Source organism: Ovis aries, chromosome 2 (genome assembly GCF_016772045.2).
Source record: "Ovis aries strain OAR_USU_Benz2616 breed Rambouillet chromosome 2, ARS-UI_Ramb_v3.0, whole genome shotgun sequence".
Lineage (NCBI taxonomy): Eukaryota > Metazoa > Chordata > Mammalia > Artiodactyla > Bovidae > Ovis > Ovis aries.
This window is the reverse complement of record NC_056055.1, coordinates 36115139-36675452: the sequence shown is the minus strand read 5'-3', so window position 1 is coordinate 36675452 and position 560314 is coordinate 36115139. Positions and strand designations below refer to the sequence as shown.

Here is a 560314-nt window from a genome sequence, read left to right as displayed (position 1 = left end):
TCTTTTTTTTTTTTTTTAAAAAAACATTTATTTTTGACTGCACTGGGTCTTCGTTGCTGTGCGCTGGCTTTCTATACTTGCCAGGAGATGGGGGTTTCTCATTGCCCTGGCTTCTCTTCTTGCGGAGAACGGGCTCTAGGATGGGGGCTTAGTTGCCCTGGGCATGTGGGATCTTCCTGGACCAGGCATGGAACCCGTGTCCCCTGCCTTGGCAGGCGGATTCTCAACCACGGGGCCACCAGGGAAGTCTCATGGCCTTTCTTTAATGCATGTCGGTCCGACGTCGAGGTACAACTAATTAATGCACATTAGGAATCAAATAGATCTTCCAGATCCTCAAATCCAAGTAATTTTTCTCAGTCGTTGTCTCCTCAACCTGAGAGAAAATTAATAACCAAAATCTTTCAGGCAGCAATATTTAAACAAGGACTGAGGTATTAATAGCTTTTTTTTTTCTTTAAACAAATCTTATGGAAATTAGGCAGTTGTATGTTATCCTTTGATCTTAAACATTTATTGCAGCAGTGCCATTGTGGCATATTGGCTGCTTCCTGGGTATCAGATCTTTAAAATTCATCTATTTTTATCCTTTAAAAAAAATCTTGTCTTATTTCTGAGAGACCCTCACTTTGTCATATGACTTATGTGTATGTGTCTTTTGGTGATTCTCACAGCCTGTGAAAATGCATGTGGATTATTTTTACTTTATTCATATAAAGTCCCTCCACTCTTAAGACTTTCTTTTATTTACTTTCACTTCTTTTAGTTATGATTCTGTATTTCATTTATTTTCATTCTCAGTTCAGTTCAGTCACTCAGTCATGTCCAACTCTGCGACCCCATGGACTGCAGCATGCCAGGCTTCCCTGTCCATCACCAATTCCTGGAGTTTACTCAAACTCATGTCCATTGAGTCAGTGATGCCATAGCCATCTCATCCTCTGTCGTCCCGTTTTCCTCCTGCCTTCAATTTTTCCCATCATCAGGGAAAGACTCTTTTCCAATGAGTCAGCTCTTCAAATCAGGTGGCCAAAATATTGGAGTTTCAGCTTCAGCATCAGTCCTTCCAATGAATATTCAGGACTGATTTCCTTTAGGATGGACTGGTTGGATCTCCTTGAAGTTCAAGGGACTCTCAAGAGTCTTCTCCAACACCACAGTTCAAAATCATCAATTCTTTGGCGCTCAGCCTTCTTTATAGTCCAACTCTTACATCCATACGTGGATGTGAGAGCTACTGGAAAAACCATAGCTTTGACTGGACAGAACTTTGTTGGCAAAGTAACGTCTCTGCTTTTTAGTATGCTATCTAGGTTGGCCATAACTTTTCTTCCAAGGAGTAAGCGTCTTTTAATTTCATGGCTGCAATCACCAAATGCAGTGATTTTGGAGCCCAGGAAAATAAAGTCCGACACTGTTTCCACTGTTTCCCCATCTATTTGCCATGAAGTGATGGGACCGGATGCCATGATCTTCGTTTTCTGAATGTTGAGCTTTAGGACAACTTTTTCCTCTCCTCTTTCACTTTCATCAAGAGGCTCTTTAGTTCTTCACTTTCTGCCATAAGAGTGGTGTTATCTGCATATCTGAGGTTATTGATATTTCTCCAGGCAATCTTAATTCCAGTTTGTGCTTCATCCAGCCCAGCATTTCTCATGATGTACTCTGCATATAAGTTAAATAAGCAGGGTGACAGTATACAGCCTTGATGTACTCCTTTCCTGATTTGGAACCAGTGTTGTTCCATGTCCAGTTTTAACTGTTGCTTCTTGACCTGCATACAGATTTCTCAGGAGGCAGGTCAGGTGGTCTGGTATTCCCATCTTTTGAAGAATTTTCCACAGTTTGTTGTGATCCACACAGTCAAAGGTTTGGCTTAGTCAATAAAGCAGAAGTAGATGTTTTTCTGGATTCTCTTGCTTTTTCGATGATCTAGTAGATGCTGGCAATTTGATCTCTGGTTCCTCTTCCTTTTCATTTTCTTTTCTTTTCATTCTGGATTCTCTTTACTCTTATTACTTTGATTGTTTTCAATATAATAAAAATAGAGGATTGGACTGACACACTTCCTCAAGCAGATGTTCTTAAACAGAAAGCCAAGTGCTAAACATCTGAGGAACTGTTTCTTCTTGAATAGTACAATAGATAAAGTCAACTTACAACATCTGTCAAGCTGTATTACCATTGATAATTGCCATCTGTAAATTTAACTGGTAGATTACGTGTGCATGCGTTGCTTCAGTCATGTCCAACTCTTTGCGACCCCATGGACTGTAGCCTGCCAGGCTCCTCTGTCCATGGGATTCTCCAGGCAAGAATACTGGAGTGGGTGGCCATGCCCTCCTCCAGGGGATCTTTCTAACCCAGGGATTGAACCTGCATCTCTTAAGTCTCCTGCATTGGTAGGCAGATTCTTAACCACTAGTACCACCTGAGAGGCATTCCATTAGAAGCCCTGGCCTTAGCAATCTAATCACTAAGTGAATGTAGTTCTATATAAGTAGATGGTAGTACACTGAAATGAGTTTTATTATTAGTTCAATATAGATTGTTAGTGATTTTGAGTTTATGTGCTTTCTTGCTTATTCTAAAGGTTGATATTTTTTTCCCTATTAAGAAATGGCTAGCTTGGTAATGCCTTTAATAAAGCTTTATAAATATACCTAAGTTGAGTGTTTGAATATTATCATTATTCTGTTAACAATTAATAAATATCTGTATTTTTTAAAATAGATAAGTTACTGATCTTTTTTACTGCTTAGGCAGAAGTTTTTTATAAAGACTGCTCATGCAATTTCCTTCCTTAACTCACTCTGATCTTTGCACTCAGTTCTGAATTCTTGTATTCCTTGTCCTGCTCTGTCTTTCCAGTGAAGCCCTTCGTTGAAAAGTCACCAAGAAACATGGATTATTACAAATGTCTGTGTACATCATCTCATTTCCACTGATTCAAATCTATTCCAGACCTACCTATTCCAGTTATCTCTCACTACATGACAGCACAACAAACATCCAGTGATTTAAAATATCAGCCAGTTTATTTGTTCATGATTTCATTGCCCTCAACTTGAGCAGGGTCCAGTGTAGGTGGTTCTTCTGCTGGCCTGCCTAGAATCGTGTCGTCATGGTAGGTTTATCATGGCTGCATGGTCTTAGAGTGCCTCATTCATATGTCTGAAGTTGGTGCTGGCTGTTAGCTGGACATATGTCTTCAGGAGGCTGGCACCACCAGCTTTGTCACATGGTGGCAGTGTCTCAAGAGGAAGTACCAATGCACAAATATTTTTCAAGCCTCAGCTTGTATCATGTTTGTTGATATTCCATTGATCAAAACTAGTCACATGGCCAAGCCCTAAGTCAGTAGAGGAGGAAATTATACAAAGTCATGGGTACAGGGAGATATACTTTATTGGGGGCCCTTGCTATAACAGTATACCATGCCCAGCCTCTGGTACATTCTCTCAGGCTCCTGTCCTGCTGGTCTCTCTCTTCATTCTATTGGGTTGACTGAAAGGTTTGTTCAGGTTTTTGTAAGATATTATGGAAAAATCTAAATGACCTTTTGGGCCAACCCAATACAAACACAGCTGGACAGTCCTTCTAAAATGCCAGTTATTCTGTCATTCTGGAGCTCAGTGGTTCTGAATTAGTGATAATTTTGTTCTCCAGGAAACATTTGGCAATATTTGGAGATATTTTTGGTTGTCACAATTCAAAAAGTGGGAGATCCTGCTAGTATCTAGTAGGTAGGGGCCAGGGATGCTGCTAAACATCCTAGGATGTACAGGCTCAGCCACCCATAATAAAAAAATCATCTGGTCAAAAATATCGGTAGTCCTGAGGTTAAGAAAGCCTGCACCCTAACTCATCAACCCCTAGAGGGGGTTCTCCCAATAAAAAGAGAATCCAAGGTAATCTCTTCATCTGGGCATCCCAAATCCTCTACAGTCTGGCCCCTTACATATCCAAACATCTTTCCCTTTAATCTCCATCAGGGCTCCTACTGTCCCCTAGATATGCCACACTTGATCATATGATTAACTTGATAGCTTCTCATTGTCATGACAAAATGAAAATATCAAACATCTTTTAGTCTTTTTTTCTGTTCTGCCAGATCAAACCATATCTCAGCCTCAGGGGAAGGGTTGGATCCTGCTTTTCCTACCAGAGTTTCTACAATTTCATTGTGACCTGTCACTTATAAGGACACTGCTGAGCATGTATTACGTCAGCTCAGGCCACAGAAATGCTCTTTCCTTTTCTTTTTTAGTCTTTTTCACAGTTTTATTTTTCATATTAAAACTGATTCATCTGGAATTTGTGTCAGGTGCGAATTGTAGGTTCAACTTTATTGTTTTCTGACTTTCTACCTAGTTTATTTCTACACTGTTTATTTAACAGTCTCTTACTCATGGATTTAAATACCACCTTTAGCATATACTACATTCCTGTACATATTGGAGTTTATTTCTAGGCTTTCTAGTCTGTTTGTTGAGAAATCATTCACATCTTGAGCTTATAAAAAGATTACTAAAGGAGCCCTATTGAGTTGCCTTTTGTATTTTCAAGTATTTAAAGTACCTCACAAGGTACTTAGGAATGCTTTTGAATATTTCTAGCAATATACTCAGGGGAAGGCAAAGGTTATATAATCTGTCTCTAATTTTTTTTTGTGTGTGTGAAGAATTAGGGGAAAGAGAGGAGAAGAAAGAAATAGGAGGCATTTCTTTTCAGTTTTAGTGTCCAGAAACAGCTAGTGAGGAATTGGAGATAACAGAGCAGCCTTTGAGAGCCAGTGAATTGGTAGGTAAGGAGAGCTTGCTTGTAGCTATCAGCACGACTTTTTAGAAAGATCAGCTTGCTTTGTGGCTGCTCAAGGATTTTAAAAATCAGAGATAATCTTGTTAGAGCATGTTTCTCAAAAGAGTGAAAGATACTATTGTGATGAAATACGTTTCTAAAATACAGATACATTTGGAAAAGAATCCTGCCATATCCCTTCTAAGATAAAGAATGCCTGGATATTTCCTAAATGTATTTGACTATGGAAGGTTTTAGGTTTGGGTTTTTTTTTTCAATCTCTGTGGGCTATCCACAGAATTAGTGCTCTTGGGAACATACTTTGGGAAATCTTGTGATAGATAATGACAAGCATAATGAGTCATGAGAAATTATCCTTTGCCACTACATCCTAAATAGACCCAACTTCCTATAACAGGGAATGAGCACTACCCCTTAACCTCTTTTTCATCCAGTAAATGGGAGAGGCTTTTGTTGGAAGCCTGTTGTAATCCACCCGCAAGGACTCCTTGCAGGTACAAGACCCTTCCTCAGAGCTTGACTTAACTCTGAAGTTACTCTGCCCCAGAAAGATCTGATAAGCCTATTAAGATGGAACTAGATATCCAAGTAATTGCATACCACTGAGGGACCAATTAGTAGGTTTAGGAACTCTCCTAAACAAACACAGCCCTGCAAGAACTTCTGAGTTTTCACATGAGTATCTACTCAAGGCTTCCTATTCCTAAGGAAGTCATAAGGAGAATTTGAAAAGTTTACAAAGAAGACTGTGTCAGCAAGTTTACATCACAGTGAGTTACTCAGATTTACTCAAAGTGTAAAGAGTAAGTGTGTACTCATATCCCACTTGGGTCTTAATTTGCATTTCCCTGATGGCTACTGATATACACTTTTCATATGCCTAGCCTATTCTTGTATCTTCTTGAAGGGATTGTCTGTTCTAATTATGTGCCTATTTTTTATTGAGCTGCCATCCTAATAAGTTGTAAGCATTCCTCATATATTCTAGAAACAGGTCTTCTGTCATCTATATACTTTGAAATTTTTCTCCCATTCTATGCTTTGCCTTTTCCTTTTCTTAATGGTGTCTTTTGAAGAGCCCATGGTTTTAGTTTTGATGAAATCCAACTTAATGTTTTATTTTATGGTTTATATTTTTGTGACCCACCTAGGAGGTCTCTGTCTACCCAGAGTTGCAAAGATATTCCTTCTGTTTTTTTTTTTTTTCTAGAAATAAAGATTTGTCATTTGCTACGACACCATGCTTATGGCAGAAAGTGAAGAAGAACTAAAGAGGCTGCTGATGAAAGTGAAAGAGGAGAGTGAAATAGTTGACTTAAAGCTCAACATTCAGAAAACTAAGATCATGGCATCTGGTCCCATCACTTCATGGCAAATAGATGGGGAAACAGTGTCAGACCTTATTTTTCTGGGCTCCAAAATCACTGCATTTGGTGACTGCAGCCATGAAATTAAAAGATGCTTACTCTTTGGAAGAAAAGTTATGATCAACCTAGATAGTATATTAAAAAGCAGAGACATTACTTTGCCAACAAAGGTCCATCTAGTCCAGGCTATGGTTTTTCCAGTAGTCATGTATGGATGTGAGAGTTGGACTATAAAGAAAGCTGAGCGCCAAAGAATTGATGCTTTTGAACTGTGGTTTTGGAGAAGACTCTTGAGAGTCCCTTGGACTTCAAGGAGATCCAACCAGTCCATCCTAAAGGAGATCAGTCCTGGGTGTTCATTGGAAGGACTGATGTTGAAGCTGAAACTCCAAAACTTTGGCTAGCTGATGCGAAGAGCTGACTCATTTGAAAAGACGGTGATGCTGGGAAAGATTGAAGGCAGGGGGAGAAGGGGACGACAGAGGATAAGATGGTTGGATGGCATCACCGGCTCAATGGACATGAATTTGGGTAAACTTTGGGAGTTGGTGATGGACAAGGAAGCCTGGCGTGCTGTGGTTCATGGGGTTGCAAAGAGTTGGACAGAACTGAGCAACTGAACTGAACTGAACTGAATCTGCCCCTCATTCCCGATAGTCTATTAGTGAATGAGTAGACATGATTCTGTTTTTGTATAACTGTTCTTATTCATTTCTGGGCCTAACCTAGAAGTTAACTTAAAAACCTCGTTACTGGCCCAGAGAGTGCAGACAGATTTCTGCTGAGTGTTTTCATGAGCACAAGACTGGTGCTTCTAGGAAAACAAATTTGCTAATGTGAGAAATGCAATGAAAGGACAGGTTTTATACTGTTGTAACACTTCTCTCACATTATTTAATGGCCACTGGAAGTTCCCATCACTTTTAGAACAAAACATTCTTTTTTCTCATCATTGAGTAAATCCTGATAAAATTAGCCAGGCTCTGCTCAAGAGTTATCATGGCTCCAAGAGTTGTAGTAAAACAATGAGGCACTGATGTTCCTGAGTGCCTGACATACATTTATCTACTCAGTCACCGCTCTGTAAATTAAACTACTGCAGTACTGGCCTGGGTGCAATAAGCAATACAGTGTACTTGTTTTGAATGAACATTTGAATTAACAGGATGTTTTAAGACATAGGAGTAAAATATTGGGTTGGCCAGAAAGTTCGTTTGGATTTTTCCATTGCATCTGACAGAAAAACCTGAATGAACTTTCTGTCCAAGCCAATATAAATGCAAGATAACATGGAGGCCTGAAACACTTTGAGAGAGTTCCTGGAAAGCCAACAAAAATGGGGATGTTGCCATAGTTTCCAGGAAACACACACTGCCTAAAATCTCAGTGTCAGAAGGAAACTGAAAATGCAGCATAATAAGCTCTTAAGTCAGGGGTTATTCTCTCCTCTGTGCTTTAATTAGTGTGATCTTGGCCTTTGGAGACAAGACACAATGAAAAAAAAAGTATCTTCAATTCTGCCTATTGGCAATGTTCTATCCTTATGAAGCTCTCTTTGGAGCTTCTGCTGTGTAATGAGAGACACAACCTCCATCTAAAATGAAGATGATCTCCTAATTAGGGAATTGACCTGACCTTCAAAGCTCAGCACTGTCCGTAACCCAGGAAACTGTGGTTCTAGCCGAATCACCCTTTTGTTAGTTCTCCATCACCCAAGGAAGCTACTTTATCCCAGAGACAAGATCAGTAGTAAAAATCTAACAGTGGTTTATTGTTAGCCCCAGCATACCCCATAGTCACTTTTTTCTTCATTATATGTTACTAAGATAGTTATAAGTGAAATTCAAGAATGTATAACAAGTTCATCAAAGGGATCATAACTGCAATCTTTATCCAGATATTCACAGATGAAAGACAAAAAGAAATGCAGAGAGAGAATTTCCATCTGTAATAGGGCTTAAACATAAATAACAAGTTGGGCCTAAATTAAAATGAGGCTTCAGAGCTATAACTGTGCACATGCATGCTCAGTCACTTCAGTCATGTCCAACTCTTTGCGACCCTATGGACTAAAGCCCACCAGGCTCCTCTGTCCATGGGATTCTCCAAGCAAGAATACTGGAGCAAGTTGCCATGCTGTCCTCCAGGGGATCTTCCCGACCCAGGAATTGAACCCACATCTTCTGCATCTTCTGCACTGCAGATGGATTCTTTACCCACAGAACCACAGTAAATTTATTATATCTTTCTTTCTATTTACTTTGATTTTTCTCATATAAGAGTTTGCAGAACTCAGAAGTTTACTCCATCTACCACCTGCTACATAGATGATGGAGACCATGGATCGAAGTATAACTAGAAAGAAGGGCTTCCCTGGTGGCTCAGAGAGTAAAGAATCTGCCTGCAGTGCAGGAGACTGGGGTTCAATCCCTGGTTCAGAAAGATCCCCTGGAGAAGGGAATGGCTACCCACTCCAGTATTCTTGCCTGGAGAATTCCATGGACAGAGGAGCCTGGCGGGCTACAGTCCATGAAGTCTCAAAGGGTTGGACACGACTGAGTGACTAACACTAGCATGAGCACTGTAAGCAGCAGGGGCAGCGTACCAATTTTGTAAACCCAACAGGGTATTGTGAGCATACTAATGTGCAGGCACAGTGCTACACATGTGCAGTAAACACATCTATGGTAAATGAGTGACAAATACCTGAGTAGTTTGATTTCATGCTCTCCAATATGGCTCAATTTTTTTCCCCATTCAGATCCATTCCTGGACCCTATATCTAATTAAACACACAGTTCCACAGGAAGAAACTAAGTACAATCATTTTCTTTCTTCTGGAATATCAGTGGGTCACAACTTAAATGCTACCTTAGAGCAGGTGAGTTCTGTAAGAGCTTTGTCTGTGACTCTTGAATTGATAAATGATTATCTCACATATTATCTTTAATTAGAGATTTTCAAGTTTAAGAGCTTTATGTTTTTATCAGTTTGACATATCTAAAAGCATGTATACTTTATATATCCTCATATATTCTACCTTAAAATATACTCAATATATAAAGAAAACCCAAGAGAATTAACTGGAAAACTTCATAAATGATATACTTGGACAAATACCTATAAAATATTTTAAAGACCAAGCATTAATACCCTAACATTAAAAAAATTTTTATTGAAGTACAGTTGACTTACAGTGTGTTAATCTCTAGTGTATAGCAAAGTGACTCATTCTTTTTCATATTCTTTTCCATAAATAGTTTATCACAGGATATTGAATCTAGTTCCCTGTGCTATTCAGTAGCACCTTATTGTTTGTCCATTCTATTATATATACTAGTTTGCCTAACATTTTTTGAAAAATACAAATCTATGAAATAGATGTAAGTTTGAATAGTTAAAGGGGCCAAAAAATCCATACATATACACACACAAAATAAAAACAAATCAAGAAATACAGAGGGCCAGTAACAGTATTAAAAAATTAATGTCAAGAATCATCAGCAAAACAAATAAAAGTAAGACACTCTTGACATAATGTTGGCTAAATATTTGAGAGCACTGAAGTTCAAAGGTGTGGCAAACAGTACTTTCATACATCACTATTAGAAGAATAAAATGTATAGCCTTTCTGAGGGCAACATAGTAATATTCACTTGAAATCCTTTAAGCTGTTCATTTTGTAACTTTTGAACTGGAAAATTTGTTTCTAGGGCTTTATACCAATTAAATAATAAAATTTAAACATGCAAGGGTATTTTTTACTACTATATTTTTCATGAGTGAATCAGAAGCAATCTGTATGTTCTCTATGTTCAACAATAGGATAATATTGAAATAAATAATATCAAATTTCTATAATGGAATACTGCTGCTAAGTCGCTTCAGTCGTGTCCGACTCTGTGCGACCCCATAGATGGCAGCCCACCAGGCTCTGCCGTCCCTGGGATTCTCCAGGCAAGAACACTGGAGTGGGTTGCCATTTCCTTCTCCAGTGCATGAAAGTGAAAAGTGAAAGTGAAGTCGCTCAGTTGTGTCCGACTCTTAGCGACCCCACAGACTGCAGCCCACCAGGCTCCTCTGTCCAATAGCAAGCATCAAAACAATGTTTTTTGAAAAAATAATGAATAAGAACATGGTACAAGTTCAGATGGAAAGAGAGAGATACAAAACTGTATTTACAGCATGACACATACTTAAGTATATTGTAATAATTCCATATCTTAATTTCATTACAATAACCTAAAAATGTTTTATTTGATTATGAAAATCCTAAATCAGTGGTTGACACACTTTCTTAAAAGGCCACATTGTAAATAGTTTAGGCTTTGTGAGATTTAATTTGTATTTGATCACAGGCTAAGAGGAAAAATAGCAAAGATATAATAGAGGTTTTTATACTTTTATACAACCATTTAAATTATAACCATTTAAAGTAGTAAAAACCATTTTTAGTTTGTAGGCCATGTAAAATAACAGGCAGCTGACTACAATTTTCCATTCCTATCCCCGCATTAGTAACTAACTTGGTAAGCTCTCAAGTTGCTTTCTGGTTTAAAATGTCCTATTCAGTAGGTGGGAATATTAATACCTGCCCGATGCACTTCACAGGACTGTGCCAAGAATCTGTTGTGTAGGGAAGCTTTTGGCAAATGTAAACTCTAATACACTCACACACACTTTTATGTGTGTGTATATATATTTCACAGTGTAGAAGAATCTTCTCTCTTCTGGAGTTTCTTTTCCTTTTTTCTGCCTACCTAAATCCTACCAGTCCTTCAAGGTTAAACCCTTTACCCAAAAGCCACCTCCACTCCTAAAGCTCTAACAATCTCTTTTTTTCTTCAAAGGATGTGCATGCCATTTAGATTTCTGTATGTGTGTGTGATTTTTTTTTTCTCTCAAGTTAATTGACAAGTACCTTGAGGGAAGGACTTGTCTTGGATATTGTTTTCTGTCCCTCACTACAAATAGCTCATCGTAATTATTTTGAATTTATTATATATTTAAAACATATCAGTTAAATGAAATGACAGGAATTGTACTATTGCATCTGTTTCAGCATACTCAGCTTTGTGATTCCACAAAGAAGATAACAACAATGCAGTCTTTTATTTGAAATTTAAAAAATTGTAACAACAAATAGGTATAAGAACATCGTTTAACTTTCCAGGAGAGCAAAGTTGCCTCCAGTAACTCACAGCTACCACCATGCCCTCCTACTTCACTGAAAACTAAAAAGTAGTAATGGTGATAATACCTGGAATCCAGGGAGTCCATGGACTTTTTTTAATTGTAGGGAGTTGATTGTCTATATTTAGCTATTCTAAACTAGTATCATTTACAGATATAAAATCTCCATTTTCACAAGATGAAATCACTGAAGCACCATTAAAAAGAAGCTGCAAAACTTCAAACAGTAATTAATAATGTACATGAGATGCTTCACACTGCACACATTCCAAACGGACACCTCTTCTATGTTTCTTATTTCATTACTAGATATTATCAGACAGACTTCTGCTTCACTGACTGTGCTAAAGCCTTTGATTGTGTGGATCACAACAAACTGTGGAAAATTCTTATAGAGATGGGAATACCAGACCACCTTACCTGCCTCCTGTAAAAATTGTATGTGGTCAAGAAGCAACAGTTAGAACCAGACATGGAACAATGAACTGGTACAAACTTGGGAAAGGATTATGTCAAGCCTGTATATTGTCACCCTGCTTACTTAATTTATATGCAGAGTACATCATGTGAAATGCTGGGCTGGATGAAGCATAAGTTGGAATCAAGATTGCCAGGAGAAATATTAATAACCTCAGATATGCAGATGACACCACACTTATGGCAGAAAGTGAAGAGGAACTAAAGAGCCTCTTGATGAAAGTGAAAGAGGAGAGTGAAAAAGCTGGCTTAAAACTCAGCATTCAAAAAACTAAGATCTTGGCATCTGGTCCTATCACTTCATGGCAAATAGATGAGGAAACAATGGAAACAGTGACAGACTTTTCATGGGCTCCAAAATCACTATAGATGGTGACTACAGCCGTGAAATTAAAAGATGCTTGCTCCTTGGAAGAAAAGTTATGACCAACCTAAACAGCATATTAAAAAGACCTTTAGAGGCCACCATCACCCTAATACCAAAACCTGACAAAGATACTACAAAAAAAGAAAACTACAGGCCAATATCACTGATGAACATAGATGCAAAAACCCTCAACAAAATTCTAGCAATCAGAATCCAACAACACATTAAAAAGATCATGCACCATGACCAAGTGGGCTTTATCCCAGGGATGCAAGGATTCTTCAATATCCACAAATCAATCAATGTAATTCACCACATTAACAAATTGAAAAATAAAAGCCATATGATTATCTCAATAGATGCAGAGAAGGCCTTTGACAAAATTCAACATCCATTTATGATAAAAACTCTCCAGAAAGCAGGAATAGAAGGAACATACCTCAACATAATAAAAGCTATATATGACAAACCCACAGCAAACATTATCCTCAATGGTGAAAAATTGAAAGCATTTCCCCTAAAGTCAGGAACAAGACAAGGGTGCCCACTTTCACCACTACTATTCAACATAGTTTTGGCCACAGCAATCAGAGCAGAAAAAGAAATAAAAGGAATCCAAATTGGAAAAGAAGAAGTAAAACTTTCACTGTTTGCAGATGACATGATCCTCTACATAGAAAACCCTAAAGACTCCACCAGAAAATTGCTAGAGCTAATCAATGAATATAGTAAAGTTTCAGGATATAAAATCAACACACAGAAATCCCTTGCATTCCTATACACTAATAATGAGAAAGTAGAAAAAGAAATTAAGGAAACAATTCCATTCACCATTGCAACGAAAAGAATAAAATACTTAGGAATATATCTACCTAAAGAAACTAAAGACCTATACTTAGAAAACTATAAAACACTGATGAAAGAAATCAAAGAGGACACTAATAGATGGAGAAATATACCATGTTCATGGATTGGAAGAATCAATATAGTGAAAATGAGTATACTACCCAAAGCAATTTACAAATTCAATGCAATCCCTATCAAGCTACCAGCCATATTTTTCACAGAACTAGAACAAATAATTTCAAGATTTGTATGGAAATACAAAAAACCTCGAATAGCCAAAGCAATCTTGAGAAAGAAGACTGGAACTGGAGGAATCAACTTGCCTGACTTCAGGCTCTACTACAAAGCCACAGTCATCAAGACAGTATGGTACTGGCACAAAGACAGAAATATAGATCAGTGGAACAAAATAGAAAGCCCAGAGATAAATCCACACACATATGGACACCTTATCTTTGACAAAGGAGGCAAGAATATACAATGGAGTAAAGACAATCTCTTTAACAAGTGGTGCTGGGAAAACTGGTCAACCACTTGTAAAAGAATGAAACTAGATCACTTTCTAACACCGCACACAAAAATAAACTCAAAATGGATTAAAGATCTAAATGTAAGACCAGAAACTATAAAACTCCTAGAGGAGAACATAGGCAAAACACTCTCTGACATAAATCACAGCAGGATCCTCTATGATCCACCTCCCAGAATACTGGAAATAAAAGCAAAAATAAACAAATGGGATCTAATTAAAGTTAAAAGCTTCTGCACAACAAAGGAAAATATAAGCAAGGTGAAAAGACAGCCTTCTGAATGGGAGAAAATAATAGCAAATGAGGCAACTGACAAACAACTAATCTCAAAAATATACAAGCAACTTATGCAGCTCAATTCCAGAAAAATAAACGGCCCAATCAAAAAATGGGCCAAAGAACTAAATAGACATTTCTCCAAAGAAGACATACGGATGGCTAACAAACACATGAAAAGATGCTCAACATCACTCATTATCAGAGAAATGCAGATCAAAACCACAATGAGGTACCATCTCACGCCGACCAGAATGACTGCTATCCAAAAGTCTACAAACAATAAATGCTGGAGAGGGTGTGGAGAAAAGGGAACCCTCTTATGCTGTTGGTGGGAATGCAAACTAGTACAGCCACTATGGAGAACAGTGTGGAGATTCCTTAAAAAATTGCAAATAGAACTACCTTATGGCCCAGCAATCCCACTGCTGGGCATAGACACCGAGGAAACCAGAATCGAAAGAGACACATGTACCCCAATGTTCATCGCAGCACTGTTTATAATAGCCAGGACATGGAAACAACCTAGATGTCCATCAGCAGATGAATGGATAAGAAAGCTGTGGTACATATACACAATGGAGTATTACTCAGCCGTTAGAAAGAATACATTTGAATCAGTTCTGATGAGATGGATGAAACTGGAGCCGATTATACAGAGTGAAGTAAGCCAGAAAGAAAAACACCAATACAGTATACTAACACATATATATGGAATTTAGAAAGATGGCAATGACGACCCTGTATGCAAGACAGGAAAAAAGACACAGATGTGTATAACGGACTTTTTGGACTCAGAGGGAGAGGGAGAGGGTGGGATGATTTGGGAGAATGGCATTCTAACATGTATACTATCATGTAAGAATCGAATCGCCAGTCTATGTCTGACGCAGGATACAGCATGCTTGGGGCTGGTGCATGGTGATGACCCACAGAGATGTTATGGGGAGAGAGGTGGGAGGGGAGTTCATGTTTGGGAACGCATGTACACACGTGGTGGATTCATGTCAATGTATGGCAAAACCAATATAGTATTGTAAAGTAAAATAAAGTAAAAATAAAAATTAAAAAAAAAAACCAAAACACTGCTGGGTAAAATTTTAAAAAATAAATAAATAAATATTTGTCCAATAAATTTAATTGAATTTAAAATACTTTATAATATGTGAAAAAAATTTAAAAGCAGATATATGAGCAATAAAATTAGAGTAATCTCAAAAAAAAAAAAAAAAGACCTTTACCGGCAAAGGTCCGTCTAATCAAAGCTATGGTTTTTCCAGTAGTCATATATGGATGTGATAGTTGGACTATAAAGAAAGCTGAGCACTGAAGAGTTGATGCTTTTGAACTCTGGTGTTGGAGAAGACTCTTGAGAGTCCCTTGGACTGCAAGGAGATCCAACCAGTCCATTCTAAAGGAGGTCAACCCTGGGTGTTCATTGGAAGGACTGATGTTGAAGCTGAATACTTTGGCCACCTCATGCGAAGAGTTGACTCATTGGAAAAGACTCTGATTCTGGGAGGGATTGGGGGCAGGAGGAGAAGGGGATGACAGAGGATGAGATGGCTGGATGGCTTCACTGACTCGATGGACATGCGTTTGAGTGAACTCCGGGAGTTGGTGATGGACAGGGAGGCCTGGCATACTGTGATTCATGGGGTTGCAAAGAGTCGGATACGACTGAGTGACTGAACTGACTGATGAAGAACATCTGAGATGGAAAAAAATATTTATGAGGCAGGGTAGCCAAGTTTTGAGAGACATATCACCAAGCCCTCCATTTCTGAGGAGATGGTTTTAGTGTGGTGACTAAGATTTTATCTAAGCCCCCAGCTTTCAAATGTTGAAAATCTAGTACCTGATGTTTTGGGAGTCACCTCCAGCTAGGGGATACTGTTCTCAAGCTAGCTCTCTTGAGTAAATTACTGCTTTTCAATCCAACAATGTCCTTCCATTTTCTCTAACAATGCATTTCATAATCTTCCTCCCCACTCTGTTTGTAAAATTCAACTGATTTTCTCTGTGCTATTGGTATTGATGCAATTCCGTACACAATATTTCAAATATTTAAGTATCAATACTTTTCCACTCCTAACAATGCTATGTCATAGTTTGGGTTGCCCCATAAGTAGATCCTGGGACAAGAATTTAAGGGTTAGGAGGTTCAGGAAACACCAGTAGCTTATTGGTATGTCTCTCTAAAACACCAGTTGCTTATTGGTATTTTTCTCAAAGACATTCAGTTTGTTAAAGACCCGCTTTACTTGCAGAATATTTTCCAGGGCCATTATGGATTATAGTAGATCACTTGTGAACCTACTGCAGTCTAGAATCTAAGTGCCAAGAGATTCCATACAACCTGATTCAGTCACTGGCCTCAGTGAAGAAGGTTAGAGTATTAACCTTTTCTGAGTCATGAAATCTAAATACCTAAGTGGGTACATCCATATAGGATTTTAAATAATGGTACCGTTTAGTACAGTCATGCCAAGTAATTCTTTTTTGACTTGCATATTTGGGTATCTCCAGAATTTGTGAAGACAGATGTTTCTGACCAGTCAATCTGTCTTTCTACTTCTACTTCCACAGAAGCAGCTCTGGTGACAACTGCTTAAAGCAAATTCACAAAGTATGTTTCATGGAACCAACACTGAATAGATACCATAGGAAAAACAGGGTTCTGTATTTTCCAAATATAGTAGCAATAGTATCTCCTGTCTACAGGTTCTTATGGAACTTTGCCACTTTCTCAGAAAGATGTGGAATTGAATTCCCCTGTTCTTGTGGTCTTATAACTCATCTGTAATTAGCAGAAAACAGTGAAAGTAATGCTGCATAATTTCTAAGATTATATTCAAGGTTATATCACTGTGGCTTTCACCTTGTGAGCTGAAATACTCTTTTGGAACTCTGAGCTTCCATGGAACAGTCCTACTGCCCTGAGGGAGCCATGCTGTTGGGAAGCCCAGTGGAGACTGAATTGAGAGACCACAAGGAGAAACCCTGATGAGAGATAAAGAGAGATTCCCATATGCTCCTACCAGCTGTTCTAGCACCAGTCACCACCTGTCTGGACTACATGAAAGATTCTAAGCCACAACCACCCCGGTGAGTCCTTCTAAAATTCCTGACTCATAGAAACTATGAAAAATAAGGAAATGATTATGGTTTTGAGACTAAGTTTGGGGGCATTTGTTTCACAAAAAAGTTTCTATAACAAAAATTGGGCAAAATTGGCTTAAACAAAATGCTATAGATTTTTGTTTCCCCTTGGAGGATTTCTCAGAGCCTTCCTATGCTAATGAGGATGTACATTTCCAAGACTGGCACTTAGTATGCAGTATTTTCCAATTCTTTTCCCCAAGAAACCATTTTTATAACTACCCTCAAGGGATAATTTTGGAAAATGCTGGGCTAAAATGATGCTCTCTTCTCATGGATCTGTTTCTTTCTTCCCCAGTGATCTGAACTACAAAAAATAAAGATTGTATTTCATTGTGATAATAAACTGAAGAACAAATAGTTAATGGTCAGCCCAGAAAGAGTCACCACTTGGTAACTCCCGTGTGTGACGTAAACTCATTCCAGCAGTATCAGAGAGCAAACAGCATAAACTCTGAATGTCACTCATTATTTGCTGTGCCAATAATAGCTCCAGGATGTGTTGTTTGTTCTTCCAATAGGTTTGACAAACATTTCGATGCACTAAATTTCCATAACCCTCTGGTCCTTCTATCTTACTTTTAAACTGAAAAGCTCTTAAAAGTAGACTAAAAAGAAAGATTCAGAGATTTTGGTCCCTAATCTCTCTGAGAGGAATGAAGGAATTATGCAGAAAAAGATCCAAATTCCACTCTAGGGTAGTATTAATTTCCTTCTTGGTTTTAAAACAGAGTGCTTCTCCTGTACAGGAAATTCTGAAAGGTCAGGAATGAGGATTAAATTATCATTGATTGGGAAATTTGTACTGATTTTGTGAGTATTAAAAAATTGGAGAGGCAATATTGAAAAAGTTAGAAATATTTCATTTTTCTAATTGAACATGTGAAATTGGAATTGAGGTGAAGGGATCAGACTTCAGTAAATATATAACAAGGGAGTATCACCTATGATTTGCTACAAGACTAGGAGTGAGGAGAAATTCTTCTGATCCCCAGTTAGGTCACTGTATGACTATAGCAAATAATCTAATCTATGTCTTGGTTTCTCCATGAATAAATTGCCACTCAGTTTTCTAGTTCCTTTACCTAAGGAACTCTAAATAGAGTCAGTGTCAGAGCTGAGACGAAGCTGAAGCCAATGAGGCACTCCCTTTGGGCACACAATTTAAGAGAATACCAAAAATCTCAGTTATCAAGATACATAATATTTAGTGCAATATTTTTAAAAATCAAAGTTAATGCAAACAAAATCCATGATGAACAAAACATCAAAACCTTCAACAAAGTCAGGATCAATATTACCGATTTTTCTTTTTACCCTCAGGCTCCAGTATAGCACACAACTGTTACTGAGCTCTGAAAGTTACATAAATTGAGCTCCACCAGTTTATCACACATGATGATTGTGACAGACAAGAAATTGATGCTTACATTGGTTTAGGTTCACCCATGTTATTCAGAAACATACTTTTACATATAGGTTATATATAGTATTTATTTAAGCAAATCACTTCCGGACTTTGAATGAGTCAAATTCTGATAGCCAACTTCAACAGATATACTTACAGACATAAACACGGGCATACAGACAGACGTATATAGATAGATGGTTGTATAGACAAAGCAATCTATCCCAAATGTACTGAAATGGATTTTTCCCACTCACAGTTATTCCCATCTCTCTTCTCCCCTTCCCTATCCTTAGTTTTCTGATCAGCAGAGGTGGTTTTAGTGTACTTTCACAGGTAGGTGTAACAGAGAACACTTAGGATAGGACCTTAACAACTCACACAGAGAAATCCTGTGAAGAACATTTAGCTCACACCTCTTTGCAACAGGTCTGTAATTTTGGATAAATTGATTGGGTGCAGATTCTTTTCTCCAACAAAGAATCTGTTTCCTTTTGATCACAATAACTTCTACATACAGCATAAGTGGGTCTTTGCTCAGTTTAAAGACAAAACTGGTACCCAAATGGATTAAAAGCCCATTGCAACAGGCCTGGGACCTACAGATTAGGATTTACAAATTTTTAAAAATCCCTCTTGTTTCCTAATTATTAAAGTAATATATGCCCACTATAGAAGAATAACCAAATGAAAGAAGAAAGGAAAGGCCAACTGCAATGAGACAGAAAAATGATGTAGCTCCTTTGGAAAAGAGTCTAGCAGTTTCTCAGAAACATCAAATATAGAGTTCTCATATGATTCAGCAATTAGACAACTAGGTACCTAGCCAAGAGAACTAAAATCAAACATACATCCACACACAAATTCATAAGTAAATGCTCATAGCAACATTGTTCATAGTGGACAAAAAGTGGGAACAATACAAATGTCCATCAACAGATGAATGGATAAACAAAATGTGGTATCTATCATCAATTCACAAAGGAGTTACTTATCCATAAAAAAGAATGAAATACTGATCCATGCTACAATGTGTATAATATCATACAAGAAATGAATCGCCAGTCTAGGTTCGATGCAGGATACAGGATACTTGGGGCTGGTGCACTGGGATGACCCAGAGAGATGGTATGGGGAGGGTGGTGGGAGGGGGGTTCAGGACTGGGAATGAACACGTGTACACCCGTGGAGGATTCATGTTGATGTATGGCAAAACCAATACAGTATTGTAAAGTAAAATAAAGTAAAAAAAAAAAAAAAGAAATGAACAAAGAAAAAAAACATGATGCTAAGTGAAAGAAGCCAAATCCACTTTTTAGGCATTTCCATACAACTTGTATGGAATTCTCAGCCTTGTAATTCTCAGCCACAACATAACCCATAAACTGGGCTTTGGGATTGAAATGCACACTCTGCTATATTTAAAACAGATAACCAAAAAGACCTACTGGTAAAATATATATATATATATAACCCATACACTGAAACTGTCAGTCATGAAGAAGATTCTCTAAAGAAAATACTAGAATAAGGAAGTAATTGTGCTGGAGGAGAGGTCTAGCAAATAGTGGATGACAAGTAGGCAGGGGGATCAAAGCAGTCTTACTCTGAAGATTAACTCTGACTTAAGTCTGACACCATCAGTTCAGTTCAGCTGCTCAGTCGAGTCTGACTCTTTGCAACCCCATGAATTGCAGCACGCCAGGCCTCCCTGTCCATCACCAACTCCCGGAGTTCACACAGACTCACGTCCATCGAGTCGGTGGTGCTATCCAGCCATCTCATCCTCTGTCGTCCCCTTCTCCTCCTGTCCCCAATCCCTCCCAGCATCAGAGTCTTTTCCAATGAGTCAACTCTTCGCATGAGGTGGCCTAAGTACTGGAGTTTCAGCTTTAGCATCATTCCTTCCAAAGAACACACAGGACTGATCTCCTTTAGAATGGACTGGTTGGATCTCCTTGCAGTCCAAGGGACTCTCAAGAGTCTTATTCAACACCACAGTTCAAAAGCATCAATTCTTCAACTCTCAGCCTTCTTCACAGTCCAACTCTCACATCCATACATGACCACTGGAAAAACCATAGCCTTGACTAGATAGACCTTTGGCAAACAGAACACTACAATGGAATCTATTTTGAGGGGACTTCTATAACATATCATCCAAATTGACAAGGGCATTTATTTTTATTGACTGTTAAATCTTCCAGATCAAAAGGGTATTTACTTTTATGGAATGTTAAAACAGCCACAACTCAGCTCTTCTAGAGCTAAGCCAACTTTCTAAACCATAGCTCCAGACACAACCTTGGCTATTTTCCTAGGAAGATTACATTCTTTTCAGAAATCCTTTTGTGAAGCTACCTAATCTCTTGCTCCTCAAAGGCCAGTCTGAATTTTTATAACATCACTTGCTACACAACAAACTCAAACTCTTAGACATTTTAAATAAATAACATGATTTGTGTCATGGAAATGATAAGTCTAATCTGTGGCTGTCACCTCCTTCCTCTAACAATCTCCTCCCAGGTTAAAAAAAAAAAGTCCATGAGTATTTGAATGTGAAATGGCACACATTATTGACAGAGTAATCACTTGGTGACAGTCTCTGCTTTGGGGGGAGAGGTCATAGAACACGAGGTTATAGAACACTGGGCCCTCAGTGAGTCTGGAAATGGAGATATTTCAGGATTTTCCCTGTTTGTATCTTCCTGAGTGGTAACCCAAACTAGGCTGGCTCCAAATCAGGCCAGCCCTCCCAGCACCTTACTGCTCTTAACAGCAGTATCTGCATCACCAGGGAGCTTGTGAGAATTGCAGAGTCTGCATTTTTTATTTGTATTTTTTATTTATTTTTTACTTTACAATACTGTATTTGTTTTGCCATACATCAACATGAATCCACCACAGGTGTACATAAGCTCCCACTCCTGAACCCCCCTCCCACCTCCCTCCCCATACCATCCCTCTGGGTTATCCCAGTGCACCAGCCCCAAGCATCCTGTAACCTGCATCAAACCTGGACTGGCGATTCGTTTCTTATATGATATTATACATGTTTCAGTGCCATTCTCCCAAATCATCCCGCCCTCTCCCTCTCCCACAGAGTCCAAAAGTCTGTTCTGTACATCTGTGTCTCTTTTGCTGTCTCGCATATAGGGTTATCGTTACCATCTTTCTAAATTCCATATATATGTGTTAGTATACTGTATTGGTGTTTTTCTTTCTGGCTTACTTCACTCTGTATAATCGGCTCCAGTTTCATCCACCTCATTAGAACTGATTCAAATGTATTCTTTTTGATGGCTGAGTAATACTCCATTGTGTATATGTACCACAGCTTTCTTATCCATTCATCTTAACAGCATCCCCAGGGGATCTGTGCACCCAAAGTTTTAGATGGCTTGTATATTAAAATTGGAGATTTGCTGCTCTAGTACACACTCCTCCAAGATACTTCTTTGTATACAAAGTAGAGCAGAAAATGCAAATTTTTAAGGAACTTAAACTAAAAATATTAAGGATCATAGAAAAAAATCTCCCCTGAATAAGAAAACATTTCATTAGTTTAGCCAGTATTTGGAAACTTTTATTACATGGTAACAGGTTGCTAAGTTTCCACTTCAACTTTAAGATAGTAATGTGGTAAGAAAATAAAATAGCAGCAGAAACTAAATCAATGATATCAAGGATGTTTTTAAATCACCAAGAGGAATTAGTTCTAACTGTAATGTAGATGAGTCATACTGAGAAATGATGGCTGGTGAGCTCATATATAAAGGTTTCTGAAAGATAGCAACACAGACATAAAAAATAACCATTGTATTAGAGACCTTGTTCCTGAGGAGAATCTTCCTCCCTAAAAGAATTCTTCCTGGAGGATTCTTCAGTGTTTCATTCCTAGGGAAACTTACAAGAACTAGTATTTGAACTTGGCCATGAGCTCAAGGGCCCATCAAAATTATACTCTGTCGGGTTAAGACCTGAGTAGGTGGGGGCAGAAAGAGGAAGGAATCCACTTGGGAGACTGGATGTTCTACTTCCAACAAAGCATGAGCTATATGCTGATTCAAAGTTTTCGATAATACATACACTATAGTTAGAAAACCAGGTAATGGGAATAAAAATAGTCACACCCCAATAAAGTAATATTGAACAGGATAAATGTCTTCTAGACATTAAAAACTTAAATGCTAGGGATGTGTGCATCTGGTTGGCCTCTAGCATATTTCCCAAAAGGGAATTCTGATGGTGCATTGGTAGATGACAAGAGAATCCAAATAGAATATGGGTCCTCTCAGCAGGCAAATATCAGACTGGAACCTATTCTTCTTTGTTTAAATTGAGTACTTTGCAAAATTATATAACATGGGGCATTTGCAAACCAAAGAATATTCTTGCTGTAAAAATACAGAGAAAAATTATTAATATTATAAAATCAAGTAGAAATTTTAAAAGCATATCTATTTTCAAAAACACAGAAGAAAGTAACTTCACAAAATTATGAAAAAAAAACAATAAAAACAGAACTGAGATACCAGGCTGATAGAAAAAAGTAGACAGCAAGGAAATGACATAAATGTAAATAAATCTAGTGTTGGAATAGCTAACTACACCCCATCTTGAAGGTGGTGCAGAGCAAAGGAAACAGATGAAGATGGTAACATAAAAAGAGACAGCAATAGATTACAAAGTTCCAATCAGCTGGCCATTGATATCATCCAGAAAAACAATATAGAAGGGAGCCTTCTGGCTGAAGGCTGAGTGAGGAGGTCAAAAAACCCTTTTCCCCCAACAGCATTAAACAATAATCTGTGAAACATTTGTGCTTAGAAAAAGAGCTGACCTTTAAGTAGGAACAGTGGGAGTCTGAAGCATTCTTGCCTGGAGCCCATCCAGTTTAGTAGGCAAGGGGCAGGCTCTGCTCTGGGGGAAGGGAGTTCGCTCCATTTGGAGTGATGGCAACACCCTTGTCCAGTAGCATTGGTGGTGGAAGTGATGAGGTCAGGACTGGTGCGAGTATGTTCCTAGCTCAGGCTTTGCTAGGACTTGGTGGGTGGGAGGGAGAAGGGATTAACTGCAAGTGAGGACAAAGGGAATTTTGGGGATGATGAAAATGTTCTGAAGCCAAAAATCACTGAACTCTTTACCACTAAGCATGTGTAAATTTTATATGAAATTGATACACTAATAAAGTTTTTAAAAATCATATATAAAAAGGAAAACTTCCTATGGTGAAAAAAAAAAGCTTGAATTTATAACTCTAATGAGCTCACCATGCCCCTGGCAGAAATTATTGTTGCTCAGACTCCAGCTTGTCTTGCCAACCATTTTATTCTCATGCCAAAAACTGTATAAGAACTATGACCTTATCCATGAAGGAAAAGAAAGCCACACAAACAGATTACTACACAGGAAGAACAATCACACTAAACTCAAGCTTCCCCTGTGCAAAAGTAAGTAATAAAAGGGAAAAAAATTATAGAATTTTAATAGGACAAATTGAGCTCTCAGAATTGTCTGCCAAACTGAGCTGTAGCTCTTGTCAAGGTAACAGAAATGCAATCAAGTGAGCTCATTTGAGGGTTCAATCCCTGGGTCAGGGTGATCCCTTGGAGAAGGAAATGGCAACCCACTCCAGGATTCTTGCCTGGAGAATCCCATGTACAGAGGAGCCTGGCAGCTACAGTCCATGAGGTCATAAAGAATTAGACACCAATGAAGTGATTTAGCAGCAGCAGCAGCAGCAGTGCTCATCTGATGAAGAGTTAGTTTACAGTTACAATTGATTCCTCTAAATAGCAGAGTATATGCATTTCAGAAAGAGTTTAATTTGTGAACAATATCCCCCCTTCCCCAATACTTCATAGAAACCCATCTACTGCAAATCTCTGGAGCCTCAAGTTCAATAGCCTTCAGTGAATAGTCAAATAACATGAAGGAAGAAGCCAGGTGTATTTCTATGGTGCCAGAGTCAGTATTTAGGGGGTTTGGTACTGCTCTTGATAGTTTACTTCTGCATCAGGGAGTGGTGAGGACTGTGGCAGGGGTTCCAAGAAGACTGACACTTTTTAAGAATGAGAAACTGAAACCATGTTGCTGGGACTTTTAATTTTTCAAAAGAAATCAGACTACCTAGATTTTATGTTAAAAACTCTCATTTATTCATCAGAAAATAGTTTGTCCAGAATAAGTGGCTTTCATGTTGTTCCATGTTTACAGAAACCTTCCTTCAAATTAAATTCTCCATAGAACACAAAATATGAGCTACAACTAGATTATCTTTCAAATACCTATGATTTTGCTTGTGCTCACTAAGTTGTGTCCAGCTCCGTGAACCCCATGGACTGTAGCCCACTGGGCTCCACTATCCATGGGCTTTCTCAGGCAAGAATACTGGAGCAGGTTGCCATTTCCTTCTCTAGGTATCTTCCTGACCCAGGGATTAAACTCATATCTCCTGCAGACGATTCTTTACCACTGAGCCACCAGGAAAGCCCCCCGTGATTCTATGAGATCCTAAATAAAAGTTGGCTGAGTAATGAATGGTCTGTTATCTAGCTGGTCATCATATTTAACTTATGCCAATCTAACTCACTAGGTTAGCTCAATTTAATATGTATTAAGTGATTATTATAGACCGGACATTGTGCCTTTATGGATGCATGAGCACACCACTGACAGTCAAACATACTTATTTCAAGGCAGGGAAACCAGAACACACAGAGGATGTAGAAAATCCTTCTTGAAGAGGAGGAGGTGGAAGATGTCAGTCAAGGAGACTTCCACTGTGCCTTCAAGGATGGGTTATGTTTTTCCAAGCAGAAACAGGACAGGGAGTGTCCAACAGCCTGAAGAAACACAATAGGTATGAAAGTGCACAGTACCTCCAGGGAAAATAAGACAGCTGGCACACAAGAGGAAACAGCACCTAGAAATTAAGCATCAACCTGTAAACTGGTGAGTAATTGAGTTACACTAATTATTTTCTTACAGTGATTTGTAAGGAGGCAGAGAAAAAAGAGGCCTCAGAGTCTTGAGGATATAAATCCTAGCTTATGTTAATAAAAACGTGTATTCAGTTATACATTTTCAGTTAGAATCATAAGATCATCTGTTAAAGTTTTAATAAATCAAATCCTCTTAAACTTTATAATAGCACAAATACCTACCGATTTTTTACACAAAATATGGGCTTGATTCTCATCAACATTTTAGTCTTAACTTCTAAGATGAAAATCTATTAACTCATAAAGAAAACAATTTAAACCATCACAAACTACTTTTCCAATCAACTTTTGGGGCTGCTTCTTCAGTTTTCTAAAAATCCCTAACAACTGGAATGATTAGCTGAAATGAAGACTGAAATCTTGTTCAAAAAACAGGTGAGACAGAGCCCTGTTTATATCTTTAACAAGGACTATAAAACTTACAGAAGAGATACTGAAACATTCCACATTTCTGGGGTTGGGTCATCCCACAATATAATTTTCAGGTCAGACTTAAGCCTATAACTGCCATTCAAGGCTGCTAAACCACTTGAGGGAATCCTGGGTTACGTTCACTCTTAATGGATTACAGATGACCTTTGAAGCAGGTTTTAACTGTATGGGCCCACTTACATGAGGATTTTCTTTTCAGTAAATATTGCACCTGTATTTTCATTTTACAGATCTTTAACTAACTGGCTGTGGTGAGGGGGAAGTCTATGTTTGATTAGAGATCACAATATGTGGAATCAAAAGAACTACGGTTTGAGTCCTGATTCTACAAACTATCCAGCTTCCTGCTCCATCCCCACACTCTCACACTGTTCAGCAGTCAACTATGTATTTGTAAGGTATACCATATTTTAAAATACGTGTTTAATACAATAATTATTTTCCCATTTAGCACCTCTTGGAAGTTGAAAGAACCCTCTATTCTTTTTATGTTCTTTCTGCCTATTGTTGTTGTTGTTCTTCTGTTACCCAGTTGTGTCCAATTCTTTGTGACCCCACCTATTAAGTTCAGTCGCTCAGTCATGTCCAACTCTTTGCAGACACACAGATTAGGGCTCCCGATTTTTTTCCCAGTACTAAAAAGGCAGTGTAATTGGATTCTCCATCTTTTAAGTTTGTCTCACCACAAATTCTACAATCAGTTTCTCACATACTTTGATGTGCAATAAATAGTTGAAGATGCTTGTTAAGTATAATATTGAAAAGGATCTCATACAGCTTCAAAATATCCATAGTTCAATAAGATAAAAACAAGAAGGGAGAAAATAAGAATAAACAGGAAAAGAAGGCAGAAAAAACTGAGGACAAAGTTTTAGGGTAGTTTACAAAATATAAGTCATAACATGCTCTGTCTTATTAAGATGTTTGATTTCACTTTCAGGGTCTAAGAACTACCATATACACAAAATAAATACTTATTTTTACATTAAAAAACCATGTTTAATTTCACAAATCTGAGTCTGGATTTCCTTACAGCAAAGTTGAAGAAGAAAGCATAATCATACTTTCCATAAAGTAAACACAAACAAGTTGTCAGAAGAATGACAAATATTCCTCAGTCTGAGTTTCTTGAGAAATTTATTTCATAGACCCTTATAAAGAGGACAATCTGTAACATAGCCATAAAGAATATTTTGCCTTGAAAGTTTAATAATCCATGAAATTTGAAGAGGGCAAATAAAGTGCTAAAAAAGCAAAAAGGAAAGCATTCTTGACAGTGCTACTCCTTGGGGAGCCACACAGTGACTCACAAGTTGAATCCTTAAAGACATCGGTACAAAACTGCAAGATGACTGCTTTTTATAAGATCCCTCAAAACAGGTCAAGTATTTGAGCAATCACCAGCAACTCAGTCACTCTCTTAGGGCCTCAGGATCATCATTTACAAAAAGGGGGGAGCTCATAAGGAGATGGAATAACCTAGATAATCTCTAAGAGATGTCTTTCTAGCTCTGAAAAAAATGCTTGTAATTCTTGACTAAATTCTTACTGATCTCCTACTATGTGTCCTATGTGCTGTTTCCTGGATAAAAAGAATTCTAAACACACACACACACAAACACATACAAAGACACACAGGCCCTCTGAGTGAGTATTTTATAATTTTGCTATTCTGAAGAGTAGACTTGCTGTTGTTTGCCTATTATATTGCCACCCTGCTTATTGAACTTCTATGCAAAGTACATCATGAGAAATGCTGGGCTGGAGGAAGCACAAGCTGGAATTAAAATTGCCGGGAGAAATATCAATAACCTCAGATATGCAGATGAAACCACCCTTATGGCAGAAAGTGAAGAGGAACTAAAAAGCCTCTTGATGAAAGTGAAAGAGGAAAGTGAAAAAATTGGTTTAAAGCTCAACATTCAGAAAACTAAGATCATGACATCTGGTCCCATCACTTCATGGCAAATAGATGGGGAAACAGTGGAAACAATGGTTGACTTTATTTTTCTGGGCTCCAAAAATCACTGCAGATGGTGATTGCAGCCATGAAATTAAAAGACGCTTACTCCTTGGAAGGAAAGTTATGACCAACCTAAATAGCATATTAAAAAGAAGAGACATTTCTTTGTCAGCAAAGGTCCATCTAGTCAAGGCTATGGTTTTTCCAGTGGTCATGTATGGATGTGAGAGTTGAACTACAAAGAAAGCTGAGCACTGAAGAATTGATGCTTTTGAACTGTGGTGTTGGAGACGACTCTTGAGAGTCCCTTGGACTGCAAGGAGATCCAACCAGTTCATCCTAAAGGAGATCAGTCCTGGGTGTTCATTGGAAGGACTGATGTTGAAGCTGAAACTCCAATTTTTTGGCCACCTGATGCGAAGAGCTGACTCATTGGGAAAGACTCTGATGCTGGGAAAGATTGAGGGCAGGAGGAGAAGGGGACGACAGAGGATGAGATTGTTGGATGGCATCACCGACTCGATGGACATGGGTTTGGGTGAACTCCGGGAGTTGGTGATGGACAGGGAGGCCTGGTGTGCTGAGGTTCATGGGGTCGCAAAGAGTCAGATGGCATGACTGAGCGACTGAACTGAACTGAACTGAACTGAATAGCCAGAAAGAGTCCAGTGTTTGCACATCCAATGATCCATGAAAGTCAACAGAGAGCAGACACCCTCTGTCTTTCTAAACTGTTTATCTCTGAACTTAGATGAAGCCTGGAAACTCTTATTGAATATTCAAAACTCTTTGTTGACAGCTTCTGTCAGACAAGTTTTCAAACTAATTTGTGCTAAACAAGGCACTTAAGAACCCATTGTTTTAAATGGACATTATGTTCAAACTCCCAGGCATATTTTCCAATATTAAAAACACTTAACTGAAGACATAACTAAAATGTGTTGGGCTGTTGAAAACTTGGGGCAATATTGTGCAGAAAAGGCATAGCCCCCAGTAATTGGATGAGAATAAGTGAAGGGAGAATAGCAAAAAATTAATAATCTAAAAAGGAATTTTAAATGGTAATAGTAGAATCTTCAAGTCATTTTACAATGTTATTATGCTCAGCACCTCCCAGATAACATAAATATATATCTTTATATACATATCATACATATACCATATATATATGTGTATATATATATATGTATGGGTGTATATATTATAGGGTAACAAAATTTGCCACCTAAAATTTCTCTTTGACTTGCAGATTATTTTGAGTTGAAAATGATCAAGGCCTAAAAAACTCAGGAAGAAACTTTGACCTTCCACCTAACTGCCTGAAGAATTTAGAAAGAGGCTGTGATCTCTTACAGGAATAGAGCTGTCACCAGAGACATCTGCAATGAATATGGGCTGAGTGTGGTGGGGGGACTCTTAGAGATCTGAGTCCACTCTGTGTCCCACTGTGACTCATGGCCCAGCAAACATCTGTTTATGAACATCTGCTTTTCCATCTTTATGGAATTTACCTTCCTCCCCTTTGAAGTCCTAAACCACTACCCTCAACATCCTGTTTTATCTTTAGTTGAAGATGGTATTTAAGGTGAGGGTTTTAGTCATTTTGGTGAGTTACTCAATCTTTCTGGGTCTTTCCCATGTATACATGTTATTATAATTTTGTGTGATTGTCTTCCTGTTACTCTATCCAATGCCAATTTAATTCTTAGAGCAGCCAGAAGAATTTAGAAAGGTAGAGGAAGATTTCTTCATCCCCAACAATATACCTATACACGTGTGTCTTTCCCATAATGTTTTGGGAGGAAATACCTATAAGGCTTCCATGATAGCTCAGTTGGTAAAGAATCTTCCTGCAGTGCAGGAGACCCCAGTTCAATTCCTGGGTCAGGAAGACGTGCACATAGGTAGAATGCCATGTGAAGATGAAGACAGAGATTGGGGTGATGCTTTACAAGCCAAGGAACGCCAAAGATTATCAACCAACCACCAGAACCAAGAAGAGAGGCCTGGAATGTATTCTCCCTGACAGCCTCAGAAGGAACCATCTGAGACATCTGAGACATCTTGATCTCAGACTTTCAGCCTCCAGAACCATAAGATAATAAATTTCTGTGACTGAAGCCACTCAGATTACAGAACTTTGCTAAGACAGCTCTAAGCAAATTAATGGTCTTCTGGGGTGGCACTAGTGGTAAAGAACCCCTGGGTTGGGAAGATCCCCTGGAGGAGGGCATGGCAACCCCCTCCAGTATTCTTGCCTGGAGAATCGCATAGACAGAGGAGCCTGGCTGGCTACAGTCCATGGGATCACAAAGAGCTGGACATGACTGAAGCGACTTAGCACAGCACACACAGCACAAGCAAGTTAATACAATGTGAATGAGAGTGACACTTCTCAAAGGATGCCTTTTCATGCTATGTTCATTTTTTAAACCGAGTGAATGTAGTGTCACCTTCACTGTATTATATTTTTATATAATTCCATGAAAAAGGGATACTGTTTTATGGGGAGGGAGTGGGAAAGTGGGTAGAAAGTCATTAGAATCCAATCCATGCAATTCCCTGCAGGGCAAAAACTGTTCTACAAGGGGGCCCGTGGTGATACCTGAAGAATACCCCTGAAGTGCTGGAAAAGTCGCTTCAGGCCCTGGTCTGTCATAGCCTGGCCAGCATGGCAGCAGCAGTGCAGAGTGAGAGAGCTGGGCTGGCGGCAAACCAGAGCTACCAGCCAATGATCCTCCAGGACACAGCAGTCTTCAGTCTGGGCCTGCTTCCCTGGGATGGTGAGGGGGGGTTAAAGAACAATAAAAAATAAACCTTAAAGCCCTCCCTTCAACAACACCACAGAAAAGGGCTACTCGTGCCGCAAAGGTTCCCAAGTGCCGACATGTGTCAGGAAACATGTAACCACACAGAAATGGTGCCGGCCCTCACGCCACTCAGAGGCTAGTGGGGAGGCTGGCCTTCATCAGGTGGTCACACGCAAAACTGAATTAGCAACCCTGATAAATGCTAAAGTATAAGATGCTGAGCGATTATATTAGAAGTGTCAGGGTTCTGAACCCAATTACTGTGTGTTTGGGAGAGTTCCCAAATCACCAAGCAATTCCCCAACTCCAACTGGGTGTCCTACAATTCAACTCAGTCCCAACACTATCTGGAGCAGTGTCAGATCCCACAGGCTAAGGGCTCAGTCGCACAAGACTGCCCCTGACATCAGATGATAACTTCAAGGCCAGGGGCTACCTTTGCTTCTAATCAGCTGGCTATAAATCAGAGGTTCCCATGAACCCCTCCTTGGGCTCAATTGTTTCTAGATTGGCTCACAGAACTCAGGAAACCTTTTTACTCACTAGATTACCAGTTTATTACAAAGAACATCAAAGGATACAAATCAACAGCCAGATGAAGCGATACACATGACAAAGTCTTGAACAAAGGAGCTCTGTCCTCAGGCAGTTTGAGGCCCAATAGGTAGTATTTGGAAGAGTTCCAGTTCCCCAACTTGGAAACTCTCTGAAAAAAACCTTTGGGATTTTTTATGGAGGCTTCATTACAAGGGCATGATTGGTTAGATCACTGGCCATTGGTGTCTGGTTCAGAGTCCCTCCCTTCTTCCCTTTCCAGAGGTCACGAGTTGGAAGTTCCAAGTTCTATGGTTAGTTTCTCTGCACCCAGCCCCTATCCATACATGTCTCCAAAAGTCACTCATTAACTAAACCAGTTGTGATGGAAAAGTTATGAATAACAAGATACCTGTTCCACCTTTATGGCTCTGAAGCATTTTCAGGAACTGAAGACAAGAGACCAAATATAATAACAAAATATACTCCCATTGCTCTTATTGCCCAGGAAATTCCAAGGAATTGGGGAGCTGTGAGCCAGGAACATGGACAAAGACAAAAATATATAAAAAACATATTTTTGCTCATCCGAATGACCAAATATACATTTCTTACAAATCACAATATCACAAGGTGACATTGGAAAGTTAGAGAAGCTTTCCCTAGGAAGAGATACTTAACACTGAGAGGAGGGGTGGAGAGAAATTTATACTGAGTGGAGGAGGATGAGAATTCACATGTCAAAGGGGGAGGGTGGCAGGCGAGAGAGGCTCTGAGGCCAGAGGGCTTGGCACAGAGAAAATAATAAAGGCTGGCATGACTAGAATTTAGACAGTGATGAGGAGTGACCCAGGACAAGGCTGTAAGTTAGGTCAGGTCACACTATGTGTGCTTTGCAGGGCACGATGAAGGCTGAACTCAATGGGATTAAGCAAGGATCAGATTTGAATTTAAGAAAATATCACTCTGCCTACCTCATGGAGGTTTTATAAATCATTTTTAACAACCTCTCCTCCTCTATAGGGCAAAATTATTTTCTATAATAATTATTATTTTCTGGACTGGTTTAGCTTTAGGGCTGTGCTGTGTGCTGTGCTTAGTCACTCAGTCATGTCCAAATCTCTGCTGCCTCATGGACTATATCCTGTCAGGCTCCTCTGTCCATGGGATTCTCCAGGCAAGGATACTGGAGTGGGTTGCCATTTCCTCCTCCAGGGGATCTCCCTGACCCAGGGATCAAACCTGCATCTCTTAAGTCTCCTGCATAACCTGTGTCTCTTATGTCTCCTGCATTGGCAGGTGGGTTCTTACCACTAGCGCCACCTGGGAAGCCCCAATAGCTTTAAAAATGTATTTTCCATTTTAAAGACATTTTTGAAATGTAGTAAATCACTTCATGTATGAACAAAAAAGTACATGCACCAAAGTTTTGCTGTTTTAAATGTTAAAATTATGAAATCTCTAAAAGGTCACAGAATAATAGAACTGAAGTAACTCAAGTTCTGTTTCCTTATCTTTATAATCCCTATGCTATTGTTTAGTTTGGATCTACTGGTTAAATGCTTGAATGTGTAGTCACATAAGGACTAGAGACATGAACTAGAAATAATCCACAATTTCTGATTCTGATTCGTCATGAACTCAACTTTCAAATCAATGCAGATTGGTCTGAAGTATCCGCTATGTTCAGGAGACTACTATGTAACTAGGACATTTCTTGAGTAATTTCCATGTATCAATAGAATGGAATGTTTATTAGAGGATAAGTATTAAAATGGCTAACTAAAGCTTATATAATCGTTATTAAAATTCAGCAGCTACCACAGCAATTGAACTTACATCTTAAAAAGATTTTTTTCAGGGGTTAGTACTTCATTGCCAAAATTATTTAGAATTTCCTGTGCATGCTGGTAATAAACAACAGGCTGACTTTTAATACATATAATTATTGCTTTTCAACCCTTTACAGTCAGATCATCCAGCAACTGACTGCACCTTGGCAGATCTTCCCTTCCCCCGGTGCTCGGGACACTACTGGTGTGAAAGATGCATTGAAGGAGAGCCAGGGATGTGGAGGAGGCCGCCAGGAAAGAAGCCCATGGAGAGAAAAGAGAGACTTAACTGGGATGGTGAATTTGAGAGAGATGTAGGTGCTGGGTGTTAGGGCTTGGTGACTATGTGGATATGTAGGTAGGGCAGGAAGAAGAGCATTCTAGCCCCTAGTGTTTTGGAGGGGATACCCAGTGGGATGGCTATCTCACTGGTATGTAGAGGGGGACTGAAGCCATAAGAATGGATGCAATTGCCTGGGGAGAGGCATTTGTTCTCAATCCTGTAATAGTTCTCAATCATGATGACTCTAATATTTAGAAGAGGATCCATTGCCAAATATTATTTCCAGTTTGCAACTGGAAAACCAAAGTGGTTCCATCACTTTCCCACAGCAAGTTAAAAAACCCAGGGTTAATTTTTGGCTCATCACATGCACCCAGTAACTCAGCCAAATTGCATTTCAGGAATATCCTTTGGAGATGCTGAAAAGAAACATACGGCTTGTCACTCTGCCACACCAGGAAACAACTGCCTACAGATGTCACGGTCTCTGGGACAGCTGGAATTTAGACTTAAAGAGCAGGTGGTATGAAGGCAGCAAGGCCGATTTCTTTTCTCTAGAAACAGAGTTTTTAAAAAATGTAAGCATGGTTTCAGGAAGTCCAGGAAGGCTGCCGGAAGATGTAGAAGAAAACCAGGAGAGCACGGTATCACGATAACCAAGGCAAGACAGAGGCCACCTGTAATGTGTCAATGGCTCCCTCTTGAGGCAGATGTATTTTCTCCCCAGTTAGAGCAGGATCTCCTTGAGAACAGGACTGGATTTTCTAATATCCCCAGTGCCTAGACACAGGGTCTCACACATGGTTGCTGCTGCCGCTAGGTGCCCAATAATTGCAAAATGATGGGAAATCAGATGGACTAGAAGGAACACTGGGCTAGGAATCAATTACCTGAACCTAGATCCAGCTCTAGGAAAAATCAAACATGCAGCCTCCATCAAATAATTTAACTCATCTGAGATTGTCCCGAACAGTATCTTTTAGCTCTAAAATTCTACAGAAAGGATAAACAGTTCCAGGATAAGTAGCATTTTGCTCTCCATTCATCAGAATGAATCACAGATTCAAAATTCGGAACTTGAAGGGGCCTTACACACCATCGCTTTACTTTACTCCCCTTGTTCTATGGAAGCCCAGGGTGAAAATGAGCCTTTATTTCAGAAAAGATGTCAGGATTTGAATCCACATCTTCTCCTTCCGAGGCCACTATTCATCTTATAAGTTCACCATCTTTCTTCATGTATAGAACTAAAATGAAACTGTTTTAATAGGGCTTCCCTTGCCAATAGTTTCTCTTTAAATTGTCATTGTGAGCAGGGAGCTCAAACCTGTGCTCTGTGACAACCTAGAGAGGTGGGATGGGGTGGGAGGTGGAAGGGATGTTCAAGAGGGAGGGGACATATATACACCTATGGCTGATTCATTTTGATGTATGGCAGAAATCATCACAATACAGTAAGGCAATCATCCTCCAATTAAAAATAAAATTTTAAAAGTGTCATTATGGTTCATTCCTGGGAATTCCACATTCATGTTATAACAAACTAAAAATTATCAGTGAAGGCCACTAGATTCTCTGAATATGTATGTACATACATACACAATGGAAACTGTAACTGAAGCATCACTCAGAAACTCTGCTTATTTACTTCCCATCAATCTTTCTGATCCCTTGCACAGTATTAAAAGTGTCAGCTGTGACAAAGAGATAAGAAAACTTCAGCACTGTTAACAAGACTAAACCTTGCTAGCCACATACACTCCTTCCACTGCAGTTAGTGATGCTTCACTCAGAACAAAATAAAACAGACCATTGGAGAATGGAATAGACCAATGTTTTCTACTCTGGCCTAATCAAAAGACTCTGTGCTGCTTAATCTTGCCACACACACACACGCACACACACACACAAAACCAGCTTCAGAAAACTTGTTTTGCAATATAAAATACAGTGGAAATGAAAAACAAGTTTGAGCAATTCTAACTCAACTGCTGTAAATTCAGTCAATTTTCTCTCCTACGGTGAGATATTGGGCTTCCCTGGTGGCTCAGATGGTAAAGAATCCATCTGCAAAGTGGGAGACCTGGGCTCGATCCCTATGTTGGGAAGATGACCCTGGAGAAGGGAAAGGCTACCCACTCCAGTATTCCTGCCTGGAGAATTTCATGGACAGAGGAGCTTGGCAGGTTACAGTCCATGGAGTTGCAAAGAGTTGGACATGACTGACTCACTCACTCACTCACTTACTCACAGTGAGATATTATTGTGAACATCATCACTTCCCCTGACATATCCTAGACAACCCCTTACCACCTCCCATCCCCCTTTTCTCTATTTCAGACCTACTGCTCTCCCCATGACATTTATTAAGTGATCTTGACCCCAATAAAGACATTTCCTGTTTGACTATGTTATTGCTTATAAGAAACTTACTGTTCCCTGTGCATTCAAGGGAATCCACTATTTACTTTAAAATTTCCAAGGCACTATGAAATTGTCCCCATCTCTATGCTGTCAAAATCTCAGAGGAGATCTGTACCCACTGCAAGTTACCAGGGCCCCTTTTGCTTCATTTCTTCATCATGGGGACCCTGAGCTGCCTTCCATACTGCCCTGGCATGACAGAGGCCTTTCTCCTCCAATCCAGCAATTCAGCTGTTTGTCTAAAACTCTTGAATTCCACCTCCACACCACTGTGTTCTCATACCAGACAGATTGCATGAGGCTGTTTGATTTACCTTCTTTTGATATTCTCTTCTAGTCCTTAGTAGCAGAGTCCTTAAGATGGGACATAAAACAATACAACTTCAAAAGCAGCACCGAACCATGTGGTGAAGGCCATGCGGCATGTTTCCAGGCAGGGATAGCAGGCCCAGGTGTATCACCCACTGTCATGGAATGCCGTCTCACTAAGGCTGGGATGAGAGTACATGCTGAGTGCCAAGATGTTGTCAGATAACCTTTCTACTGCCTCTTAGTGAACCTGAGTGATAGTGGAAAGTGCATGGGATACAGAGTCTGAATGCCTACATGAAAGTCCTGGCTCCGCTATTTATTGTTCTGTGACCTTTTAAAAGTTACTTAACTTCTCTAAGCTTCAACAAATATGGACCTCAGATGGCTTGGTATGTAAAGAGTAGACTAAGATAGCAGACCCATGTTCTTGTCTTCATTCTGCCATTTACCAGCTCTCAGTCAATATGGTCTCAGCAGCCTTAGTTGTAAAATAAGAACAATTATATCTGCCCTGTTTGCATAGTGTTGCTACTACAAGGAAAGAAGTGATGGGATGTAGAAAGTCCCATGAGCTATAGTCTTCTGCAAACTGATTTGAGTGACAGCCTCCTTGCCTTATCCATTTGCCTATAAGACTCTGTTTTGTGAAATCTAAAATTTGACAGAAATGAACTTATCTATGAAACAGAAACAAACTCACAGACAAAAAGAACAGACTTGTGGTTGCCAAGGGTAGGGGAAGGATGGAATGGGAGTTTGGGATTATACAGGATGGATAAACAACAAGGTCCTACTGTATAGCACAGGGAACTATATTCAATATACTGTGATAAACATAATGGAAAAGAATATGAAAAAGAATGTGTCACTTTGCTGTACAGCAGAAATTAACACAATATTGTAAATCAACTGTGCTTCAATTAAAAAAAAAAAGACAAAAAAATCTTATTTAAAAGTTCAAACCTATCTAGAACCCTTCCCCACAGCACTGAAATTACCATCCATAGTCACATTTTCAGTCCTGTTATTTCAGAAGGACTGAGAATCCGAGAACATTGGCTCCCTCTCTGCTTTAGAGTCACAGTGAGAAATCTCACAGCTGGGCAGTCAGCAAGCCAATCTCCTCCCTTCCCCTGCCCTGACATTGTGTTCTTACTCCTTGGGTACACATGGTTGCCTTCCAAACACTAAAAATTGAAGAACTTTTAAAGCGTAGAAAGTTTGGAGTTAACTCTCTGTCAACTCTGTGTGGGTTTTTGATCTAAAGCTGGCCATCTTTCTCTCTTCCCTTGCTCACAAATCTCTCTCCACACCAGCATACTCCTTTTCCCTCCTTGCTCTTAAAATAAGAATCCTTATGCTCACAGAGTTAATCAAGTGTTCTTCTTTAGACAAATCACAAACCACCTAGGGAAATAATGGGGAAAGTGTTTTTATCGTTATTTTAGAATTAAAAAATATAGGGGCCAGAAAGACTGGGTGACTTGCCTAAAGGCCATATTGATGGTATGTGGCCAAGCCTGGTCCCACATACCAGCCTGCTGACTCCAAGTCAACATGCTAACCACTCCCCTAGTGGGTTCCATAGGGAAAACATGAGGCATAGCCAACATGAACACTCGGGTCTTCTATTATAGATAGACAGCCAGAATCCAGAGGTAAGCTGGAATCCAGAGATAAAGCAGAAAGGAAATTTAAAAAGGTCATTGGCTCCAAGAACAATGGGCAGTATTTTGGGGTCATTCAGTCCTTCAGAGTCATCTTAAGATAGTCATTAGTACTCTGTATGGCCCTTAAGATTCCTGGATGCTTTTGCAATCCTTTTCTTACATCTGTGGCCCTACGTTCTATACCTTTTCTTCAGACTTCAAAAATATGGGACTTCTAGTGAAAAATATATTAAAAAAAAGTGTCTCCATTTTCTATTACTTGGATGGGGTAGGAGTGGAAATACTTAAAAGCTATCAATGAAAATATTCTGGAACAAATAAAACAGAATTTTCTCCACTTTTGCATTCATCTCAACAGACATATAGATGGAGCCAACTCGATGCTTCAATTTATCAGTCAATTTCTAGCAAAGTTTGGTTTGCAGAAATTCCAGGATAGCAGTTTAGTGCAGTGAAAAGAATGCCAACTTTGCAGTCCACTGACTTGAGTTTCCAACCCTGGATCTGGCAGTTAATAGTTATGTGGCCCTGGGATGCATTTACCCTGCGTGGAAACATGGGAATACCTTTATGAAAAGTTTTCACATGTAGCAGGTATCACAAATTTAGGGCCTGTGGGCCATATCTGGTCCACAGACTACTTCCTTGATTCTCAAGATTGTGAAAAGTAAAAGTGTTTTATACATTCCTTTAGAAGAAGTCTGCTTTTACCCGTCTGGCACATTCACATTCCTCCCTCTGCTCTAATACTGACCTGCAATGGGGTTTGTGTTCTTTGCCCAGGCCTGTAGGGTATAGCTGAGTTCAGCTTCTTCTCCAGCAACCCTGTAAGGATAGCAAAGCTCCAAGCAGAGAGCAAACACTCAGGGAATACTCTGGCTCTCTGAAATTCAGGCACTCTCTGAAATCTGATAAGTGACGTTCTACAGTTGTTTCAGTCTCTGTTGCTGGTTCCTCATCCTTATCTCCTTTCCCATGATGGAGTCTACTCAGCTTGTAGTCTTGGGCCTCTCTTCTTCCCTGATTACACTTATTCCCATAGGTGACCCCATCAAATCTACAGCTTTAAATATGATCTACATACTGATGATTCCCAAACACACAGATTCCCAAATGTGTTCTAGAACAGATGCCTCCCAGGAACGTCAGGCTTCTTTATCTAATTGCCTACATGACTATCTAATAGTGTTGTAATCATACATCCTTTTCTCTAGTGCCTTCTTGGTTTGCTTAGGACAATCCTGGATTGTGGCTATAGCCCCAGCAGCATCACATCTGATTGGGAAGGAAGAAATTACACGATCTGTGTTTGCAGATGATATGATTGTGTATGTAGAAAGGCTGAAAGAACTGACAAAAACCCCTCCTGGAACTAACAAGTGATTATAGTAAGGTTTTAGATACAGCTTACTATATAGATACAGGTTACTATAAAAGTCAATTGCTTTTGTATATAGAACCAATGAAAAGTAGAATTGGAAATTAAAACATAATATCCTGGTGGCTCAGTGGTAAAGAATCCTCCTGCAATGCAGGAGACATAAGAGTCATGGGTTCGATCCCTGAGTCAGGAAGATCCCCTGGAGAAGGAAATGGCAACCCACTCCAGTATTCTTGCCTGCAGAATCCCATGGACAGAGGAGCCTGGCAGACTACAGTCCATGCGGTTGCAAAGAGTCAGACATGATTGAGCATACACACACACACACACACACACACACACACACACACACACACACACACACACACACAGAGTTTATACTAGCACCTTCCCAAAATGAAATACTTGGGTATAAATATAATAAAATATATACAAGATCTGTATGAGGAAAACTACAAAACTTTGATGGACAAAATCAAAGAACAATTAAACAAATGAAGAGATACGTCATGTACATGAATATGAACACTCAATATTGTCAAGATGTCAGTTCTTCCCAACTTGATCTATAGATTCAATGCAGTCCAAATCAAAATCCCAGCAAGCTAGTTCATGATATTGATGAATTGATTCTAAAGTTTATATGGAGAGAAAAAAAGACCCAGAATAGAATATACAATGTTGAAGAAGAACAAAGTTAGATGACTCTTACTACCCAACTTCAAGTCTCGTTATGAACCTACACTAATCAAAACAGTGTGTTTTTGGTGAAAGAACAGACAAAGTGATCAATGGAACAGATCAGAGAGTACAGAAATAGACTTCCCTAAATATAGTCAACTAATCTTTTTTAAAAAAGGGACAAAGGCAGGGACTTCCCTGGCAGTCCAGTGGTTTAGACTTTGCCTTCTAATGCAGGGGATATAGGTTGATCTCTGGTCTGGGAGCTAAGATCCCACATCTCTCACAGCCAGAAAACCAATATATAAAACAGACGTGATGCTGTAACAAATTCAATAAAGACTTTAAAAATGATACACATGGAAAAAATGGTGGGAGAGTATATAAAGGCAATACAATGGAGATAAGACAGTTTGTTTAACACATGGTTCTGAAACAACTGGACATCCATATACAAAGAGATGAAATCTAGACACAATCTTACATAATTCTTTAAAATGGACATAGAATGGATCTGACTGAAATTTAAAATGCCAAACTATAAAATTCCTAGAAGTCATCTTAAATCTCTGTTTCTCTCTCACACACCCTACACTAAATTCATAGGCAAATCCTTTTGAGTCTACCTGTAAAATATATCCAGAATGCAATCACTTCCCACCTACACACTGCCAGTACCATAAGCTAAGACACCGTCACTTCTCATTTCTCCTCCATCTGTCCTTGTTTCTCCCAAGCTACTCTCAACTCAGAGTGAAATCCTTTTTTGAAAAAGATAAGTTTAATAGAATTTAAATATTACCATTTTGCAACACCTAATGGACTTACAAATCTAAGCAATGAATATCAACAGCTACAAACATCACACATACAAAAGAAACATTAGACATTATATATTTCCTGCTGGAATAATGCAACCATTTAAAAAACAATCTGAAAAAAATTGAACCTGAATCTGATAGACCTCTAGGTCTAATTAACAATTGATAGGAAATACAGGGGGCAAAAGAGATATGTGCACCAAAAGATACAATCACAAGTCCAGGATGTGGAATCTACACATCCAGCAACAGCAGTCTGGATTTTTTCCACAAATAAACTAAAAGCTTAAGAATATAAAAAGAGTATGAGAGAGAGACAGATACAGAGAGAAAGAAACCCACAGATTCAAAAGGATTAATAGACATATCAACCAACTGCAAGGTGTGTCTCTTATTTGGATACTGATTTTAAAAAAAAACTTCAAAGTATGACATAGGATCATTAGAAGTATGAATATTGGTAGGGTGTGTGATGAAATTAATGGCTTACTATTAATTTATTAAAATTTATTAATTATTAATAACTATTAATACTTATCTGTGGGGTATGATTATGGGATTGTAAGCATGTTTTTTATTTGTCTGCTCAATAATCTCCAATGTCTTCTTATCTCCTTCCACATTAAAAGCTACAACTCTTATAATGGTGTCATAAAACCTTTACAAACTGGCTCAATTTACCTGTCACTTTATCTCTTATCACTCTTCCTCTTAGCTAACTAAGAGCTAAACGGAAGGCAGAGAACAGTTCAGAGGGTGGTGGAAGCTGCAGTCAATAGAAACAAGGACGAACTAGAACTAGTATAAAACTAAATGGTCCCTTCATTCTACCAACATTTCTAAGCTACTCTTCAACTTTCAGCACAGAAGCACTTATAAACGTCTTATTCTTAAAACCACAGCTCAAATTTAAGTTGTTTTCAAAATTAAATAAAGAATAAAAAGAGGACATCAAGGAGATGATATGTTCAGGTATATTAAAGGGAAAGGGCTTCCCAGGTAGCTCAGCTGGTAAAGAATCTGCCTGCAATGTAGGAGACTCCAGTTCGATTCCCGGGTCAGGAAGTTCCCCTGGAGAAGGAATAGGCTATCCACTCCAGTATTCTCGGGCTTCCCTGGTAGCTCAGATGGTAAAGAACCTGCCTGTAATATGGGAGACCTGGGTTTGATCCCTGGGTTGGGAAGATCCCCTAGAGGAGGGCATGGCAACCCAATCTAGTATTCTTGTCTGGAGAATACCCATGGACAGAGGAGCCTGGCAGGTTACAGTCCATGGGGCCACAAAGAGTTGGACATGACTGAACGACTAAGCACACAAACTCCAGAAACACCAGATTATACAGAAACAAAGTCTTGTCTCTAAAAGGATGCTCTTAAAGGCACAATATTAATCCTCATGGAGGCTACACACTGTCCCCTGAATAATGAAGAGCACCGTCCTGGATTTAATCACCACCTGAACAGCAAGTATGACAGCTTCTAGAGCAGGTGAGTGCAGCTCTACTCTCCCAAGTTGGTGCCAGGAGACTGCCCATTCCTTCATGCCAAGCCTGGAGCTGCACGTTTAACTGTTTGTGTGCCCCATCATATCATGAAAGAGGCAAACTGGCCCTTGTCCCCAAGGCAAACACAAGAGTGGCTAAGCCTCCCCGCTGACAGTCAGGTGCAGCCTGTGTGACCTGGTAAGAATTCATAATTACATTTGACACAAAGAGTTGCTAATAGAGATGAAGGTCACAGGAAAAACACTATTATACCCGTAAGCCTTTTCTAAACAACCAACAAGAAAGACAAGTCCAGGAACTAGCTGTGGGCTGCCCATTGACGCAGGATCCTGGGAGCCAGAGTGTAAAATAATATGCAAGTCTGTGGCCGTGTCAGCAGTTAGACGCTGTAAGGACTGTATAACTGCCATCACAAGAAGTGCGTGTGTGTGTGTTTACACATGCAGGCACACACATACGTGAAGTGAAGGAGATTTGAGTCTCATAGCTGTTGTCCAGGCTTCTTCTTCAGTGGTGGTATGTTTCTAGGTGGGATTTTCTCAAGACTGAGTACACACTTATCAACTCTGCCGGCTCCTCCTCTCCCTTGCCCTTCCCACCCCCAATGCAGCTGGATCACCTGACAGATGAAGGATTTGCTTAGTTGCAAAGCAAACACTGCTCCAGGCTTTGGGCCTGGAAATTATTAATTCTGTGATCCCGCCCGCCTTTGACTCTAGTGTTGGTGAAGCCAGTGCCACAAGCACCCTCAAGTAAGGTTACCAGGGTCAGAGCTCTGTACACCTGCACAGAGAGAGTGGCTGTCTTCATCTCTTTCTACAACTGAGGTTTAGATCCAAGATACACCATCAAGGAAGAGCAGGTCTCTGCAGAGTGTAGAGGTTTGAGAGCAATACAGCCTGGAGCCAGACTCCCTGGGTTCAGATCCTAGTTTCACCACTGACCAGCTGTGTGACCTGGAATAGTTCATCTCTGTGCATCCATTTCCTAATCTGCAAGTCGGGTCAAGGTAGCACCTTCTTCAGAGGATTGTTGGAAGAATTTAATTATACTTGGCTCTCTGTATCCATGGGTTCTGCATCCATAGAGTCAACCAACCATGGACCAAGAATATTCAGGAAAAAATTTCTAGAATTTTCCAAAAAGCAAACCTTGAATTTGCTGTGCACTGTCAACTATTTGGGCTTCCCAAGTAGCTGGCTCAGTGGTAAAATATCTGCCTGCCAATGCAGGAGACACAGGAGGCATGGGTTTGATCCCTGGGAAGCAAAGATCCCCTGAAGTAGGTCTGGGAGGTTACAGTCCATGGGGTCACAAAGAGTCTGATAGACTGACTGAGTGCTCTATCATGCCAACTATTGACATAGCATTTACATTGTATTTACAACTATCTACATATCATTTACATTGTATTACAGTATTATAAGCAAGTTAGAGATATAGGAGGATGTGTGAAGTTGATATGCAAATATTATACCCTTTTATACAAGGGGCATGAAAGTCCATAGATTTTGGTATACTTGGGGTTCTGAAACCATTCTCCTATGGATACCTGAAGACAACTGTGGTTAACATACCTGAAGGACTTAGAAAGTACATGGTACAAAGTCAGACTAATTTATGATTCCCTAAATAAGGTAATTAAGTAAGGTAATTAAATAAGGTAACTAAAATCATGGCATCCGGTCCCATCACTTCATGGCAAATAGATGCGGAAACAGTGGAAACAGTGTCAGACTTTATTTTTCTGGGCTCCAAAATCACTGCAGATGGTGATTGCAGCCATGAAATTAAAAGACACTTACTCCTTGGAAGGAAAGTTATGACCAACCTAGACAGCATATTAAAAAGCAGAGACATTACTTTGTCAGCAAAGGTCCATCTAGCCAAGGCTATGGTTTTTCCAGTGGTCATGTATGGATGTGAGAGTTGGACTATAAAGAAAACTGAGCGCTAAAGAATTGATGCTTTTGAACTGTGGTGTTGGAGAAGACTCTTGAGAGTCCCTTGAACTATAAGGAGATCCAACCAGTCCATCCTAAAGGAGATCAGTCCTGGGTGTTCATTGCTGGGACTGATGTTGAAGCTGCAACTCCAATACTTTGGCCACCTGATGCGAAGAGCTGACTCATTGAGAAGACCCTGATGCTAGGAAAGATTGAGGGCTGGAGGAGTTGGTGATGGACAGGGAGGCCTGGTGTGCTGTGGTTCATGGGGTCACAAAGAGTTAGATACGACTGAGTGACTGAACTGAACTGAAATAAGGTAACTGAGGCAAAGTAAATGTGTGAGCAGATAACCCCAGGGAGAAACTAGCACAGTGGAAGTAACACTGGACTTGGCTTTAGGGATGAGGGCTGGTGTTTCCTGGCTTCCCCATAAACCAGCCAATATCTTAGGTAAATCACTGAAAGTCTTTAGGCCTTATTTTTTGCAACTTGGTTACTTTGGCAATAATCAGTCTCTTTCTAAGATGGTTGATGAAAGCTCATGAGATGCTAGACACAGCAACATTTTGTAAAAAAAGTGTTCTACAAATGTTGGGGATACATTACCTATATTCTTTTCTCTATTGATATAATTCTCATACAACTCACTCATGTAACATGTACAATTCAGAGGCTGTTATTAATTTTGTAGAGTTGTACACACTCATCACCAAAACCAATTTTAGAATGCTTTTAACATCCCCAAATAGAAAACCAGTATTCTTTAGCAGTCACTCCCCATTCTCACACCTCCCTCAGAGCTAGGCAGCCACTAATCTACTTTCTGTCTTTAAATTAAACTATTCTGGAAATGTCATGCAAATGGGATCATACAATGCATGGTCTTTTGTGAGAGGGTTCTTTTGGTTTTTATTTTTTAGCTGCACTGTGGCTTGCTGGATCTCAGTTACCTAACCAGGGATTGAACCCAAGCCTTGGCAGTTAAAGTGCAGAGTCCTAATCTTGGGACCACCAGGGAATTCCCTGTGATGGGGTTCTTCGATGGAGGATAATGTTTGCAAGGTTCATTCATGTTGGATCAGTACTTTATATTGGAGTCCTTTATATTACTGAATATTTTATTCAGTGGTATAGTTACACTACATTTTATTACTCACTCCTCAGTTGATGAGCACTTGGGTTGTTTCTACTTTTGGCTGTTATGAATAATGCTGCTATGAACATTCATGTACACGTTTTTGTGTGGGTGTATGTTTTCAGTTCTCTTGAATATATATGTAGAAGTGGGCTCACTGAATCGTAAGATTAATACTATTTTTAACCTTTTGAGGAACTGCCGAAGTATTTTTCAAAGAGCCTGTACCAACATTGCCACCAGCAGTGAAGTGTGTTAGTTGCTCAGTCTTGTCTGACTCTTTGTGACCCCATGGAATGTAGCCCACCAGCCTCCTCTGTCCATGGGATTCTCCAGGCAAGAATACTAGAGCAAGTTTCCATTCCCTTCTCCAGGGGACCTTCCTGACTGAGGGATTGAACCCAGGTCTCCCATATTGTAGGCATATTCTTTACCATCTGAGCCACCAGGGAAGCCAGCAATGAAAAGAGTTTCAATTTCTCACATCTTGTCAGCACTTGTTATTTTTTTATTATTGTTATAGCCATTCTAATGGGTGTGAAATGTTATCTCACTCTAGTTTCGATCTGTAGTACCCCAATGGCTAATTGAGCATTGGCTATTTACATAGGCAAATCCCTTGGCTATTTTTAATTGAGTAATTTGTTTTTATATCTTTGTGATTGGAGTTCTTTAAGTATTCTAGACACAAATCCTGTATTAGATACATGACTTGAAAAGATTTTTTTTTAATTGATAGTCTGTCTTTGCACTTTCTTGATGGTACTCTTTGAAGCATAACAATTTTTAATTTTTATGAAATCAAGTTAATCTATTTTTTCTTTCTTGTTTGTGCTTTTGGTGACATAGCTAAGAAACCACTGCCTAGTCTAAGATCATGAAGATTTGCCCCCATGTTTTCTTCTAAGTTACAGTTCTTAGGTAACATCTTTGAGCTATTCTGAGTTAATTTTTGTGTATGGTGTGAAGGAGTCCAACTACATTCTTTCGCATATGGATATTCAGCTGTCACAGTACCATTGATTGAAAAGGCAATTCTTTCTCCATTGAATTGTTTTGACACCCTTGTCAAATATAAGTTGAGATAAATGTAACAGCTTATTTCTGGTCTCTCAAATCGATTCCATTGATCTGTAAGTCGATCCTCATGTCATTATCACACCATCTTGTTTTTCAATCAGACACCTGTTTTTAAATCAGGACTTGTGAGTCCTCCAACTTTGTTCCTTTTCAAGAGGGTTTGGGCTATTGTGTTCCTTGATTTTCCACATGAATTTTAAAATCAGTTTCTTAATTTCTGCAAAAGGAAGCTAGCTGGGATTTTAACAAGGATTACATTGAATCTCTAGATCAATTTGGAGATTACAGCTATTTTAACAATGTTAAGTCTTCTGGTACATAAATATGGGATTTCTTTCCACTGACTCAGATCCTCTTCAATTTCTTTCAACAATGTCTTATAATTGTAATATTCTAAGTTTTGCATTCCTTTTGTTCAATTTATCTCCAAGTGTTTTATTATTTTGATGCTTTTGCAAATGGAATTGGTTTCTTAATTTCACTTTCAGATTACTCAATGCAGGATTATAGAAATAAAACAAAATTTTGTATATTAATCTTGTATCCTATCATATTAGTAAAGTCATTTAGTAGTTCTACTAATAGAATTAACTAGTTTTTAAGTGAATTTTTTGAGATTTTCCAGGTTCAAAAGCATGTCACCTGTGAATAGTTTTTTTGTTTTCCTTTCCAATCTGGATGCCTATTTTTTCTTTTTATTTCCTCATTGCTCTGGTTGTTAGAATAGAAGTGATGAGAACAGATATCTTTGGCTTGTTCCTTATCATAGAGAAAACCATTCAGTTTTCCATCACTAAGTATTATGTTAACTGTGGATTTTTCATAGACACACTTTTTTCAAATTGAGCAAGTTCTATTCCTAGTTTTAGTGTTTTTTTTCTTTTTTTTATCATGAGGGGTACTGGATTTTGTCAGTCACTTTTCCGCACCTATTGAAATGAACATTGACTATTGTCTTTATTCTATTGATACAGTATATAGTATTAACTGATTTTTCTTTCCTATGTTAACCAACTTTGCATTTCTGGTAAATCCTACTTCAGTTCAGTTCAGTTCAGTCACTCAGTCGTGTCCGACTCTTTGCGACCCCATGAATCGCAGCACGCCAGGCCTCCCTGTCCATCACCAATTCCCGGAGTTCACTCAGACTCACGTCCATCGAGTCAGTGATGCCATCCAGCCATCTCATCCTGGGTCGTCCCCTTCTCCTCCTGCCCCCAATCCCTCCCAGCATCAGAGTCTTTTCCAGTGAGTCAACTCTTCGCATGAAGTGGCCAAAGTACTGGAGTTTCAGCTTTAGCATCATTCCTTCCAAATCCTACTTGGTCATGGTATAAAATCCTTGTTAGATGTTATTGGACTTGGTTTTCTAGTACTTTGTTGCAACCTTTGTGTCTATATTCACTTAGTTTCAGTGTGGTTAAAGAATATGCTTTGTACTATTTCAGTTCTTTTAAATTTACTCAGGCTTGGTTATTGGCCTAATATCTGATATATTCTGGAAAATTTTATATGTGCACTTGAGAAGAATGTGTATTCAGCTCTTGTTGAGTAGACTGCTGTATAGAAATCTAGTTTGTGTAAGTGAAGTCGCAGGACTATAGCCCACCAGGCTCCTCCGTCCATGGGATTTTCCAGGCAAGAATACTGGAGTGGGTTGCCATTTCCTTCTCCAGGGGATCTTCCCAACCCAGGGATGGAACCTGGGTCTCCCGCATTGCAGGCAGACGCTTTAACCTCTGAATTCCCAGGGAAGACTTATAGTTTGTATAAGTGTTGTTCAATTCTTCTATTTATGTGTTGATATTTTTCCTAGTAATTCTACTATTGAAAGTGGAATTTTAAGTCTCCAGCTTTTACTGCTAAATTGTCTATTTCTCACTTTGATTATGCTGGGTTTTGGTTTATTTATTTGTGGCTCTGTTGTGGTTTGTGTTTATAACTGTTATATCTTCTTGATGGGTTAATCTTTTTACTGTTATAAAACATCCCTTTCATCTCTAGTAATTTTTTAGCTTCAATATCTTTTTGCATAATATGAGTAAGGCCACTTCTGCTTTCTTCTGACTGTGGTTTGCATGATACATCTTTTCCATCCCTTTATGCCATGTCTTTGAATTTATAGTATGTCGAATAGATAGCATACAGTTGGATCTATTTATTTTATCCACTCTGACACACCTTTCTGCCTTTGTATTAGATTGTTTAATCCATTCACATTTTTTACTATATATCTTATATCAATATCTCATTTATGTATTTTGTTTTCTGTATATCATGCCTCAGTTGCTCCCGCTGAACCCCAGCACCATGAATCCAACTGCCTACTGGACATTACTTTTATGACTCACAGACACCTCAATGAAAATAATAAACACACCTAAGACTGAACTTCTCTTTTTCTCCAAAGTCTGTTGGTCTCTATTTATCTACTCCGTATTCTGGTTAGCTATATCCAAGGGTCTATTCACCCAAGCCAGGAATCTGGGAATTTTCCTCAGGTCCTCCTCCCTTTTCAATTCACATTAAATTGTCCTGAGAGCTGGCCTTTTTTCAAATAATGTCTTTGCCTTAATTCAAGATTTTATTGTTGGCCAATCTTCCATCTTTCTTCACTGCCAATCTGTTCTTCACATGGCAACCAAAGTGATCTTTCTAAACCACAAAATGTTTATTTAATCCCTTACCAAAACCTTGTCATTAGTACCACTATCACCTTCAGCCATGTTCTCCAACTTCAGTCATTTGAGAACTACCTTTGTGATTTCACCATAATAACCACCACCATCATCATCACCATCAGTATCATTATTTGCCTATCCAGATTTATTTCAAAAGGCAATGTGATAACTGAAGGTCTTTATCTTTGTGTCTCTTAGTATGAAGCAATAGTGTGCACAAAGAGGCACTTATTAAATAATTGATTAATATATACATGTTAGAAACAGTGTCTGTGAAATTGACTGATGGATGTATTCATCATATATAAGATAAAACGTGTTTATAAAACACAAAACCTAGACAGCATCAGAAAAAGGAACATAGACAGTAACATCACTGCCCTAAAAACAAACAGACAAACGAACACTGCAGAAGTGTCTCCCAAACAAACAGTATACGCCTATGAAAAGCTGTTTCTCTGAGTAACTGGTTTGTTTTTCTTTTCTGAGCAATGAGAATTTTATGAAACGGCACATTCACCTCTTTTCTCTCAGCCCAGTAAAATTCAGAGTCCGTTGTGCAGTGACGTTACAATTATGAAAGGATAAAAAGAGTGTACATTTCTCTGTATTTATTCCCCCTTGACTTTTTCTATCTGACCCTTATTGTTCTTTTGCTTTGATATTACTATCTTGCAAAATGAAACATATTTCCTACATTTTTATAAATCTCTCAAATCATTTTAGGAAAAAAGTAGGGAATAAGTAAATAATGTATTAAAATGCTTCTAAGTACTTATAAAACTATCTTCTTATATAATTTAGTAAACAAAAATGAAAATTCATGATAATATTGTACAAACTCCTTTCTATATATTTATCCACTCCTGCAAACAGGGAAATATAACCAGTTCAGGATATCCCAAAATGAATTATACTCTTATTCATGGCAGGTGAAATTCTATTTCAGATGAAGGAGATTCTAACGTAGCTCAAAGATGACCACGCAGTCCCCTTGGGTGCTCTAAGCATGAAACTGCTCAAAGCATTTAGGTTCATTTTCAGGACCTTAGCCCAGGAGTCCTGCTCACTGTTAACAACAATGTTCCTGATGCTTAAAACATGAATGCACTGTGTCTGAGCCACAAGAATCTGCTGCTTCCAGTCATTCTGTCTTGTTAACACAGCCAGTTAATTATTAGCTTTGAATTTCACTGTGAGAACATCACAGAAACCAGACTCTTTGACTAGTAGCAGGTGAAATTCCAACTTGTCATTGGACATTGGCACCATCTCAACATGTTTTGTTTACAGCTTAAAGCTTCCTTTGGCTGGATCATGAAAACTGGGAGTTTCCTACACATACCATCACCAACTGTCACTGGACAATCAAAACTACACTATAAATCAAAGAGAATCTGTGATGTACTTTTTAAGTATAATTTCATAGAAACACTTTGAATAAGGCTATTTAATTAAAAACAATTGTCTAACAAAGAATGATATCATTGGATTAGTGTTAACACTTAGACAAATGCATCCAGATTTTGGTTTCAATTAATCAATTACATTATCATTAGAAGAATCGTCAGACAGATTGATGGAATAGAATACAAAAACACATAAAAAAAATGCATACAAGTATTTGGGTGATTTACTATTTGGAAAAAAAGTTATTATATAGTTCATAACTTGTCAAATGCCAGGTGGATTAAATATTTAAATGTAGAAAAGGAATTCATAAGAGTAGCAGAAGAAAAATAGGTAAATATTTAAATAATGTCAGAAGTACAAAATGTGTGTGTGTGTTTTAAAAACAGAACAGAGTCAGAAACCATACAAAATTTCATTACATTAAAATTTAACATTGCTACATCAAAACAACACCATAGAAAAATTAAAAGGCTAATGATGAACTGGGAAAACATTTGTAAAATACATAATAGAATGTTGAAATATTTCACCTTTAGCAACCAAGGCAATATGCGCCAATCACCCAGACTCTAAATGTTTATTAAGGGGAGTTTCTGAAAACCAGTTTTGCAGCCTTTAGCCACTCATCTATCTACTTTGAGAGGATCAAAGGGCTGGAGTTGAAGAGGCTGGAAGTTGGAGTTGAGAGAATTTCTTTGGAAAGAGTTGTTGATGTACTGTGGGTAACAACCATGTACTTAGTTCTCCTCTCAAGCCTAGAGAGGAGTAATTTAAGATTTCTCAAGGAGCTTGGATGCGCATCCTGGAGTGTGTAGAACAGGATGGATTTGTATTGACTCAACTCAACCCCAAATAAAAAGATGCCCACAAGGGAGAGACAGGCTGAAGAAAACTGGATAATTATGTTTGGGAAATGACTCGTTTCCTCCAAAGAACAGGTCGAAGCACATGACCTAGGGAACAGACACAGAATCCACAGTGTGAGTGTCACCTGGGGGCATTTTCAAAGGGGTCAGGGAGGCAACATCAGGGCATCTATTTTGGGTAATTTAAACCACATCTCCCACTGAAGACAATTGAAAAAGCTAATTTAAACCATTTTTAAAAAGTCACCCAAAGTGCTAAAAAGCTAACTAAATGGTGAGAAACTACCTGCTGAAATCCTGGAAAAGCTGTAACCCAGTGTGCTGAGTCTAGCATTTGAAACTGCTTCTTCCTTGAGGCATCCAACAAAGGCAGCTTAGAGGCCAAGCAGTGATTTTCTCAGTTTCTTGGGATAGAGAGAATCACAAGAAAGCACCCGGCCCTGAAAGGATCAGGACAGGGCAAATTCCCAAGACAGCCACTCATGGGTTGAATCTAAATTTTAGGGTAAGTCTAGGACTTGGACTTTTCTAGGTGGCCAAGAAAATCTCAAGCACTGAAGTTGGATAAAGTTGATACTGTGTTAGTAGTGAGCTCAGGGGTCAAGCAGAATCAGATAAGAGTACCTGGCTTCAAATTTTCCCACAGATAACTTTTCAGAAACAATATTTCATGAATGATCAAAGAAAACAAAGCTTATAAGGAGACAACAAGAACAAAACCTTGTAAAAAAAATCAGAAAATAAAATCTCAGAATGAATCTGGAAACTTTAAAGATGATATAGCAGATTTGATAAGGAAACAAATTCCAGAACTGAAAGATAAGAAAAAATATTAAGACTCAATGGACAGGGTGAGGGGAGTGGGTGAAATAGGTGGAGGGGATTAAGGAGTAAAAATCTCCAGTTAAAAAATAAATAAGCCACAGGGACGGGAAATACAGCATAAGGAATGTGATCAATAATCTTGTAATAACTTTATATAGGGACAGATGGTTACTAGAGTTATCATGGTGATCAGTTCATAATCTATGCAAATCACTATGCAGTGCATCTGAAACTAACGTAGCTTTTTAGGTCAATTATATCTAAATTAAAAACAAACTCAATGGATAGGATTATGTACCATGATGTGCTTACATTTAATATTCAAATGAAGAATTGGTTTAGTACTCTAAAATCCTTGTAATTTTTCATATTAACAGCATAAAGGAGAAAACTGTATCATTTCACTAGATACATAAAAAGCCTTTGATAAAATGCAATATTAATTTATGATAAAACCCTTAGTGAACTAGGAATGGAAGAATTCCTCAAGCTGATAAATGTCATCTACTAAAAACCAACAATCAACATCAATGATAAAATATTATGCTATTTCCCGCTAAGACTGGGAAAAAGGCAAGAATGAACGTTCTCACCATTTCTAGTCAATATTGTCCTGAAGGTCCTACCCAATGCACTAAAGATAAAAGGCAAAAATATTGGAAAGGAAGATGTAAAACTGTCCCTATATTCGGGTGACATCATTATTTATATTCTCAGAAATTTAAAAACAAGTATTATATACATATATAAAAGTGAACTTAAAAAGTAGTAAGACACAATGTCACATTTAAAAATCAATTGTATGCTTTTTTTTACTAACAACAAATGTCAGGAAAATAAAATTTACAAAGCCAAGTTCATTTACAGTAGCATCAAAAATGATAACATATTTCATAATAAATTTAACAAAAGATATGCAAATCTCTGGAGACACGGGTTTGAATCTGTGTTGGGAAGATCTCCCAGAGGAGGAAATAGCAACCTACTCCAGTCTTCTTGCCTGGGGAATCTCATGGACAGAGGAGGCTGGTGGACTACAGGCCATGGGGTTGCAAAAGAGTTGGACACAACTTAGCAACTAAATAACAACAAATGCAAACCTCTACAATAAAATGTCGAGAATATAGCTGAGAAATACTATTTTAAAAAGTGAAATAAATGGAGAAATAGACCATGTTCATGAGTTGGAAGATAGTACAGAATTAGCATAAGAACAAACATATAGATTAATGAAACAGAATAGAATATAGAAATAGATGTACACTTCTGTGGTTAGTTGACTTTTGATAAAGATAAAGGGGCTACTGGGGAGGGGCAGGGGAAAAGGACTGTCTTTTCAACAAATGGATATCATTATGGAAATAAAATGAACATCACTCAAAAATTAACTAAAAATGAATAGATAACCTAAATGTAAAAGTTAAAACTATAAAAATTTTATCTAAAAAATAGACAGTTTTGTGACCTAGTGGTAGGCAATAATTTTTTAGATAGGATATAAAAAACACATATTAGAGAAAAAAATTAAGATGAACTTTATCAAAATGAAAAAGTTTTGCTGTTTGAAAGGCATGATTAAGAAAATAAAAAGACAAGACACTAAGTGGGAGAAACTACTTGTAATATATGTATCTCATTAGAGGACTTATATCCAGAATATAAAGAACTCTTACAATTTAATGAAAAAAAAAACTCAAAGAAAAAAAGGGGGTAAGCTATTTGAATAGTTTACAAAAGATAGACAAAAGGCCAATAAGCATGTAAAAAACTGTTCAATATTACTAGTCATCAGGGAAATGCACATTAAATACACAATGAGATACTGCTACACACATCAGAGTGACCAAAAATAAGAAAGATTGATGACACTAAATGCAAAACAACTGAAGTCTTACATATGATGGTAGAAACTTAAAATTATATAACTCTTTTGAAATCTGGCAGTTTCTAAAAAAAAAAAGTTAACATTTTTACGTGTAGCATATGACCTACCATTCACCAGGGATTTACTCAAAATAAATAAAAACACACAAGGGCTTGTACATGAATGTTTGTTGAGGCATTATTTTCCATAGCTAAAAAAGTAAAAATGTCCACCAGTAAGTAAATGGATCAACAAAACATGGTACCTCTATACCGCGGAGGAGAAGGCAATGGAACCTCACTCCAGTACTCTTGCCTGGAAAATCCCATGGATGGAGGAGCCTGGTAGGCTGCAGTCCATGGGGTTGCTAAGAGTCAGACACGACTGAGCAACTTCACTTTCACTTTTCACTTTCATGCATTGGAGAAGGAAATGGCAACCCACTCCAGTGTTCTTGCCTGGAGAATCCCAGGGATGGGGGAGCCTGGTGGGCTGCCGTCTATGGAGTTGCACACGACTGAAGCGACTTAGCAGCAGCTATACTGTGGAATATGACTCAGCAATGAAAAATAATGAGTAACTACTACAAGCAACAATATGGATGAGTGGCAAAATTATCATGCTAAGTTCAAGAAGCTGGAAACAAAAGAGTGCAAACTGTATGGGTCTATTTTTATAGAATGTTAATTTATCCATAGAAACAACATGTTCCCTGAGACCAGGGGTACAGGGTGGGGCAGAATGCAAGAGCACGAAAAGAAATTTTGGAAGGTAACAGAAGTGTTCTACATCTTGATTGTGATGGTGGTTTCAGGAGTACAACCATTAAAGCTCACTGAATTATGTATCGGGTTGGCTAAAAAGTTCATTTGAGTTTTTCCATAAGATGTTACAGAAAAACCTGAACAAACGTTTTGGCTAACCCAACATATATGTACAAATCTGTGTAGAAAAAGCATTCTTACCTATTCTATCTGGGTGGTCAAGCAGTTACCATTTCACTGGACAATAAGCAATACACTGCAAATCATTGAACAATGCAGTGTTTTAGACTGAATTTCTCATTATTTTTTCAAATCTTCCCATGAGAAAGTACACAAATACTAGACAAAAATTAAGGCATTAGAGAATTTTAGATACGGAAATAATTTACTTTAAATGAACATGGTTTTTAAAAAATGAATTTAATTGGCAGGATTTTTCTTTCTACTGTTAGCTAACTTGACTTCTATCAAATCATTGTTATTATCTAATTTGTTATAGCACTCCAGAGCATTCATTATCTATGGTTGAATTATAATCATTTAAAAAAGTGGTCATTTGTACTACATGATAAAGTCAATGAAATGTTAAACTTACAAAGAGAACAGCTTCATTTTGTTTTTAAAGCAAACTGTTGAGGAAATCAAAACTGTTCATCTTCTAACAAACGCAAAATCTCAACTCTTCAAATAGACTGTTAATAATGAGCGAACAGGGATTTCACCCAGGGGGAGGCAGCCCTCTGTGGCAGATTCAGGGGCCACTTGCCAACAATTAGCTTTCCTCCATTTGTCAGAATCGCCCGAAGGTCTACGAAGCCTCAGATTGCTGGGCTCCAACCCAGAGTTTCCCATTCATGTCTAGGTGGATGGGGTATGCAGAGTATGTGCATTTCCAGCAAGTTCTCAGATATGGCTGATTGATATTACTGGTTTCTGGACCACACTTTGAGAACTGGAGTTGTCGCAGGTAAAGAGCTGAGAAAACTGCAATTTACAGATGATGAGTACAATTTGAATGGGCTTCCCAGGTGGTGCTAGTGGTAAAGAACCTGCCTGCCAATGAAGGAGACAAAAGAGACATGGGTTTGATCCCTGGGTGGGGAGGATCCCCTGGAGGAGGGCACAGCAACCCACTCTGTTCTTGTCTGGAGAATCCCATGGACACAGAAGCCTGGCAGGTTAGAGCCCACAGAATTGCAAAGAGTTGGACACAACTGAAACGACTTAGCACACACGCAGAACAACTCGGACACAGGTAAGTGGGGGAAGGAATGATATCCTTGTCAATGTAAGCTATTTACTAGCCACTCATGGAGGGTTTAGGGAGGAACCAGAGTGTTTTCATAAAGTCCTTGGGAGCATCTGAGCTGTGCCGTGTAGGGATGGTAGAAAAAGGAAAAAAAGTGTAGGTCAGGTGAAGGAGCCCAGGAAAGGGACAAAGGATGAGAAAAGGCCTTCCAAAGTAGAGAAAGTTGTCAGGGAACAGTGAGGAGTCTGACCAAATGGAAAGCAGCAGTGGATGACATTGGAGGGTAGTTCCAACTTGGGGGAATGCTCTTCTCTGTGGCCAAGAAGGGCATCTTGCTCTCGATGCCCTTCGAACAGGTTCTAACTCTGTTCAGTGAGATGCAGCAGGTCATGGCTTTATGGTTTGTTTGTTTTTTTCCCCAGTACTAGCCCTTCACCCTGGAGAGGGCAATGGCACCCCACTCCAGCACTCTTGCCTGGAAAATCCCATGGATGGAGGAGCCTGGTAGGCTGCAGTCCATGGGGTCACTAAGAGTCAGACACAACTGAGCAACTTCATTTTCACTTTTCACTTACCTGCACTGGAGAAGGAAATGGCGACCCACTCCAGTGTTCTTGACTGAAGAATCCCAGGGACTGGGGAGCCTGGTGGGCTGCCATCTACGGGGTCGCACAGAGTTGGACATGACTGAAGCAACGCAGCAGCAGCAGCAGCAGCAGCAGCAGCAGCAGCAGCAGCAGCCCTTTACCCACACTTTCACAGAAGTGTGAATCTTCTAACCACAAGGCCCTTCCTCACCATCCTTTATTTCACCATTCAAACCCCATCCTTACTTTAAAGACTAGCTCAAGCTCTATGTCATCCTGTGTTCCTTCTTAAAGACTCATATTCACATTGAATTGCTCTCGCCCTGATCAACAATTGGCTAGACATTGTCCGTCTTTCCCATTTATATGTATTTCTCATCTGTGCAGCCAATGAGAAAATTTCCTCAAGACAAGCGCCATTACCCCACAATACCTAGTTCAACACTTGGTACATGTTCAGTCACTAAGTCATGTCCAACTCTTTGAGACGCCACGGACTGCAGCACTCCAGGCTCCTCTGTCCTCCACTATCTCCTAGGGTGATAGGAGAAATTCCTGTTCATTGAGTCAGTGATGCGATCTAACCATCTCATCCTCTGTCACCCCCTTCTCCTTTTGCTTTTTCTCAGGATCAGGGTCTCTTCCAATGAGTCGACTCTTGAACTCATGCTGAAGCTGAAGCTCCAATACTTTGGCCACTTGATGTGAAGAGTTATTGCTAATACAATAATCAAAAACTGTTTTTGATAGTGATACTCAGGGCTTCCCAGGTAGCTCAGGTGTAAAGAATCCATCTGCTAATGCAGGAGATGTGAGTTCAGTTCCTGGGTCAGGAAGATCCCTTGAAGAAGGAAATGGAACCCACTCCAGTATTCTTGCCTGAGAAATCCCTCCTGGACAGAGGAGCCTGGTGGGCTATAGTAGTAGGTGGGCTATAGTGGGTCACGAAGAATCAGATATGACTTAGTGACTGAAAAGCAACAACAACAACAGCTCAAAGTGTAGTTCCTGGACCAGCAGGATCAGCGTTTGGAAATGTGCTAGAAATGCCCAGTCTCAGGCCCTACCCAGACCTATGGAATCACAAACTGTGGGGGAGGGCAGGCATCTGTGTTTTGACAAGGTTTCCAGGTGAGTCACACGGAATGAATCACAAACTGAAATCAAGATTGCCCAGAGGACTTCCCTGGTGGTCTAGTGGTTAAGACTCCACACTCTGCCACAGGAGGTGTCGGCTTGATTCCTGGTCAGGGAACTAAGATCCAGCATGCCATATGGCCAAAAAAAAAAAAAAAAAAAAAAAAAGATTGCCAGGAGAAATATTAACTCAGATATGCAGGTGATATCACTCTAATGGCAGAAAGCAAAGAAGAACTAAAAAGCCTCTTGATGAGGGTGAAAGAGAAGAGTGAAAAAGCTGACTTAAAACTCAACATTCCAAAAACAAAGATCATGGCGTCTAGCCTCATCACTTCATGGCAAATAGATGCGGAAAAAGTAGAAACAGTGACAGATCTTATTTTCTTGGGCTCCAAAATCACTGTGGACAGTGACTGCAGCCGTGAAATTAAAAGACGCTTGCTCCTTTGAAGAAAAGCTATGACCAACCTATACAGCATATTAAAAAGCAGAGACATCACTTTACCAACAAAGGTCCATATAGTCAAAGCTATGGTTTTTCCAGTAGTCATCTATGGATGTGAGAGCTGGACCATAAAGATGGCTGAGTGCTAAAGAATCGATGCTTTCAAATTGTGTTGGAGAAGACTCTTGAGAGTCCCTTAGACTGCAATGAGATCAAACCAGTCAATTCTAAAGGAAATCAACCCTGAATATTTAATAGAAGGACTGAAGCTGAAGCTCCAACACTTTGTCCACCTGATATGAAATATTGACTCATTGGAAAAGACCCTGATGCTGGGAAAGACCGAGGGCAAGAGAAGGGGGCCACAGAGGATGAGATGGTTGGATGACATCACCGACTCAATGGACATGAGTTTGAGCAATCTCTGGGAGATAGTGAAGAATAGGGAAGCCAAGTGTGCTGCAGCCTGTGGGATTGCAAAGAGTCAGACACAACTTAGTGACTGAACAACAACCAGGTAAGTCCAACCCATGATCAAGTTTAAGACCACTGCTTTTTACGAAGCTCAAGTCCCAAACAAATTCAGGCAGCTTATAAGGGCTTGTAAACATTATAGGGTATAATTATTTTAAATTGTACAAAGTATTTTATATACAAACAAAAAATGATGTAAAGAGAAAACAAGGATAGGAAAACTTACCAGAGCCAGCAATATACTTGGTCAACAAAATAATGCGAGCAATCAACAAACAGAAGCCTCAATTAAATAGGATAAAGAGATCAGAAGGGGGAGCTCTCACACCTTGCCAGAAGAGCAGAGCCCATCCAGTAGAAAAAAGATTTCTTTTCTGGCAAGGACTCAGCCAGTGAAAAGCCACAGACTCTTTGTTTACTACAGCTCTCCCAGTCTCTTTTTCCCTCTATAAAAGCAGTCTCCTCCCCTTGCTGTGTAGGGACTTGCACATGGCTTACTGTGGTTGCAGACCTTGGACTGCAACTCTCTGCTAATTCCAAATAAATTCATCTTTGCTGAGAAATACCTGGTAGTCTGCGTATTGGTTTGGTGGTGGTTGCGGCGCTGCTAAGTCATGTCTAGCTCTTGCGATCGCATGGACTATAGCCCACTAGGTTCCTCTGTCTATGGGATTTCTCAGGCAAGAATACTGCAGTGGGTTGCCATTTCCTTCTCCAGGGGATCATCCCTACCCAGGGATCAAACCCGCATCTCCTGCATTTCAGGTGGTCTGCTGCATTGCAGGCAGATTCTTTACTGCTAAGCCACATTTGGGGTCAACAACAAATACCACCAAATCCTTTATACATGTTAGAGAGCCAAAGTGGCACAATTATAGAAGTCAGTGTCATGAGACAAAATAAAAGAGTCAGGAGAAGCACAACTATTTCAGGTAGTAAGACCTGCCCATGGGAGACACAGAAAGAGTCTGTATAAAGTAAAGTGTGATGTTCTCAACAACAAGCTTCCAGAAAGCACGAGTCTCCTAGGGCTGTTTCTCAATTGAAATCAATAACCGCCAGAGGCCAGATGAGATTCCACTGAGCTGACAATGCAAAGCAGGAAGACTCAGCTCTTGAATGCCTGAACGTAAATCAGGGAGAGACTGAGGGTGCCTAGAAGAACAGGTGAACTGGAGGCCTCAGCCACTTTCTCTCAATGGGACTCCTGACAGGCTCTGGACTGTGGCAGCCACACAGGGCTGCTCAGGTGCAGCCATGTGGCTCCAAAGCTCAGGGGATCCTTATTTATTCTGGACTTTCCCCCTTCTCAGTTTAGTGAATATGAAGCTACCCTGGAAATTAGAGGGGCTGCTTTAGCAACTATTTGCAGAGTGAAGGTCTCTTGAAAGAGTTCTCTTACTCCACAAAAGAGTTACTCTGTTTGTTTTCATCCTTCTACAAACATTTCTACAAAAGCCAGTGTTGGAAAGTCTGACACCTAAAATCATAACCTTACAATGACCTTTAATTAAAGTGAGCCACAAATAATTAAGAAGGTATTTGCTTCACCAGAGGAAAATTTAAATTTGAGGACTCAGAATATACACTTGAAATGGTAATAACAATATGTATTAAATGTGAAACATAAAAAAGCCCTTTCATGAGCTTGCCATTAATTTCTAATATGTTTCTACAGCCACATAATTTACATAAACACCTGGGAGAATAAGCAAATAAAACAAATTTATTTTTGTTTTATTTGATACTATTTAGTTTTTTGTTTTTCAAGAAAGTTTAAGCATTATTTTTTAAAAATACTAATTAAGCCCCTAATCTCACACTTAGAAGCAAAAGGATCCACAGTGTTCTCCCTCCATAGAAATTACTCTGGAAGTGGAGGAATCAGGTAGTCTAATGTTTCAGAAAGAAGTCAACAAACTTCCTGTGAAAGTTTTAATGAAACTTTAAACAGTAAATGCAATAGGTTTTGTGGGTCATATATATGGTCTTTGTCAAATGTCTTAACTTTGCCACTGTAACAAGAAAGCCAACACAGGCATGTCAACAAATGGGCATGGCTATATTCCAAAATTTTTTTGTTTGTAAAAACTGCTGCTTTCCAATTTGGCCCCTTGGGCCAAAGTTTACAGCCCCTGGTTTTGGAATCCTTTTAATCTTTCTGCTGCGTAGGGAAAAGCTTACCACAATCATCAAGGACTAAGTTATCTAAAAAAGCCAAGTGACCCAAATTAGCAACCTCCTTCACTAATCCCCTGGTCCCTTATTAAAAACTCAGCTCTGCCAAAGAATAGCAAGGAGAGATAAGAAAGCCTTCCTCAGTGATCAATGCAAAGAAAAAGAGGAAAACAATAGAATGGGAAAGACTAGAGATTTCTTCAAGAAAATTAGAGATACCAAGGGAACATTTTATGCAAAGATGGGCTCAATAAAGGAAAGAAATGGTATGGACCTAACAGAAGCAGAAGATATTAAGAAGAGGTGGCAAGAATACACAGAAGAAATGTACAAAAAATACTCAGATAATCACGATGGTGTGATCACTCACATTCACCTAGAGCCAGACATCCTGGAATGTGAAGTCAAGTGGGCCTTAGAAAGCATCACTACGAACAAAGCTAGTGGAGGTGATGGAATTTCAGTTGAGCTCTTTCAAATCCTGAAAGATGATGCTGTGAAAGTGCTGCACTCAATATGTCAGCAAAGTTGGAAAACTCAGCAGTGGCCACAGGACTGGAAAAGGTCAGTTTTCATTCCAATCCCAAAGAAAGGCAATGCCAAAGAATGCTCAAACTACCACACAGTTGCATTCATCTCACACACTAATAAAGTAATGCTCAGAATTCTCCAAGCTAGGCTTCAGCAATACATGAACCGTGAATTCCCAGATGTTCAAGCTGGATTTAGAAAAGGCAGAGGAACCAGAGATCAAATTGCCAACATCTGCTGGATCATCGAAAAAGCAAGAGAGTTCCAGAAAAACATCTATTTCTGCTTTATTGACTATGCCAAAACCTTTGACTGTGTGGATCACAATCAACTGTGGAAAATTCTTCAAGAGATGGGAATACCAGACCACTTGACCTGCCTCTTGAGAAACCTATATGCAGGTCAGGAAGCAACAGTTAGAACTGGACATGGAACAACAGACTGGTTCCAAATAGGAAAAGGAGTACGTCAAGGCTGTATATTGTCACCCTGCTTATTTAACTTCTATGCAGAGTACATCATGAGAAACGCTGGGCTGGAGGAAGCACAAGCTAGAATCAAGATTGCCGGGAGAAATATCAATAACCTCAGATATGCAGATGACACCACCTTATGGCGGAAAGTGAAGAAGAACTAAAGAGCCTCTTGATGAAAGTGAAAGTGGAGAGTGAAAAAGTTGGCTTAAAGCTCAACATTCAGAAAACGAAGATCATGGCATCTGGTCCCATCACTTTATGGCAAATAGATGGAGAAACAGTGGAAACAGTGTCAGACTTTATATTTTTGGGCTCCAAAATCACTGCAGATGATGATTGCAGCCATGAAATTAAAAGACACTTACTCCTTGGAAAGTTATGACCAACGTAGACAGTGTATTAAAAAGCAGAGACATTACTTTGCCAACAAAAGTCTGTCTAGTCAAGGCTATGGTTTTTCCAGTAGTCATGTATGGATGTGAGAGTTGGACTATAAAGAAAGCTGAGCGCCAAAGAATTGATGCTTTTGAACTGTGGTGTTGGAGAAGACCCTTGGACTGCAAGGGGATCCAACCAGTCCATACTAAAGAAGATCAGTCCTGGGTGTTCATTGGAAGGACTGATGTTGAAGCTGAAACTCCAATATTTTGGCCAGCTGATGTGTAGAGGACTCATTTGAAAAGATCTTGATGCTGGGAAAGATTGAGGGCAGGAGGAGAAGGGAACGACAGAGGATGAGAAGGTTGGATGGCATCACTGACTCAAAGGACATGGGTTTGGGTGGACTCTGGGAGTTGGTGATGGACAGGGAGACATGGCATGCTGCGGTTCATGGGGTAGCAAAGAGTCAGACACGACTGAGCGACTGAACTGAACTGAACTGCCTTTGAAATAACAAGGCTATACTGCTGGGAGTTGTTCTCAATTTATTATTGAGCATTGTTTCTCTAATGATGGAATGAAGCCACAATAAGACAATGAGGGAAGCCACTGCATTCTTCTGGTCTGTCAAGCCAGAAACCTCAGTTGCTCTGGACACCAATCCCCACCAATCACCAGCTACCTGATCCTGTTGATTCTAGTAGAGAGGGTCTTGGGCAGGCATCCTCTCCTCTCTGTGCCCACTATTGGCATCCTGACAACTTCTTCTACCTGAGATACATTCCAGACTTCAATATATTGGGTTTTCTTCCTACCTATAGGGTTTTCTCTGCTTAATGCAGTTTCACATTGATTCCAGATTGTTCTTTCTGAAACTGTCACTCCCTGCTCAAAGCCTTCAAATTTCCTGTTATCTAGAGGATAAAATACAAACTCAGTATATAGCATTAAAGGACTCCTTCCATAGCTTGACCCCAGTCTCCTCCTCCACAATATTCTCAACTCTACTTTCCACAAGCTGAGTGCTCACTCTTCTTGTCTTTAGCAAGTACAGCCAATTACCTCTCCATTATCCATGTTCCTCATCTTCCTAAAAGAAACCCTGTAACACTGGGGAAGATGATGTAACCATGTAAAAAACCGGAATTTCCTTCTCTCCCTAATAAAAAGAGGTGACTAATGAGATATAAAATATCACTGAAGAAGTTTTAGGAAAAGAAATTTTTAAATGAGGTTTATGTAGATGACAGTTACTTTTCTACCCTTTCCTATTATTTTTTTCTTTCTGGAACTCTGATGCAATGGTTGGAGCTCCAGCAGCTATATTGTGGGCATCAAGTGAACTGGAAGATAGAAACCATGACCTCTGGATGCTGCTGCTGCTGTTGCTAAGTTGCTTCAGTCGTGTCTGACTCTGTGCGACCCCAGAGATGGCAGCCCACCAGGCTCCCCCGTCCCTGGGATTCTCCAGGCATAGTAGAACAAAAATAGAGAAGGAATCTGGCTCAGTGATATCACTGAGCTATTAAATCAGTCCTGGGCAACTTACCTATAGATTTCATGTTATGTGAGAAAAAACCAAAACCCCTTCTAGGTTAAGCAGCTGTTAGTTCATGTCTCTGAAACCAGTAACCTAAAGTAACCCCTAACTGATGTAACCTGTGTTTGCTTCAATATTATTCACCCTCTTCAGAATGACCTTCTGTCCTCTATAATTTTCCCACCTTTTAAAATACTACTCATTCTTTGATATTTGGAACAAATGCTATTTCCTCCTGAATTATTCCTTAATTCCACAGCTATCCAATACTTTTCTTTTCATCTGCAGTACTAGAGTTCAACAATTGGCTCTGCCATCTACTAGCCAAGATAATGTAGGCACATTATTAAACCTCTTCAAGACTGACTTTCTTCATCTGCAAGATGGGGATGGAGAAAATTCTGAGTCACATTATTGTTGGAGAAAATCAATGAGATCAAGTGCATGAAACAGCATAATGCCTGACACATAGACAGTACTCAACAAATGATTGTAATTATCATTATTATTGCCATTATTGTTGTGTCTCAGTTAATTGGCTAATAGATATGTCACTTTTAGCACAAAAGGACTCTTAGGGTGGAGCTAATGTTTCAATCTCCTCTTCATCACCACAGCACCAATTTTATAGACTGGATAAATGGATAAATAAATTAATAACTAAAAATATTGTACAGACCAGCCAACATGACAATGGCCAGGAAAGTGGGCTTTCCGAAAGATTTCCCTTACACAGTGGAAAAATTAGAAAGCAAACCTGATAAAGCCAAATGGACATTGTCCTCCCCATTATGGCCCATTCATTTGAAATGTGTCTGCTTACAGAGGATTTTATCACTTGCAAGTTGGTGGAAGTGGTGACACACTTGGGCAACCGGAGCAAGCTCCTGGTGCGACAGAAGGGAAAATATACAAATCCATGTTTCCTCAGGCAGTAGTAGCCACTGTAAGGAATCAGCATCTCTTTTGTGCTCCTGGAATGGCTAACAGGAGACAATGGGTAACTAAAAGGTTAGCACAGAGGAAGGGTCACACATCTTCAAAATAAAAGAAATTAAATGCATGGTATTTGCATACAGTATATACACTGCATGGAGACAAGTGTCTCTCCTCTTTTCTTTCCTTCTACCCACCTCAGCCTAGGTCATCAAAGTACAACACAGAGCCCAGACCTCAAAGTTTGGAAAGCATAGTAAAGAAACCCAACAGAAGACAAAAAACCCCATTTTTTTTGGCTGTGCCACACGCAGGATCTTAGTTCCCGCATGAGGGATTGAGCCCACGCCTCCCTGAAGTGGAAGCACAGTCTTTATCACTGGACCACCAAGAAGTTCCAAGACTTTTTAACTCCTCTAGGTTCCCTACCATGCAGGGTCTCATCAGTATTGGTTAATTACAGTGCAGTGTCTTCTAACTGATCTCTGGCATGGAGTTGCTCACAAATATCACTGGTGGCAGGCAGAGAGAAGACCCGGCCGCAGTTCTGTGGTTCCCTGTTTGACTGCAATCCCATGGCCACATGTGGCTTCAGCCGTAGGTGTGGGAAAGGGGCCTTAAACTGATCAAAGTGTCTCTGGCACCAGCCTTCCATCCTCTTCCATGGATGACTCCAGTTTCTTGAGAAAGTGGGTTACTACTGAGACTGGATAAAAATCTAACTTTCAGATTATATTTTATTAGGAAATGTTTCAGATTTCCTCATCTTGGAGATCTCTCATAACATCCCACAAAACTGGGTCTCCATATGGAACATCTATTCCCAAACCATGTAGTTTCTGGAAAGTTGTAATCTCAATTTCAACTCCATTCCCTTCTGGCTTTCAGCCTAACTCTAAGAATGATGATATTTCATGTCTTATTGTTGCTACTTTATAATCTAATATGTTCCATAGATAAGACAGACATGATAAATTTGTACTCTTGTCTCAGTTTTGGAATAAATCTGAGACACTTACCTCCAAGTTAAAATCCTATATGTCATTGTGGCAAAAATGTAACTTGTCTAGAGCCTCTCTGTGTGTCTCGTTCAAATAAACATCAATTTAGCCATCAAAAAATTTGTGTTTTTTTTCCCCTGCAATTCAAATATTTACTGGAATCTTTCTAAAAATATCAAAGGAGACTCAATTCCCATCAAATGTCTTAACCTCATGCTTCCCTGTTTTTCTTTCAAACTTCTTCACAACATGGAGTTCCCCGCCCAAGACTATACTTCTTTCTCTAAACTCCCCCAAAACTGCCTCATCCAGTGGACTCCCATCCTCCTCCCTTTATGAATTCATTATCTCCTCCTTTCCCTGGTTTTATTCCTTTCTGGTACAAAATCTCAGGGGCCTATTTGGCTTTCTGCATCACTTTTCCCACAATATTCTAATCATCAACACTAACTTCTATGAAGAAGTTGGCTTTCCAAGAAGCCAGAGAGACTGTAAATAGTCCTATACTTATAATCTGTTGTCCCTGCTACATGAAGTATTTGCATGTGAACTATATGAATAACACAAGCCCTATGGGAAACACACCCTTTATTTTTAAATTTTTTTAATTTTTATTTTATTTTATTATTATTTTTTTACAATACTGTATTGGTTTTGCCATATATTGACATGAATCCACCACGGGTGTACATGCATTCCCAAACATGAACCCCCTCCCACCTCCCTCCCCATAACATCTATCTGGGTCATCACCTTGCACCAGCCCCAAGCATGCTGTATCCTGCATCGGACATGGACTGGTGATTCGATTCTTACATGATAGTATACATGTTACAATGTCATTCTCCCAAATCATCCCACCCTCTCCCTCTCCCTCTGAGTCCAAAAGTCCGTTATACACAGCTGTGTCTTTTTTGCTGTCTTGCATACAGGGTCGTCATTGCCATCTTTCTAAATTCCATATATATGTGTTAGTATACTGTATTGGTGTTTTTCTTTCTGGCTTACTTCACTCTGTATAATCGGCTCCAGTTTCATCCATCTCATCAGAACTGATTCAAATGTATTCTTTTTAATGGCTGAGTAATACTCCATTGTGTATACGTACCACAGCTTTCTTATCCATTCATCTGCTGATGGACATCTAGGTTGTTTCCATGTCCTGGCTATTATAAACAGTGCTGCGATGAACATTGGGGTACATGTGTCTCTTTCAATTCTGGTTTCCTCGGTGGAAACACGCCCTTTAAAAGAATGTGAAAAATACACTGTATTATTACCCTCTCAGACTTTCACCTTACTTATGATTATGGATTTCACAACACTCAATAGTTTTATTCTGTGAAGCTATACTTTTTATCTTGTTATTTAATGACAACTGCATATTAGAAAAAAATGTGCCAAAATAAGAATAGAACACCTGGAGAAGCTGTGGCTATTTGTTCCCACCTGCATTAAATCGTTTGCTAATATACATAATTACCCATGTGCTAAGTGCTGAGTCACTTCAGTTGCCTCTGATGCGCCTTGTGATCGCATGGATGGTAGCCTGCCAGGCTCCTATCCATGGGGACTCTCCAGGCAAAAATACTGGAATGGGTTGCCATTTCCTCCTCCAGATAATTACACATCATTCCTTTTAAAGGCATTTTCACTCCAATTGCCACAACTCTGCTAAAGCAATGATTATTGGGAAAAACTCTTGAGAGTCTCACTTGGCTTTAGGAAAAAACCATAATTCAGCGACTCACCAAATTCCATACCCATCTAATCACCAAAAGATGGTCTTACTCAAGCAAGGTTTTTCCTGTTTGGAATTCTTCAAAATTTAAGAAACGCTGAGACTAGTAGGTTGATTATTCATACAGTGCATGGCCTGGGTACCTCATTTTCTCTCTCCACATCTTGAAGCACATTCTTACAAAAGGCTTTTTCAATGGATTCTAGAAGAAGTAAAAAATACAGCACATGAGATCCATCAGAGGAAACCAAACAGCAATATATTCCTCTAGTGTAATGAACAAATACCCCCACAGCCTCAAGGAGTTTGCAAGTAACTGCATTTAATTCAGAGAAAGGAAAGCCTCAGCTGTAAGCTGTGACAAATCCATGGGTTTTGAACTTTGAATCACCAGGAAAACCACATCGCAAACAAAGGCTCCAGAAAAGATGATGGCCCTTCTGCACACAGAGGGCGTCTTAGTTCGATTATATTGTCCTATTACCAAGTGATGAACCAGCAGGCACCAATTACAATCCCCTGCAGAAACAGCCCCTTCCACCTCATAGCTTCCCTTTATTACTTCCTGACAGACTAAAAATAAAAGAATACCAGGTGATGCAAACAGCAAAGCTACCGGTGCATACACTCATTTCATCTGAACAATTGTAAGACACAGCTTGGTCACAATTTTTAGTCATCATTTTCCTTTTTATTTTAAATTTTTATTGGACTATAGTTGCTTTACAATGTTGTATTAGCTTCTACCATACAGAAAAGTACACAAAGATCACTGTGCTCTCTTTGAGACTTTTAGTAAATCTAAAATTACTCCAAATTTTAAAAAGTTAAAAAACCAGTTAGATAAAAAAAATAATGATAAAGACTTCATCAGGAGCAAGTAAAGCAAATTGCTCTTGGTTAACTGAAGCAATGAAGAGTGCAGTTTAACCACAGAGAAAGAAACGGAAGCATCATGGTGAAATGCAAACTGTTTTCTTCCTGTTTCTCATAAGGATGATTTTACCATGGAAAAACATAAGAATGTGCATTGGACAATGTGCCCAGGAATCCTGCGAGGAACAAATAATAAGCTCCAGAAGTTAAATAAATGCATCCAACCATATGCTAGACCTTTCTGAAGTTCCAGGTACAGAAGAAGGAACATGTTTGCTGGGCAGAGCTGCTGGTATTCTCTGCTTCTGTGGTCCAAGTGCAGTGGGAGTAATAGCCAACACCAGAAAGTGGGACAGAAAAGAATCATCAAAACCATGCACTGTGCTCCCCCACTCCTAGGGGACAGCTCTGGCCCCAGACCCCTGCCCAGACTGCCTGCCTCTATGAGTCAACCAGCATCACACTCCACAGCCAGACTTGCCAGAAGGCAATACAGAAACCATCCCTGTTTTGAAAGACGACAGAGAACAAGGAGGGATTTACTCTCCTGTCTAAGGTATAACTACCTATAGTTATGTGAGATCAGAGATAAGGAAACTGAAGAACTGGGGACACGCACCTAGAGAACATCTTTTCTCCACCCTCACTGGTATGAACAGGATTTCTGTTGGTTACTACGAGTGAAATGACACAGAACATACAAGACATACAGGATGCACACAAGAGACATACACTCTGGCCAGAGGGAAAAGAACTGGGCAAACTAATTGCCGTTTATTATTATAAAGCCCTCCTTAGGCAGAATTCCAGACTGTAAGAATAAGCCTTTTCAGTACAGTGCAGGTGCATACATGTTATCGTACAGCAAAGGGGAGTGAAATCTCTGTCTACTGCAGAGTCTGCACAAAGCCCTCGGCTCCTTCTTATCTCAAGAAGGGAATGCTCCCTTGTTTGCAAGGGACCATTAAACTCAAGGCTGTGTCCAGACTCTTTGGCAGAACGCCTCGAATGCAAGGATGCTCAGCCTGAGCAGAGAGACCCGTTTGCAGGCACATCTCTGCTACCCTATTAACCCTTCAATTTCAAACACAAGATTAGTATGCCAGTAATTCTAAGCATTTCAATGTGCTCTAGAGAGAGAATCCATTCCTGAGGTGGGTGCAATTCAAACTCACTGCGTTATTTGCATTGAATGAAACTAAACCAAATTCAGTACTTAGCACACAGGAGGTACCCAATAAATGATTGCTTCCTCCATCTAAATGGCCTCATGCGTATGGAGTTACGTGTTAAAAATCTAAATAACTGTTTCTTTATGGTAGTGAATGTGATGACTGAGACAAGCAGAATCATATGTCTAAAAAAATAAAGATGGAGAGAGTAAATTAGGCAGTAAACGGCTGAAGACCAATCAGCAAGGTTGAAGGGCTACAGTTTTTGCATAAACAGATGTGTGCTTAGTCGTTCAGTTGTGTCTGACTCTTTGTGACCCTATGGACTGTAGCCTGCCAGGCTCCTCTGTCAGTGGGGATTCTCCAGGCAAGAATATTGGAGTGGGTTGCCATGTCTTTCTCCAGGGGATCTTCCCAACCCAGGGATCAAACTCAGGTCTCCCGCACTGTAGGTGGATTCTTTACCATCTGAGCCACCAGGGAAGCCAAAGTATCCTGAAGCCTGATGCCCTCAAAGACCTTTTATATTTAAGGTCTCTTCAGTCACATCCCCAATAAAGATCCTCCAAGAATCAAGGAGGGTCAATTACTGAAGCTCCTGGCTGCATGGGCTCAGGGGGGCCGTAAGTGGAAGTATTCACTAAGTCGGCATCACTTTTGAAAATAAATCTTTTACTCTGGAATAGTTTCAGATATACAGAGAAGCTGCAGAGGTAATACAGACAGTTCCTGTGTACCCCCCACTCCATTGTGCCTGTTACATCTTACCTTACCATGGTATATTTGTCCCTTCTTTTTTTTGGTTGTGCTGGGTCTTCCTTGTGGCACATGGGCTTCTCTTGTTATGGAGTGTGGGGTCTAGAGGATGTAGGCTCAGTAGCTGTAGTGCACAGGCTCTCTAGTTGTGCCTTGTGAGCTCAGTTGCCCTTTGGCAGATGGGATCGCAGTTCCCCAATCAGGGATCAGATCCACATCCTCTGCTTTGGAAGGCAGATTCTTAACAACCAGACCACCAGGGAAGCCCCAGCATGCTATATTTATCACTTCTAAAATACCAACATGGACAAAACCAACACAATATTGTAAAGCAATTATCCTTCAATTAAAAATACATGTAAAAACCCCATAAAAATCAACATGGGCAAATTACTATTAAACAAAGTCCACAGTTTACTCAGAGTTTAATAACATTTTTTCCCACTAACATCTTTCTTCTCTCCCAGGATCCCATCCAGGTTACCTCATTACATTTAGTCATCATGTTTTCTTAGACCCCTCTTGTTTCTTATGACCTTCATGGTTTTGAGGAGTACTGGTCAGGTATTTTGTAGAATGTTCTGTGATTTGGGATCGTATCATGTTTTTTTTTTTCACGGTGAGACTAGGTTTATGGGTTTTGGGGAAGAAGACTACAGAGGCATAGTGCCTTTATGGGTCACAAGCTATCAACATGATTTGCCACTGATGATGTTGACCTTGACCAAGATAGTGCTGCTAGGTTTCTCCACTGTAAGGTTACATTTTCCCCTTTCCATACTCTAATAAGTCACTAAGTATGGCACGTACTCTAACTGGGGGGAACGGGGGTAAGCTTAAGCTCCACCTTCTTATTATATAAATTAATAATAAATAAATTATTTCAAATTCTTCTATAAGGAAGATTGATCTCTTCTCCTCTACTTATTCATTCATTCTCTTATACATTAGCAAGGACTCATGGATATTTTATACTTTCAGTTAAAATCCAATACTACCTTACTTATTTCATTGCTTAAATTATTCCAGCTTTGATCAACTCTTCCAGGATGGCTCCTGCATCCCTTCAGCATGGCCCATTCCTTTTTCTTTCTGAGCAATTCCTTAATTTCTGGTATGTACTGTAAGATAGTCCCAGTTCATCTTCTATACCCCCTGTCCCAGCCCTGGAATCAGCCATTTCTCCAAGAAGACTGGCTTCCTTTTATGAGTGGATGGTCCTAGAAAGCAAGATCTGTGCACTGGGGGTTTGCCGTAGGTTTTTGCACTTCGAGATAACATTGCAACTGATAGGCTTGGCCCTCTGGCATCTTCTTACTGAATTATGGTTGTCAGGTGTCTGGGGTTTTGTGCTTTTCTGTGGTGGGACTTCACTTTGAGCAATTATCCTGCCTTCTCTCCCACCCACTCCTTGCCCTAGGCAAGGTATGGTGTATTGTCTGCTTGGTGGTTCTGAAAGTGAGAACTAAGTCAGCTCAACCCTAGGGAGCTCTCTCTCTCCACTGTGCCAACAGGAGAGTAGGGGCAGCGGTTGCCATTGGCCCCTGTGAGGAGGGCCTGGGGTTGTCTAGGAAGCAGACGACTGGGTGGAGTCATCCTCACATGGGGTGCAGGATAAGGAGGCCTCCTGTGGCCGTGCTGATAAGTCGTGTCAGTCAGTCAACCATTCATGTATCTTTTTGGTTCCTTAATTAACTAACACTCATTTACCTCCTACACGTGCCAGGCTCTGTTCTAGGCACTGGTGATACAGTAGTGGAAAAACAGACAAACCAAAAACAGAGTTTCTGCCCTCACAGAGCAAACATACTTATAGGAGAATAAAGACAACAAGCAAAAATTCGTATGTGAAGGTCAGGAAGCTGTCAGTGCTCTGAAGAGGCAGGGCTGGTGGCTAGAGATGAAGATGGGAGGGAACAAGCACAGGAGTGGAGGACAGGGACTGAGCGAGAGGAGAGGTCAGTCGATGGCTCTGAGCCGAGGAAGAAGGTTTTTCTTTTCCTCTCCTTTTTGAGAGCTCACTCTGACTGCCGTGTTTAAAATCATCCGTTGATCATGGGCTGTGGGAAGGCAAAGGGCCAAAGCAGGAGGACCAGCTGGGAGTCTCTCTTGATCACCCAGGCTGGGGATGACAGTGGCCAGGGCCAGGAGGTAGCAGAAGGTGTGGCACTTGGAAGAGAAAAGGTGCTTGTCTGCACAACTGGCTGGTGGCATTGGACTTGACTAAGATGAAAAAGCTGTCAGAAGGACAGGTAGGGTAGAGAGGATCAGGCGTTGACTCGAGACATGTTAAATTCATGACGATAAGCAAAGTGTTGACCTCAGGCCCACAGATGGTTCCCTTGGAACCACCTTAGAAAAGAGCAGAGTGAAGATAAATGGGGAGTGCCTTTCCCACTCCATCACATGTACCAGGGTAGGGGGAGCTGTGCGTTGGCACATAGGCATTGGGCCTGCATGTCTAGAATCATAAAAGACGTTAATGGGGAAGATGAGTTATGGCTTCTATGTGTCCAAGTAAGCCACATGCCTTGGTCCTCATTCATGCCCACAGCAGACTTGCACACCTCATATGGGAGACAGTGCAAAAGGAGCTGTCCCTTGGCTTGTTGCCGAGACCCTGGATAACATGAAGATGCTGTGCCTACTGCATGTCATGCTTTGTATCTTTCTATAAACAATAGAATCGGAAAGACTAGAGATCTCTTCAAGAAAATTAGAGATACCAAGGGAATATTTCATGCAAAGATGGGCTCAATAAAGGAAAGAAATGGTATGGACCTAACAGAAGCAGAAGATATTAAGAAGAAGTGGCAACAATACACAGAAAACTGTACAAAAAGATCTTCATGACCCAGATAATCACGATGGTGTGATCACTCACCTAGAGCCAGACATCCTGGAATGTGAAGTCAAGTGGGCCTTAGAAAGCATCACTACGAACAAAGCTAGTGGAGGTGATGGAATTCCAGCTGAGCTCTTTCAAATCCTGAAAGATGATGCTGTGAAAGTGCTACACTCAATATGTCAGCAAAGTTGGAAAACTCAGCAGTGGCCACAGGACTGGAAAAGGTCAGTTTTCATTCCAATCCCAAAGAAAGGCAATGCCAAAGAATGTTCAAACTACTGCACAACTGCACTCATCTCACATGCTAGTAAAGTAATGCTCAGAATTCTCCAAGCTAGGTTTCAGCAATATGTGAACTGTGAACTCCCTGATGTTCAAGCTGATTTTAGAAAAGGCAGAGGAACCAGAGATCAAATTGCCAACATCATGGAAAAAGCAAGAGAGTTCCAGAAAAACATCTATTTCTGCTTTATTGACTATGCCAAAGCCTTTGACTATGTGGATCACAATCAACTGTGGAAAATTCTTCAAGAGATGGGAATACAGACCACCTGACCTGCCTCTTGAGAAATTTGTATGCAGGTCAGGAAGCAACAGTTAGAACTGGACATGGAACAAGAGACTGGTTCCAAATAGGAAAAGGAGTACGTCAAGGCTGTATATTGTCACCCTGCTTATTTAACTTCTATGCAGAGTACATCATGAGAAACGCTGGACTGGAAGAAGCACAAGCTAGAATCAAGATTGCTGGGAGAAATATCAATAACCTCAGATATGCAGATGACACCACCCTTATGGCAGAAAGTGAAGAGGAACTAAAAAGCCTCTTGATGAAAGTGAAAGAGGTGAGTGAAAATGTTGGCTTAAAGCTCAGCATTCAGAAAACAAAGATCATGGCATCTGGTCCCATCACTTCATGGCAAATTGATGGGGAAACAGGGCAAACAGTGTCAGACTTTATTTTGGGGGCTCCAAAATCACTGCAAGTAATTGGTCTTCCCTAGTGGCTCAGGGGTTAAAGCGTCTGCCCCCAATGTGGGAGACCTGGGTTTGATTCCTGGGTTGGGAAGATCCCCTGGAGAAGGAAATGGTAACCCACTCCAGTATTCTTGCTTGGAGAATCCCATGGATGGAGAAGCCTGGTAGGCTACAGTCCACCGGGTCACAAAGAGTCGGACACGACTGAGCGACTTCACCTTCCTTCACCTTCCAAAATCACTGCAGATGGTGATTGCAGCCATGAAATTAAAAGACGCTTACTCCTTGGAAGGAAAGTTATGATCAACCTAGATAGCATAGTCAAAAGCAGAGACATTACTTTGCCAACAAAGGTCTGTCTAGTCAAGGCTATGGTTTTTCCAGTGGTCATGTGAGAGTTGGTCTGTGAAAAAAGCTGAGCACCGAAGAATTGTTGCTTTTGAACTGTGGTGTTGGAGAAGACTCTTGATAGTCTCTTGGACTGCAAGGAGATCCAACCAATCCATCCTAAAGGAGATCAGTCCTGGGTGTTCTTTGAAAGGCCTGATGCTGAAGCTGAAACTCCAATACTTTGGCTACCTCATGCAAAGTGTTTACTCATTGGAAAAGACCGTGATGCTGGGAGGGATTGGGTGCGGGAGGAGAAGGGGATGACAGAGGATGAGATGGCTGAATGGCATCACCGACTCGATGGACATGAATTTGGGTAAACTCCGGGAGTTGGTGATGGAGAGGGAAGCCTGGCGTGCTGCGATTCACGGGGTTGCAAAGAGTCAGACACGACTGAGCGACTGAACTGGACTGAGCCGAACTGAAGTCTTACACAGCTCTACAGTACAGTTTGGTCAGCTCTTAGACTGAAGAAAATTCTCTAGCGCTGCTTCTTTAATGGGACTTCCCAGGTGGCGCTGTTGTAGCCAGACACCCCGGGAAACAAACTCACTCAGAAGGACAGTGCAGATAATGAAGCACAGTTTATTCAGTGTAATAAATGGGTCCAAGCCAGGTACCCTGACTGTTTTTTGTGTCAGCCTTTTATACCTAGTGTGTACATGCCCAAGCCCACATTCCCAATTTTCTCAAGTCTGCTCTGGAAAATGTTAGAAGGAGATACAATTAAGTTAGTCATGTTTCACATTCTGAAGGTCAACTAGCCATGCAGTGCAGCCCACATTACTAGGCACCATTAAGATTACAGAAGGTATTCAATAACACAGTGAGTTATCGTACTTTTCTTCTCCAGGGAGTCTGGGTATGAGGTCAGCCTGGTCTGGTGTTTATCCTTCTGGGGGGCCTGCTCCATCATTGGTATGTTATCTCCATGGTCACCAGATATGTAGTCCAGAGTTCATTAAAAGTGCAAGATGGAGTTAGTTCAGTCTGGGTGATCTGCTTCTTCCCTTCTTCAGCGCTAGTAGTAAAGAACTCTCCTGCCAATGCAGGAGATGTAAGAGACGCAGGTTCGACCTCTGGATTGGGAAGATCCCTGAAGGAGAGCACGGTAACCTGCTCCAGTATTCTTGCCTGGAGAATCCCATGGACAGAGGAGCCTGGCGGGGCTACAGTCCATAGGGCTGCGAAGAGTTGGACGTGACTGAAGCAACTTAGCACGCACACTCACTTCTTTAATGAAGAATGGATGGTTCCCTACACAGAGACTGTGAGATGGTCTTCTGTGATGTCTGGCTCTGAAAACTCTGAACAAAATGGATCCACTCCATCTCTGAAAGTATCTAGTTAATTTTTCAGAAGATTGCCAAACGCTTACACTTAGCTATTGAAAATGCTACTGTGTGACAAAACAAGAGTAGTCAAACCTTGTCTTCACATCTCCGTGTTTATGAGATGACCATGCAGTACTAGACACTTCCCAGTATCCTCCACAGCTGGTCATTCTGAAGGTCATTTATTCCACATATCAACAGGATTTCAGAGGTGCCTAGATTTTCACTCAGCCTCCAGCCATCTTGAACTGCTAAACGCCCCAAGGAAGCACCATGACTCAGCAGTCCTCATGGATGACCAAAAAGAAAAGCTGACCGGACCTGGGGTGTTGGATCATGCTCCTTTTGAAAGTATACCCAGATGTGGCCTTCTCCTAAAGGAAGTTGATTAGAGTATGCCTGGGCTCCTTGATTAGAATAACGAGGAACTTCTGAGGGCCTAGCTCAGCCCAGATGCTTCTGAGAATACAGTCTCCGCATTCGCTCCCGGGGCCCTTAAGAACCTGACCTCCTCCATCGGGTTCAGCAGAGGCAGCAGTCCTTGGCAAGAAGGGCAGATTGGAGAGTACAGAAGGAACAGGAAGCCCACGGTCTGGGAATCACCTCGGTGTTTCCCGAGGTTGCTAGACAAAAACCACACACCTAGGTGTTCTGGTACCACGGGAGGGCTGTGCAAAGAAAGGTAAGTCTCTAAGGCAAGTCGAAATTATTAATTCCTTCAGCTGGGGCGGGGGACAGTCTATCCCAAGAGTTTGAATCTGAATTTGAGATGTTACATAGTACTAAGAAGACAGGTCGCACGAATTCCGCGACCCCCCACCCTGGCAAAAACAAAACTCTTACATCTTATTTTAAATAAAAAATGGGCACAAGAAATACTCAATAATAGTAACAAAGTTACTTTTTAGCTTGACTATCCTGGACTAGAATTTCCCTTCTCGGTCGGGGAGGTGGGCGCTGGGTCAGAAAAGATGCCACCTCACACCGCGCGAGGGAAGCGGCACCCGGCGCAGCCCGGGTCGCCATGGAAACCACGTTGGCTGGGCTGACCCGGGGCAGACCCGGGCTGGTGGGTGGGGTTCCGCAGTGGCTGGTGGGGAGACGCTAAAGCGGCGGCTGGGGGCTGCGAGAAAGGTCACAAGAAGGACTGCGGATTCGGGGTTCCCAGGACCCACAGCTCGGGACCCGGGAAGGGTAACAGAAAGTCGCTTCCCAGCCCACAATCTCCAAATCTGCCAGATGATCCGAACCACGTGGTTAGACACCAGAACTCCAGGTGCTCACTCCTGCTGGCTCGCTAAATCAAAGTGTCCGCGGTGAGGACCCAGAATCTGCATTTAACGAGGTGCTTTATAGGGTCGGGGGGTTGGGAGACGATGGGTTCGCCTGTTCTCTCAGCGCGCCGCGGTGATAGTAAAAGGATCCACACCTCAGTTTCCTCCCTAGCGGTTCTCAAGGAGGGGCATTTCTGCTAGCTGAGAATGGAAACCCGGTTCAGTTTCTGGAACTAAAGTGTAACTGATTGGAAGCGTCGCTGCAATTTGCGGGTTTCCCACTTGAGGGCAGCCCAGTCCTTCGTTCCTATTCATTTGGCAAAGCGTGGCCGTCGGTGTCTAGTCCAGTTACTTCCAGCTGCAGTCTCCTTAATATAAGGTCTTTTTAGAAAGCGAATCTTGGGTGCAGAGAGTCGTCTCCTTAGGAGGAGTGGGACAGTAGCTGAACCTAGAGCTCTAAATGTAAAGCCTCTCTAAGCTCCAATTCCTGGTTCACACTTAGGGTTCAGAACAATGCATCTGTGTTTGTGAAGAAATAATGTTTTTGTTGAGAGTAACGTATGTGCACCAGAAAACAGATTTCTCAGCTCTCTGGGCCTTATCTTTTATTGGACGATGGGATGGGACCTGCATCTTGATTTGGACAGCCTTGGCCCTGGCTGGGCTTCAGAGTTAGGTCTGGACCTTGGGGAACCATGAGCCTCATTTGCCCACTTTGAGGAGGCAACATGGTGGTGAAATGGGAGAGGGACACAGCAGCTACACTTGTGGGAAATTCCCATAGTGTAGTCCTCCATGACAGTAAAAATGGAACCTACCAAATTTGCGCAGTCTTTCTTAGAGATCTAGATAGGCTGAGCTCAATAGAATGGGTCAACCTATGGGTCTCTACTGACTTATGCATTTATATACCATACTTTCTTAGGATAACTTATATTTATAGGTTTGATTTCTGTGCTATTGCATATGTACCATGTGCTCCTCTTATGCCATGCTCAGTCACTTCAGTCGTGTCCCACTCTTTGCAACCCCATGGGCTATAGAGGACCCTGCCAGGCTCCTCTGTCCATGAGATTTCCTAGGCAAGAATACTGGAGTGGGTTGCTATTTCTTCCTCCAGGGGATCTTCCCCACCCAGGGACTGAACCTGAGACTGCTGTGTCTCCTGCATTGGCAGTGGATTGTTTACCACTGAGCCACCTGGGAATGTTGTTATTGCATGCATGGCATATAACATCACATCCAGGCTCACATAGGCTGGAAGTGATAGGGCTGAAACTAAGCAGGATCCTGCAGGGCCTTCCCAGGAACAGATGCCCTGTGTCCCTGCAACATTTTTGTAGAAGAGCTTTAGCCATTTAGACCTTCCCTGAATTCCAAAGAGCAATTTAATCAGGGAAGTGAGAAAATGCAAAAACAAACAGTCGAGCAAGACAGAATAATAATAGTTCAGCCATAAAACAAAGGACCTTTAGTTCCTCCCCAAGCGCTATAGTTAATATCCTGTGCCATATCATTAAGTTATTTTGCAGATACTTAAAACCGCCACCAGGTGGAAGAAGTCAACCGCATGCTGATCACTAGCACAGAAACCCCAGACTGATTGGAACCAGCAGGCTGATGATTATGATTCCTGAAATCACCCTGTTAACTTCCCCATCAACCAGTCAGAGAATTGTGCACCAGCTGATGAAAGACCCTGTGATCCTCTCCCTCACATCGTTTTTAAAAAATCTACCCTGAAAGGCATCAGGGGGTTTGGGTCTTTTGAGCATGAGCTGCCTGTTCTTGATTGGCCCCATCTTGGGTGCCTTGCTGCTGCTGCTAAGTCGCTTCAGTCGTGTCCAACTCTGTGTGACCCCATAGACGGCAGCCCACCAGGCTCCCCCATCACTGGGATTCTCCAGGCAAGAACACTGAAGTGTGCCTTGCAGTCAACACTATACTTTCCTTCCCCACAGCCCAGTTGTTGCATGTCATTATATGTTGTTGTATATATGTTGTATGTTGGCATTGTTGTATGTTGGGTGAATGGACCCAAGTTTGGTTTGGTAAAGGAGCCAGATCTTGCTTAGCACAAGATAGAACCCAGGCCCAGTGCCAGGGCAGATGGCAGGGATTGGGGAGAACAACTGGTTTCATTTTCTTGGTCACCTGAGTAATTAGTGTTTTCAAAGTGGGAATAGAGGGCAGTCAGCTTTCAAACCGTGAGAAGGAAGTCCCCACTGTTTCCTTTTAAGTGTGAGCAGCAGGTAATCTTTCTTCAGAAGATATATGGCCAGGACAAATTTGGAAGTTCATTAAAATGGGGTCAAAGCAAATGACTCATTGACTGACAGAATTTGCATAGAGCCAGAGAAGAGAGCCAAGTTTGATTTTGAATTTCCTAGTTTCCTTGAGTGGGAGAAAGTAATGCTATTAGTAAGGCCTGGCAATACCAGGGTTTCTTATTTCTTATTAATTTTTTAAAATTAAAAATTAAAAAAATTTTGTGTTTTGGTGGAGAGATAATAAGAGTCTTGGATAGAACCTGAAGGACCTGTGGGATACTTAAGTGAACCAAAAACAGGTGTGTTGGGGCTGTATTCTGGATGATATAAATTTGTATTATAGGTGCTACTTAACACATTATTGGGGACTTCCCTGGTGGCTCAGACGGTCAAGATTCCATTTGCAATGCTCGAGACCTGGGTTTGATCCCTGGGTTGGGAAGATCCCCTGGAGAAGGGAATGGCTACCCACTCCAGTATTCTTGCCAGGGAAATCCCATGGACAGAGGAGCCTGGAGGACTACAGTCCATGGGGTCACAAAAAGTCAGACACAACTGAGCAACTAACACGTAACATGTTATTGACTGGAGGACTTTTGCAGAAACTAATGTCTGTGGCTGGTGATTTGTTATGTAAGTGAGTATTGAAACACCCTGCTCAGTAATGTTAGGGTAACAAGAGACGTATTCATACATCTCCAGTCAGTAAGTTGTTAAAATCATTAACATAGATAGGGTCAGCTGCTGCAGAGAAAACATTTTTGTGACTAGAGAGGATAGACATTTTAGGATACCCAAGGACAAAAAGATTTTGAAGGTGACAGAGATGGTTCTTTGAAATCTGAGTTTCCTTTTCGCTGTGCTCCACACAGACACAAAGTAATAGCTATTTTATCTGAAAAATAGAGAATGGAGATGGCAGAACACAGAGGGATTTCTTCATGCTAAGACTCAATTTCCCAAAAGCGTTATGATTTTTTGGACGCCCAAGAAACTTCTCTCTCATGTTTTAAGTCTCCATCAAAGACAGGCTGAATCTCTAGAGTGGATGAATCAAAACTTAAAAATGATAATAGAAAAGTCTGTGGGTTAAGCCTGCTCTTAAATGTTAGTACATTTAATTATGTGTGCCCCTGTCGGGAGCACATGGAAGGCTCATTTAAGCACAACAAAGATGCTGTCTTGAGCTTAGGAGGCTGTGAGGTCAGGTGGTGTGGGGTTCCTGCTGGAGCGCTTCTCCTCCTGTTGACAGGCACACCCAGAGTGTCTTCAGTCTGCAGAGCTGGCCCAGAGTTAGACTCAAAGCACAGATGTCCTGAGAGAGGCAGAGAGAGTTTCCCAGCAGCTTGTGTCACTGTGTGAAACCAAGGAAGAAGTACAGGCGAAATGTGAGCATCAAAGATGCGAAGCTGAGCAAGTCTCACATACTCAGCTGCTGAAAGAAAAGGGCCTGGGGCCCGTTGCTTTCATGCATGGTCACAGTAATTAAACAGCAGGTGTCAGAAAATATCTGACATCTCTTAGGCTTGAAAAAGTGTTTGATAACAAGCAGTAGACAGTCTTCAAAAAAGTTCATTCCCAAAGTTGTGTGTATGTCTGTGAAGATGTTTTCATTCTCAGAACACGTCCTCCAAACCTGTTTACCCCTGTAGATGTTTGTTTATTTTGTGGTCACCAACAGATATTTAGTAAGCACCTCCTGTATGCCCACAGATTGTGAAACATAGAGCAGTGAAGAAGCAGACAGAAATTCTAGCTACATGGCTTAGATTCTAGTGGGAGGAAACAGACCATAAATACAAAGTAAGCAATAAGAGAAGCTTATGTTTTAGACAGGGATAAATGCAAAAGTAACAGGGTTGGGGGAAAGGAGTACAGGCATGCAGTTAGGATAGACCTCACTAAAAAGGGGATATTCAAGCAAAGACTTCAAGAGGTGCAGAAGTTAACTGTGCCGGTGTTGGAGGCTTGAATCCAGGGTTGTGGGGAAACTGAGAGCAAAGGCCCTGAGGTGGAAGCATGATGGTATGTTTGAAGAACAGAAAGGAGGCAGTGTGACTGGTGGGGGCTGCTGGATGGGAGAGTGATGGGAGCTGAGGTCAGAAAAGCAGTGGTCAGAGCAGTGGCTCTGGGGAGTCTTGTGTTCCTTTGACTTTTTCTCTGAGACATGAACTTGTTGGAGCATTTTGAGAAGAATGGTGTGGTCTGACTTTTTAAAATATTGAGATACAATTCATTTACTATTCAGTTCAGTTCAGTCACTCAGTTGTGTCTGACCTGCGATCCCATGAACCACAGTCCAAGGGACTATCAAGAGTTTTCTCCAACACAACAGTTCAAAAGCATCAATTCTTCTGTGCTCAGCTTTCTTAAATTCACCCATTTGCACTATGCAGTACAATGCTTTTTAATCTATTCAGAGTTGTGCAGCTATCAGCATCATATAATTCCAGAACATTCTCATTATCCCCAGTCAAACTCTGTACCCATTAGCAGTCTTTCCCCACCATTCTCCCATCCCCCACGTCCCCGGAAATGACTAGCCTACTTTCTGTCTCTTTGAAAGTTTGGGGGCATTGCATGAAATGGAGTCATACAACATGATAGCCTTTTGTATGTGGTTTTTCTTTCATGTTGTAGCACACATCGGTGTAACAGAGCTGGTTCTTAGACTCTTTAAATCGATGGAAATTGATAAGAGGCCAGAGAAGAAATTTAGATAAGGCTTTATTGGGACTCATGCTGCAGCAGGAGGGAACAAAACAAGTAACAGGTTCCTTTGTTCACTCCTTGAGTGGAGGTGAGTTGTTACCTTATATGGGGTGAGGGTAGGGGCAGGTCCAGGATCAGGCAGGATGGGGTGACTTAGGCCCCTTCTCTGGTGGTATTGTGCGCAGGGGACATAGAAGTTGGGTTTTTGGTTTTGTTCATAATTTTCCCCAACTCTGCATGAATGCAGTTATTTTTAGTCCTTATTTGGATCTTTGATCCATTTTGACTTAATTTTTAAAATTTGGTGTGAGGAATAGGTTCAACATCATTATTTTCTGTTTGGCTATGCAGTTATCCTTTTGTTGAAAAGGCTTTTCTTTCTGCGTTGGATTGTCTTGGTACCCTTATCAAAAATCAGTTGCCCTAAATGTATGGGTTTATCTCTGGAGTCTCAGTTATATTTTTGGATCAACCTATCTATCTTTGTATTCTGTTTCTCCAGGAGACATTTGTTGTCCAGGTACAAGCACTTGTAGCAAAGGGTCCCAGGTCCCACATGTCTCATCAGTACCTCATTTTTTCCCGTAGCTGAATAATATTGCATTCTGTGGATATACCACAGTTCATTTATCCATTAATTCATTGATGGACATTTGGGGGGAGTTTTCACTTTTTGTGCTATTATGGCTAATGTCACAAACATTCATGTTTAATTTTTTTCATATGAACATATGTTTTCAATTTTCTTTGGTTATATACCTAGGAGTGGAATTGCTGGGTTGTATGGTAATTCAGTGTTTAACTTTTTAAGGAACTCCCAAACTGTTTTTCACAGCAGCTATACTTCAGCAATTCATGAGAGTTTCAATTTCTCCATATCCTTACCATCTTTTTAATTTTTTTAGCCATCCTAGCAGGTATGAAATGGTCTCTCATTGAGCTTTTTGATTTGCATTTTCCTAAAGACTAATGATGTGAAGCATCTTTTCATGTGCTTAGTAGACATTTGTATGTCTTCTTTGGAGAAATATCTATTCATATCTGTTACTCATAAAAATTTATTTTGTTTGTTTTTACTGAATTGTAAATTCTTTATATAGTTTAGATACTAGACTCTTGACAGATGCATGATTTAAAAATATTTTCTCTCATTCTCTTTTTCACTTTCTTTATAGAGTCCTTTGAAGCACAAAAGTGTTTAATTTTGATGAGTTCCAATTTATCCATTTTTTAATTCTATTGATAGTGCTTTGTGTCATATTTTAAAACCATTGCCTAATTTAAAATCACCAAATTTTATGCATATGTTTTCTTTTAAGAGTTTTATAGTTTCGGTTCTTACATTTAGGTCTTTGATCCATTTTGAATTAAATTTTTAATTTGGTATGAGGAATAGGTACAATGTCATTATTTTCTGTGTGGATGTCCTGTTGCCCTTTTGTTGAAAAAGCTATTTCTGCTTTGAATTGTCTTGTATCCTTGTCAAACCTAGGTTTTCCATAAACATATGGGTTTATTTCTGGAATCTCAATTTTATATCATGGATTAACCTGTCTATCCTTATGCCAGTACTATAGTGCCTTGATTAGTGTAGCTCTGTATTAATTTTTGAAGTCTAGAGGTGTGAGTCCTTTAAATTTGTTCCTTTTTGAGATTGTTTTGGCTATTCTGGGTGCCTTGCATTTTCGTATGAAATTTTAGAACCTACTTTCCAATTTCTGCAAAACAAGCAGCTAGGATTTTGATGAAGATTGCCTTGAATCTGGATATCAATTTGGGGAGTATTGCCATCTTACTAATACTGAATCTTCTCATTGGTGAACATGGGATGTATTTCCATTTATTTAGGTCTTCTTTAATTTCTTTCAATGATATTTTGTTGTTATAGTGTTCAGATTTGCACTTATTTTGTTTTATTTTTAATTAATTTATTTTAATTGGAGGCTAATTACTTTACAATATTGTAGTGGTTTTTGCCATACACTGACATGAATAAGCCATGGGTATACATGTGTTCCCCATCCTGAACCCCCCTCCCACTTCCCTCCCTATCCCATCCCTTAGGCTCATCCCAGTGCACCAGTCCCAAGCATCCTATACCATGCATTGAACCTGGACTGGCAATTTGTTTCACATATGATATTATACATGTTTCAATGCCATTCTCCCAAATCATCCCACCCTTGCCCTCTCCCACAGAGTCCAAAAGACTGTTCTATACATCTGTGTCTCTTTGCTGTCTCGCATACAGGGTTATCGTTACCATCTTTCTAAATTCCATATATATGCATTAGGATACTGTATTGGTGTTTTTCTTTCTAGCTTACTTCACTCTGTATAATAGATGATTTTTAATATTAATATTATAATAATGTATTATAATAGATAAAACAGGGTTATCATTACCATCTTTCTAAATTCCATGTATATGTGCTAATACTGGTGTTTTGTATTATTGGTAATTTTGATAATATTGGTGTTAATATTTGGTGTTACTATTGCTGTTTTTCCTTCTGACCAACTTCACTCTGTTTCAGTTTCATCCACCTCATGAGAATGGATTAAAATGTGTTCTTTTTAATGGCTGAGTAATATTCCAAGGTGTTACCACAGTTTTCTTATCCATTCGTCTGCCAGTGGCCATCTAGGTTGCTTCCATATCCTGGCTATTGTTAACAGTGCTGTGATGAACATTGGGGTACATGTGTCTCTTTCAATTCTGGTTTCCTTGGTGTGTATGCCCAGCAGTGGGATTGCTGGGTCGTATAGCAGTTCTCTTTCCAGTATTTTAAGGAATCTCTGCACTGTTCTCCATAGTGGCTGTACTAGTTTGCATTTCCACCAACAGTGTAAGAGGTTCCCTTTTCTCCACACCCTCTCCAGCATTTATTGTTTGTAGACTTTTTGATAGCAGCCATCCTGACTGGCATAAGATGGTTCCTCATTGTGGTTTTGATTTGCATTTCTCTGATAATGAGTGATGTTGAACATCTTTTCATCTTTGTTAGCCATCTGTATGTCTTCTTTGGAGAAATGCCTGTTTAGTTCTTTGGCCCATTTTTTAATTGGGTCATTTATTTTTCCGGACTTGAGCTGCCTGAGCTGCTTGTATATTTTGAGATTAATTCTTTGTCAGTCGCTTCATTTGCTATTATTTTCTCCTATTCTGAAGGCTGTCTTTTCACTTTGCTTATAGTTTCCTTTGTTGTGCAAAAGTTTTTAAGTTTAGTTAGGTCCCATTTGTTTATTTTTGCTTTTATTTCATTTACTCTGGGAGGTGGGTCATAGAGGATCCTGCTGTGATTTATGTCAGAGAATGTTTTGTCTATGTTTCCCTCTAGGAGTTTTATAGTTTCTGGTCTTACGTTTAGATCTTTAATTCATTTTGAGTTTATTTTTGTGTATGGTGTTAGAAAGTGTTCTAGTTTCATTCTTTTACAAGTGGTTGACCAGTTTTGCCAGCACCACTTGTTAAAGAGATTGCCTTTTTTCCATTGTATATTCTTGCCTCCTTTGTCAAAGATAAGGCATCCATAGGTGCATGGATTTATCTCTGGGCTTTCTATTTTGTTCCATTGATCTATATTTCTGTCTTTGTGCCAGTACCATACTGTCTTGATGACTGTAGCTTTGTAGTATAGCCTGAAGTCAGGGAGGTTGATTCCTCCAGTTCTAGTCTTCTTTCTCAAGATTGCTTTGGCTATTCGAGGTTTTTTGTATTTCCATACAAATTGTGAAATTATTTGTTCTAGTTCTGTGAAAAATACCATTGGTAGCTTGATAGGGATTGCATTGAATCTATAGACTGCTTTGGGTAGTATACTTATTTTCACTATATTGATTCTTCTGATCCATGAACATGGGATATTTCTTCGTCTATTTGTGTCCTCTTTGATTTCTTTCATCATTGTTTTATAGTTTTCATATGTAGGTCTTTTGTTTCTTTAGGTAGATTTATTCCTAAGTATTTTATTCTTTTTGTTGCAATGGTGAATGGAATTATTTCCTTTATTTCTCTTTCTGTTTTCTCATTGTTAGTGTATAGGAATGTAAGAGATTTCTGTGTGTTAATTTTATATCCTGCAACTTTACTATATTCATTGATTAACTCTAGTAATTTTCTGGTGGTGCCTTTAGGGTTTTCTATGTAAACGATCATGTCACCTGCAAACAGTGAGTTTTACTTCTTTTCCAATCCAGATTCCTTTTATTTCTTTTTCTTCTCTGATTGCTGTGGCCAAAACTTCCAAAACTATGTTGAATAGTAGTGGTGAGAGTGGGGCCCTTGTCTTGTTCCTGACTTTAGGGGAAATGCTTTCATTTTTTCACCATTGAGGAATGTTTGCTGTGGGTTTATCACATATGGCTTTTACTGTCTTGAGCTATGTTCCTTCTATGCCTGCTTTCTGGAGTTGTTTTATTTTTTTTTTAATCATAAATGGGTGTTGAATTTTGTCAAAGGCTTTTTCTGCATCTATTGAGATAATCATATTCATTGTTTTTGGGTGAAATGTCCTATAGATATCAATTATGTCTAACTGGTCCATTGTATCATTTAAAGTTCGTGTTTCCTTGCTAATTTTCTGTTTAGTTGATCTATCCATAGGTGTGAGTGGAGTATTAAAGTGTCCCACTATTATTGTGCTACTGTTAATTTCCCCTTTCAACTTGTTAGCATTTGCCTTACATATTGCAGTGCTCCTATGTTGCATGCATATATATTTATAGTTGTTATATCTTCTTCTTGGATCGATCCTTTGATCATTATGTAGTGTCCTTCTTTGTCTCTTTTCACAGTCTTTATTTCAAAGTCTATTTTATCTGATATGAGTATTGCTACTCCTGCTTTCTTTTGATCTCCATTTGCATGAAATGTCTTTTTCCATCCCTTCACTTTCAGTTTGTATGTGTCCTTTGTTTTGAGGTGGGTCTCTTGTAGACAGCATATATAGGAGCCTTGTTTTTGTATCCATTCACCAGCCTTTGTCTTTTGGTTGGGACATTCAACCCATTTACATTCAAGGTAATTATTGATAAGTATGATCCCATTGCCATTTACTTTTTTTTTTTTTTGAGTTTATAAACCTTTTTTGTGTCTCTTATCTAGAGACGATCCTCTAGCATTTGTTGAAGAGCTGGTTTGGTGGTGCTGAATTCTCTCAGCTTTTGCTTGTCTATAAGTCTGTTGATTTCTCTTTCATAGCTGAATGAGATCCTTGCTGGGTACAGTAACCTGGGTTGTAGGTTTTTCTCTTTCATCACTTTAAGTATGTCCTGGCATTCCCTTCTGGCCTGAAGAGTTTCTATTGAAAGATCAGTTCTTATCCTTATGGGAATCCCCTTGTGTGTTATTTGTTGTTTTTCCCTTGCTGCTTTTAATATTTGTTCTTTGCGTTTGATCTTCGTTAATTTGATTAATATGTGTCTTGGGGTGTTTTGCCTTGTGTTTATCCTGTTTGGGACTCTCTAGGTTTCTTGGACTTGGGTGGCTATCTCCTTCCCCATTTTAGGGAAGTTTTTGACTATTATCTCAAGTATTTTCTCATGGCCTTTCTTTTTGTCGTCTTCTTCTGGGACTCCTATGATTTGGATGTTGGGACATTTAACATTGTCCCAGAGGTCTCTGAGGTTGTCCTCATTTCTTTTAATTCTTTTTTCCTCTCTGCTTTACTTATTTCCACCATTGTACCTTCCACCTCACTTATCCTATCTTCTGCCTCAGTTATTCTGAGGTTATACTGTTGGTTCCCTCCTGAGTGCTTCTGATCTCAGTTGTTGCATTGTTCATTATTGACTGAGCCTTTTTTATTTCTTCTAGGTCCTTGTTAAACATTTCTTGCATCTTCTCAATCCTGTCTGCAGACTATTTATCTGTAAATCCATTTTGTTTTCAAGATTTTGGGTCATTTTTACTATCATTTTTCTGAATTCTTTTCCAGGTAGACTCCCTATTTCCTCTTCTTTGGTTTGGTTTGGTGGGCATTTATCATGTTCCTTTACCTGCTGAATATTTCTCTGCCTTTTCATTTTGTTTAGATTGCTGTGTTTTGGGTGACCTTTCTGTATGCTGGAAGTTTGTGGTTCCTCTTTATTGTGGAGGTTCCTCCCTGTAGGTGGGATTAGATAAGTGACTTGTCAAGTTTTCCTGGTTAGGGAAGCTTGCATTGGTGTTCTGGTGGGTGGAGCTGGATCTCTTCTCTCTGGAGTGCAATGAAGGGTCCAGTAGTGAGCTTTGAGGTGTCTGTGGGTTTGGTGTGACTTTTGGTTGCCTGTATTTTAATGCTCAGGGTTATGTTTCTGCATTTTTGGAGAATTAGCTTGTATGTCTTGCTCTGAAACTTATTGGATTTTGGGTAGAGCTTGGTTTCAGTGTAGGTATGGAGGCTTTTGGATGAGCTCTTGTCGATTAATGTTCCCTAGAATCAGGAGTTTTCTGGTGTTCTCAAGTTTTGTATTTAAGCCTCCTGCCTCTGGCTTTCAGTCTTATTCTTACAGTAGCCTCAAGACTTCTCTATCCATACAGCACCGATGATAAAACGTCTAAGTTAATGGTGAAATGTCCCTCTCCACAATGAGGGACACCCAGAGAGGTTCACAGAGTTACATGGATAAGAGAAGAGGGAGGAAGGAGATAGAGGTGACCAGGAGGAGAAGAGGGGGAATCAAAAGAGGAGAGAAAAATCTAGCCAGTAATCAATTCCTTATGTACTCTCCACAGTTTGGAACACTCAGAGAGGTTCACAGAGTTACATAAGAGAAGAGGGAGGAAGGAGATAGAAGTGACTAGGAGGAGAAAAGAGGGAGTCAAAAGGAGAGAGACAGATCTAGCCAGTAATTAGTTCACTAAGTGTTCTACACAGCCCAGAACACCCAAAGAGATTCACAGAGTTAGGTAGAGAAGAGAAGGGAGAGGGAGGGGGTAAAGGTGACCTAGGGGAGAAAAAGGAGAGTCAAAAGGGAGAGAGCAATCAAGCCAGTAATCACACTTTGAAGATTGGATTCTTAAAGGTACAAAATTGATAAATACCAAAAAGCAAAGATTAAAAATCTAGAGTAGAGTTTAGATCTCAAAAACAATCAAAAGTATTATAAAAACAAAACATCTCAAAAATTATTAAAAAATATATAAATGAAATTGTTTTAAAAATAGGATCTTATTTTTCTTGCAAGGTAATAGGTTATAAAAGTGAAAAAGGATTAATAAATTTAAAATTTTTTTAATTAAAAAATGATAATAGTAAAATATGTCTAAGAATTTCTCTGGAGCTGTTGAGGGTAGGGTCGGGTCAGTTCAGTTTCAGATAGTTCCTTGTTCCGGCTTATACTTCTTCTCAAGGTCTATAGGCCCCTTCCAATGTAGTCAATGCTAGCTACAGGGTTTTAATCTGTGGCACCTGTCACTTCCAAAGCGGTTGCCTCTTCTTTGTTTATTTTGGCTTCCTCTGTTTGCAGGTATCTTCAGTGTCTAATTTCCGTTCTGACACAAGGGGGCGAAGGTGGTCACTTACTTAGGCTCACTTGTTCAGTTGTGCTGTGGGGAGGGAGGAACGCTGCAAACAAATATCACTAGCGTGTGTGGGGAGTGCTCACAGTGCCTGGGCCACACTGGGTATGCCCCCCTATGGCCTCTGTGCTTTCCCAGTCTACTCAGGCTCCAGGTTGCTCTGCAGGGGAACTATCTAAAGTGGGTCCTGGGTTGCATGCACTTGCCAGGTATAGGCTGTTCAGGTTCTCAGGTACTCCACAAAGGCACAGACTCGGCTAGGCGTACGTTCTGTGCCCTTCCCAGGTCTGAATGGCTCAGGTGACCAGGTGCACTCTCCCAGGTGGGCGGTGCATCTTACCACCTCCCCCTTCCCAGCCCCTTGGTTTCCTGGGTGCGCAGGGAGAGCGCTCTCAGGTGTGGCGTGTGTCTCCTCTGGGGAGCTGATCTCTGACTGCAACCCTCCTGGCGGTGTCAACCGTCCAGGATCCCAGGAAGACTTGGTTAGCAACTGGGAGCCTGCTCACAGTTTCGTGGCGGATGCCGTCTCTGGGGCCCTGATTGCCCCTTGCCTTCCCGCTCTGGCTGTCGCCTGCCTGCCTCTCTGCCTCTGGCGGGGAATGGGCTGGTCTGCAGCTGGCTAGCTCTCCTCTGGTATTTGCTCAGTCCTTTGTTCCATGAGCGGACCAGGCTCTGCCTTAGAGCTTTTCATGGGAAAGTTCTCTCTCTCTCTCTGTTTTTCCCTCTCTCTCTGGCTATCCCACAGTTTGGGTTGCTCTCTCACGTTAGCTCCCTCAGGTTGTCCTCAGGGTATTCAGGCCCCATCCTTACCCTAAGCATGCAACCCACACCTCCCTGTTCAGCCCCCGCTCGCTGCTGGCAGACGTGAGCATCTGGGCTACTTCTCTGCTGGGAGTTGAGGCACGTAATCTGTGGGCTTTTTGTTTGTTTGTTTTTTTCTCCCTCCCAGTTATGTTGCCCTCTGAGATTCCAAAACTCCCCACAAACCCGCCGGTGAGAGGGTTTCCTGGTGTGTGGAAACTTCTCCTTCATGACTCTCTCCCTGGGATGGGTCTCCGTTCCTAACTCTTTTGTCTCTTTTTATCTTTTATATTTTGTCCTACGTCCTTTTGAAGAGAATGGGTTGCCTTTCTGGGTGCCTGGTGTCTTCCAGCAAGGTTCAGAAGTTGTTTTGTGGAATTTGCTCAGCGTTCAAATGATCTTTTGATGAATTTGTGGGGGAGAGTGGTCTCCTCATCCTATTCCTCCGCCATCTTCTTATTTTGTTAAATCACTGAGTATTTTATTGTTTGTGATGCTATTGTAAATAGAATTTTCTCAATTTCATTTTTTAAATTGATTAAAAAAATTATTTGTTTTCAGTTCTGCTGGGTCTTGGTTGCTGCATGGGCTTTTCTCTCGTTGCAGCGAGTGGGGGCTACTCTTAATTGAAGCGCGCAGACTTATTGCAGTGGCCTCTCTTGTGGAGCATGGGCTCTAGGGCACGGGCTTCAGTATTTGTAGCTCGTGGACTCAGTAGTTGTGGTTCCTGGGCTCTAGAGCACAGGCTCAAAAGTTGTGGCAAATGGGCATAGTTGCTCTGCAGCATGTGGGATCCTTCCAGATCATGGATTGAACTTGTGTCTCCTGCGTTGGCAGGCAGATTCTTTACCACTGAGCCACCAGGAAAGCCCTTATTTTCCTTTTTGATTGCTCATTGCTAGATTAAAGAAATAGTTGATTTTGTATCCTACAACTTGGTTGGACTCACTTGTTAGCTCTAATAGTTTGTGTGTTCTGTAGATTTTATAGACGAGAATACAGATGGTTTTGATTCTTCCTTTCCAATTTATATATGCTTATTATTTTATTTCTCTGCTTAATTGCTCAGGGTAGAACCTCCAATGCAGTGTTGAATAGAAATGGTAAGATATTTTCCTGATTTTTGGGGGCAAAGTTTTCATTTGTTGCTCATTAGGCATGATAACTGTAGGTTTTTCTTGTTAATATGCTATTGACAAGGCTGAAGAAGTTTATTTTCCTAGTTTGCTGAGTGTTTCTGTCAGGAAAAGATGTTGGATTTTGTCAAAAAGAGGCATACTTCAGAGATATTAGAGGTTCAGTTCCAGGCCACTGCAATAAAGAATATTGCAATAGTCATGAATTATTTTGGTTTCACAGAGCATAGAGAAGTTAAGTTTACACTATACTGTAGTTTATTAAGTGTGATAGCATTATGTCTAAAAAATGTACATACCTTAATTTAAAAATGCTTTATTGCTAAAAATGCTAACCATTATCTGAGCTCTCAGCTAGTTGTAATCTTTTTGCTGGTGGAGGGTCTTGCCTCAATGTCAATGGCTTCTGACTGATCAGGGTGGTGATTGCTGAAGCCTAGGGGTGGCTGTGGCAGTTTCTTAAAATGACAACGATGAAGTTTGCCATATCAATTGACTCTTCTTTTCACAATTTCTCTGTAGCATGTAATGCTATTTGATAGCATTTTACCCACTTCTTTCAAAATTGGAGTGAATCTTCTCAAAATCTTCTGCTACTTTATCAACTAACTTTATGTAATATTCTAAATGCTATATTGTCATTTCAACAATCCTCATAGCATCTTCACCAGGGGTAGATTTCATCTCAAGAAGCCACTTTCTTTGCTTGTCCATAAGAAGCACCAACCTCATGATGAAATTTTATCATGACATTGCAGCAATTCAGGCACATCTTCAGTCTCCCCTTCTAATTCTAATCTCTTGATATTTCTACCACATCTGTAGTTACTTTCTCCATGAAATCTTGAACCCCTCAAAGTCATCCATGAGGGTTGAAGTCACTTTTCCAAACCTCTGTCGATACTTTGACCTCTTCCTATGAATCGTGAACATTTTTGATGGCATCTATAATGGGGAATCATTTTCAGAGGGTTTTCAATTTACTTTGGCCAGATCCATCAGAGGAATCACTACCAATGGCAGCTATAGCTTTATGAAGTGTATTTCTCAAGACTTGAAAATTCTTGAACCATGGGCTGCAGAATGGATATGTGTGTTAGCAGGCATGAAAACATTAATCTCGTTGTACATCTCTGTCAGAGTTCTTGGGTGACCAGGTGAGTCAGTGAGCAGTAAAATTTTGAAAGGACTCTCTTTTGTGATCTCAATAGTGGGTTGAAAATATTTAGCAAACCATGTTGTAAGCAAATGTGCTGTCATAGAGGCTTTATTGTTTAATTGATAGGGTGTAAGCAGAGGAGATTGAACATAATTTTTAAAGGCACTAAGATTTTTGGAATGGTAAATAAACACTGACTTCAACTTAAAGTTACTAGTTGCATTAGCCCCTAATGAGAGAGTCAGCCTGTCCTTTGAAGCTTCATAACCAGACACTGACTTCTCTTTAGCTATGAAAATCCTTGATGGCACCTTCCAATAGAAGGCTGTTTTGTCTACACTGAAAATTTACTTTTTAGGCACTTTCATATATTAACTTAGCTAGATCTTCTGCGCAACTTACTGCAGCTTCTACTTTAGCATTGCTACTGGACCTTGCACTATGTTATGGAGATGGCTTCTCCCCTTAAATCTCATGAACAAACCTCTGCTAGCTTCAGACATTTCTTCTGCAGCTTCCTTACCTCTCTCAGCCTTCATAGAATTGAAAAGAGTTAGGGCCTTGTTCTGGATTAGGCTTTGGCTCAAGAGAATGTTGTGGCTGGTTGGATCTTCTATGCAGACCACTGAAACTTTCACCACATCAGCAATAAGGCTGTTAAACCTTCATACCATTTGTGTAGTCACTCTAGAAGCCCTTTTAATTTCCTTTGAGAACTTTTCCTTTGCATTCATAACTCGGCTAACTGTTTGGGGGCAAGAGGCCTAGCTTGTGGCCTCTTTCAGCTCTAGACATACCTTTCTCACTGAACTGAATCATTTCTAGTTTTTTATTTAAAGTGAGAGATATGTAGAGGCCAATTATAGGGTTGTTAATTTGCTTAATTTCGATATTGTTGCCTCAAGAAATAGGGAAGCCCAAAGAGAGGGAGAGAGATGGGAAACATCTGGTCAGTGGAGCAGTCAGAACACACATCTGGTAAGTTCTCCATTTCGTATGGGTGTGGTTTGTGGTACCCCAAAACAATTACAATAGTAACATCACTGATAATGGATCACCATAACTAATACTATAATGTTGAAAAAGTTTGAAATATTGCAAGAATTGCCAGAATGTGCCAGAGATATGAAGTGAGCAAATGCTGTTGGAAAAGTGGTGCTGATAGACTTGCTCAACAGGGGGTTGTCACAAACCCTCAGCTTGTGAAAAATAAAACAACAACAGTATCTTGAAGTGTGGCAAAGTGAAGCATGATAAAATGAGGTATGCCTATACTTTCTCTGCCGGGATCCAGCCCCAGTGGATCCAGGGTGATTCGAAGGGGAGATGGATAGGTGAGGAAAAACTTATTTATTTAGCGATGTAAGATTAGATTAGGAAGAAATAGTATAGTAGGAAATTTAGGTGGAGAAAAGAGGCTGAATAACTTGGTTTATGGGGAAAACCAATAAAACTTCGAGACACCATCTACGTTAGGCCTCCGGCGCCCACTTGAATATCGAAGGGTGCCCCACCTTAGGCTCCCTTTTGCGTGGATCTTAGAAGCCAGGGCAAGTAAGTAGACGTGGTGAGCCTCCCTGCTCCAGATGGGAATTCAGCTGGAAAAGGGGAGAAAAGAATGACATGGGGGAGCCCAGCATCGGTGAAAGACTCAAGACTTTATTTTAAAAATCAGCTTATATACCCCAAGTTGTACATAAAGAAATAATGGAATATGCAGAGTTATGCAGGGGCAGCAGTCCTGACCCTCATTGAGACCAGGCTTTCTTTTGCATACCTTCCCATATACAAAAGGTCTCAGGTGGTTTACATTATCTTCTGGCCAAGAGGCCTGTTAACATTTTTATGGCTCTCTCCCTAGATAAATGTCTATCAACCAGTAAAACTCTTTTTCCCTAGAAGTGTTTTTTTCTTTACTCTGCATCACCCTCAAACTACTAAATAAAGTTACATTCCTGTAGAACAAAGGTGTAGTGGGTTATAACAAAGAAAGTACTTAACTCAAAGATCTAATGTTGCTAGTACCAGGTCTACTATCTGTTTTTCTATATACCAACTATATCTACAAATAAAAGATATGAAAACTTGGCAGCAAGTATTGGCTCAACAAATGAAACCTTTAATCAGTCCTAGTCTAATGATTTTGACTCCTCGGAAGCCCCTACATTCCTAGGATATTTTAAGCTTCCTGTGCCTCTCGTGGAGGCTGCAAACAATCACATGTGCAGCTGTAAGAGTCCAGCAGGCAGGCTAGAAAGCCATCAGAGGGGTTTTTGGATTGAAACACTCTTATTATGCCCAGGAGATTTATTATCTAAAAGCTCTAAATTAACCTTTTCCAGAAAAAGGTGGTGGGGGGACAGCCCCCCTGTTAATGTCAGAAGAGTAGGTGGAAAGCATAACACAGTAAAGCAGGCAGACTCTGGTTTTTGGGGCTGGATGCTCAGGAAATTCCAGGGGGAACCCCTGGAGCCTGATCACACCCTTGAGTTTTGTCAGGCTTCCTTCCTCATGACCTTTGCCACTGGCGGGATTCCTCACGCTGGCTCCCGGCATTTCTTCATATCTATTGAAATAATTATAATTTTTGTTCTTTATTAATATGGTATATTATATTGATTTCTTTTCTTATATTGAATTAACATTGCATTCCTAGAATAAATCCCACTTAGTCATAGTGTATTACCCTTTTTATATGTTGCTGGAGTCTCTCTGCCTATATTTTGTTGAGGAGCTTTGCATATATTCATAAGTGATATTTGTCTGTAGTTTTCTCATGATTTCTTTGTTTTGGTACCAGGTAATGATTTGGGAGCATTCTTTACTCATTTATTTTTATTTTTTAACAAAACTTTCTTAAATATTAGTACGAACTCTTCTTAAGATGTTTGGTAGAATGAACCAGTGAAGCCTGGTCTTTCTTTGTGGGAAGTCTTTGATTATCAATTCAATCTCTTTATTTGCTATCAGTTCAGTTCAGTTGCTCAGTCGTGTCTGACTCTTTGCAACCCCATGAATTGCAGCACGCCAGGCCTCCCTGTCCATCACCAACTCCCGGAGTTCACTCAGACTCACATTCATCGAGTCCGTGATGCCATCCAGCCATCTCATCCTCTGCCGGCCCTTTCTCCTCCTGCCCCCAATCCCTCGCAGCATCAAAGTCTTTTTCCAATGAGTCAACTCTTCGCATGAGGTGGCCAAAGTACTGGAGCTTCAGCTTTAGCAACATTCCTTCCAAAGAACACCCAGGGCTGATCTCCTTCAGAATGGCCTGGTTGGATCTCCTTGCAGTCCAAGGGACTCTCAAGAGTCTTCTCCAACACCACAGTTCAAAAGCATCAATTCTTCGGCACTCTGCCTTCTTCACAGTCCAACTCTCACATCCATACATGACTACTGGAAAAACCATAGCCTTGACTAGATGGACCTTTGTTGGCAAAGTAATGTCTCTGCTTTTGAATATGCTATCCAGGTTGGTCATAACTTTTCTTCCAAGGAGTAAGCGTCTTTTAATTTCATGGCTGCAGTCACCATCTGCAGTGATTTTGGAGCCCCCCAAAATAAAGTCTGACACTGTTTCCACTGTTTCCCCATCTATTTGCCATGAAGTGATGGGACCAGATAGGCCTATTCATATATTCTGTTCCTTTTTGATTCAGTTTTGGTAGTTTCTATCTTTCTAGAAATTTATCCATTGTGACCACATTATCTAATCCGTTGGCATACAATTGTTCATAGTATTTCCCTTCAATTGTTTCTGTTTTTAAGGTCAGAAATAGTATCTTTCATTCCTGATTTTAGTAATTTGAGTACCTCTTTTCTTGTCACTCTAGCTAAGAAAATTGTCAGTCTTACTTACCTTGTCAAAGAACTAACTTTTGTTTTTATTAATTTTCTCTATCATTTATCTATTCTCTATTCCTGCTCTAATATTTATTATCTCCTCAATTCTACTGCTTGGATTTACTTTGCTCTATTTTCTTCTCGTTATGAAGGTGGAAAGTTATGTTATTTATTTGAAACCTCTTCTTTTTTTAACATAAAAGTGAAAGTGAAGTAGCTCAGTCATGTCCAACTCTTTGTGACCCCGTGGACTGTAGCCTACCAGGTTCCTCCCTCCATGGGATTCTCCAGGCAAGAATACTGGATTGGGTTGCCATTTCCTTCTCCATTTTTTAACATAGGCATTTACAACTATAAATTTCTCTCTGAGCACTGTTTTTATTGCACTCCATGAGTTTTGATATGCTGAGTTTTTGTTTTCATTCATCCCAATGTATTTTCTAATTTCCCTTGTGATTTCTTCTTTGCTCTACTGGTTGTTTAAAAGTATGTTTAATTTTCACATGTTGGTGAATATCATATTTCCTTTAGTTACGGATATCTAATTGTGGTACCCTGTTTACAGCGTATAGTTAGGTAGTTCTGTCAATTTCTATCTCTTAATTGGAGTGTTTGGTCCACTAACACTTAATATAATTACTGAAAATATTTGCATCTGACATGTTTCTGTTTGCATTCTGTGTGTCTTTTGTTTCTCTCTTCTTCCATTACTGCCATCTCTTTGTACTAAATATTTATTTTCCAGTGTACTATTTTAATTCCCTATCATTTATTTTCCATATCACTTTGAGTCATTTTCTTGGTGGTTTCCCATGGGGATTACAATTAATATCATCTGCCTCTTTTTCTCTCTCCTTTCCTTCTGGGAATTCCATTATTTTCATGTTAGTATACTTGATGGTGTCTCACAGATGTCTTGGGTTTTGTTCGTATTAATATTTACTGTTTTTATTTCTCTTTCTTAGACTGGCTAATCTCAATCAACGTCTTTTCAAATTTACTCATTCTTTCTGCTAGTTCAGATCTGCTCTTGAGCCCCTCTAGTGATTTTTTCATTTCAGTTATTGTATTTTTTCAAATCCAAAATTTCTGTTTAGTTCATTTTATAATTTATATCTCTACTGATAATATTTACTTGGAAAGACGTTAATCTCATACTTTTATTTAGTTCTTTAGGCATGATTCAGACATGTTTGAGATAGCTGATTTAAAATCTCTGTCTGTTAAGTCAAACATCTGACCTCCTTCAGGGTCAGTTTTTATTTGTGCCTTTTATCCCCTTGTTTATGGGCCATGTTTTCATCACTGTTTGTGTTTCTAATTTTTTGTTGAAAAATGTACATTTTAAATAATATATTGTGGAAGTTTTGGGATTCAGAGATCCCTATCCTCATAGTCTGTTGTTATTGCTGTTTGTTGTTTATTTAGTGACTCTACTGAACTTATTATGTTAAATCTGTATTCTTTGTCAGCTACTGAAATCTCTACTTGCTCAGGTTAGTTCCAGCTAATAATTGGACAGAGATTTCTCTAAATGTTGGGAACCAATCTCCCAGGTGTTTTTTTTTTTTTTTTTTTTTTTTTTTTGCTGAGGGACAATGTGTGTGTTTGTGTATGAATGATTGTATGAATGTGTGTCTTTAACACTCATCCAGACAGTTGACAGCTCTGCCTTAACATTCACTTCTTGCTTGCCAAAAGCCTTAGGTGAGAATTTAGAACTTTCTCAAATCTCTCTAGGACATGTTCACAGCCCTGTGTATGTTGCAAGCTCATGGTTTTCTAGATTCCTAGTAATATATCAGAGCTTTTCAAAGGCTCAATGGGCATCTCATTCCCCAGAGTTTCATTTTTTTTTTCTTTTCAGGTTTTTAATAAGCCTGTTGTTTACCACAATTATTCACTGCCTCAGGCAGCCTTTAAACAATTGACTCTAAATGTATTGTACAAGTGTCCTTGGGGAAAAAAGCTTTTCTCACTCAGGGCAAGCTCTGAGCCAGGTCACATCAAGACAGCATTGCAATGGGAGTCGTTCAGGGAAGCACTAGGTAGGTCAAATAATGACAGTTCTCTGATAATGAGACTTGGAAGGAGCTCCACCTTATTTTTGCTGCCTTGTGGCTTTCACACTGCTAGTTTTCATCATCAGTATTATGAAAAGAATCCAAACCCATGGAAGAAAGCTTAAAAAAGAATGTTACAAGAACAGAATAAAAATTACTCACACAATCCTGCTATACAAGAATAATCAATGTTAATTCTGGATTTTTTTAAAAATTGAAAAATGCGAAATCCTCCAATGTGGGGCAGAGGTACTGGGCAGAAGGTTTCTCAGAGTGTTCTGCTTTATGGCTTCTCACAATAAAAATATCACCATTGAGCATCATCTGAAGTTTTCTGCCTTCATGATCTGACCACCCCTAACCTTCTTCCTGGCAGCACTGAGCTCTCATTTTGGGGACATCCTACATTCCCTGGCTGCATGACTTCTCTCCCTTTTACTATTTCATGCCTCTGTGTTGCCTCCAAGCATCCAGTTATTCTGATACACAGCCTCTTAGTTCTGTCCCTGACCAGCTGCTGCCCATCCCAGAGGCCACTTGGCATGGTCCATTGCCCCAGCCTGACAACATTAAAAGTCGGTCCTCTTTTCAACTGTGTTGGTTTTTGGCTTCTCTAAATAGCATGGCTATCAGATCTCTGGCCTCCATGTCACAGATCCTGCCAGAGGATTAAGTTTCCAAAAGTTTGGCTTGTAATATCCAGATCAAATTTAAATTGGGTGCAGACTGCTCCATTCACTGGAATCCTCATGGTCTGCCCCTGCTCCTCCTCCTCAAAGGAGATCTCTAACCTTGGAAAATCCAATTGCAGACACGCCAGTTCTTGCTTGAAGGAAAGAGTCTGTGTTCTTCAGGGGAGAATTCCATAAATAGTGCCATCATCTGCTCCAAGGACAAGAGGAAGGCATGTCCTGTATTCTCTCAGACATTTCTTTCTACATGAGCAGGACTGAGCTTCCTTTGATCTCTGCCTCTTTGCTTGACTAAGGTTTTCCTTTATTTGCAACTGAGCTTCCAGCAAAATGAATTTCTCAGTTTTACCTGACCCATATATCTTTTGAAGAAAATTACCTCCTGTCCACCATCAAAAGCCAACACTAGAGGCCTTCTTCTTCTACTATTTGAGAGCTGACTGCCTTCTACTCAGACTTCTCATTATTAATTGCTCAGGTGACCTTGAAAATGAAACCAGTTATTCTCCCCAACCCCTGCTGCTAAGTTCTGCTATGTACTAAGGAAGGTCTGGCTCCAAATATTAGCCCTATCACTTCCTGCCTATGTGAGCTTGGATGGGGCATTTGAGAAATTCGGGAGTGTCAGTTTCTTTGTTTGTAACACAAACCAGAAAAACAAAGAGCATGGCATAAAGAAATAAATCAGATCTGCAGAGTCCAAAGGATGCATCAGAGTAATGGTCAACACAACACATGGGCATGGGCAAGTTTATTTCATAACTGGAGAAGAACCACCAAAGAGATGAGAAGAAATAGTATCTGGCACTCACATGAGGCAGACAATAGTGCCTGTTCCCATAAGTAAGACCGAAAAACTCATAACTCATGGGGCTTTTAGTAAAATATACAGACTGGGATAAAATATTTCTAAGTGTATATGTGATACAGTAATGTCCACAATATATAAAGAACTCTCAAAACTCAATAATTAGGAAACAAGAAACCTCGTTAAAAAAAATTGGTGAAAGATTTGAATTCATGCTAAACCAAGGAAGATATATGAATGGCAATATTCTTAACAAAATTAGCCATTAGGAAAATGAACGGTGAAACTATAGTTAGATACCACTCTACACTGTTAGAATGACTAAAATTAAAAGGACTAACTGTAACCAGGTATTATCAGGGATGCAGGGGGATTGGAACTTTTATACACTGCTAATGGAAATATAAAATGACACTAGCTTTTTTGAAAAAAATTCAACAGTTTCTTAAAAAGTTAAACACATGTGTAGTATGTGACCTAGACATACCATTGTTTTAGAGTAAAGCTTTCTTTGTTGTATCACATTTTTGTTGTTGTTTATTTTATATAGGAGTGTAGTTGATTTACAAAGTTGTGTTAGTTTCAGGTGTACAGCAGATTGATTCAGTTATACATATACATATATCTATTTTTTAAGATTCTTTCCCTATATACATTATTAGAGAATATTGAAGTGTTCTTGTGCTATACAGTTGATGGCTATTTTATATACAGTAGTATATAATCTGTTAATCCCAACTTCCTAATTTATACTCCCCCTTTTCCCTTTGGTAACCATAAGTTTGCTTATTCCATAGCAGTATTTTTATTGATTTTATTTTTTTAAAGAATAGTGTATGGTCTGTTAAGATCTTTGACCCATTTTTTAAACAGGTTGTTTATTATTGCTGAGATTTAAGAGTTCTTTGTATGTTTTGGATAATAGTTCCTTATCAGATGTATATAAAAATCTTTTCAGTTTGTGGCCTTTTATTCTCTTTACAATGTTTTTCTCAGCAGAAGTTTTAAATTTTAATGAAATAGCTTATCATTTTTTTCCCTGGATTGTGCCTTTGGTGATATATCCAAAGTCATCACCATATTACCCAGTTTCATTTAGGTTTTCTCCTGTGTTGTCTTCTAGTGTTTTATATTGGTTTGTGGTCCATTTTGAGTTAATTTTTTAAAACTTATTTTGTTGAAATAGAGCTGATTTATATTTTGAGTTAATTTTTGCAAAGAGTGTATATTCTCTGCCTAGGTTTTTTTTTTGCAAGTGGATGTCCTGTTGTTCCCACACTATTTATTGAAAAGATTGTCTTTGCTCTACTGTTTTGCCTTAGCTTTGTCAAAGAGAAGTTTAACTAAATTTATTTGATTCTATTTTGGGTCTCTCTGTTCTATTCCATTAATCTCCTTGTCTATTCTTTCACCAGTACCAAATAGTCTTAATTACCATAGCTTTATAGTAAAGAGCTGAACTCAGGTAGTATCAGCAAGCCAAGTTTGTTCTTTAGATTCAATAGTGTATTGTCTATTCTGGGTCTTTTCCCCCTCTCCATATAATCTTCATAATAAGTTTGTCAATATCATGAAATAACTTGCTGGGATTTTGACTGAATCTATAAATCAAGTTGGGGAGAATTTATACATTGACAAAATTGAATGTTCCTACCCATAAACATGGAATATCTCCCCATTTATTTAATTATTTCCTTGATTCCATTAATCAGAGTTTGTTAGTTTTCCTCACATATCATCTATGTGGTAAAGAATCTGCCTACCAATGCAGGAAATACAAGAGATGCAGGTTTGATCCCTGGGTTGGGAAGATCCTCTGGAGTAGGCAACCTCTGAAATGGCAGCCCACTCCAGTATTCTTGCCTTGAAAATTCCATAGATAGAGGAGCCTGGTGGTCTACAGTCCATGGGGTCTCAAAGAGTCAGACATGACTGAGCCACTGAGCACAGCACAATGTAAATGGTATTGTATTTTAAATTTCAAATTCAATTTGTCCACTGCTGGTATATAGGAAAGCAATCAACTTGTATATTAATCTGTATCCTGCTTTCTTGCTATAATTGTCTATTACTTCCAGGAGGGATTTTGGCTATTCTTTATTATTATTATTATTATTATTTTTACATAGACTATCATGTCACCTGAGAACAAAGACAGTTTTATGTCTTCCTTCCAAATCTGTATACTTTTTATTTCTTTTCCGTGTCTTAAACTGCATTGGCTGGAACTGTCAGTATGATGTTGAAAAGGAGTGCTGAGAGGGGATAATCTTGCCTAGCACCTGATCTCAGTGGGAGAGCTTCAAGTTTTTCACCATTAAGTATGATGTTAGTTATAGATTCTTTACATCTATTCTTTGTCAAATTGAGGTTCCCCTCTAGTTTTCTGAGAGTTTTTATCATCAATGAGTGTTGAATTTTGTTACAAATTTTTTTCTGCATCTATTAATACGACTGTGATTTTTTTTTCCTATTGATGTGATAGATTATATTAATTTATTTTGGATGTTGAGCCAGCTTACCATAATAAGGATAAATCTCCCTTGTATAAAGTTCTTTTTATACATTGTTACATTAAGTTTGGTAATATTTTGTTGATGGTTTTTATATCTGTGCTTATAAGAGAGATAGGTGAGTAATTTTTTTTTTTTTTTAACAAGACCTTTGGTTTTGGTATCAGAGTGATTCTGACCACATAAAATGATTTAGGACATATTCCTTTTGCTTCTAAACTCTGAGAGAGATTGTAGAGAATTGATATAATTTCTTCATTAAACTTTTGGTAGAATTCACCAATGGACCTATCTGGACCAGCCGCTTTTGCTTTTGGAAAGTTATTAGTTAATTATTTGATTTCTTTAATAAATGTACTCCTCAGATTATTTCTTCTTTTGTGATTTTTAGCAGGTTGTGTGTTTCAAGAAATGTGTCTATTTCATCTACTTTAATTTGTGGGCATGGTGGTGTTCATAGTATTTTGTTATCTTTTCAATGTCCATGAAATCTGTGATGATGTCCTCTTTCCATTTCTGATATTAGTAATTTGCATATTCTCTCTTCCTCTCTATTTTAGTTAGCATGTCTAGAAGCATACTGATTTTATTCTTTTCAGAGAATCAGTTTTTGCTTTCATCAATTCAGCTAGCTATTATTTAAATTTTATTTAAAACAAAGAATTAGTAATGACCTGACCTGCAGAAGGATTTGTCACACTGTAATTAGGATTTACTTTCTCAATTATACAGAAAAGGCTTTATTAAATCCTAGATACTGATTTTAACTTCTACACATTCTCCTTCACTTAGAGCCACCGTATTTAACCCAATCTAGTCACCAAAGTTTGAGAAAATAAAAATATTAGCAAAAAGATATCTCCCTCCCTTCTTTATAAAGAAAGAGAAGATCTTATCTGTAAGACAGACTCTTTATCATTAGATGGTTTTAAATTCTTCAAAGAAAAGGAAGAATTAGCCCATGTGCCTTTGATTTTCACACTTACAATCTAGACTTCAGTTCTAGTCATTAAAGGATTATCTTCCAACATTTCCTCCCTCCATTGTTTTAACACAGTCAAGGCCAGTGACATATTTGTCAATATGTCAATTCAGTGAGCCCACATTTGCTGGACTCAGTGTAAAATGATAATGTGGAGCCCCTTGTTCAAAACACAGGGGTAAAGTGTAGAGTCACAAAATATAAAAGTTTTTCTTTTAAAAGTATTTTATTAGAAAACAAGTGACAGATATGTAACAACATTTATGTATTTCAACAAGTAATATTACAAATTGTGGAAAATAATAGTTTAGTGCCATGATTTTGTATAATAAAATAACAGTGCCCTTCATATATCAATATAAATATATCTTGATTGCAACATAATTTTTAAGCTTCACTTTTCTGCAAATTCATTTATTAAACCATTAAAACTTATTTTAGCAACTTCATTTTCAATTGCTATAATTGAAAATAACATCAGAGCTTTTAACAAATGCAAGATCACAAGTAATTTTTGATAACTTTAATTTTGAAAAGGATCTCTGTTGATGCAACTGTTATTGGTACTTTTATGGGGAGGGATGTAGGAGGGGGGTTCATGTTTGGGAACGCATGTACACCCGTGGTGGATTCATGTCAATGTATGGCAAAACCAATACAGTATTGTGAAGTAAAATAAAGTAAAAATAAAAATTAAAAAAAGAGTATTTCATAGGCTTTAACAACTTTACAATAGTTCTGATCAGTTATTTTGAAATATAAATTCAAATATATCTTAGAGCTGGTGGTTCTTCTATAAAATTTTTTCTAAAATGTTTTAATGCTTCCCACAAATCAGTTTTTTGTAAGTTTGATTTTAGGTTTAAATGTTAATTATATATAATGGCATTTTCCTGTTTTTTCTGACCTTTTCTATAACTTGCAGACATTGTATGAGAAGCTAAAAGTGGTTTCATGGTTTGTATGAAATTTAAAATGCCTGTTTATGCGTTCTAATATTATATCTTCAGTCACAAGAAAAAATAATGGTACACTTGTCCATTAGTAGTCAGTCCATGCAAGTTTTTTTATTTTTATTTTTTTATGAAAATAGTGTCCTTTTCTGTGAAATGTGAGGATCTTAAAATTTAATTTCTATTTCCAAGCCTTTGGATATTTATTTTGCAATGTTCAGTGATTTTCAAGACCAATGATTGTAAATTCTTTGAAAACTTCTAATTAGTCTCTGATCTAGTTTATTGCAATATCCATGTATACACTTTTATGTTATAATTAATGACAAAGTAAACGACCTAAGTGGTGGCAGGTCTTTTGTCCCATCACTCAGACCAGAGAGTTAATATCTGGGCCAATCCAAGAAAAAAAATTATGTATGGTGACAGAATCAACTAGAATTATTGTGGTGATCATTTTGTAGTATGTACACATGTCAAATCATTATTTTGTACCCCTGAAACTAACATAATGTTGTATGTGAACTATACTTCAGTTTAAAAAGTTAATTAAAAAGAGTAATAATAGTTCCTACTTAATAGGATTATTGTGAGGGTTAATTAACTGTAAAGTACTTAAAAAAAAATCTGTGCTGATGCTTCAGAGATGGGCTCCAGGGACCAACGGGCAAGCTGGCCTCCCACCACAGGCTGTAGTGCTCTCCCTCTGCAAGACCTCCTTTCTCCCGGGGCCAGCTTCCACTGCAGCTGCCTGCACTGCCAGGATCTGGGCTTAGGTTCTGGTGCACAGAGACCCCTCAGGGACACCTGGGGTTTCAGTCTGCCGTGTGTGTGTGTGTGTGTGTGTGTGCGTGTGCGTGCCTGGCACTCAGATCAAATGCTCAGTATGCATGGTGCCCACTGTTGCCTGACTGATCTCTTGCACGTTTTGTTATCTTATTGGAGTACACTGACATAACAGTAGTTCCAGGATACTATTAAGAATTTCATGATGTGCAAGCAGAGCATTAAACCAAACTTTTGAGAGCAGGGCCCTGTTCAAGTTCACAGATCACATGTGTGCCTGTGAAACCACTCCTGAATCCAATAGTTCTCAGTCAGGTGTCATCTTGCTCCTCAGGGTGGGCTACCTTGGGTTCTAACTATGTGAGATTCCAATTGAGCCCCTGAAAGCAAGAGTGACAAGATATATTAGCATCAAAAGTAGGCCCTAATCCTTCTTTTTGTACTCTGAGGCACAGGGAATTATCCAGTGGAATCTTCTGGGTCGTTCCTGTCCTGGGCAGCTCCTCCTCTACCTGCTGTCAGCTATACTCCCGTCCTCAGGCAAGCTAGACAACTTAAGTGATGGGAGAAGGGGTGGTAACAACAGTGGCCTTGGAAATTGCCAGTTAAGACTTTGTTGCCCAAGTAACAGTCTAAGATGGGTCTGGTTTAGGGTGAGGCATAGGGTGCTCTGGGCTTCGCAGGTGGCACTAGTGGTAAAGAACCTGCCTGCCAGTGCAGGAGACGTGAGACTAGTGTTCAATCCCTGGATCAGGAAGATCCCCTGGAAGAGGTCAGGGCAACCCGCTCCAGCATTCTTGCCTGGAGAATTCCATGGACAGAGGAGCCTGGTGGGCTACAGTCCGTAGGGTCGCACAGAGTCAGACATGACTGAAGCGACTTAGCATGTACGCATGCATGCACGTAGGGTGATCTGCTCCACGGTCATTCAAGGATCTAGGTTGCTGGCAGGTATTGACATCCAGTGGCTTGTAAAGGCTCACATTTAGTCCAGTGCTTAGAAGTGATACAGATCACTTCCCATTCAAATTCCAACGGCCAGAACTTGGGAATACAGCCATACCCATGTACACGAGCGCTGGGAAATGTAGTCTAATTCTGTGCACAGCATAAAGAAGAAATGGTTTTGGAGATCCCTTGCCAGCCTCCGCCACAAGAAATTTGCAAAAATGGGAGATTTTGAGTAAGATGTGTATAATCCCCAGCCCTCCTGAGATAGGCATGTCTGTTGGGCAGACTTCCCCAAGAAGCAGCTTTCTAGCTGTGACTCCTTGGACTTAATAGTGTTTGGTTCACATTACAGCTTATGATTTAGGAAGGTCATGCATGGAGTATCTAGCATCAAACAAGTGTCAGGATGACTGACACCTCTTGTTGTAAATGAGCAAGTTGGTTTTGGCGTAACTGTCTTGAGTGTACTTGGTGTGACTCAGTTGCTCACAGTTAAGCTGACCATCATCACTTGTACATGCTGATTGGAAGTGTCAAATTCGTGACTACACAGGTAAAAGCAACCCTGAGATTGTTTTAACTCTTTACTTGTTTCACATTAAATAAGAAATTCATCATTACAAATGGTAAACAAATTGAATGTGTAGCACTAAATATCCAATGCCAGAAACCTCTTTTAAAATAATCTTCTGTGTCATTTATAGTCCCACCCCAAAACCCATGATTTTTAATCTGATGCTTGATACAAGTAGGAGATCTATGACTACAGGGCAATAATCCTTCCCTGTTTCACGTTATCCATATTTAAGAGGAAACAAGCTGGAGGAATTGTTGAAAGAGGGCATTCTAGCTTACGAGGTAAAACCCTAAGACAGAGCATTGGAAAAGTGAAGTCGCTCAGTCATGTCCGACTCTTTGCGACCCCATGGACTGTAGCCCGCTTGGCTCCTCCATCCATGGGATTCTCCAGGCAAGAGTACTGGAGTGGGTTGCCATTTCCTTCTCCAGGGGATCTTCCCGACCCAGGGATCAAACCCGGGTCTCCTGCATTGTAGGCAGATGCTTTACCACCTGAGCCACCAGGGAAATCAAATGGTAAAAGCCCTAGTTAACATACCCATTGCTGTGACATATTCTTTAAAAACACCCCCTTTCACTCTCAAAAGAGTCTTGGTTTGGACAATAAATAGAAACCCTTAGAACCAGGGAGCAGTACCTCTCTGTGGCCACCACTGTTCAGGGTCTGGTTTGCAACTCTGCAGAGCCAGCAGCCCAGGGTTTTCAGGACACTGAGGCTGACTGAGCATGGAAGGGAGTTGATTCACACCATGGAAGCGACGGGAGACTGACCCCTAAACCAGGATGCTGTGTTTTTAACTTACTACGAAAACTATAACTGCCTAGCAAAGTGGAAACCAATGTTAGTTTGTTAGTATGTTCTCTCCCTTAAAGTGTAGTCTCTTTAGAAAGCTCAAAACCCTTAGGATGATCAAAATCATCATTCTTGTGGATGAAGAGATCAAGATGAGCCATGTTAGCTGGAGGAGCTGCTGTAATTTGCAAGACAGGTTTTAATACTTGGTATCCATACAAAGCATATGCTGTATCCTATTTAAAATACTAAGAGTTTTCCTTTGCAATCAGGAAAAATGGATTTGGTTCTCGTTCCAGAGATTTTTGAGGTCAGCATCAGCTACAGATAAAGAAGAGGGATGTGTGGTTCCAAGAAAACTCCTGTTCTTTACTAATACAGGAAGTCCACCGCATACAGTAAGTCCCCTTCAAGTTGCGAACTTTCAAAAATGCGAATGCACATTTGCATATCCAGTCATGTAAGTTCATGTGTCTTGCGTACATTGTCATATGCACGCATCCTCTAAAGTGGTTGTATTTTTGTGTGCTTTACAGAGTACAGTATCTTTATATAAAGTCCAGGATGTTCGGAAGCAAGCATAAAAGCAGTGGTGATATAGCTGGTACTGGCAAGAGACACCAGGAATTGGAGGCCCAGAGAAAGGATGAAGAGAGACAAGAGGAAGAAATAACTGAAGAACTGAAGAGGTTCATGATGCAGGAAATGGCAAGGGGATTTTATTTGAGGAGGCATTGTTAGTTTTTAAGGTACGGGACCTGGACTTAGAACGGTACACGAAGGCTGCAGCAGCCATCCAGAATGCAGTCCAGCACTACTGTGTCATCTATGATGAGTAAAACAGAGCTACTAGCCAGCCATCACTGGATTGTTTCTTCAAGACGACAGGCAGAATTGAATCCAGCAAGGAACCAGAATCTGTCCCATCAACGTCAGATGTGAGTGAAATTGCAGCTTGCCCTCCTATTGCTAATGGTCCTTCAGCTCTGCCATCTCTCACCTCCTCTCCCTGCTCCTGTCAGTAACCCTTCTTGCCTCTTCCCTTGATGCTAGCCCCTGTGTGCCAGCTGTTGTGCTGTACTACTGTACTCTTCAAGGTACTGGACTGTTAGATTAAAAATATCTGCTTAATTTTTTTAATGTATTATTTGTGTGAAAAGTATTATAAGTCTCTTACAGTACAGTACTATATAGCTGATTATGTTAGTTGGGTACGTAGGCTAACTTTGTGAACTATGAACAAATTGGACTTACAAATGGGCTCTTGGAATGGAGCCTGTCGGGGACATCCTGTCTTATATCCCAAGTTTCCTCAACCAACTTTAAGGGCTGACAGGGCCCATATCCTGGCAGACATCGTCTGATGTTTGAGGTTCAGCCAGGAGCAGCCTCCTCTGCTCCTGCCTTGCTTGCAACACTGGAGGTGACAGAGACCCCGAACCACTCCCCAGCGCCCACCCCACTTCTCCATAGACAATATACATAATGGCCAGAAGAGGATTAAAATCAGCTTTATTGACGAGTTGAAGAACACAGCTGGGATTTGAGGCCCAAGTGAGGTTTTTTCATCTTCTCTGAAGTGATGACAGCTGAGCCCACTGGGTGGGGCTAACCAAACTTACCCACCCCGCTGCAGACCGAGGCTGGAACGTGGAGAGCTGAGTCCTGGGTGGGCTCACCACGGGCAGGTCCCACTGGGTTTGTTTACTGCAGGTAGACTGGAAGCCCCAAAGCAGGTCCAAGAGAAACAGAAAGAGAGAGAAGAAGCAGGAGGACAAGTAAGCAGGGTCCTTTAGCACATTATCTCCACCTAGTAGAGAAAGGTGGTCCCAAGAGTCTCAAGTTCATCAACCACAACCATCCCAACTGAGGTAACCCCGGTAGAAGCTTCTCCCCAGTACTCTCCTTCCATGCTGTACTGTAGTTAGGAGATCTTTGCCTTGATTGGCTGAGCAAGGAATGTACGAATAAGGAAAAAGGTTTCTCCCAAGAGGTAAGGGTGGCTTAGGAGCCTGGACTGCTCAGTGAACAAGTGGCCAGGGGCTATTTTGTATGAGCCTCCCAGTCGGCAGCCACAGTGCAAACACAGGTGCTGGCTAGAGCTGGTGGATTCGGGACTGACTCCTGACATCTCATGCCTGAACACTGACCACCAGATTCCTTTTCTTTCCTGTGCTCTGGTGCTCGGACCCCTGAGGACTGCTGAGGAAAGACTTCACCCATCCCCAACCCCTGGATAGCTGAAATGGATGAAGGGGGTCAAAAGGTACAAAATTCTAGTTATAAGATAAATAAGTCCTGGGAATGTAATGTACAGCTTGGTGATTCTAGTTATGATTCTGTATTGTATACCTGCAAGTTACTAAGAGAGTTGGCAATCTTAAACGTTCCTATCACAAGGGAAAACAAATTAACTTTGTGAGGTGATGGACAGTGACTAAACTTATGGTGGTAATCAGTTTGCAATATATACACATATCAATTCATTACCTACCTAAAATAATATACTGGTATAAGTCAATTGTATCTTGATAAAACTGGAAAAAAACACCCACTAGGCCACACAGCTAGGGTATAATTCAGCTGGACACCTATGGTGTTCCTGTAGTAAAGAGAGTCCCTTTGACTCCATTCAGAGTAACTGACACCTTCTGATTTAACTGTCAGGTGTGAAATCAGTAGCTTTGTGCCAAACCAAAGCAAGAGGGCCTTTTAGACCACACATGCAGGGAAGACAGGAGTAGGATAGGAAAATTCTTCCAGGGCCTGTGAACCGATAGACGTCTAATGGCACGTCTTGCAGAGTCGAGTCTGACGTAGCTCTCTTTGGCACAGGAAGTAAGGACCTACTGCTAGCACTCTGAAGTCCTCCCACCTACCTGTCACAGAAAAAAACCCTTTTCTGTTTTTTTTTCCTGTGCTTTTCTATCTTGATGCCACTAACTATACTGTCTTCTATATTTGGATGCATTTCCAGTGCATTCAATATTTTGCCTTTTAGCATGGGTGACTTCTGCAAAGTGTTAATCCCATCCATTAGCCATTCTTTTCATAGTATCACCATACAAGGGTGACCTCATTTCATGGCACCAGATGGTACCTCTCTGTGTTTTCCAACAGGCTATTTATACAACTTTACTTTGAATAAAACTGAATGATTGCAGAAACATTTTTTCCCCAGAGTATTTTTATTAGGGATTCCTGCCACCATATTAACATATAAAACAATCTGGATGTTGACATAGAAATGCAAATTTCACTGTACAAAGATAAGGCTCCAACCATAGGTAACGTGGCCCCCAGATCTCTAGTTTTTCAGTGAAATCAATCATTTTGACTTCTTCCCAGAGTTGTCTTTATATTAGACAAACCACAAAATATGTTCCAGATACATAACAGTTTACAATATGTTCCAAGCACAGACAGAAATACACAATACTTCACCTACATTTTTTTCATATCCAACTTGCATTAGCACTAAAGATTGTGTGTGTATATGTATTTGCCATATGTGTGTGTATATAAAACCACAAATGTACACACAGTAGTTTTCATGGAAAATTAAAACCTTTGAGACTGTGGGTTTTATCCACTATGTTATCAGAGAGGGAAAATGAATAATACCATGTCACAAATTCCTCAATTGGGGATAAATAAAAACATCTGTGTATGAAGGGCATATAGCAGTTGTGTGTATACAAACACACATATATACACATATTCATATATAAACACGTATATACCAATAATATGGAATATACATATACTCACACACTTGCTTTCAATTCTGTATCTTACTATATTATATATCTTCTACCTTTGGAAGCAGTCTTCTCCTCTTTGATTCAGGCAACTGGTGACTGTGTTCTAAGAAAAGCGAGTATTTCTAAAAGACTGATCTGTCCTGACAAAATGGCATTTCAGGACCTGAGTTTTACTTTTGGTAGCCGTTGTTTAAATTCAGCAGACCTTATCCTGTCAGGTCCTTCACTTAAAACTATTTCTATTCAACAGTGAAGTTTTTGCCTAAGAGATGTTAGCTGGAAATGTTAAAATTATATAGTCATTACTCCTTAGTATAAATCCACTTGGCTAGACTATGTGTGATGTTTATCCTGTCAGCATTTTTCAATGTTTTATGATGCATAATATATTAATTCTATAAATTTAAAATGTCATTTAATATTAATGTAAAAGGGCAAGGGCTGGATGATTTGTTATGGTTAGAACTTCAAAGAAAACGAGATTAAGCATGATTAGAAGAGGGAACTAATTTTCTGCAGACTCTACTGGCACATCCTTATGTCAGAAGATATGACTTTAAGTCATAAACAAGGGGGGGAACCACTTCAATTTCAAAGCTGATCATTTGCAAACTTTGCAAATAACCTACAGAAAATATATTTCTATATTGGTATCAAATTTCAGGTATCAAATAATCTTTATTTAAAAGAAAAATCAGAAAAAAATAAAAAATCAGTCACTCAATGCACATGAGAAAGACCACCCTGTAAACTGAATAGCAAATTATAATATAGTTTGCTCAACTGAAGTCTTCATGAGCTGACTTTAAAAAATTTATTTACAAAATTAAATGTCTAATAAAGCACTCAGGGCTCCATGAATGAGTAGGACTGGAATGGCCATTTTGGAAATTAAACTAATAGTAGAGCTGAAGTTAGGAGAGATTATAGGTAGCCCATCCCATGAAAACATTCCATGTCTTCATTTACATTTTATGGAAAAATCACTATGCTCTGTGCCCTAAGCTCTGTACTGTACTCTCTTCTTTCATAGTGTTGGTATGTACTCTGCGTGGAAGGCTTCAGAGCCTTTCTTTCTGTCATGGATTCAGTGGCATGAAGGAAGGTTACGAGAGCATTTGTCCCACTTACTATCTAGTTATGGGGTCATTTCACTACTTCATCCAAGCTGAAATGGTAAAAAGCCAAGATCATTCTCCTCACATTCCTTCTGACTCTCTTGCTCTCTCCTTCACACACGTATAGAATTCTTTTAAAGTTTCTTCCACAGAATCTCAATGAATGGCATGAGGGATAAAAAAATGTGCCTTCAAGTTTCTCCACTTTTATTTAGATCCACTTAGACATATTCATGTCCACTTGGACAGAGAGTTTACTGTTCTTTACAGCATCCAGTACCTTGCATCACCATCACTTTCATAAATCATTTGTCTGCCACCACTTGCCTATCAGTCTCATCAGAACTCATTGGCTACTTGCCATTTTTCCAGTTCCCATTTGCTTCCACTCTTGGGTTAATGTACAATAATACACAATTAACTAGCATCTCCTTTAACTATTTTCCTTTAAAAATTTTACTTTCTTTTAAAAACATTCCATTGCCTCAGCTAACATATCTGGACAGAATGCAAATGAAAGTAACAAGTCATCTTGTCCAAATATTTTGAAAAATGGACCACCCTGTGTCCTCTTGGTGCTCTCCATTTCTACTTCCTCCAGTTCCATCATCCGTTTCAGGAGCTTATTTTCTACAGTGTTTTTCTACCTATTTTTCTATCTCATATGCGGATAATAACAATTATGTGATTGTTCAGCCAAAAATATTTTAAAAAACAAACCAGTGCCAAGACATTAAAAATTCCTGACATATCCTTTGTGCATTAGTCTTACAATCTGTACACTTAAATAACTCCAGGAAGCTCCTTTTTTTTTTTTTTTGCTAAAAATTTACCAAAATATTTTGAACACATAAAAATATTTTTAAAAAAACAAAAACAAAAGCCCAGCATAAATTTAGTTGTATAGGCATTGGTTAGAGGACATTGTTCTAAGGATTATATTCAAAAAACTTTCCCTTGGGTTTTTACTAAAATTCTGATTCTGAACCTTATAGCCTGTAATGGTGCTATTAAAAAAAAAAGAGTCTAATTCAGCTCAATGTATTATAATAGATAAAGAGTATGTCTATAATAAAAAATAAACATGTTTTTGGTTATTTAGAGGTCATCTTCCTGACCTATAACTAAAATAACTGTATTTGATTTAAACTTACTTGCAGTGAATTATGGAAAGCTAACTTAAAGCTGTGAATAATCAGTTATGAGTAAGAATACCTATTGATGGTCCCATGACCATTCAGAACCAGGCATTTGCTGGAAAAAAAAAAAAAAACCAAATCACTAGTATTGAATATAGCCCTTAGTCATATGAGAAATGAGCTTTATGAGCAACCCAACATGTAAAGTATGAGGTTGACTTTGCCAGCCACCCACTCCTTGAGAGGACAGTAGTATTCATAGTGAAACTGCTCAAACTCTGGCGTCTGGCGGATTTCACATAAGAAGGAGAGATCAATACCTGACTCCAAAAGGAGGAGGAGCAGGGGAAATACAAAGAGCAGCAGGCCCAGGCCCACCACAAGGAGCCGGGAAAAACTCTTGACCAGTGGGTTCACCCGAATAGTGCCACTCAGAATGTCATAGCTCCATGACAAAGCTTGGCGAGCCTCCTTCATCTCCTCTTCTTCTGCCATTAAAAAGGCATTTTCATCTGCTTCCAGTTCCTCGAATGAATCTGTGTCTTCTCTTTCCAACTCCAGCCTAGATGGACAGTCAAAGAGCATGTCAATCTCATCATCATCAACCGGGGTAGGGAGTAGGCTGGCACTTGGGTTGTATGCCAGTTCAGAGATTGTCAAGGGTTCTTCTTTTATTTTATCTTCCTCTTCACTTGATGGCTCTTCATATTCGTGGGATTCCTTCACTGGTGAGCTGGAGATCAAGGGGGCAGAAATATCTTCTTTGGGCAATGGAACACCTGTAAAGAGACATTTTTCTTAATTTTAAATTTCAGGTTTTCTTTTTGCACAAAGATATGTAATGGAAACAAACCCAAACTAATTACTGAATGAGAGGGAATCCAGAAATTGTTCTGTAGAATCCTGACTTTTAACAAAGTCATTTTAGGAATAGATTCTATACTATAAATTCTTAAGGTCAACATGTTAAACCAAAAAAACCTAAAATGCCTCAAATGGTTGGCAATATTTATAACATTTATATGTGCAATTATAGTCTGAAAAGCCTCCAATTTTGGTCACGTTTGCAAGAACAAAATGACAAGAAATCACTATTATAATTTTGAATATTGTCTTTTGGAAGTCAATACTGTCATTCAGTACAGTACTGTAGTAAAATTAGAGAGTCTACTATCGAATAGCATCTTTTATTATGTTATGTATTTTTTGTCTTCATTTTTGGCACAATTTTGTGGTTTCTCATTTCATGTAATTGCAATCATATTTGTATGAACAAATTTACATCTTGCTCCTTTAGACATTTCCTATGTTGACATAAACTCCTACTGGTATTTGTAATGGTTGCCAAATATTCTATTTAGTTAATACAATAATAGTTGCCTAATATGATTAATCAGTAACCTCAGATATGCAGATGACACCACCCTTATGGCAGAAAGTGAAGAGGAACTAAAAAGCCTCTTGATGAAAGTGAAAGAGGAGAGTGAAAAAGTTGGCTTAAAGCTCAACATTCAGAAAACGGAAGATCACGGCATCTGGTCCCATCACTTCATGGCAAATAGATGGGGAAACAGTGGAAACAGTGTCAGACTTTATTTTTGGGGGCTCCAAAATCACTGCAGATGGTGATTTCAGCCATGAAATTAAAAGACGCTTACTCCTTGGAAGGAAAGTTATGACCAACCTAGATAGCATATTGAAAAGCAGAGACATTACTTTGCCAACAAAGGTCCATCTAGTCAAGGCTATGGTTTTTCCAGTAGTCATGTATGGATGTGAGCGTTGGACTGTGAAGAAAGCTGAGTGCCGAAGAATTGTTGATTTTGAACTGTGGTGTTGGAGAAGACTCTTGAGAGTCCCTTGGACTGCAAGGAGATCCAACCAGTCCATTCTAAAGGATATCAGTCCTGGGTGTTCTTTGGAAGGAATGATGCTAAAGCTGAAACTCCAGTACTTTGGCCTCCTCATGCGAAGAGTTGACTCATTGGAAAAGACTCTGATGTTGGGAGGGATTGGGGGCAGGAGGAGAAGGGGACGACAGAGGATGAGATGGCTGGATGGCATCATCAACTCGATGGATGTGAGTTTGAGTGAACTCCAGGAGTTGGTGATGGACAGGGAGGCCTGGCGTGCTGCAAATTCATGGGGTTGCAAAGAATCAGACACGACTGAGTGACTGAACTGAACTGAATTTGATTAATTAATATTGTTAACTATTAATAGTTAATATGAACTGTTAATATTAATAGTTGCCCAATAATAGTTACAATCAAGATTGCCAGGAGAAATATCAATAACCTCAGATATGCAGATGATACCACCCTTATGGCAGAAAGTGAAGAGAAACTAAAGAGCCTCTTGATGAAGGTGAAAGAGGAGAGTGAAAAACCTGGCTTAAAACTCAACATTCAGAAAACAAAGATCATGGCATCCAGTCCCATCACTTCATGACAAATAGATAGGGCAACAGTGGAAACAGTGGCTGACTTTATTTTTTTGGGCTCCCAAATCACTGCAGATGGTGATTGCAGCCATGAAATTAAAAGATGCTTGTTCTTGGAAGAAAAGCTATGACAAACCTAGACAGCATATTAAAAAGCTTTGCCAACAAATGTCCATCAAGCCAAAGCTATGCTTTTTCCAGTAGTCATGTATGGGTGTGAGATCTGGGCCGTAAAGAAAGCTGACTGCTGAAGAATTGATGCTTTTGAAATGTGGTGATGGAGAAGACTCTTGAGAGTCCCTTGGTATGCAAGGAGCTCAAACCAGTCCTTCCTAAAGGAAATCAATCCTGAATATTCATTGGAAGGACTGATGCTGAAGCTGAAGCTCCAGTACTCTGGCTACCTGATGTGAAGAGCTGGCTCATTGGAAAAGACCCTGATGCTGGGAAAAATTGAAGGCAGGAAGAAAAGGGGATGATAGAGGATGAGATGGTTGGATGGCATTGCCAACTGAGTGGACATGAGTTTGAGCAAGCTCCAGGACATGGTGAAGGACAGGGAAGCCTGGCGTGCTGCAGTCCATGGGGTTGCAAAGAGTTGGACACGACTGAACAACAAAACATTTAGACTGCTTTGCAGTAGTGAAAAAAAATTCCGTGAGCTATCATTACATATACAGCCTCTTATTTACATTTCTCCTGTTTTGTTTCAGTTCATTTGATGGATGTCTGCAAGGAAAATTACTTGGTCAAAAGGAATGAATGTTATTTCTTAAAATTTATTGGGGAAGAGGTATTTCTCAACCTTTTGTTTTATCAATGGGAAATCCTGTTACCTACTATCAGGCCTAAGGCCAGCTCTTCTGATTTTGAGTACTGGGTTCTTAGTGGGGAAGGAACAATCAAAGAAATGTTCCCAAGATGGATCTACAGTATAATACCAAGTTGGGAGCCAAGTACATTAGGTAACTGTAAGCCTGCTTTTGGGCTTCCCAGGTGGTGCAGTGGTAAAAAAATCTGCTTGCCAGTGCAGGAGATAACATGAGGTGTGGGTTCAGTCCTAGGTTGGGAAGATTCCCTGGAGGAGGAAATGGCAACCCACTACAGTATTTTTGCCTGGAAAATTGCATGGACAGAGGAGCCTGGCAGGCAGGTTCCATGGGGTTAACAACTGAGCTATTGACCATGGACATATGCAAGCCTGCTTTTAATGGGTACATTTCAGGATTTCCCTCTCTCCAAGATGTGCAGGAAATTACATCACCAAGATGCCAACACTGGTTGTTCCTAACTTCACTCCTGAACTGAACTTCACTCCACCTCACAAGAACAGCAACTAAAAACCATTCATGAATGAGACACCAATGGAGAAAATCTTAAAACATGGAAGTGAGGCTGAAGTACCCTCCTGCACCAGAGACCAAGATAGCCTGCATTCGAAGGGTAAGAGGAATAGCTGTGTTGACCACATTGCCTCTTCCCGAAGCAGGCACATCATTCCAACTGAGAGATCGCCTCAGTGGGACAAGAGAGCTTGGGGTTACATCCAGCTACTTCCCCGGCATTGTGGGTCCCTTTATAGGAGCCCTTATTGTGGATTTAATCCCCTAGTATCACTGGGGACTCAGTAGGGCTCAACCACTAGGAATCTATGAGGGAGAAGGGGGCAGGAAGGGACTTCCAACAGTTAGCACTCAGATCTTGGCCGACCAAATTCATACCTGCAGAGCCAAGTACTAGTCCCAACCAGTGGCTTTGCTCATCTGCAGAACCAAGTTGGTGATGCATCTGACCAGGGAACTCAGTAGGGTGCAGGACTGCCTGATTTCAGTCCTCAGAGGAGAGTTAGGAGAGCCCTGGAGTCTGGTCTATTCACATCCAGGCAAAAGAACTGAGTCATAGCTCCACCCACTGTGGATTCTAGATCCCAACCTCTTCCAAGGAGAAAGCCTGTTTGGGGAAATTTGGAAGTTACCTAAAATGGGCCCTCCCAGTCCAGCCCAGGGAGGAGCTGAGTTATTAGCTCCATCTGACAGGAAGGCTGGTAAGAATACCTGGAAACTACATTACCCAGCAACAATGGAGCTGAGAAATAGGTAGGCAAATCTCATTACTTTTAGAGCAAAGCAAGTTTGCTGTAGAACTTAGGGCCTGGGTCAGCTTGACTGATGATGACAGCCTTGGTGGCCTTGGAGCTACTTTTACCACTATGCCTAAATTAGCTTAGTCAGGGAAACGAATTCTTAACCCATTCATTGCTGAATATAGCCTTTAGTCCATCTGACAAGGGAGCCTTACCAGGGCACAGAAACCTATGTAACCTATCTAGCAGCCCTGCTTGCAACATTCCCCAAACAATGAGTCATATAGGCCCTGGGTCCCATTCTGCTGCCCTACCAGGATAGGGGAGTTAATCCATAGCCCATTTACTACTGTATTTAGTCCCTAGTCCTGATCAGAGAATCCAGACAACAGAACCAATAGTACAGCCTCACTTGGGCATGCAACCAAGCCAGCAATTCTGTCCAACTGTTACCAGCCAGTGGCAATCCCCACCTGCCGTCCCCTGCCCCCACCATAGACAGCCTCAGAGCTTTAACAGTTGCCTAGTGCCATAATAGAGTCTAATAGCAGGTCTCATTTGCCCAAGGATGTTACCAGAAGATACCAGAAACCCAAACTGAGCTGACTAATGAATCCAAAGTGAATCTGTAAAGTCTAGGAGAAGAGGTCACTTACTCAGATGCACATATATCAATGTAAGGAATCAAGGATCATGAAAAATCAAGTAAATATGACAACACTAAAGGAAACTAAAAAGGCACTAATAGCCCTAAAGAAATGGAGATCTTTGAACAAATAATTCAGAATAATGCTCTTAAAGAAGTTTTGTGAATTACAGGAATACACAACACTTAAACAAAATTGGGAAAGCAATGAATGAACAAAATGAGAAGTTCAACAAAGAAATAGAAAACATTAAAAAAACCAGAGATCCTACAGCTGAAAAATAACTGAAATCAATAGAGATTTTCAAAAGAAGAATCAGTGACCCAGAAGATAGGCCATTTGAAATTATTCTATCAGAGAAGCAACTAGAAAAAAGAATGAAAGTGAAGCCAGCCTATAGGACTTACAGGACACAATGAAAAGAAACAGTATTCATATTACAGGAATTCCAGAAACGGAAGAGGAAAAGGACAGAAAATATATTTAAACCACTAATGGTTGAAGACTTCCCAAACATGGGAAGAGAAGGAGACCTCAAGATACAAGAGAACAAAGGAATCCTAGAAAGGTTGAACTGAAAAGTAGTATACTGACACATATTACAATTAAATTGTCAAGAGTCAAAGAAAAAGAACTTTAAAACCAACAAGACAAAAACAATAATACAAGGGAGCTCCCAAAGATGCAGATTTTTCAACAAACTTTTCAGGCCAGAAGAGAATGGGTTGACATATTCAAAATATTGAAAGAAAGAAACTGAACCAAAAATACTACTGGTGAAGCTGTTCTTCAGAAGCTTTCCGAAACAAAAATTGAGGGAATTCATCACCATTAGATATGCTTTACAAGAAATGTTAAAGGGAGTCTGTTGAGTGGAGGGAACAGGATGCTAATTACCATCATAAAAAATAAGATGGCAGTGTAAAACTCACTGGTAATGGTAGAAACATAGTCCAAGTTAGATTGTGTAATATGATAATGCTGGTACATAATTCACTTACAAATCTAGTTTACAACTTAAACAAATGTAGCAAAAATAACCATAACTATAATAATTTTATTAGTTATACAATATAAAAATAAGCAAACTGTAAAGCCAGTAAGCTAAAATGTGAGGAAGAGGAGAAGTAAAAGTGTGAAGCTTGGGAACTATATTGAAGTTTTTAGCTTAAACTAGAGTGTTACAATTTTAAGATATTTTTATGTAAGCTTCACAGTAACCACACAGGGGAAAACCTGCAGTAATTACAAAGGGAACATGATAAAGAAGTCAAAGCATACTGATATCACAAAACATCAAGATAAGAAAAAGATAGCAGGGTAAGAAATAAGGAACAATGAATTTACAAAACAGCCAGGCAATAAGTTAACAAAATGGCAATAGTAAGTCTCCCATTTTCACAATCAGTTCAGTTCAGTCACTCATCGTGTCCGACTCTTTGTGACCCCATGAATCGCAGCATGCCAGGCCTCCCTGTCCATCACCAACTCCCAGAATTCACTCAGATTCATGTCCATCGAGTCAGTGATGCCATTCAGCTATCTCATCCTCTGTCATCCCCTTCTCCTCCTGCCCTCAATCCCTCCCAACATCAGAGTCTTTTCCAATGAGTCAACTCTTCACATGAGGAGGCCAAAGTACTGGAGTTTCAGCTTTAGCATCATTCCTTCCAAAGAACACCCAGGACTGATCTTCAGAATGGACTGGTTGGATCTCCTTGCAGTCCAAGGGACTCTCAAGAGTCTTCTCCAACACCACAGTTCAAAAGCATCAATTCTTCGGTGCTCAGCCTTCTTCACAGTCCAACTCTCATATCCATACATGACTACTGGAAAACCATAGCCTTGACTAGACGGACCTTAGTTGGCAAAGTAATGTCTCTGCTTTTGAATATGCTATCTAGGTTGATCATAACTTTTCTTCCAAGGAGTAAGCATCTTTTAATTTCATGGCTGCAGTCACCATCTGCAGTGATTTTGGAGCCCCCCAAAATAAAGTCTGACACTGTTTCCACTGTTTCCCCATCTATTTGCCATAAAGTGATGGGACCAGATGCCATGATCTTTGTTTTCTGAATGTTGAGCTTTAAGCCAACTTTTTCAGTCACCTCTTTCACTTTCATCAAGAGGCATTTTAGCTCCTCTTCACTTTCTGCCATAAGGGTGGTGTCATCTGCATATCTGAGGTTATTGAGATTTCTCCAGCAATCTTGATTCCACCTTGTGTTTCTTCCAGTCCAGTGTTTCTCATGATGGACTCTGCATATAGGTTAAATAAGCAGGGTGACAATATACAGCCTTGATGTACTCCTTTTCCTATTTGGAACCAGTCTGTTCCATGTCCAGTTCTACCTGTTGCTTCCTGACCTGCATACAGATTTCTCAAGAGGCAGGTCAGCTGGTCTGGTATTCCCATCTCTTTCAGAATTTTCCACAGTTAATTGTGATCTACACAGTCAAAGGCTTTGGCATAGTCAATAAAGAAGAAATAGATGTTTTTCTGGAACTCTCTTGCTTTTTCCATGATCCAGCGGATGTTGGCAATTTGATCTCTGGTTCCTCTGCCTTTTCTAAATCCAGCTTGAACATCAGGGAGTTCACGGTTCACGTATTGCTGAAGCCTGGCTTGGAGAATTTTGAGCATTACTTTACTAGCATGTGAGATGAGTGCAATTGTGCGGTAGTTTGAGCATTCTTTGGCATTGCCTTTCTTTGGGATTGGAATGAAAACTGACCTTTTCCAGTCCTGTGGCCACTGCTGAGTTTTCCAAATTTGCTGGCATATTGAGTGTAGCACTTTCACAGCATCATCTTTCAGGATTTGAAATAGCTCAACTGGAATGCCATCACCTCCACTAGCTTTGTTCATAATGATGCTTTCTAAGGCCCACTTGACTTCACATTCCAGGATGTCTGGCTCTAGATGAGTGATCACACCATCGTGATTATCCGGGTCATGAAGATCTTTTTAGTACAGATAAGTGGATTGCATTATCCAATCGAAAGATCTACAATGGTGAATTAAAAAATAAGACCCAATGATATACTGTTTACAAGAGACTCACTTTCCCATAAAGACACATAGACTGAGAGAAAAGGGATGGAAAAAGATATTTCAAGGAAATGGCAACCAAAAAAAGCAGGAGTAGCAATACTTATATCAGACAAAGTAGACTGTAACCTAAAAATGGTAGGGATAGACCAAGAAGGTAATGATAAAGTAGTCAATATATTAAGAAGATACAATAGTTGTAAATATTTATGTGCCCACCACTGGTACACCCAGTTACATAAATCAAAACCTAACAGGAACCTGACCAACAAGATGGAAGAATAGAAGGACGGAGCTCACCTCTTAACAGAAACACCCAAATCACAACTAACGTCTGAACAACCATGGAGAAAACACAAAAAATGTTGGAGCATACCAAAAAATATACCCTACATCTGAAGACAGAGGCAATGAGACACTAGGAGAAGTGCAGTCACAGTATAATCAAATTCCATACCTGCCACATGAGTGGCCCACAAACTGGAAAATAATTTGACTACAGAAATACTCCCACAAGAGTGAAAGTCCTGAGCCTCATGTCAAGCTTCCCAGCCTGGGGTTCCCGCAGCAGCAGGAGAATGCCTTTAGAGAATCTGGATTTGAAGACCAATGGGGATGTCAAAGGACTGAGGCAAACAAAAACTTCATTCTTGGAGGGCTTACAAAAGTCCCGTGTACACAGGTACCCAGGAAAAATAGCAGAGACCTCATAAGAGACTGAGCCAGACTCAACTACTAGTACTAGGGGGTCTCCTGCAGAGGTGGGGAGTGCCTGTGGCTCACTGTGGGGACAAAGATAGTGGCACGTCTGGGGAATACTCGTTGGTTGTGAGCCTTCCTAAAGGCCACCATTTCCACCCCGAGACCCAGCCCCATTCAACAGCTTGGAGGATCCAGTGCTAGGATGCCTCAGGCCAAACAACAACAGGATGGAAACACAGCCCCACGAATCAGCAGGCTGCTGAAAATCATCCTGAGCATGGCCCTGCCCACCAGAGAGACAAGACACAGCTCCACCCAATAGTGGAAAGGAGTCCACACATCATAAAGCCTGCAAAAAACTCTTAGTCTCATCCACCAGAGTGCAAAAAGCAGAAGCAAGAGCTACAGTTCTGCAGCCTGCATGATGGAAATTTCAATCACATAAAGTTAGACAAAATAAGACTGCAGAAGAATATGTCCCAGTTGAAGGAACAAGACAAAACCCCAGAACAGCAACTAAGTGAAGTGGAGATAGGCAATCCACCTGAAAAAGAATTCAGAATAATGATAGCAAAGATGATCTAAGATTACAAAAAAGAATGGAGGTACAGATCAAGGAGATGAAAGAAATGTTTAACAAAGACCTAGAAGAGCTAAAAAACAAAGAGATAAACAGTAAAATAACTGAAATGAAAAATACACTGGAAGGAATCAATAGCAGAACAACTGAGGCAGAAGAACAGGTAAGTGAGCTGGAAGACAGGATGGTGGAAATCACTGTGGCAGGACAAAGGATAAAGAAAAAAAAAAAAGAAATGAAGACAGTCTGAGAGACTTCTGAGACAACACTAAATATAGGAATAGATAAGAGCTGAAAACTTCCCTAACAATGGAAAGGAAATAGTCACCCAAGTCCAGGAAGCACAGAGAGTCCCAGGTAGGATAAATGCAAGGAAGGACATGCTAAGATACACAGTAATCAATCTGACAAAAATTAAAGAAAAATATATTGAAACAACAAGGGAAAAGTAACATAACCTACAGGGGAATTCCCATAAGGTTATCAGATGATTTCTTTGCAGAAGCTCTGCAGGTAGTGAGAGTGGCATGATATATTTACAGTGAAGAAAGGGAAGAACCTACAACCAAGAATACTCTACCCAGCAAGGCTCTCATTCAGATTCAGCAGAGAAATCCAAAGCTAGCAAAAACAAAAAGAATTCAACACCACTAGACCAGTTGTGCAGCAAATGCTAAAGGAACTTCTCTAAGTGAAAAGGAAAGGCCACTATGAGAAACAAGAAAATTACTAATGGAAAAGCTCACCAGTGAAACTCATGTTTATGAGTGGAGGCAAGAAATCATCTGCACAAAAATGTGATATCCAAACTGGCAATTATGAGAAGAGAGTACAAATGCAGGATATAGAAATTCATATAAAATTAAGACCAACAACTTAATATTGTTTATATAGAAAATGCTATATCAAAACCTCATGGTAACCACAAACCAAAAATCCATGATAGTTACAAACACACAAAAAAGAAAAAGGAACCCAACACAACACTAAAGTTAGAAATCAAATCACAAGACAACAAGAGTGGAAGGCAAGAAAAAGACCTAAACAAAACAAATCCAAAACAATTAAGAAAATGGCAATAAGAATATATATATTGCTAATTACCTTAAATGTAAATAGATTAAATGCCCCAATCAAAAGACACAGGCTGACTGAAGGGACACAAAAATAAGACCCATATTTATGTTGTCTATAAGAGATGCACTTGAGATCTGGGGACACACAAAGACTGAGGGGATAGAAAAAGGTGTATCCCATGCAAATGGAAATCAAAAGAAAGCTGGAGTAGCAATACTCATATCAGAAAAAATAGACTTTAAAGATTGTTACAAGAGACAAAGAAGGACACTATATAGTCATCAAGGGATGAATCTAAGAAGAATATACAACAATTATAAATATATATGCACCCAGCATAGGAGCACCTGAATATAAGGCAAATACTGACAACTATAAAAGGAGAAATTGACAGTAACACAGTAAGAGTGAGGGACTTTTTGAAACAATTATTTTAATTAGAGGCTAATTACTTTACAATATTGTACTGGTTTTTGCCATACACTGACATGAATCAGCCATGGGTGTACATGTGTCCCTCATCCTGAACCCCCCCCCCCCCCACCTCCCTCCCCATCCATCTCTCAGGGTTGTCCCTGTGCACCAGCTTTAAGTGCCCTGTTTCATGCATTGAACTTGGACTGGTGATCTATTCCACATATGGTAATATGCATGTTTCAATGCTGTTCTCTCAAATCATCCCACCCTTGCCTTCTCCCACAGAGTTCAAAAGTCTATTGTTTACATCTGTGTCTCTTTTGCTGTCTTGAATATAGGGTCATCATTACCATCTTTCTAAATTCCATATATATGCATCAGTATACTGTATTGGTGTTTTTCTTTCTGGCTTACTTCACTCTGTATAATAGGCTCCAGTTTCATCCACCTCATTAGAACTGATTCAAATGCATTTTTTAAATAGCTGAGTAACATTCCATTGTGTATATCTACCACAGCTTTCTTATCCATTCGTCTGCTGATGGACATCTAGGTTGCTTCCTTGTCCTAGCTATTGTAAACAGTGCTGTGATGAACATTGGGGTACATGTGTCTCTTTCAATTCTGGTTTCCTCAGTGTCTATGCCCAGCAGTGGGATTGTTGGGTCATATGGCAGTTCTATTTCCAGTTTTTAAAGGAATCTCCACACTGTTCTCCATAGTGGCTGTACTAGTTTGCATTCCCACCAACAGCATAAGAGGGTTCCCTTTTCTCCACACCCTCTCCAGCATTGTTTGTTTGTAGACTTTTGGATAGCAGTCATTCTGGTCGGCCTGAGATGGTACCTCATTGTGGTTTTGATTTGCATTTCTCTGATAATGAATGATGTTGAGCATCTTTTCATGTGTTTGTTAGCCATCTATATGTCTTCTTTGGAGAAATGCCTGTTTAGTTCTTTGGCCTATTTTTTGATTGGGTTGTTTATTTTTCTGTAATTGAGCTGCCTGAGCTGCTTGTATATTTTTGAGATTAATTCTTTGTCAGTTGCTTCGTTTGCTATTATTTTCTCCCATTCAGAAGGGTGTCTTTTCACCTTGCTTATAGTTTCCTTTGTTGTGCAAAAGCTTTTAAGTTTAATTAGGTCCCATTTGTTTATTTTTGCTTTTATTTCCATTACTCTGGGAGGTGGGTCATAGAGGATCTTGCTGTAATTTATGTCAAAGAGTGTTCTGCCTATGTTTTCCTCTAGGAGTTTTATAGTTTCTGGTCTTATATTTAGATCTTTAATCCATTTTGAGTTTTTTTATGTATGGTGTTAGAAAGTGTTCTAGTTTCATTCTTTTACAGGTGGTTAACTTTTTACACCCCATTCTCATCAATGGACAAATCATCCAGAAAATCAATAAGGAAACACAGGCCTTAAACGACACATTAGAACAGATTATCTTAATTGATATTTATAGAGCACTCCATTCAAAAGTAGCAGAAATCACATTCTTCTCAAGTGCACGTGGAATATTATCCAGGATTGACTACATGCTGGGCCACAAGGTAAGCCTTGGTAAATTTTAAAAAACTCAAATCATATCAAGCATCTTTTCTGAGCAAAATGCAATGAAACTAGAAGTCACCTACAAGTAAAAAAACTGTGAAACATATAAACATGTGGAGGCTAAACAATATGCTCTTAAAGAAGCAGTGGATCACTGAAGAAATCAAAGAGAAATAAATAAATACCTAGAGGCAAATGAAAACAAAAGCACCATGATCGAAAACCTTTGGGGAGCAACAAAATTAGTTATAAGAGGGAAGTTTATAATAACAATCTTACTTCAGGAGACAAGAAACATGTCAAAAAGCAACCTAATCTTATACCCAAAGCAACTAGGGAAAGAAACAAAACTACAAATTAGCAGAAGGGAAGAAATCATAAATATCACAGCAAAAATAGAGACAAAATAATAGAAAAAGATCAATGGAACTAAAAGCTGGTTTTTTTTAAATTGATAAATCTTTAGCCAGATTCATCAAGAGAAAGGGAGAGGGCTCAAATCAATAAAATAAAAAAGGACACTACAGAAATACAAAGGATCAGGAGACTACTACAAGCAAGACTACTACAAGCAACTATATGCCAATAAAACGGACAACTTGGAAGAATGGATCAGATCTTAGAAAGTTACAATCTTCCCAAGACTGAATCAAGAAAAAATAGAAAATATAAACAGACCAACTATAAGTACTAAAATTGAAACTGTGATTTTAAAACTCCCACAAGTCCAGAACCATTTGGTTTCACAGGTGAATTCTGTTGAACACTTGAAGAGTTAACACCCGTCTTTCTGAAACATTCCAAAAACATTTTAGAGGAAGGCCTCTATCTCTAAGGCCACTATACCCTGACACCCAAATCAAAGAGAATATGCAGAGAAAATTGCAAAGGTCAATATGATTGATGAACATGGACACAAAAGTCTTTGACAAAATGCCAGCAAACTGAATCTATCAATACATTAAAAGGATCATACACATGGTCAAGTGAGATTTATCCCAGGGATGCAAAGATTTTTCAGTATCTACAAGTCAATTAGTGTGATATAAATATGTCAACAAACTGAAGAATAAAAACCATATGGTCTTCTCAATAGATGCAGAAAAACTTTTAATAAAATTCAACACCGATTTATGATTAAAAAAAAACAAACCTCTCCAGAAAGTAGGCATAGAGGGAACATCAGGTCACTCACTCAGTTGTGTCCAACTCTTTGTGACCCCATGGACTGCAGCACACCAGGCTTCTTTGTCATCACCAACTACTGGAGCCTGCTCAAACTCATGTCCCTAGAGTCAGTGATGCCATCCAACCATCTCATCCTCTGTTGTCCCCTTCTCCTCTCGCCTTCAATCCTTCCCAGCATCAGGGTCTTTTCCAGTGAGTCAGTTCTTCACATCAGGTGGCCAAAGTATTGGAGTTTCAGCATCAGCATCAGTCCTTCCAATGAATATTCAGGACTGATTTCCTTTAGGATGGACTGGTTGGATCTCTTTGCAGTCCAAGGGACTCTCAAGAGTCTTCTCCAATACACAGTTCAAAAGCATCAATTCTTTAGTGCTCAGCTTTCTTTATAGTTCAACCCTCACATTCACACATGACTACAGGAAAAACCATAGCTTTGACTAGACAGAGCTTTGTTGGTAAAGTAATGTCTCTGCTTTTTAATATGCTGTTTGGGTAGGTCATAACTTTTCTTTCAAGGAGAAAGCAGTCTTTTAATTTCATGGCTGCAGCCACCATCTGCAGTGATTTTGGAGCCCCCAAAATAAAGTCACTGTTTCCATTGTTTCCACATCTATTTGCCATGAAGTAATGGGACCAGATGCCATGATCTTAGTTTCATGAATGTTGAGCTTTAAGCCAACTTTTTCACTCTCCTCTTTCACTTTCATCAAGAGGCTCTTTAGTTCTTCTTTGCTTTCTGCCAAAAGTGTGGTATCATCTGCATATCTGAGGTTATTGATAATTCTCTAGGCAGTCTTGATTCCAGCTTGTGCTTCATCCAGCCCAGCATTTTGCATGATGTACTCTGCATACAAGTTAAATAAGCAGGGTGACAATAACAATACAGCCTTGACATACTCCTTTCCTGATTTGGAACCAGTCTGTTGTTCCATGTCCAGTTCTCACTGTTGCTTCTTGACCTGCATACAGATTTCTCAGGAGGCAGGTCAGGTGGTCTGGTAGTCCCATCTTCTGAAGAATTTTCCAGTGTGTTGTGATCCACACAGTCAAAGGCTTTGGTATAGTCAATAAAGCAGAAGTACATGATTTTCTGGAACTCTCTTGCTTTTTCCATGATCCAAAAGATGTTGGCAATTTGATCTCTGGTTCCTCTGCCTTTTCTAAAACCAGCTTGAACATCTGGAAGTTCACGGTTCATGTACTGTTGAAGCCTGGCTTAGAGAATTTTGAGCATTACTTTGCTAGCGTGTGAGATCAGTGCAGTTGTGCAGTAGTTTGAGCATTCTTTGGCATTGCCTATCTTTGGGATTGGAATGAAAACTGACCTTTTTCAGTCCTGTGGCTACTGTTGAGTTTTCAAAACATGCTGGCATATTGAGTGCAGCACTTTCACAGCATCATCTTGTAGGATTTGAAAGAGCTCAGCTGGAATTCTATCACCTCCACTAGCCTTGTTCATAGTGATGCTTTCTAAGGCTCACTTGACTTCACATTCCAGGACGTCTGGCTCTAGGTGAGTGATCACACCATCATGGTTATCTGAGTCATGAAGATCTTTTTTGTATAGTTCTTCTGTGAAGTGTTGCCACCTCTTCTTAATATCTTCTGCTTCTGTTAGGTCCATAACATTTCTGTCCTTTATTGTGCCCATCTTTGCATGAAATATTCCCTTGGTATCTCTAATTTTCTTGGAGAGATCTCTAGTCTTTCCCATTCTATTGTTTTCCTCTATTTTTTTGCACTGATCACTGAGGAAGGCTTTCTTATCTCTCCTTGCTAGTCTTTGGAACTCTGCATTGAAATGGGTATATCTTTCCTTTTCTCCTTTGCCTTTCACTTCTCTTCTTTTCTCAGCTATTTGTAAGGCTTCCTCAGACAACCATTTTGCCTTTTACACTTCTTTTTCTTGGGGATGGTCTTGATCCCTGCCTCCTGTATAATATCACGAACCTCTGTCCATAGGTCTTCAGGCACTCTGTCTATCAGATCTAACCCCTTGAATCTGTTTGTCTCTTCCATTGTATAATAATCATAAGGGATTTGATTTAAATCATACCTGAATGGTCTAGTGGTTTTCCCTACTTTCTTCAATTTAAGTCTGAATTTGGCAATACAGAGTTCGTGATCTGAGCCACAGTCAGCTCCCAGTCTTGTTTCTGCTGACGCTATAGAACTTCTCCACTTTTGGCTGCAAAGAATATAATCAATCTGATTTTGGTATTGATCATCTGATGATGTCCATATATAGAGTCTTCTCTTGTGTTGTTGGAAGAGGGTGTTTACTATGACCAGTGGGGAAAAAGATGTCCTTTTCATTATAGGGGACTGGAATGCAAAAGTAGGAAGTCCAGAGATACGTGGAATAACAGGCAAATTTGGCCTTGGAGTACAAAAATGAAGCAGGGCAAAGACTAACAGAGGGAACATAACTCAACATAATAAAGATCATATATGACAAACCTATAGCCAACATCACACTCAACAATGAAAAGTAATCATTTCCCCTAAGATCAAGATCAAGATAAGGATTATGTGCCTGCCTGGATGGGGGCGGGGCTTGGGGGAAAATGGATACATGTTTTGGTATGGCTATGTTCCTTCGCTGTTCTCCTGAAACTGTCATAACATTGTTATTCAGTTATACTCCAGTACAAATGCTTTGGTGTTAAAACATACAACTAAAATTAAGAAAAATATCTTTTAAAAAAAGACAAGGATGTCTACTCTAGCCACTTTTATTCAACATAGTTTTGGAATTCCTAGCCATGGCAATCAGAAGAGGAAAAATGAAAGGAATCCAAATTAGAAAAGAAGAAGTAATACTGATTTTAAAAAACCTAACTCTGTGGGTTAAGGAACTAGGAAAAGGTGGTCAAACTGAGCACAATATTAATAGTAGAAAGTAAAAACTAACGATTAGAGCAGAAATAAAATAGAGCACAGGAAAATAGGAAAAATTAACCAAGTTAAGAGTTAGTTCTTTGAAAAGATGAACAGAATCGACAAAAATTTTGCTGGATAACCAAGGGAAAAAAGATAGAGGACCCAAATTAACAAAATTATAAATGAAAAAAAGAAACACTGAAACTGATACCACATAAATAAAAAGAATCATAAAAGGCTACTATGAAGAAATATTGATATATGTCAACAAACTGGACAACCTAGAAAAATGGAAAAATTCTCAGAAACATGCAAAATACCAAGACTGAAACAAGAAATAGGAAGTCTGACTAGATTAATTACTAGTAAGGAGATTGACTATGCCAAAGCCTTTGACTGTGTGGATCACAATCAACTGTGGAAAATTCTGAAAGAGATGGGAATACCAGACCACCTAACCTGCCTCTTGAGAAATCTGTATGCAGGTCAGGAAGCAACAGTTAGAACTGGACATGGAACAACAGACTGGTTCCAAATAGGAAAAGGAGTGCATCAAGGCTGTATATTGTCACCCTGCTTATTTAACTTATATGCAGAGTCCATCATGAGAAACGCTGGACTGGAAGAAACACAAGCTGGAATCAAGATTGCCGGGAGAAATCTCAATAACCTCAGATATGCAGATGATACCACCCTTATGGCAGAAAGTGAAGAGGAACTAAAAAGCCTCTTGATGAAAGTGAAAGAGGAGAGTGAAAAAGTTGGCTTAAAGCTCAACATTCAGAAAATGAAGATCACGGCATCTGGTCCCATCACTTCATGGGAAATAGATGGGAAACAGTGTCAGACTTTATTTTGGGGGGCTCCAAAATCACTGCAGATGGTGACTGCAGCCATGAAATTAAAAGGCGCTTACTCCTTGGAAGAAAAGTTATGACCAACCTAGATAGCATATTCAAAAGCAGAGACATTACTTTGCCAACTAAGGTCCGTCTAGTCAAGGCTATGGTTTTTCCTGTGGTCATGTATGGATGTGAGAGTTGGACTGTGAAGAAGGCTGAGTGCCAAAGAATTGATGCTTTTGAACTGTGGTGTTGGAGAAGACTCTTGAGAGTCCCTTGGACTGCAAGGAGAGCCAACTAGTCCATTCTGAAGGAGATCAACCCTGGGATTTCTTTGGAAGGAATGATGCTAAAGCTGAAGCTCCAGTACTTTGGACACCTCATGTGAAGAGTTGACTCATTGGAAAAGACTCTGATGCTGGGAGGGATTGGGGGCAGGAGGAGAAGGGGACAACCCAGGATGAGATGGCTGGATGGCATCACGGACTCGATGGATGTGAGTCTGAGTGAACTCCGGGAGATGGTGATGGATAGGGAGGCCTGGTGTGCTGCGATTCATGGGGTTGCAAAGAGTCGGACACTACTGAGCAACTGAACTGAACTGAACTGAACTGAAGGAGATTGAACTGGTACTCAAAAGTCTCCCAATAAAGAAAAGCCAAGGCCCAGATCACTTCACCTGCAAATCTTAAAGAAGAATTAACACCAACCCTTTCCCAGTCTTATTTTATGAGGCCCTTATTACCCTGATACCAAAGCCAAAAAGGACACTATCAGAAAACTATAGACCAATATCCCTCATGAATATTGATGCAAAAATTCTTTATACTAGGAAACTGAATCCAGTAACACATTAAAGGAATCATGTCCTGTGATCAAATGGGATTTATACTTGGCATAGCAAGGATGGTTCAACATATGCAAATCAGTGTGATACATCAAATTAACAAAATGAAAGAAAAAATCATATGATCATCTCAATAGATAGAGAAAAAGCATTTGACAAAATTCAACATCTCTTTATAGGATATAAACTCAACAGATTAGGTTTAGAAAGAATGTACCTCAACATAATGAAGGCCATATATGATAAGCCCATGGCTAACATACTTAATGGTGAAGGATTGAAAGCTTTTCCTCCAAGATCATGAAGAAGGCAAGGGTGCCCATTCTTACTATTCCTATTCAGCACAATACTGGAAGTCCTTGCTAGAGCTGTCAGGCAAGAAAAATAAATAAAAGGCATCAAAATTGGAAAGGAAGAAGTAAAATTATCTCTATTTGCAGGTGACGTGTTTTTATACACAGAAAATCCTAAAGACTCCACCAAAGGCTATTAGAATTAATCAATGAATTCAGTGAAGTTGCACCATACAAATTTAGCATACAAAAATTAGTAGTGATTCTACATACTAACAGCAAATTATCCGGACAAAATAATCCTGTTTACAACAGCATGAAAAACAGTAAGATATTTAGGAATAACCTTAGCCAGAAGGTGAAAGATCTCTATTCTGAAAACTATAAGACACTGATTATGGAAACTGAAGAAGACAAAGTAAATGGAAAGGTATCCCTTGTTCATGGATTGAAACAATTAATATTGTTAAAATGTCAATACTACCAAAGCCATTTTTGGATTCAGTGCAGTCCTTATCATAATTCCAATGCACTTTTTTATAGAAGTAGAAAAAAACACTCTGCCAGGCTCCTCTGTTCATGGGATTCTCCAGGCAAGAATACTGGAGTGGATTGCCATTCTCTTCTCCAGGGGATCTTCCCAACCCAGAGATCGAACATGAGTCTCCCGCACTGCAGGCAGATTCTTAACCATCTGAGCCACCAAGGAAGCCCCAATATGGAACCACAGAAGACCAAAGCAATCCTGAGAAAGGAGAACAAAGCAGGAGCAACACACTTTATGATTTCAAGCTGTTCTATATATAAAACTACAATAATCAAAATGGTATAGTACTGGTATAAAGACAGACAAATCAGTGGGATAGAATCTTGAGCCCAGAAATACACCCAAGCATATTACTCAAATAATGTTTGACATGTGAGGTAAGAATACTCAGTGAAGAAAGGACTTTTCAATAATGGTGCTGGGAAAATTGGCTATTCACATGTGGAAGAAAGGACCTACACCCAGAACTTTCACTAAGACGTTGTAAAACCTGAAGCCATGAAACTCCCAGAAGAAAACGTGGTGGTGATGAGGGGAGGGTAAAGCTCCTTGACATAAGTCTTGGCAATGATTTTCTATATATGACACCTAAAGCACAAGCAACCGAATCAAAAACAAGTGGGACTACACCAAACAGAAAAGCTCCCGGAAACAAGAAGCAAACAACGGTGTGAAAAAACAACCTACGGAATGGGAAGAAAAATATTTCCAACCTCTATCTGATTTAGGAGTTAATATCCAAAACATATGAGGAACTCATACAACTCAATAGTAAAAGAACAAATAATTCGATTTGAAAATGGGCAAAAGGTCTCAAAAGACATTTTTTTCTAAAGGGGATACATAAAAGACCAACAGTTTCGTGAAACTATGTTCAACATCACTAATAATTAGGGAAATGCAAATCCAAACCACAATGATACATTGTGTCATGCCTTTTAGAATGGTCATCATCAAAATGACAAGTAGTGACAAATGCTGGTGAGGATGCAGAGGAAAGGGAACCTTGGTGCACTGATGGTGGGATTGTAAACTGGTTCAGGCACTATAGAAAATAATAGGGAGATTCCTCAAAAAGTTAAAAACTGAACTACCACACAATCTAACAATTCCACTTCTGAGAATATATCAAAAAGAAACAAAAACACTAACTTGAAAAGACATCTGCACCCCTGTGTGTGAAGCAGGATAATTTACAATAGTCAAGACATGGAAACAACCTAAGTGTCCATTTATCTGTGAATACATATACAAAAAGCAGTTACACACACACACACACTCAAACACTAGATTATTCAGTCACCAAAAAAATGAGACAATCTTCCCATTTGTGACAACATGGATGAATCTGGAACGCATTATGCTAAATGATACAAGTTCAGGTAGAGGAAAACAAACAGTATATGATCTCATGTATATATAGAATCTAATTTTAAAAAACTCATTGAAAAAGGAATCAGATTTGTGACTATCAGAGACAGGGAGTAGTGAGAGGGAGAAGCAGAGGAAGAGTTAAAAGATACACATTTCTGGTTATAAGGGGTAACTACAGTTAATACTGCTATATGATATATATGAAAGTTGTTAGAGTAGGTCCTAAGATCCTTATCACAAGGAAAAATTTTGTGTGTGTGTGTCTATATGAGATGATGGATGCCAACTAAAGGTAGTGCAGTAATCATTTCACAACATTTGTAAGTCAAGCCATTATGATGTATCAGTCAGTCAGTTCAGTCGCTCAGTCGTGTCCAGCTCTTTGTGACTCCAGGGACTGCAGCGTGCCAGGCCTCCCTGTCCATTACCAACTCCTGGAGTTTATTCAAATTCATATGCTGTATACCCTAAGCTTATATAATGATGTATGTCAATTATATCTCAGTAAAACTGGGAGAAAATGATGTGCAAGACTGAATTATTGGTTTTATCTTTGAAATATCAGTAGCTATTTCCTGATAGCTCTGGTATGACAGTACTGAGCATCTTAGATGAAAGATACCGTAAAACATGCAAGCAAAATAAAAAGGGCCAACAAGCACATAAAAATATGTTCAATGTCATTAATCGTTACCACAATAAGATAGCACTTCGCATCCAGTAGAATGGCTATTATTTTTTAAAATCTGAAGATAACCAGTCTTGGTTAAGGGCAGGGAGGAACTGGAACACTTGAACATTGCTGATGGGATTTTAAAATGGTTTAGCTGCCATAGAAAACAGTTTGACAGTTCCTTAAGTCAGACGATTACCATACAATCCAGCAGTTCTATTCCCAGGTATATATAACTCCAAAGAATTGAAAACAAGTATCCAAATACTTGTACAGAAATGTTCAAAGCAGCATTAATTCAAGTTAAAAGTCAAAACAACCCAAATGTCCATAAATGGATGAATAGATAAAATGTGGCTTATTCATATGATGGACTATTATTCAATTGTTGTAGATGTATGACAACGTAGATGAATGTCAAAAATATGCTGAGTGAAAGTAGATAGTCACAGAACCTCACATAACATATGATTTTATTTATCTCCCTAAGAAATATCCAGAACAGGTAAATCCATAGAGACAGGGATCGTACTGATGGTTGCCAGGGGCTGAGGGAAGGGATGAATGAGGAGTGTCTGCTTAATGGGTATCAGGTTTCCTTTTGGTGTGATGAAAATGTTTTGGAACTAGATGAGATGTAAGTTGCAAAGCTCTGTGAATGTATTAAATGGTACTGAATTTTTCATGTTAAAATGGTTGGTTTTATGTTGTGACCTTCACTTCAATAAAAATTAAAAAAATAAACGCAAGCCATAATTTTCCTACCACCAGATAATATCCTATGAAACCTGAAGGGAGATAATGTTTACAGTGTAGATAGGAGTTAGGACTTTCTGGAATACTGCTTCTTTACCTATCTGGTATTCCATATCCCAAGAAGAAGGGTCATTTTACTCTCCTACTTGGGAAAGCAGTGAAACATATTGTATACGAGTGGTAGTACCGCTTTAGGAAGACCACTCCTATTCTCCTTTGGCTATTTTCACCATCCTATGGTCGCACAGATCTTCCATGTCTTACCTAAGGCATTTTCTCATATAAATGGTTTTTCCTCCATAAGTCTCCTTTTCCTTATAAATCCTGTTCTCCCTATGCCTTCTGCTTTCCATATCTTTCTCCTAAAACAAGAGGGAAAGAGAAACCTCAAGTTTCCAGACTTCATTATTTTGTTGATGGCAACTCTGGTCTACCACTTGCTCAGACCAAAAAATTTTGACTTCCTCTATTCACTCTCACAATGGACCTGTTAGCAACTTCTATGTCTCTTCATTCAAAACATACCCAGAATTGGACCACACTTCATACAATGTCCACTGCCACCAACCTGGTCCAAGCCACCATCTTTCTCATTTAGATTATGGCAGTAGCATCTCATCTGATCCCCCTGCTTCAACCCCTGCCTGTGTAAGGGTCGCTGTCAACTTGGCAGTGGGAGTCATCCTCTGAAAGCAGTGTGGATTCGATCATGTCACTCAACTGCTCAGGGTCCTCTCATGGTTTATTATCTTCCTCAGATTATAAGCCAAGTCCTTGCAGGGGTGTCTAGGGCCCTATTCAGTGAGCCCTCTTCTCCTCTCCTAACCACTGAGGTGACCTTGTTATCCTGGGACCCTTCCCCTTGTTCGCTTGACTCCAGCCACAGGAGACTGGCTGTCCCTCACATATGCTCTTCCTTGCTGTTCCTTCTGCTTGGAGTACTCTCCCTTCAGCCAGGTTCACACACTCTCTCTTTTTTGGTAGGTTGTTAAATGTCACCTTCTCAGTGACACTATGTAAAATTTCAGTCTGTCTCCCCATCACTCTAGGGTGTCAGCCCTAGACACCACTGCAAGGACTTGGCTTATAATCTGAGGAAGATAATAAACCATGAGAGGACCCTGAGAAGTTGAGTGACATGATCGAATCCACACTGCTTTCCTTATTTATTTTTCTTCTGAGAAATCTAGGATCTAAGGACGAAAAACAGAGCACTGGCAAAATGAAGTATTGGTTTCTGGGGGAGACATAATCATGGTCATTAATCCAGAGTCACAAAAGTCAAACCTGTACAGAGCAGGCAGGTACTTAACATGAATGAGTAAGGGCCAGGTATGGGACAGTAGGAAGTAGTGGTGATTGGGGGAAAATGGACCATATTGAGCTCTGTCTGAAAGCTTTATTATTCAAATTTTAAAAAACATCTGTGCAGTCTACACAAAATGTGAGTATTTTTAGGCCTATAAAAGTCAAAGTCAACAAAAGAGCCTGAAATGCTGTAGTACTTGAGTACAATCTCAAAGATGACAGAATGATCTTGTCCATTTCCAGAGCAAACCATTCAACAACACAGTTATCCAAGTCTATGCCCTAAGCACTAATGCTGAAGAAGCTGCAATTTAATATTTCTATGAAGACCTACAAGACCTAGGATTAACACCAAAAAAAGATGTCCTTTTCATCATAGGGGACTGGAACACAAAAGTAGAAAGTCAAGAGATACCTGGAGTAACAGGCCAGTTTGGCCTTGGAGTACAAAATGAAGCACAGCAAAGATTAACAGAGTTTTCCAAGAGAAAGCACTATAGTAAACACCCTCTTCCAACAAACAACACAAGAGATGAGTCTACACGTGGACATTACCAAATGGTCAATACTGAAATCAGACTGATTATATTCTTTGCAGCCGAAGATGGAGAAGCTCTATACAGTCAGCAAAACAAGACCCGGGGCTGACTGTGGCTCAGATCATGAGCTCCTTATTGAAAAATTAAGGCACAAATTAAAGAAAGTAGGGAAAACTACTAGATCATTCAGGTATGACTCAAATCCCTTACGATTATACAGTGGAGGTGACCAATGGATTTAAGGGATTAGATCTGGTAGGCAGAGTGCGTGAAGAACTATGGATGGAAGTCTGTAACATTGTACAGGAGATGGTGACCAAAACCATCTCCAAGAAAAAGAAATGCAAGAAGGCAAAGTGGTTGTCTGAGGAGGCCTTACAAATAGTTGAGAAAAGAAGAGAAGTGAAAGGCAAAGATACACCCAACTGAACGCAGGGTTCCAGAAAATAGCAAGGAGAGATAAGAAAGCCTTCTTAAGTGAACTATGCAAAGAAATAGAGGAAAATAATAGAATGGGAAAGACTAGAGATCTCAAGAAAATGGGAGATAACAGGTACTTATATTTGATGCAAAGATGGGCACAATAAAGGACAGAAATGGCAAGGACAGAACAAAAGCAGAAGAGATTAAGAAGAGATGGCAAGAATACACTATGCAAAAAAAGGCTTAATGATCTGATAACCGTGATGGTGTGGTCACTCACCTAGAGCCAAACAACCTGGAGTATGCCAGTCAAGTGGGCCTTAGGAAGCATTACTATGAACAAAGCTAGTGAAGGTGATAGAATTCCAGCTGAGCTATTTCAAATCCTAAAAGATACTGCTGTTAAAATTCGGCACTCAATATACCAGCAAATTTGGAAAACTCAGCTGTGGCCACAGGACTGGAAAAACTGTTAGTTTTTATTCCAATCCCAAAGAAAGGCAATGTCAAAGAATGTTCAGACTACCATACAGTTGCACACATTTCACATGCTAGCAAGGTAATGCTCAAAATCCTTCAAGCTAGGCTTCATCAGTATGTGAAACTAGAACTTGCAGATGTTCAAGCTGGATTTAGAAAAGGCAGAGGAACCAGAGATCAAATTGCCAACATCCGCTGGATCATAGAAAAAGCAAAGGAATTCTAAACAAATCTGCTTCATTGACTACACTAAAACTTTTGATTGTGTGGATCACAACAAACTGTAAAATTCTGAAAGAGGTGAGAATACCAGACCTCCCTACCTGTCTCCTGAGAAGCCTGTATGCAGGACAAGAAGCAACAATCAGACATGGAACAATAGAGTGATTCAATCTATTGAACCAATAGAGAAAAGAGTATGTCAAGGCTGTATATTGTCACTCTGCTTATTTATTTTATTTGCAGAGTACATCATGGGAAATTCTGGGCTGGATGAATCATAAGCTGGAATCAAGATTGTTGGGAGAAATATCAACAAACTCAGATATGCAGATGATACCACTTTAATGGAAGAAAGTGAAAAGGAACTAAAGAGCTTCCTGATGAGGGTGAAAGAGGAGAGAAAAAGCTGGCTTAAAACTCAACATTCAAAAAATGAAGATCATGGCATCCAGTCCCATTACTTCATGGCAAACAGTTGGGGGGAAAAGTGGGAACAGTGACAGATTTTATTTTCTTGGGCTCCAAAATCACTATGGACAATGACTGCAGTCACAAAATTAAAAGACACTTGCCCCTTGGAAAAATATCTATGACAAACCTAGACAGCATCTTAGAAAGGAGAGACAGCACTTTGCCAACAAAGGTCCATATACTCAAAGCTGTGGTTTTTATCAGGTAGTCATGTATGGATGTGAGAGTTGGACATAAAGAAGACTGAGTGCTGAAGAATTGATGCTTTTGAACTGTGGAGCTGGAGAATAGTCTTGACAGTCCCTTGGACAGCAAAGAGAGCAAAACAGTCAATCTGAAAGGAAATCAACCCTGAATATTCATTGGAAGGATTGATGCTAAAACTCCAATACTTTGCCCACCTGATGCGATGAGCCGACTCACTGGAAAAGACTCTGACGCTGGGAAAGATTGAGGGCAGGATGAGAAGGGGGTGACAGAGAATGACACAGTTGAATGGCATCACTGACTTAATTGACATGAGTTTGAATAAACTGCAAGATAGTGAAGGACAGGGAAGCCTGGTATGCTACAGTTCGTGGGGTTGCAAAGAGTCGGACACAACTTCGTGACGGAAGGACAACAAGGCTTCTGATCTATAAATGCTTCTAGATAAATGCAGTGATAGAATCAGCTATATTCCTGATGTTTCAGTCACCTAAGTGCTCCAGTACTTTGATCTCAACAACAAAAGTATTCACTTATTTTTGTAGAAAGGAGGAGGTAGGCATGGAAATAAATGCTTTCTTTCCTGTCATAGTATTTCTGACCACTAGCATTAGATGTGCCGGAGTTTCATAATACTTTCCCCCTCATCTCTGTGCTCACATTTTAAGGTAGTGGGATGCAGTGGAAAGTAGACCAAAGGTTGGAAAGCCAAGCTCTGCCACTTACAAGACTTTAGTTCTTAAGTAACTTCCATTGACAGATGAATGGATAAACAAAATATAGTACATATGTACAATGGAATTTAACTCATAAAATGAAATAATGCCATTTGGATGGGCATGGATGGACCTGGAGATTATCATACTAGGTGAAGTAAGTCATAAAGAGAAAGACAAATAAATATCATATGATATCACTTATACATGGAATAAAAAATGATACAAATGAACTTATTTACAAAACAGAAACAGGCTCACAGACTGAAAACAAACTTGTGGTTACCAAAGGGGAAAGGTCAATGGAGGGGTGGGGGATAAATTAGGAAGTTGGGATTAGCAGATACAAACTACTATATTTATAATAGATATAGCAAGGATCTGCACTATAGCAAAACGAACTCTACTCAGTATTCTATAATAACCTATATGGGAAAAGACTGAAAAAAGAATAGATACAAGTATGTGTATGTGTGTAACAATTACTTTGTTGTATACCTGAAATTAACACAATACTGTAAATCAACTATACTCCAATATAAAAAAATGTTTAAAAAGTTCACGGAGCTCAGTTTGCTTAACCACAAAACAAGGGTAACTCCTACCTCATAAGGCTGGGTGAGGGCTAGACAAAATTATGGATGCATAAGTGCTATCTGTATCAAGAATTAAATGTTTCAGGAATTAGATGTTACTATCTTACCAAAGAACATTAGGTTACATTGATCTATACCAAGAAATATGTACATTTGGTCTATTATGAAGCAGTATCATTTTATAAACATGTAGATTAGTTTTCTTGCAAATCCACTAATACGGAGTACAAGGAAAATTGCATTATAGTTAGTTATCCAATTTTCTTAATTTTCTTTATATGATAGATGCTTAAATTTTCTTTCCTAAATGCCCTTTCCTGATAAATTCTAACAATGTCCAAAGAAGCAGAAGTGTTAAATTAGTAAGACGACCCACATTGTTTCATTAAATTTCTTTTACTTCATCTATATATGAGAAGCCTCCTGGATGTATCCACAAAGCTTAATGGCTGAAAACTTTTTTTACAAGTGATAAACCAATGATTAAGGAAAAGGAAATAGCTTTCAAATTTATATAATTATGTAGCCCAGTTAGAAGTTCTGACACATCAGTTCAGTCGCTCAGTCGCGTCCGACTCTTTGCGACCCCATGAATCGCAGCACCTGCCATCACCAACTCCCGGAGTTCACCCAAACTCATGTCCATCAAGTCGGGGATGCCATCCAGCCATCTCATCCTCTGTCGTCCCCTTCTCCTCCTGCCCGCAAGCCCTCCCAGCATCAGGGTCTTTTCAAATGAGTCAGCTCTTCACATCAGGTGGCCTAAGTATTGGAGTTTCAGCTTCAGCATCAGTCCTTCCAAAGAACACCCAGGACTGACCTCCTTTAGAAGGGACTGGTTGGATCTCCTTGCAGTCTAAGGGACTCTCAGGAGTCTTCTCCAACAACACAGTTCAAAAGCATCAATTCTTCAGCGCTCAGCTTTCTTCACAGTTCAACTTTCACATCCATACATGACCACTGGAAAACCATAACCTTGACTAGACGGACCTTTGTTGGCAAAGTAATGTCTCTGCTTTTTAATATGCTATCTAGGTTAGTCATAACTTTCCTTCCAAGGAGTAAACGTCTTTTAATCTCATGGCTGCAGTCACCATCTGCAATGATTTTGGAGCCCCCCAAAATAAAGTGTGACACTGTTTCCACTGTTTCCCCATCTATTTGCCATGAAGTGATGGGACCAGATGCCATGATCTTCGTTTTCTGAATGTTGAGCTTTAAACCAACTTTTTCACTCTCCTCTTTCACTTTCATCAAGAGGCTTTTTAGTTCCTCTTCACTTTCTGCCATAAGGGAGGTGTCATCTGCATATCTGAGGTTATTGATATTTCTCCTGGCAATCTTGATTCTAGCTTGTACTTCCTCCAGCCCAGCGTTTCTCGTGATGTACTCTGCATATACGTTAAATAAGCAGGGTGACAATATACAGCCTTGATGTACTCCTTTTCCTATTTGGAACCAGTCTGTTGTTCCATGTCCAGTCCTAACTGTTGCTTCCTGACCTGCATACAAATTTCTCAAGAGGCAGGTCAGGTGGTCTGGTATTCCCATCTCTTTCAGAATTTTCCACAGTTTATTGTGATCTACACAGTCAAAGGCTTCGGCATAGTCAATAAAGCAGAAATAGATGTTTTTCTGGAGCTCTCTTCCTTTTTCCATGATCAAGCAGATGTTGGCAATTTGATCTCTGGTTCCTCTGCCTTTCCTAAAACCAGCTTGAACATCTGGAAGTTCACAGTTCATGTATTGCTGAAGCCTGGCTTGGAGAATTTTGAGCATTACTTTACTAGCATGTGAGATGAGTGCAATTGTGCAGTAGTTTGAGCATTCTTTGGCATTGCCTTTCTTTGGGATTGGAATGAAAACTGACCTTTTCCAGTCCTGTGGCCAGGAAACAATAAATGTTGACTATTATAATTATATTTTAGTATAGTAACTTTTTATATCATTACCATCATTATTCAACTTGAAGAAATACTTTATGAAGTGAAATAGCAGGAATCAAAAGATGCAGAAGGAGAAGACGGGCCATCAGTGATGGACAGGCCGTGTGCCTATTGTGTATGGTCAAGCAGGTCGCACACTGCTCATTCCAGTCAACACCTTTCACATGATCCCAATGTGATGGCACTTCCTAAAGACTCACCATGTACCACAACACAGCCTACTCAGCTGGCTGCTGACAGATGCTGTTGCTGAAAATACTATTCTTTTCTTATTGCAAAGGCAAAACATAAAGACTTTTTTTAGTACAGCAGGAAAATTAGTAGCAGGTAAAAATGGAATAAGCATTGCTCACATTTACATTCAGAAATCAGCTCTCTATTAACACTGAGCATATTTGTGACAGAGTCCAAAGACCACAGCTGCAATTACCAGCAACTTGTATGGTACAAAACAGCTAAAGACAGTGGCTAATGGTCGTTATCTAGTTTGCCTGTGTGTGATGATCTTTATGAATGAAATAGTGCAGTATTGGGTGTCACCAGAGCAGATGTCTTAAAATGAAGATAACAGGAACCCCTATCTATCTCATGAGTTTGTGGAAAGGCTCAAAAGTATGTAGAAATGTGAGAAAGCCCTTGGCAATATCAATATCAGAATATTGTTATTTGCATTTATCCACACTAACTTCCTTAGCCAAGATTTTGGATTACCTGGGGTAACTTTACACCCCCTTGGCAATGCCTTTCCTATCTGGAACCTACTGCTGACATTTGGCTGAAACCAAAGTGGCTTACTTTGCAGGAGACAGTCTTTCAGCGCTGTTGCTTGCTCCCCCTGCCATGACCGCACAGTCCTCACCCTGGGAACACTGGGCCTTTCTCTATGATGAAGGCTTTGGCAAATGGCATCTTTGGGACCCACCACTCTGGTTCCCTCTGTGGCACTCCAAGTCACTCTATGCTGATACTCAACTATGGAATGCCCCCTAAACCTGCAGGACAGGGACACAAAGAAAGCAGTACCACCACCTGGCAGAGAGGGGGGGTTATTTTGGAAAACTGTAGAGGATTTTTTGGAGGTCGCAAAGATTGGCAGGGTCAGCATCATTTAGTGGGTGGGTGTCAAGGATACCGGACATCCAAAAATGCATAGGATGACCCCACAAGGAATTATCGTGCATCCTACATGACTTTTAGGTGTCCCATTAAATATTATATATGTAGGTTAGAAACCTATTTAGAATGATCTGAATCTAGAATCTACCTGTATTTTACATTTAAACCTAAAGCATTTGGATAAGATTTTAACATACTTTGAACTTTTCATGCAACCACACTGGGCAAATTGAAGGAAGTATCTTGCCAAGAGTTATTTATCTGTTCAGAACATCACACCATGCTGTCCAGAATGACCAAGGTGTCCAAGAGGCCTACACAGTAGCACACATTTCTGTATCTGTTCAGTGGCACCCATGTCCCCGCATTACATTCACCAAAGAGCTAGCGTTCCTCTCCTTAATTCTGCCTCTTGATGAATCATGCTTAAGAAAAACTTTTGTGACTTCCCTGGTGATCCAGTGGTTAAGAATTTGCCTGCCAATATAGGAGACAAGGGTTCAAGCCTTGGTCCTTGAAGATTCCACATGCTACAGGGCAACTAAGCCCAGGTACCACAACTAGTGAGCCTGAGCTCTGGGGTCTGTGAGCTGCAACTGCTGGAACCCACATGTCCTAGAGCGTGCTTCACAGCAAGAGAAGGCACTACAGTGAAAAGCCTGCACATCACAACTAGAGCCCATGCGTGGCAACAAAGACCCACTACAGCCAAAGATAGATAAGTAGAAAAACATTTGGAAAGACTTGATTGGTTTATTGTAAATTACTTATAATTTCCCATGACATTATAGTTAGAACATTATTTTGACTTTTAAAGTTATGTGTAAGTAGACTGTGTTTTCTGAGTTTCATTTCAGGATGGTAGAGAGGATATTAAGATCTTTGTTATTACGTGGAGACACTGAATCTGAAAGGACGACAATCACTGCTTAAGAACTCACAAAACTGTCAGGTCTCTACAAAGGTCACGTATTTGTTGCCTATTAACTGGAACCATCCTTGCTGTGGTGAGCTACCTTCTGATTGACCTACTTAGGTTGATCAGTGTAGTCATCCTGGCTCTGGGAAGTGTGCTGTACTCTTGAATTGAGGGTAGGGAGAGAGGAGTGAAGGAAGAGTGTGAGGGAAGGAAAGAGGTCATCACTCCACTTCTAGGAAATAGGATGAAGTGGAGGGAGCTAAAACCTGCAATTCTGGGGACCTAGATTCCATTCCACCCAACTTTCTTTGCGTCCTTGGATATGTCTATGAATCTTGGACTTTTTAACCTAAAAATTGACCAGACCTTTCCCAGTTCCAGCATTCTGTGACTTGGTCTTAGTCTAGCTCTCGATAAAATGTCCCACTTAAAACTATACCTGCGCTTTCCCTGAAAGCACCAATCACCTGCATATAACAAGAGCTATTTCTGCTGTATCTATAGAAGAACATTGCAGAAGAGGGAAAAAGACAAAGGCACTAAGATTTTTAATTTTTACAGGGCTAGACATTTTAGGCCTGTGATCATGTGATATTCATAAAAGGAGATGAGGAAACTGAGGCTCAGAGAGGTTAAGTAACTTGCACAAGGTCATGACTCCAGGAAACAACACAGCAGGAGTTTGTGCCCAAGCCTGCCTGACTCCAAAGCTTTGGAGTAACCACCATGGTCTTATTTACATTCCTGAAGAGAAGGCAGTCTGGGAGGCCCAGGGGGACCCTCACTTCTCAATAAAAGAGGAAGAATCTTCCATGTTATTGGCCAATTTCATTTGCTGAAATCACGGTATTATTATATGTAAGGTGAGCACTTGTCTCTATTTGCCGGGTATAGTTCCTATTGCCTGCTGTCCTAGCAGCATTAAAATACCTATTTTACCCTCAAAAGGTTTGCCTAGTAGATTGTATAGTCATCTAATTATGTTTCTATGTCACAGCTCCTGTGATTGCATCATGGCCAGGAGAGAAGCAAAATAAATAAATAAAACCACTTACTGTTGTGGGGATTAGTGGTTTAGATTAGAAATAAACCTTCAAGTTTATTTTATTCTGCATGTGCTCTCAGTCCATAAAATGTTTTGTATCCACATTAAGTAGCATGCAGACTTCCAACTGTAGTAACATAGTATGTCATAAACCTATGTGACTTTTTTATCTTCCCTTTGTTGGGGATAAAGTCTAATCCTTCAAGTGAAGCTTGTGTCACATAGGTTTAAAAGAAAATATCCTGAGAATGACTTGTACATTCTCAGAGGAGAGTTTTCACTTTCAGGCATGGGCACTGCAAAATACCTCACACTAGAAATGTACCTGATGCCTCTGAATAAACTTGGGAGGCTGCCTGTTCATTCTATTTAAAACCCGTTAGAGTCATCCCAGTGACTCAGGAAAGTATAGACGAATGGAAACTTAGACACACAGACACACACTTCACAGGAAATCCTAATGTTCCTTCCAGCCATGAGCACCAAATCTCACTTCCCTTTGTTATCACCCACCAATGTCTTGCTCATGCCTCTAATAAGAGTAGCTGAACATTTTGAAACCTTTTACGATGATTTTGATTTCAATATCTAGAATTCAAGAGAATCAATCCTTGTCCTTACATTGCAACAGTCAACTGCCCCTTCCAGACCACTAAGTGTCTCTGAGGTATCCAGTCATTAGTATGTTGCTGAAGACAACGTGCATTCTTGCTTGTCCTTCTCCTGGCCGCTGTGCCTCTGACTCCACACTCTCCTGGTTTCCGTCTCATGATTCTGAGCTACTTCTGTCTTTCCCACAGTCTTTTCCTGTCTACCTGTAGTAGCCTCAGCTCTCTGCTCTTGTCACACTGGAGCCTGCCGCTTGGAATCTCAGCTGTGTGCATGGCTCCACCATGCTCCTGCAGCATTCCTCTGTACAGCTCTGCAAGTCACTAGTCTCCTTGCCCATTTTTCCTTGAAATCAATTTAGGAAACGGTACACACTATCACCTTTTGGATATTACTATTAAGGTTAAGAGTACAAGGTCTCATCAAAAAGTTATGGCTGTGGAAAACCATATGGAGATTCCTCAAAAAAAAAAAAAAAAACTAAAAATAGAACTACCTCATGACCCAGAAATTCCACTCTTGTGTACATCCAAAAAACTTCAGTTTATCAAAGAAAAAAACAACTTAAAAACATTAATTCAAAAAGATAGATGAACCCCAGTGTGCATAGCAACATTATTTACAATCGCCAAGATAAGGAAGCAAACTGTCTACCAACAGGTATTAGAACAATGAAGATGTTGTGTATACATACAGAGGAATACTATTAAGCCATAAAGAATAAAATCTTGCCATTTGCAGCAACATGGATGGACTTGAAAGGCATTATGTTAAGTGAAATAAGTCAAACAAAGGCAAATACTGTAATTATCACTTATATGGGGAATCTAAAATACACTACAAACCAGCAAATTTAACAAATAGAAGGAAAATCACAGATAAGGAGAAAAAACTAGCAGTTTCCGTGGAGGGAAGGGAGGAGGGAGGGGCAACATAGAGGTAGGGGATTAAAGGGTACAAACTATTAGGTATAAAATAAGCAACTAGGATATATTGTACAATACCAGGAATATAGCCAGCATTTTATTTTTTAAGTTTTATTGAAATGTGGTTGACTTATGGGCTTCCCTGGTGCTTCACATGGTAAAGAATCTGCCTGCAATGCAGGAGACCCAGGTTTGATCCCTGGGTTGGGAAGACCCCCTGGAGGAGGGCATGGCAACCCACTCCAGTATTCTTGCCTGGAGAATCCCCATGGACAGAGGAGCCTGGCAGGCTACTGTCCATGGGGTTGCAAAGAGTCAGACATGACTCAGTAACTAAGTACAGCACAGCACAGATGAATGGACTAAGAAGATGTAGTATATGGACACAATGGAATATTATTCAACCATAAGAAAGAAGAAAATCCTGCCATCTGTGACAGCATGGATGGGCCTTGAAGGCATTATGCTAGGTGAAATAAGTCAGAGAAAGACAAAAACACCATGGTATCACTTATATGTGAAATCTGAAGAAAAAGGAAAAGTCAAACTCATAGAAACAGAAAGTAGTAAAATGGTTGCCATGGACTAGGGGGTGAGAGAAATGGGGAAAGGGTTCAGACTTTCAGCTGAAAGATGAATAAGGTTTGATGTTCAAATGTAAAACATGATCTTTATAGTTGATAATACATAATTGTATAGTTGTCAATACATGATTGACATATACGAGAGAGTAGAACTTGAGTGTTCTCATTAAAAAAAGATAAATATGTGAGGTAATGCATGTACTAATTAGAGGGAACTTTTCACAATGTGTATCAAATTGCCACAATGTGTACTTTAAATATCATTCAGGTTTGTCAATTATGCCTTGATAAACTGAAATTAGAGAGATTATAAAGCTCTCTCTTAAATATTCTATATCTGAATCCTGGCCTTGTATTGTGATGTAATCTTGGACAAGCTAATAAGTCACTGTTTTCTGTAAAATCTATAAAATGGGAAAAATTCAGGCCATATCATATGGGGATATTATGCACAGAGGAGTCATAAACAAACATGTGGGAAGTAGTTGGCACTTAGTAAACACTCAAAAACATTACTATTTACATATTAAAATGTCTGAAAGATCCTAACGAGAAGAAACCAGTTTTCTTTAACTTAATAACTGGTTTAGGACCTCCCTGGTGGCTTAGTGGTAAAGAATCCACCTGCCAATACAGAAGACATGGGTTCAATTCCTGGTCGGGGAAGATGCCATTTGTCATGGAGCAACTAAGCCCTTCAAGCCTGTGGGCCACAACTACTGAGCCCATGTACGCAAGGTACTGAAGCCTGCATGTCCTACAGCCCATGCTCCACAACAAGAGAAGCCACCACAACGAGAAGCCCATACACTGCAATGAAGATGAGCCCCTGCTCACCGCAACTAGAGAAAAGCCTGCACAGCAATGAAGACTCAGCACACTCAAAATAAATAAATACATAAAATTAGTTTTTAAAAAACTGGTTTAACTTGACCAGAGGTGTTTGAACATAACTTAGTTTGAGAAATACATGTTACTGCATCTCTGACCCATCTCAACTCAAAACCATCCAGTGAGCTGCAGACTCACCACACACCTAAGTGTGGGATCATCAACCCCAGTATTTCCAAATCCAAGCAATGTATGTCCCACCCCAGCCTTTTCCTCCTCTACTAGTTACTACATAATAAAGAGCACCACTCTCTGCCCACATGAGCAATCTAAGGATTGGCCATAACTTTTCACTCACTGCTTACTCCTAACCCGTCACCAGCTTCTACAAACTCTGCCACTATATTCACTTTCAAAGTGGTCCCTGCCTCTCTATCGCCCCATGCTTGAGAATGAAAAAAAGAGAAAGTATTAGTCACTCAATCATGTCCAACTCTTTGCAACCCTATGGACTGTAGCCCACCAGGCTCCTCTGTTCATGAGATTTCCCAGGCAAGAATACTGGGGTGGGTAACCATTCCCTTCTCCAGGGGATCTTCCCGATCCAGGGACTGAACCCAGGTATCCTGCATTGCAGGCAGATTCTTTACCATCTGAGCTACCACAGAAGCCTGAAGAATACTGGAATGGGTAGCCATTCCCTTTGAAGGGATCCCTACCTCTTTATCACCCCATGATTATCACTTCTCAACTGCATAAGAGCAGTGGCCTCGTCACTGGTTTCCCTGATCTCAGTCTCACTCCTGAATTGTTGCCAGAAAAATAGTTTTAAATGCCTAATTAGTTGTATGAATTCTCTTCTTAAATGGTTTTATCATGCCTTTTAGGATAAAATTTAAACTCCATTTTAGTATATAAAGCACACCTCTACCCCACACATTTCCATCATTCCTATTTATTTTGTTTTCGTTGTTCAGTCGCCCAGTCGTGTCCAACTCTGTGACCCTATGGACTGCAGCACGCCAGGCTTCCCTGTCCCTCACCATCTCCTGGAGTTTGCCCAATTCATTTTCATTGCGTCGGTGAGGCCGTCCAGCCATCTCATCCTCTGATGCCCTTTTCTCCTTCCGCCCTCAATCTTTCCCAGCATCAGGGATTTTTCCAATGAGTCATTTGTTCGCATCAGATGCCCAAATATGTCATACTATATCATGCCTCCTTGACTGTACAAACTGCCTTTCCCTGGAAAGTCCTTCTGCACCCAGATGGCTCCTACTCATTCTTTAAGATTTAATGTTTCACCTTCTCTCGGAAGGCTCTCCTACATAGATGCTAATCTCATAGTTTCCATGGTTGACTCATCCATTTCTCTCCCAGATAATTAGTCTAAGCCAATCACAGTAATTTCATTCTCTCTGGTTTGGAAGTGGGCATGTGAGCCAACCCTGAAAGTGAAAAATGAAGGGAAGAGTTGCCTGGGGAGGGGGGAAGTTCTGAGAAAGGTTTCTTGCTTCTAAGAAGAACATACTGGACAGATAATGGACTTTCCCTTGACATTGTATGTGAAGAAGACACCAGGAATTCTGGCAGTTATCCTATGATGCTGACAGCAAATGGCTTGAGGGGGAGTTCTGGCTAACTGACAATAACAGTGCAGAGAGATGAAATGAACCTGGCTTCTCAATCCTGGAATCCTCCCTGACTCTGGACTTGGTGCAGTCTTGGATAATAAATCACCTTATTATCTAAACCAGTGTTTGTTAGAGTTACTTGCTGCTAATGGTATCCTAACTGATGCAGCTGTCACCATCTCATGGGTCTCTCTGTCATCACAATCAATCATCACACCAAAATCAGGAACATGACAGAAAACCCTCACTGCACTTCAACATCATTGTGGTGAACTTCAATAATGCCATGTGATAAAGACAGAAAATAAGAAGCATAAATATTGGAAAGGAGGGCACAAAACTGTCACTCTCTCTAGGCTATTGTATCAGCTACAGGAAAAGGCAAAGATTCTAATAAGAAGCTAGGGGGATTAATTATAAGTCAGTCAGGTGTTCAGCTTGAAAGCAACAAAGACCATGTAAAAATATGATGATGGAAAATCCCATTCAAAATAGCTAAATGCACAAATTAAAACAGTCACGTAATATCTAGGATATCCATAAGAAATATTCAAAACTTGCATGAAGATAATACTAAAACATAGCTGAATAACATAAAAGAATACCTTGGAAAAATGAAGGAATATAACAATGTTTCTGAATAGGAGAACTTAATTATTTTGAAGATCGATATCTCTTTGAATTAAAATTCACTGCAATTTTAATACAAATCTCAACACATTTTCAAAAATGACAAATGAGAAAGTGCACATGATTACCAGGAAACTCTAGATAAAAAAGATCCATAAGGGGGAATTTGACCTATCTGATGTCAAAACTATACTATTGTTCATAATGGAGCAGGAATACTAAAATATGCAATTCAGAGAGACACCTTTGAAAATAATGAGAGCTTATGCTAAATAACTCTGAGAAAAATCACTAACCAATTGGGAAGGAGAAAAAGTATATCCCTACTTCATGTCAAACACATATTAAAAATTCCAAAGAAGTCAGCAAGTCAATTAAAAGCAAATATTAGATCAAACCACATGAAATCACTATATTTGTAGGTCAAAGGCAGTTGACTATCAGAAACTTCACATAGTTAAAGCTAACACATTAATTTTGAGGATGAAAACACAGGAAACATGTTTGTAGTCTTGGAATGAGGGATGCTGACAAAACATAAAACTCAGAAAAGAAGTCTGCACATGTAGAAATTGTCTGTGCATATGAAAAGTACCTGTGCTATAAAGTTAACATTAAAATGAGGTAAAAGCTCAAAATCCTTCAAGCTAGGTTTCAATAGCATGTGAACTGAAAACTTCCAGATGTACAAGATGGATTTAGAAAAGGCAGAGGAACCAGAGAGCAAATTGCCAACATCCACTGGATCATAGAAAAAGCAAGGGAATTCCAGAAAAACATCTATTGCTTTATTAACTACTCTAAAGCCCTTGACTGAGTGGACTACGACAAATTGTGGAAAATTCTTAAAGAGATGGGAATACCAGACCACCTTACCTGCCTCCTAAGAAACCTGTATACAGGTCAAGAAACACCAGTTAGAACTGGACATGGAACAACGGACTGGTTCAAAATTGGGAAAGGAGTACGTCAAGGCTGTATATTATCACCCTGCTTATTTAACTTATATGCAGAGTACATCATGTGAAATGCCAGGCTACATCTAGCTGGAATCAAGCTCAAGCTGGAATCAAGATTGCTGGGAGAAATATCAATAACCTTAGCTATGCAGATGACACCACTCTAATAGTAGAAAGCAAAGAAGAACTAAAGAGCCTCTTGATGAAGGTGAAAGCTGTGCTTAGTCACTCAGTCACATCTGACAGTTTGCAACTGTAGCCCACCAGGGTCCTCTGTCTATGGGGATTCTCCAGGCAAGAATACTAGTTGCCATGCCCTCCTCCAGGGTTCTTCCCAACCCAGGGATCGAACCCAGGTCTCCTGCACTGCAGGCGGATTCCTTACCATCTGAGCCACCAGGGAAGCCCAAGAAAACTGGAGTGAGCAGCCTATCCCATCTCCAGGGAAACTTCCTGGCCCAGGAGTCAAACTGGGGCCTCCTGCATTGCAGGTGGATTCTTTACCAGCTGAGCTACCCCGAAAGCCAAAGGTGAAAGAGGAGAGTGAAAAAGCTGGCTTAAAACTTAATACTCAAAAAACTAAGACCATGGTATCTGGCCCCATCATTTCATTGCAAATTGATGGGGAAACAATGGAAACATTGACAGACTTTACTTTTTGGGGCTCCAAAAAAACTGCAGACAGTGACTGCAGCCATGAAATTAAAAGATGCTTGCTCCTTGGAAGAAAAGCTACGATCCATCTAGACAGCATATTAAAAAGCAGAGGCATCATTTTGCTGACAAAGATCCACTTAGTTAAAACTATGGTTTTCCAGTTGTCATGTAAGGATGGGAGCGTTAGAACATAAAGAAGGCTGAATGATGAAGAATTGATGCTTTTGAATTGTGATGCTGCAGAATAATCTTGAGAGTCCCTTGGACAGCAAAGAGATCAAACCAGTCAATCCTAAAGGCAATAAGAAGCACCAATATTTTGGTTACATGATGTGAAGAACTGACTCACTGGAAAAGACCCTGATGCTGGGAAAGATTGAAGGCAGGAAGAGAAGGGGGCGACAGAGGATGAGACAGTTGGGTGGCATCACTGACTCAATGGAAATTAAAGAGCAGGCAAGCCTGGAGTGCTGCAGCCCATGGGGTCACAAAGAGTTGGATACTACTGAGCAACTGAACAACAACAAAATTAAAAGCCAAGAACAAATTAGGAGGAAAAAAGATAATATAAGAATTCTCACAATCTATAAGGGAAGGAAAAAAATGAAACAGGAACGCACAAAGGAAACAAGTAATTCCAAGCAGAAATGCACATGGCTAATTATCCTCTGAAAAGATGCTCACCTTTACAAGTAAAAAGGAACACATATATTAAAATAATAAAATCTCTTTTTTTTTCAGTCTTAGAAATTGGTCACATCAGGGTTAGTGCTTATGTGAGGAAGAAGTCATTCTTGTACTCACCTTTTTAGTGAGTATTAGTTTTTCAGAGGATAATTTGTTTGCCCATTTCCATCAAAATTTAAAATGTGTATATCTGTCAAGTCAGCAATTATGCTTTTAAGAATCTGTCATAAAGAAATACTTGTATATGCATATTCCTTGGCAGCACTGTCTGTTACAGGCACTAAATAGGAAATATCAACTTCCAGTAATAATTTGGTGATTAAATAAATTATGATATGTCTTCACTATAAGATATTATTCAGCCAATTTTAAAAGGATACAGATTAATATGTATTGATATGGAAAGTTCTTCATGACATATGATAAATTGAAAAAAGAACTATAATAATATATCAAACAATCCTATTTATGATAAAAAAAATCCTATATGCATTCTACATGTCAATGTACATAGATTGGCTATCAGGAACATTAGGGTCAAGGAAAACATTCTATAAAGCTATACTTAAAATATCTTTTATAAGAACACATCATCTATTATCTATGTCATTATACAAATACAACTAAGTTCACTTAATGATTTCCACAAATGTCCATGAGGTATGGCCAATTCCAGACATTTTCCAGGATTTTAAAATTTTAATCACTTGGTGAAAACCACATATTATTATATATATATATATATATATATATATATATATATATATATATATTCCCATTTCCTCCAAGGACCACAAAATACATTTTCAATGAAAAGGAAACTAGCAGAACCTCAGTTTGATCCCAATTCTTTAACTGATACTATATTTCAGGACCATATTTTAGGACAGCTCTACTTTGAAGATATAGGAGGGTCTTGCCTCATCCAGGAAAGCACACTTGAAGATCTTACCCTTTAAACAATGAAAGGAGGGAGGAGCATGTTTTGATCATCCAATCTGCCTTGTCTGTAATCATCCCTCATTCCTGAGCCAGTGGATTGGACACACCACCACTGCCTCCTTCCTAACCGAGCTACTGACTAGCATGTATTTCATTAGCCTTTAGGATGACTTCCTACCATTTCACTTAATGAGAGTGTCAGGACCTCTGTTTGAAGCCCTCCCATTTTCCCTCAGTGCCTGCCCACTCCCCTTCCTGCCTCCCTGCTTTTCTCCCTCTTTCTCCTTCTCATCCTTATCACAGACTTCTGACATTCTCGGGTGAGTGGCAGCTGGAAGCCTGCACCCTTCTCAGGTGCAGACCAGAGCCCACTGCAGGGCACGTACCCGTGTTTCTGGCTGTGATCTTGGAACTGTGTCTCAGCAGACGGACAAACACATTGCTGTTGCAGTGGTTCACCAACTGCAGGCGGAGGCCCCTCCGAGTCTGGATCTTGACCAAGCATTTTGCCATTACTGTGTCTTCAGTTCTCTGTGCCTCCTCTGCCTGTCATGGTCCAGGGCAGCTACCACCGGCCATAGTGGCTTTGACCTTTCACTAACTGTCCATTCTGTTTTAAAGGACCAAGGTAGGGCCCACTGAATGAATCAAATGTCAGGCTCCTAATGCAGCCAACAGAAATAACTCAGGAGGGATCAGCATGGGGCCAGAGGAGGGAGGGGGATGCTATTTTTAAGCTCTCCACTCACTCCCTTGACAAACAATGAAATAATATACAACATCCTTACCCTAGCCAATTTGAAACCATCCAGGCCAGAGGACCCCAGCCCAATGTCCTACAGCATCCTAGAAACTGAATGCCTCCCCCGCCCCGTAAAAATAAAACAATACCGAGGCAACTCTGTGATGGAGAAACAACCCACCTTGATTTCTTTTAAAAAATATTTGAATCTCTATTATGTTCTAGAGCAGTGCTTTCCAATAAAAAGAAAATGCAAGCCACATTAAAGAACAAAAAGGAAACATTTGAAAAGTGAAGGAAATAAAATTAATTTTAATGATGTGTTTTATTTGAAGCCAAGATATCTAAACTAGTATCATTCACCATGTAACAATATCAAAATAATAAAATAGTTTAGATACTTTCTGGTACTAAGTCTTTGAAACTTGTGTGTATTTGCACACTTACAGCATGTCTCAATTCAGCAAACAGCAGGACATGACTTAGCGACTGAACAACAACATTGCCAGTGCTCAGCAGCCACGTGAGATTGCCCTATTGAACAGCACAGCTCTGGACAAAGTGCTGAGGACCTCGTGGCATTACTTCTGTCCTCACAAGGATGCTAAAATGTCCCTTTTTGGGTAGACAAGGAAACAGCATCCTGGAAAGAGTAACTGACTTGACCAAATTCACAAAGTAAGTGGCAAAGCCATGATTTGAACCTAAGTATCCAATATTGGTTGACTAAGAAGAGAGTCTCTCAGCAGGACAGCTGCTGGTACCCCTACTTCTAACCTCATGTTTCAAATGTAGGATCTGAATATAATGTAATTCTCTCTCTCAAGACTTTGAAAGTCCTGCACTCGTACCTCTGAGCATGAAATGTGCTTGCATCCCAGAGTTAGTATTCTGGGAGCAAAATGTTTTCAATATTTTAGGAATACTGAAAAATTCCTATATTTGAAAATATTTTAGCTGATTAGTAACTGTGCCCCATATACTATCATTCAGTTCTATGTCTTGGCTGGTACATTTTCTCACTCTCATTTTTAGAAGAAAAAATTTTTTCCTCCCACTATTATGCATATATGCATTTTTCTTCTTTAAATAGCTACTGAGGGCAAAAGATAATTTTCTAATGAAAATATTCTTTTTTTCTCCTCTCTTGATAAAATAAAACATTATATGCAGAGCAGTCAGTTGAAATTATGTATTGTTATATCTCACTGTGGGAATATAAATTGATCTAGGATTTCTGGAAAAAAAGTTTAGCAAAATACATTGAGTTTTACAGGCGTGATATCTGTTGACTCAAAAATTCCACTTTTAGGAATTTAGCCTGAGGAAATAATGAGAAATGTTGACAAAAATTTATGGACAAAGATTTTCATCAGTGTCATTTATTGTAGCGAAAAGAAAAAAAAAGTCAATCTAAATTTCCAGTGGGAAAATGATTAAATACATGTGATAGAATATTGTACCTCCATTAAAGTGTATGTTTAGGAGTTTAATGATGTGGGGAAAAGCTTGCAATATATTGATTACTGGAAGAAGCAGTTTATGTGAGCAGTATGACCTCAACTATATAAAAAATACGCTACAGACCAGACTATAAATTTTGATAGGGGAGAATGGGGAGGCCAGCTATACACTGTGGGTGGAGGTCACTTCTAGATATCTCCCAGAGAGCTCCCTCTCCCCACCCACAGGTTATCAGTTCCAGTTTCAACAGGGCAGTTCCTCCTCTCACCAGGGTTAGTCAATTTCCAAACTTGACACTTGAAAATACTCCTAAAAATTCACAATATCTTCACCCCTTTGCAATTCACTTTTTGATATAATACTGAGCAGAATCCCTATTTATAGTCGGACATGACTGAAACGACTTAGCAGCAGCAGCAGGCTGCACAGACGTGGGGCCCTGGGACAGTACCTGCTACGCCTTCCGTCACTAGCCACCAACAGCAGTTCCTGAAAAACTACTGAAAATCTTTAGGATACTGAAAAACAAATCAGAAATCCCCCATGCCAAATGAATCAATACTGTGCAGGAACACAGATCAAGGATTTTAAAAGATTACTGTGGGCTCACTGGCATGGCAGTAGACCAGGCCTGAGATATTGAGAAAACCTCCCTTTGCCTATTTGGATGGAATATAGATGAATCTGTGTGCTTATCATTATAAATAAAGACAACATGATGTGACTTGATAGCACACTCTAAACAAAAAAAACCCAAAGCAACAACAAAAACCAAAATGAAAACCCCTAAAAGCAAATAAAAAACCCGAAACAAAACCACCACCATCCCTTATATCTGTTCTTTTCCACAGAGAGTTATTCTCTTTTAATTCTCAAGCTTCAAGTTTCGCTACAGTTTTGAAGTGTCTCCTTTCCTTTTAGTAACTATAACTAATGATAAAAAAATGTTTTGCATCTCGTGCATGTAAAATTTTTTTCTCACTTTAACTTGTTCCCACTCTTTAAGTTACTTTTCAGAGATCTTAAGTATGATTCTTTTATCCTCTTTCTTCAGGGACCTTCAGCTTTTATTTAGAGGGAAGGAACCTAGCAGAACCAGCATCCCATATTATCCCAGCCATTTCTGTCTACCTTGTCCTGTTCTACCCAGAGGTGTGGCTACATTTCAAGAGGAAGAAACAAAGGGAAGCAGAGCCAACCCAAGGATTCTGGGAGAAACTGCCCAAGAAGCGTGTTCTTGTTCCAGGCACTGTGCTCACAGTCCCAACAGCAATAGCACAACATTCGGATGCCCTTGAACACCCTTCCTGTTTAGATTTGTTTTGTTTGTTTGAAGAATCAGGAATGCATGTCTGGGCAGTCACAAGAAGCTAAAGAAAGCAGCAGATATGTGTGAAGAGAGGAATTGATTTTCCACAATGAGATGCCAGAAACACTGATAAATCAGGCAGAAGCCACAGCAGAAGAAGAGAGTTCAATGATAAGAGCTGTTCATAAGCCTGGATTTCATGTCTGCTTTGGGGACAAACTTCCTGGCACAGATCTGAGGCAAGGGGACAAGTCTGTCTTTGCTTTGTGGGTGACTGGGAGCTACTACATGACTTGGAACCCTAGGGCATCTGAAAATGGAGACAATAAATCTCCCACGGGTGTTAGGACAAGGAAATGAGATTGACTATATCAACTGCCTTGCATAGTGCTGGCTCCTGGCTGATGAAGGAGAACTTAGAGGATTTACAGAAAGTAAAAGTAAAAGCACAACCTCTGGGTTCTAATCCTGGCTGTACCATTTATCTGACTTCAGCTTCCATGCCTGTAAAATGAGCAGAGCAAAAGCAGGACCTATCTCCCAGGGCTGCTAGGAGGATTAATGAAGGGGATCCATGAGGCATGTTCAGATCAGGGGCTATCACAGGAATTACTCAAGAAAAATTACTGATTTTTCCTAACATATGCTCTCTCCTTTACTCAAGGGGAAGACAGTGAGGATTTTAAATAGTCTGGATTTTCTCCCTTCTGTCAGCCATCTGTTTCTAACATTTCTAGTTACTTTCCCCTAAATGGGGCTTCCCTGGTGGCTCAGACGGTAGAGCGTCTGCCTGCAATGCAGGAGACCTCGGTTCGATTCCTGGTTTGGGAAGATCCCCTGGAGAGGAAAATGACAATCCACTCCAGCACTCTTGCCTGGAAAATCCCATGGACGGAGGAGCCTGACAGACAACAGTCCATAGGGTCGCAAAGAGTCAGACACGACTGAGCGACTTCACTCAGCATTGCAGGCTAAGTTTACCTGACCAGCTCTGTGACCTCGGGGAAGCTATATAAGCTTGTTGAAGTATAGTTTTCTGCCTGTAAAATAGTACTGATGTTGACATTCATGTAACTGAGTGCCTGATAAGTAGCAGGCACAGTAAATGCTAGCCACTCTATCATCATTAATACCATGTACCTTATTAGTTATTTTGAAAACTAACAGGTTTCATAGGTGTAGTGGGTTTAGCTTTTAGTTAAAATAGTTATGGAGATTCACTGAAATTTTAGCTGACTGCTAACTCCAGTTAGGAAGATAATAAAAAGTTATTATACATATTAAATGTTCTTCATAATAAATTTAGACATCAAGTATCAGTTACTGGATACTTGATATCTCAGTTTATTTGATGCTTAAATTTATTTGAGGTCTAAATTATTTGAAAATCCTTGGCACTGTCACATATCATATTTCTCATATAATGAAATTTAATGTTATAAAATATTTTAATAATATTTTGTGATACAATGGGTATATTCTTGGATATATAATAACAAGAAATGGAAGCAGTTCCCAGCACCAGTAAGTGACAGGGCTATTCGACCAGGTAGTCAGTCATTTGTATAATTCAATTTCCTCCTTTGTAAAATGAGACATTATCTGTCCTATCCATTTCAAAGAAATGGTCATGAGTCTCAAATTATAGTAATCCATGGAAAAAACTCTGAAAATATGTAAGATGCTTTGGCATATTGGATACTCTTCCTCTTATTATCTCCCTTATCAGATGAAGCACTCATTGAGTGCCTCCTCCCTTTAACACAAGAGCACTGCTCAGTGCGGCCAGTCATCACATGCAGTGGTGGGAGAAAGGCCAGTAAACCTCCTGGAGAATTACAGCTGCAGACAAAACAGAATTCAAACAGTGCTGCTGTGCACTGTGGGGAAAGAGAATGCTCTTCACAGGAACTTCATGCCTATAATAGCGCAGCGGTCCCCAGTCTTTCTGGCAGCAGGAACCTATTTCGTGAAAGAGAGTTTTTCCACGGATGGGAAGGGATGGCTTCAGGATGACTCAAGCTCATTACATTTATTGTGCACTTTATTTCTATCATTATTACATGCGCTCCACCCCAGATCATCAGGCATTAGATCCCGGAGATTGGGGACCCCTGCTATAGAGGATTCGAACATAGGACTCATCTGTTTCCCTGACCATCCGATACACTGACAACTGTGGCATCTCTAAATAGGGAGCTTATGCGAGCTGTGTCGGAGAAGGACAGACGAGAGGGAGAGACAGTAAGAGAGACAGGAAGGGCAGACAGAGTGTCACAGTGCTCTGTCTGCCCAGACCACTGGTGACGATCTCTAGACAGGCAGGAAAAACAGACTGGACACTCCCTCAGACACTGCTCTGCTTTCACTTGCTGCCTCCTTGTGTTCTGATTCTGACTTTTTTATCCCAAACTTAGAGAATTAATATTCTTGAAAATAAATCTTAGGTGGTAGTTATTATTATTATTATCAAAAAAGCACTACCTGCACAGTGCAGGGAAGTAGAGAACTACTAGAAGGTAGGAAATGGGTGGAGGAGATCCCAGTAGTCCCTCAAGGGTGACAGCCCAGAGAAAACTGCTGCTGACATGTGCTCTGTTTCCTACCAGACCTGCAGGAGTTTTAAGTTCAAAGGGTTGCAAACATAGTTAAAATACTTACAAGTTGGTGAGGCCTAGAAAAGTCAGAATGGAGTATGAAATTTTAACCTCAAAGCCAAAGATACCAATGTGTTGTGCTATAAATCATTCTGTGTGATGTTTTGAAACTTTTAAAACTGTATTTCTTCTTTACAGTACTAAAATCAGAGCTATCACTCCTCTGACAGAGGTCTGTATAATCAAAGCTGTGGCTTTTCCAGTTGTCATGTATGGATGTGAGAGTTGGACTATAAAGAAGGCTGAGCACTGAAGAATTAATTAATGCTTTTGAACTGTGGTGCTAGAGAAGACTCTTGAGAGTCCCTTGGACTGCAAGGAGATCCAACCTATCAATCCTAAAGGAAATCAGTCCTGAATATTCATTGGAAGGACTGATGATGAAGCTGAAGCTCCAATACTTTGGCCACCTGATGTGAAGAGCTGACTCACTGGAAAAGACCCTGATGCTGAAAAAGATTGAGGGCAGAAGGGGGCGACAGAGGATGAGATGCCTGGATAGTATCAATGACTCAATAAATATGAGTTTGAGCAAACTCCAGGAGACAGTGAAGGACAGGGAAGCCTGGCTTGCTACAGTCCATGGGGTTGCAAAGAGTCAGACACAACTCAGCAACTAAACAACAACTGACTTTCTGAGTGATATTTACCAAGATCTGAGCAAGTTCAGTTTGCCCATGCTCTCCCTCCCCTCTTCTCTGACAGAGTAGCCACGAAGGGCTGCTTTAGAAGATTCTCCTTGAACACAGACAAGCCTGCATCCATGTGAGCCAGTTCACAAACTGGATTGCTCATCTTTCATTCATCCAACAGATACTCCCTGAGCACTTAAGTGTGCTAGACACTGGCCCAGACACTTGGAATACAGTTGAGTCTGAGCCCAATTATGGTCTTGGCCCCATCCTGGAGGGTGATACAGATGTGCAACAATTAAACCAACACACAGACAAGATAACGTGAGCGCTATGAAGGGAATAACAGGATTCATCATTGATAACTTGGCAGGAGTAGCGTTTTGGGGGGTAAAGCTTCAGATGGAGCTGTTGTGGAAAGATCGTCTTAGGGTGATAATTTACCCTACATCTGAAGAGGAGACAGAAGGGTCCATTATTGCAAAGGTACCTTATCATATACTGAATGCTTCTCTGTCATACAGAAGTTTATTTAGGGGTTCCTTTCTGGCCCCCAAGTCAGAGTTTTCATTACTTTTGCTTTACAGTGATGATAGGTTAGCAGCAGGCTTTGGTCTAAGCCCTTAATATATATTCTCTTGGGGATGCTGATCTTATTTTTCAGAGTGTCTTTGTCTTTTTCATATTAAAAAAATGTGTTTTCTATTGCTATGGGTCAATTAATACTCATGACAACCCTGTTAACTAGGGTTATTATCTATAAATTTTACAGATAAGGGAACAGAGGCTTTAAGATTAGGAGCTACTTCCTACAAAAATAAACATCATACCCTCCCCTAAACACACAGCATCACCCTTTTTCTAGACAGTCACCCACCCTGTCAATTCCACCTCCTAATTCTTCTTCCTCACCCACTTCCCAGTCCTAGCCACCTCTTTGGAGTCTGATGCAGCTGCCCTCTCACCCTTTGACACATCCACCTCAGGGCATCTAGATACAAAGCAAGTGTTTTAAAACACTAATATGTTAACTTCACTCACTTAAAACTGTCAGATAGCTTCTTTCAGACATACCCAGCAGGGATTTTCTTGGAACCTTTAGCTCATAAATTTAGAACAAAAGCTTAGTGATAATTTCTCATGGACACAGAATCTTAACAACTAAAGACTGATTTCATATACTTAATGGAAAATCTAAAGATGAAGAACAATACACAGCATTTGCTTAAATTACCTTCCCAATTAGGTTCCAAAGTATGATGCTAGAAACGTCTCTAGAGCTTCAGGAGAAAAGGTATTAACTTTTGAAGTGAATGAGCTTAATGTTTTGTCTTCTAGGATTCTTTTTCTTTTCATTTTCTGGTATTCCAGATTCTATCAGTTAAATCTAAGAGGAAGGGCGGCCACAGTGAGGTGAGGGGCAGGATAAGCCGAACTCTATGAAAGCCTGAGAAGTAGCATGAGATGCTTTAGCTTCAAGGAAATGGGCATCTCAGCCTCTATTTCCAAATCTCTTCTGCCAACAAGAAAAGTCATGAAGGACCCGCTGAAGACTGAGAATCACAAGGCCTGCTGACAGCTCTAAGAACTTCCCGCAATCCCTCATGTTTTCCTAACTTTCCACTAAGATGTGGATCTTCATCTTATCTACAAACAAGAAAGAGCATATTACTCCAAGCAGTCAGCTTTCCATAAGAAATAAAAGTTAAAAAAACATGTTCATGAGAAGACAGATGTATTGCTGGGCTACTACCTCTATCTTCCAAAGAATTAATTTAGTCCCTGCCCCTCCAAAATCGACTATAAGATTTCTGAACAAAATGTTTAAAATGAGCATACTCTGTTTGAATAGGTAAATGTTTACATACTTAAAAAAATAGAAATAGAGCAAAGAATATAAAAAACTAACAAGTTATTTTTAAATGACATAAAAAGCCTAATGTGCACTGTACTTATGAGTTCTCAGTGGAAGCAGGTTAGAACTCTGAATTTTTTGTTTTATTCCATAGCATGGCTTATATGTAATCTTAGGGCTTAGGGTCAGGAACAGAAAAGTCAGCTAGAATGGCTCCCCTTCCATTAACCATCCACCCTTTAGTGAGAAGATCCCAGGCATTGTGCAAGGAGGGGCATGCAGTTAGACCAGACATGTAAACTGATGGTTAGAAAGAGGGGTTTTAGGAATCAAATATAAGTGGCACCTCCAGAGAAATGGACAGCAGAGTGGTAGTTACCAGGAGCTGTGGGAGTGGGGATGTGGAGATGTTTGTCAGAGGATACAAACTTACAGTTGTTAGACTAACAAGATCTGGGATCTAATGTACAGTATGGTGATTACAGCTAGTAATGCAATATTATATACTTAAATATTGCTGAGTTGATCTTATGTTCTCACCAAAAGAAAGAAATGATAATTATGCTATGGGAGGAAAGTGTTAGCTAACTCTATGGTGATCATCATTCTGTACCATATAAATGTATCAAATCAATACACTGTACATCTTAAATTTATACACGGTTGTATATAATTATGTCTCAATAAAGATAAAAAGAAGAATAAATGCAAGAATGAAAGAAAAGAAAGCTATTAATACTTTCTTCAGAGCCAGGAGCATGTCATAGGGGAGGGGCCACTTGACCAAACAGTATGGACTGAGCCGGTGGAGCAGAGGAAAGTTGGAAGAGCAGCCCCAGCAAAGGAAACAGCAGAGAGGATCCTGCATGGGTCTGCAGTACTGGGTGTGTGTGTGTGTGGTGGGGGGAGGTGGAGAGCTGCAGTCACAGAATGATGAGAGGGTCAGGCAGGACCAATGGAGGGAAATATGGTGAGTGTGGACCAGATTGTGAGCAGCCATGAACACCAGGGCTGGACTCTGCTCCACAGTCAATGGGGAAGGTTCTAGAAACTACTTCTAATAAGGGTGATGGCTCCAGCAGGAGTTTAGAGAATGGGTTAGATGAAGATAAGTAAGGAAGATACTGCAGTGTCCTCAGAGAGAGAAGAGGGGACCTGGAATGAAGATGTAACAGCTGGCTGAAGAGTTGGGGCAACGTCAGTTACCCCTGGGATGGACTTGACAGGGGTGGCCGAGTTGATGTGGGCACGGGAGAGGTATCAAGGCAAGGATGGCTTCCAGGTCTTTGGCTGGGGCAACTTCATGGATATTCTGTCATTCACCAAATCAAAGCAGGGGCAATTTAGAGACTGGGATTTGAGGAAGGAAGAGAACATGAGGGTAGTTATAAGCCCATTAAGTTTGATGGGTTAGCTGTGAGCTATTACATGGCATCCAAGTGGAGGTGGCCAACAAGCAGAGGAGAGTGCAGGGTGGCAGCGTGGGGCTGAGCACTAATACAAGGAGGCTAATCCAAGAGAAACAGAGAGAAGGTCAAGGACACTCTCATTAGTGAAAACACTGCATCTTGAATCCTGTCTCCTTATTCCAAGTTAAGTGGTCTCCATTTCCAAACACCAGTGAAAAGCAAGCTTTACTGTCTTCCAATGGTGGTTAAGATAATGTTTTAAAATACCTAATCGATTAATTCATCCATGCTCACAAAAGTCCCGGAAGCCTTTTCTTGATCCTCAGCCCAGAGAGCAAACTTATCCCACCTAACAATAAAACAACCACCACAAAGACGTAACTGTAAATCTCACAAACCATTCTCCAAGACAGACACACCTCCCCCAGCTGCAAACTGCACAAAAGGAGCCACACTCTAAGTAAAAGGAGAACTGAAGGGGTCACAAGTAGAGGAGAGTGTGAGATAAGACACCTAATCTGCGAGGATCAGGTAGCATTCGTTGACAGCAATAAGGTGCCCCATGGGTGTCATCACCCAACAAGCCACCCATCAATTGTGCAGATGCAGAGTTGTCCGTTCCCCTCTTATTCACTGGCCCATGGCACACTTAAAACCCTGTGAATAAAGATATGGCCTGAATACCTACAGATATCTTCTATAGGATGGTGGTAACATTTTGGAAACCTTCCAGAGCTCTCCATACATGAAACCAGATGAAAATCTCCCACAGACATTGGATAGGGACTAGGAATTTCACAGCTATAATGCATTCTTCAAAAAAATGCATGAGGAATTTCCCTGGAGAAGAATTTAAGCCATCTCTCTGACTAAGATGACCTATAATTCAGATTTTTCCTTCCATATAAATGAAGAGCTTTTCCCCTATCCTGGTCAAACCCAGGACTTAAAATTTTGAGATGTTCCATAACTTAGACGTATCAAGGCAATTTATGCACAGTGCAGTTTCATCACATGCCAACGTAGGTGCCCAGAGGTTTTCCTGGAAGAAACAGGTGCCAGTGCTGTCCTTACTGGCCCCAGTTAGCACAGCTGCCTTCGGTCTGTTTAGGACTCTCAACCAAGAGTCTATTTCCTTAGCCTCTATACAGGGTGAATTTGTTTTCTTATTACTTCTGCTGTATTATTTCACTCCCTCCAGGCACAAGTCACCATTACAGATAAACCATTTTTGTCTGAGTAGAGGAAATTGAATTGGGCTACATTAATAAATGGAGCTCCATTTTTTTTTCCATATTTCCCAACAGCTTTACAACTGGTATTAAGAATCAGGCATCTGTGTCTCTCTGTTGGGAAAAATCCAGGCTCTTCTGGAACTATGGACTCCTTATGTTGCTGCTCTGTAACCAAGGAGCTAGAGGCATCAAGCCTCAGTCCTTTACCCAGCACAGCAGCCCGGAGCCTCTCTCTCTTGCACTTTAATTACATGCTCAAGATGAGAAACACAAAGGGCCAAGAAATGCAAGAAAAATGTCTAGCCACTCTATACCACTTTACAGTTTTGTAAAGCTACAATAAGAGACATTCATATATTTAATTTGGTGGGAGGTAGGAGAATGAAAGATACTTTTGTATATTTATGTGATTAATAATGTATATATCTTAAAATTGTGACTGACTTCACTTTGTGTGATAGTCTCTAGGTCCATCCATGTCTCTGCAAATGGCACAATTTTGTTCCTTTTTATGGCCGAGTAATATTCCATTGAATATATGTACCACATCTTCTTCATCCATTCCTATGTTTATGGACATTTAGGTTGCTTCTGTGTCCTGGCTATTGTGAATAACGCTGCAGTGAACACTGGGGTGCATGTATCTTTTGAACCGTGGTTTTCTTCAGATCTATGCCCAGGGTTGGGATTGCTGAATCATATGGTAGTTCTATTTTTAGTTTTTTAGGGAACCTCCAAACTGCTTTCCATAATGGCTGTGCCAGTTTACATTCCCATCAACAGTGTAGGAGGGTTCCCTTTTCTCCACACCCTTTCCAGCATTTATTGTTTGTTTTTTTATGATGGCCATTCTGACCAGTGTGAGGTGATGCCTCATTGTAGTTTTGATGTGCATTTCTCTAATAATTAGTGATGTTGAGCATCTTTTCATGCGTTTGTTGACCATCTGTATGTCTTCTTGGCAGAAATGTCTATTTAGGTCTTTTGCCCATTGATTGGGCTGTTTATTTTTTTTTTGATATTCAGCTGGATGAGTTGTTTGTATAGTTTGGAGATTAATCCCTTGCATTTGCTTTATTTGCAAATATTTTCTCCCATTCTGAGGGCTTTTTGTCTTGTTTATGGTTTCCTTTGCTGTGTAAAAGCTTTAAGCTTAATTAGGTCCCATTTGTTTGTTTTTATTTTCATTACTCTAGGAGGTGAGTTGAAAAAAGGTTTTGCTATGATTTATGTCATGGAGTGTTCTGCCTATGTTTTTCTCTAAGAGTTTTATAGTGTCGGGCCTTATAGTTGGGTCTTTAATCCATTTTGAGTTTATTTTTTTATAGGTCAGAAAGAGAAAAATGAGTATTGTATAATATCGCTTATATGTGGAATCTAGAAAATGACACAGATGAATTTATTTGCAAAGCAGCAACAGAGACACAGACATAGAGAACAAAAGTATGGATACCAAGGGGGAAGGAGGAGTGGGATGAATTTGGATTGAGATTGTCATACATCCACTACTATCTTATAAGAGAGATAACTAATAAGAACAGAGAGCTCTACTCAATGCTCTGTGGCGACCTAAATGGGAAGAAAATTTAAAAAAAAGAGGATTTATGCATATGTATAGCTGATTCACTTTGCTGTACAGTAGACACTAACCCAACATTGTAAAGCAACTATAATTTAATAAAGATAAATAAAAAATTAAAATTGTAGGGGACTATTTAATGTCACAGAGATATGTTATATTTTAAGTGAAAAAGCGGATTACAAAACAGTATATCTAGTGTATTCTGATATTTATTAAAAATATATAAATGGATTATATACATTCATACCACAATTATTTTTGACTTTTTATACTGTTCATGGGGTTCTCAAGGCAAGAATACTTGAATGGTTTGCCATTCCCTTCTCCAGCGGACCATGTATAGTCAGAACTCTCCACCATGACCTGTCTGTCATGGGTGGCCCTGAATGGCATGGCTCATAGCTTCACTGAGTTACACAAGGCTGTGATCCACGTGATCATTTTGATTAGCTTTCTGTGGCTGTGGTTTTCATTCTAAAGGCTGTAGGATTTTAGTTCTTGCTTCTTGGTTTTTCTAGTAGTCATGTACAGATGTGAGAATTGGACCATAAAGAAGGCTGAGCACCAAAGAACTGATGCTTTTGAACTGTGGTACTGGAGAAAACTCTTGAGAGTCCTTTGGACAGCAAGGAGATCAAACCAGTCCATCCTAAAGGAAATCAACCCTGAATATTCATCAGAAGGACTGATGCTGAAGCTGAAGTGCCAATACTTTGCCACCTGATGCAAAGAGCTGACTAATGGGAAAAGACCCTGATACTGGGAAAGATTGAAGGCAAAAGGAAAAGAGGGAGGCAGAGGATAAGATGGTTAGATAGCATCACTGACTCAACGGACGTGAATTTGAGCACACTCCAGGATACAGTGAAGGACAGGGAAGCCTGGTGTTCTGCAGTCCATGGCGTCACAAAGAGTTGGACATGACTTAGTGATTGAACAAAAACAAAGAACACCATAGTTTGAACATAGGGGATTTCAGATTCCTTTTAAATTTTGGATTTGTGGCTTCTGTATTTTCCAAATTTTTTACAATGACTATATATACTATGACTTTTGATTTCAGATTAAAAACAAAAACAGAACAAAACATGTTTGACTTCTGGCAAACCCTAATCCTAGAAAATCATTCTCCTTATAGACTTTCTTTTACATAAACAAAGGCTGTCCTAGCTGCATTTAGAATTCATTCATTCATTTGTTCACTAATTTGGCAAGCATTAATTTAGCTCCTACTGTGTATCAGAACATCTCTAAGTGGTGGGTATAATGTGGGGATAAGGCAAGCAAAGTTTTTGTTATCATGGAGCTGATGTTTTAGTTAAGGAAGACAGTCAACAAACAGGAGGACAAATAAATAAATTAGAAAGTGCTTAAAAGTGCTAAACACTCTGATGAGAATCAAACAGGGTGGTGGCATAAGAGAGAACAACTGGTTCTCTCTTAGGTTTAGAGAACCACTCAGAATTGGGTACTTAGGGTTTCCAGGGAGCTGAAACTTGAGGTAAGACTTAAAGAAACAGCCAATCATGCAAAGATCAAAGGAGACGCCCTTCTAGGTAGATATATCGGCTGTTCAAAGACCCTGTGGTGGCCACAAACTAAGAGGACCAGCGTGGTAGGAACACAGAGATTCAAGAGGAAAGCAGTAGAAAATGGTCTAAGGGAGAGTAGAGGGCCAAGCATGAACCTCAGAGGCCAAAGTGAAGAGCTCAGATTTGAACTTAACTAGATACAAGTTCCAGTTGTGACAAGCACCCTGGCTGCTGTGTGGAAAACATGGGTGGGGGCAGGGGGCCAGTGGAGAAGCAGAGCTATTGTTATCTCCTGAGGGAAACAAGAGTGCCTGCAGCCAGCATGATGCGGAGGCCATGATTCCGGGGTGTATTTGAAAGTGAATAGGATTTTGCTGATGGATCTGACAATTTTGTATTTCATGACACACCACTGGCCAGTGGGAGAAGATTAACCAGAGAAGATGGGCATTTAAAATCAGACCCATCTACTCAAGATGGGGCCAGTGCTGGGAAAAGTGTTCTGGGGAAGAACAGAAGATTGCCCTGAGAGACGTGAGACAGGACGGGAGCTGCATGCAGGCTGTCTACCAGCAAAGCATGGTCCAGCCCCAGGGAGATGGGCCGTCAAGGCCCTGGAGGCGTAGACTACCAGGGCTACCACCAGGGCTGGGACTAAGGAAGAGAGCAAGGCTGGCGCATGGACTGGGAGAAGACCAGGCAGGGTGTAAGAGAAAGCAAGACTCACATCCTGTGCCACAGAGCTGGGCTTCATCTTATTCATCCCCTCGCAGAGTAGGGTGGGATTGGCCCTGGAGTCAGGGGAGGAGCTAAGCCTGCATTTAGAGACCAAATCACACAGCTGTAGCAGAGGGGCTCAGGCAGGAACTGACGAGCCCAGAGATCACAAGAGCCGTTTTCTTTTTTCTAACATGGATACTCCTTCCTTTAATGGCAAAATCCAGTCTGTGTTCAGGTTATCATGTGGGTCATCCTCATAACCCTATTTATTTCTCTTTCAGCCAGAGCATTGACCCATTTAAATGTTTTTTGTGTGTGCTGAAGTGGAGATTGGGGGATTAAAAATTTTCAAATTGGACTTTTCTAGGAGACATTAAAGGATGTGAGGGCTCTTTTAAGTGAGGAAGTGTTCATTTTATATTCCCTTTTAAGCTAGTTGCTATTAATTTTCAATTTCATGCTGGAAGTTTACAATTTACAAAAAAGAAAAAAAATGTAACCCTGCTTTTATAGATCATTGTGCTACATGCTTACTGTTTCATTAACCACATTAAAAAAGATATTTATACTTTTTCTTTTCTGAGGTAATGATGAATGATCCAAAAACATGTCATTAAGAAGAGCGGGAATGTGGGAAAGCAACAGTGAAGGACAGAGTGTGGAGGAAACTTAGAAGCCATCTCACCTTGTTTTTAAAAGAGGAAATAAGATCCAGGTACTGCCAGTGTCCAGCATGTTCCAGAGAAGAAGTAAATACTTATCAAGTGAATGAATGAACTCCAGCCCTCTAAAATCTCTATCCAATGCTCTTTCTACTACCAGAGGATCCCCACTAAGGCTGTGTCCTGCATACACTCAGAAAGTAGAGTCCATCTCACTCCTGGGCATATATCTGAACAAAAATATTATTTGAAAAGATGCATGCACCCATATACTTATAGCAGCACTATTCGTAACAGTGAAGACATGGAAACAAGCTAACTGTCCATCAACAGATGAATGGATGAAGACGATGTGGTACACACGTAAATGTAATGGAATGGAATGGAATACTATTTGGCCATGAAAAAGAATGACGTAATTCCATTTGCAGCAACATGGATTAACCTAGGGATTAGCATACTAAGTGAAATAAGTCAGACAAAGAGAGACAAATACCATATGATATCAGTTATATGTGGAATCTGAAATATGGCACAAATGAACCTACCTACAAAACAGGCTCACAGACATAGAGAATAGACTGGTGGTGGAGGGCAGGATGGATTGGGAGTTTGGGATTAGCAGATGGAAACTATTATATGTAAGATGAATAAACAACAAGGTTCTACTGTACAGCCCAGGGAACTATAATCAGTGTCCTGTACTAAACCAGAATGGGAAAAATATGAAAGCTAATATATATATTAATGAATAACCTTGCTGTACAGCAGAAATTAGCAACACTGTAAATCAACTATACTTCAGTAAAATAAATTTTAAAAAAAGAATGTGAAGGATGTTGAAACAATAACAACAGCGACAAAAAGAGAGTCCAGCACTCATGTAAATTGGGAACTCTGGGCAACCGCAGAACAAGTCAGCAAGAGTGACACAGCACCTGCCGAAGAGCTTGGCGAAAGTCTAGACTCTGTTTGGGTGACTCACCCTGGTTTACTAGCGTGGAAGACTGAAAGTATGTAAAATGGCATGTCACCACTGTAACTAGAGCAGATAGATCTCACATCTATTTTAGGAATCTGCAGTTTTGGCGTGAACAGGGATTTCAGAGTTTCAAAAACAAGCCCTTCATTTTATTCTTGGTGGACTCATCTGTAAGATCTAGAGCAGCTATAGCCAAACCTAATTTTTGGGGAATATGTTTGCTCATACTTAAGTACAAAATGAGTATTTATAAATCAGATACATGTACAGCTGTCAATTCTTTAAAAACTTGTTTATTTATTTCTGGCTGTGCTGGGTCTTCGTTGCTGCATGGAGTTTTCTCTAGTTGTGGAAGGGGGGTTATTCTCTAGTTGCGGAAGGAGGGCTAATCTCTAGTTGCGGTGCACTTTGCGGTGGCTTCTCTTATGGAGCATGGGCTTTAGGCGTGTGGGCTTCAGTAATTGTGGCTCACAGGCTTAGTTGCCCCATGGCATGTGGGATCTTCCCAGACCATGGATCAAACCCATGACCTTTGCATTGCAAGGTGGATTCTTAACCACTGCACCACCAGGGAAGTCCTGTGTACAGTCTTGATATATTATAACCTTTATAAAATCTATACAATAGAAATTGTTTGAGGAGGTGATAAAAGCTAAATCCCTAGAAGTCTGAATAGTCATTTCCTCCACCCCAGTGGGCCACTGGGGAAACCCATGGTCTGGGAGCTATGGCTCCAGGGCCTCCAGTTCTCCATCAGCCAAACCAAGAGGAAGGCTGCCCTACCTTGCAGGTGGCCTTGATGCACCCCAGTGGACATGCCCAACATCCAGTCTTGTACCAACTAACCAGAGCCTCTTTGCTGAACTCTGCCCATACTGTCCCAGACCTACCTAAAAGAGTGGAACTAGCCTGTACTGCCCAACACTTTCACATAATTGGCATCAGGCCTTAACAGAAGAGGAAGGGAGGAAGGGAGATTCTGTGAGCTGCTGCCTTCATGTCAGCCTGGGTATCATAAAGCGTATTTACTTAACACTCACTACCAATCCGCTAATAAAAGCATGAGAAAATAGAATCCCATGCTGACTATGGAATCCAGAAAATTATAGCCTCTGCTTTCTAATGACACTGGCTTAGCAATATCTTCACTTTTCTTCTCCTGCGGTTTCTTAGAGATGGTGGTGGGAGTGTTTTCTTGTCCAAATGCCAAAGCAGAATATCTTGCCTGTCACAGACCACACTGGCTGTCACAGCTGCGCACGCTGACGCTCTTGCCTGGCTCACATCCCAACCCTCAAGGAGCGCGACTGAATTACTCCATGGGACACTTGACTGATATTTTTTTTTACCCCAGCTGAAGCCTTTAAAGCAATTAAGTATTAATACTTTAGTGCAGCAGCCAAGAGCCAACCTGAGCAGGAGCGGTGATGTGGGAAGCTCCGAACTGAATTGCTTTCACTAATAAGACAAAGATTCTCAGCACAAGACAATGAGTAATTAGAACTAGGCCTGGAGTGAGCTATTCTTTATTTAACAGATTCAGCTTTAAAAATCAGAACATGATTCCCAGAGGGAGACAGCCTTCCTGCACAAAGGCTGTTTGCCCTGCAGCCCAGCTCTATCAGGAATTCTGTTTGGTCGGCACCTCTATCCACAGCCTTCCCACCATGGGGGCCCCGGGGAGGCGATGCTCCCAGTGGGTTGGACATTTCTGAGGAGACATTGGGTCCTGGCAGGCTGTGACTGAACCAAATGCTCAAACCCTGCCTTGAGTATGCAGCAGCTCTTCTTACCACTCACACAAGTTCCCTACACTTACACAGAGTAAGATGTCTCTTTTGATAATTCACTTGATATGATTGAAAACTAAATGCAGTTCCCTAGTTAATGGTTCTGTTTTCACAAGAAGTCGAACTGTTTTAGATGTGTTTGATGTCATGTAAGACACTCAAGCCAGGAATCTGGTAATCAGAACCTGATCCCAAACCCAGATGTACCTAGCTCTGTGACTTTGGGCACACTGTCCTCTCTCTGGGTTTTCTCACCTGTAGATTCCAAAGAAAAGAGACCATGGACTATCAGTCAGTTTGCCAACACTTGGGCTAGAACATCCTTAAGATTCCTTCTAACCTCCAAAAGCTATGAAAAATATTCCTGTCTGCAAGTTCCCATTCTCATTGCGAAAGACCTCAAACCACAGTCCGGGAATTTGACCTTGACATTAGGCAAAAGAACTGAAGAATTTAGAGCTAGGAATCATTTGAGTAGTGCTCAAGTCTTATCTTCTTGTCTTAGAGACGAAGAATATGAGGCTCCCAAAGGTGGATGAGCCGAGACCAGAGCTTGTGTTTCTCTCTGCTGCAAGGCATTAGTGGAGAAACAGAACAGCTATCCACAGCCCTGTTGTGTTTATGCCAAGGAGTAGGATATGTCTTAAAATGAACAATTTAAGGGATTTAGCCAACTACAGAACTGAGGTGATGCACACACTGTTGGCATCGTATGATGTAAAAATTCAAAATCCTGGCAAGATAAAAACACTTAAATTGCATCAGGAACCAAGCATTTAGCTTCCTTCCAGCAATGTAAACACTTCAAATTTCAAAGATCTCTTTCAAGTGAAATGAACTTACGAGTACGTAACTCATCAGAAGATACCAGAAACCAAAGTTCCAAAGATGACAGAAACTCCAAAGAAAAGCACAAAGTGGGGAAGGTGGAAGCCTTGAAGAGCTTGCAAAAGTGAATATGCAGAGCTTGCTCAGGCTTCTATTTCTTCCCCTGAGTTGCTCTCGGCATTTCCTACCCTAGAGGAGTTGCCGACCCAAACTTCTCGAATTCAAAAAATGTGATAAGGAATTCTGAAATTTGGATCTGCAGTTACAAATAAAACCAGAAGCTGACCTCTGCTCTGCTGAGGCTCCTAGCTCCTGTGGAAGCAGGCTTGGTTTGCTCTCTGCTTATTAGCAGTGGGAGACTGGGGCTGTAACATGGAAAAGTTTGGGAGAGTCCAAACCTGTGCAATGCCAAAAAGATGCTTAAAACAGTATTTTGTGTGAGTTCTAATTCAGGATGTTAACCCATTTGTCCACGTTTGAATTAAGTATGTTCCCAATTCATTGTTTGGCCTATAGTTCACTTTATGATACATTTTCATGCACTTATGCTTTCAACATTAAGCAAACAAAGCAGGAATTTTAAAAACTGCACACACAGGATGACTGAAATGGCATTAAAATGGATACGGAAGAAAACTGTTAACACAATGATTGCCTCTAGGAGGTGGGACAATCTGGGAGGTAATTTTTTTCTGCTTATTTATGCCTTTTTGTACTGTCCAGATTTTCTAGAAGATGATGAATTAGTTTTATAATAAGAAAATACAAACAAACAGGAAACCCCAAATCCAATGGCAGGGACAAGAGCCTGTGCTAACTCATCTGCTATTACCAGGTAGCACTACCTATAAGGGGAAAGGTGAGCCCATTGGATTTATAAACAGTTCCTGGAGTTCGATGAAACGTAAAAAAAATTTCTGATAGACAATTGCATCACTCATAGTGCACACCCTGATATATACCCTAGGCCAAAAGGAAGAAATTACTTAGGACACGGTGGGAAATGGCACGGAGGAGAGACACTAATACACTGAGGAAATCTGTTTCAGCCCTGGCCAGGGAACTCTATAAAGGAACAAAAGAGGGAGAGGAAGTTTCATATCAGATAAGCAGGGAGGAGACCAGACTCAGTAAAGGCAGTGTAAGCATGGCAGCCTTGGGCTGTTAGACATTCCAGCAGTGATGGGATGGGAACAACTGTGTAGGGTATGTGAGGCTCTGCCTGGTATGGTGCAGAAAGACCTGCACTTAGAGAACAGAGTTGGCCCCATGGGTCACCTTTTAAGTGTTAGGGTGGAGTGGGGTGGTCACGAGTATGGCATGCTTGATGGCTGAGAACTGTACCTTTTTGTATGCTCAAAATGCCTTCACAGGTTCACATATAGATGTTTTAGAATTTCAACGGTGCCAACTTAAATCACTTAGGATTAGGGCTAAACACTGTAAATAACCCTTAAAATACCCCATTTTCCCCTCTGCCCACACACAGTCACATCCATGACATATATGTGCATTTATACACACAAACACACACAGAAACAGAGCTAAGGGGTGGCTTGGGAGAATAAATTTTACCATCTACTTAATTCCCATCTATTCTGTGATATAGATACTTTTCTCAACCATATGTAAATGCAGGTTTAAGCCACCATCAAACCAACCACATTGCTACTTGCAAGGCACTCCTTTATGGAAACTTTGGTATCTCCTGTGCTTCTGTTTTGCCAGCAAGAGGGTGTCAAACATTTTCCATTCTTATTAGTTGTATCTATCAAGAAGATGAAAGCATGGTTTCCTGCCTGTTGAACTATGCCAACTTGTACCATCGCTCTGGTGGACAGCAATGCATTCCCCTTCTCTACCATCATCTTTTTTTCCTTAATGAAAAATACACTCTACTAATAAAACATGCAAGCATTTTGCTCCCTGCACTGTGGGGACCTTATTCATGTGAAAATGTCATTTTCACCTAGAAAAATTCCCATTCTGAAATTTTTCTTCTTTGGAAATTTTCATAAACTCTGAGGGGCACTTTTCAAATGCTTTGCTCTATTCATCTCAAGCTGTCCACAGCACTAATCTACTGGGATCCTGTAACTAAGCAACTTTGGGGTGACACTGAAAACGTTTCTGTTGCTTAGTGATGCCTAGGAACTGATTTTGTTTTTTCTCTACTCAGACACAGCCAGTCTCACAGCTGATCCTCCAGCTGTCGCTTGAGTGGCTTGGGTAACATGTTCTCACCCAGAACACCTCTGAGCTCATCTGGGCAACAGTGTTCTCCCCAGCTATCTTTGGGAATCTTCAAGTTCCAGGAAAAACAGAGACTGTCAGGACTTCCCTGGTGGTCCAGTGGTTAAGAATGCGCCTTGCAAAGCAGGGGACACCAATTTTATCCCTGGTCCAGGAAAATCCCACATGCCACAGAGCAACTAAGCCTGCGGGCCACGATTACTGAATACCTGTGCTCCTCAGCATGCCTTTGCTGCTTGGTTTGGCTCTTGCTGAGACATAAAAAGGGCTAAAGTATCACAACAAGGATAAAACTAAATTCATCACACTGTATCTGCCCAGAAAGAGAGCCCATCCACAAAGGTGGAGGCACCTTTGTTGAAAGCTGTATTCTCTGCCTCTCTTCTCTTTATATATCAGAGATACTTGAATCTATTTAATTATGTACTTATCCCTATGGAATATCTAAATTCCACTATCTGATACTCAAAGACAAGACATAGGAAGCAGGATATGACTCAAAAATAGTAACTAAAATATAAAGGTATCAAGAACACAGCTATGTTCCCTGTGGGAATTATAACTTTGAATTTCACAGTTCCATCACTTCATGGGAAATAGATGGGGAAACAGTGGAAACAGTGTCAGACTTTATTTTTTGGGGGTTCCAAAATCACTGCAGATGGTGACTGCAGCCATGAAATTAAAAGATGCTTACTCCTTGGAAGAAAAGTTATGACCAACCTAGATAGCATCTAGGTCCGTCTAGTCAAGGCTATGGTTTTTCCTGTGGTCATGTATGGATGTGAGAGTTGGACTGTGAAGAAGGCTGAGCACCGAAGAATTGATGCTTTTGAACTGTGGTGTTGGAGAAGACTCTTGAGAGTCCCTTGGACTGCAAGGAGATCCAACCAGTCCATTCTGAAGGAGATTAGCCCTGGGATTTCTTTGGAAGGAATGCTGCTAAAGCTGAAACTCCAGTACTTTGGCCACCTCACGCAAAGAGGTGACCCATTGGAAAAGACTCTGATGCTGGGAGGGATTGGGGGCAGGAGGAGAAGGGGACGACAGAGGATGAGATGGCTGGATGGCATCACTGACTCGATAGACGTGAGTCTGAGTGAACTCCAGGAGTTGGTGATGGACAGGGAGGCCTGGCGTGCTGCAATTCATGGGGTCGCACAGAGTCGCACATGACTGAGCGACTGAACTGAACTGAAGACAATTTTTCTCTCTTCTCTAGATTGGGGAGTTCTTTCTATCTGCTGGACATTGAACAATACTGTTGTTTCTACTTCTTTCCCTTTTGAGTTGATTCTATATCTTGGAAGTTACTATGATTTGCTTGATTTCAAAACCCACAAAGATACTCCATAAAGCAAAACTTCTTCTAGAAAAGAGAATTTTATTAGATATTTACAGAGCTATTTTGGACTTTTCATGAGAGATACCTATCAGTGTGACTTTACAGCTGGTGAAAGAATTTCTGTAAAAAAAAGAGAAGTCCAAAATAGCTCTATAAATATCTAATAAATGAAAACCCACTCCAGTACCCTTGCCTGGAAAATCCCATGGACAGAAGAGCCAAGTAGGCTACAGTCCATGGGGTGGCAAAGAGTCAGACATGACTTCACTTTCACTTTTCATAATGCATATGTCTCTTGTCCACACAGTTGTAATGTTAATGACAAGGCTAGTATTTAGCAATGGAACTCCCCTATAGAAAATGAAGCAAAATGTGAGTTTCTAATTAAATGTAATTAAGGGTCCAGGGGAAAGCTTACCCAAGCGCCCGCCCCTACCCCGCCCTTACATCTGGGGCATTCTGATGGCATCAATAGTCTGGTTTCAATACTCTCCATGGTAACTGCTCTTCCAACCTTTATTCCCATCTAGACTTCCATGTCTATAGATGATGCAAAATCACAATCCCAAGCTTGGATTATCTTTTCTCCCCTCCTCTTCTCCCTTAGCCACATCTTCCTTCATTCAATCTTAAGCTAATCCTGATGTCCAGAAAAAGTGATTTCCACTCCAAACAATCTTCCAGGCATATAAGAGGAAGCCCTGAAAAATCACTGGTGATCAGAAACAAAAGCTGCTTTTATTGTGCTTTTGGAAACATACAAAGATAGAGAAGGCACAGAAAAATGTAGACCAGCAACATGGATTCAGGGACCCTTGGGCTAAGAACATTAATTTAGCACAGAGCTTACAGACTGAATTGTTGAGACAGAGCATAAAGGCCGTTATAACAAATCAGTTCAGTTCAGTTCAGTCGCTCAGTCATGTCTGACTCTTTGCAACCCCATGAATTGCAGCATGCCAGGCCTTCCTGTCCATCACCAACTCCTGGAGTTCACTCAACCACATGTCTATTGAGTCGGTGATGCCATCCAGCCATCTCATCCTCTGTCGTCCCCTTCTCCTCCTGCCCCCAATCCCTCCCAGCATCAGAGTCTTTTCCAATGGGTCACCTCTTTGCATGAGGTGGCCAAAGTATTGGAGTTTCAGCTTTAGCATCATTCCTTCCAAAGAGAGGAGCTACCCTACGTCCGAAGTCAGGGGTGGTGGCCAAGAGGAGCTACCCCACGTCCGAGGTCAGGGGCGGCAGCCAGGAGGAGCTACCCCATGTCCAAGGAGTGGTGGCTGTGTGGGCGCAGGAGGGCCGAGAGGAGCCACTCCACATTCAAGGTCAGGAAGGGCAGCAGTGAGGAGATACCCCTCATCCAAGGTAAGGAGCATCAGCTGCGCTTTGCTGGAGCAGCCGTGAAGAGATACCCCACATCCAAGGTAAGAGAAACCCAAGTAAGACGGTAAGTGTTACGAGAGGGCATCAGAGGGCAGACACACTGAAACCATAATCACAAAAAACTAGTCAATCTAATTATATGGACCACAGCCTGGTCTAACTCAGTGAAACTAAGCCACACCCTGTGGGGCCACCCAAGATGGGCGGGTCATGGTGGAGAGGTCTGACAGAATGTGGTCCAATGGAGAAGGGAATGGCAAACCACTTCAGTATTCTTGCCTTGAGAACCCCATGAACAGTGTGAAAAGGCAAAATGAAAAGATACTGAAAGAGGAACTCCCCAGGTCAGTAGGTACCCAATATGCTACTGGAGATCAGTGGAGAAATAACTCCAGAAAGAATGAGGGGATGGAGCCAAAGCAAAAACAATACCCAGTTGTGGATGTGACTGGTGATAGAAGCAAGGTCTGATGCTGTAAAGAGCAATATTGCATAGGAACCTGGAATGTTAGGTCCATGAATCAAGGCAAATTGGAAGTGGTCAGACAAGAGATGGCAAGAGTGAACATCGACATTCTAGGAATCAGCGAACTAAAATGGACTGGAATGGGTGAATTTAACTCAGATGACCATTATATCTACTACTGTGGGCAGGAAGCCCTCAGAAGAAATGGAGTAGCTAACATGGTCACCAAGAGAGTCCAAAATGCAGTACTTGGATGCAATCTCAAAAATGACAGAATGATCTCTGTTCATTTCCAAGGCAAACCATCCAATACCACGGTAATCCAAGTCTATGCCCCAACCAGTAACGCTGAAGAAACTGAAGTTGAACGGTTCTATGAAGACCTACAAGACCTTTTAGAACTAACACCGAAAAAAGCTGTCCTTTTCACTATAGGGGACTGGAATGCAAAAGGAGGAAGTCAAGAAACACCTGGAGTAACAGGCAAATTTGGTGTTGGAATATGGAATGAAGCAGGGCAAAGGCTAATAGAGTTTTGCCAAGAGAATGCACTGGTCATAGCAAACACCCTCTTCCAACAACACAAGAAAAGACTCTACACATGGACATCACCAGATGGTCAACACCAAAATCAGATTGTATTCTTTGCAGCCAAAGATGAAGAAGCTCTATACAGTCGGCAAAAACAAGACCAGGAGCTGACTGTGGCTCAGATCATGAACTCCTTATTGCCAAATTATAACAAATGGTTCTTGTTATTATCATGCTATGTCCAAGAGGGGGATAGAGATGTCTCCGGAGGCCACCATTCTTTGTATTTTGTACATTTTCCTTCTACTCATGGAATTTGTGGCATCCAGTTGCCTAGTCCTGATTCCAACCCTGAAAATTCCTTTCGGGGAAAGAGTTATTAAAATCCCTTACACTTCAGTATGAATCAGTTGCTATGACCTCCCCCATGGATATTTGCATGCCCAGTTCAGTTCAGTTGCTTAGTCGTCCCTGACTGTTTGTGACCCCATGAACCACAGCACGCCAGGCCTCCCTGTCCATCACCAACTCCTAGAGTTGACCCAAACCCATGTCCATCAAGTCGGTGATGCCATCCAACCATCTCATCCTCTGTCATCCCCTTCTCCTCCTGCCCTCAATCTTTCCCAGCATCAGGGTCTTTTCCAATGAGTCAGCTCTTCGCATCAGGTGGACAAAGTATTGGAGGTTCAGCTTCAACATCAGTCCTTCCAATGAACACCCAGGACTGATCTCCTTTAGGATGGACTGGTTGTATCTCCTTGTAGTCCAAGGGACTCTCAAGAGTCTTCTCCAACACCACAGTTCAAAAGCATCAATTCTTCGGTGCTCAGCTCTCTTTATAATCCAACTCTCACATCCATACATGACCACAGGAAAAACCATAGCCTTGACTAGATGGATCTTTGTTGGCAAAGTAATGTCTCTGCTTTTTAATATGCTGTCTAGGTTGGTCATATGCCAAGTCATGTTCTTATTATGGGTTGAAGAATTTCCCCCTAAGGAAAGGATTCTTGAATTAAAACTGCAGGTGAAGTTCATCTCTTGGGGACAGAATGACCCACCCTCTTGAAACTGCCCAGTATCCAGATTTTAAATGTCATCATAAAGTTAAGGAAAAGCCTGTTATGTTTGGGTTCATGGTTCTAATAATGTTATCTTATATGAGTTTTTAAAAATTTCCTTTGAAATTAATGAGAGTGAAATTTGCCTCACCAGGTGTGTGCAGCAAGCAGTGGGGTAAGATTCTTCCCTGAAGTAAGTAAAGCCCATACAAATAAAACAAGAAACCTAGAAGCACATATATTATATAATTTACAAATATAACAACTTTGGGGCTGAAATGGACCCTTTATATTTTAGCTTGTATTAAAACTGTCAGACAAGGCCCAGTGGAAAAGGGAATAAGGGCATGTAAAAGCACTGAGGCAGAAAGGGGATGACTAGTGTAGAGATATTTATGAAGAATTTTTTATAACCACTAATATAATTGTGATTATAGCCAAGAACATGCCAGTAGAACTTTCTGGAAGGATGGAGATGGTAGCCATTAGCCATTTGTGGCTACTGAGGGCTGGAAATCTAGCTAATATGGCTGAGGAGCTGAATTTTTTATTTTAGGTAATGATGTTAGTTTTAAATAGCTACACATGGGTGCCTGTTCATGTGCTCATTCACATCTGACTTTGTGGTCCCATGGACTGTAACTCGCCAGGCTCCTCTGTCCATGGAACTTTCCAGGCAAGAATACTGGAGTGAGTTGACATTTCCCTACTCCAGAGGATCTTCCTGACCCAGGGATTGAACCTGTGTTTCTTGCATCTCCTGCACTGGCAGGCGGATTCTTTGCCACTAGCACCACCTGGGAAGCCCACACATGGGTAATGGCTACCATACTGGATACAGGTCTAACACCATTACTTCTTTAACATGTAATTTTAGGAATGCTTTGTACCAGTGAACTCTCTCTGGGAGAAACTGATAGAACTCTCAGGATAACACAGCCTTCCAGATGTGAACAGTTTACTTACTAAAAACACAGTTTATGACTCACTTTGACCTCCGCCCCAACACATTACCCAAGGTGCCCAGGATTGATGCCTCCCTCATTCCTCCAGGGTAAGCCTGCAATTGCCGGCCTTTGGAAAGAAGCGTACTTACCCTCACCTGGTGGAAGTTCTTCTTCCTGCTCGCTGGGGGAAGGCAGCAGGGGTTGCAGGGGCTCCATGTTAATGATGAGCTGCTTGTTCAAGGAGTGGGAGCTGCGGCTCTGAGAAATATTTGTTCTGAAAACAGATACAAGCCAGAGGGATCTGGTTTCCATCAGGAACACTGGCCCCTCCGTCTCAGTTGACTACCCAAGCTGGCCCCTGTCTCTAGACTCACACAGTGCATTAGGCCAGTGTTAAAGATGACACACAGCCCTTTTTATCCTTAAGGTCCTGACATGTCTTCTAATGTCCATGTGTGCTAATGCAACACAGTGAAAGAAAATATCTTTCCCCATATGTCCTCAGACTTGGACATGCTGTGTGACAAGACAAGGCATTGAAAAAAGACATGGGAAGCAGAAATACACAAGAGAAGGTATCACTGAACTAGATATGCAGAAAAGTGAATGGAGGGCATGATTCAAAGTAATTTAACAACCACCAAAACCCACAAAAACAAAAACTCTGCCCAGAAGATGGCACAGGCCATCTACAGCTGAGAGTTATTTTGGTGTTGCTGGATGTCTAACATCTACTATTGATATTTAATATTCCCACTCAAATTCACACCCTACTCACCAAGCAGCCACAGAATGCAGCTCCACTTTCTCCTTTTGAAAGGAGAACATGTGTGTTGGTAGCTGCAACAGGGAGCAGATGGCAAAGAAACTGTGCAGGTTGTCTCATCAAAACTATTGGAGGATAGCCAGGCAGCCCATTTACACTGTATGCCCTGACAAAGAGGTGGGTGCCTCTGGTGGGTGTTTCAGCACCCTTCCCACCTCCATATTTCCCGTCCAAACTAACACCAACCCATCCTTCAAAGATGATGTCAAATGTCTCCTTCTTGAAGCCCTCCTGGATTGCCTTTGCCACTAATTCTCTCTTCCCCTTTCTTCTCACTCTAGTGTCCCTTCTTTCACAACTCAAATTTATTATATTTGTTGCCCTGTAATTACTGGTGTATTAATCAGCCCCACCTTTTCTAAGGCAGAGACTGACCTATCCATTCTCATGTGCCTTTTAGCACCTCTCTTGCCATCTTGTTAAGGGGTGCTCAGTTTGAAACTGAAGCAAACTTGGCATTAAGTTGGCCTTTCAGACTGGCATGGGTGTTCTCCAGGCTAGTTGATGGGATTGCCTTAATAGCCTAGGCATTTCTGTTAGGCATTGGGGCCAGACAGAGAAGAAGCTGGTAGCATCTAGAGTTAAAAGCTGCCACTGGTTGAAAAGGAAATTTATAAGGACTTGCTTAACCATGGAGTTCTTGTCTTCATTATCTCATTCTACAATCCTTTATTTTGCAGCTGATATCTATGTATCATTCTGGAGAACCATGGTCCTCATCCTAAACTACTCACTCCCCAGAACCATGATTTTCAAACTTTTTGGACCGAGACTCACATTACAGAAATACATTTGATATCATCTCTCTGCACACACACCAGGCCAGGTGGCGCTAGTGGTGAAGAACCTGCCTGCCAATGCAGAAGACATAACAGATGCAGGTTCAATCCCTGGGTTGAGATGATCCCCTGGAGACGGGCATGGCAACCCACTCCAGTATTCTTGCCTGGAGAATCCCATGGACAGAGGAGCCTGGTGGGCTACAGTCCATAGGGATGCAAAGAGTCAGACGCTACTGAAGCTACTTAGCACACATGCACACCATACACACACATGCACACACTTCCTGCAGGAAGACATAGCTAAAGGGTTTCTTGTAACAGCAGTAGTCTTGCTATGTGTGAGACTCTATGTTTTACTTTCCATCCTACTTCATATCGTTTAAAGCCCTGGTCTTGGGCACTGTTTTCACTCCATGAGTCTGTAGTGTAGAAAAGCACACATCTCATGGGAGACGGCCAAGGGTCCAGGGGGACAGCAGAAAGGGGCACCTGATCTTGCTGTGAGTGAGGGGAGAGCCAGGAAAGACCTCCCAGGGAAGGTAATGTCTGATAAGTGCTGGCAGGTGCAGTGGTCTATAGGAAAAGGAGGGGAAGCAGGGATTCCTCACAGGGGAAGAAAGGATGGGAGGAGTAAGAGGAAGATTAAAATCACCAGGAGCGAAGGCTTCTTTTACTGTAAAGGGTTCTTTTTTTCTCTTCTTTTTTTGAGATTTTCATGGGATTTCTGTCAGCCCTGTGGCTTTCATGACTGCAGTCTTAGTTCTGCAAAGCACTTGTTGGGTGTGCAGACTATCTGGTTTTCTGACCTCTGAAAAGCCCGTTTTGTGTTCTTGCACAAACTAATTCCGGATCATCCATCTCTGAACACGCATGCCAGCTGAACTGACAAAGGTTCTCCTCCTCCAGAAATCACACTGTAGATCACAACCAGGAGGGACCCATAGCGAGCCTTTAGGGAGGCTCTTCTTTTCCCTATCAGGTGAGTTTCTGTGCTGTGGCCCCTCACTCTCAGAGGCCACCTGCCAGCACACTCTGCCAAAGTGCCAGACCTGCTTTGCAGCCTACTCATGAGCATTCTCCATAGAACAGTTTCTGAGTGAAACTGCTGTAAGGATTCTATTGAGAAGGGAAGTTTCCTTCGGGAACTGAAAGTGTGTTCTAAGAGTGGCTTCAAAAAATGATGGCATAACATCGAGCAACAAATACAAGGTTTGTGGAGTTAAGGCCACCACTCCTTGGAACAAAAGGAAGTGCTGGCCTGTGAGCAAAAGCTCCATCTGAAGAGACTTCAATGTGAACGTGTCTGTCAGATTCTAGCATCCCATTTTTGGAAGAGCAGTGATAACAAGAATATCACCACCTCATTTTTATTGCACTTCATAATTTTAATGCCCATAAGAAAACCTAGAAGTCGAGGAGGGATACATGAATCTCATTGTATAGATGAACAAACTGATGATCTGAGACACTGAGTTATGCAGGACATATACCACAGCAACAAAGCCAAGATTAGACCCATTCATGACTCCTCGCTTGTTGCTCATTTCAGGAATGAGTGCTGTTTTTGGGAATCCCTTGGTGGAGGCTCTATGGCCAGATGGTTTAAGGAGTTGAATCTGAACTCTGAGCTACAGCCCTCTACTTCAGTGGGCCCTGGAATGGGCAGGTAATTCTCACCAAGTAGCCAGCTGATAGAGTTTCATCAGCTGAAAGATCTTGTCATCAGCAAAGATCAGTGAGCTAACATGAGAGTGAGCATCTTCTCTTTTTGAAGAAAAGAAAAATCCCAAGACAGTGTTTTCAGTCTGCATCTGTTTCTCTATGTCACACATGTATCAACAGAAGTGGAAGTCCAAGAACTGGCTATACTTTGAAAAGGAGAATCTCAAGGGAGAGGGAAGAAAGCTAAGTGAAGTCTTACTGTCACTGTTCTAGATGAGCAGAGCTCCTCGAGCCCTGCCAGAGAAAGAGCTCACTACTATGCTCTCACTTTTGACAGCCGCTGCAAAGAGGTCAAAAACAATTCGAAAATACGATAATTGTTCCAGAGAAACAACTTCCTGCCCTGCAGCCAGCTACTGGGAAGGAACAAGAAGTGGCTGCTGAAAGTGGCACACGTCACCCTGGCTCTGACCACAGTGCTGCTTCTTGGGAGGGCGAGGTCCCCAAGGCAGCACCACAGACAGATCTCAAGTCTCAGAAAATTAGAAGTAAAGCCGTCATCCCATACTCCCAGTGCATACATCCATTCAACAAATGTCTACTGACCTACTTTGACCAAGCGTTGTGTAAAGTGGTGGGTAAGATGGAGGTAACCAAGATAGGCCCAAGCCTTGTCCTCCCAGAGCGTACTTGGTATCATTACCTTAAACAAGTTCTTCCTTGTGATGTCAGAGGTTTGAGAGATACTGCCAAAGAACTGAGGGCCGGAAAGGCCTCCTTTCACAAACATGTAAGAGAAGGGAGAGGAAGAGCGAGAAAGAGCATGCAAATCAGGGCTGAAAGGGCCTATAGAGCCTTGGTTGCAGTAATATTCTGGGAGATTTTAGGAGATTCCAGAAAAGAAAAACTATAAATTGAATTGATGGATGTCTCATTTCTCATCTGCTCTGGTGGATCAGTCCACTCCAGGAAAAGCTTTTCACTAGGATGAATCTGAGTCCTCCACCACCTCCACCACCAGTAATCTAGAGTCTGGCTATTCAAAAGTGCAAACCATGAACTAGCCACATGGCCATCATCTGGGAGCACATTAGAAATGCCAGATTCACAAATTGGAATCTGATTTTAACAGGAACCCTAGATGATCCCTGTGCAAGGTACAGTTTAAGAAGCCTTGATCTAGGAAGGCTTGATTCTCACAAATGATGCAAATGTAAATTTAAAAGACAAATGTTTTAAAATATTCTTTCCTGATAATAGCAGCCCACTCCAGTGTTCTTGCTTGGAAAAATCCCATGGACGGAGGAGCCTGGTAGGCTGCAGTCCATGGGGTCGCTAAGAGTCGGACACGACTGAGCGACTTCACTTTCACTTTTCTCTTTCATCCATTGGAGAAAGAAATGGCAACCCACTCCAGTGTTCTTGCCTGGAGAATCCCAGGGACAGGGGAGCCTGGTGGGCTGCCATCTATGGGGTTGCACAGAGTCGGGTACGACTGAAGTGACTTAGCAGTTCCTGATCTCATTAACCCTCTGTAGACAGTAACTATGGGCTTTTGGAAAACCTTGCATATTTGGAGTAGGTCTTTCTGAAAGTATACCGTTAAAAACATTTTCCTACTTTGTGTTTGTGCCTTCAAGGGGGTTCCCCAGAATCGAGTATTTCTTTTAAGATCAAACACTCATGCTTCTAAGCTGGAAGAATAAAGCCCAAGCTGAGCCCCTGGGGTAGGTTTGCCTCCCAGCTTCTAGGAGAATGCAGAGGCTTTCTAGACAGCAGATGCTGCAGAGAAAAGAGCACAGGACTCAGGGGCACAACACTGGAGTTCTAGGCTTACTTGTGCCACCAAAATATTTATGATCTCAGACAAATCATTTAACTTCTCCAAGACTCAAGTTCCCTTATGTGTAAAATCGAAACATTGAACCAGGTGATCCCTGAGGTCTTTCTAGACCAAAGAGTCTGGAAACATTCCAATGATATGTCCTACTATTTCTTCTTTTTTTTTTTTTTGTTTCTGCTTCACTGAGTAACCACAATTGGAAGTAGAGGAGGAGCTATAAAAAGGCTATTTTTTAAAAAAATGACCATTGTCATGAACAGGTAAACTCTAAGACTTTCACAGGCATTGCTCCAAGGGGGCCCAGCTGGGGCACCCCTGATTCCCTCGTTCTACAGTTTTCTCCTGCTTCTTAAAGCAGGAGAGACTGCTTTGCAGACTTGCATGTGACAGCTTCCCATGTGTTGTTTAGTTGCTAAGTTGTGTCTGACTCTTTGCAACCCCATGGACTGTAGCACTCCAGGCTTCCCTATCTCACAAAACGTGGTTCCCTGCAATGGCAAACCACGTCGATAATCTTGCCTTGAGAACTCCATGAACAGTATGAAAAGCTTCCCACTGGATCACCCTAAACCAAGAACGAATTATTCTCTGTACACATCTGCACCAGATTTCATTCTGACTGCAGTTCTGTTCGCCTGTGTGGGTGCCCACGCTGGCTGGCTTAGCTACACTTCTGAGAGACCGTGGCCGCCTCCTGCCTGACTGCCGCAAGGACCAGTTGAGAGGTACCCAGCTCACTGGATCACCCTGGAGATAGAAGAGGCTGAGCAAAAAATCTGAGCATAAGGGAGAATCCAAGTTCAAAGGTGGGGAAGGAAGGACTGGTGCCCACCAGTGTGTGAAAACTTCCTAAAGAATATATCTTATGATGATCTTGCCTTCAAAATGAGGAAAATCAGGATGAGAACGTCCAGTTTTAGATATGGAGCATACTTGAAGTTTAGGATGTACAATGATCTGTGTAAACTGTGGTGATAAGAGGTCCAGCATGGTTAAGAGAATATTTATTATTCCCCAGAATTACATATATTGCCATGTTAACAGAGAAGCACACCCTTGTCCCGATAATGACTAAGTTCTTCATTCCTCTGAGTGGCTTTGGGGAGTTAAAGGTCTGATGAGCGATGGGCACCCTACCCCCTCATGTGCAATAGTCTAGGAGGAGTTGGGCCAGTGGGAACTGGCCACGAGTGATGAACAGAGGCAAGGGCAGAGAGCATTTCTAAGAGGACAGAATGAGGGACTCAGTCAGGGGACAGCCCAGCTCACCCACGCCTCGCGCACTTCCTGCTTGTTCATGTGATACTCCAGGCCAGATCAGGGCAATGACTCCCTGCAGAGCCGGTAACTCAGAATGGAGCCCGGCCAGACCTGTCTGAGTGAGACCCGGGGGATGATGGGAGTGCCTGGAACCGGGGCTGAAAACAACACAGGGCCAGGCAGCTAGTGCCCTTGCTCCCTTCATTGTTCTAGTGGATTTGGCGAAGTCTGCCTTGAAACCCTCCTGTCCACCCAGAAACCTCCCAGAGCCCTAGGGACTACCCCAACTCACCTGTGCACTTCTGGGGGTTCTCTCTGGATTTTGGAGCTGGCTTCTACCACCTCTTTGGCAACTTTACCGCTGCAAAAAAGACAGAAATACGGTGTCTGTGCACAGATGCTCAGAGTGGAAGGGGAGGGGTGTGTGCACTTTTTTTTTTAAACTTCACAGTGGTCTGAACCAACTCTTAAGAATCCATGCCTTCTCCTCCTCCATGAGGGGATATTACTACAGAGTTTGAGAGATCCTGTGGGCATAAGAGATGAGCGGAAAGGGAGTCTCCAAACTGGGATATGGCCCAAAGTGCACTGATTTACAAGTATCAGTACCATATTCCAACATCAAAGGCTGTGCCCAGGCCAACCCCATCATCGAAGTGGAACCATGGGTACCCACCTATATCGAAATCTACTTCCTTTAAAAAATATCTTGCTGCTTGACACCGTCTTGATCTGACTGGATTTTGCATACCTGTAAGAAAAAGCAGAGCAGAGGTGGTATGACACTGCAAAGTCCAAGTGGAACATGCTGTAATGTGTGGTAATCAGATATTTCTGACTGCCAAGAAACAGATACGTTATACTGTTATCTCTCTCTCTTACACACACTCATACTCTCTTTCTCACACACACACACACACACACACACACACACCTGAAAGAAATGTTTCTTTCACCATGTATGTTGCAATGTGGTCTTTTCTATGTGATCTCTTTTCATTATTGTATATGCTGTTGGTGACCCACACATTTGGTATCATAATCTATTACCAGGTTATGATCTGCAAAAAGGATCAGGCAATACTGATGATCAGCAGGGATTCTTTCCCAGTTTCTGTTGTAGTGACAGGAAGAGGGTGGGCTCAGGCAGAGGGCATCATTACAGTTTTTTGCTGGGCAGACTTTCTTGCCTGGAGCTATGCCAGCACTGCAGCAGAAAGCAGTTCCTTGGTGACACAGGTCATGCCCCATGTCACATAGAACTCACCTGCTGTGTATTTTCTGGGAGATGGCACAGGGGCCTATGTCACCATGGAAATGATCCCTGGTTTCTGAGTATTAACACGGGTTAAGTCACCATGACCTAGTGCCCTTTAAAAGAAACCACACCAGTCGATGACTAAGATACACAAGGAACAGAAGCCCAGCCAAGCCCTGATTCAGCACCTCTGAGCCCTTCCCATAAATACGAACAAAATACCACCACTCTGAAAGAACAATTCAGAACATGTGCAGTCCAGAGGCCACACACGGGGCATTTGATTCCTATGATACCTCAGTATACCTCAAAGTCAGACACCTTGAGCCTAATGCGGTTAAACCCAACAAATTAGAAAGAATGGGTCTACAGAGTTCAGGATCATTTTAAACTATTGATCATTACAAAATCTCAATAAAAACCAAACAGAACAATATGCTCTATGGAATTCTGAGTAGAGACAATCACACAATGAGGGCTGTGTCTGGAAGCTTCGGTGTGGGCAGTGAGCCCCATCCCTGAGTCCATGAAGCCTGGGTTCAATCACTTAGCACTATTAACCAATTGTCTCTTCTGCTCTGTGCACCACAGAGCTCAAGGAAGACACAACTTTGCATTCATGGAATGTAAGGCCCAGAGGGAAATGGATATTCATCCAGAAACCCCACAAAGAAGAGAACAAAGGTAAATTACAAGCAGTGGCGTTATGAAAAAAAAGATGAAATGGGAGTATGGAGGTGGTGCTGGTCTGATCTGGGGGCCACAGAAGGTGGCCTGAGGAAGAGATCTCTAAGCTGAACTTCAGGGGTGGGAAGGTGTTAACACAGCGGGTGGTGGCTGTGTTCCAGGCAGAAGGCCCAGCAGGTAAAAGCCCAGACCCTGAGCACTGGGGGAACTAAGATGATCTGATGTACAATTCCCTGTGCTGTTATTACGACTGTTTTACAGTCTCACTCACACATTCTCCCCACTAATTTAGTGGGACCTGACCTTCAGCTGTCCTTGTTAAAGATTCGGTCTTTGTCCTCAGGACAATGGAAAGTCACAAAAAATACTATTTTGCAAACCACCTGAACCCACAGAGAAGAGTACCGGCTACAAAGGATGAATCCAGGGAGCAAGATGGGCAGGAGAGGGGGTCAAGCCCAGGGAGAGGGATTCCTGTCAAGGCAGGGCCCAGAGAAGACAGCATGGGAGCCCTAAGGATAAGCAGAGCACATGAAACCCACACTGCAGAGGGGTCTAGATGCCTGGGACAGGCTGCTGGCCAAAGCCAGGCTACAGACCACATGCACTCAAGAGGAGAAATGGCCCAGCAAGCCTCGCTAATGGAGTCAGCATCATTGTGCCTCCTCCCTTGAGGATGTGCCTGGTCTGGGCCTCTTTGCTACCCTACCTCCAATCTTAGCCCCAGAGAGGCACAGGCCTGGACACATTTCCCATCTCAGCAGAGTTGTTGCTCCCAAGTATTCAGAGGTAGGAGGTGGAGAAGCTTTTAAAGCAGTTTCTGCTTTTTTATTGTTTTGTTGTTGTTGCTCTAGGTTCCTAAGGATGCTCACGGCAAGGTCGTCTGCTAAAAAAGCTTACTAGGAGTCCTAATGGCAGTTTTTGAAATTCAGACTCAACTCTGTACCCATTTTATGGAGGTGTGGCTAGCACAGCAATTCCACAGATGGAGGCTCGTCTAGGGAGCAGTGGGTAGCTCTGTCTCTCGCCAGTTCAGCCTCAGCTCCTGCCCTTCTAAGTCCCATGCAGAGGCTACTGCCTCAGAACAGCCTCTTGGTGGAAGGCCTCACAGTGCTCCACTGCATCTACACAAACCCACCAAGTACGTCAAGGAAAACCGGCTAGCAGGCATGTTTCACAGAGAAAGCGAATAGCTGTCTGGTCAGGGTGAGAGGCTTCTTTCTAACAGTTAAGTGCCCTCAATGGTTATTTGTGTGGTTTCACTGTCTCAGAGAACTCTATCGAGAGCATTACCACCAATCCCCTGCCCTCCCAAATGTTCAGGGAGACACCCAATAATGTCTGGCCTGAGATCTTTTATGGAGTTTTAACAGGGGAATTTATTCTGAGAGCGTGAACCCCACAAAACCCCTGGGAAGTGGGAAACGGACAGTGGGATGGGAAGGAAATGAATGAAGGCAAGAGAAATGTGGCTGGGCCACAGGACACGCATGCAGTTGTGGCCACCTTTGGCTGTATATCAGTAGATGCTGGAGCAGGGTTAGGAGTACCAGCTCCCAGGAGCCATCACTGGAGAGGCTCATTCAGTCCCTCTAAATAGAGGCCTGGGAATCTGTATTTTTATCAAACACTCCAAGGCCATTCCAAGGCCACCTACTTGCATCGGAGAACCTCGGAGTCCCCACATCCTCCTTGAATGACTCCCAGGTGGCATTTTACCCCAAAACACAGGAGCTCAGGATTCTTTCCTGCTTTTGGTCCTGTGACCTTTGTCAAGTCATATAGCTTCTCTGAGCCTTAGTTTCTTTACAAATTTTTTAAAGAATGATGATATTAGATTACTTAATTCATCGTGTTCTGAGGAGGGTTAAATAAGAAGTGCTAAGTCACTTCAGTTGTGTCAGACTGTTTGCGACCCCATAGACTGTAGCCCGCCAGGCTCCTCTCTGTCCATGGGATTTTCCCAGGCAACAATACTGGAGTGGGTTGCCATATCCTACTCCAGGGGATCTTCCCAGCCCAGGGATTGACCCGCATCTCTTTCGTCTACTGCATTGGCAGGTGGGCCCTTTACCACTGGTGCTACCTGGGAAGGCTTAAATGAGACGAAATGATCTGAAAACATGTATGGTACTCCTTGCTCATTATATGACACCCTCCGTCCCTCTCTCTCTTCCCCTACCCCTGATATCACTCCCCAAACCTCTGCATTGCCTTCTCACTGTTGAGCTACTGAAGCCAATTCTCTAAGCCGTGGCCATACTGGGAACCATGTCAAACACTCTGAAGGCAAATAAAAGCTTCAGGCTCCAGCTCTAGCTGACCCGCTCCAGATCTCTGCTCCCAGGCTCTCCCATCCATGAGCCCAGAGCAAGCCTTCCTCCCAGTGAAGGCAACGCGGGCACAGCCTAGTAGCAGTAGCAGTTCTCTCTCCTCTCGCCTCCTTTCTGGTCTTTCCTCTCCCCACTTCCATCTCCAGCTACTCATCAAAACCTCAGCACAGAAGCACTGGCTATTCTCAAATCTCTGACCTCACAGGGAAATCCAGTCCCCAGCTGACCAGCACCTGACTGGGTGATGCCTGTGTATTCAAATGGTGGTCTCATTATTTCTCTCTTTTCTACTGTCACAACTCTCCCCCACCCCCAGAACATTCAGAGCAGAGTCACTCTACCTAGAGACCCCTTCCCATGGCGTTATGGAGTTCAGTCCTGACACTGAAAGTCTGTTTTAAATGGGATACTATTTGTGAGACGTGCATACATACTCACAGTGCCTGGAATAGAAAAAGCATTCTCTGAGTATCAGTGTCATCTTATGTACACACAGCACAGCTCTGCAGGAGTATGTCCCCACTCACCCTTGCTTCCAGCTTCTCCTCTGGTACCTGTTAGTACAGGAGCTGAGGACGGAGGTCAGGTTAGGTGCTGGGGAGACACTGGCTGGTGCTCTAAAGGCCACCTCTAGAACTAACAATACAATTTCCCTTTTCCCCATGGTTTATAGCCTCTGGAGTAATCACTGTAATAACAATATATGTTATTACTGAGCCCTACTAGGCATCATTCACCATCCAAAGCACACTGCATTCTCAGTTGCTCAGTCACGTCTGATTCTTTGTAACCGTATGGACTGAAGCCTGTCAGGCGCCTCTGTCATGGGATTCTCTGGTAAGAATACTAGAGTGGGTTGCTATTTCCTCCTCTAGAGGATCTTCCCAACCCAGGGATAAGTCCCCCATCTCCTGCATTGCAGGTGGATTTTTTTTACTGCTGAGCCACCAGGGATGTGCTTAAATGCACTAATTTATTATTTAAAAAGCACTTTAAATACACTAATTTATTTCATCCTCAAGCTCTCTCATAGGAAGAAGCAATCCACATTCTTACATGAGGAAACTGAGGCACAAAAGGGTAAATTCACTTAATAACGGTCACATCATAGAAGCTGGAGGAACCAGGCTGCAAACCCAGGCTTTTCTGTATTTTTAAAATAATGTCTTGGCCATGCAGGTCCTCGTACTTCAGAATGCATCAGGATCACTGGGTGGGCTTTTGAAAATACAAGGTTCTGATTCAGTAAGTCTGAGTTGGAGCCAGGCCTTTAAAACAAGTTCCCCAGAAATGCTGATGCTGGTCCAGGGACCCAAACTTTGAGAATCACATGACTAGAGCACACAACCCTAGGTTGCAGGCTCACCCTGCCTGGAAAAGGTATATTACCACTAATATCGAGATCCTTCATCCCAGATTCTGAATTTTTAAAATAAAAGCTTTATTGAGATATAATTCACAAAACATAATGTTCATCCTTTTAGACTGTACACTTGAGTGGTTTTCAGTATAATTTACAAAGTTAGAGATTCATAAAAAACATATCTTCATTACCCTCAAAAGAACCTCCCAATACCTATTAAAAGTCCCTTCCTTCTTTCACTCCTTAGCATCATGTTTTCAAGTTTCATCCATGTTGTAGCAGGAATCAGTAGGTACTTCCTCCCTTTTATGGCTCAATAATATTCCATTGTATGGATATACCACTTTCCTTTATCCTTTCATCAGTTGATAGGCATCTGTTTTAACTATGATGAAGAATGCTACTATGAACACTCGTGTACACATTTTGGTGAGGACTCAGATTTCAGATTAATTGGGTCTCAGGTAGGGTCCATGTTGTTATTGTTTAAAAGTTCCCCCAGGTGATTCTAATGTGCAATCAGGCTGAGGATCTCTGGTTTAGAACCTCATTACTCAAGTGTGGGCCATACACCTGCAGCTCAGCATCACCAGGGATCTTATTAGAAATCTGGACTCCTGGGCCCCACCCAGACCTACTGAACCAGAATCCACATTCTAACAGGATTTCTGGGTAACTCTCATGCTCACTGAAGTGTGAAAGTTCAGTTTATGGAGATACTCTGGGTCTTTGACGACCAAGTGTAATCTTGATGACCAAGTGTGATACTGTTTCTTTGACAAAATGCACACTAACCCAGACAGGAAATTTATTAGGGACTACCTTTATGTCCTGCACAAAATTCCATAGAAAGCTGGGGACAGAGAGTGTCATTTGAGCTTCCACTGTGTCCCCAGTGCCTAGCACAGTCTCAGCCTAAAGCAGGTGTGAGATAGATTCATCAGAAGAACCACCAGGGAGCCACTGAACTCTTTAGGGAATCTAATGCACTTTCAGGGAATCAGTGTCCAGAAATGGCATATCCCAGGGCTCTGGGGGTGGCAGCACCCAAAACACATGGCAGGGAGGAAGCTCTCAGATGGTGACTGTCTAAGTCTGTGTTGGGGACCCCCAGGGGGTTAGAGCAGGAGGGAGAATTTCTGTTTCTGGGCTCTGTTCCCAGGCAGCAGATCTCAGAGCCAGGGCTCTCAAACCTGATCGGTGGCCCCGGGCCAGCTGACAACTAGCACCACATTCATGTGTTAAAAGCATACTAGAGAATTCTTGGCCATGCGGCCTCCCTATTCTCATGACAGGTGAAGTGCAAAGGAGGAGACAAACCACTCCCAATCCAGGAAACAAGATCAGGGCTTTGTGACATGGATAAATCCAGAGTCTGCCATACAGAGTGAAGACAGAAGGAGAAAAACAAACATCGCATATTAACACATATGTATGAAATCTAGAAAAGTAGAACTGATGAACCTATTTGCAGGGCAGGAAGAGAGATGCAGACATAGAGAACAGACCTGTGGCCACAGCAGGGGAAGGAGAGGGTGGGACAAACTGAGAGAATAGCACTGACGTATATACCCCACCATGTGTCAACTAGATAGCTAGTGGGAAGCTGCTGGAAGTATATCAAAGGAAGCTCAGCTTGGTGCTCTGTAATGATCTAGAGGGGTGGGACGGGGGTGACTCAAGAGGTGGGGGTGTGTATATGTGTGTGTGTGTATATGTATATATATATTTGTATATATCTGATTCATGTTGTGCAACAGAAACTAACAACACTGTAAAGAAATTATACTCCAATTATAAGAAAAAAAAAGATCAGCGCCTTGCTCTGCCAGCCCAGACCATGCAGGCCAAAACCATGATCAGCTGGAAACAGGGCCAGGAAAGGAAGCAGGCAGAGGAGTGCCGGGGTCCTGCCCCGGTGGATCCAGGGAATTCAAAGGGGAGACGGCTTAGGTGAGGAAAACTTACTTATTTAGTTAGAAATATGGCTTCCCTGGTGGCTCAGATGGTAAACAGTCTGCCTGCAGTGTGGGAGACCTGGGTTTGATCCCTGGGTTGGGAAGATCCCCTGGAGAAGGAAATGGCAACCCACTCCAGTACTCTTGCCTGGAAAATTCCATGGACTAGGAGGCTCCTCAGAGTCTGGTAGGCTACAGTCCATGGGGTTGCAAAGAGTCCAAGGAAAACTTATTTATTTAATTAGAAATATAAAGAGAGATTAGGAAGAAATAGTGTAGTAGGAAAATTTAGTGGAGAAAAGAGGCTGAATAACTTGGTTTATGGGGAAAGCCAATAAAACTTCAGGACAAGAAGTTTGCACCATCTACATTAGGCCACCAGCGCTTGTTTGAATAGCGGAGGGTGCCCCGCCTTGGGCTCCCTCTCTCACGGGACTTAAAAGCCAGGGTAAGTAAGTAGACGTGGTGAGCCTCCTCACTCCAGATGGGAATTCAGCCAGAAAACAGAGTAAAGAAGACACAGGGGAAACCAGTCCAGTGACTTGCCCATCCTCTATTGTCCAGAAAGGCCTTTTATACCTTTTTTTTGTACATAGAGATCAATGGATAATACAGTTATGCAGCATCAGCAGCCCTGACTCTTATCAAGACTAGGCTTTCTCTCTGCATACCTAGTTGTATACACAAGTCTTAGGTGATTTACATCATCTTCTGGCCAGAAGGCCAATTAACATTTTACAGTCCTTTTCTGATAAGGGTTTGTCAACCAGAAGGCTTATTTGTCTTAAAAGTGTTGTTCTTCCCAAAGTCTGGTGCCACTCTCAGAAAGCACTAAATAAAGTTACATTCTTACATAGCAAGGACACAAGAGGAGTGCAGTGATATATAACAAAGAAAAGTAATTAACTCAAAAGTCTAGTGTTGCTAACATCAAAACTACTATATTCCTATTCCTATATCCCAATTACATTGATTAATATCTTTCAGGTGCCTAAAAGATAAAGAATATGGAGGCCTGGCAGCAGTCATTGACTCAACAGTGAAACCCATTACCAGTATAATTTTTAGCTTTTTAGAAAAGGCTCTGTATCTTTAAGATGCTTTAAGCTTTGTGCCTCTCGTGGTTGGGGGCCTGTAAACAATACACAAGTTGTACAAAGTCTGGAGGAACCTATCAGGCAAGTTAGAGAGCCATCAGAGGGGTTTGAGCTGAAACATTCCTTTCATATGCAGGAGACTGAAGCCCTGAGTTAACTTTTTTCCAGAGAATGTCAGAAGAGTGGAAAGCACAGTACGATAAAATCAGACCAACTCTGGTTTTTGTGGGTAGATGTTCAGGAAAACCCAGGGGGAACCCCTGAAGCCGGGTCATGCCTTTGCATTTTGTCGGGCTTCTTTCCTCATGACCTTTGTCATGGGCGGGATTCCTCACACTGGCTCCTGGCAGTGGAGGAAGCTCTGAGCTTCACAGAGTCAGAGCCCTTCAGAAGCAAAGGGACTGGGCTCTGCAACCAACTGGCACTCAGAAAATATTTCCCATTCATGGAGCAGGGAGTCGTCATAGTCATAGCAGCAGCTACCACTTACTGATGGTCAGTGTGCCTGGCAGGACTAGACACTGCAGGGCAGGGATTACCAATTGAATTTTATAGATGAAAAATAAAGATAAGGCTCAAAGTGTTCATTGTTTTGTTTCAGGTCACATGACTAGTAAGCAACAGAATCAAGGTTCAAATCCAAGTCTGTTGGCCTCCAAAGCCCACTATTCTTAACACGAGGCCACAGTGATACAAGCAAATCATACCTGAGTCCCAGCTTCCTCCCTTCAACAGATGAGCCAGATGTGGTCAGCCACTGGTTCAAGGTCACACTGCTGGGTCAGGATAAGCTCTATCTTTCCTCTTTCTTAAGGAACAGGGATAATTATGGGATAATGGTGAAACAATGTTTGGACAAATCTCAGGTCAGGATAAATATTAGGGATTAGAAGTCTTAATGGGAGAGACGGGGTAGCCTGGCAGAGGTGTTGACGCAAGGACCCAGTCAACTCTGTATGGTGCCACCGGTTCTCACAGTTACACTCCTTGGGTGTTCTGAAGCTTCTACAGATGACTGGGAGTGATATCTTTGATATGCCTACTTGGCCCATTCAATGATAGAATTGTCAGACTACTTTGTTAGCTGGCAGATAATAAGCATACTCCAAATGCCTCAAATGGATTCCTTTGATTGTGGGTTTTCCCCCTTTCTCTCCTCTCTTTTCAATTGTGTTTTTACATTTATTTTACTCCGTATGCCAACTGACTCTCTCACTCATGATAAAACAATACACGTGCAAAAATTATTCAATGTCCTGAATAATCGGATTGTGGTGATGGTTGCCTAAATTGGTGAATTATACTAAAACCCCTGAACTCACACATTGAAACAGTTGATTTTATAGTATGTGAGTATTATCTCAATTTTTTTAATGGTTAAAAACAAAAAAAAAAAGATGTGTAGGCTCCAACTAAGACTAAGAACATCAGACTGTCTGCCTTTCCTTCTCTCTGCTGTCATGTGAATGGAGTGGTCTAGACATGCTGAGTTTTCAGAGGTCATCAGCTATTCTATGCTTACCAGTCTTCAAACACTGCAGGAGACTCACAGATGCCTTGATGTCTTATTGATATGCATCATCATTCCTAGAAGCACAGCATTTTGTGAATCATCTCATCCAAGCGTTTTCAAATTATGCTCCTGATAGCATCTGCCCAAGACTTGGGAGTTTTCATTCCAAATCTGGGAAAGTCATGGGCAAACTCAGACAACTGGTCACCCAACCTCCTGCGGAGCAGTGAGCAATGAGTCAAGGGTCTCTAGTTCCCAGTCCCAACTTTGGTCCCCACCAACAGCACAGCTTCTCTACTTTTATCTTTTTTTGCATAGGCTTTGTCTACACTTTCTGTGTAAGGAAAAGAGTTCTGTGGCTTAAAAGAGGTTGAAAAACACTGTTTCAGCCTTCATTCTCCTGAAGGCCCTTGTAAGCCAAAGCCCAGGATGATCAGAGATTCAGTAGTTTCAGGTGAGTCTAGTAAGTAAGACTATTTCAGTGTAGCAGGGCAGGATAGCAGGGTGGAGCAAAATCCACCTGGATGAACTCCAGGGGTGAGTGGTGCTGATACCTCAGGCAGGGCTCACTAGGCTCCTGACTGCGTCCATCACCACTGCTCTTCCAATCAGTAATGATCTCAATGGTTCAGGACATTGAATGGTTTTTGCACATGTATTGTTTTATCATGAGGAGAAACTAGAACTTATGGAAAAATCCTAAATTTGAACCTTTTTTAAAACCTGAGAGTTTTATGGATGGTTTCTGAAGTTCTGTGCAGCACTGACTTTCTATGATCCTAGAAGACCCTGATGGCATTCTACCTACAAACCTTTGGCCCTCATCTCTAAACACTGAAGCCTTCTTACCAGGAATATGTGTGACTCTCTGCCTAAGGTTTCTTTTCCTGTTGTTGAGAGCACATACAACCCAAGCTCAGAGTAAGCCAGAAGTGCTAGAGAGTATTAACTTTGCCCTTCTAAGTGTCTCTAAACTAAAATGAATGGGGAATTGGTAGATAAACAGACCAATCTCTTTGCCAGTCAGTGGGAGAACTTTGAGGCATATTCTGCAGTCTGCCAGGGTTCCCCAGCAGACACAGCTGAGTCCAGCAGCTCACAGTAGTGACTACTCAATATCATGCCCTATGTTTCTTGCTTCCCCTCTCCCTCCTCCACTCCCCTGTTGGTACATTCAGTAACCACACCCCATTTGCACTAAGCTCTTCCCAAGGTCTGCTTCTAAGGGGGGCACCAACCAAAAACAGATCCTGTGACATGTTGAATGGAAACAACAGTGCCCCTCCCCCCAAAAAGCCCAAAGCAATTAGGAAACACCCAGTATAAAGTTCAAGACATGGTCAGGCCAACAGTGGTTGGGAGTCACTCTGAACAATGCAGCAAAATTATAACTCACTTAAATATAATAAAAAATGACTATATTAAAAGAAATGAATATGTAGCTGTTTACAAAACATAAAGGACTCCAGAAGCGCTTTTCAAACCTATGATTAAATGAATAAAAGTGACTTACTTATAAAAGGCCTGGTTCTCCACCCCACACTTCCAAAGATGCTTGCAGGCAGCTGGTGTTGAAGTATGAAATGCCAACACGGCTTTTTTCTAATAAAATATAACAAAACAATTAAGGGCACGTTAAACACAGTTTAAGTTTTTCATATTTTTCTTTTAAGAATTTACCTATTTGTATCCCACCACCTACCAAACAGAACTGAAGTAATTTATGCATTGCCATGTACTTAGAAGATGCTAAAGGCATATTCCTTCTTCCCTCACCCTTTGCAGATATTACTAACCTTTCTGGATAAAAAACAGCTTCATAATCTTTCTCAACACTCCAGGCATCACCTACCTCTCAATCAGACTTGGATGAATTTAAAAATTTACTCACCATTCTTGAATATCTAGTGCTTAAACACTAGGCTCAAGAAAATCAAGAAACTTTCAGACTGAGCTCTGAGGCTCTTCAGGAATGGCCTCCTCCCAAGTGATAAACCCAACCTACATGTGGTAACTCCTTGATTTTAAGATTCCCAAAACTTATACTTTTTATAAAACTCTAATCAACACTGGTTGATATCTATCTTTAAATATTGTTAATTCATTTCCTAATTTTGTATTCTGGCAATTGATAGAGGTAGGGAGAAGAGCCATGAGCTATTTCTCCAGTCAGTAGAGCCATGAGCTATTTCTCCAGTCAGTGAAAGTTAAAGTGTTAGTATCTCAGTCATGTCTGACTCTGTGTGTCCCCATCGACTGTAGCCCACCAGGCTCCTCTGTCCATGGAATTCTCCAGGCAAGAATACTGAACTGGGTTGTAATTCCCTTCTCCAGGGGATCATTCCGACTCAGGGATCAAACCCTGGGTCTCCTGCATTGCAGGTGTATTCTTTACCATCTGAGGCACTGGAAAGCCCAAGTCTATCACAACCTAGTTCTTACACAGGGGTATATGGTCAGCATTGTTCACTGGATTAATTCTTAAATGTGTGCTGCTGCTGCTAAGTCGCTTCAGTCGTGTTCGACTCTGTGGGACCCAATAGACGGCAGCCCACCAGGCTCCTCTGTCCCTGGGATTCTCCAGGCAAGAATACTGGAGTGGGCTGCCATTTCCTTCTCCAATGCATGAAAGCGAAAAGTGACAGGGAAGTCACTCAGTCGTGCCCGACTCTTAGCGGCCCCATGGACTGCAGCCCACCAGGCTCCTCCATCCATGGGATTTTCCAGGCAAGAGTACTGGAGTGGGGTGCCATTGCCTTCTTAAATGTGTAAACCTGGTGTTATTTACCTCTAAATTTCCGGTATCACCACAAACTTTAACATCATGGTCTTTGGGGGCTACATTACTACAGGTACATGTCATACCTGAAACTTTCTCATGCACAGGCACACCTGCACACACACATGTGCAAACACACGCATGCACACCCAACAACAGACAGGTAGAAAAGCAGTTTCTGACCTCCTTCTGGGTGCCAATCACATAAAATGTCTTCCCTTCAAACTTCAATTTGCAGACATCTGGCCTAAGAAAAGAAAATCTCTTTGGGTGAGAAGGAAAAAAAAAAAAGTGGCAGCTAATTAAGGTACCCGCTTTCCCATAGGAATCCATCTGACTCACAAATGCCAAGCACACAGCAATGAAGCAAGATATTATCTTATCATTGCTGGAGGCCAAATGAGCAGGGAAGAGCCCCCAAGTGAATTCTACAGCAATTTTCTTCCCAAGAGAGGATCCGTAGGCAGCTCAGAATTATTTATTTTATTTTTTACAGTTAAGCTGCATCTTTCTTCCAAGGAGCTCTAGAGGTTTCACGAATATTAATGACCAAAACAATATTAATTGGCCAACTCACTTTGTGAGGTAGGAAGTATGTAATAGTTATTTCAGATTTGGTTAATGAAACCATATGGATTCACAACATTCGTATCCTTTCATATCCATCTCCAAGACATGCACCACATTGCAAAATTCTCATTTCTGCCCTCCCTGTTTATAAATGAACTATTTTGTTAGATAATGAAATATTCAAAACTATAAGGATACCTAGAGGAACTATAGTCAAAAGACTTGAGGCTTCATTTAAAGGAGATGCTCAGTTAAAATCTACCTGAAATGTAGACCTAAGGTCACCTCCTTGGTAAGAAGATAAGTGTAAAGAGAGGAGGGAATTCTATTTTTATTCCTTTGATCTAATTCCTAGGACAGTGATATGTACCCCTGTGCTTTTCCTGGGGAAAAAGAACAGTGAGGTCATATTAAGCTGTGGTGAGGATTTGCAAGAGGGATAAAGTTCAGTAAATGTTCAAAACAAAATAACACTAGGTTTAACGTGGGAAGAAAATTTATTTCAGTAACATGTACATGGCTGTTACAAATGTGTTCCTAAGTCACAGCTGGAAGAGATGGGGATGACAACATCCCACCAGAAATACCGAGATTTAGAACCTAGAAACAAAAGATCTGGGAACTGTCCATCTCAACTCTTCAATGGACCCAGGAAGAAACTAAAGCTCCAAGGGGAGAGACTTGCAATCAATATGCACGTGTCTAACCCAAGGACTCCAGAGTTGAGTAGTACCTAAGGATCAAACACCCTGCAGGACCCTCAAGCCTTTTGTAATCGTAGGAGAGAATGGGGGAAGCCCTGCCTATGTTCCCCAAAGTCAGAAAATCCCTAGGGAACTTATTCTGGAATGGAGTGAAGGGTGGTTAACATCAGAGCTTCTTTATAAATACTGAAGACACAGAGAAGAAAGTAGGTAACCCACCATGCTATGTATTTATAAAACATCCTAGTTCACAAACCAAGTCACTTTCACACACACTATTTCATTTCCTTCTCCCCATCTCCTTTCTTTCCTGAAAAGTAGTTGGATATAATGAATGCCCATTTTATGAACGAGTACATTGAGACTCAGAGAGTTAAGTGATTTATTAGAGACACACAAAAGTTTGAGAATGCTCATTATGGAGGAAGAGAGTATGTGGGCGCAGATGCAAACTGACAGTATGACATGAATAAAGGCAATGACAGAGTAGGTAGGGAAGATATTTAGGCAAATTAGGGTTCTTAGGAAGAGAAGGCTGATCATAAAAACAGAGCAGAAGGTGTAGGAAGCAAAGTGGACATGAGCCAATCTATTCTATTCTTGTAGAGAAGGCTTGAAGGCAAGGCAGGGGCTCAGAGGAGAGTGCAAGAAGCGATGGGGGTGGATGGAGACTTGATAAAAAGGTGCTGGAAGAAATCCTGATGCTAAAAGAACCATGAAATGGAGGTTCAGATAAGCATGAGAGAGCATTTTTAATCCAGGACTGAGGGTGGATGCCCAGAGGTCCATCAAAAACTTCTGACCCCTAGGGCTCAAGCCAAGAGAGTGAGTCCACCATCCAGAGAGACCAGGTGACTAATCTGTCAAGGACCATCAGAGAGGCAACCAAATCAAGCTGAAGCTATGAGCAAGACTAAGCCCTTACAATATTCCAACACACACAAAATGTTCAGCCTTCTTCACTTTTTGTGTTTTAAAGTACAGTCAAGATAAGCCCAATTTTTTTTGATTTGTCTTTTTTAAATTTTTTAAAATTTTTTATTGGAGTATAGTTGTTTAACAATGCTGTGTTAGTTTCTGCAGACTTCTTCACTCTTTACTAAAACTATTTTGTTCCCTGATTGGACACAGCGGGCACTGCTGGTCCATTCTCCCACGTCCTTACTGACAGACTCCATTCTTTATTCTTCCTCTAGATCAAGTGTTCATATAGATGATGTTCTCCCCAAGAGGATGAATCTTGATTTGACCAACCTCATCACAGAATTCTACTTCTTGGAAGGGTTGGTTTAAGCAGGCACATATGACCCACCCTGCCCAATTACATACACAGGCAGTCTCTTACAGAGCTTCTGAAAAAGCTATCCTTGTCTTCCCAGGAGACACATGCAAAGGGCTGTTCTCCTTGAGGGTGCTGCCATGGGAAGATCTGACAACTGAAGTTGCATGCATGGCCATTTTATAAGCACAAACCTGGGGACAAAAGCTACCACCCTGTGACTGCAGAGAAGAAAATGCAAAGGCGCAAGTCCTCCATGATGCTGCCAGGTAGTTAAGTTAAAGGGCCATGGGGCTGCCAGACCCCTGGAACTTTTGCTGGCTTCTCATCTGTAAGCCACTGTGAGCAGACATTCCTGTTCCTTTGAGTCAAAAGCATCTTCACGGATACACTGGATTACAGAGGGGTGGGTCTGCAGCAAGAATTCAACAGAAGCGAATGAAAAGAAGTGACAGAAATAGAGACGGTTCTTGTTGTCTGAGGGAACTTGCACCCTAACCCTGCCCTGAGGCACCCTGTGGTCACCCCTGGTATTTCTTCACCAGGAATCCTGGACACCTTCCCTTTGGAGGCAGAGCCTCTGAGCCTGGGACACACTCCAGGTCTCCTGAGGTCTAGAGAAACCAAGATTGAACTTCATTTATAGATGAATAATCTCTTTGTAAGAAGCTCCAAGGCAGGGAAATGGATCTTAGGCATTCTACCTGGCAGTTCCAAATAGAAAGTCAAAGACTGGGAAAGAAAAACAAGATTAAGAAAAAACAAGAATTGTTTTCCAAAGAAGTACTCACCACTTTAACAAATGGATTCTCTTATTTCCCTGGAATACCACAAAGCCTGCAGCAGTGAATCCTAAAAATGTTGTTGTGCCTGTTGAATCCTGGGGGCGGGGGGAGGGGGAACAGAAATAAGAACATATTCAATTAAGGAATATCAAATAAAGGGTAAATTATATGCTTATTCATCCTCAGTCTGGGTGAATTTTAGGTTAAGTACAATGATCATGCTGCTGCTGCTGCTAAGTCACTTCAGTCGTGTCCAACTCTGTGGGACCCCTTAGACGGCAGCCCACCAGGCTCCCCCGTCCCTGGGATTCTCCAGGCAAGAACACTGGAGTAGGTCGCCATTTCCTTCTCCAATGCATCAAAGTGAAAAGTGAAAGTGAAGTCGCTCAGTCATGTTCAACTCTCAGCAACCTCATAGACTGCAGCCTTCCAGGCTCCTCCATCCATAGGATTTTCCAGGCAAGAGTACTGCAGTGGGCGAGGGGTGGCGGGGGCGGGGGGGCATTGTCTTCTCCGACAAAGATCATAGCCATAAACTAAGTTTCTAAGATGGGACTTCCGAGGATAGTACCTCTAAAATGTGGGCGGGGGCCAGGAATGTGTAGCTTTTCTATTTGAGGAGTGGATCGCTGCCTCCCTAGAAACCTCCTGGGAAAATACAGATTAGTCCCAAACCACTAGTCTACTTCCAAGTGTCTTGTGGGACTGCCTGAGCTGTCAGATCCACCATGTCAGTAGGAAAATTGTTCTTGGTTGTCATCAGCCCTGAAACCAAAGCCCTGAGCATCTAAACTAACTAGTCAATGGGATTTCTGGTAATTTAAAAATAAAGATATGCCAGGAAATGCCTACTTTGATTCCAGTCTCCAGCAGGAAAACTAAGCATGGATAAATTAAGGCAAAGGAACAACAATGATAACAACAAAACTCAAGTCAGTCTTCAGGTAATAAATAAGACAGACAGAGAGGCTCAGATTTGTGGATAAAATCTAATTCATGAAGTGGAATAATCTAATTTATACCATTAGCAGGAAGAGACATCTGGCAAATACTCTAAAATAATCATGTGGGCAGAGGCAGAAGATGCGCATGCCACTGTCAACCAGCCTGCCAGCTCTCTGCCTGGGCTGCACCTTCACATCCCCATGGGACCGGACAACAGGGGGTGATGGGGCTCCCCAGGCCCTTCTAAGGTCCAGTCTGAGCTATGAGCTCTAGAACAAGGGACTTCACCGAATACCATTAGCTGGTCCCACCTGGGTAAAGAAATGTTCTAGTAAGACTCAAAAACACACCTTTAAGAGCCTGGTTGATATAAATGCTTAGTTTAGGATTCAGATTAGTGCCTGGTTGATGTGCAGTGGGTTTAGGATATGAAAAGAACACTATTTTCATAAAACGCTTCTGAAACACATGTGCTTGAGTACCATGTTGGGAGCTTGTTTAAAAGGCAGGTTCCAGGTTCCCCAGAGATGCTGTTCGGTGGCTCTGGGGTGGGACCTGAGTGTTTCTGATACACATGGTCTTGATCTCCCACTTGAGAGAAAAACTGTCAAGTAATTCAAGTAAAGGAAGAAAGAAAAATATATACTCTAAAAATCAATTAAAAGATTTTTCTTTCCACTTGTGTGTGTGCTATGTTGCTTCAGCAGTCTCCAGTGCTTTGCAACCCCATGGACTGTAGCCTGGCAGGCTTCTCTGTCAATGAGATTCTCTAGGCAAGAATACTGGGGTGGGTTGCTATGTCCTCCTCCAGAGGATCTTCCCAACCCAGGGATCAAACACACGTCTGTTACATCTCCCTGCGCTGGCAGGTGGGTTCTTTGCCACTAGCGCCACCTGGGAAGCCCTGTATTCTGCTTGCTGCTGCTGCTGCTAAGTCGCTTCAGCTGTGTCCAACTCTGTGCAACTCCAGAGACGGCAGCCCAGGATGCTCCCTCATTCCTGGGATTCTCCAGGCAAGAACACTGGAGTGGGTTGCCATTTCCTTCTCCAATGCATGAAAGTGAAAAGTGAAAGTGAAGTCTCTCAGTCCTGTCCGACTCTTAGCGACCCCATGGACTGCGGCCCACCAGGCTCCTCCATCCATGGGATTTTCCAGGCCAGAGTGCTGGAGTGGGGTGTAAAGACTGCATTCTTGCTGGCAATGGCCTTTGCAAACAAACCTGTTAGGATCCCACAACTTCTCAGGGGGTAAAACCATCCAATTGATGGATGAGTGAATGAGCAAGCAATTAGAAGACTCTAATGGAGAAAATCAACTACCCAAACATGTGACTGCAGTACACTGTTGTCCCTTCCCATTAGGGGTGATGGATCAGGCTGTGGGAATATCCTAGAAGGGCTCCTTTAGGCCTACATACCAATTAATTGTTTTTTGGGTGAAACAATCTATCTGTCAACCTGCAGAGAGAGGTAGTTACCTTGCATGGGTGAGGATCCACCCCATAGGTTTCCAAAGTGTGAGCTTTCAGGAGTAAGTTAAATTCAGCAACCGGTGGGCTCTGCCCTCTGAAATCACACAAGATTCAGGGAGTTAACATGAAAAATAACAGAACCACGGAGTCCCTTCAATCAATAAAATATGATATTCTTAGCTAAATCAAGAGAGAAATCCCTATAGAAATAGTGATCAATAAACTGGTCATTATTCCTCCCACAAGGAGCTTTTGCTAAGAAATCTGAGCCCGTGTTCCTTGGTTAATTGTTCCATAACACACATGTACTGTAAAGACTCCAGCGACCTGGACAGTTAAATCAAGGTTATCAAGTTACCAATAAGTAGGCCTTTGCAAATCCAATCTTAATATGAACTAAAACTCAGCATCTGTTCTTTCCTACTTATTTCAAAAGATTCTCCAGGATATAGGGCATTTTTTTCTTATTTGGAGTAGAAAGTGTTACACCATCAGCAGCCTAAACAGAGCTTTCTGGGAAAGAAGAGCTGTCAACCATTCTATCGGAAAGCCCTGGATTTTGAAAGGAAATCTCGGCCACTTCTAGTCTGAGCTGTGTCCTCCAGGGTGGTAAACAAGGTCTTGGCCCCAGGAAGAGAAAGAGGGCTGCAAGTATAGATGGCTGTGAAGTCCTTTCAGGGCTAGCTTCCAAACCAGGATTATGCAGCATTTCAAAGACTCTGCTTTTGACTAACATTAATCTCACATGTATCATAGAGAATCCAAACCATTGTCCAAGGGTAATAAGTAACCTGAGCAACCAAGAAGAGTTTGCTAACAACAGGAATTCACTTTTATATTCACAGTGTAAAACTATACTGCATTAACTCTATTTCCATGCATGCCTCTCCCCAAAGATGGAGTCCCTTCCCACTCCCTCAAGACAGCTAACAGTCATTATGCTTCTAATCAAAACAGTATCCCATTTTTCTTCTCTGTGAAGCTTTTCAAGATCTCTTTACTCTGAATATTCACCCTGCTACATCTAAGGAACATCTTTATTCATTTGTCAAGATGAGCACTGTGGTTGTTTAGTCGCCAAGTCATGTCCAACCCTTTTGCAGCCCCTTGAACTATATAGCCCACCAGGCGCCTCTGTTCTTGGGATTTCCCAGGCAAGAATACTGGAGTGGGTTGCCATTTCCTTCTCCAGAGGACCTTCCTGACCCACGGATAGAACCCGTGTCTCCTTCATTAGCAGGCAGAATTTTTACCACTGAGTCACCTGGGAAGCCCGCGCACTGTAGGGACACTTGCCATCAGACAACTCTTTTTATAATTTTCCTGCTTTATTTTTGGCTGTGCTGGGTCTTTGTTGCTGCATGGGATTTTTTTTTTTTTTAGTTGCGGTGAGTGGGGGGTTGCATTCTTGTGGCAATGTACAGGCTTCTCATTGCAGTGGTTTCTCTTGTTGTGGAACACGGACTTTAGAACTCAACAGGCTTCAGTAGTTGCAGCTTCAGCTCTAGAGCACCATGGGCTCAATAACTGTAGAGCATGGGCTCAGCTGCTTTGAGGCATGTGGGATTTTCCCAGATCAGGGACTGAACCAGTGTCTCCTGCACTGGCAGGAAGATTCTTTACCAGTGAGCTACCAGGGAGGCCCCCAGACAACTCATCTTTGGCCATTTGATTTTTTTCTTCTCTTCCCACTCTCCTTCCTCACCTCAACCACTCTCTCTCGCTTCTCTCTTTTGAGAGACCCTAGTAAATGGATCTTGAAACTCCTAGTATTATCCTCCATGTCTTTTTAAGCTTTGTTTCATTCTTTAAATCTGCTTTTTATATTACATTGCAAATTATTTATTTATTCAAGCCTCCAGTTTAATTTCTTCTTCAGCTGTATATTTCCTATTTTTCATCCCATTTAAAATTGATTTTTAAAATATCAGTTAAATGTTTCACTTCCAATGTAATATTTATTTGGCCCTTGAAATAGATACCTGTTCTTGTTTTATGAAATAAATTCTTCTTTCTCCTCTGAGGATTCTACTTGTTTTCTTTCAAAGTCCAATCCCTTTGATTTCACTAATACTACTTTCTTGGTGACCGCCCTTTGGTTTGCTGCATCAGAGTGTCTTATTCAATGAACTGATGTTTCCTTCGTGTTTGGTGATTCTTGGTTTGATGTTCATTGTTGTATTTTATGTTATTTGTTTAGTACAATGGCCTCCAGAGGGTGAAGGGAAGGGCAGAACGTGCCATATGAGAAGAGTATGAGTTAGTAACTTGATTTCAGGCTGAAGACTATAGTTCCTTCAGGGTATTATCCATACAAGGTACCTCCAGCTCAAGCCTGCTATTGCCCATGACTTAGCACAAGGGAACCAATGTTCCAAATGCACCCACCATGATGGCTGCCCTGTTATCTGCTGCCAGAAGTACACAGAACCACTCTTATTCTCTATATGTGTTTGACCTGGATTTCTTCCATTTGTTTCCTATCTTCCAGAGATACCACAGGACTGCTGACGCAAAGATGGTAGTCTTTCTTGCATCTGCTTTCTAATACATTTTCTATTATCCACAGGGACTTGGAGAAGGAAGGGAAGGGAGCCACATATGCTACCTTTTTCTTTTAGAGGGGATAATCTTTAAATCCATCCTTTACAGAATATATTCCTGAGGGATTAACTCAAACACCTGCTTTAGGAGAGTTAAGTCTGTCTAAAGCCTTTCCTGATTTTCTCTTTAGTTTTGGTGTTCTGAAATTTCACTGGGATATATATACAATGCGCCTCTTTATTTATTGACCTCACTCGGCAATATATGACCCTTTCAGTCCATCAAATCCATCAGGACCATTTCTTTGATTCTTTTTTTTCCAAGTCATAGTCATAATTATTTCTCTCCTTGACAACGTAACAAAAGATTCAAGAAAATCATCAAGTGTTTTGTTGGAGAAGGGGAAAGGGAGTTTCTGAAAGTTTTTTCAAAACATACAGGTATTTCTCTCTTCATAGCTCTCTCATAAATTCCTGAAGTAATAGCCTATGTTTCACCAGAAAATAAATTATTGAATCCAGATATTGGGGGCTTCCTGCCTCCTTACCATGCCCACCCCACCCTCACATACACACTGTCTCTATTCTCTCTCTCTCATTCTTTCATACACTCACTCTACCCTTGGCAGGGAACAAAGCACAAAGCTGAGCTGACCCGCATGTTCCTAGGCAGCACCCCACTCTGGTGGCCCTCAAAGCAAAACTTTAGCCCAATGACCCAGATGGAGGCCAAAGAGAACCAGGACTAGAGCTAAAGTGGCTCAATGCCTCCCACAGCCGCAGGCCATCAGCTCTGCTCCAGGAAATCCTGCTGCTTCACATGAAAGGCTCTCACTCTGCCCCAAACTAAGAAGAGCTCCTCTGCTCGAGAGCTGGCCATTCCCCTTAGTGGTAAACTGTCAGCCTGTTTTTGTCTAAGCCTCATATTGGCTTTTTTTTTTTTTTAATTGGAGGATAATTGCTTTACAATGTTTTGTTGGTTTCTGCTGTACAATGATGTGAATCAGCCCCAAGTATACATATATTCCCTCCCTCTTGAACCTCCCTTCCAACTCCTCCCTCATCCTACTCCTCTAGTTTGTCACAGAGCACCAGGTTGAGCTCTTGGTGTCATACAGCAACTTTGCACTAGCTACCTATTATAAACATGGTATTACATATGTTTCATTGCAACTCGTTCAAAAACCATCCCACCCTTTCCCTACCCCACTGTGTCCACAGGTCTGCTCTCTATGTCTGCATCTCCATTCCTGCTCTGCAAACAGGTTCATCAGAAACGCTTGTCTACATTTCATATATATGCATTAATATATGATATTTGTTTTTCTTTCTGACTTACTTCAGTCTGTATAACAGGCTCTAGCTTCATCTGCCTCAGTTCAACTGACTCAAATTCATCTTTTATGACTGAGTAATATTCCATTGTATGTGTGTATGTATATATACATACATATCATAGCTTCTTTATCCATTCATCTGCCAATGAACATCTAGGTTGCTTCCATGTCCTAGCTATTGTAAATAGTGCTGCAATGAACACTGGGGTATGTGTGTTTTTTTGAATTAAGGTTTTCTCAAATTGTGTATGCCCAGTAGTGGGATTGCTGGTAGTTTTATTCCTAGATTTTGAAGGAATCTCCCTATTGCTCTCCATAGTGGATATGTCAGTTTACACTCCCACCAACAGTGCAAAAGGGTTCCCTTTTCTCCACACCTCTCCAGCATTTATTGTTTGTAGACTTTTTGATGATGGCCATCCTGACCAGTATGAGGTGATACCTCACTGTAGTTTTGATTTGCATGTTTGTAATAATGAATGATGTTGAGCATCTTTTCACGTGTTCATTACTCATCTGCATGTCTTCTTTGAAGAAATGTCTGTTTCTCCAAAAACTGGAGAAACATTTTCTCCCATTTTTTGATTGGGTTGTTTGTTTTTCTGATATTGAGATGCATGAGCTGCTTGTATATTTTGGAGATTAATCCCTTGTCAGTTGCTTCATTTGCAATTATTTTCTCACATTCTGAGGGTTGTCTTTTCATCTTGTTTATAGTTTCCTTTGCTGTGCAAAGACTTTTAAGTTTAATTAGGAACCATTTGTTTATTTTTGTTTTTATCTCCATTACTCTGGGAGCTGAGTCAAAGAGGATCTTGCTGCCATTTATGTCAAAGAGTGTTTTGGCTATGTTTTCCTCTAAGAGTTTTATAGTTTTTGTAAGCTGAACATTGTTTATTCTTGAAATTCAAGTTCGGTTTTAAAGCACACCTTTTTCTATTCAGTCTGGGAACAAGTTAATTTTGAAAGGTTATAATTTAGAAGTTCATATTGGAAAGTGAGGAATTTTTGCTTACTCACGACTGAGCGACTGAACTGACTGACTGACTGAGGTGGTCTCTTTCTGACCACTTTCCTGTACTTTTATCTAATGACCATCTAATTGCAAACACTCCAGCCCAGATGGTAGCAGGGGTGCAGTGCTATACAGCTCTGGAGAACACACCATTGAACTCAAAGACCTCTTTTCATCCAGAGTATCATCCAGAAGTGAAAAGGCAAGCCCCAGTATGGGAAAAGATTTTGGCAACGTGTAGAATTCCTGTGTAGAATTTTTTTTTTAAAAAAAAAGCCTCCGATAAATCAATAATGAACAATAAAATAATTTTAAAAGATAACTCAGAAGGAAAAATGGCAAAAGACTTGAATACATACCTCACAGAATAAGATATTCAAATAGCTAATAATCACATGAAAATGTCCTCAACTTCTTTAAGGTCAGGAAAATGAAAACAACTTTAAGAAGTTATTTACACATTCATTTGACAGCCAAAATTTAAAAGAATAAAGCACTCATGAGACTGTGCAGCAAAAGCAACTTTCATATACTGCTGGTGGAAGAGCAATTTGGTAGAACTATCTGGAAAACTGACATTATCTACTGAAGTTAAACATGCTTACCCTATAACACGGTAATTCTCTCAAAATTATACATACAACAGGCTCTAGGCCTGTTGCATCAAGAAACACATAGAATTTTCACAGTAGTGCCATTTGCAATAAAAAAAATAGGAAATGAATGTCTACCAACAGTAGATTGGATATACAATGAAACACTATACAGCTGTGAAAATAAATGAATTCAAGCCACACACAAAATGAGTGACCATTACAAAAATAAAATTGAATGAAACAGGCCAGATACAAACATATACCCACTGAATGAACTCCATTTATATGACTTTTTCAAATTAGCAAAACTAAAATATTTAGAGTCAGAGATGTGATTACCTTTCAGGGGGAAGGGAGAAGATAAATATTGGAAAGGGGCAAAATAGAGACTTCTGAGGAATTACCAGTTCTCTCTTTGACCTGGGTGGTGGTTACATACACACTTGCTTTGTAATTTATGTTTTGTTGACTTTTCTGAGCTGGTATTGTGCTTCCATTTCTAAGAGTTTAAGAAAAAAAGGAAAGGAAAGGGAAAAGACTGTGAAGCACTGGCAACTCATACATTATGGATGTGAAGGGAGCAGCCCTTTCAGCAAACAAGCTACCATTTCCTAGAAAAGCTAAAATTGTGCAAACCCCATGACCCAGGTCTGTACCTGCTTTCTACACCTAGGTTGTATCTATGATAGGGTCTCTTTTACTTATATCCCTATGAGAAGTATTCAAGAAGCCATAGTAATTTTGTTTATCACAGCAGAAACCTAGAGACAATGTCTATCAACAGGAGAATGAATACATAAAATGTGACATGTTCATATGATAGAAAACTAATTACACAGAAGCAGAAATGAACACCTATGACTGTATGCATCAATGCGAAGAACCTCAAAACCATAATATTGGTGGGGGGAAAGTGAAAAACTTGGAAAGAGTTTGATTTCATTTGTATGAATGTCAAAAACAGGAAAAGAAAGTATATATTACTTACTGATGTATGGAGTATATTTATAAAAGCAAAATAAGAGGATGAGTAACCTAAAATTCAGAATAGCATAGAGAAGGAAGGGAGGTAGTTTGGGAGGGTCAGGTTAGGAGACCTGAGAGCATCTAGTACTGTTCTAATTCATAAGCAAAGTTATGGGGTCATGGGTGTTTTTCAACTACTCTTTAAATTACACATATATTGCATATACTCTTATATTTTATTCATTTACAATGATTAAAGAGAAATAATTCCTGCCTTTTTTAATAGAAGAATTACTGGGTGAAGTATTATACAATCTAAAAGCACTGCTGAATTAAACAGAATAGTTCAGGAATATAATAGATATCCATGCAGAGCCACCTTTTACTAAACTCTTCTGTTCTGACCAATATATAATTGTTTATATTGCCAAGCAGTAGATATATATATTTTTTCACTTAATATTCATTAAGCAGGAGTTCTAACGCTTATTTTATAGATGAGGATTCTGACATTTAAAGAGGAAAAGTAATCTGTTCAAGGTTACTGAAGTATTAAGTGGAGGAATAAATACAAATTCAAGGCAGCCTGGTTCCAACATGCTTCTCAGGACCTGCACTACCAACACGATATGGTCCAGGGCCATCTGCCTGCTCTCGTGGATACCAGGCTGAGCATTTCCAACTGACATGGTTTCTACTGGTTGTTCTAGAAAGCATTTTTCAAACTCTAAGCATTTTTCATCTTATCAGTGATGAGGCACTCCATCCCCGATGACAGATATTTAGATCTGATTAGACAGCAGTGATGTCTCCATTTTAATCTAGGTCAGAGATCCCCAGACTAGACTCTCTGTGGGCTAAATCCAGATCACTGTCTGGTTTTGCAAGGCCCTGGAGCTAGGAATGTGTTTTTTTTTTTTTTTTTTTTTTTTACCATTTGTAAATGGCCTGAAACGATCAAAGAATAACTTCATGCCCTGTGAAAATTATGTGATGTCCTAATTTCAGTCTCCATCAATTAAGCTTTTTTTGAACAAAGACACACCCATTGCTTGGGTACCATCTGTGGACACTGTCATGTTGCAATGGCAAAATGCGTTATTGCAACAGAAACCATGTGTCCTGCAAAGCCTAAGATATTTACTAAATTGCCTAGGATAGAAAAGTTTACTGAACCCTGATCTAGGAACTGAACACAGGAATAGAAAACAACTGAAGCTGTGTCTGTTTCCATACAATGAAGATTAAAAACAGTACCTATCTCTAAGATTTGGTATAAAGAATAAACAATTAACAGATATCAAGCCATCAGATTAGTGCCTGGCACACAGCGTGCTCCCTCCTTGTCCTCAGAAAAGCATTTGTTCCCTTGCTAGCTCTGCACATGACTGAAATCAGAAATCTTTCTTTAGTGGAAGCATCAGGAAGCATGTCAAGATATTTACAATAGAGCAATGACCCCTCTTCAGAATAAAAGTACTCAAATTGGCATCATTCGCATTGGGTTTGACTTAGATCTCCAATGGCTGCACACTTAACAGAGTTAATCTAAAAAATCATATACAAAGAAAGGCTACAAATGTTCAGAGAAGGAAAAGGGTTCAAAACCAAAAGGGAAAAAGTAGAGATCTCAACAGCACTAAGAAAATCCTGAGTTCCACTGACTCATTAAGGAAGCAACCATTTAGTAGGTTTTCAGTAAGACACTAAGCTCAATTAAATAGAAATTTGTTTTTCTTTCAAATCTCCCACTGGCCATTTGTTTCTGGCAAAAACTCTGTTTGGTAATGGAAAATAATGATTTTCTATCCTTTAAATCTTGTACCAGGAACTGTTTTACTAAGATTAATAGTGTCTCTAATGAGATATTTGGAGATAAAGACCAGTGTTAAGCTGAATTCTTTTTTGAGAACTAATAATTCTTAAGATGTGGTTTTCTAATAAAATAGGCAAGGTCAAGTGATTATGTATTTAGCTATATATCTTCTTTCTGCCTGTCTTGAATACCTTTTTATGGCCAAGAGGAACACTCTCTTATTGATTCTCCTTTAGCATACCACTGCATAGAGTACACTGAGAAGGCAATGGCTCCCCACTCCAGTACTCTTGCCTGGAAAATCCCATGGATGGAGGAGCCTGGTAGGCTGCAGTCCATGGGGTCGCTAGGAGTCGGACAGGACTGAGCGACTTCACTTTCACTTTTCACTTTCATGCATTGGAGAAGGAAATGGCAACCCACTCCAGTGTTCTTGCCTGGAGAATCCTAGGGATGGGGGAGCCTGGTGGGCTGCCGTCTCTGGAGTTGCACAGAGTCAGACATGACTAAAGCAGCAGGAGCAGCAGCAGCAGCATAGAGTACAAAAATGCACAGCATCTCAAGAAGAAATGCAAATTATTAGTGGACCCTAATTGTGGAGTGAGGTGCGAATCTTGCCAGCAATGACTTGGGCCACTTGGAGCACAGCTGGACAGTGAAGGGGGTGGATTTGGCTCCACCTGATCCATTTGGGTCTGCAAGCTTCAGAATTAGGCTCATGGGTATAAGATCAACAGAATGATCTGCTACTGCAAAGTAGAATTCTCAACGTGCCTTAGCTTAGGTTTTGTTGCAACTGGGTTGCAACTTTAGAGTTTGTTTACCACTGGCTCAAAAGCTTAAGAGTGCTCTCAGAACTTGCCCTTCAGCAGGGCTTGGATTCTTAGCATCCATGAGACTCTGGAGAGCTTGCTATGCTTTATGGCTTTGCTGCCAACTCTCTGAGCTTCAGGAAATCTCCTTTGATGTTCAGTCTCACCCACGGCTCTCTGTACCTCAGGTGATTAGTTTTCTTCCTGTGGTCGTGTCCGCCGCCATGGTCAAGGGATGTTCTGCCCTGGCTCAAGGTCAGCAGTGCCTCAGAGGGGTTTCACTCAGCCTTCCCACCCTGTCTAGCTTTGGCATACTGCCCCTCTTCACTCAGGGAAGGCCTGGGGTCCAGCGATGGTAGGAAAGCACAACTCACTCTGAAGACTCTGGGGTCCCAGACTCCAACTCACACTAGAGATTCTGGGGTCCCAACCAGTCAGGTCAGCCCACTCAGAGTCACTAAAGGCTTAGCTTCCTCCCTGCCCCCCACCTCTGGCATATTCCTCCTCCTCTCCCTACCACCAGAGGTGAAAGCAGCTGCAGGTCTCTGCTGCCCCAGGAAGGACACTCTGGATTTTAGTACATTGAGGTTTCTTTGCATCCTCATGTTCAGATGAGTTTTTAAAATACGACTTTGTAATTTATCTAGCTTACTGATGCTATCTTGGTGTTAGAGGGAGATCAATGCCTCATGCTTTCCACATCCTAACTGGAAGAGAGCCCAGTCTGTCATTTCTCTTTACTTAGGGAAATTATATTCTGTAAAATCTTTGAGGACCATTAGGGACCACATCTATGCAGAGCATTAGATAGAACGCTACAAATATGGGTGACTGCCAAGCTCTGGAGGAGACGGTGGTGATGCTCTGGGGCCAGGCAGGGACAAGACATACAGAAGAGCAGCCACTTAGAGAAACTTCAGGGTACTTTATAGGAACACTTAGGTTTCAGGTCAAGTTCTACTGCTTCATAATTGTATAGCCTTGAATAAGTGAGTTTCTCAGGTCTCTGTTTCCTTATTGGTGAAACAAGGTGGTCACAAACAATCAAACGGAGGAAGGAAGAATGTGAACAGGCTGAGCAGGATGGTGGTGACTCAGGGAACAAATGACTCTTTTAAAGGGCACTGCTGCTTAGCTTTGCTGTGGTGTCAGGGCTTTGTGTTAACAAATCCCCCAGGTGCAAGTAAAGCTCGAATTTTATTCCAACTGATTTCCATTTTTCAAAACTATTCTTTGGCCTAAAAACATATATCTGTGTCAGATGGTAGTCCAAGGATTATCATTATAACCCCTGCTTTGGACTCCAATAGTCTCTCCAGTGTCATAATTAGCTGTCAAATTTCTTTGCTTTGGACTAGTGACCTCTTGATATTCAAAGGCTTTGAATGTTAATTATAGCTATGGATGACCAATAAAAAATTCAGAAGCAAATTAGTTGTTGCTTCATGAATATTGTTTTCAGATAGAATCTTTCAAAAACATCAGGTCATGGAGCACGTAGATGATGAAGAGGCTCCAGCTTGTTGGAGAAGCAGCTGAAGATCACTGGGCTAAGTAGGTCATCCAACACTTCTACAGTTTCTGACACATAGTTACTCTTCAACAGACATTTGCTTCATGAAGGGATGGACAGATATGTGGATGGATGGATGGATGTATCATGGATAGGTGTGTGGATAGACGAATGGATAAATACACTGTTATAATTTCATCAAAAGTTCAGGAGGGAGGGGGGTTCAGGATGGGGAACGCATGTATACCTGTGGTGGATTCATGTTGATGTATGGCAAAACCAATACAATATTGTAAAGTAACTAACCTCCAATTAAAATAAATAAATTTATATTTTAAAAAGTTCAAAATGTCTTTGATTCTATGCATAATTTAGAACCACATGTCAAGGGTAATCAAAGAGTGTAATAAGTAATGACTGAGTCCAGCTTTTAATACTACCCTTCTGTCCTTCTTCAAAGCTATGTTGCATTTCCATGACATTGCTTTCTCCCTTCAAGTCACCTTAGCTAGATGTCATCTGTATAAGAAATGTTGATGGATTGGGTGCACACATCATTTCTCCCTGGCCAAGGAGCCTGGCAGGCTATAGTCCATAGGGTCTCAAGAGTTGGAGATGACTTAGCGCTAACTTTCTTTCTTTCAAGGCTTTCTAGAAATGTCCCTGACTCTAAGCCACATAATATAAAGATTTAGCTTCTACAGGAGGAGCATTTGATGCCAAATCATTCCATCTTCCCATTCCTAAGAAGAGTATTATACCAGAGAATGAAAATGGATTTGATAACCTACCAGAGAGAGGGAGAGGGGTGGCAGGGAGAGAGAGAAAGGTAAGGAGAAAGAGAATCAGGGGCAGGGTTAGGGAGGAGGAGGGTAGAGGGCGGGAGGAAGAGAGGAAAGGAGATTCTAGGCTTTGGGAATGAGAGCCTTGAGAACGGAAAGGATACAGGGCAAAGGGAAAGAGGGCTGACAGAGCAAAAGCACATTTTAAGGAAGATTGGAGTAGTAAAATAATCTGACATTTCCCCTCTTTCTTTTACAGAGTAAACATTCTTCACAAAACTGTATGAAATAGTTTCCTAAGAGGCCTCCTGTAAACTACTAATTGGAAGAACAGGTAGAGGATACTTCCATAGCAGGGGACTTATTTCTGGAAAGCTAGACATTTTTGAAATTATAAATTCTTGCCAGGAAGCCAGGGCACATGATTTACACAGAATGTGAGTTCTGAGAAATAAAAAGAGATAACGAGTCTGTTTAAAATACATCCAGTGTCGTCATTACTTCCAGCACAAACCACACTGTATTAGATCATTATGGGGGATGGCTAATCCAATCATTTTTATGCTCTTTAAGTCAAGGAATACACCATCAAACCACCTCACTGCCAATTGAGATTTCTGAATATTTAAAAGCTGATGGCTTGTGACTGGAACTGATTCAAAAATCTTGGCTTCTAATGAGAAACCTGATGAACTGGTATTGAGAGGATTAGCTGAGTAGAAACTCCAGGAAAAACTTCAGGGAAGCCTATCAGGGTTCCTGATAGTAAAGTCTCTTTTATTCTTGATCTTCAACCCCCTCCAAGCACCCGCAGGGCTAATGGCAGAGGTCATCCCTCTCAACCCAGATGGTGGGATTAAAGCTGTGGAAAACAGAAACCAAGAGAGTAAAACATAACTGTCACATCTCCAGGGATTGTGGGGGCTTCCAATGTAGTGCTGGTGGTAAAGAACCAGCCTGCCAGCACAGGAAACATAAGAGACACGGGTTAGATCCCTGGGTTGGGAAGATCCCTGGAAAAGGAAATGGCAACCCATTCCAGTATTCTTGCCTGGGAAATCCCATGGACAGGGGAGCATGGTAGGCTACAGTCCATGGGGTCGCAAACAGTCAGACACAACAGCACATACACTCAGCAGGGATTATGGCAATGGCATCCTCCAGCCACCAGAAGGCTCTAGAAGGAGGAATATCCTATTTCTAAGCAATGATGCTAAAGCTGAAACTCCAGTACTTTGGTCACCTTATGCAAAGAGTTGACTTATTGGAAAAGACTCTGATGCTGGGAGGGATTGAGGGCAGGAGGCGAAGGGGACAATAGAGGATGAGATGGCTGGATGGCATCACTGACTCAATGGACGTGAGTCTGAGTGAACTCCAGGAGTTGGTGATGGACAGGGAGGCCTGGCGTGCTGCGATTCATGGGGTCGCAAAGAGTCGGACACAACTGAGCGACTGAACTGAACTGAACTGAAGCAGTCCTAGTACTCCAGTACTATTGCCTGGAAAATCCCATGGACAGAGGAGCCTGGTAGGCTACAGTCCATGGGGTCACAAAGAGTCAGACCCGACTGAGTGACTTCACAATCACAAGCAATCCCATTGCTAGAATCTCATCTCTGCATACCAAACTCAAAATCTATAAATCATGAGCTTGTTTCTTATACCAGATTTTAAAAACAAATATGGATCTTTTTGCCTTAAAATTATCTGCAGAGTCAGGATTTGTTGTTCAGTCACACAGTCATGTCTGACTCTTTGTGACCCCATGGACTGCAGCACACCAGGCTTCACTGTCCTTCACCATCTCCTGGAGCTTGCTCAAACTCATGTCCATTGAGTCGGTGATGCCATCCAACCAGAGACAGGACAGTGAAGAAAAAGTTGATTCTAGATCTGTCCTGAAAAGTCAGTGTTAGTCACTCAGTCATGTCTGACACTTTGCAACCCCAGGGACTGTAGTCTGTCAGTCTGACACTTTGCAACCCTAGGGACTGTCCTCTGTCCATGGAATTCTCCAGGCAAGAATACTGGACTGGGTAGCCATTCCCTTCTCCAGGGGATCTTCCTGATCCAGGGATCGAACCCATGTCTCTTGCATTGCAGGCAGATTCTTTACTATCTAAGCCACCAGGGAAGTCAGATATTTAAAACAGGTCAGCGAACTAGAACCCATGGATCAAATCTGGTCCACAATCTGTTTCGTCAATAAAGTTTTAGTGAATCACCACTCACTCATTTACGTCCTGTCTATGTCACTACAGAAGCAGAGTTGACCGGATGCAATGAAGACCATACAGCCCAAAGAGCCAAACAAATTCATTAACTGCCCCTGATCTAAAAGAAGCATTTGCCTTCAGCAAGCTTTAGCACTGACGTATATTCGAAAATGTGAATGATACGTACCTACATTCTCTAGTTCAGAGGACGTTAAGAGGCCCAAAGATGTCTTCACAAAAAATCTTTCTAAGTAAACCTCTGTCAGCTATATACCTACTAGAATGGCCAAAATCCAGAACACTGAAAACACCAAATGCTGGTAAAGATTGTGGAACAACAAGAACTCATCGCTGGTGGGAATGCAAAATGGTACAGCCAACTTGGAAGACTGTTTGGCAGTTCTTACAAAATTAAATATACTATTACCATACAACCCAGCAATCATGCTTCCTGATATTTACCCAAAGGAGATGAAAATTTATGCCCACACAAAAGCCTGCTCATGGATGATTATAATAACTTTATTCATAATTTCCAAAACTTGAAAGCAACCATATGTTCTAGGTAAAAGGATAAATAAACTGTGGTACATACAACAGAATATTATTCAGCAGTAGAAAGAAGTGAGCTATCAATAGAAAGACAAGCAGGAATCGTAAGCACACACTGCTTAGTGAAAGAAGCTAATTTGAAAAGGCTGCACACTATAAGGTTTCAACTACATGACATTCTAGAAAAGGCAAAACTATGGAGACAGGCAACAGATCAGTGGTTGCCAGAGGTTAGGGAGGGATGAATAAGGCAGAGCACAGAATATGTTCAGGGCAGTGAAAATTTTCTGTATGGTATTATAATAGTGGATATATATTATTATACTGTTGTCCAAATCCACAGAATGTACAACCTCAAAGGTGAATCCTAAAGTATGTGGACTGTGCATAATACCTACAAATCGATGTAGTTTCATCTATTATAACAAATGTACCACGCTGGTGGAGGATGGGCATAGGTATGGGGGAAGTTGTGCAAGTAGAGGGGCAGGGAATATAGAGGAAATCTGTATAATTTCCTCTTCTTAATTCTGATGTGAAACTAAAAGTCTTCTAAAAAGTAAAGTCTATTAAAACAAAAACTCCATTAGTCAATGAGATTGTGAAGGCCATTAAGAGATGTTTGCCAGCTGTTTCCACGTCACACCTTCTGGACGCCTGATAGAACTGCACTTCCTGGTGGTTGTGTTCGGGCTTCCCTGGTGGCTCAGATGGTAAAGAATCCACCTGCAATGCAGGAGATTTGGGCTCGATCCCTGGGTTGGGAAGATCCTCAGGAGAAGGGAATGGCTACCCACGCCAGTATTCTTGCCTGGAGCACTCCATGGACAGATGAGCCTGGCGGGCTGTTGAGTGGGGCCAGGTGACTAGTTCTGGCACAGTGGATGAACAGAAGTGACATGTATCACTTCCAAGCTAAAGCAGGGCTTTCCATAGCTCTCTTTTTCCTGGAAAATCCAAGCTCATGACTGCCCTAAGTGCCAATGGTGAATCAAGTCCCCCAGCTGACCTCTCGTGGGTGTACATCAGAGCAAGAAACAACCATTTCTTGTTCTAACCCACTGAGCTCTTAGGAGTTGTTTCCTCAGGAAAATCTAGCTGACCTTGACTGATACAGAGATGATCAATAATTGCAGCATTACATTTGCAAAACTACGTCTCCTCCCCTCTGTCAGGCAGTGACGTGGCACTTTTGAAGAGGCAAAGCTGACCCATGAACTTCATCCACAAGTCTCTTCAACATCTAAAAGAGTCTAAGCACTTAGTCCAAGCAGACCCTTACTAAAATCTTGGCCTTATATTTTCAAGCACCTCAAAATTCTGGAGTCTTTCTCTTTTTCTCTTTCTTCCCCCTTAAAGAACTCTCTTATTAAGGCCTGTCCATCAAGCCACCTTGGGTCCACCTTCAAGTGCTCTGTAGCCTCCTAAGAAGGAAAGTTTTTCCTCTCTGATTAATTTTCTCTCAAGAATCACAACTTTAGTCCTTCAACAGAGAGCATAGGAAGAGAATGATTCTAACCAAGTAAAAAGGGTGGAGAAGGTTGTGAACCCCCAGAGCTAGTACTGTTTATCTGGCAAATCATGGTCCTTTTGCTAGTGTCTGAGAGTCTCTCTTGCCGTCTCTTTTGTTTTCTTTCTGGATTTTTTCAGAAAACAGGTAGGAGTGTAACATTATTGGGAGGGCCCTTCAAACCCCAATACAGGCCAACTAGAAACCTTTCAGGAATTTTCCATAACAACAGATCATTGATCATGCTTTATCCCTTTGTTGTGTGGGAGGGTCACAGGTGTTGTGATAACCATGGAGAGTAAGATAGTAACACCTTGGTGCAGCCTCACCAAGTCTCAGATGGGTCTCTACCATCTATGACTCTTCCCCCGCACTCTTAGGTGTGCAGAGCAGTCCAGCCAAAGGTCCACTCCCCACACAAGAAGATCAATACTTTTATGACCTCTGCACAAAGGGCTTGCTGATCCCCAGGGTCACCTCCAGTCTCTGCAGCAAGTTTCCAGCCAATTCTAGAAAGCCCCTTCTCTTCTACCTTATCAGCTTGGCTGCTCTTCTTATCTTCTCATCAAACCTGAAATCTCTCTCTGCTGCACTGATGCAGAAGCAAACATATGTCTACTTAAGGAGAAAAAGGAGCAAAGACACATAGGAAAATATCCTCTGAATCTCTCTTTGCAGTATCACACGATTTCTGGCTGTTTCATCCTCCACACATACAACATTGACCTATTCACAAGGGCCTTCTGGGCGTTACAAACGTGTCGCAACACAGCAAAGCAGTGTTGGCCAAGCCATGGCATTTACTTCTGGGATCTACAAACCATGGCTGACTGCTGACGCCCTATATTCTCTAGATGCATGATGACTACTTTCAGGGTTATCAACAAATTCAGGAGCTGGCACAAGGTCCAATCTACAGCTTTCTGATTACGAAAAGCAATCTGGAATCTTCTTTGATCCACTCATTTACTCATGAAACTCAGTAGGTCACCAAGTCTTGCTTCAATGTCTCTCAAGAACCTCTTTAGTTTTTTCTACTCCTATTCTTGTGAGGTCCCCAGCATGTGACCTGGATGACAGAACTAACTGGTTCTCCTATCACAGTCTCCACCCTCACCATGGTGATCACTGCGGAACATCAACATGACTACCAGGTTGCCTTATGGCTGCTCAGCCCAGGGGATAAGAGCATGGGTGTTAGTGTTAGGTAAGAACAAGGTTCAAGTCCAGACTCTGCTGCTAACAAGTCCTACACTCCAGGCCGTGCTTTTTTCACCTCAGATGGGGAACAACAGTGGAAACTATCTCGTAGAGTTTGGGAAGACTGAGTGGGGTGATGTATATTAGGCGCTTAGCACAGTATTGTGGCATCCAGTAAGAGCTCAACAATCATTTATTATCATATGATCCAAGCATCTGAGGCCCTGCAAATTATGTTCAGAGCAGACTGTTCCACCTCCTTTCACTATTAAACTACACAGTGGCTGTGACTCCTTCGTCCCAAGGGTCTCATCCTGTGCTGCTCACATGCTGCTGGTCCACAGCCCTCATGGCAACTTTGTGCTCAGTTGTTCCAGTTGCGTTGGACTCCTTGTGACCCCATGGACTGCAGCCTGCCAGGCTCCTCTGTCCATGGGATTCTTCAGGTGAGGATACTGAAGTGAGGAGCCACGCCCTCACGGGATCTTCCTGACCTAGGGATCAAACTCGTGGAATCTCGTGCATCTTCTGCATCACAGGCAGATTCTTTACCACTGAGCCTCCCGGGAAGCCCCATGGCAACATCAGGACTTTACTTTTACCTCCAGCTTGCTAGTCCCCGCAATGGAGAAAGAGTAGGCAGACTATCATATTTTCAACAAAACTTTCATTAGGAGACGATACCCTAAAATTACTCCCGGAAAAGGTACGTTAGTTTCTGAAATTGGTACAATTTCTTGGTGTCTAATCATCTTTATCTCGTAAGTGCAAAGGTCTTGCTAAAGCAGAATCATGCTGCCACCTTTAAGGCCCACATGTACAGTCTTCTCAAACTCACCAGAAGGGGGAGTGCCTGCATAAAGCAGGATCTCGACACTCCCTCTCAAGGGGACAGTTATTTGTTCCAGGGCTCATAATCCAATGACATTAGTTATACACACACACACACACACACACACACACATATATATAATTACCAGGATCCCAGAAAGTAGAAGCATCTCATCACTTGTAGTTCTTCATCCATACTTGTCATATCACAGCCCATGCTTGCTATTATTATCAGAATGAATTCCCTGTGATTTGCAGGAATCTAAGTTCTAGTTACAGACTAGAATACCTGAGTTACCTGGATTCCAAACTGGTGATGATTCCTATCCATGCTTCATTCCTACCTGTTAGCCTATGCATAGTAGATGTACCACAATACTCAAAAGCCTGGAGCTAGGCCGCCTGGATTCAAATCCTGCCTCTATCACTTGCTAGCTGTGTGATCTTCGGTAAAATGTTTAATCTCGCTGCACTTCAGTTCCCTCAACTGTAAAATGGAAGAACCATGGCACCTAATTCCTGGACTACTGCAAAGATTAAACGAATCAATATGCACAAGTACTTAGAACAGTGTCTGATACACAGTGAATAAATACTGTATGTGATTTTGCTCCTTTTAATGGTACTACCCTGTAGTTAACAATCATCCTAGAACCTCACAGACAAGGCAAAGAGAAGCAGACACTGAATCTGTTATCTTGAAAGCAGCTCGGTAAAGGAAACCTTGCCAATGGATTCTATTTTATTAATTCTTGGGGTCAAAATTTCTGTAAAGACCACCGGACAGGGGAGAGGCAATGCAAAGTTCAAAACAGAAAGGATTACTTAATTATCCTAGATTTCACTTTCAGAAACTCAGGGTAGTCAAAACCCATAAGAAAATATATGGCTCTAATAATTGCTGATGGTTCATAAACAGCTACCCGGGGACCCCACATCATCGAGACTGTCACTGATGGGGGACCTTGCCAGGGCCCAGAAATACTGCCCTGCCTCCTGAAACAGTCTGCCCCCACATTACAAATATTTTTAGTTCACGACATGATTTCCACATTCCCTGTAGTATGAATACTCTTTCACCTCTATCATTCCTACAAATTTCTACCGCTATTACCTGAGTTCATTTTTATGGATTTCCATTATTTTTCTTTCCAGCTTCTGAGACTGCTTGGGGAAAATCTCAAATTCACTGATGTAATTCTCAGGATGCTCATCAGGATCGTAATCACCAAGCTCAGCTGTAACCAATAAAAAATAAACAGAAAGATTAAAAACAACAAAAACAGGATATACACGGAACGGCTCCTGCCACCCAAAAGAAGAGAGAGGAACAAGCTCACGAAATAAAATGTGTTTGTCTCTATGGAAAGACTACAGCCTGAGTGTCTAGAAGGTCATATTCTAGTTTAGATTTAGCTGTGTGATCTTGGACACTTGTTGAATGAACTCTCTGAGTCTCATTTTCTTCAACTATACATAAAAGAATTTATGTTTCAGACCTTCCAAGGTATGGTAAGACTCCCACCCTTCAGGTTCTAGGTGGTGGTAGCACACCCATTATTGTGAAATGCCTCACAATATTTTCCAGTGTTCCCCATGATAGGAGTGTTACCACCTCTATTTGGAACCCACTGAGTGTTCCTCAAGCCTCCTTTCACAGTTCATCTTCTCTGAGTCGAAGAGTTCCCTGACTGGAGCTGTTTACTCTGAGATTTGTGCAGGTGTGGCCCTTTCAATGAAACAAATCAAAACATAAAGGACCCAAGAGGATTTATTTATTTAAAAATAAATGGATTGCTCTTCAAATTAAAGAATGTGTGTCTAAGTATGGCTGCACATCCCAGATTAAAGTTGCTGGGTTCTAATACAGGGTTCCTACAGAGGGTCTCTAGGGGTAAAAAGAAATGCCTGCACATTTCTGAGCCCCCAGAAGGTCTATGAGAAGATGGACTAAGGATGAGCATTGACCACAGCCTGAAGCAGCAAAGGGGCTGTTCTTGGGATGGGAATACATTCTACTGACTCCACAAGCTTTCTAAGAAAAACGAGGCAGAAGGGGCAAGTATCTCAGGCAGAAATAGCCCAGGAAAGTAAATTAAAGGTGGTGGGAAAACTGTATTGGAGGAACTTTATCATCAACATGACTTTGAAGTAGATAGAAATCAATATGCCTTGAGCACATCTGCAAAATCACATCCAACTCTGTAATTTGCATATACTGTCCCTGTACTGTTGAATCATCTAATGATGGTAAAAGGACAAAACTGAGAGGAAAGCAAAGCTCTTTAAAGCTTCTCAACAGAGTTCAAATTACAGTACAACCTAAATGTACACTACATGAGGAAGGACTTTCAAAATAAGATCCCAAATGTCATCAGCCACAGAGGGGAAATTAATTTTATCATATCAATATTAAAATATTTCACGAATATAGTCGAAATCATAAGTTGAAATAGCATATTTGCAAAATAGAAATCTGACAAAGGCTAATATCTAGAATAAAGAAAAAGAAATTCCTAAAATCTGTAAGTAAATGGGCAGGAACTCCAATATGAAAAGGTGAAGGGATGTCAACAGCCAGTTCACAGAAGGGGAGACCCAAAGAGCTCGTGTGTGGAGAGTTGCTCAAACTCATCAGTGCTAGGGGCTATGCAAACCAAAACTCGAAGACGTCACTTTATACCTATAAGATTAACAAAAAGTTTAGTAAGTCGGATGATTCTATGTGTTGGCAGGAACATGAAGAAATAGAAGTGCTTATGACATATTTGAAGATTCTGGATGCATGCAGCTCTTCTAGAGAGCAAGCTGAGAGTATTTTGTCTAATCTTACAACCCAGCAAGCCCATTTCCGGACATATATTCTAGAAAAACTCTAGGTGCAACAAAAGATATGGGGCAACTTGGGTGTTCATTACTGCTGGGAACAGTAAATAGCACAAGGGCAATGTACCCCACTGGACTCTCTGCAGCAATTAAAAGCAACAAAATAGAACTATACCCAGAAATGTGAGTAGATTCCCCAAACAGTGTTCTGAGCATAAAAAGGAAGGATTAAATATAGCCCCATTTAATTTATGAAACTGAAGAATATATACACACAAAACCATATTAATCATTTTATAAGGATGTATGTCAAGTAAATGATATACAAGAATCCAGCTGTTGCCTTTAGGAATGAAAATAAAGAATAATGAAAAAAAGGAAACTCAACCAATAGGGGGGCCAATGGAACCAGGGATGAAAGTGAGCCACCAACTAGTGATTAATTCAATCTAATCTTCAAAAAAAAAAAAAACCCACCCATAACACACCAACACATACAAACACACACACATACACATGACCCCTGTGAGCTGACTATGGACCCCAAAATTTAGGAAATGGTATAACTCAGAGCCTACTTTTCCATAGGGAATGGATCACTGATAGTAAACTATGCCACATCCCATGCAAATGTCAGCTTGCACAGTGGTTAGCACTGTTTGTGCTTATTTTGTTTTGTGTTGCGTTTGTATTGATTATGGTGGGTACTTCTCCTTTCAGAAAAACTTGTGAGATACAATGGCCTTGAACTGCCAAACATAGCAAATAAGTAGCCTGGCAAATGCCAGCAAACTAAGAGAAGGAACACCATGGAACCCGCACAGGGTTGCTGACAAGGTAAATGTCAACATCTGCCCCACCACTTGCCCTGCTTTCTTGTTCTTTGAAGCTTATCTTTAACTTTGACTTCACCTGAAGCAAAAGCTTATGAATGATTAAGCTCATTTAAAATTCTGTTTTCCATCCCAAGAGGAGTTGGGTAAGCAGCATGTGATTCTCTCCTGCACATGGTATTGAGGGCAAAGTTACAACAAATAACATATAGCACATGGGCCGGCATGTGAGAATGTAAAATTAAATTAAAATAAAAGAGAATTTAATTGTCAGCAAAATCCAAAGAGCTGAAGTCAAATGATGAGTGTGGTCAGATGATGGCAAAATCAGTATTGACTGTAAAGGGCACACATGGCAGCAGCATTTCCCTTCTTTGGGGAGAGTTTGTTGCAAAAGAACTTGAGATACAAGACATTACAGCTCCAGGGTCGACTTCTGCAGAAGACTTCCCTCACCACACTTGCTTGAAGAGGGGCCTCATGGGATCACAGTGGGGACCCTCTGCGTCCCTCCATGTAGACACTGAGACACCATCAAAACTTCCTGTTTACCTGTCTGCCCCAACCCCCCAAAGGGACTTCACATAACAATGTCTGCCACCTAGGAGTGTCTAATAAATGTTTGGAGAACACATGGGAATTAGAAGAGAGGACGGATGGAAAGAGAGAGAGGAAGGGAGGGAAAGAAGGAAGGAGGGAACAGGGTGAGAGAGAGATTACCAAGTGAGCATGTCACCCTTATAAAGGATCTGAAATAATGACGGAGCTTATGATGGGGTCATAAGTGGTTCATGACAGTCACCTGTCTGATCACAATTCCAGGCTTTATTCACACCTTAAGAGAAACCCCCATCATTCTCCTGGGGTTTCACTGTCACTCACCACTGTCCCCAGGGGATGCTCTGTGTGTGCACTCTTTGAGAAATCTGAAGTCTATCTGTGTTGCTTTTCCCCTTCCTCTGGGGGCAACATAGTGCTGCTCAGCAGGTTTTGTTAAAACCCTTGGAGATATTCAAGTTAAAAATCAAGATGACAGTGATGCCCTGATGAGATTTAGTCCTTCCATCTACTCCAAGGTGGAGTGTATGCTTCTGAAAGCTGCCTCTCATACACAGAGCTAAAGAATGTTCGAACCTCATGGTTCTTTTTTCCTGTGAAGACTGCAAGTTCCTGGTTAGGGTGCACTGTCTTCCATAAAGGAAAAGCAAATCAATACTAATCTGAGCAGCAGACTAGCCTATGAGCGTTTCAGAACGCATTTAAGCATTAGTGAATCATGGTCAATTCTCCAAGGGCAAGCTCAATATAGATCTGTAATGGGAAACTCTCCATCCTGTTTTATGTCTGAGATAAAACCACAAAGCCCCCATCCAGATGATCAGGGTCCCATTTCATCCCTCGTTGCTATTATCACTGGCCACACTCACAGATGCTGTCTGGAGAGTAGAGTTGGAAATGGACTGGCAGACCTCAAAGAAGCCTTTTAGCTCTAAAACGCAGTGGTGTCCACAGGCCATTTGTAGCAAATCTAGTAAAAGCTGGATTCATAAAACTCTCTGTGGTTGGGAGAGTTATTACAGCAGCCTTGGAGATCATTGCAAATGCAGATAAAGATCTGCTTTGTCAGAACTGCTTATGCTTTCAGAGTGATAGGAAATGTGGGGTAAAGGATTAGAAAGCCGAGGACATGTGACTTTTTATTGACATCTTGTTTGCTAACATTCTTTGAAGGAGCATGTTTTAAGCTTTCAGAATGTTCTGAGTATATAAAACAGGCAGCCACCCAGAGTTTTGCTACCTGTACACAATGAATGTGAGTATTTTCAATGCATGCTTTGCATTGCTTTCATAATAGAAATTGCAAAACAAACACAAAGCCCTAGGGATCTATTTTTGGCCTTTCTTGGTGCACCTATTTTCCTGTTCCTTCTGCAAAACAGTAACATGTCAGGATTACTGATATTATCTCCTACTCCTGGTATGCCCAATCCCTGTGGGTCTGTGGCTCCTTCTAGCTATTCAGAACTCTGTTAGATGTCACTTCCTCTAAGAAGTCTTCTGGACTATTAAAGGAGCCTCTCTCTGCACATTATTCTTTTTAGTGTCTCTGTTTTGTTGTCTTTTAATAAGCACTCATATCTGAAATTATCTTGTTAAGTTGGTTGGGGGCTTATTATGCATTGCTTCTTATGTAGAATCTAAATTGCACGGGAGTGGGACTCTGGGAGTCTCTTTCACTGCAGTACCCCTGTGTCTGGCACATAGTAAATTCTCCACTATGTTTATTGAACCAGGGCACTTGCATAAATTGCACCAGAGAATGCTCTATCTCTGTACCTGGGAAAGAGCGGTTGGTTTACTCCCTCATCCATTCTCCACCCTCCCCTTTTCTCATAAATGTGTCATCAGCATCCAAGCTACAAATGGCTGGAAAACCTGAGTCCCTCCGAACAGGCCCAGCTGTCTCCCAGCAAGCCCAGGAGAACAGAACATCTGAGTCATTCTCCGCTTGTGTCCTGAGCCCTTCCCCATGGCAATGCACTGCCTTGGGTCCTGGAGACTGCTTTCCCTCCAACAACTTTTTCTTATAGGTAGAAACATATGAAAACCAACCTTGGGTCTTAAGTGTTTGCCACTTCCCACTAAGTGTTTGTCACTTCCCTTGGGGGCCTATTCAACCCTGAGACTTAGGTCTCATGAAATCATGCAGCTGTGAAGAAGGTATGACCACCTCTTTCAATATGTGAAGAAATTAAAGCTTAAAGAGTTTAAATCACTTGTCTGTGGTGAAATAACCAGGAAATGGGAATTCAGGCTCAAACTGGGAAATGACAGACTGTGAGCCTGGGGTTCTCCTCACCACGCTACGTGACTGTTGTAAAGGTGAAGAATTAGATATGGTACATACATATATACACATACTACACATGTGATATACCTGTATAAATGCCTTGACATTTCATCAAGGCATTCATCAAAGGTTTGAAATGACACCTGTTTGACACCTGCCTTCCTGGACACAGATCGCCCGCTCAATATACCCAGCATGCCCCACACTTCGTGTTTGGAGCTCAGGGCATAGAAGATCCCATAATCCTTCAGAGCTTCTTATAAGGTCATGCATTCCGTCCCCTTCGAAACAGAGACTCTGAGCTCTCCCTTGGGGCCTTGAGGACTCTGTTCATGCGAAGGCCCCTGGGACCACAACAGCCCATCTTCCACCAGGACCCCAGGGGCTTGGGAGGTAATGAGGGGGGCTCCACTGCTGACCACCCAGCCCTGATTGACCTCCAACCATGGCACAGACAGGATGAGCACAGGCTGGGGAGGAGAGAGGCTCTGAACAGCCGAAGCTCTGCTGTCCCATACAACAGTGGGGATTGGCAGCTGGGCCCACACTTACCTTGAACGATACAGGCACCCAGGTAGGCAGCATCTGAAAAGGAGCAGAGCAGTCGACCATGGAAAATATCTCTTTTAATTTGCAGGTACAAAAGGTACCTGCAATGAAAAAGGAGAAAGAGTTGCCATAAGTTTTGGCTGAGGCCTGCAAGCAGCAGCAGGATTGTTTATGTTTCATCCATCTGGGTCACCAGAACCCTACCTGCACTGCTTGGAGGGCAAGCAGAGGAAAACTGGGAGGGGCCCCCAGAGTTCAGAAAACTTGAAGTGTCTGCAGCCACTTCCAAGAGAGACAGGGAGGACAGGGGAGAGCCACGGGGCCTAGCAGCCACCGTCCCTGGGAGAAAAGTCCCACACAATGACAACCACAGCTGCCCTCACCCCCATCAGCACCTCAGGTACAGGATGCCTGAGCTCTTGGTGGAATGAGGAGTCAAGAAATGCACTCAGTCTTATGGAGACTAGTCCCAGTCAATCAACCTCAAAAAGACGTGGTTACAAGCCCAGGAAGCCAGCTTATTCTCAGTGAGAGCTGTCATCTGTTTAGTATCCTCTCCTGCCATCTTCTCCAGGTCAGACAAACCTGATTCTGAGTGACAGGGGCAGGGGTGAGGGGTCAAGGAGCAGAGGACAGAGGGTGCCGGCTTCTGCGGAAGGGTCAGCATGGTGCAGCTTCAGCATCGCAGAGACTCACTGAGAGGTAAAATCCTTTGAATGTTAATGTTGCAGCAAACGCTATTTTTGAAAACACTGTAGTGCCAAACAGAAAAGAATATGCCTGGTCTGATTCAGCTGGGGATGGGTGAGGGGCGGGGTGTCAGCTTGTCACTCCTAGCTCAGGTCATCTCACCGCTGTCCCCTCTATTCCTCCACACCAATCATGCCCTCTTCAGATCTCCTCCTATTTCTTAGCTGGATTGATTCTTTCACTGAAGGGTCAAGCCTAGGGTCCTTATCTCTAACTAAAGTAATTTTATAGACATGTGCAGATTCTTTCTGCTTATTTTACAGTTTAAGTCGCAGAGACCAATCTTTTTCTTTTTTTCCCAGGTTCCTGAGGCCAGGTGGGGGCAGCACCCCATCAGTCCCAGTCACTACCTCCAGAGCTCAAATAATCTCATTTTTTACTCCCTGCCATGTGTTTTGGGTGCTGCCACCCCCAGAGCCCTGGGATGCGCCATTTCTGGACACTGGTTCCCTGAAAGCACACTAGATTCCCTGAAGAGTTCAGTGGCTCCCTGGTGGTTCTTCTGATGAATCTATCTCACACCTGCTTTAGGCTGAGACAGTGCTAGGCACTGGGGACACAGTGGAAGCTCAAATGACACTCTCTGTCCCCAGCTTTCTATGGAATTTTGTGCAGGACATAAAGGTAGTCCCTAATAAATTTCCTGTCTGGGTTAGTGCGCATTTTGTCAAAGGACCCATTTTGTCAAGGACCCAGAGTATCTCCATAAACTGACACCTTTCACACTTTAGTGAGCTTGTGAATTACCCAGAGATCCTGTTAGAACGTGGATTCTGGTTCAGTAGGTCTGGGTGAGGCCCAAGAGTCCAGATTTCTAATAAGCTCCCCGGTGATGCTGAGCTGCAGGTGTATGGCCCTCACTTGAGTAAAAAAGTTCTAAACCAGAGATTCTCAGCCTGACTGCACATCAGAATTACATGGGGGAGCTTTCAGACAATACCAACATGGATCCTACCCAGACCTAATTAAATCAGAATCTTGTTCCTCACCAAAATGTGTACATGAGTTTTCATAGCCGCATTCTTCATCATAGCGAAGCTGAGTGCCCATCAACTGATGAAAGGATAAAGAAAAGTGGTATATCCATACAATGGAATATTATTGAGCCATAAAAGGAAGGAAGTACCTATTGCTTCTTGCTACAACACGGATGAAACTTGAAAACATTAAGCTAAGTGAAAAGTCAGACATAAAAGGTGTATGGACCACATATTGTATGATTCCATTTGTATAAAATTTTCACAATAGACCAGTCTACAGAGACAGAAATGCAGCTTCATAACTGCCAGGGGCCGAGGGGAGGGGAGAATGGGAAGGACCGCTTGAGTACTTGGGTTGCTGCTGGGGTGATAAAAATGTTCTGGAAGGGGATCACAGTGATGGTGACACAACTCTGGGAACATACCAAACCCCCTGAACTGTATGCTCTAATGTCTACCTAAGGGAACTAATACTTTTGAAAATCCACTACTTTTGCAGTAGTGGTTCTTGGAGGAGGGCATGGCAACCCACTCCAGTATTCTTGCCTAGAGAATCCCCATGGACAGAGGAGCTGGTGGGCTGTAGTCCATCGGGTTGCAAAGAGCTGGACATGACTGAGTCACTAAGCACAGCACAGCACAAGTTCAAGATCAGTCGCTCCAGTCATGTCCGACTCTTTGTGACCCCATGAATCGCAGCATGCCAGGCCTCCCTGTCCATCACCAACTCCTGGAGTTCACTCAGACTCGCATCCATCCAGTCAATGATGCCATCCAGCCATCTCATCCTCTGTCATTCCCTTCTCCTCCTGCCCCCAATCTCTCCCAGCATCAGAGTCTTTTCCAATGAGTCAACTCTTCACATGAGGTGGCCAAAGTACTGGAGCTCCAACTTCAGCATCATTTCCTCCAAAGAAGTCCCAGGGCTGATCTCCTTGCAGTCCAAGGGACTCTCAAGAGTCTTCTCCAAAACCACAGTTCAAAAGCATCAATTTGTCGCTCAGCTTTCTTCACAGTCCAACTCTCACATCCATACATGACCACTGGAAAAACCATAGCCTTGACTAGACGGACCTTTGTTGGCAAAGTAATGTCTCTGCTTTTGAATATGCTGTCTAGGTTGGTCATAACTTTTCGTGGTTCTTAAATTTTAACATGCTTTACAATTACCTGCAAAGTCACTTCAGTTGTGTCTGACTCTTTGAGACCCTGTGGACCATAGCTTGCCAAGCTCCTCTGTCCATGGGATTCTCCATGTAAGAACACTGGACTGGGTTTCCATTTCCTTCTCCAACAATTACCTGGAGTGCTTATGAAAATACAGATTGCAGGACCCCATCCCAGGCCTGGGGCAGAGACCAAGTTCCCAGGTGATGCTGTTGCTGTTAATCCAGTGACCTGACTTTGAGGACCAAGGCCCTTGACTATTCAGAGTACCAGGGTCATACAAATACTTGAGATGATGAAATCTTTCTTAAAGATTTTAAACTGCCAGGCTGAATGCCATCAAGTTTCTTTGCTACATGCTGAATGTATGCATTAAACAAAAAGCATTCCTTTCCATGTTTTGGTGAGTTTAGCAGTGAAAAATGGTTTCAAATAAATATTTACTCATAAATGAGAGGTTTGGGTTCTGATCCTATAACTCAGATATTGAGTCTGATGAAAGCTTCCTGAGAAAGAAAATCAGCTTTCACAACAGCTGAGATTGGGTCCTTGCTCAAATTAGCAAACTCTAGAAATAATCATGGATTATTATGGGTTCCACATAATCCACTGAGCCTTGCAAATGGCTTCAGGTTTAGATACTCATTTGTTAATGTAACAGTCACCACAAAACAACAACAATAATGCATTTACATTTAGTCTCACCCCTCCCTGAATGAAAGAGTTAAGCAATGAAAACACAAGAGGATTGGGGCCACACATTATTATGTCACCATTAATGATATACTTCTCCATCTAATATGAATTTAAAGATGGTTCTTACCAAAAAATTTTAAAGCAATATGCTTTTATTACATTCAATTGTATATAGCATTTACTTAAGCCCTAGAAATCCAAAAGATTGTAAGGTGACTATGTAAATGGAGAGATAAAAAGGTTAGAAAATTATTTCAAATGTCCTTCTTGGTGAAGTATTCTTGTTTTGCTCTTTTAAAACTGCTTCTCTTTCTCAGGGTTTATTTACACCTAAGCCTGGTCGTAAATGTGATCTTAGCTTCTCATTTATTAGATTCTTCTTAAATTTTAGATTAACTTATGATAAAATAACTTATCAAACAAGAAAAACTAAACTCTTTCAAGATGATAGGGTTTAAACATAAGTATCTGAGTCATTCCACAGTTTGCAGATTCCTTTCAAATTCTAAGGACAGTGTTAACTCAGAAAAGCCCATTTCTACCTGTGCAAGGACACAGTATTATCTTAATTTCCATCACAGACATAAAAATATTCCACTGTTAATACCTTAGCTATTCAGACAAAAGTAGGAAAATGCTAGCAAATTTAACTAAGAGGGATTTAACTGGAGTTAGTAACTAAAACTTTGTACCCTTTTACTTTCAAAAGGGGCTTTTCTCAACATCAACAAAAAAAAATACATCCTTAATTTATATTGTGATACATATTCAATTTTTATCCTCCAGAAAAGATTTTAAAGAAAACAAGTGACAAAAGTGAGCCTTTGGCCCCCTGATAAAATAATGCCTGGCATGAGTATTTGATTTGATCTTCCTAATTACACTGTTAGCACCCAGAGGGCAGGCCAAATATCTTCAAATATGTCTCTCTCTCTATTTATGTAAGTAGCTCATATAGCCCTTGCAGATAGCAGAACTGAGGAAGAACTTAACAAATAAATGATTAAATTTTTCAAGCCAAAAGCAGGCTGAAGCCACATACAATTTGATTCTATTTGCATGAAATGTCCAAAACAGGTAAATACATAGAGACAGAAAGCAGATGAGTGGTTTCCTGGGCCAGGGGGATGAGAGAGTGAGTAGTAACTGCTCATGGGTATGAGCTTTCTGGGGGTCAGGGGTATGATGACATGCTCTGGAACTAGATAATGGTGATGGTTGCCCAACCATGGTGAATGTGCTTAATGGCACTGAATTGCGCACTTTGAAACAACGAAAAATAATTTGTTACATGAATTTTATCTTAATTTTTTAAAAAGACAGGCCAGATTGCAAAATGCTAACCACCACTTACGATGTCCATCATCTCCTTTCCCCTGGATACCCTGCCCCACCCCCAAGCACAAACCTCCAATGGCTTTGCACAAATTACTAATAGAGAAAGGCTCCCTTCCAATGTCACCCTTTGCCAGTATGGTGGAGCCTGACTGGCCCCTCATGGATAATAAGATAACACAACCCCCAAGAACCCTACACATGCCTCTGCACACAATGATCAGGGCCAACTGCCTTTGCTTCTCTTCTGCGTTTGGACCCACACAGATTATTCTGAGAAGACTAGAGGGAACAACTTTTTACACTCATCAAATCAAAGCCTCATTAAGAACTAAGCATCAAATCAAAGCCTCATTAAGAACTAAGCACTAAGAGCATGGGCTCTTCTTATCCACCGAGTTGGCCCTCCTGGGACTCCGCTCAGTGGCACTGCCACAGCTGCTTGTGGAACCTCCAGAAGGTAGACTATTTGCATGTGGCTGCGGCAGAAAGGGACAAGAAGTGGGGGAGGCCCAAGAACTAGAAAATACAAATAGCTGGGCTGAGAACACTCTACAAGGAGAGGGTAGCTGGCTCCACAGTTGGTCATTTAGCAAGTGGAATGTGGAATGACAAACATTCCATTCTGTCAAGGGATCTTTTCCTTTCCAGAAAATCTTAGATCCCCAAGATAAGTCCTAGGGGCTGCACTAGCTATGAATTTGCCCATATCCTAAAGACAGTCATCTTCTGTTTATTTTTAGCAACCCACTGTCAGATGTTTTCAGGGAGCAGCTCCTCCTTATACCCACTGCTTTTTTGCACAGTTAATTACACTCCTAATGACAACGGTTTGAAAAATCCCAAGACAATTAAGTGCAAGAGAAACAATTCCAAGCCAAATACTGAGCTGAGGTGCCTGCTTGGTGGAGATGCTCTGCTTTAGGAGGAAGACTCAGCGGCCCTGGCTTTGGTTCAGGGGGCACGTTAAACATACAAACAAACAAGCAAAATACCTGGTGAGCTCTTCTTTAATCTTCAAGGGTTCATGTGGGTAGAATTTCACTCTAAAGCACATGGTGTATGGTGGATGAGCTGAAACATCATAAAGAAACAGCATGAGAAAAGCAGCAAAGACCATGAACTCAAGCACACACAGGCGAGTCAGCCATGCAGCCTTCCATCGAGCCTGGGGGGAGCGGGAGGAGGATTTTCTGAAAGAAGAAGAAACAAAGCAACAGTGACCACAAAACTCAATGGAAATGCTTGACAAGACACCTAAAGCAAACTAGGATACGGGCAACCTGGTCAGTCAGTACAGCTTTCCATGTCACGGCTCCTTCCTTCTCTCCAGGCCACAGCTTCAAATAACATTTTCTCTTCCACTTCTTTCCACTCTCTTCTGACACATACATTGTTCATAAGTACCACTCAGGATTTTGGCCTAGTGAAATATTTTTTTTAGCCTGTGAGATGGAAAAATGTCACCATACATGACTAGTTTTCCCAAAGTGATAGTGCCTTTGAACTAAAATCAAGATTCTTAAAATGCAGTCTGCCATGTACAGATCCTACTCTGTATAATTTTCACTATTATTTTAGTGTTATCTATCAATGAGGCAGTCGCTTGCATGAAAAGAAACACTTTTATAACTTCTTGCTTTGTCTGAATCAAGATGGCTATATGTAGACTAAAATTCTGGTTGAGGTTTATTGATTCTGGAATGTACTAATTGCATTAAAACATCCAGAACTCAGTAAGCTCCCAAGGGGATTCTATAGGATTTCTGATACCTTTAATTATAAGACCACTGTTGACTTGCAATATTAACCTAATAAATGCACACAAGTATCATAAGATACATTTAGATTTCAGTTAATATACAAAATGAGCATCTTAAAATCAAAGAAGTACGATGGTTAGTATTATTTCTATGGACCTGACATTATTATTTGTCTCTGAATCATGATGATGCTTGACATCATCTCTGAGTTTACATCCAAATGTGACTATGAAACAGCACTCTCTTCTGTCTCAAATCTTCTTTCATAATAAGCAGGGGTTAAATCACCAGTCAATTCTATAACGTCTGGGACTATTCTGTATGTAGACAAATTCTTTATGTAGAAAGGACTATCAGTATCAAAAATGAATGTATAATGAGGATAATTTAATCTGGAAAATAATTATTTAAAACAGTTTGAAAGAAAGCATCCAAGTCCCAGGAAAACATAGCAGCATCTTGCTAGGTACCTCCCCAAAGAAAAACTGATTAAAAATACACACGCACACACACAGGTGTCAGAACCCTTTACTCAATGCTCCACTTCTCCACCAGAAACTAGCAAATTTCTTAACTGAGTTGTTTGACTTGACTTAACTGTTTCTTAACTGACCATATGTTCCCTACATTTAAGAATGCCAGTCTAGGTTCGATACAGGATACAGGATGCTTGGGGCTGGTGCACTGGGATGACCCAGAGAGATGATATGGGGAGGGTGGTGGGAGGGGGGTTCAGGATTGGGAACTCACGTACACCAGTGGCGGATTCATGTCAATGTATGGCAAAACCAAAACAGTATTATAAAGAAAAATAATAATAATAATAAACAAAATAAATAAATAAAAAGAAAGGGAGCATTTTTCTGGAGCACTAGGGAAAAATGTACACCTCTTATACAGCAAAAAATGAAGAAAAACACAAATGGATACTCGGTTTTGATACAAAATATTTTATCTTTACATGTTCCCCAGGTTTTTTTCAATTTGTTTAAATCATCATCTCTAAAAAATGAGAACTACTAGTGTTTTTAATGATAAAATGTGTCCTTAATAGAAAGATTGAGACAGTTGTTATACAAGCAACAGAACAAAAAAGAAAACAGCATTTAAAAAAGGCTTTTTCTCTTTTCTTTCTTCCTCCTTTTATTAAAGTCCTCAAAATTAATACATGTTTAAGCACAACCAATGAAGCTAGAGAGACAGATAAGAGATGAAAGACAGACAGACAGATGGATACTGATAGAGAGACAGATGAGCCTTCCCCTTTCACTTTCCTTCCCTTTTGTCTCCATTCCTGTCCTTTCTGTCCCCCAGCTCCTCACCCCACCCCAGACTCGCCAACCACTGTTAACAACCACTTCATCTCTCTGCTTCTCCACTTTTGCCATCCTCACACATGATTACACACATAAGTAATTTTTTAATTTATTCTCACAAAATGAGATCATACTATGTATGTTTCTCTTATCTCATTCAACTATCTTGCCCATCCATCTAGGACATTAGGTACAGATCTAACTCACTGTCTATAACAATTGCATAATAGTTCATATGATACACTAGTATTCACCTTTTTTAATTATTCAGGTTGTTCCAACATTATAATACATGCATTCTATAATGTATACTATATATATTATTGATATATGTAATAATGAGTTATATCATTAAATGCAAGTGTTTTTATTCCATATATCATTAACTATTTCATATATTATTAAATATATATATTTTAATATAGACTCCCAATATTTGAATTTGGGGGAATAAAATCAGCTGGCTGAAGGCAAATAGAGAAAAGGAGGCTCACAGAAGGCAGACTCAAATGAGAGCTGTCATTTTCTCTTCTACCTGGTTAGCGTATTTCCTTGCCATGCCCTAGGCTGGCTTCAATAGGTATCTGAGCTAATTGGATACAAACTGGGATTTGCATTCCTCCTAAGGGACCACGCAGTGAGGCTCAGAGGTGGTCCCCAGGCAGCCATCTTTGAATTCCATGACTGTAGGCTAGCCTTTCAGCCATCCTTGTTCCAAGACCTGAGGCTTCAGAATGATCTAATGCTTCTCCCACATGGAGAGCCCTTCCAGCATTTGAAGACACAGCTCAAGGTCCTTCTGAGCCTTTTCTAAAATAAACATCCTTAGGGACTTGCCTGGTGGTCCAAGGGTTAAGAATCTGCCTTCCAATGCAAGGGATGTGAGTTCTATCCCTGGTCAGGGAAACAAGATTCCCAGATGCTGTGGGGCAACTAAGCGTGCACACCACAACTAGAGAGCCCATAAACCACAGCTACTGTGCCCATGTGCCACAGCTAGAGGAGCTGGCACGCTGCAATCAAAAGCTCACACTGCCAAAAAATTAACACAAATAAAATAAAATTAATATCCCCAGTTCTTGTAACTGCTCCTCATATGGGAGTTTTGAGTGCCCTCACCCTGGATATACTCCTGCCTCCCCTGTGCTTCCTCAAGCTTGGAGCCCCAGCAGTTGCCAGAGCTACTCAGGTGAGGGGACCATCACAGGCTTCGAACATAACTGTTGAACATAACTGTTGCTCCCTATCAACAGCCTCCTCTCAGTGCTGATTCACTCTGAGTTTACAGCAGACCAACAGCTGTAATTCTTTTCATACATGCTGCTAAGTCAGACAGAAAAAGTCACTAAGCTCCTGCCATCTCCCCCTCCATTTTCTGGGGTGTGATCATGGAAGAAATTAATACAAGGTTCCAGTGGTGGACTCACCACTAGACCCCTTATCAGAGAAGGGATGCCAAGCAGGTAGCAGAAGAATTAGGAGGTGGCTTTTTTCTTGTTTTTTAATATTTTTATTTGTTTAATTTTTGACCGGGTTGGGTCTTCATTGCAGGCTTTTCTCTAGTTATGGAGAGCAGGGGCTACTCTCTAGTTGTGGTGCTAGCTTCTTGTTGCAGAGGCTTCTCTCGTTGTGGAGCGCAGGCTCTAGGGTGCTTAGGCTTTAGTAGTTGCTGCTCCTGGCCTCTAGAGCACAGGCTCAATAGTTGTGGTGCACAGGCTTAGCTGCTTTATAGCATACGGGATCTTCCCAGATCAGGGATAGAACCTGTGTCTCTTGCATTGGCACGCAGATTCTTTACCATTAAACCACCAGGGAAGCCTAGACGTAGCACTTTTCAAGTCTGAAATTTTCTACCCATTTTTTTCTACCATCATATATACCCCCACTGTGGTCTCATACTGATCCAGCATCATTGACCCTGTGTTGCCAACGAAAGAAAAAAATTTTCCTATAGGTTAAAAGAAGTGCATGATCTTGACATAATGAACCACAGGTAGTAGCAGGCTTCTCCTTAGAGAACACACTGAAGGCTGTGGATGCAAAATTATATTATAGAGCAAGAAGTAAAGCCAAGGAATGCTCCTTCACAGGGCTGGAAGAAGCTGAAAAGATAAATCATTTCCCCCTAAAATGTTGATGACAAGATTTATGAGGGTTTGGACCTATACGTGTTATTCAGCTTTCCAACCTCAGAGTTGCTTATTGATAAAGGGTTAGTTCTCTCCCTGTCTAGATGAATGAATGAATGATGGTGCCCAACCTCTGAGGCAGATGTTAAGGCGAACAGCCATGTGCTGCTATGACATTCATCCCATTAGAACACTGGTCTAGAAGGTCCACAGTCTGAGTCACTACAGCAATTTCTAGGATTTCTATTTTGAACAATCTCAGGTCCTACAAATCCATCTCTGCCCTTCAACAGCTGGAACAGATTCAGGGACTCTGGAGTTGGTTACAATAGCTACTTCTAGTGGGAGGATTAATTCAAATCAACAAAAATTTTGAGCACCTCCTAGGTATCAGGCACAGGTTTAGATATAAACAAAAAATTCTGTCTTCATGGAGAACACATTCTAGTGGGATAAATAGATATAAAATAAAAATAAATAAATGAAATATGTAGGACATTTGAAGCTCATAACTGCTATGGAGAAGAATAAAGAATTTAAGGGGAGAGGGAAGACCATCCCCATCCCTGTTACCTTTTCTCATCTCCACACAAGCAAATTCCCCAACCTAAGTGCAATTCTCTTTATTACCTTCTAGAAAATTAAAAAAGGGGAGAAATACAATTATGTAAAATTTTAAATCATTAAACCCAAATATGTTGGCAGTGGTTTAGGGTCAAAAGCTCAGCTTTGGAGCACTGGCAGACACACCACCAGCTGCATAAATGCTGGAAAAGGAGCTTTTCCAGGCTCCAGCTGACAGCTGGCATGCGCTCCCCGGGACTAGTCTAAGGTCAAAATCCTCTTGTGGAGATGAGCCCACTCCCTTCGTCTAGCAGCTCAGTCTCTCTGCTATTCCAGCTTCCATGCCTTATTCTTAAGCTACAGAGAAAGAGGAATAGGGTAAAAGATGGCACTTATCTGCCCAAACATTTGGTTCAGAAGAGGAATTGGAAATGTCTGATGAAGGAGCTATCTATAGAACAAGAAATACCCAACACAGAGGTAACATGTAGGCAGTAACTCCTATGCTCTGCTAGGGGCCCTTCCCCGACAGTGTCATCATGAAAAGCCACTATGTGGCTTTACTACATGGGGCACCCCACAGGGGACAACACCCTCGTTCACTTCTACTGTGGTACTAAGGCTCTGGCATCAGTGACAGAAGCACACAGGATGACGGGAAACCCAAGCCCATCAGGAGTGCTCAAACCTCAAAAGAGACTTCAGACAGTGATCTTAAGCAAGACACTTAACGTCTCTGTTTCCTGCTTTGGAAGAGGGAACAGCATCAGGGGGCATGTCAACCTCCCCAGAGGTGTTTGGACAGATCCAGCAGGTTCTTGGTACACACACATGGCACAGCATCCCAACAAAGTTCACATTTAGGTAAGCACTCCTAACAGAAGAACAGAAGGAAAAGGAAGGCTGGATATGGGAGGGAAGGGAAGACTGAATTGCACTTAAGTCAACAGCTGAAAAGCATTTACTCAGCCATGTAAGTGCTAAAAATGAGAACATCACTGAGGAGCAGAGTAGGGAAAAATATAAAATCCACTTTAAAATGCTGGGAGCAGGTAATCGCCCCAAGAACAGCAGGGTTCCTCTGGCACAACCCTTTGTTACCTGCCAGACAAAGGCTGGGGAGACCAAGTGCCACTGCAGGGAAGCTCAGGGGCCCCTTTTTTGCATCAGCAGATCCCAGGGCATTGTCATTTGGGTGGTTTGTTAACAGTGAGAACATGGGGAGAGGAACAACCGTTTATAAAGCAGAGACAGACTTCATCTCCACTTTGAGATCTTGCCCAGAAATGAGGATAGGGATAAGAAACGATTAGGTGAGCAGCCTCCCCGGTGAAAACGCAAATAAAAAAAAGACTTTCTATTTTTAATCAGCATGCAAACATGTTAAGTCGCTTCAGTCATGTTCGACTCTATGTGACCCTATGGAGTGTAGCCTGCCAGACTCCTCTGTCCATGGAATTCTCCAGGAAAGAATACTGGAGTGGGTTGCCCTTCCCATCTCCAGGGATTTTTAACCAGTAACCATCCTCAAATCTTATAAAAATAAATAGGTGAAACTTTTTTTTGGCTGGTGAAACATACCTCAGCAATTTTTCCTAAAATACAGTGGTCTTCCTCCAATCATTATAAAGAACAGTAGAAAAACATAACTTTGGGAACATACATATAAACTCATGATCCTTCTCATGCACATTTTGGCTGACAGCTATGAACCACCTCACCACACACCTCCCCCACCCCAACTCTGTTCAACAGCAGTTAAAGCATAGCACCCATGGCTCCAACAGGCATTTGTCAGGACAGTACTTATACCTAAGAATGTGTCTCTCATGCCTCCCTCTGGACTCTTGAAAACAGAAGTGTGATCCATTTTTCAGACTTTCAGACTCTGGAAAAACCACTGCAAAGGGTTTGGTGTTGCAGAAAGGACCCCTAGCACTGCAAGTAAGAGGCTTACTTTTCAAAGGACATCAGGCAGGCATCAGGGGTCCTTGGCCTGTTCAGCACAACTGACACCTTTTTATTCCTAACCAAAAGTCCCTCCCAGGTCCTTTCAGGGGCTTTAGCTTGAGAGCTGAGGGCCACACCCCACGTCTCCATTGGGCAGCAGCGCAAAGGGACACTGATGAGCCACGTTCGGTGAAGAAACAGCTCGGGAGCACATGCTCTTTCTGAGTATGTGGAAAAAGGCACTGCGTGCTGAAAGGGCAAAGCATTACTCATAACAAACTGTAACTCAAATAAATCAGCCACCGAGAACTGCTCTCTTAACAACTGCTCTCTTCTAGTTGGAAATGATTATTACCATTAAGTGACAACTGTTACTATCATCATCAACGGCACAGGTAATCCCTCCATCCCTCTTTGACTGAAATGACATGCAGCAGCCTCCAAGATGTTACTGGTACTGCACCTCCTCTACTTCCAAAGCAGAGATTAAAAACATTTCTTTAACTCATCTTCCTCCTGTTATAGCTCTCTCTTATGTTTTAATCACACACACACACAGGCACAGGCACATCCACACCCACACACACACCCACACCCGCATGGGGAGAATGAAGTCACCCTCTAAGCACTCTTTTAGGGGACACTGGAGTGCTGAGCAGCTGCCTCACAAATGCTTGTTCTTGGAATTCTCTGACTGCCTGTGCTGCACAGGAGAAGCTCCTTCAGGGACTTTGATATTCAACATGCCTAATCTCAAGTTCACCATTTGAACAAATTGGTATAAACTTAAAACTCTCAACTCTCATTTCCTCATCTGCAAAATGGGGATAAGAATGCAACCAACCACCTAAAAGTAAGGATCTGTGAAATTTCTCTACAAAGGATAAGAGAGTAATTATTTTTCACTTTGCTGGCATCATGGCAGCTATCTCAACTACTTCCATCAGAAGTTGCAGGGTAGAAGCAACCACAGACATGATGTAAACAAATGGCATGATGTGTTCTAATAAAACACTGAAATCTGAATTTAATACACTCCTCATGTCACAAAATATTCTTTCCTTCTGACCATTTAAAAATATGAAACCTACTCCCAGCCTATGGCCATACAAAACAAGATGGCAGGTTGGGTCTGGCCCAGGGGTCCTGTTAACAGAGACCATGATGAGGATGACACCAGTTCATGAAGTAGAGTGCCCAGCAGACTGCCTGAGACCTTCACACTCAAACCAGAGGAGTTACTATCACCCTAGAGGTTGAAGAAGAAACCCATGTGGATGTCGTAGAGTCTTTTAACTTGACCTAAGTCACATATCTTGGTTCAAAGGGAGAGAGGGGGACTGTCATTTCTTAGGAAGGAGTGGGGATGGAATACTCATGAAATAGGTGCCCAGATGAAGAGATATTTGGCAGTTCTGCTTCTAAAGAGGAACTTTGCTGCCTGGGACTAGGGTGCAGGACCTGAAAATTTCAGTCAAAAAATGTTAGTAAAAGTACATGAAACCGAAGGCAGGAGATCCAGGTGCCTGCTTGCTGCAGATGTTGTGTAACTCACTGGCCCCTCAGGAGTAATGTTGGTTGGTATAAATCAACTAGTAATAATAATTATTATTATTATAACAGCAAAATGCAAAATTACTTATGTAACTTGGTACTGAGGTGTTTTTTCTTACCACAAAAATGCATCTAAAAATGAGGCGTTATAAAGTATTTCCAGCCAAAGGGAAACAGAAATGAATAGAGCTTTCCTAACCCAGTTGACCCAGATTTGAACCACCTCTAGGATTCATATACCAAGCATGGACTCTCTTGGCCCATCACAATTATCATTTCGACTTTTGTGCTGCCAACACATGAAGTTTTGAATCACATCACCCATTATGAAACAACATGGGCACTCTGGAAGGAGAAAGGAAGCCCTGAAAGTATCTCCCTGGTGCCATAAAGGCTTCCGCTGGAGGATGCTCCTTTTCCTCCACTTTCTCCACCATTCCTGCCACATTCCCTCTCTTCCATAAGAAGTGCTGGGTCCTCCCCAAAGCATAACATTGTACTCAATCAAAGTGACATCCATGTCACCACCAACCACATTATTAAAAATTAGAAACCCATGGCTTACCAAATGTGCAAGTCAATTAGAATTGTACATTATAAATTTTAGGTATTTTGTCATTACTTTTGTTATCATTATTTCTATCCATGTTGTGAAATAAAGAAAGAACACAATGTGGAAATTATTTATAGGCCCAAACTGCCTATAAATGGGCTTTTTCAGAGAAGGATCAAAAAAAAAAAAAAAGAAGTTTTAGATGAAATAGTCAAACCTGGGAGAAAGGAAGACAGTTGGCTAAACCTACTAAGCTATGATGAGAATAAAAAAAACCTGCCCCTAAAGCTGGAAAGAAGCACTGGAGAGAAGAAAACTGAAGAGGGCAAAACCAGCCAAAACTAAACCACAGCAGCTGGGGACTTAGTGTTACGCACTTGACTGATGCAAGGGGTTTTGTTCAGATGTGTGAGTTTTACTTTGTCTTTAAAGAATATGGCAGTTTAAATTCTTCTGCCTGTTCTCTAAAAGGAGCAGTTTGGTTCTAGACAACAAGCATTTATTATGAACTTACCACTTGCAGAGGCTTATAGTAAGCCATGGACCAAGTAAGAAATCTTCCAAACTAAATACTAGGGATTAGATGAGTATATCTATATGCCTGAGGACAACAGGCCAGGTTGCCCCCAAAGATCTAGCGATGGGGCTACAGTCCAAGGCGTGTTTGAAGAAGTAAAATGTTTGAAGTTTTACTGTCAGAACATATGATCAAGGTCAACAAAGAATAACACATATACAAAGGAGAAGAAATGAGCCACAAAACAAAATCATGAAGGCTACCCAAACAGTAAATAGGAATGATAAAGGGTGTGGGAAATCTAAATTGGGGTGCTTGGTGCAGTGAGCTGGGTAGTGTAACCCCCAAATTTCATAGAAACCTGAAATCCCTGAATGTGACCTCATTTGGAAACAGGGTCTTTGAAGATGCAATTAATTAAGATGAGGTCATTATGCCTGTGTGCATGTGTGCTAAGTCGCTTCAGTTGGGTCCAGCTCTGTGCAATGCTATGGACTGTAGCTCACCAGGCTCCTCTGTCCATGGGATTTTCCAGGTAAGAATACTGGAGCAGGTTGCCGTGCCCTTCTCCAGGGGATCTTCTCAGCCCAGGGACTGAATCCAAGTCTCACGTCTTACCACCAGTGCCACCTGGGAAGCCCCATACTGGGTTAGGGTGAGCCCTAAATCCAGTGACTGATATCCTTTATAAAAGATGGAGGGGGAAATTAAGATACAGACACAGAGAAACATAAGGAGAAGGCAACGTGAAAATGGAGGCAGACACTGGAGTGAGGCAGCCTCAAGCTGAGGAAGGAATGCCAAGGCTGGCCAGCGATCTTCAAGAGTGAGAGGAGCCTTCAGAGGGAGTACGGCCCTGTTGACACCTCGACTTCAGACTTCTAGCCTTCAGAACTGCGGCAGAATCAATTTCTATTGTTTTAAACCAGCCGTTGTATGGTACTTTGTTTTCGCAGCCTTAGGAACTAATAGCAAAGGGAATAATTGGAAGAATAGAATTATCATCCAAACGAGTCCCATGACTGGGTATGGACCTGTGGCTGTTCTCCTGTTCCTGACACCAGAGCAAAATCTATGCTTCTGGTGTATGCGTGCATGCAGAGTTTCTCAGTCGTGTCCAACTCTTTGCAATCCCATGGACTGTAGCCCACCAGGCTCCTCTGCCCATGGAATTTCCAAGGCAAGAATACTGGAGTGGGTTGCCATCCCAATCCAGGGATCGAACCCACATCTCCTGCATTGGCAGGTGGGTTCTTTACCCCTGAGCCACCAGGAAATGCTCCTGGTACCCTCTGTCTGTGCTACAGCAGAGTACGTGCTCCCTATTAACAAAATTATATTAGCCCCCAGGACTACTGGAAAACCAAGGAATGATACACAAGCATAAAGTGTCATAAATATTACCAGAAACACAAATTATAAACCATCTCAGGCCTCCATGAAAAACAATCATAACTTTGGGGAGGAAGCACCAAAGATATCAGCCAGCAACTTGACTCAACAGTGTTCTTATGGCTGAACCCAAATCCATGTGTTTTACAGAGAATGGGGTGCTCTGCACCCTGATTTGCATGCAGAAGCCATTTCCAAGAACCTTTATCCCTTCACAGTGCTTGGTGGCACCACAGTACTTGATATATAGAGCAAGAATAAGATTTTAACTCTTCTCCTGGTCTAACTAGGCACCAGCCAGGATTAAGCAAAGAGTCTGTTTAGAAGACTAAGTAGGCCTTCTTTCATCCAGGTCTCTATTTCTGCAGTACATGCTTAATGCATAATGCACTTTGATTCCTTTCTTCCTATCTTTACTCTTTTCTTGACTTTTGCATAAAGCTCCCTCCCCTTTTATGTTCTCTCTTCATTATCAAGTGATATATGAATATATTCTCACTGAAAAGATCAGAGTGAAATGTAACTATATGTAGTAAGACATGAAGGCCTCACCTCTGTCTACTTCATTCTCTTTCCCAGAGGTAACTACAGTCAGTATACATCTATTTAGTCCGTCTTCAGTGCATTTTCATAGTCATATAGATAATATGTATTTATTTCCAAATAATGATCTTTATATTTTCATTTATGATCATTCTATACTTGGTATTTTACTTGCTTTTTAAACTCTACTATATATCTAATAAATATTTTGGTGTCAATAAAATATGTCTGTTTTTTTTCTTTAAATGACTACATGTACTCCATATAATTTATTTAGCCTGGCCAAAACTTCTAAGCTTTTTATTCCTTCCAGTTCCCAGTGTGATAAGCAATATTCCAATGGACACAATGGACATCCTTGCATAATATATACACATGCTGGAATAAATTTTGCTTTCAACAGACTCACAAATGACCTTGTACCAAAGACATAGGGATTTTTAATCTTGAAAGATACAGCCAAATTTCCCTCCCAGATGGCTTTACCAGTTTATATACTCCCACCAGAAGTGTTACCCTCATCCTCATCGACTGGCTATTATCAATATTTACAATTTTCCTGGTAAAATAAGGGCTTCCCTGGTGACTCAGTGGTAAGGAATCTGGCTTCTACTGTAGGAGACATAAGAGATGCAGGTTCAACCCCCAGGTCAGGAAGATCCCCTGGAGGAGGGCATGGCAACCCAGTATTCTTGCCTGGAGAATCCCATGGACAGAGGAGTCCAGTGGGCTACAGTCCATAGGGTGGCAAAGAGTCAGATACAACTGAAGTGACTGAATAGCAGTATAAAAATATTTTGTTTTAATTTGTATTTTCCTTGTTACTAACGATGTTGAACATCTGTTTATAAGTTTATCGCCCACTTATTTTTATTCCTTCTATGTGGTGTTTTTTTTTTTCCACAATTTTCTACTGAGTTTTTCTTTGGGCTTATAGCATCAACTTTTTATAGTCTGCATATTACTACTTTTTATATACTTGACAAATGTTCTTCCCATTATTTTGCTTGTATTTTAATTCATTTATAATTCATTTTATAATCATTCATCCAACAAATATTTACTAGGAATCGACTCTGTAGAGAAAACAAACCAAATATTCTAGTACAAACACTTAAATTTTGTATAAATTTGTTAGCATCTTGCTTTGTTACTTCTGGGTTTGATGTTTTCCTTAGGAAATCCTATTTGACTCCATAATTACAAAAAATACTTCTGATATTATACACCACATGAACAAAATAAAGAATAAAAATCATATTACTATCCGAATAGATGTATCAAACTCAAATCTATTTATGATCTTTAAAAAAACTCTCAACAAAGTATGTATAAAGGGAACATACTTCAACACAATAAAGGCCATTTGTGACAAGCTACAGATAATAAACGATGCTTGCTCTTTGGAAGAAAAGCTATGAAAAACCTAGGCCGTATATTAAAAAGCAGAGACACCACTTGCTGACAAAGGTCTATATAGTCAAAGCTATAGTTTTTCCAGTAGTTGTGTATGGATGAGCGAGTTGGACCATAAAGAAGACTGAGCACCAAAGAACTGATGCTTCTGAAATGCGGTGCTGGAGAAGACTCTTCAGAGTCCCTTAGACAGCAAGGAGATCAAACCAGTTAATCCTAAAGGAAATCAACCGTGAATATTCATTGAAAGGACTGATGCTAAAGCTCCAATACTTTGGCCACCTGATGCGAAGAGCTGACACATTGGAAAACACTGTGAAACTGGGAAAGATTGAGGGCAGGAGGATAGGAGGGTGACAGGATGAGATGGCTGGATGGCTTCACTGACTCAGTGGACATGAGTTTGAGCAAACTCTGGGAGATAGGGACAAGGAAACCTGGTGTGCTGCAGCAGTCCATGGGTTTGCAAAGAATTGGACACAACTTAGCAACTGAACAACAACAACAACAACAGCTAGTATATTCAACAGTGAAACGCTGAAAGCTCTTCCTTCTAGATCAGGAATGAGACAGGGATAATCCCTCTTATAACTTTCATTTGACATAGTATTAGAAGTCCTACAATACTAATTAGGCAAGCAAAATAATAAAAGGCATCCAAGTTGGAAAGGAAGACTCTGATGCTGGGAGGGACTGGGGGCAGGAGGAGAAGGGGACGACAGAGGATGAGATGGCTGGATGGTATCACCGACTCGATGGACATGAGTTTGAGTGAACTCCGGGAGATGGTGATGGACAGGGAGGCCTGGCGTGCTGCGATTCATGGGGTCACAAAGAGTCGGACACGACTGAGAGACTGAACTGAATTGAAGTTGGAAAGGAAGAAGTACAACTGTCATTACTTTCAGGTGACATGATGTTATATAGAGAAAACCCTGAAGACTCCACCAAAAAACTATTAGAACTGATGAGTGAATTCATTTATGTTGCAGGATACAAAATCAATACAGAAAAATCTGTTGTGATTCTATAAGTTAATAACAAACTATTGGAAATGGATATTAAGAAAACAATCCCATTTATAGTTGTATCAAAAGAATAAAACACCTAGGAATAAATTTAACCAAACAAGTGAAAGACTTGTATGCTGAAAACTACATGACAGTAAGGAAAAAAGTTGAAGGTGACACAAATAAATAGAAAGATATTATGTGCTCATGGATTAGAAAAATTAATATTGTTAAAATAGCCATACTACCTGAAACAATCTAGAGATCCAATGAGATTCCTATCAAAATTCCAATGACATTTTTTAACAGAAAATGTTTAATCTCAAAATTTGTATAGGGCCACAAAAGACCCCAAATAACCCCCCCAAAAAATCTTGAGACAGGAGAATAAAGTTGAAGGCATTATGCTCCCTGATTTTAAACTCTATTGCAAAGCTATAATAATTAAAACCATATGGTATTTGCATGAAAACAGACACATGGACCAACGGAACAGAAGAGAGAGCCATAAAATAAACCCACCCATATACAGTCAATTAATTTATGACAAAGGACCAGAAAATACACAATTGGAAAAGAACAGTCTCTTCAATAGTGTTAGTTTTATCATAATCTTTGATGCTTAGCAATTGAAATATCACAATTTTTTCAATTATCCTTCTCTATTTTAATAGATTAATAGCAAATCACTTGCTTATTGTATAACCCTCTGTTGTTATTTAGTCGCTAAGTCATGTCCGACATCCTCTAACAAGGCCAAAAAATAAAGTATTACCAAAAAATAAAACACTCCTAAATTTTTACTTAAACTTCCTATAAATTATTAGATATATTTAGCTTTTGAATTCGTTATTAATCCCATGCATGATGTGAAGGATGGCTTTAGTTTTTCCCCAAGTGAACACGTAACCCTAAAATTATACCTTGAATCTTTATATTTCTGATAAGAATTATAACCTTTCTTACAACCTATATTTCCAAACATAATGGGACTGTTTTTCTCTGTTCTACTGATTCTTTTCCTATTCCTAACTCTATCTTAATTACTTTATGAGTCTATCATGAGGCCTCTTTTAATTACTATAGCTCATAGTCCTTGATTTGCTATCTAACAGAACAAGCACTCCATCATTGTTCATTGTTCTTTTTTGCATATTTATTGGCTACTTTTGAGCATCTTATTTTGCAAATAAGCCTTAGAATCAATTTGTTAAATGCCATAGAGAACCTGATTGAAACTGTGATGTGAAAAATTATTGAATGTACATATTAATATGTGACAAATTGATTTCATTAATATTAACCTGAAACATGAGAAGTCTGCATTTATTGAGCTCTCTTAGGTACAGTAACTCCACAGTAATATTTCATAGTTTTATTTATATAGATCTTACACATTATAAGAAATTTATGTTTTTACTTGTTATTGCTATTATAAATAATAGCACTTCTTTTTTATTACATTTGAGAAACTGTTACTGCTTGTATATAAAAAAGCTATTGTATTAGAATGTTAGTTTTATATCAAAGGTTAAAAGCCATATTAGTTGTTGGAAAGGGGTAGGGAAGTAAGGCAGGTGGAGAACCTGGAGAGATCCAGAGAGGACGTAACCAAGGTTAAGATGTTTTATGGAGCTCTGAGAAGGAATTCAGATCCCTCAGCACCCTAGGCTTGGCTAACAGAGTGAAAGGTAGGGGCAAGACAAAGAAATCCCAGAGCTTAGGGAAAGTGACCCTTTGGAACTTTGGAGCACACCAAGGAAATGGCAGCATGACGTGTTTAAGCAGAGAGTGAGCCTTATAGATAGTGTGCCAAGTTTCAACCCTGAGGCTGAAGCATGGCATGGAAGAGGCTAAGCAATTTCAGCTTGTCCCAGTGGTGAATACAGATGTGCTGAGATGCAACCAGTGAAAGAGACGTGCAGTGGGGACCACAGGAGGGCAGAGTCTATAGCCTATAGCTGTGAAGGTCAAGACCATGGCAGGAGCCAGAGGTCTCAGCAGCACATGCCAGCGCACACTCTAGTGGCACCACTGCATCCAGAGAGGATGCAATGGGAGTGGTGCCAGCAACCAGAGGCCAAATCGTGTAAGACACAGGAGTCCTGCAGGACTCAGAGGATTCTGGGCTTGAGAGATGTCACCCTTGCAGCCATGATGGATGCTAAGTTTGCTTCTCGTGCCACATGATACTGTTTATGGAGAAGGACAACATATGGTATGCATTTTCATACTTAAATTATGAATTCACTAAGTAATTTGCTGAAAGAGATCAAATACTAAACTGGCAGATCCTGAGTTACCCTGAAGTAACAAGGTTAAACTTTTCAGAGGAGACAGGGGTACACAGCAAGTGGAATTCAATCATGGGGAAATAAGGTTCTATTTCCATACTTCTACCTGGAGAAGGGAAAGGCTACCCACTCTGGCCTGGAGAATTCCATGGACTGTATTAGTCCATAGGTTCGCAAAGAGCTGGACATGACTGAGCAGCTTTCACTTCACTTCCATACTTCTGAGTCATAATAACTTTTTAAAACCTTTACATGCTTGTATAATTTGTGTGATTATATAGATCCTATTGGACATACAATTTTTGTCCTCTTGATGTGTGTCTCTATATACATACACATTGGGCTACATTCCAGAGTCATGGGGACAAGGCTAAAAGCTCGTAGGTTTGAAGTGAGAAGTCAGTGTGTATTACATAGCAACATTCCTGCATGGAAAGCAAGGACTCTGAAAACAAAACATTCAAAATACGCACTTCATTTAACACTTTGCTTACAGGCAGTCTATTATCTGAGTAGTTTAGAAAGAAAATAATAATCACCAGCTCACTCCACATTTGTACCTATGGATACAATGATAGAAAAGGAAAATGAGAAAGATATTCCCTCAGTGCTTCCCAAGTAAATTATAAAGCCTATCTAAATTCTTACCTAATGTACAAGGAATGATTAAAAGTTGACTTTAAAATTTCAGTTCTGGGTAGTATGGACTAATTACACCCCATCCTGTTTCTTGTATTGACTGCAGCTATAATACCTGGACAGAATACAGTGCAGCAGCAATTTGAGGTCTCTGGAAAGTAAACAATAGCAGGAAGATTGGAAACAAAGACAAGAATTAAAAGGATCAGCGAACCAGTGTTGAGATCATCACATATTCTCTTCTGTGTCCCCTGGACAGAACTCAGAGATACCTGGACATCAGTACAAACTTAGAAGCTCCTAGTTAAGGCCTGAAGAGCAAGAAAAGGGGTTCCAGCAGCAACAAAAATAGCAGCAAGTGGGCAGAAGATTTTCTTTCAGGAAGGTTTTAAATCTAGTATCTTTACTTGTAAAACTACTCACATTTTGTATTTCATATTGGGTGAGCTTTGGTAATTTGTGGGTTTTGAGGAACTATCAAACTTACATACCTAGAGTTTTTCTGTGGGGTCTGTAGTGACATCTCCTCTTTTGTTCCTGATATTGGTAGTTTGTCTTTTTTTTTTTTTTCATGAGTCTTGCTAGAGGTTCATCAATTTTTCTTGATTTTTTCAAAGACCAACTATTCTTTTAATTTTCTGTATCATATATTGGTAAATACAGGAACTTGGATGAATTTGAGTTATTCATGCTGAGTTAAAGTAGCCAGTTTCAAAAGATTACAAACTGTATGACTCAATTTTTGTGACATTCTCAAAAGATACAAACTATATTGACAGAGAATAGATCAGTGGTTGTTAGTTGTTTGGGGAGTGGAGAGTAACTACAAAAGGACCACAAAAGTAAGGTTTTGGGGGAGATGTGTTCTGTATCCTGACTGTGAAGATGGTTGCACAAATCTGTGTGTTAAAAATTCACAGCACTACAGAACAAAACGAAGCCAGTTTTACCGTGTATTCATTTAAAAAGCCAAATTTAAAGTAACTCCTAAGTTTAGAGGAGAAATAAGACTAGTTTAAGAAGTTTCTCAATTTTAAAATTTATAATTAATGACTGTCCAGTTTTTTTAAATCAAATATTGCATTTTCCTAATAGATTTGAGGTCACCGTAAAAGTTAAGTTTGATGATACTTATTTTTAACAAGATTTGGGGGAAATAAGAACTCTCATGTAACATTAGAGGAGTAAATTACTATAAGCTCTTTGGATGGGTATTTATCTCTAAGGAAAGATTAAATGTATATTCTTTTTGATCCAACAATTCTATTTTTAGGAAATTCTAGTACAGATGGACAATATGCAAGAATATACATATAAGCATGTTTACTACAGCATAATTTATAATAGGAAAAGACTATAAACAATGTTGATGTTCATTAATAAGTAAATCACATAGATGTATACAATTAAATATCAGAAAACCATTTTAAAATTTTTGTTTATTCATTTTTTACCTTCTCCACACAGCATGCAGGATCTTAATTCCCTGACCAGGGATAGAACCCAACTTCCCTGCATTGGAAGCTCAGAGTCCTAACCACTGGACCACTAAGGAATTCCTGAAAACCATTTTTTAAAAGAAGTTAATCATCAATCACTCATTTTGATTTAAAAACTCTAAAATTATTAAGACAATGACAAGATGAAGAGTCATGCATAGAGACTGATCTCATTTTTGTTTACAAAAGGCCTTATATAAGTTGGGGGAACTTATATGTAAAGGAAAATTTCCAGAAGGATATACAAATATTGTTAGTTATCTCTTTGAAGTAAGCATGGAGATATAAGGGAGAAGAGAAAGGAAATAGTTTAAACTTTTCTGAACTGCTAGAAAAACCACAAGCATGATACTAGCAAAAAATTATTTTTAAAAATACTAGTAAGATATAATAACGATTTTGTAGAAAGTTTATTCATCAGGAGAGCTGGTCTCCTGACTACTCTGGTAATCCACATAGTCTGAGGGATCTTAATGAGGTCAGGGCAAAGGACTGGAAAGCTGGTTATCACTCATGAGTGAGATGGGAATGGAGTAAATTCTTCATTGAAGGAATTATTCTCTTACTATCTCCTCAAAGGCAGTCAGAATATAAACTGCATATCCACAACCAAAGTAAGATCAAATCAGACAATCCTAAAAGAAATCAAGCCTGAATGGACTTGATGCTTTGAAAGGACTGATGGTGAAGCTGAACCTCCAATACTTTGGCCACCTGATGCGAAGAACTGACTCACTGGAATAGACCCTGGTGCTGGGAAAGATTGAAGGCAAAAGGAAAAGAGGGACGCAGAGGATGAGATAGTTATATAGCATCACTGACTCAATGAACATGAATTTGAGCACACCAGGAATAGTGAAGGACATGGAAGCCTGGTGTGCTGCAGTCCATGAGGTTGCAAAAGTTGAACACAACGAATGAACAACAACCAAAGAGGAAGCTGCCTGGGGTTCTGCAACCAGATCTGTTGATAAATTCATGGATGAGTTCCATGGATTGGTTGGACCCAGTTTTTCCGGGTTAACAGTCTTTATGCCTTAGTTTAAATTTTTTCCTAATTTACATTATAGTGACTGTTTCTAGGACACATGTATAAGAAAACAATAAATTCTTGATACTAAAAGACATCATCAACAACCACAAAACTAGCCTTGTGATCTTGAGAAAAATTACATAATTTTTTGTTTGCTAATGTTCTTAACAATACAACAGAGGACCAGGTAACAGGTAAGACCCTTACCCTTCGGGTAAGAACCTTACTAGTTCCTAGAATCAGTGAGTCACCATGTCTGGTTAGAAACTGAATTTTACACAATTATTTTTCCAAATTCAGATTCTATTTGTCGTTAGATTAAAACCAGCCAGTAGTCATATGTCAATCTTGAAACTATTTTTACAAAACATTATATATTCTGAATTGGTTGTTCAGATTTACTAATTGTAGATACAAAGCTCTTAAGCAGAAAAATATTCACCAATTTAAAATTTTCTCTTCTATTAAGTACTGAAATACATCTTACTTTATAGATGTTATATTTTAAAAATGTGTGTGGCTTAAGGAAACTATTTCATGACGTTTAAGAACCAAAGTCAAAGAACGATTTACTAAAAATAACTTTACTGGAAATTTGCCTAAATATTTTAAAATATATAAAAACAATATTAAAGCTTTAAGGGATAAAGTAGTTAAGGGATAAAAGCCAAGGATCAGCTAGTTTTTTTCAGATAAATTAGTTTATTCTCATTAGCCTACATGTCATTCTATACAGAGCTCCCTGGTACCTGTGTCCTGCTACTTAATCTTGGATGGTTGTCCCAACTCTGTTCCAGCCTCACCTCAAGGGGCTGACTTCTCTGAACTTTCCATGCATTGCTGCCCCTTGCCTGCACCTCACACATCTTTCTTGCCCTCTCCCTGCAGCATCTTTCACCCACAGCAGTTCTGGGTGCTAGCCTGAACAGCCCGGCTGGCTGTGAGTCCTGCACTGATCAGACAGTCTATTCTTGAGAGACAGGAAAAGAAAGGGAAGGGACAGACAGACAGAGGTCTGAGTGAGGACAGAAAAGGGAGAGAGCAGGAGAGTAAAAGGGAAGAGTTAAGGAATTGATATGTTGGTTACTAGTTTGCCATCATAATTCAGTTTCTTCCTTCTCTTACTTAAAAACCTTGCCTCAAATAATTTCTTCATATTTAAAAAAAGAAAAGACTCCCTTGAATGATGACTAGTGACCTAATACATACTAACCTGATCTCTGATGAGAAACTGACTTATCACCCACATTTTAGAGCCCTGGGAAGGTTGACATGAAGGGATAAATGGACTCCAGGGCAGGCAATGAATTTCTGAGGTGCATTTCAGAAGTTCTCCTCTAAACCATGAGTAAAAGCAGGTTGACTACAGCCTAGCACAGGTGACCAGGACAAAACAGCATGCCACCCAGGACCAGCAGGCAACACCCTATTCACAATGCCCCCAAGTGGATGGCCAGATATTCTATGCACTACAGAGATGTCTCCCAAGCCAGCTTTTCCAAGAGCTCTTCGGGGGAGGAGGGGAGGCAGGTCACAACACCAGAGCTTGAAAACATTACTCAGGAAAGGATATTGGGGAGCTTGAGGGGTGGACAAGAATACTTCAATCTTCATTAACGTTATCAGCAAGATTTTAATTTCAAAATACACCTGCCCCTCTTACCCATCCCCCCACAACACTGACTTTCCACTCTGAACCATTTACTACCAAACCCCACAATCAAAGGGGAACTAGGCACCTGTGCCCCTGTTCGACCATGAAACATGAGGGTAAGATGGTGGGGATGGGGAGAGACACAGGCCTCTAGGAATAGTGACCATGGGGAGCACCAAAGCCAGCAAATAAGCGAGGAGAAGTTACACAGCGCTCACAGGGAGGGAGAAGCCTCCCCACCCCCAGATCTTTAACTCCATCCATTTCTTTCCTGGCAAGAGAAACTTCGTAAAGAAACAGAATCTATCATTGGACATTTCATACCAAAAGCGAACCCACAGATTGACACTTACATTTCATTTGCTTGGAGATGGACTTGTTAGGTTCAAGCCAGTGCTGGGGAGAAAAAAAAGCAGAGAGTGTGGGTCAAATGGCTGGACCATGTGATGCATACTTAATAAAAGGAACTTAACAAAGATATTCTTTTTCCAAAGTACAGCCTCGGTTCCCCATAGATATTCCTTGGGGTTCGACCCTCTGAAGATCAACATGAGCAATTGGGCAGTAATAATATCACAGGCAAGTGTATAAATTACAGAGAATTAATACTTTCTGAGTAGTATTTGAGTCATACAGTTGCTAGGAGAGAAGGACAAGGGAGAAAATATGCACTTAAATGGGATGTTCCAGTGGCTCTTGTTGGCTCCTAGGTGATTCTTTGAGCTCCATCGCTCTGGGCAAGCCACAGATGGTTAAAGACTTTGACATCTGTGACCTCTAAGAGTCACAGTCCAGGACCATCCTTTCAAGTTAACAGTGGGGCAAGCCACCATTAGCCCTGTCACACACAGAGGCAGTTCTCCCTTCACAGTAGGGAGGAACAAATTATTTCAAACATCTTATTTCAGAGGCCTGAGGTTGTCAAGAAGAAAAATCAGCTGCAACACAAAACAAAGAAGCCCCAAATCCTGAATAGCTCAGAATCATGTAACCAATAAGTATTTGAAGCAGACACAATGCTGGACCCAGCAATCAGCTCTCTCCACTCCATGAGTGAAGGTCACTTTGACATGCCAACCCCAGGGCAGCCTTTGATGTTACAAAACATGATGCCCTTGAAGCTGCTTAAGGACTATCAGGAAGCATCACTTTATACACCAGAAGTTCAGATAGACAGATGGTAAGAGGGGTGCCACTGAGTATCCATCAAGATGTTGGGGAGTCCTCACTTATGGGGCACCCTCTCTCACTAGATACTGGAGACAAAAGAAGAGGAGGAAACTTACCATCAGTCAAGCACTTACACCTCAGTTTATCTCATTTGCAGGATCCAGTAAGCCTCAGGATTCTGTATTATCCCTATTGTTTGATGTAAATACATAGCCATGAAGTTGAATTAGGAGCTAGTATTGTTGAGGGCTCACTAAGTGCCAGAGTTTCTATGAGCCATCACTACTACCCCATTTACAGACAAGAAATCTGGAGCCTGGGATGTTAAAGAACTTGCCAAAGAAATGGCAAAGTGAAGAAATGGTGACGCCAGCTTTCAGTGCAATTCTAGTGCAGAGGCCCTTTACCTTGGGCTTGTGGCTTCCCCACTGGCCAGTTCATTCTAAAATGTATTATTCTCCTCGGTGAACACCCCCTACCTTCCTAGGAACTAGAGAATTGAGTGTCCAGTCAGCAGATTCCAGTCTAGGGTTTCAGATCTTTGCACTCTTTAAAGAAAAATGGGGTCTCCTGGCTATTTAAATCTAATTCTTCTAAATGAAGAATCTGCCAGAAAACCGTGCATTTATCCCTGACCTGTTGCACAATCAAACTAATATAGCAAATTTCTTTGTTTCTGGCCAGAATTCCACCAACTTATGTTGGAAACCCTGGTTAACTCCTTTTTCCCTTATATTTTTGTGGTAAAATATACATAACATCTGGTCCCATCACTTCATGGCAAATAGATGGGGAAACAATGGAAACAGTGAGAGACTTTATTTTCTTGTGCTCCAAAATCACTGCAGATGGTAACTGCGTCCATGAAATTAAAAGATGCTTGCTCCTTGAAAGAAAAGCTATGACCAGCCTAGACAGCATATTAAAAAGCAGAGACATTGCTTTGCCAACAAACATCCATCTAGTCAAAGCTATGGTTTTTCCAGTAGTCACATATGGATGTGAGAGCCAGACTATAAAGAAAGTTGAGCACCAAAGAATTGATGCTTTTGAACTGTGGTGTTGGAGAAGACTCTTTAGAGTCTCCTGTACTGCAAGGAGATCCAATCAGTCCATCCTAAAGGAAATCAGTCCTGAATATCCATTGGAAGGATGCTGAAGCTGAAACTCCAATACTTTCACCACCTTATGTGAAGAACCGACTCATTGGGACCCTGACGCTGGGAAAGACTGAAGGCAGGAGGAGAAGGGATGACAGAGGATGAGATGGTTGGATGGCATCACTGACTTGATGGACATGAGTTTGAGTAAACCCTGGGAGTTGGTGATGAGCAGGGAAGCCTGGCGTGCTGCAGTCCATGGGATCGCAAAGAGTCGGACATGACTGAGTGACTGAACTGAACTGATACCTAACATGGGCCTTCCCAGATGGTACTAGTGGTAAAGAATATGCCTGCCAGTATGGGAGACATAAGAGATGTGGGTTCAATCCCTGGATCAGGAAGATCCCCCTGGAGGAGGGTATGGCAACCCACTCCAGTATTCTTCCTGGAGAAACCCAACAAAGGAGCCTGGTGGGCTACAGTCCATAGGGTCAAAGAGTCAGTCATGACTGAATCAAGTCAGCATGCACGCACGCATACATAACATAAAATTCACCAACTTAACCATTTTAAGTGTACAGTTTGGCGTATTAAACACATTTATAATGGTGTGCTACCATCACCACCATCCATCTCTAGAACTCTTCACCTTGTAAAATTTAAATTACCTATTAAACATTAACTTTCATTTCCCCCTTTCTCCCAGACCTTGGAAACCACCACTGTACTTTTGGTTATCTCCTTCTAATCAGAAATTATGCTTGGACTTTACACAGTTAAAATTGAACAATGAGAAAGGTATTGATTACACCACTTACCAGCTACAAAATGTTTACTTTCTGTCTCTATTTTACAACTATAAAATGAGATCAGTAATTGTACCTACCTTGTAAGGTTGTTGTGAAGATTTTAAAAATTAATAAATGTAAGTTGCTTAAACAGTGCTTGTCATGTGAAAAATATTCAGTGAATGCTTGTTTGCTGATATTGTCATTGCTATTTAATAAGTACAGTTTAATTGGGAGACCACATTTTTCAATATATGGGACACATGAAAAGAATAATAAAAGGGGCCTTTGGTGATTTTAGAACTAAGGCACGAAAACAGATAATAGCAGCCTGAGATCAATACCTACTGCTATTGTTTCACAGAGGAGGATAGCCAGTCATTTTGTCAACAGAGTCTGAAATGTAAATAAGCTATCCAAATGCTCCTTGCCTGGCATTCTTTAAACTCCATAGCCCTTCTCTGCCTAATTTCAACCTATCTTCCCACCTTCTCGCTGCCCCCAGGCATGACAGGCAAATTTCATTTTGTGTGCTCACAAAAGTTGATGGTAATCTCCCAGGGTTGTGAGGAGAACTCAAGATTGGGTGAAGGTTTGGGGAGAATGAATGTCATGATGGATTGGTTATGTCTGCCATTCATGATGGATTGGCTATGTCTCCCATGGAAGGGGAGGGAACATTTAAGGCATGCCTGCGAGGTATTTACCATCTGTGCTCTACATAAATTATTTACTATAAATGATCTGGCCTTCTCATTGTCCTACATAATATGTCCAGCAGTTTCTGATCAGCTCTTATCTTCCTCTTCCTCTCAGCCTACTCATATCCTGCCCTTGTTTCTCAATTACCTTTGTCTAAAATTTAACTACTACATACATTTCCAAAACAACTATTCTTCCCCAATGGGATAGTCATAGGATATAGAGTTATAAGAAAAATAAGCTGGAAGTAATCATGCTTTAAAGAATTTTAGGGAATCATTTCTTCAAAGAGGGTCATGCTCAATTTATTGGTATGCACTGAATTTCAAAGGCTTCCATGATGACTCATGGTAAAGAATCTATCCCTAGATCTGGAGACCTGGGTTTGATCCCTGGATCGGGAAGATCCCCTGGAGAAGGGAATGGCTCCCCACTCTAGTATTCTTGCCTGGAGAAGTCCATGGATAGAGGATCCTGCTGGGCTACAGTCCATGGGATCACAGAGTCAGATACAACTGAGTGACTAATGCTTTCACTAAAATTTAAAAACCTGACTGGCCTATGGCCTAGCAATTCCTTTACCCTAATTTGGCCATGTGAATGAAGAGGAATGAAACAAGGATTTTCACTGCAATATTATATAAAATTACAAAATATTAGAAATAACATTAATGGCCATAATCAGGAAAATGGGTAAATAAAATCTGGGAGATTCTGTGGCAGTCTTTTCTAGGAAGTAGATCTTTATGTGCAACATGGTTGAATCCCCAAGGCAAAGTGTAGGATGAAAAAAGTGAACTGCAAAATTTATAACCATGACCACAGTTAGTTCCCAAATTGTGCACAGGGAAGCACAGCCACAGTAGACATCTGCGGGACTCCGTGCAAACCCTGAGCTCAAGGAGGTCCACAGTCCCAATATTAGCACACACTGAATTCCTTTTAACGTCATACTGTTTCAAAATTTGGGTTTCCCACGGTTGCTGTGATTAAAAAAAGAAGAAGAAGAAGAAGTTCTCTGCAAATCAGAAATTTGGTGTGGAACAGGCAATGAGTGTGGCAGTGTCTGATCTGATCCCAGGGTTTGAGAGCCATGAAGTGTCCAATAGGCACATACAGTTAGTAGGTAATTATGGTTAAGAATGAACTGGATACTATTTTCATGTGTGTAATATTTTGAATGGCTGCTAAGGCTATAATGGCTATGTTAGGACATAAATACTTATTAAGTTCTTTGGATCTAATTCTCACTAGATGGAACTGTTAAATATTCTTTTGACCTAGAGCACCATGAAATAATTACTAAGATACTGAAAGAGCCATAAACCAAGACAATTTGAGACCCTCTGAACTATGGTTGGAGAAGGCAATGGCACCCCACTCCAGTATTCTTGCCTGGAAAATCCCATGGACAGAGGAGCCTGGTGGGCTGCCGTCTATGGGGTTGCACAGAGTCGGACACGACTGAAGCGACTTAGCAGCAGCAGCAGCTGAACTATGGTATCATATGATTAAATGTGTTTTCTTTTTTAAATAAAAAGTACAAAACAGTACCATATATTTTCAAAGAAGACTTAACAAGCATCTAAATGTATTTTTAAACATCTGAAGTGATACTAAACTGACCCAGTGAGGTGGGTTACAGGGAGAGAACAGGAATTTAAGGTTGCTAGTCAAAGAAAACCATGAAACCACAACTTCCATTTTATCTGTGATACTTTAACTTCAATTGTCACGTGCATTTGTACAGTACATGACTGTTTAAAAATCAGTTGAAAAGAAATAGCTAAACTCCATCATGAAAATGGCTCACAGTAAAGAATTCGCCTGCAATGCAGGAGACTTGCTGGAGATATGGGTTCGATTCCTGGATTGGGAAGATCCCCTGGAGAAGGAAATGGCAACCCTCCCCAGTATTCTCTCCTGGAGAATCCCATGCACAAAGGAACCTGGAGGGCTACAGTCTATAGGGTTGCAAAGAGTCAGACAAGACTGAACATCCAAATAACATCATCCAAAGAATAAAAGTGGATTTCATGTAGGTTAGACTCAAGAGGAAGAATCCATACATAACAGGCCAATGCCAAATCTAGCCAGGCACCCAGGGTTGACTCAGGAGCCAGAAGGCCTGGATTCAGAAGCCAGCTCTGCCACTTACTAGTGAGTGCTGTGACCTCCATCAGGTTCCTCTGTTTCCTCAGTTATAGCATCATATGAGGTTTAAGTGGGTTAACTCACTTAGAAGCTCTAAGAACAGAGCTTGAATCATAGTGAAGGCTGAATAAACACCAGCTGTTCCCTCTGATCTTCCTCCCGTTCACTGAGAGATATTCTTAAGTTGGTGACATGGGCCCTCTCAGTGAGACCATATTTGTCACTCTCTTCTTCTCTCCCTCCCCACCCCACCTGCCTTCTGTGCTACATGAACAGATAATTCACTTTCATTTTTTCATTCTTCCTTTTAGAGGTAGGAGTTGAACAATGAAATAGTCTGTACTATACCAACACCTCCTGCTGAGATTGCATGTACAGATGGATTACACGCCCATGAGAAAATAACAACCATGTTGTGGTGTGCTTGGTAATTAGATGTAAGGCTTAGAACATTTATCACATTGCTATTTTCCCTTCAATTGCTATTTGGAATATATGTGATCTTTTAAAGTCTGTTTCCTTGCTGAAAACTGATATTCCTAGAGAGAGGAAGCAACGAAAACCTGCCAACCAAATATCTGAATTTGTGGCTGAAAGCTTCATTTCCTCGAATCTTATTTAGAATAAAAATTTCAAAGACTAAGGAATGTAATACCCAATCATTGATTCTACTTACTGAGCTTCAACAGAAAGATGAAACAGAGGAGGCATCCTTAGCATGATTTGAAGGTATTAGGAAGATGTCTGCAGGAAGAGTGTCTGAAGGCTCAGACCAGGTTCCCTTTTCCTTTAGTTATACAACAGTTAACTTTTTTTTTTTTTTTTTAAAGAAGGCTGCCCTCAGGTTACTGGAATCCATTGCAGACCAGTCCATCCTAAAGGAAATAAACCCTGAATATTCATTGGAAGGACTGATGCTGAAGCTTCAGTGCTTTGGCCACTTGATGCAAAGAGCTGACTCATTGGAAAAGACCCTGATGCTAGGAAAGATTGAAGGCATGATGAGAAGGGGGCAACAGAGGATGAGATGGTTGGATGGCATCACTGACTCAATGGACATGAGTCTGAGAAAACTCCAGGAGATGGTGAAGGATGGGGAAGCCTGGCATGCTGCTGTTCATGGGGTCACAAAGAGTTAGACACAACTGAGAATCTGAACAACAACAACTAAGGGACAGATGTGGGAGGTTAAATACTCCCTCTTCCCTTGGCCATGACCTACACTCTTCCTGAACTCCTCTGTGGAACTGAGCCCAAGTTACTCTCTCTCTGTACTGCCTAACATCGTACCCTGGCACACCCTCCTTCTCTTAATGTCCCAATCCCCTACTCCCCTACAAGTCTCCTTCTGGGAACATTTCCTAATAAAACTGGAATTTTTATCTCAGGATTTGCTTTCTCGGAACTGAACCTAAGACAGCCTCCTTAACTTTCCACCCAAAACTGCCCTCCATGGTATTTGAAATTCTTCTACTCAAGAAGAATTCTCAAATTCTTTTATTCCTTTTGCCTTAGACTTGAGCCCTAGTAGCCTGCAAGTTCCCTGTGAAGGGTTCCAATTCAGCACTGGTTTCAGCATTGAAAATCTGACCACATTTCAAGCCAGTTCTTATCTCTGGGTTGGGGGTAGCAGATTTCAGAACCTCTAAGGTTCCTTTAGGTCTTACATTTCATATACTATGAATTGAAGCAGATGAGAATGTTGCCGACAAATATTTCTTTCTTTTTAATTTTGCTGCTGCATTTAGCTCTAAAAGATAATTTTTCTCTTTCTCATCATAGAAATGGTACATTTCTTTCATACTCTCTAATTCTGGCAAATATGGAGAAAAAGATGGCAGAAATGAGTTGGTGATTTATGACTGAGTAGACTGATTTTCAAATTGGTAGATTTTTTTAAAAGCTACCAAAAGTAAACAATGTAAAAGTTAGCGATCTTCAAGGCTGGGCTTCTGTTGAAACTGACCTAGCTTATGATTACAGAATAAATTACACACCTCTCTCTTATCTTTCTCAAAACCCTTGGTTCTCTACACAAAACTAATCTATAGACTAGAGAAATGTGTTAAGTAACCAATGGGGCTTTAAACAATAATGAATAGACCTTCCCAAACAGGAGATTGTTTTTCTCCTCAATAGTAACCAAATCTGATCTGAAAAGGTGGCCTGATTCTCACGTCCCACCTGGACAAAGCCCCAGAGTAATTCAGCCCCTGCATTAGCTAGCCAATTTATGCTATTTCTAAGCCCTTTGCTGGGGAAAAAAAGAATGCCATCAAAATGAAGGCAGCCTTAACAGTGTCCTGGATAAGAAAGTTAGCCTAGGCCTTAGTCATTTCACTCCTGGTAACAATGACTTCCACTCCAGTTTCAATAAAATCTACAGCAACAAAAACATCTGTAGATCAGGTATTCTCAGAAGTTATTGTCCTTTTGTAAGCCAATCTATGTAAGAAAGCCTCCATGGCTTTGGAATAGTGTTTTTTCACTCCTTCAGCCATAACTGCGTTTGCTTTCTAGGTTCCTAGGGATGAGCAAAACAGAAGTAACTGCCAAGAGAAGAAACACTGTAGGAGCAGGAGAGCAAAAGCACCTTTTTTTACATAAAGAACCAGATTGTAATTATTTTAAGCTTTGTGATCCATATGGTCTCTGTCAGGACTCCAACTCTGCCATTGGAACATAAAAGCAGCCACAGACAATACAGAAATGAATAGAAGTAGCTGTGTTCCAACAAAACTTTATTTATAAAAACAGATGAGTGTCATCCTGACCCTTGCATGCCAACCTCAAGAAATCCATAGTGTATGAGAAAAAAACTAATAGTGGTCTGAAAATACAATAGAGTTTGTAAAAAAAAAAAAAAGTTTATTGATGTGCATTTTAAAGTACATTAAAATACCAAAATGCAATCATTAAGGAAATTATGGGCTTCGTTCATGCTTGTTACAATGGATTTTACCATTATCAGTACCCAGTTACATACTGTGGAACATTTGCTGTCATGTCATATAAATTTAACAATACTATCACCAAACTTTTCTAAAGTTCAAAGCTCTCCTAGTTGCCAGACTCATGGATCTTTTCAAACTCTTTAAAGCATGGAAGAGTAAAAGGATAAGTTCTATATGTTGATAACTTGGAATAATGCATTTAAACAACAACCCTATGGCACAGTTGCTTTTAGGATCCTCATTAAACAAGTAAAGAAACTGAGGCACAGGCTGTCAAAGTCATACAAACAGCAGATGGCAGGGACAGGATTTGACCCAGCCTTCCTGGGGCCAAATCTCTTAGCATTTGAGCAATAATTGCAGTTCATTCCTTTTTATGAATTCTGTAACTACCCATGCTTCTAAAATGTCTCTCTCTCTCTCTCTCTCTCCCCTCCTTCTATTCTTTCTTCTCTGTATGTTCCTGGTCAGTCTTCATTGCAGGTTTCTCCTTCTGGACCATCCTTTAAAATATGGACATTTATTCAGCTTTCAGATTCTCCTCTCAACTTATACTCTCTCCCTTAACACTGCAATCTATTCTTCAGGGCTTTAAAATAGTGAGGAGCTCATTGACTCCCAAAATCTCCATCTGTAACCTAAATTTCTTTAAAATTTTAGATCCATTTCATTTTAGGGCCTAAGATTCAGATTTATATTTTCTTTTTTTAAGTTAATCTCAGCATTAATTTATTATAAAGTTTAATTATAACATATTTTAGATAAATGATGGGGTATCCTTTTCTCTAGTTGGAATTCATCTTATTATATGGAGCTCTAAGTCTCATTCATATTTTAATCCCACATAGTTAACAGCTGCAATTCTCTTAGTCTCTGATCTTCTTTGACTCCCAGCCTAAAGGTTTTCCTGTCCTACATGTTAGTAGTAATTCATCTTTGCCCTTCATAGTACTTAACAAACTTGCTATTTTAATTCAGTGATGACAACACTTGTTTACTGTCTATCTCTGATCATTAAACTCTCAGAAAATGGAGATCATCAGACACTGATGTCCAAAACTGTTTCATTTCAGAGTGTAATCTGGTCCCTTTACCTCTGCTGACCATATTAAAACCTTTTAACACTCAATGCTTAGACAGATATGCAATACAGGAGCAAAGAAATTCCACAGAAGTGACTAAACAAATTTCCATTAGGCTGAGGCATTGCTTAGATTAATTCAAAACCAGATTTGATATCATTTCAGTTCAATTCAGTTCAGTCACTCAGTTGTGTACAACTCTTTGCAACCCCATGAAATGCAGCACGCCAGGCCTCCCTGTCCATCATCAACTCCCGGAGTTTTCCCAAACTCATATCCACTGAGTCGGTGATGCCATCCAGCCATCTCTTCCTCTGTCGTCCCCTTCTCCTCCCACCTCAATCTTTCCTAATATCAGGGTCTTTTGAAATAAGTCAGCTGTTTGCATCAGGTGGCCAAAGTATTGGGTTTCAACTTCATCATCAGTCCTTCCAATGAACATTCAGGACTGGTTTCCTTTAGGATGGACTGTTTGGATCTCAGTGCAGTCCAAGGTTCTCTAGAGTCTTCTCCAACATCACAGTTCAAAAGCATCAATTCTTCTGTGTTCAGCTTTCTTTATAGTCCAACGTTCACATACATACATGAATACTAGAAAACTGCAAACCTCTCTGCCTCAACAGCTCATAGTCATCCCAACTCAACATGTCCAAAACTTATCAATCCAATGTTTTTGTACAGTTATTTGGTAAATGGTTCCACTTGTACTTGGAACCTATGTAAGAAGTCCAAACACTCTGCTAGAAAAGCCATGTGGAAAGGCCCTGAAAACACATGCAGAGGAAGGGAGTCCCCAAGCCCCACCTTCTAGTCACCCCCACTGAAGCACCAGGCACATGAATGAAGAGTGACACACTTGGACACACTCAGACCATACCAGCCACCGGCTGAGTGAGCCCAGACAACCCCATGCAGAGCAGAATTATCCAGTTGAACCCTAATCAAATTCCTGACCCACAAAATCCTGAAATTTAATAAAACTGTGTTGTTTTAAATCAGCAAGTTTTGAAGAGAGTTGTTACATAGCAATAGATCACTAGAACTCTTGCTCCTTGTTATGGACCTACCCATTATACTCACATGCTGCAACCCTAACCCCAATGTGATGATTCTGGAGGTAAGTCCTTTGGGAAGTAATAAGGTTCAAAAGAAGTCATGAGAGTACACCCCACACGACTGGATTAGTGTCCTTATAAGACAACAAAGAAAGACCAGAACTCTCTTGAGCCCTCCTACTCCACTCCACCATGTGAGGACATAGGAGAAGGCAGCTGTCTGCCAACCAGAAAGACAGTTCTCACCAGGAAACAAACCCATCAGTACCATGATCTTGGACTATCCAGCCTCTTAAAACTATGAGAAATAAATGTCCTGCTTAAGCACCTGGTCTATGGTGTTTTCTTGCAGCGGTCCAAGACGCCTAAGACATTCTCATCATTACCTCCATCCATATATAATTACAATTGAACTTTGAAAGATATCTATCTGCTGGAGCATAAATGAAGAAGAAATATGTCTGCTTCAAATTCTCATTTCCTAATCTATACTGTTTTTAATCTAAGTTGTACACTATGCTCACACTTACATTCCAGTCTCTTCTCAGCTGAACTTAAAAACTGCCTTTAATATTATTTCCAAACCTGCTTGTGTACATTCAGCTCTGAATGTCTTGCCACTGGAAGTCTCTAGTGAGTGATTTTCTTTATAATAATGGTACTTAAATCTTATTTCCCAAATTAATTTCTATCTTCATCTGAACCAAACCCAGGAGGTTCCCACTACAAAGGAGAAAAACTGTCCTACATTGGATATCTTCGCATTTTTTCTAACTCAAACAGATATAAAATGGTATTTCCCAGCCCTATTTATTTTTTTGTCTGCTTTTTAAAAAATTTCAAGTGTACAACATAGTGATTCAATAATTTTATGCACTAAAAAATATCACCATGGTAGGTCTGGTTACCATGTGTCACCATACAAACTTATGACAATGTTATTAACTATAGTCCCCATACTGTACATTATATTCCCATAGTTTATTTTATAACCAGAAGTTTGTATCTCTTAATCTCCCTTATTTATTTCACTCATCCTCCCACCCTCTCCTCTCCAGCAAACACTAGTTCCTTCTCTGTATCTATGGGTCTGTTTTGGTTTTGTTTTTTAGATTCTACAATAAGTGAGATCAAGTTCTATTTGTCTTCCTCTGACTAATTTCATTTAACTTAATACCTTTTAGATCCATCCATATTATTGCAAATGACAAGATTTCATTTTTAAATTATATATATATATAATTATATACACAATATTGTGTATATACATAAATATATAAAATTTAAAATTATATATTATATATATTTATATATATATAAGAGAGTTCCAGAAAAACACCTATTTCTGCTTTATTGACTATGCCAAAGCCTTTGACTGTGTGGATCACGAGAAACTGTGGAAAATTCTGAAAGAGATAGGAATACCAGACCACTTGACCAGCCTCTTGAGAAATCTGTATGCAGGTCAGGAAGCAGTGGTTAGAACTGGACATGGAACAACAGACTGGTTCCAAATAGGAAAAGGAGTACGTCAAGGCTGTATATTGTCACCCTGCTTATTTAACTTCTATGCAGAGTACATCATGAGAAACGCTGGACTGGAAGAAACACAAGCTGGAATGAAGATTGCCGGGAGAAATATCAGTCACCTCAGATATGCAGATGACACCACCCTTATGGCAGAAAGTGAGGAGGAGCTAAAAAGCCTCTTGATGAAAGTGAAAGAGGAGAGTGAAAAAGTTGGCTTAAAGCTCAACATTCAGAAAACGAAGTTCATGGCATCCGGTCCCATCACTTCATGGGAAATACATGGGGAAACAGTGGAAACAGTGTCAGACTTCATTTTTTGGGGCTCCAAAATCACTGCAGATGGTGACTGCAGCCATGAAATTAAAAGACGCTTACTCCTTGGAAGAAAAGTTATGACCAACCTAGATAGCATATTCAAAAGCAGAGACATTACTTTGCCGACTAAGGTCCATCTAGTCAAGGCTATGGTTTTTCCAGTCGTCACGTATGGATGTGAGAGTTGGACTGTGAAGAAGGCTGAGGGCCAAAGAATTGATGCTTTTGAACTGTGGTGCTGGAGAAGACTCTTGAGAGTCCCTTGGACTGCAAGGAGAGCCAACCAGTCCATTCTGAAGGAGATCAACCTGGGATTTCTTTGGAAGGAATGATGCTGAAGCTGAAACTCCAGTACTTTGGCCACCTCATGCGAAGTGTTGACTCATTGGAAAAGACTTTGATGCTGGGGGAGATTGGGGATAGGAGGAGAAGGGGACAACAGAGGATGAGATGGCTGGATGGCATCACTGACTCAATGGACATGAATCTGAGTGAACTCTGGGAGTTGGTGATGGACAGGGAGGCCTGGCGTGCTGCAATTCATGGGGTCGCAAAGAGTCAGACACAACTGAGCGACTGAACTGAACTGATATATATATATATATATATATATATATATAATCACATCTTTATCCATTCATCTGTTGGTGGACACTTAGGTTGCTTTCATATCTTAGCTTCTGTAAATAGTGCTTCAGTGAACACTGGAGTATATATATCTTTTCAAATCAGTATTTTTGTTTTCTTTAAGTAAATATCCACAAGTGAAACTGCTGAATCATATGGCAATCTCACTTTTAACTTTTTGAGGAATCTCTTGTGTTTTCCACAGTGGCTGTACCGATAAACATCTCCACCAACAGTGCATGAGATTCCCTTTTTCCATATCCCCATCAACACTTTGTGTTTGTTATCTTTTTTATTACAGTCATTTCGACAGATGTGAGGTGATGTCTCACTGTGGTTTCAATTTGCATTTCTCTGATAATTAATGATTTTGAGTAGCTTTTCACGTGTCTGTTGGCCATCTGTATGTATTCCTTGGAAAAATGTCTATTTAGGTCCTCTGCTCACTTTTTAATCTGGTTTGTTTTTCTGATGTTGAGCTGTATGAGTTCTTTGTTTATCTTGGGTATTATCTCCTTATTGGATATCTTTGCAAACATATGCTCCAATTCAGTAGGCTGCATTTCATTGACAGTTTACTTCACTGTGCAAAATTTTTTTAATTTAATACAATCCATTTTGTTTATTTTTGCTTTTGTTTCCCTTGACTGAGGAGATAGATCCAAAAAATACTGCTAAGACTGATGCCAAAGAGGAGTTTTATAGTTCCAGGTCTTATTACATTTAAGTCTTTAATCCATTTTGAATTTATTTTTGTGTATGGTGTGAAAAAGTAGGACAGTTTGATTCCTTTGCATGTAGCTGTCTAATTTTTCCATCACCATTTATTGAAGAGTCTATATTTTACCCATTGTATATGATTGCCTCATTTGTTATAGATTAGTTTACCATATAAATGTGGGTTTATTTCTGGGATCTCCAATCTGTTCCATTGATCTATGTGTCTGTTTTCATGTCAGTACCATACTGTTTTGATTATTATAGCTTTATAATATAACTTGAAATGAGAGCATGATATCTCCAGCTTTGTTCTTTCTTGCAATTATTTTAGCTATTCAGGGTCTTTTGATTCTATACAAATTTTAAAATTATTTGTTCTAATTCTGTATAAAATATAATTGGTTTTTTGATAGAGATTGTGCTGAATCTGTAGATTACCTTGGGAAGAATGGTCATTTTAACAATGTCAGTTCTTCTAATCCATGATAACCCTATAACTTGCCATTTGTTTGTGTTGTCATCAATTTCTTTTATCGATGTCTTATAGTTTTCTGAGTGTAGGAATTTTAGCTTTTAATTTTTTCTCTGTATTTAATACTTTTCAATGCAATTATAAATGGGATTGTTTTATTAATTTCTCTGATAGTTTATTGTTAGTATAAAATAACACACCAGATTTCTGTATGTTAATTTCATATCCTCCAATTTTAAAGAATTCATTTATTAGTTCTAATAGTTTTTTCATGGTGACTTTGGGATTCTCTATATATAGTATCATGTCATCTGCATTCAGTGACATTTTTCTTCTTCCTTACCATTTTTCTTTTCTTTTATTTCTTTTTCTTGTCTAACTGGTTTGCTTAGGACTTGAATAAAAGTGGTGAGACTGATTATCCATGTGTTGTTCCTACCCTTAAAGAAAAAGTGTTCAGTTTTTCACTGCTGAGTACAATGTTAGCTATGGGCTTGTCATATATGGCTTTTATTATGTAAAGTATGTTTTCAATATACCCACTTTGTTAAGAGTTTTTATCATAAATAGAATTGAACTTTTATCAAAGTTTTTTCTGCATCTATTAGGATGATCATATAATTTTTATTATTCAATTTATTAGTGTGATGTATCACAATGGTTTACAGATATTGAAAAATCCTTGCATGCCTGGCATAAATCCCACTTGATTGTGGTACATGATCCTTTTAATGTATTGTTGAATTTGGTTGCTAGTATTTTGTTGAGGATTTTTGCATCTGTGTTCATCAGTGATACTGGCCTGTAATTTTCTTTTTTTCTGGTGACTTTATCTGGTTTTGGTATCAGGGTGATGCTGGCCTCATAGAATAAGTTCAGAAGCATTCCTTCCTCCTCAATTTCTTGAAATAGTTTGAGAAGAATAAGTATTAAATGCTTTGTAGAATTCTCCTGAGAAGCCATCTGGTCCTGGACTTTTATTTGTTGGGAGGTTTTTCTTAATTACTGATTCATTTTCATTATTGATAATTGGTCTGTTCATATTTTCTATTTCATACTGATTCAGTGTTGGAAAATTGCACATTTCTAAGAATTTATGCATTATTCAGGTTGTACATTTTGTTGGCATATAATTGGTCTTCAGTTTCGTTCAGTCACTCAGTTGTGTCCAACTCTTTCCTTGTTTGTTTTTTTTTTTTTTTTTTGGCATCTTCACATGGGTAATGTTCACTTTATTTTTTTTACATTAATTCAAAGTATATTTTTTTTAATTTTAAAATCTTTAATTCTTACATGCATTCCCAAACATGAACCCTCCTCCCACCTCCCTCCCCACAACATCTCTCTTCCAACCCCATGAAATGCAGCACACCAGGCCTCCCTGTCCATCACCAACTGCAGGAGTCTACCCGAACCCATGTCCAGTGAGTCAGTGATGCCATCCAACCATCTCATCCTCTGTTGTCCCCGTCTCCTCCTGCCCTCAATCTTTCCCAGCTTCAGAGTGTTTTCCAATGAGTCAGCTCTTCCCATCGGGTGGCCAAAGTATTGGCGTTTCAGTTTCAGCATTGGTCCTTCCAATGAACACCAGGACTGATCCCCTTTAGGATGGACTGGTTGGATCTCCTTGCAGCCCAAGGGACTCTCAAGAGTCTTCTCCAACACCACAGTTCAAAAGCATCAATTCTTTGGCACTCAGCTTTCTTTATAGTCCAACGTTCACATCCATACATGACCCCTGAAAAACCATACCCTTGAGTAGATGGATGTTTGTTGACAAAGTAATGTCTCTGCTTTTTAATATGCTGTCTAGGTTGGTCATAACGTTCCTTCCAAGGAGTAAGCGTCTTATAATTTCATGGCTCCAGTCACCATCTGCAGTGATTTTGGAGCCCCCAAAAATAAAGTCAGCCACTGTTTCTGCATCTATTTGCCATGAAGTGATGGGACCGGATGCCATGATCTTTGTTTTCTGAATGTTGAGCTTTAAACCAACCTTTTCACTTTCCTCTTTCACTTTCATCAAGAGGCTTTTTAGTTCTTCTTCACTTTCTGCCATAAGGGTGGTATCATCTGCATATCTGAGGTTATTGGTATTTCTTCCAGCAGTCTTGATTCCAACTTGTGCTTCATCCAGCCCAGCGTTTCTCATGATATACTCTGCATATAAGTTAAATAAGCAAGGTGACAATATACAGCCTTGACGTACTCCTTTCCCTCTTTGGAACCATTTGTAGGGAACAAGGTATAAGGAAGGTTGAGAAGTGCTTGCAAACGAGACTCTCAACCAGGGCTGAACATTCTTGCAAACGAGATGTTCAGCTAAGAATCCTCTGTTTGTTCCCGTGGGAAAAGAACATTTCTTGCACACAAGGATGTTTCTCTGATTCCTCAAAAGGAACAGACCCAGGGACAAAACGGATTCTAAGTTGATAAGGAAGTTCCCCAAAACAAAGTCTTAGCTGCAGTAAATAAGCCAAGGTAAAGGTTATCTCGCCCTACGCCTGCGCACTGTATAGTCGCTGAATTATGGTGTTTGGCAACTTGCCCTGTAGATTGTTGTGCAAGGGATATAAAATAAAGCAGCTGTAAGAAGCGAGTGTTAAAATACAAAGATTCAAACCACTCTGCAGTGTTGGTGTTTCATTCCGTCGCCAGCATCTGGCGCCCAGCGTGGGGCACGAAGGAACCGAAAGGGTGAGCACCCTGGGGCAAAATGCTGAAAGGGGGACTTTCGGGGAAATAGAGAAAAAGAGAAGAGAAAAAAAAAATCTGAAAGGGTGAGCACCCCGGAGCGAAACGCTGAAAGGGGGACTGTCGAGAAAAAGAAAATGACGGGAATTCCCCGTCTTTAAAGTCACAATATATGGAGCTGGTTAAGGGGCTCCTGCATTCTATAGGAATTAAAACGTCTGCTCACCGCTTGAGTGAGTTGTTCTGCCTTATAGAGCAGCATTGCTATTGGTTTCAATATCAAACAGAAGTACAGCTGAATTTGAAGGAATGGAAAGTGGTGCAGGAGTTAAGAAGGCAGCATCAAAAAGGAAATGTGATTCCTTTAAGGCTGTGGACTCTATGTAGCGCTAAAACGCAGGCTTTAAAATTAATGGCTGCTGATAGTGAGGCCACCTCATGTTATCTTGAGGAGAGGGCTTCACCTCGGCCTCCGCCCAAACCTCCGGATGATAGTATAAATTCATCCACTGAGACAGATAGAGATGTGAGTTCTGGGGAGGATTCAAATTCCGTAGAGGCAATGACTACTGCCTTTCGGAAGGTTTTATCAAATAAAAAACAAACTTCCGAGGCTGTTAACCCTTCTGCACCACCTTACGCATCCCTATTTCCAGTAGCTGCCGACAAGGCTGAGGTAGGAAGAGAGAGTCAATGGTTTTGGAAGTACGGGACAAAGTATATTTTGGGAAATGCTTATTAATGACTCTCGTCCTTTAATGTCACTGATTATTGAAGATAAACAGTTTGAAGGATTAGTGGATACAGGAGCAGGTGTTTCGGTTATTTCTCTCCAGCAGTGGCCTAATGATTGGAAAAAAGAAAAAATTCCTTTTGTTTTAACAGGCTTAGGATCTATAGCAGATGTGTGGAAAAGCGCTCAACCTTTGTCGTGCCAATTGTCTAATGGAAAGAAAGTATTTATTTCTTTTTACATTGTTAATATACCTATTACTATCTGGAGAAGGGATCTTTTATTTTCTTTAGGAACAACGCTCACCATCTTGTTGGAAAACTTGTAGCCACTGCTGATTCCTCGAGCTCTCCCATTGAAATGGTTAACTGATGTCCCTAAATGGGTTGAGCAGTGGCCGCTTCCAAAAGTGAAGCTCGAGGCTTTAGAACAATTAGTAGAAGAACAGCTTCAATCTGGCCATATTGAATCTTCCACGTCTCCTTGGAATTCTCCTGTTTTTGTCATTAAGAATAAATCTGGTAAATGGAAAATGTTGACTGATTTAAGGGAAGTTAACAAATGTATAGAACCTATGGGAGCTTTGCAATTAGGTCTCCCTTCTCCTGCTTTGATTCCACAGAATTGGTCTTTGATGGTTTTAGATTTGAAGGATTGTTTTTTTTAATATTCCTTTGCAAATAAAAGATAGAAATAAATTTGCTTTTACTATTCCAGTGTATAATCCTGGGCAGTGTCAGGTAACCTTACTATATGGATGGGAAATTTTACTTTAAATATTAATGATCCTAAGGGGCCATTTCAAGTTCACTTGCATATTAATAAATCTTACTCTGCTATAGCATGTGTAAAATTTCCTTATTCTTTACTGTATGGGCAATGGATTTGGAATGAAATTCTGGGAGTTATATCATGTTCTGACTGTAACTTGACTCAATGTATAAATCGTTCCTGGTGGGAAAATGTTGAAAACAAGATGGTCCATTCCAGTAATTACTCTTTGGTCATTGTGAAAGCCTGGACTGAACTTTAGTTGCCTGTTCATCTTACTCGACCTTGGTCGGACTCTTTTGCTGTCACTCATCTTGTGAATGCTGTACAAACTCTTCTCCATCGATCTCGAAGAATGCTGGGCATTGTCATCGCATCAGTTCTCACCGTGGCTTCAGTAACAGCAACAGCAATGGTAGCAGGTCTTGCTTTGCATCAGGGCATACAGACTGCTGATTTTGTCAGGGAGTGGGATAAAGATGCTCATTTATTGTGGCAACAATAGCATGATTTGGATGTTCAATTGGCTACTGATGTATTGAATTTACAACACACAGTTTCCTGGTTAGGAGATCAAGTGACTGTGTTAGCTACAAAGAGTGTGTTAAAATGTGATTGGAACTCATCTCACCTATGTGTAACCCCTGTTCCCTTTAATATGAGTGAAGGTTGGGAAAAGGTGAAAAGGTCTTTAGTGGGACACCAGAATTTAACTGCTGAAATCATGGAACTGGAACAAACTATACTGTCAACTTTTAGTAAGACACTGCCTGATATTCTTGGTTCTGATATACTGAAGAGTTTTCAAAAAAGATTAGATAACCTTAATCCTTTAGGACCTATATCTACATTGTTAACAACATCCTTTGTAAATACTTTGTTAATTGTTGCTTTATGTTTTATTGCTTTTATAGTCTACCGGCGCTGACAAAAAGGGAAACAACTGAGAGAAGAAGCTTTGCGTATTCAAGCGCTTATTCAGCACCTACAAGAAAAGAAAGGGGGAGATGTAGGGAACAAGGTATAAGGAAGGTTGAGAAGTGCTTGCAAACGAGACTCTCAACCAGGGCTGAACATTCTTGCAAACAAGATGTTCAGCTAAGAATCCTCTATTTGTTCCCGTGGGAAAAGAACATTTCTTGCACACAAGGATGTTTCTCTGATTCCTCAAAAGGAACAGACCCAGGGACAAAACGGATTCTAAGTTGATAAGGAAGTTCCCCAAAACAAAGTCTTAGCTGCTGTAAATAAGTCAAGGTAAAGGTTATCTCGCCCTACGCCTGCACACTGTATAGTCGCTGAATTATGGTGTTTGGCAACTTGCCCTGTAGATTGTTGTGCAAGGGATATAAAATAAAGCAGCTGTAAGAAGCAAGTGTTAAAATACAAAGATTCAAACCACTCTGCAGTGTTGGTGTTTCATTCCGTCGCCAGCACCATTCTGTTGTTCCATGTCCAGTTCTAACTGTTGCTTCCTGACCTGCATACAGGTTTCTCAAGAGGCATGTCAGGTGGTCTGGTGTTCCCATCTCTTTCAGAATTTTCCACAGTTTATTGTGATCCACACAGTCAAAGGTTTTGGCATAGTCAATAAAACAGAAATAGATGTTTTTCTGGAACTGTCTTGTGTTTTCGATGATCCAGCGGATGTTGGCCATTTGATCTCTGGTTCCTCTGCCTTTTCTAAATCCAGCTTGAACATCTGGAAATTCACGGTTCATGTATTGCTGAAGCCTGGCTTGGAGAATTTTGAGCATCACTTTACTAGCATGTGAGATGAGTGCAACTGTGTGATAGCTTGAGCATTCTTTGGCATTGCCTTTCTTTGGGATTGGAATGAACACTGACCTTTTCCAGTCCTGTGGTCACTGCCGAATTTTCCAAATTTGCTGGCATATTGAGTGCAGCACTTTCACAGCACCATCTTTCAGGATTTGAAATAGCTTTACTGGAATTCCATCACCTCCACTAGCTTTGTTCGTAGTGATGCTTCCTAAGGTCCACTTGACTTCACATTCCAGGATGTCTGGTTGTAGGTGAGTGTGAGTGATCACACCATCATGATTATCTGGGTCATGAAGATCTTTTCTGTACAGTTCTTCTGTGTATTCTTGACACCTCTTCTTAATATCTTCTGCTTCTGTTAGGTTCATACCATTTCTGTCGTTTATTGAGCCCATCTTTGCATGAAATGTTCCCTTGAGATCTCTAATTTTCTTGAAGATATCTCTAGTCTTTCCCATTCTATTGTTTTCCTTGATTTCTTTGCATTGATTGCTGAGGAAGGCTTTCTTATTTTTCTTTGCTATTCTCTGGAACTCTGCATTCAAATGGGTATATCTTTCCTTTTCTCTTTTGCTTTTTGCTTCTCTTCTTTTCACAGCTATTTGTAAGGCCTCCTCAGACAGCCACTCTTCTTTTTTGCATTTCTTTTTCTTGGGGATGGTCTTGATTCCTGTCTCCTGTACAATGTCATGAACCTCCGTCCATAGTTCGTCAGGCACTCTGTCTATCTGATAAATCTATTTCTCACTTCTACTATATAGTCATAAGTGATTTGATTTAGGTCATACCTGAATGGTCTAGTGGTTTTCCCCACTTTCTTCAATTTAAGTCTGAATTTGGCAATAAGGATTTCAAGATCTGAGCCACAGTCAGCTCCTGGTCTTGTTTTTGCTGACTATATGGAGCTCCTCCATCTTTGGCTACAAAGAATATAATCAATCTGATTTTGGTGTTGACCATCTGGTGATGTCCATGTGTAGAGTCTTCTCTGTGTTGTTGGATGAGGGTGTCTGCTATGACCAGTGTGTTCTTGGCAAAACTCTATTAGCCTTTGCCCTGCTTCATTCCGTATTCCAAGGCCAAACTTGCCGGTTACTCCGGGTGTTTCTCGACTTCCTACTTTTACATAACAGCCCGATATAATGAAAAGGATATCTTTTTTGGGTGTTAGTTCTAGAAGGTCTTGTAGGTCTTCATAGAACCATTCAACTTCAGCTTCTTCGGCATTACTGGTTGGGGCATAGACTTGGATTACTGTGATATTGAATGGTTTGCCTTGGAAACGAACAGAGATCATTCTGTCGTTTTTGAGATTGCATCCAAGTACTGCATATCAGACTCTTGTTGACTATGATGGCTACTCCATTTCTGCTAAGGGATTCCTGCTCACACTAGTAAATGTAATGGTCATCTGAGTTAAATTCACCTATTCCAGTCCATCTTATTTCACTGATTCCTAGAATGTTGACGTTCACTCTTGCCATCTCCTGTTTGACCACTTCCAATTTTCTTTGTTCATGGACCTAACATTCCAGGTTGCTATGCAATATTGCTCTTTACAGCATCGAACCTTGCTTCTATCACCAGTCCATCCACAGCTGGGTGTTGTTTTTGCTTAACTCCATCCCTTCATTCTTTCTGGAGTTATTTCTCCACTGATCTCCAGTAGCATATTGGGCACCTACCAACGTGGGGAGTTCATCTTTCAGTGTCCTATCTTTTTGCCTTTTCATACTGTTCATGGGGTTCTGAATACTGAAGTGGTTTGTCATTCCCTTCTCCAGTGGACCACATTCTGTCAGACCTCTCCACCATGACCCGTCCTTCTTGGGTGGCCCCACACAGCATGGCTTAGTTTCATTGAGTTAGACAAGGCTGTGGTCCATGTGATCAGATTGGCTAGTTGTCTGTGATTGTGGTTTCAGTCTGTCTGTCCTCTGATGCCTTCTCTCAGCACCTACCATCTTACTTGGGTTTCTCCTCCCTTGGACGTGTTGTATCTCATCACAGATACTCCATCAAAGTGCAGCCACTGCTCCTTACCTTGGACGTGGGGTAGCTCCTCTCAGCGGCCGCCCCTGACTTTGGACATGGCGTATCCTTGCGGCCAACTGTTATGATCCCTTGTATTTCTATTGTGTCCACTGTAATTTCTCTTCTTTCATTTCTGATTTTACTTATTTAGGCTCTTTTTTTTTTTTCTTGATGAGTCTGGTTTATCATCTTTACAAAGAACCAGCTCTTAGTTTCATTAATTGTTTTCATTGTTTTTCTAGTCTTCATTTCATTTACTTCTGCTCTGATGTTTATTATTTCTTTCTTTCTTTTAACTTTGAGTTTTGCTTGCCCTTTTGCTAGTTCCTTAGACTTCCCTGGTGGCTCAGACGGTAAAGCATCTGCCTACAATGCGGGAGACCCAGGTTCAATCCCTGGGTTGGGAAGATTTCCTGGAGAAGGAAATGGCAACCCACTCCAGTATTCTTGCCTGGAAAATCCCATGGTAGGCTACAGTCCATGGGGTTGCAAAGAGTCAGACACAACTGAGCAACTTCACTTTCACTTAGATATTTTAGATTGTTTGAGATTTTTCCTGTTTCGTGAGGCAGGCTTATATCACTATACAATTCCCTCTTGAAACTGTTTTCACTGTGTCCCATAGATTTTGGATCATTCTTTTTCCATTTTTAAATTTCCTCTTTGATTTTTTTTTTTCACCGACCCATTGGTTGTTTAGTGGCATATTGTTTAGCCTCTACACATTCATTTTTTTTCCAGTTTTTCTTGCAGTTGATTTCTAGTCTTATAGTACTGTGGTCAGAAATGGTACTTGATATGATTTCAATCTTCTTAAACTTACTGAGACTTGTTTGGTGGCATAGCATGTGATCTATCCTGGAGAATGTTCCGTGTACACTTGAAAAAATGTGTATGCAGTTGCCATATATGTATATATGTGTGTGTGTGTGTGTGTGTGTGTGTACACATACATATACTAATATATAGTCCTCTGGTCTTGAGTATAGTTTAAGGCCAGTGTTTCTTTATTGATTTTCTGGCTGGCTGATCTGTCCATTGACGTAACTGGGGTGTTTAAAGTCCTCTATTATTGTGTTACTGTCAGTTTCTCTCTATATATGTTAATATTTATGTATTTAGGTGCTCCTCTATTGGAGCGTGTGTGTGTGGACTCAGTCACTCAGTTGTCGCTAGACTACTCCATCTGTGGGATTTTCCAGGCAAGAATACTGGAGCAGGTTGCTATTTCCTATTCCAGGGATCTTCCCAACCCAGGGATCAAACCAATGTCTCTTGTGTCTCCTGCATTGGCAGGTAGATTCTTTACCACCAGTGCCACCTGGGAACTCCTGTATATTTACAATTCTTCTGTCTTCTTCTTGGATTGATCACTTGATCATTACATAATATCTCCTTTGTCTCTTCTTACAGTTTTAAAACTGATTTTGTCTGATAAAAGTCTTGCTACTCCAGCCTTTTTTTTTTTTCATTTCATTTGCACAAATACTTGTTTCCACCCTCTCAGTGGCAGTCTGTGTGAGTGTGTTTAGATATGAAATGAAACTCTTGTAGACAGGACATATATTGGTCTTATTTTTTTAATCCATTCAGCCACATTGTGTCCTTTGATTGGAGCATCTAGTCCACTTACATTTAATTACTTTTTAAAAATTAATTTTTTAATTGAAAGATAATTGCTTTACAGAATTCTGTTGTTTTCTGTAAAACATAAACAAGAATCAGCCATAGGTATACATATGTCCCCTCACTCTTGAACCTCCCTCCCATCTCCCTCCCCATCCAATCCTTCTAGATTGCTACAGAGACCCTGTTTGAGATCCCTGAGTCATACAGCAAGTTTCCATTGGCTATCTATTTTACATATGGTATTAGAAGTTTCCATGTTACTCTTTTCATACATCTCCCTCCTCCCCTCCGCCTCTGTCCATAAGTCTGTTTTCTATGTCTGTTTCTCCACTGCCGCGCTGCAACTAAATTCATCAGTACTATCTTTCCAGATTCCATATGCATGTGTTAGTATATGACATTTATCTTTCTCTTTCTGATGTACTTCGCTCTGTACAATGGGCTCTAGGTCTGTCCATCTCATTAAAACTGATTCAAATGCATTCTTTTCTTTGGCTGAGTAATATTCCATTGTATATATATATATATACCACAGCTTCTTTATCCACTCATCTGTCAACAGACATCTAGGTTGCTTCCATGTTCTAGCTATTGTAAATAGTGCTGCAGTGAACACTGGGGTACACGTGTCTTTCAGTTTTGGTTTCCTTGGGTATATGCCTAGGAGTGGGATTGCTGGGTCATGCAGTGGTTTTATTGCTAGTTTTTAAAGGAATCTCCATACTGTCTTCCATAGTGGCTGCATCAATTTACATTCCCACCAGCAATGCAAGGGGGTTCCCTTTTCTCCACACCCTCTCCAGCATTTATTGTTTGTAGACTTTTTGATGATGGCCATTCTGACTGGTGTGAGGTGGAATCTTATTATAGTTTTGATTTGCATTTCTCTAATAATGAGCGATGTTGAGCATCCTTACATGTGTTTGTTAGCCATCTGTATGTCTTCTTTGGAGAAAAGTCAGTTTAGGTCTTTTCCCCACCTTTTATCATTGCAGAGTTGACTATTGTGGGCATGCTCATAGGAAAGGCTGGTACCCAGCACAGTTGGCTGTCAAGCCCTGCTTCATTGGCTGCTAGTCCACAGGTAGGAAGGGCCAGGTCTCAGTACAGCTGACTATGCAGAGTCCTAAAGGGTCCTGCAGCTGGTGTGAGCCTGTAGGTAGGCAGGCCTGGGTATCAAGAAGTCTGGCTGCAGGATCTGGGGTGGTGGGAAAGGCTGGGTTCTGAGGCACTAGCTGCAGGGCCTAGAGGGTCCCCTGGTTGGTGCCAGCCCATTGGTATACAGGTAAGCCCCCAGTGCTAATAGGTTAGAGAAGGGCTCCAAAATAGTGCTTGGCAATATATTAATATTGTGATAGAATATATATATTGTCCTTGTGATAGAATGAGCTTCCCCAAATGGCTGCTACCAGTGTCTATGTACCTAGCAGGAGTCCCAATTGCCTCTGCCTCTCCAGGAGGCTCTCTAAGATCAGCAACTGGATCTAATCCAGGATCCTTTCAAATCACTGCCCCTGTACTGGGATTTGGAGTATATGAGATTTTATACTCATATAAAATGCACCATTTAAGAGCAGGATCTGTTTCCTATATCTCTCTGGCTCTCCCATATGCAAGCCCTGCTTATCTTCAAAACAAAATGTTCTAAGGGGACCATCTTCCTGGTGCTGGGAAACCTGGTATGGGGCTCAGGGTCTTCATTTTTTTTTAAGTCTAAAAACAAGTTTTATTTGAAAAAAAAATTTTGAATAAGACTATAAGGTAAAATATCTACCAAAACAAATTTGCACACTCTTTAAAGACAACAAAATCTAGACATTCAACAGTATAATACTCACAATATCTAACATCCAATATAAAATTACCAGATTTGCAAAGATGCAGGAAAATCTGACCCAAACCAGAAGAAAATTCAGTCAGTAGAAACAGCCATAAATTCTATAGACAATGTAATTAGAAGACAGTTATTTCAAAACAGCTATGGTAGAAATAAAAATAGCTAATATACCTAAAGAATGCATTAACATAAAGAGGAGAGAGATGAAAGATACAAAAGTAACCAAATGAAACTTCTAAAGCCAAAAAACTCTGAAATAAGAAATTTACTGAATGAGGTTTCAGTTCAGTTCAGTTGCTCAGTTGCGTCTGACTCTTTGCAACCCCATGGAATGCAGCACGCCAGGCCTCCCTGTCCATCACCAACTCCCTGAGTTTACTCAAACTCACATCCATTGAGTCAGTGATGCCATACAACCATCTCAGCCTCTGTCATCCCCTTCTCCTCCCACCTTCAATCTTTCCCATCATTATGGTCTTTTCAAATGAGTCAGCTCTTCACATCAGGTGGACAAAGTATTGGAGTTTCAGCTTCAGCATCAGTCCTTCCAATGAATATTCAGGACTGAGTTCCTTTAGGATGGACTGGTTGGATCTCCTTGCAGTCCAAGGGACTCTCAAGAGTCTTCTCCAATACCACAGTTCAAAAGCATCAATTCTTCGGCGCTCAGTTTTCTTTATAGTTCAACTCTCACATACATACATGACTACTGGAAAAACCATAGCCTTGAATAGATGGACCTTTGTTGGAAAAGCAATGTCTCTGATTTTTAATATGCTGTCTAGGTTGGTCATAGCTTTTCTTCCAAGGAGCAAGCATCTTTTAATTTCATGGCTGCAGTCACCATCTGCAGTGATTTTGGAGCCCAAAAAATAAACTCTGTCACTGTTTCCACTGTTTCCCCATCTAATTTGCCATGAAGTGACAGGACCAGGTGCCATGGTCTTAGTTTTCTGAATGTTGAGCTTTAAGCCAAATTTTCACTCTTCTCTTTCACTTTCATCAAGAGGCTGTTTAGTTCTTCTTCACTTTCTGCCGTAAGGGTGGTGTCAACTGCATATCTGAGGTTATTGATATTTCTCCCAGAAATCTTGATTCCAGCATGTGCTTCATCCAGCCCAGGATTTTTCATGATGTACTCTGCATATAAGTTAAATAGCAGGGTGACAATATACAGCCTTGACATATTCCTTTCCTGATTTGGAACCAGTCTGTTGTTCCATGTCCAGTTCTGACTGTTGCTTCCTGACCTGAATACAGATTTCTCATACATATTCCCATCTCTTGAAGAATTTTCCACAGTTTGTTGTGATCCACACAGTCAAAGGCTTTGGCATAGTCAATAAAGCAGAAATAGATGTTTTCTGGAACTCTCTTGCTTTCTCAATGATCTAGCGGATGTTGGCAATTTGATCTCTGGTTCCTCTGCCTTTTCTAAAACCAGCTTGAGCATCTGGAAGTTCACGGTTCACGCTTGGAGAATTTTGAGCATTACTTTACTAGCATGTGAGATGACTGCAATTAAGATACCCTATATAATTTGAATAAAGGTAAGAATATTTACAGACTCATAACTAGAAATATGTACCAGAAAACATATAACAATAAACAAAGGGAGAAGTTGGTAAAAGGGTATAAGCTTTTAGTTATAAGAGGAATAAGGTCCAAGAATTCAAGTATAACATGGTGACTATAGTTGCACTGTATTATATAATTGAAATTCGCTGACAGTAAAACTTAAATGTTCTCACTACTCCCCCCAAATAAAGGTAAATATGTGAGATGATGAATATGTTAACTAATTCAAAGGGGTGGGGGTTCCTTTTACAATGAATATGTATACCAAACCATCCCCGCCATACACTTTAAACTTCTTGAAGAAAATCTCTACAGTTGTGACTATCCTCCTGTTTTTGGATTGCTTCCCCTGGATGTGACCATTCTGTGTAACCGCCCCTTCTACCTGTCACATTGTGGTTCTTTCCTTGTATCTTTAATCGTGGAAGGTCTTTTCTCCATCAGCTTGTTTTCATAGATAGCTGCCCTTTAACAGTTATAATTATGATGTGCCCACAAAAGAAAGTGAATTCAGGGTCTTCCTACTCTGCATCTTCTCAGAAGTTCTTCCTTATTTCTGCATTTTGACCTGAACAAGATGACCAGTTCATGAACTGGTTCCTCCTTGTCACTAAAATTATAATATCTCAGTTGGCTAAGTGATTTTCAGACTGCAACCTCTGATCAGGTATCCCATTCCTTCTGAAGAGAAGACATCAGGTGTATGTAGATAGAGTCATTGGCAAGCAATCATTTTAGTTAAACATCATATTCTGCTTTCTTCTGAAAGAAAATGACAATTTCTCAAAATCTGTCAGCATTAATACCTTGGACCACAATTAAATTACTGACAACAATTCTGGTTCTCAAGCTGTTATGATAGTGATGTATTCTTCGTAACTTGAATACCCCAAGTCTTTTCCTGCAAAGCCAGGTTACTTGTCCATCAGTTCAGTTCAGTTCAGTTGCTCAGTAGTGTCCGACTCTTTGTGACCCCATGAAACGCAGCACGCCATATTTCCCTGTCTATCACCAACTCCCGGAGTTCACTCAAACTCATGTCCATCGAGTCGGGGATGCCATCCAGACATCTCATCCTCTGTCGTCCCCTTCTCCTCCTGTCCCCAATCCCTCCCAGCATCAGTCTTTTCCGATGAGTCAGATCTTCGCATCAGGTGGCCAAAGTACTGGAGTTTCAGCCTCAGCATCATTCCTTCCAAAGAACACCCAGGATTGATCTCCTTTAGAATGGACTGGTTGGATCTCTTTGCAGTCCAAGGGACTCTCAAGAGTCTTCTCCAACACCACAGTTCAAAAGCATCAATTCTTCAGTGCTAAGCTTTCTTCACAGTCCAACTCTCACATCCACACATGACTACTAGAAAAACCATAGCTTTGACTAGATGGACCTTTGTTGGCAAAGTAATGTTTCTGCTTTTGAATATACTATCTAGGTTTCTCATAACTTTTCTTCCAAGGAGTAAGCGTTTTTTATTTTCATGGCTGCAGTCACTATCTTCAGTGATTTTGGAGCCCCCCCAAAATAAAGTCTGACACTGTTTCCCCATCTATTTCCCATGAAGTGATGGGACCAGATGCCATGATCTTCGTTTTCTGAATGTTGAGCTTTAAGCCAACCTTTTCACTCTCCACTTTCACTTTCATCAAGAGGCTTTTGAGTTCCTCTTCACTTTCTGCCATAAGGGTGGTGTCATCTGCATATCTGAGGTTATTGATATTTCTCCCGGCAATCTTCATTCCAGCTTGTGTTTCTTCCAGTCCAGCGTTTCTCATGATGTACGCTGCATATAAGTTAAATAAGCAGGGTGACAATATACAGCCTTGATGTACTCCTTTTCCTATTTGGAACCAGTCTGTTGTTCCATGTCCAGTTCTGACTGTTGCTTCCTGACCTGCATACAGATTTCTCAAGAGGCAGGTCAGGTGGTCTGGTATTCCCATCTCTTTCAGAATTTTCCACAGTTGATTGTGATCCACACAGTCAAAGGCTTTGGCATAGTCAATAAAGCAGAAATAGATGTTTTCCTGGAACTCTCTTGCTTTTTCCATGATCCAGCGGACGTTGGCAATTTGATCTCTGGTTCCTCTGCCTTTTCTAAAATCAGCTTGAACATCTGGAAGTTGACAGTTCATGTATTGCTGAAGCCTGGCTTGGAGAATTTTGAGCATTACTTTACTAGTGTGTGAGATGAGTGCAATTGTGCGGTAGTTTGAGCATTCTTTGGCATTGCCTTTCTTTGGGATTGGTCACAGTCCTGCGGCCACTGCTGAGTTTTCCAAATTTGCTGGCATATTGAGTGCAGTGCTTTCACAGCACCATCTTCCAGGATTTGAAATAGTTCAACTGGAATTCCATCACCTCCACTAGCTTTATTCGTAGTGATGCTTTGTAAGGCCCGCTTGACTTCACATTCCAGGATGTCTGGCTGTAGGTGAGTGTGAGTGATCACACCATCATGATTAATTGAGTTGTGAAGATCTTTTTTGTACAGTTCTTCTGGATATTCTTGACACCTCTTCTTAATATCTTCTGCTTCTATTAGGTCCATACCATTTCTGTCCTTTATCGAGCCCATCTTTGCATGAAACGTTCCCTTGGTATCTCTAATTTTCTTGAAGAGATCTCTAGTCTTTCCTATTCTATTGTTTTCCTCGATTTCTTTGCATTGATCACTGAGGAAGGCTTTTTTTAAATCTCTCCTTGCTATTCTTTGGAACTCTGCATTCAGATCCTTATATCTTTCCTTTTCTCCTTTGCTTTTCACCTCTCTTCTTTTCACAGCTATTTGTAAGCCCTCCCCAGACAGCCATTTTGCTTTTTGCATTTCTTTTCCATGGGGATGGTCTTGATCCCTGTCTCTTGTACAGTGTCACGAACCTCCATCCATAGTTCATCAGGCACTCTGTCTATCAGATCTAGGCCCTTAAATCTATTTCTCACTTCCACTGTATAATCATAAGAGATTTGATTTAGGTCATATCTGAATGGTCTAGTGGTTTTCCTTACTTTCTTCAATTTAAGTCTGAATTTGGCAATAAGGAGCTCATGATTTGAGCCACAGTCAGCTCCCTGGTCTTGTTTTTGCTGACTATATGGAGCTCCTCCATCTTTGGCTACAAAGAATATAATCAATCTGATTTTGGTGTTGACCATCTGGTGATGTCCATGTGTAGAGTCTTCTCTTGTGTTGTTGGATGAGGGTGTTTGCTATGACCAGCACGTTCTCTTGGCAAAACTCTATTAGCCTTTGCCCTGCTTCATTCCAAGGCCAAATTTGCCTGTTACTCCAGGTGTTTCTTGACTTCCTACTTTTGCATTCCAGTCCCCTCTAATGAAAAGGACATCTTTTTTGGGTGTTAGTTCTAGAAGGTCTTGTAGGTCTTCATAGAACCGTTCAGCTTCTGCAGCGTTACCGGTTGGGGCATAGACTTGGATTACTGTGATACTGAATGGTTTGCCTTGGAAATGAACAGAGATCATTCTGTCGTTTTTGAGATTGCATCCAAGTACTGCATTTTGGACTCTTTTGTTGACTATGATGGCTACTCCATTTCTTCTAAGGGATTCCTACCCACAGTAGTAGATACAATGGTCATCTGAGTTAAATTCACTCATTCCAGTCCATTTTAGTTCTCTGATTCCTACTTGTCCACACCTCTCCTAAAACAGACATCCAAGTAATCTTGATTTTTGATGCCCCTGATACTTAAATGAGGAATCATTTGCTCTGTGACAACCTAGAGGGGTGGGATTGGAAGGGAGATGGCAGGGGGGTTCCAGAGGGAGGTGACACATGTATACCTAATATCTATTCATGTTGATATAAGGCAAAAACCATCACAATACTGTAAAGTAATCATCCTCTAATTTTAAAAAATGTTTTTTAAAAAAAGAGGACTCATTAAGCAGACAAATTCATGACCAATGACTTGAGGCAGAAGTACAGCCCTCCTCTTCAGTTTAGGGATGTCCTAGATCTCAGGTACCCCTCTCATTCCTAGTTTCAAGCATCTGTGAAGCCATTTCCCCAGGAGCAGAAAGCAGCCTTTCAATGGAAGGAGCAGCTGGTGGGACATAATGCTATCTAGCTTCCTGGCACCATCCCCAGAGTGAAATTTCAAATCACTGGTCCTGTTTCTTTTTCCATTCCATGTCCTCCCCCAAAGGTACCTCCAACAAAAGCAAATTGCTCTAACATAGGCAAGATCTTTTCCCATTGTTAACAAAACTCACTGATAGGCTCACTAGTTCTTTCTGGCTGCCAACACAAAAACCTCAAGGCTGTAATTATATTTGGAGGAAGTTCAGCATGTCCCTGCATCCATGATTTCCTAGGTCATCCTATCAGAAAGGACATCCAGTGGCCACGTGACACAGAATGCCCTAAAACAAGGGTGCTTGCAGAGACTGCCCCAGAGGTGTGATTTTACAAAGTAAATTTGCTGTCCTTGGGTATGTTTCAGAATATCCCTTAAGTTAGAAAAGTCAATGGCCCTCATGTAAGTGGGTTAAACAGATGCTTAGAGATAGGGAAGTTAAAAATCAAAAGCACTGGGTTCAGTCTCGCTGAAGTCTATAAACCAACTACCTACATCAAAGCCCTGGCATAATTCCTCCTCTGACTGGCTAGGGTTGGGGTATGTCCTTAGCTCTAAAGCAGTGGGGGTGACTTCGCTAGCTGGGTTTGGGGGAAGGGGAAGTGTGGAAGAGTAAGCAGGAAAATCCAGAGGATGAACATAAAATCAAAGCCACAGAACTAGAAATATGAAACCCAACTAATTATTTCAAAACTTCATCTTTCCAAAGAGAAGTTACCTCAGCACCTGAGCAGAAGTAGTAGAAAGATTGCATTTAAGAAAAAAAAAAAAAAAACTTGGATAAGCCAAATAAGATCTTTTTCTTCTGGAATTATTTCTCCCAAGACTTCCACACTTGTAGTCTCAGCTTTCTCTTTCAGTAAATGAGGAGAATACTACTCACTTTCTTCCTAATCTTAGGCAACTAAGATTATATGAATTCTTTAGAAGATAAATGTGGTGGGCATTAGAGAGGATTTTATTAACCAGTATTCAGTTTGTCCCTTCTTACATCAATATTTTAAAATAATGGAAATTCTGGGCCTTTGCTATTAAATAGCAAAGGTAGTCATCATTTACTGATTCAGTCCTCACCACTCTCACAGCATATGGGACACAAGACATCTTGTCAAACATATGGTATTCCAAATGTAATAGTGCTAAATATTTAATATTCCACAATAGTGTACTGTAAATCAAATTGTGAAGAGTTGTAGGCAAACCACCAACTCCCACAACAGAATAAGTTCCACATCAGTCTTTCTAACTAACTTGATTTTTTCTTGATTAGCTTTCTATCTAAATAATTCAATATTTTCCATGGAGAAAAAGCACATGAGCTGGTTAAAAACAAATAAACAAAAAACAAACTAAGGTTTGTCAACTAATCTCTGCTTAAGACTCTCATATCAGCATTTTGTTTTGTCTTTGGGCCCTTTTTCTAATTATCCAAGGTTCTCTTCCTCCCTCTTCTCTCCCCAAAGATCATAATAATGGCCATCCTGCCTTTGAAAGCAGTTATCATTAACATTTCTAGGTTTTAGACTTTCCAATCATGGCTGTATTTCCTCATGTAATTGCCTCACCTAGACCTAGCTAATGCATGTGTACAAGGATGCTAAGTCGCTTCAGTCATGTCTGACTCTTTGTGACCCTATGGACTGTAGCCTGCCAGGCTTCTCTGTCCATGGGATTCTCCAGGCAAGAATACTAGAGTGGGTTGCCATGCCATCCTCCAGGGGATCTTCCCAACCCAGGGCTTGAACTTATGTCTCTTATGTCTCCTGCATTGGTAGGTGATTTCTTTAACACTAGCTTCATCTGGGAAGCCCAGCTAATGCACAGTAACAGTAATAACAACAATCAATAATAAAAATAGCACACGCTATGTAGTACTCCATATATATCATTTATTCAGCATTTACATATCGTATCTAATTCCCATATCAATTTCATATGTAGGTGTTGTTATCTATATTAACAATCAGAACAAAGACTCAGAGAAGCTCATAACTTGGTCAAGATCACACTTATTAACCAACAGAGATGGGATTTAATTTGCATCCATGTGATTACAAAGTCCAAGCATCTTTCTAAGCAAAAAGTCCAAGCCTCTTTCTGAGTACAAAGTTCATACAATTTTGAATAGTAACTACTCTGCAGTCCATGTGGAAGATACACTCACATTGCATCCTCAAAATCAAAAGGCAGTAACAGCTAAATTACAGGAAAATCAGAACTATTCAGGTAACCCTCTAAGCAGTTTAGTGAATACATCAGAGAGGATGGTTTTGTTTTGGAGTGGCCCTTATTTTTTCCACTAATCTACTACCTGAATCTGGACACTAAAAATTAAGCTAAGCCACATCAAAATATAAAGAACAGTAAGCACATAACCCAGAAACTTCAAGTTAAAAAAATAATTGTAGATATACAGAAAAGGTGCCTCATCTTTCCCTAGTGTTAGCATCTTATATAGCCATAGAGCAATTGTCAAAATTAAGAAACTAATATTAACCCAATACTATTAACTAAGCTACAGACTTCACCTGGAGTTCACCAGTTTTTCCACTCCTACACTTTTCTCTGTTCCAGTATCCAGTCGAGGATTCCACATTGTCGTAGGTGATGTAGCTCTCTACTCTGTGAGAGTTTCCCCATCTTTTCTTGTCCTTCATGACCTGAACATTCTTGAAGGGTGTGGGTGAATTGTTTTGGAGAATGTCTCTCCCTTTAGTTTGTCTGATGTTCCCTCAAGATTTGAATGAAATTATGCATTATTGCAAAGAATACCACAGAGAAAGAGTGCTCTTCTCAGTGCTTGATATCCAGGAGTCCATGATGTTGGTAAGGCTTTTTATTGCTGATGTTAATCCTGATCGCTTGGTTAAAGTGATGTCTGCCAAGTTTCTCCACTATAAAGCTTTTCTTTTTCCTCTTGTAATTAAAAAATACCAGGCTGAGAGTGGGTTGGGGGAGAGGATACCTTGAGACTGCACAAATATCTTGATTCTCCTCAAATTTTTGTCCACTAATTTTAGCATTCGTTAATGGATCTTGCCCATAGCAATTATTATTTTGGCACTCTAATAATGGCTTTTTATTTCTCTCATTCTCTCTATATTTATTAATTGGAACTGCTCTGTAAGGAAGAGCTACCACTTCTTTTATTTATCTATTAAGTTATTTATTTATATCAGTATGAAGTCATGAATATTTATTCTATGGATTATAATTCAATACTATTACTGTTTTGGTCACTTCTGTTTCTTCAGTTCCGGTCATTGGCAGTTCTTTCATGTTGGCTCAGTGCCTTTCCTAGTGCTCTACATTTTGGTTTTGTGAGGTTTTTTTTGTTTTGTTTTGTTTTAATTTCCTGGTGCTGCATGATGCTCCAGGCTCACCTTGTTATTTCCCTATACTGGCTCTAGAGTCAGCCATTTCTGCAAGAAGCTCTTCTTCCTTTTATTAACATGGTATTTGAAACCAAGGTCTGAGAGCTAGGTGTGCCCATTACTACTGTGGTATCATTGCCTCTAAGCCAGCTCCGTGGATAGAACTTGGAAATATACGTATACATACTAGCTATCCACCTTAATACACATACATATTTATTTCCGTATTTATCTCTGTATATTTAAGAACACAAATTCATATTTATATCTGAGTCTAATTTGAAAGGCTTTGCTTATTAATGTTTTATCCAGAATCTCCCCACTGAGAGGGTTAAGAGGGACAAAAAAGGCTTATGCATTTAAGTGGTATCCAGTTATTGTCTAAGCCAAGGGTCAGCAAACTATGGCCAATTGTCTTTTTTGAGAAATACTTTCATTGGAGAAAAAGTTTTACTGGAACACACACACATCCACTAATTTAGGTACTGTCTACGGCTACTTTCCATTAGAATTTAATTACTTAGGAACTGCAACAGAAATTTTATCAGTCACAAAGCTGGAAATATTTTATGTATAGCCCTTTACAAAAAGGATTCACAGGTTCCTAATCTAGGCTGTGTTTCAAATTTTCACTTGAGAGATAAAATGGAAATAGTGTGGTTTTAAATCCCATTCTTCCTTCTACAATTACTAGCTGTAATTGTATCTCTGAGCCTCAGTTTCCCCCTTTTGGGGGGAAGACTAAAGACCATATGAGTAAATTTCCTTACATATGATAAATGCTCAACTAGGACGTGAGTCTGAGTGAACTCTGGGAATTGGTGATGGACAGGGAGGCCTGGCGTGCTGCGATTCATGGGGTCGCAAAGAGTCGGACACGACTGAGCGACTGAACTGAACTGAACTGAATGGTAGCTAGAATTACTTCTGCAGGTAGGCTGTTAATTTTGTATAAAAATAATTTTCAGCAGTGGTTAGATGACTGATGTTGTTCACAGAGTCTGTGTGGCCAGGGGAACTCTGAACCATAATTCTAAATTCAAGTACTTACTTCATCACTTGTTACCCTTAGGGCCGGTAAGTAACAAATGTTTTTGAGCAGGTTTCTCTCTCCATGGGGCTTCCCAGATGGCGCTAGTGGTAAAGAATCCACCTGCCAATGCAGGAGACGCAAGAGACATAGATTCGAACTCTCTCCATACAAGAGTAAGTAATATCTTCATAGGCCATAAGAAATTATGTCTATGAATGTCTTTATGCCATAGTCTCCAACACTGGTCAGAAGTCAAAGCTAGGATGGCTGCATCAAAATTAGAATCAAGATGAATTAAAATACCTTTTCCTGGCCCTAGCCTCAGGAATTCTGATTCAGGGGGTCTAGAATAAGGTCCATACTAACCGATTTTAGCAAACACCTAAACTGACTTAGTTGCAGGGCTAGTCTGGGAGTCACTGTTACTCAACAGTAAACGCCATACAAATCCCCTCTGTGGTCTCATAGCAGTCCCACATCCTCACAGTGTCCTGCCACCTTCCTCTTACTCAGGTAAATACTTGGTTCATTCAAGGGTTCCTGCAAGTGCTACAGGAAACCAAAATCTCCTTCTTCTGAGCCACTGCCTTATATCCCTTTATAGAAGGTTAGGTCCTACTGAAATGCAAATAAGATTCTCCATGTTTCAGAAAACTAATCTATCCCTTCAATATCCTCCTCCTTTACAAAAATACACTTTGTGAGCCTCTCCTTCACTGTATAAGGTCAGTAAACACAAAACCAAGAACCAGGAGGGGAAAAAGAAATAGGAAGATGACCAGGGCCACTGGTAAGGAGGAGAGCAAATTAAAAAAAGTAGTCACCCTCAGCTGATCCCTTCACACACTGCCATGCTTATCAGTAGGGCAGGGTAAGAACATAGACTGGAGCAGATACAGCGCCTTTTTATGCATAGCTGGGACTCATGCAGGAATGAGAAGCCCTAGGTGGTAGGAGCCTGGATGGAGATTCCTGGGGTCTTTTCAATGTGAGGGACACATATCACTGTGAGTTTGGCAGATGTCATACCTGAACACTCTTAGACTGGTACCCCCGCTCAAAAAGCAAGACTACTCATGCACCAAGAGGCCATGAAGGATATATTGTCCAGGAATAGGAATACAATATGCTCAGTCACTCAGTTGTGTCTGACTCTTTGTGACCCCATGGACTGTAGCCTGACAGGCCCTCTGTCCATGGGATTCTCCAGGCAAAAATACTGGAGTGGGTTGCCATTTCCTACTCCAAGAAATACAATGGGGGCTGTCAAATTTGGTGGTTCCTAAGGAGAAAGCTTTCAAAGTAACTTTTGGGCTTCTCTGGTGGCTCAGATGGTAAAGAATCTGCTTGTAATGCAGGAGACCCAGGTTCCATCCCTGTCTCAGGAAGATCCCCTGAAGGAGGAAGTGGCAGCCCACTCCAGTATTCCTGCCTGGAGAATCCCATGCACAGAGGAGCCTGGTAGGCTACAGTCCATGGAGTCACAAAGAGTCAGACACACAACTGAACAACTAACACTTTTCAAAGTAACTTTACCCATAATCTGCCAAAGTTTTTTTTTTTTTAATTGAGGCAATGCTCATTAACATAACAGTTTAAAGTATACATCTTAGGTGGTATTTAAAACACTCACAATGGCATATATCTATCATTTCTATCAAGTGTCAAACATTTTCATCACCCTAAAAGAAAACCTCGTGCCCATCAGGCAATCACTTCCTTGTTCCCTGCTCTAACAATGGCTTTTTATAGTGAAAGGTGGCTTTTTCTCTATAATAAGATACTGTCTGAGAAGCTTCGGCAAACTCTAGGTTCAAAGGGCACAAGAACATTCTCTCTTCAGTCAGGTGGGAGCAGCTTTCTGGAAAGACCTAAGGTTAAATTTCCCTTCCCCCTGCCTCAATAAGTCCAGTGAGAACAGTGCCAAACTCTTATATACACACAGACATATATACACATGCCCCGGGCTGGTCAATAACCATGTGATCAATAATTATGAGATCAAATGCATCACAGTTGCTCTAAGAAGAACCTATTCAGCACCCTCAAAGGCTGAGTCCCTCCCCAAAATGGAACTCTTACCCGCTGCTTCTCTGGGTCCACATAACGAATGCCAAAGTAGTCCTTCTCCAGCAAACTGTAGTAGTTGCAGATGTGGTCAATAAGAAACTGCCCTTTGGTCTCCCTCTGCAAAAGAAGCACATTTATGTTTCAGTCAGAGCTTGCCTTGTACTTTCATGTCTAACATGTGCCTCATTCACTCCCATAGGGCTGCATATACAGAAATCAATTCACTCATTCCAGTCTCTGGAGCTGGGCTTCCAAACTCTTGAGTGCAATCCACAGTGAGAAATTCATTTTCACACTGTAAGTCATTTTATACACACACACACACACACACACACACACACACACACACACGAAACCAAAGGCACACCAAAAAAGGAACCAAAAGAACACCGAACAACGCCCTGCATAGATGCAGCACATCTGACTATTTGATTCTAGCATTGCCATTTACTTTCTAGAATGCTATTAATGATTTAGAACACTGATTTCAGAGCTCAGTGCCTAGTAGAGATCCATAGTTTACAAAACCACACACAATTCCACATACTACACATCTGGCTGCTTGCTCCAACTGCTCTGTAGTATCCATTCATTCACTCTTCACAATAGCCCTACAAGGAAGGTCCCCATTTTATATTTAAAGAGAGGTTAAGTGGCTTGCCCAAAGTCACAAAATATGTACGGAGCAAAGCAGGATTTGACCTAGACCACCAGGCTGCAGAATCTGGGCTCTGTGTCATTTTGCCTTTCTAGAGCATTGGTGAACCTACTGGGACTCTGCTAGAACACAGGGTCTAGATGGTAAGGAAATGCAATGAATGTATCAGTGGAACCACCCCAATTCCCATCAGGGAAGGTGGAAAACCTGCTGCCTCAGGCCTCACAGACGTCACACCCATAAATCAACATACAAAAGCACGTGGTAGATCAGGGTTTGGGGGGAAGACCAGGACTGGGATTCAGAGACAGGTCTGGGTGACCTTGAGCAAACTTCCCAGCTGTCTCCATATCAGTAAAATGAGTTGGTTGGACTAGATTCTAAATTGGCTAGATGATTTTGCCCTCTAAAGTTCTATGAGTAAGAGACATATCAGCCAAATCTGATTAAGATAAATATTACAACAAAACTCCTTAATAGCAAGGACTCTTCCAAGCCCTCATCAGGATATTTGATAACTTTCTGCTTCAATCAAAGTCGCTGACAGACCCATGGAGTGTTGTAGGGATGGAATGTGACCTACAAAAGTAAATGAAGAAATCAGAGACCTTAAGTGAGCCACTCTTCCAATCCACTTTAAAACAATTTCAGAAGATTGGTTTGGTCTATGCTACATGATTATTTTTTCATTAGAAACCACTACTACCAGATGAAGAAGTCATTCACTGGCCTGGGATGCAGTGCACTGAACAGAGGATTAGTGCTTATAAGCATATACTGATGTGAAGCCTCAATTTTCCTGAAATCGCTTTTGAGTATAAATTTGGATGAGCTTTTAACCTTTTCTTTCTTTCTAACAGAACCCATTTGATGTAGCTCAAAAGGGACAAAACGTCAAAATGGATAGATTTCTGTAACAGTTTTTAAACCAGGAGGCTCAAATGACAAGCTATATCTGATGACGGCTACATTTGATGTCCAGAATATAATCAATGGATATAGTACCTTTCAGAGATTTATTCTGCAACCTGTCCATCTTAGATGCAGCTTTAGGATCAAGTCACTGAACATAACACGAGTTCATCATTCTATGATTAGATTGCCAAGCTCTCCACAGCAGAATTTACTATGGTGGACTACCCCCAACATATGCGAGACACACAAGACCTGTGGGTTAAGGCAATGCCTTCTAATGACGGGGGATTGAACAGGCCTTGATTGTGCAAGATAGCTACTGCTAGCATTGTGCCCTGAAGAAGAAGTAGTACTCCAAAGCACAACAAAGATTTTTTTTAATGATTAAGCATAGCAATCAATATATACTCTAAAGCAATATCTCTGACTACGTAAGAACCTTGAGAGAAGGAAACACCAATGCAGACAGTATACTGACTGGATAATACACCTGCATCAGAAACAGGGATCAATGCCTCCCGCCAAAGCAGATGAGGCCAGTTCCCATGGGTCTAGGCTTCCACGTGGATTCCAGGTCTGTGCTCCTCAGAGCACCACTCTCAGTCCAGCAATATTGTAGCAAACTCAGCCTGACTTAGGAGGGAGCTTGTTGGAAACACAGAATTCCAGGCACTGTCCTAGACCAAGTGAACCTAACCTACACTTCAGTAAGATCTCTCGGTTATTCATACGCTTATTCAGGTTTGAGAAGCACTGGTCTAGAGAACTTTCCCATATGCTGCTGCTGCTAAGTCACGTCAGTCGTGTCCGATTCTGTGCAACCCCATAGACGGCAGCCCACCAGGCTCCCCCGTCCCTGGGAAGAGTGTAAAAATTGTATCTGTATCCAGAAGGTACATTTTTTTCTCAAGAAGAAAAAAAATGTCCATTTTCCCCTGTGAATTGTCTATTCCTCAGTCAGAAAGATCAAAGATTTTTCCAGCCTAGAGAACAGAAACTGCCCAGAATCTGAAACAGAAACAGAATCTGCAGGCTGTCAGCCAATCTCATCATCTCTAGATGCTCTGTGTTGCTTCCTCGTGCCAAGGAAGCCAGTTTACATCTTCATGTTCTGCTCTGTTCCACTCCTGCCTGGAGAGCATGACAATGCTCTGAAGTCATGGAAATTCCTATCAGTCTCATTTTTGTGCATGAAGCCCAGCACTTGCCTAAACAAAAAGACCACCTGGACCCAGTATCAAGAACTGGAAAGGTTTGTTCGGCGATCAGTAATGCAAGGGTGTAGAAGTCCAGCGGCCAGTCCCACACACCTCACTTCAGCAAATGAGCTTAGGGGTGATCGCTGGTTCTACCCCACACCTCTCACCCCTAGAACTCTGGTGAATGACTCAGACCTTCCATTGGTTTCCTCCTGAGGTTTCTGATAGTAGAGGCCATTAATCACACTCTTAGTGTCTACCTAAGCCAGTGTCTAGCACACTGAGTGTTACTGAATCAAAAAATGAGGCACTGTTTTCTCTCATGGAAAACCTAGGTTCTGGAAACTAACAGTGAGTCTCAGGCAAGATACCCAGTTCTATTTTTAGAGATTCTTCAAACATAGTAGAATTAGTTGACTTTCACCCTAATCCTTCAAGGTCTACACAGAGAAGTGGTTACCAAGGATTTCAAGTATTAATATCAAGACTTCTTTTTAATGTCAAAATTTCGTTGATTCTCCCCCAAGATAGCAGTTATATTTTTAGTACCAACTGAAGAGTAAAGAAAAACCAACTAGCTTCCTAAGAGCTGTTACACAAGTTGTGATTTATTAATCACAACAGCATTTCACACATGTGGAGAACAATAGGGCACAAATGTGTGAGCAGGGTCTTCTACAAAGGTCAGTAGGATGTTATGGTCCACATCTCAAGAAAGCACTTGAAATACAGACTTTTGATGCCCTCTCTAAATGAAGTTATATAGTCTCGGGGTTGAAAGAATAATCTGTTTACCATACACAAACTCGCATCCCAAAACTGGTCCACACAACCAACAGTGCACTGTGAATTGATACTTACAAAGACTATCCTAAAATATTGCAAATATTGTTGTTTAACATTTTTGTATGCACTATGCTCAGTTGCTCAGTCATGTCTGACTCTGTGACTTCATGGACTGTAGCCCACCAAGCTTCTCTGTCCATGGGATTCTCCAGGCAAGAATACTGGAGTGGGTTGCCATGCTCTCCTCCAGGGGATCTTCCCAACCCAGGGATCGTAAGCACATCTCTTGCGTCTCCTGCATTGGCAAGTGGATTCTTTCTTTACCACATTTTTAGTGTGTTAAAAATCTAAACCAATCCAGTCAAGGTGTGGTCTATGGACTTGCTAGAATGTAGAATCTTTGTTACTGGGCCATCATAAGAGCAGACATTACGGTAATTTATTGTACTGTGTTTTCTACAAGTATTGTTCAAAATCAGATTGGGGGAACAAAATCCAGTACTAGTTTCTCACCAGAGTTTAACACACTGACCTAAACCAGGCTGCCATGTTTGAGGGTTTGGTGTGGGGTCTCTTTATACCAAGAGCCTCAAACAGTGAAGGGGGCTGGGCCCTCTCTCCACCTCCTCTGCCCATTTTTTTGACAATCTTTATTTTGCATGTGATCCCTGAACTTCTTCCAGTAATCCCACAATATCTCAGGGTTCTCTTTTCACAGATTAGAAAAGAACCTAATTTTCACATTCAAAAACTAGACTATTTTTCAGAAAATCCCTCTCTCCTCCTCACCTCAAAGTTTGTACTAGAAAGCCTTAAGTCATGAAATCTCTGAGACTTAGTTTCTTCTTGCATGAAAGGGGAATAACAATGATAACTCCCAAATCTACCCCACCAGGTTAATTTGAGGCTCATTCACATATTTGTTAAACATCTGTCATACAACATGCATTGGGATAGGAATTAGAGAAAAATAATGAGCAAAACACAATCTATAATCTCACAGACCTTAAAAATCTGTGGTTTGTAAAACATGAAAGCATTTTTGCAAACTGTAAAGCACTATACCAATGTAAGATATCATTACTACTACTAATAATATACAAAGAAGTTAAGAGAAATTGTATTCACTTCTGAGAATTGGCCTCTATGGGAGAAAAACTGAACAAAGAGACAAATAACTCTTTTTTTTTTTTTCTTAACTCCTTGTCTTCAGTTGCTGATGATGCATTTACTTCAACTCCCTGGTTCAATGACAAGGTTAAAACAACAATATATTTGTGCTTAAAGAAAAAGAACATGAAAAATCCACTGACTAAATCAGCCATGGCTTGTCTTCAGTGAAAAAGTATGGCAGATTTCAACCCCTAATTCCTAAAACTTCAGGTCAAGGTTTTTGTTTTGCTGAAGAATTCCTTTTTATATAAAATTTTAAAATGTTATTGAAATATAGTTGATTTACAATATTATGTTAGTTTCACATGTAAATCAAAGTGATTCCATTATACATATGTATATTTAAGACATTTTGCTACATTTTAGATATTGGTTAAATGAGGAAAAGAGTACCAACCCCCAAAATACTTAATGTGTTGCTATAAACCAATATTCAGGGTCTGAATAGGTAACTTCAGAAATGAAGGTATGAACATAACAATGATAATTACTATATACTGAACACTTACTGTACCCCAAGAACTGTGGTACATACATTTAATCTCCTAACAACAGGTAGATTAACAGGTAACTCATGTTCTCCCCATGTCACAGATTTTTTAAATGGACTCAGAAAAGTTGTTTGTGTGTCAAACCCAGGTCCAACATGCCTAAGCAGTTGTAGGAACCCAATTTGCAATATTCCCCCTTTTCTCTATGTAGAGACAGAAGAAAACAATGGTATGAGGAGTAGGGGACAGTATCAAGTGCCCCAGTTACTAGAATTTGGACCCTGGTAGGAAGAAGCACTGGGTTATCGACCATTATACCAGATCTAGAGAGAGGCAGTTTTATAAAGCACAAACCATATTAGCATAGACGTCAACAGGCTAATTGCCCAACACTGATACACCCCTTTGTCTTTCCTAAAAGAACCCAGATTTTGTTCAGTTCAGGCATGCACATGCATGTGTATAAACATTATATGCAAACACAAGTGGACACAAAGAACATGAGCCTCGGGAAACCATAAGCCACTATTACCTTCTGGACTCAAGCTGAGTTAGTGAAAGGATTTTCACACCTCCCTTATCTGATTGGTTCAGGAAAAGACACACGACCTAGTTTAGGCCAATGAGACCTGAGGAGCACTTGACTGACATTTCTGAGATGGTTCTCACTTGCTCTTCTGAAAGAGCTTATGGAAGAGACTTTCTGTTCACTCTGGATGTTGTTACATAAAAGCACTACCTTATGACCCAGCCATCCCACTGCTGGGCATACACACCGAGGAAACCAGAATTGAAAGAGACACATGTACCCCAATGTTCATCGCAGCACTGTTTATAATAGCCAGGACATGGAAACAACCTAGATGTCCATCAGCAGATGAATGGATAAGAAAGCTGTGGTACATATACACAATGGAGTATTACTCAGCCGTTAAAAAGAATTCATTTGAATCAGTTCTGATGAGATGGATGAAACTGGAGCCGATTATACAGAGTGAAGTAAGCCAGAAAGAAAAACACCAATACAGTATACTAACACATATATATGGAATTTAGGAAGATGGCAATGACGACCCTGTATGCAAGACAGGGAAAGAGACACAGATGTGTATAACAGACTTTTGGACTCAGAGGGAGAGGGAGAGGGTGGGATGATTTGGGAGAATGACATTCTAACATGTATACTATCATGTGAATTGAATCGCCAGTCTATGTCTGACGCAGGATGCAGCATGCTTGGGGCTGGTGCATGGGGATGACCCAGAAAGATGTTATGGGGAAGGAGGTGGGAGGGGGGTTCATGTTTGGGAATGCATGTAAGAATTAAAGATTTTAAAATTAAAAAAAAAATAAATAAAATAAATAAATAAAAATAAAAAATAAAAAAAAGCCTGAGGCCTGGAACTGCTGCAGCCATTTTGAAACCAAACAATTTACAAGGAAAGTGGAGCTTGTGTTTGCAGATCATCAATCAGGAAGTTCACCCTATGTGAGAACTTCCAAGGATCCCAACAACATTCCTTGTTGTTTCTGACAGTACAAGTTGATCTTTCTGCTTATCATGCTCAACATGTTGCCTCTGGTGAGAAGGTAAACCAGTGCCTCAAGACAAGCAGAAGAGCACGAGGAGAATGACAGTGCTGATGTGAAACACAGTCAGAGGTTACTGACTAAAGAACCAGAGAGTTAAGTCCATCTACCAACAGGTTCTATTTGGCCAACATGGTGTTTTTGTGTCTTTAAACTGGGAGACTGCATATGATATCTGGATGCTGGCTGCTCTTGGAAAGGTAGAGGGTCTGGAAGGTAGACTATGAAGGTTTGCTCAGCTCAGGATCACTGCCTCTTCTATGGTGGGGGAACCCTGCAATCTACCACATTTCCACATATCATCACCCAGTCTTCCACTTCCCTCACATCTCTAGTTCAGTTCAGTTCAGTCGCTCAGTCGTGTCTGACTCTTTGTGACCCCATGAATCGCAGCAAACCAGGCCTCCATGTCCATCACCAACTCCCGGAGTTCACTCAGACTCACGTCCATCAAGTCAGTGATGCCATCCAGCCATCTCATCCTCTGTCGTCCCTTTCTCCTCCTGCCCCCAATCCCTTCCAGCATCAGAGTCTTTTCCAATGAGTCAGCTCTTTGCATGAGGTGGCCAAAGTACTGGAGTTTCAGCTTTAGCATCATTCCTTCCAAAGAAATCCCAGGGCTGATCTCCTTCAGAATGGACTGGTTGGATCTCCTTGCAGTCCAAGGGACTCTCAAGAGTCTTCTCCAACACCACAGACTGGAAAAGGTAAGTTTTCATTCCAATCCCAAAGAAAGGCAATGCCAAAGAATGCTCAAACTACCGCACACATGCTAGTAAAAATGTTCAAAATTCTCCAACCCAGGCTTCAGCAATACATGAACCATGAACTTCCAGATGTTCACTTCTCTAACCCATAGAGAAATGTGTTTACAACCCTAATCTGAGGCAAACTAGAGGCTTTTGAAAGGGTTCCTTGGAAGAATTTTCCTTTAACTACTCAGAAGCATCCTCATAGCCAGGAAAAGTCCTCAGTGGACACAGCTTTGAGCTGCCCTCTGAAGCTGTCCAGCCACTGAAGTTCTAGGACCTTTGGAGGGAAGAAGGCCCCAACACAGGCCAGACTGTAGGAAGGATCACTGAGATGAGGGGAACAGGCAGTGGTCTGAAGAATCTTAAGCACAGACCAGGACACTGGAAACAGTTCATTTTGGGGCTGGCACCCCAGGAACCCTCTCTGACAAACAGAAGTGGGGCTGCCAGACGTAGTTTTCTAGTAATAAAGGTTGTGAATTTCCAGTTCAAAGGGCCCTTTTGTTTGGAACTCTTCAGTTGCAGGAGCTGCTTTTGAGAAGGAGCGGCCCCTGTGTCTGCACGTATAGGGAAGAGCAGCTTGGTCAGTCTCTGCTGGGTCTTTCACCTGGGAAGGAAGAATCCAATTCCCATGTGGATACCTAGAGACTCCAAATGAGGCTTCTAGACAATGGTGAGGCCCAAAACAGCAACCGCATACTCAGTTAGCTGCCAGGAGCATGTCTTCTGGGCTTCCCAGGTGGTGCTAGTGATAAAGAACCTGCCTGTCAATGCAGGAGACTAAGAGACGTGGGTTCAATCCCTGGGTCAGGAAGATTTCCCTAGGGGAAGGCATGGCAACCCACGCCAGTATTCTTGCCTGGAATCCAACAGACAGAGGAGCCTGGTGGGCTACAATCAATGGGGTCACAAAGAGTCAGACACAACTGAAGCGACTTAGGATGCATGCGTGCGTGTCTTCTAGGAACAGGTGGTTACATTTCTTGCATGAATTAAGAGCCTCAGTCCATTCACTTTCATTGGAAGATAAATGAAAGATAGAACTAGAAAACTGGCAAACTGAATAGTTCTGCTTCTATTGTGAAGAAAAAGCATTTGTTGATTTAAGAAAGATTATGGTTTCATTGAATAACATAAAAAATGCTCTGTTTATATCTATGCTTAAAAAGTTCAACCGTATTTGTGTAAATTCATACATTTTGTTTGGGAGACACCTCAGCTTTAACCAAAACAGAGTATCGTGTTAGAAAGGAATTAGCTTTTATAATTGGAATTTAAATAGCAAGCGATATATCACTTTGTTAATTGTTCCTTCCTATTGCAGCCAGTAACTGGTATTTAATATCTGGCTGGAACATATATTCAGGAAATTGTATCATACTCAGACAGTGAGGAAAGAAGTAATATGAAGGCTGTTTAAATGAAGAGAAATTTAAAGGAAAAACAAGTATAATCTCTCATGGTTCAACCTGTGGTTCTTACACAGAAATTAAAAGTTTTTCATTTATGTTATTCTTTTCAGAAATATAAAAGGTAAAACCAAGGTTTCAAGAAGCTGGAGACCTAATTCTGAATATTTATCTCCTTTATAGTAATAATCAGCATATTATGGCTAATATAATTAGGAAAATATAGGCTAGATTGATAGGCATTTTTGTAAACAATACGTATTTATAATGTGGGAGAAGGGAGGGCATAGTTATGACTGTAGCAGTGACCTAAAAGCTAGAAAATAACAAAACAAATACCAAAGCCAGACATTTACTGGGGAAAAAAACAACTGCCTGAAAATGAGTATCTGGCTAAAAGTAAAGGTTGGACAAAAGTGGCCACCTAGACCCACCAGGGTCTTTGGTAGAGAGTCAAAACCCACTACCTCAGTTCTGTGGTAGCCTCTATACTCTCTGAGGAAACAGAAATATACTGCCATCCTCACAGCTAGTAGTGTACTTGTATCAAGGCTGGGGAAGATAAAGGGGTTTTATGGAAGAAATAAAACAAAACTACACCCACAAGAAGATAAAGCAGCCGGGACAGGTTGGCCACTCACTCCACTGCCCGAGTCCTGAATGGCATCTTCTGAAGGGAGACTAAGGTGACTGCCAGAGTGGTTTAGTCAGTCATGGTTCCATCTATTCGCTTTTCTTCTGAGTGTTTTCCACCTCAGTTATCTCTCCAGTGTTCCATAGCTTCCATCCTAAAGGATCGGCTGTGTGTCTGCACTGAGTCAGAGGGCTGTCTCTCTTCTGACTGGCACGCAGATCCATTCCAATGTTTGAGAAATCATATTTGATGTATCCACTGTTCTTAGCAATTTCTACCACTGCCCAATACTCAAAATGTTTTTTCTTCCCCATCTTTTACTCTTCTTCCTGTTTCAGAGTTTAGTGACACTGTCAGCCCCAATTTTTAAGGGCACTCACCTCTGAATGAGCGCTCTGGGAACTGGTGATGGACAGGGAAGCCTGGCGTGCTACAGTCCATGGGGTTGCAAAGAGCTGGACACAACTGAGCTACTGAACTGAACCTCTGAATGATTTTAGAGTTTTCCAATTCCAGTCCTTTCCACAATTTCAAAAAGTGTTTTGTCGTGTTTTTGTTTTTTTATCTCAAGCTAAGGAATCCAAGGTTCAGAAAGTGTAATTAACTTATTCAGGGTCAACACAGCTAGAAAGTAGCAACGTCAATATTCAAAACCAAGTCTGCTTGATTTGGTTATTATAGCCAATGATTAAACATGAAATGATTCTTCACTGGATAAAGAACATCTGCAAAACAGCTAACATCATACTTAACAGAGAAAAACTTAGACGCTTTAAGCCAAAGCTAACATCATACTTAACTGAGAGAAACTAGATGCTGCCTCACTAAGATCAGATACAGGCAAGGACAGCCTCCTCATTACTTCTAAACATCATCTTGAAAGTTCTAGTTAATACAGTAAGAAGGAAATAAAAGACAACTAAAATCTGGTGCAGCCAAATAAATAAAAGTAAATGAAAGGCAGACAGATTGGGAAGGAGGCAATAAAACTGTCTCTATTTGAAGATTACGTGATTGTCTTTGTAGAAAACCCAAAAGAATAGACAAAAGAAAATTTCCTTGAACTAAAAAGTAATTATAGCAAGGTTGCAGGATACAAAGCAAAATATACAAAAGTGAATTGAGGGCTTCCCTGAGGTCCAGGGGTTAAAAATCCACCTTACAATGCAGGGGACACTGGTTTGATCCCTAGTCTGGGAAGATCCCACGTGCTGCAGGGCAACTAAGCCTATGTGTTGCAACTACTGAGCCCACATGCAGCAACTACTAGAGCCCGCACACTGTAAACCTGTGCTCTACAAGAGAAGCCACAGCCATGAGAAGCTCACACACCACAACTAGAGTAGCTCCTGTTCTCCACAACTAGAGAGTTTCATTGCGTGCAGCAATGAAAACCCAGCACAGCCCCCTAAAAGTGAATTGCTTTCCTATACATTAGCAAAGAACAACTGTAAGTTGAAATTGAAAACAGCACCATTTACATTACACCAAAAATATTAAACACACTGGTACACATGTATACAAAATCTATGTGAGGAAAACTATGAAATTCTGATGAAAGAAGCAAAAGAATATCTCACTAAATGGAGAGCTATTCCATGTTCAGGCAGAGAAGACTCTATATTGTCAAGATGTCAGTTCTTCCCAACTTGAACTACAGATTCAGTTCAGTTCAGTTGCTCAGTCGTGTCCAGCTCTTTGCGATCCCATGAATCACAGCACGCCAGGCCTCCCTGTCCATCACCAACTCCCAGAGTTCACTCAAACTCACCTCCATCGAGTTGGTGATGCCATCCAGCCATCTCATCCTCTGTCGTCCCCTTCTCCTCCTGCCCCCAATCCCTTCTAGCTTCAGTCTTTCCCAGTGAGTCAACTCTTCGCATGAGATGGCCAAAGTACTGGAGTTTCAGCTTTAGCATCATCTCTTCCAAAGAACACAATTTCATTCCTTTGTGTATGTCAACAATCCGATTCTAATGTTATCACAGAAAGGGGGAAAGATCCAGAATGGCCAATTCAATATTGATGAAGAGCAAAATCAGAGGACTGACACTACTCAACTCCAAGACTTAGTATAAAGTTTCAGTGATCAAGACAGTGTGCTATTGGCAGGGTAATTGTCAAATAAGGCAGAGGCCAGAATAAAGAGCCCATAACAGCAGAGCCCAGAAATAGACAAAGACAGTTCAATTGAGAAATGAAAGTCTTTTCAACAAATGGTGCTAGAACAACTAGAAATACACATGCAAAAAAAAAAAAAAAATCCGGATGCAGACCTTACACCTTTAAAAAAATTAACTCAAAATGGATTATAGACCTACATGTAAACCACAAAACTATAAAACCCCCAGAAGGAAATATAGGACAAAATCTAGGTGACCTGGGGTTTCAGTGGCTTTTCATATACAATCCAAAAAGTACAACTGATGACAGAAAAAAAAATTGATAAGTTGGACTTCATTAAAATTTAAAACATTCATTCAGCAAAAGAAAACTATTCAGAGAATGAAAAAACAAGCCAAGATTTGAAGTGTTTGTGAAACACATATCTGACAAAGGATTTGTATCCAAAAATACACAAAGCACTCATAATTCAACAATAAATTACAAACAGTTTTAGAAGTGGGCAAAAGACCTTAGCAGACAATTCATCAACGAACACATGAAAAGAAGCTCCACAACGTATGTCATCAGAGAATTGCAGACTGAAACAACAATGAAATACCACCACATACCTATTAGATAGCTAAAATCCAAAACACTGACAACACCAAATACTGACAAGGACGTGGAGCAACAGGAACTCTTATTCACTCCTGACAGAAACATAAAATGGTGCAGTCACTTTGAAAGACAGTTGGCTGTTTCTTACAAAGTTAAATGTAGGCTCAATCCAGTAATTTTACTCCTAGATATTTACCCTGATGAGTAAAAATCTTATGGCCATACAAAAATGTAAACACAAGTGTTTATAGCTGCATTATTCACAATTTCCCCAAATTGGAAGCAACCAAGATGTTCTTCAATAGATATATGTATTAAAAAATTGGTACATCTATATAATGGGGTAAAAAGAAATTCGCTTTTAAGCCCTGACATGAAAGAATAAAGTAAAAATCACTCAGTCGTGTCCAACTCTTTGTGATAGCATGGACTGTAGCCTGCCAGGCTCCTCTCTCCATGGAATTCTCCAGACAAGTATACTAGAGTGGGTTGCCATTTCATTCTCCAGGGGATCTTCCCAACCGAGGGATCAAACCCAGGACCTCTGCATTGGCAGGAGGATTCTTTACCATCTGAGCCACCAAGGAAAGGAGACTTAAATGCACATTATTAAGTGAAAGACGCTAGTCTGAAAAGGCTACCTATTATATTGTATACAAATGACATCCTGGAAAAGGCAAAACTATAGAGACAGTAAAAAGATCAGTGGCTACTGACTGTGTGGATCACAATAAAGTGTGGAAAATTCTGAAAGAGATGGGAATAACAGACCACCTGACCTGCCTCTTGAGAAACCTATATGCAAGTCAGGAAGCAACAGTTAGAACTGGACATGGAAAAACAGACTGGTTCCAAAGAGGAAAAGGAGTACGTCAAGGCTGCATATTGTCACCCTGCTTATTTAACTTCTATGCAGAGTACATCATGAGAAATGCTGGGCTGGAAGAAGCACAAGCTGCAATAAAGATTGCCAGGAGAAATATCAATAACCTCAGATATGCAGATGACACCACCCTTATGGCAGAAAGAAGAACTAAACAGCCTCTTGATGAAAGTGAAAGAGGAGACTGAAAAAGTTGGCTTAAAGCTCAACATTCAGAAAACGAAGATCATGGCATCTGGTCCCATCACTTCATGGCAAATAGATGGGGAAACAGTGGAAACAGTGTCAGACTTTATTTGGCAGGGCTCCAAAATCACTGCAGACGGTGATTGCAGCCATGAAATTAAAAGACACTCCTTGGAAGGAAAGTTATGACCAACCTAGAGAGCATATTAAAAAACAGAGACATTACTTTGTCAACAAAGATCCATCTAGTGAAGGCTATGGTTTTTCCAGTAGTCATGTGTGGGTATGAGAGTTGGACTGTGAAGAAAGCTGAGCACCGAAGAATTGATGCTTTTGAACTGTGGTGTTGGAGAAGACACTTGAGAGTCCCTTGGACTGCAAGGAGATCACACCAGTCCATCCTAAAGGAGATCAGTCCTGAGTGTTCATTGGAAGGACTGATGCTGAAGCTGAAACTCCAATACTTTGGCCACCTGATGTAAAGAGCTGACTCATTTGAAAAGACCCTGATTCTGGGAAAGATTGAGGGCAGGAGGAGAAGGGGATGACAGAGGATGAGATGGTTGGGTGGCATCATTGACTCAACTGATGGGTTTGGGTGGACTCCAGGAGTTGGTGATGGACAGGGGGGCCTGGCGTGCTGCGGTTCATGGGGTCGCAAAGTCGGACACAATTGAGCGACTGAACTGAACTGAATTAAGGTGGGAGGGAGGAGTGAAGAGGGAGAACATCATCTTAGAGCAGTGAGACTATTCTGTGTGACACTTAGAGGTAGATTTGTGACATATTTGTCAAAATCTATAGACTATATAACAAAGTGGAACCCTAATATAAACTAGGGAATTTAGTTAATAATAATGTATCACTATTGGTTCATCAAGCTAACAAATGTACCACACTAATTAATGCAAGATGTTAGTAACAGGAGAAACTAGGAGGGGAGGGGATGGTTGTATGGTATCTCTACTTACTCAATTTTTCTGTAAATGTAAAGCTACTCTCCCACTCCAGGAATCTTGCCTGGAAAATCCCATGGATGGAGGAGCCTGGTAGGCTGCGGTCCATGGGGTCGCACAGAGTCGGACACAACTGAAGCGACTTGGCGGCAGCAGCAGCAGCAGCAGCAGCAGCAGCAGCAGCAAAGCTACTCTAAAACAGAGTCTATCAACCTAAAAAGGAAGGAAGAGAAAGTGGGGGGAGGGAGAAGGGAGGGGAGGAGGAAACCGGCAGAGCACCTCAGGGGATATGAACATAAAACTTGCAACTCGGGAGACTGACCAAGGAAATAAATTTAACAAAATAATCTCGTAATTATCCAGAATAAAATTGAACATAACGATCTCTTTTTCATTATTTAAAGTTCCAAAGGGGAAAAGTACAGCTTTAAGTAATCTCCACTTTGGTAGCTGAGACAAGATTTTAAGCAAAGTGCTTTCAAGCTGTCTTCATTAATCAATACTTCCAGAATTTAAGTGCATCTTCACTTAATACCTGCTTTTTCCCTTAGTCTAGCCTATGATCTGCAACATTTGTCTCTCTAACAGGTGTTGTGAAATAGACAGGCCAAGCCCTCTGGGTTTCATGTTGCCCTGAGCCCCAGCATTAGGAGAGCAGGCATGAGCGTTACCTCTTCTTCTGAGATTGGAATGGGCAGGAATTTGCTTAGAGACCCCTGAGTGGCTGGCATTGTGGGCCACACTATTTAAATTACTTCAACTAGGCATTTAATTTAATCCACATGAGCCCAAGAGCTAGCTGCTTTTCCATTTTTAGGAGGGGAAAATAAAGCTTAGAGTGATTGAGTAACTTGCCCAAAGTCACACAGCAAGCAAATGGCAAAATTCAGGTTTGAACTCCAGCCTGGAGTTAGTCTGGAAAGGAAAGACCAGAATTATTTAAAGGAGCAATGCTTGCCTGCTACGTCGCTTCAGTCATGTCCGACTCTTTGTGACACTATGGGCCATAGCTCGCCAGGCTCCTCTGTCCATGGGATTCTCCAGGCAAGCATACTGGAGTGGATTGCCATTTCCTCCTCCAGGGGATCTTCCCAACCCAAGGATCAAACCCGAGTCTCTTATGTCTCCTGCATTGGCAGGAGGGTTCTTACTTTATTTAAAAGGGGAAGAATCATAGGATGTTAGAGTTGAAAGATACTATAGAGAGAATCTGATCCAAACCATTTCAGAAATAGGGAAACTGAGGCTCAGAGAGGTTAAAATGAAATAACTTAGTGTTGGAGCTGAGACTTGAAATCAAGAGTTGGAGTCAAGATATAGAATCAAGAATTGGAGCCAAGATATACCAGTCAGGGTAGCCTAGGTTAAGCTGCAGTAACAAAAAATTCCAGGAACCTCCCTGGCAGTCCAGGTTAGGACTCCACACTTCCACTGCAGGGGGTGCAGGTTCAGTCCATGGCTGGGAACTAGAATCCCACATACTACCTACATGGCCAAAAATAAATATAAAATAAAAAAATCACTTCATTAAAAAAAGGCCAACATGTCATTGGGCTAATATCACAAAGGTTTATTTCTTGTCTGCAATACATAGCTGATGCTGATTTGGTAGGGGAGGGCTTTTCTCATCATAGCTTAGGGGTTCCAGATGATGAATTCTTCTTGGAAGCAGCTTTAGCAATGACCACAGCAGTGGGAAGGGAATATGGTGAATCCTATGCCTGCTTTGAAACATGTTGCTTCAATGTGGTGCGCGCGCACACACACACACACACACACACACACACACACACACACACACACACAGGAATATTCAGTTCAGTTCAGCCGCTCAGTCATGTCCAACTCTTTGTGACCCCATGAATCGCAGCACGCCAGGCCTCCCTGTCCATCACCAACTCCTGGAGTTCACTCAGACTCACATGCATTGAGTCAGTGATGCCATCCAGACATCTCATCCTCTGTCGCCCCCTTCTTCTCCTGCCTCCAATCCCTCCCAGCATCAGTCTTTTCCAATGAGTCAACTCTTCACATGAGGTGGCCAAAGTATTGGAGTTTCAGCTTCAGCATCATTCCTCCCCAAAAATCCCAGGGCTGATCTCCTTCAGAATGGACTGGTTGGATCTCCTTGCAGTCCAAGGGACTCTCAAGAGTCTTCTCCAACACCACAGTTCAAAAGCATCAATCCTTTGGTGCTCAGCTTTCTTCACAGTCCAACTTTCACATCCATACATGACCACTGAAAAAACCATAGCCTTGACCAGAGGAACAGGAATATTACTCAGTCATAAAAAAGAATAAAATAATGCCATTTGTAGCAACATGGATGAACCTAAAGCAAAGCAAGTCAGCCAGAGGACAAATATCACTTGATATCACCTATATGTAGAATTTTTTAAATGATACAAATGAACTTATTTACAAAACAGAAAGAATCACAGAGCTAGAAAACAAATTTTTGGCTACAAAAGGGGAAGGGGCAGGGAGAGATAAATTAGGAGTTTAGGATTAGGAGATGCAAGGTACTACATATAAAATAGATAAATTCCTACTGTATAGCACAGGGAACTATATTCAATACCATAAACAATAATGGAAAAGAATTTGAAATATATACATACATATATATAACTGTTTCACACATGTATACATAACTGAATCACTTTGCTGTACACCAGAAAATAACACAGCACTATAAATCAGCTCTTCAATAAAAAGTATGTCACCTCAGCTCATTAGCCAAAGCAAGCTAAAAATCTTGCCTGACTTTAAGATGAGTTATTGCTGTTCAGTCACTAAGTTGTGTTCTACTATTTGTGACCCCATGGACTGCAACATGCCAGGCTGGGAAATGAAATTCCGTGTGCCCATAAGGATGAGAAATGAAATACTTATGAAGAATCCTAATATTTATCACACAAGGGTTGGTCTGACAGTTAACTTAATCAGCATAATATGCTAGATTTGCCCTCTGAAAGAGAATTTTTTAAATATTCACCTAGAACTACAGTATTGCCACCCACTTTGCAATCTTCACAAATTTACCTTGGGCACCTCTAACTACTTAAGGAATTCAGTGCCTTTGGAGTCTGAGATTTACCTGGAATCACTAGCCGATCACATTATTTTTAAAATTATGTAAGAATATAGGGCTTTAAGAAAAACATGGCAATAGTGAACTAGGAGCTGCCATTCAAATGCAGGGAGAGCAAAGAGATCATTTCTATTTATGGAATTCTCAAGGTACCCAGGAGCTTAATAAGGAAGATAGACTTCCTCCTGAAATTACATACAGATATCTACAGTGAGCTCAATAGTTTAAAAAAAAGAAAAAAACCCATTCAGGTTCATTATGCATAGATCCCCTTCATGGTCCCTCCCATCTGTCTGTCTAGAGCCTTAGGCAGAGGGATCCTCCAGCTTCTGAGACTAATCTGACAAGTCAGATCTTGGTCCATTCAAAAGGGTGAAGGCGAAGGTGAAGTCGCTCAGTCGTGTCCGACTCTTTGCGACCCCACGGACTGTAGCCTACCAGGCTCCTCCGTCCAGGGGATTCTCCAGGCAAGCATACTGGAGTGGGTTGCCATTTCCTTCTCCAGGGGATCTTCCCAACCCAGGGATCGAACCCAGGTCTCCCGCATTGGAGGCAGACGCTTTAACCTCTGATGAAGTAAAGCAGCTGGAACAAGAGTCATTGAATTGTTTCTGGGGAAATTCAAAACCACTTATGTTGTTAGTGAGGCTTTGCTCAGCTTCAGTTCAGTTCATTTCAGTTCAGTCGCTCAGTCGTGTCCTATTCTTTACGACCCCATGAATCGCAGCACGCCAGGCCTCCCTGTCCATCACCATCTCCCGGAGTTCACTCAGACTCACGTCCATCGAGTCCGTGATGCCATCCAGCCATCTCACCCTCAGTCGTCCCCTTCTCCTCCTGCCCCCAATTCCTCCCAGCATCAGAGTCTTTTCCAATGAGTCAACTCTTCGCATGAGGTGGCCAAAGTACTGGAGCTTCAGCTTTAGCATTATTCCTTCCAAAGAAATCCCAGGGTTGATCTCCTTCAGAATGGACTGGTTGGATCTCCTGGCAGTCCAAGGGACTCTCAAGAGTCTTCTCCAACACCACAGTTCAAAAGCATCAATTCTTCGGCGCTCAGCCTTCTTCACAGTCCAACTCAGCTTAAGGAAAGACTTTCCCCCATCCAGGCAATTAAAAAAGAAAGAAAACTAAACAAAGGCAAAGAGATGAATTTGCAAGCAGATCATATACATGTAGCTCTATTACATTCATGAGCTTCGACATGGCTGTCTTCACACCCTACCCGAACACATTTAAGCACTGAAGAGAAATTCAATTCTCCAGAATCTGTTTTCAAGTAACATTTAGGAGAATCCAAGGTCTAACCCACAACAGTTCCCAAACCCTCTTTTGCCTCTCCAAATTTTGCCCTCCAGGTGCTGTGAAAACTCTTAGTCCCAAATTCCCGCTCCATTGCTGAATTAAAGGCTTCATCTTTTATATCCCCATCCCCTTTCTCTCCCCTATTAAGATACATGTTGGTAGCCTTATTCACAACAAGAAATAACTTTTCCTCCCCAGGAGAAAGGAGGAGGGAGAAACTGGGCAGAAGGGCAACTTGAAAGTTCATGCATGCTTAGAACTATAGAAGTGATGAGGCTTTTTTTTTCTTTTTTTAATTGGAGGTTAATTGCTATACAATGTTGTGTTGGTTCCTGCTATAAACAACCTGAATCAGCTGTAAGTACACATGTATCCCACCCCTGCCATCCCAGCCCTCTAGGTCATCACAGAGCACTGAGCTGAGTTCCCTGTACTGTACAGCAGCGTCCCACTGGTGATCTGTTTTACACATGCCAGTGCATATGTCAATGCTGCTCTCTCAATTTGTCCCTCCGTCTCCTTCCCCAACTACATGCACAAGTCTGTTCTCTGCATCTGAATCTCTATTCCTGCCCTGCAAATCAGTACCATTTTTTCTAGATTCCATATATATGATAATGCGTTAATATATGATATATGTTTTTTCCTCTTTATGTTTTTTTCACTCTATATAACAGCCTCTGCTGCTGCTGCTGCTGCTGCTGCTGCTGCTAAGTCGCTTCAGTCGTGTCCAACTCTATGACCCCATAGACAGCAGCCCACCAGTCTCCCCTGTCCCTGGGATTCTCCAGGCAAGAACACTGGAGTGGGTTGCCATTTCCTTCTCCAGTGCGTGAAAGTGAAGTAGCTCAGCCATGTCCGACCCTTAGCGACCCCATGGACTGCAGCAGGCTCCTCCGTCCATGGGAGTTTCCAGGCAAGAGTACTGGAGTGGGTTGCCATTGCCTTCTCCGATATAACAGCCTCTAGGTTCAACCATCTCACTCTTGAAAGGGCACTCTGCAATGGTGCAGGACACATCACCACCCAGGAAGTATCCTGACAAAGTTGCTAAGACTGGGGATGGAATAGGCTGGGAAGGAAAGAGGAGATTCACTGAACTAGTGAGTTAGTCCCAGAATATCTCGCACTACAGCAGCATAAATATATCTAGGCATGGCTGCCCCACTGGGAATTTAATTCAGTGTGATAAGTACTATGACAAAGGCCATCATCACAGTGAGAATTAAAGCTACAGATGACTGCATGCTAACTATAAAGAGGGCCACGCTAAAGGCTGCACAGAGATTACGTCATTTGCTCTTTCCAACAACCCTAGCTAGCATCAGCCCTATTTGGGTGGATGACCTTCTAGAAATGTATGATTTCCACCCACTTCCATTCCTGACTCTTCTAAGCTACAATTTTTTCCCTCTCAGACGCCACTCTTTATTCTGGCTAAAGACCAACCCAGCATGGTCCTTAACTTACACTCTGTGAAGTCCTAATGTCTGTGCTTCAATTCTAGAAGATTCTCGCATCACTAGTCAGGCGATTAGCTGGTCTGTAGTCTACATAGCCTCTGAAACTCCTGAAACAACCCTCTGTGTACTGGGGGGAATTCCCGGTCACGCACGCACACATGCACACTCACACACAAATGATTTATCACAAATATTTAAAGACTGAAAGATGTAGGCTGGGTTCCCCGACTATCACACTCCCCCTCTCTGCAAGAGATGAGTCACAAAGGAGGAACAACATCTTGGTTATATTTACATCTCTTCTGACTACACAGCAACCCAGGCCAAGCGTTTTTTTTTTTTTCCTAATGAAATTTAAAGTATAAAGAATGATTGATGTGAATTTTATTAATAACAGCCATTATCAACTATTACAAATCAGTCTTCTTTAACTCTCCTTTGCCTGTTTTTTCTTTTCACTCCTTCCAGCAGCCAGGAGCTTCCTGGAAGAAGGAAAATATAAGATGCAATCTGCCAGCTCCTTATACCAAGGAATTTGGGCCCACTGTTTAGCAGTGCACAGCACAGAGTCTCATGGTGCTGTATAAATACATAATAATGCATAGACACTGTTGTTCAAATACAAGTATGAAAGTGAGAACCCCATCAGGAATTCACTCTTAAGAACGTATGAGAAGATATTAAAGACAACAACATAAAATGGGAAAAGTAAGACTGTAAGATGGGATGAACATTTTCTAAAAATTCTCATTTTTACATACATGTGTGTATTTATACACATGCATTATATGTGCATGTAGACATGAATAATAAAGATTTAAAAGCTAAAATAACTATTCATGATGATATCTGCGGGAGATGAGAGCTTGTTATTTTTAGTTTTTCCTTGTGCCTATTTGCATTTTCCAGCTTTTCTACAAATAACAAGCAATAGATTGGTTATCAGTATAAGGTATTTCTTTCTAATCACTTTTTAATTGCTAAGGTTTAATCACTGGCTTCCTCTCTGAAGGGAACATAAAGACTATCCTTATCCTCCCTTGTGCCACTGGCCTGAGGTATCCTTAAGACTCACAAACCAGAATTCCAGTTATCATCATATTATCTAAAAGTCTCACCTCCTTTTCATCAGGGAAGTAAAAGAAGCAAGAGATAAGAGGTTGCAGGTAGGGAAGATGCTTATCGTGAATTCTCAGTACTGACTTAGAGTTCCCTGCCTCTGCCAACTGTTGACCCCAGACAAGTCACCAACCAAACTTTCTGGGCCTCCAGGCGCCCAGGTGTGCAACAACAGACTGGTCCTAATGATGGTGAGCCTCCATCCCAGACCTGAGCTCCAGCAGTTCTGGGTTTCCACAATGCCTCCTATGAAGAGGGCTGCCCTACTTTGTCTAGCACTCATGTGGATTCATTCACACCCAAACCCAACTAGCAGGGGTGCCCCTTGAAACTGACATCATGGAACAAGGAGGGAGAGGCTCTCGAATAATGAAAGATGATATTGAACATGTCCACCACCCCTCTTCCAAGTCAATGTCTGTGATGAGGGTGGAACCAGGGTTGACAGAGGCTTTTAGCTTGAAAATGTTGTTGGGAACAGGGCAGAACTGCATAACTGGCTCTTGCTTTCTGTCCTGATGGAAATTCTGACAGTTTTACTCAATCACAGATTAAATAATAATTTATGGAGGGAGGGGAAAGTGTGAAAATGGTACTTGCTCCCAGTTATTAGATGAATAAGTTCTAGGGATATAATAACATGCAGTTACCACATATTAACTGCAGTTAATACTGTATTGTGTATTCAAAAGTTAGTAAGAGATTTTTTTTTTACATTCTCACCACACACCAAAAAATGACAACTATACGGGATGATAGATGTGGTAATCATTTTGCATCTTATACACATAAACCAAATCATTATGTTGTACACCTTAACATCACACAATGTTATATGTTAATTATACCTTAATAAAGCCGGAAAGATGGTAAGAAACAGAAAAATACCATGACTAACCTCATATCCCTAAAGAAGGAACTGGCAGCCCACTCCAGTATTTTTGCCTGGAGAATTCCATGGGCAGAGGTGCCTGGTGGGCTACAGTCCATGGGGTCACAAGAGTCAGAAACCACCAACCTCTTAATATCGATAGGTAAACTATAAGCCAAAAAAAAGTAACTTGTGTTTTGTTTTATGTAAACAACTTTGTATCTTCTGCAGCAATTCTATCAAATTCCATTCCCTATTTCCATGCCTGCCCCTGCTGCCCCCCCGACACACACACACTCTGAAAAGTTGGTTGTGATATTTATGCAAAGCAGCCAAGGTTAGGAAATCAGAAAAACAGATTAAGAGCACTGCTTAGAAACTTTATGTATCTTTAGGCCTCTTAGAACATAGTCCCTTTCTGCTTCTTTCACCTCCAGCCATGCGGATACCGGGTTTTCCTGCTTCTTCTACCGTCCCCGACTCTGCACTTGCTGGCTCCTGTCTCTTTTTGCAAAGGGCCCCCCAGTCTTTCCTCATCATCTACACAGCCAAAATTTGGAAAATGAGGACATAAGTCAAATGCCACCAGAGCCAAAGGATTCTTTACCACGACCTGACGTGCCCTGTAGAACAGTCTGGAAGTCTTATTCTCAGTCCAGTGTGCCACTGCAGAGTCTTCAGACACATACTTTGTGCCAACAAGGAGAAGTGAAGTTGCTCAGTCGTGTCCAACTCTTTGCGATCCCATGGACTGTAGCCTACCAGGCTCCTCTGTCTGTGGGATTTTCCAGGCAAGAATACTGGAGTGGGTTGCCATTTCCTTCTCCAGGGAGATCTTCCCGACCCAGGGATTGAACCCGGGTCTCCCACATTGTAGGCAGATGCTTTACCATCTGAGCCACCAGAGATTCCACCTAGGCCTTCTGGGAGGGAAGAAAGTCCCTACAAGTAAAAATCAATGGTTAATTATTAATACAAAGTTCTCATGAAAGAAAGATGAGGTTCTCTTGCAAATCAAAGAAAGATCCTGGTGACAGTCCTCCCAGAGCAGAACACACACTTCCAACCCATGAATGCTACTCCCTCACGTTATAAGCTACATCTCAAAAAGTTACTTCCCTGGGCACTAAACAATGAACAGGATGCCAAAGGGTCTTGTTTGGTGGTCAGCAGATGTTGGCCAGTGTCAGCAAGGACACATACCAATGAAGAGAACAGACAAATTCAGAAATGCAAACTCTATGTATCTGTGGTTCAGCTAGCTTTTATTATTGTTGTTGTTTATTTTCCTCCAGTTCATTTTATCACTCAAATACTCTTCAAAGTGGTTTCACTCATGCCATTCCCTTGCATGAACAAAGCCCTCCTGCCTCTACTTAACAAAATTCTGTCACTGAGGTATTTGCTAGCTCAAGCTCGAGAATTCACTGCAGGAGCTGTCCCTGTGCTAGCGCCCTCAGAGACTACCACACCCTCAATGACACCTCTGTGCTCTGATCTCATTCAAAAATTGATGGAGCACTACCTTGGTCCTCTCATTGCCATATACGATGGTATAACTCGGGGTTTATCAGTCCTCTCAGCTTTCTTTTCTCAAGGAAATGTCTTCTTTGAACTTTTCATAGGAAATTCACAGAATAATTTGTACATAGTACATGATTTAAAATTGTACCTATCAATTTCACAAACCCAAAAGAATATAAAAATAGCCAACCCCATGGAGAGTGCAACAATGGAATTACATCCTAATGGAAGTCAAAATTAAACTGGGCAAGGGTGAAATTTTTAGATGCTAATTTAAGGAATTTGTTAATCCCTATTTTCTCTCCCTTTGCTCAGACTTCTTCCCTCACTGGGGACGGACACGGTCATAACATGGGTATCGGACCTTGAATTTTACTGCTTCCAATTTGAGTATTCAGAAAGAGAGATTCTATCTCTCAAAGCTGAGCCCTCTGGTTGTCTCCTTTTGTTACAATTACCAGAGCAAAGTTAAGCTACCACAGGCACACAGCAGCACGTAGACTGAAAATTCAGCCATTCAAGTGCAGAGAAGATGACAGGGAGACTAACCCAGAGCTCAACTTGGAGATGGATTTTCCATCCCACCCTGGGGAAAAGAAGAGAAGGAAGAGGACAGCTATTCAGCTAAAACCAATCTAATACCCAATCTATTGTCCCCAAATTCTCCCTAGGCAGTTCCAAGAATGTTACAATAAATTATACACTCTACTCCATTTTCCAAAATAATCAGTTCTGCACAGATCAGCAGCACACTTGGGAGTGTAAAAGTTGTGGGTCTGCAGACATGAAGGCTAACTTTTTCTGTGCCAGGATCTCAGAGAGAAGCCCTGATGGAGGAGGGATGCGGAGCAGAAAGGCCATGAAGATGGCAGCACAGGGTGTTTTAAAAGTACACAATATCCCTGGTGGTGCAGTGGTTAAAAATCCACCTGCCAATGCAGGGGGCAGAGGTTCAGTTTCTGGCCTGGGAAGATCCCACATGTGGTGGAACACCACAACTACTGAAACCGAGCTCTAGAGCCCCTGAGCCACAAGTACTGAGGTCATAGGCCTAGAACCAGGGCTCCACAATAAGAGAAGCCAGCATAATGAGAAGCCTGTGCACCACAACAAGGAGTAACCTCCGCTCGCTGCAACCAGGGAAAGCCCACACGCAGCACATGGCAGGCAGACGCCTTACCGTCCGAGCCACCAGGGAAGCCCATAAATAAATAAACAAAATGTCTTTAAAGTATACAATATCCAACCCAGGGTAAGATGCCAGACCACCGGAACTGAATGCCCACTACTGCTTTTGCAAGTTATTGGCTTGCAAATAGAATCCGTTGATCTACTCTTGCTGCCCTTAGCTTACATCTCCCTTCCTCACATTTCCATCTAACCTAACACTTATTTATGAAGCTCCTAATTGTTCTCTGACCAGCTTCTGCCCCCTCACCAAGGAAAAAAAAAACTCTCCATCAGCACAGGGAAAAGCTCTACCAGATTCTTCTCATGTTGGTTCAGAAAAAGATGGACAAGAGCTTTTGTAAGAAAATGTGAGATGAAGAGAGTGGCCACAGCATACTCTTGTATACAATTACAACCTCTCAAATTTGTCAATAAAGGCAAACATTTTGTAATATATGCTATGCTAAGTCATGGATATGTATTAGCTCATTGAATCCTCACAATCGCTTTGGTGGATACATTACAGATGAGGAAATGGAGACTCAAACAACAAATATGATCTGGACCAAGACCTAAACTCCCTTCTATGCCTCTCTAAAGCCTCTGCTCCTTCCTACCAATTTCACAGGTTCTCAAACGTTGGTGTGCACACTTTGAGAATGCTTCTTTCTCAGTAAGTGCTTCTGCTACCCAAACAGTCTTTCCCAGTTACTCACTGGCCTAAGTGTAAAAGTCAGAGAAGGCAATGGCAACCCACTCCAGGACTCTTGCCTGGAGAATCCCAGGGATGGTGGAGCCTAGTGGGCTGCCATCTACGGGGTCACACAGAGTCGGACATGACTGAAATGACTTAGCAGCAGCAAGTGTAAAAGTGGACAGATACCTGCCCCTCAATTTTCTCGACAGGTCAAGACCCCTCCTAATCTTGTTCTCACCACATAAGTGATAAAATCATCCCTAGGTCTTACTCATTTTTCACAAGGATCTTTGAGTGAAGTAAGAGTGAAGGAGAAATATCATATGACATCCCTTATATGTGGAATCTAAAAAGAAATAATACAAATTAACTTACTTACAAAACAGACAGAGACTCACAGATTTAGAGAACAAACTTACAGTTGCCAAGGGGAAGGATTGAGGGGAAGGGATAGTTATGGAGTTTGGGATGGACATGGACACACTGTCATATTTAAAAGAGCAGGGACCTACCCTATAGCACATGGAACTCTGCTCAATGTTATATGGCAGCCTGGATGGGAGGGGAGTTTGGGGGAGAATGGATACATGTATATGTATGGCTAAGTCACTTCACTGTTCACCTGAAATTATCACATTAATTTGCTAATCAACTCTACTCCAATTCAAATTAAAAGTTTAAGAATAAAACAAATGGAAGGACCAGGAAGCCTCAGCTTCTCTTTCCAAAAACAACAGATTTGCTTCCCACCACCACAGGCAGAATAATGAGGCCCAGCCAGCTCATAAGGCCAAGTTGCTTAGTAACTAGAACACACATCCCTGTGCCCCAGAGGCAAATGGTACCTTTTGTTGATCCTCAGGGTGTTTCAGAACATAACTGTCCACAACACAGCTCCTCCCTGGAATACCTCAGAGTGTCAGGGGCAAGAGTGAAGATCTTTACTGTCTCACCTTCCTCTAGTGCTGCCCATCAGAGACTTGGCTTGTTAAATAGTCAATTCCCATCTGTGTCAAAGGCTTTAGGCCATTTCCCCTCCCAGGCTTCTAACAAAGTCATTTTTGAGTAGGTAAGATAAAGTTAACCATAATAATTTCAGTTAATATATGAGAGGTTCAATTTTCAATGCTAGTTTGTTTATCCTACGAAAATATGTTAATCCTATTTGGAACTGACTTTCTAGAATATTTTACTGTGTAAATCAGTCCCTACTGAGGCAGGGAGAAATTGCTAGAGAGAAACGGATGAGAGATTATATTTACTGAGAACTGCCACGTGCAAGCCCTTGGCTAGGTGCTTCACCTACAGTATCCTGCCTGGCAATGATCCTATGAAGTGGCCTCATTTTACATCTGAGGACACTAGACCCAGAGAAATAGGAAGCAAGTCGCAAAATCCAAATTTCAGACTCCAGTTTGATTTGTTCCAAAGCCCATGTTTCTTCCATCCCATCCTGTTGTCTCCTACATATGTCCAGAAATTTCTCAGCAGTCCGGTGAGGCGGTGGGCGGGGGTGGGCCGCTGACTGCAGTTCTAAATAGGACGGTCAGAATAGCTCTCACTGGGTGCATGACATTTGATCAAAGACCTGAAGAACTTGAAGGCATCTGGGGTAGAAATGAAGGAGGGCATGTGTCCCAGAGGGCGGGCAGGTTGGGCAAAGGTACAAAGGCTGCAGTGTCAGGATGAGTCTGAGGAGTGTCAGGAGGATGGAGTGGGGCTGGAGCAGAGTGAACCAAGGAGGCAGGTGCAGATGAGGGTAGAGAAGGGAAGGTGACAGATCCTATGGGATCAAGAAAAAGGTAGGCCCCAAAGCACACTGAATGATTCAACTCCCTAACAAGGCCATGAAGCATAATATTTTGCACCAGTTTCTCATGGAGGGATGGAGGGATGGAGGGAGGGATAGAGGAGAGAAGTCCTCAAACTACAGACCATTACTCTGCCAGATATCCCTTTGTAAAGCTGGGCTGCCATTCTGTCTAGGTGGGTGGAGGGCACAAACCTGAATTTCTCAGTTTAATATCAGGTGAGAACTCAGCCATTTGAGACACAGCTACTTCACTGAAGCTCACTATTATAGATTATTTCATCTCAAAGAGAGGTGAACGTGGAAAAATGTGCAATTTCTTACTTCATTAATTCTTGTCAAACTTTGAGTCTAAATACAGAAACTCTGAGTCAAGTTATCCATTCATATTTTATATCAGGTTATTCACGACTCTTCAAAATCTGCACCGTTTCTAGAATCAGTGAATGTACAGAAACGGACTTCTATCAGATAATCCTCAACACATAAGGCAGGACTGTTCTAGCTGCCCTCTTTTCAGTAAATATTTTTATGGATATAACATACATGCAGTAAATTATTCAAACCATAAGGATGCTGCTCGGCAAATTTTTACAAGGTGATCAAATCTATATAACCACCACCCAGATAAAACATTAAAACATTACTCATGCTTCAAAAGCCCCTTCACACCCTCAGTCATCATCTCCCTAAAGACACCCATTACTGACTTCTATCATCAGTTTTGCCTATTCCTGAATTTTAAGTGAATAGAACCTTATAGTGACATTTAGTTCAACGTAATTTCTGATAGTCCTACATGTTGTTGTGTGGTCATTGACTTTATTGCTGTACAGTTTTTCTACTGTATGATTACCCAATTCATTAATATATTCAACAGTTGTACAATGATGGACATTTGGGTAGTTTTCGGTTTTGTTTATGTATTACAAGTAAAGCTGCTATGAACATACTTGGACATATATTTGGTGAACATACATAACCATTTCTATTGGGTATATACTTAGAAGTGGAATTAGTAAGACATGCAGGATGTATATGTTTGCCTCTAGTAGATTCTGCCAGAGAGCTTTCTAAAGTGGTCATACCAATTTATAGTCTCCCTGGTAGTGCAAGAGTGTCCTTTTTAAGCACGTTTGGTTCATGAAGCTTTGGGATACAGTGGCTACATACCCTACTGCAGCAGATAGAAAGCAAATTTCTCCATGCCAGTAATATGGCTTTTGCCATGACTGACTAGAAGAGTAGCCTTTGTGAGTAGCCGAACATGTCGGCTAAATGATGACTTGAAAACATTTCAACATCAAATTATGGTCCAAATAAATCATTGCAGTTGGCAGGTATTCAATATTTGATGGCCTATAAGTAACTCTGCTCAGCTAGTCAATTCAAACAGCTATGCAAGGCTATATTTTAAAATTAAGTGATCATATTGGGTATATCAAAAGTGTAAGTGCATCTTTTGAGGTGACCAAGTGGTAAGAACTCTTAAAACTATGTAGGCCCCAAACTATTTTTTCTCATACTTCATGGTATAAGAATCTCAGGAACCAGCCATCTATTTTTCCAGGCATGGGAGCAGAATGAAAGGTTCTTTCTAGTGAGGAGTGTTGGCCCTATTCATGGCCCCCTGGCATCCATGCACAGGGGATAAAGCTGCGAGCTACTGAAGAGCAGAAGTATAAGGACACACCAGACCCCATATATGTTCACAATATGTCAATTCTGCCACCTGTATGTCTTGTAGTTATATACAGCACATGGATCCTACTTTAATAAATAATAGAGCTAAAAATTGAACTCAGAGAAACAAAGAATAGAATGGTGTCGCTGTGGGCTGGGAGAGGATGGGGAGGGGGCAGGGGAGAGAAGATATAGGTTAAAGGGTACAAACTTTCAATTATAAGATAAATAAGCTTTGGAATGGCAAATAGAAGAGGGGAAAGTGGAAACAGTGACAAATTTTATTTTCTTGGGCTCCAAAATCACAGCAGAGTGTGACTGCAGCCATGAAATTAAAAGATACTTGCTCCTTGGAAGGAAAGCCATGACAAACCTAAACAGCATATTAAAAAGCAGAGACATCACTTTGCCCACAAAGGTCCATATAGTCAAAGCCATGGTTTTTCCAGTAGTCATGTATGAATGTGAGAGTTGGATATAAAGAAAGCTGAGCACTGAAGAATTGATACTTGCGAATTGTGGTGCTGGAGGAGAGTCTTGAGAGTCCCTTGGACTGCAAGGAGATCAAACCAGTCAATCCTAAAAGAAATCGACACTGAATATTCACAGGAAGAACTGATGCTGAAGCTCCAATACTTTGGCTACCTGATGCTGGCTACCCAACCATTGAAAAAGATCCTGATGCTGGGAAAGATTGAAGGCAGGAGAAGGGGTTGACAGAGAATGAGATGGTTGGATGGCATCATGGACTCAATGGATAAGAGTTTGAGCAAACTTTGGGGAAAAGTGAAGGACAGGGAAGCTTGGCACGCTGCAGTCCATGGGGTTGCAAAGAGTTGAACACGATTTAGCGACTGAACAACAAAAGCTGTGGAAACCTAGAGAACAGCATGGTGACTGCAGTTAATACTGCATGTATACTTGAAATGTGCTATGAGAATAGAGAATTAGATCTTAATTGTTTTCACCACACACATACACATACAATAGTAACTATGTGAAATGAGATTTGCGTTAATTAGCTTGATTGTGGTAATCATCATTTCATGATGTACATGTATCTCAAAACATCACATTGTAGGTCTTAAATATATTAAAATTATATTTTTGTCAATCATACTTCAACAAAGCTGGGGGAAAATTTTAGAAGAAAAATAAATAATATGACTTCTTTGGCACTTCAGGCACTTAACCATCAGACAATCCAACTACGAAAAAGACTGATCCATCCTCACCCAAACCCTGCTTCAGACTCACGTGTTTAGCAGAACCACACTGCCTGCCTGTGCCTTAGCTGCCTGAAGTTCCCCCAGTGCGTCCAGAAATCCATGTGCACAATCCTTATTATCATAGCTTCTCACAGATGTGCTTTCCCTAATCTCAACTGGGGGATAGATAATGCCTTAACTCTTAGAGGGTGCCAACAGAAGAAATAACTGTTTGAGCTTTTCCTATCTCATGCCAAGATGTAGTCAAACACATTGCCTGTTATACTACCCAATGTCTGTTGTAAGACCTGACACAAATATTTGATTCTTCCTGAAATGATGGAATTGAAGTCCTAAGTCAGGAAGACTATGAAAAAAATGGGACTCTCTTTTTGCTCTGGCTTCTAGAAAGCTTGGCATTAAAGGTCTGTGCTTAATAACTACCCATCACACACATATACATGAATCTGAAAGGCAAATCTATATAGAGAGAAAGTAGATTAGTAGTTGCCTGGCGCTCAAGGTGGGATCACCAACTCAATGGACATGAGTTTGAGTAAACTCCAGGAGTTGGTGTTGGACAGGGAGCCCTGGTGTGCTGCAGTCCATGGGGTTCAAAGAGTCTGACACAACTGAACTGAACTGAACAGGGTGGGAAAGGGGAATGACTACAAATGCAGACAAGGGTTTTTTCCTTAGTGATGAAAATATTCTAAAATTAGATCATGAAGATAGTTGCACAACTCTGTAAATTCACTTTTAAAAAAATCATTGAATGGTACTCTTAAAATGAGTAAACTTAATGGTGTATAAATTATACCTCAATAAAGCTGTTTTTTAAAGAAATCAATCTGAGTTGAATCATAGACATTAATGTGAAAGGTAAAACAATAAAGTTTCTGGAAGAAAATATAATCGTCATGATCTTGGAGGAAGCAGAGATTTCCTAAATAGAACACTAAAAGTATTAACCATATAATAAAAACAATGATAAACTGGACTTCATTAGAATTAAGAATATCTGTTAGACAAAGGACATCATTAGGACTGTGAAGATGCAAGCCACATGCTGGGGAGAGATATTTGCAATACTTATTTCTGACAAAAGACTGATATCTAGATTTTATTTTTAAGACACACCTACAAATAAAAAGACTAACAACCCAATTTTAGGATGGGCGATAGACTTGAACAGGTTATTCACAAAAGACAGATCTAATTGTCCAACACACACAAAAAGATACACAGACATGATGGCTACCTCAGTTCCTCGTTCTGATTCCTATGCCTTTCATTTTCTTTAATGGTGCTTATTTCCTTGTTATATATTTTGATATCCCATCTCTCAAAATCCCAACAGAAAGTTAATGGTGCACTCAATTTAGAGTACCCACACCTCACTCCGTCATCCATGTGGCCTCTTGGCTGGGACCCCTATCGGTCAAACCCAACCAGAAGCCAAAGAACAAGGCAGCTCATACCTATGTCTTTGATCAGATCAGTCTCCTGGGTCAGAGAAGGTAGAGTGGCTCTGGAGGGGCAAATGGAAGGGACCTGGCATGCCATTGCAAGGTGCCTGGAATCTCTTTCTAAATATGGAGGGAATAAATCATGAACAGAGACCACAACCAGTAAACCTACGCTCCTGGGAGACAAAAAGGGGATTCGTTATAGACATTACACAAGCTTCTCATTTGCAATTTATGAAGGAGAAGAGGAGGGGAAAGGAATAGCAGTTCATTATTACATACTCAGCCAAGATAATGCCCTGCATAATTTATTTTCTATCGATCAGATATAGAGCTGACTCCTGTCCAAAAGTGAAATAGACATCCTCAGGAATAAATGATATACCTTCTTGGAGAGGGCTGTTCTTTAAACTTGCTTCAGAGCTAGTATCTGGGTACTCAGGGAAGGTTATTATCCCAAAGATATAAAGTGAATCTCCTGTTCAATACCGACTTCTTTGTCTGAACAGCCTGAAAGGGACCTTGCAACCTCTCCTCCCACCTCCCGTCCATCATAACATACTTTCTCAGCTGCCACACCCTGCTCCCACGAGCCAACTTTCCTTATCCACCCCCCACTCAGTTCTCAACCACAGTTTCCATTAGTGCAGGATCCAAGATGTTGTCTACATTGATTTTCTTAAAAGACTTTCAAAGTGTCCATCAAGAGGCACGCAGATACATACTTCTCTTTCACCAGCCTCAGTCTATAAGGTAATCTGGGACATAGTTCCGTTACTTCCCACTCTAAACTTCCTTGTATTGTGCATGCATGCTAAGTTGCTTCAGTTATGTCCGATTCCTTGCGACCCTATGGACTGTAGTGTTCCAGGCAACAGTCTGTCCATGTGATTTTCTATCCTCTGTACAGTCTGTCCTCTGTTCATGGGATTTTCCAGGTGAGAATACTGGAGTGGGTTGTCATGCCCTCCCCTGGGGGTCTTCCTGAGCCAGGGATTGAACCCTTGTCTCTTACTTCTCTTGCATTGGCAGGCAGGTTCTTTATCAGCAACACCACTTGGGAAACCCCCTGTATTACAGTACAAAGCAAAAACCAAGTGAATCTATGCAGGAGACTTAATGAACATGAAAAAAATTCCCTTATTTATCAAAGTATGTGTCTGCTGTCAACTCCACTAGAACAAAGATCCTTGTAAGCAGGGATTTTGTCTGTCTTGTTCAGCCTTCCTCAGGGCCTCACATAGCAGTTGGCACCTGGTAGGCTAAATGTTAAAGCTGGTTTTAGAAAAGGCAGAGGAACCAGAGATCAAATTCCCAATATCTGCTGGATCATCAAAAAAGCAAGAGAGTTCCAGAAAAACATCTATTTATTGACTATGCCAAAGCCTTTGACTGTGTGGATCACAGTAAACTGTGGAAAATTCTGAAAGAGACGGGAATACCAGATCACCTGACCTACCTATTGAGAAATCTGTATGCAGGTCAGGAAGCAGCAGTTAGAACTGGACATGGAACAACAGACTGGTTCCAAATAGGAAAAGGAGTAAATCAAGGCTGTACATTGTTATCTTGCTTATTTAACTTCTATGCAGAGTACATCATGAGAAATGCTGGGCTAGAGGAAGCACAAGCTGCAATCAAGATTGCCGGGAGAAATCTCAATAACCTCAGATATGCAGATGACACCACCCTTATGGCAGAAATTGAAGAGGAACTAAAAAGCCTCTTGATGAAAGAAAGTGAAAGAGGACAGTGAAAAGTTGGCTTAAAGCTCAACATTCAGAAAACGAAGATCATGGCATCCAGTCCCATCACTTCATGGCAAATAGATGGGGAAAAGTGGAAACAGTGACAGATTTTATTTTGGGGGGCTCCAAAATCACTGCAGAGGGTGACTGCAGCCATGAAATTAAAAGACGCTTACTCCTTGGAAAGAAAGTTATAACCAACCTAGACAGTATATTAAAAAGCAGAGACATTACTTTGCCAACAAAGGTCCATCCATTCAAGGCTATGGTTTTTCCAGTAGTCATGTATGGATGTGAGAGTTGGACTATAAAGAAAGCTGAGTGCAGAGGAATTGATGCTTTTGAACTGTGGTGTTGGAGAAGACTCTTGAGAGTCCCTTGGACTGCAAGGAGATCCAACCAGTTCATCCTAAAGGGGATCAGTCCTGGTGTTCCTTGGAAGGACCAATGTTGAAGCTGAAACTCCAATACTTTGGCCATCTGATGCAAAAAGCTGACTCATTGGAAAAGACTCTGATGCTGGGAAAGATTGAGGGCAGGAGGAGAAGGGGACAACAGAAGATGAGATGGTTGGATGGCATCACCAACTGAATGGACATGAGTTTGGGTAGGCTCCAGGAGTTGGTGATGGACAGGGAGGCCTGGCGCGCTGTAGTTCATGAGGTCTCAAAGAGTCAGACAAAACTGAGCAACTGAACTGAACTGAAGGCTAAATGTATGCCAAATAAATGAGTAATTGGACATGACATTCTTTTTTAAAAAACTTTTTGGCCACACAGTGGGATCTTAGTTCCCTGACCAGGGATCAAACCCGTGTCCCCTGCATTAGAAGCAAAAGTCTTAACCACTGGACCACGAAGGAAGTCCCTGGATGTGACATTTTCTAACTTCTCCACTGGCAGCACCTGGCTTTAATTCTACCACCCACTCTAACTTGGCTATGTTTGTAATAAACGAGTCCATTTGTGATAAGTTAAAGAGACTAAAGGAAGCCCCTAAAACATCTCTTTGAAAAGCTGGCTGACAAGCTGCAGAAGCAGAGTTTGCCATGCTGTTTCACGTTATAAATTACACATTGTCCCTTACTAGGGACAACCACGTCATGTAAGGCCAGCCATCTCAATGGTGAACCCACATGCAGCCACCTGACCATGCCATTTCATCTAACCCACAGCATCTTCCTGACCACATTCTCCAAATACCACTCCTTTTCCCTTCCACTCAGACCTCATAAGGGAAAATAGATGCCCTAGAGAGTCTCAGATTTAACATGTATCAGATTCCCCCAGAGGGCTGTTAAAATGTAGATTTCTGAACGCTACCCCTAAAGCTTCTGATATAATAGGTCTGGAGTGGAGGCATCCTAGAATTTTTGTTTGTAAGAAATTCCCAGAGGTATTAGTTTCCAATCGCTGCTATAAGAAATTCCACAAAATTATGACTTAAAACTACAAAACGATTACCTTATAGTTTTGAAATTCAAAACGTTAAGTCCGAAACGGGTCTTACTGGGCTAAAATTAAGCTGTCTCCAGGGCTGTCTTTATTTCTGGAGGCTCTAGGGATAATCCATTTTCTTGCTTCTTCCAGTTCCTAGATGTGAATTGCATCTCTTGGCTCATGGTCACAGTCTCTCATCTTCAAAGCCAGCAATGGCTGGGCAAGTCTTTCCTGCATCATTCTGACACTGCCTCCCTCCTCCACACTTAGACTCTGTGATTACACTGGAGTCACCTGGATAATCCAGGGTTCTCTCCCTATTTTGAGGTCAGTGCTAAGCCATCTTAATGATACATGCTACCTTAATTTCCTATTGCCTTGTAATTTAACATATCTACAGGTTCTATGGGCTTCCCAGGTGGCACAGTGGTAAAGAATCTGCCTGCCAATGAAGGAGATGCAAGAGATGCAGATTCAATCCCTAGGTTAGGAAGAGCCCCTGGAGGAAGGCATGGGAACCCACTCCAGTATTCTTGCCTGGAGAATCCCATGGCTAGAGGAGCCTGGTGGGCTATAGTTCACGGGATCGCCAAGTCAGACATGATTGAGCACATGTGCACAGGTTCCAGGAATCAGGATGCAGACCTCATTAGAAGGTCATCATCCTGCCTAGCATGCAGGATGATGCTGAGACTTCTAGTTTGGGGCCACAATTTGAGGACACTGGTGTAGGATGACGCTGGCTAATGATGGAAATTCAAGGTCACGGGTTCCAGGAAGGACAGGGAACGAAGATTGGGTGAAGCAAAGAAATGGGGAGGAGTGAGCTGCAAGGGTACCCAAGGGAAGAGAGAGAGAGGGTGGTAGACAGGAGAAAAGCTACCTTCAGTCATTAGAGCGAGCCTCTCAGGTCTCACACAGAAGAAGAAGAAAGTACCACCACAGGGGTGGGGCTTACAAAAGAAATTCTTTCCAGCTGAGAACGAAACAGCACCTATCAGAATCATTCCTTTCACCAGTGCTGCTCTCTCGAGAATGCACTGAATATTAACTCAAAACACCTAGAGCTAAAAACACGGACATGTTCTATGGGATGCATTTGTTATATATTTGGAGGGAAAATAAGATTTGTGTTGGTGGCAAGACACATAAGCCAGGGCTAATTTTTATCCTGAATTGGAATTTTCCATTCCTAGAGAACTTGACTAGTGAAGTATGTTACTTTTAAATAGTCTACAGCTGAGTTTTTTGCTGTAAGTTTTTTTTTTAATTTGGGAAGAGAGAAACCTTAAAAGAAAATATGTGTATTGAACAGGTATTACGATAGATATCCCAGTCTCACAAGAGGTAAGAGATGTCATCACAGGATTCAGGATCATGAAGGGCTGGTGTGATAGTAGGGATTGTGGAAAGCAAAGTGGGGTGTGTGGGGGGGGGGGGGTGGGAGGGTGAAATATAGTTGATTTACAATGTGTTAATTTCTGCTGTACAGCACAGTGATAGTAATTCACATATAGTCTCTTTCATAGTCTTTTCTGTTATGATTTATCAGGATATTGAATACAGCTCCCTGTACTATACAGTAGCACCTTGTGGTTTATCCATCCTATACATAATAGTTTGCCTCTGATAATCCCAAATGCTCAATTATTATTATTATAAAACAAATGTTTGTACCTTATACCACCTCTTAAAGGCATTTCTTTTCCATAGAGGAGGGAAACTGAGTTGACCCAAGGCACAGAACAACCTAAGGTAGACCACAGACAGAAGCTCTGCCTGCTCCCTACCCATGAAGGTTCATCTGTGGCTTAAAATAGAAAGCCATATCCTTCTCCTATGTATCACTATAAAACAGATCACATTTGCCAGAAACACAGTGTCTTAATGGCTCTGTTCCCCAAAGGATGCGTCCAGCCAGCACTGAACTTCCTGGAAGATCATGTGCTCTGTTAGCCTGTAAACTCTACTGCAGGAAACATAACTCCAGCAGATAGACGGGAACATACCATGGATGGTGAGAAAAAGTGGAAGAGCTAGCCGAGAAAAGAATAATCCACCATAGCATCCTGAACTCCCTCAAAAGGCTGAACAGCAGAGAGTGGACGAGCTGACTTCAGAGATGTGGGCATTGAGCATTTACATTTTAAGCAATCAGGCACTATAAGCAAACAGTTATACCTCCTGCTGTCTCCAAGTTAGCAAATATACATATTCCCATAGAAGTTCGAAGGTAGGCTGTCCCAGGAACCGGGTTTCCTCAGTAGCCCACTCCTCTGCTTACGGTAACAGTGAATCTGAAAGATGCCTTTTGATCTAGAAAGATGCAAGTCCTCAGTAGCTCTGAAATGGCCAGCAGAAATAATGGAAACAGTGACCATTTGCAGAGGGTCTGCTGTGTCCTCAGAACCCTGTATACATTCTTGCAGTGGCTCATTACAACCCTGCAAAGCACATATTACTATCCCTAAGTTTTTAATATGAGAAAATTGAGGTTCAAAGAAAAACTACAAACCACTCGCTTAAGATCACATAGCCAGGGAGTAGCAGAGCAGAGATCCAAGATCAAGTCTTTGGCTCCAAACTCTGTAGAAACCATGCAAAGAGCTACTACTGATCAATGAGATAGTGGCTGGGCTTTATTTTTTCTTACCACAGTGATGACTTTCCTCTTGAGTGCATGCTCAGTCGTGTTTGACTCATTGAGACCCCGTGGGCTATAGCGCACCAGGCTCCTCTGTCCATGCAATTTCCCAGGCAAGAATACTGGAGTGGATTGCCATTTCCTCCTCCAAGGGATCTCCCAAGCTCAGGGATCAAACCCCCATCTCTTGCACTAGCAGACAGATTCTTTACCACTGTACCATCTGGGAAGCTGATTTTCCTCTGATCAGGCTAAATATTCTTAGCCTCTCTTCCTTGAAGCCAGCAGTCACCAATGGCAGAATGGTTTGTAACAAATTTCCCCACCAGTAATGCTAACTTCTGTGCATATTATAATTTTCTAGCAAATGTTCTATATGCCTCATCCTAAATCTGAGAAGTTGGTCAAACTAATCACCATATCAGGAGAATTCAAAAGGATAAGAATAGCATGATGCAACGCTGAGACTCTAATAAATGTATTGAATTCCTTGTCCCAGCACTGCACATACACACACGAAACCTTGCTACAATTTTAGGGATTCATGGACTCCCTGAAGCCCACTTACAGACCAGTATGTCAAGAGACCCAAACTGAATGTTACAAAAATGTTACAAGCTGACTCTTAGGCCACGCCCAGGGAAGCTCTATGGAAGGCCCTTTACTTCTCCGTACATTGAGATGATCATTCCAGCCTCTTCCCATGCTCAGGGTCTAAATGGGGGTGGTCTCCTAATCAGGCACTATTTAAGGACAAACGTTAATATAAAGAAATTACAACCCTATACCTGCTAATAAAACATCTAGGAGGTGTAACCAAATGTACACTGATTGATAAATGTTTCCATTTTAGAATGAAAGTTTGCTATCACACTAAACTTTATTTTCATCCATCAAATGATTCTTTACTCCCCCTGACCTCCACAGAACTCTGGGGTCACATGGAAGGAGAGGGAGACAGATGGTCCCAGAACTCCATTTGGTGAATTATGAGGGCTGTTCCAACCAGAACAGATGTTTGCATCATCGCTTGGCTATGTGTCCCCAGTGAACAGCCGGGAAATGTTTTGTGTTGCCAAATTTGATAGAAAAGAAGTTACGTTTGAAACGATGATTAGAGATGATCGGCATGGAGAAGGTAGCAAAAACAAGAGACATCTTAAAGTTACAGAACCTGTGTCTCACAATAGCTGCTGCTGCTGCTAAGTCGCTTCAGTCATGTCCCACTCTGTGCGACCCCATAGACAGCAGCCAACCAGGCTCCCCCGTCCCTGGGATTCTCCAGGCAAGAACACTGGAGTGGGTTGCCATTTCCTTTCTCCGATGCATGACAGTGAAAAGTGAAAGTGAAGTTGCTCAGTCGTGTCAGACTCTTAGCGACCCCATGGACTGCAGCCCACCAGGTTCCTCCATCCATGGGATTTTCCAGGCAAAAGTACTGGAGTGGGTTGCCATTGCCGTCTCCTCTCACAATAGCACAGGTGGTATTTATGGAGTAGATGCCCCATAGGGGGATGGCTTAGGAGGACTGAGAAGGAATGCTTGAGCAAAGATGTGGAAAGGAAAGTTTCTCAAGACCCCTTCAGGGGACCATAACGAAAATAACTTGAACTAGAGTTCTCCATGGAGAAAGTGAAAATATTAAAGGAGAAAGAAGATCAATAAAAAAGCATCAATTTCTAGTTTATAAGTTAGATACATTGCAGATGAAGCAAAGTAGAGAAATAAAATCTTCTGATACTCAGGGATTTGTGAAATAACAGAAATAACACAATTAGAAAAGGAACAGTTATCAGTGTCTTGTGTTGGCTTAGTGCAATTGAAGTTACTTTTTTCCTATCCAGCTAACCACTCGGAGCCTCCGGGAGAGAGTAAGGGTATTATGAATGCCAAAGCTCCTGGATTTATTCCAGGGACTGTGCATGGACCATGGTCACAGCGAGGATGAGGAATGGGCAGTGGTACTTCCTGTTCACGTGGGAAAAACTGACTATGCCCTGGCGGTGATGGGAGACAGCATTACTCTCCCCAGGAATCCTGCAAGCAAAACCTGGTAAAGTTTCATGCTGTGCTACCCAATTTTGTAGCCACACACCACATGTGACTAATTACATTCCAGTTATAATTGTTAAATATGATTCAACTTTAGTCCTTGGTTGTACTAGTCCTATTTCAAATTCTCAGCCACATATGGCCAAGTGTCTACTGTACTAGATGGCACACATACAGAACATCGCCATCATCACAGAAAGTTCTGTTAGACAGCGCTAGCCAAGAGCAAAGCTTCTTTAATCTGCTTTTGAGTCTCTTTGAAGATCTTGTTAAGATGCAGCTTCTGACTGAGTAGGACTGGGATGGGGCCTATGACTGAATCTCCAACAAGCTCCCGGTGATACTCATAGTCCTGGCCTGTGGACCCCTGGGAGGCTGGGGTGGATTCACAGCAACTCTGTTAAATGCTCTCCTTGCACTGAATGGTAAATATTTGCCCTATTCTAATACAAAGAGTGCTTTCTATGTTCACGTCACTGTTCCTCAAAATAATGAGCATTCAACCACATAGAAGTTGTTAAATCCTTCTCCTTTGCCTACCTCTCCATTTCGCACTCTCTGGTTTTAAAAAATTCCAAGATTTACAGAAAAACTGTGCAGAGCACTGAAGCTCGATCTTTGCGACGTTTCCACTATCTGCAATGGAGATTTCCTTGACAGAAAGCTTGGCGTGATATAATTGAAGCAGCTGTGTTTTCAGAAGATAAGCGCAGCCCTTTTATATACCAGACACAGTGGTAATGCAGAGAGGAACAGTCAGGCATGTGCTGGGATTCGGCGTGGCTGCATTAGTGAAATACACAGAGTAACAAACGGAAAGAAAGAAGCTCTCCCAGCTTAAAAACAGAAAAATCCTAGTGCCACAACTCAGGACCAAATAATATGTTTGAAGCACTGTCGTTGTTTCCTAACTGAAATAACTCAGTTGGTTTAGTCTTTGAAAACAAGGAGAAAGTCTTACCTACATTAAATATAATTCCACATTTCCACATTATCTCAATTAACCAACGTAACTATCCACACAAAGTAAGTCTTACTATTTTCATTTTGACAGGTGTGAATACTAACTCTCAGAAGAATTGAGAAACCATGTGGGCCTCATCCAGATCGCTCTGGCTTTCCAACTCAGTCTTTCCAACTAGCACTGAAGAACAAGTTCATGAAGAGATGAGAGGAGGGAGATTACACACTCTAAGCAAAATAACTACTATAGACCAGCAACTTCTTCTCCCATCTAGCTACTATTTCCTCACCCATAAGTGGAATGCCTCACCCATTCATCCATTAAAGGATTAATGCCATCATTAAGAGAGTTCTGCCAAAAGTGCTAAGGGAGAACCTTAACCACTGTGTTCATTATTTGATCTTGCTGGGTTTTAGAGTACGTACAGCTTACAGGTTACAATAAACATATATCCCAGTTCATAGAATAGCTGTCCAGAGCCAAGGCAACAGTGAGTTGGTAGCAGGGTCCCCATCATGAGAATCTGCAGCTGGTGCTGGAAGCCTGGGGCTGGATCAGCAATGCAAACATTCTCACAACCCAGTGACTTCACTGAAAAGGTAAAGCATGAGATGTGTGGGGGAAAGTGGTGGGGGAGGCTTAGGAGTAGGGCAGTCACATTATTCATCACCCTAATTGAGACGACTTGGATAGTGAAGGAGGCACTCAGGGACAGCAGGAGTAAGCACGCATTATCCCAGGCACTGTATGCATGAGCCAGAAAGAGAGATTTGGACTTTTCCCTAAAGGGAAAGGGAGCCACCCAGAGTGGCATAACCCAAATTTCTATTTGGGAAAACTCATTCCAGCATCTATGTGGAACAGGATCAGAAAAGGAAGAGGCTACTCAACCTCAGAGATGTGTGTGCATGTGTGTTCACAAGCATGAGCAAACCCTACCGAGAAAACGCAAAATTCAGGGCTAATTTTAAACCCACTAATCTTGACCTAAATTAGGCACAAAGAAGTGGGATCCTTCCAATGCCAAAGCTAACCACCCACTCCGCTGATCCTCCCCTGGCAAGGTCTCCCGCTTTGTAGAAAGTAGAGCCAACCCTTCAGGCCACAGGGCGCCATCTGGAAAAGCAACGAGTCATTGGGCTCAACAGGAAAACAGCCACAAACAGCAAAACGCAGCCAGACAAATATCTGTCTGGATTGCTGGAATCGTTTATTCATTCAGCAAATATTTGTTGAGTGTTTCCTACATGCCAGGCACAGCAAATATAAATAAAAGTAAACAAGGCACAATTCTTGCCCTCAATGAACTTACTGACAGATAAGGCAATTGTCATAATACAGTGTGAGAAGCATGGCAAACGCCGGCCCAGGTGTTAAGAACACAAAGGAGGGGCATTTACAACTCAGGGAGAAGCAGGTGATGCCAAGCTGTGCCTTTACATTCTGTGATTCAAAGTGTTGTCCCCAGACTTAGCAGCCTCCTGTGGCACCCAGGAGCTTGCCAGGAAAGCTGAATTTCAGGCCCCAGCATAGACCAGTGGAATCAGACTCTATTTTAACAAGATCCCTGGTTTATCTGCATGTATGTTAAAGTCTGAGAAATACTGTCTTCAAGGATAAGGATGAGTAGCCAGAGGGAGAGAAGTGGGTTGTTTTGTTGTTTAGGCGCTCAATCATGTCTGACTCTTTTGTAACCTCATGGCCTGTAGCCAGCCAGGCTCCTCTGTCCATGGGATTCTCTAGCAAGAATGCTGGAATGGGTTGCCATTTCCTCCTCCAGGGGATCTTCCTAACTTAGGGATCAAACCCACGTCTCTTGCATAGGCAGGTGGATTCTTTACCACTTGAGTTACCAGGGAAGCAGAGAAGTGGAGAGGAGATCTAAGACAGAGGAAAGAGCAGAGGAAAATTGACTGGTGTTAGACAGGTGGTCCCACATTCCCAAAGTACAGAGATCAACATGTTCACAGCACAGAGTAAGTGAGAGGCAAGAAGTGGTCAAAGAAAGTGCTTCTGAAAAGGGATAGGACCCAGCCACGTCGCTGGTGAAAAAAGTGAAAATTTCAGTCGCTCAGTTGTGTCTGACTCTTTACAACCGTGTAAAGACTGTAGCCCACCAGGCTCCTCTATCCTTGGAATTCTCCAGGCAAGAATACTGGAATGGGTTGCCATTCCCTTCTCTAAGGTCTCTCTCATAAGAGCTCTCAAATTCCTTGAAAGGTCTTACGCAGGAGACATTTAGGAAGAACATCCTGGCAATAGCAGGGAAAGAGCAACTTTGGAGGACCATGGAGAAAATCACAACACACGTCATTGTACCCGGCTGTGGGACACCAAGGAGGTCAGGTGGCCCAGGGCCAGCAGTGGGTCAGCAGGAGCCAAGAATCATTGGCACAGGCTTGATCACTTGGACAGGGGAGCGTAGCTGGTTATATGAAACCAAGGACACTTCTTTCTGGAGCCATTTGTTTTCCCTAATTATACCGCTTCTCAGCTAGATTTGTGCCAAAGAAATAAGAAGAAAAGCACCCAAAGGACCTTCCCTCACGGAACATCAGTCTCGGGAATGGGGCTTGAGCCAGATTTCCTGAAGACATCAAGAAATAGGAATTACCTGTGGCATTTGTTAAAATTCAGATTACTCGGGTCACACCCTATGGAAAGATATCACACTTGATGTGCCACTGTACATCATTAATGGCAGGCTTATTTTTCTCCCATATCTGATTCATCTGATACTCATCATTCAGCATCATATGTACAAGCAATTGATTCTTCTGCCAGATAAAGTATCAGTTAATGATAATATAAACTGACTCTTGAACTCTGATAGATGATAGACAGATAGATAGATGCCTGATTCAGAGCCCTTATACCTTTTATACCTTTTAAAAAATGAGTCTAGAAAAAAAAAGGGGCAAAAAGCATAAATAGCATTTCAAAGAAGAGAAAACTCATAAGGCTAGCAAGCTTGAAAAGATGCTCAACTGATCTACAATCAGGGAAATACTAATCAAAGAACAAGATTCCATTTCACACCCATGAGATTGGCAAGCTAAATTTTTAAAGTTTGGCCTGTAGGTATGCAAATAAGTACAACCAATTTCAAAAATTGTTTGGCAACACCTAGCAGAGGTGAAGGTGAGCACAAAAGTCCTTCCATTCTCTGGGAGAAAGCCTAGAACAAGTCTAGCAGGTGTGTACCAAGAGATATGTAAGAAAATGTTTATAGCAGCATGCTTTGTAATAGAATAAAACTGGAAACAATTCAAATATCCAGTAAGAGAATGGCAAAATAAAGTTCATAAACACACACACTACACATACACAAATTACAGACACACATAGTATGCTTTTATGTTGATATCTTTCGTAAATTTAGTCCTCAGTTCATTTAGTGATTTACTATTATTTTCACCATTTATTAAGGCAGGTTCTAGGCATTTTCATAGATTTCTAATTATCATTGGAACATTGTAAGAGTTCCACCTTAGAGTTAGAGGATATAAAGCAATTCCTTTGGCCCAAGATCACCTCACTGGGAAATACTATTTTCATATGTGTACCAATAACTCCAAAATCCAAATTCCTTAACATATAACTGGAAGCTTTTTTCCAGAAAAATCTTAATCACCACAGTATGTGTTAAACCCATTGTCTTGATAATGATATAAACACAATCACTAACTCCTCTTATATTGCTCTTGATTGTGTAGCCCTGTTCTTCACTGAAGTGAAAAACAAACAAAAAACCAAAATCTTGGTGGGAGGGGGGTTCATGTTTGGGAACGCATGTAAGAATTAAAGATTTTAAAATTTAAAAAATAAAAAACTAAGGAAAAAAAAATCTTGTGATAGCACCTAGAAATAGCATAGTTTCCTTGGGAAAAAAACGAAAGGTAAAGTCATCTTTACTGAATCTAGGCTGGATTCATGTATTAATCCTGAATACAGGATCAATACTAAAGTATCTATAATTCATGAGAATTAATGTGAACAATTCATAGAAAATCTTCAGATAAAAAGAAAATAAATGACTAACAACATTACTCCAGGGAATGTGGAATTGGCCACTGGCTTCCCAAACTGGTCACTCCTTTCAAACCTGTGGCCCTGGTGCTTGATGCTTCCCCAGGGCTTGGGGCTCAGGTACTGTGTCCATAGACAGCTTCCTTTCTGGTTCCTGTCACTCTGCGGATCTCTCTTGATCCCATCTCCCATGCTCGCTTTTCCTCTCAGCTCCATCCATTATGTAACCCATCTCCAGCTTTCATCTTCTGTATCTCCCTCTTCCTTTGATCCTTCCCACTGGGTGACAAACATGCTCCTCAGGACATCCTCCAGAATCTCCTCCTTTCTCAGCTGTGCTCTCCCCATCAAGCTCCCCCTCACTCCCTTCATCACCCACTTCTTGAAGGAACCCTGTCTGTCCCACGGTCCCACTTCCTTGCCAGCCTCTCCTGGCTTAACTGCCTCCTCATTTATAACAACTGGGCAACCCTGTCTCTTAAGTCCTCGAGAGGCTTCGGTGAGAACGTGTATATGATGCCAGGTACCAAGTGGGAGCTCATTAGTCCTCCACTTCTTGAAGTGTTTTTCTCTCCCAGATTCCATTCAGTTCCCTATTCTTTTCCCTGGGTCAGGATCTTTGTCTTTACTTCTGTTTGTCACTTGCTGAGGGACTTCATTCATCCCCTGGATCCAGTTGTGACCTCTATGTAGAGAAGCAGATGGCACTTAAGCTCTAGATTCAGACTTGAAGTCTCACCTGTGAATCAACAGGTCCCAAACCAAACTCACCACCATGGACCACTCTGATCCTCAGTTCTCACCGATGACTTCTGCTTGCCACCACTTGCCAGTTTCTTATATTTGAGCCTTGGCAACCATCAGAAACTCCTTTATCTCCCCATTGCTAACCACTTACTAAGTTCAGTCTTATTTTATACAACCCATAATGCTCTTATCAAGCCCTTCCTTATCAAACTGAAGCTACTTTATCCCTGACTCCTAGTCTTGACAACTCTAGTGGCAACAACTTCAAGAGATTCCTGTCTAACTAATCTCTCCCTCCTCCTCTTTATCCTCCAAACCACTTCAGAGGGATTTTCATAAAGTACAGCTCTGTACTGCCACTTCGCACTTTCTGCAGCCCACCATATCTGCCAAATAGAAGCCAAAATCAACTCAGTTTGGTAGAAAGGGAGTAATCAGTACCAAGAGCCAAGTGGAAGAATTTGTATCTATAGACATGTGTATAAGTATATAAATATATATGTATCTAGGTACATATGGATCACAAAGGTCTACCTGACTAAGGCTCAGAGTAGAAATGCCACACCATCTTTTTCTTCACATATCCATCCTTCAAGTTGTTAAAATTGTACAATTATGACCTTGATAAAAGAAGAACTTTGTTTACATTCACAAACTTGCTTCAGTTTTTTTTTAATTCTTTTTTTAATTTCATGCCAAGGAGCCAGAAAACATTCACCTGTTATCTCATTACTCTAACATTTAAAGCCAGAGTTAGCACACTGGTGACCAGACAGCCATTATCTTTGATATCCAAAAGCCAATGTTTAAAAATTAGATTTCCCCTAAAATCTGAAACAGCTCGTCTGCCTTGAAAACCCACCTGCTCAGGTAACACTGGCTCAGCATGCCCATGGCAGAAAGCATAACAATGGCCACCCACTGGCCAGGCTATCCACTTTCTTCCCATTAGTTCATTAAGATCATGTTGTCTGACCCACTAGGAGTTACATGCTTTAATCCCTAGTTTAAACAATGAAGTTTTATTGCAATTTATATGACTTCAGAGCCCTCTGACACACAAAATATATCCTGTATATATGTGTATATGTTTTAAAACAACAATAACTAGCCTTCCTTGTAGGTGGGATTGACTGAACCCATTTAAGGAACATGTGTGTTTTGGAATGTGTATTTCTAGCTTGTGCAGATTGTCCGATAGTGTGGGTATCTCAAAACATCAGCCACTTTATTTTTTTTAATATAAATTTATTTTAATTGGAAGTTAATTACTTTACAATATTGTATTGGTTTTGCCATACATCAACATGAATCCGCCACAGGTATTCACGTGTTCCCCATCCTGAACCCCCCTCCATCCTCCCTCCCCATACCATCAGCCACTTTAAAGGTACTACTACTTCCTTCATCCAACAAGACTTCCAATCAGAAATGAGTATGATACCAGTGTAATATATTTCTTGTTTTGCAAAATGATACTAGAACCAAGTGTGCACCAAGTGTTTATTATTCCCTTGTGAATAATTTATTCTAGCACAGTTCCAGGAATATGAGTTAGGATGATTTGTTCTGCCGTCCAAGATTGTTTTTCTTAAAAATTCTAAGACAAACAAATTCCAAAGCTTGAATTTATCTTAGTTTGTTTACAGTCCTTTTTTCCTTATTCTATTCTGTTTTTTTTCTTTTCTATTTTAACTTTTTAATTTGCAGTCCATAAGCTATAACCTTAAAAAGCTTTATGGTTCCATTTTTGTTTGTTTGTTTAACACTGAGGTTAAACATTTGACATCTCTGCTATTTTAGTCCCCAGGAGTATCAGCTTTTGCTGAACATATAATGGTGAAGAGAGTGTCCGTTGCCTTGGCCTTCCCTTTCCTCTGGATTCTAATGCCTCTTTACATTTCTACAATCTTGTAGCTCCCTTATTATTTTGGCTTTCCTAGTTTGTGCCTGCATTTGGTGATATTTTTCCATACTCTCACCCTGTGACCTGACATGAATTCTAACTGGAAGTTTCCATTTGCCTTTCAGGAATGAGCAGTTATCAAAAGATAACCAAGTCATAAATATGTTTGCTTGCCAGCTGCTAGCCCGCCACTATACAGACAAGGCCATTTGGTTCAACGTGAAGCCATGCCTTATTCAGAGAAACCCTGTGACTCTTCAGAAGGAACCTGTGGTAACTCTAAGCACAGACAATCCTCTTGAGGCACCAAACATCCCATTTATTACTTGAACCCTTTACCCAGCCTTCCTTCCACAATGTACTCCCAAATCTGGAGGCTGGAGGGGACCATTCACCACACCTGGGAGGGCCCAAATCAAAACCCTGCAATTCAAGAGTCCTCCCCATGCTCCTACCCTCTGTATGCCTAGCCCCCTCCCACGATGATGGTCCTTCAGAAACCCTGCAGGCTCCTCCAAAAACTGCTTGTTCAGCTCTGGCCTTGCCACGGAGCCAGAAACAGTGTTCTGCCTGGGCCACTGTGCTTCCCTGAACCAAGGAATCCAGGAAACCTCTCCCAGGCAAATACCAGAGACCACTGCCAAGTGGCAGGCAGCCACCACGCTTGCCCAGAGGCCCCAGAGGAATGTGACTGTGTGTCCTTTGTGTGGCTGCCTCCCCATAGTCTGGCCAGGCCCACACTCCCCAATGGCCCACTCACATTCCTAAGTCTAATGTGTGAATCACAGTTTACCCCATAACCCCATCACCACACCACAATGCCACCCACAGCCCCAAGCTCTCTGGAACTTGCAAAGCTATGCAGCCCAGCAGGTTAAACTTTTTAAGCAAGGATTGTAGATCACTCACACAAAACCTGCAGAAATATCTGCTTGCAGGTATAATATCAAAGGTATATAAATGCAAGTACAGTGTAAGTTCGAGTGCAACGTGATAGTGTTTGAATCATTTTCATTCTTAACATGAACAAAAAATCTAGGGACAGTAAGGAAGCCCATTAGAGCTTGCTTCCTGCCTTGTATTAACAAAGGACATGGGTGGAAGGGACGTTTAGCCACTTTGTAAAATTCTGCATGCTCAGCAATAATGGTGAAATAAGAGGTTTGGATAGAAGCTAAGATAAGGGGCTTCACTGATGGCTCAGAGGGTAAAGAATCCTACTGACAAGCATGACACAGAGGCCCTATCCCTGGGTCAGGAAGAGCCTCTGGAGAAGGAAATGGCAACCCACTCCAGTATTCTTGCCTGAGAAATCCCAGGGACAGAGGAGCCTGGTGGGCTATAGTCCATGGGGTAGAAAAGAGTCGGACACAACTTAGTCACTAAACAACAACAAAACAATATAAGGGGAAGAAAGATTAGACCATCCCCCCAAACCACACCCTGTCCCTCTCCTGTCTTCTTCACAGGCTACACTCCTTAGAGGGGATATATCAAGAGCTGCCACCTTGCTCAGCTCTGCAAATTCCCCCTTTGCCTACTCTTCTTTACAGCAGCAGGGGGCGCTCTGTGTGAGCTTGAAGGGAGGCAGAGGCATCTTCACTGACTTATTTCCTCAAGGCCACTGACTTAGTAATTTGTTTTCACAAATATCAAATTCTCTGCAAACTAGAAAATGAACGCTACTCCTGGCTTATTCTATGCATTGATTACTGGACGCTTGGTCCCGAGTCCCAGGTAGAGTGCTAAGTCCCTTTTAGGACGTTGTGCCATTGGTCTCCAAGGTCAGAAAAAGAGTTTGACTATTGCTCACACAATGCCAATAGACAGAAAGGGACTTCAGTTCACAACCCGGCCTTGGTCATTCCTGGCTGTGTCACCTAGGACACATCACTTGGTTCTCCGAGCCTCAGTTTTCTCACCTCCAAATTGGCACGTGTCCCTCATTAAATGAAATGGCACGATGGAGCACTCGGCACCCTACCTGACAGCTGGCAGGAGCCAAACAAACCTCAACTCAACTATCCCTCAGCCACAACATAACCATAGTAGGCCAGCAGAGTTTCTGAACTATTCAGTCATCTTAATAAGCTTTTAAAAGCAAACTAGTTCATACCAATGCAGACTCAAGCCATGTGTATGAACACTTCTCTCCCAGTGTCTTAGACTTAACGTTGCTTGGTGATTCTTGCGGTTTCCAAAGTAAAGCAAAGGGGAAAGGGTCTCACCATGACCTTTCCTATGAAAAGGAACCTCTAATTAACATATGATGCTAACACCTGAATCCCATATGCAGTGCTCCTTGCGCAATGTTTTCTCCAGCTCTGCAGATGCTCACGTGGAGCATCAGTTCTACACACATAGGCTTCCACTTCCTTCCCGCTTAGTCAACATACAACTGCCCTCAGTTCATTTCCCCCAAATTTTTAAGTGTCATCTATTTATGGCTGTGCTGGGTCTTTGCTGCTGCTCCCGGGCTTTCTCTAGTTGCAGCGGGTGGGGGATACTCTTGAGTTGTGTTGCTTGGGCTTCTCATCATGGTGGCTTCTCTTGTTGCCAAGCACGCACTCTAGGACATGAGGTCTTCAGTAGTCGTGCCCCTCAGGCTTAGTTGCTCCACAGCACATGGGATCTTCCTGGACCAGGGACTGAACCCCTGTCTCCTACACTGGTGTGCAGACTCCCAAACGACCAGACCACCCGGGAAGTTACTTTTCAAATTTGTGAGACTCACTTGGAGGGCTTGTTGAAAATGGATACCCATGTACCCCTAGATTCTGATTTGGTAAATCTGAGGTGGAAACATGAGTATACATATTTTTAACACCTCCCCTGTTCCTGTGACCCTAATGTGGACTTCAAACCACAATATAGAAAAACTGGCTGGGCTGTACCATTCAAAAATCCCTAGAACCTGGCTTGCTACAGAAGTTAAATCCCCCAAAACTAATTAGTAGGAAAAAGAACCCTGGAATATGCACACATCTGGGAATTCTTGGAGTGCCAAGGTCTCCCTCGCAGCCCTGAACCACACCAACTTTGTTCACCCACAGTTCCGTTTGACAGAGAGGTCTCCAACTACTGGAGGAGGAAATGGCAATCCACTCCAGTATTCTTGCCTGGAAAATCCCATGGACAGAGGAGCCTGGTGGGCTACAGGCCATGGGGTCACAAAGAGTGAGACATGACTGAGTGTACACTATTACAGCCCATGACACTGTGACGTGGATCATCTATTTCTCCTGGCAGTTTTGTCAGTTCTGCCTAACCTGGTTTGATGCTGTATTGTTAGGTGAATACATGTTAAGGATTATTATATCTTCTTGGAGAACTGACCCCTTTATCATTCTGTAATGCCCCTCTCTATCCCTCATCATTTTCCTTGCTCTGAAATCTGCTCTGTCTGAAATTAATACTGCTATTCCCACTTTCTTCTCATCTGTGTTATCATGGTGTATCTTCCTCCATCCATTTAATTTTAACCTGTATGTGTCTCTATATTTGAAGAGGGTTTCTTGTCGATGACAAAGAGCTGAGTTGGGTCTTGTTTTTGACTCACAGCTCCTAGCTTCACTCTGGCTCCAGCTTTCCCTGCTCCTATCCCCTTCAGTCCCCTTCAGGAGGTTCTGATCTTGGATTCTGACTCTGCAGCATCTTCCTTGAGATTAAGTTGTCCCAGAAGAAACAAATGTGTAAATCTAGTAAAACTGTTTGCTTTTCTGTCACTTTCAGGGTCAAATCATAGCTCTTGAAACATAATTAAATAAAGTAATTGACACATAAAACCATCTGCACAGCAGGCATTACAAAGGACAGTATTTAGCTTTTTCCTAAATAAGAAGCTAGCATGTCTGAATTAATCAAACATTTTTCTTTGGTGAAGTCTAAATTAATAAGATTTATTGTAGGTATATCTGTGTGTTGTGTTCCTGTGCATGCACAAGGGATCAACCCATTAGCAAAGAAAACCTTGCTTCATGCAATAGAGATGATTTTAAAAGTTTTCAGTTAAAAGTAAGAAAAGTTTTTGCCTATAAACTTAAAGATAAAATAGCCATTTTATCTAGACTAAAGCCAGTTATTTCACAAGGAATAACAACTCTGTTTTAGACCTCAACAGAAACAAACTTTTATTTCTAACTCATGCCTTCCCCAAAATAATCACGCCATTTAAAGATACACATTTTTACCCTGTGACTGAAGTTTTCCAACCTGGACCAAGTTTTCCAACCTAAAAAACAACAAGAGAACTGGACAAGGAAAGAATATTGATCCAAGTGTTTTCTCCAAAGATCATCATACTTGAAAATAGTCACAACATATCACACTGGAAATATAGACAGATGGAGCAAATTGAGACCACATCCAACCCTGGGTACCCCTGAAATAGCTAGCCATTTATAATTAATGTCAAACAAGAAATCAGAAGACTGTTCAATAGCTCCATAGGTACTATCTGGAAATATTATCTGAAATTTAGAGATAAGGCAAAAATATGACTAGGCACCCTTTTTCCCAGGTCACATAGAGCAATAGAGCACTGTCTCACAAAGCTACACAACGGCACCTGATGCTTTATGGAAGACAGTTGGCTTAACTTAATAGTCACTGTTCTGTAGACTCTAGACACTGTAAAGTTAGATGTTAACTTGTAGAAGATTGATAAGCTACAAATTATTTCTGTCCAACAAAAGAACTAAACCAAGATTATAGTTTTATCACTTTATGTAACATTACATATGTCAGAAATTGTGTCTCAGAAAGCCTTATTCATCTTAACTTATTGAAAAGTATATATGGAGACTTTCTTTATCATTTGGCCTACCCATCTTCCTGTCCTGGAAACAAATGCCTGCTCTGTTCTTTCTCGCTGAAGTCTGAGCTTGAAAGTTATTTTCATAATAACATGAAGCCTAAGGAGTTTCCATCCAGCTCACAATTTTCTCTGGCCCATCACCACTGACCTAGTTCATAGTGGCTCCTTCTTCAGCCAGCACCAAGCAGTCCTTCCTACCGATCCTGTCATCCTTGGACCAGGCTCAGACTCAGCATTTAAGCAAGGTGCACAGAACTGAGTCTTCCATGGAAGCAGAACAAAATGCAAAGAAAACAGAGCCAAGACACCCTTACATCTTTTGAAGTCCAGTACTCTATTTCGTTTATGCTCTAGGGCATGAAGTTTGTATCAGACTTAGCATTTTAGAAGAACATGAAGTCATGGGAAGTGGTAGAGTCAAGTTAAATGAATGAAGCATTGAACCACATTTGCTTCAAGAGCCCCAAAGGGAGTGGAATAAAAGGAAGCCAGGGGAGAGAGAGAATGAGGGCATGCAAGGGCACATGTGGGAACACACTTACTTTTGCAGACTTAGCCTCTACTCTCAGCCTCACCTCCCACACACTGGCTGCTCCGGTGCTATAAGCAGATTCCCAGTGAGGCTGGAAGTGCCAGTGCGAGGCTAAAAATTTCTGCTAAATTACTATTAAGCATACCAAGAAAAGATCTGACTCAAGGAAACACCTTACTGGATTTTTTTTTTAAGGAAAGAAAATGTATTTTCCAAAGTAAACCACAAAATATAGGGTGACTAAGCACATAGAGCACTACCCCAAAGGGATAAAACCTATGAACTCCATTTCTCTCATTGCTGAAATAAACGCTTAACTGTCTATTTAGGGAAAATCATGACTGTTCCTTACAGAAGATGTCCTAAATGGGTCTTGAACATGGGCACTGAAAAGGAGACACAGGTGGTTTCCCTTTGCCCAGTCTATGTGTCTCTGAAGGAAAATGCTTTCTCCGTGCAAATGTGGACTTGTACAGTCAGGCCTGACCCAGGGCGCAGCACCTAAATTAGGCCAAACAACCTCATTAGCGACAAGACTTAGAAACAGTCTTCCTGGGACTTCCGTGGTAGTCCAGTGGTAAAGAATTTGCCTGCTAATGCAGGGGACATGGGTTTGACCCATGGTCCAGGAAGATCCCACATGCCATGAGGCAGCTAAGCACATGCGCCACAACTACTGAGCCCACGTGTTGCAATTTTTGAAGCCCTCTTACTCTAGAATCCATGCTCCACAGCAAGAGGAGCCGCTGCAATGAAAAGCTTGTGCACTGCAAATAGAGTAGCCCCTACTTGTCGCAACTAGAGAAAGCCCGCATGTGGCACCCAAAATCCAGCACAGTCAAAAATATAAAAGGGAAAGGAAGAACTAAATTAAAAAAGGAAGGAAGAAAGAAAGACGGAAACAACTGTCCTTGTTCTGTGTATTCTGTGTGTCACCGGGAGTGGCATCTGCCTCTGGGCACTGCCTCAGCCATATTATAAACGTTTGATTAGTATGTGGAGGCAGGATCATGAAGAGCTATGTGTGCCTTGCTAAAGTGTTTGACCTTTACTTTGTAGTCAATGAGAAGCCAACAGAAATTCTTCAGTCATGTAACAACTAGTTATATCAAAGTTATACATCAACATGAATATATACCAACGAATATAACAATTAGTTATATCAAAGTTAACAAAGGTAACACAAGCAGCAGCATGTATAAATTAAGAGGGAGCTGAGAGGGGCCAGATGTTGTTGCTGTTCAGTCACTGAGTCATGTTCGGCTCTTTGCAACCCCATGGACTGCAGCACACCAGGCTTCCCTGTCCTTCACTATCTCAGAAGAGCATTAATTTTAGTATCAGACAGACTGGATTTCAGTACCAACCCTGTGTGCCCATGGGCAACTCACCTTATCTCTCTGAGTCTGTAGAAATAGGACCTGTACTTTGCAGAAATTAGAGTTAAGATTACAGATGACATATGTGAGGCACCTAGCACAGTCTGGTTCCCAGGAGGTGCAACAGTCACCTGGGAGGTTCTCATGTATTCTGGTTCTGTACAACACTTCCCAGCTCCACTTGAGGTGGATCTTGGCCTGTACATGACTTGCATTGGCCAATGAAACCTAAAGAGCCAGTGAGATATTCACTCCCTTCCCACACTCCGTTCCCACTACTATGGTGAGCAGAGAAGCTTCCCAGATGAAGCCTCTGCCTTCCTGGGTCACTGTGTGACCATGGTGAACAGAAATCCCCTATAGAAGGAAATAGTATGAGCAAGAAAATAAATGTTATATGAAGCCACTGAGCTTTGGGAGTGTTTTTGTTACTGCAGCAAAACCTATCGCATACTGAGAGAATAAAACTCAATGATTCCAAAAGTCTGTTCTTTATGTCTGCCTTGCCATTGTTGTCCTGCACGTATGATCATCAGTACCATCTTTCTAGATTCCGTATATATGCATTAATATACTGTATTTGTCTTTCTCTTTCTGACTTACTTCACTCTGTATAATAGACTCTAGGTTCATCCACCTCATTAGATCTGACTCAAATGTGTTCCTTGTTATAGCTGAGTAATATTCCAGTGTGTATATGCACCACAACTTCCTTATCCATTCATCTGCTGATGGACATCTAGGTTGCTTCCATGTCCTAGCTATTGTAAACAGAGCTGCAATGGACACTGAGGTACACGCATCTCTTTCAATTCTGGTTTCCTTGGGGTACATGCCCAGTGGGAGAAGGAGAGGATAGGATGATTTGAGAGAATAGCATTGAAACATATACCTGACCATATGTAAAACAGATGACTGGTGCAAGTTCGATGCATGAAACAAATGCTCTGGGACAGCCCAGAGGGACAGAGTGGGAAGGGAGGGTGAAGTGGGGTTCAGGACTCAGGGGACATATGTACACCTATGGTTGATTCATGTTGATGTATGGCAAAAACCATCACAATATTATAAAGTAATTATCCTCCAATTAAAAGAAATTAATTAAAAAAGAAACCATCTGAAGCAAAAAAAGAACCTCAATGATTTATAGCTAATGTGATTCTGCTTTTGTTATTCCAAAATGCTGTGTTCAAAACGAAGGTGGGAATGCCAGAGAAGTCAAAGATTCCAACTGAACTGGGTAAAAATGGATCCCTAGGCAGTTCACCAGGCAAGGACCCTCATGCATTAGTTATTCAGAACTTAAAAGAAGCAAAAATAAATAATCTCAGTTCCTAATACTGAAATATACTGCCATGAATTACAGATTTAAAAGGTCACACTGAACAGAGTAGGATAAATACACAACAGAGTTTCTGCAGATTGAAAGCTCTAGAGTGCTGGGCCCCAGCCAGAATGATCATAATCCAAGAATTGAGGTCAACAGTCCCTGAAAGATAAGTCTTAAGTATTTCCAGCCTTTACAATTCCTCAATGGACCAGAAAACATCTGTTTCCTAATCCAGGAGGGGGAAAAAGCTTTATTGCTAAATAGTAGTCAGCATCCCAAGCATGAAATTCATTCCCATTTTCCTGGGGGAAAACAAACACACATTAAGCCTTCCTCCCTTGTCATCTGCAGATGCCATCAGCTATAGTCACCACTACAGGAGAGGAGCTTTACATCCAAACAGAGAGCAGAGTGCTTCACTTTCCTTAGAGTTACCAGAAAAGGTCAATATGAACAACCAAGCACTGGCAATCACTCCTTATAGACATTCGATGAAGAAGGAGAGCAAGTTTGATCCCTGGATGAGGAAGATCCCCTGGAGAAGGAAATGGCAACCCAGTCCAGTATTCTTGCCTGGGAAATCCCACGGACAGAGAAGCCTGGCAGGCCACAGTCCACGGGGTCAGAAAAGAGTCAGACATGACTTAGCAACTAAACAACAAAAGCCAGGCAGATTTGAGTTCTAATCCCATCTTTATCACTTACTAGCTGCATGACCTGAGGCACATGATCCTCTCTTAGATTCAGTTTACTCATATTTAGAAAAATACTAACTATGCAGTGAGGTGAAGTGAAGTCGCTCAGTCGTGTCTGACTATTTGCGACCCGTGGACTGTAGCCCACCAAGCTCCCCCGTCCATGGGAATCTCCAGGCAAGAGTACTGGAGTGGGTTGCCATTTCCTTCTCCAAATGCTAACTATAAGAGCTACCATTTGTGAGTGCCTGCTATATCCCAGGCATAAGTAATTCCTGTGCATTTTACTTTTAAATCCTTACAATAACCGACTGAAGGAAGGAGTAACATGGATCTTACAAATTTAAAAAAAAAAAAAAATGAGGCTCTAAACTAGCAGAAAGTAAAGTCAAGATGCAAATTCAAACCCGTTTGGCTCCTAAACCTGAACTCTTATTCTGGAGGACGCTGACTCCATAAACCTACTCTCAGGGTAATAGAAATCACAGTGTTGCCCCCACCCAGAGTGGACACTCGGTCAGTGTTAGTTTCCTTTCCCTCATTTTCCCTTCTTCTATCCAACTCAGTCTACCCACCAGCTCCTTTTTACCTTTTCACCATTTTTCCCAATGGTTTATCTGGAATATTACTTCTGAAACTGGAATCTTCAGTAGTCTTAAAGACTTCTGAAACATAACAATGTTTATACTAATCTTCCCATTGACCTAAGAAGATACAGATAGCAACATAAAAATATAAATGGCTTTGGACATGTATATATAAAGATAGAAAAATAGAAGGAAATGTTAACAATGATTATGCCTAGGTGGTGGAATCAAGAGATTTGAGATTAACCAAAACTTACCATCTTTTAAGTTTTTTTATGTCTAATGAGTGCATTTTTTGGTGGAGGCAGGAAAAAAATCAAGTTGTTTTCAAAGCCATAGAAGAAAATTACTGGGCTCTTTTTAATTTTTTTTTTTAACATTTGCACTTACTGTTTCCAAAATAAACAAGGGTATTTCAGTCACTAAAAATATGTTTCTTTGTTTTTACTTACTTAAAAGAATGTTCACATGCTACAATTAACGCACAGGGAAAAATCCAGTCTGCACTTAAAGCTGATTAGCCTCATGTCCCTTTGACACTGTGAACAGGCTGTGTTAACCCTAGTGGATCTGAGAGAACAGCATTTATTACAGAGAGATATGGGGGGACCCAAGACCATGGCCATTGGACCTCTTCTCATGACACAGGGGGCTGGACCTCAGTCAGTGAGTCAGGTTCTTCTATACTCCTCCTGACAAATCAACGACCTTCCCCTTACCCTTCCCAAAGTGACCATTTTTACACACAAAGGCAAGCTTAGGTCTAGCTTAGCCTCCATGTCACTCATTCAGTGATGGTTCTCCCAGTCAAGGCTCTTGGCTGCCTGGGAAAATTCAAGCTGAGAACAAGATACAGCCTGTCCTCTTCAAATCTTCCCAGGCACAATAGGAAGCATTGTGGACTATCTTTGGAGTTTCCTTCAAAACACATGTGTCTTTTGGCTCACGAGTGAAGTCTGTTCTCATCATCCCAAACCAAAGTCAACACAGCCATAGAGAGCTGTGTCTTTGGACCATGTTGACCCAAGGTGGCAGGCTCCCATTAACACCAGATTCTGGAAGTCATAGGCCAAGAAATGGGAGATTAGAAAGCCACTTCTGAGTTTGCTGTGATGTTGTAGAGGCCACTGCTGACTAAAACTCCTGTTGTCTGTGCAGCCCCATAGTGGAGTTAAGCACTGAGAAATGTTTGCCTTCCATAGAAACTGACGATTTTTTTTTTTTTCTCTCATGGCTAGATTGCTATTTCCTTTTCAACTTGCCTTCCAGGAAGCTCACAACCAAACACATGGCCTGCCCACAGCAAATGCACAATCACACCGCCCACAAACTTGCATTCATCTTCTCCATATGGTCTTCATGCACCAGGCATGCTGCATCCTCATCTCAACAGAACTGATTCAAATGAATTCTTTTAACGGCTGAGTAATACTCCATTGTGTATATGTACCACAGCTTTCTTATCCATCTTCTCCATATGGTCTTGACATTCCATCTATCCTGACTTTTCCTTTGCATTTTTTTACTGTGGTAAAATCCACATAATATAAAACATACTATTTTTACCATATTTAGCTGTACAGTTTAGCAGCACTAAGTACATTCACATGGTTGTGCAAATCTCACCATCATCCATCTCCTGAATTTTTCACCTTCCAAAACTGAAATTCTGTCCCCATTAGTTCAGTTCAGTCACTAGGTCATGTCCAACCCTTTGCATCCCCATGAACCGCAGCATGCCAGGCCTCCGTATCCATCACCAACTCCTGGATTCCACCCAAACCTATGTCCATTGAGTTGGTGATGCCATCCAACCACCTTATCCTCTGTCATCTCCTTCTCCTCCTTCCCTCAATCTTTCCCAGCATCAGGGTCTTTTCAAATCAGTCAGCTCTTTGCAACAGGTGGCCAGAGTATTGGAGTTTCAGCTTCAACATCAATCCTTCCAATGAACACCCAGGACTGATCTCCTTTAGGATGAACTGCTTGGATCTCTTTGCAGTCCAAGGGACTCTCAAGCATCTTCTCCAACACCACAATTCAAAAGCATCAATTCTTTAGCACTCAGCTTTCTTTATAGTCCAACTCTCACATCCATACATGACCACAGGAAAACCATAGCCTTGACTAGACGGACCTTTGTTGACAAAGTAATGTCTCTGCTTTTCAATATGGTGTCTAGGTTGTTCATAACTTTCCTTCCAAGGAGTAAGCGTCTTTTAATTTCATGGCTGCAATCATTATCTCCAGTGATTTTGGAGCCCCCCAAAATAAAGTCTGCCACTGTTTCTACTGTTTCTCAATCTATTTGCCATGAGGTGATGGGACCGGATGCCATGATCTTAGTTTTCTGAATGTTGAGCTTTAAGCCAACGTTTTCACTCTCCTCTTTCACGTTCATCATTCAGTTCAGTTCAGTCACTCAGTCGTGTCTGACTCTTTGCGACCCCATGAATCGCAGCACGCCAGGCCTCCCTGTTCATCACCATCTCCCGGAGTTCACTCAGACTCACGTCCATCATTACTTAATATTTTTATTCTAGTATCACTTGTTAGCCAACTCTAATCCTACATAAAATATATTTGAAATAAATTAACAAGACACCAGGCCAACCATGTAAGAGAGGTGCCATCTGGAGGGTAGGCCCCCAGAGGCACCAGAAAGGTGCCCCTTTTTCCACTGCAACCTTGTCTCAAACTTATGTTGCTTCACCATTTGAAATCCATTCATTTAGCAAAACTACTTTTTCTATTCTTGGGTAAGAAAGTAAATATACCTGGGAACAATTTCTCCCTATTTATCCTTGCAAAGAACTTTATTCTGATCCTGTCTAATCATGCATAACTCAGCACAGGTGTGGACTTAGTAAAAGAGAAAAATGGAAGAAGAATGATTGAATTTGATGAAAGATAAGAGGAATGTCTGGGGTTCAGGAACATTTGCATGGTTGGAGAATTACTTTTCTTGGACAGGCAAGCTCACAGACTACAAAGCTTCTTGATACATGAGAGAGGGAGTAGAAGGGACTAAGAGTCACTCACGTATTTCATCACTTGGTACAAACATCCAAACACAACCCTGGAAGTCTGAAGACCTCGATGTTTACAGTAGCTTGTGCTTAAGAGCATGACAGGATTGACAAGGAATACTTTATAGATTGAATCTCATCTAATCTTCAAAATGGGCTTCCCTGGTAGCTCAGCGGGTGAAGAATCTGCCTGCAACGGCGGAGACCACCTGCAATATGGGAGACATGGGTTTGATCCCTGGGTCGGGAAGATTCCCTGGAGAAGGAAATGACACCTACTCCAGTTTTCTTGTCCGGGAAATCCCATGGACAGAGAGACCTAGTGGGCCACCGTCCATGGGGTCACAAAACAGTCAGACATAACTTGGCGACTAAACAACAACAATCTTCAAAACAACTGTGTAAGTTTTCATTATTCTCCTTATGATGTAAATATGAGAACTGTGGCTCAGAGAGGTTAGTAACTTGTCCAAGAGCACACAATTCATTTACAACAGAGGGGAGATAAAAGTACAGGTCACTTCCAGCAGAAAATGTAACCCTGTGGTGCCTGTGGAACAGAGAGCAGGAACCCTGGAACAGGAGGCCCCAGGGTGTGAAACCTGCTCTCATGTGATCCATCCCCCCACCCCACATGGCTCCACTCCATGCAGTTCATTCTTGCTGCTGCTGAGTCACTTCAGTCGTGTCTGACTCTGTGCGACCCCATAGACGGCAGCCCACCAGGCTCCCCCATCCCTGGGATTCTCCAGGCAAGAACACTGGAGTGGGTTGCCATTTCCTTCTCCAATGCATGAAAGTGAAAAGTGAAAGTGAAGTCGCTTAGTCATGTCCGACTCTTCGCAACCCCATGGACCGCAGCCCACCAGGCTCCTCCATCCATGGGATTTTCCGGGCAAGAGTACTGGAGTGGGGAGCCATTTTAACCCGAAATACAGATTTCTGAGTGAAACTGAAACCCATGCTTGAAAATAAAAATCTCCCTCTGCTGCAGCTGACATCCACACCCAAGAAAACACATGCCAAGTAGAAAAGTCCTTTTCTTGTACTTTCCACCAATTGTTCTGTATTTACCCCATGTACAGGAAAGCATTTCTGGGGCACTTGAGGAGGACATGTTAAATTTACTGGATTCCAAATGTTCTCATTTATTTATAATCAAGAATATGCAAAAGAGAAGGAAAATACAACCCTGAACAGTGAACTGCCCCTTCTCCACACACACAGCCCTCCCCACAGCGGCAGATCACAGTTCTAATGAAATGAGAGTGAGACAGCTGCTCTCCTCCAGTGGGGCCCCTGCAGGGTGGGCCTGGTGGTCCTGAAGTCATGGTCTATGGGCTGAGGTCCACATCCAGGCCGAGCTAACACCCACACCAAGCAGAGAGGGATCAAAACCCAAGGAGCCCCAACCAGCAATGGGACCATAGGACCAGGCCAGGCTGGATGAATACCAGCTAGAGGCCCAAGGCGCCATGATGGTTGAGGCAAGACCCATCACGGGAGCAGACAGGATCTGCCATCAGCATCAGCAGGGAGTGTGGATGACAGCCTGGATCAGGAAGTCAGACAGTCAGTCCAGAGGAGGCAGACAGACCCCACGGAGGGCAAAGGACAATCAACAGTGATGGAAGAAACCAGAGGACCACAGAGGCCACCAACCCAGCCAGTGTCAAATCCTAACGTTACTCTGTCCTGCCTGAGTAACCCCAAACCAATGGCTTCTCGTCACTGTGCCCATGTTTCTTCAGTTAAAAACTGGATATAAGAGACCTCTTTCACAGGGTTTCTATGAGCATTAAATACCTGCAGATGTGAGTGGGGGGTTTTAAGTTTGAATATCAAAAAATTGGTTATTGAGTACGTATAAAAGTCAAGTTTCAATGTTACTTTCCCTACAGCCTTCACATCTTTCTAGTCTTCCTACAGGTATGCCCCCCTACACTTCTCCAGGAGATATTATATCACTTACCTAAAAATAAACATCGTCATCTGATGAGAGACATGCCCATCTCTGCCACAGTCTCCTACTCCCTACTGTCTTGCCCCAGCCCAATTTGCAATTTATGCTACCTGCCTGGTCCTGTAGGCATCTGAGTTTGTGACCCCTGTCCAAGAATCAGAGCAAGCAGCAGGCAGAGGCCTAGGCCTGTCAAAGAAGAGCAACAGTTCATCCAGCCCATCCCAGACCTTGCCACAGACAGCATGTCCACAAACATTATAGTACACTCCCTGGCAACAGAGCCAACCCCAGAAGAGCAGCCCTAAGTCCTCAGGTGGCACCAGGCACACAGCAGCCTTGAGAAGGGAGGGGGAAAAAAAGGAGGTGGCTCCTCAGCCTTTGAGGGTGGCCAGTGCAAACAGCAAGTCAACATCAGCTCAGTCTCCAAAGCTCCACTGAACCTCACAATAGAACCAGTTACCCAGGTAAATTAAGGCACTTTCCTTAGGGGAAAAAATCCTTTCCTTGGAGGTTAAAAAAAAAAAAGTGCTTGAAATGGGATCTGATTTTCAAGCTTCTACTCTGCTTTTGCTAAGCTAACTTAGGCTATTCAAACCTTGAAAGCACCCAGTCTCCACAAATCCCCAACGATCTTGGCAGCAGCGACAGTTTGTTCTTGGGATTTCTTGTAGCTCCATTGGTATAGCTGGGAGAAGCAAAGGCAGAAAACACCCAGAGAGCAGATCCAGCCTTCCTTAGAGACTCCCGGATCTCCTACAACCTGCCGTCTTGCTCAGCTCACAGCAATGATGTAGCCAAACAGGCTTTGGGGTCTTACTCATCTGAAACATGATTGTGTTCACAAGCAGAAGGCTTTCTGAACCACCGCTGACAGTAGGGAAACCAGGGGGGAAAATTGCATTTCCTGAGGGGATACGCTCGGGGTCTCATCAGATGTTCTCAGGGGCTACGGGCCGTGTTCAAAATATTTTACGACAGGGAACAGCAAGGCAGCGCACCGAACCAGGATGAGTCTCCAACCAGCCACAGACCCTTGGAGAAAGGAATATTATTAGCCACATTTTGAGGTTTTGGAAACCTAGCCAAATATTTTAAAAATTAAAAAATAAAAAGACAAACACATAACCAGTGCATGGCTTTATAAACTTCCATTTAGCCTGTTGAGAGGCCTGGCCACTGCCTCCAGGAAGACAGAATGAGGCCAGTGAACAGCTGTAAAGTGTCTTTTAGAAGAGGGACATCTGGTCACGTCCACAGATCATGGAAGTTTCCTGGCTGAATTCTAGGGTTATGGGGCTTATCCTTTTTACATGAAAGGTCATATTTCCACTGGAATCGTACTGCCATCAAATTGTAGAGTAGGACTTCAGACATCAAGCCCAAACACAGTGAGGATCCCTGCCAGCACAACAGAGCTGACTCCAGAACGCAGAACTCTGACTCCCACTCCAGAAATCTTCAGGCAACAAGATCCCCCCACTTGTACCCCTCTGATCTCCAAAACCCTGTGGACTGTTTATCAACCTCAGCTTCATCTGAAGTGAAAACAGGTGCAGACATATCTCAGCACTAGAATCACTCTGGTTGGTTGGAAATCACAACCAAGTGAAAGGCTTCATCCCACAGCTTTATAGGAAGATTCAGGAATTGGGAACTGGACTGGCAGGGAAGGACAGCAGTGGTTCACTGTAACTAGAAATAATTTATTCTTAGAATGACCAAGTCAGGACCTGTACCCTCCAGAGTTCAGAATACCCTCTGAACTTGATCTAGGGTTCAACTAAAATACTCTCACCTTGATCTAGGCTGTTGGCTTAAGATACTGTACTTGAGGCATCTGCTGCATGCATTTCAAGCCACAAAACAAGGCAAAAAACAAAAGCAAAGCGATAGCAGGTTTATTCTTCACAGTGAATGCCCTTCTAAACAACCTAAGCTGAAATTTAAAGATATTCACAGATGCATCCATAAAGAAAAAACAACCAAGCCTGATGCAACGCAACTGACAATTTTTTTTTAAAGCTGAAGGAAGTAATTACATAGCAAAGCCTGAGCCACCTCCAGGCACACAGGTGCACGCACGCACACACACACAAAACCACATACACATGCATATACATGCACACACGTGCAAACACACACGTGCTGTTTCGGCTCCTAAGACAGTCAGCCGCATGCCCGCTGCCTCTTTGCTGGATATATTGTGACAGCCACTACGCTAACGAGATCCCAACTGTCACTCTCAGTTTCCACATTCGTTTTTCGTGTTTTCTTCCAAGACCATTGCCCAAAAGGCAGTTATGGGCAAAATGCATCTCATCAGCCTTCTCTCTACTCCTCTTCAGAACAGCAGGGTTTCCATGTGGCAGCCTGGAACAAAGACCCTCAGCTCCCTCGGAAGAGGGAGAGGAGGGCTGAGACCCTGGGGACATGGTAGACCCAGGGTCTCGGTGGCCACTGGGCTGGATGTTGATCGGCCGTGCCTGCTGCTGCAGAGACTGCCTGTCCATCTTCCTGGGCAGGAGAAACAAAATAATTAGGAAGTGGCATCTCTAGAAAAATACCACACTGGAACTCAAGCACCAGAGCCAGTAACCAGGACACGTCAATGCTTTTGCACTGGCAAGATAATTCAAAATGGAAGCAGTGTAAAAAAAGACACTATTTCAAATTGGAGGAGCAGGGAGCAAGATCTCCCCACAGGGATAAAGTATAAGAAATGAGACTTTAATGAATGCCCATTTAAAAAGTACCCACACACAAAGTATGGCTGTCCTGGTGGCTCAGATGGTAAAGAATCTGCCTGCAATGCAGCAGACCTGGGTTTGATCCCTGGGTCAGGAGGATTCCCTGGAAAAGGGAATGCTACCCACTCCAGTATTCTTGCCTGGAGAATTCCATGGACAGAGGAGCCTGGCGCGCTACAGTCCATGGGGTTGCAAAGAGTTGGAATACAGCTGAGTGACTAACACTTTACACACAAAATATGGTTTGTACAGAAGCCCAGAGGCATAAGTAGGCCACTGCAAAATTATCCTCAACTCTAGAGCACACGTGCTATGTGCTGTAAGCCATTTGTTTGCTAGCTTTTATGATGGAAAACAATGAACCCTATCCTTTTAAACAAAGTCACTGGAAATCTTTGTAAAGGACTGTTTTAAAACAGTGCAAAGACAGGCTTCCTCAGTGATTATCTTGAGGGAGGATTAAGAGAGGTTATATTGATCTTAGTAGGTTTCCATATTCCCAGAATATGTACATGTTTTTCAGAAAAGATAGTTTTTGAACTTCTTTTACAAGCATTAGAAAGAAATGTTCCACTGCCCCAGTGCACACATACACACGCACACATGTGAATACTGAGGATCCCTGCTGGGTCTCTGTTCGAACAGGGAACAATAACTACTTCCCTGGTGATTGTCTCTGAAACCCTGCAGGGAGGCAGAACCACTGTGTCGTGAGGGTAGCCGCCAGCTAGACAGAGCAGGTGTCTGACAGGCAGGCTGACTTTTCTTGGAAGCACCCATGCTAGCTTCTTACAGAACGGGCTGTGCAATCAGGTTGATGGTTTAACCAGGTGCGAGAGTGAAGCGGCAGAGATGAGGTGAGACGAGGCAGCCATTTCTCTCCTGAAAATGACTTGTCCACAGGATCCATCCCACAAAATAGCACTCAAATCAGATCCGGTCCCTGCTCTGACCCTCATTTTGACAGATAAAAGTGCCGGTCAGTGTGCCTGTACATTATTAACGACTATTTCAAGGATCCCTGGTGAATTCTTGGTGGTTTGTGAGTGTAAGGGGAAGAATTAATTCTATTTTCTCTGAAAAGCTCAAGCCCCAGGACTTGGTTCAAGATAATAAGAAATCAGCAGGGAGACTAGAGGCCCTAAGACCACTTCCTCTGGGTTCTTAGAACTTTCCAGCAGCCATGGAAACAGTGGGAAACAGTAACTGTGACCTTCCTCCAACAGCCTCTTCTAGTAACTCTCACCTCTGGTGCAGCAGACTATATCAATAGTCTCCTACATGATATGGGAGGTGTCGAAAGTCTGTAATAAAATCTATACTCAAAGTAGGTGTGCTCAATTTCAAATTCTGTTACTAAACAAAACTTGGGTCCACTCATCTGACACACAGCAAAGCCAATTTACTGACACTGGGTTGTTTCAAAGGAAAGTACGATGCTTATTGCAAGGTACCCAGTGTTGGAGCCAGGCAAGGAGAACAGGCAGCTGATGTTCAAAAGACCTGAACTTCCCATGGCTTTCAGGGAAAGGTTTTTAAAAGCAGCGTGAGGGAGAGGGTCACAGGGTCTGTCATCATCTTGCGCATGATCCTCCAATTGGTTGATGGGGAGGTTAACAGGATGATGTTTCTAGAGTCTCCATCATCAACCTGGTTACAACTGGGCTGATGTCTACATGCCAGTGGTTAGCATGCAGTTAACTTCTTCCAGCTGGTGCGGTTTTAGTATTTGCAGAACAACTCAAGGCTATGGCTCAGGATATTCTCTATAGCCCTTGAAAGTTAAATGTTAAAGTTAAGTCGCTCAGTCATGTCCAACTCTTTGCGACCCCATGGACTGTAGCCCACCAGGCTTCTCGGTCCATGGGATTCTCCAGGCAAGAACACTGGAGTGGGTTGCCATTTCCTTCTCCAAGCCCTTGAGGAGGAACTAAAGGTCCTTGACTTAGTTTTATGGCTAAGCTATTATTATTTTATCTTGCTTGGCTGTTTTTCTTTGTCTCTGCATTTTCTCACTCCTCTTGCTCTTCAGAACTCAGGAAAGGCCCAGGAAGCCAAAGCATTTTTTTTTTTTTTTCAAACAAGAGGCAAGGAGAGCACAGATTTGAGAAGCAGGTCTGTCCCTGGAGAAGGCCCCGTAGGGTCCTGCTTGGTTTCAATTCTATTAGTTTACTATACTAGTAGTTAAATTAGTCATCCCCTTGTTAGCTAATTGAGATTTATTTAAACCATGAGTTTATATTTTCCATGTTTTTTGAAGTTCAGTTTGATTATCTGTGAAAAGATCTTTCTTTTGTCCCCAAATGTATCATCTTCTTCTCTAAAAACTAGAAAATTAGATATCACTTCTTAGGCTAAGAGCTACTCGGATCTCTTGACCTGAGCTTGAGTATATATGTAAAAAAGCATATCAAAATTTACAAAACAGAAACAGACTCACAGACTTAGAGAATGAACCTATCCCCCCCAACCCCCCTCAAGAGGGGGAAGAATCAGGGGAAAGGATAGTTAGGGAGTTTGGGACTGACTGTACACACTGCTACATTTTAAATGAATAACCAACAAGGACCTACTATATAGCACAGGGAACTCTGCTCAATATTCTGTAATAACCTAAATGGGGAAAAAATTTAAAAAGAATTGATACATGTATATATATAACTGAATCACTCTGCTGTACACCTGAAATTAAGACAACATTGTTAATCAACAGTACTCCAATATAAAATTTAAAAAAAATTTTTTTAATATCATCCAGAATTTTATTTACCTTAAATCTCAGATCTTAAATCTGACTTCTTGGAACGGGATTTGTCAAAACAGCTATAAGACTCACTCAGAAAACTAATTTAACTGAAAACAATACATTACATCTGCTTTATTCATTTCTAATCTACTCAAGAGTAAGAATATGTCTAACCTCAATCATACTCTCAAAATCACACTGACAGATTCTTGGAATCAAGGAGAAAAAAGTCTATTATAGAAATTTATGAATAAATTTTAGCTCTGCACTGTATTGAGCACTTGAAATGTGACTGAGACTGAGAAACTAAATATTTCATTTTATTTCATTTTAATTAATTTTAATTGTAAAATGAGTATCTGATTCTGTTACTAGAAAATAATTTTAAGTATTTATGGAACAACCTGAGTATGTGAATTTATCTTCTCAACTGTAAATTCTATAAACACTAAATACAGATCAGGTATTTCTGATGAAAATATAGCACCCTACTGGAGATGTAAAATACACATAGGATTCCCAAGAGTTGCTACAAAGAAAGAGAATATAAAACCTCATTAATATTTAATATTGATTATGTACTGAAATGAAAATATTTCATGTGTGCATACTCAATCACTTCAGTTGTGTCCGACTCTGCAACCTGTGGACTGTAGCCTGCCAGGCTCCTCTGTCCATGGGATTCTCCAAACAAGAATACTGGAGTGGGTTGCCATGCCTTCCTCCAGGGGATCTTCCCAACCCAGGGATCGAACCCTCATCTCCTGCATCTCTTACGTTGCAGGAGGATTCTTTACTGCTTGAGCCTTTGATGTAAATATTTCATATTAGGTTAAATAAAATATATGATTAAAATTAATTTCATCTCTTTTTATCTTTTAATGTGGCTACCAGGAAGTTCTAAATTAAATATGTGGTTCACGTTACACTTTGATTGGACATCGCTGCTCTAGTGGGCTACATATGGTGGGGTAACTAGCAAAAATAGCATATTATTTATTTATTGTCTCCATACAGTAACACTTTTGTAGTTATTGTATTATTGTAATAGTAATGTATTATTGTAATGTTTATTATTTTCCCATACGTTTTTCATCCTACCTCTAAATATTAAAAAATATGTGAACCAAATGACTGACGGCTACACAAACAAGCAAAGGTTATCCGACCACTGACAGTGGGCAACAGTAAATGCGAGTCACTCCACGACCTGGCTCCTGGGCTGGGCAGAATTACATGACAGACAGTCCCAACACTGCTAAGAGGAGCTCAAGAGTTACACCCACTTTAGCTATCTTAACCAAATACTTAAAAGAGGGTCATTGAGTGTGACACAATGAGAGAAAATAAAGTCTTACTAAGAATCATAAAGAGATCTTTTTCAAGCAATGTACTCTGGAGTACAGGATCAGTTCAGTTCAATTCAGTTGCTCAGTCATGTCTGACTCTTTGCAACCCCGCAGACTGCAGTACACCAGGCTTCCCTGTCCATCAAGAACTCCCAGAGCTTACTCAAAATCATGTCTATTGAGTCAGTGATGCCATCCAAACATTTCATCCTCTGTCGTCCCCTTCTCCTTCTGCCCTCAATCTTTCCCAGCATCAGGGTCTTTTCCAATGAGTCAGTTCTTTGCATCAGTGGCCAAAATATTGGAGTTTCAGCTTTAGTATCAGTCCTTCCAATGAATATTCAGGACTGATTTCCTTCAGGATGGACTGGTTGGATCTCCTTGAAGTCCAAGGGTCTCTCAAGAGTCTTCTCCAACACCACAGTTCAAAAGCATCAATTCTTTGGCACTCAGATTTCTTTATAGTACAACTCTCACATCCATACATGACTACTGGAAAATCATAGCTTTGACTAGATGGACAAAGCAATGTCTGGCAAAATAATGTTTCTGCTTCTTAATATGCTGTCTAGGTTGATCATAGCTTTTCTTCCAAGGAGCAAGTGTCTTTAAATTTCATGGCTGCAATCATCATCTGCAGTGATTTTGGAGCCCCCCAAAATAAAGTCTGTCACCGTTTCCATTGTTTCTCCATCTATTTGCCATGAAGTGATGGGACCAGATGCCATGATCTTCATTTTCTGAATGTTGAGCTTTAAGCCAACTTTTTTGCTCTCCTCTGTCATTTTCATCAAGAGGCTCTTTAGTTCCTCTTTGCTTTCTGCCGTAAGGGTGGTGTCATCTGCATATCTGAGGTTATTGATATTTCTCCCAGCAATCTTCATTCCAGCTTGTGCTTCTGCCAGCCCAGCGTTTCTCATGATGTACTCTGCATAGAAGTTAAATAATCAGGGTGACAATATACAGCCTTGACGTACTCCTTTCCCTATTTGGAACCAGTCTGTTGTTCCAGTTCAAACTGTTGCTTCCTGACCTGCATACAGATTTCTCAAGAGGCAGGTCAGGTGGTCTGGTATTCCCATCTCTTTCAGAATTTTCCACAGTTGATTGTGATCCACGTAGTCAAAGGCTTTGGCACAGTCAATAAAGCAGAAATAGATGTTTTTCTGGAACTCTCTTGCTTTTCCCATGATCCAGTGGATGTTGGCAGTTTGATCTCTGGTTCCTCTGCCTTTTCTAAATCCAGCTTGAACATCTGGAAGTTCAGGGTTCACGTACTGTTGAACCCTGGCTTGGAGAATTTCGAGCATTACTTTGCTAGTGTGTGAAATCAGTGCAATTGTGTGGTAGTTTGAGCCTTCTTTGGCATTGCCTTTCTTTGGGATTGGAATGAAAACTGACCTTTTCCAGTCCTGTGGCCACTGCTGAGTTTTCCAACTTTGCTGGCATATTGAGTGCAGCACTTTCACAGCATCATCTTTCAGGATTTGAAATAGCTCAACTGGAATACCATCACCTCCACTAGCTTTGTTCGTAGTAATGCTTCCTAAGGCCCATTTGACTTCTCATTCCAGGATGTCTGGCTGTAGGTGAGTGATCACACCATCATGATTATCTGGCTCATGAAGATTTTTTGTATAGTTCTTCTGTGTATTGTTGCCACTTCTTAATATCTTCTGCTTCTGTTAGGTCCATGCCATTTCTGTCCTTTATTGCGCCCATCTTTGCATGAAATGTTCCCTTGGTATCTCTAATTTTCTTGAAGAGATCTCTAATTTTTACCATTCTATTGTTTTCCTCTACTTCTTTGCATTGATCACTGAGGAAGGCTCTTGTATCTCTCCTTGCTATTCTTGGGTTTCTGCATTCAAATGGGTGTATCTTCCCTTTTCTCCTTTGCCTTTTGCTTCTCTTCTTTTCTCACCTATTTGTAAGGCCTCCTCAGACAGTCATTTTGCTTTTTGCATTTCTTTTCCATGGGGATGGTCTTGATCACTGCCTCCTGTACAGTGTCATGAACCTCCATCCAGAGTTCTTCAGACACTCTATCAGATCTCGTCCCTTGAATCCACTTGTCACTTCCACTATATAACCATAAGAGATTTGATTTAGGTCATACCTGAATGGTCTAGTTTCATCAAGTAGGTTTTCCCTACTTTCTTCAATTAGAGTCTGAATTTGGCAATAAGGAATTCATAATCTGAGCCACAGTCAGCTCCTGGTCTTGTTTTTGCTGACTGTATAGAGCTTCTCCATCTTTGGCTGCAAAGAATATAATCAATCTGATTTTGGTGTTGCCCATCTGGTGATGTCCATGTGTAGAGTCTTCTCTTGTGTTGTTGGATGAGGGTGTTTGCTGTGACCAGTGAGTTCTCTTGGCAAAACTCTATGAGTCTTTGCCCTGCTTCATTCCGTATTCCAAGGCCAAATTTGCCTGTTATTCCAGGTTTCTTGACTTCCTACTTTTGCATTCCAGTCCCCTATAAGGAAAAGGACATCTTTTTCATGTGTTAGTTCTAGAAGGTCTTGTCGGTCTTCATAGAACCAATCAACTTCGACTTCTTCAGCATTATTCGTTGGGGCATAGACTTGGATTACTGTGATATTGAATGGTTTGCCTTGGAAACCAACAGAGATCATTCTGTCATTTTTGAGATTGCATCCAAGTACTGCATTTCGGACTCTTTGTTGACTATGATGGCTACTCCATTTCTTCTAAGGGATTCTTGCCCACAGTGGCAGATATAATGGTCATCTGAGTTAAGTTCACCCATTTTAGTCCATTTTAGTTCAGTGATTCCTAAAATGTCAGTGTGGCAAATGGACTTTATTATGTACCCAATCACCTCTCTCTATGTCATCTTTATCCATTACCAAGAAATTCCCAAGGTTCTTTTCTTCCTACCTATTCAAATCGTGGTAGGCATTCATTGTCAGTTCCATCCATGTTTTTTCCTGGGTTCCCATGACACAAGATGATACACTGGGAGATCACACAACCCATCACTCACCACTTCACTTCAAAGGGCTTTAATGCCTGTTTATTCATTTTTACAAATATTTTTAGGGCCTACCTTCTGCCAGGCTCTGTTCTAGGTACTAATGTAATACAACAGAAAGCAAGGAAAATAAAAGTGATCTATGCCCACACTGTTTCTGCATCCTATGATTTCACAGAAGCCTGACTATAATTTCTCAGCAGTTAGAAACACAGGTTAATGTTTGTAATTATTATGCAATGTTTGAAATATACAAGAAGATATTTTTAAAATGTAATGAACAACCATGCACCCATCCCTCCTGAATTCTACCCCATATTTTCCCTCATCACTGATCTCACAGCATTAGTGTTTAGGATGCATGTACATTTCATCATACTTTCACTATAAATTCATGTCTCCCTAAGCAGTTATGTGACTTGGCATATTTTAGATTTGCGTATGTATAAGTGTGTTTTAAAAGATGTTTTTAACTTGAGATAAGTAACTGACAGTAGAAATTTCTTACTAAGCTTTCGGACAGAAAAATAATTTTTTTAAGTCACCACCCAAGTAACATATAAAGGAATATAAATTTAAATATTACACATGACTACAAATGTTCATACCCATAGCATACAGTTCACAGTAAGAACAGTAGGAAGAGTTCAGTGTATTTCATAATCATTAAAAGCTTTTAGTGGACAGATTGGAAATTACTTACATATGTCTTTTTTCCTTCCCAAAATAAACTTTAAATTAGGATTTTTGAATGGTACAAAATATACAAAAGGGTTTACAGTGAAAAGTAAGCCTCTTCCTGCCCTTGATCCCAGCCACCCTGTGGCCATCCCCATACGTGAAAGTGAAAGTCACTCAGTCACGTCCAATTCTTTGCAACCCCATGGACTATACAGTCCGTGGAATTCTCTAAGCCAGAATACTGGAGTGGGTAGCCTTTCCTTTCTCCAGGGGATCTTCCTGCAACTCAGGGATTGAACCCAGGTCTCCCACACTGCAGGCAGATTGTTTACCAGCTGAGCCACAAGGGAAGCCCAAGAATACTGGAGTGGGTAGCCTACCCCTTCTCCAGGGGATCTTCCTGACCCAGGAATCGAACCAGGGTCTCATGCACTGCAGGCAGATTCTTTACCAACTGAGCTATCACCAATATTATTCCTTATGCATATGCCCAGAGATTCCACACATAAATAAGCAATCATGTATATGTTATCTGCCCCTTTTAGTACAAATGGTGACACCTTGCTGATTTCATTTAATGGTTTATCTTAGAGATCTTTTCAGATTAGTGTGTATGGAGCTGCTACATTCTGTTTTTTAATTGAGGTAAAACTGACACAGAACATTGTATTAGTCTCAGGTGTACAGTAATGATTTAATATCTGTATATACTACCTCATAGATGTGCCATGTTTGATTTAGATTCTCTCCCATAGATAGTGGAGAGGTAGTTTCAAATCCTCTGAAGCAAACAGTACTGCTCTGAATACTCCCAAATATATGCAATTTCAGAATCCTCAAGAATGTCCATAACACATTCCTAGAATGAATGCTGAGTCAAAGAGTGGTTACTATATACATATATTATATATATACATATACTTAATATTTTGATTAGGGTTACAAAAGAGTCCTCCAAAGGGTTATACAATTTAATTCCTACCAGATAGGTATAAGAGCATCTTTCTTCACTTCCTCTTTGTCAATACAACGTATTGTGTGTGTTCACTGAGCTAAGTGATAAATATCATCTCACTGAAATGGTAACTTCTGAATTTTTTATTTTATTTTATTTTTTTTTTTACTTTACAATACTGTATTGGTTTTGCCATACATTGTAATTTTAATTTTTTTTTCAATAGGGAAAAGTACAACTTAATACAAGCTAAGGGATACAAGAAGGCTAATGAATGAAACACTCTGAATTTGTTATCAGAAACCAAGCTATAAAACTCAAGGCATGACACTACTCTATAAAGGGATATATTAGGTTCACGTGAGCAATAAAGACAAACACCTAATTACAATATTGCTCAATCTCTTCTAATAAACTAATGTATAATATTGACACAGGTAAAAGCCTTATAAAAACTTGTAGAGAGAATACCACCCAACACCTGCCTAAGTTCAACTACTCAGAAATATCAGTGCTATACATGGAAGTCTGCTTTATGCTATATGACTTTCCTGCACTTAACCAGTAAAAAACAGATGGAGGCCAAACTGAGGGTAAAACAAAGTGGTTCTTCACATGTTGCACACACTCTCACTGACCCCATGAAATCCCATCCTTCAGATCAGCAACAGTTAGGTCACCTGGGTTCTGAATGAGACAGGTCTTAGCTACTGGTTCACTGAGTGAACCTAGCCCAATCACTTGACCCCTGTGACCTCCAGCTCCTTATCTATTAGACTACTGAAAATAAATCCACTGAAGTGGATTTTTCCTTGAGGTCCCTCCCAGCTGAAAATATATTCCTGGTATTATGATTAATGGATGATGAGTGGCTTTTCTAAAAGTGGTTGGGTAAACAGGCCTTCACTCCCCTTCACTTTTGACATGCATTTGCTGGATGTATGGCTACAGCTTGGGGGTCAGTAACCACTGAAACCAAAAAACAGAGATTTCTATGTACCCTGGGACCTGTCCAAGGCGTCAACTGACAGGAGTGTCTGTTCTATCACATACCCCCTTCTATCTGAGGGGGATGAGAAATGCATTCTGAAATCTGGAATTGATAAATTCTATGAGGACATGGAACTCACTCGGCTCAAGACCCTTACAATGGTACTGGTTATCTCATCTGTACACACAGCTGCCATAAAGCCAAACAGACAGATTCCACCAAATGGATTCCCAAGTCATCAATTGCAAAGCCTGTGATGGGATAATCAGTCCTGAGGACTTCCAGGAGGGGCCCAATTCACAGAAATAAAAGGCAAGGGGATGAGGGAAACAAAAAGACTACATTGAATTAACTTAAAATCCAGAAAAATGGAAAAGTTAGCAGAAAATATTCAAAATCAAGATGCAGTAATGGCCTTGAGGGCATTATGCTAAGTGAAATAAGACAAAGACAAATATCATATAACCTCACTTTTATGTGGAATCTAAAAACATCAGACTCAGAAAAATAAAGTAGAATGGGGACTGCCAAGGGCCACAGGAGGTGGAGGAAATGGGGAGATGTGGGTAAAGGGTATAAACCTCCAGTAATGAGTAAGTTCTGGGCATCTGATGTACAGCATGGGGACTATAGCTAACAATACTATATTGTACCCTTGAAAGTTACTATGAGAATAGAGCTTTAATGTTCTCTCCATAATAGAAACAACAAAAGGGTAATTATGTGAAGTGATAGAGGTATTAACTAACCTTATTGTGGTAAACATTTCACAATATATATGTGTATCAAAGCATTACATTGTACACCTTAAACTCACAGCATTATATGTTAATTATACCTCAATAAATCTGGAAAAAATACAGTCATAAGGCAAGCTTTAGCAAATACAGAAATTCCATAGGCAAAGAAACTGCTAGATGAAACAAGGAACTTGGTAGCAGAAAAAATCTAAGGAAACAAACTGAAGACCTACAATAAGAAAAAATATGGTCAGTTTACATTTATGAAGTAATTATTCTTTCATTTAATAAATGTTTATCATTATAGACATTTGGTTATACTCAGCTAGCTTTCTGCCACCTGCCATCAGGTAATTTCACTGTTCATTAGCTGGCCCCCACCCAACAGAGTGAACAGAAGGAAAAGTTAAACTCCTGGCAGTTGACCTTACTCAGGTAAACAGCAATAGTAAAAGGTCATGTGATGCAATCCAGGCAGCTGGGAGAGGAAAATTGAAGTTGAGTCTTAAGAGAATCGACAGACTCCATTTATTCATCATTTAAGAGTGTTCATGGCCATTAACCCACACACTCCTCAGAGTTCTGGCCACTTGGCCCTGGACTTTGACATTCTATCAGTGAGTTCAGCCTGTCTGCTTGTTCACCCCCTGTCTCCTAATCCTGGGCCCCCTGAACCCTGATCCCCAGCTGGAACATTTCCAACTTTCTGCGAGCAGACACATCTGGTGCCCTGACTCACATGCTCTCAGCCTCACCCCTTATTTCAACCTAGCTCGACCCAGGCTCCAGCTCATTTTTATGCTGACAGCGTCTCATCCTCACTTCTGCCCCAGGGCTTCCCCAAGACACAGAGGCCACCAAGACATCCCCTTGTGCCACATGCTCAGTGCTGCCAAGCTTCATGCTTTGCACAAAAAGGACTCACAGTTTTCATGAAAATCTAATTTTTCAATGTTGGTAAACAATTTTAATCTATTCATAACACTGCACAGATCACACCATCATCTCAAAGCTTCCAGTCTGAAATGTCTGTACAAATTGCTGGAAAGGCAGCAAGAAACAAACAAACCCTGAGCTCTAGGAGTCTACAAGAGAACCAAAGTGAGAGGCAATTACCATATGAGTGACAAGAGTGCTGATGGGTATGGTAGGCAGAGGAACTGCTCCCCAAAGATGTCCATGTCATTTTCCCCAGAAATCATGGATATGTGAGGTTATAGGACAAAGGTGAATTAGTGTTGCAGGTTGAAGTAAGGTTGTTAATCAGCTGACCTTGAGAGGAGCCTGGATTATCCAGGTGAACCAAACAGTATCACAGGGTCCATAGATGTGGAAATAGGCAAAGATATTCAGAGCCAAAGAAATACTTGAAGATGTTGGCTTTGAAAATGGTATAAGGAACCAGAAGCCAAGGAGTGCAGCAGACTTCCAGAAGCTGGAAAAGGCAAGGAAACATTATCCCCTAAAGCCTCCAGAAGAAACATAGCCCTACTGACACCTTGATATTTAAGCCCTGTGAGATCCATTTCAGACTTCTGAGCTCTAGAACTGTAGAATAATACATGTGACACTTGCCAGGAGTAGCCAGCACCCTCTGAACTTCAGACTGAGCCTTTCCCATTGTTATTGCTGAAGGTCGTCAATCCTCCTGAATTATTCAGAAGCCTCTTCTTCAAGGCTGGCAAACTAATTCTGATCAGAGACCATAGTATTATCCAGCCATCATTTTCTGGGTTCTCAAAGGACCAGGCAGTTGCTTCCAGTGTGTGAGTGTATGCTATGTGCTCAGTCACTCAGTCATGTCCAACTCTTTGTGACCCCATGGGCTGTATAGCCCGCTAGGCTCCTCTGTCCACAGAATTTTTTAGGCACGATACTGGAGTAGGTTGCCATTTCCTACTCCAGAGGACCTTCCTGACCCAAGGATCAAACCTGTGTCTCTAGCATCTCCTACTTACCACTACACCAGCTAGTAACCCTCAGCTGCCTCCAGATCTAAGCCCAAAGCCTCAGTCTCACCTGCTGGTTCAGGAATCAGCATCTCTCCCAAGTGGGGCACTTGCTCTCTCACATCAGATGATGAAGTGTAGGAGATCTCATAGGTCACACCTCCCCACCCTGAGATTAAATGCACTCACTCCCTCAAAAGGTCTGGGATCTTCTTGGTCAGCATTTCCTGGAGAAAAGGCTCTCAGAAAGTGGGCTCAAGCTTCCCAGACACACCAAGGCCTGACTAAAGGCCTCCCAGGACTCATCTGTGTCAGAGGCAGTTTAACCATGAATAGCTCTTTCTAACTGACACCTTGTTCCCATGTCGTGGGTTTTCAGCCCCTCTGAGATGCTCTCTCCCACTTGGACAATAAAACTGATCAAAGATTAATGAGGTTCTCTAGGATCACTGACTCCTAGAGACTCTTATTAAACTCAACTGGCACTCCGTTCTTTATTTTCACACTCTTTCCTTTCAATCTCACCAACAACCTTGTGAGCTGATAGGGGATGATGAAGATGGGACAGATGGGGAACAGGTAATGAACATGCCTGGAAGTGCATAGTGCATTCACAACAGCTGAGCATCCTGACTCCTGATCCAGGTTCTTCCCCAAACTCCAGTCTCCCTTTCTTTCCTTCCTCCCTTCCTTCCTTCTTTCTTCCCTCCCTAACGCAGATACCCCACAAATCATTCTCCAGATTACAGGAAAATTCCAGGCCTTTCTGCTTGACTTTTTCTTTTCTTTTTCATTTTTCCAGTGTTCTGGAAAAACAGTCCTCTATGTGCTGAAACAAAACTCTTTGGAAAGGGGAAATCTGCATATAAGTCACAGAAACAAACTTTTACATTAATATCATAAAAGGCCTAACAATGGAACCTGTCTACATGCTTCCCCTGGCATCCAGCTACCTTGATTAAACTGAAGTTCTCTCTCACCTTTAAAATCCAGCATATGGTGGGATGCCGGGGTCCAGCCCTGGTGGATCCAGGGAATTCGAAGGGTGGACGGCGTTGGAGAGGAAAGACTTATTTATTAATATAAGATTAGATTAGGAAACAATAGTATAGTAGGAAAATTAAGTGGAGAAAGAGGGCTGAATAACTTGGATTACGTGGAAGACCAATAAAATTCCAGACAAGGAACTTGCACCATCTACGTTGGGCCACTGGTGCTCGCTTGAATATCTAAGGGTGCCTCGCCTTAGGCTCCCTTTCACGTGGGTCTTAACAGCCAGGGCAAGTAAGTAGACTTGGCAAGCCTCCACGCCCCAGATGGGAATTCAGCCTGAAGTTAAAGTAAAGAGGAAAAGGAGGGAAAGGGAGAGAAGAAGAGAGAGAGACACGGGGGAAACCAGTCCAGCGACTGGCTCCTTCCTCTATTGTTCAGAAGGCCTTTTATACTTTTGATAAACATGGAGATCAATGGGTAATGCAAAGTTATGCAGCATTAGCAGTCCAGACTCTTATCAAAACCAGGCTTTTCTCTCTGCATACCTAATTGTATACACAAGTCTTAGGTAATTTACATCATCTTCCGGCCAAAAGGGCCAATTAACATTTTACAGCCTTTTTCTGATAAGGGTTTGTCAACCAGAAGACTTATTTGTGTTGATCTTCCCAAAGTCTGGTGCCATTCTCAGAAAGCACTAAATAAAGTTACATTCTTACATAGCAAGGACACAAGAGGAGTGCAGTGATATATAACAAAGAAAAGTAATTAACTCAAAAGTCTAGTGTTGCTAACATCAAAACTACTATATATCTTTTCCATATCCCATTTACATTGATTAACATCCTCCCAGGTGCCAAAAAGATAAAGAATATGGAGGCCTGGCAGCAGTCATTGACTCAACAGTGAAAACCCTCTACCGATATGATTTTTAACTCTTTAGAAAATGCTCTGTATCTTTAAGATGCTTTAAGCTTTGTGCCTCTCGAGGTTGGGGGTCTGTAGGCAATTCACAAGCTGTAAGAGGTTCAGGGGACCTGTTAGGCAAGCTAGAGAGCTATCAGAGTGGGTTTAACTGAAACATCCCTTTCAAATGCAGAAGACTAAAGCCCTGATTTGACTTTTCCAGAGAATATCAGAAGAGTGGAAAAGCAGGCAGATGCTTATTTTTTGGGGGGGTGGATGCTCAGGAAATTCCAGGGGGAAATCCTGAGGTCTGATTAGCCTTGCCATCAGAGCTCTGCCGCATGACCTTGTCACGGGTGGAATTCCTCACGCTGGCTCCCGGCAGTGGGGAATAAAGTACTAGAAAGTAAGGCCTATTTTCTAGCAAATCAATTATACTGGTATTCAACTCATTTGTAAATTTTTATTTAATTAGAAAAAGTCTTAATCATGCACTTTAAACTGACCAACAACAAAATTCTCAAAGACACTCTGAAGATAAATCATGAAATGCCTTAAAAGGGCTCATCTGTTTAGACCATTCTGGGGCTTTCTATAAGAAATGGTTTCCACTTGGAAGTGCCTCATCTCATTTGCAAAACCAACTGCTGCGCCTCAGGCAGCCATCCAGGTCCTCAACATTCTGTAACATGAGGACTGCGAGCACCCAATCCTGGGGGCAAATAAAAGGCAACAAAACACAAATGGACAAGCAGAACTGTCGAGACCCTGTCAGTCAGTCTGGACATTAGCGGGCTTTTCTGTGATTCCTGGGGGCCCCCTGACGAGAGCAGAGGTCCTGTCTATGAAGTTATCACCGCCAGGAGAAGTGGGTTTGGCTTTTCAGCAATTTATTTCTTTAAGAATTTGTATTCTGGTTTGAGCCAAATACCTCCAGAAGACATTTTGCTTTCCTTCTGGCAACAAAGACTGCCTAGCAGGGTGTATATCGAGTGGCCAGGGGCACCATGACAAAACACCACAGACTAGGTGGCTTACCCAGCAGACATTTATTGCCTCACAGCTCTGGAGACTGGAAGTCTGAGTAAAGATGTCGGCAGGGCTGGTTTCTTCTGAGGCCTCTCTCCTTGGCTTGTAGATGGCCAGTGTCTCCCTGAGTCCTCACAGGGTCTTCCCTTTGTATGTGTCTGTGTTTTTACTTCCATTTGTTTTTTATTATTATTTTTTACTGGCATATAATTGCATTACAATGTTGCATTGGTTTCTGTTGTACAACAAAGTGAATCAACTATAAGTATACATATATCCACTCCCTCCTGAACCTCTCTCCCACCCACCTCTATCCCACCCCTCTGGGTCATCACAGAGCACCGAGCTGAGTTCCCTGTGCTGCAGAGCAGCTTCCCACTAGCTACTTTACACCTGTGCTCATTTGCTTCAGTTGTGTCCAACTCTTTGCAACTCTATGGACTGTAGCCTGCCAGGCTCCTCTGTCCATGGGACTCTCCAGGCAAGAATACTGGAATAGGTTGCTGTGCCCTCCTCCAAGGGATCTTTCCAACCCAGGGATCATACCCACATCTCCTGTGGTTCCTGCATTGCAGGTATATTCTTTATCACTGAGCCACCAGGGGAGTCTATCCTCCTTTATACCATTTTACATGGTAGCATATATATATCAATGCTACTCTTTCAATTTGTCCCATCCTCTCCTTCCCTGTCTGCGTCTACACGTCCATTCTCTATGTCTGGGTCTCTACTCTTGCCCTGAAAACAGGTTCATCTACTATTTTCCAGATTCCATATATGTGCATTAATATATGACATTTGTATTCCTCTTTCTGATTTACTTCACTCTGCATCGTAGGTCCATCAACTCTGCTACACATGACTTAACCTCCATTCCTTATAAGGACACCAGTCTATTGGACTAGGGCTCACCACATGACCTTATTTTACCTTATGTTCATCTCTTTAAAGATTCTATCTCCAAATACAGTCACATTCTGAGGTACTGGGGCTTCAACACATGGATTTTAGGACTCAATTCAGCCCCTCAGTTCAGTTCAGTCACTCAGTTGTGTCCAACTCTTTGCGACCTCATTGCCAGGCCTCCCTGTCCATCACCAACTCCCAGAGTTCACTCAGACTCACGTCCATCGAGTCAGTGATGCCATCCAGACATCTCATCCTCTGTCGTCCCCTTCTCCTCCTGCCCCCAATCCCTCCCAGCATCAGAGTCTTTTCCAATGAGTCAACTCTTCGCATGAGGTAGCCAAAGTACTGGAGTTTCAGCTTTAGCATCATTCCTTCCAAAGAAATCCCAGGGTTGATCTCCTTCAGAATGGACTGGTTGGATCTCCTTGCAGTCCAAGGGACTCTCAAGAGTCTTCTCCAACACCACAGTTCAAAAGCATCAATTCTTTGGCCCTCAGCCTTCTTCACAGTCCAACTCTCACATCCATACATGACTACTGGAAAACCATAGCCTTGACTAGGCGGACCTTAGTCGGCAAAGTAATGTCTCTGCTTTTGAATATGCTATCTAGGTTGGTCATAACTTTTCTTCCAAGGAGTAAGCGTCTTTTACTTTCATGGCTGCAATCACCATCTGCAGTGATTTTGGAGCCCCCAAAAATAAAGTCTGACACTGTTTCCACTGTTTCCCCATCTATTTCCCATAAAGTGATGGGACTGGATGCCATGATCTTCGTTTTCTAAATGTTGAGCTTTAAACCAACTTTTTCACTCTCCTCTTTCACTTTCATCAAGAGGCTTTTTAGTTCCTCTTCACTTTCTGCCATAAGGGTTGTGTCATCTGCATATCTGAGGTTATTGATATTTCTCCCGGCAATCTTGATTCCAGCCCCTAACAAATTGGCAAAATCCTTGTTGTAAACTCTCACATGACACAGAAAGGCTATGAGGCTGAGATCTGTGATCCTCCCAGGTCCAAAGTTCTGGGCCTGTGCTGCATATTTGTCTGCTGCATGTTTCTGAGAAAGGAATCTGCTTGTTCATCAGGGAAAAGAGCAGATTTATACCCTGTGTGCTGAGCATTTACCTAAACAGATGCCACACCCCACCAGGCCACTGAGAGTCAAACCTTTCTAGGTAACCCAGTTCATAGAAAGATTGCAAAGGAAATGGGTGCCAACTGGTATGAGTAAATACAGAAGAGCTTGAAACAGTATCTAGAGGTGTGTCATTTCAAAACACATCTCTTGCATGTTGAACTTCAACTCAAATTCCTGTGAGCAACCCAGAATAATTCTAACACTTGCTATATACTCACAAGCATAGAGGGTAGATTAACTACAAAATGTCCAACTGTTCAGTAAACCCGATGGAGGTTGTGAGTTTTCGTGAGAAAGTTTGAAATGGAAGAATCCAATCTGGACCACCCCTAAAAGATGCTGGTAAGCGGGACTAGAAAAATCACATTCCCATTGCTGACAGGCAAGTTTCCACCTAATCTTCCCTCTCCCAGCTAATCAGTAACTGTGCTTAGGTTTAATAGAGACATCATAAGACTTCCATCTTTTTTAAGCTTTTTATTTTATATTTGAGTACAGCTGATTTAAAATGTTGTGATAGTTTTTGATAGACAGCAGAAGGACTCAGCCATAATATACATGTATCTATTCTCCCCCATCCTCCCCTCCCATCCAGGCTGCCACATAACATTGAGCAGAGTAAGTTATCCTACTGTTGGTTATCCATTTTAAATACAGCAGTGTGTATATGTTAATCCCAAACTCCCTAACTAGCCCTTCCAACCATCCTTCCCCATTGGCAACCATAAGTTTGTTCTCTAAAGACTTGCATCTTGATCTTCTCCGCAAAGATGGCGGAGGAATAGGACAGGAAGACCACTTTCTCCCTCACAAATTCCTCAAAAGAACATTTCAACGCTGAGCAAACTTCACGAAACAACTTCTGTAGGCTGGCAGAGGACATCAGGCAACCAGAAAAGCAGACCATTGTCTTCAAAAACAGATTTTTAATCTTTGCTCTTAGGTGTTTATTGCCAATTTTGTACATTTAAAAACCCAAACTTCACTACCCCAGTTTACCTGAGAGCGAGATTACTGGCTTGACCACTCTCTCCTCCTCTGGACTCTCCTTTTTCTCCACCAGGTGGCCTCTGTCTCTTCCCCCCCCCCCCATCTCTTCTCTATCCAACTCTGTGAATCTCTGTGTGTTCCAGACGGTGGGGAACACCTAAGGAACAGGTTACTGGCAGGATTTGTCTCTCTCCTACTCATTCCTCTCTCTGATCCTCCTGGTCACCTCTGTCCACTTCCTCCCTCTCCTCTTCCCCGTATAACTCTGTAAATACCCCTGAGCGGTCCAGACTATACAGCGCACATAAGGAAGTGACTACTGGCTAGTTTGCTCTCTTCTCTTTTGATCTCACCGCATCTCATTCCAGTTACCTCTAACTACCTCCTCCATCTTCTCTTCTCCTTATAACCCAGTGAACCTCTCTGAGTGTCCCTCAATGTGGAGAAACTTTTCATCTTTAACCTAGATGTTTTATCATCGGTGCTGTATAGGTGGAGAAGTCTAGAGGCTACTGTAAAAATAAAACTGAAAACCAGAAGCAGGAGGCTTAAATCCAAAGCCTGAAAACATTAGAGAACTCTTGAATTCAGGGAACATTAAGCAATAGGAGCCCATCTAATGCCTTCATACCTACACCGAAACCAAGCTCCATCCAAGGGCCAACAAGTTCCAAAACAAGACATACCACGCAAATTCTCCAGTAACACAGAAACAATCCCCTGAGCTTCAATATACAGGCAGCTCAAAATTATCCCAAAACCTTTGATGTCTTGTAACCCATTACGGGTTACTCCACTGCACTCCAGAGAGAAGAAACCCAGCTCCACCCACCAAAACTCCAACACAAGTCTCCCTAACCAGGAAACCTTGACAAGCCACTGATAGAACCCCACCCAAAGTGAGGAAGCTCCATAATAAAGAGAACTCCACAAATTACCAGAATATAAAAAGGCCACCCCAAACGCAGCAATATAACCAAGATGAAGAGACAGAGGAATACACAGCAGGTAAAGGAACAGGAGAGTTGCCCACCAAACCAAACAAAAGAGGAAGAAGTAGGGAATCTACCGGAGAAGGAATTCCGAATATTGATAGTGAAAACGATCCAAAATCTTGAAATCAAAATGGAATCACAGATAAATAGGCTAGAGACAAAGATTGAGAAGATGCAAGAAAGGTTTAACAAGGACCTAGAAGAAATAAAAAGAGTCAAAATATAATGAATAACGCAATAAATGAGATCAGAAACACTCTGGAGGCAACAATTAGTAGAATAACGGAGGCAGAAGATAGGATTAGTGAAATAGAAGATAGAATGGTAGAAATAAATGAATCAGAGAGGAAACAAGAAAAACAAATTAAAAGAAATGAGGACAATCTCAGAGACCTCCAGGACAATATGAAACGCTCCAACATTCGAATTATAGGAGTCCCAGAAGAAGAAGACAGAAAGAAAGATCATGAGAAAATCCTTGAGGAGATAATAGTTGAAAACTTCCCTAAAATGGGGAAGGAAATAATCACCCAAGTCCAAGAAACACAGAGAGTTCCAAATAGGATAAACCCAAGGCGAAACACCCCAAGACACATATTAATCAAATTAACAAAGATCAAACACAAAGAACAAATATTAAAAGCAGCAAGGGAAAAACAACAAATAACACACAAGGGGATTCCCATAAGGATAACAGCTGATCTTTCAATAGAAACTCTTCAGGCCAGGAGAGAATGGCAAGACATACTTAAAGTGATGAAAGACAATAACCTACAGCCCAGATTACTGTACCCAGCAAGGATCTCATTCAAATACGAAGGAGAAATCAAAAGCTTTACAGACAAGCAAAAGCTGAGAGAATTCAGCACCACCAAACCAGCTCTCCACCAAATTCTAAAGGATATTCTCTAGAAAGGAAACACGAAAAGGGTGTATAAACCCGAACCCAAAACAATAAAGTAAATGGTAACGGGATCATACTTATCAATAATCACCTTAAACGTAAATGGGTTGAACGCCCCAACCAAAAGACAAAGACTGACCGAATGGATACAAAAACAAGAGCCCTCTATATGCTGCTTACAAGAGACCCACCTCAAAACAAGGGACACATACAGACTGAAAGTGAAGGGCTGGAAAAAGATATACCACGCAAATAGAGACCAAAAGAAAGCAGGAGTGGCAATACTCATATCCGATAAAATAGACTTTAAAACAAAGGCTGTGAAAAGAGACAAAGGAGGCCACTACATAATGATCAAAGGAACAATCCAAGAAGAAGATATAACAATTATAAATATATATGCACCCAATATAGGAGCATCACAATATGTAAGACAAATGCTAACAAGTATGAAAGGGGAAATCAACAATAACACAATAATAGTGGGAGACTTTAATACCCCACTCACACCTATGGACAGATCAACTAAACAGAAAATTAACAAAGAAACCCAAACTTTAAACGATACATTAGATCAGTTAGACCTAATTGATATCTACAGGACATTTCACCCCAAAACAATGAATTTCACCTTTTTTCAAGTGCTCATGGAACCTTCTCCAGGATAGATCACATCCTGGGCCATAAATCTAAACTTGATAAATTCAAAAAAATCGAAATCATTCCAAGCATCTTTTCTGACCATAATGCATTAAGATTAGATCTCAATTACAGGAGAAAAACTATTAAAAATGCCAACATATGGAGGTTGAACAACACACTTCTGAATAACCAACAAATCACAGAAGAAATCAAAAAAGAAATCAAAATATGCATAGAAACTAATGAAAATGAAAACACAACAACCCAAAACCTGTGGGACACTATAAAAGCAGTGCTAAGAGGAAAGTTCATAGCAATACAGGCATACCTCAAGAAACAAGAAAAAAGTCAAATAAACAACCTAACTCTACAACTAAAGCAATAGAAAAGGAAGAGTTGGAGAACCTCAGAGTGAGTAGAAGGAAAGAAATCTTAAAAATTAGGGCAGAAATAAATGCAAAAGAAACAAAAGAGACCATAGCAAAAATCAACAAAGCCAAAAGCTGGTTCTTTGAAAGGATAAATAAAATTGACAAACCATTAGCCAGACTCATCAAGAAGCAAAGAGAGAAAAATCAAATCAATAAAATTAGAAATGAAAATGGAGAGATCACAACAGACAACACAGAAATACAAAGGATCATAAGAGACTACTATCAGCAGTTGTATGCCAATAAAATGGACAACGTGGAAGAAATGGACAAATTCTTAGAAAAGTACAATTTTCCAAAACTGAACCAGGAAGAAATAGAAAATCTTAACAGACCCATCACAAGCACGGAAATTGAAACTGTAATCAGAAATCTTCCAGCAAACAAAAGCCCAGGTCCAGACGGCTTCACAGCTGAATTCTACCAAAAATTTCGAGAAGAGCTAACACCTATCCTCCTCAAACTCTTCCAGAAAATTGCAGAGGAAGGTAAACTTCCAAACTCATTCTATGAGGCCACCATCACCCTAATACCAAAACCTGACAAAGATGTCACAAAAAAAGAAAACTACAGGCCAATATCACTGATGAACATAGATGCAAAAATCCTCAACAAAATTCTAGCAATCAGAATCCAACAACACATTAAAAAGATCATACACCATGACCAAGTGGGCTTTATCCCAGGGATGCAAGGATTCTTCAATATCCGCAAATCAATCAATGTAATTCACCACATTAACAAATTGAAAAATAAAACCATATGATTATCTCAATAGATGCAGAGAAGGCCTTTGACAAAATTCAACATCCATTTATGATAAAAACTCTCCAGAAAGCAGGAATAGAAGGAACATACCTCAACATAATAAAAGCTATCTATGACAAACCCACAGCAAACATTATCCTCAATGGTGAAAAATTGAAAGCATTTCCCCTAAAGTCAGGAACAAGACAAGGGTGTCCACTTTCACCGCTACTATTCAACATAGTTCTGGAAGTTTTGGCCACAGCAATCAGAGCAGAAAAAGAAATAAAAGGAATCCAAATTGGAAAAGAAGAAGTAAAACTATCACTGTTTGCAGATGACATGATCCTCTACATGGAAAACCCTAAAGACTCCACCAGAAAATTACTAGAGCTCATCAATGAATATAGTAAAGTTGCAGGATATAAAATCAACACACAGAAATCCCTTGCATTCCTATACACGAATAATGAGAAAGTAGAAAAGAAATTAAGGAAACAATTCCATTTACCATTGCAAAGAAAAGAATAAAATACTTAGGAATATATCTACCTAAAGAAACTAAAGACCTATATATAGAAAACTATAAAACACTGATGAAAGAAATCAAAGAGGACACTAATAGATGGAGAAATATACCATGTTCATGGATCGGAAGAATCAATATAGTGAAAATGAGTATACTACCCAAAGCAATTTACAAATTCAATGCAATCCCTGTCAAGCTACCAGCCACATTTTTCACAGAACTAGAACAAATAATTTCAAGATTTGTATGGAAATACAAAAACCTCGAATAGCCAAAAGCAATCTTGAGAAAGAAGAATGGAACGGGAGGAATCAACTTGCCTGACTTCAGGCTCTACTACAAAGCCACAGTCATCAAGACAGTATGGTACTGGCACAAAGACAGACATATAGATCAATGGAACAAAATAGAAAGCCCAGAGATAAATCCACACACATATGGACACCTTATCTTTGACAAAGGAGGCAAGAATATACAATGGAGTAAAGATAATCTCTTTAACAAGTGGTGCTGGGAAAACTGGTCAACCACTTGTAAAAGAAGGAAACTAGATCACTTTCTAACACCGCACACAAAAATAAACTCAAAATGGATTAAAGATCTAAATGTAAGATCAGAAACTATAAAACTCCTAGAGGAGAATATAGGCAAAACACTCTCAGAAATAAATCACAGCAGGATCCTCTATGATCCACCTCCCAGAATTCTGGAAATAAAAGCAAAAATAAACAAGTGGGATCTAATTAAAATTAAAAGCTTCTGCACAACAAAGGAAAATATAAGCAAGGTGAAAAGACAGCCTTCTGAATGGGAGAAAATAATAGCAAATGAAGCAACTGACAAACAACTAATCTCAAAAATATACAAGCAACTTCTGCAGCTCAACTCCAGAAAAATAAACAACCCAATCAAAAAATGGGCCAAAGAACTAAATAGACATTTCTCCAAAGAAGACATACGGATGGCTAACAAACACATGAAAAGATGCTCAACATCACTCATTATTAGAGAAATGCAAATCAAAACCACAATGAGGTACCACTTCACACCAGTCAGAATGGCTGCGATCCAAAAATCTGCAAGCAATAAATGCTGGAGAGGGTGTGGAGAAAAGGGAACCCTCCTACACTGTTGGTGGGAATGCAAACTAGTACAGCCACTATGGAGAACAGTGTGGAGATTCCTTAAAAAATTGCACATAGAACTACCTTATGACCCAGCAATCCCACTTCTGGGCATACACACCGAGGAAACCAGAATTGAAAGAGACACATTTACCCCAGTGTTCATCGCAGCACTGTTTATAATAGCCAGGACATGGAAACAACCTAGATGTCCATCAGCAGATGAATGGATAAGAAAGCTGTGGTACATATACACAATGGAGTATTACTCAGCCATTAAAAAGAATTCATTTGAATCAGTTCTGATGAGATGGATGAAACTGGAGCCGATTATACAGAGTGAAGTAAGCCAGAAAGAAAAACACCAATACAGTATACTAACACATATATATGGAATTTAGGAAGATGGCAATGACGACCCTGTATGCAAGACAGGAAAAAAGACACAGATGTGTATAACGGACTTTTGGACTCAGAGGGAGAGGGAGAGGGTGGGATGATTTGGGAGAATGGGAATTCTAACATGTATACTATCATGTAAGAATTGAATCGCCAGTCCATGTCTGACATAGGGTGCAGCATGCTTGGGGCTGGTGCATGGGGATGACCCAGAGAGATGTTGTGGGGAGGGAGGTGGGAGGGGGGGTCATGTTTGGGAACACATGTAAGAATTAAAGATTTTAAAATTAAAAAAAAATAAAATAAATAAATAAATAAATAAATAAAGACTTGCATCTTAATATCCAGCAGGTTCTTAAACAAGCAAAAGAATGTCGATGTGTCAATCCTTTGGTAAAACACTAAACCATCTCCCATAAAGATATCCTTAAAGAAAGCATTAGTGCTAAAAACATGTCTTTCATAAATGGTGAAGAAATGGGCAGGTGTCAGCCAAACCAAAAGATGTTTTCTGGCTAGTTTGAAAGAATTACAGCACAATTTGACCTCAACAGGAAACCCAGTGGCTGAGTACCTGTTCTCTGTGTTTGGTCAGAAAACAAACTATCTTCAAAACTATTATCACCGCAGGGATTTGGAGAAATTTTGCTCTGAGTGAAAAGTAATAATAAAGCAGAAAGCTCTGACTTGATTTCTCAGAAGGCCATTAAGCAAGCAGAACTAAAAGATTCTTCTAAGTCACCTGTGATAAGCTCACCAAAAGAGATCCTTTTGAAATTCACACCTCCTTCTAATTTGTCCCAGTAAAATAATGTCAACACTGCATAGCAGTCCACAGCATGCACCATGTTAGACAAAAGTTTACCTGAGTTGATTCCATCTTAATTGCTCCATACATACTTAGATCTCTGACCAGGGATTGAACCTGTGCCCCCTCAGTGGAAGCACAGAGTGTCAACCACTGGACCTCCAGGGAAATCCCAGCTGACGTGTACTTTTGAAAGCTGTGCAAGCAAACCAAACTTCCTTTAGCCTCACCAACACAGGATGAAGTGGTTACTCTGTGATTGGCCAGCGCTCTACAGAATTCTGCCGTCTTGACTCTTGTCTCCAGAGAGTTCATGGGCTCCACCAGAGACTTTCTCAGTTTGAATACTGCATTGTTAACTCACAGAAACTTCCCTGCCACCAAAATCCTATCCACTGATTTCTGTCATAGTGAACAGTTTGATTTTTTGAAGTATTAACAAACATGAGAGGCTTTTAATCATCCAAGGTCTTGCTAGATGTTAAGATGCAAGTTTTATTGTTTCTCTGTCATACAACATCAGATGGATGTGGGTCATGCCAAGATCTCAGTGCCAGCTACCATTAGAAAGAAAAAAAATTGTTTTAATCTGAGAATAAAGACATCAGCCAAAAAAATCTATTCTGAGCTCACTGTCAGTAATACATCTTGTTAGACACCATGTTAAAATGACATTGCCTAAAGCTAAGGCCCTTTGATAAAATGTAGTTTTGTGATCATTTCCATAAGAAAGTGAACTATAAATTTTGTAGTCATTTGAAATTATTTCAAATGAAGAAGCTAAAAGAGAGATCCAGGATAGCCCCTTGATAAACTTTGTTTCCATGAGAAAATAGAACTTAAGTCATTTCAATTTATGTGTCTTTTCCAGGAATATCACCAAAAACCTTAACAACCACCTGAAGCTAAATTCTCAAATCACATTCAGTGAATCCTTGCTTTACAGACAGAAGTAACCCAACCAGGAATTTCAGGCAGCAGAGTTCTGAACTAAATGATTCTGCAAGCACATGCCACACAGAGAAGGGCAGCGAGGTGAACAGAGTTGGCCCAAGCATCGGGAGTGAGTAAGTTTGTTTGTTCTTTATATTAACCATGAGAAACCATTTAGATTCAGAGCCCAGACAAGTCAAGTCCTGCTAGATCTAGATGCCAGTGCATGGGAACTCCACAAATCCCTACTGTCCTTGATTCCTCAGAAAACCTGAGGCTTGGTAAACTGCTGATAGTTCCTTGGACAGCAAGGAGATCAAACCAGTCATTTCTAAAGGAAACTAACCATGAATTTTACTCTAAAAACTTAAAGCTAAAGCTCCATTATTATGGCCATCTGATGAGAAGAGCCAACTCATTTGGAAAAGACCTTGATGCTGGAAAAGATTGAGGGCAGGAGAAGGGGCAACAGAGGATGAGATGGTTGGATGGAATCACCGACTCAGTGAACCTGAGTTTCAGCAAACTCTGAGAGACAGTGAAGGACAGGGAAGCCTGGCATGCTTCTGCCCATGGGATCCCAAAGAGTCAGAGATAACTTAGCAACTGAATAACAACAAACTGTTCCCACCCTCGTCCAACAGCAAGATTAGTAAACTTGTTTGTAGAAACTTTTGGGCAATTAACAGAAAGGATAAACATAATTGCTCACCCAGTCTCCTGACCTGTGCCCCCACTTTGGGGCCCAGGGAGGAATAGGCACCCAGGCAACACAGGGCCTGGGAGTGAGTGGAAAGGGATAGGAAGATCCTCTGAACCCATGACAGCAGCCAAGCAGCCAAAAGACAGCTGTGGCTTTGACTTGGAGGCCTGCCCTGAGCCCTGAAGACACTCATGAACATACCCACACACTCCAACCTGATAAAAGACACCAGCTCTGGAAATGCCAGGAGCAAAGACGCAGCCCTTGCTATAGCTAATTCAAGCAGGCCACCCCAAATTGTCCTACCAACGTCCAACTATGTAGACAGTCAAAGGAGGTTCAACTAAAATCTGACAACGTACAGCTGTCAACAGGGATGAGGAATTACACTGGTTGGAGACAACCCATTACCAAGCGAATGAATAAAGGCCACCCAAGTCAGAGAAAGACGCAGACAAAAACTAAAACTCTGGTTTACCCAAAGCAAGCCAAGGACAGAATCTCATCTCCACAGCTGGTACATAGCAGTTCACGACCCAGGGTTAACTGTTATTCAGGTCGCTCTGAAAGAGCTCAACTGTGGCAAAATCAACCCAGGAGAGATTCAAGCAAAACTACACCCTGATAACGCCAGTTCTGAGAAAGCCAGCATGTTCCTTGGACCATCACTAGATGGTATAGCTACAGGTCAAAGGGCTTGAGGATATCTCCCATGCCATGAGGAATTTTAATTTCTACAGCCCAAAATTGCAAAGGCAAGTTAGAGAGTGCAAGGCAGTACAGAAGTGCCTGGTGAGCGAAAGGAGTCATAGCTTATTCACGAGGCTATCACTTGTGGAAGAGAAACTTAAAACCTTATCATTTCACCACCTCCAAGTCACTGATAAAGGTAAAATGCCCAGAAAAGGAGACGTAAACCTAAAAAACAGACTTGTGATACACTGTGGGAGGGAGAAGGTGGGACAAATTGGGAGAGTGACATTGGAACATATACATTACAATATGTAAAACAGATAGCCAGTGGGAATCTGATGTATGATCTGTGATAACCTAGAAGGGTAGGATGGGATGGGAGGTGGGAAGGAGGTTCAAGAGGGAGGGGACATATGTATCATCTATGGTTGATTGATGTTGGTGTACGGCAGAAACCAACACTATACTCAAAGTAACTATCCTCCAATTAAAAATAAATATATTTTTTAATAAAAGTAAAAAAAAAAAGATAAAATGCCCAAACATCTTATTAAATGCACAGAATTAAATAAGAACATGAGCATCCTTTAAAAAATAAGCATTAAATTAAGGGTCAGAGAGATGACTGAATTCAAAGCTAAGATGGAAATTAGAAACCAGTCGTTGTCAGATAAGGGCTTCATAGTCATACATAATTAAAACTCATGCACCCAATGCCTCCTCACTCATGGGATGTCTCAGAAAACTAAGATAGGGGTGGGGAGGAAGCCTGGATGAGCAGTAATGAGTTAAAGGGCCAGAATGAGTCACCGCAGGTCCACTGGTTCTCAAACTTGTATGTATGCCGGAATCCCATGGAGCTTTGCAAAAGCAGACATTCCCAAGACAGGGACCTCTGGGGACAGCACTGGGCATCTGTACTTTATAAAATGCAGCTGGTCCAGAGTGCTGAAGCCAATAAGGCTGGCTAAGAGGATCTACGAGCTCTTAACCACCTCCAATTTTCCAGGAAAAACTGATGCAGCAAGTGGAAAAGATATTTTTAATGAAGGAAAGGATCTTGCTACACACAGCCCCTGATGGCAACTGCCCTGAAGCTCCAACAGAAGTCTCTCTTCCCCCAGAGCACATCTAGAAGAGCTCCAGGGAAGAAGGTTCTGGATCCAATCTCATAAGAAAAAGGACAATGGGATCCCACAGTGGACTCAGGGTTGATCTGGGCTCCAGTTCGGACCCTGCCATGTCCCATGTAACTTTAGATGAGCTCCCTAACTCTTCTGAGCCTCAATTTCCTCAGATCAGTCACATGGGGATGTTTTGAGATTTAAGTATGACAATACATGTAACTCACCTTGCTTGGTGACAGCACAGAGCACATCTTGCCCCAGGGAAGCTCCTTTTGACATCCCTGGAGGGTCCACATTGACAAACAGAGCACACACATTGATCTGGAAGATCTGATGAGATGATTTTTTGATGTCCAAGATCTCACATAGTGCTCTGCATGTTGTCAACAAGCAATAAGTTAATATTTGAGGGCTGCATGACTCGAAGGTTGGAGATAACCTGTGGATTTCATTTTGGGGTTATTCTACTTTTCCCTCACTTTCAACAAAACTGACTGAAAGATCAAGTCTTAAACAAGATGGAACATTTCCTCTCATCTATTTAGTTGCTAAGTCTTTAAAATTAATTAACTGTTACTAACAGAACATGCTTCCCTGGTGGCTCAGACAGTAAAGAATCTATCTGTAGTACAGGAGACTCGGGTTCGATACCTAGGTTGGGAAGATCCTTGGAGAAGGGAAAGGCAACCCATTCTAGTTTTCTTGTTTCTGGAAAATCCCACGGACAGAAGAGCCTGGTGGGCTACAGTCCATGGGGTCGCAAAGAGTCAGACACGCTGAGTGACTAACAACAAAAACAACAGAACAGACGCAAACGACTTAAATGGCCCTGCTTAACTGCTAGAAGAAAACTGCTCACACCTAACTCCATCCGATGATAATTCACCTAACTCTATCCGATGATAATTAGAGGGGCAAGGTAGACAACCCTCCACTTCTTGACAAGTAATAGGAAACTGAGGGGAAAAAAGATGAATGAACAAGCAGTTGCTCTATAAGTACACACAGAACAGATTCAGCAACACAGGAAGCCAGTCTGGCTGCCTGCCCTCCTGGCCAAGAGGGGACCAGTACTGGTAAGAAGAAGCAAGAACAATAAACTGAAACTTTCTGAGCAAGTCAGAAATTCCTGGGCCCATCTGAATATCCTGCAACCCTTCAAGCAACTGGAAAAACAGATGATGACCTGCATGTCCCTGTTCGTTGTCTTATATCAGAATGTTCGGCCTTATGCGAGGATGCCTGGGAGGTGACCATGTTCCTCTCACCATTTCAAGCTATCATTCACAGAGAAGGACCTGAGGACACAGTGGCGGATCAATGGGGATGGGCAGGACACCAGTTTCTGAACAACGAGAGCAGGATGTTGAGGGCTGAACAGACAGGTCTTCGAGAATCCACACCGCTCAGTCCAAAGGCAGAGAGGAGTCAGTGGGCGGCACTGGTATTCAGGTTCTCTCCCATAAGAAAAGGCTGAAAAGGAGCCACGACACATTCAAAACCTGGTTCAAAACTTCTGACCACAATGAAATAGGTCACCTCTGAAAATACGTGGGATGTCTATTTACCAACAGAGATATTTGTATTTAAGCGGTGGACATCTCTGAATGAAGCGGCTGCTGTTTTATTGAGAGAACTCAAAACTCTCCAGAGAGCTAGCAAAGGTGTCCCACCGGGGGTTTGGGTTGATCTGGACTCTGGTTCTGGCCCTGTCACTCCTAACTGTGTCACTTTAGACAGGTGTCCCAACTCATCTGAGCTTCAGTTTCCTCAGATCTGGGAGGGCTGTTCTGAGTTGAGAACGCAAGAATAGGTGTAAATCCCCTTGCACTGTGACAGTGCAGAGCAGGACCTCACGCACATTCACTTGTTCATCCACTGAATGGACTCTGCTGCTTTCAGAGAGGCCACCTGGAAGAACTGGATTCCAGCGTTACTAAGTATAATGTGCAAGTACTGTTCCATGGGCAAATAAGTATAGGGAACACTGCACTCAACAATGTTCAGCCAATTTCTTGGTTTGCCCAACTTCTCAGAGCCATGAAGGTACTAATGGGCACCATGATCTTCAGAGAAGACTCAAGGCGGGGCATAAAGTATGCAGCATTTCTCAAACTGAATTCTACAAGAACTCCTTTCCTGACAAAAGAAGAGAGTCCCATGGCCCACAGTTCAGGAAATGCTAATCCAGAACAAACTACAACAGGAACGCATGTGAGAGAGTGGCTCACTCAGACACCCTGTGGGATATGACGTTTCCTGACTGGCATCTACCCAGGCACCATCACCATGGAGGAGACATTCTGGAGTCAGGAATGAAGACAATGCTACCAAGAAAGGGGAACACCAGCCAGAGGAACACCACACCAGCTCACGTGAGGCCATGAGCATCCACCCCAGGGAGGTCAGACACATCCCATCCCAGCTCCTCCTCTTAGAGGCTCAGGGGAATTCCATCAGGGTTTTGGTTTTTGGTGTTTTTTTTTTTTTTTAATGAGAATAACTCTCTAAATTTATATTGCAAGTTAACAGAAAAGTCAGATTCTTCTTACAGAAAAACTGCTTTTCATGTGAATAGATCCATTTTGTAAAGTATAGAAGCTAGACCAAGAGAGGTGACTGCCATAGGTGAGAAAAAAGGGTTTGGGGTCATTTTAAAAATGTTCCTATCAAACAATTTTTGTTAATATCTTTACATTATACTACTTCAAATGCACATAATTTTCATTTGCATAAAGTGCCAATAGCCTCTATTCATAGCCAATCCTTCACCAGTGTACTTTCAAAAAAGCACATTCCAATCTGCCTCTTCAAGTCACCAACCCTCACCACACTCACTGGGATCACAGCCATGCCTACAGGATCACCCTTCCCAACTCATTCTGCACTGGTTGACTCAACCTTCCTAAAATAAGCATCACTGTACACCCCCTTGCAGACCTTGGAGGTCCCCTCTTTGTTTGTAGGATGTCCAAACACAACCAGCAACTGGACTTTGAGGCTCTCCATAGTAGGACTTCATCTACCCCATGTCTTCCCTATGGTCTTATACGACACTCTAGGGTCCTAAGCTCACCTTGCTTCTTCCTGAACCCAAGCCTTTCTGTAATCTAGTCTCGCCAACAGAGATGGCCACCCAACTCTAAATCCTAATCCTCAATTCCTAATTCTCAAGTCCACAGAATCTTCCATGTGACTCCAATCAAGTGCCCCCCTCTCATCAGATTTCTACAGCAGAACCTGTACTCTCCATGTCATACTTCCTCTTGTACTAACTTCTGTTGCTGTTTAATTTTTTCTAGTAATGCTTCATTTTTCATGTCTTTGACTTTCCATGCAATGAAACTCCAGTTTCTTAGAAACAGCATCATCCACTTGATTTGTAATCCCACTAACAATAATAAAAACAAGAGGAGGGGGAGAGAAAAGGAAGAGGCCAGTCAGTAAGCTCCAATGCGAAAAACCACGCTCTGAAGGAAAGCATTCATGCCAACTATGGTTTTTCCTGTGGTCATGTATGGATGTGAGAGTTGGACTGTGAAGAAGGCTGAGCACCGAAGAATTGATGCTTTTGAACTGTGGTGTTGGAGAAGACTCTTGAGAGTCCCTTGGACTGCAAGGAGATCAGCCCTGGTATTTCTTTGGAAGGAATGATGCTAAAGCTGAAACTCCAGTACTTTGGCCACCTCATGCGAAGAGTTGACTCACTGGAAAAGACTCTGATGCTGGGAGGGAGTGGGGGCAGGAGGAGAAGGGGATGACCGAGGATGAGATGGCTGGATGACTTCACGGACTCGATGGACATGAGTCTGAGTGAACTCCGGGAGATGGTGATGGACAGGGAGGCCTGGCGTGCTGCGATTCATGAGGTCAAAAAGAGTTGGACACGACTGAGCGACTGAACTGAACTGAACTGAACTGCTCTCCAAAGAGCTGGGGCTCCTCCCTCAAAATTATCACAAGGAATTTGTCTTGGCCACCTTCAGGATTCAGGCTCAGTGTTGGCAGAGAAGGAAGTAGAAAAACAAATAAATGGGGACAGATCCATCTGTTCCAGGTAGGACAGCAAGGTGATGAAATCCTATAGCCATAAACTCCTGGCAACCTCTGGGTTACATTTTCTTCGCTTTCCTAGAAGTTGAGATTGAGGAGAACTCATGTTTTTGCATTCAGTGCTTATGAGAGAGCAGAGGGCACAAAAACAAGGCTGTGTACTCTGTGTGTGATGCACACATATGTTATCAATACACAGACACAAACACAGAGAAACAGCACTGAAAACACTTCAATGTGTGTTACCACACCCTTCAAAATTGCAAACCTTTAAAAAGACAAAGTACACTAAAAATACCAGCATGGTGAGACCACTAGAAATCATCATAGTTTTCCCTTTCCCTGTGAAAGAATTACTGCCTTTGTTACTGTCTGGGAGACCAAACTAGAAATTAGAGCCTGAGTTACTCTTGTCTCTATCATTTATTTAAGCCCATTTCCTGCTAAATAAACCCAACATTCTACATCTGATAAAGTATATAATATTTTATTCACTCATTTTTGAGTTACCTCCTCAGAATGCAAAGCAAAAGTTATGATGAGAGAAAAGTCCAAGATTCTTGTGGGGCGAACATGTAATACACTAGCAGGTGTGCAAAGTCACTCCAGTTGTGTCTGACTCCTTGTGACACTATGGACTGTACTGGGCTCCTCTGTCCATGGGACTTCCCAGGCAAGAATACTAGAGTGGGTTGCCATGCCCTCTTCCAGGGGATCTTCCCGATCTAGGGATCAAACCAGGATCTCCAGGGTCTGGTAGGTGGGTTCTTTACCACTAGCACCACCTGGGGAGCCCATAGCACACTAGACTACAACCCAAACAGATCTCTCACCTGTGCATCTGAATGGCATCTGTTTCTGGGGCAATCTGATGAATCAAAATCCAACTTTAATTAAATTTTAAGACTTCAAAAAAAAAAAGGTAACACTTTCTAGCAATGATAGACAAGCAAATAGAAAACCTAGACAAAACATTAAAACAAACAAAAAATTCTCTTTCAAGGTATCAAAGAGTTACTAAGGCAACCAAAGCCTGAAAGGCCAAGTTCCCAGAGTAAAGAAGCCTGAAGGTGCCCCACAGTGTCTCCCCACCACCACCACTTAGGCATTTGCTGATTTGTAAACTTCACAGAAAAAATAGGAGCAGAGCAAAAAAAACACCTGCTAGAGGGATGGTAAACTAAGCAGAGCTCTCACCACTAATAAGGAGATATCATTGGAACTCAGAAACCATCACAGCAAAGAAGCCTTTGTAATACACTCCAATTGTTCAGTTGAAGAGCTACACCTTCTATTATTGAATTAAAATTATCTGCTCCTATTCTAAAACTTTGCCTGCCTGCCAGAAGCTAAAGAAAAAAATCCTCTGTAAAAGAATATATCATCAAGAGCCTCCCCAGTTTTTCATTTATAATACCCAAGATCCAATTAAAAACTACCAAGACAAAGAAGAAAATAAAATCAGACAATAGTAATTATCTCAGAGTTGATCCAGATAGTGGGGTTATTAGACATTATTAGACTTAGCCTAAAAATCACTGAAGAGCATGTTTAAGAAAATAGATGACAAGATGGAAATCTCAGCAAATACTGAAATGCATATATTTTAAAAATTAGATGGAAATTCTAGAACTAAGATGCAGTGTAATTGAAGAAATTAAGAATGCTACAGGTGGATTTACAGCAGAATAAATCCAGTTGAAGAGAGAATTAGTGTTCTGGAAGATGCTTCAGTAGAAAAAATTTCAATATGAAACTAAAGGATGCTTGCTCCTTGGACGAAAAGCTATGACAAACCTAGACAGAAGATTATTTTGCCAACAAAGGTCCATATAGTCAAAGCTATGGTGTTTTTCAGTAGTCATGTATGGATAAGAGAGTTGGACCATAAAGAAGGCTGAGCAGAAAAGAATTGATGCTTTCAAACTGTGGTGTTGGAGAAGACGCTTAAGAGTCCTTTGGATAGCAAGGAGATCAGTCCTAAAGAAAATCAACCCTGAATATTCTTTGGAAGGACTGATGCTGAGGCTGAAGCTCCAATACTTCAGCCACCTGATGTGAAGAGCTGACTCAATGTAAAAGACTCTGATGCTGGGAAAGATTGAGGGCAGGAGGAGAAGGGGGCGACAGAGGATGAGATGGCTGATGGCATCGCCGACTCAATAGACATGAGTTTGAGCAAACTCCGGGATATGGTAAAGGACAGGGAAGTCTGGCGTGCTCCAGTCCATGGGGTCGCAAAAAGTCAGACATGACTGAGTGACTGAACCACAACAAGAAGAAGAAAATATCCAGAGTAGAGCATGGAAAGGAAAAGGAAAAATCCAAAGAAAACCAAAATAGAGAATATCTGAATCCACGAAAGAGGACAAATATTTATTGAGTACATGCTGCAGGTTAGACACAGTTATCAAGTAATTAAATCTGATTTCATTACTCACTGATTTTCATTTGACAAATTTCAGGGAAAAGCATTTATAATATTTGAAAGAGCTTTGGTTTCAAAAATATATTCACAATAATAACAAGTTTAGAGAACACTTTATAGTGTATGAAGTGTGGTGCCTAGTAAAAGGACACAATGGTCTTTGAAGTTGGAATAAACTCAGTTTACATGCTATTGTCATCCACTACCTGGACATACTAGCCTCAATTTCCTTGTCTATGAAAAGCAACAATATCTGCCTAGAAAGGTCCTGGGAGAAGCAAACGAGTTAAAGGCATATAAAATACACAACAAAAATACCCAGACTAAATGAACAGCCTCTGACTTTTCTCTTCTCCAGGTCTCACTTATTTAAACAGTATTCACTGACTGGGTATTGGCTGAGTATACCCAGCTTCAGTAACTACACGAATCAAATGAGTGTAACGCGTACCTATTTCAGATCCTATGTGAAAAATGTAGACAAGTGGCTCAGCAGTAAACAATCCTGCAATGCAGGAGACGTAGGTTCAGTCCATGGGTTGGGAAGATCCCCTGGGGAGTAGGAAATGGCAACCCACTCCAGTATTCTTGCCTAGAAAGTCCCACAGAGGAACCTGGTGGGCTAAAGTCCCTGGGGTCACAAAAGAGTCAGACACGACTGAGAGACCAAACAACAACATGAGAAAAATATGTGCCGCTTCCTTAAATCAACAACAACGATTGGCTAAAACCTTAGTCCACACTGGTTCAAACAAAATGCTGGGTGTTTGCCTGAATGGTTAAAAATATAGTGGTGACACTGTCGGAGCTGGTGTGGTGAAGAAGATAAGGAGTTTGCCCCCTGAATATGTGGGTTCTAAGGGTTAAGGTGTCTCCAAATTGAAGATGTTCATCAATAGAAACCTGGAGCTCAGAAGAGAGGTGGAAGTGGAGATGGGGTGGATAAGGAAAGTCAAGAGGTTGGCTGAGGCCACCATGGGAAATTGTACAGCAGGAAAAGAGGGGTAATATGCTAAATATAGCCAATACTTTTGGAAACTGCAGGAAAAAGTCACCGGTTTCCCACAACCAGAGTGAGCATCAGTACACAACATGGGTCTCCTGGGGCTTACTTTACCTCGTGAGTCACAATCTTATCCCACTAACTAGAACAAGACTCCCTATCACATGGTTTCATAGAAGTTTGTACTTTTTCCTTTGTGGCTCTAATCATAATTGTATTTAAGTAATGTTTGATGAAGCAATGAACGTATTGCCTTTCTTCCTAGATTTTATGATCCTGGAGGGCAAGGGCTGTCTCTTATTCACCATCACATTCTCAGTACCCAGCAAAGTATCTTACAGGTAGTAAGCACCATTCCACAAATATGATGAATAAAAGAACAAGGAAAACCAGCTCCACGGTTATGAGCCCAGAATCCTGCTTTTCAAAGCGTGATCCAGCAGCATCACCATCCCGAGTGCTTGTTAGAAATGCACTCTCTCAGGCTCTACACACGACCTACTGCATCAGAACCCACAGCTGATCTGTATGCACATGAAATTTGAAAAGCTCACTGTAAATGCTTTCTATAACTAGACCAGGAAAATCTCCCCCTGAATGAATAGAGGAAGATGAGGGAGATGGTTTTGAACTCAGCAACCTGGTTTCAAAGTGAAGTCGCTCAGTCGTGTCCGACTCTTTGCAACCCCATGGACTGTAGCCCACCAGGCTCCTCTGTCCATGGGACTCTCCAGGCAAGAATTCTAGAGTAGGTTGCCATTTCCTTTTCCAGGGGATCTTCCCGACTCAGGGATTGAACCCAGGTCTCCTGCATTGCAGGCTTTAACCTCTGAGCCACCAGGGAAGCCCTTAACCAAAATTACTTGAGAGCTAAATTTTTCAAAAACAACTAGGTTGTGTAACTACTGTCTGACTGCTTGCCCTTAAATTAGAGGTACTTCTTTAGGGTCACTTCAGCATCACTGATGGTTTTTGAAAATACTGATACCTGGATCTCACCTCATCTTCCTAGAAATTCTGATTTAATGAGTCTGGAGCATGCTGGACCACAAGGATTTGTAAAGTTCCCCAGGTGACTCTAACGCCCAGCCAAGGTTGAAAAACACTGCCTTGGATAATTCCAAATACTACAGCTGAAGCCTGTTAATCAGGTGTACCCCAGACTGTGTCCAGGCCTCTCTCCAGTCATGGGTTATGCCCAGCCCTAAGGGCAGCAGATGACCAGCTTGACCTTGGGCCAGCTGGCTGCTGGTCTCACACAGAACTTGATCACATTCTGCTCCCCTTCCTAGAACACAAAGGTTTTGTTGCCAGCATCCTCAATGAATCCTTGATTGTACTTTTCTTAGCTGATTACCAAGATGCTCCCATGTCAAGGTCTTTCTTCTGATGAAGAAAAGGTTTTTGTCTCAACTATCAGCATCATTTGATTGAAACTATGGAGCAAAAGTATTCTCTCTGCCCTAGTATTTCTAGATATCATCCAAAACTCATGATTAGCTTCTTGACCTGAATCTTCAGTCCCCTGACCATCCCTACCTCTGTTTTTAGGCTTCCCCGGTGCTGCCTACTGGGACTTCCAGTTATCCACCCCTCCTCCACACACTTTAGACATTCCAAGGTTTGGACCTTGTCTGGATCTTTTCCTTAAAAGAATCTACATACTGTTTGTCCTTTTCCACTGAGACTTGAACTCCCAGTGTGAGAAGAGCCATCAGACTCTCATCTCACCCCATGAGTACATCCTAAAATACTATTTACACTGCTTTAAGGCTTAGCCCAATTTTCTTTGCCTGAACCATAGCCCTATTCATCTTTCTAGGACTGGCTTCCCTTCTTACTTCTATTTCTTATTCCAAAACTATATTCTGACAAATGAAAACTCCTGTGTCCAAAGACTTATATTTCAATTTAGAACTATGAATTTCTCACGCTTAACAAAAGGTAAAACTATACTGTTCATTCTCTTTACAGCAATGGCTTAGAGAGAGCCATCTAACCGTAATATCAATCCCCTAAGGAGGGTTCTAAATCTAGGCCTGTGACTCCACATACAGGTTTCAGGGGCTCTGTGATGCTCTGCAAATGTATGTGGGGAAAATATGTTTGCTTTTCTATAGAGAAAGTCCAGGAGAAGGCAATGGCACCCCACTCCAGTACTCTTGCCTGGAAAATCCCATGGACGGAGGAGCCTGGTGGGCTGCAGTCCATGGGGTCACTAGAGTCAGACACGACTGAGCGACTTCACTTTCCCTTTTCACTTTCATGCATTGGAGAAGGAAATGGCAACCCACTCCAGTGTTCTTGCCTGGAGAATCCCAGGGACGGTGGAGCCTGGTGGGCTCCCGTCTATGGGGTCGCACAGAGTTGGACGCGATGCAGCAGCAGCAGCAGCAGAGAAAGTCCATATTTTTCATAAGATCTCCAAGAGAGTCCTGAGAACATGAAATGAGCCTCAAAATCATTAGTCGTTTGGAAAACGCAAATCAAAACCACGATGAGATACCTGTTCACATCCACTGGAGTGGTTATTGATTGAAAAAAGAATAGAAAACAGCAGGTGCCGATGAGAATGTAAAGAAATTGGAGATCTAGTGGGATGTGAACTGTGCAGCTGCTATAGAAAACAGTTTGGTGATCCCTCCAAAAATTAAAATAGAAGTACTATTTGTTGTTGTTGCTGTTCAGTCACTAAGTTGTGTCTGACTCTTGCCTAATATATCAAATGATTATTTTTAAGCATGTAATTTTTAACAAACTTTGTCCTTTCTTTCTTCTTATTCTATCCCAGGTAGAATGAAGCAGAAAGATGGGGTTGGAGAGTACATATATGTTAGATGTTATTTACTGCTAAGGTCCCAGGTTAATGGATACTAATTACATTATTATAAACAAAAAAGAGGAATATCTTCCATGTTCCAATGATGTGAGTGTATCATAAACTAGGAATTATGATTGATCGAATTCTGTGTACCAGAGGCATTTTATTAAAGAAAAACAAAAATCAAAGGGGAAAATGGCTTTTCTAGGTATAATGATAAAAAGGACAATTCTCTAAGAGAAAATCTACTTTCAGCTTTTTAAAATGATTGTTATTTAGAAGACTATCCATACATTGTCAAACCAAATACTACTATGACATTATTAAAGGAAAATCAGTATATACAAATTCACATTAGCAAGAAGTTCAATACTAACCTTTTACAAGGTAAGTACCATCATTTCTTTAAACTCAAATTCCATGTATGAAACGTTGGTTTGTCCCAAATTTCCAGGGTATTCACTTCAAGAATAATTCTATGAGATGTTTCAAAGTAATTTAGAAAAGAGGAGTCCTCAGTCAAGGAAGGGAAACTCTGAAAGCTCAATAAAATCAAACCTGTTTCTTTTTCCCACAGCACTTTACATGCTAATGAGCCCTGTGATCACCAAGAAGGGTATTGTAATCTTTTCCAGTGGTATTTGATCACAGAACCCTTTGCGCAGACAGCCAATATCCTGACTTGGGAAATGCTGTTGGTGTGTTTTAGGTTTTTTAAATATATATTACATATAAAGTAAATTCCTAACAAATCAGACTCAAGGCAAACAAACAGAAGTGAAGAGAGCAAACCACTAGCACTTTTCCAGCCTTTCTTCTTTCGAGGCTCTTCACTGTCTCCAGGACAACTTAACCATTGGTGACAAGGCTTGCACATGAGTGTATGTGCTCAGTTACTAAGTCATGTCCAACTCTTTGTGACCCCATGGACTGTAGCCAGCCAGGCTTCTCTGTCTGTGGATTCTCCAGGCAAGAATTCTGGAGTGGGTTGCCATTTCCTTCTCCAGGTGATCTTCATGGCCCAGAGAACAAACCCATGTCTCCTGCATTTCCTGCATTGGCAGGCAGATTCTTTACCATTGAATCACTTGGGAAGCCATAAGGAAGGTTCATTTACAGGGAGTTCCTACCAAGTACATTTTTGGAAGCAGCATCCACCTGTTTGAAAATTTCAAAGGATATTTATTTGCTGGATTCCCCACCAGATGGTCTCAACAAAGACTGTAAAGTTTTTTGTGAGTTACATACAGTAACAATGGGCAAAGAGTTCTTTTTTAAAGACATAGATGGATACTAAAATCTGTCTATGGAGTGGCCAACAGCATCCTTAAGCATTTACTACGTAGAAAGCCTGAAAGAGGGTTGATGGAATATTCCAAGAAAAACCAGACTCCATGCTGAGAAATCTGTATGCAGGTCAAGAATCGACAGTTAGAACTGAAAATTGAACAAGAGACTGGTTCCAAATTGGAAAAGGAGTACATCAAGGCTGTATATTGTCACCCTGCTTATTTAACTTATATGCAGAGCACATCATGAGAAACATGGGCTGGAGGAAGCACAAGCTGGAATCAAGATTGCTGGGAGAAATACCAATAACCTCAAATATGCAGATAACACCACCCTTATGGCAGAAAGTGAAGAAGAACAAAGAGCCTCTTGATGAAAGTGAAAGAGGAGTGTGAAAAAGTTGGCTTAAAGCTCAACATTCAGAAAACTAAGATCATGGCATCCAGTCCCATCACTTCATGGCAAATAGATGGGGAAACAGTGTCAGACTTTATTTGGGGGGGCTCCAAAATCACTGCAGATGGTGACTGCAGCCATGAAATTAAAAGACACTTGCTCCTTGGAAGAAAGGCTATGAACAACCTAGAGAGCATATTAAAAAGCAGAGACATTACTTTGCCAACAAAGTTCCCTCTAGTCAAAGCTATGGTTTTTCCAGTAGTCAAGTACGGATGTGGGAGTTGGATATAAAGAAAGCTGAGCACCGAAGAATTGATGCTTTTGAACTGTGATGTTGGAGAAGATTCCTGAGAGTCCCTTGGACTGCAAGGAGATCAAACCAGTCAATCCTAAAGGAAACCAACCCTGAATATTGATGCTGAAGCTGGTCCAATACTTTGGCCACCTTATGTGAAGAGCTGACTCATTTGAAAAGACCCTGATGATGAGAAAGATTGAAGGTGGGAGGAGAAGGGGACAACAGAGGATGAGATGGTTGGATGGCATCACTGACTCAATGGACATGAGTTTGAGTAAACTCTGGGAGTTGGTGATGGACAGGGAGGCCTGGCATGCTGCAGTCCATGGGGGTCGCAAAGAGTCAGACACAACTGAGTGACGGAACTGAACTGATGCTGTCAATGATTATAGTTAACACCAACAACAAAGGTCTACTATAGTATATTCTACTAGGTTTAGGGGATGAAAACAGGTATAAAGTGTGGAGTTACTACTCAGGAAAATAGGACATGTAAACTTCTTAATAGTACAACATAAATAATTGGTACATAAATATGATGGGTTTCCCCAGTGGCTCAGATGGTAAAGAATCTGCCTGCAATGCAGGAAACCTGAGTTCAATCCCTGGGTCAGGAAGATCCCCTGGAGAAGGGAATGGCAACCCACTTGAGTATTCTTGCCTGAAGAACTTCATGGACAGATGAGCCTGGTAGTTTATAGTCCACGGGGTCACAAAGAGTCAGACACAATTGAGCAACTAACACTTTCATTTTCATAAATACAATAAGTACTCTGTTGGCACAACTATTACCAAAAAGACAAAGACATCAAGTATTGGCAAGGATATGGAGAAAAACAACCCTGGTGAACTGTTGCTAGAAATGTAAACTGGTGCAGCCACTGTGGAAAACAGTATGAAGATTCTTCAAAAAACTAAAATAGAACTACCATAGGATCCAAAAATCCCACTTCAGCATATATATCGGGAAGAAATGAAATCAGTATCTTGAAGAGATATCTTCACTCCCATGTTCCGTGCAGTATTATTCACAACAACCAAGATACGGAAACAGCCTAAGTGTCTATCGACAGATGAACAAATTTGTGGAACATATATGTATACACAGTGAATACTATTCAGCCTTAAAAAAGAAGGAAATTCTGTCCTCATAGATGAACCTGAAAGACATTATATTAAGTGAAATAAACCAGATACAGAAAGGAAAAAAAATCTGTCTGATCTCATTTATATATGGAATCTTAAAATAGTCAAAATCATAGATACAGAGAGTATAGTGACGGTTACCAGGACAGAGAGGTAGGGGAAATGGGAGATGCCGGTCAGTAGGAAGAAAGTTTCAATTATGTAAGATGATAAGTTCTAGAGATTAAATGTACAGCAGGGTATCTACAGTTGATAATATGGCATTTTATACTAAAATTTGCTAAGAGAGTAGATCTTGTGTTCTCACAACAAAAATGATAACTATGTGATGTGATAGACGTGTAGTAGTCATTTCACAATATATATATCAAAGTATCATTTTTACATTCTTAAATATACACAATTTTTATTTTTAAAAAAAGTATTGTAGAACATTATGAAATAGGAACATTTCTGAAGCCAGCAGCTATAGGGGTGGATTCGGAAATAAGGTATCTTGGGCTACAAACCAAAAAGGAAGGAGGATGGAAATTCAATCAGAAGGGAAGAAATAGAGGTACCCCAATTAGGTGGAAGAGCTCGTGCACACCCACGGGCAGGAAGGAGCATAGATGCCACCAGCAAACCAATTTAAGTCAAAGAATCCAACCACGAATGTGGGCCCACTCCCACCTCTGAGAGCCATATGAGCTGTGTTTGTAAGTTCAGGAGGTGGCAGAGGAGGCGTGATTCCGGACCAGGAGCTGTCGCAGGGACACCCTGGCATGGCAGGCAGCCTCCTGGTCATGGCAGCGACAGCAGCACCTTTGACAGTCTGCTTCGACAGTGTGGTTTTGGAACTGTTCCTGGGAGCTCCGCCCTGAATCTGTTTGAATCCATTTACCACCCTGCCATTGAGTCTACACCACTTAATAAACCCCTTTGTGTTTAAGTGAACTATTGTGGATTCTAACGTCTGATTCTAATGTCTAAAACCTTGTCTGATGCAAATGTAAACTGTGGCACAGTGTAAAATGACAGGGTGTGAATTTAAAACTATGTTGGGTGTAAAGAATCCAAGTGCAGTACTGAGCCTGCACACACCCCTATGGGCCATGGAAAATGTGTTTCAGAAAAAGCTTCTGATTCTAAAGGCACACAGTAGGCCTTCAGAGTCACTACAGAGAATTTATTTTCATCACTGGAAGAGAATATTTCTGGTGAAATTTTGGAGCTTAAGGATAAGTGCTGAAAAGATATTTAATATCACTGATTATTAGAGAAATGCAAATCAAAACTATAATGAGGTATGACCTCACAGTGGACTGAATGGATATCAGCAAAAAAATCTACAAACAATAAATGCTGGAGAGGATATGGAAAAAAGGGAACCTCTTGCACTGTTGATACAACCACTGTAGAGAACAATATGGAGGTTCCTTTAAAAACTAGGAATAAAACTATCACGTAACCCAGCAATCCCACTACTAGGCATACACCCTGAGAAAACCAAAATTTGAAAAGATATATGTACCCCAGTGTTCATTGCAGCACTATTTACAATAGCCAGGAAATGGAAGCAATCTAAACGTCCATTGATGGATGCATGCATAAAGATGTTGTACATATACACAAGGGAATATTACTCAACCAAAAAGGGAATGAAATTGGGTCATTTGCAGTGACATGGATGAACCTAGAGTCTGTCATACAGAGTGAAGTCAGAAAAAGGAAAACAAATCCTTTATATTAATGCATACATATGAAATCTACAAAAATGGTACTGATGAACCTATCTGTAGGACAGGAATAAAGACACAGACATAGAGAATGGGCTTGTGGACACAGTGGGGGAAAGAGAGGGAGGGACAAGTTGAAAGATATATATTATGAGTATATATTAGCACTGACATATACATATACTATCATGTGTAAAATAGATAGCTAGTGAGAATATGCTGCATAGCACAGGGAGCTCAGCTCAGCTCTGTGATGACCTAGAAGGTGGGGTAGGGGTGGAGTGGGAGGGAGGCAACATATGCTTATGTATAGCTGATTCACTTTAATGGACAGCAGAAACCAATACAACATTGTAAAGAAATTGTGCTCCAATAAAATTTTTAAAAAACTCATAAAAAGAAAAAAAGGGTAAGTGCTTATCCCTTAAGAGAAAGAAAGAAAGAAAGTGAAGTTGCTCAGTCGTGTCCAACTCTTTGGGACCCCGTGGACTGCAGCCCACCAGGCTCCTCCGTCCATGGGATTCTCCAGACAAGAATACTGGAGTGGGTTGCCATTTCCTTCTCCAGGGGATCTTCCCAACCCAGGGATCGAATTCAGGTCTCCCGCATTGCAGGCAGATGCTTTAACCTCTGAGCCACCAGGGAAGCATTCCTTAGGAAAATATGTTTAAAGTCTTTCTTAACAATTAGTATAAAACTTCCCCCCACAACCCTTTATATTAATAAATTTCTTTAAAGAATTTATCTAGATATGTTCCTTCTGTTTCCACACTAGCTATAGGAAGGAACCTTAAGCAAGTAAGCATGTTTTTAAATAATATTCCTTGCCAATACAGAGTATAACATAGGCACTGGAATTTTTCCCAGTCACAGAATCCCCTCAATCAATCATGGGGAAATGTGGCAAAGGAAAAAGGACTCAGTCAAGTGTAGACATCTGTATTTTACAAACGTGTTGCCAATTTTTAAAGAAGTAAAAATATCAATGATTAGTCAAGAAAAAGTCTCAAATCTACTGGAAGGGAAATGACTTGAGCTTGGGAAATATTATTTGCACCCTAGTAAAACCAAAGCAGTTGTTAAAAAAAAAGAAAGAAAGAAAGAAAGAAACAATATAGAGAAAGGCTCTGACATATATCTAGAGATATAGTCTATTAATTCCCCCCTCCCCAAGAAAAACCCATATAATAAAGTCCACTGCTATGGATACTAAATAAACATATGTCAATGCCTTAGCTTCCTTGGGTTCTGGAGGACTGGTGTAATTCTGTCCCTAGGCTTCAGGCAGAGAAACAAACATCAATGACTAGCTATGTCTGGGCATCCACTAATAAATCCTCATCAAGATGACATCAGACACATGAACCTAGATCAGAATTCTGCACAGGGGGCTGGAGAAGATTGTTCACAGACAGCCAACCTGAGTTATGCCATTTTCTCACTGGTGTGTAAAATTATATACACTTATAGTTTATATTTCTGATCTAAAATGTCCTTCTGTAATCTGATGCAGAAAATCAGCTGGCTTGCCCTTATACTAACAACCATCTCATTAAACCACAGAGTACTTCATAAATAATTTAACAGGAACATGACTAATTTTCCAATCCCATTTTGATCTTTAGGAGATAGGAGATCTGTAAATAGTCCATTGTGCTTTACTGCCACATAGCACTTAATTACACTAAGCAATTTCATTAAAACTGAGAAAAATAATTTAGAAGTAGTTGAGTTCTTCAGATCATTAAATTCTGAATGAGAGACGTATCATGTCTCACAGCTAAAGCTGGCTTTCCTGTCAAACCCTTGGGGTGCGGTGCAGCCTCACTGATCCTCTGTTGCGGGGACAGATGGGAAATACTCCTTAGTGGTAGTGAAAGGCGCTTAGTCATGTCTGACTCTTTGTGACTCCATGGACTGCAGCCCGCCAGGCTCCTCTGTTCATGGGATTCTCCAGGCAAGAATACTGGAGTGCGTTGCCATGCCCTTCTCCAGGGGATCTGCCCAACCCAGAGATCAAACCCAGGTCTCCCGCATTGTAGGCAAATTCTTCACTGTCTGAGCCACCAGGGAAGCCCATTGGGAAATACTACTTTGCATCATTAAGAGTTCACTTTTGGGATTCCCACTACTGAGATATGACTCAGGGAAGAGCAAAGAAAGGACAGGCTAGCTGGGGTAGTACATAGAGAGGGGCTTCCCCAGTGGCTCAGTAGGAAAAGAATCCACTTGTAATGCAGAAGATGCAGGAGACTCGGGTTCGATACCTGGGTCAGGAAGATCCCCTGGAGGAGGGCATGATAACCCACTCCAGCATTCTTGCCTGGAGAATCTCATGGACAGAGGAGCCTGGCGGGCTACTGTCCATGGAGTTGCAAAGAGTTGGACAAGACTGGAGCAACTGAGCACAGCACAGTACAGTAAAAAGAGTGCTGTGCCAGGTGTCACAAAACCTGAATTCCAGCTCTGTACTCAGGCACTAATGTATCATGTCTCTCTCTCTCTCACACACACATAAGATCTATAAAAATTAGGTGGATTTAACCAAGAGAATACAAGTTCCCTACATGCCAGTGATTCTTAAACACCTTCAACAAATTTGAGGAAAAAAGCTCTTGCATGCATGCATGATAAGTTGCTTCAGTCACGTCCGACTCTGTGCAAACCCCGTGGACAGCAGCCCACCAGGTTCCTCTGTCCATGGGATTCTCCAGGCAAGAATACTGGAGTGGGTTAAAGCTCTTTCACCAGATTCTAATATATTAATGGATATATGGTACCAAGTTCAATGTGTATCATATATATTATACATAATGTAAAAAATGTGTGTATGTTTGTCATGTGCAACTCTTTGCAACCCCATAGACTATAGCCCACCAGGCTCCCCTGTCCATGGATTTCCAAGGAAATGTAGCCATTTCCTTTTCCAGGGGAAGATTCTCAAGAAGAGCCCTGACACAGGGATTGAACCCGGGTCTCCTCCCTTACAGGCAGATTCTTTACCATCTGAGCCATCAGGGAAGCTCAATGTAAAATATACTATAATGCATATATGAGTATACTAATGTATAATCCTACCGCAAAAAATTATTCACATTACCCCCTGTACAGGCAAAACATCTCTGTTGATCAACAGTGAATAACATACATTCACTAAATTCCATGAAGTGAAGTCAAGTCGCTCAGTTGTGTCCGACTTTTTGTGACCCCACAGACTGTAGCTTACCAGGCTCCTCCGTCCAGGGGATTCTCCAGGCAAGCATACTGGAGTGGGTTGCCATTTCCTTCTCCAGGGGATCTTCCTGACCCAGGGATCGAACCCCAGTATCCCACATAGCGGGCAGATGCTTTACCCTCTGAGCCACCAGGGAAGCCCTATAGAGGTGGCAGCGGTGGGATACAGAGACTCAGTTTTGAAGCTGAGACCAAAGGGGCTATAAAAACATACTCTGCCTACTTATAATAGCTCACCAAGGCAGACCAGCACTGAGCATCTCTTCTAGGCTGTACACTTTACGATAGCCTAAGGTTTTGCCCATCATCAGGGCCTCCAGAGTCCCTGGGAAGCTACATTTGGCAGCCAGCAGGCGGCAGGGAAAAGAATGCACTTTCTCAAACATGGCAGTTCAAGGGTGCTTGCCAGTCAAGTGACCAAATCCTTCCCCAGCTCATCTCAGCTTATGTATTCTACCAGGTGAGCCCACCTGTTTCCACTGGCCCATGAATCTATGTCTAAGTCATTAAAACCTATGACATAATGGGACTTATTCTATGCCTTTGTTTAAAAGAACATTAGTTAATGTTTCCATTCACACACACACACACACCCCACTAAGTCCTTTGATAGCAATCACTGAATATTCAGCACTATGCCTAAATTTGAAGTAAACTCTTGCATTAACAAAGACATCCTGAATCAACATGATGCCATAGACTGATTTTGAATATCCTCCCAAGCACCGCTGTAAGCATGTTTTGTCTAAGCACTTCGTTAGCAGGGATCCTTTCAACACTGCTTGCACTGCAAACAGCACTACTTCCCATCTAACCCCTGCCATTCATCTCGTTTGACATGCTGTTGTTTTCAAAAGAGCAAGAAGAGAATATTAATGGCGTCACCCAAGTTATCATCAACAGAAAGTAAAATTTATGCCAGTGGGGAAAATACCATTAGTAGTGGATTATGAACGGTCACCAAAAAGCCACCTTACCAAATGAATCAAACAGGTTTTGTCAAAAGCACTTCTGATTATTCCTAAGCACCAAGACTTCACTACCTCCCTCTCTCCTCCCCACTCCAAAAAGCCTATCTCAGTGGAATAAGAGATAAAGACCATCTGTATATTTCTCTCTACTTGTAAGAAACTGAATTTTAATACAAACCACCTCATCTCAAAAATCTGCTGAAAGGCTTCTGAAGACATAGATGGGATGTAATAACAGATCTCCAGGATACTGCTGGAGCCTCAACAAATGAATTGAATGCAGCAAATATTTTCTAAGCCCTCCCTACATGACAGTCCTGGCCTGCAGATTGAGGAATGCAGACGTACGAGGAGAGTCCCTGAGAGAGAGATTTAACCACAAATCATTCTGTATAAGGAGCTAGCACAGAAAAAGGAATGATTAAATGTATCAGGAGAGTGCAAAGAGACTTTCCAGGGCTGACTACACATTGGGGGCCTTTGCATATGAATAGAGTTGAAGTTTGGGGTGAGTGAAATCGCTCAGTCACGTCCGACTCTGCGACCCCATGGACTGTATCCTCGCAGGCTTCTCCATCCATGGGATTTTGCAGGCAAGAGTACTGGAGTGGGTAAATTCAAGGATCTAGCACCCCAAAAATTATTTTTTAAATTTCACCAAAGTATCTTTACCACCAGAAACTTACCATGGTTTAACCACCCATCACAGCAATGAAAGGCTGGTCAAAATGAATTTTCTCTCAATTTCCCATCAAGAACAACAAAGGTTGAATTTTCACCAATATTTGGTTTTAGCCAGAACAGAAACAGAGCCCAAGCTATTAACTCTCACAGGTTTTCCTATAGCATCAGTAGTCCTACATCTGACTCTATTAAAATATATACTGCTTTTATCTCTTTTGTAAAGAAGTACACTGAACTACTGAGGTTTTTTTCCCTAGAATTCTATTATAGTTACATAACCTACATACAAGGAAATAATTGGCATCAAGGATGCACAAACATCTTGGTAATATGCTCTCCTTCAACTCAGCTACAGAAGGAACATACCAATGCACAAAAAGGAAAGATGGAAATTAAAATGTTGTTTGGAGCCCCTCTGAAATACTTTACTCTGCATTTAGTCCTAAGCTAACATTAATTTCACACAGTTCCACTGAAGCTTAGCCATCTTTCAAAGCAAATTTAGTCCTGGATGCAACTGCAACCCACAGAGGAATTGATCAACAGTGAAAAGAAATATTTCATTGCTTAATCCTATGGATTAGAACACAAGGGATTACACAAGAAGATAAATGGCCAATGAAGCCATAAGTAGAATATCTACAATTTAGAAAAGGGGAATCATGTTTGAAAAAAAAATGGTCACAATACTTGCACTCTCCTGATATTTGAATCATTCTCCTCACTTCATTTCACACTCACAACTCACTTTCTCCATGAAGGCCTCTCCAGCTACCCACACAAGTTCTACCCACTCAATAGTGAGGTTTTTAAGAGCAGGCACCATGTCTCCTTCATTGAAAAATCTCTTTCCCACCCACAAAACCCAAGGCTGGACCATCAGCATGGTCCTCCCATTTAATGGTCCCCCACTAAATGTTTGACAAAGTGAAAAATAGGAATAGGAAATAATTTAGACGTTGTCCATGCTGCATAATGAAGAAGATCCAACAAGGAAAATGGGGGAAAGAAATTAAGAGTGACTAAATTGTGAAACTGTCAGAAGTCTCCCATTTCCCCCTTCAGCAGAAGCTCACTCCCACAGACGTGTGTGTGTGTGTTTCATAAATGACAGGAGGAAAAGAGGATATTCTTTATTCTGCTCAAGTCTCCAGCCATCTCAACAGCCCTGTCAAGTGGCCCTGGTGTGACCTGTGGCAGAAGCCTGCAAGATCTCATATTAGGTAAGCAGAGGTGGAAAGAAAGAAAAGTTCCAACCACTGTACTATGGGGCCTGGGCACCATGTTTTAGGAGAGAGTTGGGCATTTAGAGTAACAAACTAATATAAGTTCATCACAAAACTCAGCAGAGCCACTTGGACTGTCTGGTGCCCACAACAATCAAAGGTGCCATTTCCCTTTGTCTCAGACATTAGCTCTACACAGTGCCATTGACTTTACCATCTTCAAATGCAAATTTAGTCATTCAACATGAGATTTTTAAAAACTGGTCTTTTATACAGCTATACTGAACTCACCACTTTTAAAAATTGTTATTTTTGATTCAACCTTCAAGTAGCTGAGAAAAAATGTATACAATACTGCTAAAAATAATAGTATGTTAAAATAATAATACTCTTAAAAATTAATGCCTTCAGGTAAAAAATTCACTAATGAAAATCTCAATAAATGTAACAACCAAGTCCAATCAACATAAGAGAAACAAAGTGGCCTTCCCAGGTCAGACACCCCCAGGGGCAGATCACTGAAATCTCAAAGACAAGAGACAGCCAAACATTGTTCCAATCCCAATAAATATGATTTGTGTTTCCTGATCTTCTTACCATCAATCCCCCCACTCTCAGTTCAATTCAGTCACTCAGTCGTGTCCAACCCTAAAACACACTTAACACCCAATCTCTTTTTATTTTCTATCACCTGGCTTTTTATCTGCTAACTCTGCCTTTCCCCACAGTCATTACAGGAACTTCCCCTGCAGTCTGCTCATCCCAGAAGCAGAAACAACCGCAAATCTGTCAAAAACACTAGACCATTAGCGGCAGAGTAGGTCCCAAAGACGGACACTCCTGGGAAATGTTGCTATGGAAAAACAAAAGGGCCTTTTTTGAACTTCCTTTTGCAGTTCTGCACTCCACACTGGAATTAACTTTTCATCTATTTGGCACAACTGGGATTTGGAGAATGAGGAGACGCAGATGCCAGAACACCAAAATCCTTCCAAAAAAATGCCTTTAGTGAGCTTTCTATAATTTGCAGACTTACAGACTAATTAACCAGTTTGTGAAATATCCAACTTGTTAACACACCTCTCTCTCCCTCTCCCCTCACTTTCTCTCTCTCTCTCTCTCTCTCTCTCTCTCTCTCTCTCTCTCTCACGTACACACAGAGTTCCTGTGGTTGCCCAAAGCAACCATTTAGAAAGCAAGCATAATAAAGTGGGGGAAAATGCATGGAAAGTAAATAATACACTCCAGTAGAGCCCAAAGTCTGTCCCAAGTTCATCATTTCATGAGGTGCTTCAGTTTTAAAAATTTCATGTCAGATGACTTTGATAATCATCCATGTATGTTTATTTCACTCTTGGAGAATCCCAAGAAGCACTAGGACACTGACAGTTCTGTGAAATTCTGCCATTTTTCAACATGTTTATTTAAACTAGCATATCCCATGAAACCCCTTTTTTAGTGGAATACCTAGACTATTTCAGGAAGTATCACTGCACTTAATTTGTATCCTCTTAGCTACATCAATTAGGACATCTGACTACAGGAACTTGAGATAAAAGGAAACAGTGATAAGAGGGGAGGGTTTTGATAACAAATTGAACTCTGATCAAGAAAAGATCATAAACGTGATTGGAGACAATAAAGGTGATGCTTGCTGGATTTCCTGACTCCCTGGACTCAATGTACTCTGCCAGAGCCCTGGGAAGGACAGGCATACTGAGGAGCTTTGCCCAGTGAACCTTGCCCCCGCAAACACACACACACTTACCTACCCATCTTGGAGAAAGATCCCACATGCTGAAGGGCACCAACCAGGACTCCGGGTCTGTGATGAGTCATCAGGGTCACCTGTCTGAAAGATTCTGCACATCAGCAACACCAAAAGCTTCCGTCGATCCATGTCCTTCCACACAAACCCTTGTGGGACCGGCACAATGGAAAATGGGAAGGTCAGCCAAGAAAACCACTTTGGAGGCTCACCCTGACCACTGTAGGAGAGCGATTACATTACAGTCTGTCAGGAAGTGGTATTTTGAGCTCTCGTCTACTTAACTGGGTATGGTTGCCAGGAAAAGTTATCCTCCCCAAAGCAAATTGACTTGTGCATGTGACACCAGATTCAGGACGGCAGTAATGCCAGAGAGGGAAGAAAAGGGACAGGGACCAGCGACCATAGGGTGGGGCTCACATATTTGTTAACATGCTGCTTCTGAAACTGGATGGCGGTTGATGGTGTCAGTTACTATCTACTCTTGTATGTATTTGTGAAATACATAATTTTAATTATAAAATGTATATGTATCACAGCCTGGGCCCAAGGGAAAAAGTCCCATATGTATTAAGAATAAATCAAGACTTCCTGTCATTCTCCTAGGTCATTGCAGGGCAATCTTGCCCTCATTAATTAATGTCCTAAATGGAAGGTGATTTGATTGAAATATCTTTCTTCTGAAACTGCAAAGTGACACACTGAGAGAGTTCAACAAAGACAGCAACCACACCATAAGTCCTGGTTAATACTGCAGCACTTCACAGGGGACATGATAATAAAGCACCTACAACCTACCCATTAAGAAATCTTGTCTCCGGGGCTTGCCTGGTGGTCCAGTGGTTAACAATCTGCCTGCCTATGCAGGGAACACAGGTTGAATCCCTGTTGGGGAGACTAAGATCCCACATGCCGCGGAGCAACTATACCCATGTGCTGCAACTACAGAGTCCACTCAGCACAGCCAGAGAGAAACCTGTGCACCACAATGAAAGATCCTGCGTGCCACAACTAAGATCAGACACAACCAGATAAATTAATTAAATAATCTTTTTTAAAAAAATCTCGTCTCATTGGGCTTTAAACATGGTATGGGATTTGTCTTGGTTTCTCCCTGCAAAGCGGCCCCAAATGTGCCTCATCAAACTCCACTTTCCTACTGAAAGATGTCTACACTCCATAACTTTCTGGTCACTCAAAGATGTTAGAACAGGTGTGGATGGGTATTTACGACTCGGTCCTATACCTTAAGCTCAGAGTCAAAGCTGGTGATCCAGCCAGTACAGTGTAGAAGGCTTCCTTCCATCTCCCTTTGTTCTGAGTCCTCCAGGAGTAAAATATTTTTAGGTCATGGATATTCAGAAAAATCACATCAAGTTTTTCCATGGGTATTTTTCTTATAAGATTAGAATGTGATGTGCAGTATACCCCTGGACCTCACACTAGTTTAAAATAAAAAGGCAACATCAAAAGAAGTGGTTCAGGAAAATCTGGGATGTTTCTCCACTGATCCCTTTGCCATACTCTTCCCTGGAAACCTACCCAGGGAAACAGCTCTTTCTGCCATCTTGACAGGTTTTTGCTTTCTTTCACAAAAACTATTTCCTTTATGGGTTCCCCTGATAGCTCAGCTGGTAAAGAATCCGCTTGCAATGCAGGAGACCCTGGTTTGATTCCTGGGTCAGGAAGATCCTCTGGAGAAGGCAATAGCTACCCACTCCAGTATTCTGGACTGGAGAATTCCGTGGACGGTATTAATGCGTAATCCTTTTGAATTTTTCAAATAGTTAACATCTGTCAAAATTGTGATATATTTATACCTGCCTTTTGTCTGTGCATATATATATTTTGAGTGTGCATATATACGTATGTTCTCCAAGCCAGGCTTCAGCAATACATGAACTGTGAACTTCCAGATGTTCAAGCTGGTTTTAGAAAAGGCAGAGGAACCAGAGATCAAATTGCCAACGTCCTCTGGATCATGGAAAAAGCAAGAGAGTTCCAGAAAAACATCTATTTCTGCTTTATTGACTAGGCCAAAGCCTTTGAATGTGTGGATCACAATAAACTGTGGAAAATTCTGAAAGAGATGGGAATACCAGACCACCTGACCTGCCTGCTGAGAAACTTGTATGCAGGTCAGGAAGCAACAGTTAGAACTGGACATGGAACAACAGACTGGTTCCAAAGAGGAAAAGGAGTACGTCAAGGCTGTATATTGTCACCCTGCTTATTTAACTTATATGCAGAGTACATCATGAGAAATGCTGGACTGGAAAAAGCACAACTGGAATCAAGATTGCTGGGAGAAATATCAATAATGTCAGATATGTAGATGACACCACCCTTATGGCAGAAAGTGAGAGGAACTAAAAAGCCTCTTGATGAAAATGAAAGAGGAGAGTGAAAAAGTTGGCTTAAAGCTCAACATTCAGAAAACAAAGATCATGGCATCTGGTCCCATCACTTCATGGCAAATAGCTGGACAAACAGTGGAAACAGTGGCAGACTTTATTTTGGGGGCTCCAAAATCACTGCAGATGGTGACTGCAGCCATGAAATTAAAAGACGCTTACTCCTTGGAAGGAAAGTTATGATCAACCTAGATAGCATATTCAAAAGCAGAAACATTACTTTGCCAACAAAGGTCCATCTAGTCAAGGCTATGGTTTTCCAGTGGTCATGTATGGATGTGAGAGTTGGACTATAAAAAAAGGGGTGTGCCAAAGAGTTGATGCTTTTGAACTGTGGTCTTGGAGAAGACTCTTGAGAGTCCCTTGGACTGCAAGGAGATCCAACCAGTCCATCCTAAAGGAGATCAGTCCTGGGTGTTCATTGGAAGGACTGATGCTGAAGCTGAAACTCCAATACTTTGGCCACCTAATGCGAAGAGCTGACTCATTGGAAAAGACCCTGATGCTGGGAAAGATTGAGGGCGGGAGAAGAATGGGATGACAGAGGATGATATGGTTGGATGGCATCACTGACTCAATGGACACGGGTTGAGTGAACTCTGGGAGCTGGTGACGGGCAGAGAGGTCTGGTGTGCTGCAGTTCATGGGGTTGCAAAGAGTCAGACATGACTGAGCAACTGAACTGAACATGCATTTGATTTTTTTTCTATAAAACTGCATAATTCTATAAGCACAGTTGAATACCCTAATTTAAAATATCACTGATATTTCCAGTATCCTCCATTACTCTTTGAAAAAATACTTTACCAGGTGTACAATATTCCATCACATGGACATTTCATAATTTATTTAACCTTCCTATTTTTTCCAATTATTTACTTAAATTATGCTATGAAACATCTTTCTACATGCATCTTTGTCCTTATTTCACTGTCTTTATCTGAGTCCAGATAAAGGGACTCAGATGAGATGAGGACAGATGAGGACTCAGCCAAGGGGATGGAGAAGTAGAGACCCAGAGATACAAGGAAATCAAGGTGGAGGGAAAGGGTCCTGAGAGCCAAGTGACAACAAGTCTCCAGGAAGAGATAGCCATCTGTGTCAACATCAGCCCATAGGTCAAGTAAGATGAGATCTGAGAACCAGCTGCTGAATTAAATAAAGCAAAAGCCATTGATCCCCTTGATAAGAGGAGAAAAACCTACCTGGAGTGGGCAAAGGAAGCATGCTGTTGCTGCTAAGTCACTTCAGTCGTGTCAAACTCTGTGTGACCCCATAGACGGAAGCCCACCAGATACCCCCGTCCCTGGGATGCTCCAGGCAAGAACACTGGAGTGGGTTGCATGGGTGGAGAGAAATTCCCTTTCAAGGTAGTAATTGAGGAGGACACAGGGTCAAGAGAGGGTGATAGGCTGATGGTAAATACAAGAAAATAGAAAAAATGTAGCTCTCAGTTAAGATGGAATTATTAGATATTATTTCAAATTGCCAAAAATACCAATGGTGCACACATTTACCTTATAGAACCTTCTGCAGAACATAGAAAATGTTCCATGTCTGAAAGTATATGTATCTAGTGATTTGTAGAGTGAGCAACTTTTCTAAAACAAAATTCATGGTGAATGGACTTAGTATTTACTTTTTTTAAAAGGCTATTTGAAAATAGTAATTTTTTTGTGGTCACCATAAGCAAATAGAGAGATGAACATGGCCAACCAAAAGTGAGGTCAAACAAATGATTACATTAAAAATGTCAGTAATGATCATTTATTATGATTAACCATTCATTAGTGTAACCAAAAATGTTCTGCTTTAATAAAGGATACGAATGAAATGTAAATGCTTGAATTCTGACAAGCATGTTTGCATATCCCAAGCTTACAGGGATTCAGCCAATAAATCCATAAACTGGTACTTAAAAGCAGTAACCTTCTTACATTGGAACAATGAATTAATTTACACTATGTCCCCCAAATATGTTGCAGGTTCCACACTGAGTACTTGAAATAATTAAAAGTGGTATACAAAACTTTTTAATGATAAAATCACAATTTCACAGCATGAAATTTCCCATTTCAATAAGTTGGTTTGTTTATTGGAAAGAAAAGCATTAAACAAATAACTGTACAAATTATGAGACCATGCAAAAATTGTGAAAATTGCAGAGTAATGACTGAAGTTTGAGAAACTGATTAAATACAACCCAATTTATCACCTGTACTTTGTCAAGGACACTAACTAGTGTTTTGTCATTAACCCTATTTATGTAACAATAGTCCTATTTTCAACCCGACAAGAATTCAACCTCCCATTCCTGGATAAACTTGGTTACTTCAAAATAAAATTAAGCAGAGTTCCTAGACTATCCCAGTGTTAGAATCATCAAGGAGTGCTTATTAAATATCATATATTAATGCATATATATGGAATCCAGGAAAATGGTACCGATTAACACAGTTGTAGGGCAGCAGTAGACGCAGACATAGAGAACAGACTAGCGGGCACAGCGGGGGAAGGAGAGGGTGAGACAAACTGAGAAACGAGCACTGAAACATGTACATCACCATATGTAAAATAGATATCCAGTGGAAATTCACTGTGTGACGCAGCGAGCTCAACTTGGTGCTCTGCAACAACCTGGAAGAGTGGGATGAGGTGGGAGAGAGGTTCAAGAGGGAGGGGACTTATGTATACCTATGTATGGCTGATTCACACTGTGATACAGCAGAAACCAACGCAACATTGTAAAGCAATTATCTTCTAATTTAAAATAAATAAAATTTTAAGAGGAGAAAAAGAAGTGCTTGTTAATTGCTAATTATTAGAGAAATACAAATCAAAATTGTAGTGAGGTACCAACTCACACCAGTCAGAAAGCCCATCTTGAAAATGTACACAAATAACAAATGCTAATGATACGGACAAAAGGGACCCTCCTACACTGTTGGTAGGATTGTGAATTGGTGCAGCCACTATGGAGAACAATACGGAGGTTCCTTAAAAAACTAAAAATAGGGCTACCATATGATCCAGCAAGTCCACTCCTGGGCCTATATCTGGAAAATAAATGAAAACTCCAATTCAAAATGAAACATGCACCTCAATGTTCACAGCAGCACTATTTACAATAGCCAAGGCATGGAAGTAACTCAAGTGCCAATCAACAGATGATTGGCTTAAGATGTGATATGGGAAAAAGAGATTTAGGGAAAACAGTGATTTCTCCATGTTTGCCACTTTAAAGCTGGCTGTTATGAATGAAGAATGCATTTCACCATATCTGTAGTACACTTGGTTTTGCAAAGCTAAAAATAAACAAAACAAATCATAGCATGCTTCTAAAATTTTATAGTAATGCCCAACTACAGTACAAGCTTGAGGAAATTATGTACGATACTCTTTCCATTTGTATTTTAAAGTGTAAGTCACTCAGTCACGTCCAACTCTTTGTGACACCATGGACTGTAGCCTGCCAGGCTCCTCTGTCCATGGAATTCTCCAGGCAAGAATATTGGAGTGGGTTGCCATTCCCTTCTCCAATAGACATGCCAAAAGATGTGAACTAAAACTGCTCAAATGGATAATGAAATTATCATAATTTTCTTTTAAATCTATGAATGCCTGTGCCCAAAGGATCTTAAGGTGAATTAGCATTGTAATACCAAATATTAAAAATGAAACAGAAGTCAAATTTACATAAACAGAGTATCCCAGTAAATTCCAAACTGGGACAAAAGCCTAGAGATAAAATATTTTGCACAACCTCCCAAATTATATCTAAGGGAATTAATGGAAACAGTTGAAAATTCCAAAATCATTCTAAACTGTTGGAATTTTTTAAATGCAGAGGCTTTGTTAATTGCTTAACAAATTCTCAACTTACCAAATATCTCTGTGCTCCTCCACATTCTATAGCCCCCTTACACAGTCAAGGCCAAGGTCAAGCACTGGCCCCTGAAGTGTGAGCAAAAGGGATTGTGTCCCTTTTGGGTCTAAACACTTAAGAGCTGGTGTGTGCCACCATTCACACTCTTTTTCTCTCCTGCATGGAACTTGGTGGCTTCAATGATGAAAGAGCAAGATGGCAACAGCCAGGATCACAGAGTTACGGCATGAGGGACAAAGGCTCTTAACAGCTGCTCAATGACATTAGATATGGAAAGAGCAAGAACTGAGCCTTTGTGATATTAAGTCCCTGAGACTTCAGGCTGAACCTGTTGTTATCACAGCATACCCTAGCCAGTCCTGACTAATACACTTCCCAGTCACCTGACTTCTCTGGTTTCCAAATCAGAAATTTCCAGAGCAAAGGGAATTCATTCCATAGCTCTGCTCAGTCCCATCCATCACTGACGCTAGACCTCTTAACAGAGTACTTACTCTCTGTGGTTCCTGTTATACATGGGACTCTGAAGCTCAGCATTGTTTGGCTCTTTACCCCAGCCCACAGAAGACATAACTCAAAATGGATTAAAGATCTAAATGTAAGATCAGAAACTATAAAACTCCTAGAGGAGAACATAGGCAAAACACTCTCAGACATAAATCACAGCAGGATCCTCTATGATCCACCTCCCAGAAGTCTGGAAAAAAAAGCAAAAATAAACAAATGGGATCTAATTAAAATTAAAAGCTTCTGCACAACAAAGGAAAATATAAGCAAGGTGAAAAGACAGCCTTCTGAATGGGAGAAAATAATAGCAAATGAAGCAACTGACAAACAACTAATCTCAAAAATATACAAGCAACTTCTGCAGCTCAACTCCAGAAAAATAAACGACCCAATCAAAAAATGGGCCAAAGAACTAAATAGACATTTCTCCAAAGAAGACATTGGATGGCTAACAAACACATGAAAAGATGCTCAACATCACTCATTATTAGAGAAATGCAAATCAAAACCACAATGAGGTACCACTTCACACCAGTCAGAATGGCTGCGATCCAAAAATCTGCAAGCAATAAATGCTGGCGAGGGTGTGGAGAAAAGGAACCCTCCTACACTGTTGGTGGGAATGCAAACTAGTACAGCCACTATGGAAAACAGTGTGGAGATTCCTTAAAAATTGCAAATAGAACTACCTTATGACCCAGCAATCCCACTTCTGGGCATACACACCGAGGAAACCAGAATTGAAAGAGCATATACCCCAATGTTCATCGCAGCACTGTTTATAATAGCCAGGACATGGAAACAACCTAGATGTCCATCAGCAGATGAATGGATAAGAAAGCTGTGGTACATATACACAATGGAGTATTACTCAGCCGTTAAAAAGAATTCATTTGAATCAGTTCTGATGAGATGGATGAAACTGGAGCCGATTATACAGAGTGAAGTAAGCCAGAAAGAAAAACACCAATACAGTATACTAACACATATATATGGAATTTAGGAAGATGGCAATGACGACCCTGTATGCAAGACAGGGAAAGAGACACAGATGTGTATAACGGACTTTTGGACTCAGAGGGAGAGGGAGAGGGTGGGATGATTTGGGAGAATGACATTCTAACATGTATACTATCATGTGAATTGAATCGCCAGTCTATGTCTATGCAGCATGCAGATGACCTTGGGGCTGGTGCATGGGGATGACCCAGAAAGATGTTATGGGGAGGGAGGTGGGAGGGGGGTTCATGTTTGGGAATGCATGTAAGAATTAAAGATTTTAAAATTTAAAAAATAAAAAACTAAAAAAAAAAAAAAAAAGAGAGAAAGACTGAAGCCTCATGTTCCTAAAACGTCCCGTGCACCATTTACAAAACTTAAGAACTATCTGGGGCCAAACTTGACACAGAAAATCACATCAAGAAACAAATTTTTAAGTAAGCATCTCAAATTTCATAGTTAAAGTTAATAGGCCAAAAGCTTTCCAAATTTAGTTTATTTCTACCTCCTATAAAATATCTGTGAATTTGCCAAAGGAAAGAGTTAGCACTGAACAAGCAATCTATGTCCTCCCCTATATTTCTCAGCAATTAAGCACATAGGACCATATAATTTACATTTAAATTAATTAAAAATGAAAAATACAGTTCCTCAGTTGCACTAGCTGCATTTCAAATGTTTAATAGACATATGTGGCAAGAGGCTTCCGTAGTATACGGTGCAGCAAATTTTCATCATCAGGGAAGTTTTATTGGACAGTGCTGGCCTAGAATACCTTAGATAATTATATATATATATACACACACACACACAAATATACACACACACATATACATATATATATGGATATAGTTGTTGTTTAGTCTCTAAGTCATGTCTGACTCTTTTGTGACCCCATGGACTATAGTTTGTCAGGCTCCTCTGTCCATGGGATTACTCAAGCAAGAATACTCAAACTGGTTGCCATTTCCTTCTCCAGAGGATCTTCCTGACCTAGGGAGCATACCCAAGTCTCCCGTATTGGCAGGTGAATTCTTTACCACTGAGCCACCAGGAAGCATATATGTTTGTTATATATAATATGCATATGTACACATATATTTTATATGAACAATACATACATATGTTTATAAGACCAAAAGAATTATATTTTCTAGGCAAGAATAGCTCTAAGACTCCCAGCACCCTCTCCCATTAGTATTATAATTTCTATTAATGAGATAAAACTGAGAAAGGCAAAACTTTGGAGAAATAGCTCTGAGATTTTTTTAGAAGGGCTTTTAAAAAGATTTTTGAGATGGGACGTGATGTACAAAGTGTATGTTACCTCTAACATGGGAATATCCTGTTGATTTTCCGGATCTTTGGTTTTTACCACCAAGATGCAAAAATCCTGAAACAGAGTTGGTGAGCTGACAATCATGACTATTACTGACACTGACCTCCATCAGGCACCAGAGAAAACTAAAGCCAGAAAATTCCAACAGACCATCTACCTAAACACAAACTCTATGAGGTACTGTCCAAAATGACACCAGAAGATGCCTCCAGCAAGATGCTATTCCCCTGCAGGCAAATCAGCTGCAAACTCACTGCACTGACAATAAGATGAAAAGCCCAACAGGACCAGCTCTCTAAAACTGAGGATCAGTGAAGGATGTGCTGCAAGGGGAAAAAAATTCAGTATGAATGGGGGAGCGGGTGAGAGGGCCTCTGAGAGTGCTCATCAGTTCTGACACTTGACTGAAACTAGCTACATTAATGAATACAAATGATGATGAATAAAATTATTTTTTAATCGTGCAGGACTTGGAATGCATTAATAAGTCACAGCTTTCCACTCCTGCCTATCTCTGCCGTGCATTTGTGAGGCTCAGGTGCCTAGTCTGCTCTGTTAAAAAATAAATTAGCCTAAATTCAGATGGCCAACAGGCACATGAAAAGATGCTCAACATAGATAATCATCAGGGAAATGCAAATCAAAACTACAATGAGCTATCACCTCACTTCTGTCAGAATGGCTAGCATCAAAAAGAACACAAATAAATCCTGGTGAGGATGTGGAGAAAAAAGAATCCTCATACACTGTTGGTGGGAATGTAAATTGGTGCAGCCACAGTGGAAAACTGTATGGAGGTTTCTTAAGAAATTAAAAATAGAACTACATATGATCCAGCAATTCTACTCCTGGGTATATACCCACCCCCCCCCCCCAAAAAAAAAAAACAACAGCCCTAAAACACTCACTTGAAAAGATACATGACCCCAGTGTTCACTGAAGCACTATTTATAATTGCCAGGATATGTAAGCAACCTAAGTGTTCATCAACAGATGAATGGATAAAGATGTGGTATCCATATCTATATTCAGATGTATAGATATACAGACATATAATGGAATACTGCTGAGCAATAAAAAGAATGAAATTTTTCCATTTGCAACGACATGGTTTGAATTGGAGGGTATTATGAGAAGGCAATGGCACCCTACTCCAGTACTCTTGCCTGGAAAATCCCGTGGACGGAGGAGCCTAGTAGGCTGCAGTCCATGAGGTCACTAAGAGTCGGACACAACTGAAGTGACTTAGCAGCGGCAGCAGTGACAGCAGCAGCAGCAACAGCAGCATGCTAATGAAATGTCAGACAGAGAAAGATAAATACTATATGATATCACTTTATATGTAGACTCTGAAAAATACAACAAATGAGTGAATAGCACAGAAAAGAAGCAGGTTCATATAGAGAACAAACTAGTGGTTATCACTGGAGAGAGGGAAAGAAAAAAGGCAATCGAGGGGTGGGAAATTAAAAGGTATAAGCTATTATGTCTAAAATAAGTTACAAGGATACACTGTACAATAAGAGAATATAGTCAATATTTTATAATAACTATAAATGGAGTATAAACTTTAAAGAATATGAATCACTATATTGTATACCTGTAACTTACATAGCTTATAATCAACTTTACTTCAATTAACATAAATAAATATCCTACAGTGTGATCTGACTACACACCTATTAGGTAGCTAAAATCCAAAATGCTCACACCAAATGTTGGTGGGGATGTAGAGCAACAGGAACTCTCATTTACTGCTGGTGGAAATATAACATATTACGGTTACTTTGGCAGAATCTACAGCCTAAACATAATCTCACAATATGATCCGGCACTGCGTTCCTTAGTAGTTATTCACGTAAGTTTAAAACTTCTATTCACACAACAACCTGCACATGGATGTCTATAGAAGCTTTATTCACAATTGCCAAAACTTGGGAACAGCCATGATGTCCTCCAACAGATAAACAAATCATAGCACATCTAGGCAATGGAATATTTATTATTCAATGGGTCAACAAGTCACAAAAAGGCGTGGAGGAACCTTAAATGCACATTGCTAAGTGACAGAAGCCAGTCTAAAAACACTATGAATATCTTATTTCAACTACACTACCATCTGGAAAAGGAAAAACTATAGAAACAATAGTAAAATTTTCAGTGGTTGCTTAAGTTTGGAGGAAGGAAGGCAGGGATGAATAGATAGAAATCAGAGGATTTTTAGAGCAGTGAAACTATGCTATATGACTCTTATTGTGGACATTGTGCATTTGACAAAACTCAACAAAGTATATACAACTGGAAGAATGACCCTGATGTTAACTCTGGGTTAATAATAACGTATCAATATTTGTTCATCAACTGCAACAAATGTACTAGACTAAGGCAAAATGTTAATAATAGAGGAGAATGAGAGGACAGAGAAGGGGTACTGGAAATTATGTATATACGACACAGTTTTTCTTTATATCAAACACTGCTCTAAAAAACAAAGTGCACTACTTTTATTTAAATCTTCATGAATGTCCATTTCCTACTCTAGCAAATTCCAGAGCTATCAGTACGTGTACAGTACAAGCATGTGAGTGCACACAGACACACACACACATACACAACATCAACACTGGGGTGTCACCACACTTGGAGAACTTCTGCTCTGGAGAGTCATTACAGTCAGCTCAGTTCAGTTCAGCCGCTCAGTCGTGTCCGACTCTTTGCGACCCCATGGACCGCAGCACGCCAGGCCTCCCTGTCCATCACCAACTCCCGGAGTTCACTCAAACTCACATCCATCGAGTCAGTGATGCCATCCAGCCATCTCATCCTGTCGTCCCCTTCTCCTCCTGCCCCCAATCCCTCCCAGCATCAGAGTCTTTTCAATGAGTCAACTCTTCTCATGAGGTAGCCAAAGTACTGGAGTTTCAGCCTCAGCATCAGTCCTTCCAATGAACACCCAGGACTGATCTCCTTCAGAATGGACTGGTTGGATCTCCTTGCAGTCCAAGGGACTCTCAAGAGTCTTCTCCAACACCACAGTTCAAAAGCATCAATTCTGCGGCACTCAGCTTTCTTCACAGTCCAACTCTCACACCCATTACAGTTAAGGCTCCTCTAAAGGAGACCAGTATCTCAAAGAGATATCTGTATGCCTACGTTCATAGGAACACTGTCTACAGTAACCAAACATTCATAGCAGCATTATCTACAATAGCCAAGACATGGAAACAACCTAAGAGTCCATTCACAAATGAATGGATAAAGATGTGTGATAGTTTTATACATAATGGAATATTATTCCTCTATTAAAAAGAAGGAAATCCTGTCACTTGCAACAACATAGATGGATCAAGGGCATTATACTACATAAAATAAGCAGACAAAGAGAAATAATTTAGGATCTCATTTATATGTGAAATCTAAAAAAAGCTAAACTCAAAGAAACAAAGAGTAGAGTGGTGGTTGCAGGGGCTGAGGTAGGGAAAATGGGATGATGTGGGTCAAAGGGTATATACTTCCAGTTATTAGATAAATAAGTACTTGGGATCTGATGAACAGCATGGTGACTATAGTAACCATGCTGTATTACATACTTGAAAGTTGCTAAGAGTTAGATCTTGAACTTCTTACCACACACACAAAAATTAATTACGTGAGGTGATGGATGTGTTGACATTAAAAAAAAAAAAAACTTTTCTATCTCATGGAGTTTTTCTTCTAACTCTAGCACTGTGATCTAAACACAAGGCAGGCCTGATACATGTTTGCTGAATAACTGAGTTAATTAGTCAATGAAATATGCCTTAAAAGGCTGCAGAATTAAAGTATTCTTTGGACTCTGCTGCTGCTGCTGCTGCTGCTGCTGCTGCTGCTGCTGCTGCTGCTGCTGCTAAGTCGTTCAGTCGTGTCTGACTCTGTGTGACACCATAGACAGCAGCCCACCAGGCTCCCCCATACCTGGAATTCTCCAAGCAAAAACACTGGAGTGGGTTGCCATTTTGTTCTCCAATGCCTGAAAGTGAAAAGTGAAAGTGAAGTCGTGTCTGACTCTTAGAGACCCCATGGATTGCAGCCCACCACGCTCCTCCATCCATGGGATTTTCCAGACAAGAGTATTGGAGTGGGGTGCCATTGCCTTCTCTGTCTTTGGACTCTAACTACATGCAAAAATCTAAAGACAGAAGAATATGAGTTTGGAGAAGAGGATAAGAATGGAAAATAGGAGTTAGCTTCTATTACTTTGTAACTTATAATTCAAAGTTGTATAATCATGTCAGTTAATTATTAGGAACACTATTAGGAGAAAATACAAAGAACTAAACAACTGAAATTTCCTGCCTAGAATAGTGAGCTCTATTTTAAGTTGATTTGCATAATATGTGTGAAATACATTATTTCCAGATCAAAGTTGTCAATAACAAACTAATTTAGTCTGATGATCAAACAGTATTCAAACACAATAAATGACTTTTCTATAATTTCTTTTCTTTCACTCTTAAAGGATATAACTAGAGATTTTCTTTTAAAAATTCTACTTAAAATCTGTACTTCTCTATATATTACAGGAGCTGGTAAATATCTGTTGGAAGAACGAAAGAGAAATGTTACAAAGACAAGATAAGACCCCTATTTTACATAGAAGGTACCACATTCACTTTTCAAAGAGCAGAGCTACATCCTGAAATTTTTATGTGTGGATCATTCCTTCACAGAAGCATTCAGGTTAGAGAGCTGAGCTACCAAGCTAGGGGCTCTAACTTGCAATTTCTTACAAATACAATTACCTACACTTTTTCCTGGAGAAAAATGATGCAAATGTGTCAATAGTTACATTACACAAAACTAAGCCTTTTAAATAAAGCAGTAATATTAGAATATTCTATCAAGTACCCACCATTTGCTACCTTTAGGTACCAAGGCGACTGCTATGTCAACAAGCAGCAAGGCAACCACATGTACTTCCTCTGGAAAAGAATTTCTTACTGTCAGTGGGACTTCATTCCCATCCCTGCAGCAAGTGCCCGCATTGAGAGATGCATCGGATTAAATGACGCCATGCCCTTGAGTAGAGAGGAGAAGGCAAACCAATTCCAAGTTTAATATGGTCTTTTTTTATCTGTAATGAAGTTACCTCTTCCTTCCTGCTGCAGCTCCAAATGAGGTACAATTTAAATCAAGAACCAGAATGTGTTACTTATGGAAGCAACTTCTCTCAAGCACCTGAATCATTAACTTGTTTTATTTGTTTGTGTGCCTAGTTCTGGAAAAGATTTAAGACAGAAAATAGTAACTGTGTCTAGGTAGAGACTAGGGATGGCTCGCAAGACTGGGCAATGCCAATCAGGAAGAACATGCAAACACCCACATTCCAAAGGAGACTGTGGTCCATCAGTAAAAATCGACTGCTATCTACTGTGTTCAAGGCATTGTGCTAGGAGCCAGGGATACAATGGTGAGGACAACTGAGAATGCCCCTGCCCTCAACCCAGCCTGCATTCCAAAGGAGTACCCAGCACCAGAAGAGAAGGCCACGTACCACGTTGCCTGGCAAAGTTGGAGTTTAGTTGAAGAAGAGATGCTCCAACTCCTGATGCCTGCCTCTAAACCTCTGAACCATATTTCATAAGAGAAAAGAAGCAAAAGACCATAAATAGGAACACTGTGTGAGTCAGAAGGAAACCAATACTGGCTGATAGAAGGAAGATATGTTTTAATAAATAGACCTGTCCAAGAATGGCAGAGACTGCATTGTAAGGTAATGAGTTCCCAGTCATGGGAGCTTCCAGCAGAGGTGGGAAGACACATCAATATGTTTCCTGGATGTTGGGTGCGACAGGAAAAAGCAGACACACTAGGACATTAGAGATTACTTCCCATTTCATGATCCAGGAGACTTCAAATACACGGTGCCTTGAACATCTCAGCCCTTATCATTTTATCTTGAATGAGAAGCTTTAATGATCATAAAATGATAAAACAGGCAATTGTTTCCTTGCTTCTCTCCCATTCAGAGTCAGAAACATTAAACACTGATTTTTGGTCACTATGCTGGGCTGTAAGGGCACCACATGCCTTCAAAATACCAACTGTTTCTCTAAAAAAGAAAACTCAGGTCCTAGAAGTAAAAGCACACTGCAGTAATCACCAAGGTATATCAGTCATGAGGGCAAAGGCAGGTTCACACATACTATAGAAATTGGAAGCAAAAGAATCTGTCAGGGTAGGCAGAATTTCTAAATGGCCCTAACAATGTCCTGTCCTTGTCCCCAGGCCAATGATGATGATGAGAGAGAGCTCCTGTGCTTACGCTGTGCTACACGGCACAGCCCACTTTCAGGTAGGGAAACGACCTTGAATTATCCAGATGGGCCAGATATAATCACAAGATCCCTAAAAGTAGGGCAATTTCTCCAACTGGTAGCAGAAGGGAAGCTAGAGACAGTCAAAGCATGAGAAGGATTCCATGCACCACTGCAGCTTGAAGACAGAAGGGGCCACCTGAAAAGGAATGTGGGTGACCTCTAGAAGTTGAGAGTAGTTCTTGGCCAAGAAAATGGGGTCTTAAGTTCTACAACCAGAAAGAACTGGGTCCACCACCAACATGAATGACCTTGGAAATAGATTTTTATCTTGAGCCTCCAAATAAAAGGCCAATCCAGCTGAACCTTGACTGTGGATTTATGACCTCATGAGCACAGAACCCAACTGAGTTCACCACACTCCTGGCCTTCAGAGCTAGTAAATGGATGTTGTCTTAAGACTCTCATTGTGTGGTCATCTGTCACATAGCAGTAGGTAACCAAGACAGAATCCAAATGGTGAAGATAAGACAGTGTAAACTGACCTGAGGGTTGGTATGGCCAACATTTAAGGGCCACGTCTCCAGCATCTAAGTGAACTGGGTAAGTTGAGATCCAGAGATGTGGAAGAAAAGCAGCACCCCAGATGACACGGTTGAAATCATGGACAGAAAAGACCCAACTACTCCTCATACCTGGGAGACTGGCAATCATCAAGGTAAGACATAACAGATGCTGCAAGCACATAGCAGAAAGGGAACCCCGGTACACTGTGGGTGGGCATGGAAATTGGTGCAGCCACTATGGAAAGCAGTAGGGAGGTTCCTCAAAAAATAAAAATAGAACTACCATAATGATCTAGCAATCACAATTCGGAGTATACATTCAAAGGAAACAAAAACAAGGTATTGAAAAGATACCTGCACTCATGTTCATTGCAGCATTATTCACAATAGGAAAGATACAGAAACAACCTCAGTGTCAGTAAATGAAGGGATAAGTGGATGGTATAAATATCTTTATGCCATATAGAATAGTACTCAGCCATTAAAAAGAATGAAATCTTGTCATTTGCAACAACACAGGTGGACCTCGAGGGCATGATGCTAAGCCAGACAGAGGAAGATAAATACTTCATAATAGCTCTTGTATGTGAAATATAACAAAGCTGAAATTACAGAAACAGAGTAAAATGGTAGTGACCAGGGACTGGGATGTGGGGAAACTGGGGAGATGTTTAGGGCACAAACTTGCAACTAGAAGATGAATAAATTCTAGAGATCTAATGCACAGCACAGTGATTATAGCCAACAATACTGTATTATATACTTCAAAATTGCTAAGAGATTACATATTAAGTATTCTCATGACAAAAAAGAAATGATAATTATGTGACGTTAGAGGTTTTAACTAAAGCAACAGTGGTAGTCAAATCACAATGTATAAATGTGTCCAATTAACACATTGTATGCTTCATTCAATGCCATATGTAAATTATATCTCAGTTAAAACAGAAAAAGAAGGGGAAGGGAGGGAGAGAAGAGGGAAGGGAGAGAGGGAGGACAGAAAAGGCCCAGTTCACTCCAGCAAGATGGCGAAGGGGGAGTGTGGCTTGTGGGGGCCCTGTGTGATGAATACTAGGTGCAACTCCTCCTCACAGGAGGAGGAAGGGGCTGCCCTGAAGCTGGTGACAACATGGTCAGGGGCCTGCTGTCACTTCAGGTGTGCACCAACTGCTGCAGACACCCAGCCTCCACCTGGCTTCCTGGGGTCTGTGCGCCAGAGCACTCCGAGGTAAAGGCCCTTGGAGAGGAAGAGGAGCAGGGGCCCAGGGAAGCCCTTGTCAGCTCTCTCTCCAACTCCAGGCTGATGTTTATATCCTGAGCTTGAAATTCACATAAAAGTAGAGCACCATGTTCTGGACCATCGGACAGCTTGGCAGACACGGACATTCTAAAAATTCTCACCACACACGGGTACATCTCTCGTTGGGAAGAGTGCATCAGCCTTCTGACGGGCCTCCTGCTTGTGCTCCTGTCCCCCTTGGCTCCATTCTCAACACCGCAACTGAGTGATCTTAAAACACACAGGTCTGACCATGCCACCCTCTACAAAAGCTCCCAGTGGCTTCCAGGTGCTTCCAGTGACCTGGAAGATCCTCCAGTGGGCCCATCTTCACCTCTCTAGGCTTTTCTCCTGGCCCTCTCCCCTCACTCCTTCACCCGCTCCCGTTCCTCGAACACACCATGCTCCCTTCCACTTCGAGACCATTGAACCTCTTCTCTTTTCCTGTGATGTTCTTTTCCCAAATACCCACTTGGTTCTCCCTCACTTCCTCCACACCTCTGCTCAAACACCATCTCATAAGAGAAACCCTCCCAGCCACCCTAGAAAGAACACTGTCTCAACCCTGTTCCACCTCACACTCCCATCCCTCTGACCCAACTGATCTTTTCTACATAGAATTCATCACCACTTGTCATGAGTTTTATTGGTATGAGTGTTTGTTTATTGCCAGCTCCTCCCACTAGAATAGAAGCTCCATGAACATGTCTTCAGTTCAGTTCAGTCGCTCAGTCGTGTCCAACTCTTTGCAACCCCATGAATCGCAGCACGCCAGGCCTCTGTGTCCATCACTAACTCCCGGAGTTCACTCAGATTCACGTCCATTGAGTTAGTGATGCCATCTAGACATCTCATCCTCTGTCATCCCCTTCTCCTCCTGCCCCCAACCCCTCCCAGCATCAGAGTCTTTTCCAATGAGTCAACTCTTTGCATGAGGTGGCCAAAGTACTGGAGTTTCAGCTTTAGCATCATTCCTTCCAAAGAAATCCCAGGGCTGATCTCCTTCCAAATGGACTGGTTGGATCTCCTTGCAGTCCAAGGGACTCTCAAGAGTCTTCTCCAACACCACAGTTCAAAAGCATTAATTCTTCAGCACTCAGCCTTCTTCACAGTCCAACTCTCACATCCATACATGACTACTGGAAAAACATAGCTTTGACTAGATGGACCTTAGTCAGCAAAGTAATTTGTCTTACTCACTGCTATAATACATCCCCAGATCCTCTCTCAGGACCCTTCACAAATTAGCATATTTGATGAATGGGAATGAATGACTAACAAGAAGTCATCAAGGACAAGGGTCTCCAATCCCTGGGCCATGGACCATGGCCTGTTAGGAATCAGACCACAGAGCAGGAGATGAGCAGCGGGCAAGCAAGCAAAGCTTCCTCTGTATTTACAGCTGCTCCCCATTGCTAGCATTACTGCCTGAGCTCCACCTCCTATCAGATCAGCAGCAGCATTAGATTCTCATAGGATCATGAATCCTAATGTGACCTGCCCATGTGAAGGATCTAAGTTGTGTACTCCTTAAGAGAATCATCCCCAAACCACCCGACCCCTTCAACCCTGTCCATGGAAAAGTTCTCTTCCATGAAACCAATCCCTGTGCCAAAAAGGTTGTGAACCGCTGTTCTAGGTGATGTTGGGCCATCAGATTGGGTCAGCTAGAGTCAGACAACAAGAGTTCAGGAGACCACAACACAGTGTGATATCAGAATTGCTGTAGAAAGTTCAAAGTCATACTCTCCTTATTCATTCTTTCAGCAAACAATTTCCACACATCTGCTCTATGCCTAGTGTCTATTCCTGTCATGAGAATTTCTTCCATACAAAAGAAGCAGCAAAAAAAAAAAAAGAAGCACAATCCCCACATAATAAAGCATAACAAAAGGGGTGTTTAGTGAAGTCACTCAGTCATGTCCGACTCTTTGTGACCCCATGGACTGTAGCCCACCAGGCTCCTCTGTCCATGGGATTCTCCAGGCAAGAATACTGGAGTGGGTTGCCATTTCCTTCTCCAGGGGATCTTCCCAACCCAGGGATCAAACCCCAGTCTCCTGCATTGCAGGCAGACGCTTTATCCTCTGAGCCACCAGGGAAGCCCTTACATTCTCCTAGAACACCTCAGTTATGCAGATGACATCACCCTTATGGCAGAAAGTGAAGAGGAACTAAAAAGCCTCTTGATGAAAGTGAAAGAGGAGACTGAAAAAGTTGGCTTAAAGCTCAACATTCAGAAAACAAAGATCATGGCATCTGGTCCCCTATTTATGGCAAATAGATGGGGAAACAGTGGAAACAGTGTCAGACTTTATTTTGGGGGGGCTCCAAAATCACTGTAGATGGTGATTGCAGCCATGAAATTAAAAGACGCTTACTCTTTGGAAGAAAAGTTATGACCAACCTAGATAGCATATTCAAAAGCAGAGACATTACTTTGTCAACAAAGGTCCATCTAGTCAAGGATATTATGGTTTTCCAGTGGTTGTGTATGGATGTGAGAGTTGGACTGTGAAGAAAGCTGAGTGCCAAAGAATTGATGCTTTTGAACTGTGGTGTTGGAGAAGGCTCTTGAGAGTCCCTTGGACTGCAAGGAGATCCAACCAGTCCATTCTGAAGGAGATCAGCCCTGGGATTTCTTTGGAAGGAATGATGCTAAAGCTGAAACTCCAGTACTTTGGCCACCTCATGCAAAGAGTTGACTCATTGGAAAAGACTCTGATGCTGGGAGGGATTGGGGGCAGGAGGAGAAGGGGATGACGGAGGATGAGATGGCTGGATGGCATCACTGACTCAGACATGAATTTGGGTGAACTCTGGGAGTTGGTGATGGACAAGGAGGCCTGGTGTGCTGTGATTCATGGGGTTGCAAAGAGTCAGACACGACTGAGTGACCGAACTGAACTGAGAAGTGATGGAATGGTCTAGAAAAATTCATGCTATTGGGAAATCCTGTAAAACATAGCCTACATCTCTCAACAGGTGAGAACATTCAGCATTACTAACACGGAGAGTTGCCTTCTCTCTAGCTTTTTCCAGCCTACCTATATCCTCAGGTGTGTGTCTGGTGTGTCTTTATCTACTGGTATGTCTTCTTGGACTCCTCAATTTAGAGTGAGTCCACAAGGAGGAAGTTTTCACCCTCCAGTTGAATCAGAAAGTGCTCAAGAAGGACACAGAGGCTGTGGAAGCCCCAGTGATGACCCAGGAGTGTCCTAAGATTAGTCAAGCGCTGAGGCCAGCACTTGGGCAGCTGGAGCCATGATGTGTCATGAGGTGGTGACGGAGATGGGAGGGGTGTGCTGGTTGAGCAGAGGGGCAACGGGACAGGTGGCCCGAGAGAATTGGGAGAAACGTGAGAGCCACCAAGGTCCTCCTCATAGTGATCAGATTTCCACCTCGTGACTCTGCAGCTGCAAAGTGCACCTGGCCCGTATGTTCAGCATTAGACCTGCATGCTTGGAAAGGTCAGCTTCCGAATCATCAGAAAGTGATCTGCTCATGGGGCTGTCTGAGCACTTCATGAAGAATATTCACAAAACAGTCTTCCCTTCTCCCAGCAGATTCAATCTTGAGTTGCCTAAACTTTCACATGCTCTTCAAAGATGTGGGAAGAAAAGTGTCATCGCCTAAAAAGTTCATGTTTCTGCATCACAGGTTTTCAGATTTAGGGAATACGCGTTCTCTGTGACCCTACAGACCATGGTTGCAGCAGTGTTCATGGGCGCCCCAGAGGCCCCACCACAAGAGCCTCTTTCTGGAACACTACGACAGACGTCACCTAGGGGAATGCCACAGGGGAGGGTGGCTTGGCCACCTGAACCAACGGTACCAACTCCATGATCGGGGGCCTCACAGCTAGGCCTGTGGCAGCTGCAATGCTGGCTGCCTCAGACCTCCTGAGCTGCAGCAGGAAAGCAACAACCTCATCCCCGGATAGTCTGAATGATCCAGCCGTGTCCTGTTCTCAAACATTTTAAACTGTTTCCCAAAACTCCAAAAGCCCCTAAATATTTGGCTGACTCTGTGCTTGAGATTTTCTTTTGTTTTTTTTTATGGTAAAGCTAACAAAGCAGTTGTAATGGCCAAAACCAGAAACGTCCATCAACAGTGGAAAAAACAACTAAGTAATATCATCTCCATAATACTGACTCACATACATTAGTGAGAATTAAAGAGTTATAACCCCAAGCAGTGACAAGGATGAATCTCAGAAATATAACATTAAGTCCAAGGAGATAGATGCAGGCAGGCAACAGACAGAATAGTGCAGGTACCTCTTATGAAAAGTCATATCAAGTTCAACAGTGGGCACAACTCACCTACACTCACCTCAGGCTGGTGGTCACCTGACTGGACAGTGCCTTAGAGGAGGCCTGGGGAGGGCTTCTGAGGTGCCAGTCCAGTTGTGTTTCTGGATCTGGGTACTGTCACCTGAAGAGTTCACTTTATACCAGTGTGTCATGATGTATGCTTGCATACCTTTCTGTGTGCCTCTCAGGTACTTCAACTGTTAAAGAAGTAGTTCATTGTTATTCTTATGAATATTCTTAGTAAACATGCTTCCCAGGTGGCACAATGGTAAAGAATTTTCCTGCCAATGCAGGAGACACAAAAAACACAGGTTTGATCCCTGGGTTGGGAAGATCCCTTGGAGTAGGAAATAGCAACCCACTCCAGTGTTCTTGCTTGGGTAATCCCACGGACAGAGAAACCTGTTGGGCTACAGTCCATGGGGTCCTAAAAGTCGGACACAACTGAGCACATGCGCGCGCACACACACACACACACGCGCGCACACACACACACACACAGAGTTAACATGCACTGAGTGCACCCTGGCCTACAAACTCCCATAGGATTGGCCCCAGACATAAACCCATCTCAGGGCCTTTTCACTGTCTGTTGCTTCTGCTTGCAACGCTCTCCCTGCAGATATCCATCCACAGGGCCTGATTTCTTACCTCCTTCACATTTTTATTCAAGTGCAGGGATTGACAAACTGCAGTCCATGGCCAAACTTGCTTTTCTGCCTATTCATATAAATGAAGTTTTGTAAGACACAGCCATGTTCATTCCTTTATGTAATGCATAGGGTTGCTTTTGCACTAAAAAGTTGTTGAGCACTTGGCCAGCAAAGTCTTGCCCTTTACAGAAAAGCTTTGCCAGCCCCAGTTCTGATGCCACCTTCCCAGTGAGGTCTGCCCTGACTTCATTTAAAACTGGAATCTACTGGATGTGGAGGAAAGGGAACCCTGGTGCACTGCTGGTGAGAATGTAAATTTTTTCAGCCACTATGAAAAATATTATGGAAGATCCTCAAAAAATTAAAAATAGAACTACCATATAATCCAGAAATTCCACTTCTGGATGTTTATCCAAAAGAAACAAAATCAGTACCTTGAAAAGATATCTGCAACCCCAAGTTCACTGCAGCATTATTTACAATAGCCAAGACATAGAAACCAAGGTGTCCACCAACAGATGAATGGATAAAGAGTCATTTCCTACATAAGGAGGCAAAAACCTATACTTTGAAAACTATAAGACCCTGATGAAAGAAATTGAAGATGACACCAACAGATGGAAAGATATACTGTGTTCTTAGGTTAGAAGAATCAATATTGTTAAAATGACCATTCTACCCAGGGCAATCTACAGATTCAATACAATCTCTATCAAATTACTAATGGCATTTTCCACAGAACTAGAACAAAAATTTTTCTAATTTGTGTGGAAACAAAAAGACCCCAAATAACCAAAATAATCCTAACAAAGAAGAACAGAGCTGGAGGAATCATATTTCCTGACTTCAGACTATACAATAAAGATACAGTAACCAAAGCAGTATGGTCCTAGCATGAAAACAAACATACAAATAAATGGAACCACAATATAAAGTCCAAAAATAAACCCACTCACTTATAGTCAATTAATCTAAGACAAAGGAGACAAGAATATACAATGGAGAAAATACACTCTCCAGTAAGTCATTCTGGGGAAACTGGACAGCTACATGGAAAAGAATGAACTCATAACATTCTTTAATACCACATACAAAAAAAAAAATCTCAAAATGGATTAAAGACCTAAATGAAAGACCAGATACTATATAAAATTTCTACAGAAAAACTGAGGTGGAACACTCTTTGGCATAAATCAGCAATATTTTTTGGATCTATCTCCTGAAGAAAACAAAAGCAAAAATAAACAAATGGGACTTAATTAGACTTGAAAGTTTTGCATAATAAAGGAAACCACTGACAAAAGGAAAAGACAGTCTACTGAGTGGGAGGAAATGTTTCCAAATGATTTGACTGATAAGGGGTTAATACCCAACAAATATAAATAGCTCAACATCAAAACAAAAACAAAAACCTGATTAAAAAATTGGCAGAAGAACTGAATAGATATTTTTCCAAAGAAGAAATGCAGATGGCCAACAGGCACATGAAAAGATGCTCAGCATTACTAATCATCAGGGAAATGCAAATCAAAACCTCAGTATTATATCACACCTGTGAGAATGGCTATCTTTAAAAGAACACAAATAACAAATGTCAGCAAAGATGTGGCAAAAAGGAAACTCTCATACACTGCTGGTGAGAATGCAGATTGGTGCAGCAACAGTGGAAAACAGTATGGAAGCTTCTCAAAAACTAAAAATAGAACTACCATGAGACCCAGCAATCCCATAGCTGGGTATATATCCAAAACAAACATCAACTAACTTGAAAAGATACATGCACGCTGGTGTTCAGTGTAGCATTATTTACAACTGCCGAGATATGGAAGCAACCTAAGTGTCCATGAACAGAAGAGTGGATAAACAAGACAGCATACACATACACACAACCACACACACACACACACACACACACACACACACACTGGAATACTACTCAGCCATAAAAAACGAATGAAATTTGCCATATGCAACATGGATGGACTTGGAGGGTATTGTGCTGAGTGAAATAAGTCAAACAGAAAAAGACAAATAATGTGTGGTTTCACGTATATGAGAAATCTAAAAAGCAAAAAGCCAAACTCCCACGTAGAACAGATAAGTGGTTGCCAGAGGTGAGAGGTAAGAGGGACAGGGGTGTGAAATGGGTGAAAGGGGGTCAAAATGTTCAAACTTTCAGTTATAGGATGAATAAGTCCTGGGGATGTGATACAACTGTTGTTCAGTCACTAAGTTGTGTCCAACTCTTTGCATAGAGTTGGACTGTACCACACCAGGTCCTGCATCCTCCACTATCTCACAGAGTTTGCTCAAATTCATGTCTGTTGAGTCGGTGATGCTATCTAACCATCTCACCCTCTGCCACTCCCTTCTCCTTTTGCCTTCAATCTTTCTATGTGATGTACAGCATAATATTAAAAGAGGGGTTTTTTTAGTGGAATCTATCTCCACTCCTTCTCCCTCACCACTTTGCCCCCACTCCCAACTTTTGATAGAGCATTTTACTTTTGGCTGTTTTCTGTTATAATTTAGTGGTCTCCCTTAGGGAGAATATAAGCTAAATGAGGGCAGAAATTTCTGTGTTTTTTTTTTTCTTTTCTAATTGTACTCCTAGCATCTCAAACAGTATCTAACACAGAGTTATAATTCTATAAATATGTGTCGAGTCAATGAAAGAAACTCAAAAGATAATGCCAGGTACTGCACTGACCAATTTTATATTCATTAGCTTATTTACATTCCTTGCCTCATTTAGAGGATTTTTTCCCAGTGTGAGCAGGTCTAAGTTAAAATATCTTTAGCAGGCTTAACGTCTTTTTAAGGTGCAACAGATTAGGGGCGGCAGCAGCAGTCATGACAGGAAAGATTCAGTATTAGCAACTGACCCTTAAGAACAAGAAGGAAGAGAGGGGTGGGTGCTGCTATGAGGTCTGTCTACTTGAAGAAGAGAAATCGCAACCCTGAGGAGCTGCTGCCAATAAGTAACCACTCCTTGAGAGCAGCTTATTTGACTGTAGGGTCATACGGTCCTCACCCCAGGAAAAGCAAGGAGCTGATGGCAGCAGAAATAGTTGAAATTCTTGGCATGCTTCCAGAGTTATTTTCCAATCTCTCAGTAAATCTTCATTTTCTCCCACAGCTAAACAGCCTAAGTATGGTATCTCTTGGTCTTATTTCCTACAACTGCATATGAATCTACAACTGTCTCAAGAATTAAAAAAAAATATTTCCAAGCATTATAGCTCAGTTTATTCGCTCATTTCTGAGGACACAGGAAAGCTGGAAAACACACACTTTCTTCTGTGCCGAGGGCTTAACATACAGTATCCTCATAAAAACACTTGTGACTTAAGAAACTTTCATAACCTAGGTTATAGTTATGAAAGGATAACATCTATAATTGAATTTTAAAAACAAATTGGTTTAAATCTTCATGTTTCTTCTGAGTTAGGGATAATTAAGAATGACCAATAAAGCAGAAGGCCAACTCTGAAGGTGGCTAATGGAGTGAACGCCTGAAGCAGTGGTTCAGTCATGATCCGCTCCCTCCCCCAGACCTACAGACAGAAAAAGCTCCAGGATGAGGGCTGTCCCATGGGTGTGAGGCTGCCTGAGGAGAGGAGGGTTCCAATGATAGACACTCTCCTCGCCTGTTTCAATATTAACTCCCAGCAGAACATCCAACTGCCTAAGTTCAAACTTTATTATCAAGACATGGAAACAACCCAAATTCCCATCAATAGATGGTTGGTTTGAGATGGGATATTACTCAACCATAAAAAAGAATGAAATATTGTCATTTGCAGCAACATGGATGGACCTAGAGATTATCAAACTAAGTGAAGTCAATCAGATAGAGAAAGACAAATATTGTACTATATGATGATAGCATTTACACAGATGCTAAAAACTAATACAAATGTGAATTTATATATACAAAACAGAAACAGACTCACAGGAATAGAAACAAATTTTTGGTGACCAAAGGGGAAAGAAGGAAAGGGTGGCAAATTAGGAATGTGGATTAACAGATACACACTACTATATATAAGATAAATAAGCAACAAAAATTTACTGTATAGCACAGGGTACTATAACACTATACTGTATAGCCCAGGGGGCTTCCCTGGTAGCTCAGTCAGTAAAAAATCTGGGTCCGGAAGATTCCCTGGAGAAGGAAATGGCAACCCACTCCATATTCTTGCCTGGAGAATCCTATGGACAGAGGAGTCTGGAGGGCTAAAGTCCATGGAGTTGCAAAAGTCAGACACAACTTAGCAACTAAACCACAGGGAACTATCTTCAATATCTCATAATAACATATAATGGAAAATAATCTGAAAAATAAATATATGTATGTAACTGAATCACTCTGGTATATACCTAAAACTAACACAATGTTGTAAATCAACTACACTTCAATAAAAACAACTTTTTAAACACAACTGCCATTTGTTATTCAGTCACTCAATCATGTCCGGACTCTTTGCAACCCCACGGACTACAGCACACCAGGCTTCCCTGTCATTCACTATTTCCCAGAGTTTGCTCAAACTCATGTCCATTGAATCGATGATGCCATCCAACCATCTCATCCTCTGTCACCCCCTTCTCCTCCTGCCCTCAGTCTTTCCCAGCATCAGGGTCTTTTCCAATGAGTCAGCTCTTTGCATCATGTGGCCAAAGTATTGGAACTCATCAGTCCTTCCAGTGAATATTCAGGGTTGATTTTCTTTAGAATGGACTGGTTTGATCTCCTTGCTGTCCAAGGGACTCTCAAGAGTCTTGTCCAGCACCATAACTACCATATGACCCAACAATCCCACTTCTGCATATACATCCAAGAGGACTCGAAAGCAGGGTGTTGAAGAGATAACTGCACCCACATGTTCACAGAAGTATTATTCACAACAGCCAAGATACAGGAACAACCTAAGAGTTCATCAGGGAATACATATATATGCGTAACAATGGAAATATTATTCAGCAATGAGAAAGAAAAAATCCTGCCATTTGCAACAACATGAATAAAAATTGAGAACACTTTTCTAAGTGAAATAAATCAGAGAACAACAACTGCATAGTATCACTTATATGGGAAGTCGGGGTGGGAGGGGAAAGTTACACTCAGAGAAACAGTTTAAAAGTAGTTGCCAGGAGCTAAGGAAAATATGGAGCAGTAGGTAAAGGGTACATACTTTCATCTATAAGATGAATAAGGTCTGAGAATCTAATGTTAAACATAGTGATTATAGTCATAACACTGTATTACATATTTGAAATATGCTAAGAGGACAGAACTTAAAGTTTCCTCACCAAAAATAAATATATATAAAAAGTTGTTGTCAAAATACAGTAGAAGCCACCACTTGTGCAAACCCAAACCACTTTACCACTTCATACCCACTAGGATAGCTGCAGTCAAAAAGTCAGATAATAACAATGCTATGGTGAGAATGTAGAGGAAATGGACCCCTCATACACTGCTGGCAAGAATGTAAAACAGTCCAGTCACTGTGAATAACAGTCTGCTAGTTCCTTAAAATTTAAACATAGAGTCACCACATGAACCAGTAATTCTACTCAGAGGTAAATGAAAACACATGTCCACACAAAAACTTGCATACAAATGCTAAAAGCAGCATTATTCATTACAGCCAAAAAATGGACACAACTCAAATGTCCATCAAAAAATGGACAAACTGGTATATCCATAAATAGAATATTATCTGGCAATGAAAAGAAATAAATTTACTGAAACATCCTGATAAAAGAAAGAAGTACTGATATAACATGAATGAACTTGGAAAACATTGTGTTAACTGAAAGATGTCAGTCACAAAGACCGTATATCTTATGATTCTATGTAGATGAAATGTCCAGAATAGGCAAATCTATACAGACAGAAAGTAGATTAGTTGTGCTGGGGGAAACTGAGGGGTAGGTGGGGAGTGATGGCTCAGTGGTCTGGTGTTTCTTTTGGGGGTGATGAAATGCTCTAAAACTGACTGCGGTGATGGCTGCACAACCTTGTGAATATACTAAAAATCACTCAATTATACACCTCAAATGGGTGATTTGTATGGTATGTATAGTGTATCTCAATAAAACTGCTTTTTAAAAAAAGACAGGGTAATTCCCTGGCTCGAGCGGTTAGGACTCAGTACTCTCACTGCTCTGGCCCTGGGTTTGATCCCTGGTCTGGGAACTAAGATCCCACAAGCCAAGTGACACAGCCCAAAAAAAAAAAAAAAAAGAAGTGAAAACATGGGAGGATCCCTCTCAGAGACGCTGACCAGCACCAACCCTCATTAAGAAGATGCACTTCGTCCCTTTTACAAGTTCTGTCCTCACCAGGTTAATCCACTACGATAAGCCAGCAGGTTGGACCTACATTCTTATGAGTTCTTCTCCTTCCCTAGTTAGCGACTTACTTGAGAAAAGACTGGTAAATTGAATATGAGGCATTTTACAACATATAATGTGTGTATAAATTCACAATAATAGCTCAATCGATCCCCAAATAGCACAAGAGCCCAGGAGGAGCAAAAGCAGTGAGGCTCGCAGAGGGCCCAGAGGAGGAGGAGGAGGAAGTTTGCCATGATGAGGGGCTCATTAGACCTCATTTCTCTCTCCTGGTGGGAAAGTGGATCAAGCTGAGCACTCTTAGGGCAACCAGGATGGTGAAAACAGCTCTCAGGCATTTTGCAAAATACAATATAATAAAAGTAAGAAGATTCACAAAGTGCCAAGAGGCCACTTGGAGAGCCAGGAAAGAGAAGCAAGAGATGAAACATAAGGCTTTTTCCCCATTTGTTAACAGGAAAAATAAATAAATAACTGTCGAACCTCTTGACTTCAATTTCATGCACAATTCTCAGGATTCAATTCCAGGAAGTGTTTCTGCCTCAGCACCTAAATAATTCACAACTGCTCAAAATATCTACCAGGAACTTGCAAGCATCAGGGATAAACCCACCCCGCAGTGCCGTGTTGAAGGCTGTCTGGGTGTCTCTATTTAAATTCCTGAAGAGCAGATGCCTGGTTGGCCATGGTGGAAACCTGCGCCTCTTGCAAGGCCCCTTTCTGCTGAGTGGTTGCTTGGGATAGAAAAAGGAGAGATGTATAGTAAGAAAGCACAGAATGAAGCTATTCTATATGATACTTTAATGATGGATACATGTTAATATAAACTTGTCCAAACCCACAGAATGTATAAAATCACGAGTGAACCCTAATGTAAACTCTGGATTTTGGATTTTAATGATGTATCAATGTAGGTTTATCAGTTTTAGTTACAACACATGTAACACTCTGGTGGAAGACGCTGATATGGGAGAGGCTCTGCATATACAGGGATGAAGGGTATAAGGGAAATCTATCTCTGTACCTTATTCTGAATGTTGCTGTGAACCTAAAACTGTTCTACAAAGAAAAAAAATAAGATATTTTGGAGAAGAAATATGTGCCTTTATTCTCAGAGAGGGCTTAGAAAGTTGGAAAAGATTTTAGATTTTTAGCCCAATGCCTGCAGCTTTCTCAGGGAGCATCTGGGGTCCAGAAAAGAGAAGGGACTCGCTTAACCTGGTGAATGACAAAGGACTAGGACCCAGGCACCTAGATTTCCGTTTTCATAGCTCTTTCAGCTTCATTCTAGGGCATTGTTTATGTGAGCTTGGTTAATATCACTGTTTTTTCTGTGTACCTAAGTGACATACTTATCTAAGTGTATTTAAGTGACATACTATGATTTAAGTTTAAATTAAACTTCTCATTGCTGGTATATAGGAAAGAGATTGATTTTTTTTATATTAACCTTGTATCCTATAATCTTGCTTTAATCACTTATTAGCGCAGAGAAGACTCAGATAGTGTATGTGATGAGGCACTAAAATTTTGTTGGTTTAGTGAATGCTTACTGGCTGATCAACTGTGACTGTAAAATGTTTCTTTTCCCTCCTGCAAAAAAAAAAAAAAAACATTCATAGGAACCACCGTGGTCACAGAGGCACCCAATACCTTCACTGCCAGGCACGTTCACACACCTGCTGAACAAATGCCTTCACCTTCCCTTTCTGCTCCCCTTTATCCTCAGGCCAAGTTTCCTTTCTTCTTGCCCCTCACTGACTGGGGTCCTCTGGGATCTAAATAAGTCACTATTCCCCAGAATGAATCTCACATGTCAAATGTCTTACAGCATTTCTGACTGTTCTTCACACATCACTGAGGGAATGGAATCTTACACAGGGTCTTTGGGAGGAAAGGTCCTCTCAGAAGACATCCTAAGTCTGCAGGACATAGAGGTGAACAGAGAAGGTGAAGAGAACAGATAGGTTCTTTATTTATTCCAGTCAAGCTACAAGGAGAAAAATAAAATGACACAATGGAAGCAGTAAGGATACTCCCAAATATCCAGGATGTAACTATCAGTCATCCAGCACAAAAACAAGCCCACCAAAGAGAATAAAGGGGTTGAAATATTAAGCAGACCCCGACATTTCTGAGAGCATGTGGAGCCTGAGACAAAAACCCAGTGCATCTTACCTCTAGTTCTAGAAGTGTCAGCCAAGCTAGCCATATAAAAAAAGTCTCTAGGTCCCCTGGCCCTACAAACTACACATCAATAGCATTGTTATTAGTCCCTAATAAAAGGAAATTATTACTGTTTTCTGAAAATTCTGAAAGGGTGTACCAAAAAAAAAAAGTCCTTGGAGAGTGGTGGCTTCTGAGGAATGTGTCTGGGGTGTTGTGTTAGAGGAACATTTATTTTTCATTTAAGAATCTTTTGTATTATTTAGGTACTGAAGAATTTATTTTCAGGGCAGCAATGGAGAAACAGACATAGAGAATAGACTTATGGACATGGGGAGAAGGGAGGATAAGGGTGAGATGTATGGAAAGAGTAACATGGAAACTTACATTGCCATGTGTAAAACAGATAGACAATGGGAATTTGCGGTATGGCTCAGGAAACTCAAACAGGGGCTCTGTATCAATCTAGAGGGGTGGGATGGGGAGGGAGATGGGAGGCAGGTTCAAAAGGGAGGGGATATATGTATACCTATGGCTGATTCATGTTGAGGTTTAACAGAAAACAACAAAATTGTGTAAAGCAATTATCCTTCAATAAAAAAATAAAGAAAAAAAGTTTGAACTGATAATATGTGCTCCATGGTAATTATTAAAGAGGAAAGATATCACCTCCAAAATAAACAATGGGGGGAAAATAATTGATTTGAGATGTGTTGTTTTATTTATCTGTAATGACAAGTGTTAGGAGCTAATATCTTTTGTCTAAATCATTAGATGACCCAGTTCAAGTGGTATTCATCCCAGGTATGCAAAGCAAGATCAAATTCCAAAATCAGTGAATGCAATCCATCACAAGAACAAACTAAAAAAGAAAAAAATCACTTGACTATTTCAATAAATGCAGAAAAACCTTGACAAAATCCAGCATCCAATCATGATAAAAACTCTTAGTAAACTCAGAATAGAAGGGAACTTTCCCAACTTAATTTTTTAAAAAAATCTACAAAAAGTCTACATTTCATACCATCCTCAATGACGAGAAACTCAAAGATTTCCCTCTAAGATCAATAAGTCCCCTCTCACCACTCCTTTTCAATACTATAATAGAAGTCCTTCCCAGTGCAAAAGGCAAGAGAAAGATTGGGAGAAAGTAATAAAACAGTCTTTGTTCACAGATGACATGATTGTCTATGTAGAAAATTTGAAAGAATTGACAAACTGGAAAAAGCAAAAATATCATGATGATAAAAAGCATCTTTCATTTCATTTAATCCTCAGAAATAGCCCTACGAAATGGGGACTTAATATCCCGATTTATGGGTTGGGAAAATGGGCCAAGAAATGCATTCCCCCTCAGGACACACAGACAGTAAGCAGTGGGCTGAGGTATGAACTTTGGTCTGTCCAAGACCACCAAGTTCAAGCAATGAAGGTATAATCCCTAGGGGTGTTAACTGTGAGCAGACACTGTCACGATAGTTTTGCCTTTTCCAGAATGTAATATAGTTTTTATAAATACAAAAGTAACACATGCTTCCCTTGGAGAAGGAAATGGCAACCCACTCCAGTATTCTTGCCTGAAGAATCCCATGGTCAGAGAAGCCTGGCAGGCTACAGTCTATGGGGTCACAAGAGTCAGACACGATTTAGCAACTACACCACCACCAACACATGCTTCAGTTCAGTTGCTCAATCATGTCCTACTCTTTGCGATGCCATGAATCGCAGCACCCCAGACCTCCCTGTCCATCACCAACTCCTGGAGTTCACTCAGACTCACATCCATCGAGTCGGTGATGCCATCCAGCCATCTCATCCTGGGTCGTCCCCTTCTCCTGCCCCCAATCCCTCCCAGCATCAGAGTCTTTTCCAATGAGTTAACTCTTCGCATGAGGTGGCCAAAGTACTGGAGTTTCAGCTTTAGCATCATTCCTTCCAAAGAACACCCAGGACTGATCTTCAAAATGGACTGGTTGGATCTCCTTGCAGTCCAAGGGACTCTCAAGAGTCTTCTCCAACACCACAGTTCAAAAGCATCAATTCTTCAGTGCTCAGCCTTCTTCACAGTCCAACTCTCACATCCATACATGACTACTGGAAAACCATAGCCTTGACTAGATGGACCTTTGTTGGCAAAGTAATGTCTCTGCTTTTTAATATGCTGTCTAGGTTGGTAATTACTCTTCTTCTAAGGAGTAAGTGTCTTTGAATTTTATGGCTGCAATCACCATCTGCAGTGATTTTGGAGCCCCCCAAAATAAAGTCTGACACTGTTTCCACTGTTTCCCCATCTATTTGCCATGAAGTGATGGGACCAGATGCCATGATCTTAGTTTTCTGAATGTTGAGCTTTAAGCCAACTTTTTCAGTCTCCTCTTTCACTTTCATCAAGAGGTTTTTTAGTTCCTCTTCACTTTCTACCATAAGGGTGGTGTCATCTGCATATCTGAGGTTATTGATATTTCTCCCGGCAATCTTGATTCCAGCTGTGCTTCATCCAGCCCAGCGTTTCTCATGATGTACTCCACATATAAGTTAAATAAGCAGGGTGACAATATACAACCTTGATGTACTCTTTTTCCTATTTGGAACCAGTCTGTTGTTCCACGTCCAGTTCTAACTGTTGCTTCCTGACCTGCATATACACACGTTCAAATGGTATGGAAGTACAGAGAGAAAAGCAGAAAAGTTTTCCCATACTATTCCCACCCTGACTTTCAACGTCTCTCTCATTCAAGAGAGGTACCATTAACCACCATTAAGAGGCTAACACTATGCTGTTCAGTATGACAGCCTCTAGCACATGTAACTATTTAAATTTAGTTGTTAATAACTAAATTAATTAACATTGACAATTCAGTTCCTCAGTGACACTAGTCACACATTAAGTGTTCAAAAGCCACACGAGACTAGTGGTTACCAAATGAACAGCACAAATCTAAAACAGTTTCATCATCACAAAAGTTCTACTGGAGAGTGCTAATGTAAATAAAGTACAGAAAGAGGCTTTTTCAATTCCCCTCACCTCTGTTCAATACTTATTTCCAGAAGCCCCCACAGCTAGTTCCATCAGGTCCTCTCTGGCTGGACTTAGGACTACCCTAACAGGTTAAATTGCCAACATGTGCCAGATCATCGAAAAAGTAAGAGAGTTCCAGGAAAACATCTATTTCTGCTTTATTGACTATGCCAAAGCCTTTGACTGTGTGGATCACAATCAACTGTGGAAAATTCTGAAAGAGATGGGAATACCAGACCACCTGACCTGCCTCTTGAGAAACCTGTATGCAGGTCAGGAAGCAACAGTTAGAACTGGACATGGAACAACAGACTGGTTCCAAAGAGGAAAAGGAGTATGTCAAGGCTGTATATTGTCACCCTGCTTATTTAACTTATATGCGGAGTACATCATGAGAAATGCTGGGCTGGAGGAAGCGCAAGCTGGAATCAAGATTGCCGGGAGAAATATCAGTAACCTCAGATATGCAGATGACACCACCCTTATGGCAGAAAGTGAAGAGGAACTAAAAGCCTCTTGATGAAAGTGAAAGAGGAGACTGAAAAAGTTGGCTTAAAGCTCAACATTCAGAAAACGAAGATCGTGGCATCTGGTCCCATTATTTCATGGCAAGTAGATGGGGGGAAATTGTCAGACTTTATTTTTTGGGTTCCAAAATCACTGCAGATGCTGACTGCAGCCATGAAATTAAGAGATGCTTACTCCTTGGAAGGAAGTGATGACCAACCTAGACAGCATGTTAAAAAGCAGAAACATTACTTTGTCAACAAAGGTCCATCTAGTCAAGGCTATGGTTTTTCCAGTAGTCATGTATGGATATGAAAGTTGGACTGTAAAGAAAGCTGAGCGCCAAAGAATTGATGCTTTTGAACTGTGATGTTGGAGAAGACGCTTGAGGGTGCCTTGGACTGCAAGGAGATCCAACCAGTCCGTCCTAAAGGAGATAAGTCCTGGGTGTTCATTGGAAGGACTGATGCTGAAGCTCCAATACTTTGGCCACCTGATGCGAAGAGCTGACTCATTGGAAAAGACCCTGATGCTGGGAAAGATTGAAGGCAGGAAGAGAAGGGGACAACAGAGGATGAGATGGTTGGATGGCATCACCGACTCAATGGACATGAGTTTGGGTAGGCTCCGGGAGTTGGTGATGGACAGGGAGGCCTGGCATGCTGCAGTTCATGGGGTTGCAAAGAGTCAGACATGACTGAGCGACTGAACTGAACTGAACAGGTTAAAGGACTTCCCAGGTGGCATTAGTGGTAAAAAAAAAAAAAAAAAACCCACCTGCCAAATCAGGAGACAAAAGAGATGCAGTTTTGACCCCTGGGTCACGAAGACCCACTAGAGGAGGGCGTGGCAACTCACTCCAGTATTCTTGCCCAGAAAATCCCATGGACAGAGGAGCCTGGCAGGCTACAGTCCATGGGATCGCAGAGAGTCGATCACGACTGAAGCAAGTTAGCCCACAACACTTTAAAGGGATGCTTTGGAAAAGGCTGTCAACGTCCTGATCTGTAATTAAGAAAGATTTGCTTCATCACTGAAGATCACGGATCATGGAACTACTGCCGCTCTCAACAGCACATGAAAGTGTAAAACCTCAGCTAAGAATTTGAAACCTCCAGCGTTCTTTGGGGTAGTGTCTGAGACAAAACACTCTTTCGCCCTGGTACAGTAGTCAAGCTGACCCTGCAAAACAATGGCAATGGTCACTGAACCATACATACCATGCCTCAGTAGGGCTGTCCTAATTATTCTGTAGTCAACAGTAGCCAGTACTGTTTTCTAGACTCCAGCTGTCCACTCCATTGTCTGCACAGTCTGATCACATAATTGCCAGCTCCCCACTGCATATTATGGACTTCTCTGGTGACCTATAAAATCAGTGCATTTCTCCGAGTTCCTCACAAATACTATGCCTTTTCCTATGCACAGCCTTCTGCCAGAGGCCCTTCTTTCCCTAACTATACCGCCTTCTCAACACATCCCCCCAGTCTGTCAGCCAGACAATGCTTACTTTTTCTTTAAACTCATCTAAGCCATGATATCCTCCAGAAAATCTTCCCTGGTCTGCTGAGGCTGCACTGGGAGCCCCAGCGGCTGCTCCAGAATTTCTATACAGGAGACACTGTGAGGATGAAGACCCAGTAGAAAGCAGGAAAGGGGATGTGCGACTTCTCTTGAAATTACCTTTTATAGCAAGGTACAACTTTTGCTGAGATATCTGCAAGCAGAAGCACAAAGTTCTTCAAGATGCTCTTATTTGCATTTAAATGGGAGTAAGAAAATATCTGTGATCCATTTCAAAGAAAATATCTGTGATCCACCCTTTTGAGGAGTAGTGACTTTAGCAGAGGGTGACTAGAGATTAAAGGAGGGTTATACCTTCCCCTAAGTGATACCTTGGTTTCTCTCTCTGCTCCAGTAATATCCTAGTGTTCTTCAATCATAACAGTACCATCTTGAAATTATGTGTCTGTCTTCTCTACCAGACTGGAAAGGGCCATATTCTTACTTACCGTTTTATCTCTGGTACCCAGACCAGTCCTTAGAGAGGTGCTATTGGATGAATGAGTGGAGAAGTGGGTGGATGGGTTGACAGATGGATGGATGGATGGATGGACAGAAAGGATGGAATGGGACAATTATGCCTTCAGACTAAAGTCTCCAAAAGGGTAGCGCTCTTGAATCTCAAGCTCTGTCTGTCTTTCTCCCTCATTCTATTTCCAATTACATCAAGAAAATGTTTTATATTTAACAACTGCTGAGTTCACTGATGGGAAAAAAGCTGGCATTTCCCACCCAGTGAGTGTGCTAAAGAAACACTGGAGGAAAGAAACAAAGAAATCTTTAACAATAAACATTGCATTACAGCATTAAAAACCTCCCTTACTCTAATGGAGGTACAATTTGGAGACAAACCTAAACCACCTTCCTCTCCGTGGCATATGATTAAAATCTGCTTTGTCCTTCTAATTTGCTATTCTCAAATTACCACACTGCTGCTGGCACTGCAAACTCAGACTTCGTGGCTGCCCTTGAATTACTGTACAACTTTTCCTCCTTTTTTTCCCTTTCAATCAGCACTGAACCAAGAAGGTGCCATCTACACCTGGTGAAAACCCTATGTCTCCAAACATGGGGACAAAAGGTGTCTGTCAAGGCGACCAACCCCATCCCCTACCACCATGATCCCCTAGCAGAAATAATCTCCCTTGAGGTTTGGAAACCCAAAAGTTAGGTGAAGTTATCCTTGACTCAGCTCCAGGTGGTATACAGTGTTTTTTCCTCCTCTGACTCCAGAGATTTTATTACGCTTCTTGCTAAGCCCTCAAAACAAACAGAGCCTGACAAGGATATAGCTAGTACCTAAACAAAAAAAAACTTTATTTTCCTATTTTTCTAGAAGTTTTCTAAATACCATGGCCTAGGATTACTGAGAACTGACTTCCAGAGTCAATCCGAAGACTACAAGGTAAACTTACTTTGGATAAATAGATAATTCTATGACACCATCCTCTTTTCTTTCCCTTTGTAATTTTTTTAAAGTTCAAAATACACGCAATGTCTGTCCCATGCCAAACTTATAAAGGGAAAAGGAAGATCTCTTTTAATTGTGTAGGAATGTTAGATGGCAAAATATTCAAAAATACCTGAACAACTGATGGTAATTTTCATTTGGAGGTACATTGAGCTACATTAAGCCACATATTGACTACAGAAAAGTAGAGAACTAAAACTGAGGTCCTTCGATGACACTTAAGAAATCAATTTACCTTCTTTACCCAGAAATGTGGTCATTGTGAGGTTTTCTCCCTGTGTTATTAACAGTTGTCAGTGGAAAAGAATTATATCCCTTAGACTACCAAAAAAGATTCAAAAACACAATAACGGTAGTATTTAGCAATAATCCAAGACACCATGCTGCTGCTGCTGCTAAGTTGCTTCAGTCGTGTCTGACTCTGTGCGACCCCATTGACGGAAGTCCACCATATTCCCAAGTCCCTGGGATTCTCCAGGCAAGAGCACTGGAGTGGGTTGACATTTCCTTCTCCAATGCATGAAAGTGAAAAGTGAAAGGGAAGTCGCTCAGTGGTGTCCGACTCTTTGCAACCCCATGGACTGCAGCCTTCCAGGCTCCTCCGTCCATGGAATTTTCCAGGCAAGAGTATTGGAGAGGGGTGCCATTGCCTTCTCCCCAAGACAACATACCTCATCCTAATTTTGCTAAATAAGCAAATTCAGGCAAATCACACCTCTGGATCTCAATTTAATCAACTAATTCACATTATGAACATACAACTCAAGAAAATCAAGAGGCACATGAACAGAGAGAAAGATGTTGCTAAATAAAGAATCAATAATTCCCAACATCATAACACTGTAGATGATACCTACATATGATAAAGATCACAAAGACTAGCATTATTTTCAGAACAATGGGCAGGCATACATGTAAAACCTAGCCCTCAAAAATAACATAAGCTAATAACATCAAGGAAAAATTACTAGCCAATTTATTGATTAGGCTTTTGTCCTCTCTTCTATTAAAAAAGTTAATTAGTTACTGATTTTTTTAAGATTGCTTAATTTTATTATCAATCCATTTGTAACTGATATTGTATTCAAATTTTCACAGTTTGCATGTGAAAATTCTGATTCAGTCAATCCTTTTCACACTAACATTCACCATTAAGGTCTAGTGCCTCAAAGATGCAAATTACACTTCTGAAATGAGAGGTAATAGACCAAATCGTAATCTGTTAATATGTTAATTGCTTCCCCTGCAACAGAATAATCATATTTAAAACCTTAGCATAATAATAGGTCTATTCAGACAAAGCTCTATCGTACATCTAATATCCAAATCATGTTACCAATATTAAATTATTTCTTTGAGGGATCTTACAGACCTTGAATGTATTTTAATCAACATTCACAATAATCTCCTGGAAACTAAACAGGAAACAAAATTTGCCATTGGATATATCTGAGACACATAAATAGTAAAGAAAAGATAAATTACTGCAGCATAACCATGACATGTTTACTTCAAGTTTGTATCCTTTTGATAGGATTTTAAAATGTATTATATAATGTCCATGGCACTGTCTCAAAGGGTAACTTCCCTAGAGTGAAAGTTCTATGTTTTGTAACTCAAGAGTCTTATTGCTTGGAGAGGACTTTTTGTCATTTGTTAGTCCAAGCTAGAAAATGAAAATTAAGAGAAGCAAAGAGCTTTTCCACTGAGACCTCTGAGGCAGCTGCTCTATTTGCAAAATAAAATGGAGAAGCTCTCATTCAGGTGGGAACTGCCAAACAAAGGGAATATGATCAAGCACTCTTGGAAACAATTCCAAAACTCAAACTCCATTGGTTTGATCTACAAGGATGCCCCAAACAGAAAGACAGACAAAAAAGTAAGACTCATGTAATAGTTCCTCTCATACCACATGACTTCTACAACCACTTGCGTGAATACCAAGAATTCTCTTTTCTGTGTCTCCAGGTCAGACATCTCTGCTGACTTTCATTCCTTATTTCCAACTGTGTATGTGTGTTAGTTGCTCAGTCATGTCCGACTCTGCAACCCCACAGACTGGGGCTCCCCAGGCTCCTCCACCCAAAGGATTCTCCAGGCAAGAATACAGGAATAGGTTGCCATTCCCTTCGGGACCACAACCCACTCTGGTATTCTTGCCTGGCTACCTGAGAATTCTCTACCCAGATACTCCACAGGCACTATGAAGTCTACATGCCCAAACTCCTCCCCTCATCTGCTTCTCCTTTATTCTGCCTTCTCAGAATCAGCTTCGTGGGTGTGGGACTCATGCTTTGTTTAATGGTCTCCTCCCTCGCGGTTCAGATGGTAAAGCGTCTGCCTGCAATGCAGGAGACCTGCGTTCAATCCCTGGGTCAGGAAGATCCCCTGGAGAAGGAAATGGCACCCCACTCCAGTACTCTTGCCTGGAAAATCCCATGGACAGAGAAGCCTGGGAGACTACAGTCCATGGGATCGCAAAGATTCGGACATGACTGAGCGACTTCACTTTCACTGTGATCTTGAAATTCTTAATAATTTTTGACAAGAGGCCTCAGGTTTGTATTTTCCAGTGGATCCCCCAAACTTGTGGCCTGTACTGTATCGGTGACACCATGACCCCTGTCCCTGAAACCAACCACCTGGGACTAATCCAAGATTCCCCCCTCCCCTCATTTCTACATCCAGTCACGCTGACCATGCCCAAGGTTTTATATCAAGCACAAGCTCACCATGTTCTGCATGCCTTTTTCCCTTCTTCAAAGAACTGATTTTCATTTACCCTTTAATTACTAATCAAGACTCATCTATACCAGAGATACTGATTGATGCCCCAGTCTGATACAGATGCCTCCTCTTGGTCCTCCACCCATACACCTGTCCCTTTGTCTGTCATGTTGTCCTTGAATTATTATCTTGTCTCTCTTCTTCCAAATGACTGTGAGCCTCTTGAGGTCTGATTTTATTTTCTTTTTGTCTCCAGTTCCTAGCTCTGTGCTTGGCATATAGAAGATATTTTTAAATGCTTATTGACTAAGATTGAAGTTATTTCAAAAAACCTTTCCTAATCCACTTTTGAAAAGCATGATGACTTGATCTATACAAATGCTCTTTTCCTTTAGAATGAGCTTCATTTTTTCCCAAAGTGATCCTCTCACTTCCCTCCTGCACCTTCAGGCAGAGTCACCAAACAAACAGCTTGAGAGCTTGTATTACACCTCGAAGGCATTTTTCCACTGTCCTCTGGGGTCACAGTCCCCTGAGGTCACTCCTGCCAGTGAGAACAGCTGGGCCTCCTATGCCTCTGGGATCTTCCAGGCATGGCTGGCTCTATACACAATGATTTGTTTGTGCCAAGGAGTTGCCAGAGCTCTTCCACAATGCCACCAAGAGTCCAGGATACAGGAAGGCAAGAGTGGGAAACGTGGCCCAGAGGGACAAGAATTCTCTCATTAACTCTGAGCCCCCATAAACACTCTCACAGACATTCGACACTTCATCAGACTGGTCATCACAGGAAATCCTGTTTGAAAAACAGTCTCTTGATTTGGCAGGGGATGGGAACCAAAAGGAGGCATTTCATCTCCAGCATCAATGTCTAATCGGTACTTCAGTTTATTGTGATAGACACACCTGGATGGATTTCTTTATTCACTCATTCATTCACTCACCTGCTCAAACATTCACTGACCCTCTACCAAGGGAAATGTGCCAGGTGAGGTATTATCCAGAGAGCTAAGGGTCAAAAAGCTCCACACTCAAGGAAGTTAATATTACTATGAAATAGATAATTTCCATTAAAGCCTTACTATTCCGAATGTGGTTCAGAGAACGAGGCATCTAGAAGCCTGCTGCTGCTGCTGCTGCTGAGTCACTTCAGTCGTGTCCGACTCTGTGTGACCCCATAGACGGCAGCCCACCAGGCTCCCCTGTCCCTGGAATTCTCCAGGCAAGAACAGTGGAGTGGGTTGCCATTTCCTCCTCCAATGCATCGAAGTGAAAAGTGAAAGGGAAGTCGCTCAGTCGTGTCGGACTCCTCGCGACCCCATGGATCGCAGCCTACCAGGCTCCTCTGTCCATGGGATTTTCCAGGCAAGAGTACTGGAAATGCATAATTTCAAGGCCCTCCTCAGGACCGCCTGAATCAGAAATATGCATTTTAACAGTGGCACAGAAGATCCATGAGACTATCCGAAACTGCGAAGCATTTACACGTCCCTCCCAGGAGCTGAACGCCAACTCCTTTTAGCCTGAATTAAATTCAGATCTCAGCTGCAAAACCTGCCCTAAGGCTCTTGATCATAATCCCATTTTCCCCCATCTACGGACTCCACATCCAGCTCTCTGCTATTTCATAGGAGGAGCAACTTGCATCCTTTCCCACACAAAGTAGAAACAGAGAGAGGACCATGCTAGCTACGAATGCCTGTCACTCATGCATGTGAATCTCAGATTCTCTGTGCAACAAATCCTGATATTTCCATTCCTGCCATGTTTCCAAGACTTCCCAAAATGCCTAGTGAGTACAAGAAGTAACAACTTAAGAATTCAGTGACTGAGGGACTTGATTCAAGCAGTTTATATGTTAAACACAATGCACTGTTGCTGTACATTTTCTGTAATCAAAAGAGAGGTCTCAAAGTAAGACTTCGAATTATTAGAGTTGAAAAAAAATGAGATTCAGCTGGAGAGCAAGTGTAATTGGGAAATGCTTATGACAGAAGAGCCTGCCCTTGATCTTCTACTCTTAACATTGCAATGTACACACACACACACACACACACACACACAGGTATATGGTTAATATTTAGAATTTCAAATATACATATACACATTTTTATGCAACGCTGGGATTTTTTACTTAACTGACATCATTTCAAATACTTATAATTTGCAGTGCTGGAGACCCAAGATGCACAGGAGTAGTTCTTTTACTTAGGACTATTAAAATTTTTTCAGGAAGTTCAGTAAATTGACAATCACCAAAACCAGCAATTCTTGAGCTTATTGGCCTCAAAATTCCTTTACACTATTGAGGGTCTATAGAACTTTTGTTTATTTGGGTGGTATATCTCAATACTTGCTGATGATAATTTTTTAAAATAATCAATAATTGATTCATTAAAAAAATAACAAACCCATTGCACATGAACATAAATAGCATTCTTTTATGAAAAATAGCTTTGTTTTACAAAATAAAGCCAATTAATTGAGAACAGTAGCACTTTCTACATTTTTAGCATCTTTAGTGTCTGGCTCAATAGAAGACAGCTGGATTCTCCCATCTGCTTCTGTAGTTAATGTGTTGTTATGGCACATATTATCCAGCCTCTGGAAAACTCCATTGTTCACTTACGAGAGAATGCGAGTGGAAAAGGCGATCAACATCTCAACAAGAGTGACATACAGGAAAATAGTTTTTTCAACAAATGGTGCTGGGACAATTGGATATCCACATGCACGAGAATCAAGTTGGACCTCTACCTCACATCATACATAAAAATTAACTCAAAATGGATCAGATGGGGAGTGACTATTAACAGGAACAGTTTTATTTTGGGGGATGATGAAAATGTTCTGGAATTAGCTGTGATGGCTGTATATATAGTATATATTGTGAATATACTAAAGCTACTGAATTTTATACTTTAAAATGGTGACATTTATGATATCCAAATCACATATCAGTAAAATAATGAATCAAAGACCCAAATATAATAGCTAAAACTATAAAACTGTTTAAAGAAGACACAGGTATAAATCCCATGACCTTAGGCAACAGTTACTTAGCTATGACACAAAAATCACAAGGAAAAAAAAGAAAAAAACAGATAAATTGGATTTCATCAAAATTTTTAAAATTTTGACACCATCAGACTAAAAAAACCCACAGAATGAGAAAAATGGCTGTAAATCATTTACTAAATAAGGAGTCTGTATCCAGAATATGTAAAGAATTATTAGAACTCAATAATAAAACAACAATCTAATTTTAAAATAGCCAAAGGATCCAAATAGACAGTTCTCCAGAGAAGATAGACAAACAGCCAATAAGCACATGAAATGATGGTCAACATCATTAGCATCAAGGAAATGCAAATCAAAACCACAATAAGGTATCACTGCACACCCACTACGACAGTTTATAATCAAATAGATAATAACAAGTGTTGACAAGAATGTGGAGAAACTGAAACCCTTATACATTGCTGGTGGAAATGTAAAATGTTGCAGCTGCTTGGGAGAATAGTCTGGCAAACTATTCAATTCAAAAGATTAAACAGAGTTACTATATGGCCCAGTAATTTCACTCCCAGGTATATACCCAAGGAAAATGGCAAATTTTACTAGAATATTCACTGCAACATTCTTCAAAATAGCCCAAAAGTGGAAACAACCCAAATTTTCATCAACTGATGGTAAACTGTGATCTATCCATACAATAGAATATTATTCACCAATTAAAGGGAAAGAAATACTGATACACGATATAACGTGGATGAGCCTAGCAATTATGCAAGTGAAAGAAGTCAGACACAAAAGATCATTATGTGACTTGATTTTCATCAAATGGCCACAACAGACAAATCTATAGAGACAAAAAGTAGATCAGCAGTTACCTAGGGCTGGGAAGTTTAGGTGGAAAAGGAAGTATGACTATTAAAGGGCATAGGGTTTCTTTGGGGGGTTGTCTGATTGTGGTGATGGTTGCACAGTTCTGTGACTATCTTAAAGTTATACACTTGAAATGGATGAATTTTATAGTATGTAAACTATAGTATGTAAAACTCCTAACCTAAATGAGGCAAACATCTTAGTATTATTTTGAAAATAGTTTGAACCTCAAGGACCCCCTGAAAGGATCTCAGGGACTCCTGTGGGTCCCCAGAATACACTTTGAGAATCACTGACCCAGACAAAACATCTAGTATGGTAAACTTCCTAGCAGCCATCTTCCCCTCCCCCTCTTTCTCCTTTGGAAGAGAACCCTGATTTCTAGGCATTGACCTCTCTCCTCCATGCAGACCACCACCAGGAAGGAAGCTGATTCCACTGAGTCTGAAGGCACGTTAAGCTACTCAGCACACTCATTTCAATTGATTTCACTCACTGTTCAGGGTGGCAGGTGACCCAGGAGGTCTGATTGAAATGACTGTAGGACTTTTGCTTAGAATGCTGAGTTTGAAGTGGTTTTTCAATTCCTCTGGAGGGTGTCCCATGAAAGTGTGAGAACTGGAACTACTATAACCATTTCACTATAGTCTGAGGATAAAGCCTCACAAAAAGGCAGGATAGTTCTTGAATTAGGTCCCTCAGTTCAGTTCAGTCGCTTAGTCGTGTCCAACTCTTTGCGACTCCATGAATCACAGCACGCCAGGCCTCCCTGTCTATCACCAACTCCCGGAGTTCACTCAGACTCACGTCCATCGAGTCGGTAATGCCATCCAGCCATCTCATCCTCTGTCATTTCCTTCTCCTCCTGCCCCCAATCCCTCCCAGCATCAGAGTCTTTTCCAATGAGTCGGCTCTTTGCATGAGGTGGCCGAAGTACTGGAGTTTCATCTTTAGCATCATTCCTTCCAAAGAACACCCAGGACTGATCTCCTTTAGAATGGACTGGTTGGATCTCCTTGCAGTCCAAGGGACTCTCAAGAGTCTTCTCCAACACCACAGTTCAAAAGCATCAATTCTTGGGCGCTCAGCTTTCTTCACAGTCCAACTCTCACATCCATACATGACTACTGGAAAAACCATAGCCTTGACTAGATGGATCTTTGTTGGCAAAGTAATGTCTCTGCTTGTGAATATGCTATCTAGGTTGGTCATAACTTTCCTTCCAAGGAGTAAGTGTCTTTTAATTTCACGGCTGCAATCACCATCTGCAGTGATGTTGGAGCCCCCCAAAATAAAGTCTGTCACTGTTTCCCCATCTATTTGCCATGAAGTGATGGGACCAGACGCCATGATCTTCGTTTTCTGAATGCTGAGCTTTAAGCCAAATTTTTCAGTCTCCTCTTTCACTTTCATCAAGAGGCTTTTTAGTTCCTCTTCACTTTCTGCCATAAGGGTTATGGATATTTCTCCCAGCAATCTTGATTCCAGCTTGTGCTTCTTCCAGCCCAGCATTTCTCAATTAGGTCCCTACTTAACTCAGAATTTCTGGACATGTGATCCTCTGTGTGTTTGTATGTGTTTGTGTATGTTAGTCATTCAGTTGTGTCTGACTCCTTGTGATCCCATGGACTGCAGCCTGCCAAGCTCCTCTGTTCATGGGATTCTCCAGGCAAGAATACTGGAGTAGGTTGCCATTCCTTTATCCAGAGGATGTTCCCAACACAGAGATCGAACCCAGGTCTGCATTGAAGGCAGTTTCTTTACCATCTGAGCCAACAGGGAAGTGCTGATCCAGTAAATATCTTTAATGTTAAAGCCAGTTTGAATTGGAATTTGTCAGTTAAAAGCACCCAGCTGATATATTGTTCAGTGATGTGGAGCTAACAGGATTGCATCCTCCCCATGGTCAATACACTTTGCCTTTGCTGTGAGGACATCAAGGGATAAGATCTTAGGAGAGTATTGAAATAACATTACTTTTCTGTCAGAATATACTTAACACAAAGAGCTGGCCCATGTAATCTAGGCCTAAATACATCAGAGCTAGACCACGGTATTTAACAAATTGCCTCTCTCTTCTATTCCTTTAGTGTCTGATATTCACTGTACTCTGAATGGCACTCCAGATGAGTCTGATAGAGAAAAGAGTTGAGTCGTCCTTATTAGCAGAACATGTGTGGCTGTTATCCAAACCCAGTGTGGATTTCACCTGCAGCCTCATCATGGGGCCCGATATTGAGCACATATGTATGTTTGCATGTGACCACCAATTCCTGTTAAAACAGATAAGAAACTTAGGATGCAGTAAACAACTTTCTTTTTTAACTAAATTAATTAGAATAGCATTCTGCTTTTGGGTGATTTTTTAGCATTTACAACACACTTTTATAGATTTCATCTCAACAACCCAATGGAGATTGGCAATTGAGGAATTATTATACCCATTTCACAGATTAAAAACAGGAGGCCCAGTGATTCACTTGAGGTCTTACACAGTCAGAAAGTGATGGAGTTTGGGCTTTAAGACATTAGATTCCAAGCCAGAGCCTTCACACTATTTAGGATTAAATCCAATATACCTTCACATACTAGTAAGACAACAGTCAGTATATTTTCATCTCTTACTATGGGCCAGGTATTAAGTATTTGGTATATATTGCATGGGCTTCTCAGGTGTCACTAGCAGTAAAGAATCTGCCTGCCAATGCAGGAGACATAAGAGACGCAGGTTCGATCCCTGGTTGGGAAGATCCCCTAGAGACAGAAATGGCAACCCACTCCAGTATTCTTGCCTGGAGAATCCCATGGGTAGAGGAGCCTGGTGGGCTTCAGTCCCTGGGGTCACAAAGAGTCGGACGCAACTGAATGCAACTTAGCATGAGCACTATATATTGCATATTTGATTGTTACAACAAGACCATGAGGTTGTACCATTATTACCCCCACTTTACAGATGAGGAAACTGAAACCAAACTGGTAAAGTGACTTGTCCAAAGTCACCTGACTAGTCAATGCTTAGAGCCAGGGTTCAAACCCAGGCAAGTAGTTCTCTGGACCACAAGCTCTCAACCACTTGGCCATACTGCCACTTCAGCAAGAGCAGAGATGCTTGCTCTACACAAGACAGTGTGTAGCTGCACAGAACCCGTGGGCTCAGTAAGAGCTGAACTGATATTTAACAACACAAGCTATAAAGGATTATCCAATAATTGTTCTTGTTGCAGAATTTGATCATACAAAGATTGCCTAAAATAAGCCAGGGCTCAGCTAGCATCTCATTAAACGTTACTGACAGTTTTATTGTAACAATAATTATGACTCAATTTGACCTATTCTGAAAGACACTACTGCTTGCTTAGCCACCAGCAGTTCCCCGCCCCTTAACACACACACACCATCACACACACACACACACACACACACACACACACACACACACCTCCATTGCTTCCATGAAGTCAAAGCCCACCTCTCATTATAGAGAGTGAGGAGTACAAATACCAAATATTCACGTTTCTAGACTCTTTTACAGCTAAGTCATGGGTATAGGATTCAATCCTGGGCAATGGAATCTAATGGGAGGACTGATGGGAGCCTCCAGGAATGGTGTTCCTCTATGATAAAAAGAAATGCAAGAGGAAATCCCATCTCTTACATGGTGGATGTGTTAGTACCTGAAGGACATTCACAACCACCTTATAATGAGAACTACAAGTGACAAAGGAGACGTGCTGAGGAGGCAGAGTAGAAGATGGAAAGCACCTGGACCATGCACAGCTGCTGAACAACTCTGAAGCTACCCTACCTCTGAACTTCTCATTAGGTGAGATGATAAGTCCTTATTACTCAAGCCACTTTAACTCAGCTGCTTTTTTACTTGCAGCCTAAACATCCTAACTCTCAAGTTGGAGGCAGCTGAAGAGAAGACAGGGTTCTGGATTCTAAGTAAAATGACATGGCTTCAATCTACTTACTTGCCAGGTGACTGAAGTTGCCTAATCTCTTGGCACCTCATTTTCTATACTCATAAAATTGAGAAAATATTCAATAACACAATAAAATGGAGATAACCCAGGACAGGAATGAAAATCACATGAGATAATATGTATATAATCTGTCAATAGCAATGTTTTAGTCAAAGGTAATTGGTCTAGGTAACAGATAAACTGTAGACTTCATAAACCGGAGACATACATTCTAACCCAAATCCCTTATTTTACAAAAGAAGAAACACTGATTCCAAATGTCAAATGACTCACTACATGTCACCCTGGTTGGTAACATAACTAAACTATGTATCTCCTTATTCTCAACCCAATGCTGTCATGCTGTCCTCATGATGACAGGTAATAAGCTACATTAAATACTGGGTCAGTAGCATTTGTTCATTCAGCAAGTGTTTATTGACCGCAACTATATGTCAGGTTCAGCTCTAGGTACTGAGGACTCCTTGAAGAACAACAACCATAACAAGAGTTCCTACCCTCATGAATTTAACAGCCCAGACACAAATTATGCAATCTACATCTACAAATAATTATTAAGCACGTACTAGATGCTTCACACAGTGCCAGAGTTTCTATTCAAATATAAATTTTTATAATTTTCCAGTCAATTCAAATAACAACAATTATGCTTACCAGGACTTAATAAAGAATAAATAATATGAAAAGTCTACAACTTACACAATAAAAATCAGTATTAAAAATGGCAAGCTCATTAGAAGGAGTGGTGAACACCCTGCCAGCATCTGAAAACGTGGATGGAATGGGGAAGATGACTAGAACTCTACTCTGCTTGAACAGCACAACTGAATCAAAGAAGTGAGAACTAAGCCATGTCCTTCCACAGTCTCCAGACTTGCAGAGTTGGCTCCGTTGGAAAAGACCAGTAGAACCAACTCTGTGGAAAAGACTGATGATGGGAAAGATTGAGGGCAGGAGGAGAAGGGGGTGACAGGGGATGAGATGGTTGGATGGCATCACTGAGTCTATGGACATGAGTTTGAGCAAACTCCAGGAGACAGCAAAGGACAGGGAAGCTTGGCATGCTGCAGTCCATGGGGTTGCAAAGGGTTGGACATGACTTTGCGACTGAACAACAACAATAGGGAACATTCAGCAACTCCTTTCCTTCCCCAGGCCCCTGTCTAGTGCCCTAGACTCTCCTTTTGCTCCCTATCCAGTGGGAATTCCTCTTTCACTCCATCTAAACAGACACATGCAAATGACACAATAAATAAACAATAAACACATTTATTGTTTGTACAGCATCCTAGATCCTATGAAGAGACAGAGCAAGTGGCTATCAGGCTGCTGAGCCATTGCACTGAAAGTTTTCTTTGTCAGTAACCACACAAATCATATACTTTGGAAAAGAATATTTAAAAGCTATTGTTTTGAAAAAAAAAGAAAAAACATAACTCACACCTTGCATGAGTTATAGAGGGAAAATTTGTATAACACTCTATACACTCTCTTAACTTTGTGATTCTCTAGACTGGAGGAGAAAGGCAAACAAGAAACGAAACACAGATGGATTCCCCAGGGCATATACTAGTGACTTCAAAGGTTCTTTAAAAAAAAAAAGAAACTTTGTCTTTGTCCTAAACAAATAGGAAGGTTTTTGTGACCTTATGTTCAGAAGTATAATATCAATTCCCAGGTTTGAAATAGTCTAGGCAGATATAATGTCCAAAATCACCAAAATCACCTTTTGATTCATTTTAATTGATTAAATGATAATCACCATTTGGGGGCAGATGTGCTTCCAAATAAAACATTTTATTTTCTCAAGCAATACCAAAATCAACACTTTGGAACATAGCATTTTAACCTCTTTGGCATCAATTGGGCCATACAAACTCTAATGTTCCAAACTGTTATTAGATTGGCTACAATCTACTGTTTGCCAGATCATGAGACAGCACATACATGTCATCTGGGAACTATTTATCCATTCTAAGGAAGATTCCCTCCCACAAACAGAAAAACAAAACAAAACAGTAGTGTCAACTCCAAGTGGGACAGGAAAGGGCAGAGAGAGGGTGGAGACAGCTCTGAAAAAGTCAACAGCCCCACTCTCTGTGGCTGACCCCTTTATTACCTACATATTCAATACGGGTTAAAGTTCCTGTACACCCACTTTAGGACTTAAGGTAAAATGTGCAAACTCCTTTCTCTGAAATACAAGACAGTACATGCCAAATGTTTCCATGCAACCCTGTGGCAGCAGAAAAACTGCCTATCCCATTAATCCTTTTATTATTAAGTCTAATAGCAGTCCTTTGTTCAAAATGAAATCCAAGATTCTCCAGAAAAGTCAGTGGGAGCCCATTTTAACGGGAGGTCATGGGGCACTACATTCCCGCAGTGAAACTTACCCCGTTGTCATCTTACAAGTTAGGAGTCACTGTCCCCGTGTCACAGGCTCCCACGAAAAGAAAAAATAAAAAAGGAGGGGGGGAAGAGGAGACCATTCATTCATTCATTCTTAGTTAACACAGCCCAGAGGCAGATTCTTGCCACTGGGAGACGCTGCTCCCATTCATCTCTCAACAGAATGGGTGCCCAGTGTTTTAAACACAGCTCACTCAGTCTCAGACCTTCAAGACTTGAGTAGGTGAGAAGAGGAAATTCCAGAGATAAATAAGTAAAGATACTTAAAAGTCAAAAGCTAATAGTGCTTAACCCTAACATGACCTTTCCAGGTTGTGTGTCCTGAATCTTGGGAGAGGGCACACACCTGCCTACATACACAAACACTGAGAGTGCACTCACTCACATACACACACACACACACACACACACACCATTGCATCTCACAGATCTCCTGCAAGCCCAGAGGCACTTAAGTACTGGAGGATGGAGTTGCCATCAAAGCTGCCTTCACCTGCACAACTCTGGCCTTCTCCAACTTGGTAGCCAGCACATGTCACCAATATCCCAAAGGGCGATTTCTCCCAGGACCCAGGTCCTGCAGCATTCCTTCCCTGCTGGCCTCACAGCCCTTTTCCTTTCCCTGAAACACTCAGATTTCAAAGGATTCCTTTCAAGGTAGCTCCAGTTCGAGCAGAGTGCCCCATCCCTTAAGGCTTGGAGCACCGGGCTGCCTGGCCTCTCTCACTCCCAGGAAACTTCCCTGCTGCCCCACGCTAAGAAGTAAAGGCCACCGGTAGAGGGGAGGCAGGGAGCTGGAGCAGGTCCCTGGGACTGAAGGCACCTTCGGAGCCCAGGCACCAGAGAAAGAATGAGTGGATCCATGCTGATGCATGCCTTCTCCACGTGGAAGAAGGAAGACTGGGCGACATGCAGGTACCCCTCTGGGTTCTCAGAACTCATATTTCCCGACAGGTTAGGAAACAGAGGGGTTAGAGTCCCACCAGGAGGCAGCTGCCCTGTGTCCACTATCCTAGGTGCAGCGAGATGTGAGCGCAGTGTCTAAGCCAGAGGAAGGGGCCCCGGCAATTGATAACGCACGCCCGGTGCCTGCGGGGGACAGTCCTCCCCACCCCATCCCTTAGTAGGGCTCCTAGACTCAGAGCGGAGGAAGAGAAATCTGGCTTTCTAGTAGGCCCCCGGGTGGGTTCCTTGCCTCCACGCGCACGCCCACCCGTAGAGGCCCCCGAGTCCCATGCCCGGCGCGTAGTCCACTCCCTCGCCCCGGCACCTGGATGTGGCAGGAGATCTCCGAGTCGTCCAGCAGCCGGATGGTGCATTTCATCTCCTGGCTGAGCGATTTGATGCTGGAGCTCCGAAAGTGGATCATTTTCATGGTCCTCCTGCCTCTCGGCACACAGTAGCAGGAGGCGAACATGCACCGCGGCCCGGGGAAGCGAGCGGGAGGCTCGGGGCCGGCGCGGCACTCGCCCGCGCGGACACACACACACTGCCCTGGACACCCGGGCGCGGCTCAGCCCCCGGACAGCAGCGACAACCGGCGCCTGCAGCCACACATGCCGAGCGGCCAGGGCGCGGCAGGCGGGTCCCTCCCTCTCCACCGTCCCCTCCCTCCGCTCCCTCGCCTCCGCCTCGCCCGCTCCTTTCCCCGCCTCCGCCCCTTGCGAGTGCTCCTGCACCTCCCTCCGCTCGGGCTCGCTGGCCGAAGATGCCCAGAGCCCGTGACCCCAGGCGGGCGCGCGAACCACTCACTCCCACGCGTGAGGAGCCGCGGCAGGAGAAGGCGGAAAGCGGGCTGGCGCTGGTGGCCGGGACGCCCCGGCAGTGGCCTGCTCCGCTGCCGCCGCCGCCTCTGCGTCAGGCTGGGCCCGGCAGCCTCCTCCCTCTCCGGCCGCGATTGCTCTGGCTCCTGAGAGAGCTCGTCCCTGCCCCGGCTCCCCCACGCGCCCGACAGCGCCCTGCTCTGCTTGGCCCCAGCGACTTGGCGGCGGGCAAGGGGGCGTGGAGGGCGATCCCGACCTACACCCGCAGGGAGGATTCCACCGTGGGAGCGGATTATTGGACCTCAGGAACCCCGAGAGTAGCATGAGGCCCTTGCCTGGCTACAAAAGCATTAAGGCTAGTAGACACGGTCGCTGGTACTCGTGAGGATTTTTGTAAGCCTTTGTTTAATATTAACTGAGAGTCAGTCTCCTCTAAGAAACTCAGAACCTTCCTTAATCAGTTTCTCGTTTATGTCTCCCAACACCTCGCTAAGATCTTTGGTAGCAGCACTTTGGGCTTCCCTGGTGGCACAGCTGATGAAGAAATCCGCCTGCAATGCAGGAGACCCTGGTTCGATTCCTGGGTTGAGATGATCCCCTGGAGAAGGGATAGGCTACCCGCTCCAGTATTCTCGGACTTCCCTGGTGGCTCAGTTGGTAATCCACCTGCACTGTGGAGACCTGGGTTCGATCCCTGGGTTGGGAAGATCCCCTGGAGGAGGGCATAGTAACCCACTCCAGTCTTCCTGCCTGGAGAATTCCACTATCAGAGGCTCCTGGCAGCTACAGTCCATAGGGTGGCAAGGAGTTGGATACCACTAAGCACAGCATAGCACACAGCAGTACTTTAGACCTCAAGGAGAAGGTCTTTATCCTGGCCCTTTCCCCTTTGAGATTTCCTTCTGCTCCCCAGGAATGGATTCTATTGCCTAAGAATGGAGGTGTGACGCATCCAGTTTTAGGCCAGTCTCTGCACTTGGGACCGAGATTCCACCTCCAGGATGCTGGGGATGAGAGTCTCCTGCCCCTCTGTCTTTCCTAGGGTGGCTCAGGCCCCTGTGTGATGTGCCCATAGATCCAAGGGGCAGCTATGGAGGCAGATGGACTGAGACTGGACATGGAGACCAAGCCATCCGGCAGTGAGGAAAGAGGGAGATTCTCTCCCTGCTGCCCTTTTCTGAGCTCAATAGGTCATTATTACGGGGTATTTGTTGCAGGAATGGCTCATTGCCCAACTGTCAGCTCTTGCTTCAGAGGCCCCCATCCAAAGATATGCCCTGTCTTTGGGTGGGGAGGGACGGTCTAGTCATTTCACCTAAACTTGATACACTCTGATGGACCATATATACTCTCAGACACCCCCTTGGGGTTGGCTGAGGCTTGCCTGAGGTCTGCGCTGTAGTCAGATTCCTCCTTCTACCCCCTCCTGCTTCTTCCCTGTGTTGATAGCTAGTATAAATACCCTGATGTGAAGAGCTGACTCACTGGAAAAGACCCTGATGCTGGGAAAGATTGAGGGCAGAAGGAGAAGGGGACCGCAGAGGATGAGATGGTTGGATGGCATCATCGAATCAATGGACATAAGTCTGAGTAAACTCTGGGAGATAGTTAATAAGTCTGGCATGCTGCTGTCCATGGGGTCACAAAAAATCAGACACGACTGAACAACTGAACAACAAATAAATACCCAACAGGCCAAATTCAGTCTCAGCCTTTGCTTCTGGAAACTCCAAACTTAAGATAGGAGATCACTGCTTGTTACCATTTAGATAGTAGTATGTGGACCTCCATGTGTAGTCTTTCCTGGGCTGAGGAATGTTAAGGCAGGACCTGAAGGGAAGGTCAGTGTGGAGAGTCTGGGATTGCAGTCTTGGCCCAGCTGGGAATTCAACTGGCCAACCCTAGGAATCCTGGGAAAGTTTCTGTATTTCTTTTCTCAACTTCAAAGGTGAGCACATGTCACAGGTGGCTGAGAAACTGGGATGAAGCAAGGCGAGACAAGTCTATACTCTGTAAAGCTCCATGTGCATATGAGATGGAAGTGTTGAGTGTTCCAATCCCATATGAAAAGTACACTTGGGGTTGAATCGTCTCTCCCAACCCAAAGAGCAGTTCTAAGATAGCCTAGAGATCAAGGAAAAGTCACCATGACGGAGAACCCAAACTTCTCTTTTAAAGCTATATCCTTGTCCCTCATTATTGTAGCAACCTTTTGTCTCTGAAAGAGTCATGCTCAATACCCTAAAACGCAATACCCCCAAAATTGAAATTCCTCAAATTTAAAGGAAGCAGAAGAAAGACAGGAGGAAAAAGGACAGAACCAAGGTCACCCAAAGCAGAACTGCAAGCAACAGTCTTTGAAGAAATGAGGAGAATCTGAGATTGGCTATCTGACCTGGTTTGGAAGGCTGAGATTCAACAACTTTAATGTACAGTTTGGAAGCCCTTGGAATACATGGAAAACAGCTGGGGATATTACCGTATATGGTCACCTGGGGTGAAATATCACTGAAGAGAAGGCTTTTAGAAACTGAATGGCCATGGTCAAAAAATAACATGAAGAACAAGATGTATTCAAAGAATGAACTCAAGGATAAGCTTAATACTGGACCACTTAAAGAAAAACAATGACACACTCAGAGTCCGAAATTCTCAGTTCACAACCTTTTCACAACCTGTATTCTTTCAATGACAGAGCTAAAAGTATTCTTTATCAGTTGAATCGCTAAAAAGTAGACTCAAAATCTTTTCTACAAGTTGCCAAATGATAAAGTCAATTGAGTTACCAGCCTCACCAGATTTCATGTGGGAGAGATAGTTACCATCAGGAAAGAGTGGGAATCTGGGTGTAGAAATAAATCCATAAAGGAGCATTTGGATAATTCCTAGGAAATCAAGTCCCCAAGCCCCTCTTGATAGCAGAACCAAAGCTTCTTCCCTTATATTAATTAGGTTGTTCCTGCCTTGGTTGAAGACCCTATTCTGATCTCACCTGAGGCAGTTACCTTGGAAAGGGCAGCCAATCTCCTTGCCACACTTCACCCACCAACTCTGACTACTCTCACTCTTTATACTGGAGTCAGATCCAGACACCCACAGAAAGCCAATTACAAAGTCAACCCCAAGGAGAGAAAGAATTGCAAGGTCTTGCTAATTTAAACTGCAAAGTATGTATATAAATAAACCTAAATCTGTTGATTTGAGTGCAGGTCCCAGTGACTCTGGTTTCAATGTACCTTTTATATAAATTGATTGACTTCTGGTCTCAGCTAAATAAAAATGAGAAGGAAATTCCCTGATATTTGTAAAGGAAAACGTCCAAAGAATCTAGGAGAAGGAAATACTGAAGTAAATGCTCATATATAGACAGCTCATCTCCCGTAATGATGAACCTGAGGGGGGCCTCCACCACGGCTTCTGGAGAATTGTTGGTGAAGGAAGCAACACCATCTTTGAAAAGTACCACAGTGGCTCTTCTCTGTAACCAGAGGTGCTGTGAAAAACCCTGCAGCTGAAAGGAGCTCCCTGATTTAAATGGAGATAATGGGAACCTGGATTAGCAGAGGACAAATAGTGATACTTAACTTTCAGTGCCTGGGAGGGCATGGGGACACACTCATGAGTAGGGGGACCCAAATCGCTTCAGAGTAATATGACCCGCAGGAATTTGCGGATCACTAGACATCCAACTAAAGTCCTTGATCTGTAAAACAGACAAATTTCTAGGTCTAACCAATAAATGACACATTAAACTCTCCTACAAAATTTTCAAGTCTGCACCCATCCCTACAGACAAGCAGAGACATTTGAGTGAAGGAAAGATAAATCAACCTGAGGAGTAAGAAATTGGACACAGCATAGAAGAACTGCCAAGGTCCAATTCTTAATAAAGAAGTGGCAGTGGAAGAGATTATAAAACCTCATGCTCAGTGGTAGTAGCTGCAGTTCCTTATCAAAAACTTCCCAGGATTTCCTCACAGTTCAGTGGTTAAGAATTTGCCTGCCAATGCAGGGGGGACACAGGTTTGATCCCTGATCTGAGGAGATCCCACATGCTGCAACTAAGACCCATGTGCCACAACTACTGAGCCTGTACTTTAGAGCCCACAAGCCAAAACTGCTGAGCCCACGTGCTGCAACTACTGAAACCTGCATGCCCTAGAACCCATGCTCAGCAACAAGAGAAGCCACCACAATGGGAAGCGCATGCACCGTAACGAAGAGTAGCCCCTGCTGGCCACAACTAGAGAAAGCCCTCAGGCAGCAGTGAGGACCCATCACAGCCCATAATAAATAGATTAAAAAAATGTTAATGCAAACCTTAAACTCTTAAGGGACTTCCAAACATTAAAAAAAAAAAAAATCCCAGCCCGTGCATCATAGCCCTTTGATGAGCCACTGGAAAATAGCCACAAAAGAGTGATTGATAGTTGTGGAGAAAAGAGAATCCTCTCACACTATTGGTGGGAATGTAAATGGATACAGCCACTCCAGAGAATATGGAGATTCCTTTAAAAACTAGGAATAAAACTATTATATGAGCCAACAGTCCCACTACTGGCCATATACCCTGAGGAAACCATAATTGAAAAAGACACATGTACCCCAGTGTTCATCGCAGCACTATTTACAGAAGCTAGGACATGGATGCAACCTACATGTCCATCAACAGATGAATAGATAAGGAAGTTGTGGTGTGTGTGTGTGTGTATATATATATATATATACATATATATATATATATACACATATATATATATACACGATGGAATATTACTCAGCTATAAAAAGTAATGCATTTGAGTCAGTCCTAATGAGGTAGATGAACCTACAGCCTATTATACAAAGTGATGTAAGTGATGTAAGTCAGAAAGAGAAAAACAAATATTGTATATTAACACACACACATATATGTATATGGAATCTAGAAGGACGGTACTGATGAACCTATTTGCAGAGCAGCAATAGAGACACAGACATAGAGAACAGACTTGTGGACACAGTAGGGGAAGGAGTGGGTAGGACAAATTGAGAGGCCATACGTAAAAGAGATAGCCAGTGGGAATTTGCTATATGCCTCAGGGAGCTCAAATTGGTGCTGTGTGACAACCTAAAGGGGTAGGATGGGGTGGGAGGTGGGAGAGAGGTTTAAGAGGGAGGGGACATATGTATACCTATGGCTGATCCATGTTGATGTATGGCAGAAACCAACACAATACTGTAAAGCAATTGTCCCCTAATTTCATGTCAATGTATGGCAAAACCAATACAATATTGTAAAGTTAAAAAATAAATAAATCTGAGAATTAAAAAATACTTAAAAACTGATGGCTGTAAATATTGTGCATTGAGTTTAAAAAATTATTTTAAAGTATTTTCATGATTGATGATTGAAAAATAAAGGTTTAGGTATAAGTCTAACAAAATATATACACATTCTATATAAAAACACTACTGAAAAATCAAAGAACTAAATAATTGGAAAGATACTCCATGTCTGCGAGTGGGAAGACTCAACATTGTTAAGATGTCAAGTCTTCTCATCCTTGTCAATAGATTCAATGCAATTCAAATCAAACTCCAGCAGTTATTTTGTAGATATTGACAAACTTTTGCTAAATTTTATATGGCAAAGCAAAAGACCCAAAATAGCCAACACAATACTGAAGAAAAACAAAGTTGGAAGACTAATACTACCTGACTTTAAAACAGTGTAAAGCTATAATGATCAGGACAACATGGTACTGGTGAAAGAACAGACAAATAAATTAATGGAATGGAGTAGAGAGCCCAGAAATAGACCCACACAAATAGGTCTCTTATGAAAAAGCAAAGTCAATCCAGTGGAAAAATAATAGTCATCGGATTTTTTCTTTTTCACTACCCTTTCTGTGTGCTGGAAAAACCTGATATCCATATGCAAAAAAATAATAATAATAATCTAGATACTAGTCATAAAAATTAACTCAAATGGGTCATAAGGCCAAATGTAAAATACAAAACTATAAAACTTCTAGAAGATAATATAGGAAACATATCAAGGTAATTTTGAGTTCAGTGATGACTTTTAGATACAACAACAAAAGCATAAGTTGGACTTGATTAAAATTTAAAACTTTTGTTCTGCAAAAGACACTGTTAAGAGAATGAGAAGACAAACTACAAACTGAAAGAAAATATTTGCACAACACATATCAGACAAAGGATACATATCTAAAATATATAACTCTTACAATTCAAAGTAATAAATAATCCAATTTTAAAATAGGCAGAAGATCTTTACAGACACTTCACCAAAGAAGGCAAATAAACATATGAAAAGATTCTCAACATCTAACTTCATATGACAATTGCAAAATTAACTATATTAAGATACTACTACACATCTATTCAGAGAAGGCAATGGCACCCCACTCCAGTACTCTTGCCTGGGAAATCCCATGGATGGAGGAGCCTGGTGGGCTGCAGTCCATGGGGTCGCTAAGAGTCAGACACGACTGAGTGACTTCACTTTCACTTTTCACTTGCATGCATTGGAGAAGGAAATGGCAACCCACTCCAGTGTTCTTGCCTGGAGAATCCCAGGGACAGGGGAGCCTGGTGGGCTGCAGTCTATGGGGTCGCACAAAGTTGGACACGACTGAGGTGACTCAGCAGCAGCAGCAGCACACATCTATTAGATAGCTAAAATTTACAACACTGACAATACCAAATGCTGACAAGAATATGGAGCAGGAAGAACTCCCATTCATTGCTGGTGGGAATGTAAAATGGTGCAACCACTTTGGAATACAGGTAGTTTACAAAGCTAAACACAGGCTTACCCTACAATCCAGCAGTTGTACTCCTAGGTACTAACCCAAATGAGAAGAAAACTATGTCCGCAAAAAAACCTGCACACAAATGTTTACACAGCAGCTCTTTCTGTTGACAATTGCCAAAAATTGGAAACATCCAAGATGCCCTTCAATAGGTGAATAGATAAGTTGTAGTACATTCCGACAATGGAATACTATTCATCAATACAAGTAAATTCTCAAAATTGAGCAATCAAGCCACAAAAAGACATGAAGGAACCCCAAATTTTTGGTTGGCCAAAAAGTTCCTTTGGGTTTTCCATAAGATGTTATGGAGAAACCCGAGCAAACTTATTGGCCAACCCAGGACATACTGCTAAGTGAAAGAAGCCAGTCTGAAAAGGCTACATACTGTATGATTCCAACTGTGTGACATTCTGGGAAAGGCCAAGATGACAATAATAGGGGAAAGCAGGGGTGGGAGGGAGGAGGTAGGATATGTAGGAACCCTTTGTACTTACTGCACAGTTTTTCTATAAACATAAAAGTGCTCTTAAAAAAATTAAGAGTACTTAAAAATAGATCAATTTTCACCATGTGAGGACACAGAGAAAAGGCAGCCATCTGCAAGAAGAAGTGAGCTTTCACCAGGAAACCAACTGGCCACCACCTAATTTTGGATTTCCCAGCCTCCAGAACTGTGAGGAAACTAATTTCCATTGTTTAAGCCCACAACAACAAAAACTTGCCACTGAAAATATTTTGAACACCATTTATATGGCTCCTTCTATTAAATTCTTGCATTGAGTAAATCATAATTGAGGACGTATAATTCCATGCATTATTGACATCACAGGAGATCACCCAGCAGTGGCATCACTACATAGCACCTGCCTGTGCCTTGGATTGCCTGTCATATCATCATATTCATCTGATGGTTAATTTAACTAATTTGGTTTTGATAAGTAAGATGCTTTGCCTTTCAGATGAATATAAAATATTTAGTGTTATTAAATTAATTTTTGTAATTTTTCAATTAACATAATACTTTTGGTTTTTCATTGTTGATAATATTTGATATTAAATTATTGATTTTCATTATTTCTTTCCACTGTTGCTTCTTTTCATTTTTTATTTGCTTTGGAAATTCGCATTAGCCAAATTCAGGTATTGCTGGAATTTCCTTGTATTTCTAAATGCAGAAGAAGTGTACACCCATGGCTGATTCATGTTGATGTATGGCAAAAAAAAAAAAAAAACACCACAATCTTGAAAAGTAACTAGCCTCCAATTAAAATAAATAATTAAAAAAAAAAAAACAGAAGAAGAAACATAATTTAATGAATTCTACTCATCAAATGTATCTTTGCAACTTCAGGAGATTGATTTTTCAAAATAGTTTATGCTATATGAAGGCAGTACTATTTACATATTGTGCCCTTGTCAGAATTTTTGCTATTTAAGTGAAAATTAAAGTTTCAATTTTTCATTTTATTTTTTGCACGCTCATTTCTTTGAATTTTTGATGTTATTAAATTTCTTATTGTGGTAAAATACAGGCTTCCCTGGTGGCTCAGATGGTAAAGCGTCTGTCTACAATGCGGGAGACCCAGGTTTGATCCCTGGGTCGGGAAGATCCCCTGGAGAAGGAAATGGCAATCCACTCCAGTACTATTGCCTGGAAAATCCCATGGACAGAGGAGCTTGGTAGGCTACAGTCGATGGGGTCACAAAGAGTCGGACACGACTGAGTGACTTCACTCACAGATAACATAAAATCCACGATCATAACCATTTAAAGGGTACAGTTCAGTAGTATTTCATAATGGTGACCGAATACCACCACTATCCATCTCCAGAACGCCTTTCTTCCAGGAACTTTCTGCAATTAAACAATGCTCCCTATTCATCCTACCCTTCCCCCAGCTCCTAGCACTCACCACTCTGTGACTTTGACAACTCGATGTACTTCATAAGTGGAATGATGCAGTGTTTATCTTTCGTGACTGGCTTATTTCACTCAGAATATTGTCCTTAAGGTTCATCCATGTTGTAGCATATTACAGAATTTAATTTGTGTTTAAGGCTGAATATCATTAAATTATATGTATACCACATTTTGCTTATACATTCACCCACTGATAGATACTTGAATTGCTTCCATGTTTTAGCTACTATGAATAGTATTGCTATGAACATAGGTATATAAATATCTCTTTGAGACACTTTCAATTCTTCTGGGTATATATCCAAAATTGCTTAATCACATGGTAGTTTTAATTTTTTGAGGAACCACTATATTCTTTTCCACAATGGCTGTACCATTTTATATTCCCACCCACAATGCACAAGTATTCCAGTTTCACCACATTCTTTCCAATACTTGCTGTTTTCTGTTTTTTTGATAGTAGTTACCCAAATGGGCGTAAACATTGTTGTTTTGATTTATACTTACCTAAATGATTAGTGATGCTGAACATCTTCTCATGTGCTTATTGGTCACTTATATGTCTTTGGATAAATGTCTATCAAGTCTTATGGCCATTTTTGGGTTGTTTTGTATTCTGTAGTATTTCTCTCTCTGTATTTTTCTTTGTTGGAGGGGGCTCCAAAATCACTGCAGATGGTGATTGCAGCCATGAAATTAAAAGACGCTTGCTCCTTGAAAGAAAAGCTATGAACCACCTAGACAGTATATTAAAAAGCAGAGACATTACTTTGCCAGCAAAAGTCCGTCTAGTCAAGGCTATGGTTTTTCCAGTGGTCATATATGGATGTGAGAGTTGAACTATAAAGAAAGCTGAGAGCCGAAGAATTGATGCTTTTGAACTGTGGTATTGGAGAAGACTCTTGAGAGTCCCTTGGACTGCAAGGAGATCCAACCAGTCCATCCTAAAGGAAATCAGTCCTGAATATTCATTGGAAGGACTGATGCTGAAGCTGAAACTCCAATACTTTGGCCACCTGATGTGAACTGACTCATTTGAAAAGACCCTGATGCTGGGAACAATTGAAGGTGGGAGGAGAAGGGGACGACAGAAGATGAGATGGTTGGATGGCATCACCGACTCAATGGACATGAGTTTGAGTAAACTCTGGGAATTGGTGATGGACAGGGAGGCCTGGTGTGCTGCAGTCCATGGGGTCGCAGAGTTGGACATGACTGAGAGACTTAACTGAACTGATATATTCTTATATTCTGGATGTTCATCTCCTATCAGATATATGATTTGCAAATATCTTCATCCATTCTGTGGGTTGCCTTTTTATTCTGTTGTACAGTTTTTTAAATCTTTATGAAGTTCAATTTTTTTATTTTTTCCTGTTACCTGTAATTTTGATATATCTAAGAAATAATTGCCAAATTCAATGCCATGAAGTTTTCATCCAATGTTTTCTTCTACTGGTTTTATTGTTTTATATCATACATTTAGGTCCTTGATTCATTTTGAGTCAATGTTTGTATACAGTGTTAGCTAATTGTCCAACTTAATTCTGGTCCATATCATATCCACTTTTCCCAGCATCATGTGTTGAAAAGACTGTAATTTTCCCAACTATGGTCTTGGCATCCTTGTCAGAAATCATTTGACCACATATGCGAGTTTATTTCTAGGCTCTCTATGCTATTCTGTTGGTCTTTATATTAATTATGCCAGTAATATGCTGTTTTGATTACTGTGGCTTTATAGCAAGCTTTGAAGTCAGCAAGTGTTGATTCTCCAGTTTTGTTGTTCTTTTTCAAGTTTGCTTTGGTTATTCAGGGTCCCTTGAGTGTCTACATGGATTTTAGGATGGGTTTTTCTATTTCTACCAAAATCATCATTAGGATTCAGACAGGAATTACACTGAATCTGCAGGTCACTTTGGGTGACATTATACTCTCTTTAAGAATAGTAAATATTCTAGCATATAAACACAGGAAAATAAAATTAAAACATGTTTATCTTAACATGTCTTGTAGTTTTCACTGTACAAGTCTTTTGCCTTCTTGCGTGCTAAGCTGCTTCAGCCGTGTCCAACTCTTTGCAACACTATGGACTGTAGCCCGCCAAGTTCCTCTGTCCATGGGATTCTCCACGCAAGAATATTGGAGTGAGTTGCCATTCTCTTCTCCAGTGGATCTTCCCAACCCAGGGATTGAACCCAGGTCTCTTATGCCTCCTGCATTTGCAGGCAGGTTCTTACCACTAGCACCACCTAGTTAATTCCTAAGCATTTTCTTCTTGGTGCTATTGTAAATTGAATTTTTATAATTTCCATTTCATACTGTTCGTTGTGTATAGAAATGTAACTAAGTTTTGCATGTTAATCTTGTATCCTGCTACTTTACTGAATTCACTTATTACTTATAACAGGATTTTATAAAAATCTTTAGGGTTTTCTACTCAAGCTGGTTTTAGAAAAGGCAGAGGAACCAGAGATCAAATTGCCAACATCCGCTGGATCATCAAAAAAGCAAGAGAGTTCCAGAAAAACATCTATTTCTGCTTTATTGACTACGCCAAAAGCCTTTGACTGTGTGGATCATAATCAACTGTGGAAAATTCTGAAAGACATGGGAATACCAGACCACCTGACCTGCCTCTTGAGAAATCTGTATGCAGGTCAGGAAGCAACAGTTAGAACTGGACATGGAACAACAGACTGGTTCCAAATAGGAAAAGGAGTACGTCAAGGCTGTATATTGTCACCCTGCTTATTTAACTTATATACAGAGTACATCATGAGAAACGCTGGACTGGAAGAAACACAAGCTGGAATCAAGATTGCCGGGAGAAATATCAATAACCTCAGATATGCAGATGACACCACCCTTATGACAGAAAGTGAAGAGGAACTAAAAAGCCTCTTGATGAAAGTGAAAGAGGAGAGTGAAAAAGTTGGCTTAAAGCTCAACATTCAGAAAACAAAGATCATGGCCTCCAGTCCCATCACTTCATGGGAAATAGATGGGGAAACAGTGGAAACAGTGTCAGACTTTATTTTATGGGGCTCCAAAATCACTGCAGATGGTGATTGCAGCCATGAAATTAAAAGACGCTTACTCCTTGGAAGAAAAGTTATGACCAACCTAGAGAGTATATTCAAAAGCAGAGACATTACTTTGCCGACTAAGGTCCGTCTAGTCAAGGCTATGGTTTTTCCTGTGGTCATGAAGAAGGCTGAGAGCCGAAGAATTGATGCTTTTGAACTGTGGTGTTGGAGAAGACTCTTGAGAGTCCCTTGGACTGCAAGGAGATCCAACCAGTCCATTCTGAAGGAGATCAACCCTGGGATTTCTTTTGGAAGGAATGATGCTAAAGCTGAAGTTCTAGTACTTTGGCCACCTCATGCGAAGACTTAACTCATTGGAAAAGACTTTGATGCTGGGAGGGATTGGGGGCAGGAGGAGAAGGGGACGACCGAGGATGAGATGGCTGGATGGCATCACGGACTCGATGGACGTGAGTCTGAGTGAACTCCGGGAGATGGTGATGGACAGGGAGGCCTGGTGTGCTGTGATTCATGGGGTCACAAAGAGTCGGACATGACTGAGCAACTGAACTGAACTGAACTCATAAGCTCATATTATCTACAGAGGTAAATTTGCTTCTTCCTTTCTAATTTAGGTGCATTTACTTCTTTTTCTTGCCTAACTCCCCTGTCTAGGACCTCTAGTACAATGTTGAATATAAGTGGCAAGACTGGGCATCCTAGCCTTTCTTGTGATCTTAGAGGAAAAGCTTTGAGTCTTTCACCATTGAGAATGATTTTTACTGGGGGTTTTCATATATGGCTCTTATTATGTTGAGGCAATGTCCTTCTATTCCGAGTTTGTTGAGTGTCTTTATCATGAACTCTGAAAAAGCTGAACTTTGTCAAATTCTCTGTGTCCATTGAGATGATCATATGGGTTTTTCTTTTGTTAATTTGGTGTACCACATTTATCACTTTTCATATTGAATCAACCTTGCATTCCAGGAATAAATACCACTTGGTCATGGTATATAATCCTTTTAATATGCTTCTGAGTTCCATTTATTAATGTTTTGTTGAAGACTTTTGCCAATATTCATAAGGTATATTGGTTTGTAGTTTTCAAGTAGTGACTCTGGGTTGAGTATCAAGATAATGCTGGCCTCACAGAATGACTTGGGAAATGTTCCTTCCTCTTCAACTTTTGGAAAAGTTTGAGAAAGACCAGCTGTAGCTCTTTAAATGTTTGGTAGAATTAACCAGAGAAGCCATCAGACTCAGGCTTTCTCTTCAGAGATTTTGATAACTGAATCAGTCTCCTTACTATTCAGATAGTCTATTCAGAGTTTCTAATTCTTTTGTGATCTAGCCTTGGTAGATTTTGAATTTCTAGAAACTTTTCCATTTTATACAGATTATCCAATTTTTGGCATAGAATTGTCCCTCGTACTTTCTTATAATCCTTATTTTTAGAATCAGTAATTACTTTCATTTCTGATTTTCATAGTTTGAGTCTATTTTTCCTTACAACTAAAGTTTTGTCAATTTTGTTGATCTTTGCAAAGAATCAACTTTGAGTTTCATTGATTTTCTCTTTGTTTTTATTTTAATTATCTCTGTGCTAACCTTTATTATTTTCCTCCTTGTTCTAACTTTGGGCTTAGCTTCCTCTTCTTTTTCTTGTCCTTTAAGCTATAAAATTAGTTTGCTGATTTGGGTTCTTTGTCATTTTTTACTATAAGCATTTATAACTGTAAATATCCCCCTTATCACTGCTTTCAGTGTATCACATATATTTTGATATGTTGTGTTTTCATTTTCATTCATTTCTAAGTATTTTCTAATTTCCCTTGTTACTTTTTCTTTGCTCCTCTAGTTAAGACTGTGTTCTTTAATTTTCACAATTTTGAGAATTTTTAAAATTCTTTATCATTTCCTTTTATGTAAATTCTATAGCTATTTCCTTGTTGTTACCATGGGGGTTGTATTTAACACTCTAGAGCTACAAAACTCCAATTTGAATTTATACCAGTTTAATTTCAGCAGTATACAAATACTCGGCTCCTTCACAGCTCTGTCCCCACCCCCTTTTAATTACTGATGTCACAGTGTATCTTTGTGCCCTGTGTACCCCAAACCATAAACAAACAATTCTTTTCAATGCATTAGTCTCTTGAATTATGTAGAAACTTAACTTTGTAGTTACAACCTAAAGTCACAATGATACTAGACCTTAGACTACTGTTTTAATGCATGGATTTATTTGAGTTCATCTTACTTAAACTTCTTGGACGTTTGTATTCATGTCTTTCATCAAATTTGGGGATTTTTCACCATTGTTTCTTCAAATATTCTCTGTGCCCCTTCCTCTCTCCTTCTGGGAACTCCCATAATGCTTATGTTGGTCTGCTTGATGGTATCCCACAGGTCCCTTAGGCTCTGTTTGCTTTTCTTCAATCTTTTTCTTTCTCTTTCTCAGTCTTGTCCTATCTTCAAGTTTACTGATTGTTTCTTCTGCCTGCTCAAGTCTGCCTTTGAATCTCTCTAGTGACTTTTTCATTACATTTATTGTACTTTTCAGGTCCAGAATTACTTTTTGGTGTTTTTTAATTGTTTTTTAATTGATATTTTTATTTTGTTCATGCATGGTTTTCTTTACTTTCTCCATATCTTGCATTAGTTTGGAGGCATCTTTAAGAGAGTTGTTTTAAAGCCCTTGCCTAGGAGATCTGCCATCATGTTTTTTCAGGGATAATTTCTGTTCAGGTCTTCTGCCATGGAGCTAGAGGATGGGGAAGGGTAGCTGTTACTATGCTAAGAGCTGTAATTGATTAAAATTAACCACAATTTATAATTTACTGTCCAAGCTTCGTCTGAAAGTTGTAAGCCTCCAACAGATTTCTAAGTTCCAAAATAGTTACATTAGACAGATTCTACCAATTTAATTATTGCCTAGGTGTATAGACAGATTCCTGGTACTTCCTACTCTACCATCTTCCAAGAATCCCCCCACCGTAATTTGTTTTAAAATATTTTAAAGAATGAATATGACCTAGAAATAAGTTGATCTAAAGATTTTCTGAAGCCACAGAGACGTCTAGTTTCATTGAGTGTTTTATAATTAAATATTTATATTTATATATATTATTTATGAAATTTTTAAACTAAAATTTAAAAGCTATTTGATTCATAAAATAGAGCATTAAAAAAAAGGTGATTTTGAGTCAATAGCTATAAATTTATAAGGAATGCCTCAACTTTGGATTTGTCTGCCCTGATAAATCTTCTCATCCTCAGCTTAGATGTCATATTTGCAATTAGCAAAGAAAGCAATGGCCCCATGAAAACTACATCACCACCTCAGGTCAATTCCTACATATTAAACTGAAAAGATGTAATCCTTTCTAAGAATCTGAACACTCAAAATAAGAAATAAAATTATTTTATGAGATTGATAACAATATCAGAATGCTGAAACCAAAGTCATATAATTAGTAGTTAAACCTAAAATGCCTCACATAAAAGCAAAATTGTTATCTGCCTGCATGGGAATTGTCCAAAACCTAACTAACTGGGACCACCAAAAGTAAAGTGAAAAGAAAAGAGTCCCCCATCACATGATACTATTAGCAGACACACAGGTGACATTTCATATAATAGAGAAATCATGCTAATTCAGAAGCTTATCAATTGATTGATGTAACTACAGATATCAATAACTGTGTCAGCTAATAGTGCTAATTATAAGGCTCATAAAGAAGTGCTTGGAGGATCACTATTTGTTCCATAAGCAAAGTGCCAAATCAACTACTGCTGATGAATTATTTGAGGTAATAAATGAAGACTCCTTTAACATGAAATATGATGGAAACATTGCAAGTGTTGTGCACTCATGATTTTGCTGCAGTGTCAGAAAGATGTAAAGGCCTTATAAGGCATGAATTTTGTCTGAAATCTTGAGTTTCAAGTAACACATGTTGTTTTATTCAGAGAGAAGCTCGCATATGTAAATGTTTGTCTATAGCTCTGAATTGCACATTGAATGATGAAACCAAAATGGGGAAATCTAACAAAACACAAGCTTTTAAGAGTCCATCTGGTTTCAGCTTTCAGTGAAGCACAGGATCAGAGTACCACTCTGTTTTTCATACCAAAGTGTGTTGGCATTCAAAGCAAGAGTTGTCAAGAATGTATGAGTTGCAATTACAATTTTTCATAAATGAATCTCACCTTGTTGATTTGTTGAAAGATATTCCTAACTTAAGTAACTTACTAACATTTCAATTCTCCTGAAATGAAATTAAAACTGCAATTTAAAAATGTGTAAAATATGTGTGTGTTAACAAGTGTTATGGATTCAAAGCAGAATGCCAACTTTGATGAAGTTAAAATGGTTCACATATGACACTTGGTTAGTGTTATGAATGAATTATTAAGTTAATTATATTAACTGACATCAATATATGCTGAGACAAAAAGGTTTAACTACATTCTTAAATCTCTGTTAGACAAAGTTTGGTTATATTAGGTTTAACCACATGAAATTGGCACTTTTTGAAGGCCAAGAATAATCTAATCCTGGCTGTTTCACATGGCCCAATCTATTATTTAAAATCTATCACCATTATCACAAGAAATTTCCACAAGATTTGAAACTAGCCTTTTCAAGTATAAAATTTTATATCTATAAGCAGTTATATATTATATACTTTAAAAAGATATATTTTCATACATAAATTATACCTCAATAATTAGGTTCACATAAGGATACCCATGTTTCTCATTAAAAATTGAAAAATATTTTATTTATAAGTTTAATATTCATTTAATATTTACTATCTTCCCTAATATTTTTATATTTTATCTATCTTGTTATAAGTATATACTGAATTTTTCCACCAAGTCCCACATAGATGGCCTCAAATTCCTTCCAGTGTACTATACAAATTCTATGACTACCAAGAAATGAAAAAAGTATGGCAGAGATTTCTATATTTCAACCAAAATATACTACTTTCCCCTTAACTCATTGGGTGTAGGTTGAATTATTGTTCTCAATTATTCATATACTCCCTGTATTAGAATTGTATATCTACACCTTTGCTATTTAAGCTGTCAGCATCTCCCAACAGAGTAGGCAGGATATTTTCCCTACACTATTGATGTTGAGCTTGGTCATGTGACTTGCTTCAATAAATGGAATGTGAGTAAAAGTGACCATGTGGCATTTTGCACTGAGTCTCCAGAGGCATCAAGCATTCCTAAGCACTCTTGTGCCCTTCTCTTATGAGAAGAATATGTCCCAAAGAAACACTGCACTTTCTGCCTGGATGCCAGAACAAATATATGTGAAACAGGCCTAAACCCAACCCACAGCCTGAAACCATGCCCAGCCAACCTGTAGCCTTAATCAGAGCCTTCCCACCCAGCTCAGCTTAGGTCAACTGAACAGTAACCAATGAGCAAATTTGTAAGAATGAGAATAAATACTTGTGGTTTAAAGCCACCAGTTTAGGAAGGGTTTGTTACACAGCATTATTGCTATGATTGTTATCTAACACACATACTAATAGTTCTGTTGCTGGACACATGGCCGCCTCATTATAAGTACCTTGCAGTTAAGTACAGGCATGTGACAAACTTATTACCAAAAAAATTGTAAGCAGAAGTGTTAGATATCACTTTCAGATCTGGGCAAGACCATGAATGTGCTTCCTCTTCTCTTTGCCCAATGGCAAGGACTCAGATATGGAAGCCACTCAGCTTTGATAATTCATATGATGAAAATTCCCTAAGCAATAATGGGACAATGACCTGGAAATATTCTGGGTCCCTAGATGACCACCAACCTAGACTGCTCTCCATGGAACTGTTAGATGGAAGAAGAGTAAGTTCCACAGTCTTTAAACCACAGTTTATTGAGCATTTTTGTTATAGCCACTGTTTTACCCTTATTAATGAAGTTGGGAGACACTGCCTTCTCTGGGAAGTTCTGAGGTGTTACTCCTAAAAGATTTAGCCCCAATTCTGCTTCTCTATCCTGCATCCCCCTCCCCAATGATTTCATGAGCTACCCTAATAAAAGAATATAATAACAACATGCAAATGCTGCTTTCTTGCCTGGAGAATCCCAGGGATGGGGGAGCCTGGTGGGCTGCCGTCTGTGGGGTCGCACAGAGTCAGACACAACTGAAGCAACTTAGCAGCAGCAGCAACAGCTGTGCTGTGCTCAGTTGCTCAATCATGTCCAGCTCTCTGCAGCCCCATGGGCTATAGCCCACCAAGCTTTTCTGCCCATGGAATTTTCCAGGCAAGAATACTGGAGTGGGGTGCCATTTCCTACTACAGGGATCTTCCCGATTTAGGGATCAAATCTGGGTCTCTTGTGTCTCCTGCACTAGCAAGTGGATTCTTTACCACTAGCACCACCTGAGAAGCCCATGTATTATAGAAATAATACTATATTAAAGGATAATAGTTTCCTTTTATTATCACTTATGGGGCTTTCCTGGTGGCTCAGATGGTAAACAATCTGCCTGCAATGTGGGAGACCTGGGTTTGATCCCTGGGTTGGGAAGATACCTTGGAGGAGGGAATGGCTATGCACACTAGTATTCTGGCCTGGAGAATTCCATGGACAGAGGAGCCTGGCAGACTACAGTCCATGGGATCACAAAGACTCAAACATGACTGAGTGACTAAGCACACACATTATGATTTATTTTCTGAATAATCAGTGAGCTTCCAAATCTTGCTTGTGACATAGCAATCTAACAGAAGACTTTAAGAGACAATAGTGTTGTGAGCCTTTCCTGTCCAGTTCATCAAGAAGTTTATGACACTCATCATGGCCAAGCCCCAGTGGAATTTCTTTACATAAGGCCTTCTGGATCACACTGAACCTCCCTTAGTTACTCTCTCCTTCAAGCCTATCTGATCCTTTCAACTCTTCATTCATTCAAAAAAAGTTTTATGGAGTAGTTAGTATGCACCAGACACCAGGGTACAAAGACAAATAAAAGTTTATCAATGAGAATTTACTAGGTTATGCTGCAGTAACAAATGACCCTAAAATCTCATGACTTTAGCCAATTTATTTCTTGCTTACTCTGTAGCTGTCACATGTCAGCTCCACTCCAGGACCCAGGCTGATAGAACAATCTGGAATATTAGCTAGTCATCATGGCAAAGAGTAAAAGGAAAGTATATGACAGCTCACATGCTGGATGTTAAAGCTTGTGACTCAAAATGATACATATATCATTCAATCAGCCAAATAAGTTCCATAGCCAAGCCTGACAGTAACAGAAGCAGAATAACAATAATATGTTAAGTATTGGGTTGACCAAAAAGTTCATTTGAAATTTTCTATAACACGTTATGGAGAAACCCAAACTTTCAGGCCAACCCAATATAACCCTTGCCACAGAGAACAGAGTGTATCTATGCAAAGAAGAACACAATCTACCACAAAGAAAAACCCAGGCTGCCCTCTTTTCCTCTGTGCTTCCACTGTTGCTCATATACTCGTCTATCTGTACTTACTATGTGGCATCACAAGTAATTGTATTACACGGCCATTCCATCTCCAGTATCATAAGCTTTAAGAGACAGGGTCAGGTCTTATGCATCATCCCAGGCTATCACACTGCTTGTTACCAGGTAACTATTATTTGTTTGGAGAATAAAGGAATAAAGGTGTGGTCGGAATCAAGTGCTCCCAGTCTAGAGAAGGTGTGAGATATGCAAGTGAACGCTCACAGGACAATCTGACTAGATATTTATGAAATACCAACGGAATCACAGCGACTTCTTCAATTCAATAGTCTTCTTTGCCCAGAAAATAGAAGAGTATTTATAAACTGAGATGAGAGTGGGCACGTAATTAGCATTTATGATGAGTACGTTCAGAGATGCGTCATCCTTTACTACTTGAATTGGTTGTCAGCCTCTGAAGGAAGCTGGGGGAGAGAGGAGATGAACTCGTACTATCTGTGGCAAAGGCAGAGAGAGAGAAGCTGACGACAAAGCAAGTCACCGCAGTGACCTCATGGACAGAGGCTGCCACAAGCAGCTGGGAGGTGCTTGTGGCATCAGCAAGTGTGCTCTGGGGAAACGATTTGAAAGCTTAACGAAACCACATCCCTGGACAGACCACCACCAGGCATTCAAAGCGGTGCTCAAGGTGACTCTGACCAGAAATAAATACAAGATCCTAAGACTCCACTGCCAGGACACCTGGAACTTGGTTCTTTTCTAGGCTTAGCTGCCTTTTCCACGGCACCTGGCTCCACATGACCTTTAGCCATTTCCAACTATTGAAACCAATCCCTTAGGGCAAGAATTTGCTGCCGCTGAACCACAGGCTCTGTGAAAGAAGGATTTTACACTTTGGGGGAGGGGGAGGCAAGACATCAATGCAAAACTTGCAATAATAATAGAATTATGGAATGTCAGGTTGGCAGAAGCTTAGAGACCAAAAGCCTATGCCTCCTCATCTTACAGCTCTGGGATGGAAGCTCCCTGAGGACAGAGTCATGTCTGTTTGTATATCCAGTGCCCAGCAGAGGGTTTCATCTATGAATGGTGCTCAATAAATGTTTGCTGAACAAGTGAGACGTGAACAGTAAATAAATATTAACTTTTTAAAATTTCAAATGAGAGACTGAAGAGATGTACACATACAACATGGAAACTGAGACTCAAAGAAAGGCAGTATTGTGCCCAAGATTACATGGTGACTTAGAAGCAGAGCTGTGATTAAAATCCAGGCCCTAAAAATGTGGACACAGAGGGGAAGGGGAAGGTGGGATGATTTGAGAGGGCAGCATTTACATACATGCACTACCATGTGTAATGTAGATAGCTAGTGGGAAGCTGCTGTACAGCAAGGGAGCTCAGCCCAGAGCTCTGTGATGACCTAGAGGGATGGGGTGGGGGAAAGGTGTTGGAAGGGAGGCTCGAGATGGAGGGATATATGTATACATATAGCTGATTCACATTGTTATACAGCAAAGCTGACACAATACTGTAATGCAATTATACTCCAATAGTAAAATAAAATAATAATAATAAATTAATTGTTTAAAAGAGCCAGGCCCTCTACCATCCAACCCGGACCATTTCTGGTACAACGAGGTTGGGTTAACCACTGTCCCACCTGAAGGCCTCCCAAGTTGTCCCCCTGCCCAACCTCTCCACTTTCCAGGAGAGTTTGAGGAACTGTCCCTTCATCTCACCCCCACCTGCTGGGTGTCTTAAGACTCCATGCCACTTCTCTTGGGTCCAACAGGTGCCCTGACAGAGGGACAGGGGACTGTCCTCACAGTGTGAGAGTCCTGCTGCACAGCCTCTGAGTTAAGTGCTGGTGATAGTGAAAGTAACATTTCCACAGACCCTGATGAAAGCTGAGTTATCCTAGCCCCTGGCTCAGATGGTGAAGGATGTTGACTCAACGGTGAGCACTATGCCTGGGATCCCGGTTGGTTCCTTGATGCTCAAACCAAGGCCACAGTGCAGCTCCTGGTGGCCCCTGAGGGAAAATGCCTCCCCCCGGCTCCACTGGCCATCTACTCTCTTAGCAGCTCAACCACCCACCCCAGCGAGTCTAGGTAAGGGCCTCTCCATGGCTTCCCAGCATATTAGCTATGCCCCCATCCTCTCCAGGTCACAGAGGGCATAGGTTTTCTAAAGGCAAAGCCAGGAAGAAGGCTTCTTTTCTCTGATTTCTAAGATCAGATGAAGAGACATGGGGCTCGGAGACTAGTCCACCTCTCAAACATCATTCTGCTCCAAAGTGTGTGAGGGTCTTCCAAGCACTTTCACTGGCAGCGTTTTATTGGACTAAGAATATCCAAACAAGAACATACTTGCTGTATACATTCTGACACAATGTATTTAAAATCAGTCACCTGATGGTATTCCTACTTTGCTATGCCAACTCAGTGAGTCCACCTCTGATGAAACTTAATCACCAGAAACAGTTCCTTAGTCTTTAACAGCTTTAGAGTCATTGTCATGATATTTAAATACTTAAAGGCTATTGCCAGTTAGAAAGACATGTTCAGGTCTCTGTCCCATCTACCCTCCAGGAGTCTTGAGGCTGATTCTCTGACTGAGTCAGTCCACAAGTATCTAGAAGTACAGCAGTCACATCAACAGTGGAGACCATAAGCAAAGAGTCATTGACTGACCTACTGAGAACACTGGCAATTCATCTGTTTTATTTTTTTAACTTATTTTAGTTTTGGCTAACCTGGGTCTTTGCTGATGTGCAGTCTTCTCTCTAGTTGCAGTGAGCAGGGGCTGTTCTCTAGTTGCACTGCATGAGCTTCTCATGTGGTGACTTCTCTTGTAATGGGAGCACAGACTTCGGTAGTTTCGGCTTGCGGACTCTAGCACGTGGGCTTAGTACTTGTGGTGCATGGGTTTAGTTGCTCCTCAGCATGTGAGATTGTAGTTTCCAGACCAGGGATCATAACCCATGTCCCCTGCATTGGCAGGAAGATTCTTAACCACTGGAACAGCAAGGAAGTCCTTAATTTAAAAAAAAAATAATCTCCACTGCTGTATAAAACTGTGTCCACTTTCTGCCTAAATATTCCTCTCCTATTCTACTCCAAATAAGTAGGAAGAAAGGGAAAGAAGGAGGGAGGAATTTTTTAAATCCCTATTAAGTGTCAGGCTCTGGATGGTCTGGGGAAAGCAACCATTGTCAGGGCCAGGTCTCCACTTCTTCTATTTGCACATCTGCATCACTTCAAAGTCTCCCATCACAACCAGATTGTGTAAAACCCGGCAGCTTGATACAAAAGCCCAACTGAGAGCAGTAGGTGAAAACAAGGGCTGATTTCCAAGACTAAGTACCAGAAATCTGATATTCCAAGGAAAGTACATCCCTGATCTGCTTCAGTTATCCAAAGCTTCCTGTGGGTTGGTCTATGCTGAACTGGCAGGTATGGGACCATTTGTAGAGAAAGAAATACACCCATTCTTCATTCTCAAGAGCCAACACTTCAGGGACTTTGCTGGTGGTCCAGTGGCTCTTAGCCCAGGTTCAATCCCTGGTTAGGGAACTAGACCCTACATGCCACAACTAAGACCTGGTACAGCCAAATACATATTTTTTTAAAAAAAAGAGCCATCATTTCTCAGTTAGTTAAATACTCTGCCTGCAATGTGGGAGACCCAGTTTTGATCCTTGGGTCAGGAAGATCCCCTGGAGGGGGGAATGGCAACCCACTCCAATACTCTTGCCTGGAAAACTCCTTGGACAGAGGAGGCTGATAGACTACAGTCCATGAGGTTTCACAGAGTTTGACACAACTGAGCGACTGACACACACACACACACACACACACACACCACTTCAGTCATCAGATATCTCTCACTGCAGGCTAAAAAAAAAAAAACAAACCACATATACTTCTTAAAGATACTCCACTTAACTCATCAAAGGGAAAACCCAGGATAACAGCAAAGTTGACTATCAGCTTTTTAACGTTAAGTTTCAGTTTCAGTTCAGTTGCTCAGTCGTGTCCGACTCTTTGTGACCACATGAACCGCAGCACACCGGGCCTCCCTGTCAATCACCAACTCCTGGAATCCACCCAAACTCATGTCCATTGAGTTGGTGATGCCATCCAACCATCTCATCCTCTGTCATCCCCTTCTTCTTCCACCCTCAATCTTTCCCAGCATCAGGGTCTTTTCAAATGAGTCAGCTCTTCACATCAGGTGACCAAAGGATTGGAGTTTCAGCTTCAACATCAATCCTTCCAATGAACACACAGGACTGATCTCCTTGCAGTTCAAGGGACTCTCAAGAGTCTTCTCCAACACCACAATTCAAAAGTATCAATTCTGCACTCAGCTTTCTTCACAGTCCAACTCTCACATCCATACATGACCACAGGAAAAACCATGGCCTTGACTAGATGGACCTTTGTTGGCAAAGTAATGTCTCTGCTTTTGAATATGCTGTCTAGGTTGGTCATAACTTTCCTTCCCAGGAGTAAGCATCTTTTAATTTCATGGCTGCAGTCACCATCTGCAGTGGTTTGGAGCCCCCCAAAATAGTCAGCCACTGTTTCCCCATCTATTTGCCATGAAGTGATGGGACCAGATGCCATGATCTTAGTTTTCTGTATGTTGAGCTTTAAACCAGCTCTCTCACTCTCCTCTTTCACTTTCATTAAGATGCTCTTTAGTTCTTCTTCACTTTCTGCCATAAGGGTGGTGTCATCTGCATATCTGAGGTTATTGAGATTTCTCCCGACAATCTTGATTCCAGCTTGTGCTTCTTCCAGCCCAGCGTTTCTCATGATGTACTCTGCATATAAGCTACATAAGCAGGGTGACAATATACAGCCTTAACGTACTCCTTCTCCTATTTGGAACCAGTTTGTTGGTCCATGTCCAGTTCTAACTGTTGCTTCCTGACCTGCATACAGATTTCTCAAGAGGCAGGTCAGGTGGTCTGGTATTCCCATCTCCTTCAGATTTTTCCACAGTTTATTGTGATCCACACAGTCAAAGGCTTTGGCATAGTCAATAAAGCAGAAATAGATGTTTTTCTGGAACTCTCTTGCTTTTTCTATGATCGAGCAGATGTTAGCAATTTGATCTCTGGTTCCTCTGCCTTTCCTAAAACCAGCTTGAGCATCTGGAAGCTCACGGTTCAGGTATTGCTGAAGCCTGGCTTGGAGAATTTAAGAGGCACACCTTTAACATCAAGGCGGAGCAGGCCGGCCAAGTTGAGGGCGCTGAGCAAAGTTGATAAATAATCCCCTCAAAAACAGAGACAGAAGATGTTGGAAACATGTTCTGCATTAGGCTGAAGGCCTTTGCCCAGTTGGAGTTGGCTAGTTGTTGATGCCACAGATATTTAACTTAATTTTCCCCATGTAACCACAGTGTGAATTTGTTCATTGAAACCCCATCTTCCAAGAAGGAGATTTTATCATGTACACAACCATTCCAGGGGCCTTCCTTTCTCCCTTATTCTGCTGAAATATTCTGGAGATGTCTGATGCTATTTCTGAAATGGAAGTGAAGGGCAGAGACCACGGCCCATCACAGTGGCAGCATGCCCAATCCTTTAGGGTTCACTGGGCCTTGCTGTGCCCAGTCATCATGAGAAGATACGAAAGTGCCTAGTGTTAAAGTCTTATATTGATGTCAACATCACTTTGGACTATTGGAGGTACATGCTATGGTTTCACAATAGGCCCATGAGGAAGAAGGAGAGCTGGAGGAACATGTGACCCAGAGGTGAAGTGTAAGAAAGCTGATTTCAGCATGGGGACGTCCACCCCCAGAGCAGGACTCTTCTTCCTAGGGCCTCCTCCCCAGCCACAGGGTTCCTGGGTCTAAGACACTTAGTCCCTGCACAGACACTGTCCAGACCCTAGACCAAACTCCAGTTGTCCCCAGTCCATTCCTTTCACATCTGGCTGGTGAATGTCAGGTCAATCTAATATGTTAGTGAGTGACATGGACGTGATGGGTGATAGTGACATGTTTGTCATGCTGCCAAGTAAAATTAACACACACTTAAACTGAAGTGTAAGCCTTGACCTGACTTTCACTAATGATGGGGATTTTAGGCAATATAGTAGGCTAATAGAGAAATCTGGGATTTGGTCTCATTTTACACCAAAGAAACCACCAGTTATTCAGCTGATGCATAGAGCCAGTTCTGCTTACTCCATTTGTGAGAGGAATAGAGGCTCCTAAAGGCTTCCCTGGTGGCTTAGACGGTAAAGCATTTGCCTGCAGTGTGGGAGACCCGGGTTCGATCCCTGGGTTGGGAAGATCCCCTGGAGAAGGAAATGGCAACCCACTCCAGCACTCTTGCCTGGAAAATTCCATGGACTAAGAGGCTCCTCAGAGCCTGGTAGGCTACAGCCCATGGGGTGGCAAAGAGTCAGACACGACTGAGCGACTTCACTTTAGAGGCTCCTAAGTAGGAGTGCTAAAGCATTATTTATGATAAACAGTCCAACTATTCAAACATACGGAAATGGCCATGTATTAATTCTGGAGAATCTAGTACAGCTACTGACATAACAATTATAAGGGTTATGCAGAAATATACCTGAGTATATTTTAAATTATGCTATATGAAAAAATCAAAACAGTATATGTGACATAGTATTAGAAAATACGAACAGTCAAGACAATATGCAGTAGCATTGTACAACCAGTTTTGTTTTCTTGAAGTTGTCCAGATAGCCTTTTTTGTGTGCAAAGATAATAGTCTAAGAAAAGGGAGGACTTGGTCACAAACATTCTAGCCTGAATGTTCCAGAGACTCTCTGAAGGTAGACTGAGAAGCTGCCAAGTGTTCAGATATGGAACTGTACCAAAAAAACAAGTAGGTAGTTAATGCTAATTTTAAAAAAGACTCATGCCATCTTTTTATCAAGCATGTTTATCTTAGATGGGCTGAGAGACTTCAGTAACACTCAAGGAGCTCTCTCTCCTTTGGTAGGTGATTTTTTGGATAAATAGACTTTCTTCCAAACCACTCTGAAGAGCTTGGACCCCTCCGCAGGCATCCACCTGTCCTGGGGGCTGAGGTGAGAGCGTGCTGCCTCACGTCCAGCCCATCTTCAGAAGTCTGCAGCGGTTCCTTCCTCTGTCCGGCCACGAGACTCAAATCAAAGAAGGAAAACTGCCATTTGATGTTGCTGTTTCCATTCCTAATTTTATCAATTTAGCTCTCAGGTTTTCTGACCTGGTCATCTGAGGGTGAAATCACTTGAGAATTTTCCATGCTAGTTTTTTATTTCAGTTATTTTGTGTTGAGTTGAAAACATTTCAACACAGAAGCTAAAATTCTCTGGAACACTAGTTTCTGAAAACTCCAAAGTTTAAGGGTAAGTACACACTCCAGTATCCTTACCTGGAGAATTCCACGGACAGAGGAGCTTGGCAGGCTACAGTCCATGGGGTCGCAAAGAGTCGGACATGACTGAGTGACTACACCTTCACTTTCACAAAGTTTCTGGGGTGTTTCTCAAGTTCTCACCAGATTTTTCAGCATGAGTTTCTGTCCAGCAAGTTGGTTCAGGCTAACTCCCTTCTCCTCCACCAACCTGCACTCACTCATGCAGCATGGGACAAACATTTACTAAATAGCTACCATTGGTCACTCACTCCTCTAGACACTGAGCATACAGCATAAACAAGACTAGTAAGTGTCTGCTTACCTTACAGTGAAGGGTGGGAAGGATGGTAGGGAACTGCTGAAGCAAAATCCTTGAGTTGGTAAAAGAGGGTAGAATAAGTGCCAAGAAAGAGCTGGCCTTATAGAGGAATTTGTTCGGTTCATTCATAATAACAGGAGAAGTAAAGCATATTGGCACATATGAACGCAGCTAAGAGAGATGGTAGTTGCGTCTTGTAAGTTCTCTTCTGATTGCCTCTTGTATCTCTATGAAACAGAAAGGTCATCAGCTCACACAGTGGTTGGGGGAGACCATGTTAGAGGTTGAAAATAAAAGAATGAAATACTTTTGGAGAATAGGACTGTGAATAGATTCAAAAAATATGGAATTATTGCTGTGCAGCATCAAGGGGTTAAGCGATCAGGAACTGACAGTGAGACTGTCCAGTGTGGCTGTGGTTTTTTTCTCCAGTCATATTCAGAAGTGCAGGAGCAGGCATGGTGTAAGAGAAGAGTTGGATTTGAGTGGTATGTGATTTTGCAAGGAAAGACAATACAGCAAGGGAAGAGCAGATTTGCCTTGCTGGCTGTGATGAAAACAATTTCTGTTTCGCCTTATGAAATATTCAGTATAAATACTTTGTAAATTTATCTTTCCCATTATTGAAGCAATGATAATAGCAACCTGGAAGACTGTGAACATCATGAAAACATGTTTATGACATGTTGTTATTGGGGGGAAAAGTAGTATACAAAATTGAGTCTGTTCTGTGATTACACTTAAATAAAAATGATATGGACGAAATCTAAGTCCAGGGAAAAGTAAAATTGTGTAATTCACTTAATGGCAGGATTTGGAGGGAATTTCTTACTTTCCTTTTATCCGATGTTCTATTCAGGTCATTAAACATTTATTGAGTGTCTACTGATGTTGGACACTGAGCTAGGCTCCAAGAATACAAAAAATACATAAAAAGAAGGATGCAAAAAAGAAGGAAGAAGGGAAGGAGAAATTATAGTAGCCTTTTACTTAGGAAGCATAGAGGCTAAGAATGATATCGATATGTTTTGATTTGCATAATAAAGCCATTATACTAAAACTATGCGGCAAATAGGATGTCAGTCTCTTTAACAGACAACATTAGTTAATATTCTCTTAGTTGTAGAATGTTACAAACAACTACAATAAAGTAGTAGTTGCTATCTACTAAAATTGACTAAACCAAAAAGGGTGGTCTGACTTAAGGACTGGATCACAGAGCCGAAGGACGATAAACAGCAGGACCCTGGGAGTAAGCTGGAGGAAGAGACCTGAACACAGCGCAACTCGTCTGTCTGTCATATCTCTTCCGCTTTGCCTTCATTCCTCAAGAAACTTTGGCCAAGTTGGGACCAGACGGACACCTCTGAATCAATCAAAAGCAGCCAAAGTGTTGTGTTGTATTTTTAAAACATGGCTGTTGGGAGTCCCACCACTATAAGCATGTGGATGAAAGGAAGAGACCATCCTCAAAATTAGCAGGGCTGTCATCTCAGTAGATATCTTTGTAGATCCTTGCCTTCTCTACCTAACACATACACTCTCTTCTAGTGCACATAAAATTCCAAAAATGACCTTACCTAACATACAACTATCATCTCCCCAATGGCAAAGTCACACCCAGCTACTGCACTGAGAAGAGATTTCACAGAGTCACTGTTCTGCATTCAAGATCTTTAGGTAATATCTATTATTTCTTTAGTAAATTCCCAACCTGGCCCAGATATGTTTCTTCCTGATTTTGCAACTAGTAGAAAAATGATCAGTGTAACTGACCCCTACCCAATACATGATGGTGCAGGAAAAATAAGGTAACTACACAGATCTTCAAAGGTATACAACTGGCCAATTAGCATATGAAAAAATGCCCAACATCACTAATCATTAGGCAAATGTAAATCAAAATCACAACTGTATATCATTTCACACTCACTAGGATGCTTATAATCAGGCAGACAGACAACACCAAGTACTGACAAGGATGTGAAGTAAATGAAACTCTCATATACTGTTAATGGGAATGTAAAATGATACAGCCACTTTGGGAAACGGTTTGGCAGATTAAACACAGAGTTACCAAATGATTAAAGAGATTAATCAGAAGATTAAAAATATAAAGTAGGGAGTTACAAAATGATTCAGCAGTTCCACTTTTAGATGTGTATCCAACAGGGACTTCCCTGGTGGTCCAGTGCTTAAGACTCTGTGCTTCCAACGCAGGGAGCAAGGGTCTGATCCCTGGTTTGGGAACTAAGATCCCACATGCTACATAGCATGGCCAAAAACTTTAAAAAAAATTTTTTTTACAGGATGTATATTCAACAGGAATAAAGACATATGTCCACACAAAAACCTGTACACAAATGTTCATAGAAACATTATTCAAAATGCTTCCCCAAAGTGGGACTAACCCTAAAGTTCATCGACTAATTATTGGATAAATAAAATATGGCATATTCATACAATGAATGTATTCATACAATGAATACAAATAACTTGCATTTGAAAATAAAAACAAAGTTCTATATGTTATAACATGTAATATAAATCTTGAAAATATTATACTAAATGACAAAAGACCACATACTTAGTGAATATTTTATATGTAATGCCCAGAATGGGTTAGAGAATGCAGGGGCATTCTCTCCCCAAGAGAAATGGGGTGAACTGCTAATGGGTCCAGGGTTTTATTCAGGGGTGACAAAAAAATGCTCCAATGATGATGCTCGTACAACTCTGCAAATATACTGAAAACCACTGAACTGTATGCTTTTAACTGTATGCTATCAGAATTATATCTCAGTAAGGCCATTATAAAAAGAATTATCTAAATCAAGTCTTTTTATTGAAATGTAGAGATTTGACATTCTGCGTACTATATGAAATGATCACCACAGTAAATCCAGACCTCAAGTCTTGAGACAAGACCCATATCAGATGTGGAAACTGGAAGCATTCCAGGTTCAGTGAAAGACAGCCAGTGGATCTTTAAGAAAACTTCTGAAATAATACAAATGAACTTATTTACAGAACAGAAATAGACTCAGACATATAAAATGAATTTATGGTTACCAAAGGGGAAAGCAGGGGAGATGGATAAATTAGGATTTGGGGATTAACATATATACACTGCTCATATAAAATAGACAAACAAGGATCTACTGTATACGCACAGGGAACTGTTAGGTAGGTTAAACAGGGAAAAGGAGTCCAAAATGGCGGCGGCTACAAGACAAGGAAGAGAAAAGCCCCCAAAAATAGAACAAAAGGTCCGAGGACCGGAGTGAGGACCTCAGGTAAAACAAACCACACTCCTGGCTGGCCCAATTTACATAGCACCGGCCCAGGGAGAGAGAAACATATAAAAAGAAGAGCCAAAGCTAGCTCTCTCTCCCTCCCGTGCTGGGGCGCTCTTCTCCTCCTGTCTTTGGATCTACGTGCCCTCACGCCTCGAAGATGGATTTTCCTGCTATCTTCTAAATAAAATAGAGCTGTAACACTGAGCTGTAACACTGATTTGTCTAAGAGCTATAACACGGTCTATCCAAGACCTGAGAGCTGTGACACGCCGAGGGGGCTTTAATGTCCGTCACTCCAAATCTTTGTTGTGACAAGACAAAGAATCAAGGAACATACACTCGCGTGACAGAACCATACTCAATATCTTAAGCTATAATGGAAAAGAATCTGAAAAGGAATATATATAACTGAATATACCCTGAAACTAACATTGTAAATCAACTATAATTCAATTAAAAAAAAATTTAAGAAAACTCCTGATCTTAAATTTAGCTAAAGTGATATCATAGAGTTTATTTTCTCTTAAAATCGCCTAATTAGGGAACTTAGCATTTGGATATTGCTATAAAGAATAGAATTTTCATTTTAAAATTTTAAGATAGAAAAATGTTACCTCCTTTTACACTGGAACATCCCCAATGTCACCAACTTCTACATATAACAGTGTGCTCTGATTACAATCTCGGATGAGGGACAAAGCTCTCTCCACACTGGACTCCCTTAACCTAAACAAAGGAAAGCATGACGAAAGTTACTCACATGTCCTTGATTATAAGCTTAACGTAAATTAAGTAGTAGAATGAAATATTGGTGATATGCTATATTTTCATTTCAATTCCCCAGAGTTGGTAGTATTTGGAAAGGTTCCAAACATTAACTTCAGTAACAGTGAGTCAGTTCTCAAACTTAAGTTCCTTTTGTGACTTAGAATTAAGATCAGGTGCGATTAGTGAAGGAGTTGAGGAAACTTCTCAAACAGACCCAGAAATCAATCTCTAATAATAGGAGAAACTGCAATTGAGGTAGTCATTTTGCAGTCTGTAGTCATTTTGTCCACAGAAGTTTTGAATGTGGAATATATCTCACTCATGAGAAAGCAACATGTTTTTAAAATTGGAGTTACTCCAGTAAATATTAAGTCCTTTTCAGGTAATATTAGAATTCTTCCTGACCCTTCACTTATTTCCAGAGCCAACAGTAATTAACAATTATTTTCATCTGAAAAATAATCCTGTGACGTTCAAATTTCCTCTATTTTTGAGAATTCATTTCAATGAAATTATTCTTTTCTATTTTTACTGCCTTTTCTGCACACAAACTTTTCCCTGTAAAAATTTACTTTGCTCAGGTTATTCTCAAAAAAAAGCTGGCTAAATTCCACTCTGGAAAACTTCAGCCCTAAGAACTTAATCACCCTGCTCACACCTGATTCTCCTAAACACAAAACCAGCTAGGTTCCATCTCTGTCACCAGAGGGAGTAGTAGAGCAATGCTAGCAGCAATCTTAAAATGCAAATGCTTGTTTTCCCCAATTTTCCCACAGTACTGGACATATTTCTGCTATATTTTGGCCAGAAGGAAAGCACATTTTTATCATTTTTCTCAAGGAATAACTTAAACTGTGTCACCGAATCCACTGGACATGCTGTGGCCACCCTACCAGATTTCCTTTGACCAGAGTTCACGAAGAACTCCAATTTCACTGTTGGTGGGAATGTTAAAATTTGTGCAGCCATTATGGACTGCAAGGAGATCCAACCAGTCCATCCTAAAGGAAACCAGTCCTGACTATTCATTGGAAGGACTGATGCTGAAACTGAAACTCCAATACTTTGGCCACCTGATGTGAAGAGCTGACTCATTTGAAAAGACCCTGATGCTGGGAAGGATTGAAGGCAGGAGAAGAAGGGGACGACAGAGGATGAGATAGCTGGATGGCATCACTGACTCAATGGATATGAGTCTGAGTAAATTCCGGGAGTTGGTGATGGACAGGGGGCTGCAGTCCATGGGGTCGCAAAGAGTTGGACGCAACTGAACTGAACAACGGAAAACAACAGGAAAGTTACTCAAAAAAATTAAAGATACAACTATCATACAATCCAGCAATTCCACTTCTGGATATTTAGCCAAAGAAATGAAAACATTAATTCAAAAAGACTTATGCACCTCCATGCTTACTGAAGCATTTTTTACAATAGCCAAGATATGAAAGCAACCTGAATGTCCCTCAGTAAATAAAGATACAAAAAGATGTGGTGTATACATACAATGGAATATTATTCAGCCTTTTATGACCACATGGGTGACTTTGAGGGCTCCTTGCTAAGTGAAATAAGACAGAGAAAAATTAGTATCATATGATTTAACTTTATGTGAAATCTGAAAAACAAAACAAACAAACGTAACAAAACAGAAACAAACTCATAGAGACAGAATAAACTGGTGGTTGCCAGAGGGAAGAAAGGCGGGCGAAATAGGCAAAAAGGACCAAGAGGTACAAATTTCCAGCTATAAAAGCAAGTCGCAGGGATGTAATATTTCAGCCCAGAATATAGTCAATAATATTGCAATTACTCTGCATGGGGACAAATGTTGACTGATTATGGTGACCACTTCGCAATGTATAAAAATACTGAATCGCTGTGCTGTACATCTGAGACTAATATGTCAGTTATACTTCAATAAAACAAAAAACAACTCAAATTTAAACTGTGCCCTGCAGTGTGAAACCTGGAAGGCAGGGAACTCAGAGGGGCTCAGACAGAGGCTGTTTACTGGTGCTCACAGAAGCATTTCAAAATCTTAGTAGCAATATTAGTACAGCCCTATAGTCGGAAACCAGTCAGGTGTATGTCCTAAATATGTGCTCAAAGACAGGTCCAAAAGGAAACACTTTATCATTGGATGACTCGGGAAAGAAAAGAGAGACTTCTAGAGACTTTCATTTTATGCTCTATACAAGTTCATACCACTTAAATTTTTTACAGTGAACATATTTCACTTTGGGGATTTTTTTTTAATCAAGCAAAAACAGCAAAGATTTGCTGCTCTCCCTGAGCTTCTAGAAGAGCATTAGGATCCCAGTAAATTACTAACTTGATGTTGTATAAAACAGATCCAACACAGCAATTTCTCCATACAATGGTACTGTTAACATATAAACAAAAGGAAGGAACGTTTGGGGCCAGCTATTGGCTCAGAAAGTAAAGAATTTGCCTGCAATGCAGGAGTCCAAGTTCAGTCCCTGGGTTGGGAAAATCCCCTGGAGAAGGGAATGGCTACCCACTCCAGTATTCTTGCCTGGAGAATTCTATGGACAGAGGAACGTGGCAGGCTAGAGTCCATGGGGTCGCAAACAGCTGGACATGACTGAGAGACTAACACACACACACACACACACACACACACGTAAGCACCCAATCCCAGTAACTTCAAGTAGCAAAGTCTTTAAAAGACACTTGAAAATCCTCATCCTAACACCTCTTCCTCCCTTACCCTCTGACAGAGGGAAGAAGAAAGCTGATGGAGAGAGTCCCCAAAGTTGGGTGACGCTTGGAGTATTCCTTGGTCTCCCTGGAATGCCTGAATGGCTGGAGACAACAGGGCAGCTGGTCCCTGGATCAGCAGCATCGCCTGAAAGCCTGCTATGAATGGAAATTCTCAGACCCCACACCAGCCAGATCAGTAAATCTGGGATGGGGGCCCAACAATCTGCATTTTGAATGCCCTCCAGGGGAATCTGATGCAGAAAAATCAGAATCTCTGCCTTAAGGTATCTGCTTTCCCCTAAGGGGGGCCATTGCTGGAGGTCACTTGAACAGAGGAGCTGCCTGTGGAAGGCATGGGACTCTTTAAAAGAGGAAATGAGCTTCCTCCTTGAAAGCTTGAGGGAAAGAGTATATTCAGACTGCTGTTTGTGTGTGTATTCTGTAAACTGTATAACAGAGGGGACTTTGAAGCATCTCACGTTATTACTTACTATTAGTTCAGTTCAGTCACTCAGTTATGTTCAACTCTGCGACCCCATGGACTGCAGCACGCCAGGCCTCCCTGTCCATCACCAACTCCGGGAGTTTACTCAAACTCATGTCCATTGAGTCGGTGAGGCCATCCAACCATCTCATCTTCTGTCATCCCCTTCTCCTCCCACCGTCAATCTTTCCCAGCATCAGGGTCTTTTCAAATGAGTCAGCTCTTCACATCAGGAGACCGAAGTATTGGAGTTTCAGCTTCAACATCAGTCCTACCAACGAATATTCAGGACTGCTTTCCTTTAGGAAATCATTACTTACTATAATGGAAAATATAGATTTGTTTTCTAACCAGAGAAAAATATGGACAGAGAAGGGCAAGTTGAGAGGGAAAGTTAGATCTGAGATGACTTAAGACACAACTTTCCTTTCTGAAGAAACACATCCTACCTACACAGGGTTTATCCAGGTCTGTAATTCTCCCACAGATCCCTGCCTCTTGGACATGACAGCCTCCATGGTTGTCAGCTGACACTTCAGTGGCAATAAGATCAGCCAGCTGAGAGCAAGAGGGAGGCGGTTGAGCTCTTGCAAGGGAAGGTGAGATAACAGAAATACCCTAGTGCTGTTCTTCCTAACACTAACCGGGATGGAGGAAAGAGGCTAGAAAGTTACCATTTCTCAAAACCAGTGTCTTGGTAGATTTTAAGCGAGTTTCACTTTACTTTCAGAATTATGCCATAACTCTTCCAATTTCTCTCAAAAGGCAACAGAAGGGATGGCCAGTGGCTCTCCCAGGACACAAGCTTAGGACTCTGCCTTTTATTGGCTGTGCAACTTCAGGAAATTACTTAACCTTTCTGTATGTCAGTTTTTGGTCTGTGAAATAACGTGATACTAGTACAAGTAAGATCCCTGGCAGGTAGTGTTAGCTGTTACCATTATACCAGAACTCCTATTATTGAATTGAATTAAATAAATGATATCATAGACACTGAAAGACAAGGGCTTCCTGGGAACAAGAATAAAGCATTTGTCCAAGGTTTCTTAAACTAGAACCACAAAAAAATCCCTGGAAAGGTTTACATTTTCATTTGGAGGACAGGTAGCACTCTTACCCACAGATAAAGAAGGGATGCGAGTGAATCAGAAATCCACAAGGCAGCCAGGGGTCAGACTCACTCTATACAAAATGGAGACATCGCCCAGCCAGGAGGAGCGGGGTGGTTCCTTGAATACAGCAACACAAGCAGCCCAGGAGGAAGGCCTAAGTGCCCAGAGAACCCAACAAGAGACAGAGGTCTTACCGAACCAGGTGTTTCCCCAGCTTGCAGCAAGGCAGATGCTGAGACACCAAGGTGTGCAGCAGAGAAAGGGTTTATTATTCCAAGGCAGCCAAGCAACAGACAGGAGACCAAATCTCAAATCCACTTCCCAGAAGGCCAGGGACTCAGGATATTTACAGGATAAAGCTGAGTCCCATCGAGCACTGGGGAAAGGTGATTGGAAATAAGAAAAAGGTGAGATAATCGCGGCAAGAGCAACTAAGCTGCAAGCTTTCTCACCTGACTCATGTTCAGAAAACGATGTGTTAGCACGTTCTGAGGGTTGAGTTTTGGGCCCTATGACATCAAAAGCACACTCAAGCACTTGCCCAGTTGGTGCATCGTGGATCCCAACCAGTCTTAACCAGCTCAAGCTCAAATTGAACACAGCTGCCTCCAAGTTCGTGAATAACAGCTTGGGCAAACACCTTATTATTTAGGCCAGGTGACAGTTGAAGGACATACAAGCTTTTGCAATATAATTAAAGTGAGCTTAGTCAGAGAAGGCAGATTACAGTACTTATTTATTAAGCAAGATATAGTTTAATAAATCTAACTGATGATACCCTTGCTTTCAGACATGGTCTTTAAAAAAAATACTAAATAAAACACAGTGAAAGTGAAAGTCGCTCAGTAGTAGCCAACTCTTCATGACCCTATACAGTCCATGGAATTCTGTAGGCCAGACTACTGAAGTGGGTAGTCAGTCCCTTCTCCAGGGGATCTTCCCAACCCAGGGATTGAACCCAGGTCTCCTATATTGCAGGCAGATTCTTTACCAGCTGAGCCACCAGGGCTCAGTACAACACATATACATAACAGTTACAATTGTACATATAACTGGGATCCTTTAAGTTGGGATCCTTTGAAGTTGGGTGTGGCTATGTGTCTAAGTTTTGACGTTTTGATGTAAGCAGAAGTGAGTTTACACTCTTCTCTCTTCTTCCTCTCTGTGGCCTGGAATGTAGACATGATGGTTGGAGCTCTGAGCAGCCATCTTCAACCACGCGGTGACCATGAGTCTGGAAGCCTGTGCTAACAGAGAGATAGACAAGAGCCTGCGTTCTCTACAATTTCATGAAACTGCCATCTAGACTTGAACTGCCTTCTTCTAGATTTCTTTCATATGAGAGAAAAATAAATTTTCAATTTAGTTAATCCTCTTTTTTTTTTTTTTTTTGCTTTTCTGATACATGCAGACAAATATAACCCCAAACGGTACAGAAATTTGACATATAAGTTATCCCATAAGATTTTTTAGGCTTGTGAATGTACAACATAATTAGGGAAATTAGATATTTGATGCTGGTTCCTGAAGAAAGGAATAATGAGTATCCCAAATGGCAAATGAGAGATAAAGAAGGAACTTTCATAATAATGGAAGAATAATTTCATTTTTTGAAAAATACAAATGCCCAGGTATTGCTTTTTGTCTCCAGAGTTCCAGATATATTTCCATTGAGCACTGATGTTTAGAAACAACTGGACTATATGATGACTTTTTACTTTTATCTAGTTCATTTCACTTTTTCTATTTCATATTCAGTGTTCCCATTTCATTTAGTTTATGTTTTCCAATTTCTCCATCTTTTTTTAATGATGTTTCTCAAGTCTTTATCAAGTGTAGCAGGAAAGTTTTTGTATACGCATATATAAATAATATGTATAATACATATGTATTTTAGAAAACTTATGAATTTTTGCCTAAGAAATTTATGACATTTTGATTCGACTTGTTTGACTTAGCATGAATAGCATGCTAGATTTCTAATTAAAAAATAGATATGCAACAAGCAATAAAGGTTTACTGTATAGCACAGGGAACTATAGATATTGTAATATTTTGTAATAACCTATAATGGAAAATATTGCTCTTTATAGCATCAGACCTTGGTTCTATCACCAGTAACATCCACAGCTGGGTATTGTTTTTGCTTTGGCTCCATCCCTTCATTCTTTCTGGAGTTATTTCTCCACTGATCTCCAGTAGCATGTTGGGCACCTATTGACCTGGGGAGTTCCTCTTTCAGTATCCTACCATTTTGCTTTTTTATACTGTTCATGGGGTTCTCAAGGAAAGAATACTGAAGTGGTTTGCAAAGTGAAGAGGAACTAAAAAGCCTCTTGATGAAAGTGAAAGAGGAGAGTGAAAAAGTTGGCTTACATCTCAACATTCAGAAAACGAAGATCATGGCATCCACCCATCACTCCATGGGAAATAAATGGGGAAACAGTGGAAACAGTGTCAGATTTTATTTTGAGGGGGCTCCAGAATCACTGCAGATGGTGACTGCAGCCATGAAATTAAACGACGCTTACTCCTTGGAAGAAAAGTTATGACCAACCTAGATAGCATATTCAAAAGCAGAGACATTACTTTGCTGACTAAGGTCCGTCTAGTCAAAGCTATGGTTTTTCCTGTAGTCATGTATGGATGTGAGAGTTGGACTGTGAAGAAGGCTGAGCACCGAAGAATTGATGCTTTTGAACTATGGTGTTGGAGAAGACTCTTGAGAGTCCCTTGGACTACAAGGAGATCCAACCAATCCATTCTGAAGGAGATCAACCGGGGATTTCTTTGGAAGGAATGATGCTAAAGCTGAAACTCCAGTACTTTGGCCACCTCGTGTGAAGAGTTGACTCATTGGAAAAGACTCTGATGCTGGGAGGGATTGGGGGCAGGAGGAGAAGGGGACGACAGAGGATGAGATGGCTGGATGGCATCACTGACTCGATGAACGCGAGTCTGAGTGAACTCCGGGAGTTGATGATGGACAGGGAGGCCTGGTGTGCTGCGATTCGTGGGGTCACAAAGAGTCAGACACGACTGAGTGACTGAACTGAACTGAACTGATAATGGAAAATCATTTCAAAAATAATATATGTGTATATTTATATACAACTGAATCACCTGTTGTGCACTTGAAACACTTTAAGTCAACTATACTTAAATAAAATATATATATTAAAAATTAAATAAAAATGAAAGAACAATTTCAGTAAGAAGATTTCTTTAATCTTAAATTTGTATGCAGTTAATACCATAGTTCCAAATTATATAAGCAAAAACTAACAGAATACTGGGAAAGGCAAACAAATTCACAATCAAATTGGGAGATTTTAATAATCTTTCTTAGCTAATAGATAGAACAAGCAAACAAATGAAAAAGTGGTAATAATGCTGAAGGTTTAAACAATGCAACTCCCTCCTGGGTATGTACCGAAGGAATGAGTTCTTATGTCCACCAAAAGTGTAAGAATATGCACAGCAGCTTAATTTATAATAGCCAAAAAACTGGAAGCAACCTACATGGTTATCAACAGCAGAATGGATGAATAAATTGTGTTATGTTAATCAACGGAATATGGCACAGCAACGAAAAGAAATGGTTGGCCAATACAGTTCGTTCATCAACGACATAGATGTGATTTTGAATAAAAGAAATCATTTACAGAGTCTATATTCTAGTACTCTTCAGATACTGTTCTGGCACACATCTATATACATGGAGCTCAAAGATGGATGAAAGTATTCTACGATGATACAGGTAAGAAGGGCATTTAAACCTTGAAGGTCATGAGCTGGAAGCAGAGCAGAGGGAGCTTCCTGGGATGCTGGAATCTTCCATATCTCCTTCCGGGATGTGAGTACATGGATATATGTATGTGTAGAATTTTATCACATTTATCTGTATTTATTGTATATAAATTATACTTCAATAAATGAATGGAAGAGGCATTATTTTGGAGTTTAATGCCAATTACTTATTTCACGTCTTCCCAGGTATCTGGCGGGCTTCCCTAGTGGCTCAGTGGTAAAGAATCTACCTACAATGCAGACTAACTTTCTCTATGCCTTGACATGAAAAGGCTTGGCTATTCTGCTCTAGGTAACAAAAAGCCAGTTAGGCTGTTTGGATGGAGAGTGAGTGTATTGGGATCAGTGGTGGAGAACTCTGGCACTGGAATGGGGAAGGATTTTGCTGAGGGAGGTGCGGTGTCAACTTAACTGGGTCACAAATGCCCACAGAGCTGTATAAACACTATTTCTGGGTGTGTCTGTGAGGGAAAACATGTGAATCAGTGGACTCAGTAAAGCAGATGGTCTTCCTCAATGTGGGTAGTCATCATTCAACCCACTGAGAATCCAAGTAGAACAGAAAGGCAAAATTCTTGAATTTTGAGAATTGAATTGAGAATTAAATTCTCTCCGTCTCTTTCTCTGACTGAATGGGCTGAGATAACCATCTTCTCCTGCTACTACCTGATGTGAAGGGATGTGTTAAGAAAGAGGCTTATTAAAACTACTATTAAATTGTTTTTAATGGGGCCTTTGGGCTTCCCCGGTGGCTCAGCGGTGAACAATCTGTCTGCCAAACTGGGAGACTTAGGTTCGATCCCTGGGTCGGGAAGATCTGCCGGAGAATGAAATGGCAACTCACTCCAGTATTCTTGCCTGGGAAATTCCGGGGACAGAGAAGCCTGGTGGGTCACAGTCCATGGGGTCGCAAAAAGAGTTGGACACGACTTAGTGAATAAACAATACAAAAATAGGGGCTTCCCTGGTGGCTCAGACACTAAAGATTTCGCCTGCAATGTGGGAGACCTGGGTTTGATCCCTGGGTTGGGAAGATCCCCTGGAGGAGAGCAGGGCAACCCACTCCAGTATTCTTGCCTGAATAATTCCTATGGACAGAGGATCCTGGTGGGCTACAGTTTATGAGGTCCCAAAGAGTCAGGCACGACTGAGCAACTAAGCATGGCACATACTGATGGTTCAGTGGTGAAAAAAAAAAAAAAAACCAACCTGCCAATGCAGGAGACATGGGTTTGATCCCTGGTCCAGGAAGATTCTACATGCCGTGGAACAATTAAGTCTGTGCACCTACGAGCCTGTGATCTAAAGCCTGGAAGCCAAAACTACTGAAGCCCACAAGCCCTAGAGCCTGTGCTCTGCAGCAAGAGAAACCATGGCAATGAGAACCAATGCAACTAGAGAGTAGGCCCTGCTTGCCGCAACTACAGAAAAATAGTTCCCTCGCAGCAACAAAGACCCAGCACAGCCAAAAGTAAAGATAAATAATTCTTATTAGTTCTAATTGTTTGTAATGGAGGAATAGAGGGTGTCATTTACTTCTATTTCAGCGTTTCTCAGTGTCCCCTGTGTAAGGAGAATCTCTCTCAGGCTGCAGCGACAGAAAGGGCCGTGATCTTTTGAGAAACTGGTTTGGTTTTACCATACGATGAATGTTCATTTTCCCCTCCTCGTCCTGGCTGCTAAGGAGCTTGCAGTACAACAGCAAGCGAGGTCCTCTGCAACGTACCTGTGCGCTCATCCTACTCCTGGCTTCACCTTCTCTTCGTTCTGTTTCCCTTTACTCCACTTTCTCAACTATTACATTTTGTGTTCTTATACATGTCTTTGTAAGCTGCCACAACTCCTATTTCAGGATATAGGTGGGGCATAAATAAATAAGAGAAGACATGGACAAGTCCACTAAGATGGAGAAAGAGTGCAAGAAAGGCTTGAATAGACATTACCCCAAAGATGATATACAATAGCCAGCAGGCATATAAAAAGATGATTAACTTCACTAACTGTACAGAAAATGCAAATCAAAACCACAATGATATTTCACCGCATCTGATTAGGATGGCAGATAGGCAGGCAGGAAGAAGAAAAAAGGAGGGAGAAAAAAAAGAAAAAGAAATGGCGGCAAAGATGAGAAGAAAAATGAACACATTACACTATTGGTGAGATTGAAAGATGGTGCAATTGCTATGGAAAACATTATGGAGGTCCCTCAAAAAGTTAAAACTAGAACTACCATGTGACGCAGCAATTTTACTTCCGGGTATATATCCAAAAGAACGGAAAGCTGGGTTCTGAAGAGATATTTGCAGACCCACATTCACAGCAACACTATTCACTATCGCCAAGAGGTAGAAGCAACCCAAATGTCCATCAACAAATGAATAAACAAAATGCGGTATATACATATAGTAGAACACTATGCAATCCTAAAAGAGGGAGTTTTGATGCATGCTACAACACAGGAGAACCTTGAGGACATTATGCTAAGTAAAATAAACATGTCACAAAAGTCAAATACAGTATGGCTTCACTTAAATGAGGCATCTGAAGGAGTTAAATTCACAGAGACAGAAAGTTGAATGATGGCCCCTGGGGGAGTGGTGAGAGTGAAGTGAAAGTGTTAGTCACTCAGTGGTGTCCAACTCTTTGCGACCTCCTAGACTGTAGCCAGGCAGGCTCCCCTGTCCATGCAATGAATGGTAAGTTGTTGTTTAATGGGTATAGAATTTCAGTTTTACAAGATGAAAAGTTCTTGAGACTGGTTGCACAACAATAAAGGGTTACGATGGTAAATTTTACTTTATGTGTATTTTACCACATTTTTAAAATGTAAAGTCAAGAAAGAGAAGCTTTTTCTCATTTCACAGTTTTGTTCAGTATGCTTCCTAGTCTCAAACAGAAAGAAGGTGGTAGTTTCATCTGGACTCTGTCATACTCCATCCCTGCCATTTAGGAGAGAGAGGAGGTATTTCCACCCAACCAGTGAGGGTAAGAAGAAATTCAATGACCTGGCTTGGATGTCAGTAAATATTCGGGAGCTGAACAAGAAAGCCTTTCACTTGCGTGATCATTTTTCTTCCTTTTCCCTGGGTAAGACTGGCAAAAATTTAACTGTTTTCCTTGAATATATAATCAGAACCATGTTTACGATATGAGACATGATTCTTCTCCTTCTTCTCTCTCAACATCTACCCCCTTGTTCTTATATGCTTATGACAATGTACCTCCCACACACAACTAAAGAAGCAAAAAATTTTAAGTCAACTGCTGCACATTGAGGATCCAAGTTATTTAACATACTGTGTAATTAAAGCAGGCTAATGGTGTAAGCCGAGCAGAATATAGGTTAGTGAGTCAACACTTTTCTAGTTCATCTGAGGCCGAGCAGGCTTTTCAGATGATTCACGGTTCATTTGCTCTGATTCAGTGCCAGGAGCCAGCGTGAGGAATCCCACCCGTGACAAGGTCATGCGGCAGAGGCCTGATGGGCAAGGCGAGTCAGACCTCAGGTTTTCCCCCTGGTATTTCCTGAGCATGTACCCCAAAAATAAGAATCTGCCTGCCTTATTGTACTTCTCCACTCTTCTGACACTCTCTGGAAAAAGTTAATTCAGGGCTTTAGTCTTATGCATTTGAAAGGGATGTTTCAGTTCAAACCCCCTCTGATAACTCTCTACTTGCCTAACAGGTTTCCCGGACTTCTTACAGCTTGTGAATTGCTTACAGCCCCCCAACCGCGAGAGGCACAAAGCTTAGAGCATCTTAAAGATACAGAGCCTTTTCTAAAGAGCTGAAAATCATATTGGTGATGGATTTCACTGTTGACTCAATGATTGCTGCCAGGCCTCCATATTCTTTATCTTTAGGCACCTGGGAGGATGTTAATCAATGTAAACGGGATATGGAAAAAGATATATAATAGTTTTGATGTTAGCAACACTAGACTTTTGAGTTAATTACTTTTCGTTATAAATCACTGTACTCCTTTTACTTGTTATAAATTGCTGTATCTTTGCTATGTAAGAATGTAACTTTATTTAGTGTTTTCTGAGCGTGGCACTAGACTTCGGGAAGATCAACACAAATAAGTCTTCTGGTTGACAAACCCTTATCAGAAAAGGGCCGTAAAATGTTAATTGGCCCTTTTGGCTGGAAGATGATGTAAATCACCTAAGACTTGTGTATACAACTAGGTATGCAGAGAGAAAAGCCTGGTTTTGATAAGAGTCTGGGCTGCTAACGCTGAATAATTTTGTATTACCCATTGATCTCTATGTACAATCAAAAAGGTATAAAAGGCCTTTCTAGACAATAGAGACCAGGCCAATTATTGGAAGGACTGGTTTCCCCCGTGTCTCCTCTTTACTCTAATTTCAGGCTGATTCCCATCTGGGGCGTGGAGGCTCGCCATGTCTACTTACTTGCCCTAGCTTCTAAGATCCACGAGAGAGGGAGCCCAAGGTGGGGCACCCTCCGTTATTCAAGAGGACACCAGTGGCCTAACGTAGATGGTGCAAGCTCCTTGTCTGAAACTTTATTGACTTCCATGTAAAACAAGTTATTCAGTCTCTTTCCTCCACTAAAATTTCCTACTATACTATTTCCTCTTAATCTCTTTATATTTCTAATTAAATAAATTTTTCCTCGCCAATGCTGTCCCTGCTTCAAATTCCCTGGATCCACCGGGGCTGGATCCCGGCAATTCAGTCTTGGTTGCTTTGCTATTCCTTTCACTCCAACCTGAAGGCACGTTCAAGGGAGGTTCCCATTCCATGGTGTGCTAAATTTTGGTGAGGTTGAAACATGGTAAGCTTAGTTCAGGTGTCTCGTTTTAACACCATGTGGTAAAAGTCAGATAACTCAAGAAACAAAGCCAAGTAACCATATATAAAATAAAGTGAGTTTTCTGTGAATTTAAAGTGAAAAACTTCCTCCACCTGATAACTTCACCCACACTCAAGTAGAAGAGCTGGGTTAAATTTAGATGGTAGTTACACTTGCTCTGTGACCTTGAGAAAATCTTCATCTAATTTCTTTCCACCCATAAATGATCATTAATAATATGTGCTTCTGACTCAAGACACCCAACACTGTTTAAGTGAAAGATGATGAACTAGAGGTTACAAGGAGCACTGAAACTGTCATGTTTTGGACCAACGAGCTGAGAAAAGCCTTATTACCCAGGTTTAAGATGATGGCAGTCTTAGGTCTTCCAGTCTATGCCCTTGGAGGGGACAGATTCCATTCCATTAATAGGGGGCTGTGCTCCTTCCAATACTGTCCACATGCATAGGTGGTCCCCAAAGGTCTATCAAGTGTTTTTTGACAGTCTGGCCATTTAAGAGGAATATGTGATCAAATCATTTTGTTGACACAGATTTCAAAAATTTTAAATGTAATATTAAATCACAATTTTTACAGACATCCTATTATTCTTAATAGCCATTATTTTTTTTAAAGTTGTATACATACTTCCAAGATTTTGTTTTTTATTAATAATCTCAGTGTATTTTTACCTCATTAGCATATTATTCTTTTTTAAGATTTATTTTATTTTATTTTTGGCTGTCCTGGGTCTTCTTTGCTGCCCATGGGCTTTCTCTGGTTGCAGCAAAGTGGGGCTACTCTTCACTGTCGCGCACAGGCTTCTCATTGCAGTAGCTTTCCTTGTTGCAGAGCACAGGCTTCAGGTGCAAGCTTCAGTAGTTGTGGCTCAAGGGTTCTAGGGTGCAGGCTTAGTTGTGGCCCACGGGTTAGTTGCTGCATGGCATGTGGGCTCTTCCTGGACTGGGGATTGAACCAGTGTCCTCTGCATTGCAAGGCAGATTCTTAGCCACTGAGCCACAAGAGAAGCCCAAGCATCTTATTTTTGATACAAGATTAATATCTAACATAGTAGCTAAGTTCAGCCATTCAGTCGTGTCCGACTCTTTGCGACCCCATGGACTGCAGCACACCAGGCTTCCCTGTCCATTGCCAACTCCTGGAGTTTACTCAAATGCATGTCCCTTGAGTTGGTGATGCCATCCAACCATCTCATCTTCTGTCATCACCTTTTCCTCCCACCTTCAATCTTTCCCAGCATCAGGGTCTTTTCAAATGAGTCAGTTCTTTGCATCAGGTGGACAAAGTATTGGAGTTTCAGCTTCAACATCAGTCCTTCCAATGAACATTCAGGACTGATTTCCTTTACGATGGACTGGCTGGGTCTCCTTGCAGTCCAAGGGACTCTCAAGAGTCCAACACCACAGTTCAAAAGCATCAGTTCTTCGGCACTCAGCTTTCTTCACAGCCCAACTTTCACATCCATACATGACTACTGGAGAAAACATAGCTTTGACTAGATAGACCTTTGTTGGCAAAGTAATGTCTCTGCTTTTTAATATGCTGTCTAGGTTGGTCATAGCTTTTCTTCCAAGGAGTAAGCATCTTTTAATTTCATGGCTGCAGTCACCATCTGCAGTGATTTTGGAGCCCAATAAAATAAAATCTGCCACTGTTTCCCCATCTATTTGTCATGAAGTGATAGGACTGGATGCTGTGAAATTAGTTTTCTGAATGTTGAGTTTTAAGCCAACTTTTTCACTTTCCTCTTTCACTTTCATCAAGAGGCTCTTTAGTTCTTCTTCACTTTCTGCCATAAGGGTGGTATCATCTGCATATCTGAGGTTATCGATATTTCTCCCGGCAATCTTGATTCCAGCTTGTGCTTCCTCCAGCCCAGCATTTCTCATGATGTACTCTGCATATAAGTTATATAAGCAGGGTCACAATATACAGCCTTGATGTACTCCTTCTCCTATTTGGAACCAGTCTGTTGTTCCATGTCCAGTACTAACTGTTGCTTCCTGACCTGCATACAGATTTCTCAAGAGGCAGGTCAGGTGGTCTGGTATTCCCATCTCTTTCAGAATTTTCCAGAGTTTGTTGTGGTCCACACAGTCAAAGGCTTTGGCATAGTCAATAAAGCAGAAGTAGATATTTTTCCTGAACTCTCTTGCTTTTTCGATGATCCAACAGATGTTGGCAATTTGATCTCTGGTTCCTCCACCTTTTCTAAATCCAGCTTGAACATCTGGAAGGTCATGGTTCACGTACCATTGAACCCTGGCTTGGAGAATCTTGAGCATTACTTTACTAGCATGTGAGATGAGTGCAATTGTACGGTAGTTTGAGCATTCTTTGGCATTGCCTTTGGGATTGGAATAAAAACTGACATTTTCTAGTCCCTGTGGCCACTGCTGAGTTTTCCAAATTTGCTGGCATATTGAGTGCGGCACTTTAACAGCATCATCTTTTAGGATTTGAAATAACTCAACTGGAATTCCATCACCTACACTAGCTTTGTTCGTAGTGATGCTTTCTAAGGCCCACTTGACTTCGCATTCCAGGATGTCTGGCTCTAGGTTGGTGATCACACCATCGTGATTATCTGGGTCGTGAAGATCTTTTTTGTATAGTTCTTCTGTAGTAGCTAAGATAGGAATAAAATTGAACAATTTTCTTCTAAATTGCTATCAACTAATAAAGCCTCCAATATTTTCATAAAATTTTACAATTTTCAAATGCTTTCAGCTTCATTTAAATAACACTGTAAGATGGAACAAGTACAGTTCATTATTTGTAAACCTACTAATTTAAGTGGTATGCCCAAAGCTGATCCATTAATGGTAGTTCCATTAATTTTGAAATACAATGCAAGAGAAACTACCATTCTTTTTACAAAGATGAATTATTTAGAGAATTTGGTTTTGCTTTCATTTCAGATCACTTTGTACTGAGGACAAGGGACTAATTTCATTTGAAATGCCATCAATTTTTTTTCATTGCTGTTTATGAACTACATCAGGCACAACACTTTTCAAAACCAAGGATTATTTTATGATATAAATAACTCAAGGTAAGGATAAGTTTTTATTATTTCAACTAGCCTGCTTAATAGTCCTCAAGTAAATTATCTTATCTATTCCCTTTAGGGCTAACATTTCTCAACTTATAATGAAAAAAACAAGGATATCAGGATATCTTAAGAATAATGACAATTGTGCAAACAACTGATGTGGCATCTGGCTCTTTCCCAACAGTTCACGACCCTCCATTTGCTCAAGAATAAAAACAGAGCATGTTGCTGGACATATCTTTACACCATACGCATATTCTTGTGACAGAACATGAAAATGACTTTCTAAGGCTGAATGAAGCCAGACTGGGGTAGGAATCCTTCTCTATGGCAACATATGTGCGACATGCTGGTTGGCTTAGCATCTGAATGCACTCCCCAAGGAGCTCCATCATCATCTCTGTACAATCCAACACCAGTGCTGACAGAGCTCCCAGCGCTTGCTGTCATCCTGATGACTTATCATTGTGAATTTGCTTCTCTAAATTCACAGAAGTCAAGTCTAAGGAAATAAATCAATGAAGTATTTAACTTAACCTGTAACTTAAACTTTATCAAGTCATAGAGAGAGGCTTCAGTGAAGGATATCAAACAATGTCATTCTTCCTATCAACAGAAAAACACTATCATTTTTATCATTAATTTTTAAAGATTTGGCTTTAAGATTTAGAGATGTGTGACAAGTATATTTTTTAATTAACTGAAATTTTTTGGTTCATCTATGTCTTGAATACTCATTAGAGTTCCTACAGACAGAAAAAAATCAAAATTATGACACAGGGGCTGGCAAACTATGTTCACAAGGAACACTCACTTTTCTATGAGATGGACCAATTAAAGTCATACAGTGACAAGTCACATCTTACCAATACACATAGTTAAAGGAAATGTATGGATAGAATTCTCTCAAGATGGTTTTTCTCTCAGATGTTTTCTCACATTTTTGATACATGCCAACTTTCTCTATAAATGAGCATCATCAGTAAATGATTAAAACAATAAACTGAGACAACTTCCTACTGGTCCAATGCTTAAGACTCCATGCCTCCAATGCAGCGTTGACCCCTGGATGGGGAACTAAGATCCCACCTGCCACAGGGTGACTAAGGCCATGCACTGCAACTAGAGAAACCCCCATACCCCAGAGCCCACAGAGCCAAAACCCAAAAACAACAGCCAAAAAAAACCCCAATAAACTGATAACAATAAATTCTGCTGAATCTTTTAACCATATATTTTTTCTGATAGGCATGAAACATTTTTTTCTGCTGGTAAAATGATTTCTAGTAAACGTGACAGAAATAACCATCTACATGTTTCAGGGGATTATACGAAAAGGGCTATGACTTTGAGTTTCACTTTTAAAAAATTCAGAAATTATATTAAAATTAATTATATATTAATTATATTAAAGAAACTCTTAAACTACTCCAAGTAGTTATTGTAAATAAGACAATAAAAGACAAATAGGAAAAAAATTACAAACAAATACAGAAGAGGCTTTACCAACACAAGAAAGATGAACAACCAATAATAAATGGAGAAGGGTCATGAATAGGCATTGCTCATAAAAGGAACTACAAATACACAGGTCTCTTCAAGTCTCCAGGAACTCCCGGGACAGGAAACAGTGGCAGCACAGAGTAATGACTATAGCTCACTGGAATCTTCACAGCTTGTGGTAAATCTGCTGAACCCATTCAATAATTTTCCCTCTGAATCCACGCCCACCGAATAATCTTCTGATTAATAATTTGTTTTCTCGGGTTTTTTGGAATCTGAATGGGATGAGATGAACTGTAAATCACCAATGCATAAATTAGCTCATACATCAGTCTCATATTAAAAAAAAAAAAACAAACAAACAACTAACTTGTAGGAGGACTGGAGAGATGTTGTTTAAGGGTACAAACTCACAACTGGTAGATATAAATACAGGATATCCAGTGCACCAGTCCATCCTAAAGGAAATCAGTCCTGAATAATCATTGGAAGGACTGATGCTGAAGCTGAAGCTCCAATACTTTGGCCACCTGATGCGAAGAACTGACTCATTTGAAAAGACCCTGATGCTGGGACAGATTGAGGGTGGGAGGAGAAGGGGACGACAGAGGAAGAGATGGTTGGATGGCGTCACCGACTCAATGCGTTTGAGTAAACTCCGGGAGTTGGTGATGGACAGAAAAGCCTGGCATGCTGCAGTTCATGGGGTTGCAAACAGTCGGACACGACTGAGCGACTGAACTGGTACAGACGAAGATACTGGATTATAAACTTCAAAGTTGCTAAGAGGCTAGATTTTAATTTTTCCTACAACCACAAAAAAGAAGTAATAAGTATGTGACGTGATAGAGGTGTCAGCTAACACCTCTATCAGGTGTCAGCTAATCATATTGTAATATATAAACATACACCTTAAGTTTAAAAAACATTATATGTCCATTATATCTCAATTCAAAATTTAAAAAGAAACTAACATTTTGAAACAGAAATTTATAGATAACAAAATAAATCTGTTACTTATCGTAAGTCTGCTTCAGAATCACTTCTCCAAGCACGTAGACATCAGTTTTAGGGAACCGCAAGTGTCAGTTGCTCAGTCATGTCTGACTCTTCGTGATCCCATGGACTATAGCCCACCAGGTTCCTCTGTCCATGGGACTCTCCGGGAAAGAATACTGGAGTGGGTTGCCATTTCCTTATCCATTAAGGAATTGCAAAACAGGAATCAAACACTTTATTAGGAATATGTTGATTCCAGCGAGGAACAGAAAGGCTATGGGATATGCTCAGAATTTCATACAAGGGCAGAGAAAAACAGGATAAAAGAATGCACTTGAGAGAGGTCAAAGGAGAAATAATAGCATCGCTTTCGGCTTGAAATGTTCTCAGTCGAACTTACCCAACAAACTAGCTCCACTAGGGGTCAGGCTTTACCCTGCCAATGAGGTATCAGAGGTAAGTTTCCTCTTCCTCTCTCCCATCCCCCTCTTCCTTTCTTCATTCTTCCCTCCTCTCCCAGCTCCTCACTTACCTGGTGTATTTCGAGCACTTGCTGTTCACTAGGCATAGCAACAGATTCTGAGGATACACACAGGGCTCCCACAGTCCCAGAGAGGGAAGTAGCCTGAAGGCAGACCTGTAACAAAGTAAACACGGAAATGAAATTACAAACCTTGTATTCTTTAACTTAATCTTGGTTAGAAAAGGTAATCATAACAGAAGCTAACTGCCTCAGTCACCTCAGTCAGCAGTTAACTAACAATTCCTAAATCAGCAGTTCTTCAAGTGAGGTCCCCACAAGCTCCTTGGGAGCTTGACAGCGGCGTGCCAAAACTTGGAGTCTTTTCTGATGAGATCAATGCTGATATTACAAAAGTGATTTTTAAATATATTGTGTAATGAAGTGTGTCAACATCTGGGTGATTTGCACCTGTGAATCAATATTTTCCAAGTGACCCATGCATGATATTACAAAATCATTGCATGGGTAAAAGATCCTTTCAAAGTACAAGAACATGAATAGATTTTAATGTAAGAGAGAATAAAAAGTTCATTTGCATGGTTTCAGGTTCCACATTGCAACTAGACTTTAAGAAGCTACCACTTATCAAGTTTTGATATAATATCAAAGAAGAATAAGGATAACTCTCTTAAAAGACTTTTAAAATGCCCCACCTGGTATTTCCAACACATGTCCATGTGTGTGTTAGTTGCTCAGTCGTGTCTGACACTTTGTAGCCCCATGGACTGCAGCCTGCCAGGCTCCTCTGTCCATGGGATTCTCCAGGCAAGAATATTGGAGTGGGTTGCCATTCCCTTCTCCAAGGGATCTTCCTAACCCAGGGATTGAACCCAGGTCTCCTACATTACAGGTAGATTATTTACCATCTGAGCCACTAGGGAAGCCATCTCCATGTGAGGCCAGAATTTCATGTTCTTCAAACAAAAACATATTAATTGGGTGCAGAAGTAGGTATAAGAATCCTCCAGTCTTCTGTTGAACCAGATACAAGGTTTGCAAAAAATGTAAGGCAATGCCACTCTTCTCTTTAATAATTTTTGTTTTAGAAAATATACCTTTCATAAAAATGGTTATGTTAGCATATAATAGATTTATTATTTTTAAACAATATTTTCAAGTGTCCCAATGGTAATTTCTAATACAGTAAATAGCAATATACATAATCTCTATATACAAAATCACTTTGGAGCCCTCAAAATTTTTTAAGAGTGGAAAAGAGTCCTAAGACCAAAAACTTTCAGAACCACCATCTTAAAAGAACAGTGGGAGGAACCTGAGGTTTCTTTTGTCTCTGCCAATGAAAAATTAAAGGAAGCCATCTACAGAGTGAAGGAGGCCATGGGTGGAGGATAATCTGAGCTTTGAGAAGAAGTGAGAAGGTTTGAGATGGTCACTATGGAAAACCAGAAGAGTGTTAGCAATAAACAGGGTGCTGCTCTCAGGCTCCTCTGAGGTTTTTCCCAGTGGACGGCCTTTCTGATGCCAGCCCTGGTGTGAGGAGTGGACTACAAAGCTGTTTCCGGATGACCCAGAGTGAAGCCCTCACGAGGTCCTCCTTGTCCAGGAGCCATGCTGAGAGTCAAGCATCAGCCCGCCAGGTTAAGCGTCCTACTCCACACCCGGTCTGGAGACCCAGCAGGGTCGGATGCCATGCTGCCCACCACCCTCTTTGTCATGCAGATCATCTCTCATTACAGAGCCTCTTCCTTCATACTCACATCAACTCAGACAAATGGTGGCTTTGAGAGGGGACTCCCCATCCAGCAGCACTTCAACAGACACAGCCAGACTCTATATTTAATTTTAGCTTCACCTGGACCCCACCTGACCCCCCCCTGGCCAAGTCAAGGAATGTTCTCCCTGACAACACTATGGCTTCTCCTCAACGTGCCCTCTCAGACCTCTCTATGCTCCCGGAATTCTCTCCCTGTAGTTTCTTTTTTTAACTTTTATTTACATTTATTTTTTGTGGAATTTATTTCCAGGCCATAAGCTTGTGTTTCTTCACTTTCACCTCGGATGTATTTTTCTTCTGTGCAACCTCCTCTTCTAGTTTAGAAACAATGTGCTCTTTTTCAATAAGGATCATCTCAATGCAGCAGGGAGAACTCATGGAAAGGTTGATGTGGCCATGAGCTCTGTAGGGGCTCTGTTCACTTGGATGTGCTCAGCAACCACAGAATGTGAGCTAGACTCATGGGAATTAACAGGAGTTGTGGGGAGGAGTGCAATGGGAATTTTCAGAAGAAGCAGTTAAGTGCAGAGTCCCAGGAGAAGAAGCACTTGACCAGACACAGAAGTATAACTAAGGCCAGTACGTGGTGACAAAGAAAGAGAATGGCCCCAGATGAGGCCAGAGAGTTGGGAAGGACCAAGGATAAAGGATGTTGTAGGTAATGTAAAGGAGCTTGGATTTCATTCTTAGTGTGGCGATTCCCCATTGAAGTGGGATGGTCTAATTTAAAAAGACCCTGTGGCTACCAGGTACGCAATGGATTTGGGGGTGGGGAGGTGCAGGGTACCTCCGGAGTGGATGTTGGCTGAGCAACAGGAGCCAATTGCAGCAATTCAGGGAGAAACCAGGCAGCTAGGACTAGGGGGCTGGCATGGAAATGGGCAAAGTCAGGACACGGGGGATCTGTGTCTCTGTGTGTAGACAACAGCCTGGCACTGGAGACCTGGTAGAAAGAGAAAAGAACACGACCCAGAAGAGTGCTGGGGAACCTCAACATTTACAAACAACGGTCAGACTGTCGCAGGTGGAGCTAGTATAACAATCATGATTTCCAACAATTATTAAGCACTTGCCATGTGCCAAACTCTTCTGCCCTTTTTTGAATCAGATTATTATATTTTGCTTTGTTTTTGAGTTATATGAGTTCTTTATATATTTTGGGTATTAACCCCTTATCCAATATATGGTTTGCAAAGATTTTCTCCCATTCCACAGATTGCCATTTCATTTTGTTGATTGTTGTTTTTTGTTTTTTTTTTTTTTTTTTTTGCTGTGCAGAAGCGTTTTAGTTTATTTAGTTCCACTTATTGATTTTTGCCTTTGTTGCCTGTTGGAGTCCTGATTTCATAACCAAATCCCATATCCTGGCTAACAGCCAGCTATTCTCAAGAGAAATCACCCACATGAGCAAGAATTTGGACTGAGACCATTCTGTCTGCATGACATATAAAAATGCAATGTTACACCAGTAATGAGTGGCAGACTGCAGAAACACACTTCTCCTGAAGAGCTAAGAACATTCATCACCTCTGTAACTCTGGCTGTCTGTGTTCAATGTAAAATATTATAATCTTGCACTTGTATAAATATTCCTTATTCTAAATACATTTAATCATATTTTTGAAAAGTAATAAGGTACATACTGTAAAAACAACTTGGTTTAGAACTTTCCATCTCAAATATGTAATAGGACACTATCAAAACCAAGGTCCTGATATAAATAATGGTGGATCACGTGGTTAAAACTATGGTTAAAACTGAACTTTTGGACTCAGGCAAATATTTTTTCTAGCTCTCGCTTCACCATTTATTAACTAGTTCTTTAACCTCACTGTGCCATTTCTCATCTGATAAATCCCTATCTCACAAGATCATTTTGCAAAGTAAAGGAGACAGTGTATGAAAGTGCCGTGCTCTTTAATACTAAGCATACCGTGTGAGCACCCCCTCTTCTCCCATTCCCCATGTGGCAGGATTTCAGGGGTTGGGCCAATAGCTAGCTCCACAGTACTGTGTCACACAAGTATAATACTGGCTGAGGCTGGAGAGGAATCTTAGAAATCATCTACTTTATCATTCCACCCTCCTTGACTTAATAGCTGAGAAAATTGAGGCCAAGAGAAGTGATTCCATTTTTATTCTATCTAGTCAATATATTTATTTATTCAAATAAATATTTGAAATAAATATTCAAATATTCAAATATTTATTTCAAATATTTATTTAGCACTTCCTATGAAAGGCAGTGTGTAAGTTCATTGATATTTGAGCATCCATTGTGAACTCAACAGTGTGCTAGGTGCTATGAACATGAGGCACAGCGAAGGTGAAATATACTTACAGATACACCTTCTCAAGACACCAATGTTTGAGGAGAAGTGGGGAAAGGGTGCAGGAGGACAAAGGCTATGGAAATGGTTATGAATGATCCTCTGAAGTGAAGGAAATAACTGAATAATCAACACATAAAGCAAATATTATCACTATCCATTACAAATCTATCCATATTGAATCCATCACAATCAATCACAAACTGTCTACAGTTAATCAGCACACCCTATCTTGCAGAGAGCCATGGCAAAGACTCTGCCCCAGAGTACTCCACAGGGGTGCCTGCAGAGTGTGATTCTACTCCCCATCAGGAAACCAAACATTCATGGCAGAATCAGCTGCTTTCCAGAAACCCTGTGCAGGGCAAAAACCCTCTTGAGGTGCTTTTCTCATCTGTAATTATGAGGAACTGTTATTCTTTTCCTTCCTATTTTCAGTGAACATACTACTTTCAGGCCCTCTGCTGTGCTTAGTTGCTCAGTCATGTCCAACTCTTTGTGATCCTTTCAACTGTAGGCCCCCAGGCTCCTCTGTCCATGGGATTTACCAGGCAAGAATACTGAAGTGGGTTGCCATTTCTTCTTCCAGGGGATTTTTTAGACCCAGCAATCGATACCCATCTCCTGTGTCTCCTGCACTGCAGGCAGATTCTGTACTCATTGAGCCATCATGGACTCCCCTGCTAAAGCCAATTCCAACAGCAGACATGACAGAGCAGAGGTGAAAACAATGTGATATATGCGAGAGTGTGTGTGTGTGTGTGTGTGTGTGTGTGTGTGTGTGTGTAGTGTATTTGGGAACTCACTGGCAGACAGACCAGAGTGGAAAGGGGCAGAATATTCATTACCCAATGTTATAATAATGTTTTGTAACAAATAACCACAAAATATCAGCAGCATAAAACATTGTGTTCATGACTGGGGGTAGCCCAGGCAATTTCAGCTAAGCCCTTCCACATGTCTGTAGGTTGAGTGGCACTTGGCTGGTCCAGACAAAGCTCACCTGAGTGACTTGGCTTTAAACTGCAGGTCCGAAAAAAAAAAAAAAACAAACAAAAAAACTGCAGGTCCAGACAGGTGCGGCTCTTCACAGGGAGTTAGGTTCAGGTCGGTTCTGTGTGTGTCAAGTCTGGAGCTCTAACTCAAAGGACAACAGCCACTGAACACAAACTCTTCTGAAGGTGATGACAGAAGCATGAGAGGACAAAAAGAAAAACACAATGCTTCTCAAAGCCTCGGCTCAAAATACGCACACTGTGCCTTCTCCCCATATTCCATCAGTCAGTCAATCAGATGGCCAAGCTCAGATTCAAGGAGCAGAAAGTTACACTCAGCTCTGGGGGAGTAGCTGCCAAGTTACATGGCAAAGGCAATGGGTGTGGGTAGAGCACGGGAAGAACAGGAAGAATCGTCAATATACCTCAGTTCAGTTCAGTTGCTCAGTCTGACTTTTGTGACCCCATGGACTGTAGCACGCCAGGCCTCCCTGTCCATCACCAACTCCCAGAGTTTACTCAAACTCATGTCCATCACATTGGTGATACCACCCAACCATCTCATCCTCTGTCATCCCCTTCTCCTCCTGCCTTCAATCTTTCGCAGAATCAGGGTCTTTTTCAATGAATCACTTCTTCCCATCAGGTGGCCAAAGTATTGGAGTTTCAGCTTCAGCATCAGTCCTTCTGATGAATATTTAGGACCAATTTCCTTTAGGACGGACTGGTTGGATCTCCAGTCCAAGGCACTCTCAAGAGTGTTCTCCAACACCGCAGTTCAAAAGCATCAATTCCTCTGCACTCAGCTTTCTTTATAGTCCAACTCTCACACCCATACATGACCACTGGAAAAACCATAGTCTTGACTAGACAGACCTTTGTTGGCAAAGTAATATCTCTGCTTTTTAATATGCTGTCTAGGTTGGTCACAACTTTTCGTCTAAGGAGCAAGAGTCGTTTAATATCATGGCTGCAATCACCATCTGCAGTGATTTTGGAGCTCAATAAAATAAAGACTGTCACTGTTTCCACTGTTTCGCCATCTATTTGCCAAGAAGTAATGGGACCAGATGCCATGATCTTAGTTTTCTGAATGTTGAGCTTTAAGCCAACTTTTTCACTCTCCTCTTTCACTTTCATCAAGAGGCTCTTTAGTTCTTCTTCACTTTCTGCCATAAAGGTGGTGTCATCTGCATATCTGAGGTTATTGATATTCCTCCCAGCAATCTTGATTCCAGTTTGTGCTTCATCCAGCCTGGCATTTCACATGATGTACTCTGCATATAAGCTAAATAAGCAGGGTGACAATATACAGCCTTGATATACTCCTTTCCCCTATTTGGAATCAGTCTGTTGTTCCATGTCCAGTTCTAACTGTTGCTTCCTGACCTGCATACAGATTTCTCAAGAGGCAGGTTAGAAAAAGAAAAAAAAAAAAAAAAGAGGCAGGTTAGGTGGTCTGGTATTCCCATCTTTTTAAGAATTTTCCAGAGTTTGTTGTGGTCCACATAGTCAAAGGCTTTGGCTCAGACATGCAGAAATAATAAGTTGCTAAAACAAAACAGAGCACCAAATCAGGGTGATGCTATTTGCTAACACTTAAGACATATAGCTTTTAAAAAAATCACTCCATTTTGCAAGATGGAAAGTTCTGGAGACCTGTGCATATACTCAGCACTGCTTAACTGCACACTTCAAAATAGTTAATATGATAAATTTCACATATGTGTTTTACTAGGATTGAATTTTTTTTTTTAAGAGCAAATTAGGGAATTCCCTGGCAGTCCAGTGGTTAAGACTTGGTGCTTAGACTCCCACAGGCCTGGGTTTTGATCTCAGCAAACTAAGATTTCACAAGCCCTTCTTCCTTGTTTTTGTTCTATTTGGGCCCTCAATGACGGAATGATATCCACTCACAGTGGCAAGGATGAACTGCTTTACTCAGTCTATCAGGTAAAATGTTAAACTCTTCTGCAAACACTCCCACAACATACCCAAAAATAATATTTACAAGCTATCTGTGCAACTCTTAGTCGAGTCAAGTTGACCCATAAAATTAACCATCACACTATCCAATGTCTGTGTTAAGAAACAGAATACTGCCAATTTACCAGAAGACGTTTTGTGCCCCTTCTGACTCCCATCATCTTGGATTTTAGGTTAATCATTCTCTTGCTTTTCTGCATAGTTTTCTTATATGTATACATATCTTTAGAACATAAACATACTGCTTAATTTTGTTTTTAAAAAAGAAATGGTACTTACATAGATCGAATTCTTCTAATCAGCATTAGGCATGTCCCCGGTGGTTCAGACAGTAAAGAATCTGCTTGCGATGTGGGAGACCTGGGTTCGATCCCTGATTCAGGAAGACCCCCTGAAGAAGGGAATGGCTACCATTCCAGTATTCTTGCCTGGAGAATTTCATGGACAGAGGAGCCTGATGGGCTACAGTTCACAGGGTCGCAAAGAATCAAACACAACTGAGCAACTAACCCTTTATGGTTTTGATATGCTTTTTCATATTATTGGCTGTACAATGTTTCATTACTTGAATATGCAATGATTATTAAACCATCTCATTGCTGATGAATATTCCATTTGTTTCCAGTTTGGGGCTATTATGAACACAACTTCTTGTACATTCGTGTATTTATATTCTCAAGTGTTAACCTAGAAATAAAATTGCAGATTTTCAGAATATATACCTATTCAGCTTTATTCTATCATGCCAAACTGTCAAGAGAGGTGATATCAGTTTACATTTCTAGTGGAAGTTAGGATGAGTGTTCTTAATTTCTCATATCCCATATATATATCATTAAAGTACAAATTTTGTACTTCTTTTATTAAACTTTTTAAAAATTATTTTGTTCTTTTTGATGTTGCTATAAATAGGATTTTTCTTAATTTCTTTTTCAGGTGTTTATTGCTGGTGTATAGAAATATAATTGCTTTTTTATGTTGACCTTGTAGCCTGCAACCTGTCTGAACTCATTTATTAGCTCAATGGCAACCCACTCCAGTGTTCTTGCTTGGAGAATCGCAGGGATGGGGGAGCCTGGTGGGCTGTCGTCTCTGGGGTTGCAGAGTCGGACATGACTGAAGCGACTTAGCAGCAGCAGCAAAAGGGTCCTTGTAGATGCCTCAGAATTTTCTGTATACAACATCATATCATCTGGAAGTATAATTCTACCTATTTCTTTCTTTAAAAAAAATTTTACTTGGCTTCACTGTGTCTTAGTTATGGCACAAGGGATCTTTAACTGTGGCATGAGAACTCTTAGTTGCAGTGTGTGAACTCTTAGTTATGGCATAGTGGGATCCAGCTCCCTGACCAAGGACCAAACCTGGGCTCCCTGCATTGGGAGTGTGAAGTCTTAGCCACTGGACCACCAGGGAAGTCCCTACTTATTCCTTCCTAATCTGGATGCTTTTTTTTTTTCTTTCTTTCTCTTGTCTAATTGCCTTGGCTAGAACCTCCAATAGAATGTTGAATGGAAGCGGTGAGAACAGACACCCTTCCTTGTTCCTAATCATAGTGAAAACATTCAGTGTTTCATCATTAAGTAAAATATCTCCTATGGGGCCCATAGATGCTCTTTATCAGGCTGAGTATTTTGTAGTCCTAGTTTTTTAAGTACTTCTATCATGAAGAGATGTTTAATTTTTCAAATGCTTTTTCTGCATCTACTGAGGTAGCAAAAATCATCTTGCCTTTGTCCAAACTTTGTTCTGGGCCCTTTGAGTGACCCTTAATTATGAACATGTGAAGCAAGTTTACAACCATTACTTCCAGAAGAAGGTACCACAGGCTACTTTGAGGCTTGGTTAAGACCTGTGATTTGGTATGGAGAACGCTTCCATGCAATTATTTGAATTCTCAAAATTCAACCAAGATCAAAGACCGTCTGAAAGGGAAGAGGTGCAGATGAAACCTCTTCTCTTAATGAGACCTGTCAGATGTGATGCCACTTTAATGGGAAAGCTGCCCTTCCCAGCCATCCTGATAGCTGCTTTGCTTCCCAGGAATTCCTTGTGTGCATTGTGAGAAGATGCTCCCCCCTACCCCCACCCCCACACACACCCCAGCTAACCCCCACGGAATGCGGGGTGCTTACAGGAACCTTTCCACTGCCGCCATTACTGGACAAGACTCACAATGCAGGCTGTCCTCAGTCTGGGGGTGATCGGGATCTGGGTCACACATGCAGGAAACAGTGGCTCGCCAAGAGTTTCTTTAGGCTTCCAGGCATCATGTGCCTCAGCTAATATAGCAATTCCTGCAGTAGACAGACAGAACCTAACATCAGACCAACGTTGGGTCTCTGGCTGCTCAACAGCTGAGAAGCCCTGAGACAACTAGGACCAGTAGGTGGTACTCTCAGAAGTAAAAAATGAGAAGTTCAGCCCTTAGCATCACCTGGGAGTTCTGATGTCCTGGAGGCAAGTGCAGGAGAATTAATTCACTGAACTCTTGAGAACAACAGTGCTGGATATCTTTTCTTTGCCCCATCACTCAGATACACTTTCCAACCTTCTCTTCCCGGCTCTGTGCCTGGGAGACTGGCATGCATGGGCCAACTCAACAGACTCCCTGGCTCTCTGCCTTCCAGTTGGGATTGGCCCATGGGGTTCGGTCACTAGCAGATCAGAGGTCAAGAGAAGGGGAGGGGAGGTCATTGATTCTCCTGATTCCTCCCTTCTTGGGTCAATAGGGGTATCCTTCTCTCTTTCTGAGGCCACATTTCACTTCAGACATGTCTATCCACATGTATGCTCTTTCTCCCTCCTTTCCTCTCTGTCTCTCCTCCCAGCCTAGCCCAATAAAGACTCCCTTCTATTGCCCCCTCACATCTCCCCTCACGTACTGAGATCCTGTTGCTTTCATTGATCCCACCTGCATCTCTGAAAAGAGGATCTTTGTTGAACCCTTTTCAAATGACCCAACTCAAGTGTGTTGTTTCGTGCCACCACCCTGACTAGTACGGAAACCATGAGGTCCGTGGACATGTCTTGGGTTGGATATCTGGGGAGAAGAACCAGACTTTCTGCTGATCGTTCTGATTTGAACTTTGAGAGAAATGTGAACACTTTTTTTTACCTGAGCTGGTAAAGCAGAGCACAAGTAACACCTGTGCTTACACATCTATTTACCCCCTTCCTGCCAGGGAGCACCTGGAGAATTACGATGTTCACCTTTGGAATTCTGTGGATGGTAGATGCTCAAAAAATGTTCCTCAAGCATAACTGAACTGTAAGCCCTTACACAAGTCACCTGTCTCTCCAGGTCTCAGGTACTTCATCTGTACAAACTCTATCCAGGAACATCGAAATGTCACCCACTTGGGCTAAGAAAAAAAGGCACTGCAGAGGTAATCGACATATTGATTAAATGCTTTTATGTCAGCTTCACTGTTTTCAAAGACACAGAGTAGTATGAACTTGGGAAACGAAGTTGGGCAGAATGTCGTTGGATGTTCTTTTAATCAAACATTTTAAATGGCACATAATTAACACATTGCTTTAAAGCAAAAGGGTCCTTTAAAGGGGGTGCTTCTTCCGCTTAAGTAATTTACCCGAAAACAGGAAGCAGATTAAATAGCAGAGCCATAATAACATGTGCCGCTATGGCCCACTCTATATTTGACATCAAAAGAAATCTGCCTTGTATTCGCTGTGTACAGCACGATCCTAATTTCAAACAATATTCCTACCCGTTTATCTATACAGGACGGGGGAACTGATGCTTGCTGCCGCGTGGTGTGGTAAAGTGTTATTTTCTGCTTATTACTTTTACATTAGAAAATAAACTAAAGCTCTTCCTAAAGCTCATTGGTGGTGGAGGAGGAGGAGGGTCCGGCCTGTAAGGGCGATGGAGAGAGGCTAGGCGAAGAGGACCGCAGATGGAGGGACGCGGGGCCCGTTCCCCTGCCTGAGGCGGGCTCCACTTACCGCACAGAGGCGAGGGAAGCAAGGCGCGGCGGGGAAGGGACGGAGGTGGGAGAAGCGGAAGCGGTGGGGCGCCGTGTGTGCGGGTCTCCGCGGCGCTGCGGCGGGCGGAGCGCCTGGGGGCGGGGCCCGGGCCAGGGGCGTGTCCCGACAGGGAAGGGGCGCGGGGTGGGGCGGGTCTCGACGCCGGTGGGGACCAGGCGCATTGGGTCGGGGTCCCGACCGGGGCCCCGAGGGGCCCGGGAGCCCCTCGCGGTCCGGTCCGCGGGCGGGGCGGGGTCACGGGCGGCTCCGCCCTCCGCGGCTGGGAAGGCGGGGCGGACGGGCTCCGGAAGGCGGAGGGAAGGAACCGGATTTGGGGCGATGGCGGCGCCCAACGCGCTGCTGGTGATGGGCGTGAGCGGCTCGGGGAAGTAGGTGCTGGGGGCCAGGTTCGGGAGGCGCAATGGGGAGGCGGCGCGCGGCGGAGGCCAGACCTGCCGCCGTTTTGGGCCCGTGGCGACTGGAGTTCCCTGGGGAGCCCCCTTGCTTTCCCTTTGCCGATGAGGAAACAGGCCCAGAGCACCTTGCTCCCTCTCCTCACTTGCCAACCTGCTCGCTCCGGGAGCGCCTGGCCCGGGGCCACATCCCAGACTCGGGCTCTGCATCTCTGAATTTAGGCAGAGGCGCCTGCTGGGGTAACGGGTTCTGCTTGGCCCCTGGAGCGGCCCGGGCAGGTTGTTGGGGGCCTCAAGTCAGAACAGCGTGCAGGAGAACAAGGGACCACGGAGAACGGGCAAACCTCGCAAGCACCTAGAGACATTTGTCAGGCTGGACATAGCTCCCTCCTTCCTGGCCTTGGACTTTTCCCATTAGAGTTTAGAAAGTGAATGTAACTATCTAACCTACTGTGTCCCCCATTCAACTAGAAGTATGGAGTATTAAATATGAAGAGTGCTCCAGGTTTGTGAGGAAGGAAGAGCATTCCACACGACAGAGCCCCTGGCCAGGCCCGTCTGGCCAACTTGGAGGTGCCGAGGAAGCCTTTGGCTTCCCGCTTAGTCCAGAGTCCGGCAGTGCCCTTTATCAGAAAAGACAGGCAGCCTTAAACCAGAGGCACCAAAAGACAACTTAAGTTTCACAACCTCCAAAGGCTTTTCACCCTTCTAGAATGTTCTGAATCTGGGACTGCCCATGCGGTCCAGTGTATTTCCAAGACTCCTTGCTCCAGGTAGGTAGGTAGGTTTAGCTTTACAAAAATTACTGTGGCATTTGGGTGCCAAACTGGTTTGTAATGCTCCACTCTGACCAGTCTCCTGTGAGGCGAGCACTGTGCTTTATTTCTACTGAGGGTCCTTGGTCCATCTTCAAACCATGTCCCCTGGTTAAGAAGTTTGGTTAGAGTGGTAGAGAATGGTTTTTCAGTTTCCTTCTATCTCCTTTCTGCCCATCTACACCCTAGTCTAGTTAGCTCTTGTTTTAAATTGTAACTGGTGGCTGACATGTTCATTCCTGGCTAGTCTAACTTGGTCTTCAGTGTGATTTCTGTTGTACACAGCACTGGTTTCTCCAGCCCTGGAGTTTGGCTGGGACAGTTTAATCACCAGCAGGCTGCAACATATCACCCTATGCAGCCTCCACTGGAGTAAACATAATGGGAGAGGTTCTAGTTCTCTCAATCCTGTGGTCACTTTAGGGAGGAGTTCTCAGTGTGTCTTTTTAACACCTTCCAGATACTTTCTTAACAAAAGAGAGAACCCTTGGTAATTAACAGTATAGAATTTCTTCATAAAGTTTCATTTTCATTGTGTGCATCTTTTCAGTGACCTCCTACTTAAGGCAAGTGAGGATGGCTTACTGTATAAGGGACGGAAAGAATGTCCTTCTTTAACACATTTGTTTAAAGAGTGAAGCAATTAAATAAAAGTAACACATAGGTAATTCTAAAAGTAGCATGTAGAACTTAGGTGAGAAGGCATGATGAACTAGTAGGAGGGTACAATAAAAAAATCCTGAAGGTTTTATGTCAGTGATTGGCATTTGGGTAATATTTCAGAAGTTGAGAGCAAGAGGAGGCTTCATTTCTAACTCATCGCCTGCCAGCCTCCATCCCTACCCCCATTGCACTAGCCGTAAACCTCAAGATGGCTGAAACCAGTCTCAGTGGGCTGACCATTATGTCTTGGGAGCTAGTAGGTGCTCATTAAATATTGGCTGAATGAAATGAGAACATGAATGGATAAATGTAGCTCAGTTCCCTTGTTTTACCGGTGAGAAAACTGAGGTTTAGAGGACAGGCTGGGCATAGTCATTTAGTGGCAGAATGGAGACTGTGGCCAGATCTCAAGCTCTGGGACCGAAACCCTCTTCACTTACCTGGAGTTGTTAGGGTTTGAACAGAAAGCATTCAACTCCCATACTTAATAATGAATGCTGGTAATTCTCCAAGTCCTTTATTTGAAGCATGTGTCCCTTTTAAGTCCCAATGTTCTAATGCTTTTATGAGCTCTGTGAACCTTGTGTGGGTGCTTAGAGGTTAAATTCCCTGTCAGACCCCTGCCTCCAGTATCCTCAGTAGAATTTATTACTTTATTCAGTTGTTGTCTATGTAGTGACTGGACGTGACAGTCACTAAGTCATGTCTGACTCCTTGCGACCTTCACTACCTCCTAGTTTGCTCAGACTCATGTCCATTGAGTCCACGATGCTATCCAACCATCTCATCCTGTTCTTTTTCAAAAAATAATTATCTACAAAACAGGGACCAAAAACTTAAGAGACAAAAAAAAAAAAAAACTTAGGAGTTTAATGAGATCTTATGTATTGCTTTTGGGGGAAATTTTAGTGAAAAATGGATAATTATTTAAATTCCTGGAGAAAACTAAAGCCATTCTCTAGACTCCAGGGTGAGGAGCACGTGTCTCAGTTTCAATATTGTAAGTTGTTGGTGTTTAATATCGGTGGGGCAGCCGTGTGCTTCCCACGGCTCCTTGGATGGAAGAGGCAGATGGGGGAAGGGTAGTCACATGGCATCTGTGTCCTCTCCACAGATCCACCGTGGGCGCCCTGCTGGCATCTGAGGTAACCTGTGCTAACACCTCCCAGTTGCAAGTCTCATCTTATCTTGTTGCTTCTGGCCTGTGTGGTTTGTAAACTCACCGCAGACACCTCCACAAAGCTTGAAACCCCTTGGAGCAATTTTGTTTCTCTCCTTGGTCATGGAAAATAATGATGAATGAATGAAAAAACAGCTGCAGCAACCCAGTGGGCGGGATTAGTGAACATCCTTACAGACCTCCCTGCTCCTGCACGTGGGTGGAGGAGGGATGGTCTGTGTGGCTGCCGGTGGGAAAGAGGGTGGCTGGGTTGTTTCTGCACCTGCTGTTAGTGTTAGGAACCCACGGTGCCCATCACATGGGCTGCATGACCTGCTACGTACCCTCTTTCACTTTGTTCTTAAAGCTAGGATGGAAATTCTACGATGCAGATGACTACCACCCAGAGGAAAATCGAATGAAGATGCAGAAAGGGATAGCGCTGAATGACAAGGTAAGGTGCACTGTCTGTTTTTATTTCCAACACAGATGTCCCAGCCGAGTGATGCAGGTGAAGATGCCTGCAGCGCTTGGTGCAGTAGAGTTCCTAAGTCACGCACTCAAGACAGTGCTCCAGAAGCCAGGCGCACAGCAGTTCTGCCATGTATGTGAGCTGTGGCCCCGAACTCCTGTCTAAACTCTAAACTGACATCAGGACTGATGCTACCATCAGCCCCAGCTTGGCAGGATCTGCCAGAACACTTCGTTGAGGGATTTGAATCTGCAGAGTGTAATTCCTGAGAGGGCACAGGCTCCTCTGTGGCTCATATGTGTGGAAGTTCACCTTTTCTTCCCAGGACCTACCAGCCTTACCTCTCCAGGCCCTGGTGCCCACCCCAAAGCTAGAGTGATCTTTGCAAACTCAAATGGCCCTCTGGAGATTTCCCATTATCTCAGCGTCAAGACCAGACACATAAACTCCTACACGTACATGGTCAGGCCAAGTTGGCAGTGCCCAACTCCAGTCTCTTTGGGTTCACCCCACCCTCCCACATCCCACCCCCACTCTCCTACCCCCATCTCCACTGGAGCCATCCTTGCCCTTTGCAGTGGCTCTGCTGCCATGCTCCTCCCCCGGGACCTTTGTGTCTGCTGTTCCCACTGTGAGGGATGCGCCTCCCCACTCTTCTCAGTTACCTGCTCATGCATCACGTCTCAGCACCTGTGTCCCTTCTTCAGGGAAGCTCGCCCTGACTTCTAGATAAAACCTCCTCTAATGAACTCTCAGGGCAGCATATCCCTTATCATCCATGTCCCAGTTGTAACATGACATTTGATGGTGTGAGAATTTGATTAATATTTGTTGCTGTAACTAGATTTTACCTCCAAAAGGACAGGCATTGTGGCCATTTCTGTTAACCATTGTATATCCCCAGAGCCTGACACACAGTGTATATCAGAAAATATTTGTGGCAAATTTGTGAATGAAAGAATAAGTGAAAGAATGAATGGCCTGACATCTCATTCCTTTATGCACTGTTGTGAGGGCCTTTTCCAGAGGGTCTTTCTCAAACCAGGGTCACAAACTGTGGATTCATAGAACTAGCTGTAACCCAGGAGAGACTGAGGGCAGGGCCTAGGGTGGGTCCACAGAGCAGCTGGCAGCAGGGGCCCCAGGCAGGTCCACATGCCAAGCGTGTCCAAAGGACCAGTATTGGGATGGAATTGGCCAAAGAGCAACACTGGTGTTTGTACTTTCATGAACTCAGCTCCCCCAGTTTGTGCTCCACTTTCTTCTCTTTGTTCAGCCTTGAAGGACTGGAGTCACTAACCCATATTAGGTCTAATTCTAGAGCACTCTGAGGGTTTCTGTTTGTTTCAGGAAGTGCTCCCCAGGTTTAAACATTAAACCATCAAAATTTAAGTTTACAACCTTCGACTTTAGAAGGTGAGAGGAGAGCAGCCAAAAGCAGACACAGAGTAACGACTTAAACCTAACAATGGTACTGTACTAGAGATAGTAAACATAATGCGGATAACCTGGCCCCACCACTGAGCTTGTGTGACTTTTGGCAAATGGCTTGGTCTCTCTTTGCCTCATTTTCCTCCTGTGAAGTAGGAATGGTGACAGGATCTATTTTATTGGGTCCTTGAGAGGATTAGATAAAGTGAAAAGTGCACAGAGACATACCTGAAGCATTCAGTGAATATCACTTACTATTGCTGTTAATACCGTATCTATATATGCATACATGTAACACATTTCTGTGGAGTGTGTAAAGTGTGACCGTGCTAGAGTTATTTTCTTTTTCCTCTTGCTGAGTACAAAATTAACAAAGTAAAGCAACCCCAAATGGACAGATTTTTATAATGGCATTTAAGCATCGTTCCTCTTATTCACAAGTGAGTCTTGTTAAGTGAGCAGTATTGATGGGGCTGGGGGCTGAGGAGAATTGAGAGGAGGAATTTATTGTACAGAAAAGAAGGTTATCAATTACTGGAAGAAACATAATGAGTTACTAAATATATTCAGAGGAAGCTATACAAGTTTGCCTGATATTCGAGTGAAGCAGAGAGGAATGCAGTGAAACAGCAGATGGCTAATGTTTTTGATGAGAGCCCAGGGAGTCTATGCGCGAAGGTGTGGGTCACAGCTGAGCTGGCACCACGACCTCATTGCCCTGGCAACCAGCCCGCAGGCCCCTGTCCCCCAGAGGATACTGTGCTGAGCTTCAGGTAGACTGTTAGAGGCAGAGGTAATGGTATACCTTGGGGGAGATTCTCAGGATGGTTTGGGGAGGTCCATGAGGTCACCAAGAGTCAGACACAACTGAGTGACTAACACACACACACATACACACTCATTGTACTCAGAAGGCTAAGATTTGAAGATCAAGAACCTGAGCTGAATATACTAAGGGCACCTTAAGGCTATTTCAATTAAATGTAAACTCCAGTTCTGGGATTGCACTGCCATACTTCAAGTGTTCAAAAGCCACATGTGGCTGATGGCTGCTAATCCAGACGGCGCAGGTAGGGAACATTTCCATCAGGGCAGGAAGCTCTGTTGGACAGCGCTGGTGGAGAAGGATACGCCACCCAGGCAGGGATGCGTGGTTAACATGATGAGATGATGATTTCCAAGCTGTCTGTGAGTCTCCCTGATGTGCCAGGTCCATGCTCTGGCAGCCCATGGGGTGACACTTGAGCAGACTTCAACCTGAGAGTCGATTTAAAAGAGAGGTTTTGGACAGTTCTGTTCCTGATTACAAATATAATACTTATCCTGTATAAGACATTTGACCAATACCTACAAATTCTTTCACAGAATAGATCACCCTTGGTTTCATCTTCCAAAAATACCTACTAATTGAATTTGATATGTATACCCATCTTTGGGGGGTATATATTTTGTTTATATGCATTTTCTCCCTCTCTGGGCTTAGGTTCACTTTTGCACCAGATAAAACCGGTCCCTCACCTCCACTGCTCCCCTCCCACTTTCCTTGCCCTCTCTCCACCTCCCCCAGCAATGCTGCACACACTCCTCTTCCATCTGTTCCTCTGAGCGCCTGCCCTTTAATTGTCATCCCCTTCCAGAAGACACTTTCTTTTTCTAGATAGGCCAAGGAAGCATTCTCTGTCCTCATGATGCTCTGATTTAGCCCTCAGTGCTTAAGCCCTGGACTGGGGGCTCAGGGTACACTGCACCCCTACCCCTGCATATAGGGACTATCAGGAATGAAGGGACCTAGAATAGCAATCCAGTAAACTTGGATGCTCATTTGGATTATGTTGTTTCCTCCTCTCTTTCCTCTAAGACTTTCTGTGTTTGACTTTACTAATTATGATACTATCTATAGTATTTACACACAGAATTCAGTGAATTTGGTCTAGTATCTCTGTTTGGCCTCAGTTTCTGGCTCTGTGAAGAGAAAATCTTAGTCATCGCCTTTCTTCACAAACATTCAGTTCAGTTCAGTTGAGTCACTCAGTCGTGTCCGACTCTTTGCGACCCCATGAATCGCAGCACGCCAGGCCTCCCTGTTCATCACCATCTCCCGGAGTTCACTCAGACTCACGTCCATAGAGTCCGTGATGCCATCCAGCCATCTCATCCTCGGTCGTCCTCTTCTCCTCCTGCCCCCAATCCCTCCCAGCATCAGAGTTTTTCCCAATGAGTCAACTCTTCTCATGAGGTGGCCAAAGTACTGGAGTTTCAGCTTTAGCATCATTCCTTCCAAAGAAATCCCAGGGTTGATCTCCTTCAGAATGGACTGGTTGGATCTCCTTGTAGTCCAAGGGACTCTCAAGAGTCTTCTCCAACACCACAGTTCAAAAGCATCAATTCTTTGGCTCTCAGCCTTCTTCATAGTCCAACTCTCACATCCATACATGACCACAGGAAAAACCATAGCCTTGACTAGACGGACCTTAGTCGGCAAGGTAATGTCTCTGCTTTTGAATATGCTATCTAGGTTGGTCATAACTTTTCTTCCAAGGAGTAAGCAAGCGTCTTTTAATTTCATGGCTGCAGTCACCATCTGCAGTGATTCTGGAGCCCCCAAAAATAAAGTCTGCCACTGTTTCCACTGTTTCCCCATCTATTTCCCATGACGTGATGGGACTGGATGCCATGATCTTTGTTTTCTGAATGTGGAGCTTTAGGCCAACTTTTCGCTCTCCTCTTTCACTTTCATCAGGAGGCTTTTTAGCTCCTCTTCACTTTCTACCATAAGGGTGGTGTCATCTGCATATCTGAGGTTATTGATATTTCTCCCAGCAGTCTTGATTCCAGCTTGTGCTTCTTTCAGCCCAGCGTTTTTCATGATGTACTCTACATATAAGTTAAATAAGCAGGGTGACAATATACAACCTTGACATACTCCTTTTCCTATTGGGAACCAGTCTGTTGTTCCATGTGCAGTTCTAACTGTTGCTTCCTGACCTGCATACAGATTTCTCAAGAGGCAGGTTAGGTGGTCTGGTATTCCCATCTCTTTCAGAATTTTCCACAGTTTTTTGTGATCCACACAGTCAAAGGCTTTGGCATAGTCAATAAAGCAGAGATAGATGTTTTTCTGGCACTCTCTTGCTTTTTCCATGGTCCAGCATGAATACAAAATTTGGATCTCATGTGTCAAGTTCTCCCTAAGACCTGAGAGTAAAAGCCAGACTCCTTAGCAGCTCACTCAGAGTCTTGACTATCCTTCCTGAGAGTTTCTCCTCACCCTCCTCACATAGCAACTCCCACATCTGGTCGGCAGTGCTAAGCTCCTACCTCATCCGCTTACTAGAGTCTTCCATCTCTAATTTTTAATACTCCCAGTCTTACCCTGCCCTCTGCTCAGCAGGCCCTGTTTCCGTTAAAATCCTCTTTACCCTTGAAGATTTAGTCTTCCTAGGGCCTGATTAAAATTGATCTCTCCCTCTACTCTCCAGTCAGAGCCCTTCTTGGTATATCCCTTGGAGCCCTCATCTCTGCCTTACGTGTAGTTTAACTGATAGATACCCATCATCAGGCTGTGACCCCCTTGAGGACAGGAACCACACCATTCATATTATATTCCCAATGCTCTATATGGCGCTTTGCACATATTAAATATTTATTATTTGTGGAATTAGAATCTACTGCATACCAAATTCATTTATTAAAGGTCTTTTCCAGATTCAAAGTTGGAAACCGATGCCGTTTATTGCAGCTATAAAATCAGCCCCAAAAGATAATGTTTAAAATGAAGTCTACTCCTTTTCCTGTTTAAATCCCAAAGCAGATCAGTGAATTACATGATTCCCCCATTTTGCAGATGAACAAAGGGAGGCACAGAGTCAAGGGGATCTAACCTCTAAGACCCTACTTTTTCTACTGTGTTAAAGGCCCTGATACTCCACACACACCCAATCTTTGAGAAATGAGTCAGGGTTGGTTAAATGGAGACGGAAAGGGTGAAAGCGAGGGTAATAGAGCAGAAGAGAGGCGTAGCCCTCAGCGAGCACATCCCTTGGAGGGATCTAGGCCTGGATGGGTACCTGAGGCAGGTGATGCCTGTCTTCACACAGACCAGGGATGAGAATGCTGGTGTCCCCCCTGGGAATTCACGTAGCACCTGGAGCGACTCTGGAAGAACTCTCTCCTTGTGGCCTCCTGTGACCCTCTAGGGAAGGATCCCAACTGTGTAATAACTGTGACTGAATACTTGGAAACTTCTGTAAAATAAAATTGAAAGTACTTCATTGCTCTCTCCAGCCTTCTCTCATTGATTTTGTGGCTGGTGGACCCAGACCTTACTGGTGCTGTGAATAAACTGGTCCAACATGCATTCTGATTGGGCAGATGTCTGAAAGCATCTATTTTATATTTCCATTTATTAATATTAGTTTTCATGGTTGAGCTTCTGAGGAATTTTATTGTGACTAAGTGAAGCAACATGCGTAATTCTCAGCTAAGGCACGTATTTAGACACTGGTAAATAATAAAAAAGCAGGGATTCAAAGTAAAGTTCTGTTTACCTGTACAAAGGGTAGGAAGTTTATTACCCAAATGTTTTCTGTTTTTTTTTTTTTAATTCACTTGTCTCATCCTTATTGTGAAATATTTCAGGCATGCAGAAAATATAATGACTAATAAAGTCAATATCCAGCTTAATGCAATAACATAAGCCATAAAATAATACAGAGATTGATCTCTGGACAAAGAGATTTGGTGCTGATGGGCTGGAGGAATTGTGCAATCTAATTAAAATAACAAAACACAAGGTTGCTCCTCTGCTAGTGGGAAGAAAGGTAAGACAGCTAAAGTACTAGGAATTAAATAAATTATCCCCCTTCCTTGGTGCATCCAAAGCCACTATGAACATTTTACTCATGCAGAAGTACAGCTCATTTTTTGTTGTGTTTTCATCTGTGAATCAGTCCTAGTGCATCATTATAATTGCTTCTTGAACTCTTAAGTAGGTATGTGAATACTGAATATGTGATTACCATTTGACCGTCTGAACCTTCCAAGTTGGAGAAGGGCATGGCAACCCACTCCAGTATTCCTGCCTGGAGAATTCCATGGACAGAGGAGCCTGGCAAGCTATACAGTCCATGGGCTCGCAAACAGTCGGACATGACTGAGCAACCTTCCTACTACCTCTTCCAAACCAAGCATTCTTGCTGAATGGAGATCAGCACTAGTCTCAGGATTTTGTTTCACCTAGAGACATGCACAGTGACAGGAATGCATTGTGGAAAAGGCTGCCTGACTACCCAGATGGGACCAGGGTAGTCAGGCTCTGTCTTGCTGGCTCAACCCCTGATACTGTCAACACATTGAACACAGGTTCATGTCTCATATGAGAACCCCACTAGTCAGGTTCACAAGATTTCTACATAAAACCAGAATGCCAGTTGATTAATTTACAAGGAGAAATTTAACTGCCACGTGGCCCATAACACATCAATCTGATTTCAGAAGCCAAAATGCAGTCAGATATCTCAGTGAACATGCAATCAAAAGAGTAGGAGAGTTAAAGCTTAAGTTTCTAATGGTGAGACCACCCACCCCATTAGACAAAGACGTTTGCTAATGAGAACATGATGTTTGAAGTCATAAGGCCAGAGCTCCATGTCCTCTGGACAGTACTTTGCTGTCTAATCCTATAGTGTTCCTGCCCTGGGTGTTCACTCCCAAGCCTCACGTGCTTCCTTTATGTGTGTAAAAATACATAGTTGGATCATAGTGATGCACTGCTAGCCTGAGGGTCATTTTTTACTTCTTCAGATGAGTTTAGACATCTCTGTCCCTTTCTATTAAGTGTTGATCTTTAAAGACTAAAAGAACAAGCTTCTTTCCTTCTGTTCCAAGTGCTTAGGAAGATACCTCACTGTGGCCCCCATATGCTGTAAGACTCCTTAACTTTATAGAAGTTGACATCATTTCTTAAACTCGAAGCCGGACACCTCTATTTACATGTAAAACACACACTGAAGTTAGTCCCAGTGATAATTAGTACAGCACTTTGCCAAGTAAGTTGCCTGTGCAGGCCTTCCTACGGGTTTGGAAAGCACCGTATCTTTGTAGGTCTGGGTCCTAGGTAGGAAACTGGTCATGTTGCTGACATGTGAGTCTTCAAGGCCCAGTCACCCTGCTCTGTTGCAGCCTTCTGTTGGAGAAGCTGTTTTGGAAGATACAGCCAAGAGGTTAAAAAAAATTTTTTTTAAGGTCTTTGTATAAATGATAGTGTTTTCTTTTTTATCCCTATTAGTTCATGAATGTAGTAGAAAAGCTTAGCCGTTCACAATGAGAATACAGAAGAGAAAGGAATTTAGAAATTTGGGTGCAAATGGAATCTTAGAAGTTAAACTCAGGGTGATCATGTGTAGAGTATTGAAAGAAAGGCCCCAGAATAGTGTCTGGGTCTCCCTAAGCACACAACAGATACTTGCAAATGGAGGAAGGAAAGGGAAATCCAAATCTGGGCTTGAGTCTAGAAAATACTGTGTTACGGTGGCAATTTCAGGTTCCATAAGTACAGCTGCTACAACTTCTTTTCTCCTCACAGACTTCTCTAGAACATTTAGTTTTTGAGTACGATGTCAGAAAATCTTGGCAAGAATAAGTCTTAAACATATACACTTTTCCAGGAGCATGTAAGTCTCCCCATAGAGCACAAAGTTCTTTATGGTCTGCAAGTTTAGAACTGGTAAGCCTCGTCATCTTGTTACTTTGTTTAGAAATAACCACACTGGGTCCACTGAATACTCAGACAAGTGCTAACATAAACAAGGCTTTCATTAAATACATTTCAGCTATCGTGTGTACATTGTAGTAGCTGTTATAATTTGAGTAATAGTATCTGAATTATGTAGTTATTGTTATTTAAGATACTATTCATGTAAGTTAGGTAATAGTTGTCATTTGATCTCTGTCTTGTGCAGATTTTATAGCTGTTGCATTTGAACTTTTAAGTGGTCTCTGATTGAGTAATGTGTACGCAGAGGTAAAGTCTTTAAAGAATTATGTGACTAATAAAACTTCCAGGACTCTTAACCCAATATTAGCACACCGTGCTTTTAAAAAATATTATTTACTATGAAAAGATACATATAGTGAAAAAATTTTAACTGTGTGTGTGTGTAGCATATGTGCATGTAGTGTGTGTGTAGTGTGTGTGTAGTGTGTGTGCATGTAGCATGTGTGTGTACAAAATCCTGCTCTGCTTCCTGACAAGGGTGGATCCTAGTAACTAGAAGGTCTTTAGTTTGCTGAGCACAGAGTGATGGCCTTGGTGGAATGAAACTTAACTTACTGGGGAGCTAGTTACTCTGAATAAGAAATAGGGAAAGCCTAAGCCAGGGGAAATATTCAGGAGCTGAAAGACCTCACCCAGAGCTCGAGAACTTGAAAGGCTCCTGGTGGAAAAGATTAGGGGAGTGGGATGGGGGATATAACCAAGGGCTTACCCAAGGTCAAAAGCAAAATGAGAAATTCTCAGGTGCCAGAATCAAAGTAGCAAGATTTAATTAAACCTAAATAACCTTTTCCCCTAGGTTTTGAGAATGCATATAAGCCAGGAGGGTGGGAAGGACGATTTTTAATGTTTCTGTAGAGATGGGAGATGATACCTGTATGAGGCATGGAGCTGGACCTGAACCTAAGTGTGAGGACTTGTATAATGTATATAAGGGAAGACTTTCTTCAGGTGAGGATTACAATGCTTAGGGACACAGTCTGCTCAGCCCTTCCCCCATCTCCAAGTGAAAACATGACCTTGTTGATTCTAAAGTATTCAGTCACCAAAACTGAATTAAAAATAGAAAAATCTGAATATAATACAATGTTCATTAAATAAATTCAATCTATAATCAGAGATATTTCCTCAAAATAAATAAGTAAAAGATAGGCCCAGATAGTTTTTCAGATGAGTTTCACTCAGCTCAGATTGCTGTAACAAAATAACATAGACTGGGTGACTTAAACAATAGACATGTATTTATCACAGTTCTGGAGGGTGAAAGTCCAAGATCAAGATGCCAGCATGGTCAGTTTCTTGTTTATTCTGAGCTTGGAGGTTCTCTGTATCCCCACTGGGTGGTTGAAGGGGAGGGCAGCAGGAGAGAAAGAGTATATACTAGCTCACTGGTCTCTTCTTATAAAGGCACTAATCCCATCACGAGGACCTCATCCTCATGACCTCATCTAAACCTGATTACCTCCAAATATTCTTACATGGGGGATATGAATTTTGGGGAAATAAAAACATTCAGTCCATAAAATAATATATTGTATACAAGCTGTTTTAAAGAAGAGAAAAAAGAAGGAAAGCTGCCCTACTTATTTTTAGGAGGCAGGAATAACCTTGATACCAAAATTTAATATGGACTACACAAGAAAACAAATGCAAGTCAATCTCAATTATACAGATACAAAAATCTAAATAAAATGGTAGTTATAAAATGTTAAGAGCAAGGACTTTTAAAGATGCATCATGGGGACTTGCCTGGTGGTCCAATGGATAAGACTCGATGCTCCAGTGCAGGGGTGGGTTCAGTTCTTGTTTGGAGAACCAAGATCCCACATACCACAACCCAGCCTGCACACCACAACTTGAGAGCCTGCACGCCACAATGGAGACCCAAAGCAGCCGGGGGGGAAAAAAAAAAAGCCTTAAATAATAAAGACATGATCTTTCTTGAATATGCATTAAAATGATAAGTAAAGAATGGGCGTTGGGACATATAGAAGACCAGATTGTGAGCTGAAAATCATTAAAGCTGGGTTATGAGTACAGAGAGGTTTGTTTTGTACCATTTTGTCTCTTTTCATATATGTTTTAAATTCGCATAATAAAAAGGTTTTTTTTTAATGCATTACGGCCAATCAGTATTTACCCCAGGGGAACTTCTTTGTGTAACACTCTAGGGTGTCCTATGTAAACTTCTTCTGCCTTCTCTAGAAAAATACAAAACTCTCAAAATACTTCTATCCAAAAGAAGCTCTGTTTTTAGAGGGTTTGAAGAATAGGACCAGGGGGCAGCTGACTTAAGAGTTTCTATGAATACCTCTCTGCATTTGAGATCAGAAGCACCTGAAGAATCATGCAAATACAATAAAAGATCTGTAAGTGTATCAGAAAACAGCAACCCACTTCGGTATCCTTGCCTGGAGAATCCCATGGACAGAGGAGCCTGGCAGTCGCAGAGTCAATCAAACATGACCAAAGCAACTTAGCACACACACACACACACACACACACAAACATATCAGAACCAAAGAAAGTGTATTTATAATGGGAAGATTGACATGGGGGAGTTACATACTGGCATTTTAGGGTAATTTTTATCATTGTGGAAAGAACCTCTGACACCTGGACCAGGAACATGTTTCTGTGCTGAACTGCCCAGTGACTTAATTCCTCAGCCTGTGCATGGCCTCCTCCTCAAAACCACTGAGATTTCTCTGGACTTTAACATTGATGAACATGATGAACATGTTTCTGTACAAATAAAATCTAGAAAAGCCACTTTGTGTTTGTTTTAATTTCAGGACAGAATTCCATGGCTCTGCAAATTGCATGATATTTTACGAAGGTAAGAGAACGTCAGACCCCATAAGCCAGTGAGTAAAGGAAACCACTCTTGAAATCATAACTGACTAATGATAAAGGATCCCAGAAATGAAATGCACCTCCATCTGGTGACTAACAATGACTTTAAATCAGTCACAGAGTGTTGGGTTCTAGAGTCAGCCTTCTAGACAACTTCATAATTACTAGCTGGGAATTTTACTCAGCAACTTGGCTTCCATAAACCTGTTTATTCTTCTGAAAAATAGGGATATAGTTCCTACTCACAACAGTCCTTACAGATTGTTGTGAGGAATTAGTGAATAAAGCGTGGGTAGCACTTAGAATGGTACCTAATATATATAGTGAGTCCTAAATAAAATAATAATGTTGTTATAGCCATATCTTAGCCACCGCTTGTATTGCCTCCTACTTCAAGCTCTGACAACCAGGAAGATCTGGGGTCATTTGCAAATCAACAGATAACTCGCTACCAGGACTGAAATCTCAAACTGTCCAGCTCGGTAGCATGCCTCCGAGCAAACGACCCTCTTCTCCCATCTGTGGATCTGGCCCTTGGGAATCCTGGAAGACAAAGGAGTGGCAGTGAGTGAGTTCCAAATCTTGCTTTCTAAGATGAAGTCACGTTTTATAAATCTAAAACCATATGAGCCATATGACATTATACTTATTAAAAATTCAGTTTACATTTTTTTAAAACATTGCACAGACATGGCTGGCAGTCCTGTCTTTGTATGGGTTTAGGGTTTTAAGGCTTTGAGGTTTTAGGATTTGAGAACTCCTACCCAACTGGGTCTCTAACATAAATAGACTGTCAGATCAAAGATTCTGACCTGTGATGGAAGCCAAAGTGAAGAGTCTCAGGAAAGCGGAGATCAGACCTCCAGGCTCAGAACTAACAAGCTCTCACTCATGCCCTTGAGAAGAGCTGGGAGGCTCAAGTACGTTGGTTTATTGCTGATGACACACCAACCACTGAGTCTCCAGTCTACGATGGCCATAGATCAAGGCAGGCCCCTTCAGAATTCTTAGTTCTCAGTTCTGAACTGAAATCTCTACTAAGTACCCAAGCCAGCATTGACCCTTGACCACTTTATTTAGTTCCTTCCTGGCTCTAAGAAGACAAACCTCTCCTGCCCAGGGCTGGTATACATCAGCTTAGTGTCAGGGGGCTCATCCTCATGTATGGTGTTGGACCACACTGGTTTTCCCTTCAGTACAGTTCAGTCGTTTAGTCTTGTCTGACTCCTTGTGACCCCATGAACTGCAGGACGCAAGGCTTCCCTGTCCATCAACTCCCAGAGCCTACTCAAACTCCCATCCATCACATTGGTGATGCCATCCAACCATCTCATCCTCTGTTGTCCCCTTCTCCCACTGTCAATCTTTCCCAGCATCAGGGTCTTTTCCAATGGGTCAGTTCTTCACATCAGATGGCCAAAGTATTGGAGTTTGAGTGTTAGCATCAGTCCTTTCAATGAATATTCACAACTGATTTCCTTTAGGATGGACTGGTTGGATCTCTTTGCAGTCCAGGTGACTCTCAAGAGTCTTCTCCAATACCACAGTTCAAAAGCATCAGTTCTCCCACACTCAGCTTTCTTAATAGTCCAACTCTCACATCCATACATGGCTACTGGAAAAACCATAGCTTTGACTAGACAGACCTTTGTTGGTAAAGTAATGTCTCTGCTTTATAATATGCTGTCTAGGTTTTCCCTTATTGGTGCCTTGTCAATCTACCTCTATTTCTGACTCAGGTTTTTCTCTTAGTTTTCAGCATCTCTGAAAACTACTCACTTTCTGCTTACCTTGAAAACAGAGGGACTGGTGCTCTCTTTTTTCCTGCTTTCTCCAGCTCTGCATGGGTAACTTCCCCAGATTGGTCCAGCATACTGCAGAGTAGGAATGGAGGAAATCTGAGGAGAGCCTGAGCCATGCCGTGTGGGGGACACAGGTGCCTGCCAGCAGCCACCCATGTCCACAGGTGCTGGCTCAGTCACATCCTATAGCCCAGGGGCAGAGCTGATACTCAGCACTTCCTGTGTGCTGGGCACCATGATAAACTTCCCCACCACAGTTCTGTGGGCAGGTACTCTTGAGTAGCCACATTTAACAGATGATGAACTGATGCTCCTAAAGTAAATCAGTCCTGACTATGCACTGGAAGGACTGATGCTGAAGCTGAAACTCCAGTACTTTGGCCACCTGATGCAAAGAATTGACTCACTGGAGAAGACCCTGATGCTGGGAAGACTGAAGGCAGGAGGAGAAGGGGACAACAGAGGATGAGACGGCTGGATGGCATCACAGACTCAATGAACATGAGTTTGAGTAAACTCCAGGAGTATGGTGATAGACAGGAAAGCCTGGCGTGCTGCAGTCCATGGGGTCGCGAAGAGTTGGACATGACTGAGTGACTGAACTGAACTGACGCTCAGAGAAGTAAACATATCACCCGAGAGGGCTCACTGGTGGAAGATCTTTACCTCAAAGCCAAGACTGCCTGATACTTGGCCACCATTTGTAACACCTTCTACTGTCAGAGAAGTGGGACTGAAGTCCTCAGCCTAGGTTTGACACCAGTTATTTTAAATGTCTTCATTCTTTGTGATCTCCCCTTCCCCATCTCCCCAGGTTTTGTTTTTGTTTTTTTTTTTTTTTAAACAGAGATGTAGCCTCTGGGCAGCATGTAGTTTTAGCCTGTTCAGCTCTGAAGAGAGTGTATAGAGACATCTTAATACAAGGAAAAGATGATGCACCTCTGAAGTGTGATGACTTGGGGAAGGAAGAAAAGCCAGTTGAGGTGAAGCTCCTTGTGGTCCATCTGACTGGGTCATTTGACATCATCTCTGGACGCTTACTCAGAAGAAAAGACCATTTTATGCCCCCTGAATTACTGCAGTCCCAATTCGATACTCTGGAGACCCCATCAGCTCCAGAAAACTTTATCCAAATCAATGTGGACAAAAATCTTTCAGAGATAATTGCTACAATTATGGAAACTCTAAAATGAAATGAGAATCATTTATATCAGTGGTCCAGACCCATCAGGCGTTAACTCTGTCTCCCATCCCAAACCATGTTCTCTCCAGATTCTTCTTAAGGTGAATAAACCACAATGTGTTGAGATATTATTCAGGTGGATTTTGGGGAATCTGGGAGACTTTTATCATCATGCTGTGGCACATTCAGAGAAATGGAGTGGAAACTTTGAAATGAAGCTTCACTTAAGTTTAAATTCATGTGACCCAATCAAATGATCAGAGAGGAACTCCTATAGTCAAAGCTGTAAACGCTGACCTTATTTAGAACATTCTTGATCATGCTTGTACTTGGACAAATAAATGAAACTTGGCTATTGTTGGCACCCTCTGGAGACTGGTCTCAGTTGAGAAGCATACAGAATTGAGCACTCACCAGCAGTTCCGTTACACCGCACACCTCTTCATCCTCTCTTTGGGCCATTTCAAAGTAAATAAAAAACACATACAGTTCATGGATTTTTTTAAAAAACTGCAAAGGTGGAATTTGAATGAATGAAGTACAGGACTGTCTGCCCCCAGTCCCCACTCCACTTTACAGAGACTCTTGTGAGACCAGGCTTGTGTTAACCTGCCCACCTTCCTGCTGTAAAAGCTGTCAGTGGTGGACACTAGGCAGGTGAGGGAGCAACACCAGAGCCGCTGTGGCCAAAACCTGACAGGAAAATGTGCCAGCAGGTGGCGTTATGCCAGTGGCAGCCGGGTCAGGCGAGGCGATGGGGGGCTTAGAGGTGCTCATGTGTCGCTGGCATGCAGCTTACCAGGCGCCAGTGGGGAAAGGTGCAGTGTGGCCAGCGTGGGCTGGGTTTGAGCACTTCCCTGACAGGGCTCCAGGAAGAAGCATCCTTATCTCTCTATCTAATCAGGGCCACAAGACCCAGCTGCTTTACAGGCCTTGGTTGGTTCTGGCCAGAAAGTGAGTTTTGGAACCAATTCCCTGTTTTCTTTCACAAGAATATGCATTTTTTTTTTTTTTTTGGTCTCAAGAACCACAAACGAAATATATGCATGGGGTGCCAGCGGAATGAAAGGGCCCTTTTTGGACGAGTCTTGCCTAAGAAAATGTAGAGCCATGGATTTTCCTGACGGACTATTTGGGGCACCTCTTGCCTGGCTTCAGTTTACATCAGCATTCATACTCAGGGTCTAGGCCCTCAAACTGTCCAGCCAGTATACTCAGGCTGGACGAGAGTCACCCCCAGCTGTAGAGAAAGGACTCAATCAGTTCCGTGTACTCAGTGAGTACTCTGAGGAGCACTCTGGAGGGCTTGAGCACCTGTAACACAAAGCCCTGGCTCTCGGGGAGCCCAAGTTGGGGTGGAAAGATAGGGCATCTCATATTCTCTAGTACCAGCTAGAGTTCTCAGGGAAGGCAGTTCTTCACAAGAAATAATTGATTTTCAAATATCCTCCTGGATCTTCTTGCGTGCATACTAAGTCACTTCAGTCGTGTCCAACTCTGTAACCCTCCAGGCTCCTCTGTCCATGGGATTCTCCAGGCAAGAATACTGGAGTGCGTTGCCATGCCCTCCTCCAGGAAATCCTCTCAACCCAGGGATCAAACCCGTGTCTCTTTCGTCTCCTGCATTGGCAGGCAGATTCTTTACTGCTAGCACCACCTGGGGAGGCCAAACCTTCACATAGGATCAAATGAAAAAGGCTAAGGCTGTTTAAAGAAGCACTGAAGCTAACTCTGTTTTATACGTAAGTAAAAGCAGTTTTGTTCTTTGCAGTTTTAATACACACTGAAATTTCCAAGAATGCAATAAAGGGACATTTGTATCCTATTTTATTTTTAACCTTACTAAGAATGACTTATCTTTTCAGAAAATCAGAGTGAATTTCTGTCAGACACAACAACCTATATCCAGCTGCATTTGTAATTGTTCATTCTCAGTGATCTGATGGGCAAAGCATCAAACTAGCTCAATGGTGTTCATCTAGAGTAGCCATGTCCAAGCATCATATTACTGAACCCCATCAGTTTATTACATATTACTTTCCTTTTTTTCCCTCCTTTTCAGAGGAGTCAATTTCACTTCAAGATGGTAAAGGGGGCATTAGAAAATAGTTTTGTTTTTCTAAAAAAGGAGTCTGGTAGGACTGAGAATCAGAGCTCCAGTCTTGCCAAGAATGGTCGCAAGGAGGCTGTGGTGTGAACCAGTACTGCCCTCTGGTGGCCCTCAGGGACACAGCAAGCTCAAACAACTCGCCCACCCAAGCTGCTCCCCACCTGGCCCTGCCCACACCCCTGCCCAGCCACTAACACCCAGGAAGAAGGGACAGGCAAAAAACGTTTGCAGTGGTGCAAAAACAGATGTCAACCAAATATTTCCTCAGTCCTGCAATGCCACTTACCATCTCCTCTGGTAGGACTCTCTCTCCACTCCCCACCACTGGAGTCAGCTCAGGCTAAACATTTTTCTCTTCTATAAAATGGGGTGGCTGCCTGCCTCATAAGCTTGTGGAACTAATATATAGCACATGCAAAGTGCTGAGATAAAAACTCAACACGCTAACGGCTCAACAAATGTTAGCTCTTATAATCTTGTCATCCACAGGTATCTGAGGTCAGAGGTTGAAAACCCATTCCTCTGCTTTCTTGAATGCGTGGCAACTTATGAACCCCTGCTGAGTCTTAAGTCTTTGCGCTCTGATAGTCTTCCTTCTTAATTCCTGCCAGAGTCTCCTTCCACCTTCCCAGGCCTTGGTCAGGTCAAATCAGGCAACATCTGGGATGATATCCTTGAAGTCCTGGATAACAGGGTGACCTGCAGTACAGCAAGCAGGCTCAGGAACTGGGATGCTGAAAAGGCTGGGTTCTGGTTCTGGTTTCTGCCACAGACTCCCTGGGTCACCTACAGGGTGTCACCAGGTGTCTTCAGAGGTTCAGTGCTCACATTCTGCGCTTCACTAGAGATTACCTGATGAGCAAAATTTTCAGTGGATGGGAGTGCAAGAAGCAAGAAATTAAAACAGCCTGACTTCAAAGATACCATCGACCAGGGACTTTAATTTTCTGAAACTAATAGGTAAGTTTATTCTCCCTTTGTGCATGAGTACATGCTAAGTCATTTAGTCATGCACGACTCATTGTGACCCTACAGACTGTAGCCCACCAGCCTCCTCTGTCCATGGGATTCTGCAGGCAAGAATACTGAAGTGGGTTGCCATGCCCTTTCCCGGATTCAGGGATAGAACCCAGGTCTCTTATATCTCCTGCACTGGCAGGTGGGTTCTTCACTACTAGTGCCACTTGGGAAGCCCTCGTTCTTTCACTGAAGAGCAAATCTGTAAATTTAAAATTACTGAGATTGGAATGTTGACTGTTATGGGCGTTATGAATGCCTAACAATTACCAAGGAATTATAATTTGATTAGACATCCAGCCCACAGGCTGCATTGGGCATCAACATAGGGGATTGTTTCAACTCCTATAGAATCTCATGTGAAATGTAGCCTGTTGCTGATTTCCTTCCGGATAATCTAATTCCTCCAGTGTTTTCCTCTCATGCAGTGTATCTTACCTGCTGTAGAAGTTAAATTTCACTTTGGAATGAAGGTTGAGAAGTCAGGGGCCATCACTCAGGAGGACCCCAGACCTAATAATGAGTAACACATACCTTAACCAAGGATCCAATCAGCTGGTGCTAGGGGAAAGGTCCCAAAATCATGACAGTCCCCACCAGGATTTGCATACTTGAATGCCTAGTTCAGTTCAGTCGCTCAGTCGTGTCCGACTCTCTGCGACCCCATGAATCGCAGCACGGCAGGCTTCCCTGTCCATCACCATCTCCCGGAGTTCATTCAGACTCACGTCCGTCCATCGAGTCCGTGATGCCATCCAGCCATCTCATCCTGGGTCGTCCCTTCTCCTCCTGCCCCAATCTCTCCCAGCATCAGAGGACCTAACAAAAACAGTTACAGTGGGATGTGGGAGACAGTGAGGAGTGGAGAACTGTGACAAAGTGGAAAATGCATGCTTTATCTAAAATGGGCAGCCACAACTCATTGCCAGGTGATGAGGAACACACCTGCATTAAACAAGCTGGGTTTTTTGCTCACTGCATAAAGAAGAACACATACCTTCAGAACCACGAGGGCATATCTCTGTAAGCTGTTACAAGGACCTACAATTTGGGCAAGTTAGGTGACTGGGGGGAAGGTTCAAGGAAACAGGGCTCTCTCTAAATGGATACCGTGAGCAAGTGTGTGTTGCCGGGAGCCAGCATGAGGAATTCCACCCGTGACAAGGTCATGCGGCAAGAGCTCTGATGGCAAGGCTAATCAGACCTCAGGTTTTCCCCCTGGCATTTCCTGAGCATCCACCCACCCTCCCCCCACCCCCCGCCCCCAATAATAAGCATCTGCCGGCTTTTGTGCTTTGCTTCTCCACTTTTCTGATATTCTCTGGAAAAAGTCAATTCAGGGCTTTAGTCTTCTGCATTTGAAAGGGATGTTTCAGTTAAACCCCTCTGATAGCTCTCTAGCCTGCCTAACAGGTTCCCCAGACCTCTTACAGCTTGTGAATTGCTTACAGCCCCCCAACCGCAGGAGGCACAAAGCTTAAAAGCATCTTAAAGATACAGAGCCTTTTCTAAAGAGTTAAAAATTATATTGGTAGAGGGTTTTCACTGTTGACTCAAGGATTGCTGCCAGACCTCCACATTCTTTATCTTTTAGGCACCTGGAAGGATGTTACTCAATGTAAGCAGGATGTAGAAAAAGATACATAGTAGTTTTGATGTTAGCAACACTAGACTTTTGAGGTAATTGCTTCTCTTTTGCTGTAAATCACTGTACTCCCTCTACTTGTTATAAGTTGCTGTATCCTTGCTATGTAAGAATGTAACTATTTAGTGCTTTCTGAGAGTGGCACCAGACATTGGGAAGATCAACACAAATAAGTCTTCTGGTTGACAAACCCTTATCAGAAAAAAGGCTATAAAATGTTAATTGGCCCTTTTGGATGGAAGATGATGTAAATTACCTAAGACTTGTGTATACAATTAGGTATGCAGAGAGAACAGCCTGGTTTTGATAAGAGTCTGGACTGCTAACGCCGCATAACTTTGTGTTACCCATTGATCTCCATGTTTTATCAAAAGTATAAAGGCCTTCTGAACAATAGAGGACGGAGCCAGTCGCTGGACTGGTTTCCCCCGTGTGTGTGTCTCTCTCTCTCCTTTTCTCCCCTTTTCTCCCTCTGCTCTTTACTCTAATTTCAGGCTGAATTTCCACCTGGGGCGCGGAGGCTCGCCAAGTCTACTTACTTGCCCTGGCTGTTAAGACCCGCGGGAAAGGGAGCCTAAGGCGAGGCACCCTTAGATATTCAAGCGAGCGCCAGTGGCCCAACGTAGATGGTGCAAGTTCCTTGTCTGGAATTTTATTGGTCTTCTGCGTAATCCAAGCTATTCAGCCCTCTTTCTCCACTTAATTCTCCTACTACACTATTTCTTCCTAATCTAATCTTATATTTCTTATATCAATCAATAAATAAGTTTTTCTCACGCCAACGCCGTCCACCCTTCGAATTCCCTGGATCCACCGGGGCTGGACCCCAGCAAGTGGCACCCAGAACAGGCTATTCGAAGGTAGGTTCCTCGGAGCAAAAGCTCCCCCCGGAGCACTCTCTGTTGCTCCCCCCGGAGCACTCTCTGTTGCTCCCCCCGGAGCACTCTCTGTTGCTCCCCCCGGAGCACTCTCTGTTGCTCCCTCTGGAGCACTCTCTGTTGCTCCCCCCAGAGTGATTTATTCACTCCCCCCGGAGTACTTTCGGGTACTCCCCCAGTGTTGAGTGTTCGGGATGGCTAGGACCCCACTCAGGGTGCTGCGGACCCCCCTGTAGGATAGATGGGTGAGGAGGAGTGGGAAGTGTTGAAGCGTTTAAGAGAAACCTGGTGCTCTAGAGGTTGAAAGAAACCTGCTATCTTAGGGTTAAAAAGAAACCTCCCCCCCCTCTTGGCTAAGGTAAAACCTTTTTGTCAAGGCAGACTTTTCTATAACTCTTAATTTTCTGACACGGGTAACAATCACTCAAAACAACGACACCTCTTTATACAAGTAATTTTGTAACTGTTAAACAAAAGAGAAATTAAAGGTAAAAAGGCTAATGTTACAAGAGCAATGTTCTTGGTTTTCATAAGACGGTACTGTTAATTTAGATATTTGTGTGAAGCTAGGAAAACAGCTAAAAACTTATTATACTTTGCATGAGCCAGAAAAAGTTCCTGTAGATGCTTTTGCTCTGTAAAATATGATTACAAATGTTCTGGACCCCTGTCATGAGGCTGTTAGTTAGATAGCCTATTGGAGAGGCTATAGTGGTCAATGGTAGTGGGTCTCCACCTTCTACGCAGATCATATTTTCTGCCATTGGCAAAGAAAAGGAGGGAGACTGTACTCTTCCTCCCGAGGAAGGAGAGTGCTTACAGGACGCAGTGGCCGAGCGCCCTGGAGAGCCCCCTCCCCCTCTACACAAACCAAACCTTAAAAAAAAAAAAAAAAATCTTATTTAAGGCGACCACTACAACCTCTGCTTGCACCTCCCCAGGGCTTAAGAACTCCCCGCTTTACATCCAAAGCCTCCCAGAACATTGCTTAAGGTTGAAAAGGATAGGGAAAATATTTTTGAGCAAAAGAGCTCTTAAAACAGAGCCTGCTCCTTGCAGAAACAGGAGGGGCCTCACCCAAGGGAAAAAAAAAAGACGAAAGAGAAAGGAAAACAAAAAAAGAGAAAAGGAAAGAAAAATAATCGTAATAAGAAGGATTTTACAAATACAAAATGTTTCTCTTTGTGGCCAAATGGGACATTTTTGCCGGCAAGGTCCTGCTATACAGAGACAAAAATCCGCGCCAGTTAACCCCAGGACTTAGCAGCAGCAGCAACAGCAGCTCAGGACTAGACCTCAGCTCCACTACGGCAACAATATTAACCCCTGATGTGCCGGTTGCTCAGATTCCAACGGGAGTGGCTAGCCCCCTGCCTTAGGACATTATAAGACTCGTGCTAGGGAATAGCTCGCTTTCTTTTCAAAAAATTTCGGTGGTGCCTGGTGTAGTAAATTCTGATTATACTGAAAAATTGAAGTTTTGATCTTGCCACCTGCTAAAACTGTGCAATTAATAAAAATAAAAAAATAGCACAGCTTTTGCTTTTACCTTATTACCAGACAGAAAAACCAGACAAAAAAAGCCCCAGAGGAACTAGATCTAGCTTTTTGGGTGCAGAATATTGCAGCTTCTAGGCCTTTAACAGATTTTTTAATTCAAGGATATAAAATGTCATGGCTGTTAGACAATAGACAAGACGTTTCTTATATTGCTGAGAGACTAGCCCAGCTCCTGGCCAACACATACTACTGAAAAGGAGTTGGTGGGATTAGAGAAAGTGGTATGCAGGATGGGAACGCTGTAGAGGAAGAGGTGAGAGAGAGTTTAAAACCTTGGTGAGTAGTGAGCTCCCCGTTGCTGGAAGTATTCAAGCAAAGATTAAATGGTTACTTCTCATCTAAAAGGCTATAGACTAGATTTGGGTTATAGAAAGATCATTGGAAAAGCTTATAAAGATATTGTGTAACAGCTCTTTACTAGCTTCTTATATTTAGGTCTGCCAAAAGTTTTAAAAAACTAATAATGTCCCTTTGAAGCCGCAGAGAGATTGTTTACTAACTTTAAATTATTTCCAAAAATTATTAGGGGATATTAATTAGATATGCCCACATTTAAAACTGACTACTGCAGATTTAAAGCCTTTTGTTTGATTGCTTAAAAAACAATCCTAATCCCGGTTCTAGAAAAAGGTTAATTAGTAAGACAGAGTTGGCTTTTGTTAAAGTGAATTAGGCTTTAAATGATGAGTTAATCAAGATTAATATTACCAAAAGAGGAGATTAAATTATTCTTGCCACAGAATGTATACCTACAGGATGCTTGTGACAAGAAGGCCCATTGGTTCCATCTACCAATGACCCCAAGAAAAATAGTTTTATCTTATCCCAACTTGGTGGCACAATTAATTTTTTAAAAAAAGGAAGTATGGAACTTTTTGGAAAAAAAGTAGTAAATATAGTAATTCCATTCAATAAGGATCAACTGCAAGTCTTTTACAGAATAGTGATGATCTGGCAAGTTGCCCTGATAGATTTCAGGAGTCAAATTTTGTTTCATTTGCCCTCAAGCCCCCACAGTAGTTAAAACTACAAAAATGTAGACTGGCGATTTGAGGATACCTGCGAAACTTTCCTAACTCTATGTAGTTCCTTCGCTCCCCTTTACCCTATGGGGGAGGGACATGCTGTTTCAAATAGGAGTTGCTTGGAAAAGGGATTTCTCAATTTCTTAGTTCTCAATAGGCGGTACAATTAACAATACTTCATATATTGATATAAATACATATTATATTTGCCTAATTACAGTTTGCCTGATTGAGTATGGGTATAAATAAAATATAATAAAGGTATACCTACTAGTGTTTTAAATTACTAAGGTTTTATTTATTTATTTTTTATTTTTTATTTTAAAATCTTTAATTCTTACATGCGTTCCCAAACATGAACCCCCCTCCCACCTCCCTCCCCATAACATCTCTCTGGGTCATCCCCATGCACCAGCCCCAAGCATGCTGTATCCTGCGTCAGACATAGACTGGCGATTCGATTCTTACATGATAGTATACATGTTAGAATGCCATTCTCCCAAATCATCCCACCCTCTCCCTCTGAGTCCAAAAGTCCGTTATACACATCTGTGTCTTTTTTGCTGTCTAAGGTTTTAAAGGATTGCAAACAATGTTACAGTAACATCCAAAAGCGACAAGGCATGAATGTCTAAAAACTGGAAGAAAATTAAAATCCTCATGTTAATTCTTAAATGTAGTATTTCTAACTTGTGACAAGACAGATTAGTAGGCAGCCATTTTTGTGTCTCAAAATAACTGGGGGCATAGTTAAAATTTTATACATCAAATGATTGTTAAGAAATGTTGCAGGCAAGATGTGGTTATTTTTAGTTTATTTGAAATGTCTTAAGGTGAGAGAAGGAGGGAGAGCAAATATTTAAATTCGGAAAACCCTAAACCTTTCGATAAGAAATTGTAATTTTCACTTGTAATTTTCACCTTTATATCTTTAAGGATATAAAAGGTTGATTAATTGGTGTAGTTAAGTTGAGCCATAACCATTGGTGATTGATTATGGGGACCGGTAATTAAACTTGCATAAATAATAATAAGATCCTGAAGATTTTAATTGCATCAATTTCTGTATTTTATGTGCATTTAAAAACTGCAGTAAGTTAAATGGGTTAATCTTGTCTAATATAAGTAAATGAGTCTGTAGACTGTGATCTCCCCAAACTAAAAAATACAGTACTTGAAATTGTGTTCTTTATGGTTGTAGTGTTGGTAGAGCACTGATGTGCAGAAAATGATGGAATTACCCAGTGCAAAAAAAAAAAGGGGGGGGGGAGTATACCTAATTCTATTTATAGACCTATACTTAATTCATATAAATTAAATGAATACTATATATACATATTGAATATATACTGTATAATTATATATATGTGTATATTGCAGTAATATAGTATGTATGTGGCTGATATTAATTGGTAAAGATCGGCATGCTGTGATAACATATGTTATATATACTGTATAATTATACTGTGTGTATGTGACGTGTTATTACAATGCATTGGTTTGTGTTGGCTGGTATTGATTGTGTGCCTGTTGTATTGCTGCAATATATATATTAACTGATATATTAATTATAAAGATTAATTCAAGTATACTGATTTATTAAATTGTTTAGTAAAGAGTCATCAAAAATTGTAATTCCATATAACAGAAAACAACTTGATGCTTTTCAAATGTTTGATGATGATTAGCAGATTGCTATAGGAAATTATTGTGGTCAAATATTGCATCATTTACCCTCATGTGCTTTGTTAATTCAAATATTAAGAAAGGAGAATTTAAGTATAATTTTCCCTCATCAGATTTTACAACATGTTCTCATAATAAGTTAAATGCTGATTCGTCTGGAACAGTAAAATGTAAAACCGTTGATAAAGTGAAAAGATCTCCTCCAGATAACAAAAAGATCCCGACCCAAAATTAACTGCCGGTCGAGGAAGTGTTTGTATTTTTTCCACAGGACGCAGATTCGTCAAATTTGGATCCTGGACAGCCTGACTCGCCATGTTGCAGTCCCCCAGACAGCTGATTCACCACAAAAAAGAAAAAGGAAACTGCTGCCGCTCGTGCGGCGCCGCGCAAAACAGGCGATCAAAACAGCCGCTCACCGGGAGCCGCGGGCGGGGTCAGCCTGAGTGACGGAACGCAGTGCGCTGCACTCGCAGCCCCCTAGCAGCGCCATGGTTTCAGCAGAGGGCCGGGCGAGGGCCGCCGCTTGCACAGGCATGAGAGGCAAGATAAACTTTGAGATCCCGGCGGGACTGACAGCTGCTGCGGCACAAACTCCAACCAGAAAATGACTCTATTTATTCTATTTTGGCTTGTCTATCCTCTCCTTATGTTTTTCTATCACCAAGGATTCCGGAAAACTCAATGTACAAATGGACCTAATGTAGTGTCTTGTGAACCATGTATGCTTTCATCCTGTTTAACTCAAAATAATGTTTGCTCTTCTGTTGTTTTAAAAACGTCCACTGTGTAACTGTAACAACTGATGCCTGTAACTGTAACAACTTATTGATATAATTATGGTCTTGCTGTGTTACAACTGTTACCGTTATTGATATTGTTACTATGGCAGCAATCATTGACTCAACAAGTGCAAATGCCCAATATGTTAAAAAATCAAGTTTTAGGTGTTTGGAACAGCTCAGATATTAGCTTAGACTGAGGGAAACTTCATAATCAGATTCAGACCTTGGAACACTCCCGATTATATTTTTCCGGCCCAGGAGAAGCCAATGACTTTTTCACACCTCTCTAACTTCATTACTGGAATAACTACTCTGTCTACTGTTTTCAGTTTGCTCTAAATCTTGCTCCTCTGTAATCATTCTTCCCTGTATTGTCAAGATTCTTCAGCAGAGCATTCGGAATCTCGCGACCGAACTGCACCTGATTTTAAAAATAAATAATTAATTAATTAATTAAAATAAAAAAGGGTGAGATGCCAGGAGCCAGCGTGAGGAATTCCACCCATGACAAGGTCATGCGGCAAGAGCTCTGATGGCAAGGCTAATCAGACCTCAGGTTTTCCCCCTGGCATTTCCTGAGCATCCACCCACCCACACACCCCCCTCCCCGCCCCCAATAATAAGCATCTGCCGGCTTTTGAGCTCTGCTTCTCCACTTTTTTCTGATATTCTCTGGAAAAAGTCAATTCAGGGCTTTAGTCTTCTGCATTTGAAAGGGATGTTTCAGTTAAACCCCTCTGATAGCTCTCTAGCCTGCCTAACAGGTTCCCCAGACCTCTTACAGCTTGTGAATTGCTTACAGCCCCCCAACCGCAGGAGGCACAAAGCTTAAAAGCATCTTAAAGATACAGAGCCTTTTCTAAAGAGTTAAAAATTATATTGGTAGAGGGTTTTCACTGTTGACTCAAGGATTGCTGCCAGACCTCCACATTCTTTATCTTTTAGGCACCTGGAAGGATGTTACTCAATGTAAGCAGGATGTAGAAAAAGATACATAGTAGTTTTGATGTTAGCAACACTAGTCTTTTGAGGTAATTGCTTCTCTTTTGCTGTAAATCACTGTACTCCCTCTACTTGTTATAAGTTGCTGTATCCTTGCTATGTAAGAATGTAACTATTTAGTGCTTTCTGAGAGTGGCACCAGACATTGGGAAGATCAACACAAATAAGTCTTCTGGTTGACAAACCCTTATCAGAAAAAAGGCTATAAAATGTTAATTGGCCCTTTTGGATGGAAGATGATGTAAATTACCTAAGACTTGTGTATACAATTAGGTATGCAGAGAGAACAGCCTGGTTTTGATAAGAGTCTGGACTGCTAACGCCGCATAACTTTGTGTTACCCATTGATCTCCATGTTTTATCAAAAGTATAAAAGGCCTTCTGAACAATAGAGGACGGAGCCAGTCGCTGGACTGGTTTCCCCCGTGTGTGTGTCTCTCTCTCCTTTTCTCCCCTTTTCTCCCTCTGCTCTTTACTCTAATTTCAGGCTGAATTTCCACCTGGGGCGCGGAGGCTCGCCAAGTCTACTTACTTGCCCTGGCTGTTAAGACCCGCGGGAAAGGGAGCCTAAGGCGAGGCACCCTTAGATATTCAAGCGAGCGCCAGTGGCCCAACGTAGATGGTGCAAGTTCCTTGTCTGGAATTTTATTGGTCTTCTGCGTAATCCAAGCTATTCAGCCCTCTTTCTCCACTTAATTCTCCTACTACACTATTTCTTCCTAATCTAATCTTATATTTCTTGTATCAATCAATAAATTTTTCTCATGCCAACGCTGTCGCATTCCCTGGATCCACCCGGGCTGGACCCCGGGAGTGGGTTGATTGGCTATCTCAGTAAGTTGACTGGCTATCTCGAAAAGGTGAGAGGCATGACATGAGGCTAAAACTATTATTATGTGGCATGTGGGATCTTAGTTCCAAGCAGGGATAGAATCAGAGCCCCTTGCACTGAAAGTGCAGTCTTAACCACTGGACCACCAGGGAAGTCCCTAAAGCTGTTCTTAAAGAAGTACATTAGCCAGGACAGGGAGATAGATATTTTTCCCTGACCAGGGACTGAACTCGAACCCTTGGCAGTAAAAGCACAGAGTTCTAACCACTGAATTGCCAGGGAATTTGATATTTGGTCATTTTCATGTTTTCCTCTGGGTTCAGAAACGATTACAGAATTGTCTTGTTCAGGAACAATTACAGAATTTCTTGATCATGGTCATAGAGCTGTATTGTAGGTGTTCTGTGAAACTGTCTACTTTCAGCAGGACAGAGAAGCCTCCCCTTTAGTACTGACTAGGCCAGATCTTGGATGATAGGCACGGCTTTTCCTTCATCAGAGATTCTTGCCTTCAAGGTTTTTTAGGCCTAGATTTGAAATAATTGAGAGAACATACTATTCACCTTTACAGCAATAAGCAAAACACTCAGAGGTTATAACTTGAACTTCCCTTCTCAAAAAAATGAGAATTTGGTAGGTTTTCAACCTTAATAAAGGCCACAGTGTGATAGTTGATTATACCCTGAGGACAGAGTGTTGAATGACAGGAAAATAGAGGATTAATCTCTCAGGACATATATCTTCCCCTTTTGTAACTAGGGCTCTAGAAGTGAGGGTAAGGGGAAAAATCTTGAGTTCTCCCATCCCACCTAGCAAGCACGTTGTCCAAGGCCTCTGTAAAAATGTTTGTCCCTTATTCAGCATGTATCAGTATTTCATTCCCTTTTATTGATAAATATTGGCAGTACTCACTGTACAGATCTACCACAGTTTATTTATCCATTCGTTCACAGATAATTTAGATTAAATGCTAACTCCATGGCTTAACCTTTTAAGAAACTGCTGAACTCTTTTCCAAGTAGGAGCTGCACCATTTTACATTCCCACCAGCAATCCTAGTCAACAATTGTTATTCTTTGTGATTACAGCCATCCTAATGGAATATGAAGTGGCATCTCATTGTTTTCATTTGCATTTTCCTCATCTTTTCATTGGGCTTCCCTGGTGGCTCAATGGTAAAGAATCCACCTGCCAATTAGAAGATGCAGGTTTGATCCCTAAGTTGGGAAGATCCCTGGAAAAGGAAATGGCAACCTACTCCAATATTTTTGCCTGGAAAATCCCATCAACAGAGGAACCTGGCGGGCTTCAGTCCATGGGAGCGCAGAGTCAGACATAACTTAGCAACTGAACAACAATCTTTTCCTGTGCTTATTGCCCATTTGCTTATCGTCTTTGGAGAAACATATATTTTAATCCTTTGTCCACATTTAATTGTCTTTTTATTGTTGAGTTATAAGAGTTCTTTCTATAACTTGGAGACTTACCAGATATACAATTTGCAAATATTTCCACCCATACTGTGGGTTTTTTTCACTTGATCAGCTTTTAAGCACAAAAATTTTTAAGTTTGATTAAGTCCAACTTATTTTCCATTGGTTGCTTGTACAAGGTCACAAAGATTCACACTATGGTTTCTTCTAGGTTCTAAGAGGTTTAGTTTTAGCTTACTTTTATGTCTAAGATCCATTCAGAGTTCTTCAATCAGAATATGCAGTGTAATAATATCCCAGGTGATTTGTATGCACAATGAAGTTGAGAAGCACTGCTTTAAATTACTAATAAATTCCTATTTATACCTTTAAATCAGTGGTTCTAACCCTGGCCCTAGTCACTTCAGCTTTTAAAAATTAAGTCTGAGTGGGTTCAAGATGGCAGAGCAGAAGGACGTGCACGCATCTCCTCCTGCTAGAACACCAAAATTGCAACTAGGTGTTCAACAACCATCAGCAGGAGGACACTGGAACCCACCCCCCAAAAAACAGCCCAAAGACAAAGACAAAGTCGCGAAGAGATGGTAGGAGAGAAGCAATCATAATAAAACCAAATCCCATACCCATCGGGTGGGCAACCCACCAACTGGAGAACAATGATACCAAAGAAGCTCTTCCACTGTTATGAAGGTTCCGAGCCCCATGTCAGGCTTCTCGGCCTGGGGATCCAACAAAGGGACTGGGACTCCCCAGGAAATCTGACTTTAAAGGCCAGTGGGATCTGATTACAGGATTTCCACAGGACTGGGGGAAACAGACTCCATTCTTGGAGGTGTACACAAATAAAATCTTGTCTGCACCAAGACCCAGGGGAAAGGAGCAGTGACCCACAGGAGACTGAACCAGACCTACTTGTGACTGTTGAAGGGTGTGTTGTGGAGTCATGGGTCAGCAGTGGCTCGTAGTGGGGACAGGCACACTGGGAGCATCAGTCCTGGACCACTAACCCCTACCGTAGACACCACAGATCCCAGGGCTTGGTCACCTCAGGCTAAACAACTAACATGGAAAGAGCACAACCCTACCCACCATAGATAAAGCGTTACTGAGCATGGCTCTACACACCTGAGCAAGACCCAGTTTTTCCCACCACCAGTCCCCACCATCAAGAAGCTTACACAAGCCTCTTAGCCTCCTCCATTAGAGGGCAGACAGAAGAAGCAAGAACCACAATCCCACAGCAGCTAGAACAAAAACCACATTACAGAAAGTCAATTAGGATGAAAAAGCAGAAAATTATGTCTCAAATGAAGGAACAAGATAAAACCCCAGAAAAACTATATGAAGTGGAGATAGACAACCTTCCAGGAAAATAATTCAGAATAATGATAGTGAAGATGATCCAGGATATCAGGAAAACAATGACGAAGATTCAAGAAACGTTCACCGAAGATGTACAAGAACTAAAGGACAAACAGATGAATAATACACTAGAAGGAATCAACAGCAGAATAACTGAAATAGAAGCATGGGTAAATGACCTGGAGGACAGAATGGTGGAAATCATGGCTGCAAAACAAAGAAATGAAGACAGCCTAAGAGACCTCTGGGGCAACATTAAACACACCAAGATTTGCATTACAGGGGTCCAATAAGGAGAAGAGAGAAAGGACCTAAGAAAATATTTGAAGAGAATAGCTGAAAACTCCCCTAACATGGGAAAGGAAATAGTCCACCAAGTCCAGGAAACACAGAGTCTCCCAGGCAGGATAAACCCAAAGAGGAACACACCAAGACACATACTAATCAAACTGACAAAAACTAAAGACAAAGATAAAATATTAAAAACAACAGGGGAAAAATGACAAAATACAAGGCAACTCCCATAAAGTTATCAGCTGATTTCTCAATAGAAACTCTACAAGCCAGAAGGGAATGGCATGATATAGTTAAAGTGATGAAAGGGAAGAACCTACAACCAAGAATGCTCTACCCATCAACACTCTTGTTCAGATTTGACAGAGAACTCAAAAGCTTTACAGACAAGCAAAAGATAACACAATTCAGTACCACCAAACCAGCTTTACAACAAATGCTAGAGGAACTTCTTTAAGCAGGAAACACAAGAGAAGGAAAAGACCTACACAAAATAAACCCAAAATGATTAAGAAAATGGTAATAGGACCATACATATTGATAAGGTAATTACCTTAAGTGTAAATGGATTAAATGCAAGAACCAAGATAGACTGGCTGGGTGGATGAGAACATGTGCATGTGTGCACTCCCACTTACGTCACTCTACTTAACCCCTCAAACTGTATGTAATTATTTTATATTGTTGGGTTAATCATGTTTCCATTATGGCTTGCAATAGTAATGATCTTTTTTGTCTAGCTATTGACTGTAAACACCAATAAATGTCTTCTACTATTGTCATTTTTGCTTAATACAAATATTATATCATGACTGAACTGAAGTCGCTCAGTTGTGTCCGACTCTTTGCGACCCCATGGACTGTACCTACAAGGCTCCTCTGTCCATGGAATTTTCCAGGCAAGAATACTGGAGTGGGTTGCCATTTCCTTCACCAGGGGATCTTCCCAAGCCAGGGATCGAACCCGGATCACCTGCACTGCAGGCAGACGCTTTACCATCTGAGCCACCAGGGAAGCCCATATCATGATTAGTCAACAGAAAATAACAGAATTGTCACTAAGGTCAGTTCACTTCAGTTGCTGACTCTTCGTGACCCCATGGACCAGAGCACACCAGGCCTCCCTGTCCATCACCAACTCCCGGAGCTTACTCAAACTCATCTCCATTGAGTCGGTGATGCCATCCAACCATCTCATCCTATGTTGTCCCCTTCTCCTCCTGCCTTCAATCTTTCCCAGCATCAGGGTCTTTGCAAATGAGTCAGCTCTTCTCATTAGGTGGCTTAAGTATTGGAGTTTCAGCTTCAACATCAGTCCTTCCAATGAACACTCAGGACTGATTTCCTTTAGGATGGACTGGTTGAATCTCCTTGTAGTCCAAGGGACTCTCAATGATCACTAAAACTACCATTTAATAGAAAAACTATAATCACTTCTTAAAATCCAGATACATATCCGAATTATGTTATTTTTTGAAAAATACAAATGCCCAGGTATTGTTGTTCTTCTCTAAAGCTCCAGATGTATTTTTAATGAACAGCCATGTTTAAAAACAACTGGACTATGTGATGATCTTTTATCGTTTGTTTCATATTCAGTGTTCCCATTTCAGTTTGTTTTCTAATTTCTCCGTCTCTTTTGATGTTCTTTCTCAAGCCTTTACCAAGCACAGTAGAAAAGCTTTTGTATACATGTGTGTATATATAGTATGTATAATATATATATTCTAGAAATTTTATGAATTTTTGCCTAGCTAAAAAACTTGACATTTTG

The 560314-nt window shown here is 41.2% G+C and overlaps 2 protein-coding genes, 2 long non-coding RNA genes and 1 other non-coding gene across 20 annotated transcripts; 3 read left to right on the top strand and 2 right to left on the bottom strand.

The window, feature by feature from the left end:
- The first annotated feature begins 76797 nt into the window (after positions 1-76797).
- Positions 76798-113510, top strand: LOC105607182 (uncharacterized). Its single transcript, XR_006058941.2, has 3 exons — positions 76798-77057; positions 107831-107929; positions 108068-113510. It is a non-coding gene; the product is annotated as an uncharacterized LOC105607182 (long non-coding RNA).
- Positions 109027-525604, bottom strand: FRMD3 (FERM domain containing 3). Of its 12 annotated transcripts, none has more exons than XM_060409135.1 (19): positions 525325-525604; positions 523531-523652; positions 521635-522042; positions 516832-520920; positions 514319-514423; positions 495104-495215; positions 296286-296390; positions 258319-258361; positions 237135-237213; positions 231215-231312; positions 225267-225390; positions 206467-206554; positions 204050-204138; positions 200889-200952; positions 199440-199528; positions 188394-188468; positions 188010-188078; positions 181494-181618; positions 110701-114331 (listed from the first exon to the last, which is right to left on the bottom strand). In XM_060409135.1, the coding sequence occupies exons 8-19, from the start codon at positions 258323-258325 to the stop codon at positions 113736-113738; spliced, it is 1503 nt and encodes a 500-aa protein (XP_060265118.1). In that variant the 5' UTR covers positions 258326-258361; positions 296286-296390; positions 495104-495215; positions 514319-514423; positions 516832-520920; positions 521635-522042; positions 523531-523652; positions 525325-525604; the 3' UTR covers positions 110701-113735. The 12 variants fall into 12 exon arrangements, with proteins under 12 accessions (XP_004004166.2, XP_060265117.1, XP_011973083.2 ...); XM_060409137.1 differs by having other exon boundaries at positions 521635-521783; XM_060409136.1 differs by lacking the exon at positions 521635-522042.
- LOC132659156 (uncharacterized) lies at positions 274875-278236 on the top strand. Its single transcript, XR_009599165.1, has 2 exons — positions 274875-275334; positions 277750-278236. It is a non-coding gene; the product is annotated as an uncharacterized LOC132659156 (long non-coding RNA).
- Positions 525222-543275, top strand: IDNK (IDNK gluconokinase). 5 transcript variants are annotated; one of them, XM_042244844.2, is made up of 5 exons: positions 525222-525369; positions 528351-528381; positions 528767-528849; positions 539866-539909; positions 542576-543275. In XM_042244844.2, the coding sequence occupies exons 3-5, from the start codon at positions 528814-528816 to the stop codon at positions 542919-542921; spliced, it is 426 nt and encodes a 141-aa protein (XP_042100778.1). In that variant the 5' UTR covers positions 525222-525369; positions 528351-528381; positions 528767-528813; the 3' UTR covers positions 542922-543275. The 5 variants fall into 5 exon arrangements, with proteins under 5 accessions (XP_042100778.1, XP_042100777.1, XP_014948543.1 ...); XM_042244843.2 differs by having other exon boundaries at positions 528763-528849; XM_015093057.3 differs by lacking the exon at positions 525222-525369 and adding an exon at positions 525659-525734.
- A 16208-nt stretch (positions 543276-559483) lies between these two features.
- On the bottom strand, positions 559484-559555 carry TRNAC-GCA (transfer RNA cysteine (anticodon GCA)). The gene has a single exon. It is a non-coding gene; the product is annotated as a tRNA-Cys (tRNA).
- Between the last annotated feature and the right edge of the window lie 759 nt (positions 559556-560314).

Coding starts and splice junctions, on each gene's coding strand:
- FRMD3 (XM_012117635.4), bottom strand. CDS start 463,876: ATGTTCGCCTCCTGCTACTGTGTGCCGAGAGGCAGGAGGACCATGAAA. Junction 258,362..296,285: donor TGGACCCAGAGAAGCAGCGG/GTAAGAGTTCCA, acceptor TTTTCTCCCCAG/CACTGGCTTGAACCTAACAA. Junction 204,139..206,466: donor TGGATCCTCACCCATGCAAG/GTAACTACCTCT, acceptor CCCCGCCCCCAG/GATTCAACAGGCACAACAAC.
- IDNK (XM_015093056.3), top strand. CDS start 525,685: ATGGCGGCGCCCAACGCGCTGCTGGTGATGGGCGTGAGCGGCTCGGGG. Junction 528,382..528,762: donor GCGCCCTGCTGGCATCTGAG/GTAACCTGTGCT, acceptor TTGTTCTTAAAG/CTAGGATGGAAATTCTACGA. Junction 528,850..539,865: donor GGATAGCGCTGAATGACAAG/GTAAGGTGCACT, acceptor TTTTAATTTCAG/GACAGAATTCCATGGCTCTG.